Here is a 571736-nt window from a genome sequence, read left to right as displayed (position 1 = left end):
ACCATAAATTTTAGGGTGACTTCTTATGCAGTAACAGGTAACAGAGGGGAGGTGTAGCTCAGTGGTAGAGTGCATGCATAGCGTGCACAAGGTCCTGGGTTCAATCCCCAGTACCTCCAGTCAATCAATCAACCTAATTACCTCCCCCTCCAAAAACTTTTTTTAAAGGGCAATAAATAACAAATGATAACTTTGTTTTTATCATAAATCATGGAATTTTGGACTAACCATAAATAAACAAACTGTAGTGAACAGTTGCCATTTTGGCCAGTAACCCAAATTGGTCCAATCGGTGAATCCCAGCACCTTTCTGGACACTTCCTGCCACTTGGCTTCACCAGGGGGCAGAAGGCTGAGGCAGGCCCTGCCCTCCCAAGTTCATGGCAGAGAACCAGCCTCTCCTTCAGCTTCAGTCTCACCTCTCCCTCTTGGCTCCAGGTGGGTCCTTGTGGCCAGGGGATTAAGCCTTGCTGGTTTGCTCAGCCCTGAACCCTGTGCACCCCTGGAGTTGGGAGTGGAGTTTTTCGCACATGAAATATGCTCTGGACACGTCAAGTATCATTATCTATGTTATTCTTATTACCTGGAAAACACTTTGCTGCTTTTTCCAGAAAACAAAGAGGCTCCCATGAACTTGTCCCTGACTTTCACCCTCTCTGGGTGGCATCACTCCATTTCTGCTAAAACAATAATTTTAAGACAAATATCCGTTAGCTCTAAAATGCAGATTTACTGGGGGAAATATTTTTCTTTCTCCCTCTGAAAAGTATGTTTATGTAGCTGTCAAGCTGCCAAATAATACTGTCTCCCTCCAGGCTCCCTCCCTGCCGGAGTCTCCCTGCAGTCAAGCCTGCACCCCAGATGCCTAGGGGTCCTTCAGGACTTCCACAGCCCCCTTGAACAGGAAGATGCCTCCCTGCCTGGGGCAGGGCAGGGTCGAGGGGGCCATCTCTGTCTCTGCTCTGACTCTCCCGCCCAGTCTCTGCTTGCCCGACCACTGCAGCAGAAGCCCCAAGAAGACTGAAGAACTTCATGCCTCTTAAGGGCCACCCAGAAACACGAGGTTTTACCAGAGGATGTTTCACCCCAGTGCTAAAGAGAAATCCTTTGACGTTTCTGTGCACAGCGGTCTCTTGCCTTTCCTCCCCATCACCGTGCAGAATCCTGGCTGTTGCCCCCAGGATCAAATCAGGTTGGTGCCCTCGGAGCCCATCCCCCGAGCTTGATGAGCTGGGGTCCCACTGCGGGGAGGGGACGCTGGCCAAGCCCCCTGACACCCCACTCGGTGGGAGGGAGGACGCATCACTGAGAACAGCTCATCACCCACAGTCTTTCAATTCCATCCACAGAGTGCGCCTTAACAATGGCTCATTTTCACAGTCTCGGTTAACCACTGAACCCTTCTGGTCTGACTCCGAAGAGTGAAAGCTGCTGCCAAAAACCCAATGTGGTTTCTACTGTGCCAATGTCTCGGTTGCAAAATTAATTCCACAAGTGGCTGGTAAAGGGCACATTTCCCAGGTAAGTGGCGCCTGTGTGTGCAGCCACCGCGCAAAGAGGGGTGCGCCCTCTCACTCCCAGTCTTGGTGCTGGAGCCCATCCTGACCACCTCCGACACCTGGCCAGGGCCCCCCATCCCGCTTCCAGGGCTTGCCAGGATCCCAGGCTGTGGCAAGAAGGCTGCCTAAATGCTCTGGGCAGAGTCCAGGCAAGACCAGGCACTGCCCCTCCCTGACCAGCGCTGCCGCCACGTGACTCCTGGGGCCGGAGATCCTTGCCACAGAGGGAGATGGTGACACCCAGCTGGGTCTGCAGCCTGGCTCGCTCTGGGCTCTTCTGTCCAGTGCCCAGAAAGCAGGAGTGCCAAGGATCTGAGACCTCTTGTCCCTCGTTCTGCTTGCTTCTCTGCCTGAAGGGGCTGGAAGGCAGGCAAAGGGAAGGCCAGAGAGGGGTCTCCAGGCAGGGGAAGGCAGCAGGAAAGACAGGAGTGACTCTCCCACTCCAGCCCCTCCCAGGCCTTGGCTGCCTCGCCCCCCTCCTTCCCCTTGGGGCCCTGGACAGAGGCACAGGCAGGAGACCCACACCAGAGGTCACCCCTGCAGGGTCAGACCACGTTCTTGAGCACCTGGGCATGGTCTCTAAGTAGGTACCCTTCCAAACGGATATTCTTTGGTTTTCAAATTAAAAAATATAAAATGTATAAAAGTATAGAAATAACTTTATACCTATTTCCATACTACACAACTTCTTTGGAGGCTCATCATACCAATTAAAATGTAGATTGTAAATACGGTAACTGATTTGTTTCCAGTGGAGCAGGCTGAGTCCCCGCAGAATCCCAGCTGAGTGCAAGCTGGCCGGCCGTCCGGCTGGCCTCACCTACAGCTGTATACCTATAGCCGTGCTAGCTACTTGTACTGAATGTCAAAGACACGCCTTTGATCAGTCAGCAAGAAGAGGGCTTTACATTTCTACTCCTGGCTACCATCCACCTGAGCAGGAGCAAAACCGTTGGTGGGAACTTGCCCGGATGTAATGGCAGCCTCCCAGGTCACTTCCAGGCGGCCTATCCCAGAGGTGACAATCAAGTTCAGATGCTGGAATTATAATGTGTGTTGAAACAACAGAAAAGACAGCCAGAAGCCAAGAGATGGAAATGGGGCAGGTCAGCACACTTAGAATAGGGCACAGAGAGTGATGGGATGACCTTGCTGCCTGAGTCCTGGGTTACCCAACGTCTACCTCCCACCTCGCTCAGTGGCATTGGCCTTCCCCACGGTTGGAGACCAGAGTTTAGGGTGATGGCAGGTGTCTGGACCCACTCACTCCGCCAGGAGCTACAGGGAATGAAGGACCCCTGGCCTAGACTGAAGTTGGCTGACAACCCGCTGAGCATCGTGGGTTTTACTTGCACATCTGCAGGGGACTCATGGAACCAGAATGAATGTCACTAATAAAGAAGGATGATGCTTCCAACACAAAGCACAGAAGGTAATTGAACATGGGTTGGCTGACACCAAAGAGGGACTTTGGCCTTGAAGAGACAATTTGAGCACATGGAAAAGAAACACACTGCCTGGAACCACATCATCTGGACACAGGTCTCACTTTGGGACTGAATGGACCTGTGTTTTGTGAGTGGATTGTTTAAAGAAGCCAAGTTCTGCTGTGGGCTGTAACTTTAACAATTCATAACCCTCAACTTAACTGGAAGATGCATTTAAGCCAGAGAATGGAATAACCAGGAGTGGATTGTAAGGGATGTGGCTGTATTACTGAGAACACTCAGTTCTGATGTATAGAATGAAACAAATGAGTAGGGCAGTAGGAAAACACCTAAGATGTGTCTGTAAATTAGGCACATGGGAGATACGGGAGAGACGAACAGAGCCTATGTGCAGTGAGCACGGAAGGAAAGGACGGAACAAACCAATGTTACCTTGAGATAGAAAGGCATGGAAGGGCCAAGGGAGCCTCACTTCTTCAGAAGGCGCAGATCGTGTCAGCTCATTGAGCTCTGCAAGGCCCACTGATGACACCCACTGATGTCACCCACCCTGGTCCTCTGAGTCCCCTGCCTGGGACACGCGGGTAAAAGTCATGGCAGCTCAGCAGGTCACCTGCGAGCAAGAGCTATGGCCACCCCCCGGCCTTCTTCCAATAGGCCAAGCCTGTGTTGACCCTGGTCACCTTCCATCTATTAGGCCCCTTCTCTGTTTTCCCTTGTTTCTCACTGTATGTTTTAAATGGATTCAATAAAATGGACGTAACAAGCATCTGAATTTGACCTGTGAGCCTTTCGCTTCAGTCACCTCTCGGGGAGCCTCCCTGGTGGTACGGGAGGCTTCTGTTGCGTAGAGTCAGTTCCCATCACTGCAGGAGCAATTTACACATTGCTAGTTATGTGAAGAGTCGAATGTAGAAACCTGAATTAACTGGCACCATATTTCTGATGTGTTTCAGCGATACCTTCACATTCCCTCTAGACTGGTGCCCAGGGAAGCTGCCTGGCTCTCCCATTCCTTAGTCTAGTTCTTATCCTGGGGTGCCTCTCTCCAGGGCCTTCCACGTGGGTCTTTTGAGAACATCAGCCCAGCTTCCTAGGCACTGACTTTACTGCGTGTTGGAAACTGTAATGTTGTGGAGCCTCTACTGTGGCAGGCAGAAAGGGCTCCAGGAGATATATACGATGCATCTCTCCCGGAAGATCTTGTCAGACAGCGTGTCCAAATGGTTGGTCATCCAATGACCTCAGACCACCTGAGAGCTGGCTCTCCATTAGGCTGAGTTTCTGGAATAAGACTCTGAGCTGATCAGACAAATACAGGATAAAGACAGAAGAGTCTGTATGTATTCCCAGTGCCCTCGTTCACCTGAGAATATTCTAGTTTTTCTTTGTAATACTCATTCACACCCTTGAATGGTTAAAATTTTAAAAGACTGACAATTCTAAGTGTTGATGAGGGTATCAATCAAATGGAGCTGTCTGTCTGCCTGTGGGAAGGCAGGATGGTGCAATCACTTTGGAAGACAGGGTAGTGGTTTTTAATAAAGCTAAAGATACACTTACAGCGTCACCCAGCAATTCCATTCCTGAGTATTTAGCTAAGAGAAATGAAAACATAACCCCAAGAAGAGCTGGACACAAATGTTCCTCACACATTTACTTGTAATAGTGAAGAACTACAAATAACGCAAACACCCATCAGCCAACGAATGGATAAATAAACTGGTGTATCTGTACAATGGAAGACTTCCCAGCAAAAACAAACAAAAAACTACTGACTCACACATTATGAAAACATTATGGTAAAAAAAAACTGTTACCCAAATAATTCAGGCAAAGAAAGAGTTCATACAGTATGATTCTGTTTATATGAAGTTCAAGAACTAATGAAACTCATCTGTAGTGAAAGATATCAGATCGGTAGTTTACCAGAGATGGGGAGGGGGGCAGAGACTGCAGAGGGGCATAACAGTGAGCAGTGTCCCAGAGAGGGCTCCTACTGGCCCACGAGAGTCCACTGTTAAATTTCCAGGGGTTTTGGGAGCCAGTTGTTAAACACAGCCATTATTTAAAAATTAAATTACATAAACTTACAATTAAGTAAGTTACATGAAAAACAAAGAGAATAAATACTCAAATCTTATTTCTCCTCAGTCATTTTTACTATATTTTACTATTAGCTATACTCTGGAAGTAATTTACAGCTATCGTGTCTGCAGGACTGAAATGCTCTACAGTGGCATGCGTTCTACGGGAAAACTCAACTCCACCCTTAGGGACATCACGCTGGCAGGTTGGAATCAGCCATGGGGGGAGTACTGGAAATTGGCAAATACTACAAAGCAGGCCTTGATTTATTTGTTTGTTAATTGTCCAGATCAAAGAAAGAGACGCAAAAGATACTTAATAATGCCAATTGAAAGTGAGTAGTGTGCATAGCTGTTACACTACGACTGGCACAAAAAATTAAGAAAATATTCTCAGGCATTTAAACCTATTATCTGACTCTCAGTAAAGAAGCTGCTTATGTCATTAGCAAACAAGTGATATTCCAACATATGTCTTGTTTCACTTCTGTCTTATTCCTTAAAGTAAATAAAAACAGCAACCAAAAGTTAGGTCAGAATGACACTACAAGCTAACTGCAAACTTTGGTTGGCTATAGATATGAGACTCTGGCAAAAATCAGTGAAAACATTTTGTGATGATCAATTGACTATAAGGAATTTATGATTAAAAATACCATACATTTTATTATTACTTATAAATTATGTAATAAATATCCTTTATGTCAGCAAAATTTATACTTTTAATATGTTAAATTATTAATATGTTAAATAAGTAGATGTTAAATAGGTAATGTTTTTTTCCAGAGAGCCTGCTGTTAAATATTTACCAGTATATTACTGGGCACAAGGGAATATTTTGAATAACAGAAATTATCTGTATACTGATTGGCGATTTGGTTTCCTGGTATATGCATTTTCAAAACTCATCAAACCATACAGTTAAAGTGTGTGAATTATACTGTATCCAAGTTATATTTTGATACATTTGATTTTTAGAAAAACAATATAAAATTGAAGATCCTTTGATAAGCTAATAAAGACTTCAGTGAATTCCACAGTACCTGGGCCTTGAGAAAACATTTGGGGGTCATAGCACAGTTTGTTCAGTATTTTGTTTTTTGTTTTACTTAAAGCCCAGAGAAGACAAACCTGAAAATGTCTTCTAAACACCCACTGGTCCCCCAGCCCAGACATAGCTATAACTCAGGGTCCTCCGTCCTGAACCAGCACACCTTTGTCATCCTCGGAAAATATCCAAGAACTCACTCGTCTATTAAAATAATGTCTGAGATGAGTAGCCTCTGTAGTAATTATCAGCTGAGAGTCAAGGAAATGAGTCTTTTGCACTTTTCAAAGCCTCTTTTATCTAAATCTTTGATGAATTCCCCAAGAGCAGCCTTTCAGCCTCAGCCCTTTGTACAGGAGGTGAGCAGGAAAGACCCCATTCACCTGGAGGCATATCTTGGCCATGGCACACAGAGCAAAGCCAAACCTAGAAGTTAACGTAACTAATAGGAGGGGAAAATCATAGCTCCGATGCTCCGTCCTCATGAAGCTAAATGTTCAGTGTTTGGAAACAGCAGTCAGTTCACTGAAACTTTCATTTTTTCATCCAGTTATTTCAGTCCCATAACCCTCTGTCATACATGTATGTACATATATGATCTATATGTCCCATACATAATACATAAATGCATATATGATATATATCATATATACAAGCTTTTACATCGAGATAAATGTTTGTTGTTAGAAAACGACAAATTGATTTTGCTTATTGCCTTTGTGAATTAAAATCCTACCACCGGCCTTGTCTTCAGCAGCCCAAGCCAGATAACTTGATGTTTACTGTTGGTCAATCAGCAGGTACTCCTAGAGCAGTGACTATGTATTCATGATGCCTTCCTGGAAAGACGAGCCTTATTGCTTTGCGTTCCCTTAATTGACCTAGGTAATCCCAGCCCCTTGTTTCTGTCATTTTCCTCTTCTAGACCCAGCAGAGGAAGTACGTGCCTTGAAACTGTCACTTTATTGCTATTAATATGTACTGGCCAAACAAACCATTTTGTTTGATATGTACATATATATTTTAAATTTTTTTATTGAAATACAGTTGGTTTACAATGTAGTGTTAATTTCTGGTGTACAGCATAGCGATTCAGTTACAAACACACACACACACACATATATATTCTTTTTAATATTCTTTTCCATTATAGGCTATTACAAGGTATTTTTTTCACTTTGTTTTTCAGGGTTTTTTTTGTATATAAATTTTTACTGAAGTATAGTCAAGTTTACCACGTTATGTCAATTTCTGGTGTACAGCACAATGCTTCAGTCATACATGAACATACATATAATCGTTTTCATATTTTTTTCACCATAAGTTATTACAAGATATTGAATATATTTCCCTGCACTATACAGCATGAACTTGCTGTTTATCTCTGTTTGACATATTTTAACGACCACTTGATTTTCACTCTGAAATGATTCTACCACAAAGAGAATCCTTGCATTTTTAGTTAAGAATAATCTAATTAATGAATCTAGTATTCATTGCGGACTTTGGTGATTTTACAATAGTAGTTAATCTCAGTAAATGCACTATTATTTAAAGAGTAAAGGATCAGTTTCTCATAAATCAAAACGTTCTGACACAACCCCAGGAAGAAACGGATATGAATGAATGCAGGGAAGGCAGTTCAGCTCCAGGAGTCACCCTGCTCTGTAGCATCCCACAGGGGAGATGGGGGCCCCGACACAGAGTTTTGCTGCTCCTTATTACTCAAAATCAATCCTGGCCAAACAGAATCCCATGTGCTCCCTGGGCCAGGAAAGTCACTTAGGCCCCAGGGGAAGTCCAGGCATGTCAGGGTAGCCCAGGGGCCAGGCCATGGCTATCTGGATGGAGGTGTGCATCTGGAAGGTCCACCTAGGACCACCCAGGAAAATGCACGACCAGGGCATGAAGGCAGGGCTTAGGGCGGTCTAGGAATAAGGCTGTGTCACAGGGCTTGGAGTTGTTTCATGGCCCTGGTGCTGTCTGCTCACTCATTCCCACCGGAGGCTTCCAGATGGCTGTGTGTTTACTCACAATCCACATGGTCTCGCAGCCTAGGGTCATTTGCTTACCACGCCGGCCCCTTTTGCTATATCCCCATACCGTCCTATTCCACCCAGAGGACTGTCACCCTCGCTGTGTGCTGGAGCCAGCTCCTACTGGCTTGCAAGAGTTAATTGTTAAATTTTCAGAAAATCTGCAAGCTGGTTATTAACTGTAGTCATTATAAAAAAATTAAATTATATGTGCTCACAATTAAATAAGCTGTATTAAAATACAAAAGTAATACGTACCCCAAACATCATTCCTAGTTAGTTTATTGTTATGGTTTTCTGCCTTCTTTGCCCTTGAGGTTATTTACATCTGTCGCATCTCGATGGTGAGACTACAACATCATGATATGCTGGTAGACATCTCCTCTCAATTCAGCTCCTTGTTCAGGGACCTCACCTTGGTAGCCAGAAACTGGGCACGATGGGAGCATTTTCACCACGGAAAGCAGCAAATGGGACAAATCAGGGTTTCCTCTGACACATGGTCACCAGGCCACGCCGGATCCTGGCACATCCCCCGCGCGACCGGAGCAGCTTGAGCAGCAGATAGGCTGGTGAGTGGCAGAGATGCTCCCAGCACAGTGGACGGTCTGAACAGACGCCGGGAGGTACAAGAGGTAGCAAAGAGCATGAGCCAGAAAGCCCTCTCTGAGCGCTAGAGAACCTAGTAGTGCCCAGGGGTCAAGAAAAATGAGGACCGAACGTCCCCCAGAGGCGGCAAAGATGCAGCAGAGTGAAACCCTCTCCCAAGGAACAACAAACCGGAAGCTTGAGAGAGAAAACCCCCTGTGGCTGAGGAGAGGGCGCCCCCCCAACCCTGATCCCCTCCATCCTCAGCAAAATCCCTAAGCCCCACTCATCTGTCTACACCTGGAGGAAGCCGACTGAGGAGAAAGGAGGCTGAGGAGGTTCAGGGTAAGTGCACAACACGGTTGCCCTTTGGCAGGCGCTCCCACCAGGTCCCAGGTTGGGGAGGGACTGGCTGAGTGTCTTCTCTTTCTTCTCCCAAGAAAGATCCAAGGAAGTCTTCTGGGCCTCCGACCGGACTGGTGCGTTAGTTTGCTAAGCCTACCACAATCAAAGGACCACCGACTGGGCAGCTTAAACAACAGAAATTTATTTTCTCACAGTTCTGAAAGCTCGAAGTCCAAGTTCAAGGTGTCAACAGGGTGGGTTTCTTCTGAGGCCTCTGTCTTTGGTTTGCAGGTGGCCATGTCTCCTGGGTCTTCACATGGTCTCCCTCTGAGTGTATCTGTGTCCTCATCTCTTCTTACAAGGACACCATTCATGTCGGATTGGGGCCCACCCCAATGACCTCATTCCACTATAATCACCTCCTTAAAGGCCCTATCTCCAAATACAGCCCCATGCTGAGGTGCTGGGGGCTAGAATTTCAATACATGAATGTCTGGAGGACTCAGCTCATAACAGCCAGAAATACCTGAGGAGGCTTTTGAGGCAAGGATGGGTCCTGAAAGGCTGACCAACAGCAGCCCCAGGACAGTAGGACTGAGGAACTCCGTGCTCCTTAAGGCAGGCACTGCATCTTAATGGCCTCTGTTTCCCAAATGTCCAGCACTAGGCCTGGCACTTAGTAGGCTTTCAAAAAATTTGCAGGGGGAGGGCATAGCTCAGTGGTAGGGTGCATGCCTAGCATGCATGAGGTCCTGGGTTCAATCCCCAGTACCTCCATGAAGAATAAATGAATGAATGAATGAACGAATAAATAAATAAACAAACCTAATTAATCCCTTCTCCCAAGAAAATAACCAAAAACAATTTTTTAAAAAATTTTTGAATAAATGAATAAATGAACATCTTGCCAGAAAAATATCCCTTCTTCACTTTTTTACGGACAGGTGAGAGTCTTTCTGGTTTTATTTAAGGACAGGTCAGGACCATCCTAATTTCCCTTGAGGCTGGTTCTCTTGGGACCAGGCTGGTGAGGACGAGAATGAGACTTCATCTTGGCCCCCGCGACCATTCAATGTCCGTCATCTGCGTCAAGCCCCGCCAGGAGCAGGGCCCACAACCCAGAGCTTTCCAGCGACCCAAGGGCGTGTACACAGCCTGGGAGGCAAAAAAATGTATCAGCACCAAACTATAGAGGCAAAAATGCAGCATCAGGATAACATGCTTGATGAGACTTACTATGTCAACTAGTTTCCAGGCCCGTATTTTCACTTATTATTTGTTTACACCTTGTATTAGTGTGGAATAGGGGTGCGTTTCAGTATCTTTGACATTTTATATAGTGGAGTCTCCACAAGTAAAATCCTCTGGGGCCCAGGAGGCTCTTAGACTGGCCCCAGGCTTGCTAGCTTCCCAGCTAGAAGAGGGAAGTCCTAGTCAGGGTAACACAGGGGGCCCTCGCCCCGCGGCGCGGAGATCGTCCTCGGAAGGAAGCTGCCCGCCCAGCAAGCGGCCGCGAAACCTTCAACAGAGCTGCTCCTGAAGCCAGAGCCTCCACGACAGGTTTAGGTGAGAAAATCTTTTCTAAATATTTCCTGTTCGCCCCCCTTTCCCACCAGGCACAGATGACAGCTGTCATCACAAAGGATCCAGGACCTGAGTTTTTTTTTCCCCCTCCTAAGAGTGGTTTCAGAACTTGGTCAGTAGCTTTGGGAGGGAAATAAGGAAGTGAGAGGGTCTGAGAAAAAGGCCAACAGGTTTCTTAACCATGGTGGTGTGGCTTAGCCCCAAGCGTAACCCTCAGTCCTGACATGTGACCTCGTGCCTGGCTTTAGCAGTGATCAGGGAAGGATTGGGAAAAAATGCCATTCCATGTCCTGGGTGCAACTGGATGTAAAGCAGGCCTGCTCCGAGCAGAGAAGCTTCAATAACTATTACTTAGAGACAGATGAGAAGTGAATCAGCAGCTGCCAGACAGTCAGATGAACCCCACTCTGCTGTGTTTTGAGCCTAACTTTCCTTCTGCCTCTTGCATCTCGTAAGTGTCAGTGAGTTCAGTGGTACTTCCCATGACACAACTGATCAACTGCATGGAGAATAAACTGTTATAAAAGAGCTTATTCAGACATAACCTTTAAGTGTGAGATCATATGCAATTCAACACGTGGCACAAACAGCTCAGAAGCCTAAGCGGGCCGCCAAGCTTGCTGTGGCTTTCTCCCAGAGAATCCAGGCATATGGTACCATAATGGAGCATGAATTTACAGCCACAGAGATGTACGAGGGAGATTAAAGCTTCATCTGCAAGGACATACTGCGTGGGAAAAAAAAAACAAGTTATTGTACTTTCTACTTTCTATTCTAATGAGAAACATAATCCCTTTCGATAGAGTATGGGCTCCCTCTGCTGCTGGCAGGAGACACTGGGATGCCACGCACTCGGGGATCCTTGGGGACCTGAGCAGAGCAGGCGGGCCTGTCCTGGGAGGAGAAAGATGGGCTGAACGTTCAGACAGACTTGATCTGGAGGCGCTGCCTCTGTGGGATACTGGGACCATCTGTGCTGCCACAGAAACAAGAAGTGTGAGTGATGGAACAGACAAAGAAACCGGAAGATGTCGTGCCCGCATCACCTGCATCCTTCCTGAAATACGTCACAGCAGTGATGCTGGGAGGCAGCTCCCCCCCACAGAGTGACCTCTCTCTCTCCCTCTCTGTCTCCTTCTTTTACCTTCTACACAGCCACCAGCCACTGCCAGAAACTCCTCCAGTTCTGTTTCAGATCCCTGCCAACAGTTTTGCTACTGCTCAGGCTTCTGCCTTGTTCAAGCACGGCCAGTAGCTGACGTGCGTGGTGCCCAGGAGACTGCATCACCCAGAGGGTCTATCACCTTCCGTCCATCAGTAAGCAACGCCTCTCAGTACACCTGGCCACACCCTACTCTAGCCTTCCCCAACCGGTCTGACTTTAACAGTCGCTTCTTCTCAGCAATAGGATATTTTAATGAAGCAGCCACCCCCAGAGCAGAAACATTTCAATGCCACCACTTTGATGTGTTCCTTTTGGCCAAAAAAAAAAAAAGAAAGGAAAAGAAAAAAAAAAAAACCAAAACCTTGAACTCCAGCTGTTTCTGTTACCAAGAGAGGTATGGGAAGTGGATGAGGTTTGGTGTGGGGGTGAGAGCAGGGGGGTGGGGGCAGACACTACACTCTTTGAAACAAGGCCCACACTAGCTCCTCTCAGAATCATCAACTATCCTGAGCAAAACAGCTCATTCTCTGATAATCTGATTATTTGCATGGTCAGGATCTCAAATTCTCTGATTTCTCTCTTAAAGTTCTAATGGCCATACTTATTTACTTTCAGTTAGTCAACAGAGATGCACGTGTGTGTGTGTGTGTGTGTGTCTGCAGCCTACCAAGTGATACTAGCATCCTGCTACTGGGTATATATTAGCTTCTGGGAGAGACGGGAGCAGGGACACTGCTAGTTCTCTGGGTGCCACGTGCTGACACACGATCACCTATTCTCACCTGCAGTCTGCATAGAAACATGTTCAACTACACTTCTGATGGTGTCCTCAGGAATGCACATTTATGTTTCTCATCAACACTCATAGCATTTATTCATTTGTTCATTTAGCTGAGAAGTCACCACAGGCATTCAGATGGGAGAAGAAGCTTGCTTGGCCAAGGCAGGTAGTGGAAAAGGTCACGGGGAAGAATCAGACCCTGGAGAGATTTTGAAGAGAAACAACAGGATATTCAGGTGAGTTGGATGTCGGATGAGACAGAGAGAGAGGGGTCAAGGTGACTCCAAGCTCTTTGGTGTGCAATTATGAGGGTGCCTGCTTTTTGACGTGGTTGCCAGGTGGTAACATTTACTGAGATCGTAAACAGTGGAGGGGGCAGGTTCTGAAGGCATGCTGAATTTCGCATGCCTGGCGAACATCGTCATGGCGATGGGGAGCAGGCAGGTGGATGTCCTGCATTGAGTTCCAAGGGAGGGTGGAGCTGGAGACAGGATCTGAGAGTCACCCAGGTGTGGATGGCACTGGATGAGACTCCTAGGGGGTGATTATAAAAAGCCTGAGGCAGAGCCTTGGGGTAACTCACGGATACAGTGAGGAGGAGCAAGCCGGAGCCTATGCAGAACAAGCACGAGGAAAACCCGGAGGCCATGGTGGAGGTGGGGGCAAGTATTTCAAGGAGTGAGAGATCAAAACTGCTGCTGATGGACTGGAATTATTGCAGCACTGAACATAGCAGTTTCAGAAAATCCTGATTAGAATAATTCAGGAGAAAGTAAGGAGTCAAAAAGTGGAAACAGCAAAGAGAAATGACTGTTTTTCAGGAGTTTTGCAATAAAGGAGAGGAGAAAAATAGGGCTGCAGCAAGAGGGGGCTGTAGCATCAAGGGAAGTGTTCTGTTCTGCTGTTTTGCTTATTTTTCATTGTGGTGAAATATACACAACATAAAATGCACCGCCCTAACCATCTTTAAAAGTCCAGTTCAGTAGTGTTAAGCACATTTGCTTTGTTGTGCAACCTGTCTCCAGAATTCATCTCACAAAACTTGAACCCTGTGCCCAGTAGACAGCTCTCCGTTCCCTTCTCCTCCCACACCGTTGTACTTTCTGTCTCTATGAATCTGACCACTTTAGTGTATCAGTTTGCTAAGGTTGCCATTAACAGATTACCACAGGCTTAAACGACATAAATTTATTTCCTCACAGTCCTGAAGGCTGCAAGTCCAAGATCAAGCACTGGCAGGTTTGGTTTCTCCTGAGGTCTCTCTCCTTTGCTTCCAGATGACCAGGTAGGTATGATTTGCTATTTTTCAAAATGATAAGTAAGGAGTTTAAGAAACACAACCCATATGTATCAAAGTCATAAGGAAAAATAGCAAATGATTTAAATTTTTGTAATTTAAAATAATTCAGGGGAAAAATTACTGTGTCTAGAAGTTTCTAATCAACCAATTAGTCATGTGTAAGATTAAATATTCAGACAGGCAAGAACATAGAAATTTTACTGACCAGCTATTTTTTGTAGAAAATTATTTGATGATACGCTTCAACAAAATGAGGGATTAAACCAGGAAAGAAGACAGGGAATCCAAGAAACAGGATACAAGCTCAAATAGCAACAAAGGGAAATCCAGAGCCACAGGGAAGCAACAGGCCTACGGAGAAACCTGTCCAGGTTAAAGAGGGAAGATGGAAGCCTTTATAAGACAGGTGTCTGGCAACAAAAGTGGAGTCTGTCAGAACAGATGATCTGATGCTAAGTTTAGAAATGTCCAATTTTCTTTGATAAAGAAAAATATAGGCACCCCCAATTTCACTGCAGCATTATACGGAAGAGCCAGGACATGGAAACAACCTAAGTGTCCACCAGTGGATGAATGGATAAAGAAAATGAGGCATATACACACAACAGAATACCATTCAGTCATTAAAAAAAAAAAGAAGAAAATCCTGCCATTTGAGACAACATGGATGGACCTAGAGGATGTTATGCTAAGTGAAATAAGCCAGACAGAGAAAGACAAAGGCCATATGATTTCACTCATACATGGAATCAAAAACAAAGCAAGTGAACCTAAAAGTCACAGATAAAACCAAAACAGAGTCATAGATAAAGAGAACAAACAAGTGGTTGCCAGGGGACAAGGTGGTGGAGGGATGAGTGAAACAGGCCAGGGAACTTCAGAGGTACAAACTTCCAGTTGTGAAATAAACAGGTCACAGGACGAAATGTGCAGCATAGGGAATACAGTCAATAATAATGCAATAGCTTTGTATGGTGACAGACGGTAATTAGACTTCTCACAGTGATCATTTTGTAACATATAGAAATGTCAAACCACTGTGTTGTGCACCAGAAACTAACATAGTGTTGTAGGTCCATTATACTTCAAACAAACAAACTCACAGAAAAAAAGATCAGATTTGTGGTTATCAGAAGCGGGGAGAGGGGGGTTTTGGGGGATGGGGGAACTGGATGAAGGTGGTCAAAAGTTACAAATTGCCAGTTATAAGATAAACAAGTACTAGGGGTGTATACGATTAATATAATTAACACTGCCATATGTTATATATGAAAGTTGTTAAGAGAGTAAATCCTAAAAGTCCTCATCACAAGGAAAAATTTTTTTTCTTTTTAAAAATTTAAAAAATTTTTTATCTATATGAGATGAGAGATATTCACTAAACTCGTGGCAATCATTTCGCAAGGTATGTAAGTCAAATCATTATGCTGTACACCTTAAATTTATGCAGTGCTGTAGGTCAATTGTATCTCAATAAAACTGGAAAGAAAAAAGACTTAATTATGATTACAGATGGGAATATCAATGCGATGTAGCACAGATAACAAAATGCATAGATAATAGAAGCTGAGATGTAGAAAAGAAGGACATGAACTTACTGAAAGGGTGGAGATGCTGCTATCTTCATCTTTTAAAGTCAAGAGACACTGTCTACACCTGATGGAATAAGAAACAGAAGGTGTAAGTGCATTGCTTAAAGATAAAACAACAAACAACTGGAAAGAGTAATATGCATATTAAGGAACTAAGGAAGAGAAATAGGGGTTGTGGAACCTGTTAAATCCTTATCCATCAAGGGAGGAGGTCATTAGAAAATGTTAAACCATATAAATTAAGACATAACAGCATAAGTAGATTATTTAAGTATATAGCCTCTTAACTCATTTCCTGATTCTGCATTGGCTTTCTCCCCACTCCCACAGCTGACCAGCTAGTCTCAATGGCTCTCTTGTAGTTCCGTAAACATTTCAGGGAGGTTCCTACTTCAGGGTCCTTGCATTTCTGTTCCCTCTGCCTGGAATTCTCTTCCCTATGATATCTTCATGACCCTGCCTCCCCTCCTTCCTGTCTTTATTCAAAAGTCACCATTTCAATGAATACTTCCCTGACCCATCACACCCTATTCCTAATTATGGGACAATTTTTTCTCTCTGTGGCACTTCGTTTATCACATCTAACATATATATTCTGTCTTCTATTTCTATATTTATACAATACTCTTGTCCACCAGCACTGTGTAAGGGGAGGAGAGTACGGTAATGCTTGTCTGCTTTTATTCACCTCTGTATACACTGGTACCTAGAACCATTGTTTGTCACATAGGAGGCAGGCACTCAATATATAGTTAATAAAATAACAAATGGAGGGAGAGTATAGCTCAGTGGTAGAGTGTATGCCTAGCATGCAGAAGGTCCTGGGACAATCCCCAGTACCTCCACTGAAAATAATAATTATAAACAAACAAACAAACAAACAAACCTAATTACCTCCCTCCCCCCCAAAAAAGAAAAGAATTTTAAAACAGAAAAATAGAAAAATGTTTTACAACATTGTGTAAGACAAAAAAATAAGAATACTGAAAACATTATATATATGTGTATGTATACACACACACAAAACTGTACTCACAAGTAAATTCATTCCTTATTTAAAAAAAACCCAGTAAATTCATTCCTTAAATGTTTTCATTCTTAAACAAGAAAGGATAAAAATAAACAAACAGAATATTCACTTGAAAGATCTGGAAAGAAAATAAGAACAGAGATATGAAAAGGAGGTAGAAATAAAGATAAAAGAAGAAAAATCAATACTGATAAATTTGAGTGTCTTGGTGTAAAAAAACAGCAAAATATTAAAATGGCTGGAAAGTATGATGAAGAAACAGAAAGAAACAGTAACTCAAATAAACCATCAAATCAGCAATTCCTAAAAGGGACAGGACCCCAGGTATAGATGTGATAGGCATAGATTTCCAAAATGTGAAACCCTGAATGAAAGGAATGGGTCTTTAGCAAGTAAAATTATCTTGAGAAGAGACAGAAAACTTGAACAGGCTGATGAAGAAAATGAGAAGCTGTTAAAAGGCCGAGCCCAGATGGTTTGATGAAGAGTCCTTTCATTCCTGCCCTAAAATTGTCACAACTACATGAGGAACGTATCTTTGTTTTGTGATTTATTTTGTAAACCTTTAAACATTTAATCCACTGGTAATGTATTTTTGACTTCAGGGATGAGGTGAGAAGCCTTGTCTCTGCTGATCTGGTTTCCTCACTTCTTCGTGGGTGTGGGCCACTCAGGTACCAGCCCAGGTGGGGCTGCCTCCTCCCAACCCAAGGCTGATGTCTGTGAAGAGAAGTCACATGACTCATCACATCACCCACTGCACAGAAGATCCACAAAGGGTCTCAAACGGTGACACTCGGAAGTAGAAATCAAGACTCCAGACTTCCACTTTTATCATTTCTCGCCACCAAATCTTGCCTGTTTACGTATTAGAAGAAAGGCATCCTTAATGTTTAAAAATGTCAAATTCAAAACATATGGATTCTCTATACTCAAGAACTGAAAGAGATATTTGTACACCAATGTTCACAGCAGCCGTTAGTTATCACGATAGCCAAAAGGAGACCACCCAATTGATGACAGGATAAACAAAATGAAGGAAATTCTGACACACTCAACAACATGGATGAACCTTGAAGACATTATGCTAAGTGAAATAAGCCAGTCACGACGAGACAAATGTTTGATTCCACTTATATGAGGTACCTACAACAGGTAAATTCATAGAGACAGAAAGTACAATGGTTCAAGGGCTGAGGGCAAAGGAGATGGGAGAGTCGTTATTTACTGGGCATACTTTAAGCTTTACAAGATGAAAAGCGTTGTAGAGACTGCACAAGGTGAATGGATTTAACACTACTGAATTGTGCACCTAAAAATGGTTAAACATTGTATATTTTGCCACAACTGAAAAAAACAGCAACACATGTCACAGGTTGAGGAAGCTGACCGATCCCTCCAACACATACCAACGCCTCCACTCCAAGGGCGAGCTCTTACCGAGCTCTTTCCACCTGGAAGTTCACCTCGTCGGGCAGCTGTGTGTGTGTGTGTCTGTGTGTGTGTTACCACCAGTGAGTTCACCCCGTCGGGCAGCTGTGTGTGCGTGTGCGCGCGCGCGCGTGTGTGTGTGTGTGTGCGCGCGCGCGCTTCACACCACATCCCACAGCCCCCGCCTGAGGAAAATCTGAGTCTCCAAGTTTGTTTCGACTTGGCTTCTTAACAGCAGGGTGACAAGCGAGTCTCTTCTTGCTCCAGCTCCCCCCAACCCATTTTAAGTGCACAATTTAATATTTTTGAGCAAATTTAAGAACTGTGCAACCATCACCACCATCCAGGTTTAGCACATTTCTTGTCACTCCACTCAGCCTTTCTAAGCCCCTAGATCCTCGTCTGTAAATGGAGATAACAGAAACCTCGAACGTTATAGGCCACTAACAAGTTTTACCTATTATCTTTACACTTGCTGGTGAAGGCCTGTTTCTAGATTACTATCTTTTCCAACACGCAGCGGGATCCACGCGGCCGACGCCCGCGCGCGCAGAGCACGGATTTGAGGCGGGGAGGCGGGACTCAGGTAGACAAGGCGCGGCTCAGCGGTTCGGCCCCCCCGCCCAACGCCTGCGATCGCGGAATCGGGCCTCTCCCCGCGCCCTGGCCGGGGCGGGCGGCGCGGCTCCGGGCTGGATTGTTGATGCCTGGGCGCTGCGGGCGCCTGCGCAGTTTGGAGGGCCGCACGCGCGCGCGCGCCGAGGGGGGCTGCCGGAGTTCCCGCGGAGTGGGCCGGAGCGTGGCCGCGGCTGCTCGCCCTGGACGGCCGCACCATGGCGGAGGAGGAGCTCGAGGCGCTGAGGAAGCAGAGGCTGGCCGAGCTGCAGGCGAAGCACGGGGTGAGCGTGCCCGCCGCCCGCCGGGCCCGTCCCCTGCCGGGCGCCGCCCTCGCCCGAGGTGGAGGGCGCGGCCTCCGGCGGAGGCTCCGAGCGCCGCCGCCCGTGCTCTCCCCGCGGGCCGAGGGTCCCGCCTCTGTCCCCGGCGGCCTCCTGGCCGCCTCCTAGCCGGCTCGGCTCCTCTCTCAGTAGCATCGGGGCTCGGGCGGCAAGCCGACCACGTGCTGCCACGGGCGGGTCGGGCGCGGGGGTCTCCCCGGGCAGGGGGTCGGTCTCGCCCGGGCTGGCGTTGGTCCCAAACAGAATGCTCAGCCACTCGGGTCTTTTCGGTGCCCTTAGCTCTTGGATCTAGCTCGTCTACTGTTCCAGCCGAATGTCTTCTCCAGTTAAGTTGTTCTGACCCAAGTGGTCGGCAAACATTTTTTGAGCTTCTGCTGTTTGCCAGGTGCCGAGCGTACATCGGGGAGCATCCACTCTGTCGGAGTTGACAGTCCCGGGGAGGGGCTGGGCACTAGACACTAATCCCGTAGATAAAACGCCCAAGTAGCGACCCTCCCATAAAGAGAGGGAGAGGAAAGTGTTAGGGATCGAGCGGGACGGTCGGGAACGAAGTGCTGTTTGAGTCCACAGCGTCCCCAGTACCGAAGTCCATTTTCTTTTCCAAGAAATATTCTTAACACTTCAAATACGGCTTCGTAGTACAGGGACTCTTCTCCCTAATGGCTGGTTGTATTCTAAGACATTCTATTAGATTGTGACCTTAGAAGCTTTTCAAAACGTTGTAGTAAGTGGAAACTATCCCTCTGACTTCTGTGACGTCCAGCTTCTAACTATTTGGTAAGTCGTCTCTACCTATGCAGCAGCCTGTACCTTAGGCACCAGAAACAAAATAGAGGGGGAACGGTGTAGCTCAGTGGTAGCGCGCATGACTAGCATGCACTAGGTCGTGGGTTCAACCCGCAGTACCTCCACTAAAAGAAATGAAAGAAAGAAAGGAGTGGGAAAGGATGTTAAGTGTCAAAAGATAGTCTCCTACAGGGTACCTAGAGCCATTGCAAAGAGCGAATCGTGGCTGAGAAAATGGTATTGAAAAAAGAAAATAGAATGCCTACTATTTTTCCTCTGAAATTACTCAACTAAAGGATAAAATTATTTTTTCAGGATCCTGGCGATGCAGCACAACAGGAGGCAAAGCACAGGTATGGGCTGGAACTCTGAACTTTTTGAAGGGTGGTGTTACCAAAATTTTGGTGAGGGAGGTGGTGGTAATTAGGTTTATTTATTTTATTTTTTAATGGAGGTCCTGGGGAGTGAACCCAGGACCTCTTGCATGCTAAGCATGCACTCTACTGCTGAACTATATACCCTAACCTCCCCCCCCATTTTTTTTTTAACTTTAGTTATTTTAATAGTTGTGTGAATGTTCAAAGTTTTTCTTGGCATAGTGATTTTTTCAAAACTCAGGATGTCTTCGCTATTAATTAAACAAACAGGTGTGGAACCCTGCATGACTTACTATGTTGTATTGCAGTTACTGGTTGATGTTTGTTTCTCTGCTAAACTGTGATTACCTTAAAATAGGCATAATGATAGGACTGTCTCATGGGGATGTTGTGAGGCTTGCATGGGTACAGTGCTTCACGTGTAGTAAGTGCTCAATAAATACTGACTCTGACTCTGTTTTCATGGTTACTTTGTCCCAGCACGTGGCAGAGCACCTCACACTTGGCAGGTTTATTGAAAGAGTGCCTAGTTACACCATCATGCTATCTTTTCTTCCTAACTGTGTTAACACATAAGGTAAAATTTACCATCGTAACTATTTTTATTAATTGTATTCTCAATTATTGTGCAGCAGATCTCTAAAACTTTTCCATCTTGCAGCACTGAAACTATACCTATTAAACAACTCCCCATTTCCCCTTCTCCCACCACACTATCTTTTAACTCATTCCTTCATTCAGCAGATGCTCACTAAGCACCTGCTCTGGGCCAGGCACCGTGCTGGGTCTACAGAAATAGGCAAGGTGGAGAGGGTTCCTGCCCTTACATAGATTGCATTCGTGGGAGAAGCCAGATGGTAAGCACCTGGGATAGCGCTGAGAGGAAAAAAAAACTACTACATGAATGAATTCTAAAGATGAGAATTTTTTTTTTCACATTGTGACGTATCTGAAGTTTGAATGTGTCTCGTCCTCTATTGCTCTTGTCCTGGATTCTTCCAGAAAGGATTTACTTTTGCTTCTGCCATCATTTGGATCGTTTCTAACCTGAGACCTTTTAAAATTCTCTGCTTGAGGTTCCCCCTTCCTCCACCCCGGTACCGAGAATTCAGACAGCAGACCTACAGGACTAAAGCTTGAAATTTAAATTCTCAGAGGCACTTTTTCTTCCTCCACTCAGGGCCAAAATTGATGCATGCACACATCCTTGCTGTCCCTTTCTGCATGGCGTGTTTATTTCTTGTTTACCTTGTACTGAGGATGTTGCTCTTTCATGCCCCAGCTTTGAGTGAGGGTCTCCTCTTAGACATTTCATCCAGGGTGTTTTTCATTCTTAGAGATACAGAATACTATGCAGTATCTTACAGTCGATGGCATCTTAGATGCAGTGAAATATAGTACTAGTTTGTGGCAGGATCGAAGTACTGAGGAGCAATAAGGCAGTGGCCTATGGAAGTGGCCTCTGGTCCGTGAGCCCTAGGGTCCTCAGATGGGGGCATTTAGGCACAGCCAGCCCCAACTCCCCTTCTCATTCGGCCAAAGAATCTCTTCTTTTGCCTGGTGTATGTATTAAGTTCCTTGAAGGATTTCATTTGAAAAACAGTTTCTGCTGCTTAAGAAAAAATTGAAACTGCTGTCTTATGAACATGAATTAGTTCCTACTTGGATAGGTAGGAAGATGCAAGGATAGGAACAGAGTTACAGTTTCACTCCCTTCCCTACCCCAAAACTAGAACCGAGAGTCTTGAAACATGGGATCTGGTCCTACCTTGGCCACAGTTACCTATGTCTCCTTAACACGACCCCTGTGGATCTCAGCTGCTTCATCTCTGAGAAAATGACACGGATTAATCACTAGGTCCTTATAATTGCCTGAAATCTCACTATAAATTTCTAACACCTCTCACACACTAGGCACTTAATAAATGTTTATAATGGTGGTTGAACTGAAACTCCACCCTGAATTATGCAAATGTGAAATTTTACCTGTCAGTTTCATAGGTTTACACTCACATGGTATAAAGCTGGCCTTTGAGGCTAAGAATGGACTCATTACATTTCTCTGTGTTCAATAGGCGTGCTGACAGCCTAGTTCTAATTTTGCTTGACCTGTTTTTGTTGTAGGGAAGCAGAAATGAGAAACAGTATTTTAGCCCAAGTTCTGGACCAGTCAGCCCGGGCCCGCTGTAAGCATCTTCAGTTTTCTTTGTTTCCATAAAATTGACTTGAGTTATTTGAATATGGAGATATATGTATGAAATTATTGCTCTCTCTAGATTTAATATTCTTGTAACCTAAAAAACATGCAAGATAGATTATGTGTAAGAAGTGTGACATTTATAAACCTAAAGAAATGTACTTAAATCTTTATTATTAAAAGTACCAGCTCTGTTCTCTCTTACCAAGTGCATACAGTTGGCTCTCCGCATCTGTGGGGTCAGAATCCACCGGTACAGAGGGCTGATTGTACTATACCATTTTATGTAAGGGACTTGAGCGTCCATGGATTTTGTTATTCTCAGGGGGTATTGGGACCAATGTCTTGCGGATACCAAGGGATGCCTGACTATAGTAGGTAAAATGTATAGGAAACAACTCTTACATCGGGTTAGTCACAAAATGTTGCCGGTAATTGACACGGGTGATGGGGGCTCAGGTTGTATAGGCAGACCTTGGAGATACTGCGGTGTTGGTTCCAGACTCCCACAATAAAGCAAGTCATGCAGATTTTTTGTATATAAAAGTTAAGTTCACACTGTACTGCAGTCTGTTAAGTGTGCAGTAACATTATGTCTAAAAAAAGTGTGCATACCTTAACTTAAAAATAGCTTATTAAAAAATGCTAACTGTCATCTGAGTCTTCAGTGAGTCATGATCTTTTTGCAGTAGTAACATCAAAGATCACTGGTCACAGATCACCATAACAAATATAATAATAGAAAGTTTGAAATATTACCAGAATTACCAACATATGACACAAAGACATGAAGTGAGCAAATGCTGTTGGAAAAATGGCAGGGCTGCCACAAACCTTCATCTGTAAAAAAAAACAAAAAACAGTATGACACGCAAAAAGTGAAGCTTAATAAAAAAAGGCATGCCTGTATTCTCTGCTTTAGGTATGTTCATAATTTTTCATAATGAAAATCAGGTAGAAAAAAAATTAAATGAGCCAATTCAGAATGAACCAACATCTCCTGTATTGTAACTTGAAGCCCAGCTTGGAAGAGGCAGCCTTAGATGGATCACTGCGAGTATGTATTCGTAGTGATATGTAAATTGCTTTCCAGAAGGCAATCATATATATGTGATTATATGTATTAAAAAATAAATATATACACAAACACACATATATATATTTGAAAGCATGGGGCTTAGCATCTGAGGATGCAGGTTTAATCTTAGCTCTACCACTACCTCTGTGTGGTCTTAACTGAGTTTAACACAGCCAGACTTAAGTTTCCTCATTTTAAGAGGAATAACAGTAGCCCCTGCCCTCTGCCTTGCTAGTCTCAAGACAGATGTAAGTATGAAGTGCTTTGGAAACGTCAGTGCTTAGTTACTAGGTGTAATGTTAAGACATTTAATTTTGACTTCTTTTTGGGTATGTGTGTCTATTTTTTTTTTCCTTTTTAGTAAGTAACTTAGCACTTGTAAAGCCTGAGAAAACTAAAGCAGTAGAGAATTACCTCATACAGATGGCACGATATGGACAACTAAGTGGGAAGGTAAGCTTGGACTGCCTGGAGGCGGTTTTAACCTGTTGTTACCTACTTTCTCAAAACATATCTTCAGAAGGTCAATTTCATCTTTTTCTGGCTACAGAATTCTTGTTTTTAAAGGAGAGAATAGTTGTATCTACTGTAGATCCTGAAAGATACCTTTTATTTTTCCCAAAATCCTCTGCTTCCTTCCTGACGTCACTGTGGAACCTTGTTAGCGTTCCATATATGGGAACCAGTGACTGTTAGGGGCTGCCAGCTTAAGCTGCTTCTACACTGGAAACAAGGGTTGTCAATAATGCTAATTCATAGGCAAAGTTATGCTTGTTTTGCAAATGAGGAGGTGCTGAAATTCCTGGTTATTATGTGCATTGCTGTAATGGCATGGTGGGACATTCTGGCAACCCGGAGCTGTGCCTTCAAGATCCAGACGAGCCTCACCTGCACTGGGAAGCCCTCTGCTGCCGCCAACCTGCAGGGATCAGCCCCCACTGAACCCCTTTCACTGAGAATGTGTGTGGAAGAGACGAACAGTGGTTCATCTTTTTTGACTGACTTGTCTCCTGCTTCTTAACTTCTCGAGGTTTCAGGGGCAGAAGCTGTGTCTCTATCCCTGACACTTAAGATAGTGGTGTAGGTGGTGTCCTTGTCTGCTAGTGCTGATAAAGGTGTTCTGAGATACCTGTTTAACTTTGGGTGTTCCAAGGAAGCTAACTGATGAATACTTTTCCTCCCGTCTCAAATGAAGGCCAGCAGAGTAGATGTTATGTGGAACTTAAACCAAGAGTTATGGCCAGTAGTTTCAGCCCGCTGTCGCGCTCTCCTTCCCTCTTGACCTCTACGCCCACACCCTGGAAGGACTGAAATGATTCAGTCTGCTGAGGTCAGTTCTTTGTTTTTTAAAAAGTACTGTTTTTCTTTCTGGTTATTCTAGGTATCAGAACAAGGTTTAATAGAAATCCTCGAAAAAGTAAGCCAACAAACAGAAAAGAAAACAACAGTTAAAGTAAGTTTCCCCAAATGCACACGGCAAAAGAAGGGTTGATATTTTTAAAAAAGCATTGCATATGCGTCTACTGTGTCAAAAAAGATATTTCAGCCCACAGACATTTTCATCTTACAACAGGGAAGTTTGGGGAGAAAGGCTGCATATATTGAGAGTCTATTTTTAAGGCTCTTCTGTTGTTTCCCCTCCCCTTAGATCTTAAACACTTAACGTTGTTTTAAAGACAAGAATGTCTTGCTATAGTAGTAGAAATTTGTCTTCTCAGAAAATGAGTTATACTTTATTAAACATGTTATGATGCTCATTTAATTTCCCCCCTAGTTCAACAGAAGAAAAGTAATGGACTCTGATGAAGACGATGATTATTGAATTTACGATGTTTAGAGACTGGAACTTGATGGAACAGTTCTAGGATAGATAATACTTGGCTGAAGTTAAGATCTGGTTGAGTGTTTTCTTTGTTTATTGTCTATATACCTTTTAAAAATAAACTTGTTATGCAAAATTAAACAAACTGGGCACAGTTGTTTTACTACTGTAGCTGAATGAACAGAAGATCTGCATTTTTAATTTTTTTCCTTTCCCATCAGAAGTTCAAGAACATGTGTAGCAGCATGAATATATCCTTTGTAACTGTGACATTACTGTTAGGAAAATGGCCTTAGCAGAAATAAAAGCTTCAAGCAGTCTTCAGTAAGGAAACAGCAACGGCCTGGGAACATCACGGGAGCTAAGACTCGTGGGTTAAGCCGAGTCTGCTTTAGCATTTCCAGGCCACGGCAGGAAGGCTGCTGTTCTTCCTGCAGATGGTACTTACGTTTAATGTAAGGAAATTCCTAGCTTTGGTTTCATTTATAATCTGCTTTTCAAAGGCATCGAGTCTAAATATTATCCTTATCCAAACCACCTCTGTAACTAGAGGATATATCCATTGGAAAAAAATAACAAAAGTAACGGGGACATGCTGATAATAGTACTTGAACCCTGACAAACATGTCTGTGAGAGAAATGATTTCTAATGATTAAAATCCAGTGCGTTTAGCAGTTAAACATTTTGGTAGTAATGTTCTGGGTCTTCTTTTTTTAAGTATTTTTTTTCATTATTTTTGTTTTTTTTTCTTTTCGGGCAGGGGGAGAGTGTAATTAGGTTTGTTTATTATTTTTTTTAAAACCCAGGACCTCGTACATGCTAAGCTGGCACTCTACCACTGAGCTATACCCTCCTCTCCTAGAAATGTCCTTCACCGATAAGGTTGCAGGTAACTTAAAGCAAATGTCATCTCTCATATTGTGCTGTATCCCCACCAGGTTCTGAAAAAGTTTGCTCATAAATTTTAATCATAAACTTAACTCTCAGGTAAGCTGTTTGGTGTAACCTGGTAGATGTCTTAAGTCCTGTGAGACCTAACCCAGGAGGAAGTTCGTAACATTTAATGAGATGAGATGATCAGTAGCAGGAAAGTGATGGGAAGTGTGCTTTACAGTCCCAGCCTCTGCTTTAGCTAGTACACTGCTGACACATGTTTAAAGTATATTTGAGATTTTACTGTATTTGAGACTTGAAATTTGTAACCATAGACAGTGAAGAAAGTTGGTGTTGTAATAAATGTCTAGTATTTCTGATTAAACAAATGATTAGAACCATTAAGAACATCAAAAGTTTTTCAGAAGAACAGAATAAATCATCAAAAGTAAAAGCTGATGAAGGATTTTGGAAAAAAAACCCCAATTACAGGTAAGTTTTGTTTTATGTCTCATTTACATGAAAATGCTGGAGGGAATCTAGACAGTTCTCAACAAGTTTTGCTACACGCTTTCTTTTGCAGAATAACCACTGTCCTGATGGCAAGTACTGATGTGAATGTGTTTAAAGATTGTCAAACTCCTGGGGGTGGGGAGTATAGCTCAGTGGTTGAGCGCATACCTAGTGTGCACAAGGTCCTGGGTTCAATCCCCAGTATGTCCATTTGAAAAAAAAAAAGTCAAACTCCTGTTCTTCAAAAGACACTTGAGAATGAAAGTGACTCTGTACAGGGATAGAGGTTCTTGACGACATCAAGGGGGTGGGGTACGTTTCCATCTGGGGAGCAGTTATTCTAAACTTTCTAATTTAAAAGTTTAACTGATAACACTTTGAATTCAAAATATTTGTACACAAAACAGAAACCTGAGCATTACTAACTTCTTGAGTTGCCAAATCAAATTTAGTTTTAAGTGGGAAAGTAACTGGAGAAAAACACACGTATTTTTTAAAATAACTGAGGTAATCATCTCATACTGCCCACGCTGCTATTTACCAGAGTAGCTTAAGAGGAATCTTCTCCCCCAAGACTGACAGTCCCATTCATGGTGTTACTCCAGAGGAAGGGCGCACCAAGCTGGAAACGGCCAATTCAGATGACACCACCAGTCAGGCCTTGACCCCAGCTCTGACAGTACAAGCAGACCAGCCTCCTTACTTCCATGAAACTGTTTCCTCGTTTGACAGTTCTACCAGCCAGTGCAACTGTTAGAATTAACTGGGGGTATACGTGAAAGTTCTCAAAATTACATTGCACCGCCACCAAAGTTAGGTGGTATCAAATAATACATACTTGCAGCCTGGAAATGGCTGTGCTGATAAACTGCATAGGAGGTGGCCTCTCGGTCAGGATGACAGAGGAACCGAGCAGCGTAGTCAGTAAGGTGGTCTTGTTGAAAAGTGGGGGAAAGGAGGTGAATCGGAACAAAGAACTATTTTCTGTTTGGGCTAAAAAGCTGTATTCTTTTTTTGTTGTTCTGATGTTAGAAAGCACTTTTGTGTTAGGCACTTTGCCTACTGGCTTAGATTAGCCCTTTTCAAGGTAGTTGGATAATGATCTGCTCTGAATGATCCAGTTTACATATTTCAGTCACATCAGTAACCTAAAAATAAAACGTATGTCCATCTGATGATCCAATGAGGGAAGATTTTTTTCCATATACTAAGCACGTGTTTATAGCAGAAAGGCTAAGAAACATCTCTCCGTAGCAACACAAACTAAAAAAGTACACCATAACACGCTCAAGAATCATGAAGTTTACTGTTTCTTTCCCATCATTTGGCACATATCCAAGGCACATTAGAAAATTAAAAATCATAAATTACTTTGTAGAAAAATAATCAGCCCCTCCCTTCTGTACATACGCAAGTATCTCCAAGAACGTGCACAAAACCGTTTCCCTATTACAAAGTTATTTGAAAATGTACTCAGGACAAATCCGTGTTTGCAGCTCTAGACCAATTAATAACATAAAAAAATAAGAGTAAAATCTATAGAAATTTATAAAAAGGAATAAATGGCAATAAATCCTAACTTAAACTTTGACCTGGTTTGTGCTGTAAGTTTTGAATCTGAATCAAAAGACTTAAGAAAAGATGTGCCAAGTCTACTTTCTAGTTCAGTAACCATCCATCAGGTGTGACATTAAAGAAAGGGAGGCTCTTAACGGAACGGGAAGTTTCTAGAGACACTGCTCCAGGTGCGTACGTGCAGTGGTCAGTCATCTGTACTTTGTTGGAAGGAAAAATATACCCAGCTTTCCCCACATACATAGTGTAGAACGTGTCATCATATGTGTCCTTCTCTAAAGTGAACATCAAAATGGCATTTAGGCATCTTTGGGTTCAAGTGTTGCTTTGCAAAGGGACATTTTTCAGGTCCTATTTCCTTCATTCAAATGCAGCATTTCTGCCCGGCCTCCACAGTATCATGAAACCTAAATTGCTTTCCTTCAGCTTATCCCAGAGAGAGGATTTCTTTTAGCTTGTGGTTTGCTAGTTTATACACGTCACAGAGGTTTAGCACCTTTCAGTAGGAGGTCAGAATCTGGTGATGGAACCTCTCACTGTAACCAAGGAACCTTAATAATTACTTGAGAAGCATACAGCCTGGTCTTAAGGGTCGGGACATCACCGGAATTTTTGTCCATTCCTTTTCAAGTGTATTCATTAGCTTTAAAGAGGAAAGAAATGGTGATAATTTTTTGTTGTTGCATTCTTTTTCCATCAGCCACAGAAAAGCTTTCCAGAACTTTCCTTTCTCTCAAGCCAAAGAGAAAGCACACTTAGTTCTACGCTGTATTCATGCTTGGCATCTTGTTGAGGACTCACTTCTGGCAGCGGATGATTCTTTAATTACCGTTAAGACTGGGAAATGCTAGCCTCTTGGGGGAGTGGTCAGGTTGCCAGCAGTCTCCGGGCCCTTGGGGACAACGGCATCATTGACTGTGTGTCTCCGGAGCATCCGCCTGTTCCCAGGAGCAGGCTGTCTCAGTCCAGGCCTCTCCGGCTGGTCCCCATTTCCTCTGTCAGCAGTCTGAGGTCTGCTCTGGTCCGGCAGGTTATTCTGCTTCTGTGGGGAACTCTGCCTCCCTGGCTAGAGAAAAGGTACGATTCAAACAGCTCACGTCTGCACCGTGCTTTAAACCACCAACCACATAGTAACAGCTACCCTTGACTGCTTCTGTGCGTCACCCCGTGTGCTCAGAACTTTCCAGGCATAATTTCAACTCTTAACATCCCTGCAGTGAACATAAGACAGGTGCATACTCCAAGTGTCAGACCCAATGTAAATGCTTTGCGTGTTCTCACGTTTACTCTGTGCAGCTCTAGCAAGTGTGTGCTGTTACTCCTGCTATCCTAGAGCTGAGGAAACTGGATCAGCAAAATCAAGCGGTCTGCCTAGAGTCCCCTGGCTCACAAGGGAAAGCTAGCACTTGATGGAACCCGGGCAGGTTTCAAAGTCTCTGGGCTTCCCACCCAGTGGCAGGTCTGTTAGCAAAACCAAGAAAGATTTATTTAAATATGAAATCAAAGTTGGTCATGTTAACAAAAATCACTTTAATCCTCTAAAAGATTTAAAACTTTTGTATATTTGTTCCAACAAACCTGTGCCTCACATGCTGTAAATTCTAATTCTCATAAATCATATCTTATACTGGCGAGCAGCAGTAAGAAAAGCCACATTTCTGAGAAAAGACACCTAATAGCACCACAGAATGTAAAGCAGGCTTCTTTTTATAATTAAATATTAAACAGCGCTGTAGGAAGATGGCCACATACAGGCTTGTCTAAATGACCAACTTTATACCACACTTGAAGCTTTTTACCCATCTACAGTAAACAGTGGTGGTTTCTTACATTCATGATGAACACATTAGTGAATCTGCTTATTGCATGGTGAAATCTGAGACAGTGCAGCTTTAACTACTTTCCACTTTCCCTCACTTTCCTTTCTCAGCTTAGAAATGTATTATTAAATATAACAATAAATGAAGTCTATAGTCTTGACCATTGCCTCTAAAGAACTCATTTTTATTGTTATTAACTCTTAACAGTGAAGGGAATAATGAAATGAGAAATGTGTTTACCATGGATTAGTTTTGAAAAATCTAGGCTTTAAAAAATAAGATTATAAGCCAGTGTTTAATAACTCACCTCCTGCGAAGACTCTTCAGTAAAATTAGGGACACTTCTATCTCTTGACATAATCTCCCTCGAAGTCCTTCCCCTGAAACCCAGAACAAACTGAAATAAATGTTCAGATACTGGTGCGAAACACTCTGGTGGCCACAAGGTGGCAGCGTTTGCCAAGTGCAGATTTATCTATAACCCATTAAAGCTACACATGACCTGCTTGAATTGGGAATAAACTGAAGGCCAAAAGCACAGAAGTCAACTCAAATTTCATACTCACTTAAACGGACCGACTGAGTGGACAAAGTAAAACTGTCTTGTAAAAGGTTCATCTGGTAGATCATACATTTTTGAGTTCCCTGTAGATAAAAGGATAAACATCTGAAAACCTCCAAAATAATTTAAGAATTGTTTTAAAATTAAAGCATAGATACAAATTTTCAATTTTCTTTTTGCTAAAGTTTAAAAGAGTTTAAAAAATTAAGCACTGCTTTTGCTTACAGAGACGTATTAGTACATAACCTGTTTATTACCACGTGAACCCCCGGGAAACAGATCAGACCTTAATACACTGATGTTCCCCAGCCACAGCCAGTTATGGTCAGACAGCCTCAGGAGTATCCAGATATGGGAGTGGGTTCACATTATTACATGGCAAAGTATATTGCAACTTAAAGAAAAAAGTTGAACAAAACTAAACTATAACAACTTTTCAAAAAGAAGAAAATGCTTCAGCCCCACCCGTTTGGCAAATGCTGTCCTAATTAGTCAATTTCCGTACACCTGCAAATTTACAACGGAATCGTTAAAGGTAGCATTTACCCCAGACGTCCAGGAAATGCTTTAAAAAAGGCCTGGATTTGGAACATGAGGCATGAAAGAAACTACCAGAGGCCGCTCCTCCCCTCCAGTCGGGGTGGGGGGGCCTGACCTTTAAGGTAATGCTCAGACTGTCCCTCACAATCCACCAGAAAACTAGCATCAAAAACCGATGAAATACAATGTTACATGCATTTCTTTGGTGCCTATATCCCACCCTCAGTCATGATTATAATTACATTTACGAAAACCAGCAACTAGTCATGAACTTCCAAATGAACTCAAGTTGAGAATCACAGAAAGTGACGTTCTTACATTTTTTCCTGATCTTAACAGTGACGTACTCCTTGTGGTCTGTTTCGCCAGCATCATCTAATGTGGCCACACAGCTTGGTACCACTTGAAGTAATTCCATTATTTTTGAATTCTGCAATTTGAAAAGGGAAGAAAGTTAACATTTTAAATTCTTTCTTAGCAGGTTATTGCGTGGTTTTGCTCTCGATGTCAATTGCATGGCCAGGCAGCAAAGCTAAGACGCAACTACAGACAGAACTTCGAGGCCATAAAGCCTAGCGCTGGAGATCAGCCCTGCTTCTGGGGCCGGGCTCTGCCCTCTCCTAGGGCCTCGGGGCCCGTGCCTCACTGCTCTGTGCACCTGGGCTGACGATCAATAATAGGCTATATTATTGTAGAGTTATCATGAGGTTATCCAGGACCCAGCACATAGTAAGCACTCAATAAACGAGATTCCTCACTGTCATCATTGGAGAGAAAGTGCTAAACTGAAAGCTTAAAATGTTTCAGTTCTGTTCTTAACATTTCTTAAATGCCACTGAAAATTAGAAATGAATATATACTAAGCCTCTCTGTAGGCTGGATTCATGGTGATTTAACCTGTCAGTAAGTGTCATTTAACAGCCTACTACTCGTCCACCTGAGTAGGAAACAAGGTAAGGAAGGCTCCCACGTGGTAACAGGAGCAGTAAAGAGCTAGCTCCTCCCCCGAGGAGGAGACTGTACCCTCACCCCTTCTCCACCGCGCACGTCCACGTGCTGGGAGACCTGTAAATTGTTCATCACAGTTCTCCTTACGGAATGCAGGGTTGTTCACCAACTGTACAAACTTCCTCCATTGTGCTGCTCAGACCTCAGCTGTGTTCCCAGTGCAGGGATGGTGGGACCAGAACGCTGTCTCAACCTGCTCCTTCCCCGCGAGGGCCTGACTGCTTGTCAGCAGTCCAGACCAGGGTGCCGAGGCCAGCAGTGGGTCAGGGGGCACCTCTACCCTGGCCTTCGAAAACCACCCCTGAAGGACGGGCCCCTGGCTCCCTGAGCAGGCCGCCCCTGACCAGGGGACCAAGGACCAGCTCAGGTCTGCAAGCACAGCGGCAGAAGTCCCTGCCCGCGCCCCAGCTCAGCCTGGCGCAGCAGATCCAAGGTCTGGCTACTGCCCTCAGACCTGGCTTAAACACAAGGAATCCGGGTGAGCTCCTGGGGAGATTGGGACGCCCGCAGCAACTCCGCTCTCCCGCTCACCTGTTCGGCACAGTCTACAGCCGTGCACTGCCTCTTGTTCAAGGCCTGAACTGATGCTCCATGAAGCAGCAGCAGCTCCACCACAAAGACATGCTTTTCTATCACAGCCTCGTGCAGCGCTGTGTTGCCCTTGCTGTTAGCAGCGTTGATGGAGGCCCCGTGCTGGGAAGGGAAGCGGCACAGTCAGAAGGAACGCCACAGACCGTCCGTGCTCAATCAACATGGTACCTCGATGGGGGTGCGCTATAACGTTCTTTCAACTTTTCTGTATGTCTGACATTTTTAACACGTCGGGAGTAAAATTAATACCGAGAAAAAAAGATTTGTGTACAAAGATATTCATTGCAGCATTTACCACTATAGCAGGAAAAAAAAACCAGAAGTCACCTAAATGTACTGAGCAGAAACAGGTAAAAAAAGAAGAAAACAACTATGGTACATCCATAATTGTGCAACCATTAAAAATTGAGTAAAGTAAATAATTTTCTACATTAAGTGAAAACAAGAAAGATAGAAGGCAATACTGATCTAAATTATGCCCATTTTTTAAAAGTCACCAAATTTAGCTGCCTTTGAGTAAAAGGGTTACGGAAAAGTTGAGTTTTTTCCCTACTTTTAAAATTCTCCCTTCTGTATAATCAACACAGATTACCTTCATCAAGAGAGAGGGAGAAAAAGTAGCAGCGACAAAGGACATTCAGCTCACACTTCAGGTAACAATTCAACTTACCTGGTGAGTGAGGCCAGGTCCCAACCTTCAGCAAAATCAGTCTGATGCAGCACAGACGCTGAGACCCCGTTTCCCATCAGAGGATCATTGCATGGAAACGCGGTGCAAAGTTCCTCGTCCCGGGGCCAGCTTATCGCAAAAGCCTCCCGCCCCCGCCCCCGCCCCGCCCCTCCCCTCTGTGCCGGGGGCTCGCGGGGTGACAGGATGCCCGGCACTGACCCCTGTCAGCAGCTCCGGGGCTGGGGGGCCCTTACCTGCAGCAACAGTGCCGCGACCTCGTGGTGGCCTCTGGAACAGGCGTAAATGAGGGGCGTGTTTCCACTTATATCCCTCTTATTGGGTTTTGCATTAGAATCTAAAAGATACTTCACCACCTAGCCCGGAGAGGAGAATTTGTCAACTTTAAAATTGTCGGAGAGAAATCCTGTAACTTGACAATCTTTTGACTTTTCTCTAAATTTATCTAGAAGGCTCTTTAGACACGTGTGACCCTCAGGAGAAAGCAGACCAACTGGGGGAGGAATTAACATTTGCCGAGGGCCTTCTGTGCGCCGGGCAATGTGCTAGGCACCAGATGTTTTCACTGAATCATTGTATCTCCTCCATGCAGAGCTGGAATGATGACTCCAGTTTTACATGCTGGGACAATGATGTTTGCAGCACTGTGCTAGGTGGTACTTGAAATATGGTTCCTGTCTTTAAAAAGCTTACAGTAGGCCTAATAAGGGAAAATGAAAAATTCAAGAGATACTAAACCATTCGGCACAGACAAGGGCGGCAGGAGCGTGGAGGTGGTCAGATGTGGCTGGGGCCCTGGATGACCAACACCCAAGAGTCAGAGAGTGACAGCTCCCACCAGGGTCAGAATCCGGCGTGAATGCCAGTGGGAGGGGGCTGGCTCCACCCCCAGAAGGCCCAGGGTCCTGGGTTCCCTTGCTGAGTGGTCCTGCCATGTGGATCTCAGGATCTCAAGGCTGGGAGCAAGGAAATGTGCCCGTCCTCTGGGCTGGCCACCAAACCCCTACCCCTCTGCAGCATTCCCACCGAGCAGGGTTCTAACCGTGTACACTCTACCCCAGAGACAGAACCCTGACCTGGAAGTGGCCCTTCTGGCAGGCCAGGTGAAGGGGGACAGCTTGGTTGGCGTCTCTGGCCCCCACCCGGGCACCGTGCTTCAAGAGGAGGAGGACCAGGTCCGCCCGGCCGTGCAGGGCAGCCACGTGCAGTGGGGAGGAGCCATCCTGGTTGGCCACATTCACACTGAGCCCACTGGCAGGAATCTTTGCCAGCTTCTAGTAAGTGCAGAAGGTGGAAATGGAAATGTTAGTATTTGCAAAACCCAGCTGAAGGAACTGATACCGTCAGTCCCCCACGGCCCATCTGTCAAATTGGGACTCACAGCAAGATCCTGAATCGGGCTGCCCACAGGTGAATTACTACTTAAGAAAGGAATGACATATCACAGGATTAGCTTGCATTTTCAAGAAAGCAAGGTCCCTAAAATGATACCGTAAGATTCCAAGGCAATTCAGTGGGAAAGGGAGTCTGTTCAATGGATTGTGCTGGAACAACTGGATATCCAGATACAGAAAACTGCACATCCCCCCTTGCCTCATACCACACACCACCAAGAAATGCATCACAGACCCGAATGTAAAAGCTACAACTATTAAGCTCCTTGAAGTGAACACAAAAGATCTTTGCAACATTGGGATAAGCCAAGATTCCTTAGATAAGACACAGAAAGCAAAAATCATGAAAGAAAAGTTTGATAAACTAGATTTCATGAAAATTTTTAATGTTTGCTCTTTGCAAGAAGCAATTAAGAAAATGAAAAAGCAAGTCAGAATGGGAGAGAATGTTTGCCATATGTATATCTGACGGAGGACTTATGCCAACTGGAATTTTAAAAAAACAAAAATAAAAAACTCTTGCAACTCAAAAAGACAATCCAGCTTTTAAAAAAAATAGGCAAAAGATTTGAAAAGTCTTCACAAGACAGCTGAATGGTCCGTCAATGAGCACAGAAAAGTAACATCTTTGGTTGTCAGGGAAATGCAAATCAAAATCAGGAATGACAAAACCAAAGGGTCAGAAGACAGCAGTGATGGCCAGGGGATGGAGCAGGGGACGGGGAAAACTTCCAAGGCTCAGGAGAGAATATTTCAGGTGACAGAGACGGTCTGTATCTTGACCGTGCTGGTGGTTACCCGGCCACGAATTCGCTTATCAAACCCCATACAACTGTTTGTTGCTTATCTCCATAGTTCACCTTCATTTTTACCACGAAACTTCCTTTGCATTCACGGTGGTTTTACAATCAATCATGCAGATATAAGAACAATCAATCAGAAACTAGCAGGGCAAACAAAACTGATTTATAAACCACTATAACTAAAAACAAACATTCCATTATGATGTTGAATCATACATTTGACAGTGGAATTAATATGTCAGTGTTTTCTGTGACCGATCAAGGATTAAAACTTGGCTCATCTAGTTCACTTTTTGATGACTGAAAATGTTATCGTCTTGAAAAAAGACTACGCTCAATTTAAAGGATGAATTTTGCTGTATGTAATTGATACCTCAAAAATCAAAAACAAATAAAGAAGCTGGGGGAGGGGATGGGGAACACAGGGCAATACCACTGCGCACTGCCCAGAATTAAGTTAAAAAGTCAAAATAGCAAATGTTGACCAGGATGGGGAACTCGCACACCCTGCTGGCGGGAACGAACGATGCTACAATCACTCTGGAAAATCTGCCGTTCCTTATAAAAGTGAAGCATAGACTTCCTGTATAACCCGGCAATTACACTCCTAGGTCATCACTCAAGCAAACAAAGGTGTATATGAAGACCTGTACACGTGATAATCACAGCTGCTTTATTCACAAAGCCAAAGACAGGAGAGCAGATAAACAAATGACAGTACACTCAACAAAATACTGCCCCGCCATAAAGAGAAATGAACTCCTGAGCCAGCACGATCGCAGAAACATTCTGCTGAGTCAAGGAAAGAGTGTGTTCTGTGTGGGTCCGTTCACACAGAATTCTAGAACATGCCATCGAGTCTGTAATGACTGAAGCTGATGAGTGGTTGCCTGGGATGCGGGGTGGGGGCAGGAGGGAGGAGGAAGGGACTGAGAGCAGGGCAGGGACTGTCTGGAGGGGTGCGAACCTTCTGCATCTTGCCTGTGGGGATGGCTTCGTGGGTTTACACATCTGTGGAAACTCACCGAACTGTACACCTTAAATGGATGTACTTTACTGGGTATAAGTTATACTCCAGGATGGGTTTTTTAAACAAACTCACTCTAAACGCACCCGTGGGCTAGAAGAGGATGGGGCTGGTGCGGGGGTGGGGATAGTTTTAATTTAATCACAGTATGAAGCAGTTTAGTTTTGCGTCTGTTTGAGAAATGACAAAAAGAGAAAAAAGATAAAGAGGATTTAAAAGAGCAGGGAACATAAATTGATCCAATAAATTCGACAGACACTGTGACGTGTAACTCAGTTTCTTGTTACAACTAATGAAGTGAGAGGTGGGGAAGGACAGAGTGCAGGTAAGTGGCGAGGACAACAAGGGACACAGCGACTGCCTCCAGCCACACACTGACACTGACCAGGCCTGCGGGCTGTCCTGCTTCACGTCACAGCCTTGGAAACTGCACCTGCCTCTTCTAAGTCCCTTTGTTTTCCACAGCAGCCCACCTAAGGGAAGTCATTTTTTAGATGGTACATAACCAGTGGCCTGGGGACGGAACAGAAGTTGCACATCCCAATGTACACATCACGCTGCTGCTGAAAAGTTCCCCAAAGCAGCCCACCCCAAGTCCTTCAACAGGTCAAACAGGCTAAACAAAGCATGGCACCAACACGCCATGGAGCACTGCTCAGCGATAAAGAATAAACCGTCAATGACACGCACCAAGCTGGAAGCAGGCGGAGTGGACAAAGCCAATCCCCAAAGGTTCTAGGCTGTGTGATCACATTTATACAACAGTTTTGAAATGACAAAATTCTCGAACTGGAGAACAGGTTAGTGGTTGCCAGGGGTCAGGGAGGGTGGGGAGAGGTGACTGGGAGAGAGGTGGGGGTGGCTTTTAAAGGGCGACGCGAGTGATTCTCCTGGTGGTGCGTGATCGGTTCTGTACCTTGAAGGTGGTGGCAGATACACACACCTACACGTGGGATAAACCTGGGTCGAAAGAAATACTCACATGTGTGCACGCGTGCACATGCAGACACACACACACAAGCACAAGGAAACCTGGGGAAACCCGAGTGAGGCGGATGGACGGTGCCCACACCGATATCCTGGCTGGGATACGGTACCGTGGTTTTGCAAGCTATTACCACTGGGGGAAATGGAGTAGACGGAACAGGGGTCTCTCTGTTCTTGGAGGGAGGGTCTTCCTGCAGCGGGTGCACCAACGGGAGCAAAGGCAGCGGGCAGTGGATCTTGCTGGGGGCACCAGGGCCACGAGGACAAAGACCCCTGGCATGTCTGTTCATAAGCTCCTGCCCTGTGACTCAGGGGCCCTGAGAGGCATTAAGACACTAAGCCTGAGAGCGCGTCCCTGCCCTGCTCCCTGACCTGCCTTGTTCCGAAAGCAGGCGGCCAGAGCCAGATCCTGCACACGTGTCCCCTTTCCCCAGCCCTGAGCTGGCTACTCCCGCCGTATCTCAGGAAATGCCTGGTCATTAGCTGGCTGAGAAGCAGACAACTTGCCTAAGGGGAAAAAGAACAATCCACCCCCACCCTTCAACGAAGAAAAGCCACACCTTTTGAGCTGGAGCACACTTGGGGCACTGGCACAAGGGGTGACAAAATTCAACATCCACTGCGCCGGCAGCCTCCTCCACTTCATCCAGGTCCTCCTCTGTCCACTCAAAGAGGTAACGTACCTGTGGTCGGGAGGTACAGAGAAACGGGGTCTGAAAAAACTCATCCTGCAGCTCTGCTGCAAGCTATGGTCTCTCACACACACACACTCACTCTCTCTCCCCGCCGCCCCTCAACTGTTCCCAAATCAGGACCTGCATTTCCTCAGCCACTAAAGTAACTTATAAACGACTGCAGCTCCCTCTCAAGGATTCCAGGGTTCATCTGCGCTCGAACGAGCCTTTCTAAATCCTTTCAGTGGTGACATTCCCAGGTCGAGCCACCGTTCCTGCAGAGAATGATTCTCTTCTTCTATCTGAAAAAGGGGCAGAGCGCTGCTGGCCCTGGGGCATTTCGTGAGCACTTCCTCTTACATGATCCAGCCGTCTGCTTTCAACAGCTGGGGGAGGTAACTCACTCCAAGAGGCCAACAACTGGGTCAAGGCTACAAGTAACTGGTGACCGAACCTAGATGCAGGCTCTCTGACTCCACGCGGAGTCCTTTCCTCTTGATTGCCCTGGCCCACCGGTGAAAGCACTGAAAAGACCCCAAACAGGTCAGATTCCTGTTTCAGGAAAGACTAGCTTCTAGTTTTTTATTACATTTGGAGAAAAGAAAACAATATAGAAACACCTCTAGGCCTGGTTCTGAGCACTGAGGAAGTCAGCCTATGCCTGCAGGCAGGACCCTGTTCGACCACAAATGTTCCCCCGTCCAGGTCCCTTCCATGTCTGACAACAGATGCTCCTCAGGGTAAAAACACCAAAGGCCTCACCGAACAAGCTGATCCGGACAGACCGGACCGAGGGCAGCTCCTCTTGGTGCTTAGAAGGAACGAGATGTGAGCGGCGGCCTCGGGCAGCGGGCTGGAGGCTCTCACGTGTGCAGGTGGGTCTGGATGGGACCGCAGGGCACCGGACGTTCCTCACCTCTCCTCCCCAAGTGGCCTGACCCCCTCGCCCGCCCACAGGAGGGGGAAGAGCAGATGTGTCCTGCCTTAGGGACAGTCACCATCTCTTCTCCACATCGGCTCTCACTGCAGCGGGTGGGGAGCCGGAAGAATTCCTCCTCTGCTTCCCCCAAGGAACGCTGGGTCCCCTGGGGCTGGACTCACCAAGGGAACAGCCAGCACCAGCCAGGTCCAGACACCTGCGTCCTCCCCTCAGGGTAACCGCCCGCCAGGCTGATGGAGGAACAGTGGCCCTGGGCCAAGGCTAACACACTGCAAGCTACATCCCAAGTCTTCACACCCCAGAGACTGTTACAACCAGATCCCAGTCATTTCTGTCCACTGCCTCGAACTCAGTCATCTGAGAAAAGCACTCTTGAAACACACATCACTGCGAAGCTCTCCTGTAAATCCATTCCACTCAGAGCTCCTAATCTGGTGAGCGCTCATTTACTCCTCTGTTTTAAAGTGGAAGACATAACAAACTCCTTTCAGGAAGCCACAGGCCAGCCAGGGGCACTGCCCACGGGAGGCTTTAGTGAGCTCACCACAGATGTTCCTGGACACCTGACAGGGAGGGTTACAACAGACACCTTAGCGCCATCTCATCCAGACACCTGCTCGTGACTCCTTGGAAGTCCAAGCCTGAGACTCAGCCTCCTGGCCAGGGTGTCGCAGCCGCCCACAGCTTCGGCAGGGCCACACCAACGCCATCTCCGCCCCTCCCCAACCCTGTCTGTTCGCCTTGCTCTCGGTGCCTCCGGACACAGGCTGGCCCTCCTGCCCACATCTCACCACCCTCCTGGAATATGAATGTCCAAAACGCAGGGACAGGCTCGCTCTCAGGCTTTATTCCGCCTGCCTCATTACTCGTAGGGGGAAACGTCACCTCCCGCCACCAAGTTATTTATATAAAATGCACCCTTTCCATGTGAGACTGAATGAGAACCCACACAGCCCCAAACTCACCCGGAGGCAAGAGACCCAGGCACAGCTGTTTAAACCGAGAGCAAGCTGTTTTATGCGCACTTCTAAAGACTCACCATTTCTAGATCTCCATCAGCAACCACTCTTAAAAGTTTTTCTACCTTGATAAAAGGAAAAAAGAATGTTAGGAAAATAGTTTCAATAATTAAAAAAACAACATTCTGGAGACCTAGTAGCTTTCATTTGTCTCTTGATTTGTGGAGTTTTGACATCTCATTCACTACCTTTCAAACACATCCCTAAAGTTGCTCAGACAGGGCCTGCAGGGTGGGGCTAGTGGGCAGGGAACCCATCCACTTAAGGTCTATAGAACGACCTGCCATTCATGTGCCACTGTGGGATGACGGCCACCTGAAAGAACAAGAGCTTCCTAAGAGGGCGGCCACACCCAGAGCTGCACCAATTCAGCCCTCATTGTCCACACTGGCGGGGACCACCGGGGCAGACACCCCCACACCCCTAGGAATGCTGCCAGGCCTCCATCAGACTCCGGAGCATGTCTCTTAGCTTCCTTTGCTGTGGTTCTGCATTGAGCTAAGCTTACTGGGCCCTCCAAGAGCAGATCATGGCTTGGGGGTGGCGGGGCAGGAGGGGTCCCCCACCCACAGGGGACGGGCAAAGGGATGGGGAAACATCTGCACAGTGACTGACACTGGACAGGCTCTATGGCAGGTTAGATGGAAAAACAAAACAAAACAGGCTATAAATCAGCTTTTACAAAACGCAACGTGTGAGTACATGTAAACGTCTACATAACTTTGCAGGCAGTCGGGGGCGACACACCTCAGGGGAACAGGGGTGTGGGCGAGGTGGGAGGAAAGGGCAGAGAATTTACTTTGTAAAACCGTCTTACAGCAGGGGACCTCTGGGTGACTCGACTTGTACTTTTCTTGGAATGCTCCTCCATCCCATCCCACACACATACGCGCGCACACGCACACGCGCACGCACACACACAAACCCACACTCCACAAAGCAAAGAGCCGCGGAGGGCGCAGGCCATGAAGGGCAGGCAGGCTGAGGCTGGCCGGGCTCCCCTCCAGGGCACTGACCTCCGCCACAGCAGACGCAGCTGTCCCAGTGACGGGGCGACCCTCATCAGGCCCCCATAACACAGGGGCCCCCCTCCTCCGTGCCCTCCCATCTGGGGGCCTCACCTCCCTGAAGTCCGTCTTGGGGTCCTCTTGTCTGGGGCTCGCCAACACGGAGGAGAAGCTGGAGGCGGAGGACCCCTGGCTGACGGAGTCCACGGGGCGCGGAGGGGGCGGCGCGGGCGCCTGCGGCAAGGGAGCCGGACGCCGGGACAGAGGTGAGGGCCAGAGACAGGCTGCACTCAAACACGGCCGATACACGCAGCCCCGCTCACTCACCTCCGAAGACTTCTGCCTCCTCTCGAAGGACAGGTGATGGGCTTCCATTATGGACAGAATCTAGGAGGACAAAGCCGGAGGGAAAAGCCCTGAGTGAGGGTTGCCAAAGCCTCATCACCCATCTCAGCCCGCAGCCCAGGCGCCCCCTCGGGGAGACAGGGAACCGTCTCGGGGTCACGCTGATCATGTCCGGCAGGAGGAGCTGGTGCTTCCCAGGAATGGGCTCAGGGAACAAGAGAAAGCCAGGCACAGAGAGGGCCTCAAAGACTGCCTCGTCCAGCCAGGGCTGCCTGCCTGCAGGCTTAAAGTGTGACCTTTCCACTTGTAGTCCCAGGCCTCAGGCAGGAGCAGCCGGAGCTGAGCGCAGAAGGCAAGTCTGCCCTTTCCGCCTGCACATCTCCCTCTGGAAGGGCCTTTGGGAGAAGCTACAGTGCAGAGGTGCTCTCAGGCCCGCCATGGGCATCTCGGGCCAAGGGTGGCATCAGCCAGTCCGGAGGCTCTGGCTGCTACAAAGCCGAGACCCCAGGAGCACACGGGCAACACCACTGGGGCCCCCCAGGTCACGAGCAGGGATTTAAACCATCAAAAACCGCACTACCATAGGTTTTATATCGTGTTCTTATCACACACACAAAATAGTAACACAACAATAAAAAATAATAATGGTAACTTTTTAAAAAAGAGGGCAGAGGGAAACTTTTGGAAGGCATGGACATGTTTACGCTTGGGTTGTGGGGTTGGTCTCATGAGCGTGGACTTAGCTCCAAACTCATCAAGTCGTATACATTAAAGATGAACAGCTTTTTGTATGTCAATCATACCTCAATAAAGCAGCTTAAAAGGAAAACCTGTGCCACTCCTAGCAGAAGACATGAACTGAAAGAACTCTCTAGAACAGAGCTGGAAATTGTTAAAGGGAGCCAGTGAAACACGAAGAGGCAGAAAGCAGGACCTGTGCCAAAGGAGACGACTGGAGGCCTGTATTCAAACGGAATCACTTATGGAAGCAACCTAAATGTCCACGGACAGATGGCTGGATGAAGAAGATGTGGCATATACACAACGGAATACTACTCAGCCATAAAAAAGAATAAAATGATGCCATTTGCAGCAACAAGGATAGACTTGGAAGGCATTATGCTAAGAGAAATAAATCAGATGGAGCAAGATAAATACTGTATGATTATCACTTATATGATGAATCTAAAAACATGACACAAATGAACTTATTTACAAAATAGAAATAGACTAAGAGATATAGAAAACAAACTTATGGTCACCAAAAAGGAAAGGTGGTGGGGAGGGGTAAATTGGGAGTTTGGGATTTGCGGATACTAACTACTATGTATAAAACGGGTAAATGACAAGGTCCTACTGTAGAGCATAGGGAACTATAGTCAACACCTTGTAACAGCGTATAATGAAAAAGAATATGAAAAGGAACATATATGTATAACTGAGTCACTATGCTGTTACACCAGAAATTAACACAACACTGTAAATCAACTATACTTCAATTTTTAAAAACTGGAATTACTTATGTGAGCCTCTAGTTGGGATGTTCTGGACACATCAATCTGATGACCTTGGACGTCCACTGCACGTGGCGCTATGCGCCCTCTGGCTAACTGGCCACATGCGTCTCTGAAGGCATCCCTTCACCGGAGCTGCTGCTGGGAGACAGGCACAGAGGCCCGGCCTCTGCGTACCCCATCCACTGCTCATGAGGTGGGTATCGTCACGACATGCTGCTCAGAGCTATGTGTTTCCCGAAATTACTAGCAGGAAAAGATGAGTAGGTCCTTAACAAAGCATATATGAAGGAAACTATACCTGGTGATGCTCAAGATCAGCCAAGTTAAACTTCAGGAGCTGAGGGTAAAGTAGCAGGGAAACCAGGCAGACACCTCCTGCTCCCACACCCGGTCCCTGCTCCTCCCGGCCAGAGCCGCTGCCATTTGCTCATAAATCCGCAGCATTCAGAGGCCGCGGTAAACTCTGCTGGGAGCAGCTCTGGGCACAACACTGAGAAAAGCCACCACTAAAACTGAGAATAATGTAAATATGTAAAACCCATGAATGACCGGGTCCCAAACGCAGCAGAGAGGGTGCAGGCCATGTTCTAGCCTCACACACTAACGCACAGTTTGAACAGCTTGGCCAAGACCTAATCTGTGGAAGTTGATTTTTTCTAAGAGTCGTGTTGCTGCTTCAAGGTGAAAAAGGCTACCTTTGAGTTTAACGCACACTTGAGGGGCGTTTCCTTCAGCCTGTTCTGGATCTCTGTAGACGCTCCATTTTGCAGCAATGTCTCGATGATGCCCTGGTAACCCCAGCGCGCGGCGATGTGCAGGGGGGTGTCTCCTTTCTCGTTACCGATGTCCAGTCTGCACGACTGCACGTCATAGTAGACCAGGGCCTTCACGCACTGCAGACAAAATGGGAAATGCCGCCATTAAGTCCCACACCTAGCCTCGGGCAGCTCTGCGCACATCACAGCCCCCACAGCCCCATACAATGCCGTTAACAGAGAGTCAGACCTCGAGGGTTCCAGGTGACCTGATCAGGTCGCATCATTTTCTCAAAAGAACCCAACTACCAATCAATAAGAAATGGCTGAATAAACTGTGACATACCGTGTGCAGACGGGTCACCACAGCAGGCCAGAGACCCCTACCCCTTGAAAGGCCTGCCAGCAAGGCTGGCCCTTGACTTGGGGTGTTCCTCGAGACTCTGGATTTGGGGAGTGTGCCCAGAGTCCAATAACCGATAAGAGGGGCTTAATGGACCTAAGTTCCTTTTGCAACAATGGGGGTTTATGCTGAACACCCACTTCCCTTCTGGGAGTCTGGAATTTTGATACATGCTCAGGCAGAGGGTGTCTACACCACCAGCCTCCAGCAAAAATCTTGGGCACCCAGTCCCCAGTGGGTCTCCCTGGTGGAAAACACTTCACTTGTGTTGTTAGGCCTGGCTGCTGGAGGAATAAGCATGTCCCGTGTGACTCCACAGGGTGACACTGTTGGAAGCCTGGGCCTGATTCCTCCAGTCTTCACCCTTGGCTGGTTTTGCTCTGAGTCCTTTCACTGCAATAAATCGTAGCTCTGAGTACAAACTCTGTGCTGAGGCTTGTGAGCCCGGATCACTGTACTGGGGAGTGTTCTCAGGGACCCCGACACAACATACATAACAGATTACCATGCAGTGATTACAGAACCAGATCAACATCTACTGACCTATGGGATGTCCACGATGGATTAAGTTACGACAGTAAACTGCATAAAAACGTGTGGGGTGCGATCGTGTTCACACAACCACCTAACCCAGCCTGGCAGGTGAGAATTCTATCACTGAACCACCCATGCACCCCACCCAACCCAGCCTGAACCATCCGTCAGTATAAATCTACCCGGAATATACCATGGAGAGGAGTGGGGGAAATCCCTCTCTCTCTCTCACACACACACACACAGACACACACAAACATGGAGTTAAATACTAAGTGAAAATGATAAAATCCCTTGATGTTACCATAAAGATACAAAGTGCAAAAGCTGAGTGTGAACAGAGGTAAGAAGCAGATGGGAAGCAGGGACGCGTGAAATCTCAGGAAAAGACAAATGGGCAGTTAAGTTTCAGATTTCTGCGGTTTCAACACAGCATCTGTAATAAGGTTTTGAATGTTTTCATTAAAAAAAAAAACTGCCCACCAAATGCTCCGATCATCGTCAAGATCATTGTCAACGTAACACATGACGTTCAACTAATCAGAAATTCACGTTTCTCCATGGGGGAGGGGGGGAGGGAGGGTCAGCGCGGCCACCCTGGGAAAATTGAGTGCCACTTACGTCCTCGTGGCCGTGCGTGCAGGCCAGGTGCAGGGCCGTGTTGCCGTTGTTGTCCTGCACTTCGGGGCTGGCTTTGTAGTGCAGGAGCAGCAGCTGGAGGAGAGGAGAGAGCAGGTGAGCGCCAGCGAGCCCGGGTGCAGGCACACGCCTCCTCAGTGGCGTGGCCTGGGGTCTTGCAGGGGGACGTCGCTGGTCTCATCTACTTAACACTATAATTAAAGGTGCATCACCCACGTAACAGAAAGTAAACTGAAAAAGAATGTGTGTATGTATATATGGGTAACAGAATCGCTGTGCTGTACACCTGAAACCAGTACAACGTTGTAAATCAAGTATACTTTTGATTTAACTGGGCTGGGGTGATCCAGGCATTGGTAGTTTTAATTTTTTTTTTTGGTGGGGGTGAAGGTAATTAGGTTTATTGATTTTTTTTTTTTAATGGAGGTACTAGGGATTGAATCCAGGACCTTCTGCATGCTAGACATGCATTCTACCACTGAGCTACATCCTCCCCTACCCTAATCAACTATACTTTTATTTAAAATAAATTTAAACATTTTTTAAAAAGCAGGAAAAGAAATTGTATCATCACTCTCATCCTTCCTGATGAGAAGTTTGGAGATTAAAAAGCCCCACCATCCTTCCCCAACATTAACGTGATGTTTCAAATCTACACCTAACAGTTTTGGTCCAGCAGAACCTCGGGGAGGGGCCTGAGACCCCCAGACCTTCCCACGGGGCAGCGGCAGAGCCAGCGTGGAGCAGAGGAGGCGCCAGGACAACTGAGAAGCCACACGCAGAGCCCGGCCCGGCCAAGCTCGTGCCCGGCAGAGGGGGCATGGGGGGGCAGCTCCGCTCACCGTCACACTCTGATAGCCCTTCTGACACGCGAGGTGAAGCGGGGTCGAGCCGTGGTAGTCCGTGGCGTTCACCACCGCGCCCTTGGAAACCAGGAGGTCGATGAGGGATGCCTGCCCTGCAGAACAGAAGGGAAGACAGGGGGTGCTTCCCAAACCCTGCAGGTGAAGCCGCGGCGTTATCCACTCTCCCACTCCAGGGCACGAGACACGCCAGGAGGCGTTTTTCTGCTTGAGAGGAACCAGAGCTAAGTTCAAGTCAGACTCAGAATGCTCTGGGGCGGCCCTTGGGGGGGACTCGGCTGCAGCCCACATCCCAGCAACGGAAGGTAGGAGGAAAGAGCCTCAGACGTCCACATAAGAGCCCGTGGTGCATCAGTTCACAGGAATGTTGTGCAACCATTCAAAAAACACTGACGTGGAGAAATGTTCTTACATGTTGCCAAGTGAAAAAAAGCACCAACCAGAGCAGTACAATCCCCGCAGTATCATATGTTTTCTCTACACGTACACAAGAGCATGCTGAAACTTCAGTTATAAATCAAAATGACAGGAGGGGGGAGGGGTGATGCTACAGATGTCTGTGTTTTCTACCTTGAATGGGTACTTTTTTTTTTTTAATGTGCACCCTGAAAGACAGCTAACTTTTTAAAGCAGGATATAAGAACCCCAATTCTGAGGACATTCTCACAGCTCGGATTCAAGCCCTTCCTGGCAGGCCCACGAGCCCAGGGGCGGTGTCAGGCGTCCACACAGTAAGAGCACAGATACGCGCTCATCCAGCCTGGGGGCAGCATACAGAGGCCCCCGGGGGGTGGGCCATGACACGACCCCTTCTACCACCCGACACCATCGCCCCCGTCAGCTACCCTCTGCGGGGCCACCCTCAAGCCCCATCCCTTTGCCCTGATCGCACAGAGGCCAACACAAGATCACATACCACAGAGGGCAGCCACATGGAGTGGTGTATGACCCCTGTCGTCTCTGGAGAACGGAGTGACCACTGATGGGTCATTCAGCCTCCTAAAACAGAAAGAAGGCTCAGCAAAATACACCCTAGGAATGGACTTGTGGGTCCTGGGACGAGAAGACAGATCTCTGGGCATGTGTGATCCAAGCTGGCCTCCTCCAACAGTGTCCCGGAGAGCATCAGCCTGGCTTCCTCAGGGTGAGGACCAGACACCCAGCTCCAGTGCCCCTCCTCCTGCCCCACCCCCACTAGGCCTTGACACCCAGCAAAAGAGCCTGACAAAGATAAGGGGAAGCCAAAAAGGTTACTGGGAGAAGCTGACATTCCTCCCATCCTAAAACAACCCATTTTCCGAGGCTCGGTCAGGCCCTCTGCCCACCTACCCTGGCAAACAGCCCAGCGGTGTGCCAGGTACTTTTATGACCTTTATCCCAACTGATTCTCCAAAGAGAGACGGAGGTGCAGCCTCCATCTCACAGCAGAGGAAGCAGGGTGTAGAGAGGATATGTTCCTCATTCAAAATCACACAGCAGACAAGTGGAAAAGTTCCGCCCAGGGCCCCAAGTCCCCCACATCCCGGCACTGAGCCTGCCTGGGACCCTCTTACCCGGACACGAGTTTCTCACACTCATCACAGAAGCACAGGGGGTGACACATCTTTTGGACGGCATCTTTATCTTGGTCTTCTTGGCTCAGAAGTCTCTCCACTTCTTTCTGGTCACCTGCTGCGATGTGCTAAAAAGCGACATCAAAAGCACTATTGATATTAAGGGACTATTCGCCCTTTGAGGTGTGGATTTTTTGTGTGTCCTTACAGAAACACACATCCACGTGTGGGTGGATGAAATGATTTGCTCTCTGGGACTGGTTTCAAAATAACTGGGACAGAGAGGGAAAGTGGGTGGGGGCAGAAATAAAACAAGGTTGGGAGCTGGCTCCACGGGAGTTAATTCATTACACTATTCTCTTTCACTTTTGTAAATGTTAGAAATTTTCCGTAACTGAAAAAAAAAATGACAAAATTTCCAGAACAGCAAGAGTTGAGGGGCAATACATCCAGAACCTCGGTGTGGATTTTGACCCTGTAACTAACAGAGCCTTGGTTTGCAGAACAGCTACAATTAGCGTGAGATCCCATCAACAAACAAACATACAGGGCTCACCCCTGTGGTTCCTGAAGGTGTTCCCCTCAGGGAGTGAGATGTTCTGGGGGACGCATAGCTCTGGACCCTGCAAAGAACCCACTCTGGCCCCACTGGCCTCCTGATGGCTGCCTCGCAGGGCACCGCACCAGCCTCCCGCAACCAATCAGATCTGGGAAGGGAGCTGCCTGCAGGTACCAGGGGATCAAGCCATCACCAGGTGCCACGCTCCCTGCCCAGTGCACTCACACAACCATCTGTCATGCGGGCTCCTGGGGCAGAGAAGAGGCACCAGTGAGGCACCACTGAGCTGACCCTAAAGAACAAGTTGTGTTTTGCCAAATGGAGAGGGAGGACAGCCCTGGCAGAGGCCTGGTGCCTTGGCTGTGCTGGCCAGTGGGGCTACAGCATAGCTCACAGGAGGGGCAATGGGCAGCAGTTCAGACCTCAGCCTTCCTATCATCCACTTGAGCACAAAATGAATGTCCATGTGTAAGTGCGCAGATTGCCCTGATGGGTTCTAGAGAGACAAGAGACAAGGAAGGAGGCAGCACTCCTCACACAGCTGTGCCCACGGGGCCTCCTGGTGTCTTACCTGAAACAGGCAGTCAATGGGAGTTGAAGTCATCTGAGACAGTAAGCTCATTCTCTGCTTAAGGAACAGTCTGTCACCAAATCCCTCAGACTCCTGTAGGAAAACCCAACAATCCATTATATAACATGCCACGGGCTGTCAGTGCAGATCCTTGAAAACAGAGGACCCAGGAACGATCCTTGCCATTTCCCATGGAATTAGGACCAGCGGTGCCTCTGCCCTCTCTCTGAGCCGCACAGCAGACCCTCACCTGGCTGGGACTGCCTCTCCGGGGTGTGGGGCTCTGAGGATAGCTTCCCAGTGGGTGTTGGGATATGGGCTGTGTGTGTCTGTGTGTGTGTCTGTGTGTGTGTGTGTGTGTGTCTGTGTGTCTGTGTGTGTGTCTGTGTGTGTGTGTGTGTGTGTGGCATCTCTCAGTGTGGAATACAGCATGCACACACCATCGTCCTCCAGATGGAAAACCTGGACTGTCCTAGCCTCCCCCTCCTCTCCAATGTCTGTCCTAATGCCTGCACAGCCCCGTCCCCTGCATTTACTTATGAACGTGCTTAAAGAATGTTGATGGTCATCTCAAGTATAATTATGTCTTGGGGAAAAAATTTCTGTGAAACTACATTATATTTTATAAAGAGCTGATGGTAAAATATAGTCCAATTTACTAATTAACACTTAGTCTTCAATGCTTTTCAGAAACCTCACCTGCTGTGTGGAGACACACCTGGGCTCTTTGCCCAGGAAACACCACCAACACAGAGCCGTGGCCTCACACGTCCCTAGGTGGAACGGCACTAAGGCAGGGGCAACCCCACAGGTGTGATCCCAGGGCGGGTGTCACAAAAGACAGGGAAGCCACCACACCTGCTCTGTCAATAAAGGTAAAGGGCATCTCTCAGGCCTGACTCACTCAAGACCCAAGGGACAAGCTCAGCAGCCAGCCGTAAGGATGATGAAACCTTGTCCCCAAGTCTGGGCAGACCATCCGGGAAGGCAGGACCGGGGTCTGACAGCCCAGTCAAGAGGGGCGCCCTGGGCTGTGCCCACCCAAGCTAACGGCCACCCAGCCATGCACGATGCACCAGGGAACCAGGAAACAGAGACATCCAGATGCAGGACGTTTTATACCATGAATTTCAATTGCCTGTTTAGTGAAAAGAAAGAACCCTGTAATTTTTGGCTTGTTTTCAGTTTAAATTTTATCACTGAATGAAAGACCCCACCACCGCCATAAAATGTGTTGGCCAACAGCCACATCCCAAGGGCGATCAGATCAGACCCTGGACAAGAACAGAACTTAATTTCTCAGCCAGCGCCCTGATACTGTCAGGCTGCGTGCCAACAAGTGCAGCATAAGCTCAAATTCTGGATAAAAATACAACTGTATCAGCACAGAAAAAGAGACATATACCAACGTGTTGATAAAAGTCATCCCCAGCTAGTGAGTTCAGGAGAGGCTTTTGTTGTCTCTACTGCAACTTTATATGCTTCAAATATTGTTTAGAAGCAAATACAAGTCTTCTAATCAGAAAAAAAATGAAACTATTCTTTTTCAGGGGAAAAAGCAGTATACAAGATTAGCTACGATATCATTTCAATGATGTAAAGTATACACAGATAGGAAAAAGAGTGAAAAACACACAAACACGTTAATAATGAATGAATTCAGGGAAACTGCTTGTACCCGAGGGCCCCTCTCTGGGCAGGCCTATGTTCTTTTCCAGATGTTTCTGTGTATCATTACTTAGGAGCTTCTAACATCAGGAGAAAATTCAGATCAAGTGAATGTCCAATACTCAGGTATTGGTTTTTCATACAGAAATCTCTTCATTTGATTGATTTCAACTCTGCGATTTCTGTGAGGACGCTCATGTTCTGCTGGTCAGTACACAGTGAAATAAGCCAGCAGTGCAACCTTGGTTTAAGGGTCTCACAGTCCTTGTGGGAAAAGGATTGCCTCCATCAGCCAAAGTTCCCCAACCAACCAAGAAAATAGTAAGAGGGCGACCGAGTCCTCAAACTGCAGACGTTAGTAATCACATTTCTTGGGGGAAGGTATAGCTCGGCATTAGAGTGTGTGCTTAGCATGCACAAGGTCCTGGGTTCAACCTCCCAGTACCTCCACTAAAAAATAAAATAAAAAATTAATTTAAAATAAGTAAAGAAACCTAATTACTCCCCCCAAAAACAAACAAACAAAAATCTCATTTCTTGCTGATGGTGGTCCCTGCTTCCAGCTTCCCTTCCTGCCCGTGTGCTTCTGAGGACAACAAGGATTAATGCAGCAGGGGTGGGGGGGAACATGAGCGCCAAGGACACCCCACCAACTTTCACAACCAACTGGGTGCCAGGTGTTCAGTCTGCTGGGCAGCTTTGAAGCCTCGCAGCCCTCAAAGGGCTCAGGCCCTGTGTTCTCAGGACAGCGTTTATGAATGCCCGTCCCCGACACCACCCTCCGAACCCCATCACACATGCCATGACACCCACAAGGAAAAGGGCAGGAGGGAGAGCTTACCGGTGGCTTGACGGAGAGGTTTCCCTGCCGGATATATTCGATCGCAGCCTCGATTGAGGTCAGGCAGTATCCCAATTCATCCTTGGCCGAGATGCTAAACCTGAAGTTTTTGATATAACTCAAATTTGCCATCCTGATGAAAGGAAGGAGAACGTTCCGTTGTTGTGGACCCAACTGACATCTGGGTGGAAACAAGGCTAATGGCTTGGTCGTCAAGTTGCTTAGCAACAGGGAGCTACGGCTGCTTCCCCGTATCTCTATTTAGAGGGTGCACACCTAGGAAAATCAGTCAAGCTCCTTGTCACTGTCTTGGAATAGGCTTGTTTTTAGGAAGCTGGTTACTGTAAAGTGAACTTGGGTTTCTGAGGGAAAAGGATGGGCTTTGGAGACAGACAGACTTGGCGTCAGCCTCCGGCTCAGCCACTGGCTGGCCACGCGTTCCAGAATGAGAAACAAAAGCTCTCTGGGCCTCAGTTTCCCCATCTGTAAGTGGACTGAAAGGCAGCCCCTGCAGAATGAAGGCAGGGCAGGTATGGCACCAGGCTCAGAAGGGGCGCTCAATTTCCGAGCAGGGCACTACAACAATCACGGTGCAGGGCTGCTGTTTTGAAAAAGCATCTTAACAAAAAAAGATTACCAGTTCGGGATCTCTGTTTTCACAAGCAAATATAACAGGACTGATAGCAGATCGTCAGCACACATGGTCTCCAAGTTCACTGCAAAGGGGGGAAACACACGTTCAAAGCCGTCCCAGGACTCACATGCACCGACAGGGGCACCAACTCCCCGCCACCATCCAACCCACAAAACCACAACCCAGGAAGATGACACACCAGGGAGAAATGCAATTGCACAATATCCTTTCTGGTGTCCTGAGGAGACATCAGATCCCAGGGGGAAACAAATGCCTGGCATCCTCAGAACACGTGTAAAAGCAGCAAACTCCAAGCAGACTACCCCTTGCTACCTTCCAGGACAGATAACGAGTCCCAGGACGTCAGTGATGGTGGATACAACTCGAACACGGGCCTGAGCCACTGCCAAAAGCCTCTTTCCTCCTGGGATCATTTCTGTTTTACACTCTGAGGAGCCTAATGAGTCTAATGTTCACATGCAGCTGGACTCCATCATTTTCACTGAAATTTTGTTTCAGTAATCCATCCACACAGTGAAAATTTCAAACAGTACTAAAGAGCAAAAACCGTACACATCTGTCCCACGCCTGCCTCCCGGACTTCCTTCCCAGAGACAAGTGCTGCTGCTTCCCACGTGTCTTTCCACAGACAGTCTCTGACTCGCCGTGGTACGTGTGGATGTCCAGCACCCACCCCCCCAGCAATGCTGCTGGAAGTGTACCCTATACACTCCTGCTTATTTCACTTAATACGCTTGGCACACCGTCCCCTAGCTGCACACACAGATCTGCCTCCTCGTTACTTTTGTCTTAGCTTATTTTGTTCCGTTTTACTTCTTCTAACGGAAAATTTTAAATATACACAAAATTAGAGAGAACAACCTAACAAACAGTTGAGCCCCCAGGTACCCATCACCAGCTTGGCTTGTTTTTTGAGGCCACTGCTTCTCTGACGCCCTCTTCTTGACCTAATCACGCCTGACCCACCCCCTCACCCCCGTTCCTAGGCACCCACTCCTCGGAGCAGAACCTCAGGCAGGGATGCTCTGTTGCACATCAGCCTGTCCTTAGGACCCTTTGAGGCGGCACTGCTCCTTGACAGATGTTCCAACCTGGACGCGTGCAGCTACCCCACAGCCAGCCCCTCCCCCGGGCACAGACCTCTCTGGCTAGGAGACTGGGTGATCAGCTGCACCACCTTTCGCAAACAAGCCAGCTTCTGCTGCGGTGAGGTGCATCTGTTCAGCTGAGCCAGTTCCCTCTTTGCACGAGGTATGTTGAAGCTGTAACATAATTTGGAAGGGGACGACTGAAGAGCACGGTGCAAGGGCCCACCTTCTTGGAGCTAAGCACATACCTCAGAGTTACATTTCTTACAGCAAACCGCACATAAGGAAAAACAAAAATAGAAACTCAGAAGTAATCTGACTCAACTCAATGGCAAAACATGACAGCTTTCAAGGTCCCAATCATACAGCTGCAGCAGAAAATTAGAAAAGAAAAATCAATAATCCTCAGCCCAGAGTGAAATAGCCCAAAGGGGTGGGGGGAAAGTTTAAACATAAACACTTTAGACATTTTTGTATCCTAACAGAACTTAAATTCAAAAGGAGGTGCCTCTATGGCAGGGGTCCCTCAGATGGGCAGGTGAAGAGAGCCGCCAGCTACAGGACCCACCTGGGTGAGTTACGTGCCCACCCAGAGACCAGCTGCGCAAAACCCCATCCCCTCTGGCTCCACCCACTGGCACGCCGGCAGGTAGGCATGGGAGAGTGACAGCTTCGAGATAGTCATTTGCCGGCTTCAGCCCTTGATCCCTGGTCACAGATAATGGCCCTGCACCTCAGTACGAACCACGTCAAATCAGTGCCGCCACCGCTGCTGAGGGCCCTGAGTCCCGGGGACACGGCGCCCCGGCCACCAAGGACGCCGCTGCTGCAGCACAATCCCTCACCTGAACTCAGGCTTCACACCGATCTCCTTCTGCTGAAGATCTTGAAGGCTTCTTGTGATTTTGTTAAAGGCAGCATCCTAACAACAGATTATAAGGAAGCTTCAAATCTCTTAAAAAGCTCAGAGTAAAGCTTCCATCCTGGGCGATGGTGATGTAGAACCTACCTCACTTGCCTCCATGGTCCCCACGTATTTAAAGATCAGATCGTAAATATCGTGCTGGACATACATCTGTGAAACCAACAGGCCCTGGTTCAAGGTGTGCGGAGGGCGACACGGTCCCCCGCCGCTGCCACCTTCCCTCCCGCTGCTGCCCTGGCCTCTTACCTCTACCGCCTGCTTCATCAGGTTCATCTGGGCCTCCTGCTTGGCAAGCACTTTCTGGAGAACAAGAGGAGCACAGTTATCGAGCTGGGATGGGAAAGCGGGCAAATTCTCCCTCTGGGAGGTCGTGCTGCTTACCAGGTGGGAGTCCCTCAGGAGTTGCTGGAGGCATTTGGTGTAGAGAGCATTCACGGAGTCCTGTGCGACACAGAACAGAGACACAGGTCACCCTCGTAATTCAAAGCCATAACACAACACCCAGGACGTGTAACACAACCTGGGGCAGAACATTTCACACACACAAAAAAAACCGTATTTCCTGGGTGATAAGCTCTAAGTCCTAATGTCCTAAGTCCTATCAAATCAAGGATGTGATTTTTTTTTTGCCAACTTTTTTTTAGGTATATATATATATATATATGCATTAAGAGCAGAAAAAAAATCCCTTTAGGGTTAAAATAGATGATAACATTTATTGCTACACTTTTCTGTGATTTTCAAGTTTTCTACATGGTCTGTACTACTGTTATAGGTAGAAAGAAACATTTAAACAAAACTGCCAACAGTGGAGGCAGCAAAGTTACAGAGTGAACCGAGAGGGGACCTGGTGCTCTGAGCTGGCCTGAGATGGGGCACGCCTAGCAGAGCAAGACATGGCTACTAACTATGTGATGACGGAGGCTCTTTCTTTCACACTCTCTGAACGTTCGCTGGAAAGAGGCGATATTCCTGTCAAATTTCTCCGCGTGTCTTCCCAAAAACTCTCTCACATCTTCGATGGTTTTTAGGGAAAAGGAATCTGAAGATGTTGAAGGTTCTTCTGAAAAAGAGACTGAGGGTCAGGCTGGCTGAAGCCTTCACTGTTTCCACCAGGGCAAGTCCCACAATCCTTTGCCTTGCTCTTCTAGGGTCTGAGGCTTCATCTTCCATGGGAGGAGAGGAATGATCTTATTTCAACATCTTGCCTAAGAGCAGCCCAGTTACAGGACAGCTGGGGTCCAGAGAGCCTGGTCCTCTTAGAGACAAAACCTCAGCTCCTTTGGGACCATGGATGTGACCTGTGAGGGTCTGGTGAAGAAGTCCTGATTCCTGACAGTAAGAGCCTCAGACAGCATTTGGCACATTAAATCTTACCTCAGTTTCCTGGAGCACTGAAGAATTATTATCCATTAAAAAATAATGAGATTCCAAAGAGGCACAATAGTGGGGCTGGGTGGCTATGAGGTAGCCCTAAAGCTGAGGCCCAGAGACAAAGCCAGGGCTACCACTCTGCACAACTCCAGGGGGCGACACTGATGTCTACAGGTGTAACATCCAACAGATGCAACCATGCACAGCAGCCTAATCCATATCTCCTGAGCTCGAGTCGACTTTTTGATTAAGTTCTACGGGGCGTTATTGTAAACAGTTACACGGGTTTCTAGTGGCCTCTTGAATACTTTAACAGCTCTGTCAGGAGGAAATTCAACAAGCATGTTTCTCCAAATCAGGAGAAGTGGGGCTTTCTCCCAGAATACCTGAACTCTCTCTCTTTTCCAAAGGATGGGCTATACAGAGTATGCTGAAACCTTCTTCTTTTTCATTGTAGAAAGTCTCTTCGAAGAGAATGGGCACTGACAGAAGACAGGCGAAACCAGCTCCTAGTTTAATCCTGTTTCCTTGGATAAAGACATCCTGGAACAAGAGAGCCATCACTGCACCAGCAGCAGCCAGTGTGACCACCGGTCTCTCAGCCAGCCCTGCCACTGCCCCGGCCCCCAACAATCCAGCACGTCACCCCACCTGCCTGCCCTCCCTCCAGGGTGGGTCTGTGGGGACACCAACCTTTCTACTTTCCTGATCCTGAAATGTTTCCTTTCCTGCATTCACCCTGTCCCTGGGACTACGTAGTACCCTGATCCTTTTCACATGTTGCAACAAGAAAGCATTAAGCTGCTCCTCGGAGCAGAAGAAAACCTGTACCCTCGGGGAAAGGTAAAAGTAAGAAGGCTCTCCTCTCTGAATAAGAGACCAGGATGACCGGTGCTGCAACGTGGAGGGGCCGGAGGATGCAAGCTGCATCCGCTGAACGGCTCACCACTGGGTCATGGCTGGGGTGCCTAGGAAGACCAGCCACAATGTTCTCCTGGTAGATCTGGGTACCACGAAGAGAACAAGTAAACTGACCAGTGACTGGCAGCTGTGGTGAGCAGATCCCTGGCAGGAAAACAGCAGCATACTCAGGAGGCATGGGGCTACAGTCCCCCCACCGAGCTGGTGTACTGGTACCCCCAACCCTGCCTCTGACCCTGTCCCTCCTCAACTCCCACATCGCCCACAAGCCCAACTGCAGGAGCATCACCAGTGGGGACCCCTGACCATGGGTCGGCTGAAGACCACAGCCAGTCCTCACTGGGAAATGGAACCTCCCCCTCTCAGAACCCATCTGCTTCCACTTACAAAATGAGAAAATGCCTTCCCCAGAGTTAACACCAACAATGAGACAGGCCGGCGTCACGTGTCTCCTGACATGATACAGTGAAAGAGATAAAGTGCCCTTCTGAGGCGTTCCACCAAAAACGCACAACTGCGATCTCACCGCGGGGGAACGTCAGAGAAACCCACACGGCGGGAGATCGACAGAGCAAGACAAAAACATCACTGTCATGAAAGACAGACACTGAGGAACTGTTCCCAAGGGGAGGAAACTAAAAAGACGAGACTAACAACTGAATACACTGCGTGATCCTGGACATGATCCTGGACCTGACAAAATAGTTTTGTTTTGTTTTGTTTTTTGCTATAAAAGGATGTTACAGTTAGCACCGTTTGCATAAGGACAGTACGCTGGAAAATCGTATTCTATCAGTGTCAAATTTTCTGAGTGTGATCGCTATGCTGCAGTTACATGGGAAATGCACATTGTTTTGGAGTAAAGGGACATGGTGTCTGCAACTTACTCTTCCTGAAAAAGGTTTAGAAAAAGTAATAATTGTGTGTGTGTGTGTGTGTGTAGACAGACAGATGGGGAGATAAAACAAATGTGGCCAAAATGCTAACAGTTGGTCCGTCTAGGGGAAGGGTATGTGAGAGTTCTCTGTACTTGACTGAAACCTTCCATAGGTTTGAGATGATTTCAAATCAAAACGTTCTTCAACAATGAGAAAATCGTCCATGACGTCCAGTCTGTGGTCAAGAAACTGACAAGCCTTCAAAGGTGCTGGGATAAGCAACTCTCCCTGACAGGGTCTCTCTGAGGCGGTGTCCCACGACTCCCCGACTCCCCGGCAGAAGCCCCAGGGGCTGAAGGAGAGGTGCCCGGCCCTCGCCTGCTCCGGGCCTCAGCCAGGGCCCTGCTCCCCACTGCCAGCTCCTCTTCCCTGACAGGCAGCAGGGCTGCTGTGGTGTCAAAGCTCTCATGTAACAGAGACATGAAAAGGGTGAGAAGCAGGATTCTCTCCCCTCCCCCGCTCCCACACACTGAGTGAGTGGCCTTGGTTGACCCACCAGAAGTGAGTGAATACCTTGCCATTTAAGGTCTGAAAGTGTTCCTCCACGGGGATCAAAATGTAGGACTCAAACTGACAGGTAGACTGAACACTGCTTGACAGGCTTCCTTTGCAGGGTACTAAGATCTGCAAAAAAGAAAAAATTATGGTGACTCTTAAACAGATGTGTCAGTTACAACTTTAGCAGAACAGGATGCAGCCAAAGATGCTCCCGCTGGAACTGCTGTGGGGACTTGCTGGCAGAGAGGACACCTGGGGTCACTGGCCAAGGTGGCAGCAGCTGATCTGTTGTCATGGTGATGGAAGCTGAGGCTGCCCCCACCCCTGGGCAGAGGGAGGTGGCACAAGCCTCTTCCATCTCAGACCCCAGACTGGCCAGCTCACTCCCACACCGCTGGGCCCCTCCCCACAGCTACCCTGGGTGCCCCACTCTGTCCTCAACAGGACTGGGAATGATTCCAGATAAAGAAAGGATGGGTTGGAAAGTACAGAAAAGTGAATCTACAACGTTACACGTAATCCCACCCCCTGAGGGGTAAACACTGCACACTGAAGATAGTTTCCTGCCCATCTTTTTCCTACATTTTTTTAAGCCTAATTGTGATTACAGTTGATAAAATACAGGCCACAGAATCACTGCTGCTTACCGGAAGCTGCCACCTCCACCAGAGAGGGTGCCAGACTCTTATCTGTGGGGCCGGCTCAACCTGAAATGTGAAGTTTGGACCCACTGTGGCCACCACGCTGACCAGGCATCAGTTTCTCTGCTCAACACAGCAAAGGGAAGGAGCTAGACTCTCAACCTGCCTTCTGCCCCAGCAACCACACTCGGATCTGTGCTTGGCCCCGGGACTCGTGTTTAAGAGCAGTCTCTCATCCTTGTAACCCTGGAAACCCAGCATAGTGCCCGGCACGCAGGAGATGCTGGATGTTTATCGGATGAATCCTTGTACTGAACAAATCCTGAGAACTGGGCTACAGGCCTCAGTGTCCTTAGTTGGGCTGCATAGATACTTACTTGAAAGTCAGTTCTTTGGAATGCGGAAGCCTGCTGCTAGGTTCCCAGGAACCCCATAATTAAAGGGCTCCGATAAAAGGAACGAATTTAATCTCCTTTTATAATCTTTCTTTTTCCTGCAGGCAAATGAACCCACCCCTGTTCACTTGGGGAACCTGGAGGACTTTCCCCCGATGCCCCCGGGACAAGAGCCCCAGGGGAGCAGCAGGCCTGCCCGGCCAGCTCTGCAGAAGCCACAGCGCATAATTAGCTAGATCGTTCTAAGAACAGGGTGACTTAGAAGCAGGACGTAGGCATCGGGGGCCTCTGGGATTGGACTCTGCGGAACATGGGGAAAAGGGCTTCCACCATCCAACCAGAGAGCGTATGATGGCAGGGGGTGCCGGCCTGGACGCGGGGGCAGCCCTGTCAGAGGAAGGTTTGGGAAGGAAGTCAAACTCGAGGAGGGGCTGGGGCTGGGGCAGGTTGCGGGGAAGACAGCCAACCTGCACCCTCAGCTACCACACACACTACTGCATGAGGATGAGGGGGCCCATGAGCTCAGCTTGCAGGGAGAAAGAAGGCTGTGGGCCAGTTAACCCTCGGGATACACATGTTTCAATGTGGTGATTCCTACAGCACAGGGAACTACGGTCAGTACCTTGTAATGGCCTATAGTGAAAAAGAATATGAAAAGGAATATGTGTGTATACACACACACACACACACACACACACACCCCAATATGCTGTATACTAGAAATCAACACATTATAAATCGACTGTACTTCCATAAAAAAATTAAAATTAAGAAATCAAAAAATATAAAATAAACATAAAAGTGGTGATTTTCAGAGTCCAGTGAAGGACTCTTTGACTTCCCAGGGCAGATTCAGGGGCTGCCAAACCTGGCTCAGGGGCCAAGCCCCATGGAAAGCAATTCGGCATTCACCTGCCAAGGCCACATGGATCCCTTAGAGGTGGCCGAGAGGACGAGCCCTCCCCTAGGGGCAATTGGAATATTCTACTGTTTCATGCAACCAACAGACATGGATGAAGCATTAGGACAGATCAGACAGGGATGAGCCGGAGCTCCCACCACACAGCCAACAGGGGGCAGGCTGAGCGGGGCAGCCATCCCTAGGCCCTTCCCACACCTGACTTGTGCTGAGAAGGGGGCCTTACTGATTCTCGAGTCCACCGAACAAGGCCAAGGAAGGTCAGAAATCCAGCGCTGCCAAATGTGGGCCCCACTTGGCTCCTTGTGGATCTCAGGGGAGTCGGAGCAAGGGGCCTAGGGCACCCCTGGGAAGGCGGGGTGACGCCGTTTAAGAAGCATCTCCTGCTCCTCACCGTACCCAAAAGGAATGTGTCCAAGATGCTGAAGTTCTTCTTCAAAATTCCCCTTTTACTAAAGTGAGCTTGTGTGGGATTCTACTACTTGCAGCTGGAAAAGCACCTACTGGGTGACAAGAGCCGGGCTCAGTGCTGGCAACACAGTGGGGAGCAAGACAGACAGGCCTTCCAGAGCCTCCTGAGAGAGAACAGCGTTCCACGGCGTGGCATTTTTACAAAGTGAGTGAAAGTTACCCGTGATAACACACTCTAATCTAGACACCATTTTACAAGATATCATAGAACCAAGATGGGAAAGAACTATTTCCCAAATTAGCACAGGCCCTCCCAGTTAACAGGATGGCTTGGCACCCTGTACTTTTTCTCCATGACATTCACCACAATTACAATTAGTACATTATTTACTCAGAACGTGATCATCTCTCCCGCTAGAATTTCAACTTCACGAGGGTAAAGACAGTGATAGGCAGTCACATTTTTGGCTGAAGCCCCAGCATCAGACATAGTACCTTGCAGAGAGCAGCACTTAACTCACTACTGTGAAGTGAAGGGGTGGCAGGGAACACCTTCGGTGACCTTCATGAGATTTTAATTTTCTTCTTTGGAAACAGCTGTATTCTCTAATTTTTTTTAAATAATAAACTTTATGACTTCTAAAATCCAAAGTAAAAAAATTCTGGGAAAAAAAGATACTAATCACAAAACCAGTCATAAAACCCAGAAGAGACCTGGAGAAATCAGGCTTCTGACGGCAGAGGGGTGGACCGGGTAAATGTCAGTTCCCTGAGCTGAACTGACTTCTCCTTTGGTTCAAATCCTCGGCTGCATCACTTGGCAAGAGAGGTGGGAACACAAGTGTGAGAGAGAGAGAAGGACAACACACGATAAGAGGCCCCACCGCAGACGGGTGGCACAGGGCACCCAGCTCGCTGTGCCCTGAGGTGTGTAAATAAGACGCCGGCCAAGTGCACCAGCCTGGGAACCGGAATCACCTGCAGTGCGGGGCCTGCCCTCCCTCCAGCAGACGCCCCCACCAACAGACCACGGCTTCCCTACTGGTTCCTGTTCCTGGAGGCTTTGGAGGTTGTGACCTCTATTACAAAAGTTCTCTCAGTTCTTTCCCTTTAGAAAATGCCTTTAGAGGTGACACATGTGTGATCACACACTCCCTTATTCTACGGGAGTGCACACCCACCTCACAAACGAGGACATAGGAGGCCTCGAGGAGGAATATGATTTCTGCCCTCGAGAAGCCCTCCTGGTCAACATGGAAACAAGAGAAACAGAGGTGAATACTGTGAGGCCAGTGACAACAGGGGCTGGGAGTTCAGAGGAAAGATTACATTCTGGGCTGGTATAGTCCCAGGAGGCTGCCTGGAGGAAGCAGCTCAGGGTGGTTCATACACTGAGCGTGGTCTGGGGCTTGCTGCAATGAGCAGGTCTGTACCTGACTCCCTCTAAACTGAACTGAAGTCTACCATATTTCTGGCCTTGTCAGCACCGCTTGGTCCACGCCTGGTGGAGAAGGACAGCCCACAGGGCCAATGCACTTACAATGCCATGGGTCTGGGCCACCTTGTTGCACAAGTCAGGACGCCACTTTTGAAGAGCCAGATAGAAAGGATTTTTCAGGAGATCTTCATCATACAGAGCCATATGGACTTCAGATGGGGCCAAGTGAGTCTTCTGGAACAGGAGAGGGAAAAGCAATAAATGACCACTTTCAGATTGATCTAACCCATAAAAGTCTTGATCTGGAAATTTCTAAAAAGCATCCCTGACACAGTAGTATAATTCAACTCTATAGAACTAACACACCAACAGGAAAGCTTAAAGATAACCCACCAATTCCAGGATGACTTTTTTACTGGTTAAATGTATAAATAACGTTCAAAACATCAAGTTGAATTCCAAGTGGCAAAAGTAAAAATGGCCATTTTTAGAACATCCTACATGACCAAAATTGTGACATTTTAAAGCTGTGCGTATGTTTTTAAGGAAACTTTTTTTTGCTCTTTTTTTTCGGTGGAGGGGAATAAATAAGTTTATTTATTTATTAATTTCTTTAAATGGAGGTACTGGGGATTGAACCCAGGACCTCATGTATGCTAAGCATGCACTCTGCCCCTGAGCTATACCTCCCCAATCTGCAGAAAGGAAATAGTTTAAGCATACAGGAAAGTAGAGTAATCATGCAAAGCTACTTGCCTCAAATTTTCTTTTCAGAAACCAAGCACATCACAGTAGACTGGCTCCCTCAGGTGTCCCTCCCTGATGCCATTCTCTCTACCCCTTTCAGAGGCAACCACTATCCTCAAGTTGTTTGTATATCCTTCTAGCTCGTGCTTCTATTCCTTTTATACTCATGTATCCATAAATAATACATCATTTTATATGCTTCAAAATCTACATAAATCATATCACACTATAAGTAGTCTGGGACATACCCTTTTCAATCAACATAATGTTTTCAAGTTCTATCCACGCTGATCCATACAGCTCTCATTCCTTCACTAATTTCTGCTGTGCGGTATATTTTAAGGCAACATAACAGAATTAATTTATCTAATACCCTACACTTAAGTTGCTTCCACATTTTCAGTATTACAAACAATGCTGAAATGAACACACCTCTACCCCTAGGTGTTCCTGGAGCACCTGTGCTATGAGAGGCACTGCAGGGTGCATCCACCTGCACGTCACCAGGATGCTGACAATGCTGGACCGCTTCCTACCTCCATGCAAAGTCCATGAGCACTCCCCTTCCTCGTATCACATTCTAGCCAACACTTTAGTATTGTCAGGTTAGCTCATTTCTGCTGGTCTGAGTATGAACTAGTACTTTGCTATTTTTAACTTTCACTTCTCTGACTAATGAAGTTGAATATCATTTCCTTACATTCTGTAAATTATCTTTTCAAGTCTTCTGACCACCTTTCTCATGGGTTGCTGGCCTTTTTCTTATGATTGGTAGTTCTTTATACACCGATACTAAAGGATGTTGTAGAAGTCCTCTCCCAGTCTGTGACTTGTCTCTTCATCTTTCCAAATGGGTGTTTTCAGAAAGAGAAGTGTTTGATTTTAATGTAGTTGAACTTGTCAATCTTTGCCTTACTGGTCAGTGCTTTCTGGATCTTAGGAAATCCTATCATTTTACCCCATTATAAACTGGTTTCACCATCCCCTATCATGAGAAGGTGAAGTCTACTTCCCCACCCCTTGAATCTGAGCCGGCCCCGGGACTTGCCTTAACCAACCAAGAGAGAGAATTGATGCTCCATGATTTCTGGGTGTCAGTCTCAAGACATCTTGCAGATTTCACCCTCATTCATTTGGCGAATGGAGAAGCCCATGGGGTGAAAGAACATGGGGGAAGAGAGAGGCCCAGGTGGTCCAGCGAGCACAGTCAGCCTGCCAGCTAAATGCAACCACACCAGGGAGCCCAGGTGAGACTAGCAGAACCATCCCGCCAGCCCACAGAATAGTAGCAAATAACAAACAGTTAACAGCTTTAAGCCACTAATTTTGGGACGGACTTGTTATGCAGCAAAGGCTACCTGAAACCACATCGTTTCCAACTCCAAGACCACAGCATAGTTCCTGTAATTTCTAAGAATCTTACTGTTCTTCATTTTCAGGTATTCAATTCATTTTTATTTTTATACATGCTATAAACTGGGCATCTAATTTTTTTTTCCAAAGGTAATAAGCTGTCTTAGTCTGCTCAGGCTGCTATAACAAAATACCATAGATTGGGTGGCTTAAACAAGAAACATTAATTTCTCACAGTTTCAGAGGCTGGGAAGTCCAAAATCAAGGTACCAACAGATCTGGTTCTTGGTTAAGGGCCCACTTCCTGGATTGCAGGGGGCCATCTTCTCGCTGTAGCCCCACATGGCGGAGAAAGAGTTCTCCTATCTCTTCCTCTTTTTATAAGGGCATTAATTCCAGCCTGAGGGCCCCACCCCCATGACCTAATCTAACCCCAATTAGATTCCAAAGCCCCATCTCCAAATACCATCACATTAAGGATTTGGGCTTCAACATATGAATTTGGGTGGAGGTGGGGGGGACACATACAAATATTCAGTTCATAGCATAAGCCAATGGCCCCAACATCTTTTTTTATACATTTTATCACTTTCACAGGAGCTGATAATGCTACCTTTGTTATACTCCAAGTTCCCATGTACGTTTGGCTTATCTCTGGGCTCGACGGTTTCAATGGTCTTGATCAGTGCCATCCAACAGATTTATGTAAGAAATGTAATTAAATATACATTATGCATCATTACATATGTAATTTAAAATTTTCTAGCAGCCGAATTAAGAAACAGGTGAGATCAATTTTAATAAAATATTTGATTTATCCTAATATAGCCAAAATATTATATTTTCAACATGTGATCATGTGAATAATTTAAAATTATTAATGACATAGTTTACATTCTTTTTAATGCTACAACGTCTTCAAAATCTGATGTGTATTTTTCTTCTCAATTCATGCCAGCCTCATTTCAAGTGCTTAATAGCCACATGTGGCTAGTAGCTATTATATTGGACAGAGTAGGGCTAGAACATACTATTTTACATGACTATGTTTCATAATAAGCATTGACATCTCATAGAAAAAATGGTCTCTCCCCTTGTTCTCCAAAATTGTCTGGTTATTCCTAATTCTTCATAATATCACATGAATTAGAATCAGCTTATCAATTCCATGAAAATTCCTGTTGGGATTTTTATTGAAACTGTACTAAATCTATGGACTGGAAAGTCAGCATCTTTGTAATAATGACTCTTATCATCCATAAACATGGTATGTCTTTCCACCTATATCTTCTTCTATATCCTCCAATTAAATTCTCCATAAAGATCATAGATCATATATGTTTATTAAACATTATATTCTGTACACATTTGCTCCTGTTGTGCATAGGGCTTCCAATGCCCCTGGGCTGCTCCCCTTACCATACATCATGTGGTTCTACTGAACCAGAGATGAACATGAAAAATGAGCACAGAAAAGGAGTCAGAGTTCTAGCCACGTCATTCCACCTCTCTGAGCCTCCATCTCAGTCTATGCAACGGAGAATACAAATAGACAGCTGTCTGGTAGGATTCCAGCTTACGTGCTGCAGTCGCGATTTTTGCCATACTGCACACCAGTGTACCACCACTTACTGCTAGCTCACATGGTGCCTTTACGAGAATCAGAAAAAGGCACCCATCTTCCCAGTGGGTACAGTCCCGTGCCAGGGCACGCGGTTCGGTAAGCAACTCATATGCTATATATCAGCAGTTTGCCAATACCGCCCCTTCTCCAGGGAAGGGCACTCGTGCAATAAACAAGCTGCACAACTGAACACAATGGCTCTACTGTTAATGTTTGACACTTTCCTTTAAACATCCACTCCTTTCTTTTTAAATGGTAAATTTTTGAAGAGTGATTTACTTATTTATCTAGTTTTTGTGGGGAGGAGGTAATTAGGTTCACTTGTTTATTTTTAGAGGAGGTACTGGGGATTGAACCTAGGACCTTGTGCATGCTAAGCATGCACTCTACTGCTTAAGCTATACACTCCCCTCCCCTCCATCTACTCCTTTTTAAAATTTACTTTTAAAAGAATCCTTATTACTACTTTAAATGGAAAAACAGTACCACTTCCCATTAAGAAAAGATCACCTTAAAATTAAAAATTATAAAACCAGTTGACATTATTTAAAACCTAGCTAGATGCCACTGCCTGCCAAAGGTTCTGAACTTGAGCCTGAAGCCTATTCTCTTCATTAAGAGAAAATTAGCCACTATTAAAGAACATCAAATAAACTTATCCTTGATACAATCATATGAATAAAATATGTGTGAAAAACTGAATTACCTTCTCACTATCTAATATTCCAAAATGGCTCTTTGGGAAAACACCAGAACAGTATGTATAAATGCATTATGAATTTTATCCCTTATGGATAAAGGTAAAAACAGCCACCATTTGAGAGCATCCTTGGTCTAGCACTGTGATAACTTCTATACATCCTCATCCCATTTTAATGCTCACAATAACTGTAGATATCATAAGCCCTGTTTCACAGATGAAGAAACTGAAGATCAGTTGGTCAACTTGAGGCTAGTCAGATGTTAGAATTTATTCCAACACCCATCCCTTTAACCACTATACTCATCACATAAAATGAATATGCCTGGATGAAGGGTTATTTCATGAACCATGGATGCACAGATTCCACACTTCATTTCTCCAAAAGGCAAAGTCCCCATGACAGACAGCCCACAGGCTCCTCACCAAATTCCCTCAGTCTGTTCCAGTCTGAGCTGTTGAAGAAGGCCCCTGAGCTCCCTGCAAATCCTCTTAGGGAGAAGAACCTAGCATGAAAATGGCTACGTATAATCCCTTCCTGGGCCCCAGCTCTGCAACGATTTGGGTATTTGAATGGTTGAATTCAATTATTATTGGAGCCCAGGGAATCCTTTTATACAGTCCCGACCAGAATAACTGGATAATTCTGCTGGGACAAAGCACAAGAAAACAAAATTCTTCCTGGTTCCTGACACAGCTGGTTCTCTGTGACAGAGTGCAAAAGATAAGATGCCTTGGATAGGAACCACCTGAGAAACAGGATGCGATAAGGTCAGACTAAAGCTGAGAAGGGACACTCCTCCTACTCCTCAGATAAGATGCTGGCAAAGCACCAACACTCCTGCCCTCAAGATGGAGGGGACGAGGGTAGGCTTTGATGGAGGAACTAAGGATCTGGCTGGGAAGCAAGGAATGTGCTCCAGAAGAGTTAAAAACAAACAAACAAACAAACCAACCAGAACAGTGCTAGGAGAGGTAAGGACCACATAGAGAAGGGAGCAGTTGGGAAGGGAGTTGGGTGGGGAGTATGGAAGGCATCCCTAGGAGGGACCACAGCAGAGCCAAAGGGTCAGGAGGTTCCTACGGGCACAGAAAACTCAACAGTAAACTTTTTTTGACCAGATGAGAAAGTGAGTTTCGAGAGATAACAAGAATCCAAACAGAGCAGGTCAGAGAGGCAGCAAGGGAAGGAAAGCGCCCTGAATGCCACACTAAAACATTCAGTTCAAACGCATGAACTGTGGAAACACACGTGACTCTCAGCAAGCATGGCTGGTGAAGGGGACAGAGCTGGCTGTTTTTCAGTCCAAGTCACCTGCTTTCTCCTGGACATCAGTCCCCTGGTTGCCAACAACTAAATCCTCTGTTGAGGAGTAGGGATTCAAAGAGCTCTGGCCAGCACTGTTCCCAATCTTTCTGTCCCAGTGTTAAAAATATGTTAATAATGCTTAATGCCAGAGTTGAAATCTCATATAGGCGTACATGTTTAAAAATACTTCAACACCCTGACAAGTTTACTTGTAGGAATGTTTTATATTTTAAAATAATACGCAAAGTAAACTGGAAAGATGTGTGAATCCTCATATAAACCTCCTTAAAAAAAAATTCCACCCTTGCCTGAGTGCAGATTATGGAATAATTTACAGAAAATCCAGTGAAGTTAGTCAGAAAAACCAAATACCTCTGAACGTGAGTTATCTGAGGTTACTCTGAACAGGATAGCTAAGCGAGGCCCGAAACCAGCACAGGGCATTTTAGGAGACAGTGTGCACACTCGTGGTTTTGTGGTCTTCAACCGTCCTGCCAGCCCGGATGAGTCGGGTGGTCAGGGACCATCTGGTGACAGTGTGCAGCCTGGCTCAGCAGAATCTAGCACAGGAAAGTCCACACCTCCCAGAGATGCCCTCCCTGCTGAAATCTCACTCCTGCCATTCCGGGACCCTGACCAAAGACCCTGACCAGGCAGAGTTTCCAACTGATAAGCCAAATCCTCCAGCTGGCTTAATTTGTGACTCAGAAGTAAAAGGCAAAAATGGAAAACTTTCTGTGCATCTATGTTTAATACCAAATGGAAGCAATCTGATGATGTAATGTGTGGTATTACAGTTGCTCGTGTGCTTCTGGCCTGTAACATATATGGCTCCTGTCCATGTCTCTCAAAGCTCTCCTTCAAAGCGCTTTGCAGCCTGGCTCGCTGCAGGCATGCAGTAACTGTTGGTCCACTTGAACAAAATGGTAATGAGGCGTCAGAGGAAGATCAGGTTCCCAGGGAGGGATCATCTCATCTTTCACAAGAGCTGGAAATCCACGGTCCATATGCAGGGAAGGGTGAGGGGCTGGCCCCAGGCGGTCATGCAGTCACTGGCAAAAAGCCAGAAACAAAGGGTGTGCTCAGAGCTCAGAGCTGGCTGAGCACAGTGATGGCTAGAATGTGGAGGGTCACAGAAGGAGAGAAGACCTTAGGACTGAAAGAAGGATGTGACCACCGAAGGAGCAGGGAAGTTTAGAGGAGCTCCTCGGAATGCCGCCCCATCACCCTGCTCTTGGAGTTGCCAGGGAGCCACCAGCAGCCACCTCCCTGTAGTATCTTGGGAAGAAGGGCAGGAGCTCCAAGGATCACCTCTCAGTGGCTCCCAGATATGGAAGCAACCTCAGGACCAATCAGATCCAATTCTTTCGGTCTGAATCCTTTCTAGGTCTGGGATCTATCATCACATGGTCACATTCCCCTACTCCTCTAGGAAAGGAGGAAGTTATTAGATACCACCCTAACCCTGGTAATTCATAAACGGAGGGAGAGCCTCAACAAACACTAACAGAGCACAGACATGCGAAGAACAAAGCCCTAGCAGCTGCCCTCATGGGGGCAACACAGTCCAAGAACCATAAGGAGACACAACCAAGACCTCAACCCCATGCCCGGTGCAGACACTCCTGCCGTTCTCCCAGCAATCCTGCCAGGTGGGATCATTTCAGGTGACAAGCCAAGGTGAGGAGAGCTCACCCAAGGTGTCCACCCAACTTCAGAGCCCCAACTGCCTCCCTGCCACTAGGGCTACTGAGAAGTATCTGTTTCTGTTCCGAACCTGCACTTCCCCCTCCAAGGTCCTGCCTCCTGCTGTCACGCGAACGTGTCCACCTAAAAGACAACAAAGTGGTCTTTCCAACACCGAGGTCTGTGCAGGATTCTTCAACGACTTCCCTTCTACTCTGTACCAGACGAACTCTCAACTTCTTTGCTTGGCATGGAGAGCCTCTCCCTCCTGGCTTCCTGCCCACCTTTGCAGCCTTATCTCCCTCTGCTGTCCCCAAAGCTCCTCAAAGAGATGGACTCTCCCGCCTTCTTCCCATTTTGTCCTAAAAAAACTACTTTTCCTCTGTCGAGGCCCCATTTGGCCCATCGGTGACTGAGACCCTCCACCCCAGAGAATGGCCAAGGGCCAGAGCACATCCTAGCCCTGGCCACAAACCGCCGCCAAAAAAAATCAGTTAAAGGACAGACTGCTGAGTGAGTGTGAGCCCTGAACCCAGTGCTTTGGCCCCCAGGTCCGCCTCAACGCCAGGCCCAGCAAGACGGCCTGGAAACATAAATATCCTGCTAAAATCCGCTGCTCGACCTAGGCCTGGGGAGGAAGAAGCATTGCTTAATCAAAATAGGAGCCTCTCTCCCTGAAATCCACAAACTTGGAAAATCCCAGCTCCCATGGCAAACTCGTAGTCCCTATATAGTCTCCCTGACCCTCATTCCCTGAATGTCCTAAATCTTCAGTTAAGACGCCCCACTTGCTTCCGTGGCGCTGCACGGGCGGCGAGTTACCACGCTCCAGCACCTCTAGGGGCGGCCAAAGCGGCACCACCTTCAAGAGCGCCTAAGGGTAGTCCGTTTTCAACGAAAAGAACTGAACAGACACAGACTCTGGAACACTCTGGTGCTTAAGAGTTTTCTGAAGTAATCTTCACCCAGCAGAAGCAGGAGACCCCGCCCCACGAGACGCAGACAAGCAGGGATTCCCTCCTATCTCCCCCACGCCTTCATCACTCCGGGGACCATGACAGCCTGGCCCGAGGCTCCGGACTCCCGCTCACAACTTCCCCTCCAGCCGCCCGACCAGGCCTCCCTTAAACCGCGGAGGCCACCCTGCCCACTGCCCCCAGGACTGAGCTCCCGGGATCCCGAACCTGCTGACCTGCCCTGGAGCCGTGGGGGATCAGAGGACGCATTCTTCGCCAACCCCACCCCCTGCCCCGCAAACACACACGAGGGGCAGAGCGAGCCCAGATGCGGACAGGAGCCGGAGAACGAGGGTGGGGCAGTCCACCCGGCGATGGGCCGGGGCCTTGGGGGCCGCCCGGGGAGCGCCAGCACAGCCGCGGGCGCCGGCCGAAGAGAGAAAAGAGCCCCTCCCCCTTCCCGCTCCGCGGCCCCGCCCGGCCTCTGGGCCCCAAGGCGCAGCCGTCCCGAGGGAAGGGAGGCTCAAGAGGAGACAGAAAGGAGGACACTTACTTAAAACGCTACATAGTTTCACTCCCTGCCCTTTCCGGAGCGGCGGCGACACCTCCCGGCCCCTCGTTCAGACCTCAAGGCCCACCACCCCAGCGCGGCGGCTCTACTCATCCCCACCCCTACTCCGCCGTTGGGCGGAGCCGCGCCTCAAGGCCCCTTGTCAGCCCAATGAGAGGCCGTCCTTATTCAGAGCGACATGTGCGCAGAGCAATTATTGAGCCTACCCAGTCGGGGGTGGGGCTCAGGCGACGCACAGCACTTCCTACTCAGGCGGGACCAGCCCACAGCCACCGGCTGCGCGTGCCCGGAACGGGAGAGGGCGGGGCCTAGGGCAGATCCGACAAGAGGGGTGGGGTCCAAGCTCCGCAGCTGGAAAGCCTGCTGGACCAGGATGGGGAGATTTGGAAGCTGTCCCACTACACGGATCAGCCTTTACTGCTCGGTTTGGAGGATGGAGGCGCCCAGTCCTACGAGGCATACCACTCCCGTCGCTGGCAGGGTCCAAGAGTTAGAGTCCCTGGGTTCTGGCCCCTCCGCTTGCATGGACTTCGCGTGATCTAGGCCCCCTTTTTTATCTGAGCCTCAGTTTCCCTGTTCGTAAAATAGAGGAGGGTTGGATCTGCTGAGCGCTAATATTCCAGACTGTAATGGGATGTGGAGGAGGGGGAGATGGAGCCACACGTGACCTCCCCGCGCGGGGCCCCGCCTATCCCTGGTCCAGGGGATGGAAGCGCCCAGCGAGGACGGGCGGAGGTGGGCGGATCCTAAGAAACCCTACCCGGCCGCCTTCGGCAGCGGCTAAGGCGGAACGCGCGGCTCCGCAGCCGGCTAGCCGTGGCGACGGCACCGGAGGAGGATGGGGACCACAACCCGGGATTCGCAGGTGGCCACAGTGGAGGCGAGGGCCGCCCAGAGATTCAGCTTGTGACTACGAGCGCACCTGGGGAGGATGGACGAGGGGACGGGAGACAGCTAATGGGGCTGCCTCTCCGCCCCCGGTCCGCAGAAGCGCACGTCGTGGATCCTGAGCGGCTCTGTCGACCGCAGCGGTAGCGTCAAGCTCGTATCGGGCTATGAGGAGTGCGTGAGCCGCCCGGCCCGAGGACGCCGTCGGGGCTGGCTGCTTCCTGCTGCGCTGAGGGCGTGAAGCTAAGAGGGGTGCAGGCGTCCGGGCTGCGCGGGAGAGTGGCGACATGGCAAAGGAGGAGTGCAAGGCGCTCCTGGATGCGCTCAACAAGGCGACCGCATGCTACCACCACCTGGTGCTGACCATCGGCGGCTCCGCGGACTCGCAGAACCTGCGAGAGGAGCTGCAGAAGACGCGCCAGAAGGCGCAGGAGCTGGCGGTGGCCATCCGTGCCCGGCTGACACCCCCGCTGCGCGACCGGGGCCTAGGCGCCGAGGAGCGCGCTGAGTTCGAGCGCCTCTGGGTGGCCTTTTCCGGCTGCCTGGAACTGCTGGAAGCCGACATGCGGCGTGCGCTGGCCCTGGGCACGGAGTTCCCGCTGCACGCGCCCAGGCGGCCACTTGTGCGCACGGGCGTGGAAGGCGGCGCTTCGGGCGTAGCGGCGCGCGCCCTGAGCGCCCGGAGCCTGCGGCACGAGGCGGAGCGTGACTTCGACGTGGAAGACTTGCACCAGCTGGAGCGGGAGATCCTTAAGGTGGGCGAAATGATCCAGGACATGGAGATGAAGGTCAACGTGCCCCGCTGGACGGTGCAGGCCCGGCAGACGGCGGGTGCCGAGCTCCTGTCCAGCGCTAGCGCCGGCGTCTCTTCGGTGGGCGGTGTGTCCGTACAACAGCGCACGGGGCCTTGCGACCTGAGTAAGGCCCTGGCCGCCACCATCTTCAGCGCCGTGTTGCTGGCGGCTGTGGCCTTGGCCGTGTGCGTGGCGAAGCTGAGCTGACCCACACTCGACGGTCCCCCGCGGCCACCGCTCCCTCCCTGGAGGCACCCCTTCGGGAACGACCGCCACCGCCTGGACTTGGGATGGTAGTGGGATCTGGCATGTTTAAGGGAAGCGGTTCTAAAACCCTGTGTGTATATGTGTATGTGTATACGCGCATTTCAAGCACACATCTGTCTGGTTAGAAGATGGCTTCCTCTTGCTGGCCCGGGAGGAGTTAATTTTGCGCGGGCCACCAGGGCATTACCGCTAATGTATGCAGAAGCTTTATCCCCTATTAATAGAAAACCGTCCACAGTGACCCGAGATTCCTCCGAGTTAATAGGTTACCGCCTGTGCTGCTGGGGCGTGTTTACACTGAGTCTGAGCTTGGTGCCCCCACCCCGTGCAGAGTGATTCCCATTCTCTGCTTGGGGCAGTTTGGAAAAGAGGTTGAAGGGAAAATAAGTGAAAAGGTGGCTGTGTTTGACGGGGTGGAGTGTGTGTGTGTTTGTGTGTGTGTGTGTGTTGGTTTTGTTTCGTGGGCAAGAAACAAATTGCAGTAAGAGGTAAGCAGTTTTTATAACCTTAATCCTTTGGGGCCTAAGCTTAGGAGAGTGTGCAAATAGAAGTTCATGCAAAGTGCTTTCTTACAGCACACGAGTACACACTTCTGCGCACATTTGCCTATTGAAAAGGGCTCCGCCCAGTCAGCCAGGGAGGGGCGCAAGCTTTGGGAAGGGCCACAGGCTATCTCAACAGGCGCTTTCTCCTTGACAGGGGCTTATTTTTGTTCCAGAACTAGACCAGAGTTTTTTATCCTCCTTTGGGGGAGGGCCGGGGAATCCTCTTTGGAGCCCTTAATCCTGTCTATCCCTTAGAATTTGCTTGCTGGCCAGTAGGAGAGCTGGCTTGGGAGGGATCTGCACAGCTCCCTGACCCTGACACTGCCCCCTGAGAGGGTCAAGTGGCATCACTGGAGCCAATTAGCCCTGAGACTGGGTTGGAATGTAGCAATTTTAACTTTGAATTTAAGAAGCATTTTTTTAAATAATCATCATTTGAAAGAAAAATCACATGACCACATTGTGTGCTATCAAAGATGGGGTTTTTTTTTTAACATTTTTAAATTTATAATCATTTTACAATGTCTTGTCGAATTCCAGTGTAGGGCACAATTTTTCAGTTATACATGAACATGTATATATTCATTGTCACATTTTTTTTCTCTGTGAGCTACCATAAAAAGATGGTTTTTTAAATAAAGGACATTTGGCCAGGAATTCATACTGGTGCCAATGAGTCAAACATAGTGTCTTCACTTATGTACTTAGGTTACTAAACATACATCTGCATTTTTAAAAATCGATCTTCTTAAGGCAGGAGATCATAGCATAAATTATTGGAACCACAGACATAGATGACAGAAGTCAAGTGACCTCAGCCTCTTGTGGGCAATAAATCAGGAAATGTGGTAAACACCTTAGGTCCCAGGCAGGAATTTGCCTGAGTAGCACCATCACCTCCTACCTGTGGTCCAGAGAGCACATTGTTGGGGAAGAAGGGCTCAGAAAACAGATGCATTTAACTCTAAACGTAACTTGGGATGAAACCTAGAGATTGATTGCTGAAAAGTGATAAAGAATTTCTTTTTCTCCTCTGTTACCTGAGAAGAGAGAAATGGGACCAGAAGGGAACTGGCAGTTTTTCACAAGGGCAGTTTGGAGGCCATGGGGCAGAAGCAGTTAGCAGCAATAGTGCTGTCTGGGCACCCAGTCCTAAGGGGCACCCCCCCCAGCCTCATTTGCCCACTCCTCCTCCACCTCAGCACACACATTCCAGTCCTATGGATAATGAAAGCACAGAATCTGTGTCTATAATAATGGTTTTAAAAGACCCACAAAGTCTTAAACTGATTACAAGTTCTACAACAATATCTAATAAAAGGAACTCCTGCCTCAGCCAGTCTGGGTGACTCTAAATTGGGCCATGTCAAACTTCTTTTTGCACCTGCCTTCCCAAGGTACCTTCAGAAATGACGTAGAAAGGTTTCTAACTCCCAGCTCCCTCATCCTACACACAACACAACATGGAATTGCTGTCACCTTCCCCAAAGTCTCATCTCTCTCAGTCAAGAGAAGGCTGGGGCATATTGTGACCCAGTGTTGGAAAATATCCCTAAAAACCAAGCCCTAAATATTTTCCTTACGTTTCTAAGACCGTGACTCCCTGTTCTTATCAAGGTGTTTTTGTTCGTGAAAAAAAAAATTGTCCATCAGAACCTATTAGAAAAACAACCCACCAGAAGTTGTGTAATCCATAGGGAGCAGTTGGGACAAACAAATGTCTTTGTTTTCACTTTTTCCAATCACTCGGCAGAGCCTTGGATATTTACTTATATGTGCGATCACATGTGTACCTGATTCTGGGAGTCCTCTGCTCATGGAAATTCATGATAAAATGTTGCACACACATACACACAAGGCTTAATTACAATACACATATTTATCCTGTGGACCTGCTAACCCTAAACAACTCTTGGAAAATTTTAGGCATTAGTAATATTTGGCATTATGTGGAGGTGTAACATTGCCTACTAGAACTTTTGCTATATTATGTGAGCAAAATCACTTTTGGCTTGAGTAACCATAGAGTAATCTCTAACAATATCTCTCTGTTCTCACTTCTATAAATAATTCCACAGATTGTTTTCTGGTAGAAACCTCATTCAATTTAGATGTTTGATATCAAAGTTATTAATTTTCTAAAACTATCTGATATGATCTTACACCATGATACAAGTGATTTTAAAAAGTTCCAAATGTTTAATATAGGGTATATATGATGTGGTCATTGTTAGAATTTTCTACAAGCTAAAGGCTAGATCTTTACCTCAAAAGTTAAGTGCTATTATAAATCTCTTGTAAATACCTGTAAAGAGAAAACCTTGGCTTCTCTTCTGGGAAAATAGCACAGCTTTATCTGAGTCTGAGAAGATGAAAACTTGGAAGGTCAAGGCATTTATCATGGGAACTTTCAACTATTGTCATTAGGGAAAAAAGAGAAAAGAAAAACAAAAAACTTAATGTTTGTAGAAGAAAGAAATGCCTGGCAAATTCTTTTTTATGTGCTCTAAGAATGTATGCTTTTAAATGCCACAAGGGAAAACATTTTTGGTAAGTCAGGTTAGAGAAGAAACTTCCTGTTTGACCTGTTATAGTAAGCGCTGTAAAGACGTGTAATGTTGCATGACTAAGAAGCAATTTTGGTTGAAGGGAGTTCTGGTTTGCATTAGGAACCTGATAGTGCTACATTTTCCTTTTCAGTGTGCAGGTTGATGCAGTTTTAGCTACACAGTTGATTTTCAGAGTGCAGTTCTCTGTTCTGTAATGAATGGTTGTTAAGGGTGTGCCAGCCCCATAGTGTGAGCGCTGTATGTCAGCCTGAGAAATAAAAGCAGTGGAGGACTCAAACCTCTGTGTTCCTTTGGGGAGTGCGTTCTCCTGCAAGCCAGGACCAGCTGTGATGGCAGAGGCTCTGCCTTTCTCTCCAAGTACCTGAGACGAGTCACTGACCTCCCTGTGCTTCACCTGCCTCATTTGTGAAATGGGGGAGGGGGTTTCCTGACTGACTAACTCAAAAGTTCCCTTCCAGAGCTTTTAACAGAATGCAATTAAACAAGAAAGGGTTATTTTGTTTGGATTGGGCGGGGAGGGGCTGTTACTGTTGGTTTTGGTACAAACTGAAATCAAATCTGACAGTTTGGAGGTTGTTGTCTAAAATTAATCTGTTGGTAAAATTCCATATGAATTTTAAAAACCAGGATGAACTAAGCTTACTGTGATTTTGGTCCATCTCAGAATTAGTGGCTGGGGTTAAAAGCAAATTTGTGCAAATGCTACTTATTTATAGTAATTTAAATTCAGACTCTTAAGTCTGAGTCCAAGAAAGCCTAGTGTGTATTAAACAATTTGTTTTACCCAAGCAATCTAAACTGACTCTGGTAAATTACAAATGTGAAATCGTGTCATTTGTCATGGAGGTTGGGAGAATCCTATTCTGTATGTAGCCTGGTACCCTCAAAACTATAACTTCATTGGCTGCCTGATGTTGGGAAACTACCACAGCATGGGTTGTTGTGTATGTGGCATCAGTTCTTAGTTGGAATTAAGGGCTTCACATCTGCTGTTTGAATGATGCTTCTAACCGAAATGGTTATTAATAAATAACAAATCAAAGATAACATGCAGCATTTATAACTTAGTTGGAAAAGGCGGTATCAAATGATTCAGCTATCAACTATTATGTTTTTTTTTAAATATTCTGAACCTTCTTCATGTACATTTGAATTGAAATAAATGTCCTGGTAACATATGTACCCTTCACAGATTTAATTATTTAGAGATGTTCAGAAATACTCCAGGATTATAAATCTCCAAGTGCTTTTCTACAATACAATTATAGTCATCTTTTAATGCAAGATGGAATCTGGGAAGAAAGTAAGTCTCCACATGAACCATCATTGTGGTCAACATAGACCAAAGTCATGTTCAAGTACTGCTTCCTTGGCTGTTAGGAACTGACCAAAGGTGCAGGGACTGACCACATGCTGCGGCCCTGTGTCCTTCAGGACAAGATGGATTTCTGGAAAAGCATTCCTCTCTTTGATTTACTTTTCATCTCATTCCACAGAGGATTCTGGGTTTTCACTGTAGTACTGTGAGATCTTGGGCATCCTTCTTTGGTGTTTCAGTTTAGAATTTTATAATCTTAAGGCTTATATGACAAAGGTAAATAAGCCAAATGAGAACTCCTGTTGGCAAAATGATTTTTAAGAGCCCTTTTAATATGCTGTTATCCAAAAGTAAATGTGAATGTCTTTTGTCTGCAGGTATGTTAGGCATATAGAAAAGAGCTATGAGGAAATACACAGACGTGAATGTGTTTAAGGTGGTGGGATTATGAATGGTATTTTTCAATATATTCTTATTTCATATTATATTGTTTTTACAATAAAAGTTTGAATGCTCTTACCATCTAGAAAATGCTGTTGTTATTCAAGTGTAAAGTTTAACAGTTAGGGTCTCAATTATAAGAAGCAATTTCGGAACCTTCACGCCAAAGGCAAAGCAAAACACTTTTGGAATCTTAACCCCAGGTAATGAGAAGCATGTTTTGAAATGCTTCAAAGCATTTCAAAGACAGAATAGTATCAAGGTTAAGAGTACTGACTATAGAGTACAGTATAACTTGACTTCAGATCTGATCTCATTAAATAAGTTCCTTAATCTGCCTGACCTCAATTTCCTTATCCTTATAATGGAAGTAATAATCAAGTAGACTTCATAGGGATATTGAGCTAAGACTTTTTTCAGGCACAGGGCTCAATAAATGTTGGCTGCCACTGCTGCGATTATAATAAGACTTGAGAAGTCCTAAAATTGGGTGCTTGGGCGAAAGAAGCAATACATATGAAACATTAACTTTCTGCAACTTAGGTTGAGTCTGCTAAAATTCAATCTGAAGATTAAAACTAGGTACAAATATCAAGTGAGAGAAAGTGTGTAATAAAAGGGTCAAGGTTACAGAGGGAAATTCAGGTTGGTCTAGAAACTGGAATCTGTACATTTTTTTAAGTCAAATTTATTAAGGTAAAATTTAAATACAGTAATACTCAGCCTTCTTAGGTGTGCGGTTCTGAGTTTTGACAAATGTATACAATCATGTAACCATCGCTGCAATCAAGATAAAGAATGTTTTCATCACCACTCCGAAGTTCCCCCATGTCCCTGGAAGACAGTCCTTTCCTCTCACCCAGAATCCTGCAACCACTGATCTGATTTCTTTCCCTATACTTTTGCCTTCTTTAAAATGGCACATAAATGGAATAAACAGGTTTTGGTTTTTTTTGAGAAAACAATGTTGGGAACCTTTTTAAAACGCTTCTAAGAAACATTTTGAGAAATCATTTTTATATGGTGATTCCTGGGACACTGGATGTTACTGGTCCTTTATAGGTGAATTTTGTTTAACTGCAGTGGCATGGCTTAATTTCTAAGCAGGTTGAACAAACTCTCCTCCTACTGTTGATTCTCCAAGCTGAAGTCATCTCTCCCTATGGCTAGCCCTGCATTCTCTTCCTTTCCTTTTCAACTGAAAAACCCGATAAATTAAGTACCAGAAATGAATCTGGATTCACTGAATTAGAGATTGAAAGCAAAGCCTTCTTGGAGCTATGGGTAAGAAGCGCCATGACATGTTCGAAAAGTTTTTTTTTTCTTTAAGGATTATGCATGTTCTGATAAATGAAATAAGGGTATTTCTTATTGTAAGGACAGCTAGGGAGGACCCACTGAACATAAGAACGAAGAGTCAAGTCTCCTTACCTATGACGCAACCGTTGTCATAAACAAAGTGACTCATCCCATGTGATCAAGTGGCACCTGGTAAGGCCTAGGTAGCTGGCACTGTGTCCCTGGCAGAATAGGACTGGGCAGGGCACTCAGAGGACATGCTGATAGGTTTGGAGGCAGATTCCAGCACTTGCCACACATGTGACCTTAAATCACAGTGAACTGTTTTCATATCTCTTGCCCATTTTCTACACAATTGCAGGGGTTTTTTCTCAATTTTTTTCTACTCAATCCTTTGTGACAGGCATTACAGAGACTTTTTCCCATGTATCATATCTTAGACTTTCTTATGGTATCTTTTGTCATAATAAAGTTATAAATATGAAGAATGTGTCAAATTGAACAATCGTTTCCCTTATTGCGTCTAGATTTTGAGTCAAAGAATATAGAGGAATTTACCTGTTTTCTTCTAATGCTTAGATAGCTTCATTTTTTATTCACTGTGGTAGCCAGCTTCCAAGATGGCCACCAATGATCCCCACTTCCCAGTATTTTCATGCAGTCCCCTCCCACACTGAATAGAGCGGACCAGTGTGTAACAATAGGATATTGTGGAAATGAGTGTGACTTCTGAGGCTAAGTCAGAAAAGACATCATGACTTCTTCCTTCCTCTCTCTCGGATCTTTCTCTCCGGGTAAGTTAAATGACAAGTCTCCAAAGACATCCAAGGAGCCCTATGGAGAGGCCAACGTGGTGAGGAACTGAGGCCTCTGGGCAACAGCCAAAGGGAAATACAGCCAATATTTTATAACTATAAAGGGAGTATAACATTTAGAAATTGTGAATCACTATATTGTACACCTGTAACATACAATATTGTACAGCAACTATATTTCAATTTAAAAAATTCTCACATGGAAGTGAAAATTACCAAATGGACCCAAGATACTTAAGGTCTCGGGTGTCCTGACAATAAAAGGTGTCCAGAACACAAGACAGGAACTTGTCTGGGGAGCAAGGATTCCAGGAAGACACTTTCATACTCAGGCTGTGCAGTGGGAAATTTATAATTTGGCACCTGGTTCATCCATCAGTTTCTCATTGGTGGGGTTCATGTGAGCCTGTAAAGCTCGGACCCCCACCCCTGCCCCCGCCAAAGGAAACAAACTCTCTTGTCCATCCACGGTTTAATGGAGAAAGTCCTAATCCTTAGGTTTGGCTGGGTAGGCGTCACCAGGTCTAGGTTTGCATCGCACTTTTACCTCGACAGATCATTCTGTGACCCTAAGCATTCTTGCTCTTGGCCGGAGGGTCCGGTGTGGGGCTGATGCGTCCCCCGTTGCAGGAGGCTGTGCCAGCCCTTGTCCCGCGAGACCTGGCTGGGAACAAGGGCTCTCGAGGCGGTGCTTCCTGGCGCTGGCGCCACACCCCCGCTACAGGCAGGCGCCGGTGAAGGCCAAACAGCCCGGGTTCACCGATCGCCAGAGCGCGCGTCGCCCAGAGTTCACCCAGCAGGACCCAGGCCTCTGTCTTCAAGCCCCAGGAGAGCTCCAGCCGCGCCAGAACCGGAGTCCGGAAGCGGCGTGCTGCCGCCCGCGATGAGCGGCCCCCTGCGGCCAGGCCCGAGCGGCTGGCGCCGGGCGGCCACCTTGGTGCTGGCGGCGGGCTGGACGCGCCCGGTCCCCGCCGCCCCATCGCGGCCCCTGCCGCCCCCCGAGGGCTTCCGGCTGCTGCTGCTGCAGCGCTCCGAGCGCCAAGGGTTCTTGCCCGGGGCGCAGGTCTTCCCGGGCGGGGTGCTGGACGCGGCAGACCGCTCGGCCGACTGGCTGCGCCTCTTCGCGCCACACCAGCGGCCGCCCCGCTTCGGCCTGGGCCCCGCGCGGCCGCGGCGCGCCGCCTTCCCGGTGCTGCCCGACGCCGGGCCCGGAGCCGTCGACGGGGACGCCGCGTCGCTGCCGGATGACGTTGCCTTCCGTATCTGCGCCATCCGCGAGGCCTTCGAGGAGGCGGGCGTGCTGCTGCTGCGGCCCCGGAGCCCCCTGTCCGCCGCGCGTGAGCCGGGCCGCGTTCTCGAGCCTCCGCCGGGCCTGGCCGACTGGCGCGCCCGCGTCCGCCGCGACCCGCAGCACTTCCTGCGCCTGTGCGCGCACCTCGACTGCACTCCCGACATCTGGGCGCTGCACGACTGGAGCGCCTGGCTCACGCCCTTCTCGCGCAAAGGCGGCCGCCGCTTCGAGACGACCTTCTTCCTGTGCTGCCTGCGCGAGCCGCCGCCGGTCTTCCCGGACCTGGTGGAGGTGGTGGACTGCCAGGTAGGGCGTCCTCACGGCGCAGAGTGGGGACGCCGGCCGGCGGCCCAGGCCCACCCGGAGCCTCCCGATGGGCAGAGCCCAGAGAGGGTCATTAGCTTGCTCAGGGCCTTACAGCCAATGAGTAGCTGAGCGGGCATGGGACCCAGGCGGTCCAGCAGCAGCCACCGGCCCAGCAGGCCAAGGCCGTGACTTGGGTGAACTGCTCTACTTTTCCCGGCTTCCCATTATATCTCATCGCCTCACGCGGTTTCTCCAGCGGGCTGCCCCTGGAGATCCCATGAGCTGTGCTGGTGCTGATCAGATAGCAGGCTCCTTCCTAATAAGCACTTTACACGCATTAACTCTTTTCATCTCCCACAGCAGTTTAATTGTTTCCGCAGAGGACGTAGTTGATACAATTCCAATCTCTTTAAATTTGAGACTTGTTTTATGGCCACGAGTATGGTCTATCTTGGTGACTGATTCCTCTGCACCTGAAAAGAATATGTATTTGGCCGTGTTTGATGGAGTGTTTGTAAAAATGTCAGTTGGGTTATGTTCCTTGATAGTGTCCTCAGGCCTTTCATATCCTTTACCTGTTCCATCCAGTACTGAGAGGAATGCTGAAATCTCCAGAGAGTAACTGTGGATTTGTCTTTTTCTCTTTTCAGTTCTATCAGGTTTTGCTTCATCTGTTTTGAAGCTCCCTTGTAAGCTTGATGGATTGAGCCTTTGGTTATTAGGAAATATTCTACTCTATCTCTTACAGTGTTCCTTCTTGTGAAATCTGAACTTTACTCTGGTCCTCATCTTGTCACTCTTTTCATTTGATTAGCAATAGCACAGCGTATCTTTTTCCATTCTTTACTTTTGACCTCTATCTTTATATTTTAAGTATGTTTCTTCTAGGCAGCATATAGTCTTGCTTTTTAATCCAAAATGACAATTTCTGCCTTTAACTGGAGTGTTTAGATCATGTATATTCAATGTTGTCATCAGTAAGGTTACATTCAAATCTACCATCTTGCTGTCAGTTTTATCTGTACCCTCTATTCTTTGCACTGTCTTTCTTCTTTTCCTGACTTCTTTCAGATTATTTGAGTATTTTTAGGAATCTGTTTTGTCTTCATATTGACTTATTAACTCTACTTTGTGGTTGTTTAGGGTTTGCAATATACATTATTCACTTCATGTGCAGTGTCAGAACTTTAAAACAATATACTTCCATGTCTCCTCTCCTGTCATTTATGCTTTTGTTGTCCTACATTTATTTCTGTTATACATTTTCCAGTACAGTCTGATTGTTTTTGCTTTAAACAATCTGTTAAAGACTGTGAAAATGAGGGGGAAATGTCTTTTATATTTACCTAAATATATACCATTCTTAGCACTCTTCATTCTTTTGTGTAGATTTAAGTCTGTGTCTGGTATCTTTCTGCCTAAAGAACTTCCTCGAATATGTCTTTTTTTCAGATCTTCTGACAATGAATCATCTAAATTTTATCTGAAAATACTTTTAATTTGCTTTTTTTTTAAGATATTTTGGCTGGGTATGAAATTCAATATAAATTAACAGGTTTTCTTTTTTTGTCAGTACTTAAAGATATTGCTTCATTATTTTCTAATTAGCACGGTCTTCTGTTGAGAAGTCTGCTTTGTTTCTTCGAGTTTTATTGAGATATACTTGACATACAGCATTGTATAAGTTTAAGGTGTACAGCATAATAATTTGACTTACATATATCATGACTTGATGACCACAGTAAGTTTAGTGAACATCCCTCATCTCATATAGATATAAAATTTAAAAAAAAAGTCTGCTTTTAACTCTCTGTTTCTCTCTGCATAATGTGTTTGTGTTTGTGTTTTTGGTGTGTGGCTACTTTAAATATTTCCTTTTATTGTTGGTGTTCAGTGATTTGATTGCAATGTGAATGGTTTTCTTCTTGTTTTGTTAGTAATTATTTGTTTCTTCAAATGTTTTTCACCTCTCCCTATTTTCTGGGACTCCAATTACATGTATGTTGGACTATTTGATATTGTTCCATAAGTCACTGGTGCCTTGTTCATCTTTTTTCAATATTTTTTCCTCTTTGTGCTTTATTTTGAATAGATTCTGTTGTTATGTTTTCAAGTTTTCTCCCTTTTCTTATATAGTGTCTAATCTGCTGTAAATACTGTTCAGTGTATTTTTTATCTCTAGAAGTTCTATTCAGTTCTTATAAAATTCTTTCTCTCATCATGTTTGTATTTTCCTTTACACCTTTGAGCCAATGGGACATACTTGTAACAGTGATTTTTAAGGTCCTTTTCTGCTAATTCCATCATCTCTGTAATTTCTGGGTGTGTGTCTATTGACTGATTTTTCTTCTAGTTATAGGGCACATTTTTCTGCTTTGTCATACATAGGTCTTACAGTTTTTGATTGGATATTGTTATTTTCAGGTGTGATTTTGTTCTGTTCCCTTGAAGACTTTTCCTGGCAGGAAGTTAAGTTATTGCAAGTTAACTTGCCTTTTGAGGTTTGTTTTTTAAGTGGTTTTAGAGTAGGTCTATAGAAGCTGTTATTCTCGGGCTAATTTAGCTGCACCTAGAATGTATGACCCTCTGGGGTCTTCTGAATACCTCTTATATTCAACAAGGTAGCTCCATTGTGGTTGGAGAGAATTTGAAAATGTCCTGGCCCTAGGTGAGCCCTGGGAATCGTTAGTCTTAAAGCTCTCAGATAATTGTTCTTTTCTCAGGAATCATTGTTTTCCAGTGTCATGTGGTTTCACCTTATCCATGTATCAATTCGTGTTTATAAAGACTCAAGGGCACCCTTTACAGATTTCTGGAGCTCTGCTGTGCAGGTCCCTCCTCTCAGGTACATTGCTTTCTCACTCTATCCTGTATAGGCCTTCCCAAACTCTGATCTCTGTCTCCCCAAGTCAGTGAGGATCCTATGCTCTATGACTAGCTTCTCCCTCCTTGTGCAGCAGTCTGGGGATTACCTTTAGGCAGAAAGCTTGGGCATTGGTGGTATTCACCTCATTGGTTTTTACCTTCTCACAAATCGTAATTCTGCATTTTTCAGCATCTGAAAATGGTGATTTCATAGCATTTGTCTGCTTCTCTGTTTACATTATGTTGGGCAAAGGTAATTCTAGCATGAGGTTCCAAGAAATGATTATGAATCTGGCCTATGCTAGTGGTTCTCAACAGGGTATGTTTTGCTCATCCCAGCCTAAGGTACATTTGGCAATGTCAGGAGACATTCTTGGTTGTCACAACTTGGACTTCTACTGGCTTCTCTTGGGTGGAGTCCAGGGATTCTGGTAAACATCCTCAGTGCACGGGACCACCCTCCCCCTCCCCCTCCCCCCACCACCCTAACAGAGTAATCTGGCCTAAAGTGTCAATACTGCTGAGGTTCAGAAACTGAGGGGAAACGGAGTTCAGAGCCAGCTCCCTCCCCTTGCCCCAAGTTTGAAGCCCAGATTTTTTTAGTTACAGGAGCTTCCTGAGTTTCCTCATCTGTAAAATGAGAGTGTGCAGGGCTGTCCTAAGGATTGGAAATATTTTATGTAAAGTATTTTGAGCAATGTTTTCCTAATGACAAGTACCCAACACACAGTAAGTTATTTAAGTTATTTTAACTTACAGTCTGGACTAACCTGAACAGGTTGAGTGGGTTGATGCCTGTTTATCTTCATTGTTATCACTGAACCCATGTGGGACTGACAAAGCAGAATGCTTTGTAAATAACTTAGGGATTGGGTGGTCCTTTGAGGCCCAAGCTTTGTTTTTCAAAATGTATCCTTGGCCAACTTCAGAATAATCCAAGGCGCTTGTTAAACATAGATTGCTGGGCGCCATGGACCGAAGATTTAACAGGCTTCTCAGGGGATGTTTAAGCACATACAAGCTTGTAAACCTTTGGCCTATAGGTATTCAAGGCAATCAGTTTCAACTCCCTGGTTTGGGATGTGAGAATCAATTTTCCCAGTGTAAATGGATATTTAGTGAACTAGTCAAAGAAAGCCCTTTTGGGGTTATCCCATATTCATTGAATCAGCTCTTTATCTAAATGTGTGTGGAAGGCAGGCTTGGGAAAGGGCACGTCATAGCAGTGAGTCCACTTCAGTTAAATGGATAAAATTGCCTGGTTAATACCCTGCAGATGTTACACTCCTAGGACTATAGACTGAGTCGTGCCTCTTGACCTTCCTGAAAGCATCTCATGCCCCTGACTCTTTACCTTCATTGTAATACGTGGCACACATCGTTACATTTTGGTTGCTGAAGGGCCCTTTGGGGCCTGAGAGAACATTGTCTTATCCACCATCGAATCCTCAGGGCCTAGTCAAGGTCCCCATTGATGGGAGGAATGAATGGGCACTAAATTCTCAATCTGCTATCATGAGTTTACACTTCGGTCTTCCTTCGGGAGTGACCAGACCACCTTGCCTTCTCAGCGTCGTCTGCCTGTTGTGCTGAACACTCCCCCACATCAGCCCTTGGTGATCTCTCCTGGTTTACTTACTAGTTCTCAGGATCATTGTCCCAATAATCCACCTCTGAAGGGAATCAGCCTAGCTTTTTTCACCGAATCCTTTCATGTTGTTTCAGAGGAATCTTAAGTCAGATCTTAGGTACCAATCTAAGGGTCTTAAATCTTGCATTGTCTCTGGGATAAACCTCAGGAAACCCTACCTTTGTCTTCCACAGTGGTCATCGCCATCAGAGGCAACCGAGAGTTTCACATCAAAAGAAATTTGGTTTGCACCCCCGCAGTTCTACGAAATAAGAAGACTGGAAAACTTCGCCTCTCTCTCTGACTTGCACAAGTTTTGCTTGGATCATGAATTAGAAGAGGTGGAGAGATGGATGCCGATCATATTAGTAACTGCTGATGGGATGATGCATCTCTTACCAGGTAAATCAGCGAAGCATCAGTGTTCTTGTTAGCATTCACATTTAATGCTCTGGGCCGAATGGCAGTATTGCCCCACACAGAGACGTGAATTACATTCTGCGTTGTACACACTACAGAGGTGCTAATTAAATAAGGTCATGGTCAACAAAACACCCATATTATTTGTTGTAGACAGAAATTCTGGGTATTTTACATACACTTACGTAAGTATATTTCCTAGACATTGACAAAGTTCTTTCTCATATATTATCTCACATTTTTACAGTTTAGTTTTGAATGATGAGAACTTGTAATGCATTAGAGAGTTTGTTGTTGGTCAGTTCTTGTTGAGTAAGAACAGGAGAGAAGTTTTGTGACAGCTTAGAGTGGAGTTTTGTGACCTGTCTTACTTATGGGTACTTGTCTTCAGTTCTCAGAACTGTGATTATTTGTTACTTATTCTATAGTGGGACAACTTAGCAGTTTTGATGTGTAAATCATAATTTCTCTAATTTAACCTTACAATGGTTAGAGCAGCCCACATTGAAACACCAAAAATATATGGATGTCAAGGCCAACATTAATATTGACTGGGGTAAAGAGAGTCATGAACTAATATAAAAAATTATAGTTTATGATGAAAAAATACCAGTCATAAATATTCATGTGCACAAAGAAAATTCTTGGCTGGAAAATGGGGAGCTGGGGAGGGTGAGGGGGTGGTATAAAAAAACACAAAGAAATTGAGGTACTCTCATAAAATTAGGATTATTTAACAACCATCTAAGTTCTAAACATGTGAAATAGATAAAAATACTGTTTTACATGTTAATATATTGGAATGTTTTATAAAATAACACTGGAATTAAATTACTATTTTTCAGGAGATGAGATGTACTTAGAAGATTCAAACTTTTTAGAAAATCTTATGTCCACTGAAAAAAAGAATGCCGAAATCATGAAGGAAGGGAAGAAGTTTCACCGAGTAGTGATTTACAGTCGTCATGATTATAACATCCACGTGACTATTCAGTCAAAGCATAAACACGTTTATCCTAAGAACTACGTAGTAAGTAAGAGCCGTTTGTAGAGAACTGCTTCTTTGTACGCTGGCCTACCCGAGGTTGTCCTCACGACAAATGAGAATTCACCAGACTTGCTTGGAACTTAAGGAACTCTGTGCCTATCTAAGTTCCAGTACAGCCTCTCATATTTCTAGTATTATGGAGTTCTCCTATTTTACTCTTTGAACCTTACAGTATCACACAAGTATAAAGTATTAATGATCTTGTTGCCAGAATGAGAAAAAAATTTTCACAAGGGTTTCCACTTCTGTATTGTTTTACTGTCAAAAGTTTAAGTAAGATATTCTACTGCCATTGTCTTAAGGAAAAAAAATTTTTTATTGAAGTATAGTCGATTTACAATGTTGTGTTAGTTTCAGGTGTACAGAGAAGTGATTCAGTTAAATATATATATGTGTATGTATGTCATCTTTTTCAGATTCTTTTCTATTACAGGTTATTACAAGATACTGAATATGATTCCCTGTGCTGTACAGTAGGTCCTTGTTGTTTGCCATTGTCTTTTAACTATGCAACTTTAACACTTTGCTTGATGTGCTTAGGAGATAGAGCCATGAATTCCTTAGACTTTCTACTAGGATAAATTTAAGGATGTCTGATTAGATTGTGAACTGAAGCCTGAGACAACCTTTAAGTGACAGTGTCATTATTTTCATATGACTTCAGCTTGATGATTAAGGTACAATTCTGCGTAAAACTAAATGGCATCAGATACTAGATTTACCAAATTGGAAATTACTTTAGTGACTATTTTAAAGAAATATGAAGCCATGACAAAAGCCATAATTCTCTTAACTAATAGAATACAGAGGTTAGAGAGATGTAGAACTATTCATTATTTAATAGTACGTATTAATGATGTTTATTTTCAGTATTTTTAATATAGAAAATTTTTTCACCTTCCTCTTGTGAAAAACATGTTTATTGGTTAAAGATGGGAAATAGTTAAGACTAATTCTATTTCAGATCTTTGACTATATTATGTATTGTACAATGAATTCTATTTTTCATGAAATGTTTTGGTTTTCCTACATATGAAATAGATGTATTGATAAATAAAGTTTATGTGGATTATTTAATCCTGACTGGTGGAATACGTCCAGATCAGTGGTTCTCACCCCAGGCACTTTTGCCCTTCGGAAGCATTTGGCAACGTCTGGAAACATTGCTGGTTGTCACAACTGAGAGTAAGATGCTACCACCACCTAGTGGGGAGAGGCCAGGGACACAGTTTAATATCCTACAATGCACAGGACAGCCACCCACGACGAAGAATCATCTGGCCAAGGTTGAGAAATTCTGATCTAGAGGAAAGTCTGTTGTCTTCAGTAAATGGTTCCAATATATAAAATTTGAGAACCACAAATACCATTGATATTCCATCTGGCTTCTGAATCTATAGTTCTCCTTACTGACTTTTCACCTGGGGCATAATATTCTTTCATTCTCACAGAAAATAGAATGTCATCGTCGAAAGAGACCTCAGTGAACATGACTTCGCTTGTGAGAAAACTGAGAAACAGATTCACACAGCTAGTCAGTGCCATAGCCAGGAGCAGGACCGGATTCTTTTTCCAGCAGGTGGCATATGTTGCCTGTTACCAAAAGCAGAAGTCTGAACACATATGCCCATCACATCTTGGGATTATAGTCACTAAGGAAACCACAGGACAGCCAGGCACTGGGTAGGACAGTGCTTTACTCACACAGAGGAGGCAGAGTAAGGTCAGCTGCTGAATGACCTCCGTAAGAATCCAAAACTGGGCTGGCATCAATATTTCAGGCTAATATGTCTTTGTCCTTCCAGTTCTTTGTTAATAAAAGTAAAACAGGAGTGCCCTATAATATGAGAGGATGCAAATAAAAGGAGACTTCTGAGGGATAATTTGGGGGGGCAACCTCATATATGGGTACATAGAGTTATTTCATAGTTTCTCCTCTCTCCTCAAACCCCTGTTTTTTCAGCCTCTCTGCAGCTTCTGACAGTTTTCCACTCCTGCTTGTTCCCCCTTAGCCACTCCTCCTCTGTCTTCTTTAATTTCATCTGTAACTGACCTTTAGATGTGAGGGTTCCCTAGTACTTGTTCTCAGACTCTCTTCTCTCCTAGGGTGATGTAAGTGACTTCTAGGTCATGTCCTTTAAAAAGGAACCTGCTTGCCCTGCACTTTGTCTTTTCCTTTGTCACTGGCTGGAGGTGGTGGCAACTGGAACAGCTACCTTGGACCCAGAGACAGAAGCCAGATGTCGGCAGAACTGCCTGCCAGACTTGGACTCCTCACCACTTGCTTGTTATGTGAAGAAAAAAAGAAAAGAAAATACTGTTGGCGAAGATGTAGAGAAAAGGGAACCCCTGTGCACTGTTGGTAGGAATGTAAACTGGTATAGCCACTAGGGAAAACAGTATGGAGAGTCCTCAAAAAAAAAAAAAAAGAACTATTATATGATACCCACTTCTGGGTGTATATCTGAAGGGAGGGAAATCACTGTCCTAAAGAGATACCTACCCCCATGCTCATTGCAGCACTATTTACAATAGCCAGACGTGGAAACAACCTAAGTATCCACTGACAGATGACTGGACAAAGACCGTGTGAGATACACATGTCAATATATGATGGAATACTATTCAGTCATACAAGGGAGGAAATCCTGCCATTTGTGACAACATGGATGGACCTTGAGGGCATTATGCTAAGTGAAATAAGTCAAATACTGTATTATCTCACTTATATGTGGAATCTGAAAAAAAACTCATAGAAACAGAGATCAGATTTATCGTTGCCTGAGATGGGGGTAGGAGTGGGGGGTTGTGAAGGTGGTCAAAAGATTTAATCTTTCAGTTACAAGATAAATAAGTTCTAGGGATGTAATGTACAACATGATGAGTGTAGTTAACAGTACCGTATGGTGTATTTGGAAACTGTTAAAGGCGTGGATCTTAAAAGTTATCACGAGGGGAAAAAATTTTGTAACTGTGTGGTGATGGATGTTAAATACACTTACTATGGTAATCATTTCACAATATATACATAGATCAAACCATTATGTTGTACACTTTAGATATTATATGTCAATTATTTCTCAACTAAAACTGGAAAATTAAGCTCTAGTTATAAAAGTTATTTAAAAACAATTCTGCAAGAAGGCTAAAAATAAAAAGAGGGAAACACAAAGCAAGAAGAGCTTAGAGTTCTTTTGGGATGGACTTTGACAATATACAACTAAAAATGAAGATATGAGAATCTTGTGTGAATAGCACAGTATTGGGCTATGAAAACAATACATTAGAAACGAGGATAATGTGACATGTATAATATTAGTGGGAACCATGAACAAGGCCTTCTCTGATAGACCAAGTCCGTAAGAGATTACTGAGGTGTCCAGGAACACCCCTGCGCAGACACCGGGCTTCTGTTTTTGGGTTGAATGCCGTAACTGCAATGTTCATTCCCTCTCAATTTATGCAAAAATGTATAAGAGACAAAACTTCAAAAGTCTTTTAAAGTTGGGATTTCAGCACCTACATTCGTAAATGAAATTAGTCTGTAGTTGTTTGTGTTATCTTTGTCAGATTTTGGTAGCAGAATTTAACCATCTTATACAAATGCATTGGGAATCTTTCCACCTCTTTATGTTTCATCTTCTTATCTTTTCACCACTTTCAAAGTGCTTCCCACTAGTTGTGGGGGGGGGACAGGTAGAGATATTGACCCCCTTTAGCCTCAAAAGGCCTAAGTGGCTGGAGCCCCACACAGTGAACCCCCGTTGCAGCAGTCTTGACTCCACATCCCGGTAAGATGTATAAATATTTTTATTTTCTGTGAGCCATGCTGTGAAAACGTTTGGGAAACTCCATATGGTAGCATGGCATTTAGTCAAAGGAAAAAAATGTTGACCCCATACTAAAAACTGGGAGAGGGCTGTATTCTGCATCTTCTTTGGGGCTTGGGAAATGTCTGGGACCTCCCGTTTAAATCGGATCTGGTCCTTTCCCATTTTTTAATAAGGTCTGGAGATTTCAGTTAAGTTGGTCCTGCCAGGTGCCTGATTGGGGGTGAGGCTCCGTTAGCCCAATTCAGCAACAGGTGAATTTCATGTACGTTGCAGCTGTGTTTTCCTCCTGATGGGCACTCAGCACAGCTCTCTCCTCTCCAACTCTCCTGCCTGAGACTTTAAGCACGTTTCCTTGACCTTGTGAACTCAAACTTACTTTAAAACTGGTTGCTTTTGTGAGTATTCTGTTCCCCAAGTATATAACCTCACGATTGCCATGCTCTTTCTAAACGGGTACAATCTTTTGCCATCTTGTTGGTTCCTTTACTAGCAAATTAACACATTTTGACAAGAGCTTAAGACGTTTTATTTTTTCACAGTTGAAATATTAAAGAATTCATCTAGGCCATGTAGGCCCAGCACATTTTTAAAAAAAACTGGGTTCCTTTGACTTTTAAGGAATATTCTCTCACTTCGTTGTTTGTTGGCTTATTCAAGTGTTGGAGGGAGTCCTGAGATTGTAGTAAAAGCTAACCCTCCTTGAGCGCTTCTTGGGTGTCTTTTGTTTCATATAGTGTGACCTCATCTAATTCTGAGAACTACTGAGTCCCAATTTTCAGGTGAGAAACCGCAGGTCTCCAAGTGTTGAAAATTTAGAGAACCCTGTAGTGATTTAACAACAACAAAAAATACACAAGGCCGGGGATCAGGGACTCTTCCTCAACCCCAAGGCAGCCATGTGGACGCTGGCCAAGAAGGAAAGGGTAAGGGTCTCCTAGGCAGCCACCCCGCTCCATGGCTCCACGGGACGGGTAAGATCTGGACACGGGCGTCCCTGCGCACCCTGAGGGTCGCGGGCCCGGGAGCGAGTCACGTGACGCCCCGCGGCTCCGCCACAGCCCGCCCCCGCAGCCCCGCCCACGCCGCCCCACCCTGTCCCCTGCGCGGGGCGGCGGCAGTTGTCTGGGCGGTTGGCTCACCACGCGGTTTGTGGAATCTTCGAGGCTCGCTCGAGCTGAGGCTAGGCAGCTGGGGCGCGGTACGGGAGCCCGAGCGTGCCCGCTGCGGCGTCTAGTTTGGAGGACGGCGCGTCGTCTGCGGTGCGTAGCGTGCGGGCGGAGGCTGCAGGGCTGGAGCCTGAAGCTGGGCGCGCGGGCTCCGCGGTGCTGACCTGGGGACAAGGTGCGGTCTCCACGGAGGGAGGAGGCCGGCAGTGCATGAGACCCTGATTTCACCCTCAGAGTTCATTGCGAGTGAGCAGCAACCGGGAGGCCAGGACAGGGGCGCGGCCGCAGCGGTGCGCATATGCTCAGGGCGAGTTCATCCGGTGGCACGAGAGGCGCGGGGAAGATGCTCCAGGTCCTGGTGCTGAAGGTGAGCGAGCGCAAAGCCCGGGGCCCGGCCGGTCACCGGCTTCCCTCTCAGGGTCCGCCCAGCGTGCGGACCCGCGGGAAGGGGTGCCGGATGAGACTCCGAACTCTTAGTTTCAGATAAACAACCAAAAATTTTAGTTCAGGTGTGTCCCATACAGTATTTGGGACATACTTAGAGTAAAAAGTTATTCGTTGTTTCTCTGAAATTCAGATTTAACTAAGTGTCCTGTATTTAGAACCTCAGGGGGAGGGACGGACTCTGACCCCTTCTCCCACGCACCCTGTCTGGGGTCGGCGCTAGGTGAGGGCCCTTTTGCGCGCCCGCTCCATCGGACACGGAGACTCTGACCTTTTGCCTCCCTGGACGCAGATCCTCTCCGGCGGGTCCCCAGCCCCGTTGGACAGCGTATTTTCCGTCCAAGCACATGCCAGTTCCGGCCTTACTCGTGGGGACCCGTGCCCTCTCGCGCCGCAGGACGCTGGCGGCCACCCCTTCCCTACGCAGGCGCCTCGGGGCTTGCGTCCTCTGAGCCGGAGGCCCGGCGGGGCTCGCCCGAAATGGGGCCTGCCGAGCTACCCGGACAGCTGCAGCTTCTCCTTTGAGTCTGCTGAGAGCTGCTCCGCAGTGATGCTGGAGATTGGGAAGGCGTAGTGTCTTCAACGATGTTCTTGGAGAAAGGAGTTTTCGCAAACCTGAGCAAAGGGGGTGGATTTTGGGTACTGGGAAAAGGAAATATAAATAACTTTTTTTAAAAAAAAAGGTTACATTTAAGTGGGTAGAGCAGAGACATGATAGCATTTTAAAAAGCATCAACTCTCCTCCTGTTTTGTGTAATTTATACCAGCAGAGATTCACAAGCGTTTGAAGCAGCTGATTTACACGGAGGATTTGCTCTCGGACCTTTAGGATTTTCAGATACAGGTGGCAAGCTTCTCTTTACTATCCTCCCTAAATACACTAGTCCGATTTCTCCTTAGAAACACAAAGCTCTTCCAAGGGATGCAGATGCTGCCATGTGCAAATCCACTGGGGCAGAACTTTGGAACGGGTTGCTGGACTCTCACTGCCTCTAGTTTGGAAACCCCTTTTTACTCGGCTAGACCCAAGAACCCTTTTCTCTACCCTCTTAGTTCTGATCTGCCCCCACTGCCGGTTCTTACCGTGCTCACACTCAGCAAATTTTCTATGCAATATAGGAGTATTTTTCAAGTGTGGTACTGGTACTAGCTGTAGTTTTCCAGATTAATTTAGCTTTTACAGGGGTAAATTTTTTCCTCCAAGAGTCTGCCAACAGATTAGTGGGTAAGCAAAATGTAGTATATACATGCAAGGCAGGAATATTCAGCTCTAAAAAGAAAGGAAATTCTGAAACCTGACAACAGTGTGGATGAATCCTGAGGACACCATATCAAGTGAAGTAAACCAGAAGCAAAAGGACAAGTATTGTTTGATTCCACTTATATGAGGTTCCTAGACTAGTCAAATTTATAAAGGCAAAAAGTAGAACAGTGGTTGCCAGGGGCAGAGGGGAGGGGAGAATGGAGAGTTACTGAGTGTAGAGTTTCAGTTTTGCAAGATGAAAAAAGTTCTGGAAATGGATGGCGACCATGTAGCACAACAGGATGAATGTAGTTCTGCCACTGACTCTAGTTAAGATGGTAAATTTCATGTGTTTTTTTAATCACGATCAAAAATAAATTAAGAAATTTTGACAGTTAAGTATTTGTAACATATTTTAGAAATAAAAATATCACGCCTAGCATTACAAACCTGTGGGGATGAGGCTAAAGAAGGTGTTGATTGAAAATGCGTGTTAAAGAAGCAGCCCAGGCCATACGCAGTTGGGTCTGGGAGTGAGGAAGGCAGAATGCAGTGAGACCCAGAGGGGCTGCAGAGGAGAAAAGGATTAGCTGCGTCATCCTTGATCAGAAAGGTGGTCAGCACCGGGACAGCCTCAAGACCATTAGTCTTCCAGTCAAGACTACAGGATATGTTCAAGTGTGTCCTGTTTTACGACAGGACCGTCTGCAGTTCAGGACAGCTAGGCACGAACCCTTCCAGGGGACAGCTTGTGCCGGGAGGGGTGGCAGAAGAAGATAAAGAAGCCTTAGAAACACAGATGAAATCCTGAAAGCTGCAGGCTGTGACCTCACTCGTGTGAAAACAGCTGTTCTGCTGGCTGACCTGTGTGACTTCAGTACTGTCAGTGAAATCACAGAATTTCAGGAGTGGTTTTCCTGCGAGAGCTGCTTACCAGGTAGCTGCTTTGCCCAGAGGACGCTGGGTTGTGATTGAAGCAGTAACTGTCCAGGGAATTCTCAGGCCAACATGGCCAAAAATGGGCCAAGTATTATTTAGGAAAGAAAGGGGACCAAATTTTATGTGGGTAGTATTTTTCAATTGGAATAATCTAGATATCCAGGGGAAAAAAAATCTATAAAGCTGATGCCCGCAGTGTGGGCCACACTGCCTTGTGGTGCTGTGGGTAAGCAGCAGGCTTCAAATGTGGTGTAAGAGGTTGGGGTGGGAGAAACTGTGAGCCCATCCCCACCCGGTAAAGTGCACGGAAGAAACTGCAACTTGAACCACTTGTTCTGAAGTGAAACTGAACCTGGCCTCCTTTTTTTAGGTTTTAGAAGCAGATTTTTTTTTTAAATTGAAGTACAGAAAATTACAATGTGTCCATTTCTGATGTACACACAGTCTGAGTCATGCCTGTACATACTAAATACATACATATGTTTGTTTTCATATTCCTTTTCATTAAAGATTCTTGTAAGATATTAAATATATTCCCTGTGCTATACAGAAGAAACTCTTTTAAAATCTATTTTTATATATAATGGCTAACATTTGTAAATCTCAAACTCCCAAGTTTATCCCCTCCCCCCATGCCCAGTAACCATAAGATTGTTTACTATGTCTGCGAGTCTGTTTCTGTTTTGTAGATGAGTTCATAGTGTCCTCTTTTTTCTTTTGTTTTAGATTCCACATCTGACTGATATGTAGTATTTTTCTTTCTCTTTCTGGCTTCGCATAGAATGACAGTCTCCGGGTCATCCATGTTGCTGCAAATGACATTATTTTATTCTCTTTTATAACTGAGTAGTATCCCATTGTATAAATAAACCACAACTTCTTAGTCATCTGCCAGTGGACATTTAGGTTGGTTCCATGTCTTGGCTGTTGTATATAGTGCTGCTATGAACTTCAGGGTGCATCTGTCTTTTCAAATTAGAGTTCCCTCTGAATATATACCCAGAAGTGAGATTTGCTCATAGAAGCAGATTTTTTTTTTAAATGGAACATTCTAGCAACTTCAAAGTACCTACGATACCTTAAAAATTTTTTAGAAACATCTTTCCTCAACTTGATATTTTGAAGATTTTCTAACATAAAAACAAGTTATAAAAACAGTATTGAAATAACCATATACTCTACACCTAGATTCAACAGTTACCATACTTGCATATTTCTTTATAAATATATGTATATAAAAGTGTTTTCTTTCTTTTGCTGAACCATTGGAGAATTAGTGGTGGCCTCCAAATACTTATGCATGTGTTTCTTAAGAACAAAGATTTTCTCTTACATAACCACAATTACCACACATGAAAAATGTAACACTGATACAACGCTATTTTCTAGTATATAGTCCATACTCAAATTTCTCCAGTTGTGGCAATAATATATTCTATAATGTGTTTTGATCCAGGATCCAATCAAAAATTATACATTGCATTTAATTGTTATGGCCTTTTACTCTCTTTTAATTTGGGTCAGTTCCCTGTTTTTGTTTTTGTATCTTTGATGTAATTGAAATTTGTGAAGAGTAGGGGCAGTTGCTTTGCAAAACATATTTCAAGTTGGATTTTTCTGTTTTCTCATGGTTGTGGTCACGTTCAACATTTTTAGTAAAAACTGCACGCATCAGAGGACAAGAAGCTTTTTAAAAAAATCATTACTTTTGATTAAAAACAATTTAAAAAATCTTAACTTTTTATTAGGAAATACTCTAGACATACAAAAAAGTATGGAAAATATTATAAACAGTTGGACATCCACATCTACTTTTGTCAGATTTTAACATTTTGCCATATTTGCCTGACATCTTTTACCCATAAATTTTAATTATTTTTAATGTAGAACTGTGTGATAATTTTGAAAAATGCATGGTCATGTAATCATCACCACAATCAAAATACAGAACAGTTCCATCACCCCCCAGAATGACTCTGTGCTTCTTTGTAGTCATTTCTTTCCCCTGCCTCTAGTCCTTGGTAGCCACTCATCTGTCTTCTGTCCCTATTAGTTTTGCCTTTTCCAGAATGTCATAAAAGTGGAATTATGCACATGGAATCATGCAGTATTTTGCAGCCTTTGAGTCTGGCTGCTTTGACTTAACTGTAATGCGTTGGAGAATCATTTATGTTGTGGCACGTGTCTGTCTTTTAAGCCACTGAGCAGTTTTCCATTGAATGGATATGTGACAGTTTATTTATGCGGGCACCAGCTGAAGGCCTTTTGAGTTTGTTTCTGGATGGGGGAGATTATAAATAAAGCTGCTGGAAACTTTGCAAACAGATTTTTGTGTGAATGTAAGTATTCATTTCATGGTTAAATAAGTAAGGTTACCTGTATAATTTTGTGAGAAACATTTTCAAAGTAACTGTACCATTTTGCATTCCCATAAGCACGTGCTTGTTTGCCACCCATCCTTCCATCTTTTTTTTTTTTTTTTTGTCAAGTATCTTTTCAGATGTGCCCATTCTTCTAACTGGGTGATTAGTTTTCTTATTATTGAGTTTGTAGTGTTCTTCATATAATCTGGATGAAGTTTCTTCATTGGGTATGTGATTTGTAAATATTTTCTCCCGGTATGTGGCTTACCTTTTCTTTCTCTTAACAATGTCTTTCAAAGAGCAGAAGTTTTAAATTTGGATTAAGACCAATGTATTAATTTTTGCTTATAGAATTATACTTTTGGTGTTATATCTTAAGAAATCTTTGCTTAGCCCACAGTCACAAAGATTTCCCCCCATGTCTTACAGACTTTTAAAAATGCATTTTATTTGTTTTTTGGGGGGATTGGGGGTAATTAGATTTGTTTATTTATTGATTTGTTTATTATTTAAATGGAGGTACTGGAGATTGAACCCAGGACCTTGTGCGTGCTAAGCATGCATGCTACCACTGAGCTATACCCACCCTCCCCATGTAGACATTTTTATAGTCTTTTATTTTACATTTAGATAAATGATCCATCTGAGTTAATTTTTGTATACGGTGTGAGGATTGGATCAAGTTTCTTTTTCTTTTTTTTTTTTTTTGCCTATGGATGTCTAATTGTTCCTGCATCATATTTTGAAAAAACTATCATCCTTCCATCGAATTGCCTTTGTGCCTTTATTGAAAATCAGTTGACCATATATATGTGGCTCTATTTCTTTTCTGTTGATTTATGTATGTGTGCCTTCTCCGGGACCACACGGTTCTGATTACTGCAACTTTATAGTAACTGAAAATCAGATAGTTTGAATCTTCCAACTACATTGTTCCTTTTCAGAATTGTATGGACTATTCTAGTTCCTTTGCCTTTCCAATAAAAATTTCATAATTAGTTTCTTGATTTCTGAATTCTTGCTGGAATTGAGTCCCATTTATAGATCATTTTGGGGAAAATCAAAATCTTTAACATTCCATGGACACAGTATGTCTGTATTAAAGGTCTTTGATTTCTTTCATCAGTGTTTTGTACCTTTTAGCATAACAAATTTAGCACTTATTTTATTAGACTTATTCCTCAGTAATTCCTGTTATTTGATGCTGTTGCAAGTGGTACTGTGCTTTAAATTTAAATTTCCAATTTTTATTGCTGGAATATAAACACTTTTGAGTTTATTATATAACCTTGTACCTTGGATCCTTGCTAAAGTCACTTATTAGCTCTAGTATATTTTTTATAGACTCCTTAGAATTTTCTACTGTGATTTTCTTATTGTGAATAGAGACAATTTTCTTTCTTTTCCAATTTTCCTGCGTCTTTTTCCAAGTCTTTTTCTTGTCTCATTGTGCTGTCTGGGACCTCCAGCACGATGTTGAACAGGAGTGGTGAGCATGCCGCTGATAAATTTTTTTTCACTAATAAATTTTTTATTTTGTATGTTTCGGCTTTTTTTTTTCTGCCTTTTCAAATTTTTATTTTTATACTTTTTTGTATTAAAAAGAAAAGCTTAATTACCACAAATTGCAAAGGACTAAAGCAGGACTAGAATAATGAATGAATCACTTCAGCCTGGAAAGCAGATACTCAGTAGTATTAATGTTACAATACAAGCTCATTCAAGTATTTTACAGTGGTTTTTTTTTTTTTGGCCTTTTAAAATGTGATACCCTAGCACATGCTAAAGATGATGTACTGTGAGCATAAGGTGGAATCTTCTCCGCAAAGCCAGTTGACAAGTTTCCCTCTCCAGTCAGAAATGGGCTGTACCTTCTGATCTTCTCTGCCTCTGCCAGCAACATGGCTGAAGGCGGGGGGTAGGGGGGTGGGGCTGGGCAAGTCCAGGGACCCTTCCACACAGGAGATACTCTGGGGTCCCACTCAGGACGGCACCAGATGATTCCATCTGCTCCATCCAAGGCTTTTGGCAAAAAACCACCCACCCTCCCTAGCTAGTTGACTTCCTTGCCCTGCCTCCGCACTTCTAGGGTTTCCGGGGCTTTTTGAGCATCTTTTTTAAATAAAATAAATCTTCAGGAGAGGGGAAAAGAGCTACAGTAGAACAAAACAAAAACGTAACAGCTTTGACTTAGGGGCTCCGCACCTCAATCTGGGCCCGTGTTTCAGTTTTTAGTTGTAGAATTAACCTTTTCCGAAGGTTTGTTTGTTTTATAGTTTCCATTTGTTATGTGAGATTCTCCTTTTTAAAAAACAAACTCACTGTAGCCATCTTATCCTTAAGTTTTTGAACATCATATTTATAATTGCTTTTAAGTCCTGCCTGTTCAGGTCAACATCCGGGCAGTCTGGGTTCACTTTCTGTCGGCTGGATGCCTTGGGCATGCAGCACACTCTACTTTCTCAGCCTGCCTGGCGTTGCCCATGCTATGCTGGGTATGGTGATGGGGAGCCACTGTTTGCCTCGCCTGCTGTGGAGCACCTCTTTGGTTTTGTCCTTGTTGATAGAGCACTTTCTCTTTGTCTTGCAACACGGTCTTTACTCCTCAGGCCTGGCCCTGCAGGGTTCTGTGGGGGCCCTGAGGTGCTTACAGAGCCTTCTTAACTTGGCAGGACTCTTGCTCCAAACTCCATTTTCCTGTGATGGGTGTCAGAGAGGATCAAAGCTGGACACTGGTTGAAGCAGTGAAAACAGATGTTAGTCAGTGACTGTTGACAGTAGGGGAGGGAGCTGAGCTCCATTGCTATTCGCGTAGAGGTAACTGGGCACGTCAAAGGGAGAGCGGGGGCGAGAGGGGGCTCCAGTGGGAAGTTGACAGAGGACGGGTCAGTGGCGCTGTGATGAGCAGCTGTGTCCACTCGCTGTGGACGTCAGGCTTCGGGCTTTCCGCAGAGCCTGGGAGACCTGGCCTGTCCTTTCAGGTCCCCGGGAAGGACTGCTCCTGAGTAGTAGGAGATAGATGCAAATCACAAAGGGACAGGGAGGATCCACAAGTGAAGCCCTTCTAGGACATGCTGTGGGAAAGGAAGATCAGGGGCCTGGGTCAGGGTGTTGGCTGGGACAGAAGTCATTCTCCCGGCAGCCTTGAGCTTTCCCAGCAGGCGGCATTTAGCAGGGACGCGGCCTGATGCTGCTGGCTCTGGGTGGCCTCTTGGTGTCGAGCCCTGCGGTTCTCTTTGGCCTTCCCGCCATCTCTTCTCTCAGGACTCCCTGGAGCCTCACCTGTGCTGTTCAGGCTCTGCCAAGGATTTGAGAGGTTTCTGTATGCAGACTTCAGGGCTCTCCCCTCTGCGGCTCTCTTTCAGAATTTCTCCCCTTCATTTACAGCTGCTCTGGCAGCCCCAGCTCTGTCCTCAGGTCCCTGAAGCCACAAACATGGTGGCTTTCCGCTTGAGTTGTGCTCCAACCACCTGGACTGGGGCCTCTTCTCAGCAAAAAGCTGTATATACACATGGGTCTCACCCAGTGATGTTACCGAGTCCAAACTCATTCTGCTTGCTGCACGGCAGGCCAGTAAATTGGGAGACGAGGTGTTGGGGCAAGGAATAATGACTTTGTTCGGAAAGCCAGTGGACCGAGAGGATGGCCGACTGCTGTCTTGGAGAACCATCCTACTCAAGTCAGAATTCAGGCTCCTTTTATACTAAAAAGGGGAGGGGGTGTGCTTGGTTGTTGCATACTTCTTGGTGTAGGAATTCTTTGTTCTTGGAGTTCTTTGTTCTTGCAGCTGTCCACCTGGGTCAGATCATGGTGTCCCTGTAAACCTCCAAGAAAACTACCTTATTTTCCATTCTGCACTTTGTTATCTTTATATAAGCACAAAAGTGTTAACATCCTTAATGGTCAGAGCCTTGAGAATAGGCTCTCCTGTATATTTCAGGCTAAAGGCAACATTGTTTTACAAAAGGTGCAGAGCTAGCAAGACTAAGCCTGGAAAACAGGGCACAGGGTTAAAGCCAAAGGAACAGATCTAATATGGAGTCAGATTTGTTCTTTTCTGTTACAGTGACATCTCCTCCTTCCAAGGACTGAATCTCCTACCTGCTTTTGGTCTCTCTTAGTGCCTTCAAATTGTTTTTCTGATTTTTTTTCCCAGATTTATCATTGTGACTTGCAGGTGGCTCAGTCCATAAAAACCACTCTGCCGTTACTGGAACTAGAATGGCAGCCGTTCTTTCTTATAACTATTTATTATAAAAATGTTCACACATTCTGAAAAATAGAAGGAATGCTGTTGTGAACACCAGTACTCCTGTCACCTGCTGTCTGGGCTCCAAAATCTTGGGATGCCGTTGCTTTCAGGCCCTTGCAGTCAGCAGGAAATACATTTGAAAAATCACGAGTTCTTACTAATCATTTCAATTCAAATTTAACTTCTCATTTGATGCTTGTATCTCTTCTCCAATGATGAAAAAGATTGACTAGAAGAGATAACAAGATTCAGTGAGAGAAGTCAGGCTTTCAGCCCCCTCCCTCCTACCCCATTCCTGGCTCCTCCTGTAGGGAGGAGTCGTTCCGGTTTATCTGCCATCATTTCTTTCTGTTAACGGGAACGGAATGTATGTATATTCATATTTCCTTCTCTTTCTTACGGAAGACAAATACTGAAAACGCTGCTCTGAATCGTGCGTTCGTATTAAATTACAGGTGTTTCCAAAATACGGGAGATCAAGGGCGTTGATTTCTGTTTGCTTTCTGAGTCACAGCACGTAATTTTAAGTCACTTACATATTATTGGTTACGTATTTTAGAATTTTGTCCTTGCGTCTTTTTATCTTTTTTCTAGCTTTACTGAAGTACAGTTGACACATAACGTAAGTTTAAGGGGTACAACCTGATGATTTGATACACATTTGTGCTGAGGGTCTTTTATCCTCGGTCTGACCATTTAAGACAGAAATACTCATCAAAAACTTGTTAGATTATTAAATTAGGAACCGTTATCATGACTCTAAGGTTTATTATCTTATGGTTCTACTTTTAAATCATGCATTGTTTTGTGTTTCTAAAATTTTACAGATTGAAGATCCAGGTTGCTTCTGGGTTGTTATAAAAGGGTGCAGTCCCTTTTTAGATCATGAAGTTGACTATCAAAAACTCAGTCGTGCCATGAATGACTTCTATAGCAGTATGTGTCAAGATATAGAAATAAAACCATTAACGTTGGAAGAAGGACAGGTATGTATCTAAATGTGTTTGAAATACCATTTAAAAACCATTCAAAATGTAGAATATTTTGTCAACTAAGACGATAACTTTTCGAGTATTTTAATTGCTTATAATCATTGCATTATGTAGGTTCTTTCGGTTGCCCAAGAGTTGGGCTGGTCATGGAAAGTGGCAGCTGTGTAACAGGAGGTGGAATGTCATCTGAAGTCAGGCATTGGGGCCATCCTTCTGGGGCTGGGCACCAGAGGATTACTGTAAATTCATCACGGTGTAGGGGCCTTAGCACAGTGAGTGTGGGGGTTTCCAGTCTAGGGCCAGTGCGTCCCTTTCAGTTGCCCATGACTTTGGCCAACTTGTGCTGCTTTATTTTCCTCCCTCTGCATCGTGGTCCCTCCTTTCCTGCAGCCTCAGCTCCATGCTCAGTGTCTGCTTCTCTCTGCAGGTCAGTCATTTCTTGGAAGAGTGAATTTTTATAATAGCATGATAGGAGATTTATCAACTCTTTATGAGAAATATTAGAAATAATTTGAATTCCTCACCCAAATAGTCATTAATAATACTATTTTTTTCCATGCCATTGACTTGTTGAAACCAGTAGGTCATTTGTCCCTTTACAATATTCTACCTTTTGGGTAGCCTGACTGCTTCCTTGTGGTAGTGGTGGTGAACTTTTCCCTGTGTCCCCTGTATTTCCTGTGGACTGATAACTATAAAGCTTCTATTTGATTCAGGGTCACTTTTTCCCCCCAAGAATGATTGGAGCTGTGAGGCTCACCCGGTATTGAATTGGAGAGTGTGTCACCTTTGGTGACACTGAGATTGCTGGTGGGGGGCAGGTGGTGGCAGCCAAGCCCTCCCTCGCAGCGCCCGTCAGCTTTTCATGTTAACACTTGTGCCATCCAGTGACACCGCTGCCCAGATCGGTTCTCCCGTTTAAAAGCTGGCAAATGGTCATCTTCGCATTCTCTCTGCATCCACGAGCTGGAATTCTCCTTAGAGAACCCTCCCTCATCTGATGGGTGGTTTGGCTGCTGGAAATAACACTTTCATCCTGGAAGGGTAGAAGGATTGCCTCACCCTTTCCCTTGTCAAGTTTCAGCATGGTGCTTTCTGCCTCATGGTCTGCATCGGTGTCCAGAGATTTGTTTTATTTCTCCCTCTTTCTTGTCATTTTTAAGTTCTATATTGAATTCCTGGCTTTTAGTTTTAATTTAATATTCATCAGGTTAAAATCATTGTTCTTGGTGCTTAAATTATCTATCTCATTTTTGGCTAGTAGAAGCCCTGGTCTGTCGCCTTTTCAAAGTTGACTGGTTGTGTTGAGTTATTAACTACAAATTTTTGTGATTTAAGTGTTAAAACAGAAACACCCTCCATCCTTTGGCAGAGTTTCTCTTGGATTATTTGAGTTTCGAATTATATGAGGCTGTCAAGAAACCATTCCTTGCAGAAGTGTCTGCACTGTATTTTCCAACTTCAGGTCTCGAGGGCAGGGATCTCCAGTGGTCCACTTCTGTCCTGTTGGGCACAACTCTGTCCACTGGGCCACTTTATGAGCCTGGGGGCAAGCGGATGGTTTGTCTGTCTGTGGCCAGCAGTCCTGTGGGACAGTCGAGTGCCAAGCGCTGTCACTGCAGCAAGGGTATTTCCCTCTGGTGGGCTGCAGGCATTTACTTATTCAGTCATTTGCCGAGTAGTTTTTGAAGACTTGGTACATGCCAAGCACTGTTCTCAGTGGTGGGAACATGCCAGTAAACAAAAAGACGAAAATCCCCATTGTCGTGGTGTGGATGTCCAGCCGTGGAGATAGTGAACAGTGAGCAGGGATGCTGAGTCTGGGGTAGCAGTTTCACATCTGCCTGGCACGTGATTGACAATCTGTGGCAAGCTTTGCTTTTCTGATTTAAGGAGATAAAGTAGTGCATTTTGCTTATTTGCTTTCGAAAAATGGTCCTTAGTTAAGGAGTCAAAATGATTATAGTAAGAAAGACAGTGCAGGAGAGCTCAGGTGCCCTGTGTTCTTTCCCGTCAGGCAGCGTTTAGCTCGGGCAGCTGCAGCCTCCTCGCACCCGTAGGCAGAAGGTAGGCTGGGGTGACCTTGAGAGTACCTTTTGGTTCTCCCAACATAAGACTAGCGATTTTAACGCTGCAGTTTTCTTTTTATTTTGCAGGTTTGTGTGGTTTATTGTCAGGAACTCAAGTGCTGGTGCCGGGCTGTTATTAAGTCGATCGTGTCTTCAGCTGACCATTACCTGGCAGGGTGTTTCCTTGTGGATTTTGCCAGATACATTCCAGTGAAATCCAAAAAGTACGTACGTACATATTTACTTTGCCTTCCGCTCTTTAAGGAGACAGGTGTCAGTGTTAAAGGAGGGTGTCCATTCTCCAGGTAAGGAGATAGAGGTCATAAACTGGGATATCTTTAGCTTCCAGAAGGGGAGACTTGCAGGTCCCATTTTACGAGCAGTGAATGTGAGAGCAGGTGGTCAGGATGAGGACTCAGCAAGGGGGCTCAGTCCTTCCGCCTTCCTGCCTGGAGGGTCAGGTGTGCTCTCAACCCTCAGTTTGTTCAGGTGATGGAATGGGTCCCCTAGGGAGACTTGGCTTCTCTGCCTCCTGGGAGCCCTCCTCGTCTCCACAGAAGGGACGGTCCGCTGGCACAGCCTCAGGACACGTACCCCCGGTTGTTCTGTTAGTGGAGTGAGGCGTGACTGTCGCAGAAGACAGGGGACGCTTCAGAGTGAGCCCTCACTGCTTCTAGAACCACATGTCACAGTTGACTGGAAACCACTGGTGTTTGTGATCATTTTTACATAGTTTCCTGTCCTAGAATAAAAGGATATCATTGTAACAAACAAGCAAGTAAACATGAGGACCTTTCTTCCGAAAGACCTGTGCCAGCTGCACAGATGCGTGTGCCCTGAGGGGCGAATCCGCGGCGGGAGGGACGGCTCGCACACCCGGAGCTTGCGTGTCTTTAAGACTAGCTTGTGATTCTGCACCTTTATTAACATAGTTGGTGTTTAAAATAACGTATTTAGCTGGTTGCGGAGATTTTCTTTTAATATTAGGAGTTTTAAGTTTAGTTTGTTTTGGGCAAGAGAATCATGTGATTCAGAGCCCAGGGAGACCTCGAGGGGCAGTCAGTCCGGTCACCTTTTCTCAACTGTCTGCGACCCGCCCCGCCCACCCAGGGCACCTGGGGGCCCATTGGTGTCGAAATCGTAAGTTCGGGTGCTCTGCTGTTTGCCTGAAGAAAAATGGAAATAAAAATGTTGAACGACTTAACCTTATCAAATCTCAGTCCTCCAGCTCTTTTGTGCAGAGCTGACAAATCCTAGTTCTTAAAACATCTGCCTATTTACAGAAACTTCAAGGTAATTCTGGTTGTGTATTGGAACTGATGTTTAAAAATCTTAAATAGAATTTGCTTCCAGGTTTGTTTGTTTTTACCCAGTATTTCTCAGTCTGAGGAACCCCAGTAGACACTTTTTCTAATCCCTCCTTGCCCTGATGCCATGACATTTTAATGCTGAAGGTACACCGAATCTATTTTATGTACTATATGTGTATCTGTGCTTTCTGCATGAAAAAGTAAGATTTTTTTCTCAGCCCCCAAGAACCAGTTTTCACCTTCTTGGGCAAACATCTCCAAGCACTTTGCTGCTGTTGGTAGCTTTAATAGAAACAGAAGGAATTGGTTTTTGTTTATATTAAGTGTATTAATTATGTAGATGTACTTTAAAAAAATATGTTCTGTATAGTTTTTCTTTATCATGGGACTGTTTCTGTCTCACTGTTAAGCATCCGAGTTGCAGTAGCAGCTTTCATGCAGCTTCCCTACAGAGCAAAAAAATTCAGACTGTACTGCACAAAACCTGCCACGTTGCACATTGACGTCTGTGAAGACAGCTCTGAGATTGTGTAAGTACAGCCTCTGGCCTTTGCGGAATCGGTAGTAGAAGCCTTACATTAAGTGCATGATGTTTGCATGGAATCGGGTCCTCTTGAGAAGCACTAAGCGGTTTCAAAGGTCTCTTTGTCCTTCTGGAGGTGTCTTCTGAGTCTATGCCAAACCCAGCAGTGCAGCCCTGTCTCCAGGGGCTGCGTCGTGAGGGGTTCAGAGTGAGGCCCCAGCTCCATGCTGTTCAGCATTTAATGTACGTAAAAGAATTGGCGATTTTAACTTGAGTGTATGTTGAAGCTCGTTGCTTTGTGTACTCCCTTGTACTTTCAGTCTTCTTCACAGTTGACCGTCGTTGGCATGCCTGCTGTATGTGACCATTCCTCTCTTGGTAGCCAGCTAGATTGCTTCCAAACCATTTTGCACTGTACGTTCTCCTAAGAATGTAGATAAAATGTATAGACGTAAAGATGGATACATGATGCAGGCACAGACATACACAAGTATCACACAGTCACATGCGCACACGTCTATGCACACACGTCTGTCCTGCCTTGGGCCATACTGCCAGCGTTTATACAGGACGGGTCCCTGCACTGGGCACGGCTGTGTCAGGGGTATGGCTGTGATCTTTGCTGTTTGGAATGGGCACTACCTGAGGTCCTGGGGGCAGCCCCATCCTCCCCCATTACTCTACCTTCCCTCCCCTCCAGCACTGTGACATTGTGGGAGAAAAGCTGTAGGAAGCAGCACATTTCTGACTCAGCTTACGTGTCCTGGTGATGCTGCATTGTGTTCTCTGAACTTAGAAGCTGCCTCTCTCTTATGGGTGGTTTTGTGAGATCTGCAGAGACCCTCCCATCTCCTTCCCCCAAGCCCCCATCACCAACAGTTCCCTTGGAATGATGAATGCACCCTTCTCAGGGCTGCCTCGGGATTCACACTAATAAAATCCTAAGGCGTCTGGTCTCTGCCGAGGCCACTGGACTCCGCCAGGCCCCCTGCAGCTTCTGCCTCCTCCCCGTTCCTCTTTCGGAGCAGCCAGCTGTCCGGGTCTGGCTCTTCCTCAGAGGCAGCCCCCCTCTCTTTCTCATGCCCCCTCCCCAGCACCACCACAGTGCTCCTTGGGGGCCTTCCCAGCCTTGGGCACACCCAACCCTAGGATACCCTCAGTGTAGGCAAAGGAGGGCTTGCAGGAAGTGATCTTACTGGGTTTTGATCACCTTCTTTGACTTGTGGTGCCTTTGTGTTTGTACCTCATCTAGTGTCTGTCTCAATATGTATATTACAGTTTTGGACAGATTTCATTAAATTTCCCTCCAAAAGGGCTAACACTTTGGTAAAAAAACAAAAAAAAACTGATTAGATAATTCTTTGTGTAGCAAGTTGTTGGAATCATTTATTTGTTTATTGATACCTCCTTTTGAAAATTCTTTGTGATTCTCTTGAAGTAGTGTGGTTAGTATCTTTCTTGGTAAAAATTTAAAATAATTGGGCTAAGTACTTTATGTACATTACCTCATTTGATCTTTGAAACAACCCTTGGAGGATGGTGGTGGCATCTCTGATAAATAAAACCAGTGGTGAAACAAAACATACCATTCTAACCTTACTTTATTTTATTTTTGTTCCCTGCTTCCAAATACTGGTTTCTCGTGATCCTCCATTGCCTGTGGCTTTTCCTATGATTTTCTTTCCAAAGCATCGTATGGCTCTGATTCCAGTATGTGTGTTTGTGTGTGTGTGTGTGTGTGTGTGTGCGCGCGCGCACGCGTGCCACGCAACACCAAGCAATTCACGCAGTCTACCCTGAGAGAGCATCAGATCCCACAGGTTAAGGGCTCCATCCTACAAGAACCCCTCTGTACCCCGCCCAAATTCAGACGCCAGTCTCAAGTCTGGGTTGTCACTTGTGCTTCTGATGAGATGGCTGTAAATGAGAGGTTCCCTCCTTGGGTTTGATTAATTTACTAAGTGGCTCACAGAACTCAGAGAAACATTTTAGATTACCAGTTTATTATAAAGGTATAATTCAGAAACAGCCAGATGGGAGAGAAGCGTAGAGCATGATTTGGGGAATGGAGCTTCCTTCCCTCTACAGGTACGTCAGTCTCCCCACATCTCCATGTGTTCACTAGCGCAGAAACTCCCAACCCAGTCCTTTTTTGGTGTTTAAAGAGGCTTCATTATCTATCATGGTTGATTCAGCCTCCAGCCCCTCTCCCCTCCTAGGAGGTCAAGGGGATGGGACTGAAAGTTCTCACCCTCTAATGACAAAGTTAGTTCCCCTGGCAACCAGCCCCCATCGCTAAATTACTTACATGCTTTCCACTCGTCACCTCATTAACATAACAAAAGACACCTTAATCACTGTTGTCCCTGAGCTGTGTGTCAGAAACAGGGACAATGACCAAATACATACTTCTCATCACGGATCACAGTATCACACAGAGGGAAGGGCGAGGTGATGGGGAGAACTGGGACGCAGTGATGGGAGTCAGCAGAGTGAGGAATACCAGGAGACCAGTGGCTGGGTTTCCCTCGGCCACGCCTAGAAAGCTGGTTTAACCAACATGTGTGGAGCCCTCACTCCGGGCCCGCCTGTGCTCAGCCCTGCACACACAGGATCACTGTCCCGAGAGCTGGTGTGGTTGGGAGACCAACGTCACAGGCAGTGGGGTGATGGTGTTGGGACACAGGATGCGTGGTGGAAGCCCCAGGGGAGGCCCGGTCCTCGGCGAGCCTCTGCCCTGGGTGGCGGTCATGGGAGGGCAGCCTGCTGCGGGGCGCAGCTGAGCCAGGCTCCGTGTCACCTGCGTCGTACGTTCATCGTGTAACAGAAACGTCCAGCATGTAATTTACAACATGATGTTAGCATACTGGCCTCAGCCAAAAAGTATAATAAAGTTGCATCTGTTCACTGTTCTAGACCCGCCAAGAAATGGGACAGTGCAGCTGTCCAGTACTTTCAGAACCTTCTGAAAGGTAAGGCAGGCGCGTGATCGCTGCAGCCACTTTGAACTAACGCCCAAGGTGGGTTCGCCTTCTGTGAGTCAGGGAGTTTGAGACATGCACGCTTAGCTGTTTGACCCCCTCGTGTGTGTTCATAAGTTGCCTGGCACTTCTTCCACCCCAAGTGTCACAGTGACTCTGCACCCTTGGAATTTTGAGAGTGAATAAACTTACGTGCATTTCATTGAACCAATAACTAAGGAAAGCCTAGTTAACAGTTTTTAAGCAAACAAGGGGTAGTAAATGGATGCTTGCTGTGTGATCACCATCGCTGCTAATTAAGCTGTGTAGAATGTCTTAGCACCTAATTAGTGTGCTCTTTTTAATTTTATATTGTTGACTGTAAAACGCTCTGATTTATGGCATCTGTCCTAACCCCTGGAGTCTGAGCCAGATAACTGTGCCGACCACTGGGGCTGTTTGAGGAGTGCTGCCTGACACCTGCTGGCCCCTCTCCTCTGCTGCCAGATGCATTGCACTTGGGAGAAGTGGGGGGTCGAGAGAGCCTCGGGTTTTGGAGTTTGGGGCCTGGGAGACTCAGGTTTGGGAGGCAGCGTGCCCCGGTTGCACTGCCTGCCCTGCCGCTCTGTGTAGCCTTCTCTGAGCCTGGCTCCTCACCTGTAAGGTGACACGGGCACTACCTCCAGGGTTGTGGTCAGAGTGCGGAGAAGTATGTCTGTAAAGGACCGGGCAGAGCGCCTGTTGATACCTGTATGTGGAGCTGCTCTTTGGGTGATTAAGTCCATGGGGCATTTGACCGGGTGGCATGGACTCTGGTGGGTCACTGGAAGAGAAGTGAGGGCCAGGAGATGGTGTCACAGGGTGGCAGGAGAGGAGGATGCTGTGGGGGGTCTGCCGCAGGTGGGGGGCCACGTGACTGACCGTGCCGGAGAGCCTTCACCCAACGCCAGGCCCCTTTTGCGGGGGGAACGTTGTGGCGCTGGTAATCGAAAGTGCGTAGCAGAGATCAATGGGTGAGAAATGGTTGTAGTTGTTTCAAGTGTACTTTTTTTTTATTGACGTATAGTCACTTTACATCAAGTGTACTTTTAACATCAGCTGATTTATGTTTTCATTTATGCTGTTCAGCAGCTACCCAGGTGGAAGCCAAATTGTGTGCTGTGGAAGCAGACACTTTTGAGGTTTACCTCTATGTAACTATAAAAAATGAAAAGGTAAGTGAAAGAATTGTATTTTTAAAAATGTTTTACCATTATTACATATTTTTAAATAAAACAGTGAACACCAAGGGGAACAATGTCATTCACGTAGCATAGAAATTTTCTTAATCTTTCAAGGTCTGGCTTAGATCAGAAGTTAGCCAGGACTGTTTTTCTTCTTTTAATTACTTAAAAAAATTCCTTTAGGATGTTATTTAGACAGTCTTTTATTTAGTAAAAAACAAGAAATTATTCCTATAGTGCTGAGTATAAAATGTTACTTTCTTATAAGAGGACGTAATTTTGAGTACACACGTTTGGTGTGGCTCTAGTTCCCTGCTTCCCCCCCCCCCATAAGTTTTTCATTGTAATACGAGCTCATTGTGAAGAATTCAGATAACGTAAGTAGAAAGAAAGTGGGCCTCACAGCCCTCCTCCACGACCCCACCCCAGTTATTGCCTGTTCACTGTTGGCTGGCTGCCCTTTATGAAGTGTGGCAAGAGGGTGTGGCTCTGTACCTTGTGTGGAGGTGGGTGGAGATGCAGATCCAGGCCTGCTTGGGGCCCACGGAGGGCATCTGAACCATGGATTTATTTTACAACTTTATTTTGGAGCAATTTACATTTATGAAAGAGATGCCAGAGTAGTACAGAGATTTTCACATGTGCTTTATCTGGGTTCCCCTAATGTTAACCATACAGACAAATAGTACAATGATTAAAACCAGAAAATTAACACTGCTAAATACTGTTTTAAAAAATCTACAGGTCTTATTTGAATTTTGCCACTTTTCTCACTAATTACCTCCCTTTGTTCTTGGATCTGATCCCAGATCCCACGTTGCGTCTGGTTGTCAGGTCTCCAATCTGTGACAGCTCCTGTCTTTCCTCATCTTTTAAGACCCTGACACTTCTGAAGAGTACCAGCCCATCATTTGGTGGACTGCTGCTCAGTTTGGCCTTAGCTGATTAGCTTGAGGTGTTGAGCACTTCAGCAGGAACGCTCCGGGAGTGGTACTCTGCCCTTCTCACACATCATGGCTGGGGTTCCCCATGCTGATTCGTAGTCATGTTAAACCTCATCACCTGGTTAAGCTGGTGTCTGCTAGATTTGTTCCTCGGCAGAGTTACTGTTTCTTCATTTTTGAAATTATTAAGTATCATACAGGGAGATCCTTTGAGACTGTGCAGATGTGCATCAGTGATGCTCGTCTGCAAAACATACTTCTGTGGTGTTGGCCCGTTTCTGTCATGCCTCCTACATTTTTAATTGGGATTCTATGAGGAAGAACTGACGCTTCTTCCTCGTTTATTGATTGATTGGTTTGGTAATTTATCTTCATATAGACTCGAATATTTATTTTACTCTGGGAGATATAATCCATTATTGTCATTATTTTCTTGCTCAGATTATTGCAGATTTGGATATTAGGAGCATCTTCAGAGTGGCTCGTGTGTCCTTTCAGTGTGCTCCGTCGTTGTTGAAAACTCCCTACTTTCTGGTACCAGAAGATGCTCCAGGCTAATTTTGTCATTTTCTAGCCTCAGCCCTGGAGTCGGCTACTTCTCCAAGAACTGGTTCCTTTTATTGAAGAATGGTGTTCAGATACCAAGATCAGGGCCCTGGGTGTGCTCATTACTGCTGGGGTGTCATCGATTACAGGCCCTCCCAGCAGACAGACAGGAAATGCACGTGTGTACACTGCCCCGTGCATACACGTCTGCATGCGTGCCTAGATCTGTTCTTCTGTGTGTATATTAAGAGCTCTGGTACCTCTAATTTCAGTCCAGGGCCACAGAGCTCATGCTAGCCCTCCTTTCTCCTCATTCTTATTACCTGTCTCTGACAGTAAGAAACCTGCGTTTACAGTATGCTTAAGTGATTAATCCTAATATTCATAGAGAGTAATTTCCGAATTGCTGACTCACATTCCTGTGAAAAAGAAATTTGTCTTTAGCCGTATTGCATCATGCAGCCCTAGATGCCAAGTTACGTAGGTTAGTTCTTCTCTTCCCTACCCCGTTCGATGTCATTATGTTGTTCATTTGTAATCGGGTTCATTTGTTACTCTTTGTATTGCGTTTGGGGATCCCCCACAACCTTGTGGATTTCCCCTATGACCTTTCATTGCTTATTTTACAACTTGGTAAAAATGCCAAAATGTTGGCTGTTGGACGCATCTCGTGAAACATCTTTTAAACAAGTTCTCTGCTGACCTGCTTCTTCCTGCTTTTCACAGGTCGGTCTGTCTCTGTGTACATGGCTGTCTGCAGATGACAACTTGCTCTTACTTCAAGGTGGTGAAGTACAGAAGGCATGCTTAGCAGAGAGAACTCATAGTGAATATATGAGGTCATAATTGCCAGGAGAAAAAAAAAATGGGGCCAAAAGTCCCAAAGGAAGCACAAGGATGTGTCCTAGGGTGTTTGCTTTTATTTTTTGCCTGTTTTTTTCCCTCAGAATTATTCTAAGTTGCACCCATGTTGCTCCTTTCATTGTCAGTAGTCTGGATATACTACAGTGTGTTTATTCACTTGTTGATGGCCATTTGAGTTGTAGCCATTGGGGCAGCTATGAATGCAACTGCTATGAATATTCATATACAAGTCTTCCTTTGGACTTGAGCTTTCATTTTTCTTGGGTAAATACTTTGGAGTCACACTCTGGGGTCGTATTGTAAGTATTAAGAGACTACCGACTTGTTTTCAAAAGTGGTTGACTGTTGTACAGTCCCGCCAACAATGAGAGTTCCAGTTCCTCCACATCCTCAATGCTTGTGTGGTCATTCTCACTGGGGTGTAGTGCTGTCTCACTGCAGTTTAAATTTGCATTTCTCTAATGACTTACAGCGTTGAGTATCTTTCATATGCTATTTGCCGTCCATATGTCTTTGATGAAGTATTCAGATCTTCTACCCATTTTTTTCATTTTATTGTTTTTTTGAAGTTTGGCTTACAACATACTGATTTCAAGTGTGAAGTGCAATTATTTAATATTTATATATACATATTACAAAATGACCACCACAATGAGTCTAGTTAACCATCACCACACATAATTACCAATTTTTTTGTGTCATGAGAACTTTTAATATTTACTCTTAGCAACTTGCAAATAAATGTGCAGTAAGGTATAACTAGCCATCATCACCATGACTTATTTGTTTTATATTGGAAGTTTTTACCTTTTGACTCCCTTCACCCATTTGACCACCTTCCCCTCATATTGCCCCCTACCCTGCCTCTAGCGACCACCAGTGCAATTTGTTCTCTGTATCTATGAGCTTGGTTGGTTTTTTTTTATATTCCATATATAAGTGGAAATTATATGGCATTTGTCTTTCTCTGACTTCCTTCACTTAGCATAATGTCCTTAAGGTCAATACATGTTGTCACAAATGGAAAGATTTCATTATTTTTTGTGGTCAAGTAATATACCATATGGTATGTGTGTATATGCATCTTAATTTTCTTTATCCTTTCATCCACACCAATCGATGCTTAGATTGTTTCTATACTTGGCTGTTGTAAATAATGTTGGAGTGAACATGGGGATGCATATATCTTTCCAAGTTAGTGTTTTGTTTTGTTTTGTGGTACAGACGGCCTTTATTGTGTGCAGTGGGAAGCTGAAGTAGAGGGGACATGACAGCTTCAGCTCCTGGGGCAGCTCCACAGACCCGTTGCTGCCCTGAAAAGCTCAAGTTAATGTTTTTATTTTCTTCAGATAAACGCATAGAGGTGGAATTGCTGGATTATGTAGTAGCGCTATTTTTAATTTCTAGAGGAGCCTCTCTACTGTTTTCCATAGTGGCTGCACCAATTTATGTTCCCACCAACATTGCATGAGGGTTCCTTTTTCTCTGCATCCTTGCCAACACTTGGTGTATCTTGCCTTTTTAACAGTAGCCATTGTAACAGATGTGAAGAGATACATCTTTGTGGATTGGAGCATCTTTCCATGTTATCTGTTGGCTATCAGTATGTCTTCTTTGGAAAAATGTCTATTCAGATCCTCAGATCCTCAGCCCATTTTTTAATTGGACTATTTAGGGAGTTTGCTTTTGTTTTTGTTTTTTGCTATTGAGTTGTAAGAGTTCATTGTATATTTTGGCTATTAATCCCTTATCAGATACATGATACACCCACATTTTCTCTTAATCAGAATCGTCTCATTTTGTTGGTGCTTGCCTTTGCTCTGCAGAAGCTTTTCGGTTTGACGGAGTGCTGCTGCTATATTTTTGCTTTTGTTGCCTTTGGCTTTTGGTGTCAAAGCCGACAAATCATCTCCAAGACCAATGTCAGGGAGCTTGCTACCTTGTGTTTTCTTCCAGGAACTTTATAGTTTCAGATCTTATATTCAAGTTTTTAATCCACTTTGTGTTTATTTTTGTGTTTCTTTCTGTGTACGTATGATGTAAGAAAGTGGTCCAGTTTCATTCTTTTGCATATGGCTGTCCAGTTTTCCCAGCACCATTTAATGAAGAAATTGTCCTTTCCCCATATATTCTTGGCTCGTTTTTCAGAATTTAATTGACCATATATGGGTGGGTTTATTTCTGGATTCCCTATTCTATTCAGTTGATCTATAAATCTGTTTTTATGCCAATACCGTACTGTTTTCATTACTATTTTTTGCCCATTTAAAAATTGATTTTGTTTTCTTTTTAGTGAGTTTTGAAAATTCTTTGTTTATTCTGGATACATGTCCAGTCAGAGATACTATTTGAAAATATTTTCTCCCTTTCTGTGGACTACCCTTAATAGTATCTTTTGAAAAGCAGAAATTTAAAATTTTGGTTAAGTCTAATTTATCAGTTTTTCCTTTCATGATTGTTTTCTCTTCGCCCTCCCCCCAGGTCTTTGTCTGGCGAAGTCATATTAGCTCTTTAGTGCTTACAAGATGTTTTCTTAGATTTCCTACAGTTTCTTACTGTTTTTCTTATCAGGAAGGTTGGACAAAGGGCTCTGGTTCACCATTACTGGAGCAGAAGTCAGGAGATCAATTTCTGTCAGATTATGTTCTATAAAATAATTTTTATGAAGATTGAAATTTGGGGTTAAGTTTGGAATATTTTCTTAATTGTCACTTCTCTATGTTTGCCTTATTCATGAAATGTTTAAAATTACACAGGTTTGTGTTAATGATGATCTGGTTGCAAAGAACTTCGCATATTACATATCACCTATGGAAAATAAAAACCTTGATGCTCTAGAGAAACCAAGATTGAATATGAAGACAGCATCCTTTTCCAATAAACTCAATCCAGCACTTACTCTTTGGCCAATGTTTTTGCAAGGAAAAGATTCTCAAGGGATGGAAAGTGAGTGGATTCTCATCATTGTATGTTCCCTTTAAACCATCTTATTTATGGGAAATCTTAGTGAATTGATAAAAATTGTTGTACAGACTTTTTCTTTTATGGAGGCAGAGACTTAGGCTATGAATTTAATATTTTACTTTTAATCCTAGTGAGTTTGTGACGAGTTCTGAGATTCTAAAAGAGCTGCCTCTTGTTTTTACGAGAAGATAAACTATTGTGAATTTCTTATTAACATGGAGTTATATTTTGAAGAGTCCATATATTCATAATCTAAAGATACTATAAAAACAAACTTTTGTTTGCTTGGTGTTTAAAAGATCCATTTATTAGCATGAAAATATGAGAAGAGTCAGTCACGAAACAACTTTAAGTAGTTCTCCATCCACTCTTCTTTAGTGCCCTCGTGTTGCTCCCCTGCCCCAAGTTAGGTATTCTGTGCCTTACAGCCTAAGTGAGAGCAGAGGCGTATCAGCAAGCTCTCAGCTGTATTTTGGGTTTTATTTCATGCATTGATCCTGAAATGTATTCTCTCTGTCAGATTCACATGATTTAACTTTGCTGGCGAAGTCTCTCCAGCATCCGTGGCCCAACGGTGTTGGTGACCTCAGGCCAACCGCTAGTCTCCTGGGTGAGTTCTGTTCTCTTGCTTCACTTCATAGGCCACGTAAAAGGACACTCTTCGCTGCATAAACATTATGAGGGCTGTTTAGAAGGACTGGGATAATTCTCTATTTTTCCGTTAATTTGGTGGCACCAATTTATGATGTAGCTGCTGACAAACATAATTTGCCTTGCAGTCCTCCGGCTTTTACCACAATGTAAAGAACATATCAGGCACTTTTTCATGGGTAGGACTGATTTATTTCAGCCCAGCCGTAGGCCAGTGATTATTATTAGTTCTCAGAATATGCATATGGGTTTATGATTGATTTTTACTTTCAGCAGTAGGATGCACAAAAATAAGAAAGAGGCATTTATGAAGTTAGAAATACTCAGTCTTTAATTCCGTATCTCCAGGTTATTTAATGACTTGGAATTGTTGGCAGGGGTGAAATGTACCAGCCACTTTGACGCTTGGCTCACCCTCTGTGGTGGTTCCCCAGGATTCACTCCTACATTGAATGTGTGTATACCTGGGGATATAATACTTCACATATACCCAGAGTGAACCGTAAGTAACCTAAAGCTAGGATTTCCAGTCACAGTGGCAGAGTAGTAGGACCACGAGCTCACCTCTCCTCGGGACCTCAACAGAACCACAACTGACTGCTGAAACAGCCGTCGGAAAAAAAGACTGGAACCTAGCAAGAAAGTAAAGCTTTAGTCAGCTAAAATATTCCATGCACTTTAAATTATTTAATTACTTTGGTAATATTGTTTATCATAGAAAAATACAGATAATCAGAATTTTAAAAGGCTGTCATCTTTAATACACATACTTGTTAGAATTTTAAATCTTTTTTTTTCCCAGAGCTTTCTAGATGTGAGGGTGTGTATATAATTTCTGTTTTACAAAAATGAGATCCTACTATACATACCTCTGTGTGATGTTTTTCGCGTAATATGTGGCTGAACATCTTTCCAGGTCAGAGGCTTCTGTGGCACGTGTGGGGCCCCCACCCATGTTCTGATGCGCCTCCTGTAGGGGTCCCAGATAGGACTTCCTGTTGAAAGGAACCCATTATTGATGGGAATGTGTTATTTCCACTTGTATCTCTTCTGTTTCCATTGGAACAGGAAAAATACCAGGCATTTACGTCGTGTTTAATCACTGCACAGCTTTCTAGTGTTTGGAATCTGTCATCATTATTTTAAGTAGCTCCAGGTTGCTGGGCAGTCATTGTTTCCTACTTTCCTTTATGACAATCAGTGTTGGAATGAACTGTGCATATCTTTGAAAAGGAAAAGGTTGGTGGTAAAGAAAAGAAAACTAATGTGTGAGATGTGACTGGATTATCACGTCAAGAAGCAGAATTACTAGATGTTACATATTTGAGCAAAGATATCCTTTCTTCGTTAATTTTGTGAGAAGCTATTTCATCTATATTTTTATAAATTTTTGGTACTTCGAAGTTGCTGTATCAAAGTGTAGTGCTTTTTAAATATTTGGTTAAACAATTGAATACTACAGAAAGGCTATAATGAAAAATAATTTTCTCTTGTTCAGCCTCTTCTTAGCCCAGGCTACTCCCTAGAGGTGAACCTGTTTTCTAAGCTGTTTATTTTGGCAGTCATCTTTAAATCTTAAAATAATTATGATTATTCATTATTTCTTGGCTTATCCATTCTAGACCCCGTCCTGACTAGCTCGCATGCCCCTAGTCCACACACCGTTAGTCATCGGGTACTCAGGAAGCACCTGCTCAGTGTTGGGCACTGTTCTAGGGATTCATCAGAAACAGAATCAAAGCCTCTGTTTTCCTGGAGTTTATTTCTATTTTCTCAATAAAATTTTTATTTTAGAATAGTCACAAACTTCCAGAAAAGTTGGAGAGCATAACAAAAAAACTTTTTTCCTAAACCATTTGCCTGGAATGCCCCGTCTCTCCCCACTACTTGAGTGTGTTTTTCCTAGAAACAAGGGTGTTCTCAGAAATGTGCACAATACAGCCGTCAGACTCAGAAAATTAATATGGATGCATGGGAGCATCTAACCCTCAGACACTGCTCAAATTTTGCCAATTGTACCACTAATAAAGGAGGGACAGCGGCGGGCAGACGCAGCTCAGCATGTCTCATCGCACCCCTTCAGTCCCTTCTGCCTGCAGCAGCCGCCAGTTGTCCCTGACCTCGCTGACCTCGATGCTGTTGAACTTTGTGCACCAGTTCTCTTGTAGAACGTGCTCAACTGATTTCCTGTTTTCAGTTTCATTGATTTTTGCTCTGATTTTTATTGTTTCCTTTTTTTCTTGCTTACTTTAGATTACTCTAGTTTCCTGAAGTAGAAGCTTATATTATTAATTGTAGATTTTTCTTCTTTTCTGATAAAAACAATTAATGCTATCAATTGCCCTTTAAGTACTGCTTTTGCAGCATCCCCCAAATTTTGATAAGTATTTTTGTTCTCATTTAGTTAAAAATATTTTAAAATTTCTCTTGAGATTTCTTCTTGACCCATGTATTATTTAGAAGTATGTTGTTTAATCTTCAAATACTTTGGGATTTTCCAGCTGTCTTTTTGTTACTAAGTTGGTTTCATTCCATCGTGGTATGAGAGCCATTGTGTAGTTTCTGTTCTTTCAAGTTTGTTTAGGTGTGTTTTATGGCCCAAAATGTGGTCTGTCATGGTGTAGGTTCCGTTTGAGCTTGAGAAGAAGGTATATTCTGCTGTAGGATGAAGTAGTCTGTAGATAGCATCTATGTCCAGTGGATTGGTGATGCTCTTGAATTTGACTGTATCCTTACTGATTTTCTTCCTGCTGAATCTGTTCATTTTTGATAGAAAGGGATTGACAACTCCAGCTATAATAGAAGGCTCATCTATTTCTCCTAGAAATTCTATAACTTCTTGCCTCAGGTATCTTGATGCTCTCTTGTTAAGCACATACACATTAAGGACTGTTAGGTCTTCATGTAGAATTGCTCCTTTATTGTTATTTAATGCCTCTGTCCTTCATAATTTTCTTGGTTCTGAAGTCTGCTCTGTGTGAAATTAATATAGCTACTTCAACTTTTTTTAAGCTATACATTTTTTTCATAGCGATATAGTTGATTTACGTATATAACTTTGAGGTGTACAATGTAGTGATTCACAATTTTTAAAGGTCATAATCTATTTATAGTTATTGTAAAATATTGGCTATATTCCCTGTGCTGTACAATAATCTTTGTAGCTTGTTTATTTTATACATAGTAGTTTGTACCTCTTAATCTTCCCCCGCCTCTTCCCACTAGTAACCACTGGTTGGTTCTCTATATCTGCGAGTCTGTTTATTTTTTGTTATATTCACTAGTTTGTTTTATTTTTTAGATTCTGCATATAAGTGATAGCATACCGTATTTGTCTTCCACTGTCTGACTTATTTCACCTAAGTGTAATATCCTCTAGGTTCATCCATGCTATTGTAAATGGCAATTTTCACTTTTTTTCAATGCTTCACAAATTTACGTGTCATCCTTGCACAGGGGCCATGCTAATCTTCTCTGTATCATTCCAGTTTTAGTATATGTGCTGCCAAAGTGAGCACATAAAATTTTATTTTTATGGCTGAATAGTGTTCCATTTGTGTGTGTGTGTGTGTGTAGATATGTATATATATACTCACACACACACATAGATATATATACATGTATATACATCTTCTTTATTCATTCATCTGCTGATGGACACTTAGATTGCTTCTGTATCTTGGCTATTGTATATAATGCTGCTATGACTATTGGGATGCACGTATCTTTTAGAATTAGTGTTTTTGTTTTCTTCAGGTATATACCCAGGAGTGGAATTGCTGACTCCTGTGGTAGTTCTGTTTTTAGTTTTTTGGGGAACCTCCATACTGTTGTCCACAGTGGCTGCACCAATTTACATTCCCACCAACAGCGTAGGAGGGTTCCCTTTTCTCCACATCCTCGCCATTTGCTATTTGTGGTCTTTTTTTTTTAATATTTAATTTATTTATTATTTAATCATTTTATTTTGGCAGGGGGCAGGTAATTAAGTTTATTTATTTTTGGAGGAGGTACTGGGAATTGAACCCAGGACCTTGTGCATGCTAAGCATGTGCTTTACCACTTGAGCTATACCCTCCCCCTATTTGTGGTCTTTTTGATGATAGCTGTTCTGATGGGTGTGAAGTGATATCTCAGTGTGGTTTTGATTTGCATTTCTCTGATGATTAGCAATGTTGCTAATCTTTTCATGTGCCTGCTGGCCATCTAGATGTCTCTTTTTGAGAAATGTCTATCCTGGTCCTCTGCCCATTGTTTAATTGGCTTGTTTTTTTTTTTTTATGTTGAGTTTATATTGTTTTAATCCCTTACTAGTCATGTCATTGGCAAATACTTTCTCTCATTCAGTAGTTCCTCTTTTTGTTCTGTTGGTGGTTACCTTTGCTGTGCAAAAACTTTTGAGTTTAATTAGGTCCCACTTGCTAATTTTTTGCTTTTGTTCCCTTTGCGTTAGGGGACAGATCCAAAAAATATTGCCATGATTAATGTCAAAGAGTGATCCACCTTTATTTCCTTTAGGAATTTTATGATTTCTGGTCTTACATTTAGGACTTTAATCCATTTACAGTTTATTTTTGTACATGATGTTAGAGAGTGCCCTAATTTCAGTCTTTTACAGGTAGCTGTCCAGGTTTCCCAGCACCATGTATTGAAGAGACTATCTTTTCTCCATTGTATATTTGGCCTCCTTTGTGATAGATTAATTGATCCTATGTGTGGGAGTTTATTTCGTCTCTCTGTCCTGTTCCATTGATCTATGTGTCTGTTTCTGTGCCAGTACCACACTGTTTTGATTACTGTAGCTTTGTAGTACAGTCAGGTCAGGGAGGGTGATACTTTCAGCCCTGTTCTTTCCCAAGATTGTCTTGGCTATTCAGAGTGTTTTGTGTTTCCATACAAATTTTATACTTCAGCTTTCTTTGATTAGCATTAGTAGCGTAGTGTATCTTTCTCCATTCACTTAATCTGTATGTCTTTAAACTAGATTTCTTATAGTTGAGTTTTCTTTTTTGATCCCCTCTGACAATCTTAGTCTTTTAGTTGGTGTATTTAGACCATTACTAGTTAAAGTGATTATTGATTTAGTTGGATTAATATCTGCCATACTGGTTATTGTTTTCTATTCATTGCCCTTGGTTTTTGTTCCTATTTTGTCTTCTGACTTTTTGCCATTTGTAGCTTTAATTAAGCATTTTTTATGATTCCATTTTCTTTCTTAGCATATTAGTTATACTTCTTTTTTCACTGTTTTAAACGGTTGCCTTGAATTTTGCAATATACATTTACAACCAGTCCAAGTCCACTTTCAAATAACACTGTACCACTTCACAGGTAGTGCTAGTCTCTTACAATAATGACGTGTTCATGATTCCTCCCTCCTGTCCCTTGTATCACTGTTGTCATTTGTTTGACTTATGTGCAAGCACGCATGAGTATAAGTAAATACATTGTCACTGTTATTTTGAACAAACTGTTGTCTGCTACATCTATTTAAAAAAAGAAAAAGTTTTAAAGTTTTAATTCACCTTCAATTATTCCTTCTCTAATGTGTACATCCTCAGGCTTAAGATTCTTTCCACAGATGAGTCCAGTCTGCTAATAAGCCCGTCAAAGGCATTCTTCATTTCTGTTAGTATTTTTGGTCTCTAGCATTTTTTTCTTGATTCTTTCTTAGAATTTCCATGTCTTGCTTATTTTACCCATCTGTTCTTGCATATTGTCTGCTTTTTTATTAGAGCCCTTAGCATATTAATCATAGTTGTATTAAATTTCTAGTGTGGTAATTCCAACATCCCTGCCATATCTGACTCTGGTTCTTTTTTTTTAACATTTTTTTTTGGTTTATAATCATTTTACAATGTTGTGACAAATTCCAGTGTAGAGCACAATTTTTCAGCTATACATGAACATATATATATTCATTGTTACATTTTTTTCTCTGTGAGCTACCGTAAGATCTTGTGTATATTTCCCTGTGCTTTACAGTATAATCTTGTTAATCTATTCTACAATTTTGAAATCCTGTCTATCTCTTCCCACCCTCTGCCCCCTTGGCAACCACAAGTTTGTATTCTATGTCTGTGAGTCTATTTCTGTTTTGTATTTATGCTTTGTTTTTTTGTTTTTGTTTTTTAGATTCCACATATGAGTGATCTCATATGGTATTTTTCTTTCTCTTTCTGGCTTACTTCACTTAGAATAACATTCTCCAGGAGCATCCATGTTGCTGCAAATGGCATTACGTTGTCAGTTTTTATGGCTGAATAGTATTCCATTGTATAAATATACCACATCTTCTTTATCCAGTCATCTGTTGATGGACATTTAGGCTGTTTCCATGTCTTGGCTATTGTAAATAGTGCAGCTATGAACACTGGGGTGCAGGTGTCATCCTGAAGTAGGGTTCCTTCTGGATATAAGCCCAGGAGCAGGATTCCTGGGTCATACAGTAAGTCTGACTGGTTCTGATTCTTGCCCTATCTCTTCAGACTATCCTGTTTTTTTTTGTTTGTTTTTTGGTTTTTTTTTTTTGCTTTTCAGTCTGCCTTTTTTTCTTTAAAGCCAGACATGATACACTGGGTGAAAGGAACTCCGGTAGGTAGGCCTTAGTGACATGGTGGTAAGGTGTAGAGGGTGGGGAAGCTCCTTGTGGTGCTCTGATTAGTTCTCTGTCTTCACAAGCCTGAGCCCTGGGCTGGGACCTCTAGTCCTCCACCTCTACTACCTTAGGAAGGACAGGATGGCTGGAGGAGGTAGGTAGATTTGGGTATTTCCCTTACCCCAAGGTGGTTATTTTCTGATGAAACCCCTATAGTAAGTTTAGACTCTGGTTAGTTTCTCCTGAGGGTGAGCCTTGTAAAGAACAGAATAATACTCTGGCACATTTCAAAGTGGTTAACTTTCCCCTCCCCTAACCGGAAGCCCCAAGGGGATCTTTATGCTCTTTATTGTGAGAACCTGGTAGAGTTGCAGTAGATAAAATTCACTCAAAGTATTACAGGGCCCCTGAAATTGTAAACTTACTTTTCCACACTGAGCCTCCAGCAGTCAGTCAATTATAGTTGAGATTTTCCTGCTCCACTGCTGGTTCCCATGGAGACTCCTGCTCACATCAGTTGTGATTCACCGTCTTCCCCCACCGTCTGTCTCTCTAAATGTAGGGGAAGTGGTTTGCTGTGACCTCATTATTATGTCAGATCTAAGAAGAGGTGGTAATTTTCAGTTTGATTAGCTTTCTCCTTGGTGTTAAGATGAAGTGGTGACTTCCAGCCTCCTTACCTGCTGGAATAGACACTGGACGTTAAATTGAGTTTTAATATGTTAAAATTGGTAAATATAAGATTATATAGCATTTATTTCTTCTTGGTGATTCTAATCGCTTTTCTTTTTTCTACCTATGTTGTCTATTTTTATTGGCTCCTTAAGTTGTTCCAGATTCTCAATTTGGTATCTTGTATCTGTATGACTTGAACCTTTTAAAATGTATTGAGACTTGTATTATGACCCAGAATATGGTCCCTTGGAAGAGGTTCTGTATGTACTTGAGAAGACTGTGTATTGTGCTGTTGTTGCATAGAACGTTCTGTAAATGTCAGTTAGGTCACGTTGCTAGTGTGGTGCAGCTCTTCGCTTTGTTGGTTTCTTTTTTTTTTTTTTGGTAACTAGTCTATCAACGACTAAAAGACAGGTGTTGAGATTTCCCACTGTACAATTGTTGTATTTCAGTTCTGTCAGTTTTTACTCCATATATTTTGAAGCTGTTACTTAGGTACACAGAAGTTTAGGATTTTTTGTACTCTTGATGAATTGATCTGTGTCATTATTAAATGACCCTTTTATCTCAGTTAATATTCTTTGATCTGAAGTCTTCTTTGTCTGATATTAATGTAGCCACCCCAGATTTCTTGAGTAATGTTAGCATTGTGTATATTGTTCTGTCCTTTTACTTTTTTTTTTAAAGGCATTTCTAAAAAATTTCTTTCTCTTTTTTTTTTAATGGAGATACTGGGGATTGAACCCAGCATGTCCTTCATGCACTCTGAATGATACCCACCACTGAGTGATATCCTCCCCCTCCATCCTTTTACTTTTAACCTTTTTGTCTCTTTATAGTTCAGGGAGGTTTCTTGTGGGCAGCACATAAGCTGGGTCTTGCGTTTTTTATCCAATCTGTTAATCTCTGTAATTTATATTTAATGTAATCTTTTGATGTGGTTGGGTTTAAAAGTACCATTTTACTATTAGTTTTCTATTTGAATCATCTGTTCTTTGTTCCCTTTGCTGATTTTTCCGACTTCTTTTGGATTAAGTGCCTTTTGTGCTTCTACTTTACATCATTTGTTGGCTTATTAGCGAAACCTTTTTATATTGTTCTTTTAGTGGTTGCCTTAGGGTTTGTAGTATACATGTTAACCCAGTATATTCTGCCTTTGAGTACTCTCGGGGCACTTCCTGGGGAGTATAAGAGCTTTACACCATGTACCTCCATCTCCTCTCTCCCTGCCCACCTTTGTTCTGCTGTTGCCACGTGTTTTAATTCTGCATGTAATAAATCCCACAATACGTTACCATTTTTGATGAGTCAGTTCTCTCTCTCTTTCCCCCTCTCCCTCCCCAGTCCCTTTTTGAAACAAGAGAGAAGTTTAATTCCCCAGCGTGTCCTACAAGCACAGGAAGGTCCTTGGGGTCCGGCTCTTTCTGTCTTGTTGACCCTGCATCCTTCGGGTTTTGCTGCTACACTCGTGTCCACGATGATCTATCACTTTGTCTCCAGTCCAGCCAGTTGGAAGGAAGAGGAAAGGGAGACAAGACCCAGAGGTTACACACAGTGCTTCTGCTCTCATTTCTTCGACCAGAGCTTTCTCATGTGGCCATGCCAGTGGGGAGGAAGGTCGGGGAGACGTCCTTCTTTTGGACTGCTGCGTGCCCAGCTAAAAATCAGGGCTTTTATTCTCTTAGAGTAGGAGTCAGTACACTGCAGCCTAAGGGCTAAATCTGGCCTGTCACCTGTTTCTGTACAATCCATAGGCTAAAAATGGTTTGTCCATTTCTCAATGGTCTAAATCTAAAGAATGAGAATAGTTTGTGACATTTGAAAATTACGTGGAGTTTCAGATTTCAGTGTCCACAAATAAAGTCTTACTGAGCACACCAGTGCCGATTCATCTACGTGCTGTCTGTGGCTGTGCCCGTGCTGCAGTGGCACAGTTGAGTAGTTCAGCAGAGAGCATCCTGCCCACGAAGCCTGCAGTGAGTGCTTCCTGTCTGACCCTTTATGGAAGTAGCGTCCTGGCCCCTGCAGTAGAGGGTGGGCTGAGTCACCCTGGGAACTGCCAGGACTCGCTCTCCTTGCTGATCTGTCCTCTCTTGTACTCAGGCCACCTTGGCCTTTTCGGGCTGTCATGTCCGAGTCCTTGATTCAGGAAGACTGCCAGGCTCCATCTGGGCCCCCGTCCCTGCATCCTGGAAGCTCTGTCTACACAGTAAGCCCGGACAATCATAGTACTCATCTCATTTTCCCCACTCTTAGGGACCACTGTCCTGCACTGTGTGATACCTAGGATCTGAAAAGCACTGTTTTATATATTTCGTCTGGTTTCATACTTGTTTCAATTTGAAAGGGTTTAAGTTCAGTCCCTGTGACTTTGTCTTGGCTGGAAGCAGCAGTATCTGTGCTACCGTATCTCTAAAATTGTCCCTTTTTCTCAGTACATCTTTCTTCTGTCAGGTGCAGACAGCTGGTTTATAACCTGCACGATCTGACCTGTCTCGTCAGTGCAGGAAGCAGCAGTCGGCAGTGTGCAGACACTTCCTCCAGCAGGCAAACTCTTCTTCTGGAGCTCAGACCAGTCCCATCCCAGCCTTCCCCCAGCCCTTCCTCCTAAGTGCTTCTCCTTTGAATTAATGTTGACTTGTACCGCATGTGCTAATTGTTCTCCCTCTAGAGTGGGACGGGCACAGTTCAGCCCCCGTTGGAGTTTTTGCTCCATTTGTTTAAATGCCACCTTTGTCTTTGCGGTGTTAAGAACATAAACATTTTTCCCTACCCTTATTTTATTCATTTCTTCAAATGTTATGGGTGACTTGATTCGTGTACCGAATCTCTCTGGTACACGATGTTGTCCTGTCTCCCTCTTAGCGCTTGTTCCCGTGTAACTCTCCACTGCTCTCTGGGGTTGCAGCCTGTGCGCTGAGTCCCGTGCCATCATCTTTCTCGGTTTACTTGTTCAGCTAGAGCACAGCTTCAGTTTACTTCTTAAGGAGAAGGTGTGTTGGCTTGTGTATGCCTGAGATGCCTCTCGAGTGTTCTGCCCTGTTACGTTCTCGGTGTGTTAGCAGAGATTGACTTCTGGATTGAAAATCGTTTTCCTGATTGCTTATGAGGTTTCGCCTGTTTTCATGTGCTTATTAGCAGTTTGTGTTTTTTCTTTTGTAAGATTCCTACTAGTCTATATTTTGCCATTTTTAAAAATTGTTTTTTGTTATTAGAAGTTTTGAGAGTTTTTAAAAATATGTTCTGGATACAAGCCATTTGTCAGGTGTATGTATCATGAGTAAATTTTCTCCCAGTCTGTGTGGCTTGCCTTTCGTTTTCTTACTGGTATATTTGTAAGGGCAATAGTTTCTGAGTTTGATTAAATTCGATTCATCAACTTTTTTGTTACGATTTTGTGTCCAGTCTAGGAAATCTCTGTTATCCTTGTGTTTTGTACGTTTGGTTTTTACATTTAGTTCCATGATCCATTTAAGTTAATGATGTGAGGTAATATCCAGCTTTATTATTTTTTTCCATGTGAGTGTACTGTTGTTCCACTGTGTTATTTTGCATTTGTGGTGATCCATCTCTTGGGTAGATTTCCTGGGAGAAGGATTTCTGGGTCAAATGATGATGTTGAAATATGTTGCCAGGTACCTGTCCATAGGAGCCATATCATCCTGGAGTCCCACCAGGAATCTAAGACACTGTGCCTGTTTGCCCACAGCCTCACCAGCAGAGAGTGTTTCAAGTTCTTGGATTTTCTTGTTTGCAAGTGAGAAATAGTATCTTAGGGTAGTTTCCATTTCTCTTACTCTTAAGTGCCACCTATGATTTTGTTTTTTTAGCAAATAAGGTACGTTTATTGTGATTATGTATTTGGACTTATTTTTATCATCTCATTTTGTCTTTCAGTTCACCATGATTTTTCTTGGGCCCTTTTTCCCTGTCCTCTTGAATTGAGCATTTTTCCCTTGTTCTCCTGGATGCTTTTATATATCACATTTCATTCCTCTTAGTCTTATTTTTTTATATGCTTAGACTTTCTAACAAAGTTTGAAGGTAATCAATATTTATCCTTCTTACGTCAGGAACCTTACCTTTTCTTTTCTAAACCTTCCCTTCCATTTCTATTCTCACTGTTGTCTAGAATTTTAGTTTTAACTTGTTGTACATAAATATTTTGCATTCAGTTCTTAAGTTTTTTGGAACTGAGCTACTTGGTTTGAATTCTAGATTTGCTCTTTATTAGCCGAATAAACATAGGTAAGTTATTTGACTTCTCTGTGCCTCATTTTCCTCATCTGAAAAAGGAAGAAATAATTATACCACACAGAAACCATAGAGGAGTCAATAAAATAATTCTGGTACCTGTCACATAGAATTCAATTAGTTAATTCCAAATGCTTTGGAAGAGTTCTTGATACATAATAAGCACTAAGAAAGTGTTGGTTAATTAGGATTATTATTGCACTACTGGTTTATTTTTCTTTTTAAGTACATATTTTAGTAGTTCTTTCACTGCGGGGTAAGGGGTAGTGTATGTTAAAATATGGTGCTATTTAAACTAGATACAGTATTCTAGGTTCTTAGTTGTTTTCCTTCAACAGTGAAGATGGTACTTCATTTTCTTCTTGTCAGTCAATCTGTTGGTTATTCTTTTGTTAAGTAATTGATGTGTTCTGTTGATTGACTTTTTAGATGTTCTCTTTATTCTTGATATTCTGCCATTTCCTTACAGTGTGTCTAAGAGTGAGTGGTTCAAAATTTATTCTGTTAACACTTGGGAGTTTTTCAATTACAGAATTCAGGTCTAACTGGAGTTTCTGAAAAGTATTAGATCTTAATGCTTTCAGAGATTATTTTTTCCTCCCTCCTCCCGAATCTGTTAGACATAGCTAAGTCGTTTCGTTACCTATCACCCATTTTTTTTTTAGTTTCTTTTTTGCATTTTCTTTTTATTTCTCTAAGTTGACTTCTGAGAGGTTTTCTTTACTTAACTCGTTAAATTGCCATTTTCCTCTTTGCTTCTAGCCCAGTACTACCCCGTCTTTGGAGTTTTCAATTTGATGGTGGCTGTTTCTTACTGCTTAGTGTTCTCATTGGTTCTTTTTATTTATGTCTGCCTTTCTTTTCATATTTACCTGTTTTGTTCCATGAATACCATTCCTTCTTTATCTCGGATATTTTAAATGGTTTTATTTTAGACTTCTTTTCAGACTCCTGTTTTTATCTCCATATCCACAAATGTGAATCTCCACCCCTTCACAAACCTTTGTGGGTTGTTTTTTTTTTTTAAACATTTACAACTGCGTTGAACTACTGTGAAATACTGTTTGAAAGCTCGTGTTGTATGGACATTTTCCGTTGGTGAATTTCATCTACTGCCTGCACTCCTGGCTCCAGATGAGGGTTTGTACTTTTGGCTGTAAGTTCCTCCCCTGAAGAATGACTTAATTCCAGACCCCAGGTCACACAGGTGCAAATTACTTAGGCTCCAAATTACTGTAAAGAAGGATTAGACCAGTTTACAATATCATCATACATTTGCAGCTTCAGCTATTTATTTCAGTGATTTAATAGGTGAAAAATATTCCCCGTCATTTCAATTTGTGTTTCTCTAATTGAGACTTACAGGGAGCACTTTTCCAGGATTGCCTATGTTGTTCTCTAATAAATGATAGCTGGACTGAGCTTCTTTTGTTGTTCTTTTCTTGGAAGTCATACCTCAATTTTTATCCAAGCGTAACTACCCAGCTTGATTATCCATGTTATTCACTAAAAAAACTTCTGTCACTCTTCAAAAGTCAGATTTAAGCCTGTAGGATAGTCATGTCTGGCAGTTGATGCTGGCTTTGTCTGGAACTTCAGGTGGGGCTGTCATCGGAAACACCTGTGCCTTTCCCTGTGGTTGCCTGGGCTTCCTCACAGCGTGCTGGCTGGGTTTCAGGAGTGAGCATCAGAGAGAGCAGGTCATAAATATATGATGTTTTTGCAGTCTAGCTTTAGAAGTCACAGAGCACCACTTCCGTGTTTATAACTCCATCCAGGCTTCTGAGAACGGAATATGAGCCGATCTCTCAGTGGGAGACGTGTGAAAGTCACATTGTAAGAAGAGCATGGGTGTTGGAAAGTAGAGTCTGCCAAGCTGGGAATTATGTTTAATTCTTACTAAGCCAGTAAAGGAATTTTTTTCAACTTTTTTAAATAATAAGGGTTGAAATAAGATTTTAAAATTTAATCACCTCAAGTAAAGTTTAATACAAAGCCCTATTCCATAATTTTATGTATTAAGATTTTATGGTGAATTGGGAGTTCGAGATTAAAAAAAAATTTTATGGTACTACTTTTTTCAATATAATCCTTTTTGTCCTATTTTCTAGTTAATAATGTTTTCTAAGATAGTTTTTATTACTTTTTTTATTTTGCAGGTAAAACTATAAAATGTAATGCGGATTCACTGAGTTCACCTAAAAAAACACCTGAAAAGAACCAGCAGTGCATCTCTTTAAAAGATGTAAATAAGGTTGTATTTGTAAATGTTCATTAAATACGAAGTTCATGTAATGTTCATTTTAGGAATATTCTCCTTTAAAATCTGCTAGGAACCATATGGCTACGATGATTTCATTCACAAAAATATAAGTTTGCACATTTACTGTCTTTCCGAAGAACAGGGTAACTCCAGCTCCCCTCTTGTCAAGACTTTCTTCTTGGCTTGCTGGCCTCTCCACACAGTTGGGTATATATTCGCATTTTAACAAGGGTGTAAAAATCAGAGATTATGGGACACTCTAATAGTTCAAGTTTAACCTGTTCTTCCAGTCCCTTTGACAAGACAGGTAAAAGTAATTAGAGGACGTTTTAAATACTGGTTATCTGAAATGCTGGCTGCCTGTTATTTGGACAGACACAACCCGGTGGTTACAGCAGTGGCATAATCACCCAGTTCTTTGTCTCTCTGTATCCATGTTGCCGGAACATTATCTGGGATGGTTGTCTGTGAGACTAACTCTAATGGAATTTTGATTCCTAAGAATATGTATCTTGCTAGCATGCATATTCTTTCTGCAATTTTTTTTTTACAGTATGTGAAATCTTCAGTGTACTGGCCGTCAAAAAGAGGCATAACCATATATGCTGATCCAGATATACCAGCAGCAAGGTATGATGTGAAAAGTCAGCGTAATACATTGTCTTACAGCGTGTTCTGTAAGATTGATGACAGGAAAATACTCAGTTTCAAAAAAAGAGTGGCCCTGGGAGTTTTGATTTAACATATATTAATTTAAAAGAAAAATATTGTGACAACTGGCTAAGTAGCACAGGTTGACCAAAAGCTGGTAGTGGTTCTAGAGTCTTCCGGTGATGTTGTCGGACAGAGCTGTTTCTGTAAGGTCCCATGAAGTTGTCTTGATGTAAAGAATGGGTAAATGTGGGTCAGCTGGCAGTACAAGTTGGTAAAAAGCAAAGAATCATTTGTTACATGCTTGAAGATGAGCATCAAAGACTTTGACTATAACCGTCCTCATCAAGACATGTCAGTGATATTAATGAAATCACAGAAAGGGTGTACTATTTCACACTTCACGTGCAATGTTAAGACCTTAAAATTAGGATGCTTCTGTTTTTCCCCTCCAGGACCTTATGCTAGTGTTGTCATACATTTTATTTATACATTTGTTATAAATGCGAGACTCTATTATCAGTTGTATTTAAACAGTTGGCTTTCTTTTAGAGGGGCTTAAATAAATAACAGGAAAAGATACCTTATATTTTTACCTATGTAGTTACCATCGATGCTTTCACTTTCTATGTAGATCCACATTTCCATCTGGTATCATTTGCCTTCTACCTGCAGGACTTCATTTACTGTTTCTTGTATGTGGGTCTGCTGGTGATTAATTCTTTCAGCTTTTGTATGTCTGAAAAATTATTTTTAAAAAAAAACTTTGCTAGGTATGGAATTCTAGGTTGAAAGTTTTTTTCCCCTGTGTTTTAAAGATGTCAGTCCACCGTTGCCTGCTCCTGTTGCTCCCAGTGCCACATCTGTCTTTTGTCTTTTTGCTTTGTTCCTCTGTTTGCAACATGGCTTTTTCTTCTGCTTTCAGGAATTTCTCTTTATTGCTGGTTTGAGCAACATAAATATCATATGCCTTGCTGTAGGTTCTCTCATGTATCTTATGCTTGGGGTTCTTTGGGGTTCTTCATTTGTAGGTTTCTGTCTTTCATCACATTTGGTACGTGACATTTAGCTGTCTTTCTGCAAATATTTTTTCTGCATCCCTCTCTTTCTCCTTTCCTTTTGAGACTCCGATGAGACAAATGTCCCTAAGGTTCTGTTCACTTTTTCACCTCTTTTTTTCTTGCTATTCTGCAGATCAATAATTCTAATTTATCTTTAATCTGTCTCTTCTGTCTCTGTTCTGCTGTTGAGCCCATCTAGTGAATTTCTTATTTATTTTTCAGTTCTGAAATTTTTATGTTTTTTTTTAGTGTGACCATTTTTTTTTCTCTGTGATTTATCATAACATTTTGTGTATATTTCCCTGTGCTATACAGTGTAATCTTGTTTATCTATTCTACAATTTTGAAGTCCCAGTCTATCCCTTCCTTTTATGTGTTTTATTTGATATTCCTTTGTTGAGAGCTTTCATTGCTCCATTCAGGAGTGCTCACCTTCCCTTGTCTTGCCGAGCATGGTTATAACACCTACTTCACGGTGTTTGATAATCCCCACTTCACAGCCATCTCGGGGTTGGCATCTGTCCATTGCCTTTTCCCTCTACAGTCCATCTAGTTTTCCTGGTTGTTTGTATGAACAAGTACTTCTGGATTGTATTCTGAATATTTTGAATATTATGGCGTGAGACTCTTGTTTCTGTTAGAATCCTCTGGAGAACGCTGCTTCTGTTGTTTTTGCTGTTTGTTTTAGCAGGAGGTCATCACCCCCTGAAGGTTCAGACCTCAAGTTCGGTCTCCCCTGCTGTGGGTGGTGATGGCAGTGCTGTTTCCCCGTCTTCGGTACGCTGCTTCAGGTCTGTCCTGAACGTGCTCGACTTGGGTTGAGCCAGGGGTTTAGGGGTTATGTTGGGTCATAAACAGAAATAGAAGGTCCCCCTCCCCTCCAGCTGTTTTTTTCCCCCTTGATATTCCCCACATTCACCATTTTCTAGATGCTCCCTCTCCTTGTTCCTCTGATCAGATAGATGGTTTCCTGTGGAGAAGCTGCCATGCAGTTCTGTGTGATTGGGGCTGCTTGTGGAGCAAAACAGCCAGAGAAATCAGAGAAGAAGATGGACATTTTTCTCATACAGTCCCCATTACCTGCTTCCCCTAGAGGAAGGGAGAGGTTTTCTCTCGAGTTCAGAGCTGGTCTTGGGGGGCAGGGCCAGGAGAGAGAAAGAGGAAAGTGGAATTCCTTACACTCTGGTCTAAGGCTTCTCTTCCTGGTTCTCTGGCTTGAAATACGGTCAGCTCTCCCTGTCCACTGGCTACACATCCACACTGACACAGATCCCTCGGGTATAGAGGGCCGACTGTACTGCACCATCTTACAAAGTGTTACTGAGTCCAAACTTACTCTGCTCGCCGCACAGCAGGCCAGTAAATCGGGAGACGAGGTGTTGGGGCAAGGAATAATGACTTTGTTCGGAAAGCCAGTGGACCGAGAGGATGGCCGACTGCTGTCTTGGAGAACCATCCTACTCAAGTCAGAATTCAGGCTCCTTTTATACTAAAAAGGGGTGGAGAGTGTGCTTGGTTGTTGCAAACTTCTTGGTGTAGGAATTCTTTGTTCTTGGAGTTCTTTGTTCTTGCAGCTGTCCATGAGGGTCAGATCGTGGTGTCCCTGTAAACCTCCAAGAAAACAAATGTTATTTTCCATTCTGCAACTTGTTATCTTTATATAAGCACAGAAGTGTTAACATCCTTAATGATCAGAGCCTTGAGAATAGGCTCTCCTGTATATTTCAGGCTAAAGGCAACATTGTTTTACAAAAGGTGCAGAGCTAGCAAGACTAAGCCTGGAAAACAGGGCACAGGGTTAAAGCCAAAGGAACAGATCTAATATGGAGTCAGAGCTGTTCTTTTGTGTTACCAAAGGACTGGGGCATCCTCGGATTTTGGTACCCAAGGGGCTCCTGGGACCAATCCCCTGCAGATACTAAGGGCAGCAGCGACTGTGGGGTTTTGACGTCTACATTTGCTACACAGATTTGCGACTCGGGCCACCCTCAGGTCAACACCGAGAAATAGAAGGCGGTGGCAGCCAGGAAACGCTCCACGGTTCTGGTCTTTCGGTCTTTGACTTCTCTCCCTGTAGTTTTGTTCCTCGTCCTGCGTTGCTCGTAGGGGGAGGCTGTAGTGGGCTTGTTTCCTCTTGGCAGCACCAGGACCTGCGGAACGGTTTTCATACTTGGGCTCCGCTTCACTTCTCGCAAAATGTGCTTCAGTTAATCAACTTGTTCCTCAGTGGTACTTCTTAAATTTTCTCCCAGGAAGTAAACATATTTTCAGGATTTGGGGTAAATGGGCTCTAAAGGCTTTAATAAGTGGTTTTTGATTTCCTTCTAGCGCTTCCTGCCAGAAGCCACCTGCGAAGCCGCTGAGGCTGGCTGAGAAGAGGGAGCACAATGAGAAGAATGGCTGTGTGAAGTATGGGGTTTTTCTTGGCCTAAATGTTCTATTGAAATAATTGTAATAAAATTATAAGCAGGAAGAATTTATGTATGACTTTATTATTAATTTCAAACCTGCATTCCCATAAAGTAAATATATTCATACACAGTGTCTTCTGTAGGCTTTGAAGCTTTTTCTTTTCCATTCACTGATTTTCCTGTTTGAAGCTTGTTCCGCTGTAAACAGTCTTCCTCCCCCTCCCGCTTCTCTTGGTGACCTGAGCAGTTTTATGAAACAAATTAGATACAGTCGATCTTTTGAGGCTGTTGGTTTTATATGGGCTGGTGCTAGCTTGCTTCCCAGTTTCCGATGTTAAATAGGTCTGCCTCCTGCTGGAGAAACTAATTATTTGCAGTGTGAAAGTGGGGGATTTTTGTTTTGTTTTGCCCTGCCAGATTCACAAAGTATTCACTTACAGGTTATTAATAATAGGGTGATAACTTCAATTTATACTTGCTTAATACACAAAATATTTTCTTACCAGTTTTTATGATTTCTTACCCTTCCAGCCTAAAAACACTGTTACATTCCAAGTAACTACGGCTGCTCAGAAGCCACAGAGTGACAGTGTGTTTAAGACGGTTCATTAGTGGTTTAGGTATCCACCAGCTGGCCTGGAATGACTGGGGAGGTGGTATTAACCTTGCAGCCACTCTGTGGCCCAGTGCCATCCTCTCCCCCAGCAGGAGCTCCTTACCATGTCCAGGGCTGAGGGCTCTGAATGCTGCCATGGAGCCCATGGGTCTAGGGGTGGCTGTTAATGCACCAGAGTTGACATCCTCCTCCCTGGGCATCCGTCCCCCTAGTACCTGAAAGTTGTGGTACTACAAGAGGTTATTTTCCTAGGAGCAAAAGACCTTGCATTATCCATGCAGCTCATTTCTTTCAGCTAAATACCCTTGACTTCGAACTCCCTGATTAAGCAACATCAGTTACTGTATCATTCTGTGGGTTCCAGGGAACCTGGAAGGTGTTCAGAATTAAACAGCAGAAAAGGAAGGAGACAATGAGTTTGTTTGAAGAAACGTTGAGATGACCTCGTGATCATGCAGCCTTTCTCCTTGTCCAGAGCAGGTGGTCCTGGGATTGGCGATGCTCTGTCCACAGCTCGGGCTCAGAGGGGGAAGGGGCAGCACGGGACTGGCAAGACCACCACAGTCCTTGTGCTGCAATAGACAAGGCTAAACAAATCGAGCAGTAATGTCGCAGCCATGCCTTGGGAGAGATACTTCATTTTGCCTCTGTCAAGGAAGAATTAAAATAAACCGTTTTTTTCAAAAGTCCAATTATCCTTTTAACTATTTTACAGATTATTGCAGTTTCTAAATCCTGATCCTTTGAGAGCTGATGGAATCTCTGATCTTCAGCAGGTATTGTAGCTCCCTCTCCCCCCAAAAAAGAAAGAGAACTGTTTACTCTTTAAACCCCTCACCTTCCTCCCACTAGATGAGAAATTTCTTACGTGGAGGACTTTTCCTGATGCCATCCTTCTGGAAATTATCTAGTGAATTAATGGCTTTAGAGACGTTGCCCTTCTTCTATTTGGGTGATGGATGCTCTTCCTTTCATTTTGGTAGCTTTGGTGGTTTCTTTGATAATCATATAAACCTAGGTTTTTACCTTGGAATCAAGCTCTTGTATCTTCTTGTATCAAACCTCCATATGGCTCTTGGTGTGCTGTGCTAACACTGCAGGGCAGAGGTGTCTAACGCCTGCGATCTTAGTTGCAGAAGCTGAAGTCGGGCTCCCGGCAGCCCTTGGTGGTGCTGCGGAACAAGATCGAGCCCTGCTTATCCATTGACACGGCGCCACTCTCCGCAGACCTGAGAAAGGTGAAGGTGCTCAGACCACACTCGTGGAGGAGTGCTGACCTGTCTTAACGTAGAAAGATTTTAATAAACGGTTCTGAGGTTACATTTGTATAATTTCTTTGCTTTTGGAGTTCTCTTTTAAGCTTGTGTTGTTAATTCCTCATTTATTCGTAAGTCCAGGTTAACCTCTTATAAGTGTGTAATTCTTTTGCAGAGAAACCTAAGTGCTTTCCTGCAGTGGGTTTTCTGGTGTGCCTCTGGAAGAGGGCTTAGAAAGAAGAGCAAATTGTCAGGGCAGTTGGAGTGTACTTAGCATTCTTTTCAAAATTGCTTTATTATAGCCCTGTGGTTTCACTTAGATCTACTTACCTCTTGATATAAAAAAAGTATTTTTTAATAAAGGAAAATAAAACCACAAGGATGAATAGAATGAGCGCAGAGTCTTTAGTGGACAAGAAATTCCTGCAGGCTCTTAGAAGATGGAAGCGGGCATCCGAGATGGCTGACCACATTGAGGGAGGAGTGATGTGCGGAGGGGTGGGACCTTGCTCAGCCTGCTTCCTGCACATCCACAGCCAGTTTCTCAGAAAGGAGGCTGGGGGCTCTGTTTGGAGAAACTGAATTGCCCTGGAGGATGACTTTCAGGTGATGCTGTTTTGAATCCTCCCAGCAAATAAAAATGCCTGCTTGCCGCCTGTTTTCCTGCAGTGATGTGACTCTCACGTGGTAGTGAGCTTTGCTCTGCCTACAGGTCTAGACCGCTTTTAGGGTCCTCCTCAATGTGAACAGACGTCAGGGACTGTTGCACACTGGAAGAAAACCTTCCCCTTAAAAAAAAACAAAGACCGGAACAAACTCTGAAAGAAACAATGTAAGGAGCGAAAGAAAACAAATATCCTCAGAGATAAGAGAAGATACTGCATGGATTTAGCAATAATAACAAGGTCCTGTAAAAAAGGAACGGCCAGAAAAAGGGTTGTTAGAAATTCAAAATGCTATAGGAATAAAAAACATTAGATGTGAGAGGTAAGATAGAAGCTAACTATCAGAAAGTAGAACAAAAAGACAAAGAGATGGAAATGGGGTGGGGGGGAGAATTTGAGGGTCAGTTTGAGGTCTCACGTCTCAATGGGATTTCCAGAAAGAATAACGAAAGAGGGCAGAAAATTCTGAGAAGAATAACACGTGAACACTTCCTAGACTTAGTGGATATGACTTTGTAAAATTAGAAGAGTTTGCCGACCACAGATCCAGCACAACGGAGGAAGGAGCACGAGTGAATAGACGTGTTGCTGTGAAGCATCTAAAACTTGGGATTCTGGGAGCATGAAAGCTTCCAGAAAGAAGAAACTGGTCCCGCAGCGGGGTCAGGAATCAGAATGACTTCAAGCTTCTCCACAGTTTGCCAGAGAAACCCTGACTCCGAAATTCTGGTGATAAGTTATTTTCAACATAGGGGTCTAAACTCAGACCATTAGTGACGTGTGAGGGTAGAGCGGAAACATTTTCGGACATGCTGTAGTCTCAGTTTTTTTTTTTCCTCTGTACCCTTTTGTCAAGAAGCTGCCAAAACTTGTTCTCCACCAAACCAAGGAAGTAAACCGAGAAAGTTGCAGAGAAAATGGTGATGGAGGAGGATCCCAGGATGGCAGCTGGGGTCCAGGGCCTCCCCAGAGATAACGGTGCTGATGGCTCCAGCCCTTTGGAAGCTAGTGAGGATGGACAGCTCTCCTCTGTGGAGCATTTGGGAGGTTTCGGTGACAAATTACATAGAAAAATAAGCAAACAAAGGCAGATTTTTAAAAAGCTTTATGAGTGGAGCTGATGCACCAGCGGATTATCAGAAGGAAGAGGAGAAGCCGCATCCTTGCTCTGGTGAGCTTTAAGCACCTGGTCCATCAGCAGGCTGCTTGTTAGATCCTTTTAGTTTGAAGCCCAGAAAAGCAAGAGCCTTTGAGCAGGAGTCCGGTGCTAGAAAAGATTCAGGGGGATTTAAGTTAGGTCTTGGGAAATACCAGACTGAGCAGTGTGTACTCATCACTGGGGTCAAGCGAACGCTGAGCAGGCGTTTGTTGGTTTTCTGTGCTTTATTGTGGTTTTGGTTGTCATTGCTGTTTTGTAGGCTCTTCAAAGGAATAAGTTTCCGGGACCCAGCCACACTGAGTCTTACTCTTGGCCTCCCATAGCACGTGGCTGTGATGTGGTGGTCGTTTCTCACTGTGGAAATGATCCTCTGTTGTACCTTCCACCATTGCTTACAATTTTGCAAACTGGGGCCTGCTACAAGTCATTACCAAGCAGAAACGGAGTAAGTTGAAGACAATTTTGTTTTGCAATAAAATGGATTACATTTTTACTTTATATCTGACACCTAACCTTTGGTAAAGCATACGTTACATTAAAACTGGCAGGGCAGAAATTGTCCTGTGAGAAACTCTTAACACAGTCGCTGGTTTTTATCGAAAGCCCCTAGTTACGGGCCATCGGCTGGGACAGGAGAATCCTGGCTTTTGGGGGATGAATATACAGTTTATAGAATTATTTCATTGATTGAATTCATCTGATTGTCATGGCAGCCCTTTAAGATGGTCAGGCCACAGTATTGTTTTCAGTGTTTTATAGATGAGAGCGTTAAGCTCATGAGAAGTCACTGGTAAAAGTTCTTAAAAGCTGACGAGTGTAACAAGAAATGGGATTTGAATTTCAGTTTTTTGCCATCTTGTCCTCTATAAATTATTTTCACAGCACCCCACACTGTTTTATAATCCTGCTTTATTCTTCCCACATGTAAGAATTGGAAAATAGCTGAGAAGGATGATGGAAAGGAGAGAAACTGGGTGTGAGGATCAAATGGTGATGGGGGAGTGACGTCTGCTTTGCTGGGTTTCGGCTGCTAGGTGAACTCACGTGTGAACTCGTGTGTGAGACCCTTGTCTCGGGCTTATCTAGAAAAATACACTACATACAGATGGTTCTGCCACTCGTTATTAGGTGAAAAATGGAAGTACTAAAAGAAACTTAGAATTTCATTTTAGGAAAGATACTGGTTTATTTTTCTAATTATGCCATGTAGTTTAATGAGTTCCCTCTGGAAATCTGCATCGGCTGTGTTATGATGGATTCATTTCTGTTGCTCAGTAAGTTAGCAGCTGACCGCTGCTGGTGAGCTGCAGCTTGTGCTGAGGTAGAACCCTGGCGGTGCCAGAAGGGGATGTCTGGGTTTTGCCCCTTGTGTCCATCTTGCTTTTTCTGATTCTCCGCAATCAACCTGCATTTAGGTGTGAGCCCTGGAAGCTGGTAGTTGCCTGGATCTGCATCAAAGAAAGAGGAGACTCGTTCTTGTCTTGAGTTAATTGAGGCCGGGTGTCCAGGAAGGTGTTGGGCAGGCAGTGCACCTTCAGGTGATACGCGTGGGATAGTGGAGAGCAGGGTGCAGGTGGTGCAATAGGAACCCTCATCTCCTAAGGAAGAGAGGTTAACCTTTTTAAAGTCCCCTTTTAGGAGGCTGTTAGTTCATCCTTGTGCTTGGGAGTAGGTGCTCTGGAGCCAGATTACCTGGCTGTAAATCCTGTTGCTACCAGACATAGCTGTGCAGCCTTGAGCAACTGACTTCACCTCTCTGTGCTTTAGGTTCCTCATCTATGAAATGAGGTGGTAATCAGCCTCACTCTATAAGGGAACTCTAAGGACTAAATGACTTAATACTTGTGCGTTGTTAAACTCGTCCTAGCAAAATGCGAGCCAGCGTGCCTACATCCATTCCACTGACCCACCCTGACCTGTATGACAGTGATGTTAGCAAAAATGTGCATGGTGATTCCTGCGCGCGAGGAGATATTCGTGTGTGCTGTGCATATACTGTCTTTGCTTCCTAACTTTTGTCCAGAATTACGTGAATTTGTGTGTCTTTGCAGCCTCTGGCAATCATCGTGTGCCCTGGCTGGAAAAAGGCCCAGTTTATTTTTGCATTACTGGGAGACTACGGCACGTCCTCCAGGCCGCTGCATCCTATGTTGCTGACAGTCGGACTCCACAAAGACGAAGCCAAAAATCTGAAGCTTCCAAGGGGGTGTAAGCACTCTTTCCAGGGTGTTTGGTTTCCCCTGGAGGACACCGTGGGCCCCGCTCAGGCAGGCCTGGAGCTGCCGCCGACACAGGGCCCGTGTGCGATCAGCCAGCCGTCACTAGTCCAGACCTCACTTACCAAGTCCCCGATCCCTGAGGGTGGTGAAGCTTTGGTCTTGGCTCACATCTGTTTCACTGAAAAAACTGTCTATTTATTTATCAACTATTTATTCACTTACAGACCTTCTGTTTGTTAGATGTTGACTAAAACTGCCCCCCTGCCTTTCAGAACCTGAAATTCTTGTGGGAGCCCAGGTGTTCAATCAGACAGTGACAGGGTTAGCCCGGGCAGGCCTCCTGTCTCACCCACCCGAGCAAGAAAAACAGGTTTTTATTTCGTTAGAAGGCATTTCCAGAAAGTCTGCGGAACCTTAGCAAAGGCAATGTTAGGAAAACCTGTGGGAAACCTAAAATGTTAATTGCTTTTTCTTTTCAAATGTAGGCGATGTGATTATTACTACACCCCACAGCCTCCTGAGGCTTCTCCAGTATCAAAGCTTGCTATTCCTTAGACTCTGTCACCTCGTTTTGGATGAGGTGGAAGTACTGTTCTCTGAAGCCAACGAGCAAGTGAGTATGGCATTCACTGAGATGTTGTTACCACTCATATATATGCATAACTAAAATCTTCGCTGCTTTTAGGAAGTAGGAAATTTGTCGAGTTGGGAAGAAGCCGGTAAATCTGAAAATTTTTCCCTTTAACTTCTATAATTAAGAAGAAAGAACATTTCTCTGAATTTTCTTCCCAACGTTAAAGTTCTCTTTGAAGAGCAAAAATTCTTTTCCTAGGAAGATTTTCTAAAATTCTTAATATTTTTCTGGTTATGGAAACAATCATTTTTATTTTAGAAAATTTGAGAAATAGAGAACACCACTTGAAAAACCCCCGTCATCCGTGATCTTACACTGTTACTATTTTGTTTTATTTTCACTGTTACTATTTTAGAATATTTTCTTTTTTGTAATTCCTGTGTCTGTTGATACATATAATTAATAATGTCAGGAAGTTATTTTATGTGTTAGTTTGCAACTTGCGTTTTTCAGTAAATAGCATTTTGAGTGTTGCTACTAATGGTTCTCCAGCACGATTGTTACCAGCCATGTAGTAGTGAATCCTATGGGCATAGCATAATTTATTTTATAATTGTCTTATATTTGGACATTTAGCATCATTTGTATGTATATGTGTGTGTCTCAAGAAACACATCTTTTTTGTACATGTTTTTCTTAGAATAAATTCCTAGGAAGGGGATCAATGGATCAATGGCTATGAATTCTTCTAAGGCATTTGTTGGAAACAGTGTAACATAATGGCCCACAGCATCCATTTGGGAGCAGTGATAGCCCCAGGTTCACGTCCCAGCCTTGTTGCTTACTGACACTGTGGGCCTGTGCAGAGCTTCTGAGCTCCTCGATAGTCTCAGTTCTTATTTGCAAAAGTAATATCTGGAACCAGTGTCTTGTGCAGTGGCCTTTCTGAAAGCATAGACTGATGGGCACTCCCTTAAGCCATGGGCTACCAGGCCACCCTCTGAGCACCCCTGGCAGTAGGGGGCCTTAGTCCAGCTTTCTTTTCCAGGCTAGGATTTAAACATGGCATCTGATTTGCTTAATCTCTGTTTCCTTGATTACTATGTTGAACTGAGCATTAACTCATACTGACCGCTTGTGCCCGTTCCTCTGTGAGCTGTTCGTTCATTTCCCTGGCTGATTTTCTTTCTCTGGGATCGTCTTTTTCTCATTGGTTTGTAGAAGTTTTTAGATAAGGATGTTAATCCTTTGTTATCTGTTGTACACATACTTACCCAGATGTTGTTTGTTTTCATTTTGTCTGTACTTAACATTTTTTCCTTTTTAGTTATTCCTTTGCCTTTATGTTTAAAGGCCTTCCTTCCCCATTCTGAGAACAGAAAGCATACATTCTTTACCTTTTATGTTCTGTCCAGCTGATTACTAGTCTTCTTTGAAATAAAAATGAAATTAATTGTACTAATTTTTCAGATGTTTGCTATATTAGATAACTTCAAAAAAAATATTGACGTTGAAGAAAGGGAGTCTGCTCCACATCAGATTGTTGCAGTTGGAGTTCACTGGGATCGACATACAGAGCAGTTAATCAGAGAGTTCATGAATGACCCCTACGTCGTGATCACGGCCATGGAGGAGGCTGCCCTCTACGGCAATGTGCAGCAGGTGGTGGGAGTGGGCATGGGCGGCGGGGGCTGAGGAACACGAGCCCGTGACCTTTGTTCATGGCCTCATATTAAAAGGATATAGTGTTAATGTCATACGCAGATATGTAATTGTGTATTTATATTGGTTTCCTGTACCTTATCTTCTATTAAAATTATGACTTACCTATGAAAAGTAAAACTGGGGCACATTGAACATTTTTAAAAAATCACACTGTGACTACATTTTATTGCCAGGTAGTACACCTTTGCCTGGAATGTGAAAAAACCTCTACTTTGCTCCAAACTCTTGATTTCATTCCAAGTCAGGCACAAAAGACCTTGATCTTCACCTGTTCTGTAGCTGAAACAGAAGTAGTGTGTAAGGTGAGCCCTTCCACACATAAAACATTCTTATTGTTTGTGTAAACTATGTGGAATCTTATCATTAGAGAGTTACCAGGGTAGTTAAATATTTGACAGGGAAATAAACTTGTATGAGTTCAGCATCCGTCAGAACGGGCTATGGCACAGAGTAGTGGTGGCAGTGACAAGGGACAGCGGGGGGCCTAGCTGAGAGGAGGGACCAGGTGGGTGGGTGGGGCCAGCCTCTGCCTCCAGGAGAGCGGTCCCCTAGGGGAACAGTGCTTTATACCTTGTCCTGCTGGAGCATTAAGAGAAGTCGATTCATGAAGAAGTGGCAACATCTTCTGTACCGTACTTCTGTTGAAGAAAATAGAGACAGTAACACTAAAATAGATCATCATGTAGCCAGAAAAGCCAAATGAATTGTTTAAAGGTGTATTTAATCTAATTGTGTATAAATTAATACTAGCACGGAGAAAGGAGGCCAGGTACAAAATAAAAGGCACGGTTGTGCATCCAACTTTCCGCAGTAATAAACTAGCAGGTGTACTGAAAAAGCCACTCTTTTGACAGTGGTGCCATACATGTGGTGTATACACGTACATATGCCTGCAGACACCTGTGTAGGTAAGCGTGTATACAGGCAGGCATATATATGTGTACATATATGTATGTACCCGTTATTGTAAAAGGAAGGAAAACGGTTTTAGCAAAAGAATGTTTGTTTCACTGGAGCAAGTTTTTAGATTTCAACTATAGAATTTTGAAAATACATTTATTTAAATTTGCAATCATCTCAATCTGAGAGTTAGTGGTAATACCCTCACAGATAATTTTAAATGGTTTATATTGATAAGTATTGATGGAAAATTGTCTCCAAGCAATGTGTTCCTGAGTGTGAACCGGCCTCTTTGGCTTCGTCTTTAGGTAGTAGAGAGCAGTTCCATATTTTGCTTGAAGATGCATAAAGAAATGGCTTTTAATTTTAAAAGTGTTTTAGAACAGTGGAAGAAGAAGTTAAGTTATGGCTCTCACATTGTGTTAGGTAAGTGTCTTAATTTCTACTTGTATTTTGAGAAGGCTGAGCTAGTAGGAATTAATGTCTTCATTTTCTTATCCCCTCTCCAAATTTCTCACCATTTCCCAGATTTATTGAGAATCTATTAGTAAAGTTAATTTCAAAGTGGAAGTTCACCTCAACTGAGATTCTGACGTTGAGGTGGATCCAGGTGTCTGCCGGGTCTCAGGGCAGTAGGCAGAACCCTTAGCGTAGACGTGCTCCCTGGAGTTCCAGCTTAAGGACCACTGTCACATATATATGTATGCCTATGATGAAACTTGTCCTAAGTGATTGTTAGATTTAATATTGGAAATATAAAAGTCAAAATGTGTAAAATAAGTGAAAACCACATGGACAGCCTTGATTTGTAATAGAGGCATTTTTTCAAGTTAAAAAGGGGACCACTTTTCTCTGGAGTTTAACTATTGGGCTTTGGAATTTTGTGAAAGAGAAAAATGGGAAAGAAGTTTCTTTGCATCTAACAAGCAAAATGCAATACAGAAATGTGTTGAGATGTGGCTCCTGGAATTGCTCTGTAAAACACGTGCGGTAAGACTCCAGCCCCGTTGGAAATTGTCGGAATCCTTTCCTCCAGCCTTAACAGATGACTGTGTACCACTTCTGGCCATCACTGATGCCACCTGTGTGATCCACTTCAGCTTTCCTTCCTCGCCCAGAATTTTTGGTGGACGCCTGTATTGCATGTCCGATCATTTTCAGAGTTTAACGGAACAGGTTTGATTGATTTTTTATTACCTTTTAACATTCCATTGTCATTTTCCACGTCGTGACAAATTCAGAGTCGACAAAGTTTCATTGTTTAGAGTGGGATGGATGATCCATTTTCTTTATTTACCCCCGTTTTTAAGGGTTCTCCTGCAGAACAGGGAGATAAAAAAACCAAATCTGTCTTGCTGCTGACGGAGAGAAACGCATGCCACACAGTTGGTGTCCTGCACTACTTGGAGCGAGCAGATGCCAAGATCCCTTCAGAGCTGTATGAGTTTACTGCGGGGATTCTGGAAGCCAAAGAAGATAAAAAAGCCAGAAGGCCTCTTTGTCCGTATCTTAAGGCTTTTGGTTTTTGCAAGTAAGCCAGTCATCTTTTGAAAATCTTTTTAATGTGGTGTTTTTTTTTTTGGAGGGGGAGATAACTAGATTTATTCCTTCCTCCCTCCCTCCTTCCCTCCCTCCCTCTTTCTTTCTTTTTGTTTCCCAGGACCTCGTGCATTCTAAGCACACACTCTACCATTGAGCTGTACCCTCCCTCCCAAGTCATCTTTTTTTTTTAATTGAAATACAGCATACAGGAAAATGCACAGGTGATAAATTGACAGCTTGGTGCTTGTTCCATACGTATGCAGCCGTGTAAACCTCCACCGGGTTCTGCGGGAGCCCCTCAGAGACCCCTCCTGCCCTTCCCAATTTTCCCTTCCTCCAGAAGTAACCACCCTCATGATGTCTATCAACAAGAACTGATTTTGCTTGTTTTTGAACTTTATATAAATGCAGTTGCAGTACATTCAGCCTACTGTCTGTGGCGTTCATCCATGTTGTTGTACATGTTGGTGTTTGATTTATTCATTTATTTATCTTGTGGCTCAGAATTCCATTGTGTGAATATGTCTCAAGGTGTGTATCCACACGCCTGTTGATGGGCCTGTGAGGTGAGTTTCGTACAAAGCTGCCGTGGGTTCTTGTACGTGGCTTTTGCACAAATACGCACTCATTTCTCTTGGGTATTTACTTTGGAATGGGATTGCCGGGTCGTGGGCTAGACGTGTGTTTAGCTTTGCCGGAGGGCTGGCCACTTCACGACCCCTCAGTAGTGTGTGAGAGAGTCTGAATGGCCCCGCATCCTCACCAACACTCAGGATCCATGACAGCGTGGGAGGAAGCCGTTGTGGTTTTCATTTGTGCTTCCCTGGTGATTAATGATGCTGAATGTCTTTTGATATGGTCGTGGGACACTGGACCGTCCTCTGTGAAGTGCCCGTTCAGGTCTTCTGCGCATTTTTAAAATGGGTTGTGTCTTGGTTTGTAGGAGTGATTTGTCTCTTCTAGATATAAGTGCGTTGAGAATATCTTCTCCCAGCCCGTGGTTTGCCTTTTTACTCTGTTAAGAGTCTTCCACTGAACAGACGTTTTTAATTTTGGTGACGTGTTTTACGGTCGCTGTTTCCAAGCATCCTTGTCTATCTCCAGGTCATGAAGACATTCTTCTGTATTTTCTTCTAGAGGCTTTATCGAGTTAGCTTTTACATTTAGCTATTTGCATTTTACATTTAGATTATACATATAATCTATATGGACTTAATGTTTGTATACAGTGTTTGATGTGGGGCAAGGTTTACTTCTTTCTATATGAATAATCTCGTGCTCCAGCATTCTTTATTTAAAACATCATTGTGTTCAAATGGAGTTGGTGCCTTTGACGTAACCAGATGACAGTACATGTCTGTCTGTGGACTCTCTCTGTCACACTGGTCTGTTTGTCTGTTCTCTCGCCAGCACTACACGTTCTTAAGTACAGTAGTGGGTAGTGAGTCTTGGGAAGTGGTACGTAAGTCCTCCACCTCTGCTCTTCTTTGTGATTGTTTCGGCTATTTTGAATCTACTGCATCTCCATATTCATTTTACAATAGGCTTATCAGTTTCTTCAAAAACATTGCTGGAATTTTAATAACAACTGCATTGATTCTGTGAATCAATTTGGGAGACATGGATATTGTAACAGTCACACGCCTTCTCGGGGATCCAGACACGATCACTCTACTTGATGGGTATACCGCTGGGACTGGGTAGGAGATGTCTGATAGATGTCTACTGGTTTGAGCTTAATTTTAAGATAACTGTTGACATTAACTATTTTAAACTATGGTACATTAAATAGGTTATCAGCAGCAATTTCCACTATGCCTTTAAGTAAAATACGGACCTTTAAAACTGAAGCTTTAACTGTTTCGCAGTTTGGGTTACAGAATGGCTCCTGGTTTAGAGGTTAATTGGCCTCTGTTGTGGGTTATGGTGATGTGTTTCTGATTCAAAATCTTTATTTGGGAAATCCTTTGTGTTCATTTACATACTGCATTTAAGAATGTCTAGAGAAATAATGCAGTAACTTTGTCCTTTAAGTTTACACAGTGTCAAATTTTAGGACCCCTTTCCTCTTATTCACACATGGTTAGTGTCATCTAAGGGATTTTAAATAGTTACTTAACTTGAAAGCATTTGAAATACAGATTCTCTGATTTTGATTATAGATTAATTTTCCTGAAGAATACTTTAAAATCTATGTTCAAAAAAATTTTTTTTCTGATTTTAAAATCTTGTTCCTTTTTTTTCAGGAACGAAAGGATCTGTCCTGATCGACACCATGTTAATCCCGAAGCAGACATGCCAAGGAAATTATCCAACCAAGCTCTTCCAGTGTTTGGATACATAAAAGTAAGTTCTGTTAAAGGCCCCTTTGTCCAAAGATTAATGTCATTGTTAATGAAAGTTTTTCATTTTTTAAGTGGTAGAATTTAATAGAATGTCATTATGACAGTATTAATGTACCACCATTAATCTGGCAATAGACACAAGTTCATAGGATGTGCCTTATTCTAAGGTGCCAGCTTGTTTAGAAAACCAAGATCAAATTGAGAAAATAAACTCCTTAAACAACTGAGAGATTTTTTAAAGTTCTATTTTGAGAAAGAAAGTCGTTTCCCTTTGGGAACTGTTAAAATAAGACAGTGATTACACGAATCTCCTCATAACATTCATGGTCATTCCTTTGGGGGAGATTATGAGCTGCAGTTGGAATTGCTGTCGGTCTCAGTGCTAAGCATTTGCCACTTCCCTTGGAATTTTTTTATTGCTCTGTTCCTTTCCTTTCGGGCTTGAGTGTTCTGCTTTCAGCTGCCCTTTCCCTGTTATGTTCATTCGTGCTTGTGCCCCTTCTTGTGTGGCTGCGCTGTACAGGGGTCCTGGGGCTGTTGTACAGATGCCACAGCCTGGGTGACTTAAAACCAACACACACTGATTCTCTCACAGTCCTGGAAGCCAGAGTCCGAAAGCCCAGTGTCAGCAGGGCTGTGCTCCCTCCGAGGACTCTGGAGGACAGTCCTCTCCCTGCCGCCGCCTCCTTCCCTCGGCTCCAGGCGCTCCGTGGCCTGTCTTAGCGTGAAGCCCCATCACTCCAGCCCCTTCCTGCATCCTCACGCTCCCCTCCCCTCTCTCTCCCTGCCATTTCCACAGGGAGCCCGCCCAGATAATCCAGAGTGATCTCCCCATCCTGAGATACTTAGTTACATCTGCAAGAGGTCACAGTCACAGATCCTGGGAGCTAGCACAGAGACATAGTTTTCTTTGGGGTAAAAGGGAGCACCATTCAACACAATACAGTTTTTGCTAGCAAAATTATTTTTCAATTTCTGATTCTTTCCCAAGTTCTTTTACCTAATTTCTGCATTTAAAAATTCTGATTTATGTTGTTCTTTTAAATCATACGTCATTTTCTTAATTAACAGGCTACAAGGCAGCTAGTTTTGTGGCCGCATCTTTCTGGTGCTTCCATTGTCTGTAGCGGCTGTCATTCTCCTTCTCTTTTTTATTTTTATAGCTTAATGTAGAATTTGACCTTGATGCTTCGCTCTTACTCATTTTTAGATAAAATTCCTTTTCCTTAAATTTAAGAGGAGGTGTGGGGCAGGGTAACTTTTCTAATCTCACAGAGTTTCCGTTTCTGTTGTTTCCATGTTTCATTAAAAAAAAAATGTGGAGAGGCAGTTTCTGAGACTTGTGCGATTCCCGGGCTCTGTGCCCTTCCCCGATGTGTATCTGGCCCTTGGCTTCCTTCGTCTCTCTTGTCCCCGGGTGGACAGTGTGGGGATTTCACAGGGGCCCAGCCTTCACCCCCCATCAGAGTGGGTGGGAGCCCTCCACTATGAGCTGCCGGGTCACGCGGGCCCGCTGTGCCCGGGCATCACCTGCCGCTGCCGTGGAACCTCCTGTCCTCGGTCCGTCGGACACGCTGTTGCCTCCCCGTGCTGCATCCTGCACAGGCAGCGGTGCCACCCAGGTCTCGTGATGGCTGGTTTTACTCACTGATATTTCTGTTGTTGCTCAAGTTAATAATTTTATTTTTTAGCATATTTTCAGTTTTACAGCAAAAAATTGAGCAGAAAACACAGTTCCCCTTGTATTCTTCACATCCACCCACCACCAGTTTTCCCTATTAACATCTTGCGCTAGTGTGGTACACGTGTGGTAACTGATGAGCCAATATGGAGACGTTATTATTACCTAAATTAAGGTTCCCTCCTTGTAGTGTACAGGCTATGGATTTTGTCAAATGAGTAATGACACATACGCACCATTACAGTGTCACACAGAGCACCTCACTGCCCTGACACCCCCTGTGCTCCCCCATCCACCCCTTTCCCTCTTCCCCAGAACCCCCAGCAATCACCCATCCTCTTACTGTCTCTGTAGTTTTTTGCCTTTTTCCAAATGTCATTAGTTGCAATCATACAGTAGGTGGATCTTTTACTTACTATGTTAAACTTATCCCTAGTATTTCATGGTTTGGGATGTCATTCTTAATGCTGTTTTTTTCTTAAACTTCATCTTCTAGTTGTTTTAGAAATGCAGTTGATTTTTGGTGGGGAGGGTGTAGCTCAAGTGATAAAGCGCATGCTTAGCATGCATGAGGTCCTGGGCATCAATCCCCAGTACCTCCTATAAGGATAAATAAATAAACAAACCTAATTACTTCCCCCCACCTAAATAAATAAAAGAAATGCACTTGATTTTCATATCCTTACCTTGTGCCCTGCAACCGTAACAGACTGAACTAGTTACATGCAGGATGACTGGGGAGAGTGGAACCAAACCAGGTGGGGAGGTGTGTGACCGGAAGGGACCCTCCCATGTGCCCAGGACTGAGGGGCTTCCCACCATGAGAGACGTTGGGTGTTGGAACAGGGCGAGTTGGTCACCTGTCGGGAGGCCTCATGCTCTCCTCCTCAGTTAGGAGGGTCTGGGCCCCAAGCTGCTGCTTTCCGCCTCCATCCTGCCAGCTTTACGTGTCTGTAGATGTGCTGACGCTGTGCGGCGGGGACTTGCACGTCTAGACTGATGCCTGCTCGGGCCTGGGTTTTGCTCACCGGTGTGTGGGTGTGTGCTGGGCCCCCGGGCTCGACACAGAGCCTTCCACCACGGGAAATACGGGTAAAGAAACTCTCCCCTTTATTGTCTTCCTAAAACAGCCACCGTTGGCGTCTTAGTGTATGTTCTCTGTCGTTTTTCTTTGTGCATCTTTTTAAAAAAGTTTATTTGTCGTGAGTGCTCGTAGCATTGCAGTGAGAGTTTTTCTCATTCTCTGCACCTCGTGTCCACTGATGCCGTCACCGAGTGGGCTACTGTCTGAATACCACCAGGTTGTCGGAGGCCCTGAATCACTGGGGAGAAGACCCCCCAGGGGAGCCTGTCTGTCAGGCTGGAAGAAATACTGAACTGCCCGCCTGAGATGACGGGCCTGAGGGAGCATCGAGGGTTTACTGAGGCAGTTTCTCCACGGTGCTGGGAATGACTGGCTTGGGAACCATGACCGACTTGGTAGCTGTCCATGGTACCACTTCAGTGGGGATGGTTGGCAGTGAGTGCAAGTGTGACAAAGGGAGAGGAGGAAATTCAGTGAAGTGCTAGGGTGTATGCTGTGAGGACAGGGGTTACAGGCAGGGATGGGCTGCCTGAGGATGGGTCAGCTGCACTGAAGACCAAATGATTAGAAGGATCCAGCCATGAGACTATCTGGGGAAGAATATTCCACGCATAGGGACCAGCAAGTGCAAAGGTCCTGAGGCAGGAGTTGTGTGGAATGTTTGTGGAGTGTGACAGGAGCCAGCTTCAGTGAAGTTGGAGGGGGCCACAGAGGAGAGCCATGGCTGTCAGCCTTGTCAGATCAAAGCCTCTTTTGGCCACGAAGGGTGACCTTATCCTTGGCTGCTTTGCCTCCCAGTTGGCACTGCCTTCTCCCCCATCCCACCAGGTAACCACTTCTCACTCCTGGCATCTGCTCCACAACCAGGGCTCGCTGCTCTAATGCACATTTGTATTTTTGCCCTTCCATCCCCACCCCTTCTGGAATGCCTTCTCCATACCCTTGCACACCTGTGCCGACACCCCTCACACACCAGGAACCCTGCATACATGAGCCTGTGGAGAGTTGTTTTCTCAACCACACGCTGGCTGTGGCACGTCTGTGCACCCGTGATTACAGAAGGGCCCTGGAGCACATGCTTCCTGTGTCCCCATGCCTCCTGCACTGCAGGCTGTTAATAAAATACACCGTGTTACATGAACAGATCAGAAGGAGCTCAGGAGGCAAGGAAGCTATTTATTAAAGGGTTTTTTTTTAAAAATAAAATACAGGTAAGAAACAAGTTAACACTTACAACTAATAATGAAGTTTTAAAATATTTATCCCAAACATCTTCCATTAGATTTAAAATGAAACTATAATTATTTGTGTGTATGCTAAGGTTTTTGCTTTGTTTTGTCTCCTAGTTTATTTTTAAATCCCTGTTGGGGTGCTTTGGGCTCTTAGGTCAGATACCTCTTTGCTTTAGATTGAGTTTTTTTTCTGGATATGTTTATGTTTCAGATAATACCCTTTTATATTTTGAATGCAACGAATTACTTTGGTCGTATAGTTGGTAAGCATGTGGATCTTTATGCAACTCTTAATGCTGAAATGAAGGAGTATTTTGAGGATTCCACTGATAAAACAGCTGTTGAAAAGGTGGAGAAATGTGGATTATATGGATTAGCAGAAAAAACAGTTTTTCACAGGTAAAATGTCTGTTTATTTCATCCCTAAAAGTTGTGATGCACAAGGTAACTAAGTGGTCTTGAGTCCCTGTTTTCACCTCTGACCGCTGTGCGTGTACTGAGCCTGGCTGCCTCCAGGGGGCGGTGGCAGGCGTCTCCTCACTCCCAGCACAACCGTACACCTGGGGCTCATCTGCCCCCGGGGCTGCTGGGCACAGAGCAGGGATGACAGTGTGATATTCATCTGTGGACAGCAGTTGAGCTGTTATTGTGTGCAGCACACATGTACAACTTTAACTCACTTAATTTTTAAAACTTCCCTTAAAATGGGCACAGTTCCTCTTTTACATACAAGCAGACGGAGCCCTGGTGGGTTATGTGAGTTTTCAAAGGTCAGCTCAGTACGTGGCACGGTCAGTGCTCCAGCCTGCCTCACGTGCCAGTTTGCACCAACGTCCCTCCAATGCCGCAGCCGTCCCTGCGTGGTAACGGCCCAGGCTGAGAAACTGAACCATATTCATTTCCACCGCGTTGTCGGATAGAGGGGTTTACTCCAGTCAACGTACTGCACTGCGTTTTATACTCAGGTACATTTGAATTAAATAAATCACGGCTAAATGCTTCTGACGACTGTAGTTATTTTATTTCTGGTTTGGAGTAAATCTTCACAGTTGAATTTCACATGCTTTGTTTTTAACGAGTAAATCGAGGCAGTGGTTACCTCCCTGTTGGGTCTCTGTTAGACTGAGGCTGGTGTTGTCCTGCAGGGTTCAGGTGCTGGAGGTAGGCCAAAAAGAAGACACATGGGCCCCGGATAACGTTCTGGTGAAGTTTATAGACGAAGGCAGGACTGGACTGGTCACAGGAGACCAGCTGCTGCAGCTCCCGGAACGCTTCCACACTCTGCCCCCCCAGGCCGTGGAGTTTATTGTTTGTAGAGTGAAACCCGCTGACAATGAAATTGAATGGAATCCAAAGGTGAGTTACTTTGGCTTTTATATTTGGCAAATATATGCCTTTTAGGATGCGTTTAACCCGGAATATACACAGAAGTGAGGTGTATTTGAATTTGGGTTATTGGGTTCGGGTAAAATGCTCCGTGTTCCCGGGAGGATAAGGCACAGTCTGCTCGCGTCCCTGGGCACAGAGGTGCACTGGGGCCGCGGTGCGTAGGCCTGGCTCGGAGCCCCCAGGGGCCGGGCACGGTTTGCCATCATTATCATTAGCGTGTTCACGGACTTAGACTCGCCATAAAATATGCACTGTGCTGAAAATAACCAGGCTCTCGCTTAAGGAGAATAGACAGTGTACACAGCTGCAAAAGCAAGCGTCCCTGTCAAAGGGGAAACGTAGGTGATGGACACTGTCCGGAGAGACCAGGTGATTCCATTGGGGTTGGGGGGATGGACAAGGAAAGAGAGGCCAGAGAAGCTTCCAAAGGAAGGGACATTTCCTCTGGGCCCTTCAGGATGGGTACCTAGGGTGTCACCAAGTAGACCAGATAAGGCACTGAAGGCACAGAAGCCTACGTGTGCGAAGACACAGCCCAGAAGAGTGGTCCCATGTGGGCTCGCGTGGCTGTCCCCGGGCAGAGGTGGAGAGGCCAGACACACAGCCCTGCTTGTCCGCAGACCAGTGAGTCCTGATTATAATGATGCCCCGATTCTTCAGCAGAAGGCTAAATTTTGTATCATCTGATTAATCAGGCATGAGAGAAGCAGCCATTGCAGTTAGCAAGAGTAAAAAGTTTGGGTTGTAAACGGTGGAGATGAGTAAGGACAGATACAAAGGGGAGTCCTGAGCACAGGCCTGTGTGTGGACTCTGGACACCGCGTGTTTCCCATTATGGACGCGTGTCCCCACCTCCCCTGTGCACTGTCAGCCTGTCTTCAAAGGATGGAGGTGAGAGAATTCCACTGTTGGTGGATCCCAGGGCCCCGCAACCCCAGTGTCCCTGCTGCTGAGCAGCTCCGTTGTGTGACCTCCTCGGAGCAGCAGAAACACCCTCAACTTCACTCTCGTTGAGCCTCTGAAGAAATAAATATTCATCCTTCAAAGACAGGTGGACGGAGGAGGTGAGGGACGCACATCCACAGCGGGAAACAGGTGATGTTCGGAGTCCGCAGCCTGACCTGTGCTCGGGACTCCCCATTGCATGTCCTTACTCACCTCTGTCCCTAGTTCCCCTGTTGGTGGGGGGCACGATGGCCTCCCTTACCTCCTCATGGGGTGGCTATGAGGCTCAGATGAAATGCACAGAAAAGCTGCTTCCACAACTGTAGAGCAGAACAAGGTATTTTCTTAAAGCTTCAGAGAAATGACTTGTGTTTTTCAGGTTACTAGGTACATTCATCATAAAATTACTGGAAAACTGCACGATGCAAAAGTGATGTTGGCTTTAGGAAATACAGTTTGGGTTGATCCAATGGTAAGTATGCAGATCTCTTTAAGAGAAACCTGTGTTTGAATCAGCCCCTAAAAGTACCCATTACTCGAACCTGTTGCTTGAATAACTGTTTGCCTCACATAAATGGAGGCTAATTTGATGAGGGCTTTGTGTTAGGGAAAGTTGTGTTTTTAGTTGGTTTTTTTTTTAAATGTTATTTGGGTCCTGAAATTGGTTGTGGGGTTTTTTTTGTTTAAGAGAATCTTTTACATTGAAACTCAGCACCCCCCGGGCATGTGTATAAATCACACCCACTCGCACATAGAGCTGAGATAGAAGCTTCGTGAAAGTATCCTTAGGACATGCGACAGTCTCCAACATTTACAGTTCTGTTCTCATCCACTTTTTCAAGTGACGGTTGTGCACTGTTAAACTGATTCCACAGCCCTCTGTCCACGCAGGTGGGAAGCCCTGGCTCGGGACGGCCCTTCACAGCAAGGCATGCGTGGATCTGGCTGTAAATAATCTTCTAGTCCCGGCACGTGGCCGGTAATGGGCAGGGCTCCAGTCCTCGGGCTTTCTGAGATAGGTTTTGTTATGTTCATGGTTTCTTCCTAATCCAGTCACCAGGTAGTTTATTGAGTGCTTCCCACGTGCTAGGACCCATACTGGCCGCTGGGGTGCCATCCGCGAACCCACTCCTACCCCCGGGAGCCGGCGCGGGGTGGGCGGGGCTGCGTGTGAGGCCAGGACACGTGGCTCGGTGCCTGCCTTCCGGTGCCGCACTGTCCCCACTCTGCTTGCACCCCAGGAACTCGGATTCAGAGTTTTGCTCTGTTAGACTTAAATCGTAATTGTTACGATGATTGGTAAGATTGAGAGGAATTCATAAAAACTGTTTTGCTGAAAGTTGTTTTTATGAGTAGAAAAGCCTTGACACTGGAAAAGAGGAGTTTGGGTGTAAGATTTAAGAGTAAAAGGAGAAAAAACAGTTTGTAGAAGAGAAGGTAGAGACCGACAACGTAGGTAAATGGAGAGATTTGGGGCCTTAGTTGATGTTGCATTGTTAGTATTGTGGTGGTTCTTTATCAGAGGGGAGAAATGGAAACTTTCTTAGGCAAGGATTTTTAAAACTAGAGCTAAAAGGACAGAGCAGAAAAAGAAAACGCTCCCGCAGCTCCGAAGTGTAGCAGGGTCCATGGTGCACTGGAGGGAAGCCAGACCCCCCACCTGCCGCCTTCGCCCCCAGCCCAGCTCGGTCCCCAGGCCGAGTGGAGAAAGGCTCTTCTGCCGTCCTGGACGGGAGCGCGTCCCACGTTCACCGGGAAGGCGCCCCAGCGGCCCCAGCCTGGCCCCTCCCCACCCTCACCCCGACCCCCACCCCGCCTTGGAAGGGACGCCCAGGCCTGGGGCCACACCTCCCACCCACAGGACTCGACTGTTGCACGTGTTCATGTTTTACTTAATTGTATGTAAATTGAAATGGATGAGAATGTTTTGGTTACAGAAAAAAAACAAGTGGAGGAAACTGTCCAGGATGCAGGATTTCGGGCCTTGGCGGAGACCCCTTTTGGGGCACCTGAAGGCCCAGAGCCTCGTTGTTAGGAGAGGGGAGAGCACCGGAGGGAAGACCAGAGCCATGTTAAGAATTGTGCGTGTGGTCACAGCACCACGCGTCGGTCTCGTCTGGAGCTTTGTTCCAGGACTCCGTCTTGGCCCCATCTCCAGACCTGATCACAGCTCTGCAGTGGGGGGCTGGGTTCTGGAAGGTTCTGGTGCTCCCTCAGTTATGGAATGATGCGAACGCTGCAGGGTGAGGCCCTAGCACGTGGTGGCGTGTGGGCCCCGGAGCATCGCACGTCGCACAGCGAGACCGCGACGCCATGTGAGAGTGATTCATTTGAAGTTCAAAGTGTGATTGTTGCAAACGTTTTACTTTTTCTTTGATTCAAGGTGCACATTACAAAACTTCCAAACTTGAAAACTTCTGTCGTTGATTACAACGTCCGGGCTGAAATTTTGTCAACGGGAATGGGCATTGATAACTCAGAGCACATAGAACAACTGAAAAAATTATACAAAGGAGCTAACATGCCAGCTTTCGAAGACGGCCCAAGCCAGACCCTGTAAGTGGATTTTTGTCTTCCTTTCGGAAGAGTGGTTTTGTGGAAATAGAATGCATCGGTGTTAGAGACATTTTTCTGAAAGCAGAACAGTTTAACGCGTCTCCGTGTTCCCATCTCTCCGCTTCATTAATTACCAAGTCTTGTGTTATCCAAACCTCAGCTCACATTTTTGGTTTTAATCGAGTAGTACAAAACGAACTCCAAGTGTATTACTTCATCTGTATCTCTGAAAGAATGAATTTTATTAGCTTTTTATTGGCAGCACACATCCAGAAAAGTGCACACATCCTGAGCACAGAAACCAGCTCCAGATCAGAATCAGGGCATGACTCAGAGCCGCCTCCGGTTCCCTCCCAGAGGGAGCCCCTTTCCCAACACAGAGCAGCAGGCTCTTCCCTGCTTCACACTTTGTTTGGGTGGAATCACACAGATCGTGTCTGGCTGCTTTCACTCGGCATTATTTCTGAAATTCATCCGTACTGTGCTCACAGCTTTAGAACATAAACTCTCATTGCTGCGTCCTGTTCCACTGAGGGAATGTGCTGTGATGTGTCTACCCCTCTGCTGTCGATGGGAGATGGGAGAACTGCCAGGTTCTGGGCTACTGCAGGTGGCACTTTAAACATTCTCCTGCATGTGCTTTGGTGCACTTCCCAGTGTATTTCTGGTGGAATGGAATTGCTGAGCCATAATTAGAGCAACTGCCCGACAGTTTTCCAGGTTGATTGTGCCAGTTAACACGTCCACAAGCAATATATGAGAGCCTACGAAAACCACTGTGAGTGGACATCAGGCTGTTGTGAATGGCGCTACTGTGAACATGGGTGCACAGGTACCTGTTCACGTTCCTGCTTCCAGGTCTTTTTGGAACTGCTGGATCATAAGGCGCTTCTGTGGTTACTTTTTTGAACTGCCTAACTTTTCCACAGCAGCTGCACCATTTCATTCCCACCAGCAGTGCACAAGGTTCCCGTTTTCTCCACATCCTCACCTAGAAGTCACCGAGGTGAGAGCTTCAGGCCTTCTCAGGACTTTTCTGAGCGTGTGTCTTGCCCTGGCTTGCACATAGCTTTCTAAATGCCCCCAAGCGTGCTGCTTTGGAATGTCCTAGTGTCCAGTGAGCCTCACCCCAGCTTCTCCCCCAGGCCTTGGATGGCCTGTCGTGTGTCTCCTTGTGTCCCCCTTGCTCAGGCTTCTGTGGGTCGGGAGTCCCTTTTCCGAGCAGTGCCCACAGCTTTCTGGCCTGTGTTCTGGGTTTTATGAAACAGAGACAAGCATCTTGCATCAGGCCCTCAGGTATCCGCAGGCGGCGCAGAGAGGACCACACAGTAATTCACAAGTGCAGTCTGCTCTGTCCCTCTGTGGTTTGGGGGTGGGGCTGGGGGAGTAGGAGGTTGGTTGCGACAGCTCCTGGAGGCTCTTCCAGTGAATCTGTGGGGAAATGGGAGCTCGGAGCTCCCTAGTCCTCCATTCTGCTCTGTGTGTTTCGGTAGCAAGATGCTGGAATATTTCTTCAATCTAACTTTGTTTCAGTGGACCTAATTAACAGATAGTTGCCTTTAATTGAAGGTGCCATTAGGTAAAGTTGAAGTTTTAAAATTCATTTATTCAGCAAATATTTACTGAGTGTCTTCTGGGGATGCAGCAGCGAACAAGAAAGATGAAGGGCCAGCTCACAGAGAGGCTATAACCGGGTCCCAGAAGTACACAGCGGGTCAGAGGGTGGTACGTGAGATGGAGCCCCTTAACGCCAGGGGAAGAGAGGGCGGTTTTGGGCAGGGACGGTGAGCCCTGAGCAGGGATGCAGAGGTGAGGCCTGACCCAGGCAGGCGTCGAGAAGACTCCTGTGGGCACAGGGGAGGCTCGGTTGTTCCCTGGTTCCAGGAACAGGGAGGAAGGCACGCTGACCCGAGCAGCAAACGAGGGGAGTCTGGGTGTGAAGGTCGGAGCAGCCCCGGGGTCAGGTCTGGTTGGACCCTGTGGCCACTGCAAGGGGTGGGCTCCTGCTCTGAGGACGTGGAGCCATGAGAGGGTCCTGAGCAGAGAATGGCTTAATCAGGACATCCTGGGCTCCTGTATTGAGAATGGACTGGAGGTGGGGGCAAGGTCTGTGCCGAGAGTTCGGGACAGGGTGACAGTGGCTGGGACCCGGGTGTGAGGAGCAGCTGACCGTAGTGAGCCTGTGGCCCTGGGGGCCCGTCAGCAGGTCCTGGTGCTGAAAGCTGGGCTGCTGGATGAGGCCCCAAAGGACTGTGCCCTGGGCCTCGGCGTTGAGAGGTGGGGGCGGTGGGGACGCCGGAGAGGAGCCTGGGAAGGAGCAGCCTGGGAGGGGGGACAACCCGGACGGCAGACGTGGAAACGGCTTCACGCAGCCGGGAGCCACGAGCTGCCAGGTGCTGCCAGGCTGCCCAGCAGACTCAGTGACTGATGGTCGGAGACCTCGAGAGGGTCCCAAGTTACTCCTGAAAGTAGGGAGTTTCAAAGAACATGGCAAAGATTAAAATACTTTATAGTCTGAAGTTTTTAGAGTTTTCTATCTTAATCGAGTTGAGTACCCTTGGGGTTAGGACACATTCTGGTTTCTGCACACTTTCAGGAAACACAGATTACTCCATACTTACTTATAAAATATTCTTTCAAAAATGAAGATGCCATTACAGTTCAGTAGATTTTTGAGGTTTTTTTTCATTTCTGTAGGTTTAATCAAAACCAAGCATAACTACTGTTGAGACTCAGCTCTGTACAAAGCACTCTGCTCGGTCCTTTGCACACGTGATTTTGCGGTCGTGCAGGAGTGCAGAGATGTGCAGAGGCCGTGAGATTCTGCAGAGGGAGCCAGCCTCGAAGACAAGGCTCCGTTTCAGGAGATGGATGAGGAGGCGGTGTTAGTGTCTGCATCGGAATTGAGGAGAACGGTGCCATTCTTACAGTAGACTGGGAGGGAGGCAGAGCCTGGGGACTTGAAAGATCTGGAAGCCACAGGGCCCTAGTGGTTGACAGGAACAAGGGAGTGTGATTGTATAATTCTGAGCCCTCACGACTGAGAGGACACTGGCCTGGTTGATAGTTCCAGGCTGTTTCCCGGACAGCAGCCAGCTCAGAGAGGGGGAGATACTCAGTGGGTTCTGGACATAACTTGTAGGTTATTGAAAGTACAAGCCTAGAGCTCAGAAAAATGATTGGAGAAGGCTCTGGTTTACTGGTATCTGAAGAGTTGAAACTTGGTTTAAGTGTGAGAGGAGGAAGATAAGGGTCTAGTGAGGTCAGAGCCACGGTGGGGGAAGACGGTGGGTGACGGAGGGTCTGGGGCTGCACAGCAGTGATGAGGGACTCTCCCTGGGACACTGCCCCCACGCCCCAGGCTGCATGCATGTCAGTCAGAAGTCCCCTTGGAGACATACATGCACTCTCCCTGCCCCACAGGTGTGTGTGTGTACACATGCACATGTGTTTGTAAGGGTGGGCTCCTTTAGGCTTGAATGAGTTTCACAAAAGGAAAGATTCACAAAAAATGAATTACATTGTCACCCGTGAGGAAGGAAATTGGGGACCAGGGTGAGAGGGAGATTTTTTGCATGTAGACCTTTTTTTTTTAATTTTAAAATATTGGACCACATGAATGTGGTTACCTGCTCAAACAACCAAAAGAAAAACACAGCCCAGAACTTTTACAAGAATGAGGTGGTTCTCTTGTTATTAAGCACAGTAAAACAAGGGGCGGGAAAGTGAACAGAGTAGGTTCCCACGTGTTTAAACATGTGTGTGTGTGTTAGATAGAAAGATACAGATGGCGGCACTTACTTTTCACGCAAAGCATGTTTCAGAAGTAGACCCCCACTGGTATGAGGGGTGTCTCCAGGAAGCCAGGGCGGGAAGGGAGATGGCTTTACTTTCTGCCCTTTTATCCTTTTGAAGTGGGTAACCTCAAAGTTAAGTGATTTGAAGGTCACGTTGTTTTGGTAAATGAGTTCTTGGCATTTATGGGATAACGTGGGTGGATCCTCTGCTCTGCGCTGGAAGCCGGGGGCACAGCGGGGCCCAGAGCTGGCTGGCCTGCCTGCCGTCACAGATGGGTCACGAGCTCTTGGCAGGTCTGACTCGTGGTGGGAGGCACTTCGTGGCCCTGTGTCGCCAGCCTCTTCTTGCTGGGAAGTCTCTGTAGAGAGCCGGACTTTGCCTGCCTCCCCGCCTCAGAGCTACCTCCGCCTCTTCGTTCCAGGATGCCTTCTTCAACAGAAGATAGTGCTTGTCTGCAGAGCACGCGGCAGGAGGACATGGGCTCAGAGAGAGGTGCTGACTCCGAGACAAACTCAGAAAATGAAAAGCATGGTTGGTTATTTAAAAGTTGGTCAATTGAAAATCATTAATGCTTGGAAAGTTTCTAACGTTTAGGCTTTCACCTTTAGATGAACTACAGAGAAGGTAACGTAAACCAATACTGCCTCATTTCTTATTTTTGACAGTTCAGCTTTCAGTGCTTTTTCTTTTTTGTAACTTTTTTTCCCTTTTGTCTATTTGAGGTATGATGTTTATGCAGTTACAGGGCACAGATCTGAAGTATATAGCTTATCAGAGTTTTTTTTAACATGTGTCCAGATCAAACTGTTGAACGTTTCCAGAACCCCCGTTGTCTCCCTTACACACCCTCCCCACCTGTAACCCTTCCCAGAAACCCCTGTCCCGACATCTGCCACCATCAGTTTTTCTGGAATTGGAAGCACATGATACACAGTCTTGTGGCTTCTTTCACTCAGTGTTTCTGTGAAGTTCATCCAGATTATTGCAAGTAGCAGTGGTACTCTCTTATAACCAGGTTATATTCTGATATGAATGTATTACAATTTATCCAGTCACCTATTGATAGACCTTTACTCAAGTCTTCGGATGGAAGCTTCAGACATTTCAGACTGAGAAGTTTCAATTGCATTGTTTTAGAAAATGTTCTGTTCAGCGTTGGTTCCTTATGTGTATTGGATACTGTTCTGGAAGTCCTCTTTACTGGGGTCCAAGCAGGTTAAGACAGCAGACGTGCCTGCTCATCTGTATCCTGTGGTTACGACTATGACGCCCTTCCTAATCAGAGGATGTACCTTCCCGGTTGTTTAGCTGTAATATTTGTCAAGCAAATACTTGTTTTATTAATGTAATACTCGTTTTATTAGTTTTGCTAAGTGATGTGCATTTTAATTTTTCTAATTATTTTTTGCAGCTGGATTCTTCGGTTACTGTGAAATTTATACTCTTAGTGGTTTCTCAGCTAAAGTTGCATAAAGTGCAAAAAATACATATATATATACACATATATTATGGAGTCACATATAAATAACCTATTGTAAAATTTGACTTTTTGTACAGAAACTTCATCTGAAAACACTGGAGATGCTTCCATTAACAAAACTACAGCGCCTCTGAAAAGGTAAGCCATCACCGCACCCCGCCTCCCCTCCCTGCCGGTGAGCAAACGGTGAGGAGTGTGTGACCCTCTTCCTTTGCTTCTAGCTTCCACCCACAGATAAAGTGGTTCCAAAAGGAGGATGTCGTCATACTGAAGATAAAAATAAGGAATGTAAAAGATTACAAATGTAAATATTTTAGAGATAGAGTCGTTTTCAGGTGGGTTTATGTATATCTTTTAAAGTAAAATAGAAGTAATTTCTAACCTTGTAGGAGGCTGACTCAGCTTCTTTCTGTAAATCTAGTGCCTGGGTGGGAGAGAAATTTTACCTGGCTGATATGGAGCTGCAGGCCAACATCATAAAAGATGACTGCAAATGCGTCATCGAGCATGATGAACCCATCATCACTCTTGCCAAAGAGAGGAGGGAATCCTGGCGTGGCCTGCTCAGACAGCGGGTGAGTGGAAGTCGGCTGTGCCTGGTCTGAACACCCTGAGTGTGTGTGACTCTCTCACTTAATGTCAGTTGTTATATTGAACAGAACCCCAATGTGGCTTTTGACTTTGACCACTGGGAAGACTGTGAAGAGGATAAGGATAGCCACTTCTCCAACGGTGAGACGGGGGCCCGCACTTCCTGGCAGACTTGTAGGTCCCGGACGCCCCCTAGGGGTGGACACCTCACTCGGCTGACTTTAGAAATGAGGCCTTTGTGGAAATGGGTCTGTTACTGTGAAGCCCTTAGGAATTCGTTTTCTCCTTGGGGTTGATCTCGGTGCCAAATGTTCTGGTTTGAGGAGACATCAATGCTTGGTTTATAAACATACCTTCTTATAACACTTTTACAAGTATCTCTCCTAGGAAGATAATTTATTTGTAAGCAGGAAAGTTTTACCTGCTCATTTTTTGCTTAAAATAACGAAAATAAGCCGCAAAATATAGAGCTAGAACCCAAGGGACTTTTTCTGCATTGACCAGATAATGGGGGGAAAAGATTTGCTAATTAGTCTATAATTATTAACATATTTTAAAATAATATCTAACTCTTAGTTGTAAATTCTAAAAACCTGCCCCGCAAAGCGGCACAGTTGATTGACACCAGTGACGAGTCTTCGGAGGAAGACGAGAGCGAGAGTGAATGAGACGTGAATGAAGACCTGCGGGGCAGCCAGGGGCCTCCGAACAGAAACGGACACGTGACTGAAAGCTAAGAAAACAGGCAGTCATGTTCAAAATTTTTTCATCTCAAGGGTAAATAATGGCAAAAAAATTCTTGACTGATTTGCACGTGGGCTGACGAGGAGACTGTGGAGGGAAGGTGGAAGCAGATACGCGGTGCAAGACTGGCAGCCGCGCTCGCGCCGCTTCTCCTGCGAAGCCCTCGGCACATTCAAGCGGAGGGACGGGCACGCCGTGCACGTGGGCGACGAGTTTGTTCCATCTGGAGTCAGTTTGTTTTGTTTTTTTCATTGAGGTCTGTATGTGGTGCATTCCTTAAAACCTGGTCCTGTGCATGTAAGTGGAGGTTTCTCTCTTACAGGTCATACCCTGCACTGCTTAACAGACCTTTTCAACCGCGGCTTGGTTAGTTGGGTTTCCACGTAACTGTCTGTGTGCTAGTACACCTGATAATCTCTAGATACTGACACTTACCCAAGGTAGGTTCACTTCTCGTGACAAGGCGGTCCGAGGATGAGAAGGGGGTGGCCTCAGCAAAACCAGCCCCACCCAGGGCTCCTGGGGGAAAAGCCGGTGCTCCTGAGGAAGCCCGGCATCTGCAGGGTCCTGGGCAAACTGAGAGGCCGTGCGGGGTGCCTGGTGCTCAGAACACCTGCGTGTGGTGAGCCCCGCAGACACTCAACGGCCCCATCCTGGGGTGAGGCTGCGGCGCCCAGGAGCACCAGGTTTATCAAGAGGCATGTGTGTTGTCAGCGCCGCCTCCCGTGAACTGAAGAGGCCAGGAGAGCTGCTGGGAGACGGACCCCCCAGCACCGCGTCCGTAGGCCCGACAGCCCAGAAGTGGGAGAACGTCGATAGGACGTGACTGCTGTGACTGTCCCCAAGATCTGTAGTCATTTTATACATCAGAAGGCACAGGTGCCCACGTTTGTGTCTGTCTCGGGTGTAAACCACCACCTGAGCGAGAGGTGAATGCTGTCATCAAGCTGTCGTGTCCTGTGAGCAGGTGTGGGTCACCCTCTGGCTCTCAGTTTCCTCATCTGTAAAATAAGATACTCTGCTCCTTGTGGGGTCTTGCCTGGCCTCAGGGGGGCCCCCAGAGCACTGCGGGGCAGGTCAGGCCGCTGTCCTCTGGTGGGATGATGCAGCGTCCAGCCTGGACCACTGCTGGGAGTGCACCTTTGCTGCCCTGGGACTCCCGTGAGTGGACTGGCAGGTGTCCGACTGGCACGTGAAGTGGACGGGGAGTGACTCACCCTCCTCTTGGCTAAACTGGGCAGGCCCTTGGGAAGCGTGAAGTTCTGGTGTCTTTTCCTGGCAAAGGTTCTGACTCTGCGAAGCTCTTTTGACATCCTCATCACGGATCTGTTTCTGTAGATACAGCTTTGCTCCCGCTGGGGAGGCCTTTGGGTTGGCGGCAAGCCTCCTGAGCTGCACTGGCTTCCCCTGAGGCTGTTGGCCACCTGCAGTGTGTGCTGGGCTGTGTTGTCTCCTTTGTAAGCCGGAGCAAATGACAGAGCTGCACAAGTGTGTGTTTCCCATGTTAAGTGGGGGGGGGGTCCCGCTCTCAGAGACGTGATGCTGATTCTGTCGTGCGGTTCACTGACAGCTGAATGAAAGTATTGGGCAGAGGAGGGCCACACATTTAAATCTCAATTTCTTTTTTCAGACATTAAAATTTACTGCAGTTTGAGGTTCTGAATAACATTTTGTAGGACATAGGACACTGACTTGTGAGATGTAAACAATTACTAATTGTCTTTTGTTCTTTACTATTAATATGTACTGATTCCATGTTTTGGGAAAACTTCTGAAATGCAGGGTAAAAGTACTTTTGTCTCTATGCTTCTAAAATTGCTCACATACTTAGTCAATTGTGGTGTGAATGTCTTTGCAGCATATCAATAAAATTCCACTGTTCACACAGAAATGTTACTTTTCCATTTTTTTAAGACAGTATTTTCCCTGAGTGCCAAATGCAAAATAGAATTTCATATACCACACTTTCTGGTTTGACCAAAATGCCAGAGAAGGCTGTCGGGACACTTGTGATGCTGAGCCCCTCGTGGACACAGGCTGAGGATGGTCCTGGACGGTCAGCTTTGCAGTCAGGGCCTCAGCATCCAGCCTGGGACAGACCTGCCCTGTGCATCCCCGATGAAATACAGGAGGGGTGGCCGGGGCGGGGGGTGGCAGTAAAACATTTGTACTTTAGTATTTAAAAAATCTATTTCAATCAAAGCAAGTTTCACCAATTTTATAAAAAAAAATACATATATATATGTACACCTTACTGGTCACCGAGTTTCAAGAATACCCTTTATTGAAGTCGCTGTGACGTGCCCCTTGTTAAAGTCACCGCGTGGTGGTGGCCGTTCTAATTCAGCCCTTCCCTGGCCACCAGCTGGCCGCCAGGTCCCAGCCTTGCCTGCTGACTTCAGCAGACACCCGCCCAGAGAACTAAGGAGAGCTAAATCATACCACAGATACTGCTTCTAAAAATAAATTAACCACAGCATGGACTTGGCCACAGGAGGCTGGGCGTGCTACTCTGGAGCTTCCTCCGGGGGGACGACTTCCATCAGCATCTGGAGGTGCATGGTGAGGGGCCCTGGAGTGGAAAAGTGCAGTGAGAAGACTGTCCCCCACGGCTGGCTTCGCCGCGCTCATCCTTCCTCCTTGGCCGAATGTCTCTGCCAACGGCCCACACTCGGGACCCTGCTGGGCAGAGGGAGGCAGAGCATCCCTGGGAGCCACGGTGGTTCTTGGGAGAGACGTTATTTCCCATTAAAGCATTAGGAACCTACTGATTATTTTTATTGCCACCAAACCATTCGCTCCAAAGGAAAACGATGGATGACTCGATTATATGTGTGTCTTTAACTACCACTGACCAGGGTTGAGTATTTAATCTGATAGTCACTAAGCCTGTTTTGTTTAAAATGCACGTTGTTCATTCTTTTAACATCCTGAATTCCAACTTCTTACCGGTTTTTGTAGGGAACAGCTTGCCTAAATATTCTAAAGCTGAGAAAGAAGACGTAATTTGGAACTTTAGGTTGTAAGTTACCCGGGCTAGATTGTCTGTCAGTGTGATCAAATCCAAATTCATTGTCACACATGGGGAAAAGTGGCAGCTTTTCTGATAGTGATACATTTTCTTTCCTTTCTACGGTAGCGTGCCTGCAAGCCCTCTCTCAGTTTAGGGCTTAAAGAGGTTGTGGGTAGCGGGAGCTAGTTCAAGAAAGGAGAAAAGTCCTTGGGAAATAATAAAGCCATATTTTGGTTTTGGTTTCACTTTGTTAATCAGCAGGAAACAGATTCATTCTTGTTTGTAACACCGCTGTCAGGTGAGGGGTGGTACCAGATTGCACAGGTGAGGACATGGAGGAGGGAGCTGGCTCAGTCGCAGGGCCCAGCTTCTCCACCTTGCAGTTGGGTTTCACTTTTTGGTACCTTGTATGTCCCTCTGAGTTGCATGTAAAAAAACAAAACCCCCAAACCAAAAAATACCCCACAGAGGCTTGCCTAAAGGGACGCCTGTACTTCCCTGTTCAGACGAGCTGAAGGAGAAAGGATGAGGCAGATTTTTTAATCACATTTACTCAGTATTAAGTGGCTGTTGGACAGCCCAGTTCCTGCCTCCAGTGAACTCAAAGTTAAGGTAGGGAGACCAGGCGAGGCCAGGCGGTGGGTCACGGTGGGCCTGGGGAGGGGCGCGGGAGTCTGGCAGGCCTTGTGAGCGAGCGCCCTGCAGTCGGCTGTGCCGTGTGGGGTGACACGCTGTGACTATGACACACACTTGGGGACTTCTGAGCCTCTGCTGTACTTTGCCATCCGTGCTTGGCTAACGTAACTAAACTTTTACGCTTTTGTCCTAAAACAGATGAGGGACCAGCACTGCTGAGCAAAAGGCAAGAGCTGCAGCCTTGTTGGAAGGCTCAGGCCCTTGTGCCAGCTCTGTTTTTGGGTGTCTCTGGGATGCTGCTGGGCCCCTCAGATGATGCCTGTGTATCAGGCAAAGGCAGGCGGTGCTCTGGAGATGGGATGGACACTGACACGAATGTGTATTATCACTACTGAACTGTACACTTAAAGATGGTTACGATGGTTATGTGTAAATTACATTTAAAGAAAGGAAAAAAAATGGTGCTATCTCTTCCTATTTGTTACTGGGATTGATGGGAACAAAAGAAGAGGCCACAGTGGACCCAGAGGTATCACACTGAGGGGAATGGGTCACAGGTCCTCCCAAAGAGGAAGTGAAATTTGTTAGCTGCGTGAGCTCCTGTGATAAGCCGGCCCTGGAGGGATCAGGACAGGTGAGGCTGCGGGGGGCTGGGCCTGACCTGCTGCAAAGCCATCCCTCCACCTATACTTACTTGAGATCTTCTGAGCCCATCGAAACTTATAGTGGACGAAAAGGAAGTAAAACAGAAGGCCACTGAGTATGAATAACACACAGTAGAGATACTCCCATGCAGGCTGGGTGATGATTGGAGCCAAAACCAAAAACACGGATAAGAGAGTCACCAAGATGGGGATGAAAATGGGCACCTGCAGGCAAAACAACATGGTGTCATGATTTGGCCACATGCACTTGTCTTTTTGTAAATTTTCATTCAGAACAAAACACCGATATAGAAAGAAGAATATAATGAACTCCGTGTGCCCCTCCTCCAGTCTCAGTCATTTGTAAGTAAAATTACCACTTATTTCATCTATTTTTTTCTTTTCTCTAGAATATTTTTTTTAAATGCCATCCTGTCATTTTATGTGTAAAAGTCAGTTTGCGCCTCTAATGGATGACAACTTTCTGTTTATAACATGTTTGTTCCCTCTTCTCTTTATCTTGCTATTAATTTGTTGTAGGAATTGGACGGTTTACCTATACAAGGTCTTCATTCTAGCTTTGCCTGACAACTTGCTCCTCTGTCCCCTCTGCTTCCTGTCAGCTGGTGGCTAGATTGGAGGCAGGAGTACTTTGTAGCTGGAGCAGTGCACTTCCTCTTGTAACACGTCATGAGGCGTGTAAGGTCTGAACGTCACCTGAATCTCTAAACTCAATCATGGTTTCAGGGGAGGAATCCAATGCCACCAGATCTGGATTCCCCCATTCCTCCAGGGAGTTGTTCCCTTTTGGTAGGAAATGGTTTTTAGAATCCATAATCCACGGGATTGGAGTGCTCAGTGTTCTTTTTGCAAGAACAGAGATAGTTTTTTTTTTTTTAAGAAGGGAAAAACATTCATCAATTTTAAACTGATAGTTCTGACTTAAATGTGAGATTGTGCTTCCTTCCTTTTCTTTATTTAGACTTACATCTTTTTTCTTTATGCTTCTGAAAATCTTAATGGCTTCAACATAATTATTTTCTTTATCTTACAATGTACCTATAATGAACTTGAAAATAACCATACCAATACTGCTACTATCAGCAATAGTGTCAAGTTCAAGGTTTTTTTTGCAGTTCTTTTTAAACCACAGAGTATAAGCCACTAGGGAGATCCATCCAAATCCCCACACTTTAATATCAGTTGTAGTAATTATGTTCCCTGTGTGGTTATGTCATGTACTTGTCATAAAGTAAGGTTTCTTTATCCCCACTTGTTTTCAGTTTTTAGGGATTTGATTGTTCCATTTTATATTTAATTTTTAAAAATACTGTTACTTTTTTCTTGATTTTTGCTTTCATTCTTCCCTTAATTCTTTTTGAGAATAAACACACCTCTGTGCACAAATGTGCATAGAACTGTTCATCTCCGTCTCGCTCATACAAAAGGTAGCAAATGCATAAAAGACTGTTTTGCATCAGTTTTGTTTCTTTCCATTAATATATTCCAGAGACAACGTCATAGTGCTATATAAAGTTACTCATCCATTTTTTTTTAACTGCTGCATACCACTCTGTGGATGTTCCAAAATGTATCCAACCCATCTCCCTTTGACATTTGGGTTGTGTTGAGCTATTACAATCAATGCTGCAATAAATAACTTTGTATATTTTATATTTGGTCCATTTCACTTCGGGCTAGATTGCCTCAAATGGGGTGTGGCTGGGTCAAAAGGTAAATGCATGTCTAGTTCTGCTGGGTGCCCCAGGTGTACCTCCATAGGGCCATCCCGTTTGTAATCCTCTAGCGGTATGTGAGAAGGCTGTTTCCCCAGAGCATCACCAGGGGAGTGTGGCCAAACTGTGGGATTTCTGCCCATCTGACAGGCAAGAAATGATATCTCATTAGAATTTTGGTATGCATTGTCTTGTTAGGAACAAAAGTGAGTTTGCTGGGGTTCATTTGTTTCATGTTGAAGTTTTCCTTTGAACTTTCTTTTTTTTATATCTTTTGTCCATTTATATTTATTGTCCATTTCAAATGTTAGTAACTTCCATTTCAATTTTTAGGAACTTTAAATTAGGGATCTTGGTCCTTTTTTGTGATATTACTGCACATATTTTCCCCATTATATTATATTTATGTGTTTTCAACTTTTTTTAATAGATAAATTTTTATTTTATTGGGGTTATGGTTGCCCCCTTTTTTATTACTTCTGGATTTTGAGTCATAGGAAGGGTCCTCCCCATTCTTGGATTACTAAGTAATTATGTTCATGCATCAACACCATACTTAAATTTTAGAACCTTTAGATTTTGATATTTTTCTCATTTTTTTTTTACTGGCTATTCTTACTAGTTTCTTCAGTATGAACTTTATAATCAATTCATCTAACTCCAGAAAAAAAATTAGACGGTGTTTTTTATTGCAATTGCATTAAATGTCTAAATTAAGGAACAGTGACACTTGTGATGTTGAGTCTGCCTATCCAAAAACATGTACAGATTTCCATCTATTCAAGTTACCTTTTCTGTCTTTGAAGAGAGTTTTACTTTTCCAGTGAGTCTAGAGGGGAGGGTATAGCTCAAGTGGTAGAGTGCATGCTTAGCATGCATGAGGTCCTGGCTTCAATCCCCAGTACCCCCATTAAAAAAAAAATAATAATAAATAAACAGACCTAGTGAGCTCCACTGAGAGGTCTAACCTCTTGTTAAGTTTATGGCTAGGGGTCTTTTTAATTTTTTCTTTTTGGGATCAGGTGTTCTCTTTCACTGTCTTTTCACTGGATTTCATTTTGTAAACAGGCTATCGATTTCAGTGTGTTAATTTCACATCATTACTTTATTATGTATTTTTTCTTTGATCCTTTTGGGTTTTCCAGATGTACAATTCTATTTTCTTTGAAAGGAGAAGGCTTGAGAGACTTTTGAACGTCTTTTCTAACCTTCATGCTGCACACTGCTTTCTCCTGTCTAACTGCCTTGCTAATATCTTCAGGACAGTGTTAAATAGAAATAGAAGGAAGGCATTCTTGTCTTCATCTAAGTACAGATCTCTCTAGTGTTACCTTATCAATTTAATTGCTTTTTGCCATAGGGTGTGTGTGTGTGTGTGTGATCATGCCAAGGAAATTGTTATAAATTCCTACTTGTATCCTCACCAGTAATGTATCTTGAATTTTATCTGGTTGTCTTTGGTATCTGTGGGAGGTAATTATAGGGGTTTTCACCATAGGTCTAGTAATATGATGAATTATATCCACCATGAATTAAATTCATAATTAATGGATTTCTAATCTTTACCCATCCTTACATACACTTCACTTAATCATGATATGTTTTTGATGTAATTGGATTCTATTTGTTAAATAATTTTATTGAAGATTTTTATATTAATATTCAAAAGTGAGATTGCTCTTTTTTCTCTTTTCCCTTTTTTTGTGCTATCTTTGCGAAGTTTGGTATCAGTGTTATAGTCCATAAAAATAACTTGAAAAAATCCGTAAAACAACCTATAACTAACCTAAAAACAAAGAAAGCAAAACACACAAATAAGAAACAAAAATGGGAAATAATCTCCAGTACAAGGTTTTTTAAAATCATAAACTATTTTATACAACTCTATACAAATAAATGCAAACCCCTAGATGAAATGGACAGTTTTCTACAAAAATATAGTTTACTAAAACTAGCCCCAGCAGAATCAGAACTCATGGAGAAATTCTAAAAATCAGATAATCCAATTAAGGACCTTAAGTTCTTTCTTTACGTTTATTAATTCCTTCTACATTCTTTTGGTTTTCTTTGTTCTTTCTCTGGCCTTTTGAGTTGCCTGTTTACTTGTTTTCATTTTTATTGATATAAGTGTTTAATGTAGTGGAATTTCTTTAAAGCACCGATCATAGATTATGTCTTGTTTTCATTGTTATTTTTAGGAATTTATGTACTTTCATTTCCTGTTTCCTTTTGGATTGAGAAGTTTAATTTTTAAAATTTCCTGTTTTATTGCATTATAGAGAATGTGATTTGTATTATTTCTAATTTTTTATCAAGGTTTTCCTTTGTGGCATTAAAGATTGTCAATTTCAGGCATGTCCCATATGCACTTGAAAAAGTGTGTTTGATATTTTGGGGATTGAGCTTGATACGAATCTCTAAGATGTACCTTGTTATATATATTTTTCTAGATTTTCTGTCACTTTTACTAGTGATGTGCCTCGATCTGTCTTGGACTGAGAGAGGTGTTTTAAAATCTCCTATTAGTGTGCATGTCTGTTTCTCCTCGTATTTCCTATAGTTTCTGCTTCGTAAAAATGATTACTATGTGGTTTGGTGAATAGGTTTTCATAACTGTTAACTCTTTATTGTGAATTTTAGCCTTTAGCATTACTAGATGGTCTTTGTCTTGTGCTGGGGCCTGAGTGCTTGTCTGATAAGGTCACAACCCCTATTTTCTGTGTATTTTCATTTGCTTGGCATTTCTTTGCCTATCCTTTTATTTTGAATTCACAGCTTTGTAAACATGCCTGAAAAAAATATTTAATGGCTGATTTAAACCCATTTAAACTGCATAAGCCAATTTACTTATATAACTGGCAAGTCTGGTCTCCATAATTTTATATTTCTATATACAGGCATCTTTTACTTACTGTCAATTTTCTGCCCTTAAAGAATGACATTCTATGGGGAGACTTTGGCCAGGGGCTACTTCCTTTATTTTAAGTGGGAAAATTTACATATCAAATGAAACTCCAGATTTCCAACCAGTGTTTTCAAATATAACGAAAAGCTAATAAGTGTATATGTTATCTCCAACCTGTATTATACCTGGAAGTAAACTGCTTAAAAAATGATTTCCTTGTGATCAATTAGTATGATTTTTAGTAAATGGTTACCTTTAATGCAATAACATGTTTCCCAATATCTGAGACACACATGCCTCACATTTATTAGTATGCCTACAGGTGATACTGACTTGGGTTGGATTTGGAATGCCATTTGAAACCTTTCTCACACATGTATTAAAAATAGTGTTGCATTTTGGGAATTCGAATATTCATTTTTTCCCCCATGTGATTATCAGCTAGAAATGAGAGTATTAAATGATTTGTAGATTCTATAAAGTTTCGGGATGTTAAAAACGAATAATCAAAAAACAGCAGTAATAGAAAAAAAAACCCTAATAAGCATTCTACCAAGAAAATATCACCCAGGAAAATATGCTGATTTGTCTTCCTATTGAAGTGTTTATATGCAGGTTCTTTTATGAACTGGCCTTTTGTGTGTATGTGTGTGTGCACTTACTTGTTCTGGATACATTTTTTGGTATCTATAAATACTGGTTTTATCCTGAGAGTTACAGTAGATATAATACCCTGGGCTTCTCTTTTTCAGATTGTCCGTAATAAGCAGCAATGAAATTAGCTAGGAATTCTTCTCTTTCCCCCGCATCTGCCTTTAATGGATTCGTAAGACAGCTCTCGGGCATGTTTTCCTTGTCCGGCATACTCTCACCCACCTTCTCTTCCATTTTCCTTGTATGACGTTGTCAGTCCTTAACGTTTACGCCCTGTTTTGCTACCTTTATCTCTCATCATTCAGTCTTAGTTCTTTGACTGAATATATTCACCTTGCGCTGATGACTTTCTGGTTTCTGAAGTTCATTCTCTAGTGATTCCCTAGGAAGGAAGGTCTCATACAATGATACATGCCCTTGAGTTCTTTCATTGGTAACTTTATTCTTCAGGGTCAGTTTGACTGGATATAAAATATTTAACTTACATTTTTTTCCTTGAATATCTTAAGCATGTTACCCACTGCCTTATGGTGTGAAGTGTTGCTGATTATATTATTTTCTTTCCATTATAAGCGAACGGGGGTGGAGGAAGACAGGAAAGAGGAGATGGATACCCAAAGCATTTTTTTTAAGCTCCACAGTTTTATCAGAATATGTTTCTTTGTTGCCCATCCTGGCTCAGATTTCTCAGTTACACTGTATGCCTTTCAGTCTGTTGGTTCAAGTTCCCCCTCCCTTTGTGGTCCCCTCTCCTACCTCAGGAAATGTCTCTTGAGTCATAACTTTTAAGGATTCTGTTACTTTCATTTTTGTCTTCAGGGACTCCAATTATACACATGTTAATCTCTTTTTCTCCGTCTCAGTTATTTCCTCTCAAATCCTTTTAATTTCTGTCTGAGAAACTGTGCAGGTTTAAAAATCTATGCTACTATCATCATGATTTTGCCTGCTGGATGCTTGACTGAGGTGGAGCCGCCTAATGCCAGCAGTCTGCTCCAGGTCTCAGCTGAGTTCGGGGACTTGGGGATAGTCGTGCCAGAAATACTTCTAACCAAATTTATGAAACAAAATTCTAAAGCTGAAGACATTATTTTTGTCCTAATTGCTGAAGCCCTCCACTTGCCTACCTTTTTCTTACATCTGTACTTGTCATTATCATAAGAATAAATAGCATGTTTTTAAAGCAAAAAAAGCCCCTAACGTTAACGAAACAAAATACATTCTTCTTCCTCAATGGTATGTGGACCCACAGCAGCCACGGAGAGAGGTGGGAAGGACCCCAAATAGACTGCAGAGGTGGACTGTTAGTGGTTATGTGCACAGGAGTGGGCCTGGGCCAGAATCAGAGGTCCCCACCAGCCCACAGAAAGTGCGTGCATGAGAGATCTCAGAATCGGACATCTCGCTTCAGTTAGAGAGACAGTTCACAGGTATTCTTGATAACCTTAATAAATTAATAATGAGATGGCTGACTGGATCAAAAACTATAATATAAAGTGAACTGAAGGGCAAACTCCACTCTAAAATGTGATATTCAAGAGAAGAGTCAGGTTGGGACTAGAAAACTTGCTCCTAGAATTTAAAAGTTACCTCTACCTAATTCATTGCAAGAACTCAAAGCCACCTGTGACCCCTGGGGCGCTAGACCTACCTTGATAGGCCTTTCCAGCTCTTTCCTTGTAAACCTCATCACAATCAGTCCAAAGATCGTCAGGCCATAAAACAGCCATGCAGCAAAACTGAAGTAATTGACTAATGAGTTTATGTCCCCAGGGATGATATAAATGGTTGCTATGATGCCCTGGAAGAAAGAAGAAGGAATTCTTAGGTCATTAGTACCTGAAAACATTGTACTTACCACTTCACAAAAGACGGAAGAAGCAGTTTTTCCTGTGGCCAAACACCTTCATGTGAAGGAAATCTCCAATGTGTCCCATTATATTTGGGGTTGACCCAGACTTTGGCTGTGACAGGTGTTCTCTTTGAGGCGGGATGGAAAGAGCTTGGAAAATCTGTGGCTCTTTGAAGTTGCGGTTTTAAGCAGGGGAGAAACAAAATGTGTATGTCTATTGCACCAGCTTCCTAATTATGAATTTTCCTTCCAGAGAGTTTTCATCACAGGAAAGGGCCTTGCACTGTAAAACCGGGCTGTCTAGGTCTGGTCTTGACTGCATTATCTGCATGGCTCCGGACTTGTAATTCCAAAAGCCTTGTAATTCTGGGTCTGTTTTACTTATCTTCAAAGGGAGTAGGTTGACAGAGACTAAGGGGCTTTCCTCTGGGGATGGGAGGAAGAGTCTGGCCCTGAGGATGGTCCATAGGTGCCCAAGGCAGTTGCGCACAATCAAGGGTCATCCCCCACAAAAAAACCCAATCAGAAGGTGTCAAAGGGCCTTTACTTCACAAGGATCCCACAGACTTCTGAATTAGTGGACCATAATGAGACGCTGTTGTCAGTAGCCACCTTGAAAAATGCCTTCTCCTCCTTCCCCATAAGCTAGTGGGTTCTTGTATGGTCTGTTACCACAGATCTAGAACATACAAATGTGCATGAAGGACATGTAGAGGGCATAAGCTTGAAGATTCAGTGACTTTCATGGATAAATTCAGAACAAGGAGCAAACGTTGTAAGTTATTTGAATTGTCTTGAAATTTTTAATGTACCTGTTTATATACCCGAGGACTAGGGGCACCTGGGTCATTTGAAAATCACAGGGCTTAGTGATCAGGTTTGTTTCATCATCCAAACTGCGGAACCTCTGCCTTAAGGGGTGTTTTCATGGCAGAATTCATACTTACATAAAAGATGATGGCCGGGGCTGGAGTGAGGCGCTTGACACTAACATAAGAGAGGACTTTAAGCATGTGGCCTTCCCGGCTTGCAACGTAAACAAGTCTGAAAAGGCAGGAATAAGGAAGTTAGTCGATGTGAGTGCAGGCTGCAGTACCATCACCCAGCAAGTGTGTCCTGAGCGTTGCTGCTGAGGCCACAGAGAAAGGGACTGAGTTGTGACCCTGCTGTCATCAGGTAGGAGTCCAGCCTCCTGAGGTGACTGAGTTTTACAGAAGTAAGTGAGATGGTTAAATGCATCTTAGAGGAATGCAGCCTGTTGCAGTAGGGTCACCTGAGGGCACTGGGGAGGCAATTTCAAAGAGGAGATACCTGATCTGTGTCCTGAAAGTTATGCAAGAAGCAAATGTAAAAACTAGTCCAGGGTCTATGGACCCCAGTGCTTACCTCACCACCTCCCCTAAGAACTTCTGATTATTCAGGAATCTGAAAGGCTATATTTAAAATGTTAAAGAAAAAGGGAAGGAGAGCTAAACAGAATTCCTAAAAAACAAAAAGTTACTATAATTAAAAATTTAATCAACAACAGATAAATTAGATACAAATGAAAAGAAAGCTAGATCTGGGTATGATGCATAGAGAAATGGAAAGTGTAGAGAGGAAATTAAGAGAAGAAACAGAGGAAGACGTTCAAATATATTGAATGGTGTAAGACAAGTTCAAAGAAGAGCAGAGAGACTTCAAAGAGCTGAAAAATCCTGAGCCTTCAAATTGAATCCAGTTCTAGACGAATAAAAACATGCCCAGATATAAACATTATAATGGAAAGTAAAAATCAAAACAAAACTTCAAGATACCAAATTTAAAACGTTAACTGCAAAATTAGGACTAATCAGAATGAGAATTAACACTTTCAAAGTGATGGAAGGAAATTGATTTTCAGATTAGAATTCTGCATAGCTAAATTATCATTCAAGACTACTGGCAAAATACATTTTTAGATAATAACTACAGATAGTTACTGTTCTTTAGTCCTCATGAAAAACTATTAAAAAGTCTACTCCAACAAAAAAGGACTCAGACAAAAGTTGAATTCAGAAGGAGTTGACTGAAGAAGCAATGCTAAGGAAAGATGAGTAAAACATGTTAGTATGTATATAAGTATTGGATTTTTAAATTTCTGTCATGACAGACTTTTATTTTTAGGAGGGTTGGTTTGGTTTGCAAACAAGAAGTAGCTGATATACAAGATGATATGAAGGGGAGAGTCCTCAAGAGATGGAAGAGAACTGAGCCAGTTATAGACTGTATTAGGTATTCATGTTAAAATTTAAAGGTAACTGCTAAAAGAATAGAAATATAACTTCCACCCACATCAGCAGAAGAAAAACAGGGATAAATGAAATTTGATGGTTAATAAATCAGGGTAAGATTTTTTTAAGCCAACATAACACAAAGGAATAAGTTAGAAATTAATCTAGCTGTAACAGTAATCACATCAGTTGTGATAAGATTCCACTTGCCCAGCTGGAGGCTTTCAGGTCAGGTTTATTGGAAGAGACACAAGCCAAAACCCATGACACTGAGAAGTAGATGATAAAAGGGAAGGGACATGTTACCAAGAGCAGCAGTCTAAAAGACAGCAATATCAATATCAGAATAGAATTTACAGCAAAAAGAAGGAGAATTCCTACTGAAAAAAGGGACAGTCTGCAAGAAGATATACCTAACAGGAGCCCTTGTGATTACACATTAAAGGTGGAAAATCAACCTTTATCAAAGCTAGTAGGAAGGTTAAAAGACAAACATAGTACAATCATTTGTATCAACAGTGAATAAATCAAAGAGGAAATTTTAAAAATACCTGGAGACAAATGAAACTGAAAACACAATGATCCAAAATCTATGGGATGCAGCAAAAGCAGTTCTAAGAAGTTCATAGTGATACAAGCTCACCTCAGGAAACAAGAAAAATCTCAAACAACTGAACCTTACACCTAAAAGAACTAGGAAAAAAACCCCCAAAATTAGTAAGAAGGAAAGAAATCAAAGATCAGAGCAAAATTAAGTGAAATAAAGACTAAAAAAAAAAAAATAGAAAAGACCAATGAAACTGAGAGCTGATTCTTTGAAAAGATAAAATCAATAAACCTTTAGCCAGACTCATCAAGAAAAAGGGAGGGCCCAAATCAGTACCCTCAGAATTGAAAAAAGAAAAGTTACAACCGACACCACAGAAATACAAAGGATAATAAAAGATTATTATGAATAATTTTATGCCATTAAAATGGACAATCTAGTAGAAATATACACTCTCCCAAGACAGAACCAGGAAGAAATAGAAAATATGAACAGACTAATTACCAATAATGAAATTGAATCAGTAATTTTAAAAACTCCCAACAAACAAAAGTCCAGGACCAGATGGCTTCACAGGTGAATTCTACCAAACATTTACAGAAGAATTAACACTTATCCTTAAACTGTTCCATAAAATTGCAGAGGAATGCTTCTGAACTCATTCTGTGAGGCCAGCATCACCCTGATACCAAAACCAGACAAAGGTAGCATCCACACAAAAAATTACAGGTCAATTTCATTAATGAACATAAATACAAAAATTCTCAACAAAATATTAGCAAACTGAATCCAACAACACATTCCATGATCAAGAGGGATTCATCTCAGGGATGCAGGGATGGTTCAATATCCACAAATCAATCAGTGTGATTCATCATATTAACAAATTGAAGAATCAAAGCTATGCGATCATCTCAGTAGATGCAGAAAAATCTTCTGACAAAATGCAATATTCATTTATGATTAAAAAAAACTCTACAGAAAATGGGTATCAACATAATAAAGGCCATATATGACAAACCCACAGCTAACATCATACTCAGTGGTGAAAAGCTGAAAACATTTTCTCTAAGATCAAGAACAAGACAAGGATGCCCACTCTCACCACTTTAATTCAACATACTATTGGAAGTCTTAGCCACAGATATCAGACAAGAAAAAGAAATGAGGAATCCAAATTGGAAAAGAAGAAGTAAAACTGTCACTTTTTGCAGATGTGATATACACAGAAAATCCTAAATACCCTACAACAAAACTACTAAAACTCATCAATGAATTCAGTAAAGTTGCAGGATACAAAATTAATACACAAAAATCTGTTGCATTTCTATACACCAACAATGAGCTGTCAGAAAGAGAAATTAAGGAAACAATAGCACTTATAATTGCATCAAAAAGAATAAGATTCCTAGGAATAAAATTACCTAAGGAGATAAAAGACCTATACTTAGAAAACTATAAGACACTGATGAAATAAATTGAAGATGCCACAAATAGATGGAAAGATATACCATGTTCATGGATTGGAAGAACTAACATTGTTAGAATGACCATACTACTCAAGGCAATCTACAGATTCAGTGCAATCCCTATCAAAATACCAACAGCATTTTTCATAGAACTAGAACAAATAATTTTAAAATTTGTATGGAAACACAAAAGACCATGAATAGCCAAAACAATCTTCAGAAAGAAGAATAGAGCTGGAGATATCTATGCTCCCTGACTTCAGACTATACTAAAGCTACAGTAATCAAAACAGCATGGCACTACCACAGAAACAGACACATAAATCAATGGAATGGAAAAGAGAGCCCAGAAATAAACTCACATACTTATGGTCAATTAACTCTACAACAAAGGAGGTGAGAATATAAAACGGAGAAAAGACAGTCTCTTCACGAAGTGGTGATGGGAAAACTGGACAGCTACATGTAAAATAATGAAATCAGAACATTTTCTCATGCCATATATAAAAATAAACTCACAGTAGATTAAAGTCCTAAATGGAAGACCAGAAACCATAAAAATCCTAGAAGAAAACATAGGCAGAACACTCTCTGACATAAAATTATAGCAATATGGTTTTGGATTTGTTTCGTAAGGCAAAAGAAACAAAAGCAAAAATAAACAAATGGGACCTACAAGCTTTTGCAAGCAAAGGAAACCACTGACAAAACAAAAAGACAACCCACTGAATGGGAGAAAATATTTGCAAATGGTATGACCAGTAAGGGGTTAATATCCAAAATATATAAACAGTTCATACAATTCAACATCAGAAAAACAACCTGACTAAAAGCTGGGTGGTATTTTTTCCAAAGAAGACATACAGATGGCCAATAGGCACATGGAAAGAAGCTCAACATTGCTAATCATCAGAGAAATGCAAATCAAAATCACAATGAGATATCATCTCACAGCTGTCAGAATGGCTAGCATCAAAAAGACCACAAATAACAAATGTTGGCAAGGATGTGGAGAAAAGGGAACCCTTATACACTGTTAGTGGGAATGTGAATTGGTGCAGCCACCATGGAAAACAGTATGGAGGTTCCTCAAAAAACTAAAAATAGAACTACCATACGATTCAGCAATTCCACTCCTGGGTATATATCTGAAAAAAAACATATACATAATTCAAAAAGATACATGCACCCCAATGTTCAAAGCAGCATTATATACAATAGCCAAGATATAGAAGCAATCTAAGTGTCCATCAACAGATGAATAGATAAAGAAGGTGTGGTATATATATACAAAGGAATACTACTTAGCCATAAAAAAGAATAAAAGTTTGCTATTTGCAACAATGTGGATATACCTGGAAGGTACTATGCTTAGTGAAATAAATCATGCAGAGAAAGACAAATACTGTACATTTTTACTTATATGACAAATCTAAGAAACAGACTAGTGAATATAACAAAAAAGAAACAGACTCACAAATTAAGAGAACAAACTGGTGGTTATCAGTGGGGAGAAGGAAGAGGGAAAGGGTAAGGAAGGGCTAGGGGGTTAAGAGGTACAAACTACTATGTATAATATAACTTTCAAGGATATATTGTACAACATAGAGGATATAGCCAATATTTTATTATAACTATAAGTGGACTGTAATCTTTAAAAATTATGAATCACAACATTGTATACCTCAAACTTATATAATATTGTAAATCAACTATACCTAAATAAATTATTAAAAAAACAGAGCTCTTGAAATACAGAAGGCAAAACTTGACAAATCCACTATGAGAGCATAAAATTTGAACTGTCAAGGTAGAAGCTTAAAGATAACATAAAAATCTATAAGAAGTTAGTAGAATACATGTTATTTTCAGGACCATGGGAAACATTTATACAAATGGCAGTAAGTCACGAGGGAAGTCTTAAAACTTCTGAAGTAATATGGTAAAGGTCACGTGCTCTGAGGACAATACAGTGACGTTAGGAGCCATGAATACAAAGGCCAAAAGGCCAGTTTTTTAAAACTACATATTTGAACTTTGAAAAGACGTAAGCCTGGTATTAAGTCAATTCCCAGAACAAGTCAGTGCAACTGGGAGGAAAGGAGTTGCTACACGGAGGGGATACTTAGACCAAAGATGATGCTGTGAATTCACTTTCAGCTCCATCAGTCAAACCAATATATAAATTCCAGGCACTCAAAATGCAAGCAGGACTTCTGGAACTTGACAAAATTACTGTAAGTGAGTCCTACCAGGTTTTACATTGCTCAAACTGTGAAACATGTCGTAAGTAAGGTAATAGCACAGGAAAGGACCTATCAGTGACACAAAGTGGACCAATTAGATTGGAATGATAATGACGGCATTTCAGACCAGTAGGGGAAAGGGTGGACTATTCTACAAATAATATTAGGACAACAGGTGAAGGTTTGGGAGAAAAAAAGTGAGATTTATGCCTCACATCAGGATGATTCCCAGATTGATCAAAGAGCTAAAGTAAAATGCTAGAAGAAAACATAGGTGGGTATTATTGAAAGTAGAGAGGGAAGTGTGTCTGTGTGAGATAGAAAACTCAGAAACCAGTAAGTAAAAATCTTAGATTTGACTCCATCAAAACGATACCCAACATAATTCAATATAGTTCAAGGCCCTGGCCAACCCCCAAGCTGAACAGGTATATTATACAAAATTAACTCAAAAATGGATCATATAAGTAAATGTAAGAGCTAAACCTAATTAACTTCTAGGATAAAACAGAAGAGAACATCTTTGTAACCTTGCATTGGGCAAAGGTTCTTAGATATGGCAATGAAAGCATGACACATGAAAAATAAAACTGAGAAACAGGACTTTGTCAAAGTTAAAAACACTGGAGTTCAAAACACCATTAAGAAAATGAGAAGATGAGCCATAGATTAGGAGATATTATGTGCAAATCAGATACCTGATAAAGGACTTGGATCCAGAATATATGATGAGCGTGTACAACTCAGTATAGGATAACAAGAAGCCCACTTTTTAAAAGGAGCAAAAGACTTGAATAGCTATTTTACCAGAATATATGTGAATGGCTAATAAGCACACGAAAATATACTCAGTATCATCAGTCATTAGGGACATGTGAATTGAAACCACAATGACATACCCAGTAGAATGACTTTATGAGGCTGACGTGCTGCCTGCTGCGCTAAGAAGGCACTAGAATAGAATGACTTTAATCAAAAAGATAATACCAAGTGTCGGTGAGGATGTGGAGAAACTGGAACTCTCATGCATCGCTTATAGAAATTAAAATGGAGTAACCACTTAGAAAGCAGGTAAGCTGTTCTCTAAAAGTTAGTAACAAAGTTACTATATGACCCAGCAATTCTAGTCCTTGGAATCTACCTGAGGGAAATGAAGACATATGTCCACACAAAGACATACACAGGAATGCTCACAGCAGCATTATTCACAGTAGCCCAAACTGGAAACAGTCCAAATGGCCATTGGCTGGTCAATGAGAAAATGAAGTGTCCATCTATAAAATGGAATGCTATCCAGCAATTAAAATGAATGAACTGATACCTCCTATGACATTGATGAACCTCAAAAATAATATGCTAAGTGAAAGAAGCCAGAGGCAAATGAGATATCACATCATTCCATTTAGATGAAATGTCTAGAAAAAGCAAAGCCATAGACACAGAAGCAGATTAGTGGTTGCCTAGAGCTGGAGGTGGGAGGGGAGATTAATAAAAGCAGGTGTGAGGGAACTTTTTGGAATGATGGAAATATTCTCGAATTGGATTGTGGTGTTTGCACAGCTTTATAAATTTACGAAAATCACTAAATTGCAGAATTACAAAGTGAGTTTTATGGTATTTATATCTCAATAGGGTTGTTTAAATTGTGTTTCTATATACCTGCAACAAACTATCAGAAACTGAAAAGTTTTTACATTTTTTGAACATACCATTTACAATAGCATGAAAAAGTATGAAATATTTCAGGGTAAATCTGACAAACTATGTGCAAGAACTGCATACTGAAAGTTGCTACTAAAAAAAGCACTTTAAAAAAATTAAAGAAAATCTAAATAAATGAGGAGATAGTCCACACCCATAGATTGGAAGAATTGATACTTTCAAGATGCTGGTCCTCTCTGAGTTGATCTATAGATTCAATGCGCTTCTGATCAAAATCCCAGAAGGCTTTTTTTGTAGAAATTGACAAGCTGATTCTAAAATTCAGATAGAAATGTAAAGAATCTAGAATAGCCGAAACACTTTTAAAGAAGTGAGAGGACTAGCACTAAGGGATGATTTTGTCGTATATATTTCATTTTTCAAGTGTAAACATTTGGCAGTTTCACTCTCAGAACTATATTTACTCAGAACACTGGATAGGTGGGCAAAGACCAGTTCACAAGTGTTCGCTGCCGCAGTGCTTATGAAAACCACCCGCACTCAGCCCATGAGTGGAGGTGATGTGAAATTATGCTACGTCATGAAGTGGAATCCAACACAGTTGCTGTCTCCAGACTGGTAGGAGCCAGAGGCTCGGCCGGGGCTGGCAAACTGTGCCTGTCTATGTAAATAAGGTTCCAGTGCAACACGACCATGGCTGGTTTCCTTTCATGCTGCAAAGACAGAGCTGTGTGGTTGTGACAGACTTACATGGCCTGCAAGCCTCAAATCTTTCCTATCTGCCCCTAAAGGAGAGTTTGCCAATGCCTGATCTAGACTGTGTATGTATCAACATGAGACGATGTTCAAGGAAGCTCATTAGGTGAAAATTCCCATAGGCAAACCTCTCTCTCCCTCCCGGCACCCCCGCCCCCACCCCCGGTCCCCCATCGGTCACTGAGCCCTGCCTTGCCCCGGGACCCCACCAGGCCCAGCGCCCGTGCCAGTCCGCGCAGGCTTTCTGGTCCCAGTGGGCGCTGAGGGCTTAGTCTGGCAAAGCCCCGAGGACCTTGTAGCCGGGGGTGGGTGCTGGGCCCTACCTGCCCGAAGTAAAGCAGGTCCCATTAGCAGCTCCGATGGTCGAAAATGCCACGAAGAGTGGAACGACCCAGGAAGCGGGGTACAGGACGCGGTCACCAAACGTCTGCGAGAGAAGCCGGTGAGTCCTGAGACTGAGCGCGCCCCAGGATCCATGGACCCTGCAAGCAGCTACGCCCCCGACCCCCCGATGGCCCAGGCCCCAGGAATGGGCTCCAAGACGCTGCCTCTGGAGCGAGAGGAAAGGTGGAGAGCCAGTCAGGGAAATGATGGCCTCGCTCCTATGCCGATGCTGATGGTGATGCAAACCTCTTCTCCACCACCCCCTGTCGTACCTCACTGGGGTGCTACATCCCCTGACACCCCTGCCTCTCCCTCACCCGGAATGACCTGGTCTCCCTCCCACCTGAGCCACCTGTTCTCCCGTCAGCGACCTCATCACCAAGACTGCATCTCTCCATGCTCCCCATCTTAGTCAACTGCCTGTTTCTCGTTTCATTTCCAGGCCTCCTGCAGCGCGTGGACCGCACCCACCTTTCCCACTGTCCCTCACACCCATCCTTCTGTCCTCGCTTCCCTCCTCACCCGGCTTAAATCCCACAATCTGTTATTACAACTCCGTCCTTCAGCGACTCCCTTGCGCTTTCTCTTGCTCATACTTGTCTGTCAAAGCCCCAAGCCTGCTAAGCCCAGCCCTCCTGTAAGTGTGTTCTACCCCTGCCTGGGGCCGGGCAGGCTGGGAAAGCAGCACCTGTCACCTACTGGTGGCCCGGATCTCCGTGCTGGTCTCTGGTGTTGCTCTACCCTGTTCACACTCCCCATTTCCTAGACGATTATCTCCCTCCCCCACTTCCATGAGGATCCTTCATGGTGAGCGTGGATCCCTGGCCTGTCCCCTTCCCACACACCAGGCACCCTCCCGAGGTGACATTGGGACTCACCACGGCCACAGCCTGGGACTGCAGGAGCTCGGTGGCTGTCATCACAGTGAAGTAGGAGACGTTCATGAGGATGTAGCACCCTGTCACCAGCAGGATCCCAATGATGATGGCCAGGGGCAGGTTTCTGGGAGGGGCGGGGACCCAGGTGCTCAGAGGCAGACCAGAGCATCCCATGAGAGGCTCACAAGTTGGTCTTCGTCTAGATCTTTCTCCCACCTGCCCCGGCCAGCCCTCCCCCTGCTCCCTGTGGTGGGCTCACAGCTGGGTCACAGCTGCCCTCCCTGAGGCCCACCCAGAAGCAGGGGACTTGTGGAGCAGCAGAGCCACCTGCGGGGACATGTGACATTTTCAAATGAGAAAGAACTCTCCCTTTTTAGACTCCAGAGCAGTAAAATTGAATTGTCTATAAAGCAAGATAATCTAAAGTTAGAGTTCTTCCTTCGTCTCAGCAACCATCCCACTATCCAAAACCGAGCTCCCGTGAGTGCAAATGAGCTTATAAGAACCCATCCACTGTGTGGAAGGCGGGGGTAGAGCGCCGGGAGGACGCGGTTCCACTTTTTGCTTGGGAGAGAGAAACACGCTCGCCTGTCCACTGCCTTCTGGCTGGACTCAGCTTTCCTACCTGAAAGGGTTTTTAAGTTCTTCTGTTATGTAGTTGAGTTGATTCCTAGAGAAAGGAAAGTAACATGAGTAACATAACTTGGAATTTCTTTGCGAAGATTATGAAAGACAAAATAATAAAGGTTGGCCTCATTACGCTTCATAGAGAAAATTCCCCTGTAGGAATTCCAGGGTAATTTCTTTTGGAGGAAGCCCTGGGGATGGTGGGATGACTAAGCTGCACATCGTCAGCTGGTAAGTCTTTGCCCTCCATGGGAATCACGTGAATTTTCAACAGTTACTGGGAGTAATTTGAGTGCTTTGAAAAAAAGTGGAAGATTCTTTGTCTGAAAAGAGAACAAACCTGCAAATGCCTTGCATGAGGGAAAGACTAGCATCCTGGATGGCCACTAGACGTAAGCAGAATTTCATCGACCACGCTAGTATTTGCAAGGTTGAAACAGAAGTGCCACTGAATATTCTTGCCTTGTCCAGTGCCTGGCAGCCCTCACTGCCTCCAGTCCGGCTGAGCCTGTCTGTGTCTGGTGATGCTTCCGGCACAGGGCCCCACCACTGCGGGCCCACAGGCCCCTGTGCCCAGGGCTGGTGCCACATGAGTGACTGGGAAAGGGGCAGGTACCCCGGTGTCTCTGGGGTCCAAGGAGAACAGAAGGGTGAGGGGTGGGGTGCTTGACAAAAGGGAGATATTAGGGTCCCGCAAAAACCCTAAAAGGAGATGGCATTGCTTTTCACACGTTTTCAGTAAGATAGCTTCAAGAAACCCACAACCAGGCATGTGCCGTCTTAAGAGTGCCTTACCATCCATCATACGCCCAGAGTCCATTATAAAATGCCAGACTGATGGCTCCCACAGACAGTTTTGGGCCCTCAAAAGAATTTTCAAAATTTCTTGTATTTCCTGTAATTAAGCCAGACAGTGAATAGTGGGTGTCAGCCGACCAGACTGGGACTTGGCATCATCTCCAGGTAAAAGAAGGGGGTGGCTTATGACCTCAGGTTACTAAACAGACTGAAAAGTTGGGAAACTGAGGTTGCTCCTGTTGAATTCCTGCCTTACAGGTATACTTAGGAGCAAGACCTCCAGATGGTCTGTGCTGTGTGGAGCCCACCCACCCCTCCAGCCGAAGGTCACCTTGGGCCAGGAGGACAAGTCCACTGATGATGATGATGGCCACGATCACCAGCTTAGCTGCTGTGAACACGTTCTGGACGTAGCTCCCCAGCCGCACGCTCAGCGCGTTCACTATGGTGATGAGCACTGGGAGGAAGAGGCAGAAGTGGGCAATGTTCTGGGTCTATGGGCTTAGCATCTTCCTCCTTTCTTAAGGCCCAGGAAGGAGTCTCCTTTCCACTCCCAGGCTCCGCTGCATCCTCCTCCATTCACCACCACACCCATCAAATGCACCTTGGAAATCCAGCCGGGGCTGCCTCCCTCCAAGAACAGTGGAGAAACAGCCAGGCCCCAGCCAAGTGCTGCCCTGTGGGACAGCCTGCGGTCACTGCCACCCTCCACCCCTGACAGCTCTGACGGCCCTGCCGCACAGGGGTGGGACAGCAAAGGACACCAGGTTTTGGGCCAAGACCAGACCCGGCCCTGCTCCTCACCAGCGCCTCCAGGCCCACTCGGCCTCTTTCTGCATATGCAGGAGCCCAAGCCAGTCTCCCCACGTCATCTGTGCCAGGACTTTTCTGACCCTGCCCAGGGTTTCACACGGGTACTCACAGATGGCAGCGGCAGCCAGGCATTTAACGACAATTTGAGGAGGGTTGCAGCCTGAGTAGAAGGGCGCAGAAACGTACTCAGAGAAGCTCAGACAGATGATGGCAAAGGACGAGGGCTTTGTGACGAACAGGCTGGTCCAGGAAAAGAGATAGGCAGGAATGGGGCCAAAGGCCTCCATCAAGTAAGGGTACTCGCCCCCTGACTTGGTGATCATTGTGCCAAGCTCCGCGAAGCACAGAGCCCCTGGAACACAGAGAGGAGCGGGGACCCCGGGCCCCTCGTGAGGCTTCGCCCTGACAGGGAACCCCGCTCCCCACGTGGGAACTGTGCTCCCGGGGCCCACCACCGTGTCTCTCATCCTGAGCTGCGACCATCGGACATTTCTGCGAAGCCCAGTTTATGGCTATTTGCTCACAAGCGTTGAAGGGGATCCCAGCAGCAGCAGAGAGAGGTCTCATAGCCTGTCCCATGCTCAACAGGGGGTGTTCGCCAGGGAGGGGCACCTTCGTTACCCAGTGTCGCAAGAATCCCACAAGCCGCCCATACGATGAGACTGGGCCCCACAGCCTCCGTGTTGCTGAGCACAGATTTGGGGGAAATGAAGATCCCGGAGCCAATGATGGTGCCCACGATGATGCAGATGCCACTGAACAGGCCCAGCTTGGATGTGGAGAAGGGGAGAGGAGAGTTAGTGCTGCCGCCCGGATGGGGCTCAGATGCCCAGACGCAGCCCTCTTTCTCCCACCCTCCCTCCTGCCCTCGATGTGGCCGGGCTGGGCCCAAGTGGAGGAAAGCCCCAGGGCGACGCTCTTGGGACTTCAGTTGTAATGGATTAAGTCGATTAATCCTCATGAGGCCGGTCTGCCATTACCATACCCATTTTACGGGGGGAAACAGAGGAACAGAAAGGTTACGTTACTCCCCAGGATTCACAGCCAGTGCGGGGTAGACCTGGCTCAGGTTCCATGCACCAACCCTTACGGCCCTCGACAAAGGGGACCAGATGGTAAAGGCATCAATCACCAACGAGAAAGGCCCCCGGGACACGCCTCTTAGTTGGGCAGGGCCGAATGGAGCTTATCCTCCAAAACTAAGAGTGAAGTCAGGGCTTTGGGGGCCTGGCCCGAGGCATCACAGGGGAGCGGGGCTGTAGGCGGTGAGCAACGAGGCCTCAGGGACAGAAACCCTCGGGGGCTGTGAACTTTCTTGGATGTCATTTTGCAGAGTATGATCATGCTACCAACAGGACACACACGTATGACCCATTCCTATGCAGATCCAGAGAGGGCAAAGCTAACTGCAGGGACAGCGCTGGGGGTGGGCAACCTGCAAAGGAGCAAGAGGGAACTTTCTGGGATGATCCATTTGTCAAACTCATCAGTCTGAACACTGAAGATCTCACTTCACTGCTTGTAAATTATACATGAATCAAGAAATAACACTGTTAAGGAAGGAAATGTCTCATGCAGGCCCCTACTTACAACATTAGCCCTGGGAAGCCTGATTTCTGGAGCCCGAGGTGAAACATGTATGTGCTTGTCTGTCTGGGTAGAGGCTGCGCCCGGTGTTAGAGCCCAGAGGACGTGGAAGACCCCAGCTGCAACTTGCCACCAAGGGACACACATAGTCAGAGGAGGGGTCCCAGGGAGCAGTGTTGACTTCCATTCCTCCGGGCCATCTCCGCTTCCCTCCTCTATCGGCCAGGTTGGCTCACCAACGCCTCAGGCTCTCCAGAATCCTTCCTTGCTGAGGTCTGCATTCAGCCTGAAGCTGCCCAGCTGAGTTTAGGGCATGCTGGGGGTTAGCTCAGCTGGGCTGTTTTCATGGCCAAAAAGAGGGTATTGCTGCCCATCAGCCGACTCCTAGGGACCCAGGATCCCAGGCCAACACACAGTCAAGCCATGTCGTTCTCCTGGTTAAGCCCCTAGTCCCTCCCCCATCTCCTCTGTTGCCAGGCATGGGAGCTCCCGGAGGCTCTGCCCAGAGCCCAGCCCACAGGTCCTGCCCTTGACACCATCCTGACCTTGCTCTGGGGCCCTCGCTCCTCATCCTGTGAGCCTGAAGCTTGTCCTTCCACTCCCATCTCCTGCTGCTCCCATCCCCCTGGGACTATCACTGCACAGCGTGGAACTCAGCGCTCCATCCCACCTGCACTGCCCTGCTCCTCCCCACGACCCCCTCCTTGCAGGCCCAGCTCCATCTGCCACGCACTCAGGCCCCTCCAGGCCGCAGGCACCTCCAAGTCCCACCCTTCCTATAGCCCAGCCCAGAGGGATCACCTATGTCACACCCATGTCAGAGTCGCCACCCCAGCTAGACTCACTAAGAAGGAATGGCAGTTTCCCTTGGGGGAAGGTATTCAACCATGAGGAACAGATATTTGGTGAAGGTGCCATAGAGGGGACTCAGACATCAGAAGTCCCCTCTGACCATCCGATAACAGGCTATTGGTCTGGGCAAACGCCAGCCCCTCAAGTGCTTACCCAGCACACAGAAGCACACATGTATTAACTTCATGAGAACATGCTGAGTTCATGGGCAAGAGGGAAAGAGGTAGGTGCAAAGAATTGTTCCATCAGGGATGGGGGTGGGAGAATAGTTCACGCCTCCAACACCGCCCCACCACCGCTGGACCTGGGAAGGGCCCGGCCCCGGGGACCGCCTTACCTCCTTTTGGAGATTTGTGGTCTTGGGTTCGTTGCTCTGCATCGACTTCTCCTCCTCTCTCCTCTTTCTCAGGTTGGCCTCCTCCATTTCCCCTCCTGCCAGTCCTGGAGGCTGCAAGGAGGGCACGGGCGTCCACTCGGCAAGTGCTCCAGCAGAGGCACCTGTGGCTCAGCGGGCGCTGCCTTTGTGGACAGATGATTAGCTACTGTTTGGGGAAAGTGCAGCTGTCAATTGCACTTTTGCTCAGTCTCAGCAAAATTTTGACAGCCGTTCAGGCCCTGGGCAGCTGGGCTTCTCAGCTCTTTTCCGACCTGCCCCATGAGACCCTGGGCTCCCCCACCCCGCCCTCCCACACCTGCCCTCTGTCTCCTAAGCCTCAGCAATGACACACCTGAAAGTCATTCTACCTCTACTTTTTTTTTTCCAAAAGTAAAAAGAACTACATTAAAACATACTGGGATATACTTAGTGGAATCAAGCCCGAGGCAGGAAGGTTTTTCTCAGAATTACTTCCCAGGGTGAAGTCACCTCGCACACAGTGGATTCATGATATAGATATTCTTTTCGTTGAGTGATGCAAAGAATGAACAGCATTGCTGAGGAAAACCAGTTCAAGGATGAACTAGGTAGCGGTCTTTTCCTGTGCCCTTCCTCCAAATCAAGTCCCGCTAGGGTCCCTGGCCGGGAGAGTGTCCAGCCTTCCCGTCACCCAGAGGCCTTACCTCCTCTTTGAACTCGCAGAGCGCAGGGAGCTGCCCGGTGCGGCTGACCACCTGCCTCTGCACAGTCACACCCTAGGAATGGCCATGTCTCATGCCCAGGAGAGGAGGAAGCCAGAAGGTACAGAGGTCAACGAAGGTAATTATTAAACACCTTTCTTTTAAAGCAATGAAGCTTGGATACACCACACAAAAAGGGGAGGGTCGGGCAAGCCAGTTTCTCTCCCAAATATTTTTGTTTTGTTCATTTGTGTTCAGATCAGTTTGTCTTTAAATTAACCAGATTCCTCCCACAATCAGCTGTCTCCTGGAAGGAGAAATCTCTCTCTCAAGACTGGAACCACAGGAGACAAACTTCGAAATCTCCTCTTTTATTATCTTAATAGGCTCTATTTACAACTCCTGGCAGGCAGCATAACCAGGAACCGCTGTGCATGGAAACTAACTGCACGTGGAACTTGCGGGTCAGGGCGGACGTTTCACTCCCCACTGAGCAATTTCCTCCAGGGTCCTTGGTCCGCCTTCCACCTGCTTCTGACCAAGTCTGTGGGATGGTGAGTGAATCCTTCCCACTCACCATTGCCACTGACTGGGTTTTGGCACCGCCTGGACCCAGACAATTTGGCAGATGGAGACCCAGCAGCGAGGCCCGCACACAGCCCCGCTCCATCCGCACCTGCAGCCCTGGCCACCCGCCCCTTTGACTTGCTGCTGTTGCTGCTCACGTGGCCCAGGCCCGTGCTGGTCGGACTGTAGAGTGAAAAGGGGCACAAACACCATCAGTTCCGCACTGTCACTTACCTGATGGGGAAACAGCCCCCAGAGGGGAGGAAGCCCCTCAGAGAGGGCTCTGGAGACCTCTCCTGTCAGAGGTGGAGCAGAGGGGCTGCAGTTGCGCTCAGATGTGAGGGTGGGGGCAGACCCACCCCTCCCCACCAAGGCCACCTCCTGGCTGCTCTAATCCTTAATCTCAGATCAAGGCCTGGGACAGAAGAGCCCACCCAGCCTGAAGCACTGTTGCTTTATTGCCTGCCTCCTCCAGCAGTTTTGCACTGGGGTAGATTTAACAGCATCCCAGATATCCGGTTGAGACCGAAGGTCACCAGACAGAGCTGGTGAGTCACTGAGGGTCACTTTGGGAGCACGTTGTGGCAGGCAGATGTGAGAGGAGCATAGCTTTCTTGGGGTCATCTCTTACAGCCTTCTGGAGAATGTAGAGGACCTTTGCTGTCCCAGAGTCAGGGTCCTGATGTTGAAGTCTGTTACCTGACCCCTTAGTGGGGCCACGCCTCCTCATCAGGGCACCTGCTCCTCTCGCCCACTGGAGCCAGAACCCGAGCAAAGTGCTCACTCGTGGGCTGTCTCTCCAGAGTGTGGAGGCCAGAGGCCAGGGCAGGACATGGCACCCCAGACAGGACCTGCACACAGGCTTGTCTGAGTCACCCCTAAGGTATTTGTCAACACTGCAACACTCAGAGGTAGTGCCAGGCCCATCTGAACTTGCAGGGCCCTACAAAATGCTCCCTGGGTCAAGGTCGCCCCAGTGGGCTGATGTTCTAATGGAAATCCCTGAGGACAGCAGGGTGGGGCAGTGTGTGGTGGTGAGGGGGAAGGCCCTGCTGAGCCCACACCAGTCACACAGCCTCAGGGTTACTCAGGCTCTCTCCAAGCATCTGTAAAATGGGCCAGTACGGGCATACCCCCTTCACAGAACTCTGAGGGCTACAGAAGGTGATGCATTGGGTTTCCATGCTCTGTTCATGCAAAGGAGCCTCTGGTCTTCTTGGGCCTCTGCCAAGTGCTGCCTTTGGAACATCTGGGCATGAGGATCCTTGTTGAGCGTCAGAAATCTGCTTCAGTTCATTTTCGGTCCATGACAAACGTTTCTCTTCTTAAAGCTGTTGTTTTTGTTTTGTTCCCCAGCAGAGTGAGTGCTCAACCAATTATCTCAAGGTTTTTCCTGTGCCCTCCTCCTCAAGAAAAATAATGCGGATTTGTCTTAGTAACACAAATTTTCCCCCATTTCTTCAAGACCTTTGGCTCGTTGTATATCCTGCTTTTCCACCACATGCCCGAAGTTTTACCTCATTGCAGTCAATTCCGTCTTACAGTTAATTTCCTAGGACGTTTCTTTCTTTCTTTCTTTTTTTCAGACAACTCCATTATTTCTTAAGTTTCTGCCTAAGATCTTGACCTTCACTTTCAAACTGTGCTTTTTCCAGTTGCAAAGATGCTTGCCGTTTGAAGATGTGTTCTCTTACCTGCCTGAATTCCAACCAGGAGGACTCATAATGAGTGAATGGAATGTGCAAAGTCTTTTACAGTCTAACTGTAAAACAATTAGCAAGGAAAGCACAATTTAAAAACTCTTATCTGGGGAACAATCTGTATGTATATATACAAGAGCTATTGGAATAGTGCAATTCTACTTCAGAACTTTGTCCATCAGTTTTTGACATAATTGACATATAGCACTATATTGGTTTCAGGTGTACAATAAAATGATTTGATATTTGTACATACTGCAAAATAATCACCACAATAAATCTAGTGAACACCTCTCACCACACACAGTTACAAATTTTTTTTCTTGTGATGAGAACTTTTAAGATCTACTCTCTTAGCAACTCTCAAACAATACAGTATTATTAACTATAGTTGCCATGCAGTATATTACCTCTCTAAGACTTATTTATTTTATAACTGAAAGTTGTACCTTTTTGACCACCTTCACCCATTTTGCCCATCCCTCACCTGTGGCAACCACCAATCTGTTGTTCTCTGTCTCTACGAGTTTCTTTTTCTTAATTTTTTGTCTTTGGGATCTTTTTTTTTTTTTGATCACAGATGCAAGAGAGAGCATTCATATTTGTTTTCCTGTGACTCTTTTATTTCACATCCAACCATGTTGTCACAAATGGAAAGATTTTTCCTTCTTTTTATGGCTGAATAATATTCCATTATATATGTCTCACATCTTCTTCATCCATTCATCCATTGATAGACACTTTGGTTGTTTCCACATCTTGGCCATTATAAATAATGCTGCATTGAACATGGGGGTGCAGATAGCTTTTCAATTTAGTGTTTTTACCCAGAAGTGGAATTTCTAGATCATATGGTAGTTCTTCTATTCCATAGTGGCTGTACCAATTTACATCCCACCAATAATAGCACACAAGTATTCTTTTTTCTCCATATCCTTGAAAACACTTATTAGTTCTAGTCTTTTTGATTACATCCATTCTGACAGGTGTTAGATGGCATCTCGTGATTTTGCTCTTCCCTGATGATTAGTGTTGCCAAGCATCTTTCCATGTACCTGTTGTCATCTGTATGTCTTCTTTGAAAAAATATCTATTCAGATTCCTCTGCCTATTTTTTAATCAGATGATTTTTTTTTGCTATTGAGTTGTGTGTGTTCTTCATTGGATATTATAGTTTCTAATTAAAATATAATTTTTTTCTCTAAAATCATCTTCATTTCTACCAAAGATAGCCAAATTCACACTAATTTGTTTGCAAAATAATTTTAGTTTTATTACTTTTGGCCTGATTACTTATTTAAGTTCAGCAAGGATAGCAATTGACCTATTTTAAATCTGCTTTGCTGGAACTTTTCATAGCAATCTCCAGAATCCAGAACTTTTAATAGCTTCTTGAGGATAAGAAGCTATGTCAAGGACTTGCCATCGGACTCGCCCATAACAGCTACAGCTTTGAATGAATTCTTCTCTTCTTGAAGGTCCCCCAAATATCCTGAGGTTCCTCTGCCTGCCAGAAAGTGACTTTCCTTACCCACCTGGTAAGACTGCTGAGAACCGTGTAAGCAGGGAACCAGGGTATTTTTCCAAGGAGATTTACGGCTCCATTGTCAATCTTAGTTCCTTAAAATTGTCTGGTTATATCTGATTCTATGCAATTCTCAAATGTGACAGTCCAGTCAAAGTATTGGTAATATAATTAATGTCTCTATAATTGTGCCCTGTTACAAAGAGAACAGATTCTTAGTGAATTTATAGAAATAATTATATTGCCATGGAAATAAGAATGCCTTCTAAGGGTTTCCAAATTCTGGAGGGATCAGGCATGGAGAAAGATAAATGTTTCAATTCTGCCTACAAAGGTGGAACTCACCAAATTGCTGTGATTCATAGTTAGCATAAGAGTAATGGTTTTCTTAATCTGGAAAACAAACATTAAAAAGCCAGTAATATTTCAGACCATTAAACCATAAAAATTATAATCATATTCCTCAGCTCATTCAGTCCTATGTAATTAATTCTTGTTAATCTAGATCATTTGTTAGCAGTGTTACGAAGTCATCAGGTTTCCATCAGAGTTCTGTAATATTACCCAGTTCAGTGGTATAATCTGAAAATTATCATAAACCTGTATTTGTCAAAAAGTCCTTTCTATAAATCTTCTTGAAGGTGAAGCAGTTTTGCAAAAGCATCAACGTAAAATAATAACTGTCTATAAATGACAAAAAGACAAAACGGTATGGTTAGAGACCTGACTACGATGCAGTTGACAAGGAAATGTTGTTATTTCTATGACATACAACATTTTGAAATAACAGCTAGAATTACGACTGATAGCATTTTATCAGGACACATCAGATTTTTTTGAATTTCATATAATTTTTAGAACACTTATGTTAATAACATTCTTCAGTCATGCAATATATCTTAAGAAGATTTATCATCATTTATTTGACAATGTCTTCCATGTAACGTATTATGCCAGTTAACTCTAGTTAGTTTAATCTTAACTAACCATTGAGATGTTTAAGGGGCCCTCTGAAAAATCCCAAAGTTCAATAGAGGTCAAAATGACTTCACTTAGAATTTGATTTGAGGAAGTTTATCAAAGATATCAGAAGGTTTTAAAACACTTGGTCAAATCAGGTCACTGTGAAATAATACTTATTCACTTAATCAAAATGACAGAGTTCACAGACACATACAGAAAATTAAATAGTTCTTAAAAAAAAACTTAACCCTTATAATATTAAAAAAGACCCAGTTTAAGTAATCAAAGACCTGATTAAAACACACACACAAGAAATTATTTTAATAAAATAAAATCTCTGCTTTTTAGACAGATTACTTAGAGGTAAAGAAAAACCTTTTACAACTTCCTTATCATTAGCAGACTTTTATCTTTCTAACAGAGAAACAAAACCAAATTCTACTTTTACCCCAGCTTACTTTCAATATTAAAATTTATTTGCTCAATTAAATTCATTCTAATCCAAGTCAACCAGTCCTGACCATGCACAAAACTTCTCAGAGTTCCTTTCCCATAAACCTTCTATAACTTCCTTTTTTACATTCAGAGTTTGTCCCAAGCTTTCCCTCTCTTTTTTTTAAGACCTCTCTAGGACAAAATTACTTTCTTTTCCCTTCACAATATGCATTTCCATTCCTTATACTCTTAAAAATTTTTCTTGCATATGAAGATATTTTTCCTATTTATTTTCATAGTTTTAGTTACATATAAAAATTAGAATTAGTTTTAGTGGTTTTAGTTACATATAATAATTAGAATTATTAACCCTTAGAAACCTTCATTTCTAGTGAAAGCTAAAAAGGAAGCAATTATGAACTGTTTGCTATACCAGTATTTTTTTGATTGGCAAACTTATGAATACATTTTATAGTTTCTAGAAACATATTTCCTCATAGTGTAATTTTTTTTCAGTGTGGTACAAGATATGTTTCTAATGGACCCAAACATCTTTAGTTTTTCTATAATAAGACAAAAGTAGGTATACTTATTTAGCAAGTAATGTCTCAGTATTTTATCTTATTTGGAAATTATCTATACATTCAGTGAATTCCCATCATTTAACTTAGCAAAACTCTAGTTTTTAGTTACCAAAAGATTTTGTAAGCTAACTTTAAGTTTTATCTCATTCACATCCATCAAAGTCATTTGTTGCCAATAATTACGTGAAGATTATCTATGAAAACGTCGTGAGACATTAGACAAAGTCAACCAGGCTATTTTTCTTGCTGACAAATTTTGTAACAGAGATAACATGAACTTATTTGACTTTTGGTAAACCTAGGTAGAATAAAAGTTTTACATTTAATACTGATAAAGCTAAAGACATGCCTATTTTAATTAAACCAATAACTTTAAATTTGTTTTTATTTACTAAAGGTTAATCTTAGATCATATGAACTTGAAAAACATTTGGGTTACTTTCTATTATACGTCTGAGATTTAGAATTATTTGAAATTCATAAGCATTTACTTTTTAAAAAAATTTTTTTAACATTTTTTATTGATTTGTAATCAGGTTGCCAAGGGGGTGGAGGGTGGGAAGCGATAGACGGGATTTCAAAATTGTAGAATAGATAAGCATTTACTTTTAAGCCTAAATTAAATAGAGCTCTTTTACGAGTTAGTTTTGGTAATACCATTCAGAGGTAGAAAAATTATCATATTGAAATAGTCACTAGCTTCCACCTCACACTGTGTGCGTTCAGGCAACTCTATAGGTTTCCTTTGTTCGATTAACTGCCTGAAGGGTGGATTTACATGCCTTATCTTACAACATTCGGCAGGGGAAACATTCTCCAGTGAGACACAATGTCCTTCCTCACAATACATTCAGGCAAAGGAGACCCAAACACCTTACACACTGCCTGTTCAGATATTCAGAATTCTCTTACAAACTGTCACCTCAATTCCATCACCTCTAATACCGCTAACCACAGTTTCCACCAGAACCCCATCAACAAGTCTTGGTCTTACAATACTAGGTAGGGGAAGTGTTCCCAGCCAGCCAGAACATCCATTCCCATAAAACATTTAGGCAGTTCGGTATAACCTCTTCACATAACATCCACTCAAACATTCCCACCTTAATAATCCTTTCAACCCTTGCATTTTTACATTTTCTCAGTCTAAATGTAGTCAAAGTCAGGTTTCCACCAGCAGGCCTTGGTACCACAGCTGTGGGACTCCTGCATCAAGGGAAACTGGAAACTTCTCTCCATCGCATAGTCGTTTTACTCACATTTGTGTAAAAGGGTTTCATTCCCCAGGGAGGGATGGAGCCAAGGGACCCAGGTCCTTTCTCAATTTTTAATTTAATTGGCTTAACTGTTGCCTCAAGCAATTGCTGGTTAGGTTTCTCACTGTAATTTTTTCCTTCTGGCTTTTAAAATTTCACCAAACTGGGGTAAATACAGCAGACTTGTTTGGGGTCCTTTAATGTTGGGGGACCAACATTAAAGGAGTCCTTTTGGCTCATCCAGCCTTAGGCAGTGCTGTTTTAAACCCTTTGTTTTTTAAAGACTTAAATATAAGACAAGACACGATAAATCTCCCAGAAGAGAACATGGGCAAAACATTCTCTGACATAAATCTTAGCAATGTTCTCCTAGGGCAGTCTACCCAGGCAATAGAAATAAGAGCAATTATTGTTTATTTACAAATGGGACCTAATTAAACTTGTAAGCTTTTGCACAGGAAAGGAAACTATAAGCAAAGCAAAACGACAATCTACAGAATGGGAGAAAATATTTGCAAATGATGTGACTGACAGAGGCTTAATTTCCAGAATATATAAAACAGCTTGTACAACTTAATAACAAAAAAACCAAACAACCCAATCCAAAAATGGACAGAGGACCTAAACAAGTAATTCTCCAATGAAGACAAATGGCCAACAGGCACATGAAAAAATGCTCAATACCACTAATTATCAGAGAAATTCAAATCAAAACTACAATGAGGTATCACCTCACACCAGTCAGAATGGCCATTATTCAAAAGTCCATGAACAATAAATGCTGGAGAGGGTGTGGAGAAAAGGGACCCCTCCTACACTGTTGGTGGGAATGTAGTTTGGTGCAGCCATCATGGAAAACAGTATGGAGATTTCTCAAAAAACTAAAAATAGACTTATCATATATCCAGCAATCCCACTTCTGGGTATATATCTGGAGGGAACTCTAATTTGGAAAGATACATGCACCCCGATGTTCATAGCAGCACTATATACAATAGCCAAGATGTAGAAGCAACCTAAATGTCCATCAGCAGATGGCTGGATAAAGAAGTTGTGGTGTATTTATACAATGGAATACTACTCAGCCATAAAACATAATAAAATAATGCCATTTCCAGCAACATGGATGGACCTAGAAATCGTTATTCTAAGTGAAGTAAGCCAGAAAGAGAAAGAAAAATACCATATGATACACTCATATGCAGAATCCAAAAAAAAAAGGACACTAATAAACTCATCTACAAAAAAGAAACAGACTCACACATATAGTAAACAATCTTAAGAGTTACTGGGGAGAGGGGGTGGGAAGGGATAAATTTGGGAGATGAAGATTTACAAATGTTAGCCACTATATATAAAAATAGATTTAAAAAAGTTTCTTCTCTATAGCACAGGGAACTATGTTCAATATCTTGTAACAACCTTTGATGAAAAAGATATGAAAATGAATCCATGTATGTATATGCATGACTGGGACATTGTGCTGTACACCAGAAATGGACACATTGTAATTGACTATACTTTAAACAAACAAATAAATAAACAAATAGATAATAAAATAAAACCTTTGTTTTAATCCCATCAATGTCTGTTTTATTTATCCCATTTTTAAATAACCATCTAAAGATTTTCATCCTGCTAGCACAAGTCCTGCAACTCTTCCCTTTCTGATTCCTCTTTATTCTACCACTTTTAATATTTGCTTTATTTACCTTATTTCTTAACAACTCTTAAAAAAATTTCCACCTTGCTGGGATGAGTCTCTTTGACTTTTTCCTTGGCTTCTTCCCATTCTCTTAATTAACCTAAATTTTAATTAGCGTCTTGTAAGACCCATAACGGTTCGCCCAGACCAAACCCCGAACAGGGCTTCCCGATTTTTTTTTTCTCATTCAGGGAGTTCTTAAGGTAAACCATTATATTTCTTTGTTTCCAACTTTTAATTTGGTCTTTCCATAGGTACCAATAAAACAGCTGTTTATGATGAGGTCTTTAAAAAATTTACCAATTTCTAAGTTTTTCCAATTCAAAGGATCCATTGTGTGGCCACTAATGAGTAGGATCTTAACAGTGGCTCAAACCAGGAAGCCTTGTTATGACTTGACCATGGGTGAAGAGGTGCCCCACAAGAGAATGCAAAGGATTCAGCCCTCACAAGATCCAGAAAACTTATACCCGAAAATAGTCTAAGAAAGCAAAGACCTTTGTTGCACAGGTGGTAAGGGTGGTGTGCTGCCAGCACTAACAAAGCAAGGAAGCTGGAGATGACAAAGGCCTCTTATGGACTGGGACCCCTTCTGACAAACTCCCCTGAGAGCACAGCCAAGGGAAGAGACCGCTCAGAGTCTTGGCAAAAGCGCACCATTATGCGCACCTCCCGGATGGCAGAGACCAGGGAGCGTTTTCTCACTGGTCAACAAGCCAAGCTCTCAAGACACAGAGCAAGACAAAAGGAGAACCTGATCAGACCAATAGTTTTCCTGCTTATGACGAAGGACACAAAAGGCAGAACACAAAGAAAAACAGGGAACATCGCTGGGAGGAAAAGGGTCAACACACCATGAATACCCTTCCAAATTTCCCAAGAGTTGCTGAGTCCAAGGAACTAGGTCCACGAATGTTTTCTCCTGCGAATCTAATTCCAGAAGAGAGATAAGAGACTCTTAACACTCTCTTTTCCAGCGGATCCTGGGGGCAGAGATCCGGGAGACTGAGTGACACGGTAAGAATTCTCCCCTGCTGGCTTTTGTCAGGTGTCCAGGATCTTAGCTACAGTAGTTTCAGGCTGAGTTACTGTCCAGACAGGAACGCTGAATCCTGCCGACTACGCCAACTGTCAGGAAGGGAGAAATCTCCCTCTGCCCCTCTAGGTTCTTCTGGCTGGTCTGGGAATGAGGTTGATATGAGACAGGTTAACAGGAGAAAATCACACAAAATTTTAATAACATATATACCTGGAGAGACCCAGGAAAAAATGAGCAACTCACCAAAATGTTCAAAGCCCTCGCCTTAAATCACATCTTCAGCTAAAGGCAGGAGAGGATGTTGGGGGCAGTGGTTTAGGACTTCAAGGGGGAGGAAGGCAATTCACAGGGGGATGGAAAAGCAAATGTTTGGTAAATAAATATTTTCTGTGCCTTACTGGGACAATGGGAGCCACAGTGGACTCTGATCTTGAGGCCCTGCTGAGCTTCCCCCACCACCTGGCCCACACTCCTTGCAGCTATCTCTGGTGAGAGCTCTGTGCCTGGAACAGGCCCTTGATCTAAAGTCTTTAAGCAGCTAAGGGGAAGGTAAAAAGAAAGACCCCCCCCCATGGAGTCTCGGTTTCTTATAAATAATCAGCGTGAAATAATCCTCATGCCAAAGAGATGTTTTGGGGTGGCAAATTTTGTAAATAATAATAATAATAATAAATATGACAGCTCAGGATTAGGAATTACACAGGGTCTCAAGAGGTCCATTTCTGTGCAGCTTTTAAAAGGAGACTTCTCTGAGGCGGAAGGTATAGCTCAGTGGTAGAGTGCATGGTTATTTAGCATGCGCAAGGTTCTGGGTTCAACCCCCAGTACCTACATTAAATAAATAAACCTAATTACCACCCTCCTGAAAAATAAAAATAAAACAATAAAGGGAGCCTTCTCTGAGGGGACATAGTGCCATGGACTCATGGTGTGAGGAGGTATGAACAAGAGGCCTCTTCCTCCAGGACACGTTTGGTGAGAGGAGTCTGGGCGAGATTCCAGCCCCACTCACCGGTTGGCTGGGTGCCTTTGTGCAGTACACGAATCACGCAACCTCACGGGGTGACCCTTCTCACGGGGTGACCCTGCTCAGATCTGTCAAATGCTTTGTGAATGGTCCATTCTATCATGAGCTGCTTATACACTTTCTCAGTGTCTACATAACAGCTTCTATCTTTGATTAAATTTCTTATTTAATCAGGGCCAGTGGTCCCAGGACTGAAGCACACCAGGGCTGTGGAGGGAACCTGGATGTGTGAATTTTGGGCACATCCAAGGGGAGCACGGGGTGAGAAGAGACAGGGTCTGAGGACCCAGTATTTAAGGAATGGACAGAGCCAGGAGAGCACAGCATCCCTGAACCCACAGGGACAGTGGCTCTGCCGAGCTGGGAGCTGCCAGGGTGTGCAGCACCAGACTGGGCGCTATAGTAGATGGGGTGGCAGCCAGTCTGGAGGCGGGCAGCGCGTCAGGGGCTGGGCTCTCCACGGAGAGGAGAGAATGTGGGGTCCAGGAGAAGTGTCTCACCCTGAGGAGTCTTCACTGCCGATGGGAAAGCCTTGTAGAGGCAGAGAAGTTGCCCAGAGTGACCCAGACTTCCGGTCTGGAGTATCTGGGAGTGTCTAAAGTCCTTTCAAATGGAGGTAAAGGCCACACACTGAGCCCAGCTGCTCAAGTCAAGGAGGTGACAGTCACCCAATCGGAAGGAGATGAGTGGACAGTTCACAAGCCCTGGCTGGCGGGAGCAGGGCTGGGGGCCCGCAAGGCCTGGGGAGCTGGCTGAGGCTCACCCTGCTCTTCCCTTCTCCCTCCCCCTCTCCCTTCTCCCTCCCTCGCAAAGTCATGAAGTATTTTCTAGCAGCTTAGTTTTGCTTTTCACATTTAGGTCCAGGCAGCACTGTCCAAGGGAAATATAATGGGAGCCATGTGTGGGATTTAAAGTTTTCCAGTGCCCACATTTTAAAAAAAGTAATACAAACCCCCGGTGAAATCAATTTTAACAACATTTTATTTAACCCAATATATAAAAATGGTATCATATAAAACCAATATAAAAAGCATTAGTGAGATATTGCATACATCTATTTCTTCATAGTAAGACTTCAAAATCTGGCATACATTTATGGTTATAGCACATCTGAATGTGGGTGCTAGATTTTCATCAGAAATATCTGACCTCTATCTACATTTCATAAAATTTATAGCTGGAAAGGCAGGTTCGCATACCCACGTGCTCCAGCACACACGTCAGCTTTCCCGTGACTGCACTGAGATCTGCCCGCTCTGGAAGCTCGTGGCTCTGAAGTTACATTTGCCTTCGTCACTGCCATTGTTCTCAACAAATAGCACATACATAAGCATTCACAGCATAGCTGCTGAATATACTTACATTGAAACTAATAAAATCCAGAATTTCCTCCCTCTCCTTAGCGTTAGATGATCACTGGTCTACAAAGATTTCAACTGTTGGAAAGGGTGGGGTCTCTCCCATTCTTCTCAGAGGTTGAGGGGCAAAGGGGTCTCTTCTGATCCCACCACCCCTCTGCAAGGGACGACTGGAAGACAGGACAGCCTCTCGCCCGCGGCCAATGCCAAACCCACAGCCACGCCCACACTCGGGCCCCCTCTCCACCCAGTTCTGACATCCCCACGGCTGCTTTTAAATAGTGCCAAGGGCAGCAGGGCTCTCTTGACTTCCTGGGTCACGTTATCTAACTGTCTGCCTTGGGTTACTTTCAACCTGACCAGGACCATTCTAGCACTGTATAAAGACTCACCAGGACCAAGAGAGAATGACACCAGTTCCCGCTCAGACTGGAAACCTACAGGACGCAGAGGAACAGGGGCCCCCTCCCGGCAGTCAGGCCTCATAGCCCACCCCAACCTCCGGCCCCAGAGCCCCTCCTGCTGTTCACACAGCCCCCTCTGCCTCCTCCACCTCCTGAGACCCTGTCCACACTGCAAGGCCGGGGTGGTCCAGCTCGAGGCTGGGCTCGGTGCCTCGCACTGCATCATTTTTTGCCGTCTCGCCTGCTTTGCCCTCCTCTGCATCCTGGACTCTGAGCTTGTCTGCCCATTTCCTGCAGCGCCCAGCACTGCACAATCCCACCCCTGCTGGGCCATGATGAGGTCCTGAGGTCACTGAACTTGCAAAGTGTATCTGTAACGTGTGACAAAGCAGAAATGTACAAACATTCATTTCTCAAGGGAAAGAAATGTTCTCTCTGAAGGCAGAGGGAAGGGACGACAGAAGTGGTTCTCTAGGTGATGTGACGACAGCAGTGTCCCATGGGGAAGCCGGCTCCTGAGCATCGGTCTGGAGGCAAGAGACTCACGGGGCTGCTGCCACCTTTCAGCCTGTCTACGGATTATTAGACAGCTGGCACAAATTCCCCTGAAATAGCATCAAAGTTATTCGCTAGGTCATCTCCTAGGAGATGATACATAATATTAAATCCTGGTGAGTCTTTCTGCTTCTGGTAAAATGAAAATAAATTACAATTCTTTAACTGTTGAACAATTTTAATGAAATCTAAAAGAACAATGATTTCCCATCTCAACTTCATACCTAGTAACCAAAGAGCAACTTTTATACATGACCAGGGGCCAACACTGGACCTAAGTGCACACCTAAACTGACACAGGCCTCAGCTACGAGGGGTCCGGTGAAGGACGCGACGGGATCTACCCTCCGTACCACTGTTGAGGGTACTTCGTAGCGGATGTCCCTGCGTTCTCCCAGCGTGCCGGGGACAAGCAGCCCTAGACGGCCGGCATCACTGCCGGGACGTCCCCGCGACTGGTCCCGAGAGGCAGGGATGGTCTACCTGAGGAGGTGGCGCGGCCCCTGGCATCCTTCTCAGTGATGGCAGTAGGGCAGGGACCCCACCTGGATGTTCAAAGTCAGGGCTCTCAAAGAGGGAGAAAGCTTACGTGGTCGCAGAAAAATGACCTTCCCTAGGAGGACAGAGAAGGGCTTGGGGGGAAGGGAAGACAGGACAGGTTCTGCACAACTTACTGGGGCATGAGGATCAGCACCTGTTTTTTTTTTTTTTAACCAAACAATGAAATAGCACCCAGAGTTAATGCACAGATATCACTGCGACTGCTTCCACCCGAGGCTCATCCAATTCAACTTACTCATCAGACACACAGGCTGAGCGCGCGCTCCGGCCGGCCGTGCCCTCCGGCGCTTTCCCAGCTGCAGACCTAGGAGCCCGGAGACAGGCCAGCCCTCAGGTCAGCTGTCAGCCTGAGCACCGGGTCTCACAGGGCCCGGCTCCCTGGCACGAGGTCAGAGGATGTGCACTGGCTGAGTACAGTTCAGCAGCACTTTTTAAAAATAAAGCGAAATGTAAAAAGTGCGTTGAATTTCTGAGACAGCTCATTCCTTCCTTGCCCCGAGGAGAGACGCCGCAGCGGTGGGGGGGTCTGCCCCCGCCACCCGCCCTGGGCCTGTGACAGGCGGGCCTCTCCGGCCGAGGGGGCCCTAGCCCAGGGGCTCCCGCAGACCCTGGCGGATGGTGGGAGGTGGCTTCATGTCACAGTAGCTGAAGCTGCAGCCATCCAGCATGTCCCCCTGAGAGATGCCATCCAGGCAGGTGTCCTTGAAAGCTCTGGCGGTGTTCCCTGGGCCCGTCCTCTCCAGGGTGGCCTGGAGCAGCTCTCGGATCCTTTGGTTTTCCTTGGTGGTGGACTCCCACACAATGTCAAGCTCGCCTTCTATTTCTCTGAGAGAAAGAAACAAAACAAGGGAAAATCTTTAAATAACACAATTAAAAAAAGTACTTATAAAGCCTTTATGAATCCTAAAGTAGCGAGAACCCAACTGGAAGAATGTGTAAGGTCAGAGAACAGAGTCCATGGTGCTTGGGTTCTGAGGCAAAGACTCCCAGTGTGAACGAAGCACGGGGGTCCCTGGAAATAGAAAAAATACAAAGGCACAGGCTGAAAACGACTTCTTAGCTTTCCTCTCTGTGTTTTGCCTTTTCCTCTATTTTGGCACCAGTGCACACATTCTTGTTCTCTGTAGCATTAACGTGTTCAAAAATAAAAATATAATCCCTGTGGTAGCTGACTGACAGCACAATGGCCTGGCTGTGGGCGCCCACATGGCAGGGCCCTGTGTCCCCTTTGCCTGTCCCCACTGTGACCTGCCAACACTCAGTGACCTTTCACAGCCCCCACCCACAGAGCCACTAATGGGCCCAGACACAAAGAGTGAGGTAGTAGGGTGAAGAGGGGACCGTGGGGAGTAGGGATCATAACCCAGGACAGACTGGCCCAGACCACGCGGGGACCAAGAAGAACCAAGCTTGTGAGAAAAGGCAAGTCCCGAGCAAGGACTCTGTGACGGGCCCCACGCTGGGGGTTTGAGGAAACAGGGCAGACAAGGTACACGTGTCCTCACAGGGCTGTGGTCCACCGGGGGAGCAGAGTGGCATACCAGCCACCACCTCCCGGGACAGTGAGCCCCAGGGAGGGTAGAAAAGCTGGCCTGAGCCTGGGAGGAGGAGCAGGCCTTGCGCAGGATGGCAGGGCTGGGGCGGCCAGCTCCTTCACAGACACTGCCAGACGGTCATGGAAAATGTCAGAAACTGGATTACCAGGGGAACTTAGGGCTGCTGTTTAACACAGAGAACACAGAGATTCAGGGAGGCCGGGGACATGGCCACTTGTCCAGTGTCACTTTTCTTGTGAACTGCTGTTTTCTTCCAAGGCCCGTGAGGCCTGCTGAGTGCTGGACACTGTTTAATTACACTGTCTAGAAAGTCCCCAGGCCTCTGTTTTCTGACACAGAATACCCAGATATTTGATACATATTAATGTATAGCTGAGCTCAAAACAAAGAGAATAGGAAATCTATAAGGGCAGGAAAAAAAAATGAAGATTAAATCGAAACCACGGAGGTAGGCAAACAAAACGTTGGTATTGCTTTGAGGACAAAAGCCCATGCTGGAAACCCAAATTTTTGTAGAATGGAGACTAGTCTTGGGCCCACGCAAACTGGGGTGCCAGAAAACCCCAGGGCTCACTCATATCCATGCTTCTCTTCTTCCTGGAAACACTCTGAAGTATGTCTCCCAGAAGTAGGCAGGTAAGTGGAGACATGTGAAGAACCCTCAAAGAAAGGATGGTTGGGTGGAAAATCTGCCAATCATCAAAAGAAATCTCCTCCAAGAGGATCCTTGCGGACTGTGGACACTGGCCTGTTCTCAAATGAATCTGGGGTTTGAATCTACACTGTTCCCCACTGTGGAGCATCCTCAGGCCTCAACTGGAGTGAACCAAAAGTTAAAAGACATTTTTGAGACAATCAGGGAAAAAAACTCAATGGATGGGTTAGAAGTACACAGACAAAAAGAGAATTAGTAGAGTGAAATATTGTGCAGAGGAAGCCACCCAGAGGGCAGTTCAGAAAAATATATATTAAGAAACTATACATTCATATAAATGTAATAATGGCATTGTGGATATTTGCAAAGTCCTTTCATATTAAAAGAAGAAGAAGAAGAACATTACTGTAGACTATTTTTTAAATTAGTAATAAAATTAAAGTGACTCCAGGTTGGAAATACTCTCTGGCATCAAAGAGAGGCAAACGCAAATCTTCTCTGGAGAAAAACACCCTCAATCCAGGCCCCCAGGACTCCACAGACTAAATTCAACCCACACATGGGTTCAGAGTGAAAAATTACTGTTCATAGAACAAAATAAGCCATATAGGGCAAGAGTCAACAAAACCAGATTTCAGATCCCCAAATTCCAGGTAATGAAACTGCCACACACAGAATACAAAAGAACTATGAATGAAATGTTAAAAGAAATAAAAGATGTATTAAAAATAAGGGAAGACCAAGAATTTATTTTAAAAACGACTAAACAGATTTTTCAAAAGAACCAGACAGTACTTCTGAAATTGAAATATACAGTTGTTGAAATTAAAAACGCAATGGCTGGGTTAAACAGTGCATTGTAGAGCGCATGCCTAGCGTGCACAAGGTCCTGGGTTCAAATCCCCAGTACCTCCTCTAAGAATAAACCTAACTGCCTCCCCCTGCAAAAAAAAAACAAAAACAAAAACAAAAACAAAAATCCAGTACCTTGAAAACAGAGAATTAGTAAAAACAGAAATATTGAGAATTACCCAAAATGTAGACCAGAAAAACAAGGTGATAGAAAACAGAAGATTCAATAAGAAGGTCTGACATACATTTAATCTGAGTTCCAAAAGGAAACAATGAGGAGAAAAGATTTACTTTAAGAGATAGCAACTGAGAATTTTCTAGAAGTAAGGAAAGATAAAATTATAAATATAGAGAATAACTTATACCAAGTAGACAAGTAAAAAGAAATCCATAGTTAAACACAGTGAAACTGCAGACTACAAGAAACAGAGGAGACCTTAAAAGAGGCAAGAGAAATGATGGAACATCTAGTTTTAAAAATGATAAAAAAATTTCTCAACAGCAGTAATGAAACAGAGAAGACAGTGGAATATGCTGAGACTGTCGAGGTAGAATTCTGTACCCAGCAAAAATCAACTCACACGCATGAGGGCAAAATGCACACATTTTCAGAAAAACAAAACCTGAGAAAGCTTACTCTCACTAAAGAAACTTCTAAAGTGTGTAGTTTAGGAAGAAGTTTGAGATGCAAAAAAGAATAGTAAGCAAAGAAACTGGCACATTTTATGTAAGTCAAAATAAAACCACTATATGAAAACTAGTAGTATGTGATTTCTGGGGCTAAAAATAATGGTATAAAATAGATTTTGCTTTTCACTTTCATAGATCTGTATTGACATGTAATGACACTAGACAATGACATATAAACCGAGTGAGAAATAATTAGATTAGAGCATTAGATCTTGCATTTGGGGGTAGAAATGTAGAGATGCTGATTAATTTTAGATTTTTTTTAATGTTAAGTATGGTATAATATAGTATAGTATAATATTAAGTATAGCATAATTTAATGTTAAGTATAGTATAGTATAATTAAGTATAATGATGAGTATAGTGAAATTTCAAGGGTAACCACTAAAAGAACAGAAATAGAATGTTTAACTTTCAAATCATTAAAGGGCAAAAAAACCCAACATGGAATATGAGAGAAAGTACAAATCAAAGTTCCATTTTATTGATGCAATTCTAAACCTCCTGTCTGACAAGAAACTTGGTATTGGCCCAACATTCACAAAATCACCGTTTGTGGTGGTAAGAACTTCTGTGATTACAGAAAACCTGTTGGATAAGACTTCATTTTGCTTGGCAGTAGGAAGCATCTGGCTGAGAGAAAACATAAAACCGCTATCTGCATTCTGCTTGGTATCAAATACGTGGATGCTACTATAACCTGAATAAAACCACAGCCCAGTGTCATTACGATTGTTCTGCAAGCATCAGTTCATGTTCCAGTCTGTCAAAGACAACACAGCCACTCTGAAAAGTCCAACTTAAATGTGAAACACAGACAACGTGACGGGAACACCAGGTTTACCTTCAGCAAATGTGTGATGTTCCCGAGCGTCTTCAATATACTAGCAAGGCCTCCTCTAGCACATGTTTAAAGGACAAAGTGTAACTGACAGACCCTTACAGCCACAGAGCACACAATACACCTATGATCTCATGACTGTGATCTTCTAGAAAGGGACGGATCCAAAATTTTAAAGTTCTCAAATGAAAAAGAATTAGAGCAGAAATAAAACATTCTATCAAAAGCCAATAAACTTTCCCAAGAGAATGGAATAAAACAAAAATATCAAAGAGATGGAAAAGAGGAGGAAAAAAGGGAAGGACAATGAGAAGACTGGATTGATTTAGGAAGTCCCATATTCAAACAACAGGAACGTTTAAAGGAAGGATTAAAAAGAAGGAAGACCTGAAATCCAATGTACAGTATGGGGGCCGTAGCGAACAGTATTGTACTTGGAAGCTGCTAAGAGAGCAGGTCTCAAATATTCTCACCATAGCAGCAGCAGCAGCAGCAACAAAACAGTAATTATATGAGGTGAAGGATAACGTTAACTAACCTACTGTAATCATTTCACAATACGTAAGCGTATCAAATTACCACACTGTACACCTTAAACTTACACGATGTTATATGTCAATTGCTAGGGGAAATCTTTTAAAAAAATTTTAAAAAATGAGGAACAAATAAAAATCGAGACCAATAGTAAAATCAGATAAAACTAAAATGTAAAAACAAAAACAGGCAATCAAATAAACAGGTCCAGAGGGTTTCACTGGAAAATGCCACCAAACATTTGAAAAACAAACATTCCATGGGGCTGGGGCAGCCAGACCTTTTCTGCTGCAGTGCCTTGTCCAGGACATCCTGCTTGTCCTGCAGCATCCAATGGAGGTGCCTCATCTCCTGCCGGTACTGAGCTGTCTTGCTGGCAAAGTCTTCCTCCTGCTCTGTCAGACGGTGACTCATGTCATCCAGTTTCAGTGCCGCCTGCTTCTTGTACCCCTGGGGGAGAAGGACGGACTCTGAGTGAGGGGATGCTGCCCGTGGCCCAAGCGGACGGCTTCGTGAACGCATTCCCTGCCCCCTCCTTGGGCTGTCACAGCCCACCGAACTGAGGAAGCCCTGCCTAGGTCTGACCTGGGAGGGCAAGTCTGGATCACAAAAGTTATATGGAAAGTAAGAAAAGAATTTCAAGTATGATAAAAGCAAATTGCTAACTTGTTTCATGCCTAGTTTTTCACACGCTACCAATAAAATTAAAACCAAAGGACCTGGCAAGGTCTGTCACACTCTACTGGTAAACAGATGATTGAGATAAAAGCCCGATTTATTTACTTTCCTTCTCACATTTTCACTGGACAGTATTTAAGGCTAGTGAACTTCCCACTGAGCATTCCCGAAACTGCTGTCACGTGGATTCTGACTTACAGTTCACACAGATTCAGCTCTCTTTAGAAATTATGAAATTCAATTTATACATCCCCTCTGACCCAGGAATTAGTTTACTGTGTAGTTTTTACATTTCCAGGTGAAAGAACATTTTTTGCTTTCTGATTTTGTTTATTAATTTCTGGTATTCATCTTTTTGGTCAACAAATGTCTGCCTTATTTCTGCTTTAGGAGTTTATTGAGACTTTTTTTCGTAGCCAGTCTATGATCAATTTTTGACTATTCTATATATATACACACAGAGAATATATATTTCTATATATATAGAAGAGCTATCCCTTATCACTGTTTCCATTTCCCTTTGAATCTCCTGTAGTTATAAAATTTGCTGTTGCATCATTTAGTGCATATTCATAACAACCGTATATTGTTAATTGTAATCTTTAGCATTATTAAGGCCTCTCTCTTTTTTTCCCTCTTTTTTTAGTCTCATTTAGTGCTTTTGGCCTGAATTCTCTCTTACCAAATATAAAGACTGCAACTTTGCTTTCTTTTCGTTCACATAAATCTGTATTATCTTCATTCATCCTTTTATTTTTAATCTTTCTGAAATACTGTTTCTGATTATCTCTTGGTTCTGACATGGAATAGTGTTTTGTTTTGTAATCTAAAACTGTCTTCTAATGGGTGAATTAAGCTCATTTACATTTACTTATATGGCAGATTTGTTGCTTTATGTTTTATTGTTTTATCTACAGATATTTTTAAAGACTGTAATGTAATCCATTTTCTTTGTTTTTATGTTTTTGTTGCTGTTGTAATTTTGCTACTTAGGGATGGATCTCTTTTGATTCTTGTGGTTACTTTTATTTTTATGCCTTTATATTACATGTCCTTAGTCCCTTCACTTATCAAAAGTAACACAGTGTTAGCTCATGATAACCTTTTCTTCATTCTTCCCCCACTTAAATCTGCTTGAGCTCTGACTTGACTTTCCATCTTTAAACGATATCCTTGGACCTCTTAGTTATTACAGATGAAGCAATCCGCAAGTTTATTCCACTCTCCACCTCCCTTCCCAAGCCTTCACTTATCATTTTTCCCTTAGTTGTAGTATTTCTACATTGTCAGAAAACACATTTTATTCCATCAGCGTTATCCCTGCTTTTTAAAAAAAAGTTCTAGTTCACAGTTAAATATATTCTTTGCTCATGAGCGGTACTTTTCTGAAATTTGCCCAGTCATCTCTTAGCTGAACTCAGGTTGACTGATCCTCAGGGAAGGTTCATGGAAAAAATGTTCCCAGAATTCTTACGTGGTCAAAACAGTCAGAAGGGCAGCCTGGCTGGATGGAAACATCCTTGGCTCATACTCTTTCCTTGAATATTTGTAGAGGGGGTTCCACTGTTGGCATTCAGTGCTGCCGCTGAGGAGTGTGATGCCAACATGATTTGCTTTTTCTTATGTCTTCATCTTTGGCCTGTGTGTCCAAGACTTTATCTCAAAGTCACAGGGCTTGGAGTCAATTTTCTAGGTCCATGCTGGGTCAGTTTTTCATAATGTGCCCTTTCACCATGTAGATTCAACTCTTCACTTATTTCAGAAAAGTTCATCAACACGAAGTTTTAAGAATGCTTGTTTGGAGCAGGATGTTTTGATTTCTTCTTTAGGTATGTTGGATCTCTATCAATTTCTCCTAATTCTTTTTACATATTTCTGCCTCCTTGTCCTTGCCTTCCTCATGTCTACCTTTTATGTCCCTCACCGTGCTTTTTTATATCTTTCTCCTTGTAATTTAGTCGATTTCTGAAATGGTTTCCCTTTTCCTTCTATTTCTTCCCTGAGATGTGTTGGTTCCACTCACATCCTCCTTTGTCTGGCCATCTGTGTTTCTGCTTTTTTGGTATTTCTTCCTAGCTTTTACTGCATTATTAAGTTTTATTAGCTACTTGGCTACTGCTCTACCTCCTTACTTGTCTGTCTACCTACGAGCCTATCAATTCACTTTGGAGTATAGGTTTCAATTTTGATCTCCTTGTGGCAACATTATCTCTGATGCATTTTCATCACGTGTAGCAAAACTACACTTCTATTTTTCTCCCCTTTTCTTATATAATTTTTATACGGAGGCCACTCAGTTCCTTTGGGATGAGATGAGGTTCTGAGAGGGCAGGAGCAATGACTGGCTGGTCAACTTCCAAGCTTTACACACCACCTCTCTTGCAGTCCTTTCTCTAGCTCTCTGGATCCAGCCTGGTTCTGAAACACTTCTGCCTGCAGCTCTGCTCCTCCCAGATCGCATCACAGCCCTGTCTTCCAAGCTGACGTACTCGCTTTTTGGAGTCATGTTTTACTGGGGTTTCCCGAGGTGTCACTTCGAACCTTTCCCAGGTCCCTTTTCTCCACTCTCCCAGAGGTTCTGCCCTGCCTGACCTGGATCTGGCTCACTGATTTCTTCTCTGGGTGGCTGGGAGGGCCTTTTTAAAAAAACTATTCTTATTCAGATGAACAATAATGAGATAAAGTCCCATGACCCAAGGTCAACCACTCTGAAGATCAGGCCTTCTCTTTTGGAAATAAAAGCCAACAGGAAAACCAGGAAAGAAAAACAAACAAACCATAACTGCTCATTATTACTCATACATAATACGTCGAGGCAGACTCTCATCATAACAGTGCAGTGTATTCCTTCTAGCCTTTCCGATGCAGAGCTGAGATATCATTTTATATACTTCTTTTGATTTTGTTAAATTTTAAAAACTGTACAATGTGTTACTGAATTCCTCCAACAGTTATTGAATTAACTGAATACTATGTGTCAGGTGCTATTCTCAGTGCTTGGGATACACCAGTGAACAAAAACAGAAAAAAGTCCCTGCCCTTGTCAATCTGGTCGGAAGAGACAATAACCAATCAACATAATAAATAAATTACATAGTCTGTTAGAAGGTGACATTTTCTATGGAAGAAATAACAAAGCAAGGAAATGAGAATCAGGAATACGGAAGAATGAATGAACAGCAATTTTAAACAGTCAAAGTAAGCCTCACTGATAAAACGATGTGGATATTTGGGGGAGAGCATAGAAAACAAATATGAGTAATTTAATTCATAATAAAGCAAATGCCATGTAATTCTCATCTAAGTCAATAGACAGAACATAATCAGTATCCTGGAAACACCGAAGTCCCAACCCCTTAAGACATAATCATTAATCTCATTTTTGCTATATGCTTTTCCTTACTTTTTTTTCCTCAGTTTTAAAATCTGTGTATGCCCCAATTTTGCCTGTTTTAAACTTTATATAAATACAGCCATATCACAGGTACTCATTTATGTTGTGCTCCTTTCACTCAATATTATGTTTGTGAGATGCGCTTGCTAAATATTGTAAATATAATTTGTTCATTTTCATTGCTATTAGGTATTCCTTTATGGCTGTATCACAATTTATTTATCTGTTCCACTGCTGACGGATATGGGGTCATTTCATTTGGGACAATTATGAACAGTGCTGATGGGGTCATTTCTTTACACGATTTCTGGTTGCTCCTGTGTGAGGGCTTCTTTCTCTGGAAAGGATGAGGGAGGAATGGCTGGGTTGTGAGCTGTGTCAATGTTCTCCTTTACTAAAGGTTAGAACCAATTTCCAGCCCCAGTAGCCACATAGAAAAGTTCCCACTGCTTCGTGTCATTGCCAAACACTCTGTATCGTCAAACTTCTGAATTTTTGACCTTTTGGTACAAAAGGAGTAAAAAACCCATTTTCACCCTTTGGCCACTTTTAAGATTTCCTCTTTGCCTTCCGTGTTATGCAATTCCACAACAACATGTGTAGATACAGATTTCTTTTTCTTTACCCTTTTGGTGTTCAGATTGTGACAACTAAGGGGGAGGGTATAGCTCACTGGTAGAGGGCATGCTTAGCATGCATGAGGTCCTGGGTTCAATGCCCAGTACTACCATTAAAAAAAAGATTATAATGACAACTAAGTGTACTTTAAGATTAAAGATTAAATTTCCTATAACCTCATTTATTTTAAAACTGTGTCAGCTGGTGAACATTCTGTGACACAGCATTTGTATCACACAAATAAAATTCCTGGAAAACTAAGATATCAGCTAAGAATTTATGATGACATTTTAGAAGACAATACAATTCCAAGTTAAATTACCCAGTTAAATTAAGTCATCCCTACCACCGGAAGCCACAGGATAGATTCCTCTGAGTTCTGAATGTGGAACTAATACAGACATTTTGAACTTTCCCTCTCAGCAAAAGATTCCTTTCTTCAAGTAGCATCATGCCTAAGAGCCCACATTTGGGAAGGGTGGAGCCGCTCTGGTCCAAAGAGGGAAGGAGTTCTCTGCACTGGTGGTGAGGGCGTCCCTGAGAACACCAGGCCATTATAAATGGGAACAGTGATGCTCTGGTGGGCGTGCTAGTCATCCCTGAACTTAGTTCGAGGGAGGTGACCTTCCCTGGACGAAGCGCAGAATCCAGGTCAGAGAAGCTTAAGGATGCCGTGTGGTACAGACCCTACTGGAAACCAGAAAGACCTTCAGTTGGCATCTCTGTCTGTACTACTTGAAAATCCGAACGTACAAGGCAATGTGGCTCCCCAAAACTTACTATTTGTGTCACTTAAGCAATATTTATGAAACATAGGAAAGATAAAATCTGTTCTTCACATTAGGACATATATTTGAGTCTGAGCAATCTTAAATTTTGCTTAATTTTTTTCTTTTTTAAATTGAATCTTTTTCCTGTAAAAATCTTTGGTCGGGGGGAGGAAATTATTTTGTTTGTTTTTAATGGAGGTACTAGGGATTGAACCCAGGACCTCATGCATGCTAGGCATGTGCTCTGCCATTGGGCTATAGCCTCCCCTCCTTGCTTAACTTTTTAAAAATAAATAATTTAGGACTAAAATGTACATTCCTTAAAACAAAACAAACTTACAGCATATGTTTACATACATATATATGCATACTGTTCACCCAATACCACAAGTATTTACATACAGCCAGCCAATGTTTCATTTTTCCTAGTTTGCTAATTTTCCAATATATGAAATGTCACCAATCTATTTCTCTACTTAACAGGTCCTTGTAATCACTGTCCTAGACACACACGCACTTGAGCGCAGAGGTCCTAGATCTTACTCCCCATGGTCAGAGCCATGTGCCCTCACAGACGCTCCCCTCACAGGGCCTCTCCCGCCCCGCCCCAGCCACTGCCCCAGGGAAATCAGCTCGGCTGGCGAGTATTTAGATGCACGCCCAGAGGCCGGCAGTCGGAACACAAATGACAGGGAGGAGAGCGGAGGTCAGGTGAGGGAGGTGGCCAAGGGTAGGAGGGTCAGTACAATGAGAACGGCCTTCTCAGGCAGAGAAACCGAGGGTGCAGTCAGGATTCGCGGGAGAGGAGCCGGTTTCTAACCGAACCAACAAACGCTGGGCTAGATCACAAAGCTCAACATCAACTTAACAATACAGCCTGGAGATTTTTCCATGTCTTTTCTTTAAAAAGTAGCTGTGCATCACCTTACTGTGCGGGTGAACCAAAGATCATTTAATGAGTGGACAGGTGCTATTTCTGCCCGAGAAACCCACGCTGCTCTACTCTGAGGATGAGCAGGGTTACACCCAAGCAAAATGAAGTATTTCCTTAAACACGGAAATCTGACCCCAGGAAGCCTCCGTTCCCATTTGACAGTGGAATCTCTAAGGCTACGACCGCTTGCTTACCTTGACTCTTTCCTGCAACCTTCCCAAGCGAATATTGTCTTTGAAGATTTTGTTGAGAACGCCATTCTTCTCACTTTCTAAACATTTAGCCTATGGGGTAAAGCGAAAAGAAAAACAACGGGCTCTCAGTTTAACAGAAAAATTAAAATAATAAAAAATTCTTCCGTAAAGAGTATTACCATTCACAAGTAATCTCCATTCTGCCACTTGTCCTGGCCCGATGCCCCTCGCACCCCCCACGTCTGGATTCCCACCCACGGTGTGAGGGCTGCGGGCAGAACTTGGGCGAACAGCTGAGGCGGGCAGGAACTGGGAACAGCAGGCTGGGCGCCCTCCTGGGCACAAATGGAAGAACTGAACCCCTCAAACAAGGGGAATGTGAGCTTCCAGGACACGTCTCTGTTCTTGGGGAAGACGTCATTCCTTCAATCATATCCAAGGAATAAGTTAAATGGCAAGATGCAAATAAGCTTCTAACTTGACTATTTGAATAATTAACAAAATTAGGGATAACTTATGAACGAGCAGTGCCATTCTCCAAACCAAACGTAAAAGGCAGGAGATCCAAGAGGGATGTCACGGAAGCTGAATGATTTAGATTAATACATGGGACATGAACTGCTATGCACTATAAATTAACTATTTCAAATCGTGAAATTAAAAAAAAAAAGGAACTGACAACATAATGCCATTTGCAGCAACATGGATGCTCCTAGAGAATGTCATTCTAAGTGAAGTAAGCCAGAAAGAGAAAGAAAAATACCATATGAGATCGCTCATATGTGGAATCTAAAAAACAAAAACAAAAACAAACAAACAAACAAACAAACAAAAGCAAAGCATAAATACAGGACAGAAACAGACTCATGGACAGAGAATACAGACTTGTGGTTACCAGGGGGGTAGAGGGTGGGAAGGGATAGACTGGGATTTCAAAATCGTAGAATAGATAAACAAGATTACACTGTATAGCACAGGGAAATATACACAAAATGTTATGATAAATCACAGAGAAAAAAATGTGACAATGAGTGTGTATATGTCCATGAATGACTGAAAAATTGTGCTGAACACTGGAATTTGACACAACATTGTAAAATGATTATAAATCAATAAAAAATGTTAAAAAAAAAAAAAAGGAAAGATGAGCATTCCTTCCAAGGTAGAATTAGTAGTGACAAGTGATTTTCAAGAAAGCGAAACTAAGATCCAGAGAGTTAAACTTCCCACAAGTCACATGGAAACCCACCCAAAAGGTGGGATTAGAAATGAAGAGGCCAGTATCAACAAATTAAGATATAAGGGGCCCTCACAAGGCCCAGGAGACCAGGGCAGGGTAAGGTGGGGGTGCACGGCCAACAGTCACAGGAAAGGGCAGAGGCTGCCAGTCCTACCCCTGAACCCCAGCTTGAGAGGCTGGCCTTCGGGCTTCCATGGGCAAGGAGCCTGCAGGACCAAGGGGACGGCATGTCTGAGTGTATACCAAGGTCCCTTATGACGGGTGAACCCTGGGTGGGTTGAGAGCAGCTCCTCCCACGTCTGAGGGGTCTGAGGATTCTAAATCCGAGCGTGGCTTTCAGGCCATAATAACAACGAGCAAGGCGGGAGGACAGAAGATATTTCATTAATAGTCTGTTGGCTTAATCTGCAACTTTTAAGTACTCGGATAAGCAGTATATGGCCTCCACTTGTATTTCCATCCTGGGCCACAAGTATGAGGGGTGGGCCTAAGGGAGACCGTTTAAGGGTTGGGGAGGCGCTCACCTTCATCATGGAAACCTAGTCTGCTCTTTGGCCCAGGTAGGAGGTACAGGGCCTGTATCCTGGGGACCCTGCATGTCTGGCCCTGCTAACAAGATGGCCTTGACACATGGAGGCCAGGTACCCAAGAATGTTTGCTAGATGAATGGGTTGGTTTGGCACTGTCCGTTTTTCAACAAGCTTCTGCTCTGCCCTCTTGATATTCCACTGGGCAATCTCAGGAGGCACAGCAGAAGGGGAAATGGGTGCTCAGTGCTGCTACAGAAAATGCCAGAGAGTTCAGCACTTGGGCTGGGACAGTGACCTCTCAGGAGGGGACCACTGATTCAGTAGGTTGGCATGCTTTTAAGGCTCCCACCATGCCATGTCAAAGTCAGATTGCTTCTAAAAGACTCGGGGACTCAAAAATCACTAGGAATGTATAACCAGGCTTACCACACTCCTAGAAGGAACTATAATAATAATAATAAAAAAAAATATATATATATACATATAAAATATTCTAATAGAAGTACAGAACAGACTGGCTTAATTAGTATTTCTTTTTTGGGGGGGGTTAGGTAATTAGGTATTTATTTATTTATATGGAGGGACTGGAGATTGAACCCAGGACCTCGTGCATGCTAAGCACACGCTCTACCACTGAGATATACCCTCCCCCCACCATTAGTATTTCTTTTGTTACAAGTGAAGATCAGCATTTTCCCCTAAGAGCCATGTCCTATTTATGTCTCCCCTTACATAAACAAAGGCTAAAAGCCTATGACCATTTCTAACAGATGGGACTAAGCCTGTGACACATCCTGACAGCCTCTCCACCCCTCATCCGCCCTGGAGGAGAGCGGAGTTACTTCCAAGTTGCCTGATTTCTGACTCACGGGAAGTCAGCCGGTCTATTTGGGATGACATCCATTGAATTATTACTTCAGATCCTATACCACCAGAGATTTGAAACATTCCTTACATAAACATCTTTAAATGTACACAAACAATATGCATTCAAAGGAGAAAAAAATCATAAAATGCAGGCTAAGCAAAAAGATTTGTTTTCTTTTTTTTAATTTAATTTTTTCTAAGATTTTTTTTTTAATTGCCAGTAATTCTACCATTTGGAGAGACAGTGATCTAATTCACTGTTACATTTTGTGGTAAATTCTACCAGACTTTTTTCAATACATATATAGCTTGGTCTGGCACCTGTCTTCTTTCACTGCACAGTCTGCTGAAGACATCTTTTGAAGTCAACGTGGAGATGCCAGAATCACGGCCACGGCACCCCTCCTGCTGGCTGGGCAGTGCTCCACTGTCTAGGGCCCCCAATAACTGGCTCGGTTCCCTTCCTCGGGACCGGTGCTACTAGAAACCGCAGCTGCCTCTTTGTGCCTTTTAAGCTGTGTCATTAGGATAAACTTTGTTCAACTGGTCTAGGATTTTTACGTTTCATCTTCAAACAGGGACTATGTTAAAATAGCTTTAAAGAGGGAACATGAAGATGCATCTGTGTATGTAAGAGACGCCTGATGACTACTGTTCTTGTTACATGGACTGATTCTGTCAGTTTACCTTGTAAAATGCCATTTGCCAGTTATTTAAAAGTTTGGGTCATTTGCCTTTCAAAAATGTTTTTCTCCCTGGTTGAAAAATAAAAGTTGGCAGAATTTGAAAATTTGCAGTTGAAATTTTAAAAGATGAAGCTTTGGATACCTTTGTTAAAAAAAAAAGCCTCTTAAAATTATGTTTGCATATTAACCTGCAGTGTAATTGAAGTAACTGAGGAAACTTACCAAACACACGAGATTGTCACGTTCCTGGGTTACGTTCTCTGCTAGGCCAATAAGATTTGCCAGGTACTGGTGAGCAGACATTTCATTCTCCATGGCTTTTTCCACTTGCTTTTTGAGGATACTAATTTTCTTTTGAGATCTCCTAGAGAGTTCCCCCAAATGATGGAATGAAAATCTCATTAGCCTAAATGGCTAGGGCATAGCGAATATCTGTGTTATAAAAGAGCAGGGATGCTAGCATTTAAGTGTATTCTTCAGCAACCTAAATCTTCTATCAAGTTTCAAGGTGAGAAAAGGTAACTGAATTTAATTTTAAAGGAAGCATAATTACTGACTCCAAACTAAGTAAGTAAATAGGGGATCACAAAATGCTTACACAATTAACAGGCCATTACATATTATTCTGTTAATTTTTTGGCACATGTTCTGTAAGAGATATTTTTGAAAAAGGAATTCAGTCATCCCTGGATTAGACTTTTGGGAAATACTTAGTAAAGAACTTCTGGAACTTTCAGTCATCATTATGACTATCAACCATAATTGAACGATAACGTCGGTTCATGCTGGTAATATTTTATATTTAGATATGCGGTAAGCTTGATTATCCCTTTCCATTTTATAACCAATATTAGAAAAAGAAAAGATAAATAAAATGGAATAGAATACTCAATTTTTTAGCGACCAAAAACAAAAATTCCAGCTTAAGAGAAAATATAGAACACCTATTTAATTTCTGTGCCTTTTCGAGTTCAGCTTCCAGCGCCTTGTTTTCAGCTGTCAGATTGGTCTTCTCTAACAGCAGGCTCTTTTTCTGCATTTGCAGGACCGCCAACTTCTCCATCAGCTCTTCCATCTCAGCATTTTCTTTCTCTTCTTCCTTCTGCAACTGGCTGACAGACAAAAATATCACAAGTCTGTCAAGTCTGTATCTGGCACACTGAGGTTAAATGAGGCAGCCACTGCCGGGCAGTGACAGATAGCCATGCATATACATACATACATTCGTTTTCATATTCTTTTCCAGTAAAGGTTATCACAAGATATTGAACACAGTTCTCTCTTTAATCATCTTGATAGCGTCATTACCTATCTGTGCATCGCTACAAGCTTAGTTTAATTTGCCGATATTGGAACCATATGTAAACGGAACAAAGATGCATAACAGGTACCCAACGGGACTGTATATACTTTAGTGTCATTATGCCTCCAAGACTCACCCATCTTTCTGTGTGACTACAGAATATTTCATTGTTATCAGTAATACCAAATGCTATGCACTCATTTTCCTGCTGACAGTCACCTGGGCTATATTCTGCACACATATTTGCAGGATTCTCTAGGACAGGGCTACTCAAAGTGTGGTCCTCAGATGGGTGTCAGTCTCCAGCTGTTTGATACTTGTCCACAAGATAAGTACAGAAATTGAGAGGATGGCTTCAAAACTTTTGTAGCAATTTAACATTGCTGTGCCATCAGGGCAGTCTGAGATGAGTGAACTTGTTCTGTTGAACAGCAGTGGGGTGGTGTCAAATTTGCAGGAAGAGAAGCATGTGGTAGGAGCTGACACTTGTCATGTGCAGCAGCAATACACAACATATGATTTTAAGGTTAATTTGTAACTGAAAAATGTATAAAGACCAGAATTCACTTCTTTCACTGAAAAACAATTTAACTATTATCTTTTTGGACACGCTAAGCTGGATTTATGATAAAAAGTTAAAAAAGAAAGTTGAAAACAGAGATTTTTTTTTTCTGTTTCCAGCCAATACAGAATAACAGAGGCCAGATTTATTCAGCTAAAAAACCAGGCAAAATGTAAGAAGCAACAGCTTTCAGACTTTGGACAACAGGCAGTGCAGGACTGTGATCCCTGTGAGGAGGAAGGAACAGGGTGAGTTCCACAACTGCTCCAGCTCACTGCCAGGCTGTGGAACAGGGAGGGAAACCCAAACTCAGCAGATTTGCTGAGTTGAGGAGTCAGAGAGCAGACATCAGGAAGGCCAAGGCAGCTAGAAATTGTGGGCAGAGAGGAGGGAGTTTCATGGAGAGAAAAGGCTCTGGAGATCTTTGGGCAGGGCACCACAAGTCTCTAGTTGACAGCTGATCTGTACGTGTGTGAGAAGAAACTACCTGAGGCTGAAGAAAGAACCATTAGGAACGAGTAGGCAGAACGATTCCTGACGTTCACAAAGACCCGGGAGTAGTGCACAAGCCCACCAGCCAGAGTGGAAAGACCTTGTAATATAAGGGACACCGGAGATCATCCTTAGAAGGGTGTTATTGCCTTTGTAGTGGGGCTAAACCATCCCTGACTAAAGGGTGCTTTGGGTCTACCCTGTTTAACAAAAGCAAGCTTTGAAAGAATCCAACTACTGTCTAAGTAACGTAAGAACAAAATTTAACACTATTTAAAGCAATGTACTAAATCTAGCAGCCAACAACACAAAATCTGCAATATTCAATACCTAATCAAGACTGGGAATAAGCCATAAAATAGGTCCCATGATCAAGAGAAAAAAAATAACAGGCCCAGAAGTCAGAAAGATGATGTCATATAGTCCATATGTTCAAGGAAGCAGAAGAAAACAGTACGATGAGGAGAGAAATAGAAAATATAAAAAAGACTCAGCTGGATCTTCTAGAGATGGAAAAAACAAATGGAAGAGGTAGACAACGCGCTGGATGAGAATAAAAACAGATTAGATGCCATAGAAGAAAACAACGGTGAACTTGAAGACAAGCAATATAAAACGCCCAACTGAAGAACAGAGAAAAACAAGAGTAGGAAAAAGAAATGAACAGAACATCTGAGGCCGAAGGGACAGTATCAAGTGTCCCACAAAGAGTGGTGACAGAAGGAAAAATAGAAAAGAATATTGAAGAAATAACAGCTAAACTATTTCCAAATTTGATGAAAAATATAAACCCACAGCCCCAAGAAGCTCAATCAACCTCAAGCTGAATAAACATAAAGAAACCAAACCAAGGTACATCCTGACTAAATTGCTGAAAATCAGTGACAAAAATTATCAGAAGCCTGAGAGAAAAGACATGTCAATGTTCAGAGGAACAAAGATGTTAAGAGCAGGTTTTCATTAGGCACAATGCAAGGCAGAAGGCTACAGAGAACACCTTTAAACGGGGAAAAACCTCCAAAACCAAAAACCTGTCAACTTAGAATTCTTTACCCAGTAAAATTATCAATAAAGTTTTATGATTTTTCCAATACAAGTACTGTGAATCTTCCTACTCCTTTCTATTTGTGGGGCTTTGTAAATAGTTCTCTTTCTCCTTTCTTTCCTTTTTTTGGGTGTGTGTGTGTGGTGGTGCTTTCCCATAATATCATTTTCTACATATTTGTTCCTACCAAGAAACACAATTAATTTTTATAAATTGCTTTTGTTCCTACCAACTTTGCTAAAATCCATAATTATTTCTAATGATTTCTACATATGGAATTATATCCTCTATGAATAATGACACTACTATTTCTTTCTTCCCAAACCTATCACTTTCACTTTTCTTGTCACGTGCACTGTTATCAATTAGTCTAGGAATGGTGTAAGAGGGCATCTTTGTACTGTTTCCAGTCTCAGGAGGAAAGCTTGCAACATTTTAACACGAAGACTAACAGTAAATTTACTGTAGTTTTGTTTTTTAACAGAACCATTAAGGAAGTTCACAACTATTCCTAATACATTTCTTTAGAGTTTTTACATCTAGATTCATGAGTGAAAAGGAAACGTAATTTTCCTTTCTTATATTATCATTTCTGGGTTCTGGTATCAAGGTTATACTGACCTCTTGAAAAGAGAGAGCATTAACTCTTCCTCTGTTCTTTAGAAGGGTTTATGTAAGACTGGAATTATTTCCTCCTGAATATTTTCAGAGCTCTGTTGTGAAGATATTTAACTGTAGCTTCCTTCAAGGGAAGATCTTTGGATTCAATTTCTTTAATGATTAAAGGAATATTCAGGTATTCTTTTTCTTTTTGAGTAAGTTTGGACAAGTTATATTTTTCAAGGAATGTGACTACCTCATCTAAATTTCCAAGGATATTCACATGAACTTATTTTTAGGTACATAAGAATTTAAACATGTGCTTGATGGATTGAACCTTTTATCTCTATGAACTGATCTCCTTTGTTAAGTAGAGTTTTTTACCTTAACATTTATCCTGTCAGATACTAGTATAATTTACCACCTTTCTTTTGGTTTGTGTTTGAGTAGTAGAGCTTTTCCTGCCCTTTTACTTTTGACTTTCTGTGCACTTATGCTTCAGATGTATGTCTTAAAGACAACACAGAGTTGCTGTTAAGAGTTTATCTAAACTACTCTGTGATACCACTGCCTTGGTATCCACTTTGTGTGGCCAAGTGGCCTGCAGGGGCCTTGACCTGACACTAGCCCCACTCTGGAGCGCAGGCCCCAGGTAACAGCCAGTGGAGTCACGGGTCAATGTACGTTCCTGATGTGACACCCTCAATGACCACTGTGACAGCATCCTCCCTCACCTCCCAGGGCCCTCCCCTCATGCGCCCCTTAGATAAGACACCCCCGAAGCTTACCAAAATCCGGTTTTTTTGGGCTTTAATTGACCAATCTGGCCTCAGCCCGGGAACCCAAAAGCTCCCCCTCAATGAGCTCTATTAAAGGCTCGTGCCCCAGGTCCTGCTGAATTTTAATTCTGGTGTTCATTCCAATACTGCACACATCAAAACAGCGAAGCATGATATTTTGACCCCTCAGCCAATGCCTACTGTGAATTCTAGTAGTGGAGTTACTAACACTAACTTGAATTGGGGACAACCTGTTCTCTCTGCCGGCACCCTGCCTTGACTTCCCGCATGGCCTCCTCCAGGACCAGGGAGTGACGAACTTCTCTATTCACTTTCCCCATTCCTGATAGATTTGCTATCAAATCTAACATTTTATTTTGTGCTTCCTATTTCCCTACTTGTTCTGCCTTTTCTTGCCCTCTATTGGATTTTTTATTTGAATCATTCTTTCTTTCCCTATACTAGTTTGGAAGTTAAACACATTCTGTTCCCCAGAAATTTCATCATGCATATTTTCAAACTATAATATTAATCAATGCCTGTATTCTCTTCTGAATGACATGAAGACTTTATAACACCGATTCCATTTACCCCCTCCCTGATTATATGCTGTTACTGTTGTGCATTTTAATTCCATGTATTTTTAAATTCCTCTATAGAGGACTGAGGGCTGGTTACCTCTGGGTCACCTGACCTGAGGATGCAGCCCTTTGGGGTCCCAGCTTTCTACACATCTGTGGATGATGGGACTGTCTTGTCATTCTTGGCGGGCTGATATTTCATGAGGATGTATCTAAGTGTGGGACTTCTTCATTCACACACTGGGTTCTATGGGTCCTTTCAGTCAAGGTCTTCAGATATCTGGAAATGCCCTTCAACTGTTAATGTCTTCCTTTCCACTTTCTTTAATCTCTCTTTCTGAGATTCCTGATGATCTGAGGCTGGATGTCTTGGATGGGTCTTCCATCTATTACCTTTTCTCTCCATTTCCAGCTGTTTGTCACCTTATGTTCTAGGCAAATCCACAAATTTATCTTTCAGCCCTTCCTACTGAGTTTTAAAAAATTCTAGTCATAATTAAAATTTTTTTTTAATTTAATGATTGTATTTTCTCCCCATGGTGTTTTTTTAAATTGAAATATAGTCAATTTACAATGTTGTGTTAGTTTCTAGCGTACAGGACAGTGATTCAGTTATACACATATATATATATATTCTGTTTCATGATAGGTTATTACAAGCTATTGAATATAGTTCCCTGTGCTATACAGAAGAAACTTGTTTTTGTTTTTTTTGTTTTTTATCTATTTACCACTACACTCCTGAACCAATTTCCACTTAAAAGAGACTTGGTCAAATGTGTGTTTCTTCAGTGACCGAATGACCACACCTCCCCTTGCCTTCACTTCCATTGCCAATTAGTGGCTTCCTCTGGAAATTTTTCATACCTTTTGTACTTACGTGGAGGGGGCTGTTAGGATATGTGGTTATGAAACATCCACCAAAAAAAATCAGCCACAGGAGGGGGTGTTTGAGGAAAATAAAATCATAAGGGTGAACATGATTTCGAAAACATTTTTTCTTCTACTGGAATAGGAAAGTAAAGTACAGCTCTAGCCCAGATAGCATGTTAACAGGATAGTCAAAACACTGGCCTCCAGTCACTATAATCGTCAACATTTACTGAAGCACCAGGCTAAGCCCTTCATACACACTAACTCATTTATTCTCCCGTGTCAGCCATCTTGCGCTGAAAGCCTCACCATTTTAAAAACTACTTCCTCCATATTACAAAAGTAATGTGCATTTTACACTTCGAACATTTGGAAAGTAGGGGAAAAAAAAACAAAGAAAATTTAAATTACTCATGAGGATGGTTAGTTTTATGGGTCAATTCGGCTAGTCTGTGTGCCCAGTTGTTGTCAAATACTAGTTAGATGTCACTGTGAAGGTACTTTGTAGATGTGACTGACATCTACAGTCAGGTGGCTTTAAGTAAGAGAGATGACCCTTGATAGAGTGGGTGGGCCTCATCCAAGCAGTTGAAGGCCTTGTGAGCAAAAACTGAGGTTTCCCAAAGAAGGAATTTGGCCTTAAGACTATAACATAGTTTCAGTTTCCAGCCAGTTGGCCTGAACTACAGATTCTGGATTTGCTAGCCGCCACAACTGCATGAGCCAATTTCTTAAAATAAATCTCTCTCTCTCTGTCTCCAAATACACACACACACACACACACACATCTTACATATATCCTATTGGTTGTTTCTCTGGAGAACACTGATACTCATAATATCACCCACCAAAGATAATTTCTATTAATATTTTTCCATTCTTCTAATTTTATACTGGAAGTCATTCTATATACATATACATATAATTATACACATACAGACACAGACAGACATACACACAAGAGAGAGCATCTCATCCCAGTAATCTCAGTTGACACTAAAAAGTCCTACATCCTTAGAAACCCCTCAGTCCCATGCAAACTGGGATGGTTGGTCAATCTAATACACATACACATACACACACACACGCACACACATGCGTGCGTGCACGCAAACACACACACACGCACACACGCGTGCGCACACGCGCACACACACACATCTTTTTTCTTTTTAAATAAAACTGCAATCATTCGGTACATACTGTTTTGTAACCCAATCTCTTCACTTACAAATCTATTGTAGCAATTTTCCAATGTCAAAAACAGCCTTGTGTGACATCATGTTTAATGGCTGCATTGTATTTCACTTTATGGTTCTATCCTTTCATTTAATCAGGTCTCTATGACTGGATATCCAGATTTCCAGCTCTATTACTTTGGTTCTAGAAACAAGAAAGGGCGGAACAGTAGGGAAAAAAAATCCCATACATACACGCAAAGTGCAGACCACAGCCCTTGAGGACAGCCATGCTCTACTTGGATAAAATATTTACCATTCTCAGCTGTGGACACCTGTGCTGGTGAGGCTCAGTGACTCAGAAAAGATGGAGCAACCTCTCTCTACCTGCCTTCAATAACATGCATGGTGATGCATTAACACTTGGAAAGATATTACACCCGCACCTTTTTAACTCATTTACAATTGAAGTGTGAACGTCCATTGCAACTTTGCCATCCAAGCACGTTTTCAGTTCCTGGCATTCGGTATGTAAGAGCTCCAGCTGCTCCTTATTTGCAGCGAGCTCATTTTCTTGGCTCTGTGTTTTACTCTCCAGGAGCATTAGTTGTTTAGTCAGTTTAGAAACTGAAAAACAAAAGAGATGGACAAAGACTTGGTACAGAAGACTTAATAATGCATGGTTACTGATTACTAATACTAATGAGAGCCAGTTTATAAAAAATGACCTTTAAAAAATCTATTGGAGATTTGGAAATTAATACCAAAGAATTTTTACTTAGAAATTACTGCCACTATATTAAGTATTCATTAAATGTATACTTTCTTACTGGGGTTCAACATGTTGATATTACTGTTAAATATATGATATTTAACAAGACGTGATTTCAGTCTTCATGGAACTGACTTTCCAAAGACTGAAGCCATGTCACACACAGGTGTGCGAGTACGTATCATGATGCTGCCCCTAACAATGCAAGATTTTCTAGATTCTTAAGGACATCAAATATAGCCCAACTAAGGACAGAATTTATTTTTCTCCCTTTTCTTCATTAAGTTTTTCTTCGACGTTCTGTAGTGAAAGAAAATCATAAACATTTTCATCCTAAGTGACACAGAAGTATGTAATATTAAGATAATTCTCAGGTATTGGCTGAAATGAGCACTTAAAAGTATTATCGCATGGAACTCTTAAATCCTCCTACTCTGTAAAAACATGTAGTTGATCAAAATGAAGAGCTGTTTCTGGGAAATGGGAAAACAGCACGGACAGCTGTCTGAATCATCCAGACCGAAAGGATGGCCCTGCCCCACATGACCAGAAGAATCATCCTACCTGTTTAGATCTGCTGGGTTTGAGAAGATTAAGCTCAGTAAATACGAAGTTAATTACCCTGTCATCTCTCATCTTGAAAACAAAGACAGAGACACAGCAACTTTCTCCCCCTCTTCAACCCTAAACAGTGCCAGGGGAAAGGCGACGACTCCGGTGCCTGCACGGTCTGCGGGGGAGTCCCGCGGGAGGACACTCCTGCTGGACTGAGAGGTGCTCTCACTGCAGACACGACCTGGCTCAGAAACAAGCCAAGCACGAGCGCTGCTTCAGCAACAGTGGAGGCTGGTAGTGAGCTCCTCTGCCGTGCGGAAAGGGGGGCCATTAAATAACAGGGGCTGTGGGGGAGACAGAAAGGAGGGGGTGACACCGGCTCACATGGGACAGCTGGTGTTCTGGCCTCCTGTCCAATACTGTTCTTCATCAGAAAAGAAAAATCACGGAAGCCAAAGGAAAAAAATGCCACTATCTTTTGCAAGTTTTGGTTTTAATCACAGTGGAAGAAATGACTCAATCTGGCCACTCCGAAGTCCACTGTCGTATGCCATGAGGCTGCTAGGGACAGGGAGGAACACGTGGAGAGAGGGGGCACTCACAGCAAGTAACTGATGGAGATTTAACCTAGGACAGCGCCAGCAGCGCTGAAGGAAGGGCACAGAGAGACTGTGTAGAGAGCAAATGGTCCCCACTTACTTACTCATTCAACATGTTTTCAGGAACATGTCCTTGTGTTGTTTCAACTCTTCATCTCACATGATTTTTTCCCACCTTTGGGGGGGTCCTGTAACTAGGTATTTATGTATTTAATGGAGCTACTGGGGATTGAATCCAGGACCTCGTGCATGCTAAGCACATTCTACCAGAGCTATATCCTCTCCCCAGCCCTGATTTTTCCCACTTATATGGCACACTGGTTCCTCCGAACCCCGTTCTGCTGACTCTAAAGCTGTCACCTACAAATGATAGAATAATTAGAGAGATACTTTGGAGTCTAAGAGAAAGCAGTCAGTGCATCACAGGCATTGGCCGGGGTATGCTGTAACGTAAACAGCTGCATTTTAGTTAAGAAGCATACATTTTTTTTTTTGAGAGGGAGGTAATCAGGTTTATTTATTTACTTACTTAATAGAGGTACTGGGGATTGAACCCCCAACCTCGTGCATGCTAAGCATGTGCTCTACCAAGTGAGCTACACACTCCCTCACTAGAAGGGTCCATTTTAAAAAACATGACTTCTCCTTTCCAATGTGAGTGGGGTGCTGGTGTAAAATGACACACAAACGACATCACAGCCTCGCCATCACTCACAAGGAAGATCGCTCACCTTCCTGGAGACGCTCCCGGTGGGTGTCCTTGGCTTTCTTTTGCTGAATCTCCAACTGCTCTAACAACAACTTGTTTTCCTCTAAAACCAGTCCTGCTTGAGTCTGAAGCTGATGCCTACAAGTGATTTACAAAATTAAATACTGCCATTCGGGTGCTGAATGATTACAGAGACACTCCCGAGTCTAAAAGAAAGCACTTGATGTGTTGCAGGTAGTAAGTATCTGGACATGTTTTAATATTAAACATGTTATTAACACAGTAAATCTGGCCATTTCCACTAAACTGGGGTAAAGGACAGTAATGAAGTTTGAATTGTCAACTGCCTCAGTAACTTCTTAAAATGTAAAATTTCAAATGGAGGGGCTGGGGATTGAACCCAGAACCTCGTGCATGCTAGGCATGCGCTCTACCACTGAGCTATAACCATCCCCCCTAGAATTTTTAAAGTAATCTTTCAAATGCAAGTTTAGAATAATTTAGTAGATTTTTTTCACTGCACGTAGTAATTTCTTAGAAACGCTCTCAAAATTTTTTAGTTAAAATACAGATATAGTTGATAATTTAATAAAGTTTATTCTAGTATCTTTTTTTTTTTTTAATTAGCAAAATACCAGAAGCACAACACCACTTGCCATTCCTCACTGGTGACACGGCTACTCTTATTTAACTGTTGGTGCAATTCTTCATTTTCTTTCACCACTTCCTGGACTCGCATCCTAAACGTTCCCATTTCCTCCTAAAATAAAATTTATACAAATTGTAACACACACATTATACTCATACCTGTATTTCTTTGTTCTTATTCTTGAGGAGGGGTAACTAGGTTTATTTTTAAGTTTATTTATTTTTAGAGGAGATACTGGGGATTGAACCCAGGACCTCATGAAGGAGAAATAATAAAATGGCTGCACATAGGCTAACAAATTCTCGGCTTTATGCTTACCGCCTGCTCTTAGCACAGTCAGCAAACCCGACTGGTCGGACACTGCCCCCAGCCCCAGGCCCATTGTTAAAGCTAAAGTTATTGATTTCACTGTTTTTACTTTACTCTGGCAATTAAAATTTATAACCATGTTTGGCTTCTGAGTCGTTCTCCAGGAAGAAGGTCACGGAGCCGTAACCCTGCAAAACAGGCTAATTTGTCAAAAAGGAGAAACACACCACAGGTGTTTACGAGATGAAAAGACTGGAAAAGTTACAACTACCAGTCTCTATGTAACTACTGCCTGAGGATGTCCCGACGCCAAGAAATCTTGTGACAAGATAAATGATTCTGTTGATTGCCTAAGCTATGACTGTAACCACCCCACCCCATCCCCAAGGGGGGTTCACAGTTTTGAAGGCATCAGCCTGCTGTGGGTTCCCTCTGCCCGGCAAAGCAATAAAGCTGACTCTTTTCCTCTAAGCTCCAAGACCCGGTCTTTGAGTTATTTGGCTCGTCAGGGACGGGGGCTGACATTTCGGCAAAACTCATGCATGCTAAGCACGCGCTCTACCCTTGAGCTCTACCCGCCCCCCTGCTGTTGCTGTGACTAAAATCAAATGTTAATAGCTTTTTAGCAAAATTTCATGATGCCAGCAGACTTGCCCTGTTACCATCACGAGAAAGCCCCCTTACTTAAAGCCATCGGTCAGGATGGCTTCATCGCTCACTAGCCCCATGTGAGGACCGTTCTCGGTCTGTTTCCAACTCCCAATAGTCTGTGCTGGGTCTCCTCCATCACGGCTTTCCTCAGCTAGCCCCTGGCCAGTTCCAGCGCCCCGTGCTGCCTTTCGGTGAGGATCTCAGGCGCCAGGATTTATTCTGGGGTGCTTCTAAGTATTCTCCACCCAGCTATCGGACACTTAGGCTCGTTCCTGTCTAACTGAAAGCAACAAAGCCAGGCAACTGCTCTTTCTCTTGCCCTCCTGCCTGGACGCACTCCCCAGTTGCTGGCAGTCCACTGGCTCTTTCTCAGAACAGGGGTCAGGCAAACGAACACCTGGGGGCCAGTGGCCTGTTTTCTGAATGAAGTTTTACTGAAATAGGCCAGGCCTATTCGTTTACCTCTGGTCTACGGCCGCTTTCATGCTGTAGAGGCAAAGCTGAGTATCTGCAAACAGAGCCTGCGTGGCTCCCAGAGCCTAAGACAGTCACTAAGTAAACATTTACAGAAAATGATTCCTGAACTCTATTTTAGAAGGAACGCTAAATAAGTATTTTTATTATTTGGTTTGATATTTAACCGATTAGTATAAGATTAATTCACCCTCTTAAAAAAATTGTGTCCAATAGAAAGTCTGGAAGAGGAGGCTCAAGTCTGCATTATGTGGGCCGTATACATGGGACAGCATTACAGGAACAGGCTAGGTGACTCTTAACACATCCTTCCAGCCAGGGATCCCAGAAAAACCAACACTTCTCCCCTGAGATCCCTTTGGCTGCTTAAATAAGGAACGTAGTCAGAGGTGGGTAGCACAGAAAGCCATGGGACATCTCTACAACGCCTGCACAGCCTTGGGTTCCTGTATGATCAGAAGGAGCTCTGCTCCAGCGGCCACTGCCATGAAAGAGTGGTGAACAAGGCAGAAACGAATGAAACCCTCGCTTTCTCGCCATACCAACAGCTCAGTAACTGGACTCCCTGGGACCAGCTCTTCATAGAATAAAGAAGCATTTAAGTCGGCCTAAAACACCTGCTCCTCTTCCTCCCCTGTCTGCCCAAACATCCCTTTTACCGGCGCTATTTGCAGCTGCACAGTACCAGGAGGAGTGCCCCCACTGCTGCCTTCTCTGCACCCCAAGATCCTAGTCCACGTGGGGCTGCCTGTCTGGGAGACCACAGCCTCCAATGCAGCCCTGCCCAGTCCCTCCCTCCAAACCTCTCCCATCTAACCCCCACCCAGCCCTCCTGCTCCACCCATCACTCCCGCCTGCCTCCTGTCTCCCTTCCTTTCCTCCTTCCTTCCCTCCTTCTTTCCTTCTCCCCACCCCCACCCCGCTACACGCCTTCCTTCCTTCCTCCTTGCCTTTCTTTAACAAACACTTGGGCACCTGCTAGATGCTGGGTATACCTATCTTTCCAAGCAAAATGTTGCTTCCGAGTTAGAATCTGTCTTCTTTTTGATAAACCTTGTCCTTCTGAGACCTTTGCCAACCTACCTGAAGGCTGGCATTGAGCTCATCCTTCTCCTTCATCCTGTCTTCATAGGCCAGCAACAAGGGGCACAGGTACTTTATATCCAACTGAACACAATGGAATAGACAACATTACTATCTTTCTATGTCTAAATACAATCAGCACGTCTTCTAAAAGGAAAGAAAATATACTTAATTTGGAATGGACTTAAATATAGCTATTCAATTACAGCCCAGAAAATATGGGCCTGAACTTAAATAACTTTCACTTACCAACCAGGGTGGTGTAGGGCCCTTGGATGGGAGGCCTTCAATATTTAAACTCTAAGAACAAAACACAACAGTGAAGACAAATTAAACTACACTTCCTCTGAAATTTCCAGCCTAAGATATTCTTCATCTAGACCAGATATCAGCTATCTATGCATTGATATGTATGTATATTTACATATGAAAAAATTTTTTTCTGAAATGTTTGAGTAATTTGCAGATATAACGCTCCTTTTCCTCTAAATATGTCACTGTACATTTCTTAAAAAGAAAAACATTCCCTAACTTAACCACTGAACCATCATAAAAATCAGGAGCTCAAGACTGATGCAATGCTATATTCTAATCTACAGACTGTATGTGAATTTTGCCTATTTTCCCACTGATGTCCTTTTCTGATCAAGAATCCAATTAAGGGGAGCAGGGTTTAGCTCAGTGATAGAGTGCCTGCCGAGCATGTACGAGGTCCTGGGTTCAATCCCCAGTACCTCCATTAAAAATAAATACATAAACCTAAGTATCTCCCCCCAAAAATTAAAAAAAAAAAAAGAATCCAATCCAGGATTACACTTTGCATTGAGTTGTCAAAACTTTCAGTATTTAAAATCTGGGACGTATCTAGTAATTTTTTATTGGATGCCAATAAAACTTTTCCAATGTTATGCTGTCTGGGTTTTGTTGTCTTCTTTTAAAGTCTTTTGTTTTCTTCTTTTGCTACTCACGGATCAGCTTGATGCTTTTGAGGCTTATCTTTTTACCCTGGTGAAGGTGGGTCTTTACTGAAAGGCTGGTTTAGCGATACCGCTAAGGCCTGGTCCTTCTGGGCTGTTTACTCAAGGCCTCAGGGTTCAGCAAGGTCTCTGCACTGTGGCTGGTAAAAACCCAAAGATCTCCTGGTGCTGACTATTTAGCTCACAGCTCTCTGAACTCGTTTTCTGCCTGACCTCTGAGTTTCATCCTATACGTGTGCAGATTAGCATTCAACAAAAAACTGCAAGGAACTCCTTGGAGACTCAGGTAGCTCTTTCTCTCCATAGCTCCTTCCTTTCTGGTATTACTGCCCCGCCAATCTTGTCTCTGTTTCTGAAACTGAAAGTCTTCTCAACTCAGTGAGACAGCTCTCCTGCTGGGGCTGCTCCAGCCAGCACTGCGAGACGATGTGCCCCCAAGCAGAAAGCAAGGTGAGCAGAAGGCTTGTTTCCTTCCTCCTCTCCAACATCACCGAGCTGCCTGCTGCCTGACATCTGTAAACAGCTGTATTACATATTCCGTCCAGTTTTCTAGTTGCTTACAGTAAGAGCACAAATCTCACAACAGTAATTTCTTAGCTTCTGGCCCTGAGGGAATAATTTCCTATTCCACAAAAATGTTCTAATGCATTCCCCACCCCATGATTCACTGAGCAAACACTGAACGCTTACTACGTCACTGGGGACGTCACAGCGCAATCGTTGTTTGCAAGGACTTCATGGTTCAACACAGATAAATCCTCTCACAGAAGTCAACATAACACACACACACACAGTACAAGGTAGAAGGTGCCTTAAGAGGGGTACAAACAAGTCTGCCACAGATGCAGAGAGACAGCACCTCTGGCTGGAGGGACCGGGGAAGACAGTCACAGAGATGTGCAGCTGCACAGGGAGAAGGGTGTGCGCACTCTGCCGGGCGGAGGGGCAGTGGACTGTCACTGGGCCTGTCATATAGCCTTTTTAAAGAGAACTATTCTGATTTTTTTTTAAATTTATTTTTCTATTTAGAGTAGAACTTTCAATATTTCTTTTAGCATAGGTTTAGCATTGCTGAATTCTTTTAGTTTTTGCTTGTCTGTGAAATTCTTTACCTCTCCTTCTATTCTAAATAAATTGACACATAGTAATTGACTGTACTTCAAAAAAAGAAGAGAGGTTAAATTAATTAATTAATTAAAGAGAGCTGATTTGTCCACAGCCCTGCAGAAGGCCCTGGCCTAGGAAGCCTGTTTTGGCTCATAGGACCCCAAGAACTTTAATGTTTTTGTTAAAAAGTTAACATCATGTTAAGTAAAAGAAGTCAGTCACAAAAGACCACATATTGTGTGATTCCATTTATATGAAATGTTCAGAATAGGCAAATCCACAGAGACATAAAGGAGATTAGTGGTCTGCCGGGGCCAATGTGGGTGGTGGAGAGGGACTGCTAACAGGTATGAGATTTCTTGTTGTGATGAAAATGCTCTTAGATGGATTGTGGTGATACTTGTACAATTCTGTGAATACACTAAAAGTCACTGAATTGCACACTTTACGTGGGTGAATTGGATGGTATGTGAATTATATCTCAAAGCTACTGTGAAAAAATTTTAAATGAAGTCCTACTTCAAGAAGAAAGACAGAAGCCCACAGAGCTGCTCTGAACTCCCAGGAGCCCCTTGAGAACACTGTACGCACCTGGCTTCTCCCTTTGATCCCAGTAGGGACCAGTCAGCTGCGCATCCTGACAACCCCACCCCCGCCACCAGCCCGCATACACCCATCACACACGTGACTCTCTAGGGCACAGACCTGAGCTGCTGGCTCCTCACAACACCTGACTCAGTGATTTTCTCAGTGCGTTTGTCAAATTGAATTCTGCAATCCTTCTCGAGTAAAACCTAGCCTGCTTTCTCCTCTTTATGTACACATACATTGTGAAAGGAGTCACACCACCAAGTCAATGACACAGCCCTCACCTCACATATTTCCTGTTTCAGTGGACAGAACACTGAAGTTCTACTCTCTTAGCAAGTTTCAATTATACAATACAGTATTATTAACCATAGTCACCAAGTTATACATTAGGTCGTCAGATCTTATTCATCTTATAACTGAAAGTTTGTACCCTCTGATCTGCTTCCCCCTGTTGCCCCCAGACCCTAGCCCATGGCAATCACCATTCTACTCTCTGCTTCTATGAGTTCAACTTCTTTTTTGTAGATTCCACATAGAAGTGATACCAAGCAGTATTGTCCATCTTTATCTGGCTTACTTCACTTAGAACGATGCCCTCCATGTTCATCCATGCTGCTGCAAATGGCAGAGTTGCCTTCTTTAAGGCTGAGTAGTATTCCACTGCATGCTTATATGTCACATTTTATTATATTATTTATATATATATATATATATACACATATATAACATGACATAATCACATTTTCTTTATCCATTCATCTACCGACACACACTTGTTTTCATTGGCTATTGTAAATAATGCTGCAGTGAACATGGGAATACAGACATCTCTTCAAGATACTGATTTTGTTTCCTTTAGATATATATCCAGAAGTGGGACTGCTGAATGGTATGGTAGTTTTCCTTTTAATTTCTTGAGAAATCTCCATACTGTTTTCCATAGTGGCTGCAGCAACTTACAGTCCCATCAACAGTGTACAAGGGTTCCCTTTTTTCCTGCACCCTTTCCAGAATCTGTTATCTCTATCTTTCGATAAAAGACATGCTAACAGGTATGAGGTGATATCTCACTGTGGTTTTAATTTGCATTTTCCTGATGACTAGTGACGCTGAGCAACTTTTCATATACCTGCTGGCCATCAGTGTATCTTCTTTGGAGAAATATTGAATAAAAGTGGTGAGAGTGGGCATCATTGTGTTACCCCTGAAGCTTTCAGCTTTTCATCTTTGAGTACGGTGTTGGATGACGGGCTTGTCATATCTGGCCTTCATCATGTTAAGGTATGTTCCTTCTACACCTAGTCTGTCGAGAGCTTTTGTCATAACAGTATGTTGAATTTTTGTCAAATGCTTTTTCTGCATCTATGGAGACAATCATACCATTTTCACTCTTCATTTTCTTAATGTGGTGCATCATATTGACTAATTTGTGGATCTGAACCATTCCTGCATCCCAGGAATAAACAGCACTTGATCATGGTGCTGAACCCTTTTCATGTACAGTTGTCCCTCAGTATCTGTAAGGGATTGGTTCTAGGACCCGCCATGGATACTAAAATCTGCAGATGCTCAAGTCCTGTAGCCAGCTCTCCACATCTACGCTTCAGCTCTGCAGATTGTGTAGTATTGTACGCATTTATTGGAAAAAAAATCCACATATAAGTGGACCCAGGCAGTTCAAACCTGTGCTGTTCGAGGGCCATCTGTACTGCTTTATTCGGTTTACTAATATTTTGTTGAGGACTTCTGTATCTCTGTTCCTCGGGGATACTGGCCTGCAATTTTCTTTTCTTGGAGCATTCTTGTCTGGTTTTGGCATCAGGGTAATGCTGGTCTTGTAAAATGAGTTTAGAAGTGTCTTCCTCTTGTAAGCAGCACATGAATGGGCCTTGCTTTTTAATCCATTCAGCCATTCTATGTCTTTTGATTGAAGAATATTAGTCCATTTATACTTAAAGTACTTAAAGTAGGTATGGACTTGTTACCATTTTGCTCGTTTTTTTCTGGCTTTCTGTAATTCCTCTGCTTCCTTTCTTCTCCTGCTCTCTTCAGTTGTGATTTGATGATTGTTCTTTGGAGGTATGTTTGGATTCCTTTATTTTTACTGCATCTACTAGAGGTTTTTGCTTTGTGGTACCATGAGGCTCACATAAAACAACTTATAACAATCTATTTTAACTTGATAACTTAAAGTTCAAATGAATTCCAAAACCACATTTTTTCTCTCCCCCCATGTTTTAAGTTTGTGATGGAGCAATTTACATCTTTTCATTTTGTGTATTAACTAACAAATTATTGTAGTTATATTTTTACTATTTTTGTCTTTTAACCTTCATACTAGAAGGTTTATAAGTGATTAACCTATCAACTTTACAAAACTAGATTATCTTGAATTTTACTATATATTTTACCCTTGCCAGTAAAATTTATAATTTCATGTTTTCCTGTTACTAATTAGTGCCCTTTTGTTTTAGCTTAAAGAAAGCCCTTTAATATTCCTTGTAAGGCTGGTCTGGTGGTAATTAACTTCTGCTTTTGCATGTCCTGCAGACTCCCTATCTCTGCTTCAATTCTGAAGGACAACTTTGCGAGATAGTATATTCTTAGTTGGCAGTTTGTTTTATGTTTTTCGGTCTTTTTCCTTTTAGCACTTTGAATATATTTGCCACTCCCTTCTGGTCTACGAAGTTTCTGCTGAAAAATCTGCTGATGATCATATGAAGGTTTTCCTGTGTGTAACAAGTTGTTTTTCTCTTGCTGCTTTTAAAATTCTCTCGTTTTAATTTTTGACAATTTAATTATAATGTTTTGATATAGGTGTCTTTGGATTCATCTTATTTAGAACCCTCTGGGCTTTCTGGATCTAAATGTCTATTTCTTTTCCCAGGTTAGAGAAGTTTTCAGCATTATTTCTTTAAATGGGTTTTTTGCCCCCATTCTCTCTCTTTCTTCTGGGACTCCCGTTACCCACTTGATGGTATTCCTTAAGCTAGCTTTACTTTCTCTCATTCTTTTTTTTTTTTACTCTTCTGTTTGGATGAATTCCACTGCCTTGTCTTCAAGTTCACTGATCCTTCCTTCTGCTTGCTCTAGTCTGCTGTTGAACCCCTTGAATTTTTCAGTTCAATTATTGTATTCTTCTGCTCTATGATTTCTGTTTGGCACTATTCAATATTTTCTGTCTCTTTGTTGAAATTCTCATTTTGTTCATGCTCTTCTGACCTTGCTGATCACACTTATGACCATTATTTTAAACTCTCTATTGAGTAAATCATTTATTTGCATTTCATTAAGATTGGTTTCTGGAAATTTATCTTGTTCTCTTCTTTAGAACATACTCCCTTTTTTTCATTTTCTTTGACTCTCTGTGTTGGAGAAAACAGCCACTTCTCCCAGTCTTGACAGAGTGGGTGGTCTTGTATAGGAGATGACCCTCATCAGTCAGCCCGGCCCAAGCTCCTGGTTGCCTCTCAAACTTCTGTGATTGTCCAAGCTGCTGTCTTCATTCTCAGTGGCTTCCAGTAGTTGGGGGAGTACCCAAAACCATCAGTGTCCCAAAGGACAGGATCACGTTCAGCACCTAGATGCAGGCTGACTAGAAGCCAGACCTTCAGGCAGCATCTAGGAAAGTATGCAGTCAAGTCCCTTCCAGGAACAAAGTAGGAGACAGGCGTTTTTGCCTGCTCCCTCTGCACTGAGCCCAGGTGGATAGCCACAAAGGGTGCGCCTATGCCTGATTAAAAACTGCTTCTTTCTTTGCTATAGTCCTGTGGAATTCATGAATACAAGCTCCACTGGCTGTAAGAGCTAGGTCATTTGGGGGCCTATAAAAATTAGTCTGCTTTCATTTCAAGGTTTGTGCACTGATAAATAATAGCTATAACCTTGAGGGAAAAGACTAAGGATGGAGCAGCCAACATGGACTTTTACTCCTTTACTTTATATACGTCTGTCCTGATTTTTTTTCACAAAGAGTTTTTATTGCTTTTGTTTTGAGAAAGGGAGGGAGGGAGGGAGAACATAGAAAGGTCCACAGAAAGACTGTACTTTGGATGTATCTTTTGTTATACCGAATTATAATAAATATGAACCCTTCAGAATTGGAAACCAATTCAACAGTAAAGGATAAAATATCAGAAAATTGATTTTTCTTAATAAGAAACATTACCTCTTCCTTGGATAAATGCCTGAATTTTGTTTGATATCTACTCAGCTCTACATTCAAACGATGCACAGTCATTTTCAATGCATCATTTTCATCCACCAGTTCCTGAGCTTGTTTTCTCAGATAATGTAACTCAGGTGTAGCACCTATTGAAAAAAAGTTAATATTATCAATACGAACTTTCATCAAATTTATCACGATTTTTATATAAATTGCTGATTGTCTGTCCTTCTTTTCCTTTTAAGCCCATAGAGGCAGTGAATGACAGATATATAGATAAAAATGAGTAAAAGTTATGAAGATTTTAACCCCGAATAGTCAACAGCATTTTGGAAGTTTGTGGAAGTTATTGCATGTACAATTAAGGTAAGATAAAAGTTTTAGATTGAAAAGAAAAGTCACTGTTTCAGATGATATACAAGTATGTGCTTGAAGTACATAAAATAAATGGAGAATTTATTAGAACTAATAACTTTCCTACACAATAGTAACGTCCTATTAGAAAACATGACAGAAAATAGATACCACAAAGTAACGGCACAAATTAAGTATCTAGAAATGTGCCTAAGACAAGAAATATTCAGGGTCAGCATAAAGAAAACACAACATCTTTCAACGTACAGAGAAGTAACATCAGTGAATATTTATATAAACTTAGCATTAAAAAGAATTTGAACAAAGGGCATAGCTCATAACAAAAAATGTCTTATATATTTAGCTGAATTATCAACAAACTGAGAAAATATTACGTACATGACAAAGGGCTAAAATCCTTAATATATAAAGAGCTCCTGCAAATCAAGAGAAAAGATCAAAGCATCTCAATTTGAAGCAAGAAAGAGAAAGAATATGATCTGCAAAGATAATGAAAAAAATTCAATCTAATCAATAATAAACTAAATACAAATTAAATTAAAATAGGATTCTTCTCTCTCTCTCTTTTTTATTTTTGCCTATCAAATTAGCAAGGAAAATACAATCCTCATGATTGGTAAATATGTGGTGAAAGAGGCACTATTATATGCTGCTTATGGGGATAAAAGCTGATATGAAATATGTGTAAAATACTATGCTAAGCATCAAGAAACAAAAGAAGTATTGGAATTCCTTCACTAGAATAATAATGATATAGGAGATGAAATCAAATTTCAACAAGAATATGGATATTAATAAAAGACTTTAAATATCAACAAAATCTCAATAATATTAATATCAACAAATATTATAACATAAAATATTAACTTTCAAAATAAATAAGAAAATTTGAATTCCTGTTTGTTCCTTTAATAGAAGAGCTGTGTAGTTGTCCCCACCTTCCTGAGAGGTTGCTTTCTCAGCCTCTTTCAGCTTTCCATTTTCTTTTTCCGTCCGTTTAAGCTTTAACTGTAGTTCTTTCATTGTTCGTTTTAGTATGTGAAGTTCGAGAGTAAGGGTTTGATTTGCATTGTTTAGATGCAAATTTTCTTCTTTTAATTCCTCGAACTTTTCTTCGGTTATTTCCATACATCTTTGACGTGTTCTACCAGTTATATCTAAAAAGTCACAGGAAAAAAAAAAAAGATTTTAAAATAGTAATTGATATTTACAACTTTCCATGAAAATTACAGGAGACTTAATTTCAAAAACCATGTGAGCAACTTCTTTATGTCAGGCCTCATGCTATGTTCTTTGGGTCCTGCAAAGAACATGGCCTATACAGCAAAGAGTCTGCGGTCTGTTAAGATGACAGTGGGCAACCCGACGAGGGTGACAGAGCGGGGCAGGAGCCGACGGAGGCCCTTGCATACGGTAATATGCAGAGTGCAGGTTCTGTCCTGCAGGCCAGCAGGAGCCAGAAAGACTTTTAGACAGAAGTACAGAAAGGAAGAGGCTCTACTCTCAGATGAATCCCTCAGGCCAGCAGTGAGGAAAGTGATAGGAAGGAGGCCTAGCCTAGAGGCAGGAGTCCTGACGCTCCCAGAGTGAGAGGATGGCGAAGAAGAGACACGAGAGAAGGATTCAGGGGCAAAAACTCAGCAGGGCTCAACAGCTAACTGGGTGTGGACAGTGAGGGAGGGGCAGATCAAGGATAAGCACCAAGATCTGTGGTTTGGAAGACATCTAGCCAGACCAGGAGCACAAGGGCAGCAGGGGAAGGGGTGCTCAGGGCCCAAAGCTCCGAAGGCAGCCTCACCCGGAGGGACTGAGGAGCCACCAGCCCGTGGGTGAAGCTGAAGGCACCAGGGTGAGAAGAAAACCAGAGGCCACAAGGGATCGTTGGAAGGAGTAGTAAGACAGACTGGAGGACAGCAGAGAGCGATGTTCCACAGGGAGGTACGCTCAGAGAGCAAGAGGGGTGAGGACCACAGTGGGCCCCCGGCCGGAGCGCCTCTGAGTGGAGGTGGGGACAGAAGCAGAGCTTGTGGCAGATGGGGCGGGAGCACTGGTGGCTCCAGACAGCCTCCCCTGACCGCTATGCACATATAGCCAACCCCTGGAACACGAAAGCCTAAGAAATGAGTAATTCCACAGCTACACTGAAAACAAGAGGCGAGCCACAAGGAATCCTGGAAAGAAAACATTTGCGATTAGACTGAAGATGGAAGCTGCAGCTCAAATATGCCGGGAGAGGTTAGCTGTAAGAGGCAGGAGTGCTTTCAGGGGTGTGCCTCGCCCTGGCAGGCAGTGGGGACACAAAGTGGCCCAGAAAGGACTGATGAGGTGTCCAGTTACAGCGCCAGATGGGAGTGGCAGGGGCGCCCCTCGCCGGGCGGTTCCTACAAACCCTAAGGTCAGAGAGGCAGGGCAGGCCCAGGAGTCTGGAGAAACCCAGGAGGAAGAGGGGCCCCCAGACCCCGTATGCCCTGTCCGTCCCCGTCAGTCACTGGGGACAGGTGGGACGCCGATCAGCCCCCTGGATCCCCCTGAGCAGCCCGCAGTACGCAGTACGCGGATACAGCATCCCCAGGCAGACAACAGGGGACGTCTCCCAAGGACCAGGGCGAACACATCACCAAGAACCATGTGAGCCAAGAGAAGCACCAAAACCAACTAACAGGGGACAGAGTGGCTGTGGCACAAACTACAAGAGTTTAGAACGAGTGTGGTTAAGACTCTCAGAGAGCTGGTTGTCAGTACTTAACAGAAATCATGGAAATAAGCAGTTTCACTAATAACACAAATTCAAAGGATGGGCTGAGCAGCAGAATACATACAACGAAGAATGAACCTGTGGGTGAGACGTTAGAGCCCCACCAGTATCCCAGAATACAGCACCGAAAACACGGAGGGAGAAAGAATGAAAACAAAGTCAGTCCAACATAGAGGACAGACCAAAGTCTTGATACCTGAAAGGATTTTCAGATGAGCGATGTGAGATGTAACAGGGAAAAATTACAACAGCCGCTTTGGAAGCTTAATAAGGCTCCCCAAACTGTAAAGGGGAGAGCACCCTAGAAAGTATCTCCAGCCCCTAAGCAGAGCCCCCATTGCATCCACCCCCTCCCAGTGTCTGCTCACATCCTACAGGTAGATCCCCTCCCCTCCCCCCAGGATCTGAGCACATCCCATGGGGACATACATCCGCCATCCAACATACGAATGCTTGGACTCTCTCTCAAGGCAAAGGCGGAAGTTCAACAAACTGCTACCTCTTACCAATTCTGATAACGGGACAGAAGCAATAGCCTTTACAGGGGGAGAAAAAGGTGACCTTTATTTTATGTGAGATTATTCTGGATATCCTCTAAAACAATAAGCTTTTCCATCACAATGAGATTCAAAAGACAAGTACCTGGAGAAGGTGGAGGTTTTTCACATAATGGTGGTTTCCCATCCTAGGGAAGAAAAAACATGAGTGTGATGAATTAAGAGTCTTAGCATCTTCTGAAAGCAGACTGGCACAAGCAGCTAGGTCCTCACATACCACATATTTAAGCACTTTTCTCTCCTCCCTTCATTTTGGCTCTTGTAATTGTCAGTTTGTTTTAGCTTTAGAAACTTTCACATTCATTGTTTCTTTTAACTGAGTCTAAACCTTTAGGGTCTTCCCCTCTGGGCAGGTTCTCTGAGGCAGGTAGGTAAGTCCTACTTTCTTCCTGTGTTTTTGTCCATAAGTTCAGTCACTGTGTCTTTTTTTTTTTTAATTGAACTATAGTTGATTTACAATATTGTGTTAGCTCCCTCACACCATACACAAAAATAAACTCGAAATGGCTTAAAGACTTAAACATAAGACACTATAAACCTCCTAGAAGAAAACACAGGCAAAACATTCTGACACAAATCTTAGCAATGTTCTCCTAGGTCAGTATACCCAGGCAATAGAAATAAGAGCAAAAATAAACAAATGGGACCTAATTAAACTTATAAGCTTTTGCACAGCAAAGGAAACCACAAGCAAAAAAAAAAAAAAAAAAAACCCAAAATGACAACCCACGGAATGGGAGAAAATATCTGCAAATGAAGCGACTGACAAAGGTTTAATTTTCCAGAATACTTCCAGCTCATATAACTTAATAACAAAAAAACAAACAACCCAATCCAAAAAAGGGCAGAAGACCTAAACAAACATTTCTCCAGTGAAGATATACAAATGGCCAATGGGCACATGAAAAAATGCTCAATATCACTAATTATCAGAGAAATTCAAATCAAAACTACAATGAGGTATCACCTCACACCAGTTAGAATGGCCATTATTCAAAAGTCCACAAACGATAAATGCTGGAGAAGGTGTGGAGAAAAGGGAACCCTCCTGCACTGCTGGTGGGAATGTAGTTTGGTGCAGCCATTATGGAAAACAGTATGGAGATTCTTCAAAAAACTAAAAATAGACTTACCATATGATCTAGCAATCCCACTCCAGGGCATACATCCAGAGAGAACTTTAATTAGAAAAGATACATGCACCCCAATGTTCATAGCAACACTATATACAATAGCCAAGACATGGAAATAACCTAGATGTCCATCAATAGATGACTGGATAAAGAAGTTGTGGCAGATTTATATAATGGAATACTACTCAGCCATAAATAATAACAAAATAATGCCATTTGCAGCAGTACAGATGGACCTGGAGATCATCAATCTAAGTGAAGTAAGCCAGAAAGAGAAAGAAAAATACTATATAAGGGGGAGGGTATAGCATAAGTGGTAGAGGGTATGTTTAGCATGCATGAGGTTCTGGATTCAATCCCGAGTACCTCCTCTAAAAATAAATAAATAAACCTACTTACCTCCTCCCACCAAAAAAAAAAAAAAATTAAAAAAAAAGAAAAATACCATATGATATTACTCATATGTGGAACCTAAAAAAAAAAAAAAAGGAAAGAAAAAAGAAAAAAGAGAACACTAATGAACTCATCTACAAAACAGAAACAAACTCATAGACATAGTAAACAATCTTAACAGTTTCCAGGGGAAAGGGAGTGGGAAGGGATAAACTTGGGAGTTTGAAATCTGCAAATATTAACTATTATATATAAAACAGATTAAAAAACCAAATTTCTTCTGTATAGCACAGGAAACTATATTCAACATCTTGTATAATCTTTAATGAAAAAGAATATGAAAACAAACATATGTACATATGTATGAGTGAGATGTTACGCTGTACACCAGAAATTGACACACTGTAACTGACTATACTTCAATAAATTAAAGGAAAAAAAACCCAATATTGTGTTAGTTTTAGGTGTACAGCAAAGTGATTCAGTTATACATATATATTTATTTTCCAATTCTTTTCCATTATAGGTTACTACAAGATATTGAATATAATTCCTTGTGCTATGTAGTAAATCTTTGTTGTTTATTTATATTATATGTAGTAGTATGTATCTGTTGATCCCATACTCCTAATTTATCCCTCTCCTCACTTTCCCTTTGGTAACCATAAGTTTGTTTTGTGTGTCTGTCAGTTTATTTCTGTTTTGTACATACGTTCATTTGTATTATTTTTTAGACTTCCACATATAAGTGGTATCATATATTATTTGTCTCTCTCTGTCTAGCTTACTTTACTCAGTATGATAATCTCTAGGTCCATCCACGTTGCTGCAAATTTCATTCCCTTTTGCTGGCAATATTTCATTCCTTTTTATGACTGAGTAATATTCCATTGTATATATACCACAACTTCTTTATCGATTCATCTGTTGAGGGACACTTTATGTTGTGGCTATTGTAAATAGTGCTGTTATGAACACTAAGGTGCATGTTATCTTTTTGAATTGCAATTTTCATTTTTTTCTGGATATATGCCCAGGAGTGGGATTGCTGGAACATATGATAACTCTATGTTAGTTTTTTAAGGAACCTCCATACTGTTCTCCATAATGACTGCATCAATTCACATTCCCACCAGCAGTGCAGGAGGGCTCCTTTTTCTCCACACCCTCTGCAGCATTTATTATCTGTAGTCAGTCACTGTGTCTTCACATGCAGGTCCCATGAGTGACAGGCCATCAGTTCACATCCTAAAGCATGTGATATGACTGTAAGTGCAGAGCAGAGATGTACAAAGCAAACTCCCACAGTCTTTTCTCTTTTTCCTTTCCACCGGGGGGAATATGCAGAAAGACCCCATAAGCTGCAGAGAAGCATGTTTTCAAAGTGTTGAGCAAAGAATACAAGATCTTCCTTTTCAACCCAAATTTTAAGAGGAAAGAGAAGGCTTTGAACTTTTGTTCATTTTTCCATTACACATAGTCTGATATTAAGTTTCTAAATCTCTGCTGAAAAGTAGATAGTTATAAATTAACTCTACTGAGAAGTCTTTAATTTTTAAACTGCTTTGACATCACAGAATTTAAAACTGAAGTATAACTATTTTCATGTCTGCAAAGTGATTATTGTCTATTCTTTCCACAAAGTAGAATGCATATTAGTAATTTCTAATCTCTCAATACATTACATTCATTTTAAACTATGGAAAACATGAGTTTCTTCATATTTTAACAGTATCTTAAAAAGAAAAAAATATTCAATGGAAAAGAACTCTTAAGGGGAGTTTTTAGCCCTACAAATCACTGAAGTTCTTTTGAAATTATGGTGGAAATTCTATTTATTGAGAAAACCAGTATTTTAAAAAACTAATCTTACCTTTAAATTCAGAACCGAATGTTTACCATCTGGTTAAAAAAGAGAGAGAGAAAACTTTATAAAGCAGTAGACATTTGACAACTCAGAAGAGTACCACCTTAGGAACTCACCTTCTGCCAGATGACCTAAACAAGGCCTGGGCCTGGCATGGGGGGGGGTGGGAGGACAGCCTCACAAGGTCCCATGACAAGCTGGTCCCAAGCCAGGCAAGAGCCGGAACTGTCCGCTCTGTCTCTCCCTCCTGCTGTTTCTGAGCACCTTCAGTGGCTCACATGACCACAAAACCAAGGCCAAACTCCTCAGTGTGACTCTGAGCCTTTCCTGTGGGGGGTGGGGGGGTGTCCATCCTACGGTCCCAATACCTCTCCTCCGGGTGCTCCCTACACGGTCCACCCGCCACTCCCCAGATGGGCTAAGGCTCCAACCTTCTCTGCCTTTCCTGCCTGGTAGGAGCCATTCGACTTGGTCAGATGCCGGTACCTTGACCAAAGGATGTCAGTGTCCGATCTTGGCCGGGCACTGCTAGGGTGCAGAGTGGCCCCTCGGGCCAGCAGGGCTCGAGGCTTTAGTGTCTAGATAATAATTATCAGCTGGCATTTATGCAGGGCACTGCGCTTCACACACATGACTAAATTTAATCCTTACGATAATCTGATGAGAGGAGCACTCAAACTGATTAGAAGTGGGGTTAAGTAACTCAGCCAAGCCTCTCACCACCTGGAAATGACAGAGCCAAAGCACTAAAAGCCAGGGTTTCTGATGTGCTGTCCAAAGATCACTCATAGCAGACTCTCCAAAGAGCTTGTTAAAAAATACAGACTCCCCCCCCCCCCCACATCCAGGGGCCCAGCCCAGAGTCACTGACTTAGAATTTGGAGTTGGTGTGGGGCCTTTTTCACAGATGTCCAGAGGCTTTTAATGACCACCACAAACCAAAAACCACTGCAGGAACTTCACTCCCTCCCAACCACCACCTGTGCTCCAAGTTCACCTTCCCAAGAGCACCAGTCATCACTGCCTCTCACCTCTAAACCCATCTTTATTGCCTGCTTGGTTACGGCAGTATACAGTTCCACCCTGCCAGGTGGCGCAATAATACACCTCATCAGTAGAGGGCGCTGAAGAGACACTGGAGAGGGAAGGCGCTTGGGTTCCCGGTTCCAGACAGCTGTCTCATCTCTCTTTCCCTGGGGCCCTCTTTCTTCCTCCTCTCCTCCCTCCATTCCTCCTTCTAGGTGGCCAGCAGCACTTCCCATGGGTGCTTCTCCTGGAACTCCCCTGGAGAGGGCAGCTACCCAGCGAGTTGTGTTAGCGCAACACCTCGGCTAACTTCACCAGCCAGCGCGGCCACAGCCGCACCCTCTCCAACGCCTTCATCTCAGCCTTCGGTGATTCTCCAGATGTTTCTTCCCTTGGGGGCTCTACGTTAACTAGAAACTGTTCCCTCTATCGGCTACTCCTGCATTCTTTAGATTTCTTTCTACCCCTTAGTGGGCAATCCTGTTATAGTTAGTAATTAATCCTTTATATTGAACTTTCCCTGTTCAAATCACTGTAAGCCTTTTGTCTCCTGATTGGACTCAGACTGACAGTCAGTGCATCAGGGCCACAGACAGCACAGACATTAGAAAATGGACAGACGTGTGTGAACACAGGGAGATATTCAGGATATGCCATGAGACTTTTAAAAAAGGGCATGTAACAAAATAACTTGGATTTTACATACACATTCTGAGTTGTTAAAATTAATTATCTATGGGAGTGCAATTATGTGTGTTTAACTTTATACATTTCTGCATTTCAGGGGTTTTTTTTGTTTTGTTTTTTACAGTGAGAAAGTATTAGTTCTGTAATTCAAAAAGAGATATACCTTTTACCTGAATTTAATATTCACATGGATTTTGCCCCAGGGGTAAAATATACCTCCTAACCAACTGGCATTTTCTGGCACAGGTGTTATTAGCAGACTGGCATCCAGTTTTCCCATCAGTCCCCTTGTGAAATGACTTATATGGGAGCCTCCTGGAGCCCAAGCAACTCTCGGGGGTCCTGACGAAGCAGTTACTGGTGCCCACTGTAAGCCAGGCTCTCCTTTGCACTTCTCAAACATAAGCCACTTCTTAAGAAACTGAAAACAACCTTTGTGATGATGCGCTGAATTCTCTCACTGTGCCAAACGAAACACACAAAAGTGTGCAGTTATAAAGTTGTATTCTAAACATGTCCACGCACTCATTCATCTAAAACACCTGTGGTGACAGCCCGCTGTGGGCCAGGCCCTGCTCCAGGCAATGGAGACAGCACGGTGACCAGGACAGACAAGCTCACTTGGCCAGGCTATTCCGCGGAGACCACTGTGCACTGGCCCCGCGTAGCACTGGACACCAGGGCACAGAGAGGGAGGAGTGTGGAAAGCTTCAGAGCTTCGGCTGTGACCTCCTCCCTAGGCGTCCTCTTGTGACTGACAGAACTGACCAGGTGGACTCCCACGTGAGCACTTTGTACTTTAAAGACACCCTAACACACAGGCAATCAACTGTGGAGTAACTTCTCCCAGTGAAAACAAAAGTTGGGATGTTCCTCCTATAATCATGGAACCACAGAACCACAGTATGGAGATGCAATGGCTAGATGTCCCCGCAAAGTAATCAATATTTACTGCCACAAAATGCTTTTATATTAAGAAAAAAATTTTTTTTTTACCTTTTACCTGTGTACACTCTGGGGTAAGAGGTGAGCCTGGAAACCCATCTTGTTCAGAAATATTTTCCTCATCTTTACTGTCCACTGCACGTGACAAGGGAACCTTGTTACAAAAGACAAAGAAAGAAACCCGTGATAAGTGCTCTGTGTATCAAATTTCCTCCCAACCCACTCCAATGTCTTATTCCATGCCTTCTCCACTGCTCCCTCCTCCCTGCATAGCACCCAGCACCACCCTGCCCTGGTACTGATGCTGTGGCATGCATCTCTACATGGGACAAGAGCTGCCAACCCGCCCTGTGAGAACCCTCGTCCGGGCAACTGTTTGGGATTGAGGTTCATCACGTTCGCTGGCGCTGAGTCCACTGAAAATGCTTCCTGATGGTGGGGGACCCTCCCCTCCACTGTCTGTGAACATCTCCTACAGAGGTAGCATGAATGGTGGCAGGGCTGCAGAGCTGTCCCTCACAGACCCCTGGGCCAGGACCTGGGCCAGCCCTGATGAACAGGAGACTCCTCCGCTGGCAGGGCTCTGGGAGGTAGGGACAGTGGCTGTGCAAGGAGAAGAGCGGCGAATCCCCTAGATTATACATTTACCACGCATGGGTATATATGAGTGGTATGTACCCACCAGAAATACACATATATAGAGACCTGAACGTTCACAGCAGCGCTATCACTAAAAGCCCCAAACTGGAAACAACCAACCAGTCATCATCAGTAAAATGAATAAGTAATTGTCACAGCTGTACAATGAGATCTCATGCAGCAGTAAGAATGCACCAACAAGCGCTACACACGGTAACGGAAGACTCGCAAAAACTCCAAGGAACACATACTGGATGATCAAACTCACAGAATGTTCAGAACAAGCAAAGCTAATCTAAAGCCTGTCTTCTAAGATCTAATCTGCTCTTGGAGTCAGGGTGGTGGTTAACTGTAGGGGGACCAGTGACCTCTTCTCAGTCACAAAGGGGCACTTCTCGACTCCTAGTAATGTTCTTTTCCTTTTAACCTGAGTGGGGGCTACTTTGTAAAAATTCACTTATGGCTTATGTGCCTTTTGTGTATATTTAATACATCGATAAATAAGCCTGAAGAATTCTGTGACAATAAACTAACAACACTCCAATTTAAAAGTTTCAGTTTAAAACATTTTTTAAACTACCAAATACTTCTGATTGTGAAAATCATCTTGGTAACCAAAACAAAAATTGTCTGGGTACTGAAGGAAGGGGAGGAAGAGGAGGCCAACCCAGGCCCAGCAGTGCCACCATGGATGCCAACACTGGCCTTCCCCTCAGCATCTGCAGTCCTGGCCTAAGCCCCTCCATCCTTCCTGTGGGTAGGACACTAACTCAGATTTTAAAGGGTAAAATGTACATGCTAGAATTTATAGGGTAATCAGTAGAAAGAAACAAACCAGTATAATTTGCAAACTAGGAGAGGGAAAGAAATAGAACTAAAAAAAAATCATCAATTCAAAAGGACAGAAGAGGAAAAAAGACCTAGAATAATGGGACAGATGGGACATACACAGTAAGATGGCAAATTTAAACTCAAGTATAACCATATCACATTACATATAAAAGGACTAAACTGTCCAGTAAAAAGACAAAGGAAAGTTTTGTCACACTTGGTTAACAAAAACTATATGCTGCATTGAACTGTATACTTTAAATGGATGAATACTATGGTATGTGAACTGTATCACAGTAAACTTAAAAAACCAGGTGCTGTTTACAAGACACAGCTAAATATAAGAATACAGAAAGATTAAAATTGAAGGATGGAAAAAAATAGGCCATGCAAATATCAAACAAAAGAAAGATGGAGAATGTCGGGGGAACAGACATGAAGGCAAAACACATTTTTAGAGATAAAGAGGTTCACTTTGTAGTGACAAACTGTTCAATTTACCAGGAAGATATAATTTTATTATGTGTACACACCTGAAAACATAGTCAGATGCAACATAATACATGTCCTATGATTTCATGCGTATAAAGTTCAAAAACATGCAGAACTAATCTGTGATATCTTCTATTACTTGGAGGTAACAGCAAGACGTTGGAAAACCTGACAACTTAGCAAGGAAGCTGCAGTGTCTAGACTCTTGTGACTGTGGGGCAGGATGACTGTAAGATCCAGCAGTGATTAACTCTCGTGATGCACAGGGTCCAGCCCCCAACGGCACTGTCACCTCCCCAGATGCCTCTCCTCAGATCAATGATGCCAACTTAGAAGGAGGGGAATTTTCCTCCATTTTTTAAAGCCTTTTTTAAAAAAAAGACATCGCTTTATTAGATTTCTAGTGGACACAGTTGATTCATACATTAAAAAAAATTTTTTTTTTAAATGAAGTACTGGGGATTGAACCCAGGACCTCGTGCATGCTAAGCGTGCACTCTACCACTGAGCTATGCTCTATCCCCCTCAATGATGCTAACTTAAGAACCCCACCCAAAAGGCATTATACGGTCACTAGAGGTCGAGCAATGGAAGTGTCCAGTTAGCCCCACCTCAGGGTGAAGTCCAGGCAAGAAAGAGTGTGGCCAGAATGTGCAGTGAACCAAGGGCCAACTCTGGAAGGGGCAGTTTTAATTTACAAGGCAGAGGGCCTGCACGGGTCTGCACTGGCACCTTTATAAGTCCAAAAACATGCTGGACTTGCCCTGATGTGGTAAGTCATGGTCAATAAAATAGGCGTTAGTAAATCCATGCTTCCCCGCTGCCACATGGAGACCCCGCTGCGGAAAGATGGCAGGGCTCACTCTGGGTGGCTTCTGCAAACTGGAGGGGGTGAGAGTTGGTGACTTACTTACTATCCGGGCCTCTTACCGCCACCAGTGAGGGTTGAGCTCATGCAGAGGGGTTCGCATTGGTAGAGCAGAGTCAATAACTGACACGCACACCAGACGCTGACCATGGACATTTCTACATGCATACCTGCAAATGCAGACAGGGAGACGGCGGGAGTCGCGCCACGGCGGCACTGCGACACTGCCCATGCAGCTGTCACTGGCCCCCTTTCAACCTGGCTGAGAGCGTCCTGATTTTGTTTGGTGCAAGTGGGCTCAGCCCATCGTAATCCTCTTTCCCTCAGCCAGTAATTGGTACGGGATGGGCATGTGACCAATGAGGCTGATGCTGGGAAGCTTCTAGGAAAAAATGTTCTCTGTAATGAACACAGAGCAGCCCGACTAGAAGGACCTCGCCCCACTTCTTTCTGCAGGAAGAACCAGCTGCATCTGGTGACCAGGAGGAGGAGGCCAAGGGAATCTCAGGCGCCAGCGCTCGACAGGCAGCCGAAACAATTTTGGAATCTCCTGCCTCTTGATTTTGCTATGTAAGGGAGTTAAATGTCTATTGTTGAAGCTTTATGTTTTGTCTATTTGATTATCTGTAGCCAAGAAAGTGATACAGACATCAAAGTGACCACAGCGGCTTCTCCCGGACGGAAGGGGAGGACTGGAATGTCAGGGTTTCAGGGCGGGCTTTGGCTTTATATGCAAATATCATATAAAAAAATCAAAAGTTTTTATAAGACATATATATATATATATTCATGTATACCTGTGTAACAGAAAGAAATTGTAAAGAAATTAAAAATTTAAAGCTGTGGGGAGAAACAGGGAATATCCCTAATCCTCAAAAGCAGAGCAGAAGATTCTCCACTGCTCCTTGGTCTCCGGAAGTTTCTAGAAGTAACTGGTTTACCCACATGAATGACTCCTCCCTGGATCTCCATCCAAGTACATGGCGAATATCTGTTTGTTGGCAGTTGGCTGGGTGAATAAATGACCAAATGAATGAATATGGTATCTGATGACAAGGTGCTCTGCAAATCCACAAATGTGACAATAGCAAGAGTGTGTGTGTGTGTGGCAGGAGGAGCTTCAGTGACATCCTACCAGTGATTTCTATTTGAAAATGGTAGCAAGACATTTAGACTACACTCTCTTCTGTAAAACCTATTGAAATCAATCAAAAGAATGAAAAGCAAGCAAGCAAGCAACCCTAGTCAGAGGCCAGAAAGCAAAATCTATTAAACCAAATCTATGAAATCTGAAACAGAGGGAGAATGCCAAAAGCTGCCAAACCTCCTCAGGCTTCAGGTAGGCAGGTGCTCCGACAATCCCAGTGTGTCACGGTTACAAAAGTCCACAGTGATCCTCTGATGGGTGCGCCGAGAGCAAGGGCGTGACAGTGCCAGGAGACATAAGTCACATCCACAGAGAAGGGAAGGCGGAGAAGCTAAAGGGAGATGCCTGGGAGAGCCCACCTTTACAGAATCCAGCTCTATACTCTCCGGGAAGCTAAGGACAGCACAGACTGACCTAAGGAACCCAAAGAAGAGATCCAGGAGATCAAGAAAAGTGACAAGGCAACAAAAGGGTGTGAGAAGTAAACTGGCAGAACTGAAAAAAAAGGAAAAATTAAATCAACACAGAGGCAAAAGCTCTAACAAAAGTGATAAAACATAGTGACAGCGTGCGGAGAGAGAGATGAGGTGGGTACACAGAAGAAATCACATAAAGTGGCACTGAAAAGAAAGAGGAAGAACAGGGAACTATAGAAAACATAACAGACATGAAGACAAATAAAGCACAGTTAACAGGTGCATAACTAGTGTTCCCAAAGGAGAATGGAACAACTAGATGATAAAGTTAGTCCAAGATAAAATAAAATAGGGGAGGAAATATTGCCTGAAAGTAAGAAAGGGAGATAAAAATCTATGTCTGCAGAATTAAATTATATAAATCAAATTTCAGGGGGAAAAAACCAGGAAATAATAAACATCACGATTAATCCTAGTGAAATTACTGAACTTCAAAAGAGAAAGAATGAACCTACAAAGGCATCGGGCAGAAAAATCAAGTGACCTCAAAGGGGAGAAGAAAGCAGGCTGTGACCCCTTCTCACCCCATTGCTGTCACCCTCAGCAGGCGTCTCAGAAAAGGCTACATGGTTTCCCACCACCCTGTGTCCCTCCTTTGTGACATGGGTCATAACTGAGATTGATTAACTATTAATTGTGTGACTATGTCTGTCTTATACTGATTCTCCAGCCCCGAGCACAATGCCTGGCATGCATCAGACATTCAACAAATAACGCTGACTCATTTACCTACCCAAAGACAGCTTCCTCCCTAACACAGTCCTTTACAAGACAAAGAAGCTGAGGCACAGAGAGGTTATCTGACTTCCCAAGTCATACAGCTGGGCAGCAGAGCAGCTGGGACTTGAACTCAGGTCTCTGAATGCCCCTGGCATCGCTCTGCCCACCAGACCTGGTATTGCGCGAACCGACCACAAATTCACTGCCCCTCTAGCCTTACTTCTGGGTGGCACCAACAGGAAGACTGCTGAAAACAAGACTTGCTTTCCATTTGTTAGCCCATTTCTGAGTGGGTGCACACTTCACATGAAGACGTTTGCCCAAACTACCCTGAAACACAGAAAGAGCCATGAAATAGACTTATACCCAAATTGCCTGATTTGGGTTGGTCTGTTCCCTTATCTTACTAATTCTGAAAAAAGGAATAAAATGATAATTTACCTCAGATTATAGAACATCTATAGTAAAAGATAAGGAAGGCAAATTTACTTTTTTTAAATTGAAATGTACCCCATTGGCAGTATCTCCTTCAGAACTAGTGCCATCTAGTGGTTAAATAGAAGTTTTACATGTTCCACACACCCATTCTTTCCAAAGGTATATCATATAATAAATTTAAGAATACTGGGTCAGTTTAAAAAAAAAAAGCTTTATGTCTAAGACATATTCTTGACAAGCACAAGGATTAAAACAGAATTTAATTCTAAACAGGGAAAATTGCTTATACTGGTCTGAATCCTGCCTCTGCCAATGGGTGGGCTGTTGGTTGGGTGACCTTGGGCAAATCATTTATCCTGTCTTCACGCACTTACCCTCAAGGGTGTGAAGTATATGAGATGGTATGCATGAGCTGCCTAGCCTACATTAAATGCTCAGAAAAGGGCACTGTGTTTTCTTCCCCTTACTGTCTACCCTCCGCTCCACCCAAAATATAAAAAACCTAATCGCGAGGCTGTGGGAAATGAAAATTCCTCTCCAGCTTTTTAGGGCTCTTTCATTCATGCTATCTGCAGCTGGCCAGGATAATGTTCTGGTGATGAGGAGACCTTTCAACGGCAATCAGTTACTAACGCTCCACCCTGGCTCCCGGGCCGCATAGGGAAAGGCTTCCCTGTGGGCTGGGATGTACAGAAGGGTGGAGACTGGCACACACATAGCGCTGGTGGGAAGTCAAATGGGAACTGTTGCTTTGGAGGACAACCTGGCAATGCCGAGCGTGATCCGGCACGTATAAGGCACACTTACCAAACGTGCAAGGAAATAACCTAAATGTTCATAAGTGGATGGATAAATAAATTAACATTTATCCATCTCAAAACTGCAATGCCTAGTGAAAAAGCCAAGAGGTGGAAAGACTGGTTCAATATGGTGATTTCTGTACAATTAAAAAAAATATACAGTAATATATTTGTTTACTGACACTTCTCTGTAATAAAAGGGTAAAAACAGACTTCTAGAACACATCCCAAATCCAAGAGAAGATGGCTTTCCAGGGATGGAGAAGATGGAAAATAAAGATTTCAACCTTAAGTGTAATTTTACTTCTTTTGTTAAAAAATCTGAAGCCAAAATAAGTAAGTAAGTAAATAAATAAATAAATAAGCAAGCTGTCAATACTTGCTCATTCTGGAGAATGAGAACACTAATGTGTTATTTTCTACTTCTCAATTTTTGGGGGGCTGGGTTACAGAAGACGTATGTTCAGCTTTCACGGATAGTGCCAAACAGTTCTCCGTCATGGTAGCACCGACTCCCACTCCCACCGCATTAGAGAGCTCCTTCACTTCCTCTCCAAGCCCTGACATTGTTAGTTGCCTCGCTCCACTTTTCAAATTTTATAATTAAAAAAAATTTCCATACTGCACATGGGTTCTAGAGCCACCACGACAAACTTGCCTAAAAAATAAACTATTTGTCCTGTTAATGACAAAGGAGGAGGTTACATAGGTCACTATAATCTCTCTCCTCTAAGGGAAATGTGGTAGCAAGCTTCACTTCCGAAACAGTTGAGTGATACAACTCTACCTGTAACCTCAGTCTACAATACCAGCCAGGAAGTGTGCGCACTGAGGGGCAGGGGGAGCTCATGCAGGCCTTTCAGAGCCCCGCAGCAGAACCTCCTCGGGGCTCTTGGCAGCTGTCTGCCTGCCCCGTGCTCCTTGCTGTAGAGAAGCCTAACTCTGCATCTTAAACAGCAAACTATTCACAACAGCCAAGTCATGGAAGCAACCTATGTGTCCACCAACAAACAAATGGATAAAGAGGATGTGGGGTATTACTCAGCCATAAAAAAGAATGAAATGATGCCTTTTGTAGCAACATGGATGGACCTGAAGATGACAACATTAAGTAAAGTAAGTCAGACAGAGAAAGACAAATATTACATGGTATCACTTATATGTGGAATCTAAAAAATAGTACAAATGAACTTCAAACAAATAGTACAAATGAACTACAAAATAGAAACAGACTCATAGACATAGAAAACAAACTTATAGTTACCAAAAGGAAAGGCGGGAGGGATAAACTGGGAGTAAGGGATTACCAGATGCACATACCATATACAAAATAGATAAACAACAAGGATTTACTGTATAGCACAGGGAACTATGTTCAATATCTTATAATAGACTATAACGGAAAAGAATTGAAAAAAAAGAATACAGATATATACATGTATATGTATAACCGAATCACTCTGCTGTACACCTAAAACTAACACAATATTGTAAATCAACTATACTTCAATACTTACAAGTGATGGTTAGTTCCTGAAATAGTCACATAAGGATTCCTCAAAATAAGTTCCCTAAGGCCACTTAAAATGTGATTTAATATAGTGGAGGATAACCAACATGAAAATAGTTTGATGTTGCAAGTCTGTAAGCATGGTCACTATGATTAACACGTGACAGTGGCAATGAAAAGGAGAGAAAGGAAAAAGAAATTATGGTGCTGTCTTCTGCCATTAAAGAAATGGCGCTACCCAGTTTCCAAAACCCTGGGACCAAAGAGTTTAAACCAGGGCAGCTGGCAATGGTGGGGAAACAGGCTCCTTCAGTCTCTCTGTACCTCGGTTCCCCCACATGTGACAGGGCCATAAATGGAACCTACCTCACCGAGGCAGCGGGAGGTAAATGAGTGTCAGAGCTTGAAACAGAGACTCATGCGCAGTAAGCTCTCAAAGAACATCAGCTACTATGGAGAGACCAATGTCGACACTCCCCTTGTCAGGAATGAACTTGAAGAAATGCTGTGATGTGTACATTGATACTAGAAAGCAGTAGGAAAATTAGCTTTGTGGGTCAAAGGAGAGAGCAGCATGACTAGCACTGGGTGGAAATCTACGTTAAGAACGTGAAGATGTTGGTCTTTAAAGGATGTGTCTTGAAAGATAAGGGAGAGAATTTTAAATTTTAGCCTAAGATAGAAAGTGAGACTTGACGTGTTAAAAAAAAATAATAATAAGCCCCCAAATGAAAGCCATTAAAGGCAGAGGAGAAAAACGAAAACCTTTGCTAACGCACTTGACGCAATCCACTATAAGTTAGTGTCAAGGTGCAGGAGAAATCCCGTAACGTGACAAGCACCTGATTTCTGTGCGGCACGGCGTACAGAGCCTCGCTGAGGCTTCCCTCCTCCTTGCGAGCACTGGCGTCCCCCGACTCCCTGGGGCTGAATGACAGGTGCGTGTCAGTGTCCTCTTCATTCTCGTAGCCCAGCATTTCAAAGGACGGCAAAGAAGATCTCCTTCCCACCTCATTCTGCCAATGTGATCTGTATTGGAACAGTCAAGGGCAAAGCAAATAAGCCCCTTAACACTTCACACTGGTATTCACACAGGGATGCAGTGCGCTGCCTCCAAGCCCCGCCGCGAAGTATTATATAACCACGTTACAAAATACATAGACGCTAAAGGATGAAATCACCCACTATGCCATCCCCTTGTACACTCTTAGCATTTCCTTCTAGCTTTTCACCGAGGTTTTTACAGCTATTATCACTGACTACATGTATAATCTGCCTCCTTGGTAACAAATTTCTACGGTCAAAATGGTAAAAGACTCAAGATAGACACATCAGTTTAGTCAGCCATTCCCTTTACTTAGATCCCCCCTGCCCCCAATTTTCACTGTCATGAATAACCCTGTAATAAACATCAGTGTACAATCTCTTCTGTATTTAGGATCAGTCCCATAAAACAACCAACCATAAGGTGCACTGCTGAGTCAGACGGTAGGAACATTTTGTGGGTCCACGTGCATCCGCACAAAATCATTTCCCCAACCTGTGACTACATTGGTAGTAATTTTCTAAAACTTGCCAAGAGAATGCAAACCTCACTGCATAAATGTGCATTTCTTACTGAGACTGGATATTTTTCTGTATCTTTGTGTGAGCCCTGGTTCCTCTAATGTGAACTGTCTGCTCATGTTTGGTCCACTTAGCTACTCTGCTTCTAGTACGTCCATTCTGATTTAAAATGAACTTTTCTACCTACTGAAATGAAAACCCTGACTTTCTATTTACTGTACATATTTTTCCTATCCTACTGATTTTATTTTGAATTCCAAAAAGGATAAAACGGATGTTCAAAAGGCCATAGTGATATAACCCAAGGGAACTTCTACAGAAAACTCCCTGTCTCTGTTCAGAAAGTTGTATATAGAGTCAAGGTCAGGCTCAAAAGATGAATTAAGAGACACACGACAAACCAATTGAAAGTTACTGTGTGAGTCCTACTGGTATTACACTCGTTTATAGATATGCTCTTTTATAAATGTTGTGTAAATAGTTTTCCACTATCCTCCCTTCTGAAATGCCTAGAGTTTCTTTCTTTCTTTTTTTTCTTTTTGTTTTTATATTTTGTTTCTGTGCATGACTTTGTTTTTTTTTAATTTTATTTTACTTTTTTGTAGGGAGAGTAATTTGGTTTATTTTATTTTTATTTTACTTATTTTTAGTGTTTTTTTTTTAACAGGGGGAAGTAGTCAGGTTTATTCATTTATTTATTTTTAAATGGAGGTACTGGGGACTGAACCCACGACCTCGTGCATCCTAAGCACGTGCTCTACCACTGAGCTATCCCCTCCCCCACTGTGTTTTTTTGAATCCACATCTCTCCTCTGTAGTACTGTTAAATGAACATTAAAAAAAGACGATTTTATTAATCCATTGATTGTATTGTGAATTTTGGCTATGTAAATTTTTTTAACATAAAGATGATTAAAAATTTTTTTTTCACTTTTCAAATTCTTAGCTTGGTAAATAGCAGGCATTTCCCTGAGAGGCTCGATGAACCTGGATATAGGGTTTCACAGTCTTCTTTATACGTATATACAAATTAATCCATTCATTCAAAAGGAATTTGTTTGGCCACATGAATTAGACAAGGCTTGAAGCTGATTTTTTTCTATTACTGCTAATCAATAGACTGTTGAGTCCTTTCCTTTCCCTTTGGATCTGTGCTCTCCTCTTATTAAAGATTCAACATACTTGCAAACGCAGGGCACTCACATGCACCTCCCCGTCACTGACCAAGCGTGCCTCTATTTTAACTACTTCAACTATATGTTTTAAAATATGATGGGGCTAAGGCTGCCCTCCCTGTAAGTCAGTATCCTTCCTTTCCAAATATCCTCTTATGGTCTTATCTGCTGATTCTCTCCAGTGAATTTCAGAATCATTTCTTCATCATCAGTTCTTATTCAGCCAAAGTACGAATTCTTACCAGCAGGAAAACAGGTTACGTTCAAACATCTCAAAATGGAGCTGAGACTAAAATGTAAAAAACCCCAAATGCAAACACATCCTAGAAGGAAATACGCGAGCATTTGTATGATGCTGTAATAGGGGAAATCTTTCTAAATTTGACAATAATGTCAGAAACTACAAAGAAAAGACTGACAGATCTTACTACATAAAACATACAGAACGTTTGGTGTGTTAAAGGAAAAAACCCTAAAAGCAAAATTGAATAAACACGGCAGATAAAAGGCAAATCTGGTCACATATCCCCCATCGCCACCCCACAAGCCCTTAGAGTCCTCAGTGACTTCCCGCTGCTCCCAGGGGAGATACCAAACTTCTAAACCTGACACCAAAGACATCCCCAGCCCAGCCCCCGCCCACTCCTCCAGCCCCATCTTGAATGACTCCCCACCTCACCTGACTCCTCCTGGCCACAGACTTCTTCCTTCAGTTGCTCATGTGTGTCATGCCCCCTCTTCTCTGTCTAGAAAGCTCATCCCAGCTCCACCCTGACCACCCGTCAACCCTCAAGCCATTGCCAGTTGGTTCCTGTACATCCCTCAGCTCTCCCCCAGTGCCCTCTTCCTCAAGAGGAAACCTTCCTGACCCCTGGCCCCGTGTCAGCTCTAATCCAGCTCAAGCGACAGAGAAAATGAAGTTAAATAAGAAGGAAGGGTACAGTATAGGTGACAAGGAAATTACCTTGTCAGAGAGGAGACAGGCGAGAAGCTGTGAATGACAACCCTCGTCATCCAGATTGTGGCTACGAGCAGCATTGAATTCACAGGCTCTAATTTAACAAGATCCACACCAGAGAAAATTCGGATACAACTTAAGAGTGCTTAATGTCCCGGGGCAGTGCCCCTTTGTCACTGGCGAGGAAAGCTCTGATCACAACCACATGCACATGCACACGCACACACGGAGCTACTCCTCCCCGACCCTGCGAGCAAGCTGAGCCTGTGACACAGTCCTTACTGATGCCTCAGCTCCGAGATGGTGGCATAGGGCTCGATGAAACTGTCCTTTTCAACGCAGGTCATGTCACTCTCAGAGTGGACCCTCCGGCGAGGTTGGGGAATGGCGACGGTCCGGCCAGTCAACGTTGTTGCTAGAATGGCTGCGGCAAGAGCGGATCTACGGACGAAAGCAACCCAGTGAGCCGGTGAGACATAACCCGTCCCGCTGAAGGCTGAACACCAGGACGCACGAACCATCAAGGTTTACCTTCAGTTCTACAGTGTCCGGGGCGCACCTCCTGACTACGGGCCTGTTATGCGCCACCTGATAATCTCACTTCATCCTCATATCAACGGTCTGAATAGATATTATTGTCATCTCCATTTTTCAAAGAAATGAAATGACTTGTCTAAGATTTCCTAGTGAATAGGGGATGAAACCAGGTCTGTAATCCAGACAGTCTACATTCAAGTAGTTTTCCTATTAAAATAAAAGATCAGAATGGAAAAAAAGAGAGAAGGGAAAAGGCAGTTTAAAATCTTGCAGATTATTCAAAATTATGATATAGGAAAAGACAGAGTAATGGGTTTACCCTCCCGCCTGAGAAGGCAAAACAAACAACAGACCTACCGTTGTCCCCGCTTACTGCCAGAGAGAATTTCCAGGTCACAGCACAGGGAGGAGGAAATGAGGTGGAGCTGGGCAGACTCCCTGAGTTGTAGAGATGGAGCGGAGAGTCCGGGACCACCAAGGCAGAGTGAATTTGTAGGACAGGGTACCAGAAAAGAGAGCTGAACAGAGAGAACTCCAGAAATCAGCAGAAGGCCCCTCAGTGCACCGAGGACACTACCCAACACTGGGGACTGAAGGAACAGTGCCAGGTGCTTACACATGGCTGGGGACCGTGCCAGTTCCCACCAGACGATGGGAAAACATTATAATTCACGGGACACTGGGTACAGTTCTCCGAAAGCAGTGGAGAATAAACTGCCCTAGATTGAACACTGCTCCAGACTCCGCCTCACAAATCATAAAAGCAAGATCCAAAAGGTTAAATTGGTTCCCAGTCATTTTAACTGCATCCCAGAACAAAATTCACGAAGACTTAGAGGAATATGAAAATGTCCGGCACTTGACAAGGTAAAACTAACAACAGTGTCTCGTATGCCATCAAAGATAACCAGGCATGCAAAGAGACAGAAAAACAGGACCCATAATGAAGAGAATAATCAATTAAAACCCATTCAGAACTGAACACATGCTGGAATGAGCAGAAAAGGACATTAAGACAGTTATTATAATTGTGTTCCATACATTCAAAAAGTTAGGTGGAAACATGGAAGATTATAAAGAAGACTTGAATCTGGGGAGATAAAAATTATAATGAATGGGATTAACAGTAGGTTACACATGGCAGAAGAAAAGGTTAGTGAAACTGAAGGCAAAACAATAGAAAATAATCAAAATGAAATAGGAAAAAAAAACTAAAAAAAAAGAGTATAGTAAGATATGAGATAAAAAATGCTACTGTTTTATGTTTTAAGCCACTACGTTTTGGTGTAATTAGTTACATGGGAATAGATAACTGTCATCAAATGGTGCTGGAACAATTGGATACCCATAAGAAAAAAAAAATGAACTTCAATCCATACTTCCCACATCCTACACAAAATTAACTCAAAATGCATCATAGACCTACATGTAAAGGCTACAACTATCAACCTTCTAGAAGCAAATACAGGAGAAAATGCTTTATGACCTTGGATGAGGCAAAGATTTCCTAGATATGATACTGAAATCATGATCAGTTAAAAAAAAAGTTGACAAGTTGAACTTCATAAAAATTATGATTTTCTGCTAAAAGATATCATTAAGAAAATGAAAAGCCACAGATGGGGAAAAAATATTTGCAAATCACATATTTGATAAAGAACTTGTATCTAGAATATATAAAGAACTCTCTGAATACAGTAACCCGGGAACACAACCCAATTTTTTAAAGTGGGCCAAAGATCTGGATAGATTATTTTACCAAAAAAAGATATACAGTGGCAAATAAGCACATGAAAAGATGTTCAACACCATTAGTCAGTTACTAGAGAAGTGCAAAATAAAACCATAAAGATACCACTACATGCCTATTAGAATGTCCAAAATTTAAGACTGGCCAAGCCAATCCCTTTTCAACCTGGGCCCAGCAGAATGGCTCCCAGAAAGAAGAGTAATGAGAAGGGGCCATTCTGCCGTCACTGAGGTTGTGACAAGAGAGGACCCCAAAAATCTAGGGAGTGAGCTTCGAGAAAGGTGCCCCCTGGGTGCTGGAAGAGATCCAGAAATATGCTAGGAGATTGAGACGACCTACAGATGTGCACATGGACTCCAGGCTCAACACAGCTGTCTGGGCCAAAGGAATAAGGAATGTCCCACACTTTATCAGTATAAGGTTGTCCTGAAAGTGTAGTGAGGATGAAGATTCACCAGACAAGCTCTATACATTGTTACCTATGCACTTGTCACCACTTTCAAAAATCTATGGACAGTCAATGTGAATGAGAACTAAGGGCTAACTGTCAAATAAAGTTATAAAACTGCACACGTGCACGCATGCACACACACGCACACACACACAGAGACTGACCAAACCAAGTGTTGGTGAGGATGTGAAGAAACTGGAACTTGTACACTGCAGGTGGGAACATAAATGGAATTACAACTCTGGAAAACAGTTTGGTAGCTTCTTAATAGGTTAAATATATCCCTGTTATGACCCACTATTCCACGCCTAGATACTTACCCACAAGAAATGAAAGCACAGGTCCACAGACTGTGCACAAGTGTTCCTAGCAGCCTTATTTCTAGTAGCCAAAAAACTAGAAACAGCCCAAATATCCATCAAAGGTGAATGGATAGACAAACACTGGCATGTTCATAAACTGGAACACTACTCAGGAACTGTGAGGATGAATTACTGATTTTCACAACAATATGGATGAACCTCAAAACAATTATGCTGAGTGAAGAAAGCCAGCATAATTATTTTGTGTAATTCCATTTATTTAAAAGTCTAGAAATGTAGACTAATTTACAGGGATAGAAAGCAGACCGGTGGTTATGTGGGAGGGGGTGAGGGTGGGCTGGGCTGAGGTGGGAAATGACGGAGGTGGGCAGGGGAGAGGAATGACAAAGGGCCATGAGGAAACTTGAGGGGATGACAGATACGTATGTTATCTTGACTGTGGAGATGGCTTCATGGGTATAAACATATATCAAAACGTACCAAATTATTCACTTTAAATATGTACAGTTTATTATATGTCCATTACACCTCAATAAAACTGATTTGAAAAGATAAAAGACTGTCGAAAGCAAAAATAATAACCATATATCGTGGGGTTTATAACATACAGAATTCAAGTGTCTGACAACAGCAGCAAAGGATGAGAAGGAGGACACGAGTAATTGCTGGGAGATTCCTTTTTTTTCCTCAAATTTTAATGGAATTTATTTCTGGAATACTTGCCGTGGGATAGACTGTCATAATAGTTTATATCTTCAAAAATACATTAAGGGGTTTATATCTTTGATCCAGATCTAGAGATCCGTTAAACCAAAGAAATGACTCGCCATAAGCTATGAAAAAAATATATATATTTTGCTAATGTTTATTTATTTATATTATTTATTTTTATTGAGGTTCAGTCAATTACAATGTGTCAATTTCTGCTGCACAGCACAATGTCCCACTCTTGTGTATACATACATATATTCGTTTTCGTATTTTTTCCACTAAAGGCTATTACAAGATGCTGTGAGATTCTTACACTCACACTAGATATGAAGTAGAATAATATCAGAGATTAATTTGAATGTTAGTTTTTAGAATAAAATAACCTAGAAATACACCAAATTTGCCAAAGCCATATTGATTATTTGGGGCTTATAAAGATAGCAATCCAGCACACATTGTAAAATGATTATAAATCAATAAAAAATGTTAAAAAAAAAAGTTAGCAATCCAGGAATATATTTTTGTAAAACACAGGAGACTATGGAAATTTTCCAATGAGTCTACAGCACGCTTGCTGTGGGACGATATGGGTTTTTGTCTGTTTTCTGCTTTATAATGGGATGTAAAGCAAACCCTCTCACCACTGCTGCCACATAGGATATTTAAGTTCTAGTGACATAATTTAAGAACGGTTCACACAAACACTGAAGGGCTGGACAGACCTACAGGTGCATTGCAGCGATGCCATCACCTGCCAGCTGTGAGACTCTGGGCCAATGACTAACACTTGAGCTCAAAACAGAGATGCCAACGGGGCCTGTCTCACAGGATCACTGAGAGGATGAAATGAAATAAAGCTTCGTAAGCACTTACCAGAGTCCTTGGCACAGAGTAATCACTAGTAAATTGCTATTCTTGTTTTCAAGATCATACTGGGGGGAGGCGGGACAGCTCAGTGGTACAGCACGTGCTTATCATGCACGAGGTCCTGGGTTCAATCCCCAGTACTTCCATTTAAAAAATACTAATAATAAAATAAATAAATAAACCTAATTGTCCTCCCCACCCCTCAAAAAAAGATGATACTGACGGAAAAAAACAACACTAAAAATATTTCGAAGTGTTTATTATTAGGAAGCATACAATATTCCAGCTTCAAAGAACACTAAAAAGAAGGTGCCATCTTTGAATGAAACTATTTCTCATTGTTAATAGTTAAGCCATGTATCCATGTACTTTATGGATAAACAATAGTCTAAAATTCTCTGGCTTCTAAAATCTTGGAGGACAGAGGCAGGGGTCTCATGTATAAAAGAAAGTCAGGTCCCTGTGTGTCAGGAGCACTGGAGGATGGGGAATCCCAGGCCCGGGCAAGTGAACACATTTCTTCCTTCCTTCCTGGAAAACAGTTCTTCTAAAAGGCATTCTTGTGTTTAAAAAGAAAACTATGTGCACAATTCAAATTCCTTTTGTCATACTATCAACTTAAACATTTGGGTTGTAATGCTTTATATTTTGAAAAAGTGCATTCAGTTATGAAATGTGAGAACTCCATAGACCTGAAAGGAACACACCATTATGCCACAGAGAAACTGTAGTAAGTGCTTCATTATGGAACCATGACACATTTCAAAGGACATGATTCTAATCAGCCTACTTGTGATTTTCTTACCCGTTAGAACAATTCCGGGACCCAGCACTTGGTGGTTGAGCACAGGGGTGACTTCAGTGCCTAGTCACCTGAGACTCACCTTGGTTTCTCTGGAGAGGGGTTGGGGCTGCGCGGAGGAGGTGTGCGGGGCACAGCTGGCTTCGGTGCGATGCTGGCTGCAGGGAGAAGGCCACGGATGATGTGTTTCTGCACAAAGGAAACCCAGCAGAGGTCAATGGTATATGGCATCATTGCTGGGTCCTGTCACCACCCCTCTCCAGGCTGGGGAGGGACACTGGCCACCTGGGGATCTAGTCCCACCAGAAGACCCATTCTTGCCCCTGCCATCCTCAATCCACATCTGGCCAGGCAAGCTCTCCACTCGAGGAGTGCCACACAGCTGCCCACAGAAGGGAAACTGCTTCCCTGACCATCCCTCAGAGCCCTCTAGCACCTTACTTGTCTCAGAGGACTGCCCTCGATGACCCTACTCACTCATTTGCCGCCCCTCTGCAGAATGGAAATTTTCTCTTTTTTTAGTTGAAGTATAGTCAGTTACAATGTGTCAATTTCTGGTGTACAGCACAATGTTTCAGTCATATGTATATATATACATATATTTGTTTTCATACTCTTTTCATCAGAAGCTTTCTGAGAGCAAACTACCTTCTTGTCTTAAACAGCCCTGGAACTCTGGCACTTAGCACAGGGCCCAACACCTGGTAGAGGCTTAATCAGGATTTTAGGTAGTTTATCTCAAAGATGCAGAGTAACAAAAACTAGCTTCTACACACAATGAAAGTTGGAGGACCCTGCTTTGGCCCTCAGAAGTTTCTGAGTCCAGCCCAATCTTCACTTTCTGTGCACCAACCATTCATTTGCACCTACTAGAGACAAAAGGCTACAGCAGCAGTGAAGAGACCTTGTCCTCACCCTCAAGAAGGAAGGATAGAGAGGGAAACACCCAGATATTTATCATACAACACAGAATTATGGAAAGTGCCAAGGGAGAGGAAAAGACAAAGTGCCAAAGTGGTCCAGGGAGGGAAGGGCTCCTTCAGGTCCAGGGGCCAGCAAGGGGACCTCTAATGTCCCATTGGAGAAAATCTCAGAGCATTTAGATCAGGTCATCAAAGATGGCCAGTGCTCTCACATTTGGGAAATGTGATGGAAAAGCATTCCAGGAGGAGGGAACAGCATGAACAAAGGAATGAAGCAAGACATTAGTGGCAGTGTTCTGGAAACAAGTACTCTGGTTTGCTGGAATACAGAGGCATCTGAGATAGAAGGGCTAGAACAAGGGGCGGGGGTCAAATGGGGACTGTTTCCATTTAAGAGTTCTGATAACAAACTAAGGACATCTTGTGACCTAGTGAGAAGCACCCACTGAAACTGGCCTGAAAAAGACTAATCAGGCAGGGGTAGGCATAGGGTACAGGGGGAAAGGGAGGCGCAGCCAAGGGGAAGTCAGCCAGGGGTCTGGACCTCCTTCAGGAGTGAAGGATGAGTAGATCTTCCAAATGTCTCCTGCAGCCCTCCCATGCCCTACCCTAGTTCCACGTGCATGGCCAACCCCAAGAGCAGATATTCCAGAGCAGTCGCTGCTGTATCCCACCATTCTCCAGTTGTCTGCCAACTCCCCTACCCTGCCAGATGCTCAAGGACAAGAAAGGCTTTTCTTCACCTTTGAATCCCCAGGGGCTGGCATCCAGGAGGTCCTCTAAAAAGGCCTCATGAATTTTGTTTTGTTTTGTTTTGTTTTTTGATAGTATGCTGAACTTTTCTCACCTGTACCATGATAACCATTTCCTAACTATGGTTCTTCTGCCTCTGTCTCTAAAACACAGGATGATCCTATCTCAACCCAGCATGAAAACTCTCTGGTTGGCAGATGTATGTTTTCTCGTGACACAGAAGGCTGCTAAGGCTGCTATCAGTTGGTTTCTACCAATGGCCCCAGATTCATTTCCAGCTGACCCTCCTCATCCCTACTCATATCTCCACGTAGGACACTCAGAATTGCCTTCCCGTTCCCATGCCACAAAAGATTCCTTCTTTGTCAGGCCTTTGGATACGCTGTTTTCCCCACCAGAATTCTCTTTCCTTACTCCTCCCAAGGCCCAGGTCCACTCTCTGAGCTGACTTTGCTGCCCTCCCCTGGGCACTTCTTGACTTAGCACTTTGTGCTGACTGACTTATAGGTTTGTCTACCCTTTAGCCAGCGTGGCCATAGGCCATCCATCAATTGTGGTTATCTGGCACACCCACCGTACGAACACAATAATGCAGTAAAAACCTCAATAAACATGCTGACTGAACTAGCATAACTGCAATGGAAAAATGTGCTTCAGCTATGCCTTCATTATTTCTCAACATCCACTTATCTAAAAGGATTTCAGCATGTCAGAGAGGCTGAGAACAGGAAGACAAGTGAAGCACGCTTTCTGATCCCAATTTGAAACAGAGTTCAGGAGCATCCTTATCAAAATGCTTTCTCTGCATTTAACGTATTAAATGTATGGAGAACTGGATGTAAGTAGGTTTGGGGTTTTACCAGGCAAATATGGAAAAGGGAGACAGGAGCAAGGACACTGGGGAATGGTTATAATGACAGACCCTGGAATTAGAAGTTTGGGCTGGGAAAGAGAGCAACGAGGACATTGGTAGGACCACCTGACTGGGGAGGGGAAGGTGTCAACAAATTGTAGGTGTCAGGATAGTAGAGGAAATGAGTAGCTCACTAGTAGGAGGAGGGGTCAGAATGAGACCAGGAGTATGTATAGGCCTGCTGTGACTGAGTGGCCATGGGAAGGTTTGGAAGGAAGCATTCCAGGCAGAAGGAATGGCAAAGGTAAAGGCCTGATGTAACAGAAGACAGATGGGAAAAGCTGGAGAGTCGTGCACGTGAGTTGGGGGCACTGGCCATAATCAGATTTGCGTTTTAAAAGAATCCCTTTGGCTGCTTTGTGGAGAACGGACCTAGCGGAAGGACAGGAGTGGAGACTGAGAAAAAGGGAGAAACAGCTGCAGCAGTCCAGGTAGATGCTGGAGGCCAGGGTAAGGGCGAGGACAGCTGCCAATTGCCTTTGATGCATAGCATCTATGGAACTTGCTGGTGGGGTGTACGCGGTGGGTGGCAGAGGGAGGAATCAAGAATGACTTTCCACTGGGGGATATCACTCAGTGGAGCAGGTTTACGCCGCCAGGGGTGAGCTCCCCGACACCAGAGATAATATTACTGGGGAGACAGTCCTATCCAATTAGGATTCTTCAGAAGACGAAAACTAAGGGCTTCTCTATCTCTGGGATAGAGGATTCTTTAGAACACGAAGCCGACCCTGGGATAGAGGATTCTTTAGAACACGGAAACTAAGGGCTACTCTAACGGAAAACCCCTTCCTCTTGAGCCGCTACCTTGCCTCTATCCCAAATCCCGACCCCTCCCCACTTAACTCCCGACCGCACGGGCCAGAGAGCAGTCAGTCTACTTACAAACTGCCTCTTGCGGCCTCTCTGGAATCCCAGGAGCATCCTTGCTGCGGAAGGCGGCCAGACCCCGACTGGACTGCCAAGTAGATCTCAGAGCGGAGGACCACTCTCTAAAGTCTGGCTCCTCCAGCTGGCCTTGCCCCAAACGCCGATGCTACTCAATCAAGGGACTTAGCAACAACCACGTCTACCGTTAGCTCTGCTTTCCGCCTGACCAATCAGAGCCAAGGTTACTTCACACCCGTCGCTCTTGGCAACCAGCGGGTCTCATTCAAACACTCTCCGGGGCGGAAACTGTGCGCGCTGTCCATCCTTTTATTGGCCAGATCAGGTGTCGATCTCCAAGGCCATAGCCTATCCGGCGCCGGGAGAGGCGGAGGGCGGGCAGGATGAAGGACCCGGCGAGAGCGCAGGAAGGAACCCGGAAGTGGCGCGCCGCAGGTAATGTCGCCGGAACCCTTGGGCTGGGGCCGAAGTGGGGCCCCGGCCGGCTCGGCCTCCACCCTGGATTGGACTGAGCCAACACGGCGCGGACCGAGCAGGGGGGTGTCAGGGGCCAGGCAGGTGACGGAAATGAGGGACGCGGCTACCAGGACAGGAATCTCCTTGTTCTTAGCCTTTGGCCGATAATCCAGTCTTTTCAAGAACACTCTTCAGACAGGCTCCTGCCAGAGGCCCGAGCTCGGAGGGGAGTGTGGGGCCTTGTGCCGGAGAGCCTACTCAAGCGCCGTCTTGCATTCCTCTCATTAGATCGAGGCCGCCGATGGAAGGGAACGCCGCTGATGGCACAGGCCCCATGTACGTGCCATTTGGGCACATTGTGGCCAATGAGAAATGGCGCGGATCGCATCTGGCACAAGAAATGCAAGGTCGGTGGGCTTCCTCCACACCAGCCCTCTGTCACCCCACCCCACTTTTAAAAAACGTTTCACCTATTGCCGTCTTTTCAGCCAAAGCTCAGGGAACTTACTTTCTTGTCTGTATTTTAAGGGAAAATTAAACTCGTTTTTGAGGATGGCCTGGCACCGGTAGATTTTTACTTGTCTAGCAGATCCTGCATTCTTTATGTCACCGAAGCGGATTTGGTAGCAGGAAATGGCTACAGAAAGAGACTTGTTCGGGTTAGAAATGTAAGTGCTTAGTTAAAGAAACTGAAAATGAAAATTGACTTTTATCTCTTGGAATAATTTATGTAAAACCATTGACCATTCCAAGCACTCTTGGATAGCTTCTTCATCTTAAATGGAATTTTGTTACAAAATAGTTTCTTGCCTTTTTTTTTTTTTGAAGTCCGGTAAACTTCAAGGGATTGTAGTGGTTGAAAAAACGCAGATGAGTGAACAGTACTTTCCAGCCATGCAGAAATTTACTGTGCTGGATCTTGGGATGGTGTTGCTTCCAGTGGCCAGCCAGATGGAAGCGTCCTGCCTCCTCATCCAGTTAGTAAGTACTGATTCCTACTCCCCAGTAGCTCTGTTTTCTGACTCTTGACTGACCTTCCTGGATCCTTCTCTGGCAGCTACTCTTACTGTAGGTGCATTGTGTCAGATTGATCTATATCAGTCTCTGGGTTGGTTTATAAAAACTTTTTTGAGGAATTTAAGTTCAGAAGTGGCTTCTGCAGCCAGCTGAGCTTGCCCCCTACCCTAGACAAGTATATAATAAAGTGAACAAGTTAGACACCTGATTTTGGCCTCCCAGGCTGTGATGACTCCATCATGCATTATTCCGCACTTACACTAGTGATAATGTTAACTCACAGCTGCCCAGCCTCCTCCCCGCATATCTTTTGTTAAGCATCAGTACTTCTGTCTTCAAGTTTATGTGTTGTGTTCTTTTTAACACTTGGTGTTTCTCTGGAGAGGGTGTAGTTCAAGTGGTAGAGCGCATGGTTAGCATACACAAAGTCCTGGGTTCAATCCCCAGCACTTCCTCTAAAAACAAATAAATAGATCTAATTACCCACCCCAAATAAATAAAATTAAAAAAAAAACTTGGTGGTTCTCCACTGTTCTCACTGATTATTTAGTGTGCTTAAACATTAGAATTTCCTGGGGAAGTTTTAAAAATACTAATACATGAGCCTTACCTCAGACCAGTTAGAAATCAGAATCTACACAACACTGTAAATCTACTATACTTCAGTTTAAAAAAAAAAAATCAGAATGTGGGGTCAGGGCCTAGTCATCAGTTATTGTTGTTGTGTTGTTCTGAACTCTCCCCCTCTGATGTGCAGCTAGGGTTGAGAGGCAATTTGAAAAATGCAAGCAGCCCTGCATGGTTCACAGATCCCTCCATCCCCATGGCTGTCCACCACATCCCTTGCCTTACTCTTCCTAACTCCCCTTGCTATGATGCTATTATCTGCCTTCCTGTATCCACCACTAACTGAAGACTGGGTTTTTCCTCCGATAGGCAAGCTTCTTCCAGGTCCTGTATCAAGCTGGTATAGCTGTCATCTAATCCTATACCACTGAAACATTTCTTAGTGGACCACAGGAACATGCTTGAATTCCTCAGTTATCTGTTCATTCATTTTATCCTAAGCTTTCTGAAATCTCAAGTTTTTGTAAATCAATTTTTATCTCTTCCTCCCTGGTGTAGTCACATGGTTCACCTTTCAATAACTCTGCTGATGTCTGAAAAATCATATTCATGGTATATGAAAACATTTGTAGTGATACGTCCAGCTGAACCATCTGGAAAAACAAGTGTTTATGAAAACTGCCAGTCCTCTAGAGGGCACTCATGTGCTTTTCCTTTCATCTTGGTTCAGGTTCAAGAGCAAGCCAAAGAGCCCAGTAAGAACCCTTTGCTCAGAAAGAAACGGGCTCTGATCTCTGAGCCGGCCCTCCTTCGAACTGTGCAGCAGATCCCAGGAGTCGGAAAAGTTAAAGCCCCGCTGCTGCTTCAGAGGTTTCCAAGTCTCCAGCAGCTGAGTAATGCTTCCATCCAAGAACTGGAGCCAGTGGTCGGACAAGCAGTGGCCCAGCACATTCATGCGTTCTTCACCCAGTCCAGGTGACGGCTCTTCTCCCGGCATCTCCTTTACACCACGGACTACAGGATCTTCTCTTGTTTTCACATTAAGAAAAAAGATTTTCTAGTGAAAGATAGTAAGGCCTGAGTGGAACCTGCCAGCTGTCCCACCCTGCCCCCTGGGCTCAGGCACTTCAGTTAGTGGGCCCCAGGTGGCACTGCCCCCATCCTGCTGGCATGAAGAGGGCTGGTGGGCGTCTTTCTAAGGGAGTCGATTTAAATAGGGACTCTCAGATTCAGCAGAAAGCCGGCTTGGGCAGACTTTCATGTATGACCATGACCTATATCACGGAAGGTGAAAGATGTGACCGTCTAAAGGAAACAAACCTACAATGAAGCACTGTGCACCATAAGCCCGTTGTTCCTGCTGGCGGAGCCACTGGTTTTCAGGTCTGGTCTTAATACACCTGTGCTTTGAGGGCTGTTGCCAGTGTAAACAAATAATTGTACTGCCTTTCTTCCTTCCTACTCCCTTCCTGATAGCTGCACAGTTTGTTTATAGTCAGTGGGCACAGTCTTCTGAACATGGAAAGCTTGGAGTCTAGAGTTCCCATTTTAAGATAAAAAGCCAGTGTGTGTGAGGGAGGGAAGGCATGTGTTTGTAAATGTACAGCCCAACAATGGGCAGGGACACAGGAAAATGGGAGGGGCAGCCGCATCCAGAGAGGAAAGCCAAGGGCTGGGGTCAGAAGGTATAATAGCCTATTCCAAAAATAAAGATCTTATGTTTTCAAGGATACTGAGGTAACTTGAAAGCCCTTTAAGTTCTGTTTTGTGAAATGTTAGTCATTTCAAAAAATGAAACACAATGAAAAACATTTTGTGCATGAGGGCAAAAATGACTTAAAAGAGGAAATTAAAATGAAATAAAAGTAGAAAACATTAGCTCAGGCAAATGAATGAGTTTATTTAAATATTTATACAAAAGTGGCCCTAAGAGCAGTGGATACACTTTCCCAAATATAGTGGTTTCCCTTTTGATATTACACACTAGAAAACATTTAAGTTCATTCATTCTCAAAATTAGGTATCAATGCTGTTATTTTTTTAAGCTATATAATTTGTACTATGTCAACCGTGAATCTTACCAGAATCACAGTATCATCCAACTTACAGCAAATCAAAAGTCAAATAGAGCTCTAAACTTGAATCATTTACATCTTGACCTTTTAAAATGTTTTTAACCCTTCTTAAAGACTCTTAAAATACAGTTATGTACTTTCTACTTTAAACAAAATGAATAGTGTTTTGAGTATCAAACAGTATATTATCTACCTTGTAGACAGCATCTTCATCTAACACTGCCACTGTGTTAGCGACTTTTTAATGACATAAAGTAGGGGAAATGGTTTTTTATCTAATTAGCCATGACAAATTTGGCACTAGGCTTTATCTGGAAATAGCATTATATTATCTAGAAGTAATAGTAAAATCTTGTTGTTTTAGGTTAATGAATTCCCCCTGGGGAAGCATCCCTTTGGAACAGTTTTTAGTAACACTAATCTGTCATTATAGTCCCTTGGCTTGCCTTAATCTGGGGTCATCTGAATTCTGAGTCAAGAAATTATCTATTACCCAAGTCTGGAAAGTTACAAACAGGACCAATACAGGTAGTCCAAATTTAACTATGATAGTAAGTGACTAAAAGTCATTAAAAACAGCCATACTTTCAAAGTAATTCTATTTACAATACCTTATGTAATAAATAACTTGTAGCAATGTGGTGAGACTCGCCAAATAAGTTTGTTTTCCACAAATATCTAGAGGTTTCTTGTTACTTTCACTCATAAAGACATATCAGTTGTAGGTCTACACTGTGAGAAAATGGGATTTGAGACTATTTAGAAATGTTCCTTTAAGGCACAGATACGGAGGCCCAGTCTGTCCTGGAAACGTCCTAGTTTCCTCACATTAATTAGTACAAGGAGCTGTCGCTGTTGAGAAGGCTGAACGGAGACGGGAGCTTCTTCTTGACCGGAGGCCCCGGGACCCCGACCGACGGGAGGCACAGGGTGCTCACCGACTTCTGTCTGTTCTTGTTGATGCTCCAGCTCAAAAATGAACGCTTTTTTGAGACTTTCTTGTTTTTATCCGTTTTATCATCGTCATCTATGGCTAAGCAGATCATGGAGTAGGTTTTCTGCATTCCCACCGAGAATGTGGCACACTTACTGTGCTGCACATGGAAAAGGAAGGAGAAGGGTGTTAGAAACCCTCAAAGATGTCCGAGAAATGACTGCCAAGTTTTCAGATTCCCATTCCACGCTTACAGCATCCTTTTTAAAACTCAGTTGGTATAATTCCGAAACTCGGTGACTAACGCTTGTAGAATTAGGTTCTTAAAAACAAGGACAGTTTTTAAGGAATGTGCTCAGTAGTCGTGATTTAGGCTAATGACCAGTATCGACTTTTTAAGGTTATATTTATATTTGAAAAAGTAATACATACTTATGGTCAGTAATATGAAAATGCATAAGGTGAAAGGAGGTGTCCCTCCCAGCCCAGCTTTCAGGTCATTCCCCTGAGGTCACCACTGTCTGTTATACTTTAAAGATAACGTCCATGCACAGGTATTGATGTGGTGCAGAAGCACGCAGCACCATTTGTCTTTCCTTAAGAATCACACACACACTGGTCTGCACCCTGCTTTCTCCGCTTAACGTATCCTGGATTTCAGCCCCTACCGATAGGTAGAGGTCAACTTCACTCTCTTTAAAGACAGTACAGAATCTATGGTGTCGATGTGATTAACTTTTCCCCATTTTAAAAACTGGTGAAATATACATAAAGTTGACCATTAACCATTATTTGACTGTAGTTCAGTGGTATTAAGTACATTCACATTGTTGTGTAACCATCACCGTCATCCACCTGCAGAACTTTTCCATCTTCCCCAAGTGAACTCCATACCCACCAACCACTACCATGAACTTTTAAAGGATCGTGTCGGAGTTAAACAGGAAATGGGAAGGAGGCTGCTTTCTAAACACTTCCACGTAAGTTATCACCTGCTTCTAAGGTGTGCCTAACATTGAGATTACTTTGCTCAAATGTTTACTGACCATCTACCATGTGCCAGGCACTGAAATCAGGCCATATATATAAGTATACATGCACTATATTGAAAGTGGTTGGGCACACTGTTCACAATATAAATCCAGGAGGGGAATTTGGGTGATGCAGCAATAAAGGAGGGGTATTCACTGTAAAATGTCCCTCTTGAGTTTGGCCCCTCTGGATGAAGTTGCCTCTCCTTTTTCTATAAAACTGCCCATTAATCCCACCATGCTCTACCTGACACACATGCTATTATTAAAAACAATAATAAAACAAACAGTCCTGGAGGTAGATTTGATGCCTGCAAACATTTTTCGACTTTAACCTGCTTAGTGTCCATTATGCATCATTAAAACCACTCCCTCATAAATACCCTCGATTCTCTTCCACCAGCAACTGTAAGCCAGGAAATGTCAACTCTATCCTCTGTCTCCCCCAAACCTGCATCCAAAAAGCCACACATTCCTGGAGGATATTTACCAAGCCAACTGGCTTCCCTTGAAATTCTAATGCCGACCCCAAACCTCTACAAGGCACCTCATTACCTGGTGCTCCTACATTTCCCTAGTAACTTTATTCCTTTTCTCCTACATTCCTTCTCTCAAGCCCCTCACGTGCCCTCCTGATACCCTTGCTTTATACAGTCGTGCCCTGATGTCCACGTGGAAGGGCTCCAACATGCCCGGCAGATGCCAAAAGCCATGGATGCTCAAATGCATCATATAAAATGATCCACAGTTCATTGAACCCAAGAATGCAGAACCCGTGGACACGGAGGGCCAACTGTACTTACCTGCATCTGTCTCCGAAGACTTGCCCTCCCGTGTGCCTGGATCTCACGCCCTCTCTCCTCTGGGTATCCCCTCCTTCCTACATTCCTGTCTCCCAAACCTTTCCCATCAGCACACAAGTTCACGGTGCTATCGACACACACACCTTTGAAAAGCGTTCCTCTATGTCCCCCCTCCTAGCTACCAGGGCAATGTCTCTGCTCCCTTCCTCCCGTTCACTTCTTTTCCTGTCCTCATCCAGCATGCTCCCCACTGTCCACTCCCCAAATCTTCCTGGGGTGCCTCTCGAACTCTCAGAGCTCTGTGGGAGCACAGCTGGAAACCACTGCACTAGTCTGAGCCTCAGATTATACAGATGAGGACAATGAGGACTAAGGAGGGTATTAACCTGCTAAAGGTCACACAGCTTGTTAATAGCAGACAGGGCCTGATTCCAGGTCTTTGATTCCAAGCCTGGGATTCTTGCCACTACACCAGGAGTCATCAAAATGGGCTCCATGGGAGAAAAAAAGGGGAGCTCCAAGGAGGAGTAAGCACTAGGGTTCCCCACCATCATCCAGAGAGAGCTGGTAGAAGGCAACCGATTTCAGCCACAGCACTGGACTTTATCGTTCCTGTTGTTTACAGAAAAGGCTCGGCAGTTAAAAACAGCACTCGTCTGTCATTATCTAAAGTCCATGCTGGGTGAAAAGGATAACCACATCATGGCGATGACTATTACAACACCTATTATGAACTGAAATGTGTACCCGGCTCGGCACAGTTTCCTCCATTTTCCTGAGCAGTTCCCTGATGCCCAAGGTCATAGAACTGGTGAAAGCCAGGATTCAAACGCAGGCAGTCTGAGTACAGAATCCTGGCTCTAACCTCTACATCAGATTCTTGGTTGGCCTGGTTCAAAGGTGTGACGGGGCTAACAGAGAAGCCTTTCAGTCTCTTTTCAGGGGCAGGGCTGCTCTCTCAGCCACACGTCCTCTGGTTGCGCCTCTACTCCAGCGCCTCAGGCCAGACAGAGCCCAGCACTTTTATTTACCCTCCTTTGAGACAAACTTCTTTTGTTTCTGGTGGGGGCCTTGATCACTAGCCCAGTAAATCTATGGATTCCACCCCTTAAAGTGGCATCCCTCACGATCCCTTCCCCCAGGATGCTCTGTGCATTCCCTGACTTCTTTATCTTCTTTTTTAAATTGAGATGTAATTCACGAACCTAAAATTCACTATTTTAATACAATCCAGTGATTTTTAGTATAGTCAGAGCTGTGTGTCTGCCACCACTATGAATGTCAGAACATTCCCACCCACCCCCTTCTCCTCAAAGAGAAACCTTGTACCCACCAGCAGTTCCTCCCCGTTCCCCAGCAAACACTAATCTACATTCTGTTTCTATGGAGTTGCCCATTCTGGACATTTCTTACCAAGGCAATCACACACTCACTCACTCTCCAACCCTCTCTAGTCTGACTTCTGTTGCCATTTCTCCAGGAAAAGTGTCTTTTTGTCCTGCTGCCAAATATATGAGACAGGGCTCTGCGTCCCTCATTTTCCACCTCTCAGCTGTGTTCATTGCAACCACTGCTCCCTCCAGGCAGGATTCTCTCTTGTTCTCAGCAGCTCCTTTTTATCCTACCTGTCTGAACTCTCCTTCGCACCCATTGCTCTTCTAACTGAACTCCAGATGCTTGCGGTATCTCAGGGTTCAGTCCTTGGCCCTCAGCCCCTTGAGGGTCATTTCATTTAGTATCTTACAGCTTTAAATGTCATCTCTATGTTGATGATCCTCAAATATTTATTTCTAGCTCTGACTTCTCCCTTGAACTGAAGATTTTAACACCCAGTTGCCTGCTTTACACTTACATCTGGATGTCTGACGGCACATGAAACATTCAGAGCTCAACACGTGTTTTCTCTCTCCTCTGCCTCCCTCACCCCCGCCCCGTTTCCCTTCATTATGAAAAGTGATGCAGTTGTTCAAGCTCCAAACTGAGGCGTCCTCTCTCTTTCCACCATCTTTTTTACACAAATCATCTACAAATCCCTGTTGGCTGTCTACCTCGAAAATATGTCTCAGGTGCACCACCCCCCTCTCCACCTCCACTGTCACCCCCTAGTGTTAAGCTGCTAACATCATGGGCCTGGATGACAGCCACAGCCAGTTAGTTCACTCTGCAACCACCCAGCCAGCCTCCAGGCAGCGACATCCTTCCAAATAAACCATCACACCATATCACTCCCTTTCTTAAAAGGTTCAGTGGCTTTCAAACTCCCTCCATGACCAGTGAGGCCCTGCCTTCCTCCCACCTCACTTCCGGCCACCCTTGCCCTTGTCATGATGCTAAGCTCAAAGCCCTTCTTTTTGTTCCTCTAGCAGGTGAGGCTCATTCCTGCCACAGGGTCTCAGCACCTGTTGGTGCCCTCTGCCCACAAGCTGTTCTTGTACCTCTTTCAAATGGCTGGTTCCTCCTCATCGCTCAAGTCTCAGTACAAGCCCTGCCCAGGCCTCTCCCACCCCCAGTCATTCCAGCCTGTTACACGTCTTACTTCCTTTACAGCATTTATCAAAACCACAATCCCTTATTTGCTTATTTAGCGCCAGCTTTGTGGGGGCAGGGACCTTAGCTGTTGAGTTCCAGCAGTAGCTCCAACACCTAAGGAGGGCCTGGCACACAGTTGATAGTCAATCAATATTTGTTGAATGAATACATGAACTGTTGCAGAGGGAAGCGTCCAAGGTCCATAATTAAATGCGGCAAGGGCGGAAGAGTGTGTATGGGACGATTCCTCCCACCTGGGGAAACGGGGATGTGACACTGCACTGCACAGGGACTTGCCCCGGCTCAGACACTCCCCAGGATCTCACAGGAAACCGCTAACACCGTCTCTGATGTGCAGAGAGGGTCTTCCCACATCATCTTCAGCCCTTCTGTACCATCTGTGTATGTATTTTTTTAACCATGAATATGTACTACTTTTGTAACTAAAAAGAATTAAATCAGAAAAAATAAATCAATGGGTTCTTTTATCTATAGGATTTTGAAAAAGTTTTCCAAATGATCTCTCGGACCCAAGGTGAGAACATCCCAGTGATGTTAAGAGTTCAGTCATTTGTGACCTGTCACAGATGCAGACAGGAGGCAGGGGTCCCTGTAAGGACCACTGGGGCTGGACTCATGCTGACGCCACTCCACGCCCCTATTTACTGCCAGGGGAGGGGCACAGGCACTCACCACGGACGACATGGAGTCGAGGAGGCTCACGACCTTCATCTCAATGCCGTTCTCGCCAAAGCTCTTCAGCAATTTCATCACCTCACTCAGTGTCAGCCACTTACAATCCACATTTTGAATGGAAATAATATAATCCCCTTCCCTGGCGCCTGCCTCCTATAAAAGTGTGGTTTAAACAAAGGTCAATGTTCTCTTCATTCAAATCCCTGAGGCAGTTCCCAAGTTCATTAACAAAATACTAATCTGCATGAGTTTACTTCAAGAAGGCAAAAATTAATCTTTTTCTCTTTTGGAAAGAAAAGGCATGAGAGGCTTTTTACATAAAGCCAGGCCTTTCACAGAGAGGAACCCTAAATTCATTCACCCAGATCTGTTTGGGCAGCTCTCTGTGTATTTTACCATTTCAGCTGCCTGCAAAGATGCCAGTGAGTTTTGCTCCCCGGCTAGAAGGGTCCACACTTACCGCAGCAGAGCTGGATGGATCCAGGAAGTGGACTTGAACTGGGGAGTTCCCTCTCAGGGTGAACCCCAAGTCCCCTCCCTCTGCAGTGAAGTGAATGTTTCGAGGAGGCGTCCATCTCTTGTTAGCCGAGAACACAGATAAAGGGCCCTGTGGAACACAGTGTCATCAGATGTAGGATCTGAAGGCTGAATCGAGCACTTGAAAACTAAAGGAAATGTGGCCTTGTTGTGCTTACAGATTTTATTTGGCCCTGCTCAGAGACCAATGACACCGTCTGGGACAACACATGCACAGCAAGTCATACAAGAACATTTTCTCTAAAAGATGCAATATACTTAAAGTTCTTTTTAAAATTACCTTAATTAAAGTCATATCACATCTCTAATTTAAAAAATTTAAAACACCTAAAAATAGCCTTTTACCACCTTGCAACTTATTAAAAAAAAATTGTCCTCTCATGTCATTATGAAATAAATGTTCGACATACCAGCTTTTGGAAGAAGTCCGTTACTGTCACTTTGGAGAACTGGGGCAGTATAATTTCAACCTCTTTCTCAGCTTTAGCTGGAAAAGATTAAAAGTGAAGGCACAAATGTTTCTGTCATTGAAAGTTGTCCTTGAAAACTCAGGTCTAAGTCCATTTGGGTACCTACCATAAGCCATACCCTGCTCTGGGGCTGGGACACAGCAGTGACAATGAGACAAACTGCCTGCCTTTAAGGAGCATATTTATATTCTAGTGGACGTCCTCTGGCACAAATGAAATCCTACCGAGAAGCGACCTACGTTTCAGGTGTGGCTGTTAGGGAAGTAGCATGCTTTCAGCACAAAGTTCTGGGTTGGAGGGGAGGGTATAGCTCAGTGGTAGAGTGCATGCCTAGCGTGCACGAGGTCCTGGGTTCAGTCCCCAGGACCCCCATCAAAAATAAATAAATAAACTGAATCCCCACCCCACCCTACCAAAGGAAAAAGAAATGTTGGTGCCGATGAAAGATGGAGCAGGATGAAGGATGCAGTTGGCTTTCAAACCATGGAGCCAGAGGTGAAAGACAGAGAGCCAAGCACAGTTTCCCAGAAGGCAGGTGATCTGGGGGAGGGGTGGGTAGTGCAGGAAAAGCCTCAAGGCGAAAGGCAGTTCCAGGGGTCTCCTGACAAGCGGTGATGGCTGGAACCCCAAAGGAGGTTGTGAGACTTTCAGGAAAGGGATTTAGAGGAAGCAAACCAGGGAGAGGAGACCCTCAAGAATGCCAGGAAGGGTGGGGGGACCCTGGGCAAGACAGCAAAAAGGGTGGAGGGAAGTGGCAGTAGGACTGGGGCGGCAAGCCCCCAACCCCACAGGAGGGTGTTACGGGGCAGGAGGTGGTCAGCTGCCACCAAGGGGTTGACGAGGACAAAGATCATAATGAAGGTCCTGGATCTGGGAATGAGGAGGTGACAAGTCCAGGGCAAGAGCAGCACGTGGCCCCATCCCAGGGCCTGGCACACAGCGAGCAAATGAGAGCCAGGGGAACTCTGCACCTGGCCCCAGCACCCAGGCCACTCACAGATGATGCTGGGGGCGTCCATCAAGTCCAGCAGGTCATCGTCCTCACGAAGCTGAGTGTACTTGAGCTGGGACCGCTGGTGTGCCGCGGACAGCACCTCTGGCAGCACCTCGATGTTCCGGAGTTTCTTGCACAGGCTTGCCTCTCTCATGGACTCCTCGTGGTGGGTGATGGCTCTGCACAGGTGCGCCTTACCTGCCCACAGAAAATCAACACCATGGGACACCCGTCGTGAACTGCAACGGGAGTACTTCAAGGAGAGCCCGAGTGCCCAAGGATTAGCCCAGAAAGTGGACGTTCTCGTTCCTGAAGAATCTGCCTGGATGGCTCCAGTCCCTCTTAAATGCATGTGCAATGTGCTCACCTGTGTCTACAATACATTCATTCAGCAAACATTTACTGAATGTTCAAGGCACTAGAGATAAAGCAGTAAAGAAAAACCAGCCTCTGCATACACGGAGTTTACATGCTAGTAGTTGAAGACAGATAATTAACAAGCAAAGAAACAGGTGATGGCTCATGTGGCAATAAAGTTCTGGAGAAAAATAAAGCAGCGTAGGTATTCATGGCATGAGAGGATGGGGAAAGGGGAGTTGCCTTGCTATGGTGGGTGATCAGAAAAATCTCTTTTGAAAGGTAATTTTTAAGCAGAGCCCTGAAGTGAAGGAGCGGTCATGAGGATATCTGACAGAGAGCATTCCTAGAAGAACAGCAGCGAGTGCAAAGGCCCTGGGGCAGGAACCTGCCCGAGTGGACAACAAAGAGTTGGGAGTTCAGCTACAGGGAGTGAGGGCTGGAGAGAAGGGTAGGCAACGAGGCCAGAGAGGAGCAAGGGCCAGACCATGTCCAACCACAGAAGTGCAGGTGAGGACTTCTGCTCCTTCTGGGTGAGATGGGAGTCCACAAGGGCTTCTGGCAAAAAGCTAGGCAAGCCATGCAGCCTCTCTGGGCCTCTGTTTCCTTAAATGAAAAACGGGGATCATACCATATGCATCTCTTAGGGTTGTGTGAGGTTTAAGTGAGTCAAGGTTTGTTAAGAAAGCACTACATAAGCATGGCTTGGATCAGGTGGTAGGTAAGAAGTGTTCAGATTTGGGATGTGTTTTCCCAAATCTGCTAATCAAATAGCGGGTGAGAAAGAAAGATGTGGGCAGAGAGTGAGTCCAAAGTTGCTGGCCTGCACACCTAGAGCGATGGATTTACCACCGAGATGGGGAAACTGTGTGGGATCGGGGGCAGGTTTGGGTGGTGGAAGAATTCAGGTTTTCCAATGGAAAGAGATACTCACTCTGAGACTTGTTAGAGACCAAGCCAGGACAATTTATGACCAGTTCGTAGGTATGGCATAAGAAACGCATCCTTCCGGATTAGGATGACCAAGGACCGTCCCCTGGACCACTAGGGTGCTGGAAGACTGCCAAAGCTCTGGCTTGACCATGGGAGGCCTGGTCCCTCATGGGACCTGTGAGGACACAGCCTTGGAAGCCAGCTGAGGCTAGAGGACTACGCCTCAGGGTGTCTGAATCCAGAGTGGCCACAATGACTCAGGAAGCCCTACTGTCAGGGCCCTGCCCTGGGGACCTGTCTGGGGGTGTCCATGAGCAGGAGCTGCTGGGCATCGGATGGGGCACAGGGAGCAGGAGAGCCGACACGCACCCAGCTGTTGGCGCTGGTGAATGTTTTTCAGCGTGGCCAAGGGTGTCAGTCCCTCTGGCATGTGGTCATAGAGCTCGGACAGGCACTTCTCCTGGTGGTCCTCATCTGTGCCAGGCTTCACTGCAATGAGAACCACAGGATACAGCCCTTCTGAGCTCTGGAGACAGCACCACAGACCCACTCAGAGATCCCTCTTTCAATCACATCTGGTTCCCTTCTCCAGCTCTGCAAGGCACGTGGGATAACAGGTCTCCTGTCCATCCCTACGCACCCCCAGGCAATCCAGCCCACAGGTCTCTGTGCACGGGGCCTGCCACACGCTAGGGGCTCACAATTTGGCTCTGAGTTCCCACTCTCAACCTCCTCCAAGTCACCCATCCCATGAACCTCCAGGCACAGACCTGCTTCAAGCCTCTGGTGGCCTCTGTGCATGCACCCTCCCTGGCATGTGTGCCCTTAACCTCACCAAACCACGCAACACTTCCAGTCTCCATTCCAGGGCTCACTCAGATCGTGTTCTCATTCTAGCCGTCCTTTCCCTCCCTGTTCAGCTGGAACAGTCCTCCTCAGAGTTCCAAGTCCAACTCAAGTGGCACCACCTCTGAGGAACCATCCATGACTACACCAAGGACTCCAACTGCTGCCTTATTAGCGTTCCTATCACAATGACTGAAGCGCTATGTTTCCACTGGTTTTCATGACTCGTCCCGCCTAATAGATTATATGACACTACCAGCAGCAGCTAACACCCTCAGAGAGTCCATTACATACAAGGCACTGTCTTGCTTCATATATAGGCACTTAGTTTTCACAACAGCCTGTGAGATTGGCTCTATTCACAGCCCCATTTTACAGATGAGAAAATGGAGGCACAGAACAGCTATGTAACTTACCCAAGATCACACAACCAGTAAATGGCAGGGCTGACATATGACCCCAGGCAGTCTGGCCCCAGAGGTTATCCTTTTCGTTACTCTAAGGGCTGCCTTGATTAGCACTAATTGCCAACAAAAGTGCCACCCAACCTCAGATTAGAACCAAGAAGAAGGTGAGGAGAGTGAGGCACTCACTTCAGGCTGAAAGTTTAAGGGGTGCCCCAAACACAGCAATATTTTAATGCAATCTTCTAAATATCAAAACTAATGCAAAAATATTCATGATGAACAAATCATCAAAATTTCTTTTTGTTTCAGGCTCCAGTGTGGCTCAGGACAGCACTGTTATGAATCTGTGTCTTCATTTAAAATTTTAAGCACTGTGGATTTTTTTTTTTGCATTAGTTTTGATTCATCGACAATTATTATGTTAAAGTATTGTCTCGGCTGCTAAGTTTATGGGCATCCCCTTAGGTTTGGTGCCCGAGTCGAATGCCTCCCTGGTCCTAGATTCCAAGTGAAACGTCATCCTCGTCAAGCTGTCTGCTCCAACCCAGGCACAATTAACACTACTGCTCTTCCTCCAACAGCAGTAATGCATAACCCCTAATCCCACTCTGAGTGACAGTCACTGGGCCAACATGTAACTCCCACCCTATGCCCCCAGGCTGTGAGCATCTCGAGGACAGGCAGACAGCTCTCAGAATCGCCCAGAGGCAGCAAAACTGCAACCCTGACCAGAGCCCGGCACCCTGAGCGGCCAAGCCTTACGCTGGTGGTCGACGAGGAGGGTGGCTGCAAAGTAGTGGGCGAGGGCTTCATAGTGGTGGGCCTTCACGCAGGCCAGGCTGGCCCAGGAGTAGGGGATGTTCTCCTTCACCGGCTCCTGGTTCATGGCTGTGTGCAGCTGCTGATAGACCTCTCCCACCTAAAACAGAAGGAACACTGGCAAGGGGGAGCCTGGCACAGGGCCCTTCACGTCCCCAGGCTGCAGAAGAAGAGCCCTTTCTTCTACGCAGCAGCCCCTGCCAGAGGCCACTCCGCAATCTGGGAGCCACTCCAAGGGCTCCTAGTGCTGTCCGTGTCAGAGTGAACAGGGCGATCAGGCCACCGTCATTATGCTGGTTTTTAGGCTAAGCTGCAGATGGAAGCAGTGATCCGTATCTGAAACGCCGTTATTTGCCAAGAAAACGCAAGCTGGCACTCTGGCCAGCCGGGGCGGGCATGCTGCCCAGGTCACGGGCAAGCTGCCGTGGGAAGTCCCCACTGCTTCCAGTGGGCCCACACCAGTGCACCTCGCCCACCCCGCGAGTCACAGGAAGCAGAGAGGCTTACCTTGGCAGCCTCCTGAGCCACCTTCACCAGCACGAAGAACTCGTTCTGGATCCCGGGAAGGCAGACTTTCTCAAACGTGCATTCGTGGGCTTGTGCGAGCATCATTTTGACCAGCACACTGAGCATAGCGGGACTCATGTCGTAACTCGGAGTGTGAGTAAATGTCTCTTTCAAGTAGTTTAAGACTCCTACAAGTGGGAAGGTTTTGCACATTAGTTGGGGATCAGATTTGTTCCACCATGCTGCTAAGAAGTATCGAAAATGACAGAAGCAAAAATATATAACTGGTGTCATGAAGCATCTCTAAATAAAAAAAATCTGAATGTCAATTACCATAAGATCCAGCAATTTCTCTCCTAGGTATAACCCGGCAGAGTTGAAATGCAGAGACTTAAACGGATACTTGTACAGGAATGCTCATGGCGGCATTATTCCCAAAAGCCAAAAAAACAACTCAAATGTCCATCAACAGATATGCAGATAAACAAAATGTGGTACATACGTACAATGGAGTATCTTCAGCCTTGAAAAGGCAGTTCTGACACACGCTACAACACGAATGAAGACACTACGCTAAGTGAAATACCAAATACTGTATGATTCTACTGAGATGAAGTGTCTGGAATAGTAAAAATTCATAGAGTCAGGAAGCAGCACGGTGTTTCCCAGGCACTGGAGGGAGGAGGGAATGGAGAGTTAGTGTTCAATAGGCACAGAGTTCCAGTTCGGGATGATGAGAAAGTTCTGGAGACGGGTAATTGCACAACAATGTGAATATACTTATGCCAATGAGCAGTGCTCTAAAAAAGGGTTTAAATGGCAATTTTGTTCTGCGTGTTTTACCATGGTTAGAAAACAAAAACCCAATTCTCCTCCGAAACATTTATATCTGTATCAGGCAGGGAAACCAGCCTGCTACCCGTCCATTCCTGTCTCACCCGGGACACTTGTGAGAAATTCCACACATGACTAGGCATTTGATGGAGGTGAAAGCAGAGGGCAGGGAGACAGGAGGACTGAAGGGCTCTCAGTGGGGACACACTCACATTTAACCCCTGGGTCACTGAGAAATCCAGAGCTTCTCCCCCAGGACCTCAAGAAGGATCAACTCAGCCACTCCAGCAGAAATTTTCATGCTGTAGACCTCAGCTGACTTTTTTATATGATAGAAAACTGTCACAGCATTAACCAACAATGAACCTGGAGCTGAAATAAAATCTCCAGCATGAATCCCATCTGACTGGTTCCTCTGGTTTGGCTGCAAACCATAAACTGCCCTGCAGAAGGATGGCAGTGGCTGCAGGCAGGTTCCTCCCCTTTGGGATCCACTCCTAGTCTCTTCTCAAGCTTCATTTTTGCCCATATCTCTGTCATCTTGGAGACGGGTCACCACGAGTATCTGCTTAAGATTCCTCAAGAGAGAAAGATGAGCCCAGAACAGGATTTACATGAAAGAGATCGGCTCCCACGTGGAATTTCGGTATGTCGCTTCATCCCAAGGGATCAAGCATTTTTAACCAAGCAATTCCATGATTAGCCAATATGGCAAAGCTGTGGTTCTTCATGGGCTCGTAGAGCAAAGTGAGATACCCCAAAAGGTTTTCTGTGGAGCGGAGAGGTGGGGGTGGGGGGAACACCCGGAAGCAGAGTGAGGAAGACCGGCACAGAGGGAAACTGAGCAATCAGCTCAGGCATCACGCTGTGGTGTGCACTGTGCCGCTGCGTGTGCCCACATTCCCCGTGCAGAGACTGCTGGACACAGTACTCCTACTAGAGGGGAGTAGGACCCACGAGACAGGCCTGCCCACTGCACCCAGCCTGGCAGCTCCCAGTCCTCTATAGGCTGGTACCAAGTGTCACTGGACGGGGCTGAGACAAGCAACCTCGGATGAGTAAGCTTTGCAGAAGGAGCACAACAGAAAGGTACAGAGAGTCATATGTATGCCCGATGGAAGGGAAAAAGAAAAAGCCTACATTCTCGCTGTTGGAGAAAACTTATTCTCATCTTCAAAATAAGGTTCAAAGCAACAGTTCATTCACTGCCATCTGTGGGGCCACTCATTTGGAAAAGATTAATTATTAACCACTGTGTACACAAGTCACACTCAGACGGAGGCGACAGAGTCTGAGCCCACAAGCAATTTTCTGGGTGAGAAGATGACCCTTTCATGCTCATGAGACCAAGGGTGGGCCTGGGAAGGACCCGAAGACCTTCTTCAGCTGGGGTACCAGTCCCACCTGGCTGGGCCAGGTCTCTATCCCCTGCAGCCCCCGCAGAGACATACCTGCGGCTCTCTGAAAGGCATCCACTGCACTCTCCAGCCCAGCTTCTGTCTGTCGGTTGCACCGGGTCCCGATCTGTGTGTAGAGGGCTCCAATATTAAACAGAACGCTGGCCTTCTCCAGCAGCAAGTTCTGTTGGCTAACCGGAACCCCAGTGAGAGAGTCATACCTATTGAAAAGAAACATGTTTTGAGAATATGGAATCCTTGGCTAGTTAATGCCACGTAGGGGTGAAAATGGACAAAATTTATTTCTTGAATAAAATCAAAGATGCACATGCAATGAGGCTTTCATTTCCAAGCAAGATGATGGGTCTATCTGAATAAAGACATCCACAATCACACACAAAAATAAGGCTTGAAGGCCAAGATGTCCTTCCATAGGTGAATGGGTAAACACACTGTGGTATATCCATACAGTGGAAAATTATGCAGCACTAAAAAGCTATGAGTTATCATGTGCAATATACTGTATACATGTATTTACATGCAATATAATGTGTATGTGCAGTCAGACTGTAATAATTCTACCTAATAAAACTGAAAAAAGAAAAAAAAAAGAAATGGGAAAAAAAAAAGCTATGAGCTATCAAAGCCATGAAAAGACATGGAGGAACCTTAAATGCATTCCTACTAAGTGAAAGAAGCCAATCTGGAAAGACTGCATACTGTATGATTCCAACTACATGACATTCTGGAAAAGACAAAAACAATGAAAGCACAAAGAATCAGTGGTTTCCAGGGTTAGGGATTGTAGGACAGTGCAAAAAACTACTCTTTATGATACTATAGTATGAATACATGTTATTATACGTTTGTCCAAGCCCATGAAATGTACACCACCAAGGGTGAACCCTAATGTAAAAGATGGACTTTGGGTGATGGTGTGCCAATGTAGGCTCATCGGTTGTAACATATGTGCCACTCTGGTGGGGGATGTCAAAGTGGGGGAGGTTCTGAGTGTGCAGCGGGGGCAGGGGGAATACGGGAAATCTCGTGTAACCTTTCCTTCAATTTTGCTGTGAACTCAAAACTGCTCTAAAAAATGAAGTGTACCTTAAAAATATAAGGCTTCTCCTAAGTGAAATACAGCTATCACTAACCTCTCCGAATTCTTCCTGAAGTCTAAAACACTCGGGACATGTTTTAAAGTTCCCACACCAAGCAGGGGGTAGACATGGGGCTTCTTCCTAACCAACACGAAGGAGGAATCACGTCTGGCCCTTTCACCCACGTGCAGGCAGCGAATGCATCTTTAGGAAAAGATATATACTCTTCCTTTCAAAAGGAAAGCCTCAGTAGCCACCCGCCACGGTGAACTTTAATTCTGAATATGCCTCTTACCTCTTGGGATTTATTCTTTTACTCTTTTATGTTTGATAGTTTCTGGCGGGGAGACGGGGAGGTAATTAGGTTTATTTATTTATTTGTATAATGGAGGCACTAGGGATTGAACCCAGGACCTCGTGCATGCTAGGCATGTGTTCTACCACTAAGCTATATCCCCACTCTCCTACCCCCCTACCCTTTTACTATTTTTTTTCGCCACACTGCTAAGCAAACTCAGAGAAGAGGTACAGCATCTCCAAATGTTTAATCAACATTAATCGTTGAAAAATACCAACTCTGGGGAAGACTCAAAGGAGCTTCTTCAGTTTTTAAAATCTGATCTATTTGCTTGCTGCCCTCGTCACTGGGACAAACCCTGATTCCCAGCCCGCAGCCCATCTGGGACGAGAATCTTGCTTCTCGTTAGTTCCACCTCAGAGCCCCGGTGTTTCCCCCAAGATAATATAAGCATAAAAAAAAAAAAAAGACTCTTCTCCTCGGCTCGCTGGCTCTTTGAAGTCAGAAACTACGGTCTGTGGGCGCCTCCCCTCCGTGGAACTCCGTTATAAATAAACATGGGTTTCTCCATACGTGTCTGGGCTCCCCTGCATTCATGGGGCAATTAGGAGGAGGGGCGGCAGTGCAGAGGAGGGGTGGGAAAGCAGCAGCCCCCCCGCACCTACCACGTAAACAGGATCCCCATCTGTCGGGTGGGCGGGAAGAATCGGCTCTCGACAAAACCCAGCTGGATGAAGTAACTCATCAGCAGCTCGACCCCGGCCTCACTGCGACTGGGCGTCCGACAGGCCTGAGAGGAAAGGAACCACCCAGAGGGTGAGCGGGGAGCCACAGCAGACCGGCCCGCCCCCAGGAAGATGCTAACACACGCTATTTCTCTGGAGCCTGGGCCCCGCTACTGGTATCATAAACTCCGGGGGAGGTGGAAAAGGCTGGGATGAACTCAGAAGTCCTGGAACCCAGCTCCCGTGCATGTCTGTCTCGTCTTATTACATGGCAAGTTGACTGGATGGTTCCAACAGCCCCTCCCTATCAACTCTGACCCCGACCATCAGCGACTCCTTAAGACTTCAAGGGATCCTGTCTTGGATGATGGGACCCTCTGAAGACTCAGTGAGCTCCGGCAGCCATCCTCCTGCCCTGCCCTGCACAGAAACGTACTTGTCTCAGATCCATGAGGTCTGCTATTTCATCTTCATAGAGGTAGCTGTCTTCACTGTAATGCTCCAGAATAAAATCCTGTAAGAAAAATGAGACGCTGTAAGGTGTGATTCAAAACCATAAACAGGCAAAAGAGTAAGGTACCCCCTCCCCTTAAAAATACACGTAGAATTCATAAAAACTTATGAGAGATTGTAGGCTACAGTGATTTTTCTGAGTGGTGGGATTTATTTTCTTGACTTTATCTATGTGTATTTTAAAACGTTGCTTTTGTCGCTTCAGTTAAGAGGGAAGTTGAAGTTATTTCTTATTTTAAAATGTCTTGGTATAGCACAGCGAACTGTATTCAATATCCCGTAGTAACCTATAATGAAAAAGAATATGAAAACGAATACATGTGTGTATATGTATAACTGAAACATTGTGCTGTATGCCAGAAATTGACACAACATTGTAAACTGACTACACTTCAATTAAAAAAAAATTTTTTTTAAAGTTGGGGTGGGTATAGCTGAGTAGTAGACAGCATGCTTAGCATGCACGAGATCCTGGATTCAATCCCAGTACCTCTATCAAAAATAAATACATACATACATACTTACATACATACATACATACATACATACATACATACATACATACATGCCTTGGCAGCCCAGTTACGTGACTTGTGTAAGTGACTATAAGTTAAATAATTCTGGCAAACATCACGGATACTCGGGGGCTCAGAACTTCATCCTTTGGGCTGCCCTCGGTACCAGGAAGACCATGGGGTCTTTCTAGCAAAGGAAATTCATGCCAGGGTCTGTGATGGGAACCTTTGTGAGAGCAGCTCTGGGCATGTCCCAAAGCACCCCTGTAAGGACCCCCCCGCCTCCTCAACTAGGTGTTTGAGGACCACCCCGTGAGTTCATTCAGTCACAGGATACATTGATGAGCACCAGGCACTGGTCACAGTGCTGGGGCTACTAAGTGAACAAAACAAGCATCTTTCCCCTTGGAGCTTATCATCCCACAATGTAATACGTGGGCAATACGTAACAGGCACAACGAAGAAGTAAATTATATATATATATATATATATATATATATATATATAAATCGTATATAGGAAGATGGCAAGCATTACAGGAAGAAAATAAGAGGAGAAGAAAGAGTCTGGAGAATGGATTCTTGCATGACGTTCTCCTTAGTGCTGGCTCTCCCTGGCTGCAAGAGAGTTGAGAGGAGAGAGATTGTTCAGCTACGTTTTCTTAAGTGTCTCTGAGTATTCCCTTTACATACCTTCTACATTAAAGTCCCTTCTGCTTTTTACATGTTCAGTGAAGATCCATATACACATATACCTGTCCAGTTACAAAAATGGGATTGTATTGAATGAACTTTGCTTTGATTTTTTTTCTTGAATTGGCAACATATCAAATGTTTTCATATGTCACAAGATACTCTACAACACAACTTTTAATGGTTATATAATCCTCCAGAGGAATGGATGTACAATTCATTTATCCACTGCTGGAGCACCTACTATGTGTGTGCTAGCCAAGGTGTACCATGATATTCTTAACCCTTTCCTTAGCATTTAAGTCATTTGTAAGTTTTTGTGATTAAAGATTCATCCTTGTGCACGCCTCTGATTAGTTCCCCAGAACACATCTTCAGAAGACGTTTCGCTGAGTCCAAGGATATGCAGAAAGCTCCTTCTGTTTTTTAATCTAGTCATTTTTATCCAACTTTTCCCTTCATTCTATGATGCCGTTACAGATTTTCTTTATGACTTTAAGTGCTGATGTTCGAAATCAGCTCCTCTACTACTATAATGACACAGTGTAGAATCTGAAATGGTTTTCAAGTATAATTATGTTATTAGTGACATTAATTACAGTAAGGATGATCTGGGGACAAAGTTCCTCTAGAGCTTCTCTGATAACATCCCTCAGAACAGCGTTAAGGACCACCATCAGGAGATGCCCAAGGATGAGAACAGTATCCTTTCTAGAGTAGCCTCCTGCTCTGTCAAGTTCTACTGTGGACACTGGCAAAAATGTTTTTAAAATTAGGGGAGAAATTACTTAAAATAAGAAGTTAAAAGAGGGATGAGGGTATAGCTCAGCGGTAGAGCACATGCTTAGCATGCACGAGGTCCTGGGTTCAATCCCCAGTACCTCCATTAAAAAATAAATAAATCAATCTAATGACTCCCCCCCACCAAAAAAGGAATATGTTCATGGATGAAAATGTATAATATTGTAAAGATGCAATTTTGTCCAAATTAAGCTATACATCTAATGAAATTTCAGCCAAAACCCAAAAGTGCTATTTTGGAGAAACTTAACAAAACATGGAGGTCAAAACATGGAAGAAGAGCGAAGAACATTTGGAAAAGTATAGTAGTAGAGAAGGCTTGCTCTACTTGGTGTTAAACCACATAGGGATGAAACAGTGAGAAACGGACTGACAAGGAAACCAGCCAGGGAACAGAAACAGACTGAAGCAAATTCGAGAATCAGGTATGTAACAGAAACAGAAGTGGGAGAGGCTGGAGCATCCACTGGGTCCAGGAGGAAGGAGGGGCACACAAAGGTGTGCCTGATGGGCACTGAAGGAAAACTCTTACAGTGGTGTGGTCAGGGTTATAGGAAACCACAGGGCTGGGGCAGAACCTCCAGAGCCATTAAAGCCCCAGAGATCTAATCAATTCAAGGGGAAGGAGCAACGGAACCTGGAGAGGCGGGTGGCTATCTGAGATAGGCATCCAACAGCCACCACGACTTTTCCTGGTGGAGGGGAAGGCAAAAGGTAGCCAGCTGAGGGAGCTGAGGAATTAAAAGCCCCAACTTTCCTCTCCTCCCATCCTCCCATCTGCTGCTGGTGCTCCTCCCCCTTGGCCACACCCAACAGAAAGCCACAGGCCAGGAGCCTGTAGCTGCCTCCTTGGCACAGAGCAGGATGGGTGGGTGGGGTTGTGGGTGCTGACGGGGAGGGAGGGGCACAGGACGAAAGGGACAGCATCCAGCATCGCAGATGGAACTGGCTACCCGTTCAGTGAAAATAAAAAGTTAAGAGCCCTGATCCTTATTTTTTTTTTTACCACAAAACAAATTCCAGATTCAATGTTAAAATTTTCTAAACAAAGCCTTGGAAGAAACTAAAGCAAAATATTTATGTCATCTTGGTGTGGGAAATGCCTTTTGGAACATGTCATCAAGGCAGAATTGTAAAGGGAAGAACTGATAAGCTTAACAACATAAAATTTGTATGGCAAAGGAAGATATATTATACTTTTGAAACTGTTATGGCTTGTAAAACAAAAGTTACAGGAGAGAACATACTGGGAGAAGTATTTGTTATGTATATAACCAAGGATTAATATCCTTCTTGTGGAAAAGAACTCATGTAAAAAATCAGAAGAGCAATACTACAGAAAAGCAAAGGACAGAAAAAGGTATTTCCAAAAGGAAAAATGTCAGGGGCAAATTAACACACACGAGATTGTATTCAACTCTAGTATTGATCTAAGAAATGCAAACTGTAATAACATTATTTTTTCCTGACTGCACAAAGTCATAATGATACCCAGCAAACTCCTGGGTGATACTCACACACAAGGTGGGATAAGGCAGGACCACTTCTGGTGGGTAATTAGGTAATGTGTATCTTTGACCTACCAAATCCACATCTAGAAATTTATCCAAAGGTAATATTCAGTGAAGTGTGCAAAGATGCTCAGAGCAGAGGCACTGACAATAGTAAATATTTGGAAGCTGCCTTAAGAATGAAATTAACAGCAGCCACCATGCTAAGCTTGAATGGACCAAATGAGTCACCTACCCGCCTGATCAGAGGACGAGACTGGGTGTCCACAGATTAAGTGCTAAGCAAGTTACTTACAGAGCTGGGTGGAAGTGCTGTGAGAAACCTTTACCATGCTTTGGTATTTTCTGAACGTTTTGTAATACTGTTCTCAATGGGAAAAATAAATTAATAAAGCCATATTGAAAAGAAAAAAATAACCTTTAATTTCCTGGAAAGTGAATTTATTTTGGTGCTTTTTCTTGAAGCCGTTGTAAAGCCCATTTATTTGAAATAGAATAAAATCAGACCGTGAAGTTTCACTGATAGTGAAATATCACATGGATACATACAGATCTGAAAGACAACTTGAACTGCCCTAATTCAGTGAGCCAAACTACTTCTATGTGGCACGTGTCTGGGGTACTTTCAAGCACAAACATAGCATGAAAACCAGAAGGTCCCCCAAACATTCTCATTTTTGTATGACTGACATTTGCAGAGTCCTTTTTAGGCTAAAATGACATGGTTGGAAGCCTCAGCTAAATAGCAGTTGGCTGTGCCCACAACATGTGATCCCCACCCCCACTGGCTTTAATGTGGAATTCAGCACATGACATGTTGAGATCCTTACAGATGCCCATCGAATTCCCAAGTTTCTCCAACAGTCTCCCTTTAAAACACCTGCACTCTTTTTTAATTTTTAATTTTTGGTGACCTTCACAATTCCTTCCAAACTCAGACATTTTGTGGTTCTAGGTATGTTTTTTTTTTAAATTGAAATACAGCTGACTATAATATTATGTTAGTTTCAGATGTAGAACATAATGATTTCACATATGCATATGTGTCTGAAGTGATCGCCACGATGTCTAGTAACCATCTGTCCCCACAGAAAGTTATAACAGTATTACTGACCCCATTCCTTATGCTGTATATTATACCCCCATGGCTTATTGACCATATAACTGGAGGTTTGTATTCCTATTCTCCCCACCCCCCAATGCCTGCACTCTTGGAGCTCTGACACCGGGCAATAAACTAAATTTTAAAGAAACTATTCTACAAAAGCAGCTGAAGACATTTCCACAGACATAGGCATTGTCTTGAGTCTCACAGACCTGTGGCAACCATCATACCTAAAAGTTCAGGCACCTTGTGAAAAGCTGGCATATAGCTGTAGATTGTTTTCTACCCAGAAAATCAAATTTTTGGTAATCCTGGGTCCAACAAAACTGCCAACGCCCCTCCACCACCCAAACTCCAAAATAACCCTCAAACTCACAGGGACTAGGACCTGCTTTTTTGGGGGGGGGGGAGTGCGGAGGCAATAATTAGGTTTATTTAGTTATTTATTTTAATGAAAGTACTGGGGATTGAACCCAGGGCCTCCTGCATGCTAAGCACACACTCTACCACTGAGCCCTACCTTCCCCCCAGGACCTGGATTTAAATAAGGCAACAATCCACAAGGCCCTGAGTGAAAGGGCTTATGTCAAGGGAATAGACTCATACCACAGCCTCCGCTTGAAATTAGAGGTCAAATGCAAAAGCTTTTGAAGCATTAACCAATTGCTTTTTAAAAGGACATATTCTGTAGTGCCCAAAATGCCATATGATCATTTTTTTCATTTCTAAACTGAGAGCCGTCCAAGAGGAGTCAACTAACAGGATTACTATGAAAAAAAAAATTCTTTGAAGCATTCTTCACAATGCTGGGATTTATCCCTGAACATCATGCCTGTTGCTGGAAAGCTCAGAGACAGGCACCATCTTCCACCTTACTGCCACCTTCTCCTCCTAAATGGAAGTTTGAGGTGATTCATTAAAACTCAGAGTGATGGATCTGGGGAAAGGGGGAAGAGAAAAGCACTCTAGGCGTGGAGAGGCCTCTCCTGGCCCTGGCCTGGGGGCAAGGCATCGCTAGGTGTCTCCAGCAAATCACCTTTCCCACTTCCCACCTGAATCTCCCACCAAAACACAGGCCCCAAAGGCAGGGTTTGGGGCATCACCAGCACCCCGCACAGGGACAGACGCAGGTGGGCCTACAGGTATGGATAGCTACTTGCCAGAGACACACATGCCTCCGAGGAGGCCAGATGCTGTTCACTTTAGAGAGGTGAAGTGTATGGTATATAAATTACACCTCTAAAGTTGTTATTTAAAAAAAAGATGGAAGGTGGGCTGGGTATGGGTATAGAGCACATGCTTAGTATGCACAAGGTCCTGGGTTCAATCCCCAGTACCTCTGTTTAAAAAGAAAAAAAAAAGTATTAAAAAAGAAAAAGATGTAAGGAAAGAAGGGAGGGAGGGAAAAGGAGTGAAAGAGTGAGGTGGGGGAGAGACAGAAAGACAGAGAAGAGAAGGCAGACACCCAGGAATCAGGGGGCAAGGGGCCCATAAACTCTAGCCATTCAATTATTTAAGAACAGTGAACCAATATCTTTTTAAAAATTTTGTTTGTTTTTTTTTGTTGTTGTTTTGTGTTTTTTGTTTGTTTTAGGGCAGGGAGGTAATTAGGTTTATTTACTTATTTTAATGGTGGTCTTGGGGATTGAACCCAGGACCTTGGGCATGCTAGGCACAAACTCTACCACTGAGCTATACCCTCCCTGCTCTAACATCTTTGATTTACTTTTTTTCTCTCTTTCTTTCTTTTAATTGAAGTATAGTCAGTTTACAATGTTCTGTCAATTTTTGGTATACAGCATAACGTTTCAGTCATACATATACATATATCCTTTTCATATTCTTTTTCATTATCCATTACTACAAGATATTAAATATCGTTCCCTGTGTGATTTACTTTAAAATGTATCAAAAAATAAGATGGATACAGGGAAGCATAGACAAAGGGGCAAAAATGTGATAAAGTGACTACAGTAAAATGTTCATGGGAGAATCTACATAGTGAGTATACAGGCGTTCACTGTAAAATTCCTGCAATTTTTCCAGGAGTTTGGAAATTTTCACAATAAAATGTTGAGGAAAAAACCTTTGGCTATTCTTCCAAAAACATTTGTAAATTGGATACAAAATGTGAGAAAAAAGATACTAAAACAGGATATAATTTTAAAACTCAAAATGCATTCACCACAGACCCTCTTTGCCTTGGCCTCCTGGTTTCCAACCCCCTCCCCAGGCAGGCGAGGAGCCCCAGCGACCAGAAGAAAGGGAGCACGTAACGGGACGACACAGGCTCCCTGGGTGGCCACCGAGAGGGTGCAAGGCCACCCTGCAAAATCAACTGACACTGGGCCCACTGAGCCTAAGGCCACTCGCAAGGGACACATAATTTCTACATTTTCCTATCAAACAGTGAGCCCAGTGCCCACTGCTTTCGGATTTACCTTGAGAACAACGGAAAAGTCAACATCCTTGGTCTCCTTCAAGCCGAGTGGAATCAGGGGAATTATAAACGCCTTCCTAGAAGGAACACAACAGGGTATATGATTGTCCCTATTCCGGCCACGTTGTGTCGCACAGCCTGCCCCCCGCACCCCAGCTCAGGTTCCCGCCCTCCGTCCTCCCGCCAAGCTAGCACACACCAGCTCATTTTCCATAAAGACCACTCTGGTCACATCCCTGTCTCTATTCCAAAACAGGTCCTGGGCCCCCTGCGACTTCTGGACAACCCAGCCTAACACAGGAGGCCCCTACCATCTCCACCCTGATTTATCCCTCTAGTCTCAACTCTCCTTCCAGTAACTGTGCTGGGAAGTTACCTGGCTTGCTCACTGCTCCACAATCTCCACTCTGCTGCCCCCAATTCCTAGCCCCTCCTCGTCCTCTCCTCACTGCAGTGGATCGCAACTCTCCTGCAGACCTCCAACCCTGGGCTCTGGCGGTGGGTGGGCTCCTCCCAAGGGGCGGATCCCTCTAGGTGTCCCACCCCCAGCACGGGGAAGGCTTGGAGGGCAGGAACCCCATCTGACACCTACTGTGCAAGTGGGTCCCCTTCCCCTCCACCTCCTCTCCCATTTGGTTACCCCACAGGTCACCCTGGGAGTGGTCTTAGGGGCAGAGCATGAACAACAGGAAGTGAACCGGGCTCAGCTGTGTTTTGCAAACAGGGATTTAGCTCCCTGACCTGTAACAGGAGACCTGGGGCTGCTGGCCCAGCTAGGGGAGGAGGCCAGGAATGCAGGCAGGGTGAGTGGACAATGGGCTGTAAGCTGACACTGCCTCCGTCGGGGACAGAAAACAACAGGGCCACTACGATGAAAGCAGGCAAGCCCCAGCGGGGTGTGTGGCTTCCCCAAAGGCTGTAGGGAAAGCTGGATCCGGCTAGGAGACAAGGATGGACCAGCCGCTCTCCTCAGGGCCCCAACACGCTCCAGGCCTCACTGAGCACATGGCTGGAAGCGAGGTCTGCTCTTCCTGTGACCATCCAGGCACAGCCAGTGTCCCAAGGCCTCCTTGCCAGGGCACCCCACCCTCAATCTTGCACTAATAGAACTTTTTCCGTGACCTCCAGCCTCCCTGTGTTTTCTCATCTGCACATTGAGACTGTTTCTTCCTTGCCTCACAGAAGTGTTTAAAGATCAACTGTGCCAAGAAACAGCCTGCTTTGAAACAGGAAGGGGGCTGGTGGAAATGCGAAGTGTCATTATGCATCTGCACATCTCTATCCTCTTCCCAACGGCACAAGAAACCGACTGGCCACTTCGGAGCCATGCCGTGGTCACACGGGCGCCTTAACTGCATGTCCCTGGGGGACACCCTCATGATGGACATCCCAGTGTTGGATGTAGGGGAATAGGAAACATCCTACGTTTATCACCAGAGTCTGGCCCTGCCTCACCGTCTCAAGGAACCTTGACCTTTTGGGCAAAACACTGGAATTTAATACCAGAGCTCAAGCTTGGGGAAGCCTTCCTTGGCTGTTTTGATTAGATGTCAGAACCGCACTGGGAGCTCCCAGGTAAGTGAGACAGGACACGCGGACCGGCTCATGGACAGTCACCAAAGGAGAAGCAGAGGTTTTACACGTAGCTCTGAAAAATGCCCCAGAGGGGCAGGGCAGAGGACTGGAGAGGATCAGAAAAAGCACATTCCAAGCTGACTCAAGGCTCCCCAATGGCTTCCTTCTGTTAATCCAGGGAACTATTTTCGGACTGAGTTTCCCCTGGGGCTCCCTTACCTTTTGTGAAGTCCCTCTTCCCCACACAAAAAGTAAGTAAACCCTTCTTCAGAGCTTCTCAAAGTTATTTCTTCTCAGAGATGGGCTTTTCTTTCAAAGGCAGCTCACCCTGGGGCCGGAGGCTTTCTGAGCTTTGCCGAAGGCCAAATCTGAGCATCTGGCCCCCTACAAACACTCCCCAAGGGATGCTTCTGAATTAGAACATTTGTTTCTCAAATACTTACTGGGGTACATTTCCAAAGTGTCTTAGTTACACTGTCTCTTTAGGAACTCATCTCAAAATCTTTGACATAAAAGGCAGCTTATATGTTTTTGCCCTCTATTAACAGGATGACCCGGAGTCAGGCCCTGTGTGTGGTGCTGAGGCTGAGAGGCAAGAAGGCAGGGCACCCTGGGCCCCACCTGACAGGCTGGCTCTCCAAGCTCACAGCCACCCTTCCAAGGCATCTTTATGGCAGACCCACCACTCAAGCCGCACAACAGACGCCATTCCCCAGCTGGACCCAGTCACGCAGCTCTCCTGTAACACTATGTCCCAAGGGGTCCCTGTCCAACTGGCCAGGTATTTCCAAACTCCACAGGTTCATCCCTTTTAAGTCTTGCACCTTGCTAGACCCCTAACCTAATCATTCCCTCACTTCTCAAAGTGGGATCTGCCACACCCTCAGGTCTACCTGTGCAGCATCTCTGATACAGGAGGCATGTTCCAAGGCTCAGAAAGTATCTGGAAGAAGCGTTGCCATCACTTACTCTGTGCTCTGATAGACTCCCACCGAGATGTTGAGCCCCTCCAGCTCTTCCTTGAGCATTTGCAGATCTGAGTTCAAGAAGCTCAGTTCCAGGCGCACCTGCTCCCGCACCTTTTGGTTTGTGGCTGCTCTGTTAAAAGAGAGAGAGTGGAGAAGCATCCTCAGCCAAGCATCCCAGCTGCGACGTGAGCTGACACACACCACCCTCCCCCCCCCCCCCCGGCTCTGAGGGTCTGCCTGCAGATGTAGATGCCAGACGCGATCAGGTAACTTGTCTTAGGGATGCTGGGCACCTGCCCCATTTTGAGCCATACCTGCCAGACAGCAGACCTAGGATATAGCCAATGCCACTGAGCTGCCAGACATGAATCCTAAGACATCTCTGCAAAGAATTAGCCTTGAGAAGAGAAAAAAGAATTGCTCCCAATCACCCACAAGAGAGCATAAATTATTCCCTTAAAAGGAAATGGAAGAGAAAACAGAGGAGGAGGTAACACTCCCCAGCTCATCCTATGAGCTGATCCAAAACCAGAGGTAGGCCACAAGAAAATAAAATAGATCAGTATCCTTCATGAATCTTTATGCAAAAATCCTCAACAGTGTACTAGCAACCCAAACCTAGCAATGTATACAAAGGATTATACATCGGGACAAAGTGGGCTTTATCCCAGGACACCTGAAAATCAATTAATGTAACATACTTTATCAACAGAATGAAGGACAAGAAGTAAACTGTTAAATCAATAGATGCAGGAAAAAGGCATGTCCAACACAGATTTATGATGAAAAAAATCCTCAACAAAAATCCTCTCTTTTTTCGTAAAAGAGAATTTACAAAACTTGATAAAGGGCATCTACAAAACCCCACAGCGCACATCATACTTAATGGTGAAAGATTGATGCCTCCCGTCTTATGATCAGGAACGAGGCAAAGCGGTCCACCTATGCCACTTCTAGTCAGAACCGTACTGGAGGTTCAAGCCAGTGGCAATGAGGTAAATAAAGAAATTCAAGGAAAAAAAAAAAGAAATTAAAGGCATCTGGATTGAAAGAAGAAGTAAAACTGTCTTCATTCACAGATGACATAATCTTGCATATATAAAATCCCCAGGCATTCACAAAACAAATACTGGAAATAATAAATTTAGCGAGATCACAGGATACAATTCAATACACAAAAATCCATTTTTATTTCTGTATACTAGGAATGAGCAATTTTAAAATGAAAATGAAGGGGAGGGTACAGGTTAGTGGTAGAGCGCATGCTTAGCATGCGTGAGGTCCTGGGTTCAATCCCCACTACCTTCGTCATAAAAAAAATAAGTAAATAAACCTAATTACATTCTCCACCCCACCCTCAAAAGAAACTGAAAAACAACTTCACTCAAAATAGTATCAGAAAGAATAAAATATTTAGGAATAAATTTAAGAAAAGAAGCACAAGACTTGTATACCGAAAACTGCAAAATATTGCTGAGATATTAAATGGAGAGACATTCCATTTAATGCATCGGAAGACTCACTATTGTCAAGATGTCAATTCTCTCTAAATGATCTATCAATTCAATGTGATTCCAATCAAAACCCTAGTAAGCTTTTTAGTAGAAACTGACACGCTGACTCTAAAATGTATATGGAAATGCAAAGGACCTAGACTAGCAAACAATTTTGAAGAAGAATCAAGTTGGAGGATTTATGTTATTTGATTTTAAAACTTACTTTAAATCCTCAGGAATCAAGACAACGTGGCATAGGCAATGGAACAGAACAGAATCCAGAAATAAATCCTTACATTTACGGTCAGTTGATTTTGACAAAGGTGACAAGACAATTCAAAGGGGAAAGACAGTCTTTCTGACAAATGATGCTGAAGTAATTGTGCTCCGAGACGACCCTCAGGTTCAGTGAGGAGGACCTGCAGGACTCAGAACATAGTTGTATTCATGATTTTGATTTATTACAGCAACAAGCAAAATCAGCTAAGGGAAAGGTGCATAGGATGAGGTCTAGAAGAAGCCATGCACACGCTGCTAAGAGCTCTCTGTCTCACAGTGAGTCACACGGGACACACTTAATTCCTCCAGCAAACAGTTGTGACAACACATGTGAAAAATACTATCTCCCAAGGAAGCTCATTTAGGGTTTTTACTGGGGGCTGATCAGGTAGACACCTCTGCCTAGCATGTCCCCAAATTCCGCACCCCTAGAAGGAAAGCAGTTTGTTCAATATAAATCATATTGTTTGTGCAAATAGTTTAAATTAAGCACAGTGAGCCCCTCTTATCTGTTCTGGGAATGGTGGGAACTCTCGTGAAATCTAAGTTTCCAGATACCAGCCAAGCGCCAACTTTGCAAGCAGGGCTTTCTAAGGATATCCGTCTCAGGTCTGCTATGATAATTCCTTTCTGCACAACAGGCAAAAAATAAATCTCAATCTAAATCTCATACCAAAGACAAATATTAAGTCAAAATGAATCAGAGAGCTTTGTATAAAAGCAAAAACTCCAAAACCTTTATGACCTTGAACTGGACAAAGTATTCTTAGCTACACACCAAAAGCACAATTCATAAAAGAAGAAACTGATAAACTGAACTCTATCAAATTTAAAAACTTCCATGTTTCAAAACACATCATTTTTTTGAAAAAGAAAAAGACAGGCCATAGACTGGAAGAAAATATTTGCAAATTGTATATTTGATAAAGAATTTGTATACAGAATATATAAAGAGTTCTGTTAATTAAATAATAAAAATTCAATAATTAAATAAATAAAATAATAAATAAGTAATAACTAAAATAAAATTAATAAATAAATAATAAAAAATTTTAATAGGCAGAAGATTTTTTTTAAATTGAATTATAACTGACATACAACATTATGCTAGTTGCAGGTACAAAACAATGATTCTATAGTTGTATATATTGCAAAGTGATTGCCACAATAAGTCTGCTTGACATCTGTCACCATACACAGTCACAGAATTTTTTTTCTTGTGATGAGAACTTCTAATATTTACTCTTTTAGTGGGGAGGGTATAACACAAGTGGTAGACCATATATTTAGCATAAAGAAGGTCCTGGGTTCGATCCCCAGTACCTCCTCTAAAAATAAAAAAACAAATAAACCTACTACCTCCCCCCAGTCAAAAACAAAAACAAAACAAACAAACAGACAAAAAGATTTACTCTCTTAGCAACTTCCAAATATACAACACAGTATTATTTACTATAGTCACCATGCTATACATTATATCCCCAAGACTTACATATTTTATAACTGGAAGTTTGTACCATTTGACCACCTTTACCCATTTCATCTACCCTCCAAACCGCCATCTCTGGCAACCGCCAATCTGTTCTCTATTCATGAGCTTGTTTTTGTTGTTTGTTTGGCTTTGTTTTAGATTTCATGTATAAGTAAGATTACACTGTATCTGTCTTTCTCTGACTTATTTCACTTAGCATAATGCCCTCAAGGTCCATCCACACTGTTGCAAAGGGCAAGATTTCATTCTTTTTTGAGGCTAAGTAATATTCCATTATATATATATATATATATATATATATATATATATATATGTGTGTGTGTATCTTTTTTTCTTTATCCATTTATCTATCAATGTACACTTAGGATGTTTCCATATCTTTGCTTTTGTAAATAATGCTTCAGTGAACATAGGGGTGCGTATATCTCTTTGAATTGGTATTTTTAAGTTCTTCAGATACATTCCCAGAAGTAGTATATCTGGGTCACATGGCAGTTCTATTCTTAATTTTCTGAGGAATCTCCATCCTATTTTCCATAGCGGCCGCACCAATTTACAGTCCCACCAACAGAGCCCAAGTGTTGGGACTGTTTTCTTAATTTATCTTTCTGATAGTTCATTATTAGTGTATATAGATATGAAACTGATTTCTTTATATTGATTTATATATCCTGCAACTTTACTGAATTCATAAAATGGGCAAAAGATTTGCATAGACAAGTAAAGAAGACAGATGAATGGCTAATAAGCACATGAAAGGATGCTCAGTGTCACCAGTCAATTGGAAAATGCATATTAGAACGATGAGACACCAATACACAACCACTAGATTGGCTATAATGAAAAAGATATACAATAACAAGTGCTAGTGAGGGTGGAGAGAAACTGGACCCCTCATTCACTGCTGAATGTAAATGATACAGCCTCTTTGGGAAATAGCTGGGTAGTTTTGAAAAATGTTAAAACAGAAACTTGCTGGGTAGTTTTGAAAAATGCTAAAACATAAACTTACCATACAACTGAGTCATTGCTCTCCCAGGAATCCATATGAGAGAAATGAAAGCATATGTCCAAACCAAGACAGGATTGTGAATGTTCACAGTAGCATTATTCATAGCAGCCCCCAAAGCAGAAACAAAACAGAACAGTGTTAAGCAGGATGGAGGAAGAAACTTTGCCCAAGTTCTCAAAGGAGAGGTCTGGACATGTACGTGAAGACCTTCAGGTGCTCCCTCATTTTACAGATTGGGAATCACTGCAAAACTAACAGTGACGGTGACAACCAAGTACTAAGCCAGACCTTGCTAATAAGCATGTTTCCTTGAACGATCCCAGCAAGTCGTCCAACGTGGCTCAGACCAGGTACTGGAACTGTCCTCATTTCATGAGTGAGGACACCTGAGGGTCATCAGCCAAAAGCTCCAGCCAGTCAGAGACAGCACCTGACCACCTCCCCCCCCCACCCCGCTGATGAAATCCATCTGCTTCTCTGCTCACCACCTGTCCACCTTTCCTCCAGAGAGCAAAGTCCACCACGGGCCCTGCAGTGCGTCCTCTCCCCTGGGGCTCTCCCTGCCTTGCCACATGTTTGACATATTTGGGCCCATCAGTTTCTTTCCACGATGGATTCATATCTCCTCTCTCCCTTTCATCTCTCTCCCTCCCTTGCCTGAGCTCATTCTCCATGATCAACAACAAGCCTATGACCCCTCAGAAGAAGCCGAGCTTGACCTGCCTGCAGTTACAAGGCCACTTGCCTTCACTGCCCGGTAAGTTTTCACAGGCGCCTGTCTGGGGTCCCCAGCCAGGCGATGAGATATTGGAAACTCAGTTTGGTGAAGATCATTGGTTTGAGAATTTTTTTTTTTGGAGATGGACATGACCCCCGGTAAGAAATGTATTTTGTATCACAGTACATGTATAAACATTTGCCCCACAAAACAAAAGTCTCACAAAACGACACTGCCACACACGAGACACACTCCACTATATTCTGTTCTAGTCTAATACCTTCTTTAATAAGTCAAAAAAAAATTTTTGAAACTCTCCAATTCTGATTCTCCAACACCAACCGGGTGCCCAACAATTCCATTCAGTTCTGACACCAGCTCCCAGAGGTAGCAGAGAGCCCACAGGTTAAGGGCTCAGTGCCACAAGGCTGCCCTGACTTCAGGAGCCAGTTACAAGTTGGTGGGAGTTGTGGGGGGCGGGGCACCTGTACTTCTGACAGACCAGCTACAAATCAGAGGTTCCCACAACCCCCTCTCAGGTTCAATAATTCACTAGAATGACTCAAAAAGCTCAGGAGAACATTTTACTTACATTCTCTGTGGTTTATTTTAAAGAGCACAGCTAAGGAACAGCCAGATGGAAAAGAGCCATAGGCCAAGGAAGGTACGGAGCTGCCACACCCTCCCCAGGCAGGCCACCCTCCCAGCCCCTCGACCTGTTCTCCAACCTCGAAGTTCCTCACAGTTCAGAGATTTAAGGTAAGGTGTTATTGCTTCATTACGTGGACATAACTGATTGAATCATTGGGGGTACTGGGGATTGAACCCAGGACTTCATGCATACTAAGCACACACTCTACCACTGAGCTATACCCTACCCTATGCTATTGGTGACCGAACTCAATCTCCAGCCCTGCCTTCTCCAGAAGTCCAGGGGTGGGGCTTGGTCTTTCTGGCAAATAGCGCTCCCTCCTGAAGGCCCCTCCCCTATCAGGCGTCATCCCATTAGCATACAAAAGACACTCAGGAGATGCCAAGGGTTTTAGGAGCTCTGTGCCAGCAACCAGGCACAAGGACCAAATATTTATTTTTTATTATACCACAGCAACCCACTGAACTGATTTCATTACACACCATACATCACAACCTGCCACTTGTAAAGCCTGAGCTACAGAGATGTTACTGAGAACAGGGCTGATTCACCAGCCGATAAAGTCCACGAGTGTGCAAGCAAGTCCTCCCAGCTCTCCGTACTGGGGCAGCTTCTTCTTAGAAGCAAATGGGTGGCTTTTGGCTAATGGGTATGAAATGTGTTCCAGATCACACTCCCTTCTCACTGCCTGCCAGAAAACTCAGAGACAAACTGTGGCCCACGTCTAAGATGGGATATAAGAACTTCTAGTGTGTACTAGCCTTACTTCCAGCTATATTTCTCTTTTCTTCTTCTTCCTCCTGCCCCCATATGCTTACTTGTTCCTGCTTTAATCTTACATGCTGTGTATGAGTAGTTAAGTTCCCTCATGTACATTTTAGAATGAGGCAAGACAAACAACTGTAACCCCTGGAGGGACAAGAACCTCTGCCTGTTGTGGGAGGATATAGCTCAAGCGCTAGAGCACATGCTTAGCATGCACAAGGTCCTGAGTTCGATTCCCAGTACCTCCTCTAAAAATAAATAAATAAACAAACCTAATTACCTCCCCCCTCAAAAAAACATTAATAAATAGAAAATAATAAGAACCTCTGCCTACTATTTCTCTGTATTTCTCCTGGAACCTGGCATTGTCCTTTCCACATGGTGGGGTCTTAAAATTTCAGTTGATGAAAGAGCAGAGTCAACGCCACTCTCTCTGTCACTGGTGTGTAAGTGTGTGTGGTGGGGGTGGGGGGATTGACTGGTTCTCAGCAAAAGAATGGGTCCAACTTAAATATGACAAGTTAGGCCCTAAGAGTCCCACCCAAATACCTGGAGAACCTCCAAAAATGCCACCTCCTGATATTCCCAACTCTATGTATTGATCGGCCACTTCTCCTTCCGCTCAACTTGGCAACAACTTGAGATTTAGGATTCGCAACATGCTCTTTGGATGTGGACCTCCTTGGGTGGGTCATGGGTCACAGGTCACAGTGGAAAAGGTCAGTGGCCACATGGGGCCCAGAGGGATGGTGTCCATGATGCTGACCTTAGGGTTACAATGATGATTCAGAAATCAACCCTAGAGTGGGAGCTGTTTCTAGTACAAGTCATGATTTTGTTCACTGATTCACTAGTCAAGAGGGCACTTCTCGAATAAGGTGCACCCGTTCAATGTGGTGTGTGTGCCCGTGCAGGGGTACAGTCTGGGGCAATAGCTAAGGATAGCATCAGTGGGCCCGAATTAGCAATGAAGACCAGAACCTTGGTCTCCTCAATGCAGGTGTTTGCACCTGGGCTGCCTTTCCAGATGAAAATGAATCCTTTCTAGGGGCCTTCTTGGAAGAACAGGGGCTTTTCTCAGCTTTCATTTGGGTGTACACCTCCTCTGAGACCCCGTGGTCTGGTAACTGATGTTACGGCCAAAAGAGGCCAACCCGGATGAGGTGGAAGGGCATTTCAGCTGTTTCCTGCCCAGAGTCTCCCTGCCATGGCCTCCCTCTGGCCTGGACATCAAGGAAAGGCCTACTCCCTTGGGTTTTTCATGAAGCCCATACACGTGCTGCAAAAGCCAAGAATTAAAACGTGTCCCACTTGCCCTTTATGAATGATCAAGTCACCATGTGTGAACAGGAAAAGGAAAGCCACATTGAATGATATCCTGAAGCTACCATCCACATCCATACATGTCCTTCAAGCTGGAGCTTCTGAGAACTTTTCCACCACAAGATGCTCCTATGGGATGATGGTCAAAATTTCTTTAACGTCTCCATGTTTTGTCTTAAAGAAGCATGTGAATTTTGCATTCTGACCTATATATCTCCACTTGTTTTAGTGAAATGTTTTTTTCTCTTAAGTCTTTTAGTAAAATTGTCCCTCCAGGAACAGGCTTGTTGACAGGCAAGACAAGCTTCTACCAGCTTCAGAGACCTTACTGGAGCAGTTTGTCCTTAATCCATCTGACCCCAAATCCTGCTCTACCAGGGATTCAGGAAGGCTGGAGCAAGAACTGCTTGGTGCCCTCATGTGGCCATTGGGCTAAGGCAGCAGATCAGCCCATCTGGCAGGACATCTGCTCCCAGCCCATCTCTCAGTGTAGGAAGGCAGGCCTCGGAGTCGGTGCAGGCCCCCAAGGCCTTGGCTTGTGCACCCCACTGCACAGACATCAGCCCATCTCAGTACTGATGGTGTGAGTAGTCATTAACCTCAAGTCACTCATATAGCCGAAGCCACCCCAGGTCACCCTTGCCCCAGAACATCATGAGCCTCTGGTCCAGAAGTCACAAACTGGAGGTCCATGCTATTTGCTCACTTGGCTCTCAGAATGTTATTTTTCCCCCCTTGAACTAGTTGCCTGTATTTTAAAATTCAACTGTCAGAAGATAAAAAAAGAAAGAAAGAAAGGCATATCTCTTAGCTTCTCCTGAGAAAGCAAAACAAAACAAAACAAAACAAAACAGAAGATCTGGCAACTGTGGCCCTGCCCTCTGTATGAGCTGAATTGTAGTTGCCCCTCCAGAGAACATATTCTCTGCACTTCACCACAGTCCCCACCCCTCCCTGCTGCTCACAGTCCCACTCCCAGCCCTCTTCACTCTCTTCCATGCCCACCTGGCCCCCTGAAGAGAGCCTGAAGCCCAGAGAGGTGAAATGACCCGCCCTCGTTCAAAGAACCAGTTAGTTAAAACTGAATGGTGTGGCAACTGGCTTTAAATTTCACAGAGGCCATCTGTTTTCTGAGAAACATCATCCCATTTCTACCCCAGCTTTTCTCCAGGGAGGGAAGGGAGCTAGGAAAAGAGAGAAAATTATTGTCCTTGCTTGGCCTGAAAAAGTACATTTAAAATATCTGATACCTTCCTAATCAGACTCCAGGAAGCCCACAGACTCTTGGCTGCTATGCATCAGAGAAGGCCTTGATGGGGTACAAAACCCAGCTCCTCACAGTGTCTGCCCAGGCTTAAGGCCCCCTTACCACTGCGGATAAGGACTGGGACCCTCACATTCCTGCATTTGGGGGGACATTTTCCCAAATGTCCACCCCCCAAACTTTCCAACTGTTCTAACTTTATCAGGGGGCTGTGGTGGGACATTTGGGAACCAGAAAACAGACAGACGGACAGAAAGGACAGCAGGGTCCAGTTTATGAGTGAAACTACCCTTTGCTGGCAGAGACAGCTCTCTAACTGGCCACCCGGGGACACCTACGGGTCAGAGCTGGGCTTGGCTAAATGCCCCATTTGTTTTTGGGAAACCGTTGGTGCCGGTTAAGTCAGATTAATAAATACCTTTAGGGTTTCCTCTGACAACAGTCTCCAGAGAGGGGCACTTTGAACTTTTAGGTCATTGCGAGAATCATTAACAACTCCACCCCACCCCCACCCAGCCAGCTCAACAACCACCGACTTGACAATGAGCTTGAGCCACTGGGCCGCGGAGAGGCTATTTGCTGGTGTTGTTAACAGAGCAAGACAGACAAAACCGCCCTAGTCCCCGCCTTAGCAACGCCAAGTCTCCGTCAGAGAGGGCCTCCCTGACCACCCTCTGTCTCCAAGGCCGGGCTGCACTGCTTCAACCTCTATCACATTTCCTTTTCATCGGCGCCCTAGAAAACATCACCTCCTGACGTGATTGGATTTGTTTGCTTGTGTATTAAGGCTCCCCTGCAAGAGATTACGCATCAGGAAAGCAGGGAACGGCGCCTGCAGCCTTCTTAGCACCGCAAGCTCAGCGCATGGCAGGCCTTCCTGAAATCGGAGGCCTCTCCCAAAATTGGGGGCCTCTCCTGAGCTGCAGTGGCTGCCGAGATCTGCCGTGCAGCAGACCTGACAACTCCCAGGTCCAGACTGCTCTGGGGACAGGAACACTGTCAGACATTTTAAAAGGGGAAATGGTACAATATCTTCCCAGTCTCCTTAGGAACAATGTCCCTTCTCCCCTGGTACAGAAGTAACTGGAGAAAGAGGTTCCCAGACATGTGCCCCCCCCCGCCCAGGATTTGTGTCCACGAGCAGCAAAACCAACACAGGCACAGCACTGTTGTTCCTGACCCGGGGGCAGCATCAGGGGGCTGCTTATATTATCTTTCTGGGCTTTTGCAGTATTTTACAATAAAAGTGAATGAAAGTAATCCATTCAAACATTGAAAGGATAAAATGACAAGTAGGAGTCACCTCTAACCAACCCCCACCCCCCAACCCAGGTCTTGCTCCCAAGAGCTCACTCTACTGACAGCTTCTTTCTTCACCCTTTTTGGAAAAAGTCTGCACAGACACAAAAACATACGTATGAACTTTTTAAACACATGCGGGCATGTTGTTCTGCATCTTTCTTTTCCCCCACTTCATACCTCAGAGATCTTTCCTAAAGAGCAAATACAGACTGATTCAGAAATAAATCAACCCCAAGTTCATAGTCAGAAACGTCCCTTCTGTCTTTACTGAGCACGCAGGTGAGTGACGCCCATGGAAGAGCAGATCACACCATCCATGCGTATCTGTGACCACCAGAGCCTTGGGGCTCTTTGATAAACAGCCTGTTTGGTGTCTTTGTTTTTCCCAACAGCCACCGAGCAGCTGCAGGGCTCCCTACGTCCTCCAGCAGTGAAGCTGACCCATTGGGAACACCCATCATCCATATCCTGCCAGGTTTCCGGGTTCCCGGTCAGGCTTCCGGGTTCCAGGTCCCAGCAAACACTCTGCATCTCTTTCTGAAGCTCCAGGAGGCATCTGCCTACTTGGCTGGGCAGCAGGCTTAGTGGCTGCCTCCACACCCAGTGCAGAAGGCAGCGCAGGGCTGACAGCAACTCTGAAGAAGAAAGTCTACATTCTTTGTAAACAAGAGGAAGCTGCCACGTTGTCTTGGTGGCACTGAAGGGTGTGGGGAGGGCTTATAGCTGCCTACAGGTAAGGCTTCAGTGAGTCCAACGCTTGATAAGTAACTATTTTACCACCAGAGCTTAATAATGAGTGACCTAAGAGTGCAGGGCTGCACAGGGCCCCTCTCAATTAGAGATACGGACACTGGCAAGAGAAACGCCCCCATTCCCTCCTTTCTGAGTGCCTTTTCTTTACATGTTCATCAGAGATTTAGCAAGCAGTGCTCAGACAGAGTGCTAGGCAATAGAGAAAATAGGCGGGTCCCAAGAAAGCAGGGACAGCAAATAATAGGGCAACTGCGCTTCCCCCATTGCCCTCCTGTCCCCAAACACACAGAGGCTGTGTAAAATATTTGTCGTTAACATGTCTAAGCTCAAGATGACAAAGGGTCTGCTCCAGGTGCCCAGGAATGAGGAGGAAACTCAAAGCCAAAACCGAAAGCTGAGAAGAAGCCAGGCAGGCCTGGCAGTTCAGGGACCAGATGGATCGGTCTCAGGAGACTCCAGGCTCCCAGATGAGGCAGTGGAGCTGGCAGACACTTACTTCAGAAGGTTCTCTGCTCCCGTTCTCATCCGCATGGCTTTCAGGATCTGCTGGTTCAAGGCAGCTCTCTGATTCTGCAGTCTGCTCCGGCCAGTTTGGGCAAGGGGATTGCAACCCTAAGGGAAAACAAGAGAGGCCCCCCTTCAGAGGTCAGCCACTCTAAAAATGATAACAACACATCATACAACAGAAAATGTGTTAAAAACCCATCCTTTCTGAAAATAAATATAATAACATCAACATGGAAAAATATAAAATACTGAAAAGTATAAAAAAGTCATTCATCATAACATCACTCCAAAAACAGCCACTGTGAATTGGTTTTTTTCCCGCCCACCTACTTTATATATGCTTATTGTTACTTTCTACATTAGAGGCTGTGTTGGGAGTTCCCCAGTCCAGCCCCATGTTTGGAGTTTCACAGGACACAGCATATAGGCTGCACTCATGGCTCAGATTTACGATAGCGGTTTAGTAAGGACACATAGCTGGATCATAGGGGGAAAGACAGAGGCAGAGTCTGGAGGAATCCACGTTCATACTTCCTTACACTTTCTCCCTCCAAGGAAGGGTCACACAAACACACTCTTCCCCCAGCAACAAAAATGCAGCAACACGTATGTCACTGCCCAGGTTGGCCCATTAGAAAATAAAATTCAGAATTTTCCTGAGGGACTGATCACCAAGGTACCCTCTGCCTAGTACGTTCCAAAATTCTAGGCTCCCAGAAGGAAAGCAGGTGTTTGCTGTAAACGATATGGTGTTCACTGTCAGTCCAGGACCAGCAAGCCGACTTTATCACTTAGGGGATGGAGGGAATGCTCCAAGAGCCAGGTTCCCAGATGCCAGGCAGAGGCCTAACTTGCAAGCAGGTCTTCCTAAGGAAAGCAGCCTTAGAATCGCTATGGTACCCTTTATCTGCACAGTGGCACATAGACTATCATGTTTTCTCACTTGACACTCTAGCATGAAAATTTCCTTTATTAGGAAATGTTTCTCAAAACCATGATTTTAATAATCACAAAATATTGCCCATTTCCTTGTTGTTGGACAGTTAGATTGTTTCCAAGTATCTGTTCTTATCTATAATTATTTGATGCATATTTGTAAACATGAATCTTTATAAACCTCAAATTTTTCCTTTAAGGTAAAAGGGCTGAATTCCAGGGAGTCTAACCTCTTTAAGAGCCCCCACATACCATTCCAATTATCCTCTAGAAAAGAAAGCCACTCTATTCCCTGTCCAATCTCCCCGCTAGCCTTAGGCAACCACAAATCCACTTTCTGTCTGTATAGACTTGCTTATTCTGGACATTTCATATAAATGGAATTGTAGAAAAATGCAGTCTTTTGTGATTGACTTCCTTTACCTAGCGTAATGTTCTCAAGGTTCATCCATGGGCTAGCATGAACCAGTACTTCACCCATTTTTGTCCGTAATACTCCATCACACATTTATTTATCCAGTTGAAGGACATTTGGATTTTTTTTGCTTTTTTCTTCACATTTTGGCATTTACGAAAAGGGCTGCTAATTTGTACGCGGAAGTTTTTATGTGGATGTATGTTCTCCTTTCTCTTGAGTATCTATCTAGGAGTGGAACTACTGTGTCATATAGTTCATTCTATGTTTAGCCATTTGAGGAAGTGTTCAACTATTTTCAAAGCAGCTGTCCTAGTTTACATTCCCACCAACAATACACAAGGGTTGCAATTTACCTCTGTCCTCACCACTACTTGTTATGGTCTGTCTTTCTTATTATAGCCAACCTAGGGTGTGTGGCATCTCACTGTGGGTTTTGTTGTTGTTGTTGTTATTCATCTCACTGTGGTTTTGATTTTTATTTCCCTGATGGTTAATGAAGTTGAACCTCTTTTCACGTGCTTGTTTTGTATATCTTTTGAATAGCGAGAAAGATCAATTCAGAGTCCTTGCCCATTTTGAAACTGGGCTGTCCTTTTATTGTTGAGCTTAAACGTTTTTTTTTTAATTTTTTTTTTTTAGTTTTTGGTGGGGGTAACTGGGTATATTTATTTATTTATTTTTTAATGGAGATACTGAGGATTAAACCCCGGACCTTGTGCATGCTAAGCAGATGCTCTACCACTGAGCTACACCCTCCTCCCACAAGCTATTACTTTTAAATCTCTGCCAAATTGATATGCAAAAAACAGATATCCCATTCTTCAACAGATATCCCATTCTTCCAATTTGCATTTATTATTAGTGAAGGTAAACATTTTTTTTCATATGTTATTGATCACTTGAATTTCTTTTTCAGTGAATACTGTGTTCTCTTTCCATTATTTCCTGGTGCATTTAGATTATAATGCTTCATTTTGAAAAGTTCAAGATCAGAATAAGAGTATCCTTTTATTTTTCAATTGAAGTATAGTTGATTTACAATATTGTGTTAGTTTCAGGTATACAACAAAGTAATTCAAAAAGTTCCCTTTTAACCTGATAGCATTCTTCCTACCCCAGCAGGTAGGAGCCCAGGAATCTGAGTGAAGGTTCCATTCCTTTTTGAAGCTTATCTTGAGGTACTGCCCACGACAGGGCTTGTATTCACATCCTGGGTGTGGCTGGTGGGCAGTATTTGGTGAGGGGACTGCCCTTTCTCTCCAGCTGCGTCACTGCCTTCATCTCTACCATCACAGCTATACATAACACACCTGGCCTCCCACACCTCTGCCCAAGCCACGCCCATGACCTCAACCCCAACCCCAAGGAGAAAGAAATGGGTTATCTACAGCCCCTGGTTTCTCTGAAATTTTCCCGTATCAGTGCCCTTCGGACTAGAAATCTGGTCAGAAATGAGTCACATTTCTTCCAGAGATCTCATTCTCACATCCCAGCAGGCTGCCTCAGAAAACCAATTCTCTTTTTTCATACAATGGAATACTACTCAGCCATAAAAAAGAATAAAATAATTCCATTTGCAGCAACATGGATGGACCTGGAGATTGTCATTCTATGTGAAGTGGGCAGGAAAGAGAAAGAAAAATGCCATATAATATCACTTATATGTGGAATCTAAAAAAAGAGGACACAAATGAACAACTTATAACTTAGATGATTGATTTCTTAAATATGTGTAAGCACATTTGACTGTTCTTTAAGATTGGATTACTGCATTCTGTTGATTCTTATTTTGTGATTGGCTTTATTCCTTTGATAACTATGTAAGTTTAAAAAGCTAAATCTCTAAACTGTTCTTAGAAACAATGAACAGTACATATATGTAAATTTAAAAAATACATATTCAGTATATTGTATATTTGTATTTACATGCAATATATTGTATATGTGCAGTCAAACTGTAACAATTCTACCTCATAAAACTGAAAAATGAAAAACAAAACTAATTCTCTTTTTTCAGATGTAAGATTAAAATGTCTTTAATATTAAGGTAACTTTAACTTAAAGGGCTAAAATAATTGCCAGCCCCTCTCCTTTTCACTTCCTGAAATTACCATGAAGTGATGGCTCAATCTGACTTAAAATTACATGGTTCACCAAAGCTGTGTTCTATTTCACAGAGAGGCCTTAATAACTAATTCCTTTACGTACATTCCCAGAGCTGAGATAAAGCAGCCATTCCAGCTTACGGATGATAACTTTTTCCTGCTCCCATACTTCACCCAACTTCTGGCTGGTCTACAATTGCAACACCCTAACTAGCCCACAGATGTGGGGTCAAGTATCTAGATAAGACATAGGAATGCTCAGGATTAGATCTGACTGAGTAATTGGACCCCAAACTACATTACTTCTTACTGACAGGTAGGAATGCTGGGCCTGCTGGAAACACCCAAAACGCCCACAGGGCTGTTTGAAAACTTCCCGGAGCCCTGAGAGATGAATCTGGGTGAGACTACCAGAAAGGAGCCCTGGTATCATCTGAGGCTGCTAGCTGTCCACTGGCACCTGCCAGGGGTTCTGTGCTGGTGAGGCCCTGCAGCCCGCAGCCATGCCTCAGTTCTTAAACGGTTCACATTTAAGATGTAGAGCTGCTCCAAAACTGGACTGAGGGTTTGTTCCCAGGACCTAGGCAGCACTCATCATGCCTGCCTGGCCTGGGAACTGGGAAGGGATGATGTAGGAGTGGCAGGAACAAATGAGCTGTCCTGGCCTCTAGGGTCACTGTCCACAAGTCCTACAGTGAAGTTGAGTCTGTCCACTACTCGGAAACTGCCGGTTCCTTGATCAGACTAAGGTCTGGGCATGGGGACCCGTCTCCATATGTGGAAGGATGGTCCAGCTGCCAACACCCGAGAAAAGCAGGCACAGAGTGAAAGCTCAGTTTGCTCCCTAGCTTAGTGGGATCTCCCATGTGTCAGACTGCCCACGTGGACTCTGGTACGCATCTCGGATCCCACAGTTCTGAAGCTTGGAGGCTAAATGAGCGACCTAGGATGCTAGAGGCACTAAGGGTGGCAGTGGGATTTGAGCCCATGTCCTTCCTGCCACTCTGAGATGAGCCTGAGCAGCAGGAATGTGTGGGAATGCTGGGACAGCTCACCTGTCAACCCCCACACGCCCTTTACATGCTTTCTGGCTGAGGGCTGTCCAGCATCACTGCACATCTTTTAACCACCATGACCCATGTCCCACTCTCCCACCTCGCAGCCCATAATGTTCAGGGGTGGTAAACCATGCTCCCACACCTCCTTTCCAAGGGGAAGAACATCTGACCCACGCCCAGCCGGTAAGAAAATCAAAGGCCTCAGGCCTGAGATCAATTAGGGTGAGCACCTGCCATAGAACAACCAGAGCCCATCAGGAAGGGGCCTTCATTTTACCCCATCGGTCTTGAACCCAGGGGGATGTGAGACTGGGCAGCTACAGCCACATGACCACAGCGGGGAAGTGTCTCCCCCAAAATGAAGCCAATCCAGTAGGGAGCAGAGCTAAAGAACTGAGTCTTGGTGGGTGGTAGTATACGAGCCCTGGATCAAGCCAGGCCTGAAGCCATTCCTTAGGACTTCTCAGTTACAGGAGCCAAATGCATTCCCTTTCTTGCTTAAGCCATTTTTAAAAATTGGTATCATATGGTATCTGTTCTACTGTGTCAGGCTTGTTTTCCTCAATAATATGCGTTGAGATTCACCCATGTTGTTGTACTTATCAGCGGTTTGCTCCTTTTTGTCGCTGCGAATTCCATTGTTGGGATGTACTATAGTATGTTTATTTGCCTAAGCATCTGGGATTAGATTTTTTGGTAACTGCAACTAAAAAAAGTACTAACTAGAATAAGTTCACCCAGAGTGAAAACTCTATCTCTAACTGTCAACAGACACCCACAGGCCCTTAGTGTATAGTCAAATTGTTTGGTAGGGAAACAAGGATTTAAGAGCATCTCCCAGGCAATACCAGAGGTACTTGATTTGGAAGAAAGGAAAGGATAATCAGCCAGTACTTGCAGAGTCCGACAGTGAGGAAGGCAGTGGGAAGGCAGACACAGAGGGAATGGAGCAGTTTTCCCTCCCCAGCTGGGGCCCGGCTCTAGGCAGTGCCTGGTACCTGGCTCCCCTCCACCCAGAGAACCAGTGAGGGCCTTTCTTTCAAGTAGAAAAGATAAAGCCCACCCATGTAGACGTGCTTCCAGCAAAGTGAGGGCACAGTGTGAACTTGGGGTCTCCAGGGCAGGAGTAAGACTGAGAAGTGACCGTGCAGGGTCTCCTGACTAGAGACCCTCACGCAGGGCAAGGAAGAGTGGGTGTTTTTCGCTGCTTTTCTAGTGCAAAGATATTTTTCTTTGCCTGTCTCACTCCTTCCTAGTTATGCAATCCCTCACTCAACCACCGAGCTCTGGAAAACAGAATTGTTTGTTTATGAGTTAGCCAGAAGCTATCAACCAGAAGGCACAAAAATAGCAAACAATACCCTGCAATACACACATACATCTAATTTAACTTTTCATCATGCTGGAGATTGAGGGCAGTTTACATGGACAGAATCTAGCTTTTCCACGTCCATAAAAATTAAAACATGAATCTGGCACTTGTAAAGAGGCCTCCTGCCCTTTCAGGATCTCTGCCAGATGCCTCCCTCGGGTGTCTCCATCCATCCCCATGGGGGTAGGGAGGCCACAATACAAATCAACACTTGGTCATAATCTTTAACTAGAGGCTCCCTTCAGTCATTTCTACAAACCTTTATAAACACCTACTGTGTGTTCACAAAGTGTGTGCCACTCACAGTTATTTCCCAACATGCTGAATGAATGACAAAGATTTACAATCACCAAAATTTCCAGGAGTCAAATGTATTTCCAGACTCAGCTAATGACATGTTTATTTCAACTGGTAGGATGTATTCACCGATAGTTTACCGTCTTTACCTAGAACGTGGGTGGTTGGGTGTGCAGGGGTGGAGGGGGGCACTGGTATATGTGCATGATTTTATTCGCCTCTGTAATTACCCTTTTTACTATTTATGTTACTGTCCTAATACAATAATATTGGAGAAAAAGAGACATTTTCTGAAGTTGCTTTTGATCATTTGCCGTTTTCTCCTCTTAGAATCCAATCAAAACTTGGGATTTTCTGGGGCACACAGCCATGGTGAGCTCTGCAGGTCTGACTAGGATGGCCAGATGGCCCTGCATCTCTCCCTGTCTCTGGCAGGAGACCTGGCCCCAGCCGGCACTCCTTGCTGCCCGCTCTGCCAGGCACTCAGTCTGACACCCAGTTTGGCTAAGCTGCACCTGCAGTTCCACTGTCCTCTGTGGCCACCTCCAATGTAGCCTTTGGGTCACGAGACTCCAGTACCTGAGCCAAAGGAGGGAGTGGTGATCACTCTAAAGCCAATGCCCAGGATCATCAGGTGGTGTCTTGGAATCTGTCCAAATTGCCCCAGGAAGCAAGGGACATTTACAGAGTTACAGCTCATCACGCTGACTCTCCTCTGAGTCACCTGAAAATTCTGCTTCTGCCAGGGGACCCCCTCCTGGCCAGGATCCAGCAACGCGCACTGGTGTTTGTGCGACACGCCCTCTGGGTCGCTGGTGTGTACAAGTGCAGCTGGGCAGACCCTCATCAAGGCCACGATCAGCCTGGATCCAGCCTGGGCTTTAGGACCTGCCTCAGACCATGGTGGGGTAGGGGGTGGGAAGGAAGCAGCATCACAAACCTTCACCCCTCTGCCTCTCTCCCCACTCCCCTACCTGGGAAAGGATTTAAGGCTCCAAGGGGATGTGTCCAAACACCTGAAGAGACATCATCACGGCCCAGTAAAGTTGGAGCTGATGCACCCCCATGACCCGAGGAACATGAGTTCCTCGGACTCAGCCCAGCAGAACGCTTCCCCCTACACAAGTGTGCTTACGTATGATGCTACCATGAAAGTACACCCCACTAAGATGAATGGTGCAGAGAAGAACCTAAGATGAGCCTTTGGATTAAAAAAAAAAAAAAAAGAATTCTTCTCCTTCCTTCTCTGCTGGAGCCTTGAGGAAATCCAGAGTAAACAGGAGCCATAAACCAGGACACGGTGAACCTTGGGGCCCTGTCTAGCCTGGAAGCTTCTGTGAACAAGAAACAACTTCTCCTCCAGCTCTTGAGTAAAAACAATAGAGCTAAATTCATTTTGGGTCATTAGCGTTCCCAGAGGATGAAGAGGCAGAGATAAGGTCCCACAATGCTGCACTTTGTAACCACTCTCTTCTTCCACATACTGCTAAGACCTTTCAACAGCCCCGGGAACATCTTTCTCGAGCTTTTCTCTGGCTGGTTTTCTTTTGGCCAAGAACAAGTTTTCCTGTGGGTTTTAGGACTACAGGCCCCGGAGAGCCCCGGAGACGGGACCAGCTCTCAGGATGCAGTGTCTTGGAAACTTCTATTACTCTGTGTTAACAATAGGCCAGAACACACATTCTTCCAAGACTTTCATTTAGGAGGACTGTAAAAATCTGTTTGGGAAAAAGAAGCTCCACTTCCACTGGTCATTCTTTTAAGAAAGTAATTTATTATTTAATTATTCTTATATAGCTATACCTCTATTTAAACATATTAATGTAAAGAAAGAAAAGTGAGAAGCCAGAGAAGAGAGAAACTTATTGCGACAGACCAGAAAGTATTCTGCATTTTTTGTTTGTTTTTAATTCAGAGATCCCCTCAGGCTGCTAGCTCAGGTGGCCGGGATCTGAGCTGAGGGTGTCCGTGCCTGACCTGGGGCCAAATTGAGTCTGTGTCCTTGGACTCAGTAAAGCCATGTCATATCCCACACATCCCTCAAAAGACCCTGATTTGCCAGGGGGCTTCCCTCTCTGTCAATGATTGTCTTACACATTCAGGATCCAGGACCAGCAGGTAGAGTGGACTTTTGGGAAATTAGTCTTCATTTTGTGTGCAAGTCTCACAAAACAGACTTGAAGCTCTGAATATGTACCATGGAACCCTCTACTTTTTGCTCTCTGGACTAAATCTAAGAAGCTGATTCCTATTCAAGCATGGCCTGAGCTATCCAACTCCCAGCACTGCTTGGCACCCCAACAAATGAGGCCTGCCGTGAACTGCCACAGAAGCCAGGGTCAAGTGTGCCCAGAACATGACAGCAGTCAGGCTCAGAGCTGTCATTCAGTAAATGCTTTCTGAATGAATGGAGCAGAATGGCATATTCAAGAGAAGAGGAAGCCGGGGGATATATAGCTCAAGTGGTAGAGCGCATGTTTAGCACGCATGAGGTCCTGGGTTCAAACCGCAATACCTCCTCTAAAAATAAATAAACAAACAAAACTAATTATCACCCTCCCCTGCTCAAAAAAAAGAAAAAAGAGAGAAGGAAAAGAGGAAGGGGAGGCAAGGTAGGACAAAGAGAACAAGATGAAGGAGAAACTTGACTTTAGCGGAAATTAATTTGGTCCTGTAAATGTGTGTAAAATCCTCAAGATAGGATGGAGTTGGGGGAAGGAGGGGAGAACCGCCTTAGGGGCAGTTGTCTGATGACCCGATTACATCTCCAGTCTGGGGTCCTCACTCACTGCCCCTGGTTGGCTCATCCAGCTAATATGTGCCCCAGCTGTTTCCAATCCTGGCCTCCAGGGACCTCTCCACACAGCTTGCTCTCTCTCCCTGAATCTTCAAACCCCACCCCGCAACAACTTCTTCACTTTCAGCTTTAAAAAGGCTCTAGACCTCCCTTATCATTCGAAACAAACCTGCCTTCTTCTCTCGTCTACCCGCATCCCCCTTCTAGAAACTATCTGCTCTGCCCTTCTCCCCACCCCCCACCTCATCACAAAGACTTTTGTCTCCAATTCTTCACCTCCTAAAGGACTAAATCCAGTATTTTCCAGGGCTCTTCTGACTTATCAGCCTCTCCTCTCCACTAAAATGGCTTTCTTGCCTCAGCTGCCTTGACACTGTTACCCTCCTGGTTTCCCTCCCATCTCTGCCTGTCCCTTCAGTGGAGGTATTATTTCCCTCTGTTTTGGGTCCTTTTTCACAACATCCCACTGCCTCCCACACTGATGTCCCCACTAAAGCTGCATCTCCAGCCAGGGAACTCTCGTGGCTGCCAGGTTTACGGAGTGGACTCTCTCCACCGGGACCACTACTCACATGTCTCTTGGGGGCCTCAAATCCACTGCCCCCGACACCAGTCTCCTGGTTCCTCAACCCCTGTGAGGCGCTGACCCTCCACCCAAACCCCTAAGGCAGACCTTTTGGACTCCTGTCCCGCAGCATCTTCCCCCACCATATCTTGTCCATTAGTACTTTCCACCCCTACTTTGCTCAGGCTCTCATCATTCCACTTTCCCCACTGGAATCCCTGCCTCCATCTAGTCTGGACCCCTGGTTGGAGTTAGGGGCTGCAAGCTGGTGGAAAGGATGAGTGGTGGGGCTGTACTTTACATAACCAACTGAAAAGTCATCAGTGGTCGGTATCAGAGTAGGGTGGAGACAATGAGGATTAGAGGGGGCTAAACCCTCCCCATTCCTCCCTGCCTGGCTCCACCACTGCCTCTCCCCCATCCTCCACCTGCTGACCACTCAGTTGTCAAAGTTGTCTTTCTGTGACATAAATCTCACATGTCTGGTCCTGCATTAAACATTTTTATGGATCTCTGGGTTCCCTTCCCATGCACCCAGAATGCATGACCCCTGAGCAGCCTAGTTCCCATTTACACCTCCACACCCTAGAGAGTTCACTCACAGGTGCTCACAATCCCATGCCTTCACCCATGCTGTTCCCTCTACCCGAAGTGCTCTTCCTCCCCTTCTCTACCTGTGTAACGTCTACCTTTCTTTCATTCAAGAAGCACTTGTTTTAGGACAAACTGGCTTAGATCACAGATCAGGGAGGGTTCCACATCAACACCTTTTACTGACCTTGCACAAAGAACATTCTTTGGACTAGTATGACACAGCACAATGATCATTACCAGGTCTCGTTTTCAAAAGAGGTATTATTTCTAATTGCAAACCAGTGATTCATCTTATTTTGCACCCATTATTCTCTTTTCTACCACCAGAGAACCTGCACCTTAAAAACACTTAGCTTTGAATCCTTTCACAGCTTCCTTGCCATCCACTTTCCTTCCTATGCAGATCCTGCCCTGGAAAACCTGTTTCAGAAGACTAGGGAACATAACCCTTGCAGGTGTTCACTATATCTTCTGCCCCTCCCTCTGTCATTTCCCCTAGATGTTGCTGGAGGTCCAGATCTCCACTCTTCAGAGGACAAACAATTCAGGGAGGAAATGAAATCCCAGAGAGAGGGAGCAACTTGCTGGAGGCTACACAGCAATTTTGTGGGAGTGGCAATCAGCCTCTGAGGCCTTAGGGCTGAGATCTAGGGATTCCCAAGCCTGGCCTCCTTCTGCAATTCTATGGCCTGTGATCCTCTGTCCCAAATGCCACATATAATTAGAAGTTATAATCCTGTAATTCCATGATGACATCTTTTAACTTAACTATACCTTAAAACTACTCTTCTTTTTTTTTTAATGCTGAAAGCAATTTAACCGAAAAGAATTTTTCCAACTCTATCCTCACCTGTTTCCAGCGTCCCCTCTTGCCTATCCCCTGGGGCCACTGCCCCACACCAGAGAGCAAAAGTCCAAAGGCAGCGTCAAGGGAGAAGGAGGAAGATGCCAAGTGCATTCACCAACTGGATCTTTAGGCTTGGAACAATTAAGAATTGATTGTTCTGTGGGAAAGAGTTTCACTTCCCTGTTTATAATTACGCACTCTGCCGACCGTCATATATAAAAAAAACAATTTCTCAACCCACCCAGTCAAGCCTGGCCAAGTTCCAAAGGCTATTTTTAGACTCACAGGGACCCATAAGGAGAAAGGATAGAAGGTGTCACGGTGACCCCAGGCTCAAAAGCATCTTTGTAGCTCAGGCCTTACCACCTGTGGGCATCCTAGCAACCCCGCTCCATGGATTGGGGTCGCTTTTGAGGGACAGAGCTGAAGACTTGTTACCCCTTGGGCGGGAGCTCACGCTATGTGCCAAGCTCCCGCGGAGCCCGCACTCCCCGTAGATCTCCAACAATCGGATAAATCCGCTTTAGCTTGAAGCGGAGAAAAGGCGAGACCGCGGCCCTTGCGTCTGTGGCGCGCACTCCCTCCTGGGTGACTTGGGGCAGAGAAGGAGGCGACGCCTGAGGTGGCCTCCTACCCTCTAAAAAGTAAAAGAGGCGAACACTAGAAGTATTCTAGAGTCAAAGGGGGAACGCCAACCCTCCTGGGGTGGTCCTTCTATTTCCACGCGCCCCAGCCAAGCGCTCGGGTGGAAGATGGGCTCAGGTCCCCCATACGCCGCGAGGCCGAGGGCGCCAGCGCTCCAGAAACGGATCCCTTCCCCAGGGGCGCGAGACGGCCGGCGGGGGCGACCCCGAGCACCCCCTCCTGGCCCCATCGTCCGCCGACACCTGCGCGGGGCAGCTCCAGGCGCCCTCCTCCCCGCCCCGGAAGTCACCTGCTCTCGGGCGCCGGGTGCACTGCGGGCGCGCCCCTCACCCCGAGCCTCCGCCCCGCGCGCCCCTGGCCAGTACGCCCCCGCCCCCTCCCCCTCCCGGCCTGGTCGACCCAGCCCACGCGTTCCACAGTCCAGGGGGAAAAGGTCTGGAGCCCGCAGACTTCCAGCCCGCCCAAAGCTACCCACCTTCCGAAAGTAGCCGTCGCTCTCCTCCAGCGGCTGGGGAGCCGCGGGCAGCAGTGTATCGGTCATGCTGGTTGCGCGGGCGCGGGGCACTGACTGAAGCTCAGTGGCGCGCCAGCCCTTGAGGGAGCCCGGCCCCGCCCCCGTCCCGCCCCGCCCGCGCGGCCGCCCCTCCAGCCACGCCTGAGGACAGGCTCCAAGCCCTGGAGACCCGGAGGGGCCCACCGAGACCATGCCTCCGGCCCCGCCCCGGCCCTGGATTGGTCGCCCGCAGCCGGCGCCCCAGGCGAGTCTGGCCCAGCGGAGTGCGGGAGACCCCGGGTTCGTCGCCCGCCCTCCCCGCGCCTCAGGCTCTTAATCTGGGTGTCGCTGCAATCTCAGTCCGCTGGCGCCGGAGCGGGCCGGGGGTCTCTGCGGCCGCAGCGAGGCCCGGATTGGGGACCGGGCCCTAGTCTGGAGCCTTGAGGGTAAATGCGCGCGCGGGTGAAGTCGCAGCTCCTCAACAGAGGAACGCGGACGCCGAGGGGACAGTGACCAGACCTGACGCCACATCGGGGATGCGGCGGGAGCGCTGGGCCCTAGGGGGAGCGGTCAGGAACAGCTTCTCGCCGAAAGGGACCCCGGGGCCGGGTCGGGGACGCTGAGGGAGAGCTGGCTGCGCTACCTATGGCCTCGGCAGGTGACTCAGGCCGGTTGGCGCGGCGATCTACCCCCTGTCCCCCAACTCGCCCGCTGCAGAGACTAAGCGGGTCCGCTGGGGGTCACCGATGGCGAGGGAAGAGAAGCCCACAAAAGGAGGGATCCCCGGAAGGCGTTTCGTGCCCAACAGACGCGGCGAATGTCACTTGAAATCTTAGTTTTCTCTACTGCAGAATCGGGCCGGATCACCCTCTCTCGAGGTGGTGGAAGGTATTGCAACAAAGTGGGTTATAAACCCTTAGCTGCGTTTTAGGGACGCAGATAGTTTAGGAGCGAAGGAGGACTCCTAGAAACAGGGGTCGCACCGCCCTCTGTCCTACTCCCAGCTGATCAGTGGACTTTCGAGGGCAGAAGTCTGGCAGACAGGAGGCTGAGACTGTGCTGCTGGAGCAGGAAGCCCCCCAGCTCTCGGGCTCACGCCCCTCCTGGCCGCTGTCCTGCAGTTCCTACCCCCTCCCCAACCAAGGGAAGCCTCTGAGCTGCAACGGCTGAGTGGCAGTGGCGGTAGATGCCACAAGTAGATAGATAACACAACACAGTCTGTCTGCTTTCAAAACAAGCCAAGCATGTCCTTCCTATATTAAATGTAATATATTAATGAGTTTTTGGCAAATTCCAACAGACTTTTACCATTATCATAATTTTGTGTTTTACAATTAAGTTACAATTACATCTGTAATTTTGTATAGCATTCATTGGTTAACAATAAAGTGACAAAAGCTCATGCAAAAAAAAAAAAAGGTTCCTTGGGAGTGTTGGAGAGTTTAAAATAAACGGTGACAACAACCAAGTAAATGTCAAACAAACGAAAAACTAGTCATCACTACGTGCCAGCTCTGAGATGCTGCACAAGAAAAGGCATTTTCTGGGAAGCCTGTTTTAATGCTGAGAAATCTGAACTGTCTTAACCAGCACCGTGTTTGGGGAACTCTGTGGTAGCCGCAGAAACTTCCCTTGTCTCTTAGGGTAGGAAGTGAGTATCAAGTTAATTTCAGCATTGTCTGTCAAGCTATAATTAATCTGCTCCCCTCCCCATGCTGGGATTTAAAAACAATTGCTTTTGTTTCAGGGATCTTGGGGTGTTGGGTCACTCTATTACATTTATAAAACAACAACAACAACTACTACCAAAGTTATCACTAATAGAACCTCTACTCTAGCCAAAAAGTTTATAGATATTATGTTTCATTCTCACGACCCTTCTGCAAATAAAAGGATTAAATAATCTCCGTTTGACAAGTGAGAAGACTAGCGAAGTAACGTGAAGTGGTTAAGGGCACACTCCCCATTAGTGGCTGAGATAGGTTTTTAATTCAGGGCTGCTGACTCCGATCACTCCCTACCACCTTCAGATTTGTGTCATCTCCTTCTATTACCTTGAAGCTCCAATCGCCTTTATAATTTATCATATAAACTTGTCACTTGTACTATTATTGTCTTACTGGCCTCCTTTAAAATTACTCATTTTATTTAAACAAACTTTATTTTAAAAGGTAACTGTCATAACCACAAGGGGAAAACCAGCAGTATTTTGCCTTATAGGGAGAGACACTTTAAAGTAAATATAGTGAGAACCAAAATCTGCTATTTAATCTAGCCCAACCCTTTTGCCTTCTGAGGGCTGCTGCTTTTATTAAAAAGGAATAAGAGCAAGAAAAGAACATATGGTGGTAAAAACACACCAGTCTACCCTGAGACTAGCTCCTGGGTGTCTTCCAAGAAAAAGAAGTGCTTCTCTGTGCATCCCAGCAGGCATCTCCTGGCCACGTAAGCATTCTGTGTGTCACTCCTTGGGGCTGGATAGGACCAGACATCTCAAGACATTCTCATGGCTCCTAGGCCTGACCCCATATCTCTGATCCTGCTGTGATCAGGAAATGAGAGCTGCTGCTGCTGACCCAGCAGGAGAGTAACATCTAACCTCCTATTTGTCAACCAGTTGGTGGTATGTGTCACAAGAACTGCCAGTGAGTCCTTGTGTTCCTAACAAAAGAGTTGAGTTGGGTGGGAATTTCTGAGAAAGGCAAAGGTTAAAATCTCAACTGCAAACAACTATTTTGTCAAGTCCTTGTTTTACCATCTGGCAGAGGCCAATAGTTGACTGTTCAGGGACTCAGTTTCTCCAAGTAAAATGCAAATTTCACCTCCTAAGACCTGCTTGGTGACAAAAGGAGCACTGGGCTTTTCTTGGGGGGCAGTCTGACCTACATCCTCTCTTGGAGAATCTGATGAAATCTGCCAAGTTAGAAGTAGAAATCACATGGTAATAAAATTCATTGTGAATAAAATTCATAATGTGTGAATACAAGTGAATAAAATTCTCCCGAGACTAGAGTCACATCCTGACAGCTTTTGTCCTGGTGTGCTAGAGTCCTCGGAGAGAATCTGCTGGTCTTGATTCACTGGCGAGGGCAGCCAGTGCCCCTGTGAGTGCCCAGATCAGAAACATGCTCTCCCTGGCTCCTAGATCGAGTGGGTTGGCAGGCATCTTCATACCCATCATAGAGTTGGTGACAGCCAAGGTGCATTATAAACCCTTTTCTCTGTTCTTCTAGGACTACTACAAAGTTCTGGGGAAGGGAAAGCTTCCTAAGCAGCCTGTCATCGTGAAGGCCAAATTCTTCAGTAGAAGAGCTGAGGAGAAGATTAAGGGTGTGGGTGGTGCCTGTGTCCTGGTAGCTTGAAGCCACATGGTGGAGGATTCATTAAATGTTATCAAGTGCTTAAAAAAAAAAACAAGTGAATAAAATTCATTGTAAATGTAGATCCAGTTTTACAATTTTTATGAAAAAATTCTTAGAAATTTTTAAGACTGACTTGAGAAAACCACACCAGGTTTTACTGCTGAGTCACCTTGGCCAGATCCTTTTAATCCCTGTGGCCTCAGTTTCCCCAGCTCTGAAATATGGTCTTATGCAGGGCAGTAGTTTATTGCGTACTCACTCTATACCAGTCACCATGCTATGTACTTTGCATGCACGATCTCAGTCAGTCCACGACCCTGTGAAGTGGGTACTTTATCATCCCCATTTTACAGAGGAAGACACTGTGGCTCAGAGGTCACCAGTCTGGTAAATTAGGCTGCCTGGTGCTACACCACACACTAGGCTACACTACACTGTTCCCTGTGATTTAAGAGGATTTAAATCCTTTGCGATTTATTTTGGCATATTGGGAAGTGATTATGGAGTAAAAAGAAATGAGTTACAGAATGGCAAAAAATACCAAAAGAATGTGGGACAACCAGAAGCTCATACATTACATGTGGGAGTGTAAACTGGTACCACCACTTTGGAAAACTGTTCGGCATTTTCTACTAAAGAGGAATATGTGCATAACTTATGATCTAGCAAGTCCAAGTCTAGGTAGATACCCAACGGAAACGCGTACATCTGTCCTCCATAAAACATGTACAAGAATATTCATAGCTACACTTTTCAAAATAGCCCCTAGGGAGAAACGACTCAAATGCCCATGAACTTTAGAATGGATAAGTAACTGTGGCATACTCATGTATTGGAAAATTTTACACAATGAAAATGAACACATTACTATTCAAAGCCACAAATATGTTGTGAGCAACATATTTTGCTCACAAAAATATTGTTGAGCCAAAGAAGCCAGACAAAATACAGTATGATTCCATTTTATATAAAGGACAAAATAGATAAATTTAATCTGTTCTGGGATTATTGCTTCTGGGAGTCTGGAAAATTTCTATTTCTTGATCTACCTGTTGTTATATGGGTGTGTTCACTTTGTGAAAATGCACAGAACTGTGTGCTTATGATTTGTGCACTTGTCTGTACATATGCTGTATTTCAATAAGAAAATTCAGTGGGGAAAAAAATAAGTGACTGATTCACAAGCATACAGAGCAGTTTTTTTTTCATTTTCATATTTTTTTCATTAAAGGTTATTATAAGATATTGAGAATAGTTGCCTGTGCTATACAGATGAAACTTTCTTAAAATCTATTTTTATACATAGTGGGTAACATTTGTAAATCTCAAACTCCCAAATTTATCCCTTCCCACCCCTTTTCCCCAGTAACCATAAGATTGTTTACTAAGTCTGCGAGTCTGTTTCTGTTCCCAGTAATCATAAGATTGTTTACTAAGTCTGCAAGTCTGTTTCTGTTTTGTAGATGAGTTCATAGTGTCCTTTTTCTTTTTTTCAGATTCCACATATGAGTGATATCATACGGTATTTTTCATTCTCTTTCTGGCTTACTTCATTTAGAATGATGATCTCTAGGTCCATTCATGTTGTTGCAAATGGCATTATTTTATTCTTTTTTATGGCAGAGTAGTATTCCATTATATAAATATGCCACAACTTCTTTATCCAATCATCTGTCGATGAACATTTAGGTTGCTTCCATGTCTTGGCTATTGTGTAATCAAAACTACAATGAGGTATCACCTCACACCAGTCAGACTTTTATTCAAAAGTCCATGAATGATAAATTCTGGAGAGGGAGTGGAGAAAAGGGAACCCTCCTACACTGCTAGTAGGAATGTAGTTTGGTGCAGCCATCATGGAAAACAGTATGGAGATTCCTCAACAAACTAAAAATAGACTTACCATATGATCCAGCAATCGCACTTCTGGGTATATATCCGGAGGGAACTCTAATGTGAAAAGACACACAATGTTGATAGCAGCACTATATACAATAGCCAAGATATAGAGCAGTTTTCTTTGTATGTCATGAATAATCATCCCACTGCCAACACTCATGTGTGGACCATGAGGAAGAAATTACTCCCTGCCCAGGTGATTCAGCTCATCTTCCTATGTGCAGTTTCCTGATAAGATCCTGACATTTGTGCTTTCTTACTTGTCTGAGTAAGGAAGGAAGGGTATATGGTATTAATGCTTCTACAGCTTTGCATAAAAGTGCATTGTTTGTAGGTTCCTGATGCCAAGAATCCGGAGCATTGGGTACGTAAGTGACAAGGGTTGCAGATGAAGCACCCGGTCGCTCCTTCTGAAGACCAGAAAGATTGGTTATTACTGTTTCACCAAATGCTTGTGGTCGTCAGAAATCCAATTAAATAAACTTTCAGTAATAAATTTATTGTTTTTTTGCTTGCCTCTTTAGTAGCAATAAGCTGTAAGAAAATTAGTTGGAGGTAGTTTATAAATAAAATCATGGAGCTTCATGATTTGTCTATGTGTATGGACTAGCCCCCAACCTTCTTTACTTTCAATATCTGCATTTATTCCCACTGACAGTTGATGGTCAAAGGATGATGCTGGGTCCCTGCAGGGCTTCAAGAAACAAAGATGGATGCTTTCCCTTTTGTACTTAAAATTTCTCAAGGAAGGAGAGGGGCTAATACATACAAAAACCTTTAAAATGAAAACTAAGACACAGACATAAAGTGTTTTGGAAACAATACCATGGAGGTAGCTAAAAATAAAAATTCAAATGATACAATGCTGTATACATGTATCTCTCTTACCCTGATTTCCTTTGATCAGTGGCAACAACTGTTATCACTTTCTTTGGGGAGTTCAATTCAGATATATTATAGCATATTTGTGGATGTACTGTATCCCTATGTTGTAGACGTAATGGCCACAATACATCTGGCTATTTATGTTTTCTTTTAATATAAATGGCAACACCCTGTGTACTCTGTCTCCTCTGATTTTGCTCATTAAACAGCATATGTTGGCGATCATTCTCCATCAGCATTTTTAAATGCTTTATAGTTTTCTATCATTTACGTCATTCCAGTTACCTATTGTTGTTAACAAACTACCCCAAATCTTAATGGGTCCGAACAAGAACAATCATTTTATTATTATCGCTCATGGTTCCAGAGGTGACTAAACTCAGCTAGGAGGTTCTTGCTTGTAGTCTATGCAGTTACAGGCAGATGGTTGTTAGAAATGGAGTCATTTGAGTGTGTGTGTGTGTGTGTGTGTGTGTGTGTGTGTTTAACTTAATTTAATTAATTTATTTAAAATTTTTCGTTGAGGGGGCAGGTGATTAGGTTTATTTATTTATTTTTCAAGGAGGTACTGGGGATTGAACCTAGGACCTTGTGCATGCTAATTATGCACTCTACCACTTGAGCTATACCCTCCCAAGAATGGAGTCATTTTGAGTCTTCCTTGCTTACGTGTCTGGCGATTGATACTGATTGTTAACCGGAACCTTGGCTGGGTCATGGGCTGGAATGCCCACACATAGCCTCTCCTCATGGCCTAGGCTTCTGCACAGAATGGAGGCTGGGTCCATCAAGGGCCAGCATCCCAAGAAACAGAAAGTTGTAGCTACCAGTTTCTTAAAGGTTGGGTGTAGGCAATGTTATATTGTCACTTTCACTGTATTCTTTTGGTCAAGCAGTCATGGAGCCTAGGTTCAAGGGGAGGAGACATGGACTTCACTTTTCAATGGGAGACCTGCCAAAAGCTTCTAGGCTGTGTTTTTAAAATAACTTTTTTTTTAAAAAAAAAAAGTCATGGACAATGACTTACTCAATCAGTTATTTATTCTTTTCTTCAAAATTATTTGAGTGCTTACTACATTCCAAGCACTGTTCTAAGCTCTGATACAGCAAAGAAAGAAAGAAAAAAACTGGCCCAAATCTGTCTACTTGGAGCTTACATTCCAATGGGGAAAGACAATAGACCTAATAAGTAAACCAAATTATGGAAGGCGATAAATGTTGCAGAAAATGTATCGTAGGGTAATATAAAATATATAAAACAAAAATTTAAAATACTCATTTTAACATATAAAATATATAGTAGAGTAAGGGTTGGTTTTTTTCTTTTTTTTCCCTTCTTTTCACAAGCAAAATGGTAAATACCTTTGTGAGTGTTTATTAATGCACTCTGTGGGTGTGGGCCTGGCAGAGCTAAGGCCTCCTAAGAAGGCCTCGGGCTACAAAGGCCCCATGTCGGTCACAGGCAGAGCGATAACAGCCTAGCCTGGAGGAGGGAGCAGGGACGTGGTCCAGACCGCTCCGCGGTTTTACAGAGAGAAGGTGGGCCCGGAGAGCCAAGGGCACTTGGCTGAGTCACATCGCTGGAGGAGCCGCTCAGGGTCAGCGGGCGCCCGAGGCCTCGCCGGTGATGCGGCGCCGCGTCGCAGCCCAGAGCCCCCGGCCAGCCAAATCCCGGGGAGCTGGGCGCTCCGGACCCTCTCGTCTGGAAGCGGAGCCCAGGCGGGTCAGAGATCCCTCCTTCCGGGGACTGGGGTCTCCAGCGCTCGGGCCTGGACCCCCGCCCCGTCCCCGCCCATCCCTCCCACCCTCTGGCCCCACCCCTCCCCCTCCGGGTCCCGCTCCGGGGCCCAGCGCACAGATCTTAAGGGTTGTTTCAAAAATAGAGTTAGAGAAGTCTTCACTAAGAAAGTAACCTTTGAACAGAGACCTGAAAGAGGTGAGGCAATGAGTCAAGCGCGTGGTATCTGGGAGGAGGGGTGGGGGAGAGAAACATTTCAAGCAGAGGGAGCAGTGAATGCAAAGGCCCTGAGGCCAGAGTGTGCTTGATTATGATTCAGGAGGCCTGGGGGATGGGTAGGAGGGCCATTTTAACAACATCTTCACGCAGACTTCTGACTCACGTTTTGAAAACCTGGGCTTAGGGTCTGGTTTTCATTTCAGCCTCACCTTTTACTAGCTGAGTTTCATTTCTCTCTTGTCTAAGAAGGAGGTTTGGGGTAGGATAATGGCGCCCCACTTGACAGAAGTTTGTTTCTTTAGGTTCAATAAGGGGGCCCTCAGCGTCACTAACCCCACCTCACTTCACTTTTTGCTTTTCTGCTTGGTTTTTCTCTTTTTCTTTCTCTTTCCAGTTTTCTTTCTGTTTCTCTCTCTTTATTCCTGTTTTCCTCTCGCCCCCTCAACCTTTTTCTCCCCTCCTTTTCGTTTAATCTCTTCTTCCTTTATTTTTCTCCTTGATCAAGTGTTGTCCCAAGCTGCCTTCACCATGGCCATCAGGGTTCTCGTGTCTGTGAATAATCCTTTCAAGAGGTCTGGAAGGGGACTCCGCTTATGTAAACCTAAGGATGATAATATACAGAGTGTGTGTGTGTGCGCGCGCGCACGCTCCTGCCCAGGTCCGCCTTGCATAAGACGAGTTTGAGGACCTCCAGGCGCAGAACCGAGGCGAGAGGCTTGCCGGGCTAGGTGAGCGTGTTCCGAAATTTCGCGCTTAGAGCGTCTTCGGTTCGCGGAGGAGAAAGAGCGAAAGAGATTTGGCCCGCTGAGGCCTCCGTAGCGAGGGGGCGGGGCCCGGAAGGGAGCAGGATGGCGGCGCTGGACAGCGACAGCGATGAGGATTTGGTCAGCTATGGGACGGGCCTGGAGCCCCTGGAAGAAGGTGCGGGCCAGATTGGACGCCGGGGTCTGTGGAAAACAGGCCAGGGGGTCTAAAATTTGGGCAAAAACGCACAATCCTGTTCCATACCTTGTCTAGCCTGGGGAAAAGTCTCTTCTGCTGCGGGCCCTGCGTACAGCGACCGGAGCGGCGGGCGCTGTGCTTTCCGGGTGCTCACGTTTTGGAGGGACGGATGGGAGGCCCGGCGGGATGGGAAATAGAAAGATGACAAACGTGTGAGAGCGGGGCGCGGGGGTGGTGGGCAGGCAGTGTGTTTCTTAGGAGAGGACATTTGAGCTCAGACTTGAAATAGAGAAGGAACCTACCGTATGAAGATCTGGGGGAACGAACAATTTGGGCAGAGCGAACAAGTGCAAAGGCTCTAAAGTCGGAGCTGTTTTGGCAAATTGAGGGACAAGCAGGCCTGATGTGGGTGGAGCAAACAGCACCAGGGGGCGGCTGACAGAAGATGGTATCAGAGAGGGTTGGATCTCACTTAGTGTGGTCAGGGAGTTTGTATTTTATACTAAGTGTAGAAAAGTCGTGGGGACGGGGCAGTTTACACAGGGAGGGATGTATGTTTTAAAGATTATGACCTCGATTTTGAGGGTAGGCAGGTTAGGGGTGGGCAAGAGTGAAGTAGGGAGATTAGCACAAAGAGGCCTGGCAATGATGGTGACTTGCACTGGAGTGTTGGCAGTGGCGATGGACGGTAGTACTCTGGGTTGAGATGTAGTTTGAAAGCAGAGCTGACCGGACTTGCTGGTGGAATGTAGGGGTGAGGGCAAGGTGAAGCAAAATTCTCTCCCATGTTTCTGATCTTATCCACTTAACGACTTGATTTGTTCAGTGAAGTATGGATTGACTGGCCAATAAAGACTGATGGCACTTCTAGCCCTGCAGGAAAGGCAGAGGAAATATGGTGAGCTAGGAGTTTTTGCAGACTCTCCCCTTTCCCCATCACGTCAGTGTAGTTGTATTTCTGGGACATTGCTGATTACCTTTTATTCCCCGATTACCCTTTTATTCCCTGCAAACAGGTCTAATCATTAGAAGCTTCTGCAAGATGCTGGCCTTGTTTCTGCCCTCTGGTTACAAAAGACAGAGAAATGCTTGTCTCCTGAAAGCTGCTTATGTGTTTAAAAACACCCTTAAAACAAAACAAAATAAAACAACACCCCTTGCATTTCCTCTAAGACATCTCTGTACTGCACTCAACATCCTCAGTTCTCTTTCAGTTTAGAGTCCCCTTAATCCTAATTTGTCAAAGCCTTTCTCCAAGTATGGGACCAGAGTGTGGGTAGAGCAGAGCCATCACTGATACGTCCATCATTTTAGACTGTATTTCTTTAATGCAATAAGATCACGTTCACTTTATTGGCAAACACGTCACCCCATGATCTCAAGAAATTTGTTGACAAGGATCCTTAATTTAAGCAGTTTCAAATCTAGTTGAGAACAAAAGTACAAGGTTCACAAGTGATAAAGTGTGTGATGTAGACAGGAAATAACCTACTCAAGCTAACAGGGAAACCTAAGAAAGCAGAATGGGATCCCTTAAACTGGTTAGAATTTAGGTATGCAGGAAGAGGACAGGGTTAAACATGCATGGGTGGAGAGTATGACAGCCATGTTAGGCAGGAGTTTGTGTCATTCCTATATTTCTGGTCTGGAGATTGTTTCCTCGTGAAGTGACATACTGTAATTCATCAACTATTTGACCTGTATTTTTCTAATTCTTCCTGTTTTTTTTTTTAATTTTTAATTTTTTTAACATTTTTTAATTGATTTATAACCATTTTACAATGTTGTGTCAAATTCCAGTGTAGAGCAAATCCTTCCTGTTTTGATGGTGTACGAAACCTAAAACAAAGCCTAATGGTCTAGCCAGACTGTTGAAGTGGAAGGAAGGGACTTTTTTTTTTCTCCTGGCCTAAAATTGTCCTTTAACTTCTCAGTACTAGGAGTTTTTGAGGATTGATTGGTTGTTTCCTAAGCCCTTTGAAGTTTAAATGCACTCTGACTACATTTTACAATATAACATACTAGACCTTTACTTCCTGCTTTGAAGTTTTAATGACAGGTTAGACAAACACTGGTAGAGGAGAGACTCCATTACTTAATTAAAGTTGCTGGCTCTCACAGAATGGTTTATTGGTTAAGAGACAGTGGCCGAACTGTCACACGTAGACACAGAGGCCCTCCAGCCTGGAAGGAAGGGACACCAGTGTGTATTTACTCTTTCCTTAGACAAGTTCACTTGGCTGTAGAACTCTCCTCATCTTCAGTTCATCCTGCCCTCAGATTAATTTAGGACCATTTTCCTCTTCCTTGTTGCTGTGACTCTCCCATTTAAAGCTGTCTGTGGCTCCCTTCCCCCGCAGGACATACCACAGACCCCGCAGTACCACGTTCAAGGCCCTCTACACTATCTGCCCCTCCCGTTCCATTTTCTGTCAGTCAGACTAGACTACTTTCTCAAAACATCTGACCTACCCTTTTAGACCTCCTGTTTACTGATGGAGGTAACGCCTCTGTGGGGAATTGTGTCTCTACCTGCAGCTGTCAAATTCTGCTCATGCCTCGGGTGACTCTGGTGTTGTGGTTCTTGCACATTGTCAGAAGAATTCTTGTATATGCAGGTCTCCTCTTCCGGGCTCTGAGCGCCCTGGGGCAGGGACGGAGTTGTGTGTACTTTTCCACACCCAGCGTCTAGAACAGGGCTGCTTTCACTGTAAGGCCCTCAGTAAACTTTTGGTGGGGAACAAGTTGAGGACAGAATGAGTTGCATTCTTGGCTTAGGGGCAGAGTTGAGATCTGACTTCTGCTTATTAGCTGTGGACCTTAGGGCAGTTACTTACTCAGAGCATCCTTATCAGAGTATGATAAATGAAACAACAGGTGTGAAAGGAAAGGATTAGCTGTTATTAGTAACAATAATTATAACAGGGCCAGGCTGAAATGCCACCTCCTCCCTGGAGTTTTCCTGTGCTGTGATTAGAGGTGGCCCCTCCTCCTCAGGAGGCCTGTGGGACCTAGCCAGCCACCCTGAGTGGCCCTCATCATCTGCTGTCAGGTTGTACTTAGTTGTCTGCAGATCTTGCTTCCAGATCAGGGGCATCTGGAGAGCAGAGCAAGAGCAGAACCTAGCATTGGCAGGAACTATCCTCTCTCACCTCAGCCTGGTGGTTCTCAACCAGGGATGATTTTGCTGCCCACCCACCCCGGACATTTGGCAACGTCTAGAGACATTTTTGGTTGTCATGCTTTTTTGGGAGGAGGATGTTATTGCATCTAGTGTTCCAGGCTAGGGGTGCTGCTAACCATCGTATGGTGTACAAGACAGTCCCCCACAACTAAGAATTAGCCAGCACAAAGTGTCAACAGTGCTGAGGTTGAGATTGAGGTAACCCCACCTCAGCCATGAGTCAGGCCAGATGCATATGCAGGAGTGGAGTGTGTGTACTGTATTTTTAAGAAATGGTGAAAATCTTGGATTGTGGGACCCAAGTTGTAATTCAGTTCCTTAGAGTGAAATGAAATTGTAGCTGATATTAACTGAGCTTTGCTCTGGCCAGGCACTGTGCTCAACTCTCTGCATGTGGTTTTTAATCCTCGGCGCCATCCTACAAGATGCGTTCCTGTATTACCCTGATTTTACAGTTGTAGAGGCTGAGGCTTAGAGAGATCAAGTAACTTGTCCAAGATCAAAAAGCTAGCAAGTAGTAGGGTAGGGGGATTTGAACCCAGATCTCCTGTCTTCAGAACCTAAGTTCTTGACTGCCCTGCTGTGGGTTATATTCTAAAAATGACCCAAAGACTCCATAAGCTGCAAGTAAAAATTTAGGACTATGAGGCTAGAAGTTTCTTTACTTTTTGTTTCATCATCCAGAAGTAATAACTGGCTTATTTATTGAAGCGACAGGTATATATGGGCTTTAGGACACATCTTACCTACTGTATGTAATAATAATAATAATAGTAATAGTAATAGTAATAATAATAATAATAACAATAATAATAATAATAACAGCTAGTACTTGAAAGGTATTTATTGTGTATCCCTCTTCTTGCTAAGCACTTTCCAGGCATTATCTGATCCAATTTGTGTAACAGCTCTATGAAATAGATATTACTGTTAGTGTCATCCCCATTTTGCAGATGAGGAAATTGAGGTACAGAGAAGTTACGATGACCAAAGCCCTTGTGCTAGTAAAGGTGGACTTGGCTTTAAAATGCAGAGTGCTGCGTCTCTCAACCCTAGTGCTTAACTGTTGTGAAACTAACATTCTTTCTTTTTTTTTTAATTGAAGTGCATTCAGTTACAGTGTGTCAATTTCTGGTGTACAGCACAATGTGGAACTTACTTTCTGTATTGAATATTTGAAAATAACTTGATGGTTACTTTTAATTTGAAGTAGATTCAGAATTTTGAATTGGAGTTGATAAAAATGAGGCAGTCATTTGTCTCATGGTACCTGAAACTTTAAACCTAAGGAATTTTTAGGTGAGGCTAAGATGTTTTGAGTTCCTTTTCACTTGTGTGATGTTGCAACCCAGCCCTTTTCAGCAGAGGAGGAAAAGGAATAAGTTTAAAGAACAGTAACTGTGGAATCAGGAGAGTCCCAGAAATAAGAACACTCTTAAGATTTGGGGAAATTGAACAGCACCAATGGAAAAATTCTGGATTTGGGGATGCTATGAAGTTCTAGAAGAGATATTAAAAACCTCTACATGCCACATGCCACCCCAGCAACTTACCTTCTTTACTGCCAGCAGATTTCACCTTCCGTCTGTTTGAACCCTCCCCCCAATGTAATTCAGTTTTCATAATGGAACTTAGTGGGAAAGGCAGGCCATTTATGCTAAAACATATTTCTAACATAAATAAGAGATAATCTATAATTGTCTTAGAACTATAAAGAAGCTTGATAAAATATGGTGTTCTGAACTATATAAGCTGTTAAGGTCTAGGAATAGCAACTTAAAGTTGTTGTATTTGAGGGGGAGCGTATAGCTTAGCTGTAGAGTATGTGCTTAGCATGCACAGAGTCCTGGGTTCAATCCCCAGTACCTCCATTAAAAAATAAAATAAAATATTAATTAAAAAATACATTAAAAAATACATAAAGAAACCTAATTACCTGCCCCCTCCAAAAGAGCAACAAAAAATTGTTATACTTGAAGTTAGAAGAAGTGAACAAGCTACGTTTAAGAAATGATCTTTTCCCTAAATTCTTTCTAATCCACCATCCCCTTCTCTCTCATTCAAAATATTTTTTTTTTAGGTGAGAGACCAAAGAAACCAATTCCTCTTCAAGATCAGACCGTCAGAGATGAAAAAGGAAGGTATAAACGGTTTCATGGAGCCTTTAGTGGAGGTTTCTCTGCTGGTTACTTCAACACTGTTGGCTCAAAAGAAGGTAGGATTTTCCTACTTAAAGCTACTTTATGGCTCAGGCAAATGGTTGAAGTCTCATAAGATTTTTGCTCCTCTCCCCCACCTCTCCCTTTTTAAAAAACGTCTTTGAACATTGTAGTCCTCACATTGTAGTCTTTTGTGTTCTTTGAACGTTTGGACTGTTTCCAGAGTCAACTTGTGTGTTTTCTTTGATTACAACTTGAAGGTGAAAGAGTTTCTTTCACTTAAAAAAAAAAGATACATCCTAACCAGATGGTTATATGGTGATAATGACTTCCGTTTTATATTGTATCTTGCCAAGCACGAAGTGCTCTCACACCGATTTACTCATCGTCATCTTTAATCGTCATCTCACACTACTCAGTGACTGGGAGTGACAGCTGTTTTGTAGATGAGGACACTGAGGGTCAGAGCTGCTCTCTCCCCGATATCAGGGACCACAGCATCACTTGTCTGTACATGTTCTCGACCTGGAGAAAAATCAAAATCTCCCCGTTACACAATATAATAAATTCTGTGTTGTTTAAAGTTATGTATATTTTTATAAATGTTTTAAATAAAGAAACTAGAAGAAAATGGCTTAAGTATCACAGATACGAGTGGAAGATGAACTGATTAACTCATGTAGCAATTATTAAGAACAAGATAGGCCAGATCTTTCCTATATATTAAAAAAAAACTCATATATAACAACAATAGTAAAATAAAGATGAAAAACAATGCAAGAAAGGGGGAAAAATGCCGTTTAAGGAAAATAGTTTGGGTAAATAAGATGGTTAAAGTTCAATATACACGAGGTATAAAGATTGGTACAATAAGAAAATGATCAAAGTATTTGAACACTTTACTCCAGAACAGATAGAAATGCTATGTGGAATATTCAGTCTTATTATTAAGAAAAGCAAAACAAGATAATTAAGCCACTTTTAAGTAGCACACTTACTAAAATGTTAAAAATGGCAGTAGGGTTTGTAAAGAAAGAAGTACACGAATACATTGCTGATTGTTATAATTATGGCTGTGCTGTATATTATAATTTAAAAGTAAGATTAGCTCAAATGATTAGTCATCACAGGTAGACTGTGATACGGTAACACACTGGATCATCTCCTTACCTGACAGTGACAGATTCAAGGACTGTGCAGACACAGGGCGAAGACTATGGAAATCCAAAGTAGAGGAAGGTGCTGGGCCCAGGCTATTGCCTGGGAGAGCTGATCTTCACTCTCCTGGGGTTTCTCCCAGGTTGGCCCAGAAACCTCCTCCACCCACCTACCAAAAATAGGCCCGCCCCATACTCCTCAGCTCCCCAAGACTCTTATGGGAAGTCAGAAAGGAGGTGTGTCACTCTTAGAGAAAACTAAAAAAAAGTTTGTCTTAGAAGGTTACAGGTACATTTCACTTCCAAGTGCATCTTTCCCGTATAAGCACAGCATATGCTTGATAACTGTGGATGGGGGACAGGGGTGCTTGTTATGGGACTTGGGTGTTTGATGGGATTGGGGGCCTGGTATGGCCAAGGCCTGCTCTTAGACCAGCCAGGTTGAATTCTTTCCTAGCTGACTAACACCATGAGGTAGTGTTTTCTTTGATACGTTAGTGTGTTAGTGTATATAGCTCTTCCTGTGGTCTGAGTGGTCCTACCTTTTAAGGGGACCTTGCCTCTTTCTGCTCAGATCTGCTTGTGTTCCTTTCAGAGTTTAATTTTCAATGTATAATTTGATTTTTCTTGGTTGCAAATTCTTATGGGGAAACCTCACTGTAGCCAATAAGTTCTGACAATAGGAGAGATGAGGATTAATAAAAAGTTTATGTGGAACCGTTATGTCATTGTGTGCAGTGAGATGGGAAGTAGCTAAGAGATTGTGGTTATTGGAGGTTTCAAGTCCATACATGCTATTTCATTATTTGGTTATAAACCAAAATACTATCTAGGATTGTAATGTTCTAAACTCTTTTCTTTCAAGGATGGACACCTTCTTCCTTTGTGTCTTCACGAAAGAACAGAGCAGACAGATCTGTACTTGGTCCTGAAGATTTTATGGATGAAGAGGTGGGTGTACAGAACTTTAACTGCCAGTTTACTGGTGGGATGTGGGCGGTTGGTGGTTGTAGCGCTGTCTCTTTCCCCAGAAAGTTTAGTGTATGATTTCTTCTTCGTTTGTAAGATTATCCTTTCAGTACTTAGACCTCACAGTGCCTCTACATCCATGAATTCTTGTTTGTTGGCGTAACGCCTCATGCTGGTGCCAGCTTTTAAAGCCAGGAGTATAAGGGGAAAGTCATGTACAGGCAGATTTACTTGAAAAAGCCCCAATTGCCCTGAAAGTGTAGTGTCCGCAGAGCTGAGTCCACAGCTTTCCACAGTGACTTTTACATGCACTGCAGTTAAAGGGACAGTGGGTGACTAGACTAGAGAAGGGAATGAAAGAAGCCTTGTGCAGGCATCTGGTCACCTTGTTAAGGTGACCTTGACCACCAGCTTCTTAGGAGTACCTGGGCTTGGTGAGGGGTTCTAAAGTGGTCCTACCAGTCTGCAGGGTGGGCTCCGTTTTGTTGTAAAATTAAACCTCTGTTACCTTAGAACCTAGTCATGGGTTCCTTTGTGATAAAGATTAAGTAAAATACTTATATGGGCATGCTTTAGGCTGCAGGTAAGAGGCAAGGAGAGGTCCCCTTCCTGGATGACTAGCATAATCTGTAAGGAAACATATCTCATGGAACAAGAAGTCAAGATGTCAGCGAGGCCCCAGATTCTCAGTCATCTTCTGCATATTAGCTTGTTCTTACATGAGCTCTTCTCGTGGGTGCAAGGTGGCTGCAGTAGCTCCAGGTGGCACATCTGGGATATTATCCAAGGGAAGGAGGACTTTTTTCCTGGGATCTTTTTTTGAGAGCAAAGAAACTATTCATATAAGTCCAATGACGCATTTTCCCTCACATCTGCCCAAGGTCACTGTTTTACATGCCCATTGTTAAAGCAGTCCCTGGGGAGGGAAATGGGATCAGAATGACTGGCTTGGATAAGACATGAACCCCCACTCGCTAACCTTATCCCTGCCCAAACACACACAGCCCATGGACACCATTCCTGGAGTGCATGGTGGCTCAGAGCAAGGCCTATGCTGGATAACATCCGGGCTCTGTGGGGAAAGAGGAAGGGGCAGTGGTTGTTGGACAGGGAGTGGACGGTAATGCTCCAGTAAATGCAGAAGCACTTAACTCCAGGCCTGGCATGTAGGTGCTCACAAATGCTTGCAGGCTGTAACTCTAAGATGTGACCTCTTCACGCTGACCTTTGAGATATTGCCCAAGAAGAATGAAGAACACAGCCCTTCCTGTCTTCCTAGCTTGTCAGGGCCTGTGTAGATTCACTGGCCACTGTCATGCCTCTGTCCTCGCACACTGGCCTTAGCTTATCCAAAGTCAACGTGTAAAACAGCTGCTCTGTTGACCCCTAACTCAATTTCGTAGTTTTAACTGTTTATTTTTAAGAAACAAAGCTATGTGATACATCATGTTTAATGACTTTCTGAATACCGTAAATAATTCTGTTTGAATTTTTTTAAGGATCTTAGTGAATTTGGGATAGCACCTAAAGCGATTGTTACCACAGATGATTTTGCTTCTAAAACCAAAGACAGAATACGAGAAAAGGCCAGGCAGTTAGCAGCTGCTACTGCCCCTATTCCTGGAGCCACTCTGCTGGATGACTTCATAACACCAGCAAAGTAAGAAGAATTTAACTCTGACTTTTCCGGTCTTGGGGTTACGGCCTTACATATGTATGATGATCTTACTTAGGGATAGTTTGGTTACAGGTAGGGAAGCCTTCTTAGCCTGGCTGGAGTGCACAAGAGGGTTTTGCTGAAAGGACCTCACACTGTTACTACATGGAGTATTCTGGAGCTCCAGCCACTGGTTAGGCTGCTGGGCTCATAGAGGCTGGAGAGCCATTAGGAACTGGGGTGGCTTCCCTCCTGCCTCCTGCCTCTCAGACCTTAAGGACTGTCTCCTGTCACCCTCCTTCGACCCTTTCTTTCTGCATACCTCCTTGTTCTGCTCCAAGGCACGTGGCCTGATGTGGCAGCCTCAGACGGTCATGCTTTCCCAGGTCACCTGCTTGACAGGGACCATCTAGATGACCTATGTGCCCATCCCAAAGGCCTGGGAGAGGGGGCATCTGGTCAACTTCCCCAGGTCAGACGTGTACCTCAAGTCCCATCAGCTGGGGCAGGAACAGCAGGGCCATGCAGTTCTGGCACAGATGGGGGAAAGGGCTCAGGTGCGACAGCTGTGTGAGTTGCTTATTTCCTACTGTTCTCTAGCGTTTTAAAAAGAAGTTCATTTTCAGTACTTTGGTATCCTAGATTGTCTGTTGGTTTTGAATTGCTAAGAAAAATGGGTTGGAAGGAAGGACAAGGAATTGGTCCTCGAGTAAAGAGAAGACCACGCCGACAGAAACCTGGTATGTGTATTGATTGTCATGAATTCTACAGCATACTTTATGTATTTATTATTAATCTGTTTTTTATTGAAGTATAGTTGACTTACAATGTATTAGTTTCAGGTGTATGGCAAAGTGATTCAGATATGTGTGTGTGTATATTCTTTTCCATTATAGATAATTACAAGATATTGAATATAGTTCCCTGTGCTATATAGTAGGTCCTTGTTGTTTATCTATTTTATATATAGTTGTGTGTATCTGTTAATCCCAAGCTCCTAATTTATCCCCCTCCCCCGTTCCTCCTTTGGTAACCATAAGTGTGTTTTGTATGTCTGTGTCTGTTTCTGTTATATAAATAAGTTTATTTATATCATTTTTTTAAAGATTTTTACATAAAAGTGATATCATATGATATTTGTCTTTCTCTGACTTACTTCACTTAGTATGAGAATCGCTAGGTCCATCCACGTTTCTGCAAATGCCAATGGTTCATTCTTCTTTATGGCCAAGTAACATTCCTTTACTCATTCATCTGTTGGTGGACACTTAGGTTGCTTCCAAGTCTTGGCTATTGTAAATAGTGCTGCTGTGAACACTGGGTGCATGTATCTTTTAGAATTAGAGTTTTCATGTTTTCTGGATACATGCCCAGGAGTGGGATTGTCTACAGCATACTTTTTTTTTATAGCATACTTTTTAATGGTTACATGTTTCTGGAAATAAAATTGCTGGGTCAAGCAGTATGCGCATATTTTAAGGTTTTTGTGTGTGTGTGTGTGTAATGCACAATAACTTTCTGGAAGAATTGTACTAGTTTACATTCCCACCATGAGCATGTGAAAGGTCTAGTTTCCTACCCTTGCCAAAATTGTGTTATAACTTAACATGATTATTTTCTTTATTCTTGGCCTTTGGTCTCCCCAGCCAGACTGTGAACTCTTGGAGGCAGGAGTACTTTTAGATTCCCCATGATTCTGGGCAGTGGTGGTTACTCACTGCGTGCATTATTGCCAGAGTGTGAGTAGGGCTGGGGCTAGTGGAAAACAGTCCCCGAGTGATCAGTGAACACCTTTTACGAGCTCAGCCATCTACCTCTGAAGTGTGTCAGTGAGTCAGGTTTCTATATTGTTAGTCGCCCCTGACTAATGCATTTGGAATCTCTTTTTATAGATCCTGGAGTTAAAATCTACGGCTGTGCATTACCCCCTGGAGGCTCTGAAGGATCTGAGGTATTATGTGGGATGTCTGACCTTTAGTTTGGTACAGTGGCATCTGTTACTTTATGAATGTGAAATTTTAGGGTCAGAAACAATTTTAGAAATCAGTCAGATCCCCTTGTAGGGAAATGCCCATACCCTAAAACTACCCTCATTCTGTCAGATAATGTATTCAGCAACATGCCAGCCCCATAGATGCCCCAAGTCTATTCAGATTCGTCAAATGGAGTTGTTTGTGTCGGTACCATTTGTTCAGGGACTTGATTTAGTCCTTTGTAACAGCAGAAATGAAAGTTTGATAATTGTCCTGTTTGGAATTAATCACTGCATTTGAAAATAGTATTTTATAAGCTTTACGCCAGGCAGTGACTCACCTTCATTCCACTTTTTAAACATTGGAAATAGGAGGAAGATGATGACTACTTGCCTGAAAATGTGACCTTTGCACCCAAAGACGTCACACCCGTGGATTTCACACCTAAAGATAATGTACATGGACTGGCTTACAAGGGCCTGGATCCCCACCAAGCACTGTTTGGAACTTCAGGAGAACATTTTAATCTATTCAGTGGGGGACCCGAGGGAGCCGACCTTCTTGGAGATATTGGAGTGAATAAAGGAAGAAAATTGGGAATTTCAGGCCAGGTAAAACCATTTCTGTTTTAAGAACACGAAAACATCAACAAATGAGAATTCTTGCCATGTTATGTTTGCTCCGTTGTAGGCACTCATTATTCGTGGACTAAATGAAGACCTTAAAGTGATTGTATTTTCCTTAGGTGCTTGTCCAAAGGCATGTAGAGCACACCTTCCTGATTTGAATATGTGCTCCTGAGACCCTGTGACCTAGTGTTCTGGTTGGAGTTTGTCTGTTCCCAGGAGCGGGGCTGCTTTCCCACACCCCTGTGGGGCTGAGCAGAAAACCACACTTACCTCTTTGATTTAGTTAGTAGTTGAATTACAGTCTGCCTCTCCAAGCTCAGGTCCTAGTTTTACTACCTCTCCGACTGTTTCCTAGCCCTGCAAGTCCTAAGTCAGGACCTGGGAGTGTGTTTTGCTAGGAGACTTGCTTTTCACCTTTGAGGAGATGGAGAGCTTTTCCTGATTGTCCTCTCAAATTGAGTCAGAGTTTCTTTCTTAAAATTCATTTAGAAAATGGTTACTTTGTCATTTCATTATTACCTTTTCTTTCCTATACATTTTTTACCCCCCGTCCTTTTAACAAAAAAAAAATGATACTTGTTCTTGGCCATTTCCCACAAAGATTAGGAGTTCTGATAGCAGCTGTTAGAGTAGCCCCCACACACTGATCAAACATTCTGCCTTTCTCCCGTTGGAGGCCCCATTTCTCCCCCTGCACTGCTGCTTGGGTACGCTCTCCCATCCTCTTTCTGCACTAGGACCCAGCCCCGTGGCTGCGTCTGAGCCTAGAGGACAGCTCCAGCGCTGGGGGCATGCCGTTCACTTCTGGTCATTGTTTTCCTAAAGACTTGGATCCATGTATTAATCTGGGGCTCCCGTTCGCTTCTCTCTTGGTGATGGTGAAGTGTTAACATGGTGGGATCAGTCACATCCTTGTAGTAGCCGTGTGCTTTAATGCAGACGTACGCTAAAACCTGTTATGCTGAGTGTGAAATCTTGTCTTTGAAGGCTTTTGGTGTAGGTGCCCTGGAAGAGGAAGATGATGATATCTATGCCACAGAAACTCTATCCAAGTATGACACCATTTTGAAGGACGAGGAGCCTGGAGATGGACTCTATGGCTGGACAGCACCCAGGCAGTATAAAAGTCAGAAAGGTAATTCCATAGACCCGCAACTGACGGTTGGTAGACCAAGTGTCGGAATATCAGGTGATTGCTTATGTGCAGGTCAGAGGGAAGCACTCCCAGCTCAAGGACCTGGGCAGATGGCCAAAGGAAGCTGACTCAAGCAGCAGGTCAGGAAGCCAGGCGTGGGGATCGGGTGGTGGGTGCAGAGAGCCCGCAGCAAGAGGGAACTGGTGCCCAGCCCGTCTCCTCACTTGAGTACCTGGCTCTTGAGGAGCTCTTGTTGAGCCTGGAGATGGACATCTTAATGCACCTTGAATTTCAAGTCAGAGTCTACAGTGATTCAGATCCTAGGGTTCTAAGTAGTATTTCAGTTTTTCTTTCCAGAAAAGGTGTAGGGAGGAGTCAGTAGATATTTAATGGCACATGATTTGGATTCAGTCAGACTTGGATTTTAATCCCAGCTCTCTGCTACCCAGCTGGGTGACTGTGGGCAAGGTTTGTAACCTCCCTGGGCATCATTTGTAAAGTGAGGATAAAATCCACTCTAGGGGTCATTGTGAGGATTAAATGGCATCACAGGTTTGGCATAGTACCTGCCTCAAAGACTGAATAAGTGGCACCTACTAAAACAACCACTTAAATAAAGTGGGGAGGTGAGAGTCAAGATAAAACAATCTATTCAGGCATTTTTAGCTGTAGTCAGATCAAGTTCGACCTATACTCTTATAAAATATATCTAAAACATAACATGTTGAAATAATTTGAATAATCTAAATATCGCTCCCCCCAGTAGTGCTGGCTTTACATTTCTAGAAGAGAAAAAAGCAGGTGCAAAAACATTTAGAGGTAGTTTGCTTCATGGTTGTGAACACAAAGTCTGAGGACAGGCTGCCTGGCCTCCCGTGCTGGCTCTGCCCCTTTATCAGCTGTGACCCTGGGCAGGCTGCTTCAGCTCCATGTGCCTCAGCAGGTGGGCACGGCAGTGGCATATCTAACCCCGGAGAGTTAACGTGCATAAACGGCTTAGAATGTGCCTGGCACCCAGCAAGCGCCCTGCAAGCATGAGGGGCCTCTGTCGTCATTGTCACAAAAAGAACCCAGGGTTTTATGCAAGATGCTGGCTGGGTGTGCACCCAGAAGTTAGTAGGTGTTACCTCCAGGAAGGAATTAGGCTACTTTTATTTTCTTTCTTTTGCGCACCTAAAATTTCAGATTTTTCTACTAAGACTATGTGTTGTTTTTATAACTTAAGAGAAGATATATGATATTTTATTCATGTTATAATATACTAATCAGTTAATGTTATAGCTTATATTAACATATGCTAGTTATTAATTATATCAACTATATCAACATATTAAACACATATACTGTATTACTAATATTAATATACTATGTTAATTATATAATAATTATTACTCTGTAATAGATATGCATGTTTAAATCTGCCTCTGAGACAAGTCTTTGGCTTTCCCTCTACACAACACCTTTGTCCTGGCTGGGCCATTCCCACCCCTCCCCCACATCAAGCCTAAACCAGTTCCTCCTTCTGAGCTCCCGAGCCTCCCCTTATCTCCTCTCTGCCGCGGTCCCCTCTCCTACTCTTAGGGTCACAACATCTATAGTTTTGACCTTATGGTTTTTCCCTGAGTGAATCTATATTTAGCCAGTCTCCATGGCTGATTTTTAAATTGTTCTTTTTTTTTTCTTTTCATGATTAGTAGGGCTGTGTTACTCTTTCTCTTTATAGACATTTGACAATGGCTCTTTCTTTATAGACATTTGTTTATTTCTTCAGAACGAATTCATAAACGTAGATTGCTGGGTTTTAAAATAGTACAAAATTCCAAGAATGTAAAATGTAATCCTGAATTACCCTACAGAATTTTAGGGACTTCCAGAAGCTGGTACAAAAGTTCTACATCAGTTGAAGCACAAAGAATGAGTTTACAGGGAAGGGTAGTTACAGGGCAGTGCTGCATCATAAGCGGCTGAAAACCTCGGTGCTGCCTTGACCACTTCAGGGTTCAGCACCCAGCTTGTGTAAGTGCTGGTGGTCATGTAGAAGGGGCTTTCGGCTACAGAAAGTGCAGTTCATGCATATGGATTTTTGACATAACAGTCACGTGTCTAAAAATCCTTGAGAATCAAAGGGGTTGTCTCCACGACCAATAGACCATCGCCGGCTGCAAGTCAGAGGGCATTGGTCATTCCATACCCTGAATTAGGGATCTTTATCTCCTGTTAAAATTTCACTTGAGAAAAAGACAAAAAGCACCTTTTAATCTGTCCTGAGGTTCTGTTACAGGCTGACCTGGTTATGTTGGCTTTTATGCCTTATTTAGATGGTTGCTAAGGAAATTGGGAGGTGGTCTCCTCATTGTTCTTCACCTAGTTTTAGAAATGAGTCTCTCACCATTATTTCATTTTTCACGAGACCATTAACATCCTTTATAAAATGGTAATCATTTTATAAGCATAAACCTTTGCATCCTTTATGTGTAGGTTACTATGTTTTGGATAAGTGGAGTTACTGTCAGACTGCCTTGAATGTGAGAATGACAGGAGTGTGGGGATGGGTGGTCCTTGGCTGTATTTTGTAGTGATTTTGCTTGTGGGTCTCACCATTATTTTTATTTTTCTCCATACTATTTTATTCATATTCATACACATGTGTATATATATATATTTTATTTTTTTTTTGAGAAAAAGGAGTACTTTACTGAAAGGACTGGTTTCTGGAAGAACTTATGGATAAAAATATGGATATAGATTAAAAATCCACTAATCCATTATTTTAATTTTTATCCATACTTCTTGTTTGATGGTTTTTCTTGAGATCTTTTACTCCACAGAGTCTATTCTTTGGTGCCCCTTAGCTTGGGACCAGAGGTACTTCTTTTAAATAATGATGTTGAGGTGCCATAGTTACCTCAATGGCCTAATCATCTGAGGGTGGTGTGGGCTGGGCCGCCAGTCACTGAGTCAGCAGAGGTGTGAGGGCTTTATGTGCCATTCTTTCCTCCCTTTTACTGATAACACGTATGATATGTAGTGTTTATGGTCTTGGAGATAAAATACTGAGGTCTTTTGTCCTATGCTAATCTTCTGTGCTTCTGAAATTAATCAGAATACATAATTTTGTAGAAACAGAGAAAGATCTTCGCTATGTTGGCAGAATTTTGGATGGATTTTCCTTGGCTTCTAAACCTTTATCTTCTAAGAAAGTAAGACTTTTTTTTTAAACTGGTTTAGTACTTTAAATATTTGCTGCTGTCTAGCCTAAGTTATTGTGTTAATAACTGAAAAGAGAAGCAAATTCTGTTTTCAAAAAACAATAGTCTGGTTACTGGTGATTGTCCAGGAAAACATTCTGCATTGGAAATGTCAGTCAGTAGCCATACTGTGTCCCAAAACATCTAACTGCTGATCTTTAAAATCCGAACTTTGAGTGAATACTTATTTCCAATAAGAAAGAATTACACTAGCAGGGAGGGTGTAGCTCAAGTGGTAGAGGGCATGCTTTGCATGCACAAGGCCCTAGGTTCAATACCCCGGTACCGCCTTCAAAAATAAATAAGTAAACCTAATTACCTCCCCCACAACACACACACAAAAAACTTAAAAAAAAAAAAAAGAATTACATTAGAAGCTGGTGGGAGAGTGGAAATGATATTTAACTTAAAGAAAAGCAGGAAATTCCAAAGAGCTGTAACAGCCCCCGATCCTGACTTGTCCTGAACGCTGTGGAGCACGTTAACTGCTGTAGGCAAGGTTCCCTGGGCTCCTGTGCATAGCAACAGAGAGAGAAGCGGGGAGCATGCAGGTCAGGTCTTGGGAAGAGCTCCACACACCTCTCCATGCCTCTCCAGATAGTCCTGTTTCCGTGAGCGCGTTCACAGCTGAGGCCAGGTGGTGCTCTTTCATATCATCACAACCACGTGCTCACGGGTCAGTATGGTAGTTCAGGAGGGGCAGCTGGCTGTTTGTTGACATCCTTTTTTTTAGATTATTCCATGCTTTAATGGGCTTTTTGTTTTCCACCGAGCAAACATTTGTTAAGTACCTCTTTGTTTAGTCATGATGGTTAATGTTTTGTAACAGCGAGGGGCTTATATTCAGAACAGCGCAGGGCACATAGTATGCAGTTATTATTACCAGAAATGTCCTGTAATGTCAAAGGAGAATGTGACTTTTTTTTACATGCATGAAAAGGGAGCATAAACATAGTTAAGTACTCATTCAACTTAGGGTTCAAGGATGAATAGGACTAAGACTTGGACCACCAAGAAGCTCCTGTTTAGGGAGGGTGCCAGACAGACCGACCGCCCACTGTCGCGGGCAGAGTGCCGTAATGGAGAGATGGGTGTTGTCGGGTCCTGAGGTGCTCCTCACTGGAGTAGGGCTAAGATGATAAAAAGAAAAAAGGAGAGAGGTATCCTAGCAATGGTTATAGCACTCTCTCACGGGCTGTCATTGTACAAGATGCTCGCCCCAGGCTGCACAGCCACCTGGAAAGCTTGGGAAACTCCAACCACAGCTGACCCTTTTGTGGGGTGAGACACAGGCATTAGTATTGCTAAGCCCCTCAGGTGAGCCCAGCCTGCAGCTGGGGCTGAACCACCGCCGGAGAGCATTCAGTGCTTCACTGGTTACAGGGCTCAGAATTTCAGGTAGCTGAAAAATCCAGAAAATGGCTTAAACAGGACTATCCATAAATGTGTTTGTTAGACCAAGAGCAAGGGAGACCACTTAGAACAGTAATTTTAAAGTATCTGATACTTCTTTAGCTTACCTGTTCTGCCATGATTAATGCCTAAATTTCCCAAATATATTTTAATTTCAGTTGAGTCAGCTTTTGTCATTGTTGTTTTTTTCTGAGGGGGGTATGTAATTAGGTTTATTTATTTATTTTTAATGGAGGTACTGGGGATTGAACCCAGGACTTCACGCATGCTAAGCATGTGCTCTACCACTTGAGCTATACCCTCCCCACTCAGTTCAGTCAGCTTTTGAATTAAAAATACCTTGAATCAAAAAGTAAGGCCTGAAACTCCAAATTGGAACTGAAACATAACCAGAAAAAGAACTCTGAATATAAAAGTAACTTATTTAAAGTTATTATGTTTTTCCCTAAGCCTTGAATCATAGTTTTCTAAATTTTCTGACTCACAGTGGGCCAGTAGTATTAACTATAATCGTTATTATTGTTCTCCTCGTATAAGATATGCATATTAGCATCTCGATGTGGAGTGGGTAGGAGTGCTATTTAAAGGGTCTGGCTATGAGAACAGTGCGGTTCTGGTGATTGTCCCCAGATCCAGAGAGGATGTTGCCTGGGCACCTGGGCCGACTGTTCCCAGTGCTGCCTACCTGCTGAGTGTTAGCCTGGGAAAAGGTGGGGTTAACAATGCTCAGAGGTAATGGGTTTTCTTGGTTAAGTCAAATATGATCCCCTTGCAGCCTGCATTTTCTGAGTTTTGTTTTGTTTTGTTCAAGATTTATCCACCACCCGAACTGCCAAGAGACTATCGACCAGTGCATTATTTCAGACCTGTGGTGGCTGCAACCTCTGAGAACTCCCACTTACTTCAGGTATTATCAGAGTCAGCTGGAAAGCCAGTGCATGACCATGGGACACATAGTAGACACCAACTGAATGCCTCCAAGCGGGGAGAGTTGCTCGGAGAAACACCTACTCAAGGTACGTGCCATGGAAAAGATTAAAATCATTGCATTTATAATACTCTGAGTTATCCAAATCAAAATGGAAAGTCGTTTTCCCATTGAAATTGTTTACGTAGTTTTATATTCCCAAACTGTGGAAATAAAATTGTTTGTTGTGAATGGCATACTCAACAGTGTATGAATCCTTTACTTCAGACTTGCTTTCCTACCATCAGTTTGAATTGTGTCATTAAAATTATAACCCCTGTCTTGAGTGCAGCAGTTTTCATACTTTCAATAATTGTCCAGGAATGAGGTGAAGACCAAGGCCATGTGTACATTCACTTTTCCTGCACAGCCTGGGAACGTGTGATTTTTTTTTTTTTGACAGTCCTCTGGTGTTGATTTTTGGTTTCTTTAATGTCCGTCTCCCTCACTAGTGAGAGCAGGACCTCATCTGTGTTGTTCTCTTAGGCCCAGGCCTGGCAGAGTGGGTGCTCAGTGAGCATCTGGGACATGAGTGAGTGAGTGATGTGTAGCCGTGCTTGGAACCAGGGCGGGTCCTGGGCGGGACTGTGGACGTGGTGGCTGCCGCAGACTGGAGGTCTGGAGTCCACAATGTCAGGTTCCTTATTTTAGGACCACTCACTGGCCCGATAAACATCCACGGATTAACCTCCACTTTTGCCTACTGCGAAACAGGGGAGTCATTATATTGTTACTGTCTAGTTCACAGGGATAATATGAATACAGATGAAACACCAAATGTGAAACATCTCCGATGACATACATTTGTGGCACTGAAAATGTGTGTAGAGAGAAATGTAAATACAGCTGTCTTATGATCCTTTTCATCTCTTCCTGTTACTGGTTTTATTTAGGTGCAACTACTTCAGTGTTAGAATTTCTATCCCAAAAAGATAAAGAGAGACTCAAAGAAATGAAGCAGGCAACTGAGCTCAAAGCAGCTCAACTGAAGGCCAGGAGTCTGGCCCAGAGTGCCTCGAGCAGCAGACCCCAGCCCTCCGCTCCGGATGTCGGACACCACTCTTGGCACATGGTGTTGAGTGCTGGGACGGCCGCCACAAGAGCCAGCGACTTCAAACCTTTCGCAAAAGATCCAGAAAAGCAAAAACGATATGAAGCCTTTTTAGTAAATATGAAACGGGGTCAGAGAGGTGGGTGCTAGTCCTGGGCCTCCCACATCTCACTGGGGAAGTGTTCTTGCTGTTCTGGCCCTAGACCTGGAGTTAGAATTAAGGTGTCCTGCTCTGGAAGTTTCACTCTGTCCTGCTGTGAACAGTGTAAAGATTTCAGGCTCTTGACTGTAGAAAAGCAAGAACAATTAGCTTGTGTTTCTCTGTATCTCAGGCCCCAGAGATAGCTGTTTAAGTAGAGAACGTGCCTTGGCAGCGGCTAATGCTAGATTACAGACCATTTAGTTTGCAAATGCTTGACTTCTGTGTAAAGGTTGCATTTCAAGTCAAGAGAACAAGGCCATTTCCCACTCCACCTTAAGAGCCTAACCATCTAGCTCTAAATCACAGTCTAAAATTTGACTTACAAAGATAGTTGGCTGTTAAACCTTACATGAGGAAAAAGTTGCTCTGTGAGGCCAGATTGAGGCAAGAGATTGCTCTTATGCACAGTACTCCTTGTGAGAGCTTGTCAGCCAATTAGAGGGGTCTATTTTCAAAAGCAGATCTTTATATACTGTGCCTTAACTTTCTACTAACAATCTGCACCCCTAATGTTTACTTGTTAAATTTGAAAAAGAGAGAGAAAGGAGTGTTTTCTGTTCAAAGTTAGGAATATAGTTGGGATCAATTTTCACTGTCTGGGATGAAATTACTTGCTTTGAAGGTGTAAGCAAGCATTAGTGCCCCAATATTTTTCTTTGTTATGTGCAATAGACAGAATTCAATAAAAGCATCATTTTGAGGGAGAGAGCAATTATTACCCGCCAAGTACCTCCCCACTGTGCTCTTCAAAACCAGGGTAAGGGGGGTGGGGGTAGAGCTCAGGGGTAGAGCACATGCTTAGTGTGCATGAGGTCCTGGATTCAATCCCCAGTACCTCCATCGGAAAAAATAATAAGCTTTATAAAAAGAATAGGATAAGGATTTGTGTTTCCCCTGGTGAAATCTGCAGGGATACAGTGGTGCCCACTAGATGGTCTCCTTTAAGTTCCCTGTTCTTCCTAGGAGTGAAGCAGTTTCTTGCTTCCTGTCATAGATGCTCTGGAACATTGTCTGGATCCCAGTATGACAGAGTGGGAGCGAGGCCGCGAGCGGGATGAGTTTGCCCGGGCAGCCATGCTGTATGCATCTTCCCATTCGACCTTGTCCTCCAGGTTCACTCACGCCAAGGAGGAAGACGATTCAGAGCAGGTGGAAGTCCCTCGGGACCAAGAGGTCTGTGGCCACCCTTCTCTCTCTGGTGAATTTTAGAATTAAAATACCGTATAGCCACATATGTTAATTCCCTCAGCGAAAAGATCGAAATATACATGGCACTGTAGAATAAGAGATGGCCCTATGCTTTTTGCTTGCAGTATACTTCAGCAAAGATGTAGGATTAACTGTTTTGACATATTGGAAGATGGTGTGAAAACTTTTAAATGGAAAAGTAGACAGATCAGTTGTGTGACCACTTGATGAATCACATCACTGTCTTTCCCCAGAATGATGTCAATGACAAGCAGTCAGCTGTGAAGATGAAGATGTTTGGGAAGCTTACCCGAGACACGTTTGAGTGGCACCCTGACAAGCTTCTGTGTAAGAGGTTTAATGTCCCTGACCCTTATCCAGAGTAAGTTGGATAAACCTGCCGTTATATCATACTAAAGCCAACTTTCCCCCTACATACTCATTTAAATTGCCTTTTTCTCGACGAACTTACTTGTAAATGCTCACAGCGGCAAACTTGGCAGCTTTAACTTCTATTAATTTATTACTAAAAAAAATAAATAACCAGACACCCAGTTGCAAACTTCATTCCATATTGAAGATAATGAAACTCAGATACGTCAAGTTACAAAAACTCAATGCCTGTCTAATTTGCCACCTTTTTAACGATGCACATAGAGTCTAAATTTAAAGTGAGATTTATGTTTTCTGATGCTTTATACGAGTTCAACCCCTCCTTATTGGATTATAAATACTGCAAGAAAGCATATACCGTTGAATCAGAGACTTTGTCAGAAAATTGAGGTATATTTTTAGCAGTGGAACTTTTCCTTCACAGGAAAATCCATTTTCAGAGTTACATTCTAGCTCTTCCTATCATCAGAAAAAACTCATAGCTCCTGAAGTCAGACATTACAAATTCTTAAATTGCTTTGAGAAGCAAAAATTTTTTTTTTCCTTAGAGAAGCAAAAATATTTTAAGGGACCTTTTTGGCCAAGTAGAAGAGCTACTGGTGAAAAATAGGAGATGGACAGCTTTATAGGAATTGGATTTTATCCTTACAGTTACTAAAATTATGTATTTGTTTTCAGTCACTGAATTTGGATTCTTATTTCCTTAACAAGAGCAAAAGTTTCTTTAAAACTCTTCAGCCACAGGTGAAATGATCAGGCAAGAGAAAAACTTTAGATGAGAGTCTTGTCATCAGAAATAAATAGTTGCATGAAAAAAAAATTATGTATTTGCTTTCTCTTCTACCCCTAGTTCAACTTTAGTTGGCTTACCGAGAGTGAAACGTGACAAATACTCAGTCTTCAACTTTCTGACGATCCCAGAGACAGCTTCCTCACCTGCAGCTCAAGCATCAAGTGAAAAAGTTCCGCAGCGCCAAGGTTCCGACAGTGAGTAGGGCTTCCCCAGGTCTGAGTGCCGACTGCGGTCTCAACCCCTAGCCTGTCGGGAAGACCGAAGTAAAGGATCATCTAGTCCTAAGGGTACACATAATGTGAACTTCCCCTCCTTTCAGAGAGCTGTTCATGTGAATACATGAGCTCATGCTGAAATGGTCCACAGGTACACGTTTAGGGGTTGGAATTCTGCTTTAGCATCTGCCACGTTCCCAACACCTTGCACAGTGCCTGGCCCATAGGAGGTTCGCTGACGTTCTTAGAATGAATTAAAGAGACAAAATGCAGAGCTTGCCTTTTGCTTCCTAATTCTGATGGTAGGTCTATGTCTTTACCTTTCAGAATCAAGAAAACCATCCAGGTGGGATACATCTAAACAAGAAAAGAAGGAAGATTCCATTAGTGAATTTTTAAGTTTGGCTAGATCAAAAGTCGGTCCGCCTAAACAAGAGTCCGGTCCACCAGGAAACAAAGAGGAAGAGCACGTGACGGAATCCCTCCCAAATAAGGTACTGGGGGCTTTCAGATTCTCTTTGCCAGGCTGACTGTAGCCTTTGCCTTTCTCTGTGGTGATGCTTTGTTGTAATTCCATAGCAGTGATCAGCAGACTTTTCCTGTGAGAGGCCAGATATTAAATATTTTAGGCTTTGTGCACCATACCATGTCACAACTCTTTAGCTTTGTGGTTGAGTGTGAAAGGAACCACAGGCAATATGAAAAAAATAATCTGTGTGTTCTAATTTGTGTGTTTTGACTGTTGCATTTAATGTAATTTGTTGATATATTTGGATTTTGGTCTACAGTTTTATTGTTTTCTGTCCCCTCTCTTTTTTGTTCCTCTCTTTCTCCTTTCCCATCTTCTTTTGTATTACTTGAATAATTTTTAGTATTCCATTTTAATTTATCATTTACATTTTTCACTCTGTATTTTTAGTGATTGCTGTGGGGATTACAATACACATATTTAACCCTTTCACCGTATGTTTAGAATTGATATTTTACCACTTCAGGTGGAATGTACAGTCTTTACCATCCCTTTACTCTGCCTGCTGTATGTTGTTGTCTTATATGTCACATATATATGTACACCGAAAACCTCATCAGACAGTATTTTAATTTTTGCTTTCAATTGGTTTTTTTTTTTTTTTTTGGCTTTCAATTGTTACATATATTTTAGAGAACTGATGAGGAGATAATACTCTGATTTGCTTGGATATATACCATTTCTATTGTTCTTTTGACCATTTCTTAATTTTTTAAATTTTTTTTGGTGGGGGAGGTAATTAGGTCTCTTTATTTATCTCTTTATTTATTTTTTGAGGAGGTACTAGGAATTGAACCCAGGACCTTGTACCTGCTAAGCATGTGCTCTACCACTTGAGCTATCTACCCTCCCCCTCTTTTGATCATTTCTGCTGTCACTCCTGAAGTCCCACGTTTCCCTCTCCTGTCATTTCCTTCTGTCTGAGGAACTTCCTTTAGCACTCTCTTTTAGAGCAGTTTTAACAAAGAAGTCTCACAATTTTCCTTCATCTGAGCGTGTCTTGTATTTCATCTTCATCCCTGAAGGATGTTTTTGCTGGGTTTAGAATTCTGGGTCAGTTTTTTAGTTCTTTAACAATGTTGTGCCGCTTCCTTCTGGCCTCATGGTTCCTGACGAGAAACCTACAGTCATTCTCACTGTTGTTCCTCGCCTTGTAATGACGTGACTTCCCTGGAAGATTTTCACCTCGTCTCTGGTTTTTAGCTGTTTGATAATGATGTTATCATCAGACAAGCTTCTGAAAACAGGACAGAAGCTCTGTGCTAGTCCCTACTGCATTTTTCTGGATTAATGACCTACCTCCATGAGAGGCTTCAGCTCCTTCTTCTACTTTTTCTTTTTTTTTTTATTGAGTTATAGTCATTTTACAATGTTGTGTCAATTCAGCCCCTTCTAAGAGTCAGCACGGTCTACAGTTGTTGAATCAGAAATGCCACAAAATCAAATGCCATGCTAGTGATCAGTGTTTAGTGAGGCAGCGTGTGGGTGTGGAGACCCATGTACATGAGCATACACATAAGTACATGTGCAAGCGTGTCTGTGTGCATGCCATGTTCTAGAACATTTGGCTCCTTTCACCCTTGCTTCTTCACTCCTGACTCTTATTTCACTGTTAATACAGGTGGTAAACAAAGGCGTGGATTCACAGACTGAAGGAGAAGGCAGCCGCCCATCCATGGACTTATTCAAAGCCATCTTTGCCAGCTCCTCAGATGAAAAGTCTTCGTCTTCTGAGGATGAGCAAGGCGACAGTGAGGATGATCAGGAGGGTACCAGGGAGGCCGACTTCCAAAATTCCCAAGAGACTGACTTGGTGGAGACATCACCTGTGGCACAAGGTACGTCATATATTTCAGACTTTGGGATCTAAAAAAGAAAACAATGATGTCTCTAGAGAAGCTGCTGCTTCCTTTAATGCGTAACTTTAAACCAGGATAATTAGCAATTGATGATGCTTTAATCTTTTGTATTTTTTTAATTTAGTAAAGTTTTATTTATGTATAGTTGATTTACAATATTATAGTAGTTTCAGGTGTACAACATAGTGATCCAAAAGTTTTATATATTATACCCCATTTAAAGTTGTTATGAAATATTGGCTATATTCCCTGTGCTTTACAGCTGATTTATTTTACACATAATAGTTTATACCCCTTAATCTTTACCCCTCTCTTGCCCCTCCCTGCTTCTCTCTCCCCACTGGTGACCACTAGTTTGTTTTCCATATCTGTGAGTCTGTTTCTCTTTTGTTGTGTTCATTCATTTGTTTTATTTTTTAGATTCTGTATATGTGACAACATACAATATTTGTCTTTCTCTGTCTGACTTATTTCTGTATGCATAATACCCTCCAAGTCCATCCATGTTGTTGCAGATGGCAAAATTTCATTCATTTTTATGGCTAAGTTAATTCCATTCCATTTTATATCTTCTTTATCCATTTATCTGTTGATGGACACCTAGGTTGCTTCCATATCTTGGCTATTGTAAATAATGCTGCTGTGAACATTGGGGTGCATGTATTTTTTCTTTTTTGTTAATTGATTGATTAAGTAATTAATTAATTTTTATTTGGGGGGAGAGGTAATTAGGTTTACTTAGTTATTGTTTTTAGTGGAGGTACCAGGGATTGAACCCAGGACTTTGTACATGCTAAGCATGCACTGTACCACTGAACTATACTCTCCTACCCCCTTGTGTGTCTTTTTGAATTAGAGGGGGTTTTGGGTTTTTTTTTTCTGGAAAAAAAACAGATTGCTGGAACTGGATTGTTGGATCATATGTTAGTTTTATTTTTAGTTTTTTGAGGAACTTCCATACTGTTTCGCATAGTGGCTGCACCAATTTACATTCCCACCAACAGTGTATAAGGGTTCCCTTTTCTCTCCATCCTCGCCCACATTTGTTATTTGTGGTCTCTTTGATGATAGCACTTCTGACGGAAGTGAGGTGATATCTCACTGTGGTTTTGATTTGTATTCCTCTGCGGATAGCGATGTTGAGCATCTTTTCATATGCCTGTTGGCCATCGGAAAGTCTTTGAAAAATGTCTATTTAGGTCTTCTGCCCATTTTTTAATAGGGTTTTTGGTTTTTTTTGATATTGAGTTGTATGTGCTATTTATGTATTTTGGATATTAACCCCTTATTAGTCATATCATTTGCAAATTTTTCTTCCTATTGAGTTGTCTTTTCATTATGTTGATGGTTTCATTTGCCGTGCAAAACCTTTTTAGTTTAATTAGGTCTCATTTGTTTATTTTGATTTTGTTTCCTTTGCTGTAGTAGACAGATCCAAAAAAATGTTGTCTGATTTATAATCTTTTGTATTTTTAATTAGAGTGGAGCAGAGTTCTTTTTTTTTTTTTTTTTCTATCTGGCATAAATCCCTGGTATATTTTTAGGATAGCTGTGTTTGATAATATTGATTTTCCTACTTATCCTAGTTGAGAAGAATTTTAAAATAGTGAAAATTTCATTAAAAACTAACTTTTTTTTTTAAACCTGGTTGTTGATGAGGTACCACGGTGAGTGGAAAACACTTGGTCATGAGGTGTACAGGGTGCTTCCTGCCTTCCGCTTGGAGGGCACATTGCATGCTCTGAATCAGCTGTGAGATGGGCATTGCCTGGCACCCAAGTAGCGCTTGGTAGATGGAGTCTGTCCTTACAGTGACCCTAACGCTTGGTTAGTAGCCTGCCCCACTTGTTCTATTTACCCCAGCCAGGAGTTTTGGCACAAGGAAAGGAGAGGCGGTCTGGAGCTTGCAAGGGTGGGAGACTTTTCAGATACTTGGGTGGGAGGACAGAATTTCCCATCTCAGTCTTAGAATGTTCTGCCTGCCCCTGTTAGTCAGTGGTCAGTGGTGGACTTGGCTATAACTTTAACGGGCCTTACATAGATGTATAAAGTATTGTTTGTTTTTCAGTGATGGCAAATATCAGCCTATTTCTGTTCTCCATGGGGGAAAAAACACAACCTGTTTTTTCATTACAAAGTCATATAATTACTTGAAAAGTTTAAAAATACAGAAATATAGAAAACTCAAGTCTTTCTGACTCCCACTCCCAGAGATAACCACCGTTAATGCTTTTAGTGCATATTTTCCCAGACTTTCTTTATCTTTATCTCTTCTGTCTGAAGACCTAATCATTTATTTTAAAAAAGGAGATTATTAATGTGAATATAATCATTTGTTTACATATATTCTATTTTTTTCCTCTTTGATAATTCATTTTGAGTGAAATGAAGCCTTCTGAGCTAGGACATAGTCTTAAATCCTGTTTGTTTGTAAGTCTGTATTCTCTTCAGACGCCCTTCCTCGAGGATGCGTTTCAACCTTTTAGGCCTCAGTGATGCGGAGTGTGTGCCACCCCGGGGGATAGTCCCCGGTGCCCTTATGTGACTGACTTCCCAGCTCAGATGTCTCTGAGATTGGCAGTCAGGTAGTGAGCTAGTTAAGCAAAATGGTGAAGAAAAGCACGTGCTATCTGGTGGCCACAGACATTAACTGAAGACTCCAACACATTCACGTCTGGCACATAGATAAAATCAATACCCTGGTGTCTTTCAGCTAGTGAGCCAGCTCCCCAGGAGCCCGTGCCTTTCTTCCCGATTCAGAAGATGCAGGTCGACGCAGAAGAGTTCGGCCCGCGGCTGCCTCCCGTCTTCTGCCCCAGTGAGTCCAGAGCTCCTTGCGTCGTCCGTTTGTGTGGGCACCAGTCTCCTCCGAGATAAGACAGCCCGAACTGGGTCATTCTATCCACAGACATAATCCAACACGAGGCCGACCAAATATATCCTAGCTTACCTGTTCTCAGACACATTTGAAAAATCATTGCTTCCACCTCATACCTAAATGATAATTGTTGCTTTACAGCCTGAGAGACCTTTAATTTTTTTTTTCTTTTTAACAGATAGGGTCCTGAGTATCTCAGATTTTGTCACTTACAGAAATAAAAAAGTAAAAATCTAAGACACAAAGATGGGGCAGGAATTGTAGGGAGAAGGCTATCCTGAGACTTTCCTATACTTCGGCTCATGTAGCAAATAAAATAAAACTAATCGTTTCAGAAGTAAATACAGCTCATCCTCCTCCCCCAATATCTGTTAATAACTTTTTTCCTTTCATAATATGTTTTATATTTTTTCAGGTAACATATCGTTCAGTGCCAGTTTAAATTGTCATTTCATGTTAAAACATTTAGACTGGTTTATCATCTCTTTGAAAGCTGAGTTAACAAATATCTAATAACATAGCCCAGATATATAAATGACATAAAATTCTCTTATCTACTCTAATATTTCCCATAGTGACCACATATAAATATTGGTTTGGTTAATTAGCCCAACCTTCAAAGAGATGGATAAAAAGCAGAGAAGAGTAAAAAGTAGTAAGTTTTGAAAAATTACGGTGAATGTGTTTCTCATTTGCTTTAGACCTTTAGTTTAAAATAAGTGTGTCAGCACTTGAAAGCTGTTATATATGCCCGTTTCCCAGACTGTCCTCGATACCTTTGTAATAGTTAATAACTTAATTTTGTCTATAGGTTATTAAGGGGAAATGGTTTCCCAAAAACAAGCATTTAAAAAAAACAAAACCAACTTTGAGGAGGGTCAAATTTTGAAATATCTGACCAAACAATAGGGCTAGAAAATTGCAATCATCTGTTAACTGGGTTTGGAAAATAATCCACACTTCCGAAAACCTTGGAATTTTTCTTTAGGTAGAAAAAAGTTGATTTAAGGATTTAACACTATTTCTACTATAAATGACTTTTTTTTGCTGGTTTGACTACCTGGAAATTAATGACCTGTGAAAATGTCTTGGTCAGAATTTGGAGGTAGAGAATTTAGACACATGCAACTTGCTTAGTCATTTTTAAGAATTACCTACAGTATGTTGTTTTGATGCTAGTATTTTTAGTGTTTCCACTTATAAGGAAAATTCATGTAAAATGTACTTGTGTAAAGAGAGGATGGTGTGAGAGGAGCTGATATTTCTGTGCCAGATTCTGGGCTGTGGGATTCATGTGTAGAGTCCCAGCTCATCCTCTCTGGGTCCCTAAGAGGATAGGGATTCTCTCTGTCCCCATTTTTTAGATGGGAAAGCAGATGTGGAGAGGGTTAGCTGCATGCTAAAGATCACAGAGCTGGTGACAGTCCTGGTCTGTCTCTGCGTTTACCTGAGGATGTTAAATTTCAAAAGGCTTGTAGGCATTCTGCTCTGGCTCTATCTTCATCTGACAGATAAGATTTTGACCAGATACCAGTTGGATCACACAGGTCTTAGGCTGAGATTTCTGGCAGTTTCTAAATATAGAGCTGCACAGTGACAATGCTAATCTGCTTGTTGATCAGTGAGGCAGAGCAGGAGTTCTGCTTTAATGGTAAACGTCAGATTCCTGTTTCAGTAACTTAGCCTTTCTTTTCCCCTGTGGTCTCTAGTTCACGTCTTGATTACATTTGTGTTTCAGATGCTCGCCAGAAACCTGAGGTACCCCAAAAAGAGAAACATAAAAAGAACAAAGAAAAACGCAAGACCAAGAAAGAGCACAGACGGAAGAAAGAGAAGGTGAGTAACTTCTGGGAGTGCAGGGATCGGTGTGTGGGGTCCGCCGCCCCTGCTTCTGTCATCCAGACAAGCCCCCAGGAGTGGCTCACAAAGCCAGTGGAAGAGTATCTCGTGGCCAGGATGGGACACACAGGTCTCTCTACACCTTGACAGAAATGTTGATATTCAATGTAAACCCCTCGATTTTCAGAAAAACCACCTTCTTTCAGACAGAATATTTTAATTTATTCAGTTGTTCTTTAAACATTTTTTTGTGAACATTAAAAAGTAGGAAAAAAGGACATTTAAATATTTTAGAGTAATGGTTATTAAATAATAAAACAGTATTGATTATCATTCAGTATTAAATGAAGGTATTAGTTTGAACATTTCTCATCTACTTTGGCACCATTACAAATAGAGATTTGGGTCCGTAACTTGCCATTCAAAGTGATGGACGCTTGAGGGACACTGTTGCCATCCCTTATCTCCACATCCATGTCTTCTTCTATGGCACCGGCTTTTAATTCGGTGAATGTTAGTGCTGGGAACCCAGTAGAGTTGATTAGAAACAGCTCCATTTTTGGCTACCAGAAAAAAGGATTCTTGGGCATGGAAGATGAGGGAAGTTCTCCTGCAGTGAAAGGGAGAAAACCGGTGCTGACAGGTTTGAAAACCACACTCATTTGTTTCTCACCAGCATGTGTGCTGTTCTCTGACCTTTTACCAGTTTCTTCCTTGTACTTTTCCAAGGGGCTGGCCATCCTCATATGTGGTTTATCATACATGCGCAACAAAAGGGAGCAAGCAGATTCGTGGGAGGTGGCAGGGTCACCCTGGATGAGGTGTCCCGGTGGGGTCCTGCCTACGCCTGCTTGGTTCTGCTGTGTCTATCGCTGGAGGATGAGTTCTGTGAGCGTGGGCACAGTGGACACTGTGTGTCCTGGTCTGTCCCATGCCAGGCTAAAGCTCCCCCCAGTGGGCTTCTCTGTTTTTGTTTTGGAATGACTCCCGTCACCAAATGCCTCATTAGCCTGTCATTGTGCTGAATTAGGGAGGGAACCACCCATTCGTTCCTTTTATTTATTTGTGTATTTATTCATTTATTTTCAGAAAAAGAAACACCGGAAGCACAAACACAAAGGCAAGCAAAAGAGCAAAAAGTCAGAGAAAAGCAGTAGTTCCGAGAGCACGGACAGCAGTGACAGCGAGAGTGAGGGGGAAGGGACTGCAGACCTGTCACCCCAGGAGCTGCTGAGACGGTAGGCGACGGGAGACAGCAGGCTTTCAGAAACCTCTCAGAGGCTCCCTGAAATCTTGATGTGTTTGCTTAGAGACAAATGTCAGAAATGATACATTTGTGTATTAACTCAGCTTCTTTAAAAGTTAACTTTAGATTCCATAAGTAATACGTAAATATATTACTGTGAAAAATCAAATCTTACAGACAAAGCTGAAAGTGGCCCTTGACCAGTTCCCCAGACCCCTCTTCTCTCCACAGTAACCTCTGGCATCAGTTGCTTTGTAACTTTCAAGATTTTTTTGCCCAACCACACGTACACACACACACACACACACACACACACACACACACAGGTACACACACAGGTACACACACATATAGGTACATACACATTTTGTTTCACATTTTAATTATAAATAATACAATTTTATGTAGCATAAACCTGTAGGGAATGAACATTTAGAATGAATAAACACTACCAAATTGTTTCCCAAGATGGGTATATCCATTTAAATTATGAAAGGGAATGGGGGTTATAGCTCAATGCTAGAGTGTGTGCTTGATATGCACAAGGTGCTGGGTTCCATCCCTAATGCCTCCATTAAGGGGAAAAAAAAGAAAAAAGAAACTCTAAACAAACAAAAATTCTGAAAGCACCTTATTATCAGTTGCACACAGTACAGAGATGTTTGTCAGCGTGACAGGTGAAGATGGCATCTCATCTTCGTGGTGTTTTCCGGGTCAGGAATGAGGCTGAGCGGCCTGTGTGTCTCAGCCTTTGCCAGGGGCTTTTTTTGTGAATAATGTGCTCATGTCCTTTGCACATGTCTTGTTTTCTGTGAGGCTGTTTCACTGGTTTTTAGGTACTGTTTTACTGATTTTTAAGAATTAAAACAATAATAATTCTGTACATTTATCTTTTGTGTTTTAGTCTATTACCTGTCGTATGGTTTTTAATGGTCTTTGTTGAACAGAAGCACCTGGCCGGGATCTCACTCTTGGCCAGGGCCCCTGCTGCTTTGTTTCAGTGACAGTACAACCTGGTTCTGGTTGAAACTGCAGCCTGCCCCCTCCAGCCCCTCCCCAGGAGACACTGGTCTGCATCTTGTCCCTATAATTTAGCTTTGCCCATTCTAGAGTTTCATAGACGTGGAGACATACAGTTGGCACACTCTTTAGTGCACTCCCATCGTAAGTTCATGGCCCCATGCAGTCTCGCTACCTGAATATACTAGATCAAGGAATAAACCAGCACCCCAGAAGCCTCCTCCCACTTACCATCCCTACCCCCACCTCCACCCCTAGAGGCAACCACTCTCTGGCTTCCCTCACCGCTGATTATTCTTGCCTGTGTTTGGGATTTATTTAAAGGAACCATATACCATGAACTCTGCTGCATCTGGCTTGTGAGATTCCTCCGTACTGTCATAGCAGCAGCCCCTGGTTCCTCCTCATTGCCGTGGAGAATTCCTTTGTGGGATACACCACAGAGTATTCATTTATTCTGTAGTTGGAGGCATTTGTTTTTCCACTCTGGGGCCGTAGGGCAAGGGTCTATAGCCAGTTGACCCAGCCCTACCTGATGAATGGAGGCGCCATGAACATTCTTGTGTGCACAAAGCTGAGACTGCAGACTGACAGCTTGGGTGCTTTTGGTCCTGGAGCAAACATGCTCTTTGGTTTTTTTTTTTTCTCTTTTTTTTTTTTTTCACATATACCTTCCCAAAGGTATACATGAGATAGGTGAGTGAAACCAGGACTAGAACTTGCTTTTTTTTTATAAATGGGTCTTAATATGAGATGTGAGTGAGTGAGTCTCTATGTGTGTTTTGAGGGGAACAGAATTTTAAGAATGCAGATTAAATGGTTCTTTCTTTCATGGTGTGTGGTCATCCTCTCTGTATTTTGTGGCGCTTAGGCACAGGGAGAGGCCTGGCATTCTTGGCCCTAACCAAGCTGTCTGGTTTTTCAGTTTGCGTTTAACGTTCCTTCTCTTATTTTCTTTTCCAGGCTGAAGCGTCTCCCACTTAGGAGGCAGTAATTGAATTCTACCCTGGCCTGTGCCGATACCAGATCTCCTCCAGGATGGAAGTTCATTGACTGCTCAGTTAATACATTGTACAGATTATATTTATATGTAAATTCATGCTGTAAAACAATTTTTTAAAACCTTGACATTTCAAAGCCTGCCTTGGAAGGTTGCAGAAATTGATTTCTATTTTTAACCTCAGTTAGTGTCAGAGGAAAAAATTCAGACTGTACAGTTTAATTAAAATGGAATTTTTCTATTTTCTTCTTGATTTTTCATTTCCTGAAACTTTAAAAAAGAAAAGTGAAGGCTTTTCTTGGGTTCTATTGTGAAGAAAGCTGAGTCCAGATAAGGACAGTCAGGCTTACTTGAGGACTTGAGCGAGATGGAGGTGGCCGCTTTCCCACTCCTGCCGTTTTCCTGGGGTGCATGGTTCCTCCCTCTGGTGGTTGATGCTGGTGGCCTGGAGCCCAGTGTGGCACCAGGATCCTGGCAGGCAGCCCCAGCCTCTCAGGGTAGATGTCACCAAAGTGACTGAGAAAAACACAGAGACCAAGAGCAGGAGTTTGGGCCCGCTCTGCAGCCCTGGGTTCCTGCCCTGAGGCTGCCTCATCTGCACTGAGGAGACCTTTGGAAAAAGTAAAGTGCAGGTTTTTTTTTTACATTATCAAACTAACATCATAGAAAGATACAGCTGAAAGTGGCCCTTGACTGGTTCCCCAAACCTCTCTTATCTCCACAGTAACCTCTGGCATCAGTCACTTTGTAACTTTCAAGACTTTTTTGCCCAACCACACACACAGGTACACACACGTTTTGTTTCACATTTTAAGTATAAATAACACAATTTTATATAGCATAAATCTGTAGGGAATGAACATTTAGAATGAATAAATACTACCAAATTGTTTCCCAAAGTGGGTATATCCATTTAAATTATGAAGGAAGGAAGGAATTAAATGAGAAGGAAGAAAATCACTTCTACTTCCACCACGTGGAGATGACAACCTTTGCTATTTGGGAATAATTCCATGCAGTCTTTCTAGCATTGGAGCTGCTACGCAACCGGAGGTGACATTTTGCTCTCTGATATTCTCATTGGCATTGTGACAGATATTTCCCTCATGCTCTTAAGTATTGTGTGTCCCAGCCCCTAATGGCTGCATCTTAATTAACCCAGGGCACATTCTATAACTTGTGGACCACTTCTCCACGGTGGACATGAAGTAGGTTGGCCAGGAGCCGCTACACAGGTAGAGGACACACAGATCGTCCTAGGAGGGGGAGCCAGGAAGACTAGGGGATGGGCCGCCAGTTTCACACTCTTGGCCTCATTCCTTTTGTGCCTTGAACTCGAAGCCCATTTTTCTGGTGGGTAACGGCGCTGCGCATTGAGAGGAGATCGCCAGGCCCAGGGAGGGCGCATGCGTCCCAAGGCGGGGCGGGGGGGCGCAGGGGCGTGGGCACGCGGCGTCACCGTTCAGGGGCAGGCAGGGGATCTGAGATGGCCTCCCAGCCGCAGGACACCCCCAGCTCCGCAAAAGCCCAGAATGAGGGCGGGAAGACAGCGCTCCAGAGAAGTGACGTGCAGCTGTCCTTCGTCCTTGCCCGCGACGGCGTGCATCAGCCCCGCAAGGTGCCCTGGGTGACCCTGGTCAGGGCCTATGGCCACTTCAAGCTGTCGCTCTCGGAGGCAAAGCGGGGCCAGCAGCTGGCCTCACTTGACCCCCTGGCCTTGGGCAGTGACTCACCACCGCCTGAAAATCAAGCTATGCCGAAGAAGCTCCAGGGTGAGAAGACGTCTTGGGGTGACCACGAGCCCCTCTCCAAGGTCAGAACCGCCCCCAAGGGGAGGGGGGTGGGTCTTGTTTCCAAAACGTGGGGAGGGCTCAAGAGCCAGTGGGAGACCTGGGAGGGAACCATCTGGCTTGCTAGGACCTGGGCCCAGTCCCCTGCCTGAGGCACACCTAGTGGGCAAAGTGGCTGCAGGGTTAGGGGCAGCTGGAGGAGAGGCCAGGTGGCCTCGGGTCCTCGCTACAGTCTCTGGGGAAACCATCCTTGGTGAGGAGAATGGCGTTTTCAGTAGGGACTCTGTCCCAACCCAGACCCTGTGGGCGCTGGATGAGCCTCCCAGACGTCCCCGTGGTTACACTCCCAAGTACATGCCCCAGCGTCACCGAAGGAACCCTGTCGCCCATGAGGCAGAGCACCAGAAGCAACAGAAAACCTAGAATAACAGTCATAAAATATAAAAATAAAAACCTAACAACACTATTGTATTCTCAGTGATATTTGAGATAAAACGAAGGCTGGTGGCTGGGAAGAGCAAATAACTTGTGAACAGAGAGAATTGTTGGGAATTAAAAGAGAATTTTCAAACCAAAGTCCTCCATGGAGGTTTTAAAATTAGAAAGAAGTTTGTGGGATTCTCTGATAACTCAGAGAAAAAAAATATAAAGGAACAATTATGAGAGAAAAGGGGGATGTAGGGAAGATCCAGAAGAACCAAAATACATATGAGAAGTGTTGGAGAGGGAAAGAGAGGGAGCAGGGGAAGAAAGGAAGTAAGAAAATCTCCCTGGGCTCATATGGAAAGAGATGGTCAAGTTCAATGCCACACTGGAGGGAAATAGAACCTGCAGGTGGTGAATACCTGCACTGCAAGGAGAGGAGCGAGGCTGTCCCCAGTGCAGATGGAAAAGCCTGGGATCAGAACGCGATGGTGGCTTCTCCAGCTGCCAGAGGACCTCGGAGCAGAGTCCACAACTGGGACTGTGGCTGCCAGCCCCTGCAGGAGGACATTGGGTTCTCCACGGGGAAATCTGTTTGAAGAGAAAGCAGTGTGTGTCATCTCTTGGCTTGCTTTTATTGGTGATATTTATTCTGATTTTTAAGTAAAATTGAATAAGAGCATAGGAGTTGTATTTTATTTCCATTCTCCATAGAACACCCCCAAGATCCAAATTCAATAGATTTGTTAGTTTTGTTTGTTTTTACAAAAAAAGGTTTGTTTTTACAAGTAAGAGTCTTCCTAGCACTCCTGCGCCCCCCAGCAACCCCCTTTCCTTCTACAGAAGCAACAAATGTTTCTAGTTTCTTCTATATCCTTAGAGATATTTTATGCACATATCAGTGCATACATGTAAATTCTACCCCCTCCCTTTTTTATATACAGATGGAAGCATACCTTAGACCTTTTCTGCACCTGGTTTTTAATTTTTTAACTTATTTTGAAGATCTTTCCATATCAGTAAAGAAGCAGCTTTCTTGTTCTTTTTTATGGAGAATGTTCCACTGACTGGTCACCCCCCAGGGTGTATTTAACCAGTCTCTGACACATGCACATTAAGGTGGCTTATGATTTTTTTTGGCCTCAGTTTTTTTTTTCAGGGATGGGGAGGTAACTAGGTTTATTTATTTATTTATTTAATTGAAGTACTGGGGATTCAACACAGTACCTTATGCATGCTAAGTATGGAGTCTACCACTGAGCTATCTCCTCCTGCGCTGGCCTGAGGTTTTTATGATCCATGAGGTTGGCAGAAGTTGAGAAGGTTTTTTTTCTGGGAGGAAAGGGTGTGACCTAAGTGTTGTCTACCTGTTCAAACTGCTGGTCCCTAATAAAGCCAATAGAAAGACATTTTCTTCAGAGCTGCAAAGACTCAGAAAGGATGCCTCTCTTTGAGGAAAAAGTTACTCAAGGGAGCAACCTGGTGGGGGAGGGTATAGCTCAAGCGCTAGAGGGCATGCTTAGCATGCATCGAGGTCCTGGGTTCAATCCCCAGTACTGCCTCCAAATATATATAAATAAACTCAATTACCTCCCCCTCATTAAAAAGAGAGAGAGAGAAGGGAGCACTCTGGCAAACAACAAAAAATCAGAATTAAGGATTCTAAAAATAAGAAATTCAGTAAGAGAAAGCAATTTAGAATAAACAGAGGGAAGCAGTGGTTGAAAACAGTCCACTTTGGAGATGTTTGTACAGTAAAGTTAACACGGTTGTGTAGAACATGTTAACAAATGATCGTTTGAAATGAAGGTGCACAATGCAAGAATAATAATGTTCCAGATGACTTCATCACAATCTTTGAGATGCTTTGCTAAATGATAAGCTTTGTCCTTGGTGTTAAATAATGCACCCGCACAAGAATGTGTTTTAAAATAATGGGCTCAAAACCTCTCCCTGGCCTCCTGGCACCTTGAAGAGGAAGTCCGGAGACCTGACCATGACCCTCCAGGCCATTTCGGCTCTGGCTTGTCTCTCTCTCCTCTTCCCTCTGACTTGCTGGCCTTCAATCCTGTCTGGTCTCCGGAGTCCTCATTGTTCCCCACCCAGCGGGGTGCGGGGTGGGGGTCTCCTTGCCCTCCGTCTAAAGCAGCGCTCACCTGGCTCTTCCACGGCTCTGGCCCTGACCTGGCACCTCGTGCCGCCTGTGGGTGGCCGGGCGCACCTCCCACCCTCGCCCCACTGCAGGCAGGAGCCGGTTCATGCCCCGCGGTCCCGCACGCCCGCCTGGCGCCCTCCGGGGCTGGAGTCTGTCTGTGCTCCGGGTTCCCGCTGCACCGCAGCGCCTCGATCAAGCCCGGCCAGGGAGGCGCGCGGGCATACTTGAAGAACAAGTGGTACTCTACAGATAGCTTTAAAAAAGCTCGCTGTTTTGTTCTGTTTTGTTTACAAAACTAAGGCTGTGGGCTCACGGAGGCACCTCTCCTCTGTGTGACCCGCTGTTGTCTATGGCAGTGTAACCTAATACACTCCTTTACTAGTCTCAAAAAAAAAAAAAAAGACTGTCTGATATATGCCATTTTTGTTAGGGTCTCGGAGGATATACCGTGTGTGGAACTTCTCTCCACGGCTCCTAGTTGGGGGGTCTCTCTCCCGAATGGACCCCGAAAGTTTTCTGCACAGAAAAATCTGAAAGGAGGACCTAGAAAGGTCCTGAAGCGGGTGGTCCTGAAAACGCTCTTCTGCTCGTTTTCCCATAATATAGTTCTGCTTTTGTGATGACAGAAAGAACGAAAGCCGGAGAGTTTTGCCTAGAGGCGGAGGTAGCTGCCTCGGCACCAGGGCACGGGCTTTGCCTGTGGAGCGCGACACTGACCGCTGCCTCGGTCCTGCTCTGGGAACCGCGGGGTGCCGCCCACCCCGGCCGCTTGCCGCCGGGCCCCGCCCCGCGTCTGGCTCGGTTTGCCCGCGCCCCCTAGCAGCCCTGTGCTCCGCATCCTGCGTAGAGTCGGCCTAGTCCCGGTCCCACCTCTCCGAGCTCCCTGGAGGCGGACACTCTATCACATCCCGCATCCTCACACCTGTGTGAGCTCGCACACCCCAGCGGTCCCCACAACCCGCAGCCACCCTTCCACCCTGGACCTCCCTCTCCTCTCATCCCTGTACCTCCTGCTGAGGGCGCCTTACCCCACCTGGTCACTGCATCCAGAGTTCCTGCAAATGTGGGGCCACTGTCTGGCAACAGAGTCCCAAACCCTGCGTTTCTCTGTCCCACATCCCCTCACATTCCCACAGTCCAGCACTGTCAACTGGGAAAAAAAAAAAGTACAACGTAAAAGTTGAAAGTTTTATTCTGGGACCTTACTGGGGACTGTAGCTTGGGAGACGGGCTCTCAGAATAGCTCTGAAGAACTGCTTCTAAGAGTTAAGGGAGGAGCCAGGATTTACATGAACTTTTCTTCTGGGAGAAATGTATAGTTAACATAAAAAAAATTACAGAGTATAGACATCTCAAGGTAATGATCTTAGTGCTTTTCTATGTATGGGAAGATGCAGGAACCTGGGGTCATTGAAATTTTCCATTGCTGTATATCTTGACTATCTAGAGGTCACTATGTTCAAAGCTCAGAATGCTCCCTGTTTTTCTCCATCCTGAATTCCCTCAGGCGCACGGTCAGTCAGCGGCTGCAGTGGCTAAAGTCTTGATCCTTGTAGAACCGGGATAGCAGGCAACATTCTTTTTCTTGACAACACACCTACATCCCGGATCCCTCCCACCGCTGGTTAATAATCTGTTAATGTTAATAATCTGTCTCCTCTCTCTTTCTTGGTTAGCCTTGCTAGAGGCTTATCAATTTCATTGATCTTTTCAAAGAACCAGATTTTTGCATTGATTTTCTGTATTGATTTCCTGTTTTCAATTTCATTGGTTTATGCTTTAATTCCTATTATTTCTTTTCTTCTACTTTATTTTGAATTTAATTTGCTTTTCTTTTTCTGTTTTCTTAAAGTGGAAGTTTAGATGATTGATTTTTAGATCTTCCTTCTTTTTTAATGTATGCATCTAATGCTACAAATTTCCCTTTAAGCACTGCTTTCACTGCATCCCACAAATGTTGATAAGTTGTATTTTCATTTTTGTTTCATTCAAAATATTTTAAAATTTCTCTTGAGATTTCTTCTTTGACCCAGGTGTGATTTAAAAACGTGCTGTTTAGTCTCCATTTATTTTGGTATTTCTCAACCAGCTTTCTGCTATTGATTTCTAGTTTGATTCCATTGTGTGAGCAGACATAGTATGATTTCTGTTCTTTTAAATTTTTTAGGTATATTTTATAGCCTAGAATGTGGTCTGTATTGGTGAATGTTCCATATGAGTTTGAGAAGAGTATGTATTCTGTTCTTGTTGGATGAAGTAGTCCGTAGATGTCCGTTATATCCTGTTGATTGATGATGCTGTTGAGTTCCACTATTTTCTTACTAAATTTCTGTCTGTTGCATCTGTCCATTTCCCACAGAGGGTGTTAAAGTCTCCAACTATGATGGTGGACTCATCTAATTCTCTTTGCAATTTTGTTAGTTTTTGTCTCATGTAGTTTGATGTTCTGGTGTGCTACACATACACGTTAAGGATTATTATGTCTTCTTGGACCACTGCCCTTATCATAATGTAATGTCCCTCTTTAGCCTTGATAAATTTTCTTGCTGTGAAGTCGGCTCTGTCTGAAATTAATATAGCTACTCTTGCATTCTTTTGTTAGTTTAGTAGGGTATATTTTTCTTCATCCATTTACTTTTTAAAATAATTTTTAATTGAAGTATAGTTGATTGACAATGTTGTGTTAGTTTCTGGTGTACAGCAAAGTGATTCTGTTTTATGTATATTTATATATATATATATTTATATTCTTTTCCATTATGATGTATTACAAGATTTTGAACATAGTTCCCTGTGCGATAGAGTAGGACTTTGTTATTTCATCTATTTACTTTTTTTGTCTGCTTTTTTTAAATTGAAGCATAGTCAGTTTACAATGTTGTGTTAATTTTTTCATTTACTTTTTTTTTTTATATTGAAGTACAGTCAATTACAATGTGTTAATTTCTGGTGTACAGCACAATGTCCCTTGTCCATTTACTTTTAATCTGTATGTGCCTTTATGTCTAATGTGGGTTTCTTGTAGACAACATATTATTGGATCTTGTTTTTTGATCCACTCTTGACAATCTGTGTATTTTAATTGATACATTTAGACCATTCAAAGCTATCATTGATATAGTTGGATTAATACCTACCATATTTGTTACTGTTTTCTATTTATTGCCACTGATTTTTGTTCCTATTTTTGTCTTCTACAGTCCTTCTGCCTTTTGCAGTTTTAATTGAGAATTCTATGTGATCCCATTTTCTCTCCTTTCTTAGTGTATCAAATGTACCTCTTTTTTTACTTTTTAAAATGGTTGCCCAAGAGTTTGCAATATACATTTATAGTTAATTCAAGTCCACTTTCAAATAGCCCTACACGGCATCTTAATGGGTAGTGTGATACCTTAAAAAACAAAATATTTCTAATACCGCCCTCCTGTCCCTTGTATTATTGCTGCCATACACAGACACACAGACACACACACACACACACACACACACAGAGACACATATGTATGTATTTGCTATTATTATTTTGAAATGTTTTCTGTTAGATCTGTTAAGAATAAGAATGATTCAAAGTTTTGTTTCTGTTTTGGTGTTCTTCCTTTCTTGATGTAGATCTGAGTTTCTAACCTATATGATTTCCCTTCTCTCCAAAGAACTTTTAGGATTTATTACAGGGCAGGGCTACTGGTAACAAGTTTCCTCCATTTTTGTTAGAGAAATTCTTTATTTCTCCTTCATTTTTGAAGGATAATTTCATAAGGTACACATTTCTAGGTTGGTAATTTTTTCCTCTCAATTCTTAAATTATTTCAGTCTCGTCTTACTTATCGGGTTTCTGAGGAGAATTTGGGTGCTAGGCTTATCTTTGCTCCTCTGTAGGTAAGGTGTTTTTCCCTCTTGGCGTCTTTGATTTTCTGTAGCTTTAAAATGATATCCCTAAAAATGTGTAGATTTAAAAATTTTTGCTTATATACTGTTTGGTGTTCTCTGAGCTTCCTGGACCTATGGTTTAGTATTTGAAGTTAATTTGGGGGAAATTGGCAATCTTTTTTTTTTTAGTATTTCTTTAAATTTCATCTTTTTTAAAGCTTAAAAAAACTTTTATTTTTGGTGTTGAGAGTAATTAGGTTTATTTACTTATTTTTAGTGGAGGATCTGGGGATTGAACCCAGGACCTTGTGCATGCTAGGCATGCACTCTACCACTGAGCTGTGCCCTCCCACTCTCAATCATTATTGTTTCAAATATTTTTTTCCTGTTCCTTTTCCTCTTCTTCCAGTATTCTCATTATGCATATGTGTACCTTTAAAAAAAATTTATTTATTATTGTATTTTTTCTTTTTGGCAAGGAGGGGAGGTAATTAGGCTTTTAACTGGAGATACTAGGGATTGAACCCAAGACCTCATGCATGCTAGGCCTGCACTCTACCACTTGAGCCATACCCTCCCTCCACATATAAGTACTTCTGTAGTTGTCTATAGTTCTTGGATATTCTGTTGTTTTTTTTTTTCCAGTCTTATTTCTACATGCTTTTCAGGTTTGAAGTTTTCTATTGATACATCCTCAATCTCAGAGATTCTTTCCTCAGCCATGTTTAGTTTAATAATAAGCCCATGAAAGATATTCTTCATTTCTGTCACAGTGTTTTTGATCCTTAGCATCTCTTTTTGATTCCTTCTTAGAATTTTCATCCCTCTGCTGATATTGCCCATGAATTCTTGCATAACTGCCTACTTCATTCATTAGAGCCCTTAGCCTATTTATCATAGTTGTTTAAAAATTCCTGGTCTGATAATTCCAGCGTCCCAGCCGTATCTGAGCCTGGTTTTGATGTTATGTTTGTGCTGCCTCTTCAAAGTGTGTTTTCTGCTCCTTAGAATTTCTTGTAATTTTTTTCTTGAAAGCCAGGTGTAATATACTGGGTAAAAGGATCTGCTGTAAATAAGCCTTTAGTAATGTGATCATAAGGTGCAGGAGGAGGAGAAGCATCCTGTAGTTGTATGATTAGGTCTCCATCTTTTGGTAAACCTGTGCCTCTGGATTGTGAACATCACATCATCTTTTGCTTACTTTTAAATTGGGTTGTTTGTTTCTTTATTGTTGAGTTTTAAGAGTTTTTTAAATATATTCTAGATACGAGTCCCTTACCTGATATATGATATGCAAAACTCTTCTTCCATTGGGCCGGTTGTTTTTCACCTTCTCGATGGCGTCCTTTGAAGCACAAAAGTTTTTAATTTTGATAATGTCCAGTGTGTCACTGCTGCTGTTGCTGTTCTTGCTGCTCTGGTACTTCTGTTGTCACATCTCAGAAACCACTGCCTAGTGCAAACTCACAAAGAATTACACCCGTGTTTTCTTCTAAGGGTCTTGTCATTTTGACTCTCACACTTAGGTCTTTGATCCATTTTTGAGTTAATTTTTGTGTGTGATGTGAGGGAAGGGTCCCACTTCATTCTTTTGCATATGGATATTCACTTGTCCCAGCACACCTTGTTGAAAAGATTTTTCTTTCCCTTTTTAATTATCTTGGCACCCTTGTTGAAAATCAAGTGACCAAAAATGTGAATGCTTATTTCTAGATTCTCAATCCTATTCCATCGATTTATATGTCTATCCTTATGTCAGTACTACACAGTCTTGATTACAGTCTCTTTGTATGTTTTGAAAACTGTTTTAAAATTGGGAATTGTGAGTCCTCTACCTTTGTTCTTTTTCAAGATTGTTTTGGCTGTTCTGCTTTCCTTGAGCTTCCATATACATTTTAGGATCAGCTTGTCAGTTTTGGAAAAGAAGTCTGCTGGGATTTTGATGGGATAATGTTGAATCTTTAGATCATTTGGGAGGGTAGTTTCATAAGAATAGTAAGTCTGCTAATCCATGAACATGGGATGCCTTTCCATTTATCTAAGTCTTTTAAAATTTATTTTAACAATGTTTGCTAATTTTCAGAGTACAAGTTTTATGCTTTTTTTGCTAAATTTATTCCTATGCTTTTATAAATGCAGGGATTTTTTTCTTAATTTTTTTCTGGACTGTTCATTCCAATTGTATAGAAATATTATTGACTTTTAAAATATCAGTCTGGTATTCTGTCATCTGCTGAACTTATTCAGTCTATTCTTTTTTCAGATCCCTTTTAAAATTATGAAGGGACACCAGCACATTGTGAGTTCCTGTCACTTTTGTGTGGATGACACAAAGCTCCTCAGTGGCTCCTATGACTGCACCGTGAAGCTGTGGGTAGGTGGCCTGGTGTTAGCTGGAACCAAAACATCCTGTAAGCTTATGTCACCTCTTGTGGAGAGTTCCCCAGTACTGAGTTTCCAGACATTCAAGGATCCCAAAGATTTGGAGTGGTCTTTCTGAGCAAAGTGCAAGAAGAAGCAAAGTGAGGGCTCACCCTAGTGTCAAGCCCCTGGAGAGAGATGAGGTTAGTGTAGCTGCTATCAGCCTGTTGATTTGGAAACAGCAGGAACAGGAGACCACTGGACTGGGAGCTCGCCGGGGGCCTATCAGGAATCTCTGAGCTGGGTCTTCTTCTTCGGAAAGTTCAGTTCCATCCACAGAGATGGGTGATCACAGAGGACAGAAAAGTGGCCAGACTTGGGACCTGTCCATGAGGGGTGACTGGGAGAGGCAGGCCTGAGCGCAGATCAGTGCCCCAAGGAAGCAGGGCACAAAGAACAGGGGTGTCATGGCCAGATGAAGGCGCAGCAAAGTGGCCACCAAAACTTCTCTAAAGTCTTCTGGGCACAGCCGGCAGACTCTGGCAGTTCTGTTTGGGGGCATTGCTGGTCAGTCAGGAGCAGGTAAGGCAGGAGCAGAGCTGGGAGGTGGCAATGGCCATCAGGGGCCATGCGACAGATGACCGTCTGGTTGGGGCTGGGCCCACTGGGGAGGACAGTCAGTTCTAAGTTTCGCTGTCTCCTCTAGCTTTGGGGACAGGAGGGGGACAGGGTGGAGCGAGTCAGGCTGGTTCCTGGGTTCTGGGTCAGGTAATCAGGTGGAGGATAGCTCCTCACCCTCCAGGCAACTTTGGAGGCGCGTCTTCTATGTCATCAGTGGGTACCACCCAGGCAGGCTAGGCAGGAGGGTTTGGGAACTGTCCAAGTGGTTCAGGCGCCACACCAGGAACCCACTGGCTGTGTGACTCTGGGTGGTTAATGTCCTCCTGGGCCTCCCTGAAATTCCCTGTGCCCCATAGGATCAGCTGCGTGTTGGGGCTTCCCCAGGGCCTGCCTGGCCCCTACCAGGTTCTGACAGACATCCACTCCCACCTCTTTGGTGGCCCTTTTAAAATCCAACCCTGCCCCCCATGATCTTCTTGTTGGGAAAGCTCTGGGAGCCTTAAGCCCTTTCCAGGGCCTCTGGGGTGACTGAGAAGGCCCAGGGATGAGGGAGGGTCTCTGCTGGTTGTCATCGCCCAGGGGAAGCGGGGATGGTGACTTTCCCAGGTTGCATTTTGCTTTGCCATCTTCAGATCCTTCCCACATTCTCACCTTCTGAGTCAGTGAAAGGGCTCACAGGGGTTTCTGTCTTGGCCAAAGGGCTCCTGTCTCTCTAAGTGGAAATCTCCGTTTTCTCTTGTTGTCCCAAGATTAGGGACCATCCATCGAGACACCCTTGGTTCCTCACAGCAGCCTCACTGCCCTTGCTCCCTGCAGATTCCATGCCCTGTCCAGGATGTGGTCACTTCAGCCTGCCCAAGGGTCCTCAATACCTGACTCACTCCCAGCCCTACGCCCTTCTGCCATCTTCTCCAGGTTGCTCCTTCTCTTTGCTGAATTGCCAGTTCTCTGGTCTCTCTGCCTGGGCTGGCCCCATGAACCTACCCCTCCATGGAATCCTCTTTCCTCCTCCTGGCTCCCCTTTCCCCATCTTTCTCTGTGCTCCAGGCTCCTCCTGTGGCTTTCCCTGCACCAGCCGCAGCTCTCAGGGCACCAGCGCTCCCTTCCGAGAATGACCAAGCCATTACCCTACATGTCACCTTCTCCAGTCACAGTATTCCTCCTGCACACATTTTCCAGGAGGGTCACCTGTCCATGGTTGCTGTTCCTTCTCTTGGCCATATGGTGTCACTGTTGAACACTGAGCCCACGCAGCCCAATGGACACCCGTCCATTCCATTGCTGCCCATCACTGACCCTGGGCCCTGCACAGATTGCAGTGGGCCTCAGCCCCAGGCCCCACCATGATTATGTTCTTAGCTTCCAGTCACATGTTCGTCCTAGAGCAACACACCAGCCGGGGAGGCTGGATCACAGGCTGTCAGAGCCAGTTCTTTCTTCCCAAACCATTGGGCTCGAGAACTGGCTGTCTAGCCTGGATGTGTCCTGCTCTGATGAGTTCCTCTTTGGGATCTCTTCCTGCCCGTGGGCTTTGATTAGGGCCTACTGGGTTCACCCAAGTATGACCCCGCTGTTTCAAGTCTATGGAGCAGAGATTGGGGGATGGGTCTGCGCAGAAAAGAGTTCACATAGTGGGCCTGGACTGCTGTCCTTGGAAAGGCCCACTGGCAAGGCTGGCCTTGGCTGGCATCTGGGAACTGGACTGGTAAACAGTGTCCTACAGTCATATGAAACTTTCCCTGGGTGATAAGGGGGGCTTGCTGTGCCTGGGCTGTGCATGCAAACCATGTGGTTGGTGCTGAATACCTGCTGTCCTTCTGGAAGTCTGGGATTTTGGTACATGTTGGAGAGTGCCTGTGTGACCAGCCCCCATAAAAACCTGGGCCCCGGGGCTCAGGCACACCTCCCTTGTGGACAACACATTGCAGGCATTGTTACAGCTGGTTGCTGGAGGAATAAGCATGTCCCGTGTGACCACAGGGAGAGACTCTTGGAAGCGACGCCTGGTTTCCTCCAGACCTCACCTTTGCTGATTTTGCTTTTGTGTCCGTTGGTAGTAGTAAGTCTTAGCTGTGAGTAAGACTATATGTGGAGCCCTGTGAGTCCTGGAGAATCCCCAGTCCTGAGGGTGGTCTTGGGGACCCCTGACCCAGGGCCCTCTGCCTCCCAGCAGGCTTGGAGTCTTAAGGCAAAGTGGTCCCTGCGTAGCAGGGGGAGTTGTCCCAGGCTGGCCCTGGTCAGGCCAAACACTCCCCTAACCGTGCACTATAATTTCACGTAACAACACAAGGCCTCTCTAGGAATTTGTTGTCTTACCAATAACATTTGTTTCAAGGGGACTTTCCACCCCTGCTTATCCTGAAAAGCTGTGGGCATATTTCTTACTGGAAGTATTTCGTCTCGGCCACAGCAGGCACTTCACTTTGGTACCCCGCTCTGTTCCCATGATATTGTCTAGTTATTACCCTGCTCTGTTCCCATCACCTTCTCAGTTATTACCCTGTTCTGTTCTCATCATATTCTCTAGTTATTACCCTTCAGCGTGATAACAGTTGCTCAGGCCCTGCTGTTGGATGTGCTAGAATTCATTGTAACTGCCCCCTTCTGGTGGACGGAGATTGTTGCTTGTGTGTTTGCTGTTCTGTCCCCTGTAACATATGACAAACCTTTTCACAATTCCGATGATTTCCTTAGGAGAGATTCTTCTGAGTCGACTTGCTCAGGTCAAACAGTGTGAACTTTTTAAAAGTCCTTGAAAGATACTGCTAGCTTCCACGAAGCCTCTTTGGCCAGTAAAGAACAAGAAAATGATCTGTTTGCAGCTCTGCCCCCAGAGTGGCCGGTTTCATCAGCCATTGTGGGACTGAGGGGGAGCTTCCCGGGATGCTATGGATGGTGAAGGCATCCTCCTAGCTCCGGGAGTGCTGAGGAAGTCCTTTCGCCCCTCTGAGCTGGGTGAGAATTGGAGGACCGTGGGTTCTCATCCTTTGCTGTTGTAGACACGCCCAGGGCTGATGCGGAACTCAGTTCACAGCTTCAACCAATGCCTCAGTGACCTGTGTCTCTCTCCCCCTCTCTCCTGCTGACTTGAGGATGCTGTGGATGGATCTGTTGTTCGGAATTTTGAGCCTGAGCCTGGAGCTCCTGTTTTAGAGTGCAGTGTCACGGCTGACAGCAGAAGGTGACTCTCCTTCATTTCACTCTGCTCAGGAAGGTGAGCGGGCAGGGCGGGCCGGAGTGCGGCACGCCGGGGACAGCGTAGTGGTCTCTAAGCAAATACCCGACCTTATTCCCATATACTGATCTCATGGTTTCCATCTCTCACGGTGGGAATCAAGTAGACATGACAGCTCTTTGAGAACTTAAAATGCTAGAAAGACAGAATTTATTGTGGCTGATGCAAAGCCACTCTGAATGTTCTTCAGAGTTTCCTTCCTGCAATCACACATTAGCAATTCAGTCCAGGCCCTCATTTCAGGGGAAACCAAGGCCCAGGAAGCAGAGGCGTGCAAGTGTCACCTGAGGTCCTGGGGGTGGGTCAGGGCTGGGAGGCAGGACAGGCAGACACGAGCCTCCGGGATGTATTTGAATTTGCCCCTCAAAGTGATGTGAGACAAGCCTTTAAAAGATAGGGCATTTGCTTTAAAATAGACCTACTTTTACCCACAGCTACAAAATCAGGGTCCTAGTGAAAACTAGCATGGGAATTCACATTTCACGGGAATTCATCTTATATAGACGACAAAGATCGCCACAGAAACATGCCCTGTAAGAACACAACTTATATTATTTTGCAAAATGTACAAGAAAACATTTCCGAATGAAATGAGCTTTGAAGGTCTTTTCCTGTAAAAATCTAGTCATGTGAGCAGGGGAAGAAGTGATGGATCCTTATGAGTTGTTGATATCCTTCTGCAGTCAATTACAGGAGACAATTACAGAACAGAAGAAATGATGCCTTTGACGCTCTGGATATAAAAGAGCACATTTGGATGGCTGAGGGATTAAGGAAGAGAACGGTGCTATGGTGCCTTCTGTGTTAGGCTCTCTCAGTGAGAACCCCCTGTTCTCCAGGGAGGGGGCACATGGAGCATCTTTAGAAAGAGTCGGGTGTTATTTGCAATCTTGGTCCTTAAACTATAGACATTTGCTATGAAGAATTTTTTTCTATGGTTTTTAAAATAGAAGCCACTGGCATAATTGGGTGGGTCATTAAGACCCTATGTTTGTCATTTTCTTTCCAGAATTATTGCAGCATCCTATGACAAAACAGTGAGGGCTTGGGATCTGGAAACAGGCAAGCTGCTGGTATGTACGCTCTGCCCCAGTGGAGACGTCACAGCGCAGGGTCTTGACTGGGCATTAGGTGGTCTTGAGCTGGGAGTGGAGGGGGAAGAGAAGCCAGTCTCCCAGGAAAGGAGAGTTTTCTCAGGGACCCAAAGTGATGGAGGATGGGCTTCAAGGAAGGCAAGCTTCCTGGAGTTGGCAGAAGGAGGGCTCTGCTTGAAGGATGGGGAGGATGGATATATGGAAAGAGGTGGAGTTGGGGGGTAGGGAGCATGCCATTCCAGGCTGAAGAAACTGCGTGGGAAAAGAGACCCTCCCCTGTGGGATGCTTGCTTTTGATGCAGCAGGAAGTAGAGCTGAGGCCGTGGGACCAAAGCACGAGGCTTCAGGGCTCTCCCCCATCTTTTCTCCATCTTGGAGGGACCACCATCCATCCATCCAAACTGGCCCAGGACCCCCTCCCTCTCCTGCCAAGTTAAAAAAAAAAACGGAAACAAAACCTGTAAAACAACGCCTAGAGATTGCAGTTGACATTTTCATGTCTCTTTTCCTGAACACAGGTCACACATGAACACAGCCAAGGATGTTCTATTTACAATACAGTGTCATTATATACTAACATCGATTATGTCTGACTTTGAGCATTTTCCCAAATGCTTATTTCTTCTCATGTAAATGTCCTGCTCTCGTCTCTAGTTGGTTTTTCTCTTTGGGATGCTTTTCCTTCTCTTCCTTAAACTTTCCTTTTTACTATCTTTATGTATTTTTGTCGCACAAGCCATCCATGCCACTTGCCAACTATAGGGCCGAGTTAGTTGTCCACTGATGCCTGACAAATTTCCCCAAAACTTAGTTTCAAACAATGAGCATGTATTGTCTCACACAGATTCTGACAGAAATCTAGGAGCAGATGGTTCTGGCTCAGGTCTCTTTTGGGGTCATGGGTCACGATGTCATCTGGGGCTACAGTCATCCGAAGGCTCAGCTGGGGCTGAGGGTCCCTCCCAAAATGGTGCACTCACATGGCTATTGCCAGGAGCCCTCCGTTCCTCTCCACCCAGGTCTCTCATAGGTGTCCTCAGGATATGGCTGTTCACTCCCCCAGAGCAGGTGATTCAAGAGAGAGCAAGGAGGAAGCCCTGGTTTCTTTCATGACCTAGTCACACACAATCACTTCTGCCATATTCTATTCAAAGAAGTGAGTCACTGAGTTTAGCCCACACTCACAGGGAGGGTAATTAGCCACCACCTTGTGGAGGGAGGACTGTCAGAGAATTGGTGGGCAACTGTCACAATGGCGATTCCATAGTTTACAACATCCAGAGAGATCTTCCTTTCCTGGAATGCTGAGTAACTCTCTGTCCCCTTCTTATGGTTTGGTGCCAGCCTCCACAGGGGACTGTGAGATGGCCAAGGGACTGGGGCTGCAGGGACTTGGCCACAGGCTGGATACTCAATAAACACTAGTTTACCAAACTGAACAGCAATAAAGTTGGCTATGACTAGAACCTTGCTTATCAGCCCTGCTAAGTGCTCTCTATCCTTGTTCATCTGTCCTGGACACTCAGTTAATTGCACTTATTAATTATAGTAATTCATTAAAACTAATGAACAAAAATTCAGTTCCTTATTTGCACTAGCCTGTTACAGGTACTCAATGACCACGTGTGGCCAGTGGCTAGCATATTGGGCAGTGCATAGATAGAACATTTTAGAAAGTTCTGCTGGAATGCTGGGCTGGAGAAAAAACTTTTTCATTGTTGCTCTATTTCAGTGGAAGCTCAGTCATGAAACCTTCGTAGTCTCCTGTAAGTTCTCCCCTGATGGTAAATACGTGGTCTCAGGCTTGGATGTGGATCGTGGAATCTGTGTAACAGATGCAGAAGACACCACCACCGTGTCCCACATCAAAGGTAAGATCGCATGGGCTCCCTGCTCTGTTCTGCCTGTTAGAGGAACAGCCACTTGTCACTTGCTGACAGTGACTTTCAATTGCTTTATTTGGTGACCATGCAGTGCTATGAACCACAACATTAAAGACACTGATTGGTGAAAGCACAGGCAGTTAAAACCAAGACTGGTTAAGGCTTTTCCGTTCAGTCTTGTGCTTGTAATAAATGAAACAGTGTTCTGCTTCAGCCTCACATGGGCATTTAAAGCCCAGTCTTTATTGAGTTCTTAACATTTTTATCTGTATTTTTAAATATAAAAATAATGATGATGATTGTGAATAATGCACATATTTATTTTAGTGTTTTCCACATACTGATGATGAGCAATATTATCATGATTAATTGTTTTGTAGAAAAAAAAAGTTAGATAATTAAAAAGACTAAAATGGCATCTACGAAAAAAAATCAGATGTCAATTTCCGGGTTGTGACCCTGTGCAATCATTATGCAAGATGTTACCGGGGAAACTGGGTGACTGGCAGACAGGATCTCTCTGTATTATTCCTTACAACTGCATGTGAGTTGACAGTTATCTAAAAATAAAAAGTTGGGGGTGGGCAATATAGCTCAGTGGTAGAGCGTGTGCTTGGCGTGCGCGGCATGCACGAGGTCCTGTGTTCTATCGCCAGTGCCTCTATTAAGGGGAATAAATAAATAAATAGTTAAAATATATATAATCATTGTAAAAAAATTTGGTAAGGGTATAAAGTAAAAAGTGCCAGGCTACTGTACCTGTCCTGTCTCCTCCCCAGAGGTACCTATTAATGATACATTGCCAGATGGCCTTCCTCTGTGTGTGTGTGTGTGTGTGTGTTTGCATACACACAGCACTACTTCCCATACATATTGTATGTTTATTTTTATCAACATGAAACCATGATATGGGCACTTCCCCACGGCTTGCATTTTCCCCTTAACGTATCATCTCACAGTCTACTGCTCATTCTCTGAGTTCTAGGTGCACACCATCCATCTCCATGCTCTATCCCTGCTCTGGGCCTTTGCACATGCTGTTCTTGCTGCCTGCAGCACTCTTCCTTTCCTGCTTCCCCTGATAACTTTTAGGTCCCTTCTTCGACCTCTCAGAGCTGTACCAAGCTTCCTTCTGCTGGCTGGGAGCTGTGATGGATGCCTCGAATTGTTGCCTGCTTAAGGGTGTCTCCCCATCTACCTGGAAGCTCTGCAGGGGCGCAGGAGGCAAGGGGCAATGCTCCTTGTTCAAAGTCTGGTACACAGCAGGCACTCAGGAAATGTTTGCACAAGCGCACAGTCCCTTGTGAAAGCCAGAGCTGAGTTTCTGTAATATTGTCCCTGTCTGGGAAAGTAATGTGAGCCTCTGTGCCCCATGGAGCACGTGGCCCAGAATGTGGAAAGCATGGTAATGAGAGTCCCTTTCTCTGTGCCTCAGATCATCACAGGATGTCGGTTACCTCATGTTGCTTTGACCCCGACAGCCAGAGGGTGGCTTCCGTCTCGTTGGACAGGAGCATCAAGATATGGGATATTACATCCCAGGCCACGCTGCTCACCATCACCAAGTGAGGAGGCCCTGGGGGGCCCGGCAGCATCCTGCAGCAGGGAGGGGTGCAGGGATACCCATCACACTCTTCTCGATTTGGCCCACACACCTTCATCTCCCCAGCCAGTTTCTACGTGGGGCATCTTCAACTGTGGTCAGCTGGTGCGACGAGGAGGCTGGAGGTGGAGAAAGGGAAGGAGACAGCCATGCCGAGGGAAACCTCCAGCTGTGGCCTGTGGGTGGGGACGGGCCTCAGATGCACTTGTTTCAATGTGAGCCAACAATGGAAAATATTGTGCAGAGCCCACCCTCTCCCCAAATGTGGATTTCCTGCATCTCCTGTGAAAACGGAAGATCTGATAATCCAGGGCCCACAAGGGTCACTTAGCTGGTGGCACCAGGTGGGTGGCCAGCCCTCTCTAGGGGGCCATGGAATCAGGATGCTAGAATGTGTATATGCCCTGCCACCCTGCTTGTTGGCCTGGCCAGGGGTAGGGCGGCTGTGGAGGCCTGGCCAAGGGTTAAGAGTGTGCAGGGTCCCATCTGTGTGACCTTGGACCTTAATTTCCTCACCTGCAAACTGAGCCCTGGTGAGATCTGAACGAGATGGCACACAAAGGTCCTTAGCACAGGCTGCACGGTGGTCTCAGCACAGGTCTGCTATGGAGAGGGATTCCCGTGGACACCGGGGTCGGGAGGGGCTGCAGGACGCCTGCCCCGCCCCTTGGCGCTGCTCGGTGGTGGCAGTGAGGAGGGTGAGGGCAGCTCCAGCCCTCTGCATTGTTTTCCCGGTAAGGACGGAAACATCTGATGGCATATTTGACCCACATTTATGAATTTGCAGGGCTGGCTTCCTGACATGCAACCTCTGAATTTACACAGACACACCCCCTCCCCGCCGCACAGAGAAGGGCTTACACTTGATTCAGTGCTCTGCTGTCAAGGTCTTGAAATTCTTCCTTTTTGAACCAGGGACCTCGAGTGTTTTTATTTCAAAAATACGTAATTCACTTTTGGAAAATGTAGAACCTGCAACCCAGTACAAAATTTAAAAGGTACAAGAGAATATATAGTGAAAAATCTCTCTCACCTGTCTTACAACCAGTGTTTCCCCAGAAGCCACCACTTTCCCCGCTTCCTTCCTGCCGGCTGCCTTTCTTTCTTAACAGTGTTGTGGAAAATTGTGCTACAGCTCAGTTATGACAGCAACAGAGACCCTAGCGAGATCAAGCAGCACTTGCAGAGTTGGAGAACTCAAGTTTATTACCACAGCTGGCCCGGAGAAGTTAACACTCCAAGCTCTGGACTCCACCTGTAGGGTTACACAGGCCTTTTATAGGCTGCCAGTTTTACACTTTGCAACATCATATGCAAATAAAGTACAATAGAAGTTGACCAACCAGGAACAAGCTTTGTAGAAATAGACTAATCAGGAGTGAGCTCCATGCAAATGAAGTACTACAAATGGACCAATCAGAAGTTAGGAAAGTGGACCAATCAGAAGTGAGAGTAATAACCAATCAGGAGTGAGAGTAGTAACCAATCAGGAGTGAAGGAAATAACCAACCAGAAGTGAGCTCAGGGAACCAATAGAATTCTAGGTGTAAGTTAGCCACTTTAGAGGCATAAAGTGAGATAGAGCCTCTGGGCGAGGAAACTGGAGGCTAGTGGGAGGAGAGCAGCGGCTCTGCCTCGGGGTCCTGCCAGTCTTTTTATGGGTCTTCCCACCTTGATAGCTTTATTGAGATGTAATTCACGCATATCATGCAAGTCACCGATTTTAAGTCTCCCATTCGGTGGTTTGGGGGATATTATTATTTTTTGAATTGTGGTAAAATATGTAGGGCAAAATTTTTATTTTAACAATTTTAAAGTTATTTCCCTGACCTTGACTACATTTATGATATTGTGCAGCCATCACCACGATCTATTTCCAAAACCATTTCATCACCCGAACAGAAATTCTGACCCATTAAACCATAATTCCCCACCCACTTCAACCCTAGCCCCTAGTAACCACTGTTCTATTTCCTACCTCTACAACTTTGCTTATACTGGGTATTTCATATAAATGGAATCATACATTATGTGGCCTTTAGTGTCCAGCTTATTTCATTCAGCATGTTTTTAAGGTTCTTTTGTGTTATAGCGTGTGTTAGAATTTCATTTCTTTTTATGACTAAATAATGTTCTATTTTATGTATCTACCACATTTTGTTTATCTGTTTTTCTGTCGAGGAACACTTGAGTTACTTCTGTCTCCTAGCTATTGTGAACAATGCTGCAGTTAACATTGGCATAAGTATTTGTTCAAGTCCTTGCTTTCAATTCTTTTGGCTCCATACCTAGGAGAGGATTTTCTGGATCATGTGGTAATACTGTGTATAGCTCTTTGAGGAACTTGGACCTTGCATTTTAATTTTGCACTGGGCCTTGCAAATGATACAGCTGGTCATGTGAGAGAATTTTGAAAATTCACAATCTCAACTGATCTTGAAGCTTGCAAGGAATAAACATAAGTATTTTGTTATAACTTTTTTTATGTTGTCAAATATAATTTAGAAAACTCAGGAGGAGAAGGAGAGTCTGTTGTGTTTACCCATACTTTTGCTTATGCTGTTCTGTTTTCTTTTCTGATGTTCCAAGTTTCCTTCTTTCAAGATCTTCCTTCTGTTTAGAAAAATTTCCTTTAGCCATTCTTTTATGGTAGGTCTGAGGGTACCAAATTCTGTTAGTTTTCCTTCAACTGAAATGTCTTGGTTCCCTCTTCATTCCTGAAGGATATTTTTGCTGGATATAGGAATCTGGGTTGACGTTTTTTTTCTTTCATCATTTGAAAACTGTCATGTCACTTTTTTTCTGACCTCTGTGGTTTCTGATGAGGAACCCACTGTCATTCAGATTGCTTTCCCCCCCTCTAACTAAGGTATCATTTCTCTTTCACGGCTTTCAAGATTTTTCCTTTCTCTCTACTTACCAAAAGTTTAATTACGACGTGTCTGCGTATAGATTTCTTTGGGTTTAATCCTACTTGGGATTCACTTAGCTTTTTAAATCTGTCTTTTGCCAAATTTGGTAAAATTGCAGATGTAATTTCTTTGATTTTTTTTTCAGCTCTGTCTTCTTTTTCCTTTCCCTTTGAGATGCTGATGATCCAAATGTTAGATATTTTGTTATAGTCTTGCAGGTTCCTGAGGCTCTGTTTTTTTTCCAGTCTGTTTTTTGGATTAGTTAATTTATATTGTCTGTCTTTATATTTACTGATTGTTTATCTTCTAAATTGATTTTTTTTTGGTTATTGTGTTTTTCAGCTCTAAAATTTCCACTTGGTCATTCTTTATATCTTCTATTTCTTTGTTGTGGCTTTCTATCTTTTTTATTATTTCAAGCATGATTATAATTGTCCATCAAAGCTTTTTTATGGTGGCTGCTTAAAAATCATTGTCAGATAATTCTAGCATCAGTTTCTCATCTCAGTGTTGGCATCTATTGACTTTCTTTCTCATTCCTGTTGAGATTTTCCTGGCTCTCAGTATGATGAGTGAATTTCAGCTGCATCTTGGACATTTTGAGTATTACACTGTGAGACCCTAAGTCTTATTTAAATCTTCGTATTATCAGGCCACCTCATTAGAGCCTGGTAAGTGTTCGAGGCTCCCCTCTCAGCCTTTGCTGACAGTGGTGGGATTGCAGCTTTCCCTAAGATTTTTGGGTAGAATAAGGCAGGTATTATTTAAAGGTTTTCTGTCTTACTAGGGTATCCCTTTGGTTAAGAGAAAAGGCTTTTCTTGGGGGCCTTCTGTCCAGTCCCCATTATTTTGTGGGTTGTAGACTTTCCCAGTACCCATCTAAAATATAAGAAGCAAAAAGAAAACTGCAGAGACTCAGCAGCATGCCATCCTGGGTCCCAGATCCCTAGCTGGCCTGCCTTCTCTTCTTCACCCTTCATAGTCTTCTGCTTGCTTTATGAATGCCCAGGGTTGTTAGCAGTACTTAGCAGGAGGATTAGGGATAAAGGCATTGATTGGCTCCACCTTTTCCAGAAGCACAAATGCAACACAAGCACTTTTCCCAAACTTATATACTAAGTAAAATGGTCTCTTATGGTAAGTGGAATGTATCTGAAATGAGAGCCCCATCCTGGCAAACAGAGGGGTCCTGGTCTAACCCCCAGTGACAGCTTCTGGATTCTGGGGAGGGCTTGTTATTCACCTCCAGTATATGCTGGGATGGGTCTTACCCAACCAGGCACTAGGGTTTGGACATTTTAACCCTGGACACGCTTGGGAGGTTGACATTTCTTCTCCTTTGATCTCACTCGGTTTGTGCATTTCAAAGAACCAGAAAAGAACCCAAAACTGACTTGAGCTCTAGAAAATAGATTTGTTCAGCCTTTTCTTCAGGTTGAATGAATTGATTTTATGATCCAGGCTATTCAGAGATGTTTATAGGTTTGCTAGAAAACTCTGCTTCTAACAGGAGATGAGAATCACAGGGTAAACACTTTGAGGATCACAAACAAAACAAAAAGCAGCAAAATTCTGACAATGTTTTTTCTTTAAAAAAAAAAGACATTTAAAAATTGAGAAGGAATAACCCCAAAGTTTATGAATTACGTGCACAATACTAAAATGTGCTCTAATGACACTGCAGACAGTTGAGGAGAGAGAGAGAGCATTTGGGGTGAGGAGAAGTTGGGAGAGTGAGGGACAGCAGGATGGGAGAGGCGGGTAGGGAGAAGAAGCCATGCCCCCATGTGTTGGAGGGCAAGGAGAGGTGTGTGAGCAGGAGAGACCCACTTAGTAAGTGCAGTGCAGCACCCAGCCAGACAGGCTGTTAGTCCCTTCCCCATCACCGACCATTCTTCCAGCTGCTCTTTTCCCCCAAGACTCAAAGCAGCTCTGAATATGCAGTGGTTCTCAACCAGGGGCAGTTTTGTCCCCTTGTGGGCATTTGGCAATGTCTGGGTACATTTTTTGGTTGTCACAACTGGGTGTGGAGGCCACTAGCAACTAGTGAGTAGAGCCCAAGAGGGCTGCTAAATTTCCTACAATGCATTGGACAGCCCCCTACTGCAAAGAATTATCCAGCAAAAAAAGATCAATATTGCCATTATTAGGAAATCCTGGAATAGTGTGACATAGTCAGAGTAATGAATATTTAGACCGTGGTAGGCAGTGATCAAAGGAATGATGCCCATCAGGTCCACTGCTCCCTCCATTCACCTTACTTTTAAGTGTGTCCTCAGATCCTCCAGGAGGGAAGTGCTAATGTGTACACCCTGCCACGTGTGTTTCAGGGCGCATACCAATGCAATCTCAAACTGCTGTTTTACCTTCAGCGGCCATTTCCTGTGTACAAGCTCTTGGGATAAAACCTTAAAAATATGGAACGTCCATACTGGGGAGTTTCGAAACCAGGGAGCCTGTGTGACTCTGATGCAGGGCCATGAAGGTTCCGTGAGCTCCTGCCACTTTGCCAGAGACAGTGAGTAACTAACTCATCAAAGGAGTCTACACCCACGGGAGGCCCGGGGCAGAGTTCCTCGTGGTCCATTCACATGGACTTAGTACAGAGAGGCTTTCCAATGATGCCAGCAGTGAGGGTGGATTTATTTTCCATGAGAACAACAACAACAAAAAAGCCAAGAGGGAGATTCATTTGAGCAAGTTTGCAGATGACAGAAACTCAGCCTGATGTGGCTTAAGCAACAAAATTAATTTACTGACTTCCATAATGGGCAAGTCCAGGAGCCAGTCTCCCTTTGGGAGGGGCTGGGTTGGGACACTTGGACCATGCTCTCAGGAAGCCAACTCTTCTACTCTGTCCCTCAGCTCAGCTTCTCTCTTGTACAGACCTTTCTCCTCAAGGAGGCAAAGATGGCTTCTGCTGGTCCAGGCTAACAGTGGTTCTGACCACTGGCAATCCTAGAGAGAGAGACCCTCTCTCTGGTGGTGCTAGCTCAAGTTCCTGAGAAGACTTGCATTGGCTCAGCTGGGGACACATGCCTGTCTCTGAATCAGGCACTTTAGCAGGGGACGAAAGGTTCTGATGGGCCAGGTCTGAATGACTTGCCCATGCTTAGAATGAGAGATCGAAACCTGTACCCTCTGAAACAGAAGGACTGAGAATATGGGAGAACTGTTTTCCCATGGGAAATCGGGGAGCTGTTTCCAGATGAAGGGGCATGGATGTGACCAGGAGCAGTGACAGGAAGCTGTCAGGGGCAGCTGGCTCCAGTGAGGACAGTGACTGCTCCTGACACCCAGAAGCCCAATGTTATACTCCTCCCAGTGCTCGTGCGGAGTGGCGCTTGCTCTGTGTGTCCGAGGTGGGGGTGAGGGGGTGTAGGGGAGGAGGTAGGCAGCCGATACACGCATAGTCAGGGCCTGGCTTGAGAAATGCTTCCCTCTTCCGAAGCAGCCGCTGTGTAAGTCAGACTCCACCAGGGGGCGCCCCTCCAGCTTCTGTCCTCAGCTTTATAGGTTTCAGAGTTGGGTAAAGTCAATCCTCACTATTTGCAGATTCCGTATTTGTCAATTCACTTCCTGAGTAAAATTTATTTGGAACCGTGAAGCCAGTGCTCACAGCACTTTTGCACCACCTAGGGCTATGTGCCGGGCAGTGACAGGTGGTCCGCGGGCCTGCACTCCCAGCCGGCGGCTGAGCGAGGGGGCCGCTGCCTTCTTGTTTCAGTTCCCTTATCAAAAGGTGTCCTTTTGGTGATCTATTTAGTCCCATGTTTTTTGCGTTTTGTGCTTTTTGCTGATGGCTTTGCTGTTTAAAGTGGCCCCAGGCGTAGAGCTGCAGTGCTGTCCAGTGTTCGTAAGTCCAGGAAGGCTGTGATGTGCCTTACGGGGCAAACACATGGTGGATAAGCATCATCTGGGCCTAAGTTACAGCGCTGATGGCCGTGAATTCAATGTTAGTGAATGAGCACTCTGTATCAAATAAGGTGTCTTTAAACAGAAACAGACCGAAGACAGAGTCAGGTATTGATAGGGTGATGAAAATGTGGCCAGAGGCTCACGGGAACCTGACCCTGTATTTCCCCGAGGAGGCATGGCTCCATCATCACTCATTCTATGTTTGGGGTGACTTTATAGAACATAACTACCATGCATATTTAGAGTAATTGGTTGGGGGTTGTTGAGTCACACCAGGATGGGGCTTGAGTGTCATCAGAGTGAGCCATGGTGGCACCTCACAAAAGCATCCTCAGCCTTCTTGGTCTCACCAGAGGAGGAAGCAGTTGGCTGGAGACGGTGACCCTCTTTTCTTTTTTCAGCCTCTTTTCTCGTGTCTGGAGGGTTCGACAGGACTGTGGCTATCTGGGATGTAGGAGAAGGCTACCGGAAGCTCTCCTTGAAGGTACCAATGCCAGCATCAGATAGAGGATCTGAAGTTCATTCCTTGGTCATTCCATGCTGGGTGCCAGGTGCTGGGGATATAAGTGGGTGAGACAGACCTAAATGTTCCCTTTGGAGCTGACACCTTTGTGGGGAAGGGCAGACAAGAAACCACAAACAGTGGGGAAGATATAGCTCAGTGGGTAGAGTGCCTGCTTAGCATGCAGGAGGTCCTAGGTTCACTCCCCAGCACTTCCATTAAAAAAGTAAATAAATAAAACCTAATTGCCTCCCCCCGAACCTGTCCCCCCTAAATAAAAAAGAAGCCAACAAACAAATCCTCAACAGTGATGAGTGACACAGAGAACCCACAACAGAGTGACGTGTTCGAAATAGATTCCAGGGTCTAATCCACAATGGGTGTGCCGGGAGGGCCTCTTGGAGAAGGTGGCATTCGAGCTGAGAACTGGATGGCAAGGAAGGACTGGATGAGTGAGGATCTTGGGGAAGATCATGCCAGGCAGTTGGAGCAGCAAATGCAAAAACTGGAGGTGGGAAATCATTGTGCAGAAGGGTGAATGCCATCAGGAGGCGCGCACAGAAAGCTGTGGGGCTCCTAAATGGTGGGCGTCAACTGAGTGCTTTTGGCTGCAAGTTAGAGGAAACTCAGCTCAAAGCAGCTCCATGACAAGGAGCTGGATCCTCTAACACAGCCAAGCATCCAGAGGTTAGGCAGTCCCAGGACTGGCCGCTTCAGTGCCTCTGTTCCAGGTGCCCCCCCCCCCAAGGTTTCTGCATAGTCCTTAGTCTTGGGACCTCATGGCCACCTTTGGCTGTGAAGGCTTGCCTCCATGACTCTGAGTCTCTCCATTCTCTGTGAGCCAAATGTAGACTGTGTCCCCTTGGTCACGACAACATTCAGGCTCCCAGGGTTGTTCTGCCTGAGCCTCTTCTCTGTGGGTTTGGAGAGGCAGAAGGAGTTCACATCCTAGCAAATAAACAACTTAAAAGAGAATGTTCAGTCTCCCTGAAAACTGAATGCTGCAGTGAATATGGGGGTGCGGATTTCTCCTTGAGATCCTATCTTTAAAAATCCCTTTGTCCCCGCATCAGGTCATTCTCTTCTCTCTCTCTCCCCTTCAGATTCCTGTGCTTTTGTTATGCACAGCAGTTCAGCCCCACTCTTGCTCCCTTTCCTCCCACCGCACCTCAGCATCCACCTCTTTCCATTAGGAAAAGGCCAAAGAATGAAAAAGATGCTGACACAGAGCTCTGACCTCACTTAGTGTCTGAACCAGCAATGGTTGTCTATCTCCTCTGAGCTCCTTTTACCTGAGGAAGTCGCCACCCCTCCCATTTACTCAAGTGGGTAGGTTTGCAGTTATTTGAAGCCAGAAAGCTCCCTTACCAACAGGACTGCTGAACAGTTCCTAGAACAAAGAATGCAAACAAAAACCTGCAAGAGGTGCTCTGGGACCAGATGGGAATGTAATCAACTTTTTCCCCCATCCTGCTAAGCACCAGGGTACTATTTTTAAAAAAACACGTATGGTGCTGCGATATACACGTGCGTCCCACGCCTTTACACTTGGTTCTCTACCTTAAATGTCGGTGAAACCAGGGAAGCACAATTAGTTGCCCCTAAATGCAAGCAGCATTGAATTGCTGACTTTTTTGTTTGTTTTTCTTGTTTTGTTTTTGTGGTTCTTTCAAAGGCTTTTTCTCTAGGTCCCTGTTAAAATTCTATTTTCCTTCAGGGCCATAATGACTGGGTGATGGATGTTGCCGTTAGCAACAACAAGAAATGGATCCTGTCTGCTTCAAAGGTAAAAGTGGACAACCTTTGAGTGACTTAAAAATCTCTGTCCTGTTTGTGAGAATTGGTGGTAGCAGAAGTGTACTGCCGAGTAAAACCCCCGGGCAGCTCCGTCTGAAGGCCGCAGCCGGCCAGGCCTTCCCCATCCAGGGAGCTGCCTGGGAATGTGGGAAGTGGGTCAGGCCATTTGCTCATGTGGGAAGTTGCCAGGTATTTCCTTGTCTGCACCAATGTCGTTTGAGCTTTGTTGGAGCAAGGGTCTGCCCAGACTGGTGAGTGATGGAGCCAACAGGGGCCCCTGGAGGGGAAGGGGTCGGGTCACGGACAAGTTACCACTCTGAGGTTCCAGGTGGGTCTTCCCTCACTTACTCACTACAGCCTGGGATTTCCGAGCCAACGGCACACAACAGCTAGCCCAGGAAATCCAGAGGACTGTCCTCCACGTGTGAGCACCAGAGAAGTGGGGTCCCATTTTGTCCCCCAACCTTTGCTAGAGCCATCTCGTTCTCCAGGCTGGGGGTTTCAAGGTATATGAAAATGTGGGCAAGACTGCCTGCCATGATCAACTTTTCAGAGAGCCAATGTGAGACACCACCACCCTGGACAAAATAACAAGAATAATAATGTAACACATCATAAAAATTATATGCCAATGTGCCATTACTTTAACATAAGAATATGAAAAAATGGTTATGCCAATGGTATCTCAACAAAGCTGGAAAAAAGTAAAAATACAAGACAAAGTATCAAAAATAAGTGTTTATTTGAAATTGTCTTATTGACTTTTCTGTTACATAAATGCTATTATTTAAACAAAACAACAGGACTAGTTAATAACAGCAATTAGTAATCATGGATATTAGGATAATTAAGCAAATATGGCTAAGAAAAATATAAAAATATTTTATAATGTTTCTGTCCTTTGATTTAGCAATTTATTTTGACTTAATAAAAGCCTTTATAGGTTATTTAAATTTTATAGACTATATTATTGTATATTCTTAAGATACATAAATGTAAGGCTTTTTAAAAGAAAGAATATAAATACAATAAATTGGTTAAACAGATACTTTTTGTATTTATTTTTTTCCCCAGCTTTATTGAGGTATAGTTGACATGTAACATTGTGTAAGTTTAAGGTGTACAAAGTGTTAATTTGATACACTTATACATTGCAAAATAATTACCACCATAGCCTTAGCTAACACCTCTACCACATCACAAAATTAGCATTTCTCTTTTGTGGTGAGAAGATTTAAGATCTACTCTCTTAGCAACTTTCAAGTATATTATGCAGTATTATTAATTATAATCACCATGCTATACATTAGACCCCCAGAACTTGTTAATCTTATAGCTGGAAGTTTGCATGCTTTGACCCAATATCTCCCCGTTTCCCCCACTCCCTTCAGCATCTGGTAACCACCACTCTCTGTTTTCATGAGTTTGGCTTTTTTAGACTTCACATATAAGTGAAATCATAGAGTATGTGTCTTTTTCTGTCTGATTTATTTCACTTAGCATAATGCCCTGAAGATTTCGTCCATGTTGCCGTAAACTGCAGGCGTCCTTCTTTTTTATGGCTGAATAATATTTCGTTGTATATATATCCTACATCTGCTTTATCCATTCATCCGCTGATGGACGCTTAGGTTGTTTCTATACCTTGGTTATTGTGAATAATGCTGCAGTGAACATGCGGATGCAGATATCTCTTTGAGATCCTGTTTTTATTTCTTCTGGGTATATACCCAGAAGTGGGATTCCTGGATCATATGATAGCTCTATTCGCAGTTTTTTGAGGCACCTCCAATTTGTTTTCCTTAGTGGCTGTACCAATTTATGTTCCTACCAACAGTTCACAAGGGTTCCCTTTTCTCCACATTCTCATCAACACTTACTTCATCTTTTTGATAACAGACACTCTAACAGAGTGAGGTGATATCTCATTGTGGTTTTGATTTGCATTTCCTTAATGAATAGTGATTTTGAGCATCTTTTCACGTACCTGTTGGTCATTTGTATGTCTTCTTTGGAAAAATTGTTGATTCAGTTCATCTTTTTTCTATTGAATTATATGAATTCTTTATTTTGGAAATTTGACTCTTATCAGATATATGACTTATTAATATTTTCTCTTTATGGTTTCAAGTCTTACGTTTAAATCTTTAATCCATTTGAGTTAACTTTTTGTGAGTTGTGCAAGACAGGGGCCCAATTTCATTCTTCTTTGTGTGGTTATCCAGTTTTCCCAGTGCCACTTACTGAAGAGACTAATCTTTCCCCATTGAGTATTCTTGGCTCCCTTGTCAAATTAGTTCGCTGTATGTGTGAGGGTTTATTTCTGCTAGTACCATACTGTTTTGACTACTATAGCTCTGTAGTTTAGGTTGAAATCAGGACGTGTGATGCTCTCAGTCTTGTTCTTCTTTCTCAGGATTGCTTTGGCTATTTGAGGTATTTTGTGGTTCCACACAAATTGTAGGATTGTTTTTCCATTTCTGTGAAAAATGCCAGTGAGATTTCATTAAATCCATAGATGGCTTTGGGTGGTATGGACAATTTAACAGTATTAATTTTTCTGATCCATAAACATGGAAAGATATCCCAAGTTCATGAGCAGAAAGATATAACACTGCTAAGATGTCATTGCTACCCAGAACAACCTACAGATTCAATACAATCCTTATCAAAATACCAACAGCCTTTTTCACCGTAAGGGGAAGTTGATCCTTAAGTTCACATGCCTTTCTCATAATGTCATATAGTTGGAATCATACAGTGTGTAGCCTTTTCAGACTGGCTTCTTTCACTTAGAAATATGTATTTAAGGCTCCTTGATGTCTTTTGTGTGTATGTGTGTGTGTGGCTTAACAGCTCATTTCTTTTTTTTTTTAAATTACTGAATAATATTCTATTACATGGATGTACCATAGTTTATCTATTCTCTTATTCAAGGACATCTTTAAAAAAATTAAAGTATAGTGAGTTTGCAATTTTTTAAAAATTATAGTCAGTACAGCATAATAGTTTAGTCATACACACACACACACACACACATATTTGTTTTCATATTCTTTTTCATTATAGGTTACTACAAGATACTGAATATAGTTCCCTATGCTATACAGAAGAAACTTGTTGATCTATTTTATATATAGTAGTTAGTATCTGCAAATCTTGATCTCCCAATTTAGCCCTTCCCACCTCCTTCCCTCACTGGTAACCATAAGTTTGTTTTCTATGTCTGTGAGTCTGTTTCTGTTTTGTAAATAAGTTCATTTGTCTTTTTTGTTTTTTAAATTCCACATATAAGTGATATCATATGGTATTTTTCTTTCTCTTTCTGGCTTATTTCACTTAGAATGACAATCTCCAGGTCCATTCATGTTGCTGCAAATGGCATTATTTTATTCTTTTTTATGGCTGAGTAGTATTCCATTGTATAAATATACTACAACTCTTTATCCAGTCATCTGTCAATGGACATTTAGGTTGCTTGCATGTCTTGTCTAATGTAAATAGTGCTGGTATGAACATTGGGATGTATCTATCTCAGGGCCATCTTGGTTATCTTCAGTTTGAGGGTAATTATGAATAAAGCTGCCATAAACATCTATGTACAGCTTTTTGTGTGGATATGAGTTTTCAAGACATTTAGGTAAAAATTAAGGAGTGATTGTTGGATTGTATGGTAAGACTATGTTTAGCTTTGTAGGAAACTGCCAAACTGTCTTTTATTTATTTATTTAGTTAGTTATTTTATTAAGGTATAATTGACATGCCACAACTATTAATTTCAGGTGTACAACATAATGATTAGATATTTGTATATATCATGAGATGATAACCACAGTAAGTCTAATTACCATACATAGATAATTTTTTCTTGTGATGGAACTTTTAAGAACTATTCTCTTAGCAACTTTCAAATATACAGTACAGTATTATTAATTATAGTCACCATGCTGTACATTACATCCCCACCACTTATTTAATTTATAACTGGAAATTTATACCTTTGACTCTTTTCACCCATTTGGTCCACCCCACGTCCTGCCTCTGGCAACATCTATCTGTTCTTTGTATCTATGAGCTCAGAGTTTTTGTTGTTGTCATCATTTATTTGTTTTTGTTTTGTTTGTTAGATTCCACATTTAAGTGAAATCATACATTTGTCTTTCTCCGTCTTAGCATAATGCCCTCAAGGTCCATCCATGTTGTCACCAATGGCAAGATTTCATTCTTTTTTATGGCTGATCTTTTTTATACAGCTTCACTGAGATACTGTTCACTTACTGTACAATTCACACAGTTATGGTGTACAATTCAATAGTTTTTTATTATATTCACAGAGTTGTGCATTTATCACTATAATCAATTTTAGAACATTTCATTACCACACTATCTTGATTTCTATAGCTTTATAGTAAGTATTGAAGTTGGGGGGTGTCATTTCCCCAACTTTGTTCCTCTCCTTCATCATTATGTTGGCTTTTCTGGATCTTTTGCTTTTCCATATAAACTTTGGTATCAGTCTCTCAATATTCACAGAATAACTTGCTGGGATTTGTTTGGGATTGCACTGAATCTATAGATCAAGTTGGGAAGAACTGGCATGACAATATTGAGTCTCCCCATTCATGAACATAGACTATCTCTCTATTTATTTATTTCTTCTTTGATTTCATTTATCAGCATTTTCCTCCTATATTGTCATATTTTGTTAGATTTATACCAAAGTATTTTGTTTATGGGGATGCAAATGTAAATGCTATTGGGCTTTTAATTTAAAATTCCACTCATTTGTTTCTGGTATATAGGAAAGCAATTGACTTTTGTATTAACCTAGAATCCTGCAATCATTCTGTATCACTTATTAATTCAAGAGTTTTTTTGTTGTTGTTGATTCCTTCAAGTTTTCTAGACCATCATGTCATCTGTGAACAAAGAAGGTTTATTTCTTCTTTCTCAATCTGTATACCCTTTTTTCCCTTTTCATGTGTATTTCCTTGCATTAGCTAGGACTGCTAATCTACTTTTTGTTTCTATTATTCTGGACACTTCTTATAAATGTAATCATACTATATGTGGTACTTTGTGACTGGCTTATTTTACATAGTATAATGTTTTCAAGGTTTATTCATGTTGCAAATAATGTTTTCAAGGTTTATTCATGTTTCAATGTGTGTGAATACTTCATTTCTTTTTACTGCTGAATAATATTCCATTATATAAATATACCACATTTTATTTATTCATTCACCAGTTGATGGATATGAAATTATTTCCACCTTTTGGCTATTATGAATAATACTTCTATGAATATTCATGAACAAGTTTTTGTTTGAACACTGTTTTTTTTATTCTTTTGGGTATACACCCAGGAATGGAACTGTTAATTCTATATTTAACACATGTAACTCAACCCATTTGAGTAACTGCCAGATTGTTTTCCAAAGTGCTAGACCCTTTTGCTTTCCCACCAGCAGTCCAGTTTCTCCACATTCTCATCATCTTCTTATTATCTTTTTGATTGTAGTCATCCTGTTGGTTGTGAACTGGTGTTTTGATTTGCATTTTCCTGGTGGCTAATGGTGTTGAGCATCTATTCATATGCTCATTGACCACTTATATATCTTCACTTTCTTTCTTTTTTATGTTTTTTTTAATGGGGGGGGGGAATTGATTAGGTTTATTTATTTAATGGAGGTACTGGGAATTGAACCCAGGACCTCCCGCATGCTAGGCATGCACTCTATCACTGAGCTATACCCTCTCCCCTTATCTTCACTTTCTTGATGCATGTCCTTTGAGGCAGAAAAGTTTTTTCATTTTGATGGAGTCCAGCTTATCTAGTTTTTGTTTTGTTGCTTGTGCTTTTGGCATCAGATCTAAGAAGCCATTGCCTAACCCAGGGTCACAAAGATTTATCCCTATGTTTTGTTTTCTTCTAAGAGTTGTTTAGGTTTATTTCTGGACTCTTAATTCTGTTCTATTGATCTACATGTCTATCCTTACGCCTGTACCACACTGCCTTGATAACTGTCGCTTCGTAGGAAGTTTTACAATACAGAGTGTGAGTCCTCCCGTACCGTTTTCTTTCACATTAGTTATCTTTTGGGGAGATGAAAAAAACCTTTTGTTTCACTTAGAAAACTTGCTTGTCTCATCTCAGATTTGTGATCCCTGACCCCCAACTCCCTTTCTGCATATTGTGCATTATGTTCTGGTTACTTACCACCCCCATCTGTCCCCCTGTCATTAAACACAGTTGTTTAGTCTCCCTTTTTGGTGATGTCTGGGTCATGCTGGCATTGATCTTGTAATTGTTCTCATTTCCATTATCTGATCCCTTAGAAAATATGAACACAATACTCACAATGTTAAAAATTCTACTTAACACTCTCCTGAAACAAAGCACAACAGTTGATCCCCAGGTAAAAATCAAAGGCAGACTGTTAACACAGTTACAATGCAGTGAGGCTGAATATTTAGGTCTCATCACTTGAAGTGATACGGGGATTGTGGAAAACAGTGATGGCGGCTACAGGAGGTGGATCGTCTAGGCATATTCATTTAGCATTAAAAATAGTTTTGTTTTCAGCTATTTGGGGGCCACGATATGGGTTTTGTATTCCCCCCAAACTTCTACACCCATTGCTGAAAAATGAAGCTTTTTGCACCCTGAAAAGGGTATGCGGGGATTTCCAGTGCTAAGGCTGGGATGGTGCTGGAGAAACTAGGACAGTGGGTCACCTAACTGCTCCTCTGCAGGTCCAGGTCCTCCACAGGTAACCTAGACGTGATGCCCCGCCCTGGGTCCCCCCAGCCTAACGAGCCCGTTTTGTGACTGCTGGTTTGCTGTTTAACTTGTTTTAGGATAAGACCCTGAGACTATGGAATATTGAAGAAATGGACCAAATTCCTTTGGTAATTGAGTACAAAAAGGCCCTGGGCTTAAAGGTGAAACAGGTTGGTACTGGGTAAGATTAAGCCAAATGAAGACTTTCATTAGTTCCCTCTACAAATTAATCTGTTCTTTGAACAAACATTTATTGGGCAACTGGGGATAAAACTATGAAAAAAAATAGATTGAAAATTTTGCCTCAAGGGAGCTTACACTCTAAAAGGGGAGAAAAACCATGAATAAAGAAATAAGAAAAATGTCATGATTTGAAGAAAAGTGACCTAGGAAGAGGGGGAATGGGAGGACTGGTGGTTGCAGCATTTTAAAGAGTGATCAGGATGAGTCTCATTGAGAAGGTGACATTTGTTCAGAGACTTGAAGACGGTGAGGGAGTGAGCTGTGCCACTGTTTAGGGGAAGAGCTTCCAGCAGAGGGAACAGCCCATGCGGAGACCCTGAGGCAGGAGTGAGCCTGGGGTTTGAAGAGCCGAGTGAGTAGGGGAAGTGGGAGGATAAGGCCCGAGGGAGTCCTGGAGGTACTTCTGGGCACACAGTGGACCTGTGTGAGCCTCGTACACTCCTGCAGCAGAATCCCAGCCAGGACCCCAGTGCCCCGTTTCCCATGGAAGGGGCTCAGGTGCCAGTTTTCTGGTGGGAGATCTTAGTAGGAGAATGGGCACACACTCTGCTTCACTGTGGCTGGCTACAAAGGCCACCCCTGGGCAGCGGAGGCTAGTCCCTGCTGGGGCTTCGCAGTGCCAGAACCTGGCTGCTACCTTGAGAGGCAGAGTCCCTGCTGGGCCCTGTTGAATCCTGGAGCCCCCTAGGCTGGTGTCCTCTCAGAAGGCCCAGCAGGGAGCCACCACTTGTGTGGATGGCTAAGTGGGGAATGACACTGGGGGCAGGGCAGTGAGGGGTGCGACCCACGTGGACCGCGTCTTTGTGGCCAGCTGGTCCTCATGGCCTTCGTGGCTATGCTGGTCTTTAGGCCCTAGAAGCTGACTGGCTACAGAGCAGTGCTTGTGTCCTCAGCCTGCCATAGGGGCAGGGCCGGGGAGCTGCCTCCTCTGAGCCCGGCTGTTCTGGGCTTAGGTTGTGGGAAATTATGCAGTAGAATAAGGCAGGCAAAGGACCTAATTTCTTTCTTGCAAAAGAAAGAAAAGAAAGAGATCTCCCTGAAGCTGTAGCAAAGACAAGCCCTCTGCATTTGACTTGCTCTGAATCAATATGAGAAACCTCAGAGGCCAGATTTCCTAGAGGGCCTGCCCTGGGCCAGGTGTGCCCCACCCCTCCTGCAAGCTTTGGTGCTATGGAGCCAGGAAGGGTGGCAAAGCACAGGGGCTTGGAGTGCCAGGGCACGGGCATGCGACGTGCAGGCTTGTCTCAGTGGGACTGAGCTGTGGTGGGACCCTCTGAGAGTACTCTGCCTATGGCCTGAGAGCCCACCCTGTGGTGTTGCTCTCTGGGTGGGGAGCAGATGTGGCAAGTGAGCTGTGCCGCTGTATCTACTGTCCTCTGTGTGCTTTGGCCAGAAACAGGCTCAGAGATAGAGAAGGATGCTCAGCACCTTCACCATCTAGTAAAAATTCCTGCTTTGTTCAGAAGTCTTGACTACTTGTTTCTCCAAAAGTTAGGTGTCTCCAGGATGTCAAGGAGTTAGGAGAGCCCCCAGTTTTGCTCTGCACAGAGCAGAGGAGGGGGTTGGACACCCATCCCCTGTCCTCGTCACCATCAAGTGGCTCTCCACTCCTGCCCCTAGGACACCACAGCAGGGGACATGAGCCAGCAGGACCCGCATAGCTTTTGTTGGGGAAGAGAGGGAGAGGCCTGTGCTCATTCTCTTCAGTGGCCAACAATTTCCACCCTTGTGGGCTTCCAGACCCCAGAGGGGAGGGGCAGCCCTTGCCTTGGCCGGACCCAGCATGGTTGGATCAGGTGGGAGAATTCTCACTGTATGCCTTGATCCCCTCTGACAGTACCTCCTTTCTGTTCTTTTAAAATATTTCATGTCAGTGTGAAGAATGTGACAGGCCTTTCTCCATCTACGGAAATGACATCTTTCCTGAAACAGTCACCAAATGTGTGTTCTGCCGGATGGATGCAAAAGACTTGTCAGCAGAGGCCTCACCATCATCAGAAGGGGAGGACTCACTGGCAAGGGAGTGCAGCCAGGGGGAGGATGGCTGATGGCCACTGGGCCCTCTGGGTGACTTGAGCACAGATCACCTGTCATGTAGGTTTCAGGGCTCTGCAGAGACTTTTCTCTAGGGGCCCCCTCCCCCGCCAGGTGGGCCCGCCAGACTGGGGCAGGGGCTGAGATCTGGCTGGGCTCCCACCACTGTGCCACCTCCTCAGCTCCATTGCACCTTGGGGATCACTTTGTTTTTAATTTTCATGCAGAATAAATCTAGATTCTTTTGGGGAAAACAAAGTGTGCATGTGAATGCTAGAAACACTTTGGCTACTCCTAAGCTTTATGTCTTGGTGTTCATCCTGTCTCACTTCTGGCACACATTCTGGTCTCTGGATTTGCCCTGTAAAGCAGCCCTTTGGTGCTGGCACCAGCAGCCCCCAAGGAAGGGTTTGTCGAAAGAAGAGGAAGATGTGAAGCCACTGCTGTGGAGGGGACACTGTGGGGGCCTCCCTGGCTGATGCTCCCAGATGGCCACCTGCCCAGAGCTGAGGAAGGTCTGGTTAGGCAGGCAGGTGATGGTCATTTCCACCACAGAATGTTTCATGCTCTCCACTCCGGTCTCTTCATTTTCCAGAATGCCCATGCGTGTGCACAGCCTTCCTGTTTCCACAGCATTGCATACAATGTAAATCAATTGGTTCACAAAGTGAAGTTTTTCAGTTAAATAGAAGGGCTCCCTTTTCCATTTGGTATGGCTCACAGGATTTCCATCAAATATCATTAGTATGCCCCTTGGTCCATTTTTAATTAGGACTGATTAGTGTTAATTGACTAGCACCCAGTAATTCTGCCAGTGAGCTGAATTGTTTGGATGGCTCACATGCTTGGTGCCACCACCCTCTTCTGTCACAACCAAGGTGACTGCCCATCTTCAAGGAAGCTGTTCAGTATTTATCCATTAATTTACATGAATGATGGATGAACATGCCAAAACTCCACTTCACACCCTCCCAGGAACTGGGATGTCTTTGGAAGAGCCGTTTTATCCTTTCTCCCGCACGTATGCATAGACGTATTCTTTCCCACTGCTGTAGAGGATGGCTGGCCTGCTTGTTACCAACACTGACCCAAGCGACGGGCACTCTCGTTTTTTGCTTTTACAAACAATACTGGAGTGAACCTTGTGTGCAGATGTTTGCAGAGACATAATTCTGTGGATGAGACTCTCTCACTGGACAAATTGCTGGGTCAATGGATTAGCAGATTTTGGTTTTGTTGTTTTCCAAAAGCCCTCTAAAAAGTGTTGGGACGAAGTAGCTGAGGTGCCTGAGTGAGGAGCCCCAGAAGGAGCAAGTGAGAAGCCTGAGTGAGGAGGGCTTTGCCTTTCTCTGGCAGTGGAAAACTTCCACGTACTGTGCTGATGCCCCACGGCCAGCAGCCTGGGCCCCCCTGCAGCTCTCGATCCTTCAGTGCCTGCTCTGGGTCCTCTCTGTGTCCTCGATCTCTTCCCTTGCTCAGGGTCCGCGGGGGGACGTGCCCCCCGAGCCAGCAGGCCGGTGACCCCGATGGTCAGAGTGCGGCCGAGGAAGGCAACCGGCCTGCCAGGCTGAGGGCGCCAGTGCTATGGGTCGGACGCGTGGTCACCGCGGGACCGCGGCGGGGTGGGCCCCGACCGGACGCCGGCGAGCGGGCAGCCCGGCCCTGCCGGCGGGGCGGGGCTCTCCGGAGCCCGCGGGGACTCGGCCTCGCCGGAGTTTGGGTGGCTTCCCTGAGCCAGTTCTGGAGGGCTGAAGACCGGACCTCGCGCGAGCATGGCCCAAAGGTGGGCACCCTGGCTTCAAGAGAGGGAGCGGAAACTACAGCACCCGGACGACTCGCCCTCCTGGGCCCCAGCTTCTGCGCGCTGTCCGAGATTCCAGCCTCAGCGTCCAGTTTAGAAGCCTAAATGGGATCTTATACCGCGCATGCGCCTGCCACCGAGGAGCCCTGTACGCGTGCGCGCGGCCGATGGAGTAAATGGTGATGAGGAACAGACTCTCGCGGTACCTGTGCGGGTGGCGCCGTGGCTTAGTTGGTTAAAGCGCCTGTCTAGTAAACAGGAGATCCTGGGTTCGAATCCCAGCGGTGCCTCAACCGAGCGTCCCGGCTCTCTTTTTACCCATGCCCTGCCCATTTTCCGCTCTGCGCCCCAACCCAGTTCCACCTCACTTTGAGGGTGTGAGGGCGAGCTTGATTCCGTTTTAGCCGCCCCGGCCTGCGGCGGGGTAGGGTCCCGGCCCACCGCGGAGTCTGCTCTTCTGGTTTCCGCGACTAGCGGTGGGTACTTGACTCAGGCTCCGAAGCAGGGGGGACGCCCTCTGGAGGCGGCGCGGAACTCCCCGGTTGCCGTGGGAACACTTCTGCGGTGGAGCAGACTGCTTGCTACGCGTGTTGGAGACGCCCGCACGTGGAGGGATGAGCGCACGTGCCCCCGCGGCTGCCTTGGGAGGCCGAGCCCGGGCGCTTCTCCGTGGATTTCTCCTGGTGTAGGCCGACCGGACGCCGGCGCCTCTCACACAGGCCTGCTGACTTAACTACTCTCTCTCCAGCCGTGCCGTCCAGGTCACTATTTCCCAGACTGAAGACTGGGGCTTGGTGAGGTCAAGTGAGACCTAAGGTCACGGGCGCCCGAGAGAGCAGAGGATTGAACCCTGCCAGGATGATCCTCAGGCTGATCAAAGTATGAACACTCTAGGGAGGGAACCTCAAATAGGACTCCCCGTGCCAAGTTTAGAGCCGACTTCTCCAGAGGCCAGCAGTGAGGCTGCACAAATTGTGGGGTTGTGGGGCCTGACCCAGAGCAAGTGCATCGGAGTCTCTGGGGGTGCAGTGAGGCATTGGAATTGAAAGCAAGTTACCCAGGAATTCTCATGTCAGGCTGAACAGAATTCATGTCAGATGCAACAGGACAGTCTCAACGAGCTCCGGAAATGGCATCAGCCTGTTTCCAGTAGTCAGATCTACTGCTCTAGAAGCAGCTCCTGGTCTCTCCGCCTCTCTCATGGGTCTGAGTTTATTGTCTGTTTTTTTCCTCTTGTTTGGGGGTCAACTCTTGCCCCTTGCAGCTTGGTTGCTTTTGATTGCCATTGCAAAGGAAAACTTGTAGGGCTACTTTGAGGCTTTGCAGTTCTGATAGGAGCATTTCTCCTAATCCAGTTAGAGGCGAGTTTATCTGTAACAGGGCTTGAGTCATGGTGGTGGTGGTTATTTTTTTTCTGGTGCATCCTCTAGCCTGAAATACTTCATCAGTTTTGAGGATTTGCCAATTAGATGGCCAAGGTGCAATGTTGTTTGGGGGGTGTGAGTCTGGGTCCTGGGGAGGGTCAGCTGGAGAAAAGCGTTTGTGGGCCATCAACTTTGAAGCCACTGGATGGGGTGAGCACCCTGGGCAGTGAGCAAAGCCAGAAAAGAGAAACAGGCCCAGGGTTGAGTCCACTCCTCCTTCTGTTCTTTAAAAATGCCATGCTATTACTGCCTCAGGGCCTTTGTGCTTCTATGCCCTGTGCTTGGAATGCTGTTTTCTGGGCACTTTGCAGAAATGTTTCTTTCTCATCTTCTGGCCTTCAGTAACTGTGTCATCTCTCTGGGAGGCCTCCCCTGGCCATGCTCTAGACAGGAGTCTCTGCCTCCCCCAGGCCTGCTTCCAGTACCTCATCTTGCTTATCTCTTTCACAGTCTTTTCTCAGCCTGAAATCATCTTGTTTGTCTCCTGTCTGTTTCCTCAAACACAGTGAAGACCCAAAGGGTGGGGAGCCACATATGTCTATTTACCTAATAGTGCTTGGAACATAACGGGCATTTGTGGATGCATGAATTTTCAAAATTGATCATATTAGCTTGAGTGGATTATGCATTTTGAGTTTTTTTTTTTAGACAACTTGTCCATATTTTCAAATGTTATAAGACAGCAGTCCTCCAAATGTGGTTCATGGACCCCTAGGGGTCCCTAAGACTTTTAGGTGCTGAAATCTATTTTCATAATTATACTAAGGTGTTATGTCACGTTTCCACTGTGTGGACATTTGCATCGATGTGCTAAAGCTATAGTGGTTTGTAAAACTGCTGGCCCCTGAGCAGGAATCAAGGCAGTGGCACCACAGGGCTCTGGCTGTCATGATACTTAGTCTTCACTACCACACTGTTACAGGGGGGAAAAAAAGGCCAATTTCACTTAACGATGTCCTTATAAAGCTGTAAGCATTATTGATTTTATTAAATCTTAACATTTGGAGCAAACACCATTTTAATATTTTGGGACCATTTGGAAGATGTTTATCATTTGATGAACCACTATTTTCCAAATGACCAATGCATGCTCCATTTAAAGAGCAAAGTACACTACATGTTTTAAAGTTCATTGGTATGGTTTCAGATTCCACACTGCCATTTCTTCAGGAGTATAAAAGAAGAATGTCCACAATTTTCTGGAAAAGGCTGTTCAAAAACTCCTCCCTTTTCCATGTACATATCTGTTTGAAGACATACTTTCTTCTACTTTAACCAAAATAACATATCACAACAGACTGCAGGCAGGAGCGCATATGACAGTTCAGCTGCCTTCTATTAAACCCAACATAAAAGATTTGCAAAACTGTGAAACAGTGCCATCCTTCTCACTCAATTTTGTTTTCTTTTGGAAATAGTTTCATAAAAATGTTACTTACGTTAACATGTAATAGGTTTCTTATTGTTATTTTAAAATCAATTAATAAATATTTGTCAATTTTTCTGTTTTAATTTCTAATATCTCAAATATTGGTAGATATATCCCCAATAAACAAAAACTTATTTGGGATCCTCCATAATTTATCACAGGGCAAAGAGATCTCAAGATCAAAAAGATTGAGAACCATTGTTTTAATGCAAAAGCCTTGAAGGGTTGGAAGACAGGCAGGATCAGTGAGAGTGCTGGGATGTGTTGAGGGGGTTACATTTATTCCTTAGTGGGACAACTTCTTTGAATTATGGTGACTGTGGGTTGGAATGTAGTGACAGCTCCATTTTCATTGATAACTCTTTTGATAAAGTTGAGTGAGTTATCTTGATTAGATCACAAAATAATGATTTATGTTAAGTTTTAAAATCATACCAATACATCCTCATGATCAAAGTTCAAATAAGAAGCATATAGACCAAAATATTTGAGAAGCAGTGTAGTGCGATGGGAAAGAATACAAATTCTGGAACCAGGCTGCTTTGCCTAGCTGTGTATGTTTGTGGCCAAAAACGGTATTTGTTGCCAGTGACAAATATTGGGCACATTTCTTATTCTTTCTGTGACTCAGTTTTGACATACGTAAAATGGGAAAAAAATAATTACCTCATTTGGTTATCCTAAGGACTAAATGAATTATTTTCACCCTTAGATCACATAGAGGAAGTACCATATAGGGGTTTATTGTTAGGTCTTCAATTGCTTGGATGAGGCCCACCCATAGTGGGAGTAATTTCCTTTACTCAGTTAATATGCTTTACTTAGTAATTACTCAATAATTACCCAATAATTAATTTACTTAGTAATCATTTACTCAGTAATTACTCAGTAATTAATTTACTCAGTAATCTGCTTTACTCAGTCTACCAATTCAAACATTAACTTCACCTAGAAACACCCTCACAGGCACACCCAGAATAATGTTTGATCAATTGTCTGGGCACCCTGGTGACCCAGTCAAGTTGACACTTGAAATTAACCAACCGCTTCCAAGAAAAAACCCATATCCTTTAATTATGAGGGTTCTAATTTCTCCCCAACCTTGACAACACTTGTTATTATCTGTCTTTTTATGGCCATCCTAGTAGGTATGAAGTGGTATCTCACTACGGTTTTGATTGCATTTTCCTAATGACTAATGATGCTGAGCATCTTTTCATGTACTTATTGGCCATTTGTATATTTTCTTTGGAGAAATGTCTATTCACAGCCTTGGCCCATTTAAAAAAATGGGTTATTTGTCTTTTTACTATTGCACTGTAATTATTCTTTATATACTTTAGGTGCAAGTCTCTTATCAGATATATGATTTACAAGGATTCCATCCCATTCTGTGAGTTTTCTCTTCACTTTCTTCATACTGTCATTTGAAGTTCTAAAACTTGTAATTTTGATCAAGTCAAATTTATCTATTTTTTCCTATTATTGATTATGCAACAAAATTCCAAAATTCCATCTAAGATTCCATTGCTAAATCCAAGGTCATGAAGTTTCATAATTGAGTTATTTTTCCCCTAAGGGTTTTAAAGGTCTTGCTTTTCCTTTTGTGTCTCTGATTCATTTTGAGTTAATTTTGTATATGATGTGAAGTAAGGGTCCAGCTTCATTGTTTTGCATGTGGTTTATCCAATTGTCTCAGTCCCATTTGTTGAAAATCAATTGACCGTAAAGATGAGGGCTTATTTCTGGATTCTCAGTCCTATTCCATTGATCTGTATGTCTGTCGTTACGTTAGTACCACACTGTCTTGGTAACTGCAGCTTTGTAGTAAGTTTTGAAACTGGGAAGCTTGAGTCTTCCAGTTTAACTCTTCTTCAACATTGTTTTGGTTATTCTGTGTCCTTTGAATTTCCATATGTATTTTAGAATGTTTGTCAGTTTCTGCAAAGAAGCCAGCTGGGATTTTGATAGGGATTACCTTAAATCTTTAAATCATTTTGGTAAGTCCTGACACCTTAACAATAGTAAGTCTCCCAATCCATGAATATGTCATGGCCTTTTCTTACTCAAGTCTTCTTTAATTTCTTTCAAACTTTTTCTTAAAAAGTTTTCAGGGTATAAATTCTGCACTTTTTTGGTTAAATTTATTTGTAAGTATTTTCTTCTTTTTGATGTTATTGTAAATGGAATTGCTTTCTTGATTGAATTTTCCGGTTGTTCATTGCAAGTAATTTTGTTTCTTAATCTTATATCCTGAAACCTTGCTGAACTCACTTATTAGTTCTAATATTTTTTAGTGAGTTCCTTAGGATTATCTGTGTACAAATTATGTATAGTTTTACTTCTTTTTTTCCATTCTGGATATCTTTTATTTCATTTTTGTGCCTAATGGCTTTGGCTAGAACCTCTAGTACAATTTGAATAGAAGCAGTGAGGGCACACATCTTTGTCTTTTTCCTGATCTTAGGGGCAAAGCATCCAGTCTTTCACCATTAAGTATGGTGTTGCCTGTGGATTTTTCACAGACCTCTTTTACAAAGTTGAAGAAGTTCTCTTCTAGTTCTAGTTTGTTGAGTGTGTTTATCATGAAAAGGTGTTGGGTTTTGCCAAATGCTTTTTCTGCATCCTTTGAGATAATTATGTGGTTTTTGTTTTGTGTTCTCTTGATATGATGTGTTATGTTAATTCATTTTCACAGGTTAAACCAACTTTGCTTTCTGGGATAAATCTCATGTACATGTATTTTTAACATAAATGATCAACATATTCATCTTAAAAGTCTTCCCAGGTAGGTGCCCCTAAATTCCTTGTATTCTCATTTACCTCTCTGCAGTGTTCTTGGGTTGGCGTGGCTGTTACATGAATCAAAAGAAGGTATATATTTTTTTAATTTTATTTTTTTATTGAAGTGTAGGTAATTTACAATGTTCGTTTCAGGTATACAGCAAAGCAATTCAGTTATACATATACATACGTATATATTTTTTCTTTTCAGATTCTTTTCTATGTTATTACAAGAAGTTAAATATAGTTCCTTGTGGTAAGCAGTAGGTCCTTGTTGTTTATCTGTTTTATATATAATAATGTATAACTGTTAATCCCAAACTCCTAATTTATCCCTCCCCTGCCCTTTCCTCTTTGACAAAATCAGTCATCAATTTCCCTCACCCCATCTCTGTTCATTCATGTGGTTATTTTTATAAATCAAACTGTACTGTTGAATGTATTTGTACAAATGATATTTATAAGATTTTATTATTTACTTTAATAGATAACTAATATGGAAACACAGTTCATACCACATTATATTTCTTATAATTAACTAGATCATACTTTGATACAAAAACTCATCAAAAGTTAACTTAGAAAACATGGAGTGTCTAGTAGGTATCAGATAATTCACTGTGTGCTCTGGGGGCTGTAAACATGAGGTTCAAAGGTTAGGGAGGGTCACTTAATTCAAGCTGTGGGTCATTAAGATGGGGAGTGAGGAATTAGTGTGGACTGGTTTCCAGCTCTCGTGTTTTGGTTCCTTACTGGTCTGCACCCCCTGAGATGCTCTGTCACCTCCCTCTGAACTGAGAGTGGCTTCTTAGAAGGCTGTTGCAATCCGTTATTTTAAACAATAAAATGGTACTAAGGCAGCCACTAGCTTGTCTGCTGTGTGGGGCAAATGACCTGGAGTGCCTGTGTGTATCTGGGACTGAGTTGCATCAGGGAGCTTGGGAACCTTGCTTTAAGGAGAGTGCTGGAGGCCGGATGAAGCCCTCTGCTGCTGAATGCCTCAGCAGAGCTTCTGGGGGTCCACCCCAAGGGCACACAGCTAAGGGTGGCCTTGTGGGTGGGGGAGGACCCTTGGGTTGGCTGCCAAGCCAGTGACTCTCAGTAAATCCACACCTGTGAGAATCAAGCCCTGGAGAAGGCCCGGCTGAACAGTTTCAGGATGGGACCTGCACCTCTGATTTCGCTCTTTCAGTGAATCCCAAAGCTCTTTTGAATGCACAACAGTCTGAATTTTTGTTTGACTCGCCATAACTTACAGTACAGATCTATAATTACATAAATCCATTTCATCTAACAAATATCTCTAGGCCACGTTTTCTAGGTTTATAAAATATGATGGAGCTAAGAATTTATTCTAGATCACAGCATTTCACAATGAGATTGGAGGTAAACAAATGAAGAGACCTGCGATTATGATTATTATAGTTGTTTTTCCTTACATTCTAAAATGAACAAATTGCTTTTTAATTGAAGTATGGTTGTTTACAGTGTTGTGGCAATTTCTGGTATACAGCGTCATGTTTCAGTCATACATGTACATACATATATTCCTTTTCATATTCTTTTTCTAAAATGAATAAGTTTGTAATTAGTGGTAGTGATCTAGTAGCTATGTAAACATGCCCAATTTCTCCCAGTAATTTTGAGAGAATGCTGGATTTTATATTCACAACCAACCACGTTTATTGTTGCATCTTATAATTTATAATTTTTGTAACAATTTAAAGATAATAGCGTAAGTCTTTCAAACTACATCCACCACCAAAACGCTGAACATGCAGCATGAAGGCACAGAACACGCAAATGCAGGTAGCAGTGTTTGACAAAGGGGCCAAAGGATTCCAACAGGTAAAGTGGGCGTGAACTAAGGATGCACTGCTGGCTGGGTTTTGTCTCCTGGCATTTTCATCAGTGACTTTTGGAGGCAGGTCCAACAGAAGGAAAGGGTGTCCAGGCACACAGAGGGCACCAGGGCAGCCTGTGCGGCCGCTCACAGGACCAAATCCCTGATGGGAAGGGAGGTGACCTCTCAGGTGGGAGCCGGTGACCTGCAGCAAACACCTGGTCCTGGGCTCAGCAGAGGGTCCCTGGATGACTCCTTCCACTAAAGAAAAAGAAACCTCTGTTGGCTCCTGCCCTTAGGAAGTCCTAGGGTGGTGCTGGCTTCTGGTGGGGTGGCCCAGGCTCTCCCTAATGCCTCAGGACCTGCTCTTTCTCCATCCCTTGACTCTGCTTCTGTTGAGGTTGCCTCCATTCCAGGTGGGCGGGGATTTTAGGTGCCTGCAGCTTCAGACGGACATCCCGTTGCCCCACCAGCTCAGAGTAGAGTTTCCAGAGCCCCGAACTCTTGAGTGAGCCTCTTGAGCCAGAGTTGAACCTCAGGCTTTTCCCTGGGTGTGATGTCGGAGACCAGGGGTGGGGATATAAAATGTATAATGATTGGTGCAGGTCTGGGTCACATACAGGCTGGTCCCTGAGACTGGGGGTGATCACTCCACTCGCCCCCTGGTCTGGGCGCAAGGGCCGTGAGGACCCAGAGACAACTAGAGATGCTGTCACAAGGAGGAAAGGAGGGAGGGCTGGGTGGGCGAATCCCACTGTGTCCCCTTGTGGTCTTGGAGACACATCAGTACTGCTCCTGAATGACTCAGGATGCCTTCTGAAGGGACCCTTGAAAATCCCCTTAATTGCTCAGTGGGAAGAAGAAAATCAGAGGAAAGAAGATACATGCAATGTGACAGTGTTTATTATGCTTAAAAAATGAACCCAAACACAAATGTTACATTTACCAGGGCACATACACATAGACATATGTAAAAAAATTTTTTTAGGGTCTGAAGGATACATATGAAATTCATTTCAGTGGTTACCTCTGCAAAGATGAGGAGACTTGAATGAGGACTTTGACTTTATATATACTGGACTAAGTGAAATTTTAAAAATTAACCATAATTTACATATAATTAAATAATAATTTGCATATTTTTGGTGTATGGTTTTGAATTTTTAACCAATGCATAAAGTCATGTAACTCCCACCATAATCATGATCAAGAAGTTTCACCCCCCCCAAATATCCCTTGTAGTTAACCCCGCAGTTGTTAACCCCTCCACAGATCCCAGCGTCTGGAAACCACTGATCTGCTCTCAAACCCTAGTTTTGCCTGTTAGAGAGTGTCATATAAATGGAATCATACAGTATGTAGCCTTTTCAGTCTGGTTTCCTTTGTCCACATTGTTGTGTGTATCAATAGTTTGTTCCTGGTTTTCGGCTAAGTGACATTCCATTGTCTGCACATACTACATTTTGTTTATCTTGTTGAAGGAGATTTGGGTTATTTCCAGTTTGGGGCCATTATGAATAAAGTTGCTATAAATATTCAAGTACAGCTTCGTGTGAAGGTAACGTTTCACTTCTTTAGGGTAAACACCTGCAGGTAGGACTGGGGTCATAGGGAACAGCATGCTTACCTTTATAGGAAACTGCACTCTTTTCCATAATGCCTATACCATTTTGCGTTCCTATCAGCAATGTATGAGAATTCAAGTTCAAACTCTGCCATGTCACCAGCACTTGGTGCCACCAATGTTTTTATTTTAACCTTTCCAATAAGTATGTAGTGGTTTCCCTTTGTAGTTAAAAAAAATTTTTTTTATTTTGAAAGAATTTTAGATTTACAGAAGAGTTGCAAAAATAGTACAAAGAGTTCCCATGTACTCTGCAGTCATATCCCCACTAGTAACATATTATATAATTATGGTGTGTTTATCAAAACAAAGGAATTCATGTTGGTGCAACACCATTAACTAAACTGCAGACTATATTCAGATCTCCCTAGTTTTGCACTAAGGTCCATTTTTGGTTCCAGGATCCAACCAGGGATCCCACACAGTGTGTAATCTGCCGTCTCCTTAGTCTCTTCCAGTAAGTCACAGTTCCTCAGTTTTCATAACTTTGATGCTTTTGAAGAGTACTGGCCAGGTATTTTGTGGAATGTCCCTCAATTCAGATTTGTCTGATGTTTTCTCATAATTGGACTGAGACGATGGATTTGGGGGAGGATACCATGCAGTATTCTTTATTATTTTCTGGCTTTGCAAGCTCATCTGTGTACTTTCTATTCCATCCCTGGAATCAGCCTCTTCTCCAAGGACCCTTAGTTCCCTATATTAGAGAATAGTATTTAGAAACCAAAGTCTGGGCACTGGGTGTGCTCATTGCTACTGAGGTGTCACTGCTTCTGGGCCCTCTCTGCAGACAGAGCTAAGGAAAATCTAAAGATGCATATACACATATCTATTTTCTGCCAGTGCACATACTTTAACACAAGTTCATACTGATATTTCTGACTCCAATCCAATACTACAGTGTTCATTCTAGCATTCCTTCCATCCCCCCTTTTTTTGGCTTTTTTTGTAACGTCTTTCTCAGTCAATGAAAAATCTGTCTCTATCTCCAATATATTTACTTATTTTTTCAACTCTACTATACATGTAAAATGGTTTCAGAACTCAGCCTGTATCTGTTTAAGAAACAAATCTGCCAACTAGAGCATAGTTTACATATAGTTCTTTTTTCCTTTAGCCTTGTAGTATCTAGTTAATACACTGTCTTAACTCCTTTCTTCCTCATCAGTTTCAGTGTGGTTAACTGTCCATTTGTAAGCAGATTCACATGTCACAGTGCTCATTTTAGCTTGGATTTGGCTGACATTCTGGGTGATTTCTAAAAATCTGTATACAATAAAATTTACTCTTTGTGGTGTACAGAGATCTATGGATTTTTGACAAATTACATACATTGATATTCCAGTGTTGAATCAATCTTGCATTCCGTTTTAGTTGTGATGTATTATCCTTTTAATAAGTTGCTGGATTAGTGGGAATGTAGCTTGGTGCAGCTGTTATGGAGTATGGAGATTCCTCAAAAAACTAAAAATAGACTTACCATATGATCCAGCACTCCCACTCTTGGGCATATATCCAGAGGGAACCTTAATTCAAAAAGACATATGTACCTCAGTGTTCATTGCAGCACTATTTACAATAGCCAAGACATAGAAACAACCTAAATGTCCATTGACAGATGACTGGATAAAGAAGCAGTGGTATATTTATACAATGAAATACTACTCAGCCATAAAAAAGAATAAAATAATGCCATTTGCAGCAACATGGATGGACCTGGAGATTGTCATTCTAAGTGAAGTAAGCCAGACAGAGAAAGAAAAATACCATATGATATCACTTATATGTGGAATCTAAAAAAAGAAAAAAAAGACAAGCGAACTTATTTACAAAACAGAAACAGATTCACAGACATAGAAATGGTTACCAACAGGGGAAGGGAATGGAAAGGGATAAATTGGGAGTTTGAGATTTGCAGATGCTAACTAATATATGTGAAATAGATAAACAACAATCTTATACTGTATAGCACAGAGAACTATATTCAATATCTTATAGTAACTTATGGTGAAGAAGAATATGAGAATGGATGTATGTGTGTTCCTGTGTGACTGAAGCATTGTGCTGTACACCAGAAATTGACACAACATTGTAAACTGACTGTACTTCAATAAAAAATTTTTAAAAAAACCACATTACTCCCTTATTTTTTGCACAATTTCCTTTGCGGACAGTATGGGGATTCAAGTGGACAAAAGCCAACCCCACGGATCTCGGTGACCTCCAGTCACGGGGTGCCAGGGGTGACGTTAAGTTGTACTTGGCCTCAGCCACCTGAGAGAGTGTAAACATGTATTTTCAATGCCAGAAAACTTGCTATTTTTCTTTGTCATCTGAGATTTAGGAGCTGGAAGGAGACCTATAACTTCTTGGCACTGATTACTTCGGCTGCTGTGGTGCTAATGTTTCACATATTGAAAGAATAAAATATCCTGGAAACCTGCTAAAGAAGGAATTTTGAAGCACGTTCATTGTGTTGACAAATGTGCCCTTCTGAGAGACTTACGGAGGCACAATTTTACTTGGTCTTCTTCCTAAAGGTAGTCTACATACCTCTCTATCTCTGAATACTCTTTTCCCCCCTTGAAAGAAATCGCGAAAGGTAGGAATAGGCAATTCACAAAAGAAGAAAGGCAAATGGCCAAAAGAAACATCTGAGTAGATGTTCAGTCGAATAAATGCAAATTGAAGTGGCGAGTTGTTTTTCCTCAGCCACATAAGAAAATATTATATAAAGGCTGGTGATAATCCCAAGTTGCTAAGCAAATGAGCACTTTTTACATCCCAACTTCCAGGTACAATCTGGCAACATGCTTCAGCGTTTACCCTGCTCCCTTTGGCTCGGAAACCGTACCTCCAGGTACCCATCTTGAAGACCTGGCTGGATCCCTTTGGACTCTTTGCTGTACCCTTTCAAGGTACAGAAGAAGCAGTGAGGTGGGAGAAAGTTTTATCTTCCTCTTGGAGAGCAGAGAGAGGATAGCTGGCCTGGGTTCTGAAGACTGAATAGGAGTTTTTCCTGAAAGGGAGCAATTGGATAATGGCTAGTATTCACCGAGTGTTTACTCTGTACTGAGTCTGCAATAAGTGCCTTACAGGTATCAATGCTTTTAGTTCTTACCATGTCTTAGTGAAGTAGGTCGTGGTCCAATTTACAGATGAGGAAACCAAGGTGCATAAAAATTAAACCTGCTCACACGGGGAGTGGAGGGGAGCCAGGCTGAATCTTCTGCAAGTTGACTCCAAAGCCTCTGTGCTTAATCATGCCGGCCTTCCTGCCTGTGGGCTGCATGGGGTGACTCCTAGAGAAACAGGGGTGGTCTGCATCAGGGCTGTCGCATCTTGCTGCAAATACTACTGATGGATACCAGGATGCTACTCTCACCCCAGTTCTCCTTCAGCATTTCTCATTCAGTTGAGGAGAAAGTCTCCACTTGGAAGCTATGGTGCCTTGAACACCCTAGACTGCTTCCTAACTCTCCCTGGTGGAGATTAACAGAGAGACAGAGACAGAAAAGGCAGGGATGCAGGCAACAAAATGTTCACTGGGTCGTACTTATGTTTTACCCAGTTATGACTAGACGTCTGGATTTCCATTCAAGGTGATGATATAACATTTCTTTTTGAAGCAGACATAAATAAGAATGAGTTGAATACAACCATTAAATTGGGAGTTTGAGATTTGCAAATACTAACTAATACATGTAAAATAGATAAACAACAAGCTTATACTGTATAGCACAGGGAACTATATTCAATATCTTGTAGTAACTTATGGCGAAAGAGAATATGAAAACGAATATATGTATGTTCAAGTAAGACTGAAGTATTGTGCTATACACCAGAAATTGACACAACATTGTAAACTGACTATACTTCAACAAAAATATATATTTAAAAATACAACCATTAAGTCCACAATAAAGGCTCGCTGTCCACCATGGTAGAGGAAGGGCCCTTCGAGCCCTGGTGAATGGGTAGCATGGCGCTAGTCTCCCCCTGTGTCCCCCCAGGGGTCCTAGGAGCTCTAACAGGGGCATGCAACCTTCCTCGGAGCCACCTGGAGCCCCTCAGCCGGCTGCTTTCCTCTCCCACGTGTGCCGGGAGTGAGCTTGGCCTCACCTCTCTGATCACTTGACCGTGAAGGAGGCACTTTGGATGTGAGGGCTTGTCCCTATGGCTTTCATAATTCATCGTCCTGCCTTGGGTTTTCCAGGTCTGCACATGTGCCCCTGGACTCAGGCTCTCCCAACCTGCCACCTTTATCCCGGTGGCAGCAACAGAGTTAAAGAACACACAGTATCTGTAAACCCACCGCAGGGTTCTGATGTACTTTCTCCATTAATAATTCAGTGAGGTGGACTGAATTGGATTGATTCTCCCCCAAATCAATATCCAAATTATTATTATTTCAGGGCAGTTTTGAGTGGTTCAGCAAGGCTGAGGGGAGCTTTTTGATTGAAAATTGGACCACAGTCATCACTCCAAATTACTGTGGAGAGGGTTATGTAAACCAAGAGGGTGACCTGGCACTAACATTTTTATTACAGTAAAAGCCTTTTTTTTTCCTCTCTCTTTTTGGAATGGTGCTTTTACGACGTACTTACTATCACCGTTCCAGACTTGTAATTTGAAAGTTACTGCTCAATACTGAAGGTGAAATGGTTTTACTGCTGCTGGTCTATTAGAGTTGTAAGAACCAGCAATGGCTTGGAGAGTGTCTGTGACTGGATGGGCTTGGCCACACCGAGTCCATCACGGGATGTGCCTGCGGATGCGGCAGGGCCGGGTCACTGGGATCACACTGGGCAGTGCCCGTGCTCGGCTCCCAGCTTTGTTCTTCCCCCACCACCCCTGGCAGGCAGACCAACGTTCTGGGATGGCAGAGATACTAGAAAGCAGCACTAAATCCAAGCTGCCACTCAGACTGGCCGCTTCACCCCACAGAGCTCAGGTGGCAATATGGTCACAATCCTGAATTTTGCCAGTTTATGTTTAGAATATTTTTTTTTAATTGTGGCAAACTACATATGACACAAAATTTACCATTTTAAGCATGTTTAAGTGTGTAGTTCAGTGGCATGAAGTCCATTCTCATCGTTGTGCAACCATCAACCACCATCCATTTCCAGAACTCTTTCATTTTTCCCAACCTAAAACTCAGTACCTGTTAATCCATGACTCCCTATTGGTCCCTTCCCCTAGCCCTTGGCAACCACCTTTCTACTTTCTGTCTGTATGAATCCAATGACTCTAGGTCTCTCATATAAGTGGAATCACACAGTATTTGTCCTTTTGTGACTGGCTTATTTCACTCAGCATAACATTCTGGAGGTTGAAGCATGTGTCAGAATGTCCTTCCTTTTTAAGGCTGAGTAACATTCCATTAAATATCTCTATATCTCTATATAGAGATTACATTTTGTTTACCTATTCATTTATTGATGGACATTTATATTGTTTCTCCCTGTTGATTATTATGAATAATGCTGCCATGAACATGAGTGTACAAGCATCTCCTGGAGTTTCTGCTCTCAGTTCTTTTGGGTATATAACCAGAGGTGGAATGGCTGGGTCATGTGGTAGTTCTATATTTAACTTTTTGAGAAACTGCCAAACTATTTCCCACAGCAGCTGCACCATTTTACATTCCCATCAGCAATGCACAAGGGTTCCAATTTCTCCACATTCTCACCAACACTTGTTGTTTTCTTTCTCTTTCTTTTCTTCTTTCTATTATAGCCATCCTAATGGATGTAAAGTGGTACCTCATGGGTGGTTTTGATATTTTTAGTATTTTTAATGCAAATAAACCTTAACTCTCTTTCTCTAAAGCTATTTTTTCTCTTCTTTCCTCCTGTCCTGTCCTTCCACCATCTTATTTCAGAGTTGTACAACATTAGCTGCTGTTCAGAAATCCCATGGTTGCAGGTTTTCATGTTAGTTTCTACCTAAATGGCTGAGATTTTAAAATTTCATTTGAGAAACATGGATTTTTTTTATTACACAACTGATTTATGTTCTCTGAATTAATTTCTAAAAAAGTAGGAATTCTGAGTCAGAATTTGTACATTGTAAGATCTTTATTTTTATTGATTGATTGATTGAGTGAACTACCATCAGTTACAATGTGTCAATTTCTGGTGTACAGCATAACATCCCAGTCATGCATATACATGCATATATTTGGAGAAACATGGATTTTAATGTATATGGGAGCAAATAGCCATATAGAGGGCACTGATCTATGAGGCACCTCTGCTGGGTCCCAGAGGGGTCTTATAAAGCATCCAAAGGTGGTTTCTGCCCAAGGAAAGATTTTTTCTTAGATGCAGATAGAAGTATCCTTGCACCACTGGCTTGAGTAAGTGGCTGGCCTTGGGTACTTTGAGAACTTCTCTCCAAGGGGGCCCTGGACACCTGGGAATCCGTCAGTACTTCCACATAATGGAGGAGCTGCTCACAGGGCTGAAGACATCTCTCCAAATGCCCTCCAGCTTTGCTTCTTGGCTGTTCTCCTGGCCAAGAACAAAGCATAGGAATTAGCTCTGGGGAGAGTGGAGGAAGAGGCCAGAGTGAGTTGGATGGAGGGTGGGGGCTTGGAGAGGATGGTAGGCAGGGCTAGTCCCACAGGACTACAAAGCTCAGGTTAACAACTTTAAAGTCTGTTCTGGAACATTTTCTGCTGGGGGCATGGTTCACTTTGCATGTTAAAAAATGTGAGCTGTTGGTTGAGAAGCAGGGGACCACGTAGGAGTCTTCTGTGAAGGTCCAAGAGAGAACAGATGGTGGCTGGGTCCAGGGAGGTGGCCATGGTAATGAGGAGAAGTGGGCACATTTGAGACACATTGTAGGGACTAGCTATCAGGACTTAGTGATGGATTGGCATGGGGGGGATTGGAGTATAAATGACTGGCTTAGTAAATGATGTGGCCATGAACTGAGCTGGTCACACCGGGAAGGTTCAGACTACAGAGTGGGAGATATCAGGACAATGAAGGGTTTGCCCCTGCAGAGAAGGTACCTGCAGAAAACTTGGACCAGGTGGTCAAAAGGCCTTTTTCAGTTTTATATGCCAATGCCACATTTGGCCTTTGATCCACAAAGGAATTCTAACTATTTGAGAGCAAGAAAGATAATTACCCTCCAACGTGGTGTCCTGTCTGTAGTGTCCAGCAACGGATTGGATAAAAGTGGGCTTGAGTGTGTGCCTGCATCTTGGTGAGTGGGCCTTGGCGGTGACCTGATTGTTCCAGATGGGTATTTATGTGGGACAGCTCCTCTCTCCCTCCCTCTCATCTCTGCATGCCCTCTTCTCACTCTGGGAGCAGGTGGCTGAAGGCCGTAGTGTCCCATGTCTGAATCTCACGAGACATGTATAAGTGACAGCAGCTTTGCCTCCTCTTAACTTGGAAAGCCAGCTTCCTGCCAGGAGGACTTTATTCCCTGCCTGAGTCCCTCCACCCCGCTACTCCCTTATCTGCCCCAGCCAGTCTGCACATTCTCAGGGTCTGTTACTTATATCACCCTCTTTCCAGTACTAAATTCTACACTAGTTGGAAGATTTTGCATTGTGAGGGACAGAAACCTCCTGAATACAACCAAGACAAGGTGGGATGTTTGTTAAGTTGCAGGGGTGGGGAGTATCTGGTGACTGCAGCCAGGGGGTCCTGAAGCACAGACCAGGCTGCCAGGATCTGCTCTAGAAGTGGTGAGACGGGTTGGGGGAGAGGACTGGGCCAGGGCTATGCTGGGAACCACTAATGAGCACCCCCCCTACTCCCGGGGGTTGCAGCCTCTGGAGGGCACTAGACGACTGTGAGACTAAACCAAAAAGGGGTATCAGCCAAAGTCTCAATATGGACAAAGTTTGTGCCCCCAAACTCAGTAATCAAGATAAGTCATACTAAAAAAAAAAAAAAAAAAAAAAAAAAAAAAAAAAAAAAAAAAAAAAAAAAAAAAACTAAATAAGTGGGAAAATAATCCATGCTGAACAAATTATCAAAAGTTGAAATCAAATCAGGTTGTTTGTTTCATGGCCTTGCACGACTGGACAATGGGAGAAATTGTGTCTTCTTATCAGCCTGAGGTTCCCGGGTAGCTCAGATGTCTGTTCCTTGCCACATGGGTTTATGAGGGTTGACAATGGGATGTGAACAGATTGGGCAATGTGGAGCTTTATATATATAGTCATGTTTTCCCACTTGGTTTGACATACTGGAGGATATTTTGATAAGTGTATATAGGAGCTCACATTTTGCCTTTTGCCACAGGCTCCAATAAGATTCCTCAGGGCATTGGTTTCAATGCCGGATTCCTTATGTAGATTGCAAAACACACATTGAAGTAGAAGGCATCCTCAAATGGAAAGAAAACCTCAGAACCTCCCTGTCAGTGCCCCTACCTCTGCTGAACATTTTTGCCAAGCATAAATGCCCATTACAAGGGCAGTCAGCAGCCTGAGTATATTCTGAAACCAAATTATAGTATGCTAGTGATCTTTACCATAAATGAGTCATTTCTCTTGTTATTTGATTTTTAAATCCTTTAATACATTTCCCAAGAATCCTGCTTTGGAAAAATCACCAGAGGAATTAGAAGAGAGAGAACAAGGGAGGCCAGAAAAGCTAAAAGATGTTTTTTCCCCCAAATTTTTAATTAAAATCCAGTCAGCCTGCACAGTGCAAGTGAGTTAGTTGCATTACTCTGTCTACAGTGCCTACTAATGTAATATTAGTTTCTCTCTGCCTTCTCTCCTAGACAGGGAAAATCAAGGGGGAGAGGGGTTTGGAGAGGGGTCCTGAGCCTCAGCTCAGGGCAGGCAGGCAGGCAGGCCATAACAAGCCTCCATGCCAGGGAACCTTTAGGGACCTTTGATGTCACATCAGTCTCAAGGAAGGAGGGTTGGCCCTTCTTGACCCTAAATGGCATCCTCAGCCATTCTGTCTCTACTGGGCCCAGCCCCTTGGCTGACAGCTCTCCCAGACAGGGGCCCCAAGCTAGGAAAACAGGCCTCCTCTCCATTTCCCAGTGCTGGTCAGGATGACTGGGTGGGCTCAGAGGTCCCTGGGAGGTGTGGGTTTCCAGAAGCCTCTTAGAGTGGTTACCAGTGTCCCCTCACAGGCCTTGACAGCTTAGAGAGATTCTTCTCAGGGACATGGCAGGGCTACTTGGGCTGTGGCAAACCAGCGGGGCAGATCGGAGGGGCAGGAACCTCACGCAGAACACAAGCGTTAGCCCTGTGCCATCACGCACTATCCTGTCCTCGAGTCCCCTCAGGAGCCTTGTGTAGCCCCTCTCTCGGCCACCTTGTACTCATCCTCCCTCCCCTCCCTTCCCAGCACAGCCGGCTCCGGGAGAGAACGGGTCACGGGCTGGGAGGAGGCCCGCCTGGAGAGCCAGGCTCAGGGGCAGAAGGGCGCGCACTGGCCCGGGGCCGCCTGCGCGGAGCTGTCCAGCACCCGAGGCGGGGCGCGCGCCCCCAGCCCGCCCCAGCCGCCCGCACCCGCCCTGCCAGCGCCACTGCGGCTCGGCGGGGGCGTCACGTGGCTGGCGCGGCGCGGCCTCCGGGCTCGGGCGGGCGAGGGACCGGGCGGGAGGACCCACAGACCCGCGGACGCTCCACCGGCGGCACGGGCCGGGCGGGCTGGGCGCAGCGCGGGGCGGCTGGGGGGCGCCGGGGCCGGGCGGGCTGGGCGCAGCGCGGGGCATGGGCGCGCCGGGGGCCCCGGGGCACAGGCCGGCGGCGGCGCGGCGCCTAGGGCGCCGGGGCAGCGGCGGGCGGGGGTCCTCCCTGGCGGCCGCCGCTGAGCCCCCGCGGGGCCCGTGACGCCGCGGCCGATGTGGCCCCGCACGCGCTGCGGGCCTGCACCGCCGCCTCACAAAGACGCCACCGGAGCCGCCGCCCGCACACGGGCCGCAGCCGCCGCGGGAGCCCGACCCCGAGCCGGAGCCGGAGCCGGAGCCCGAGCCGCAGGCGCGGGGCAGGAGGCGGCGCCCGCGGGCGGCCGGCCCCGGCATGGAGAAGAGGGCGTTTGCTGGGCCGGAGGGGGCGCCGGGCGCCCGGGCGCAGCTCGCCGTCGTCTGCCTGGGTGAGTGGGCCGCTCGGACCCGGAGGGGTCTGGTCCTCTGCCTCGCAGCTCCACGCCGCGCCTTGGCCGGACCCCGGCCCGCCCTGCTCCTCTGGTTGCGGCGGGGGCTCCTGGTGCGGGCATTGCGCGGGCTCCCGCCGGAGGCCGCAGAGACGGAGGCTCCCACAACCCCGGCCTGTTGGGGTCTTAGGCCTGGGAGGGCGACTCCGGCCGCGGAGCCCCGACTCCCACCCGGCTCGGAGCAGCGCCCGGCAACCCGGGTGAGCGGTACGCAGGGTGGGCCACTGGGGTGCGGGCGCCTGGGGTTGGCAAGCCGTGGTTTTCCGTCTGGCCTGCCCGCGCTTAGCCTGGCGGCGATGGGGGATCCGGGCCTCCGGGGCTGCGGACAAAGGCGAGGCCGGCGGGGCTGGAGCCGGCCACCCCCTGAAGAAGAAGGAACTATTTCCTGCCCGGAATTGGGGTGGGGGCGGGTGCTAGCCGGAGCCGGATCTGGATGCCCAGCAGGAGGGGGTTGCTAGAAAGACTTCTGTCTTTTCTTTGTGTCTTCTCAGACCCAGCAGGGCAGGCCTCATCAGCCCAGGGTGGTGTGCGAGGGGGATGGATGGCCCCGGACCCGTCCAGCCCTGGCACCCCTCTAGCCCTACGCAGGAGTTTTGCTGTCCACCTTTCCAAGGCCCTATGTGGGAGAGAGGGGAAGGAAGGAGTTAAATCCTCAAGCCACATGGCTCCTTTATTTACCATGATGAAGGAGGGAGGCCATTATCTAAGCCCGGGGTCATTAGGGGACACCCTATGGTGTCATCAATGAAGGCTCTGTAACCCCAATAGGTTTGTTGAAGCCCCTGAAATGACAAAGTCAAAAAAGATGCCTGTTTGTTTTAGGCTGCACCCTCCTCTGCCCTTAAGAATCAGGGAGCTTGGGGAGGCCTATGTCTTGGCTATGTGAGCCGGTCTCAATAAGTGCCCACTTCCCAATCCGTCAGTGGTCATGTGCTGCTGGGTGCTGGGCTTCCCAGGGGGAGCAGGGCAGGGGGCAGGCCCTTTGGCCTCCCCAAGGCCCTCCCTGCCCAGATGAAGCATGGGTGTCCTGCCAGAGGGCAGCTGGGCTTGCTTCCTCATCAGGTGAGGGCTGACCCCTGCAGAGATGCTCTCTGCTTTCCTTGGCATCCTTGATGTTCCCCTAAACCCTGGGAAGTTGGGTTTGTCCATATCCTCTGTCTGCTCCCATAACTCCTGCAGGAAAGCAGTAGGTGAAAGCAAAGGGCAAATCCCACGGTGGTGGGTACTTGAAAGGTGTGGGTGGTGGGCAACTTCTTTGCCTCCTTTCTCAAGGTCAGCATGGCACAGTTAGGAGGACCTTGAACCCTCGTAGCTGTGAGTGCCTGTAAAATGGGGGTAACCAGAACTGTTCCCACCCTCTCTGGCTGGCAAGGCCCTTCAGAAAGAGGAAGCTCTACAAGATGGGGTTGAGCAAGGGCCTCTTTCTGAAGGATGGTTCAGGCCTGAGGTTCCCAAGCCTGAGAGGAGACAGAAACACAGCCCCTCCCAAGTGAGTTAGAATTCCCAGGCCTGGGGAGTGGCAGGAGAAGTCTGGGGCAGCCAGGCTTGCGCCCTGCTCTCTTTGGCTGTGGCTGTTCAGAGTGGGTCCTAAGATCCCCTGGGGTTCTTGCTTCTGCTCATCCAGCAGATCTCGGGTGGGAGCAGAAGTCTCTGTGGCAGTGCTCTGGGCCTTACCCTCTGAGATGAAGAGAACTGGCTTGGAGTTTGGGATGTATTGTCCTGGGCCCCAGGAGCCTGGACCTCAAGAGCCACCCTGCTCCCCTACACCACTATCCCCTGCTCCACTGAACCCTCTTTGTGTTTCTCACAGTGAATATTGTTCTCACCGGGCGGCTCAGCAGTGCGGTTCCTGCTTTAGGTGAGTAAGATACTTCTCTCCTTCCTTCCTCCCTGACCTTCTAGTTTAGTGACCTCTGAGTACTAGCCTTCAGGATCCTGGCTCCACCCCTGAGGTCACCTGGCCTCTTTCTACCGCAGTCCTTGGGCATCTTTTCTGCATCACAAAGGAGCTGTTTGACACTGGGCACACTTACACCTCTCTGAGTCTCAGTTTCCTCTTCTGTAAAATGGGTGCAATAATAGGACCTACCCCAAAGCCTGGTTATTAAGGTTAAGTGGGCAAATGGGGTTAGGTGCTCAGCACAGCATTGGCACATGGTGGCCTAATACCACTAGCAAACTGTCACAGCCCACACAATTGACAGACTGTGCTTCCTGCAGGCGGTGGGGTTCCCAGAGGGCCGTGGGGGCAGCATGAGATGCCCGCTTGCTTTAAAATTAGACCTGGGATTTAGTTTATAAAGATATGGCTGAGTGACAACACAGAGAGGCCAAAGCCATTGATGCAGGAATTTGTTGTTTACGTGCCTTTGTGGGAGGGAACACACCATGCCACACCGGACCACAGGGGAAATACCAGGTTTGTCAGGCAGATGCAGGAGTGAGAAGAAGGCCTAGGCCAGAGCCTTGATTGGAGTTTGGGTGGGAAAGAAAGCAGAGCAGGGGAGACAGCTTAGGATTGGCTAGTTTGAATAATTCCGGAGGGCTCTGGGCTATAGGGGTGGTCTCTAGGTGCCTGGTACCTGGCCCTGGGATGAAGTGTTGGCGTGTGTGTGAGTTAGATAAGAAAGTGGGTGGGGGCTCAGCCTTGGACCAGCCGGTCTACCCAGGAAAGACCGGTTCCAGGCAAGCTGGTTTGCAGGAGGGAGGTAAATACTTTGGCCTACAGTTTGGCCCTGTGATTAGTAGATGCCAAACAAACACATGGGATCTAAGAAAACACAGAACTCCACCGCTGCCTCCTGCCTGTCAGAGTGGGTCCGTCCATCCGCTGGCCATCTTTGTGTTTGGGCCTAGTGCCGGACACAGCAAAGACTTCCAGAGTGGGTGGGCAGCTGAGGCCATTAGGGGCATTTGCCCTTTGTTGAGGGTGCTGCCAGGGATTGGCAAATGCATAGGCCCAGGCCCCTGTGGCCCTTGGTGCCCCTGGGAGACAGCTGTAAAGGGCCTTGTGAGCAGGGGCAGATGTGCAGTCCCCAGTCTAGGGGCCTTGGACTTGTCTGATGTCTGCTGAGCTGCAGAGTTGGCAGGACTTAGTACCTAAAATTTCTAGTTCTGCTCAGAGCTCATCTTGCAGCAGAAACCCACCGAAGCTGGCTCAGGGGAGCCGGATCTCTGCTGGCTGGGGTCCCTGGGATGGGTAGGCCCGGGGTTTGCAGAAGCTGCTCTCATGGGCCCGTCTCAGACGCATCCCCACTCTCCCTTCCGATTCTCCCTGCCCACCAGCTCCTGCTCCCGGCAGCCTGGCCTCCTCTGCTGACTCCACTGGCCTAGGGCCCTGCCTTGCTCAGCACTGAGCCAGCCCCAGCCCTGCCTGGCATCCGGCTCCCTCAGCTAACCACCCAGTCCCCCCATTCCAATTTCCAGGAGAAGACTGACTGGCCTCACCTGGGTCAGGTGTCTGTCGCCATGGGTGGGGGCGGAAGCAGAGAGGGAGGAAACATGGGGGTGTCAGTTCTTACAAATGTGAGCCCCAGGCCAGCCCTCCTACTGGTGTGGTGGGTGGGCACGTGACTCCAAACATATCTGCCCCAGGTTTAGAAAAGAGATCTCCAGGGACAAGGTCCACTCCTAGAGCCAGGGAGAAAAAGACAGCCATCCAGGTCCATGCTGGTCTTTGGCTGCCAGCAGGGTCCAGGTTGCCTGTGCATGGCGCCCCCTGGTGTCCCGAGCTGCAGGCACAGCCTGAGTGGCCACTGGTGGTGGTCTGGGGCTGCCAGGGTCTGACCCCTCTAGCATTGCTCAGAGAAGAGGAGACCAGCTTTGGGTAGTCAGGGGGTGCCTCCCGGGACACAAAGCTCCGTGACTCTGCAGTTGCAGGGCTCCCCTGCGACTCCTGTGTAGAGCCTGGATCAAAACTGTCTTACCTGCCCCTTCCCAGCCCTCACTGGACTTGGACCCTTGGGAGGGCCCAGCTGGGCTGCCCAAGGAACTCACAGGTTTTTGCCTCTCAGCCCCATCCTGCCCCAGGTTGTCAGGCACTCACTGGGTCACATGACCCACCTCCTGCAACCGGGACTCGGCCCTGCCCCGCAGCCACCGTGGCCTGGGAGGTGAGCCTGGCCAGAGTCTTCAGGGTGTTCTCAGCTCACCTGGCAGCTTCACCCAAGAGCTTTGGGCGGGGCTCCCAGCTCCCTGCCATCGGTCACACCAGGCAGGTTGTCTGGAGTGTTGATAACCTCTGGAGACCAGATCTGCACACTGTGCTCCCTCAGGCCTCACTTGGGTCCTCTCAAGATTATTTGGTGACTCTTTGGACCAGAAGGATGCTGGTCGAAAAAATGTCATCATGACTTGTCCCCTTGAACTGGCCACCTCGACCCGAGGGCCAAGGAATCTTCTGTCTGAGTGAACACAGATCGCCTCTAATTAAGATCAGTCTATCTGACTCCCCCACAGTGTGTCCCAGCTCCCCTCGCTGCCTGCCATCATCACCCCATCACTACCCTAACCTCCCACAGGCATACCCCTCAACTCACCCCAGTGCATGAATGTCTGCCTGGAGACTGCCACTTCCCCAGACTTCCCAGCCACCCTCTGAGATAAGCAGCCCCCTACTGACTCCATTTCACTGATGGACAAGGTGAGGCCTAGGGTGCAACAGTGTATCTGGCAGTGTGGACTCCAGGACTGGATTCATGAAGCTCTTTCCCCCGTCTGTGCCTAGGGCCTGGGGTGATGTTGGAGTCGAGGTGAGGCCTGCCATCCTAAAGAGGCCTGGGGCTGGTTGTCTGAGCTGGTGATGTCCTCCAGGCCCACAGCCAGGCAGCATCCGGTCAGAGGCCCTGCCCAGAGCTCCCAGTTCCTTACTAAGACCCCGGCCTCCCCCCTGCTCCAAGGTCACTCTGCCTGGACCAGGCTGGTGGCTGCAGAGACCGTGGTTATTAAGGTTAAGTGGGCAAATGGGAGAAGAGTGAAGAGTGAGTGCCCGACATTGCTGCCCCCTATGTGGGAATTTCTGGGGCGCTCAGGGGTGAGGCTGTTTGGGGGGACGTGTTGTCAGGGGCTTTGTTGAGAGACAGAGCGGGGCTGTCCAGTCATCTGCTCCTGACTAGGTTGGTGGTCCAGGGAGACAGGCTTCCCTACTCGTGAAAGAAGGGCCAGACACAGGTTATCGTGGGCCTGGCTTTCCCCAGCCAGTGTGGAGAGAAACCTGGCCTCCGTGAGTGCTCTGTCCAGTAGGGAAAGCCTCCATGCCACGGTAGGTATGGCTTTGCCCCAGGCCCCGTTCTGCGGGCCAAGGGTACCGGGGGACTGGGGCTGACTCTCGCACTGGCTGATGGAACCTCTGGTTCCAGGTTTAGCATTTGCTTTAGAGACTTGACGTGGGGGGAAGATGTGCTCCCAGCCGTGCCTGCGCACCTCCCACCCAGCACCTCGTGGGAAGAGAAGCCTCTTCTGGGTTTCACAACCTCACTCCTCCCAGGGTGTCCCCAGGTCAGCACCCAGGGTCTCTGTGAGGCCCACAGAGCCAGCGGCCTCACCTGTCAGAGGGAACACATTGCTCAGGCCCCTGGCCGCCACTCTGTGTAGTCCTTACCCTCCTGGGCTGTGAGAAGGCTGAGGCTCGGGAAGACTGGCCTCCCAGGCTGCAGTGAGTGCCAAGTGGACAGGCCTGGCTGGGGCCTCGCTGACCCGGGACTGCTGAGGCTCTGATGGCAACCGGAGGGTGGTCAGCCTTGCTTTAAAAGGGTTGGGGGTGGGTGGGTGTTTCTTTTTCAGTCCTCTGATGCTCCTGTGAGCAGTTACTGGGGGTTAACTCACCATTAGTCACAGTGTTGGATCACCCAGACTTCCACGGGCACAGTCCTGAGAGCTTAGGAGGCAGCCGGAGGACTTTCACTCTCCTTTCCGCAGCCAAGCCCTTTGAGGTTCCAAAGAGTCTTGTGAATCAGCAGAAAGAGACCCCTTCTTCCAGGGCAACAGTGGAAGGGACCAGACAGCTGGAGAGTGTGGAGGTGGAATCACTGGGTTCAGCAAAAGTCATCGTTTGTCTCCCCGAGCCTCAGTTTCTCCGTCTGTATAATGGGCTCTGCTTGTGCCAGTCTATCATGAAGATCAGATGAAGTGTGGTGGAGAGGTGCAGGGGCTGTGAGGGGTGGCTGCAGCTAAGTGCAGGGCCTTGCCTTGTCCTGGGAAGGCCAGGGCACACTGGGGCAGGGTTTGTCACCTTCAGGCTGGGCGGCCTCAGCTGGGAAGCAGAGGGCACGTGTAATGAAGTGGTTTAAGCATGGCCTGGTCACCTGTGCTGGTTGGCATGATGCTCTGTATTCGTCCCTGACCACAGTGTACGGTCTACACTTCATCACTGCGTTGACTCATGGCTGGCAGTGAGGAGCCGAGTCTGCTAGAGGAGCAGGGTGGGCCCTGACTCTGCCATTTACCTGCTGTGTGGCCATGGGCAGCTCACTTACCCTCTCTGAGCCTCAGTTTCCTCATCTGGTTATGACATCCAACCCTGGTGGCTTCCCACTTACACTCAAGATAAAACCCAAATGCCACACACGGTTCAATCAGACCCAGCCTGCATTTCCAGCCACAATAGGACATCGGCCCCTCTTGTCCAGGCCTGTTTTATAAACTGCAGACAGTCTGTCTGCTCCTTCCTCAGCCTGCGAGCTCCACAGAGCGGGGTTTTTGCCTGTCTTACTAGCATGCTTGCCACATAGTAGGTCCTCAGTAAATATGTGTTGGGTTAGCAAAGCGCCTCCCCTCTGGGGCTGAGGCCTGCATCTGGCCAGCCCTGGGGTGAGAGGAGGGGGACAGATGGGGAACCACAGTGGCACTACCTGTGTGGGGCCAACGGGTCTATGGCTGCAGAATTCTCCACTGAATTGAGGCCAAGAGGCCGCACCTGCGAGGTGCCAAGGGAAGTTAGTGGGCTCGCTCCCAGCCCTGCCCAGGATGGGGGATAAGACCTAGACTCTGGGGCACAGGGTGAGCTGCCCTGAGTCCATGTGGGGCCTCCTTGCACTCCCTCCATACGCATCACTTCCACGAAGTCTCGCGTTGTGGCCTTGCCCTTGGCCATTCGTGATCCCACCCTGGGGAAGGCCTGTGCTTAAGCTGTGGGGGTCTCTGGGGCCCCACTCCCTCACCCGCCTTCCACTCAAAGGTGAGGCCAGCCTGTCTCAGCCTCCTCTCCTGACAGCCGCCTGCAGCGGGAAACTGGAGCAGCACACAGAGCGACGCGGTGTCATCTACAGCCCTGCCTGGCCCCTCAACTACCCTCCAGGCACCAACTGCAGCTGGTACATTCAGGGCGACCGAGGGGACATGATCACCATCAGGTATGGGAGCCCTGGGGGTGTCAGAGGTAACTAATGTGGGCCTCCACCTGCTGAATGTGTGTGTGTGTGAGTGTGATGGTGCATGTGCGAGCCCATGCCTGGGTAGGTGTGGAGGGCACGTGGGAGCATGTGTGTGTGCAGTTCATGTGTGGAGCATGTGCATGAGTCTACGTGTGAACATGTGTGAGTTGTGTACATGTGAGTGTGTGCGTGGGGGCCTCTGTGGCTGGCTGCCCAGACCTGGGCCTCGTCCTGCCCTGAGCCTCTCTCATGGGCTTGTGGGGCTATCTGTCACCTCAGGCCTGCCAGGGAGGGGAGCCCTGGGGACTGATGGGCATGGTCCAGCTGTCTCTGAGGAGGTGCAGGTGTCCTGTCTGTCCTGCAGGGGTGGCTTGAGGCCAGGCTAGCACCAAACCCAGAGCAGGGTTTCCCCAGGGGTCTTGGGGCAGTCTCGGCAGGAGAGGGGACCAGGCAGGAGCCCAGGTGCTGGAGCTGCGGGGATGTGCAGAGAGAAACGGGGTGAGGTGATCAGATGATGGAGCTGAGGCTGGACCCCTGGACATGGTCATGGGGATTGTTGGCTGGGAAGTCACTCTCTTAAATGCCAAAGCCCAGAAGCCCCCAGTCACTCCACAGCCCGAAAAGCACAGGGATTTAACGGGCACCTTCAGTGTCCCGTGGCCACTAGAAGTCTCTTCAAAGACTCCACCCTTCCTGGGAACTTCTAGGACCTTCCTACTCCACAGACCTGTGGCCTGCTCATCCCACAGCCTGGGCCAGGGGGTCCAGGGCCAGTGTTTCTCTCCAGGTGACAAGCTGCCGCCCCGCCCTGGCCTAAGCCAGCCCCATGTGCATGGCTCCCCTCAGTGCACAGGCCTGGAAGTTTGTGCCTGGTCCTTCCCAGCAGAGCCAGCGTGGCCAGGGTCTGGACCCTTGGGCCTCGCTCTTCAGGGGAGAGAGTCAGGGGAGGGAATTGCCTACGATGGGGCTCTGACACCCCCTCCACTTTGGCTTTGGGGTGCAGGCGCCATGCATGTGCTGACAGAAGGTGAAAAGGGATGAGGGGAGGCCTTCGTAGAGCTGTCCTGGGGCTCATGTGTCCCAGGCTGTCCATGTTGTCCTGATTCTTCATGGAGCCACCCTCGGACCCCTGCGGGGCCCATGGAGTGGCTGAGAGTGGAGGAGAGGAGGGACAGTGGGGCTAGCCGTCCTTGCCATGAGCTTAGCCTTGAAGGTTCCCTGCCGGTGCCTGGTCATGTGGGCCCTGCCTGCCCACCCACATCTGCGGTCCTCTCCTCCCCCTCAGCTTCCGCAACTTTGATGTGGAGGAGTCTCACCAGTGCTCCCTGGACTGGCTCATGCTGGGCCCAGCAGCCCCACCCCGCCAGGAGGCCTTCCGGCTCTGTGGCTCCGCCATCCCGCCTGCCTTCATCTCCGCCCGGGACCACGTCTGGATCTTCTTCCACTCCGATGCCTCCAGCTCCGGCCAGGCCCAGGGCTTTCGGCTCTCGTATATCCGAGGTGATGCCAGCGGCAGGGTGGGCAGGGCGCCTCAGTGCGAGCACCTGGGCTCCCAAGGGGGTGGGCAGCATTCTTCACTGGCCCATTCCCTGCAGGGTCTCCCCCAGCACACCTGTCAGTTGGAGCCCAGTATTGGGACAGGGACTGGTCTGGTTGCTGCCTCAGGGTGACTTGGAGTCCCTCGAGGTCACTGACCTCACTTCATAGTCTTGGCCAGAGTGGGAGGTTCATGACTTACCCCTGGCTCTGGTCAGGAACTGAGTCCACCCTGGCATTCGAGGGGTCTCTGCACCTCAGGTGGCCATGGAGAGTCCAGGGGCCCTTCTCCTTGAGTCCTGCCTCTTCCTGGGCCCTGCAGAGGCCCCACTGGGATGGGGGATCCACCCGCCCGCAGCTGGCCCCAGGCCCTGCTCTGGAGGGTGGCTTTGCTCTCCCCTGACTGTCTCCATCATGCACGTCACTCCACAGGGAAGCTGGGCCAGGCATCCTGCCAGGCTGACGAGTTCCGCTGTGACAATGGCAAGTGCCTGCCCGGCCCGTGGCAGTGCAACACCATGGACGAGTGCGGGGACGGCTCGGATGAAGGCAACTGCTCGGCGCCTGCCTCTGAGCCCCCGGGCAGCCTGTGCCCCGGGGGCACCTTCCCCTGCAGTGGGGCGCGCTCCACGCGCTGCCTGCCGGCCGAGCGGCGCTGCGATGGCACGCAGGACTGCGGCGACGGCTCCGACGAGGCCGGTTGCCCCGACCTGGCCTGCGGCCGGCGGCTGGGCAGTTTCTACGGCTCCTTCGCCTCCCCGGACCTGTTTGGCGCGGCCCGCGGGCCCTCGGACCTTCACTGCACGTGGCTGGTGGACACGCAGGACCCGCGGCGCGTGCTGCTGCAGCTGGAGCTGCGGCTGGGCTACGACGACTACGTGCAGGTGTACGAGGGCCTGGGCGAGCGCGGGGACCGCCTACTGCAGACGCTCTCTTACCGCAGCAACCACCGGCCCGTGAGCCTCGAGGCTGCCCAGGGCCGCCTCACCGTGGCCTACCACGCCCGTGCCCGCAGCGCTGGCCACGGCTTCAATGCCACCTACCAGGTGAAGGGCTATTGCCTTCCATGGGAGCAGCCGTGCGGGAGCAGCAGCGAGGGCGACGTGGCAGACACGGGCGAGCAGGGCTGCTTCTCTGAGCCGCAGCGCTGCGATGGCTGGTGGCACTGCGCCAGCGGCCGGGACGAACAGGGCTGCCCTGCCTGCCCCCCCGACCAGTACCCCTGCGAGGGTGGCAGTGGCCTGTGCTACACACCCGCCGACCGCTGCAACAACCAGAAAAGCTGCCCTGATGGCGCCGATGAGAAGAACTGCTTCTCCTGCCAGCCGGGCACCTTCCACTGTGGCACCAATTTGTGCATCTTTGAGACGTGGCGCTGTGATGGCCAGGAGGACTGCCAGGATGGCAGCGATGAGCATGGCTGCCTGGCGGCTGTGCCCCGCAAGGTCATCACTGCCGCGCTCATCGGCAGCCTGGTCTGCGGCCTGCTGCTCGTCATCGCCCTGGGCTGCGCCTTCAAGCTCTACTCACTGCGCACCCAGGAGTACAGGTGGGCGGACGGGCCTGGGGTCAAGGCCAGAGCCTCGCTTTCTTCAAGTCGCTGGAGGGAGGCTCAGGGCTCACTGTTCCTACAGCAGTGGGTTTGGAATCTGTGGCACGGCCCATCCACACGGGGCTTCCCTTGTGCACACCAGGGTCTGGGCACCTCAGGATGTCCAGATGGAAGGGCGGGGTCCCACATCCTGCTTCCGAGCCCCTGCATCCGCCCCAGTGGGAGGCTGGAGGTGTGGGATCCCGGCAACCCTGCCATGCTGCCCTTCTGCCCTTGCTTTCAGGGCCTTTGAGACCCAGATGACACGCCTGGAGGCTGAGTTTGTGCGGCGGGAGGCACCACCATCCTATGGGCAGCTCATCGCACAGGGCCTCATTCCGCCCGTGGAGGACTTTCCTGTCTACAGTGCGTCCCAGGTGAGCCAGAGGGAGTGAGGCCATCCCCTGGCTGGACCTCAGAGAACGCCCTAGATGGGGAGGCTGAGGGGCTGGGTTGGAGAGCCTGTGGCCAGGCTGGTCCAGAGGTCAAGGTGGGAGATGAGGCCTGGATGGGGTGACATGGGAGGCTACGGCCAGGGGAGGGGACAGGTGGTCTCTTGGGGTATCTGGTCCCTTGGGGGTCGTGCTGACCTCTGCCCCCTCAGCCACCGCCCCACCCTCCAGGCCTCGGTGCTACAGAACCTTCGCACGGCCATGCGGCGACAGATGCGCCGGCACGCCTCCCGCCGCGGTCCCTCCCGCCGCCGCCTCGGCCGCCTCTGGAACCGGCTCTTTCACCGGCCACGGGCACCACGGGGACAGATCCCGCTGCTGACAGCTGCACGCACCTCACAGACGGTGCTGGGTGACGGGCTCCTCCAGCCTGCAGCGGTGGCCGCCCCAGACCCCCCGGCACCCCTTACGGATACAGGCAGCTCAGGGGCTGCTGGGGATGGGCCCTCCAGCACCTCTAGCCATGCACCAGAAGTGGGGCCTTCTGTGCTGCCCCCCTCGGGCCTGCGGGACCCAGAGTGCAGGCCAGTGGACAAGGACAGAAAGGCCAGCAGGGCCCCTCTGGTGGACAGCATAGCCCCTGTGGACACACCTCGGGAGTCCTGCTCCGCTCAGGACCCTCATCCCCCAGCCCCCACTGCCAGCAGCACCCTGGGCCCCCACCCACCAGAGTCACTGGGTGTCTGCAGGAGCCCCCCACCACCTTGCTCCCCAGTGTTGGAGGCCAGTGACGACGAAGCCCTGCTGGTCTGCTGACCTGCTGGACACGCTGGTGACTGCCACAGCCCCGCTTTGTAACCAGGGAATACACAGTCGTTTCTACCCTGCCTTTGTGTCCTTCTTTCTTACTGGGAGGCTCACCCAGAAGCCCAGCATCAGCATCCCAGCCCCTTGGTTGGGTGGGGGTGAACAGGGGGAGAGGGCGGGGTGACCAGCCCCTCTGCGGGGCCCCCGTGCACACAGGCACCCTGGGGCTTGCTTCTACGTCCCTGGACTCCATTCTGGGAATCTTTTCCAGAGAAGCCGGAGGGCCAGGTAGGACTCCCTGAAGTGTGTTCTGTGGCTTCTCCCTTCATTCACCCTGTAGGGCACCAGAGTTGTACCCAGACTGAATGGGCCATGGGCATGCCAGACCTAGTCTGTGGTGGGTGCTCCGGTGGCACTGCGCCCTCCCTCCTCCATCCGCCCAGGGGGCCCCAGAGGAGCTGGGCCAGGAGGCTTCTGCCACCAACCTCATGCCTGTGGTGTCAGCATGGCCTAGCTGGGCTGATGCCCTTTGCCCTCTGGTGGAGGGGTCAATCTGGGTAGTAAGGCAGGGCTGGGAATGTGGGCACAGCGTAGAGGAAGCCCATGGGGTCTACTACAGGACCTGAGGCCTCCAGAAGCTGCTGCTTGATGCTTTCTCAGGGGACAGAGACCAAGGCACCAACGGACAGCAGTCAAATCCATCCCATCCTGTCTCAAAGCCTCAGTTTCCCCACCTATAAACCAGAGTGAGGCTGTGGACTTCGAAGTCCTAACACTCTGAGGGGATTTATGGGAAGAAAGGCAGTTCCAGCAGGAACCCCGGATCCTGGGCTCTCCTGAGTAGCTGAGCTGGCGTTGCAGGCCCGGGGAGGAGGGGAGGGCGGGGCACACCCAGCTACTTCCCCATCGTCCATGTCCCTTCGGGCAGGGGTGGCTCTGGCCCCCCTGGTGCCAGCCCCAGAGAGACAGTGCTTGGTTCAAGGGACAGAAATCCCCAAATGCCAAGGGTCTCCTCCCGAGCTGGTCAGGCCCCCTCCTCCAGCCAGCTCTGTGCGTGCCCCCCACAGAGTGGTGCCCACCAGGGACTCACCTGAGACAGCTGCACCACCAGCCCTGTTTTATTCACAGACCTTTTCAGGAAAAGCTAGCAGGGCAGCGAGGACAGGGGACCCCGTCCACGTCTTCAGGGCATCCTTACCACAGGCCTCTAAGAGCCGGCTCTCTTTTCTTCCAGGAAATTTTTTTTTTTTTTGCAAAAACACCTCCTTAATAAACAACATGTAAACAGAAAGAGCTGCTTCGGGCTCCACAAACGTCTCACTGCGTCTTCAAGGGCTTGTCCGTGGCGGGCAGTGTGGAGGGCTGGCAGGGGCCGTTCTCCTCCGCAGGGGAGCCCTGGGGGTAGACCACGAAACACAGCTCCTGGCCCCAGCGTGTCACTGACTCTGAGGACAGACAGACAGACCGACAGATGGACCTCGGGGTCTGACCCTGTGGGACGGGTCCTCAGGGAGCTGCTGCCCCTGCGTGTGGGACCTGGACATGTGGGCCACTCCAGGAGGAGACATTTGGTGGCAACTGGGCCCTGTGTGGCCACCACAGCTGCCGGGAGACCCTGCTCTAGGGTGAGCCCCCTGAGAAGGTCCCATCTCCAGGCCCCGCCCCTCGGGGAGCTGCCTGTTTCACCTGTGAGTCTGTGCACACACTTTGGTTTGCTTCTCCAGAGCACTCCCAGGAAGAAAATGGGCACCCCCGTGAGGATGATGATGATGCCGACCCCGCACACCATGGGCTCCGAGATGAAGCTGAAGACTAGCAGGAACGCCCAGAAGACCAAGTACGCGATGGGGACGAGCAGGTTCACCTGGGGGACAGCGAGCGGCAGCGCCGATGGTGCAGGACCCGCGGCTCTCCTGCCCCCCCACCCCAGGGTCCGAGGTGCTTCCCACCCTCAGCCGAGGCCTGAGGGATCCCCTTCTGCCAGCAGCCCCATGTGGCCGGCCAGTTGTCCGAACTGTGGAGGGTTTGTCGATTTCAGTGGCTCTGAGCCCCACGGAACGACCGTACGTGGGCTCGCTGCTTGCACTTGGCTGAAGGTAATTTTTTGATATTTCCTATCTCAGGCACTGAGCCCTTCTCCAGCCCAAGGATTTACATGCCAATGGGAGGACTTTTCTTTTAGCTCGGTCTCGGGCCTTCTGTTTCGGGTGGGCTCGTGGAGCCCAGAGTGACCGCAAGCAAGGGTCTTAGCCTCATTTCCGGGCTGTGAACTGGGAGGATTCACAGCACCTGCCTCGTGGGGCTGCATTAAGGACTAAGTCTGTCAGTGCACACAGAGCAGGGCCCGGCGCACCACAAAGCTGCCCTCCCCGTAGCTGCCATCGCCGCCCTCCGTGCCCAGACGGGTAAGGGGTGGCCCTGTTTCTGGCGGGTGGGCCGGCCGGGTCTCCCGGGCCTCACCTTGATGGGCCTGGGGAGGGCTGGCCGCCTCCAACGCAGCACGAGCAGGCCCAGGACGGTGACGCCGTAGCAGAGGTAGTTGATGAAGGACACGTAGTTGATCAATGTGTACGTGTCTCCCACAAGCATGATGACCGCTGTGGCCCCGCACTGGGAGAGGACCGGGCTGAGGGCTGGCCTCCCACCCCCTCCCGTCAGCCCCACAGGTGCCCGGGGCCTGCCCACTCGGGCCGGGGGGGGGGGGGCCGGCCCTCCTACGCCCTCCGTGGGCTGCCTACGAGGGCCAGGCTCCATCCCTGCTGTTACCGCATTGCTGGGTGGTTGGGCTCCCCTCCCTGCCAGCCTGGGTCCCCCAGCTTACACAGACGAGGAGGGCAGGGATAGGGGTGCAGTGTCTGACGTGGATCATGGCCAGTAGGCTAGGCAGGTGCCCTTCTCGGGCTCCAGAGAAGCACAGTCTGGGGATGGGGGGCAGAGATGGATGGGGCCGTGAGCCCGGCTTTGGGCATCCCTGCTGGCCAAATCCTGATCTCAGCTCTAGACATGATGGCCCTCTTGAGCTGTCACCTCTGACCCCCTGCTCCAGGCCACAGCAGCCCCACTGGGCAGTTCCTCCTGTCATCTAACCTGCCTCTCTCTTGCTTTCTATTCCTCAGAATTGGGACATCTGTTACCGAGGAGTTCATTGTCCCAGCTCAGGTGGGCTCACCTGGCAGGATTTCACTTCCTTTGGCCCCAGCACTGCTTGCGTGCCCCAGGGCACCTGCCTTGCCCTGCCTGGACCACCCTCTCCCCAGACCAGTCACCTGGAGGAGGTGAACAGGTAGCCATTGATCCCTCCGAAAGTGGAAAGTGCCACGGAGACGGGCATGATCCACGAAAAGTAGCCCAGCAGCTTCTCCCCGAAGGTCTGGGTGGGCACAGAAGAGAGGTGGTGCATGAGGTGGGGCAGGGGTCACTCAGGAGCTGGGGACCAAGCAGGGCCCCACTTACCACTGCCACTGCGTTCGAGGCCAGCAGCTCCTGGGGGGACATGGCAGTGAAGTAGGCGATGTTGGTGAAGGTGTACACGAAGGTCACCAGCGGGATGGAGATGAAGATAGCACGAGGTAGGTTCCTGGGGACAGTGATGGAGGGAGTCGGCATTGGCCCTTGGGGGATTTGGGGGCTGGGGCCTCGGGGTGGAGGGCAGCAGGGGATCCAGCCCCAGGAGCAGCTTTCTATCTCCTGTGTCTGCTGGGGGCCTTGGGGAGGGAAGAGTACAGGGCTGCTGTCTGTCACCACCCCACTCCCCAGCCCAGCCTGGGCACAGGCTGGAGGGAGGAAGGGCAGTTGAGGGAGGGGCTACTCATACCCTGGGAGGCAGGTCTAATGTCTGCATGTGAAAAGAACGTTGCCTACAGCGAAAATCAGCCTTGAAAATCCCCAAAGTGCCCTTAGAGCTGAGTCCCTGGATCAGGGCTCCCTGGGAGTTCCCTCAGCCCTGGCCCCAGCTGCAACTGTTCACTGTCAAGGTCCTGGCTGACCATCAGCCAGGGCAGTTGGCTTCATTGTAGGAACCATGTTGTGTGCACATGTATAATTTTTGGCCAAATGCAAATAGCTGGATCCATTTACAGCAGGTCAATGATACTCAGTGTTTCTGAGGCCCAGCAAGGGGCCGTGACTCGTCCACAGCCACACAGAGCAGGGCCAGGCTGGAACACAAGCATCCCAGCTGCCTTTCCAGAGCCGTCCTTGGGGGGCAGCAGTGTGGTCAGGCAGATGACCAGACCAGCCACTGGTGATAGCCAGTCTGTCTGAGGAGGCTACCTTGCCTATTGCCTCGCCCCACCCCTTCCCAGGGCCAGGCCGGGTGCCCCCCTCACTTTCGAGGGTCCACTAGCTCCTCTGTGACGTAGTTGAGGAAGTTCCAGCCGCTGAAGGCAAAGGAGCCCTGGAGGAAGGCTAGGGCCAGGTGACCCACGGACGGCGTCATCCAGAAGTCGAAAGCGTTGCTGGGCCTCAGCTCCTCGAAGTGTCCTGGGGGTCCAGAGGTCAGGGATCAGCGTCCTCTCCCCGGCCGTGCACCCAGCCCTGCCCTGGCCCTACCTTGGAAGATCTGGACAAAGCCCACGCCAATTATGAGCGACAGGGCCAGCAGCTTCCCGCCGGTGAACACGTCCTGGATGCGCGTGGCCCAGCGCACACTTGAGCTGTTCACCCACGTCAGCAGCACTGGGGAGGAAGAGTGGGTGGGTGGGCAGGCTTCTGAGGCCAAGCACCCCCACAGGGGGCCACAGCCAAGTCTGGCCTGGGCTGCAGGAGGACGGCGTCCCCTGAAGCAGCCACAGTGCCAGAAGCCCAACCCCTGTGGCCAACCTCGCAGGGGCTAGCTGCTGGAGTGACCCTCCCCCATCAAAGACTCCCCTCGCTATAGGGGCAGGGAGCAAGGTGGGCCGGGCAGTCTGGCTGCTCTGGGGACAGAGGCCCAGCCAGGGCCCCCGGTGGGCACTCACTCAGGCAGGCCATGGAGAGTGCGCGGGAGGCAGCGGCAGGGGGGATGCAGTTGGGAAACACGGGCTGCAGCACGTAGTTGGAGAAGGTCATGGAGATGACGGCCAGGCTGGTGGGGTACATGATGAGGACGGCGCTCCAGAGCAGCAGGAAGCTGGAATGAGCAAGGGCCCGAGTGGCGCAGGCCTCCCGGCGCCCTCCCGGCTGAGCCAACCCAGGTGTGTGAAGTGGGGCTGCACCCCAGGGCCCTGACACCCAGGGCTGGCAGGGCACTGGATGCCGGCTTTGGTTCAGGCAGGAAGGCAGAGCTGACCGTGTCGAGGTCTCTGTTTTATTTATGAACTGTTTCAACAGAGACGGTGTTCAGCACAGTTAAACAGCTATGGGCTGCCCTTGGGGAGGCGTTGAGAGAGACTTGGGAACCAACTGCTTTCCTAGTGGGCACCTAGTCCCCGGCCGCAGACTGTTCCTGAGCTGGGGTGGGCTGTCCCAGGACCTCCAGTCATGGCTGCGGCTGTAGTTCTCAGCAGAGCCCAGTGGCTGCACATGGCCGACTCTGAGCCGTGATCCCCTGACTGTACAGCAGACTGTACCCTGCAAAGAGCCCTGGCCGGGGTAGAAGGGGTTTGCCTCCCTTCTGCCAGAATCTCACCCCGCAGGGCACCCGTGTGGGAATTAGGCCCTATCTGTTCTTGGGGGCTCTGCCTGCACCCAGGGGAGCTCCTGTCCATGGGGGTGGTCCTAGCCCCCCGTCCATCCCAACTTGAGGGTGGGGACTGCCTCATCCAGAGACACGAGCAACTTCTGGGGCACCAAGCTTGATGGCTTCCTCTTGGTCCTCCCCTCTGCTCTGTAGCCGCACTTCCCACCCCTTCCTTTGCACATCACACCCCCTTGGCTTCTGGGACATCTTAGCTCCATGGCCCGCCTCCCCTACTGGGTGCGTCCCTCTGCCCACCCTGGATGCTGAGTGCCCCTGGTGCAGGTCTTGGGCCCTCCTCTCCTCCCATCTTCTCGAATATTCTCTCTAGCTGCACAGCATGATCCTTCTGCTTTCTTGGGTTCCAGGCCCTTTGGAGGACCCTCTTCCCAGAGGAGAACACCCTTGGACACACCCAAAGGGGTGTGCATGCCCTGCCAGGGCCCCATCCACAGCTGCCTGGGTAAAGGCCCCTGACCACCTGAAAACCAAACTTGGAATACTTCAGCCTAGACTCTTCCTCTGTGCTCCAGATCTCTGGCTCAAGCCTTAACTGAGCACCTCCTGGATGAGGTGGCGAACCCCAACCCCAGATCTCCCCCTCCCTAGCCTAGGAACCGGCCTCTATGGAATCTCTCCAGATCTGTCCCTCATGCCACACTGGCTACCATGGCCTCCCGATTAAGACTCCTCAGTGATTCTGGACTCTCCCTGTGCCTTTGCTTAGGCCCTCGGCATGCCCGGGCTGGATGGTTACGATGGCTTTGATGCCCCTCCGCCCACCTGCAGGCTGCCCCATCCCCCCCAAGCCCTGGCGTCCACGACGGATCTGATCTCACCTCTGGCCACAGCAAACCACCACCCAGGCCCCCCAGGCCACCACCCTGTACGTGCTCCCCCACCTCACTGGTCAGCCAAGAAAACCCCACCCTTCCTCCAAGCCTTGACACAAATGTGGTCTTTTCCTGGGAGCTTTCTCTGGGTGGTGGGCGCCCCATTCTCTTGGCTGCTGGGCCGACGCCTCTCGTGTACGTTCAAAGCAAGGGTCCTCTAGGTCTTCGTATTATTTGCGGGCTTATTTCCCTTCTGCACCATAAGCAACTAACTTGAAGAGAGGGAGGGATCTTTTTATCACGGCATCTTGGCTCTCGGCACCCAGTAGGTGCTCAGCTAATGTTCATGGTGAATAAAGGGACACTGGGGAGCTATTTAAAGGGGAGCTCTGACAAGGTGTTGCTAGGAATATCACGGCCCCCACCCTGCCTGTGGTTCACTAACATCAAGGTGTCCTTGCTGGGGATGCTGGCATTATCTAGAGGTTTCAGCAGTAAGGCCCTCCCAACCCACAAGCACTGAGGCAGTGAGTGGGGCTTAGAGGAGCTCCATTTAAAAGGAAGCACAGAGAGGTCAAGGGACCACCTGGAGTGTCCAGCATTGGCCCCACCCACCCTGGCCTAGGAAGGCTGCCTAGCACCCCCTCTTCCCTCCATCGCCACCCCTCCATGACCTCCATGGGATATGAGAAGCAGAAGAGGACACTGAGATCCAGGGCCCAGCTGGCCATCCATTCTGGAGAGAATGTCCCCACCACCCCAGCTGCCAGTGTCCCACACTCACCCAGCCAGGCCCCCGAAGATCTCAGTCACATAGGCGTAGTCCCCGCCAGACTTGGGGATGGCAACTCCCAGCTCCGCATAGCAGAGGGAGCCCAGGGCAGTGACGCCCCCACCCAGGACCCAGACGAAGAGGGCCAGACCCACGGAGCCCGAGTGCTCCAGGACCCCCTTGGGGGAGATGAAGATGCCCGAGCCGATGATGTTCCCTGCGGTGGGGGGAGAGATGGGGAGGCATCAGGTCTGGGGTGCCCCTAGCAAGCCAGCCTTCTCTGTGCAGCTCTGGATGCGGCAGTGAGGAGGGGAGCCCGGGCCACTCCTTGGAGGATGGAGGAGGTGGTCCTGCAGGCATGTGGATGTCACGGGCCCTCAAACTGTGCAAGTTCCCCTCTGGGCTCCTCATCTCCCCTCCCCAGTCCTTGGATTGGGGAGTGGAACCTGTCCATCCAGCCAGGCTCCCCTGCCAGAGCCGGGTCCTATTCTGAGTTCCTCTGCCTCTTACTTACTCCCATGAAGTGGGGCAAGCACAAGCGATGGCCGAGTGGCAGTCACTCCCATGCATGCCCCAGAGTATCTACCCCGCCCAGGGCCCAGCCCCTCGCTCCTGGCCAAGGCCTCCTGTCTTGTCAGCCTCCAGGCACCTGTCTTCTTTCCAGCCTGCAGGCCAGAGCTGGCCACTTAAAAAGCAAGACCTTGGCCATGACACTCCCTTGCCACTCTCTCTTGCCACTCTCCTATTGGCCAACGTCCAAACTCATGGAGTGGTTTGGGGACTGGCACCTCCTCCATGAAGACTTCCTTGATCATGCCAATAAGGTTTCTCCTCCCATTCACAGCCCCGTGGTTCCCCAGACCCTGCTTTGTACTTTATTTCTTTATCTTCCATCTCCTCTTTCCCTATGAAAGAACCCCTCGCCTGCCTCCTAGGCTCCTCCCTGGCCAAGGACCCAGGCTGCAGACATAGACTCTGAAGAGACCTCATTTCCTGGCACCGTTAAAATGTTTTGGGTCCTGGGCAAGGGCCAGTGGGGTAAGGGAGAGGAACTGATGCATCTTCAGGGCTGGGGGCTCCTTAGCGATTGTCACGGAAGGGGTGGATGGACGATGGCAGGCTGACAAGATTCTTGGGTGGTCCAGAGATGCCTCTCCCCTGGGGACAGCCCACTGACTGCAAACCGGAGTCACTGCTCAAATCCCAGGACGATGATGAGAAACCCCAGCTGGGGCTCAGAAGACAAGGGGGACCTCTCCCTGCTCAGGTCACTTCTCGAGTCCCGTCTGTGCAATAGGGTTATTGTGAGGATTCAGATACTCTATGGGAAGCCTCAGCTCATCCACAGTTGTATCCAGATGTATTCTGCATCTCTGTGTGATTCTGTGTGTACCGTCTGCAACCTCACCTGGTGCCTCCGGCACATAGTAGGTGCTCAATACACATCTGTTCAGCAAATAACTGGATGAGTGAATGGCCTGAGGCCCAAAGAGGCACCAGTGTCTTGATGTGAAGGACTGATGTTCTCATCTGTGAAGCGAGGGCAGCAGTCTTCACTTAGTCCTCCCAGGGTGGGGAACTGTGGGGAGGAGTGGAGGGGGTGGCTGGCTTCTGAGGCTTGGGCACAAGTGGAATCTGCAGGGTCATGGGTCGCAGAAGGCCTGGCCTGCCGCTGGGCTGACTCTGAGTCTTGGGAAGATGGGTATCTGTGTGGGGTGCTCCACTGGCTCATAGGTCTTGAAACAGAACAATAGGAAATGCTCAGATGCAAGCTGTGGGCTGCAGGGCAGTTTCCCAGGTTGAGCCAAATGCTGAGCTTCCACTTAGTCCTGAGCGCCCTGGCAGTAAGGGCAAAAAGGGCAATGTTCTGGGTTACCTGGATCTCATCATCTGTGCAAGTGAATCAGGTCACATCACTGGTGATTTGGGTCACAGCCTGCCCAAGAGGAAATAATTCCAGCACCCCCAGGCCACATGAATAAAAAAGGAACACTGCTGGGAGCTGGGGCTCGGTCCCTCAACCAGATTGCCCCACTTGCCCGGGCCAGGTGGGGAGTGCACGTCCATCAGGGCAGAGCCTGCCTGCTCCACCTGCCAGGCCCACAGGCGGGTCTGGACGAGGGCACAGCTGTGGTCACCCATCTGCATGCACTCCTTGTCCATGGTGCTGCCCCTACCCCCACCCCCGGCCGACACAGATTTCCAGTCTGGATGGCCACGATGCCCCACTTGGTTTTCCAGTCACATCCCAGGAGCCCTAAATACATCCAGATAAGGACGAAAGAATCCTGTCTCCCAGCCCCCAGAGGTAAGCGGTGCCCTCAGCTTGCTTCCAGGGGGAGAGGGGCTGCTTCCCTCATCTACCACGGGGCCCAGAGCCTGGGTGGGCTACTGGGTTTCTAAAGAGCCTTCGAGCTTGCTCTACCCGGCAGCAGAGCTTCTGTTCTCAGGACCTGGTGGAGTGGGTTTTGCCAAAAGCTAGGGAGGTTGGAAGCCAGCAGGGGGCTGGGTGGCCTTGGAGGGAGCTGGGGGCATCCAGGGCCCTGACCCACCCACCCTGTGGGGACCCCACCACTACACAATTCGGCCTGACAGGGCCGCATGGGTGTACCCCTCAGGGAAGCCACACCTGGCACCTCGTCCTTCGAGGCTGGGCTCTGAAAGGGCCGCATCACTAGTTTGTGCTCACTGGCTGGAGACTCAGATGCTGGGGCCTGGGGGATGGGCCGGGGGCGGGCATCACTATTGTTTTGGACACACGGCCTCAGGCTATAGTCCAGGACTTCTCTCCACGTGGCTCCGAGGAACACGTGTGCCAGCAGGTGTCTCTGAGGCCCCCCAGGAGCCTCCTCCTCCAGGCCTGGACAACCTCCAGCATCTGCCCCAGGTTTGTGCAGGAAGGTGGCAGAAAACCCCAAGAGGCCCACTGAATGCTCTTGGCACCATGCGGGCTGGATGGGGCTCTGCAAGGAGCAAAAGGGGCCATGGGCCTGGGTGAGGGGCGCAGGGCAGGGAGGAGGACAGGGGAGGGCGCCTCCAGCACTGAATGATTACAGGAGGTGGGGAGAAGGGACCATGGAACGGTAAGGGGTGCCCGCCCCTCCCCCCTGGTGGTGGTGGGCTCTGGCCTGCCTTCTCAGTCCTCACGTTCAGGCCCAGCAGTCAGTTATGTCCTATTAGGGAACAGCAGTGGACAAGCCCAGCCCTCAGGGGATCCTGCTCTGGAGGAAGGGGAGGAGGGGCAGAAACTACAGAATGTGAGAGGGGCCCGGAGAGACCGCTGAGCACCTGGACTGGTGTCTGACCTGGTGTCTGACGGACAGCAGGCTGGAGGAATGTGGGTTCCCAAGCCTCCACGTTCTCATCTACTCAATGGGACCGCTGCTCTGTGGTCCCTGCAGGTCCCGGGCATGGCCGGAGCTCCAGGGCAGGTGGGTGAGGATGTGAGTCCCCCCATCACGGGGCCCCCCTCCAGTGTCCTCCTGCCCCTCTTCGCTCGGCCCACGCTGGGTGGTTTTTTATCACATTAAGATGTTTGGCCTGATGGGGCTTACCCGGCTCTGGGGAGGAACGAAGAAAGGGCCATTGTTTCCCCCGGCTGCAGCGGTGCGTGCTGACCTATTTCTGGGAGGCAGCGGCCGACCATGGAGGTCGCAGGGGTGGACTGTGGACGTCATGTCAGTGGAAGGGGCCAGCTGCCCTCCGTGTGTGTGAGGAATGTGCAGAGTCTGATTTGGGGAGGGGTCAGGGAGGTCCTGTCAGGCCAGGTCGCCGGCACAACCACTTTCAGGAACCCACAGTGTTACCTCAGGCCTGTGCTGCCCTTCTGGGCCTCAGTTTCCCCTCCTGTCAGGTGGGGCCACTGGGCTAGGGGGCAGCAGAGGGCTTGTGCTGCACTGACTTTGGCAGAGGCACCACTGGGCAGGATGGACGCATCCTGCACATCTGCTCGGGGCCGGAGGAAACAAGCTGCTCAGGGTCCTCTGTCCTCCACTGTGGCAGGTCTCTCCCCAGCTCACTGGCCTTCACCCCCAGGAAGCCCTCCCTGATCTCTCACACTGACCCCTATTGCTTGGACCCTGCTCCTTTCCCATGGTGTCTGGAGGACAGCCAGGAAGTGATTCTATTATTTGCCATCCTGGGTGGGCCTTGAATTCCCAGAGGGCAGGGTCTGTGTCCTGGCCTGCTGAGATGAGAGGTCTGACCCCGCCCGAAAGGACAGGGAGCCCCTGGGGCTTAGGTCTTCTTACACGTGCCTGGCCTACGCCTGCCTCTTCAGTGAGCGTGGCCTTGTCGGTGCCTCCTCCTGCCACACTGGCCTGCTGGCCTGACGGAGAGCAGCTCTGGGGCTCCTGGGTCTGATCAGGGGCTGGCCGTGGGCCAGGCCTCCATCCCTCGCTCTGGGCAATGAGTCCCAGCACCTCTGCACCAGGATATGACACACGAGGCCTTGGGGAAAGAGCTCCAAGTTCCCTTTGGTAAGTCCCAAGGCCCCTGAAGCCATGGGCAGGGGTGCTTACTAGTTGAGGACCCCCAGATCTGGGTTTGAATCCCAGATCCCTCATGGTGGGGGCGCTGTGGACAGGGTACTTCGCTTCCCTGAGTCTTCTTATCTGTAAAATGGGGTGATTTTACCATGACGTGGGCCTGTTCCCACTCCGCCTGGCACATCGGAGGCCCCAGGAAGTGTTCATGGGTCTCACTGTTGTCATCTATCTTGGAGACACTCCAGGCCACCCACGCTGGCCTTGGGAGACCTGAACCCATGGAGCCTCACCGCCCTGGGGTCAGCACCCACAGCCTGGCTGTGAGGGCCTTGCTATTGCTCTGGGTGAAGCCTGTGCCTCCTAGCACAGTGTCCTTACAGTGAGCATGTGTCAGGCACCTCTCTGGGGGGACAGAAGTGCCCACTGAGGTTTTGGTAAAACTCCAGGGAGGTGAGTGGGGACGTTTCCAGGACACGCCTGGAACTGCCAACTGGCCAGTGTACACTTTTGGCATAACCCACTTTCCTTCTGAGAGACAGATGGGCAGAAGTGTAGAACTCTCTCCGCCTGGACCTGCCCCTCTCACAGTCTTCCCAGGTCAATTAATGACCAACCATGCTCCCAGCTGCTCAGACCCCAACCTGCTGTCACCTCGGACTCCTCTCTTTCTCCCACACCTTGCATCAGCTCATCACAATCCTTTGGCTCCATCTTCCAAACACACCCAGGACTGAACCTCCTCTCAGCATCTCCGCTGCTGCCACCCTGCTCTGAACCACCAGTGTTTCTTACCCAGGCGACTCAGGTACCCTCCTGACGGGCTTCCAGCTTCTGTCCCTGCTGCCCACAGCCTCTTCTCCCCAGTGAGCCCCAGGCCATCCCATCCCATGCCATGCCATGCTGTCCCATGCCACCCCATCCCTCTTTTGCTCAAACCCTCCCCAGGCTCCCATCTCACACAGGAAAAAAGGTAAAGTTCTTACCGTGGCCGCAAGGCGCACACAGACTGGACCCCATTCTACTCCGGACTCACCCGCCTACAATCCTTCCCCACTTAATTTCCTCAGCTCAGCACTTATCATCACCCCATCAACTGAGCATTTAGTCCATTATCTTGTTTGCTCTTTGCTTCCATGCTGGAATGTCAGCTCCAGGAGGACAGGGATTTTTTTTTTTCTTGTTCCCTGTTGGGTCTCCAGCACCTAGAACAGTGCCCAGCACTGTCCAGGATCTAACTGTTAAACAGATGAATGAGTGTGACCAGTGCTGGCAGGCCCTGCCCCTGTAGCTGGAGCTGCCTTGACCCTCAAAGGTGTCCCAGAGCACGTCCAGTTTTACCCTGGGCTGGTTGCAGCCTCAGGCCCCCAGCTTCCTCATCTGTAAATGGGGGCTAGGGTGAGGCACAGACAAGCTCCTGTGTGGTTTTATGTCCCCTCAGGGTCTCGGTGAGGATGGACTGGGATTCTGGAGGGGGCTATCCTCTGAGGAGCCCAACATTTTCAGTCCTGGAGACAATGGAGGGGCTTGGCTATGGATGGATGAGCAGGGATTGGCTTCTAAGGAGATGGGGTTCATGAAGCTGACCCCTGAATCCGAGAACATACTTGAGCCTAATCCATAAACATGGGCTGGATATTTGAGTCACAGGGAGAGAGTGGGGGACAGGACAGCCTGGTCAGCAGACCCAGGTGATTCTCACTCTGCTGGAGCTGGGCACGTCCATTCCTTGGGTGTGGATCAGGGAGGGAGGTGGTTGAGGTCCTGGATTCAGGACAAGAGACCCTGTACCTACAGCACTGGGTGGAGGCGGGGGAGTCAGGGGTGATTTCTCTGCCCATCTGTTCGTTCATCCATCCACAGTAGAGTGAAGAGCTCAGTAAATCCTGGTTGACTGATCTCCCAGCTCAATCCCCAACCTTCCCCCCACCATGGGCTCTGAATCTGGTCCCAATCTTGCCCTGCATCGGAGCAGTGTGAGAAAGGGCACTGGATTGGGAGATGAGTCCAATTCTGGTTCCCAACCTGAGTCCACCACTTGCAGCAGCATCATTTAACTCCAGACCTCAGTTTCTACATCTGTAAAATGCATATAAAAATTTCCATCTCTCAAGGCGGGCAATCAAATGAAATAAAGGGAGAAGATGTTTTCATAACATAATAATGGGTGTTTTTCTGAATAGTGTTGGAAGTGGTGATGTCTTGCACAGCTCCCGCCCCAGATGGCTCTTTTTCCTCCAGGCTGGCCCATCCCTTTGGCTGCCCCCCAACCCCTGGCCCCAGTTGCGCTTGCTGTGGCCAGTGGGTGCTGTCCTAAACACGTTTTAGGTGCAGTCTTATTCCAGCCCAAAGCCCTTTTATGTCATTCCATTCCTCTGTGCCCTATTCCTCAGCCTGGGACAGGGCAGGGGGTAAAGGGGAGAGAATTATAGGATCTGGGAGGGTCTATTTGGAAATAACGGATAGTAGCTGCTATCAAACAAGAAAGATTATGAAGTTCTCAAGACTTTCAAAGCTAAAATATGACACTTTGCAGACACTTTTTGCTTTGACCAGGCTCCTTAAGGCACGAAGGTGGGGTAAGATGTGGGAGGCAGGGTCCCCAGAATAGTGGATAGGGAGAGGGTGGGGGCCTTCAGGCCATCAGGTGGGGAGGGCAGTGCAGTGATGCAGCCCATAACGGCACCTCCCTCATCTGCCACCTCCTGGTCCAGGTCCGTTTGCTCCTTGTCTGTCTCCTGCCCAGTCCAGGCTGCTCCCCAAGCAGGGTTATCAGACCTGAGTGTCCTGGGTTGAAGTCAGGTCATCTGAGTTTTGTTCTTGAGTCTGCTACCCTTGGCCAAGTCACCCCTAACCCCAGCTCAATCTTCAAGGCCTGAGGCCAAGGGGGCAGTGGATCTGGAGCAGAAAGAATAGCCTGAAAGTTGGAGGAGCTGTAAGGGCAGAACTGGGCTGCGCATAAAAATTCTTGCAGAATTAGCCTCCTCCACTCCCGCCATCACCACCAGGCCATCTTTGGAGGAGAGAGGAGCCAGGAGCTTCTGCCTGACCCAAAGGGGATGGGATGTGTGAAGGAGGCAGAGGAGGATACAGCTCAAGGATGGTGGGTTTAGCTGAGGCAGCCCAGGAAGAGCCACATCTCTCCCTGCACCTGCCAGGCACTGTAGCTGGCACCAAACATGGTCAGCTTCTTGACATCATGGCCCATCCATGATGTGTGGGCTTCCCCTTCCTGGGGCACAGCTCCTGGAGAGGGTGTAGGCCAGGACAAAGAGCTAACCAGTACCCTGGCCAAATCCCTGGAACCAGCCCTTCCTCCCAGCAGTCAAGCAGGGGCACTCTAGGCCAAGAAGATCTCCAGGCCAGATCAAGACCAGCTCCTAGAAATCCCATTCCAGGTGCAACTGGGTGAGACAGGGAAGATGTGTTCTGGGGCAATTCTCAGTGTGGGTGCAGGAGATGGCCAAGAGCCAGACCCCAGCCTTGGCTCAAGAGCGCCTGGTAGGGGGTGCAGAGGAGGAAAAGGTGAAGACCCTAGTGTGCCTTCCTGAGCCCTCAACTTTCTCCAGCTCCAAGGGTCTAAGGATGGGTGGGGGCAGCGGATGCATAAGCAGCTCCCATTGGCTGGGGAAGTGAGAGCAGTCAAGACCCCTGCTGTTCATCCTTCCAGCCCGTGTCTTCTGGGACACAGGGGATGGAACAGACCCCTCCCAGGTGGGTCTCTGAGGCACCCGGTGTGAACACAGGCACAAGTCTGGGGTTGCCAGTTTCTGAGGAGTCAGTGCCAACAACTTGGGACAGAAGGAGGAAAATCCCACCACAGCTCTCACTGTCCCCTGAACCCTCTGCCTACCCGGACGTCCCCATATGGGGCCAGGACACACGGACTCGTTCTCAGGTTGGGAAGCTGGGCGGTAGAGTGAGAGGATGCAAGTGCCTGTCGGGATCTCAGCCCAGGAAGCAGTTGGCCTGTCTGCAGGCTGGGTCTGCCCACCCCAACTCAGCCTCCCCTAGTCACTGGCTGCTCCGCCTCCTTCCCCAGGGTCCTGCTGCCAAACTCTGCACTAATTATATATTTCTAACCGATTTCCCCTCTGGGCTGGCTCTACCTGTGCAGTCTACCCACAGTCTCTCTTACTTTCGAAGAATGAATTACCCACACTGCTTGGCACCTGGACCCTGCACACAATAGAAAGAGCTTGAGCCACAAGGCCTAGAACTTGGGACCTTAGCAGGGTTAAGCTTGATAAGCCCTGACCGACACCTGCAAGGCTCCTGCACTCACGGCAGGACCACAGTCATCTCCATTTTATAGGTGAGAAAACTGAGGGTAATTGCCTAGCAGAAGTCCGTGACAAAGTAAGGGCAGGACGAGGATTCTAGCGGTGGATGGGACCCGCACCTCCCTCAAGCGCAAAACTTCGGGGCACATGGGGAGGTGAAAACAAGAAGCCCGGCGGCTGCTGTGCGAGGGGAGACACCACAGGTACTCCAGGAGGGGAAGGGCATCCCCTTTTCCGTGTCCCACCGTCGCAGACCGGCAGGAGCGCCCCAAAATGGGTGCCCCTCCTTCTGAGCCGCTGTGCGCCTTCGGCCCTACCGCCCCAGGCACCCGCTCACCGATGATGATCGTGCAGGCGCTCACCAGCCCGATCTCCTTCTTGAGCGCCACCCGCTCCGAGGCGCCGGCGCCGGGGCCGGGGCCCGGGCCAGGGGAAGGCAAGGGCGCAGGGCCGGGGTTCCCGCGCCCGCTCGGCTGCTGCATGTGGCCGGTCATGTCGCTGTCCCACCGCGTCCCGGCTCCCTGCGCTGCCCCGTCTGTCCGACCGGCCGCCAGTCCGTCTGTCCGTCCGGCTGTCGATGCGCGCCGCCCTCGCAGCTGGGACAGCGCCCACAGGCGGGCGCATGCGCTGGCGCGGGGCCCGGGCCCTGAGTCCCGGCCGGCGGAGGCCAGGGAGGGGCGGAAGGAGGGCCGGCCGGCAGCCCCCTCCCCCACCTTCCTTAAAGGGAACTCCCCCAGCGACCCCCTACTCTCCAACCCTAGCCTGGAAGGAAGACGAGGACCTGGGGCAGACTTAGGAAGAATTTCCCTGACCAAAGAAGGCCTAGGAAGAGGGCCCTCCTGCTGCCTGAGTTACATCCATTTCTGGGGGTGGGGTGGGGAGCAGAGCTCAAAGACAAGACTGTCCCTCCCCACAAGGAGACTGAGGAAGGTAGCAAAAATAATAGCCGTCTATGTATTGAGACCCACTGTGCGCCAGGGCTTCCATCCTCCTTAAATCCTGGCACAGACTACAAGTGCGTGTGTGCGGGGAGAGGGGTGGAGGTTGGGTCCATTCTACAGGTAGAAGGCCCCAGGGATAGTACAGAAGAGTATGGAGCAAGAGGCAGGCCCCAAGGGCAAAGCCTTTCTGATGCGTCCTTGGCTTCCAGACGCTGATGGTGGGGTGTGACATATAGCTCTAGGAGGGTGGGGGCTGTGTCCAGGATCCCCTCTGAGGGGTCAAGGGACTCTTAAGTCCTCACCATCAAAAGTTTGGGGAGACAGGGTCGGGGTGAAGACTCTGGAGCCCCTAACCCTTATCCAGCGGGGCCCCAATGCCTTGTGAGGGTCCTAGAAGGGTTCTGCTCAAAACCCCACCTTCCTCCACCCTCTGTCCAGCTGGGCTCTGGACTGGGTCTGGCAAGTTTCATCCGTAGGCGCCTGGCCACAAGTCAGAGTAGGGGCTCAGTGGACTAGAATTCGGGTCTTTGGCGAAGTCCCCAAACAGTCCAGCCCGGCTCAAGGAGATGAGGCCACCTCAACTGACTGGGAGACACGGAGAAGGTGCTGTGGCCTCTGAGGTCGCAGGAGGAGATCGGGCATTCAGGGTCCCAGGAGGCTGCTTCCACCTGGAAGCCGTCCGGACTGTGCAGCCCCAGCGGGCGGAGCAGACACAAGGGGGTCCGCGTCGGGGGCCACCAGGGCGGCAGGCGGGGTGAGCCTGGCACGGTGCGGCCGGCGGCGGAACAGCCTTTGTCCCTTCCTGGCGGCCGCCGCGACGCGCCATCCCCTGCATGTGGATGAGGCCGCCCGGGGCGCCCCGTCCTTCCCCCGCCCGCGCGGCCTCTGGGCTTGCCGCGGTGGTGGCGGCGGGGGCGCGCCACCCGGGTGGGTCCGACGAGCGGACGGGGGTGGAGGTGGGAGGGGTGGGAGGGGGAAGGTGGAGGTGGGGCTGGGGTCCGGTCCTCCGCTGCCGGCTGGCGGAGCATCGAGGTGCAGGGGGTTTGCGGGAGACTGGAGACCTTCGAAGTTGGGGGCGGGGACCTGGGAGTAAGAGCCGGACGACCCTGGGGGGACAAGGAGGGGGAGACCGCCCCGCGAAGCTTTAGCTCCCGTCGGAGTCCCGCATTCTTGGCGACCTCAGCCTCCAGCCCCAGAGACGCGTTCAGCGCCGACTTTCTTAAAGGAGCCTCGCGCAGGCGGCAGGGTTGGGAGGAGGAGGCACCAGCTGTGGAGACGCTTAATTGTGGCGGGGGCAGCAGAATGGGCTGGGGTCTGACCTGTTTGACTCTCCTGTTTGACCCAGTTGCCCTTGCAATGCTAGGGTCTGCTGGGAAAGGGTCCCACAAGGGCTGGTGCACCCAGTGGTTAGCATGAGCCTCACTGGCCAGGGGCCTGTGGTTTTCTGGGGTGAGCCTCTCACGGCACCTGAAATGTGGAGTCTGTGTTTGAGGAGAAGAGGTGACTCTCGGGTACTGCACAGGGTGAAATATACATGTTACTGCCCAGGCCCACAGTTCAGGTCATTTTAGTGGAATAAACCAGAACCTGCAAACCCCAATGGGAACAAAAAGTTGGAAAGACTGGATTACCATCCAAAAGTCAATCAGTGTAATTCCCCACATTAACAGAAGGAAAGAAAGGAAAACCATAGGATCTTCTCACCAGATTCAGAAAAAAATCATCTATGGTTTAAGCACACCAAAAAACTCTTAGCAAATTAGAAATAGAAGAGAACGTTCTCAGTCTGATAAAGGTCTCTGCCCAAACCCCAAACCTTCCAAGAAACAGAAAACAACAAACAAAACCCCTCAGCTAACATCATGCTTGATGGTGAAATGTGGAATGCCTCTCCACCGAGACTGAAAATGAGGAAGAATGTTAGCACTGGTGAATTCTAGCTGGAGGTCCCAGCTAGTGCAATAAGGCAAGAAAAAGAAGTAATGAGGCTCACCTTTTAGTGACTAAAGTCTGGAATACTGGTAACACCAAAGGCAGCTGAAGATGTGTAGCAACAGGAATTCTTATTCAGTCCAAATGGTACAGCCACTTTGAAAGACAGTTTGGTGGTTTCTTATAAAACTAAAATACTCTTTTCATTTGTCCAGCAGTTTTGCTCCTTGGTGTTTACCCAAAGGAGCTGAAAACTTATATCCACACAAAAACTTGCCCATGGATGTTTACAGCAGCTTCATTCATAATTACCAAAACTTGGAAGTAACTAAGATGTCCTTCAGTAGGTGAATGAGTAAATAAACTGTGGTACATCCACACATGGAATAATACACAGCACTAAAAAAGAAATGCATTATCAAGCTGTGAAAAGACATGGAGAAAACTTAAATGCATGTTACTAAGTGAAAGAAGCCAATCTGAAAAGAAGCAAAAATGTATAAAGACTGGAAAATAAGACACAAAATTGTCATTTACACATGACATGATGGGTAGAATTTTTTTTTAATTATAAGTAAATGTAAGGTTAATTAGTTAGTTTAGCAAAGTAACTGATTCTGACATCTATATGAAGAAGACCAAAGTTGGAAGACTTATACTGCAGTTAGGAAGACAATGTTGGTGCAAAGATAGGCAAATCAACCAACGGAACAAAACAGAAAATGAGAAACAGACCCATCCATCTATGGACTCCTGTGTTATCACCAAAAAGTTGACATTGAAGAGCAGTGGAGAAAGGACAGACTTTTCCATAAATGGGGCTGCATCAGTTAGGTATTCACACTGAAAAAAAAAAAACTTCATCTCTGCCTTATGCCATACCCTGGATTCCATGGATGTACATATGAAAGCCGAATGTACCCGTGAAAGGTAAAATGACAAGGCTGCTCGAAGAAGACTTAGTAGAGAGAATAGGTTCATTTTCTTCAACAGGATGCCAAAAGCACCATCAGTTAAAAGGTGACAAATTGGACTCCATTGAAATTGGAAACTTCTGTTAATCAAAGGCATAATTAAGAGAGGGAAAATTAAGCCACATTGGAGAGAAGTTACTTCAATACATCTATCTGATAAAGGGCGCGTATCTAAAAAGTATGAAACGACTACAAGTCAATAGGAAAAAGAATAAATAGGTGCTTTACAAGAGAGGATGTCCAAATGGCTGGTAAACTCTTGAGCAGGTGTTCAACCTCATTAGTCATCAGGGAAATGCAAATTAAAACCAGAATGAGATACCACTGCACATTCACCAGAATGCTTAAAGTTAAACACCAGTGTTGGCAAGTATGTGGAGTAACCTAGGGCTCTTATGCACCGTGGAGGGAGTGGGCCTGGGTACTGACGGTCTGGAAGACTATTTGGCAGGATTTCTAAATCTCTATGATGCCCAGCATCTCTGTTCTGTATCGGGCACCTGTTGGGTACCAGTTCAGATCCTCCAACTTCACCTGGCTGTGGAGGCCTTGGCTACTTTTTCTCCCATTTCTGGTACAACCTGCTGGCACTTCCCATCACTCCCCAGAGCTTCTCTGCCACCCCTTGAGGCCTGAGACGATGAGGGATGAAACTGGCATCCACAAATTTGTAACCCAAAATGCAGGGGCATTAACACACTTGGACCTATCCTTTGGCGGTGGCAGGTGGGAGCCAGTGGACAGATTCTCCCCAGTTCCTCATCCCAGGTGGGCTGTCATGAATCCCATTCATTATAAAGCCTCTTGCAGGAGGGTCCCGCCCGCCCAGCAATTGGATGCTTTTGGTGCCACGCTGTGGCCAGTTCAGAAACTCACCCTCTTATTGGCTCTCTTGCCCTCCCTGCCTCACCCCTCCCCTCCCCCTCGATTCCCTGTGATTGCACCCCCTGATTAAGCGTTTGCCTTGGGCTCTGTTTCTGGAGAGCCCAGGCTAAGCTACACTCCCAGGTAATATACCCAACATAAAGAAATACAGAAATGCACCAAAAGACATCTACCACATTGTTCATAGCAGCACTCTTCACACTTAGTTACCCCAAACCAGAAACCATTATTAGTGGAAAAAAATACATCAGAGTACATTCAAATCCTGGAGTCCTGTGCTGCGAAGGAAATTATCAAATTACTACCATGCCACAATGTGGATCATTAAGAATTGAGCAAAAGAATCTGAATGTGACATAACATTCTGGGATATTCCCATTCACGTGAAGTGCTAAAACAGGCAAAATTAATGTAATGATGCTAAAAGGCAAGATAGCGCTACCTCGGAGGTAGAGGCTGGGGAGGCACACGCGGAGGCTCTGGGGGTGCTGGTCATGTTCTGTTTCTTGATCTGGGTTCTGGTTATATGGCTATGTTCTGTTTGTGGAAATTCATCAAGCACAAAGCTTAGGTTTTGTACAATATTTTATATGTAGGTTACGCTGAATTCAACAAGAATAGGACATTCAACATGTCCTGGGCAGGGTCCCTGGTGGGACAGGATCCGCCATGTAGGGCCCTTGCATCTATTCTTTCTCCACCAGCTCCTCATGGGCGGCAGACCTGCTTGGTGCCCCTGCATCTGTTCCGGCCTTAACCGCTCTTCTCTTCCTTCCTCACCTTCCAGCCTAGGGAGCTGTTCAGGCAATCTCAGTTTCTCCTTGGTTTCCACCTTCCTGGTCCCAAACCACTTCTGGTCCAAATCTCAAGTCTCTCTTTGCTGATAGTTCTTGGGGACTCTTCTCTGATTCAGTCTCACGGGACTCCCAGCTTTGGACAGTGTTGCTGCTCCTTCATGTGCACCCTCCCCATTGTGCACCTTCCTTGGACCACCCCTGCTCACCCATGTCCAGCCCTAACACGGGTAGGCCTAGGGCAGGAGTCCAAATGAAAGCGCCATGTATTATATGCCTAAACAGAACTAAAAGTTACCAGTGAAACTCTGCCACGACCCAGCCCTCATTCACACCTTGGCCCTGCAGACCTCTCCTAGGGGCATGCAGGCAGTCCTGACGGCCACTATCAACTGGGGTGGGAAAGGGGACAGCATCCAAGGCTCCTGGGATGGAGGCTGGCCTTGTCATCATTCCCACCACCTTGCTTTCCCCACCTGGGATTTCCTGGCCATTCTAATCCCCTCTCCAAACGTCTCTATGGCTCAGAATGGAGGAAACTCAGTTATGGGGAAACCAGGCTGCTGGGACACGCTCCTTAGTAATCTGGGGCAGCCAACTTTAGATGAAAGCATCCTCTCTTTTTCTCGTTTCCCAGGGCGGAGGCTGTGACTGCCCCCTGTGCGCACATGCGCGCACGCACGCACACACGCGTGCACACGCACACACGCGTGCACACACACACTCTCACACTCACACACACTCTTACCACTCTTAACTCAGCATCTTCCAGCCAGCGGAAGGGGCCTGTACCTCTCCCAGAATTCACCTTTCTTCAATTAGTTATCAAACTTTAAAATATTCCGTGAGACTAAAAATATTTTAAAAAACCTTTGAATTTGGTGCTGGTGACATTCTGGCTCTCCACAGTGTTAGGGGTCCACGGTGGGGACCACCTTGCCCAGGGTTAAGGGCCCAGTCTTGCACGCTCGGTGCTTCTAGAATGATCAGATGAAGAGTGTCACTACACAGCGCCCTCACTCACTGCCTCCTGTGATGGGGACCCAGATCCCAGACTCCACTCCCAGAGCTCTGACTGTCCCCACTTTCGGCCTCCACCCCTCCATACCATGCACCCCGATATTCGCCACCACCCACCCTTTCCTCGAGGCTGATGACAGCTTCTCTGCTGCCCTAGGATTGCTCCAAAGTAAAGTGCACGTTGAATCTCTCTCCTTTACCCTGAACTGTCCTTGCTCGATGCAACCACTGGGGTGAGGTTCAACAACACCCCACCCCTGGCCACCACAGAGATGTTTCAGGAGGGAGGCCATTTAACTAACCATCCAAACTGGGGCCCTTTTGGAAATGAAAGGGGGTGCTATTGATGATTACACTGGGAAAACAGGTATAAACCAGATGTCCAAGCAAACTGGGATGTGTGGTCACCCTCGTCAGAGCCACTGTCCCTGGCTCTGCATGCTTAGATGTCGGTCCCCACCTGTCTTTGCTCATGCTGTCTGCCTGGCCTGCATGCCCTTCATACACTGTTATGCTCATTTGTCCCTTGTGAGTCAGCCTGCTTACCACCTTCTGCAGGAGGACATCTGGTCCCCAGACTGGACGACATGTCTCTTCTGTGCCCATGTTGCCATCTCTCCTCACTACTTCTCTCTCCACAGGGCCAGATGCTCTTCAGAGGCAGGCCTGGCCTTCCTCCCAGCACAACCTAAGTAGGTCTTCAGTGTAGGTTCCCATTCCCAGATGTCTGATGGGGAACCAAGAGATACAGTTTTGAGTCCTAGCTCTGCCACTGACTTCTAAGCTGGATAAGTCACTTAACGTCTGTGACGGGGAGGGAGCAGGGGCGGCTCCGGATCCCTCAGTGCCCACAGCTGTTTTGGGGGGCAGCTTGCCCTGGCCCTGATATTCATGGGCCCACCTGTCGGAAGAGGGAAAAGGAGGGGAGGGGTGACCTGTTGGGGAGTAGGAGACTCTCATGTCTTCCTATGTCACCCCATGTCCTCCCCTGAGGCCCCCACAGGCGTAGGTAGCCCTGTGCAGCCTTGAGGTGGTGGTGGGGGCTGTGGGTAACAGGGACCAGTACAGAACATGGGAAGCTGGGGCTTGGGCCTCTGCTATGGAACTCTGGAATCTGGTTGTCCCAGATCCTGCTTGGCCAGCCTCCTGGACCAGGACACCCTCTGCCTGGCCTTCTTTCAAGGACAATTGCCATTCCAGAAGATGCCACCAGAGGGCAGCCATCCCCGTCCCTGGAATGGACTCTGGTGCCCTGCTTCTCTCAGACATCAGGGAATCCAGTACACTGCCGGACCCTGTCCTAGGGGGTTGGGATGGGCTGTCTAGGCTTCCTGGGACCAGGACCCAGCCTCTCCTGGGACTGCCAGCGTCAGCTGGGAGCCAAGGAAGTCCTTCCGAAGGGCTGACCAGGCTCCCTCCTGCTGCTGCCTGAGTTGGGGAGGCTTGCCTCCTGGCCCTAGAGATGCAGGAGAGGCCCTGGGCGGGCACCGTGGGTGCTGGCTGGGGTCAGGAAACTCATAGTGAAACCAGCGAGATCTCGTAGTGAAATTCATTCTGGGCAGCACACCTGCCTCGGGGCAGGGCTGGGGAGGGACTGGAAGGATAGAGCCTCCTGCGGTGGCGGTGACAAGGGGAGGGCCCAGAGCCTTATCTGATGGGCCTGGGCCTTTCTCACAGCTGAGTGGAGCTGCCCCGACAGGCCGAGCCTGGCCTGGTGGGCCAAGCTTCCCCTGCTGCCCAACAGGCCGCAGGCAGCGAGCCTGGGAAAGGTGCGGGCGGAGGAGCGGGCACCATGGGGCTGGCTGCCCAGGCAGGCCCCTCCGAGGCTCGGTGCCTCAAAACACAGGAAAATGTTAAAACCAGTGACAAAACATTGGCGCAATCTAGGCACGTACTTGTAACAGACTTGTAACACTTCTGATGTGAAAACAAGACTTTGCACATCACCAGATAACTCTTTGGATTTGAGGACACATCAGCCCCTGGGATATATTGGCAGGGCGTGGACTGTCCTCAGTCTTGAGGGCAGCTTGGGGACCACGTGTGCATGGTTGCTGGGGGACCACACAGAAAGTCTGAACATGGAGCCCTGGACAGGATGACCTGCTGGGTGCCCCCACCACTCCCTAACCTTGGACCCCCAACCCCTGTGGGGGCACTCCCTGTGCTGACTGATGCCAGGCTGGTGGGGAGGGTGGGGGGTCTGACTCTCCTGGGTTGTAGGGGGTGAGCCACTCTGGAGAAACGCAGGCCCGCTTCTCCAGGGACCCTGTCCAGATGGGCTGGCTGGATCCCAGGTGCCCTCAGAAGGATCTGGAAAGGAGCTGTCTCAATGTCAGAGGGGTCTCCCCACCCTTGGCCCCTGGTCACCCTCCTGGACACAAGACACCAGCCTCTCTGTGTGGCCTGGGCCCCACTCAGCACCATCACCAAGGGCCTCAGGAGCAACATCTGTGGGAACTCTTTCTTCAGAGGAAGATGGCACGTTCTCTTGGGCCCATCTTACAGGAGGAAGACATGTGAGGTGACCGTTCTTAGGGCCTCAGCTGGCCCCAGGCTGCCCATGGGTGGGGACACGGATCAGCCTGGCTAAGGTTGGGTCCTGCCCGGGGGGGAGGTCCTGGCTTGGCCAGGCCTTGGGATAGGATTAGGGCATTGTCTCGGGGAGATAGGAGGAGAGCCGGTACTGTTATCTTCCCATTTCAAAGGTGGAAAGGCTGAGGCACTGGGTACAAATAATCAGCCCAAGGTCATATAGCTGATGCGTGGGGAGCTGGGATATTCAGATCCGGAAAGAGCAACCTCTGGGAGGCATGGGCCTCCTGGTCCTGGGGCTCCTCTCCTCCATCCTACCCCAGGGTCCTTCCTGGTAGTCAGCTCCGCCTGTCGGTTTGATGGGCAGGGACCCTGGTCTGCTGATGGCCTGACATGGCCAGCCTTGTGGGTTCAAACAGGGCCAGATGATTTCTTCTCAGAGCTGCCTATGGTCTTGAAGGGACGTTTGGCCCCTACTGTGCCTGCACCGTGACCCGGAACCGCTCATACCTCCTTCAAGGAGCTGCTCACAGATCCCTGTGCTGGACTTGGCATGGCCCTTGTCCTCCACCTGCCCCCGCAGTGCCCCTGGGCTCCCTCCAGGGCTCCCTTCCCACATTCAGTGATTTGTCTGCAGTCTCCACTCCTCTCTGCCCACCCAAAGACCCAGCTCCCCTCAAGCCGATGGATTTTCCTTCAGGGCCAGGTCCCCCTACCACCCTTATCCAGGGGGCACCCTCACCTGCTGCTGCTCAGGCAAGAACCCTCCTTGTCTCCTTCCTACTCCCCACCTCCTGTGAGCACCTACATCTGGTCAATCCATTCAGATTCATTGCCCCTTATATAAAGAATGTCACAATGTCTGCTTGCCACACCAGAATAACATTCATAGAGAATATAACCTGCAGTCATAATTAAAAAAAATCAATCGAATATCCTAACTTTGAAACAAATGAGAAATAAAAGGGATTTATAACTTCATAATGTGTGTTCGATTTGAAAAATGCTTGTGTCTGATCTGCAGAGGACTCAGATGCCGGTTGTGCAGAATCGTTGAGGTTGTAACTGCTGCAGATGCAGACCGGGGTCGGAGCATCCTTCCAGGCTTAGATGGCTGCCTGGGCCACGGCTTAGGGATATGGTTTTCCAAAATGGCAAACAACTGGGTAAACATCCAAACGAAACAAGGTTCCATTTTCCCTAGCTTTTCATGCTTGTTGCATCCCCAGGAAATTCTGTATTTGGAAACCAGGCAAACACAAAAGCAGGTTCCAGAGTCTGATCATTACCAACAGGGTTTTCACCTTCGCCGGGATCCCTGAGCCTCAGTGCTGCCAACATGCTGTTGTGCACTGGGGGGCAGCATCCTTGGCCTCTACCCCCTAGATGTCAGCAGCACTCCTGCTCCAGGTGGGGATGATCAGAATGTCTCCAGACATTGCCAAAGGTCCCCCGAGGGTGCAAAATCACCCCTGATTGGGAACTGCTCACCTATCCGAGTGTCCAGAATATTCAGACACTGTGTCTGTACAGGATGACTTACTGCTGGGAGAGACTGCCCCCATCTCCAGGCCCCCACTGGCAGAATCTATAGCTTCCCCATTACCACAGCTCCCAAGTTTCCCTCTCCGTTTCTCACATACCCCTTGGGAGAAGCAGAGCCACCGTGAGAGCCTCTCACCCACCTGGTTCTTTGATTTGGGGGGCAGCCAGGCTGAGAAGCCCTTTCCCCTTCCCTGCACACACTGTGAGACCTGTGTCCTGATTTTCCATTGGGCCCAGTCACCACTGCTTCCCCTGTCCCTGCAGGGACATCTGGCCCACCCCCGCCATGGCCCCCGTGGCCTCCATGCTCCAGTCTTGCCCGCCTTGCCCCTGCTTCCTGGGGCCTCTTCCAGCAGCTTGGGGTCTAATCCTTCTCAGTGCCTTTTCCTCTGTGTAACCCTGGAACTCCGTCGGAGTCGTTGGTCTGGAGGAGCCTTCTCAGCCCAGGTGCCTTCTTCGGGGAGCCCTCCCGGAGTGCCCCCTCTCCTGCAGGGGCTGGGCCAGCATTTCCTCGCGCGAGTCCCAGTCGCCACCCATCCACCCATCACACGTTTCTCACCTGCCCCTGCCCCAACCCCGTGTCGTCAGAGTCTGGCTCCAAGAAGGTGGCGTGGCTGAAACTGTGACACAGTTCAATTCTGCTTTCATCCACGGAGGCCTCCAGTGGCCCTCACAGACTGGAGGAGGTGCATGCTGAGGGGCAGGCCTGAGACGCCAGTGGGTGACAGCCCTGGAAAGGAGCGACTTGGGAGGGAACTGGAGACGCGCCTCCCTGCCCAGAGCTTCCGCCTCCTTCTCCCATGGGATTGTGGGAAGTGGGGGCGGGGGGAGGCTTCAGTGGACATCGGAATGTCTCCATTCAAAAATGTCTACTGGAGAAGGCCTGCTCCAGTCCACAGTGGAGCGGGGCTGAGGAAGAGCACTGGGGAGGCAGTGGGGGCGAGCCTCCAGTCCAGCTCCTGGCATCTACGCCTTGAGGAGCCTGAGCTCCCAGCTCCTAAGGTGCCCCTGGGGCATGAGCACTGGGCGTGGGAGCAGCCAGGGGCATCTGGGCTGGCCTTCACCGTACTCTCCATCTCCCCCGAAGCCTGCCTGTCCCCGACCAAGGTTCGTGTCAGGCAACAGGCGAGGGCTGTGGGCAGGGCAGGGCAGGGAAAGGCCGCAGCTGCCTCTACCTGGCCACCCCTCCGCCCTTGGCAGAGACACCATCCTGTCCTGTGGGTGCCCTGGCTTCTGGGGTACCTCCTCTGTGCCATGTCGGGGCTGGAGGCCAGGGGGAGGGGGGTTTGGAGAGGGGGTGTGCTGGTGGGTGAGGCCATCTCCAAGCTGGCAGAGCTGAGTGCACAGAGGTGAGGGACGCCTGAGTACCAGGAGGCCCTGAAGCCCTGCAGCCTAGAAAGTGAGGCACAGCAACTCCTGTCCCTGTCAGTTCGTGCCAGGCCTCAGTGCTCCCAACTGGGAAATGGGAAGGAGACCTTTGCCCTCCTCTCCTGGTGGTGACTGGAGAAGGCTGGTGGAATACCTGAAATTGGTCCCTCTGGGCCCACAGGGTCGGGGGTCCCAGCCCCAGGCCCTGCCCTGTGCTGCTGACCACACAGGTCCCATGCCTCAGTTGGCAGGGTCCGGGCACCCCGCACACCAGGCCTTTCCCCTAGTTCCTCAGGCTGTTCTCAGTGACGCAGGCAGCCCAGCCCTGGCTCAGCCAAGGTTGCTCTTGGCCAATGTGGACGTGCCCACTCCTGGGCCTGGCCTGGCTCCCAGGGCCCTTTACCCCGCCCAGTGTCCTCAACGGTCGCCACCTTCCTCCATGCAGGCCTTGCCCACGGGCTGGTTCTTCCTGGGCTTCTGGTCAGGATGGCGACCTCCTGGATTCTTGCTTGTTCTCGGCCTTGGTCTTGTGCCCCTGTCCTGGTTTGTTTTTTATCAGCAGCATCTGGGGAGCCCAGCGGGAAGGGGTGGGCAGGGAGCCCGCAGTGTCATTACAGCCTTCCCTCTGGGCTTCCATCACCAGACGGCACGATCTGGTCATGGGCAGCCAGAGGTGGGTGTGGGTGGGTGTGGGTGGGGAACCAGAGAAGACCCTTTGCCTACATGGCCCAGGGAAACCACATGGGCCCCATGTGGCTCTGCGAGTGTGTGTGGGAGGGCTGAGCCTTGAGAGGGGGTGTGAGAGTGAGCGTGTGGGTGTGGCCCCGAGAGCTAGTGTGGGAGACGGGAAGCATGAGAATGTGAGTGGGTGAGATGGAGGACAGGGTGCCCTTGCTAACTGGGACATCCCCCAGCAGAGTTCAGGGAATAGGGGGAGCAGCGCATCAGGACTGCTGGCCACTAGGTGTCACCAGGAGCCCACAGGACAGAAGAAGGGCCCCAGGTGAGGGACCAGAGCCTTTTGTCCCCCCAGGTTTGCCCCCTCCCACGGGCAGGAGGAGCTCCCTGGCATCTGACCATCCACTAGCCATGTCTGGCCTGTGGGGTGGCATTGCCCCGTCCAGGAGAAGATAATCTCAATGGAGGTTACCCTGTCCCCACCTCCTGCCCACACAGATCCAAGGCTGAGGAGAGAGCTTGTGAATGGTGGGGAAGCAGCACCAGCTCCTGGCCACCTGGCTCCTCCCTGGCCCAGATGCCTTGCTGCGGGGGTTGGAGGCTGGGAGCCCTTCCTGCTGGCACCTCCAGGCGAGCACTTTATGCGTCCGCCTGCCTGCCAGGTGACGGAGAAGGGCAGAGTCCCACTTATACCTGTCCCCCCCACCCCCACCCCATCCTCACCACCACGTCCCCATGCAGGTCCAGCTCAGCAGTTAGATTCCCACAGCCCCACTCTGGCCCCTTTGGGCCTTCTTCAGCCTTTCCCCTGCCTCCTTAGGCCTAGTCCCCCCTTTCTTGCCATGAACTCATTAGTGCAATGCTCAGCAAGGACCTACTGTGTGCTAGGCAATGGGGATCCAGCCACAAACAAGACAACTGGACTCCACCCCAGAGAGATTGCCTGCTGTGGAATGCTAAAGTTGCCAGTGAATGAACCAGAGAGTTTGTGATGGGGACACTCTCACACAGGAAATCAATCATGGAGGCACTAGCAGGGCCAAGGGGATGGCTGCTTTGGAAGGTCCCCAGGGAGGGCTTTTGTGAGTTGGTAATCAGGAGAATCAGTCACGTGAACACCGGAGGGCAGAACATTCAGGGCAGCTGGAACAGTATGTGCAAAGGCCCTGAGGCTGGAACAAGCTTGAAACTGTTATTAGTGAAACACGGAGGCCTGTGTGGATGGGGTTCAGTGATGGAGGTTGGAGGGTGGGAGAAAAAGGAGACTACAAAGGGCCTTTTGCCATGTTGCCCTCTTCTCCCCAAAGACACTTGATGTGGAGAGGTCCTCAGGGCCATCTCCTCTGTAGAGCAGTGGAGACTTCCTGCTGGGATGTGGCTGAAGGGCTGGTCCCATCTGGGGCGGGCAGTGGCTGATGAGGAGTGGATGTCACAGCTTGTGGTGCATCCAGCAGGACCCAGGTCTCATATCTTTGTGCGCTGAGAAGCAGATAAAACCCCAGAGGGCCCTTCCCAGCTGGTCGAGGTCTCCCCACGGCAGGGCAGGGCTGGCCTGTCTCAGCACCTGGATAGGCTCCTGGATAGGGTCTTCTTGGCTGGGAGCAAAGTCAGAGTGGATAGGGCAGAGAGGATGGCAGCAGAGTTCCTGTCTGGAGTCTCTCCACTGCTCAGCACCCTATAGTGCCTCTGCACCCTTCAGAGTAAACCCAGAGACCTGCGGACGGCAATGACCTTCTATGCGTCCTCTGTGCTCCCCTCATCCACGGTTCTCCTTGTCACCCTCTTGGCTCCAGCCACACTGCTCCTTAAGCGGCACACTTCTGCCTTGGGGCCTCTGGAATTGTTGTTCCCTCTGCCTGGATTGCTCTTCCCAGACATCCTTAGAGCCCCTTTCCTCACCTCCCCCAGGGCTGCTCAAATGTCACCTTCTCAGGAAGCCAGTCTCTGACTATTTCATTGCAAATCGCGCCTCCTACCTCCATACTTTATCTCTACTTTGTGCTGCTTTTCTCCTTGACCACCTTTTGAAATTCTGTATATTTTACTTATTTAGTTTTATTGCTGTCTCCCCTACTGCCCACACTAGACCAGAGCTGAGTGGTCTGTTTTGTTTACTGAAGCACTCACCCCACCTCACCCAGTGCCAGCACATAGCAATGAACACTTGTCGAATGAATGAATGAATGAATGGGAATGAGTGGGCAAAGGCTGTCCCCATCCCTCCTGACCTCATCTGGCCACCACAGGACCATCCTTGGGCTTTAGCCTCCATCCCTCTGGAGCAGAACCACAGGACTAAACAAGGTGTGCCTATCCCAGAGGTTCCCAGACTTTGTTGTGCTCTGCTTGGTCTGTTGTGGATCCTGCCACATCCCCTGGAGATGGCCCCCTCCAGGGAACTTCCTAGGGCCAATCTATTCTGGAAGTGGTGGGCCAGGCTGGGGCCAGGGTGGCAGAGTCACCACCCATGGCCCTGCTGGCCCATCTTATGCCCTAGTGAACTGTGTTTTACGTCCAGCAAATCACATTTTATGGCTTCAGGCAAACACAGCAAGGTGTGGGATGCAGGCTTTGCGGTGTGCCCGTGTGTTATGTGCAGGCACCGAGGTCGTGCAGGAAGACGCAGGAAGCCACACGTCAGGGAGAGACCAGCTGTGATGGTTCTGCCCGCCCCCCCAGGGGGAGGAGCCGGTGGGCTGTTAGGTGGAGACACCCTGTTACCAGGGTTTCCTTGTGTCCAGGCTGGAGTGGTGAGGCAGCACCTCCCCTGGGGGCCCCCTACATACATGCCCTTTTACTGGAGGGCGTGAGGTCAGCCATCACCAGAAGGCTGGGCCCCAGGGGTCCCCTAAGGCTGCCTAGCTCTCTCCTCATTGCCTCTTCTGATTTCCAAGAGGTATTTATATCAGAACCCAACCTAAAGTAATATTGTTCTCCTGGCAGGAGATGATGGGGTTAAAGCCCAATGAATTGTCCTAAAAGCAGATCTGACTGAGACACACTCATAAGTAGACTCCTTGAGCTAAAAGGTCAAAACTAGCCTGGAGATGTAAAATATTTTTGGAGAAACGTCTTCAAAAGCCCAATACTTAAAAGCAATGCTCTTTTGAGGAAGAAGGTGGGGGAGCTGGGAACATCAACTTTGGGGAGCCCTTGGATAGACCTGAAGGAACCCCAGGGTTCTTTGGAGCAGAGTTTGAAAACCATACATCTCAACCCACTGCTCACTTCAGGGAGCAATCCCATGGCAGTGAAGGGGACCCCTTTCCCTAACAATGGCTTGTAGAGCCAGTCTGCAGTACCTGATGTTCCCAGCAGGGGTCACTGCTTTTGAGGAGACACTTCCCCACCCACCCCACGCCACACACCCCACCAGGCCCTGGTGGCATTAAGGAGTGCTCCAGACACCAGTGGGCCACGTGCCTCTGCCTCAGTGCTAGTGACCTCGAACCTAGGTATGCTTTGAGCCAGGGGCCACCACATGACTTCCCAGTGGACAGAACTGCCCTCTGGCCATGCTGCCAGTTTGGCCGGGGCTGATCAGAAGCCCTCAGCTCCAGGACAGCTGCCAGGGCCAGGGCCAGGGCCAGGGCCATAGGGACTGGTAAAGGTTTCTGGCTAAGCCCGGATCAAGCCATTCCAAGGGACAGCTGGAGTGTCTCTGCAGTCAGCGCCTGGAAAGGGGCCAGCCCAGCCTCAAGCCTGAGCCAAACACATGTGAGTACACGCACAGGGGCACACGCACGCACACAATGCTCCCATATGTGCGCGTAATCACACAGTTCACACATGCCCACAATCACATGTTCACACGTGTGCCCAGCGCACATAAACATACAAATAACATGCACACACATACCAACAAGCACATGGATGTACACACATATGAATACACAGGCACACATGCTCTTTCCTCTCCCTCCCCAGGCAGCCTCAAGGATGGATGGAGAAATACGCTTGGGTCCAACCTGTTTGGGGTGAGTTCGATTGGGGAAGGTGTCCCTTCTCCATCCTCTTGGTCATGGCGGCTCCTCCCTCCAGGCCAGCCTCGTCCCAGCCTGGACTGGTGGGTGTATGTGTATGTGCGGGAGGATTTAGGGGCAGCTGGAGTGTCCGGCCGCCTCTGGAAGGGCTCTGGTCAGAGGCTGGGGATGCGAGTGGGGTGGACGCGCTACATCTTCCTGGGGTGGGAGGGAGCTGGAACTGTGCCTGTGTCCTGTAGAAGCCAGCTGGGGCTAGGACCCTAGGTAGGGGGCTGCCTGACTCTGGAGTGAGCAGGTGAGCCTGGGGGAGGCCTTTGCGGTTCACTGAAGCTGTGCCCCCTCCCCCAGGAAGCCAGCGGCCCTCAGCCTGCCATTCTCTAGGAGAGGACGTTGGCTTTATTGACCCCTCCAGTTCTGAGCCCTGCCAAGCCTGTCATCCCAGACCTGTGAAGTCTTCGGGGGCTGAAGCTCGCCACCACCAGGTCCCTCTTGTCCCCTGGCCACACAGGCCCAGGCATGCTGGACCATCAGCCCAAGGACGATAACTGAAGTCACTTGTGGTATGACAATTGGTCCCCTGCCTGTCGAGGGACCTGGTGCCACGATGGGGGCTCTGTAGCCCCCGGCCCCTCATCCCAAAGAGTCTGCTCTGCTGAGTCCAGTTTGCTGACCAACCCATCCATGCCCATAGCCCTTGGCAGGGGACAGGGTTCTGTCACCTCCCCCACCCGATCAATACCTCCAAGGCTGCTGTCAGCAAATCTTTGACCTCCGACCCAGCCATGCACTGTGACCCCTGAACCTCTCGGCCTTTCCACCAATCCTTGCCCTGGTCTCTGGGGTGGATGAGGGGCGACCCCTGGCTCCAGCCCAGGCTGTGAGGGGAGGGAGTGTGAGGCCATCAGTCTCCATGGCCCAGCCTCTTCCCTTCAGTCCACACTCAGGGTTGCAGTCAGCTGCGGGCCTGGGGCAGGGCGGGGCTGGCTCTGTGAGGGGGCCCTGCCGGGCAGGGCAAGGGGCTGGGCCCTGGAGCTGCATACGCTGACCAGCCATGGGCTGTGAATGAAGGATCTGTGGCTCTTCTGGGGCCCAGGGACCTTGGAGGTCCAGCCATCAGGGAAGGGCCCTGGGCTTCCAATCTCCTGTCTGAAGCCTTCTAAGACGCCCGCCTCCCTGCCCCCTGCAAACTGCATGCACCAGGCCCTGCAGCCGGGGCTCAGAACCCCTCCCTTGAGCACGGTCCTGGCTGAGAAGGGCCCCGGGACAGGAGGGGTGCAGCCAGGGATGGCTTGCAGCCCACGTTGGCTCCATGGCCAGGGCACTGCTTGCAGACCTCCAGGGGATGGAGGGACCTGACTTCCCCACCCAGCAGGTCACCTCCCTGCAGCTGTCCCCCCAGCCCAGAGCTGAGAGCGAGGAAGAGGCTGTCAAAGGCCCCTATCGTGCTACCTGGGTCCTGTCCCCTTTGGCTCAAGAGTCACAACTCTGGCCACCCTGTCCTACCCGCTTGGCCTGCTCCAGCCTGGGGGCTATTTGCCCCATTGTCCCAACAAAATCTCCTCTGGACCCTGGGAGTCCTATCCTCTGAGCCACCCTGGAATGCAAGTTGGGAAGTCCTGGGCTCCCAGGTGGACACCACTATCCCAAGACTGCCCCCAGAGGGTCTGGCTGGGACCACAGAACCTGCCAGTCACTCACCATTTGACCCTTACCTCCTTACCTTTCTTTGCACCTGGAGTGTCTCCACACTGGCTCCTGATTCTAAGAGGTAAACCCCTCCCCCATATGTGTGTCCTGAGGGCCACGGGGCCCAGCAGCCCTCTGACATGGGTCTGTCTGGGTCTGCTATAGTGGGAGGGGCAATGGCTCAGAAAGTCTAGCAATGAGACTGCCCCCAGGAGAAGAAGGAGAGAAGGGGAGAGTGAGGAGGAAAGAAAGTGGGGAGAGGAACAGAGGATGACTAGGGGCTGCCCCCGAAGATGGGAGATGCAGCTGAGGGCAGTTTAAGGTGGGCGGGGACCAGGAAACAGGCTCAGAGAGGCAGGTAGGAGGAGCAGCCAGGAAGTGGGCTCAGGTGGGTCTGGCTCCAGGGTTGCCACTCTGGGGCATTCTCAGGTGCCAGGAGGGCTGGGCCAGGCCAGGCCTGGGGCTGAAGATGGGGTGTGCAGGCCCAGGCTGGGCAGTGTGTGGGCAGCAAGCCCTGAGGTCAGCAGGCAGGGCCGGGGCAGGTGTCCAGGAGGCCCCACTATAGCATCTGAGGTCCAGTTTCCACACGTGCATTGGCCACTCTGCACCCCAGTTTCCTCTTGGCTGGGGGCCTGGACCAGTCGGGTGGGAAGTGCCTGCCTCAACCCAGCCATGGGGTCCTGGACTGGAGGAAGTAGCGGGGGGAACAGAGGCACTAGTGACATGTGCTGGGTGACCTGTCTCTGCCAGCCTTGGGCTAAGCCTGGCGTCTGGTTACCCAACCCAGGGGATGGAGCTGGACTTGAACCCCAGGCTGGGAATCCCAGGCCACAAGTAGGAAGTCCTGCTGTGGGAGCAGAGAGAACCCCACCAGTCTCTGGTTGGCACATGGGCTGTGTGGGTCTGGGCCAGAGAGGGGAAACTCCCCTAGGCTTGCCAGGGCCCTAGGGCTTTGGGTAACATCTGGAGGGAGGGAGACGGGTGGGTTCAGAAAGTGCCAGAATCCTGGTCCCTGAGGCGTGCCCATCCTGCACTGCACCCCCAGGAGGTGGCCGCACCAGAGAACCCAGGTTCTCCCTAATTCTAGCCATCTGGGGCTCCTCCTGCACTCTGTGGAGTGTCTACAGCCAAGTGGTCAGCCTCACTCTGACACATGCACACACCACACACAGACTCCCCACTACACACACACCACCCCCTACACACAGACCCCAACACAAAATACACAGACCCCCACACCACACACAGACCCCCACATAAAACACACAGACCCCCCACAACACACCCAGACCCCCACGACACACACATAGACCTCCCACACACCACACACAGGCCCCCACACACCACACACAGACCCTCTCATACCTGATATAGCCTAGACCCCACACCCCACACAGTGATACAGCCCATAGACACACACAGACCATGCTTTGACCCTGCCCCCATTTGCCACACGTCCAGCCCCACCATGTGCACAGACTCACAGGGCCAGACAAGTCACCCTGCAGGAGCCCTGGGGCCACACAGCCCTTCCCCCCACCCCAGAGGTTCCTCAGCCTCCACTTGGCAGAAGCCAGAGCTCAGGGGAGAGCTGGGTGTCCTCGGCCGAATGCCTGATGGGAGAAATTCAGAGGGGAAGCCAGGGCTTCCAGGGGCACGTCCTGCGGGGCAGGGACTTGTGAGGGGCTTTGGGTGCGCTCTAGGGTGGAGGGGTTGGATGCTGAGGCCTGAGGTGGGAGGGATGTCCCTGCACGCCCTGCATCCTTAGGGTGGGATCTGTCACCTCCTTGGGACCGCTTCCAGGCCGAATGCCTCCTTCCACCCTCCTGGGGTATGTGTGGGCGCAAGAAGCCCTGGTCTTTGATTCTCCACCCACCGCTCCAGAGCTGAGACAGCCTGGCCTGCTGGGCCCCCACCCTGCTGCCCTCCTGGCTTGGAACACAGGTGTTCTGATGGAGGCTTCCCTACATCTTGTGCCCAGAACAAGGGGCTTGGCCCACAGGGGTCACTCATGGCCTGGGCCAAGACCCACCATCCGCTACAGAGCACAAGGCCTTCCTTCCCCAGATCCCGGGGCAGGCCAGCCTCGGTTCCGTGACTCTGAGCTGGTTGGAGCAGAGGTCCCTTCGTGAGGAGCAGGCAGGGCCTCAGACACCTCTGACCCACTGCGTCGGCCTGACATTCCACCACTGGAGCCGGATTCTTCTGCCGTAAAGTGCCCAAGGCGCTCCTGGGCCGTTTGTGGAGGAGTGGAGGGGGTGGGGTGCTGAGGGTGAGTGGGGCCCGTGTGAGGGGGGCTCCTGGGAGGAGTGGGTTTTTGCCAGTCCTGGTGGGGCTCCTCCCAGAAGTCAGGCGTGGTGGGCAGTGGGATTTGCCAGAAGTGTCAAGGCTGCCACCCTTCCCTGGCCGGGGCCCAGAATGGCAGCGACAGGGTTGCAAAAGGAGCCAGCACTGGGCTCCGGCTCCTGCGTGTTCCCTGGGGCAGCCTCAGCCCTCCTGGGCAGTCACTGCCCCCTGACACCACTGTCCCCCGAGGGTTACCACTGTCTGCACCAGTCAGTGCCCACAAGCCTTCATTGCCAGCAGCCTACTAGAGGGCCTGGGGTAGGATACAGTCCTCAGGGGTGCCGAGGGTGAGGGGTGCCTTCTCTCAGGAAGCCCACATCCCTGGCCTGAGTCTGGTTGGACTCCAGCTCTCATTCTGGTCAGCAGCGGGCCACCATCTCCCAGCCCCAGGCTCAGGCCCTGGTGGAGGATGCAGAGGGGCCTGTTCGGGCAGGAGTCATGTTCACAGCCAGGGTAGGATAAAAATAGGAAGTGGTCTCCAGTGCCACGCGGGTGCCTGCCGGCCATTCTTCCCTGGTGTCGGGGTGGATCCTCCCGGGCAGGAAGGGCCTTAGTCACCCACCAACGGCTACCGGGAACCCTGCACACAGCCTCTGGGAAATGCTGCCAGCCGGCCTTCCAGCTGGACCCCTTGAGGCTGATCAAAGGCCCACACTCCCCGGGGTGCCCATCAGGAACCAAACCATGCTGAAGCCATCTGCTTGTTATTTCTATGAATCTTCCCAGGACCCCTGCCAAGCAGACCCTGTTAACAGATGAGGAAGCCAAGACCCAGAGGTCTATTCAGGGTCCCAACAGCTAATAACTGGCAATGCCAGGACTTGAACTTGGGGCGATTTGGGCCCAGGGTCCAATTGTGAGGTCAGTGAGGTCCAGCCTCCAAGGCCTGGGCCAGGGAGCAGCTGGGAGTGTGAGGCCGAGTGAGCCCTGTGGGGTAGGAAGTCATTGGGACAGCCTGAGGCTGGAGTCGGGGGCTGGTGTTGTCCACCCCCAGTGCCTTCTGGGTTTTGAAGGTCACTTCCCACCACCCAAGCATCCCTTGAGGACCTACTGTGCGCTGTGTGTTGTGCCAAGCCCTGGGAACACAGTGGTGAGCAAGACAGGCTCAACCCTGCCTCTGGGGAGCTGTCATTCTGTGAAGAGAGAACCATCAACTATAAACAAAGAAAGAAATGAAGTAATTTCAGCTTTTGAGAAAGGCCATGAAGGACATGAATCAGAGTGATGAGGGAGATGAGAGTGGCTGTGGGGGTTTGTAATCAAGGGGGTCAGAGGTGGTCTCTCTGGGAGATGATATTTAAGTCAAGACTTGAATGACAAGAAGGAGCCAACACAATGATTATAAGGGGGAAGGGTGTACCAGTGGGAAGAGTGAGTGCAAAGAAAAATTTCAATTTCTGACCTTGGCTTTTACCGCTTTTCCGTCTAAAGTGTCAATTCAAAGTGAAGCCGTTCTCCAGAAGGCAAGATTGGCCCACTGCCCCACTCTGCCCCACCAGTCATGACTTGCTTTGAAGACCCTCAGTCCTATTCTTGATCTAACGAACGCTGTCTTCTTACCACAGATGCTGCCTCAAGCCCACTTTTTGCACCCTGATTGCCTATTTCACTCTAGTGTAGTGGAGTATGGGATTCTTGGTGCAGAGTTATTTCCCTGAGCACCTGGAATATACGATTCTCCAGTCTTCTGGTGTCCACTGCTAACAATGAGATGTCTGTTGTCAGTCTCATTGTCATTCCTTTGTGGTAATTCTTTGTTTCTTCCTGGGACATTTAAGATTATCTTTTTGTTCTTAATGTTCTGTAGTTTAACTATGATATGACTTTGTTCTTATTTATCCTCCTTAGGACATGGTGTGCATCTTCAATAGGACTCATTCCTTAATTCTGGAAATTTCTCAACCATTAGCTCTTGAATTCTTACTGTTTTCACCTTCTGGAATTCCTGTTATATGCATGTTGGACCTTCTTGGACCATCTCATTTTATCCTCCAAGAGTCTTAGCCTTTTTATTTTTCCTTGTTTTTATGTCTCTGTGCTAAGTTTTAAGATGTTTCTTCAGATGTGTCTTCCAGTTTCCCACCATAACTCATTTGCTGTATGATCCATCCACTGCGCTTTTATTTTATACTGTGATGACTATTTGATTTCCTTTGAAGTCTATCTGTTCTTTATTTTTAAGTAATATTTTTATCATATTATCATGTCTTCCACACTCTCTTTTATCTCCTTAATACCTTTAAATATATTTACTATGTAGTCTTTATCAAATTGTTCTAGTAACCCTGCATCTAAGATCTCCTGCTGATACAGTGGTTTGCTTTTTTGGGCCATTTGTAATTTTTTATTGTGAGCTCGTCTTTACCAGGGATTTGTTTTTCCCTCTGTGGTAATCATCCTGTGTAGAAATGTCCAAAGTGAATAGAAGTAAGTTTCTCTCATAGTCCTTTATCATTTTTACATTAATTTCTAGACTTAGAGCTCTGGAATCCCTGGATTGCATAAATGTGAATCCTGTTCCATTTTTGGCTCTGGCTAGAGTTTTGGCTTCTTTTTTGGGTGGGGTGGGGAGGTAGTTAGGTGTTTGTTTGTTTGTTTGTTTGTTTAATGGAGGGACTAGGGATTGAATCCAGGACCTCGTGTATGCTAAGCACATGCTCTACCACTGAGCTATACCCACCCCACTAGAGTTTTGGCTTCTTAAAGGTGAGTTCTTTTTCTCACCCATTGTCCCAGGAGAATAGAAAGCTTTATTTCTTGGCTCAGCTTTCCAAGTCTTTGTATGGGGCAGCCCTTTCAGCCCTGGGCTTTACATGAGGATGTCAGCTCACCATCTCAGAGTCCAAGACACATATCCTGTCCCTGTGTCCTGCCTGATTCTGTAGTTCTTCCCAGTCTTTCCGGTTTATGACCCTGAGTGCCTCCAGGTGACTCAATTCATACCCAACAAGCACACCTCCTTGACCTTCCCTTGAATGAAACTTTCCAGCTTCAACATCCTTTTTCTTGTCCCAGGGCTTCCCTTTCTGGCTCCAGGTTCTGTGACACAGTGCCCACAACCCCAGAGGGCAGGCACATCCTTTAACTCCCAGGAACTCTGACCAGTTATGGTCTCTTTCGTCCATGACCTTCTAGCACAAAACTGCAAAACAGGCCAGTGGAGACCTGGGAATTTCAAGCCATGGAAGCCAGGGATTTCTGATGTACCTAGATCACTGGTTCTCAACCTGGGACAATTTAGTCCTCCCAGGGGATACTTGGCAATGTCTGGAGACATTTTTGATTGTTGTGACTAGTGGTGGGCCAGGGAGTGAGGGTGGAGGGGTTACTGGCGTTTTGTGGATAGAGGCCAGGGATGGTGCTAAATATTCCACCATGCACAGAACAGCCCCCAACAACACAGAATGAACTTTCCAGCCCAAAATGTCAACAGTGCCACTGTTGTGGGTTTTTTTTTTCGTCTTTTTTTAGGGGTGGGGGTGAGGGAGGTAACTAGATTTAAGTATTTTATTATTTTTTAAATGAGGGTACTGGGGATTGAACCCAGGACCTCATGCCTGCTAAGCACACAGTCTACCACTTAAGCTAGACTCCCTCCCATAACAGCGCCACTCTTGAGGAATCCTGATAGCCGCTTCTTTCCTCTATCAGGACTGGGTCCTGAATCCCAGAGGCTGAGCCCTGTGTTTGTGATGGGAGGGAGGGACAGAGGAGCAACCTGAGACCCTGACCCAGGCTATTGCCAGGCAGGGGGTCCGAGGAGTCCTGCCCTAGGCTGAGAGTGTATCTGGAGGAAGAGTGCGTCTCATCAGACCCAAGGGACCCCAGATGCTCCGAATGCTCCCAGCTCGCACACCAAGCCTCACCTGGGCCTGTGAGCCACGATGCCTCACCGTCTGCCCTGCCTGCCATGAGGCCTTCTACTCGGCTCCCTCCCGAGTGCCGCCTGCACGCGCCAGCCACACGCGCCTGTGTGATGTGGGGAGCAGGCGTGCATCGTTGGAGCAGGCCAGGCCCTACTGGGAGGTGGGGGTGAGGACATATCTCTGGTGCCATCTTTCCTGTTCTGATAAATAACTGATCTGTGGTTGAGGCAAGAAGGTCACCTCTGCCCAGGGAAGCTCAGGAGCAAACCACTTGTGACCGGTGGGACGAGCTCCGGGTGGGGGCAGCGGGAAGTCTGCCTTCCCTGGCCACCGGGCTGCTGGGGGCAGATTTCAGAAAAGGGAAGTGCTGAGCTGGGGCAGCGCTTCCTGTGGTCGCCGTGTCAGGGCATCGGGGCGGGCATGGCAAATCAGAGGGGCGGCTGCCCTGACCCAGGAGGGGGCGAGTGAGCCTTCCTGAGAGGGTCTGGGCCGGAGACCCTGGCTAGGCAGCCTGCTGCTGTCTTCCACGGGTCAGGGCTGGGGGCCCTGGGATGCAGGGACTTACTGAAGTGCCCACAGGGCCAGGGGCCCCTGACTGGGGGTCTCCCAGTGCTCGGCTCTGCCCCCAGAATGAGGTCACCAGGGCATGGAGACCTGCTCCTCACCTCTCATGATCTCCAGGTGCTGCCCATCCAGCACCTGCTCACGCAGTTCCCAGGCACCGAGGAAGGGCCTCCCCAGAGGCCTGCTGCCCCGTCCCCTCTGGGGAGCCCTCAGCCCATGGCTGGGCTGCGCTGTGGAACCCCCTTCCTCCCCAGAGACCTGAGCCCAGCAGCCTGTGCGATCTGGCCCAGCTCCTGGTGCCGCTGAAGTGGCTGGCTGTCTGTGCCCTTGTGTCTCTTATTAGGTAGGAGCCTGGAGTGGGGGCCAGGATGGAGGGAGGGGACTAGGCCTCCACGGCTCCTGGAACCCACCTTCCCTCCTCGAAGCATGACAAAGCATGAGCCCAGCCTCTGATCCCAGAGGAGAGCTGGGCCTGGGAGGGGAGCAGAGAGGAGACCAGCCCCCGGCTCCAGCCCCAGCACAAAGGGCTGCTGGCCTACTGCTCCCCTGGGTCCCTGCCGATGAGTCCCTCCCATCCCACCTGACTGTCCAGGTTCACTCCAACCCCCCCAGATCTCAGCAGGATACAAATAAACTAAAGATGAAACAGTAAACCAAACAGACTTGGTACCCCTTTTAGAGCCTGAGGTCTAGTGATGGGATAAAGAATTAGACGGTCGTAACAAATCACACTAGTGCTCTAAAAATGAAATTACAGGGACCTTTGCAAGGCACGTGTGCTGGTCTAGCAGGAGGCAGGAAAAGCACGCTGTGGGGGCACTATTCGGTCCTTTTTGCCCTGGCTGAGGCCCCATTCTGTTGGGCCCCGTGGTGGGGAGAGCATGGCTCCATCAGCCCCACAGTGATGCAGCCCTCAGCCCGGTGCCCCTCCAGAGGCCCTGAGGCCAGCAGGGGTGGGTGTGCGGTGGGGGGGGGTCTGGAGCTGTGGCTCCCGACTCCCTGCTCCCAGCTGGGGCCTGTGCCCGGCAGGGGCTGGGTCCGCAAGACCAGTCCCGGCTCTGACCCAGGGTGCGCGGGCCACATGGGCAGTGCCCGGGGACAGCCAGGTCAGCCCACCCCCCACACTCTTGGCCTCTCCCTGTGCCCTCCTTTTTCACTCTCCCCATGTCTCCTGACCTGAGGTCACCTCTTCTCTGTCTCTCGCTGTCTCTTCTATTTTTCTCTCTCTTTCGTAAGTCCTTCCAGCCCCGAGGACTCCCAGCCCCTCTCTTTCTATATTTATTCATCTGTCAGTCTGTCTCTCTTGCCCTCTGTGTTTCTCTCCCCTTATCTCTCTGTCCCATCACCCTACCTGACCCGGCTCCTCCGAGTCTGCCTGTGTCTCTATCTCTCTGTCTGCCTGCTTCTCTCTGCCTCTCCCTCTCCTCCCCGGCCCTCTCCCTTTCCCTCCCAGCTCACCCTCCCCCCTGATCTTCCCGAGGCGCTGCTGTCCAGAACCCCTGCAGGCAGCTCGGCTGGCCACAGCCTTGGCAGGACCTGCTGGGGCCTTTCCTAGTCGCCCACGGCCCTCGTCCTGTTATCAGTTGGAAATGAATCAGAGATTAGGAAACGGGGGAGTGGGGGTGTTATCGCCTGGCGCACACGGGGCTCTCAGCTAATCTCTGGTGGCCCTGGGTTCGAGAGGAAATGCAATTGCAACACCGAACCCCTTCTTACCGTCACTGTCATGCCCGCGGTGAGGCAGTGAGGGACGTGGGCACAAGGTTGGAGGGGTAGAGGGAGAGCACCGAGGGCCAGGCCCCAGCCCCTGGAGGGCATGTGCACACATGCATACGTGCACACACACACATATACTTGGAGCCTCCTGGACCCTTGCACACCTCTCCTATCGCCAAGCTTTTTACCTCATCCCTCCACCCTCCTCTGTGGACGGCACCTCAGGCCATGTCTCAGCCCATTCTCCTCTTAGCAAGTGGGGTGGCCCCTCTCCTAACCAAGGCCTCCCGCGTTCTCAGGACCAGCCCACCATTGCAATGTGACCCTCAGGTTTTTATGTCCAGCTGCTGTCCTGCTCCCTGCCCTCACCACCCACCACCACTCAGCTTTCTTTGCTTCTGCCACCCTGGCCTCCTTACCCCTCCTCCGTGCCCCAGCTTTTGCACATGCTGTTCCCTGTGCCTGGAGAACTTTCCTCTCTCACCCACCTGGCCGACTCCCACAGTCCCAGCTCACTCAGCTTTCATGTCCCGTCCTCAGAGCATCAAGGGTCCCCATCAGTGCCCTGTCTCAGGGGCTCTGGCCCCCTGTGCTCTGCCTTCACGGCATGGGTTTCCCTGTTGCCACCGGGCTACGCTTTTCAGGCCACTGGGCTACGCGTGTGTACTGCCCACCCCTCCTCACAGTGGGTATGGTGAGGCAGGGATCAGGCCCTCCCCACCCAACCAGTAGCTGGCCCGGGACCCGGCACGCTAGACAAAGTGAACAGATGTATAAACACACCCAGAGACACGGACACTCCCAGGTACACACACGGAAACGCAGCCACACCCACAGCAACGCACTGGAACTCCCGCACAGAGAGACACTCAGGCTCACAGACACGGGCCTGCAAACCTAAGTACGCAGAGACCCAGAGAGACCGAGACACACACATGTCCCCACCGTCCCCTATAGGCTTATTGCTTCTCATCAGGTGGTGGGCACCCCAGTGACGTGGCTCATGGGTGCCCTCAGTTCTGCCCCTCAAGTGGGATGCCCTGTTTGTGGGAGCCTCCTGGATTCTGTTGCCCTGGCCTTGGCTTCAGGGAACCCAGGTCACAGGCTCCCCAGGCTGGGTTCTCTGGGCCCTGATAGTGGGTCTCAAAGTATTAGTTATTAAAACAGGTAGCTTTCAGGCCCAACGTGTAGCACCACGGCCAGTACGAACTCATATGGAGGTCAACACCGGGGCAGAGCACTGGTTAACCTCTTACATGGCATTTTAAAGAAAAGTTACATTTTGGGGAAACGGCTGGATCAGCACACACGAAGCTGAAGCTTGGTATTTTTCTCAGCAGCATTTTGCTCTTGGAATCACCGCTGAAGTTAATCCGGTTAGAGTTTCTGTCCCAGGCTCAAGGAGGTTCCAGCTGGAAACAGGCAGCCATGGTGGCAGATCGGGGTGAGGGGTGGCAGGTCATGGAGAGGGCGAGTTTGGTGAGGGCAGGTGGCAGGAGGGCAGTAGGCAGAGCCCAGAAGCTCGGGGCGTCCTCACCTGACTTCATCCAGGGGCAGGGGTGGTGGGGCATGTGGCCCAAGGAAGCCAAAAGTGGGGTGCAGAGAGGAGCCTGCATCCCTGCGGCAGAGGATGGGGCCTTGAGACTTCAAGACAGCTCGTCATCCAAAGCACCTACAGACAGCTTCTCTCTCTCCAAGGTGACTTCCCCACCACAGCGACCCTGCTCAGAAAGGCAGCGAGCCCTCCTCAGGGTTCTGCTCACCTCTGAGGCTCCCCGTATCAGTCCTTGTCTGGTGAGAGCTTGCTTCTTTGCTGTCACTAGCCTTGAACAAGAGAGAACTAGAACCATGTGTGCTGCGCCCCTGTCATGCAGGGACGACACCAGGGGACGCCGCTGCGACCTGCTTTCAAATCAAAGGGCATCTCCCTAGTTACCCACCGTCTGATCCTCCACCAGCCAAACACCCCTTCCCCTGCCCAAGAAGGGAGCTCTTGAATTCTTCCAGGGCAGCCTGCAGCCTCTAGGTCCCTCTATCCGAATTTCCAGTTTCCTTCGTCAGGCCCAGGCCTCGCCCTTCCCCGGACCCCACGTCCCCAGCCGCGTTGGCGGGAATGGCGCGCTTCAGGGAAGGCGGGAGGGGGGTCCACAGCACCCAAGTCTCTTGCGCACCATTTCCTCGTCCCCCAGGGGGGCTGCTAGCTGGCCTGGCGTCTCTCGGATGGAAATACTGACGACTCCTCCTCGGCTGATCTGAGAAACGTGAGAACAGGGCTGGGAAAATCGGCCGTTTTTGTGGTTTGGGGGTTTGAAGCAAGTTTCACAACTGATCTCCCAAGAACACGGTCCAGTCAGATGTGCTCCCCGCCCGGGGGCCCATTTCCCGCTGGCTCCGGTGCTGACCGCCCGCCCGGCCGGGTCGCGAGGGGGGGGCCGGGGCCGGGGCCGAGGAAGGGGGCTGCACCCACCCGCTCGCCCCACCTGCTCCCCGCTTTCCCTCTTTGAGGGATGAGCACAAGGAGCTAAGAAGATGGAGCCGTTTGTTGGGGGGTTCTTGTGGTTTCTGCCTCATTCTTCGGCATGGGGAGCGATATCCACTTGGAATCCCTCGCTCCCATCTTGGAAATCTTTCTCAGATGCCTCTGGGGCAGCTATGCCCTTAAAGCTTTTATTTGTGGGGATCAGATGGCCAAGAATTTCTTTTGTTGCCATGATCTTGGGCTGGAGCTGACTAGCACGAGGTACTGGAGGGACCTGCTCTGGTTGTTCAGGGAGAGAGTGGGGACCCCAGGGAGGCACACCCAGCCCACCTCGGATCCCCAGAACTTCTGCTGCCTCCCCAGCAGACAGCACCCAGCTGGGGTGGGGAAGGGGTCCTCTGCTTCCAAGTGGCCTGGCACTTCAGCCTGTCCTTCCACTCTGGGAAGTCCCAAGCTGCCTCAGGCCAGCCGGGGCAGAACTGAAATTGGTGACATCTGCCTTTCTGGCCCCTTGGCTCCCGCCTCCACCCACTCACCCCAGAGTCTTTCTGCAGGAGCTTCCAAACCCTGGTTGGAACAGCAGGCCACATTCTTCAAGTGAGTGCCACCCTCCCATCTTCCACGCTCCCCACCCCAGCCCGAGCCCTGTGTGAGCCAGACACTCCCCAGTCCTGGAGGATGGCATGTGATTCTGCACGCTGTCGTCCCTCTGATCAGGGCACAGTGTCCTCAGACATAACATCTCCCACCCACATAGCAGAGGGCAGACTAAGGCATCAGGACATGGTATGAGGCAGTGGTGTGTGTAGGACAGAGCCCTGACTTCCTGCCTCTTCTGAGGGGGCCAGGACAGTCCTGCGTCTAGTTACCAAGTGAAGGTGGGGCTGGGGACTTGCCGTGTCCTGCAGGGCAGCTGGGAAAGCAGAGCTGGGGCTGGGAGTCACCAGATTCACGGCCAGGGAGACAGCTGGCTTGTCCGCGTGCTAGGTCAGGGGAGTGGTCAGGTGGTCACACAGACACGGCGGGTTGGAGAGACTCAGGCCAACCCCATGGAGAGTCCCACATGGCCACACGCAGGGGCCGGGGAGAAGTGGTGTGGCCGGACACAGGTGCTTGGGTGGACGGGAAGGTTCGAGCAGACCCACAGAGCCCTCTCAATCAGAACCAGATAAGCTTGGACAGTTGAACCCACCTAGGTGGACAATTAGCCAGCATCTGAGAAACCCTGAGAGAGCCTGCCCTTTGGGTGTGTATAGCTCAGCGGATGGGCCCAATGGCTTCGGAGTCAGGCAGAGATACCCGGACATGGCTGCCGGGCCCAGCCCAAGAAGGCTGGGGGGCTCTGGGTGCGTCTGCCGGGTGCCTGTGTCCCCCTTCCCGTTCCCTATCCATATACCCCCTCCCAGCTTCCTGTTTCTGTTTTGGGGCCACAGGAACTTCCTCTTCTCATCAGGGCTCAAAATGGCTTGCTGGTCTCAGCTGGGGGCCCAGTGGGACGTGGGTTGCCCCAGACCAAGGGACATCCACAAGAAGAGGGAGAGGGGGCCTCTGCGCCCCTGGGGGGATGGCGAGCCCACTGATGTGTGAACTGCGGTCCTTCCTGCAGCACTCCAGCTAGAGGCTTCCCCAGCTCCTTGGGGCTTCTGGTGTGAGCGTGGCTAGAGGCCAAGTTGGCTGGACCCTGCAGGAGAGACCTTGCGCAGTTACTGTCTCCCCTTCCTGCCACAGACGGGGGACCCAGAGGGTTTCTTGCCCTCCCCTTCTTCCTGCTTCCTCCCAGGCACACTCATAATAGACACAGGCACTCATGGGCAGCACCACATCGGCCCACGGTGCACCCACACATGCACTCACACCCAGGCACACGCACACACATGTGCACGCATGCACATATGTGGCCCCACCAGGGGCAGAGCTGCAGCCTCCTGGAGGCTGAGGTAGCAGGGAGCCTGGCCTGGAGTGGGGAGTGGCCCTGTGTGAGCATCCCTTGGTGAGGGGTGTGTGTGCGGGTCTCTCTGGGTGAGCGTGTTTGGGGCACATCACCTCCGCCCAACAGCATCCTGCATGCTGAGCAGAGCCTCTTCCTGCAAATGAAGCTGGGTTGTGTCCAGCGGAGTCTCTGAGTTCACCCTCAGGGGCCCAGGGTGAGGAACCCTTTGAGGGGTGCCTCACGTGAAAGTGGGGGATGGTCATGCGGAAGGCTCAAGGCGTGTGTGACGGGCTGCCAGGAAGGGTACGCAGGGCAGTCCTCAAGTTGCCACCTGTGACCACCTTGATCCACTGGGGACGTGAGGTAATGGGCATCTCAAGAGCACCCCGGGCCTGGGTGGAGCGGGGGGTGAATGCGGGCGGAGCGGGGGGTGAATGCGGGCAGAGCTGCTGAGAGGCTGGACTTGCAACCACTTCCTTGCTCACCCAGTGCTGACCTGGGATGGCGCTGAGGATTCTGATGCTGCCTCTCAGGGGCTGGGCAAGGGTCAAGGTCAGGACAGTGCCATGCCCCCAAAGCTTTTGTGCAACATTTCCTGAGCACATGCTGCACGCCAGGCATCTCCTTCATTGTCCATGTCCATCATTGTCATGTACAGGTGAGCAGGCTGATGCCACGTGGTCAGGAGGCTGTGGCTCCAGGACCCAAAGACGGTGGTCACACTGCAGGGATGGGCCTGGCCACCTCCCTCCCTGGGGATGGCCCCATAGGGAGACAGAGTAGGGAACTCAAGAGCCCTGGGTCACCAGGTTCCACTCCTCGGCACCTGGCTTGTGCTCCCCTTAGTACGGAAGGGAGGCAGTAAAACAAACACTCAACTGATTGTTTACACCGAGGTCTCGGGGCCATAATTAAGAAGACTCCAAGAATCAGGCGTTTATCTGCCGGGTATCTTGAGGAGCCTCTGAAGAGGAAACATCCTGGAGCATCTAATGAAGGAAAGTTGGATGGGTTTTAAGACTTTTTCAAGCCCTGAAGAATAGGCCTTTGTTGCCAGCTCCCCTCCTGTGGCAGCCTGCCTGGTCCCTGGACTCCGGCGGCTGCCCCAGGCCAGGGGCAGGACCGGGCGGCCCCAGCCCTTGCAGCCCCCATCCTGCTGGGCTGAGCCCCCAGGCCTGGCCCACTAGCTGGCTCCTCCTCCTCTGCTGGCTGTGGGCAGGACCCCTGGAGTGGGGTCCAAAGGATGCCCCCTCCCCCGCCCTCCATGCCCCACTTCACCCTGCCAAATCCTGACATCCACCTTCGGTGGGCTCCGTAGCCAGCCTGAGGCCAAACCCAGGTGGGGGTGATGTGCGGCTGGCATTGAGAGATGACTTCTGATTGCCCAAAGCCCTTCATTAGCTAACTCCATGCCACATCTGCCAGTTCTAGGCCAGCCACTGTCTCAACCTCTGCACCTTCACTAAAGCTGTTCTTTCCACCCACAATGCTTTTCCCTGCTCCTTATTCCCCAGCAAAGTTTTACTTATATTTTAAGACTTAGCCTGGGGATCACTCCCTGCTGGAGCCTTCTCTGCACTCCAGGCCGGGTTCCTGGACCCTCATCTGTATTCCCTCAGCTAAATGGTCTCCATGTACCCTGGGTGTGTGTCTTGTGAGGGAGGTCTGGGTGTCAAGCCAGCCCTGTGCCTGGCACAGAATTTGTAAGCACTCAATTCTTTAGATACAAAAAAACTAAAGGAAGAGTGAGTAGGGGCAGCCATGTCACCCAGTGACAGACTGTAAACCCTGGGGTCCTCATCACCGCTCTTCTCTGAGAGAAGCACTGTTCATGTCACTTTACAGAGAGGAGGACAGAGCTGGAGGCAGAGAAGATTTGCCCACAGCCAGTCAGACGGTGGGTGGAGAGTCCAGGGCGGCGAGCAGCAAACCTTTTCTTTAAAGGGCCAAGGTGGTACATTTTTTAGACTTCGTGGGCCATTTGGTGGCGGCAACAATTACTCTGCTGTTACTGCGGGGCGAGAGCAGCCACAGACAGGGCATAAATGAAGGCGCATATCTGTGTTTCAATAAAACTTTATTTATAGATTTCGTATCATTTTCATGTGTCACGAAATACGATTCTTCTATTGTTTTTTTTCCCAACCATTAAAAAAGTGTAAAACATCATTTGCTCATAGGCTGTACAAAAACCAGCAGCAAGCCTGACTCAGGCTGCGGCCTGGGGTTGGCCGATCCCTGGTCCAGGGTGAGAACCAGGCTCTCCCCGCTCCGAGACCAGCCTGGCCAGACATCCCCTGGGGACCCTCCCACTCAAACATGGTGTGTGCACCATAAATGGAGAAAGCAAACAAACAGGGGAGCTAACTAACCAGCTAACCAGTTAACTCAGTCCTGATCTCCTGGGTTCAGGGTGGCCCCTTCCCATTGCTGGGCTTCTTTAGACCTGATTGATCCTTTGTCCGCTGACCTATCCTGTTGACCTCTTGCCCAACCCCCATCTTTCTGAAATCTGCCCAGGCCTCTCATCAACCCTTGAGCTGCCCGAAGTGGTGAAGAGAAGACTGGAAGTGCCTAGAAAGTTTTAAAAGGCACTCATCTCTGCCAGGCTAAAAGTGCCACCTGGCAGAGGAGGGCAGGGTGACTGTGTGTGTTGGGGAGGGGTCTTCAGAGCTGAGAGTGGGGTTCTGGCGGTACCTTGCTGGTGGAGCAGGGTTGTCCAGGCAGGCAGAGGACAAATTTCAGGCAGCAGGGTGTTCTAGCTAAAGGTTCTGGGAGCAGGAGCTGTCAGAGCACATGGCCACAGTAAACCCAGGGGAGTGGATATAAGGGGTTCCTCTCTGTACTGGGCTGGGAGCAGCCAGGATAGAGTCTAATCCCATCAGGAGCAAGGGTGTGGGTCCTAATCTTGGTCCTGGCCGTGACCCATTCTGCTAGGCCTGCCTGTGTGGTGTGAGTGAACCAAGAGGCCCCCAGGAGGACTTGATGCCCGTCATAGGCCTGCCCCTACACCTGACTCATGGCCCCTCCTATTTCAGACTCATGCATTTGGGTTCAGCATTGTCCTGCCTCGATCATTCGTTCGTTCAACAAACATCAGTGTACCTCCCACCAATTACCTGCCGGACAGGCCCCCTCCAGGTTTCAAATAATACAGACATGGTCCTGGCTTCTTGGATGGACAAGCAAGTGAGGCCAAGAACAGGGCCATTTTTAAGAGCACGAGGACTGGGGGTACCGCATAGCAGGGTGATGTAACTGGGCAGTGACTGGGGGCTGCTTCAGGAGGGCCTCCGTGGGATGGGGGCAGCAGAATGCAAACCTGAACAAGGGAAAGGGCCAGTCAAGCACAGACCTAGAGGGAACCACAGTGCAAAGTCCTGGGGCAGGAGCAAGCTGCTTGAGGGACAGCCCCGAGAGAGGGGCAGATGAGGAGCACGGGGGCAGGGCGGTGGCCAGGCCACATGGGACCTTATAGGGCTCTGTGGGGAGGGCAGCAGATGCAAGGGAGTGGAGAATCTTTGGGAGGCCAGGCCGGGAACGTGATCAGATTGACATTTGCAAAGATCCCTGGGCGCTGCTGAGGATGGGAACCGGCGGGCAAGACGCCTGTCCTCAGGTGTGCTAGGAGGCTGGTGTGTGGATAGGAGTTTGAGTCCTGCTGGGGATTCAAGGGCTGGGTCTCCTGCTGGAGCAGGCGCAGAAGGCTGGGCGGGACGTGGGCGGTGGGCAGGCCCCGAGACTCCTGCTCTTGGCCTGGCTCTGGCGTTGGCTTGGCGTGCGGCCGCGGGGGAGCTGTGTGTGGGCACGTCCCAGGGCTGCCCGCCCGCCGCCCCGGAGACAGGAGCCTTGGGCAGGCTGGCTCGCCTGAGCCTGGATCTCAGCGCTGTGGAGTGCGGCAGGTCGCAGGGTGGCAGGGGCCTCCCTGGTAGCCAGCCCAGAAGACAGAGAGCTCCTTCACCCTCACCAGGCTGTTGGTGGCCCTCCAGCCCCTCCGCACTGACTGCCCACTGTGGGCCAGACACAGCTCCGTCCGAGGGTCTGTGTAGCCAGGCAGACCTGCAGGAAACGGGTGTCTGCTTCTGGTCTGATGAGTGCGTCATTTGCATCTGATGGAGGTCCCCTCCCACAGGTGGGCAGTGGGCACCTCTAGCTCCAGCCCAATCCTGGCTGAGGGGTGCCAGTCCCCATTTCCCCAGTGGTGCGAGTACATTCTGGGCAGGATCTGGCCCCAAAGACAGAACACTGTGTGAAGTTCGAGTACTCAGTCCTGGTCTCAAACTTCCTGGGGTGCCGGGACTGGTCTCCTGGGTGCCTTGAGGCTGGTGTCTTAAAGGGAGGGCACCAAACAATGGGAAGGCCACGGGTAAGAGAGCAGAGTGTGTGGGTGTGTCTGCATCTGTGTGTATGTGCGGGAACCTGGGGGGTGTGCGTGTGTCTGTATGTAATTGTGACCAAGTGCTTGTGTATGCGCACATGTGAACTGTGATGATGCATGGGGGCTTCTGTGTCTGTGTGCATGTGTGTGTGTAATCGTGTCTGAGCGTGGGTGTGGGTGTGCGTGAGACTGGAAGTGGGGTGTCTTCGAGTGCACGTGTGACTGTGAGCATGTGATGTGGGTCTGTGCGCACCTGTGTGCAGATCTGTGTCTGTGAATGTGAATGTGCGTGCGTGTGTGTGTGTGTGTGTGTCTGGTCTGCGCTCCCGGGGCTGGTGTGGCTCAGGCCGTGTCCCGTGGCCTGTTTTCCTTTTCCCCCGCCCTCCTTCTCGGCAAGTGTTGACTCAGGGAGGGACGGGCAGCCTTCGTTCAGGATTTCCTGGTTGGGAAAGTGGTGTCTTGAAAAGGGAACAATTGTACCCTGAAGTGGCCGCTGAAGGGTCTGGGCTGTGCAGAGCTCTGTGGGGCCCAAGGCTGCGCGCCTGCCTGGGCTGGGTTTCCAGAGGCAGGAAAGACTTTGCCCCTGAGCGGGTGTGGAGGATGTGCCCTAGAACCCTTCCCAGTTCTCTGTGCATGGGGGCCACACAGCTGGGGGACTCTGGGCCTAGATGCCCCCTCGATAGCCTGGTTAGGGAGGATGGCACAGTGCAAGTGAAGGGGACCCTCCAGGACCCCCAGGCACTGGCTGTCCCAGGTCCCTCACTGGGCTGGGTCAGGACATCTGGTTCCCCTGCCCACTTTATCCCTCCACGAGCCCCATCCACCAAAGCCTCAACATAAAAACAAAAATCTTTGAGGCTGAAGGTGTCAGTCTAAGAGTGAGTGAGAAGCCCCAGGAGAGCTCCACCGTGGGGGACCCGCCTGAAGCGTTGCCTCTCTCAGGAGCTTTGGCCCCACTGGGAGCTCCTGAGAAATGCAGAGTCCTGGGATGTGCGGACCTGCTGAGTCAGTCCCTGGGCTTCAACAAGGTCCCCTCCAGGTGCTGCTGTCACCTTCCAAGAGAGGCACGGGGTGGGTCGAGCCTCCTTCCCCGTCTCCCAAGTCCCCCTGGTGAGACCTGCATCTGGGGTCAGGATGGGGGCTAGGTGGCTCTGGGCCAGGCGGCTGAGGGGGCGGGGCCCTGGGAGGCCTGGCTGAATCCAGAGAGGTGGATTCTCCCTTCTCCAACCACAGTGTCAGGGCCTAATCTGTAGGACAAAGCGGGGATTTGTGGCCCAAAGGCTGCTAATTCGGTTACAGCACTTCTGTCAGCGCCTGCTCCCTGGAGAGGGAAGACACTCTCCCCAGGGCACAGGGAGCCACCTGTCTTGGCTCCTTTGGGACGGTGGGGACTCAGCCGATGCCCAGGAATTCAGCTGAGCCTATGCAGGGTCAACACAGCAACAATCCCTTTGATGAGGGGTCCTCAGAGAAACTCCAGTCCTCGGGTGAGCTCAGGCCCAGGGTGCCTGTCCCCCACAGATACTGCCACCAAATCTGTCCCTGGCCAGAGAAACAGGCTTCACCCTGGCAGGAGTCGGGGAGGAGGGTGTCAGAGTCACTGGGGGCTGTAGAGGCCATGTCTTCTGAAGCCGAGGGGAAGGGAGCACCCCAGGGCAGAGTGGCAGCAGGGGGCGGTGCCTGGGCTCCGGTCTCCGGCCTGCACCACACCAGGCAGCCATGAGCCAGGTGGCCGTTAATAATTAACCCGGGGCTTGGGCCTTGACCTCGTGGGCCTCTGAGTAAACAGGCCTTTCTGGCCAAGCGTCCTCAGCCTGCTGGAGCCCGCTGGGCCCCTCATGGCCTCTCCGCCCCTTGACCTCTTTTGGCCTCATGGTCCAGGTCTCCCTCCCCCTCCTCTCTGCCGAGCTGGCGCAGCAGTCAGTGGGCTGGATGTTTGGGCCCCACTGACCCCCACCGGGGGTCGGCCTACTCCCTATTCCAGCCCCAACACCTATTCTCTCTGCACCCTTCTCCCGATGCCCCCGGCCTTTGAGGTGGGTGCCCCTTCTTGGACTACGATCTGCCGATGAAGTGTCTCGGCCCCCCTCCTCAGTCCCTGCGTTAGCACCACTGGGGCTTGCTAAGCTGGGAGCCTCCAGCCCAGCTGTGAGTCCGTCAGCACTGAACTTCTGTGGCTGGAGCAAGGGCTCGATACGATTCTTGTGGACAGCTGATATGTGGGCCCTGCCTCCCAAGTCTGACCGGTTGGCCTGGGGTAGATACCCCAGGCCAATAAGTCAGACTCTTGCAGGCAGGCAACGTGCGGCTTAAGCTGCATGAACACCCCTGTGTAGACAAGTCAGGATCAGCTGTCAAAAGGCTCGTGTTCTAACGCCAGCTCTGCCCTGATGTGTGTGACCCTGGGCCAGTCCCATGACTCTCCGGGCCTCAGCTTCCCCATGTGTATGGTAAGAAACGGCACAGAAATCCCAGGCCTGCCAGCTGCAGGATTCTAGCTCCCATTCTGGCTTGACGTGAGACTTAGTACAGGAACAGTGCGTGTCCCACCCTGCCTCAGGTACCCACTCGCGGACAGAGCCACCTGGGGCCCTGTGTTCCAGGCTGCCCAGCGTCTGTCTACCTCCTTCCTCTAGGGCAGCCCTGGTGCTTCTTTGGGGAACCAGCCTCCTCTCTCTCTCAGACCATGTGGTTCAGGCAGAGCTGCCCCAGCCTGGGCCTCCGGAAGTGGATCACGTGCCCTGGGCCTGGCCAATGGGCATCAGCCCTGAGGCTTCTCCTGGAAATACTGGAGAAAATCATTTTCTTTTCCCTAGGTGGCAAAGCAGGGGAATGTGAGCCTAGAGGCTGTCCTGCTGGGAGCCTGCCGGAAGGTGGATGAGCACAAAGGGAAGCAGAGCTGGGAGAGGGACACGGATTTGCACAGCTGAGATCCAGCTGTGCCTGAAGTTGGTACTGTCCTGGGCTTTTCCATCACAAGAGCTGATAAAAGTCTTCTCTGCTCAAACCAGTGCAAATTGCATTTCTTCCCCAATCTACACATTCTCACCCGATTCAGACCATGTAGAGAAGATGCCACAAACACACAGTAGCTGCACGTACACACGCTGCTAAATTTCTGCAGAGAAAATGTGAATGAAGAAGGGGGCCAGTGAGGAAGTCGACATGGCGGCAGCGAGGAATTAAAGGAGGAATTAGTGAGAACAAGGAAGGGCTAGGCCGGGCCAGGAGGTGACAGGCAGAGAGCTTGGTACCCAGGTCTCCCGGGAATCATTGGAGGTTCTGGGTGAGGGGATAATGGGCAGGTAGGTGAGGCTGACAGGCTAGAGCTCACCAACCAGGGAACAAATGTGAATGCTTGTACATGCAGGTACATGCGTGTGTGCACACACATGCACTGAACTTTGTGTGCAACATTGTGGCCCTCTCTGGGAGCCTTTGAGTCCCTGTCCCCTGCAGAGGCCTGGAGCTGACCCTGCATGTGAGTGGGTCAGAGGCCTCTGGTCAGTCAGGTCCCCTTCACCCAGGACTGGCTGGTTCCTGGGAGCCCAATGACTACTTGAGTGGGGGCGATCCAAGGAGAAGGAGCTGCCTCCTCTGCTCCCCTGTTGGGCGGGAGGGACTTCTGGGTCCCTGGAAGAGGCTGCCTCATGGAGTTCCACGACTCTGGGCAGTTGAGGGTCCTAGACGCAGAGGACTTCAGACACATGGCACATACCATACACGCACACAGACCCACACAAACACACATGATAGGAACAGCACACAGATGGCACACTCACAGAGGGCCATACAGCATAAGCCCTTGGGTAGGGAAGGTGGGGGGCCTCTGTGTGGGCAGGGAACAGAGAGGGAACCCCACCTCCAAGGCTCCCGCCGGACTCCTGGGCTCTGGCAGGGGCAAAGCCTCTTTAAGAATAGCTGGGACCTGCTGGGTTGGGGTGCTCCCCAATCTGCTCCTCTGATGCTGTCTTGCTCCGTTCCTCTTCCTTTATCTGCTTTGGCCTTGGCCTGTTTCAGCCCCTTCCCCATCTTCGGCTCCCTCTTCTCTCTACTGCTCTCATTTCTGTCTCCCGGAGAGGGTACCCAGGGGAGGGGCCGAGCCAAGAGCTGGGGCTCAGGCCCCTCAGTCACTCCGCCCCACTCTCATCTTCGTGCTGCTCCCTGCCCTGCTTCCTTGCTCTGGCCAGAACGTCTTGCCCTTTGTCCTGGAACTGCCAGCACCCGAGGGGGCCACTAGCCTCGCCTCCTCCCCCAGCCTCTACAGCCCCTGCTCCTCCCCCGGGAGGCTGGCCAGCGGGCTGGACCGTGGGGAGCCACAGAGCCAGGACACGTGTCCTGGCCCCAGGCAGAACCCTCACCCTGGCCGCACAACCACACTGGCCAGGCCCAACTCTGTCCCCTGAAATCCCTGGAGTAAGTGGAGGGCAAGACTCCTCCACTGGGCAATGTGAACTCCCACCCCGCTCCAGGTTGGGAAACAGACCCTGGCTCCGAGCAGGAGTCAAGGGGAAGCAAGATGTCGAGTGGCACCTAGCAGAACGGAGGTCCAGCCAGCAATGATGTGGGAAGGACCCTGCATCCTGTCATCCCCCTCAGTGGGGCCTGCCCTGGAAGCGGGAGTGAGAAACAGGGACCTTCTCACTGCCGTGGATCTTGCCAGAGTGGAAGCTGACTCAGAGGCCTCTACTGGGGGTGGGGAGGAGCGTCTTCCAAACTGGGCCGTTACTGTGCTCAGTGCGGCCATACAGGCTAGAGCCTGCTGGTACCCACCTCCAGAAAGCCCCTGGGCTGAACCAGAAGTGGGAGGACCCCAGAGCAACTGGCCTTCTTCTTCATCAAGCATCTGGACTAAGACTTGCCCTCATCACCTTTGTTAGGCTGCAAGTTGCAGGGACAGGGCTGGGCCCTTCACTGTTGGAAGGCCCCATCTGCCAGGCTCCGCCTTCCCCGGCTCAGGGTTGGGCTAGTCTCTGGGAGCCAGGGCTGCATTGGAGATGCCCTGACTTGACATCTCAGCATCCAGGGCAAGGCCCAGCTACTGATCACTGATGGGCTGGCTTTTGAGCAAGGCCCTTGCAGAGAAGTCCTCAGCCCTTGCTGGGCTCAGAGCTGCCAGCTTCTAGAGCAGATGAGCTAGGACAGTGTCAGGAGATGCCAGGAGCCAGAGAAAGCGCAGGTAGGGGCAGTGATCAGTGTCTATGGTGGCGTTAGGCTGCCTGGGTTTGCATCTGGCTGTGTTTTTCCCTCTAGGAGTCTCAGCTAAAATCTGGAGTGGGCTTTGAGGTAGCGTGGGTATGTGCTACGCCTGCTGCCTGACACAGACTGAGCCCTCAATCCAGGTAGCCGTTTAGACTCGTTCAGGTCAACAGGCTCAGAGGGCCGCAGAATCGGGGTCATTTCTGCAGACCTGGGCAAGGTTTGCCACCGGGCAAAGGGAAACATACCTGATTAAATCTCCCTTTCTTGGGCCCCAGTGTCCTCAAGGCACACGTGTGCAGTTGTGCGCACGCACACACATACACACACGCACACCTGACTTCACTCCCCAGGACCCAGCCACCTGCTGGAAAACCAAGAGCTGCCTTTTCAAAATAATGATTAAGAATCAGCATCGACTATTCAAACCGAAACTCCCCGAACCCTTCTCTGGGGTACCAGCTCCTCTGGAGCTTGTGGGTAAAAAACTCTTACCATAGTGGAAAAAGTAGTCTACCGAAACGGAAATCTTCCTCAATTTAGCTGAGTCATTTTCTTGTGGTTAAGGAAGTCCAGGTCACCTCTGGTCTTTCCCCTGATGTCCGTGGCCCAGGCAGCCTGGGGGACCCCAACCCACATGACCCCACTGCCTGTCCCCAGCTAACCCCAGGGCCCTCCCAGTGGAGCCCTTGACAGTGAGACACCGCCCGCCCCCTCCCCACCACCGCTGCTTCCTGGGTGGGAGGGCAGAGCAGAGCCCTGGAGAAACAGGAGCCCAGGTCACCTCCCAGTGTGGACTACAGAGGACAAGAAATGGGCAGATCCATGACCTGGGCAGCTCTCAGGGGGCTGGGCTCTGGGTGCCCACTGGCCCAGTGTCTTGGGCCCCAGGAAGGCTGCTGCAGCTGGGGATGGAGCCTCTGTCTCATCCTGATCTGGGGTGCCTGGCCCAAGGCTGGCAGGTTCCTGTCTATCTGGGGCTGTCAGTTCAATGGAAGCTGGTGTTGTTGGTGCCCCTGCCTGGCCACAGGTGGCTGCCCCTCCCTTGGAGACCCTGAGGAAGCTTCCTCAGGCTGTCCTCTGGGAAGATGCAGGGACAGCAGCCCCCTGAGTACTGTGTGCAGGGCCTTAATGTGCCCATTGCCTGGCAGGGAGAGGAGGCTGGCTCTGCGGGCTGCACGTCCTCCGAGTGTGTCTGCCACATGCCAGAAACCAGGAGCTTCCTGGGATGGCCCTCCGACTGAGCCTTGGGCTTCCGACAGGGGTGCTCTTCCTGAGTTTTCTGGGGGTCAGCTGGAGCCCTGAGGCTGCCCACTTGTCTGCCCTCGGCCTTCCCTCAGCTGACATGGGTCACATGCTGTCTGGGGCTCTGTTTCCTGTCTGAGAAATGGAGACGCCGATACCTACGGCCTGGGATTGTTGGGGAATTAAAGGAATGGCAGAGTCAGAGAGAGCCAGGAGGCCAAGCCCCAGTGCATGTGTGGGGGAATCAAAAGCCCTGATGTATATGGGGGAAGGCAGGCCCCCCTTTGTGGTTCACTTGTAGGTCCCCCCCGCCCCAGGGCAGTGAGACTCAGCACAGCTCCTCACTGGCCTGGGGAGGAGCGGTGTAGCCGCCGGGGCTGGTGGCGCATCCCAGCTGAGTGAGATCACCTCGGGGACAACCTTTAGCCCAGAGAGCCAGGGTGGGAAGGAAACAGCCAGACATTACCTGCGGCCCCAGGAACTCTCGAGAGGGACTCAGACCTGGAGAGACTGCAAGGCTTGGAGTGTGATAGTGCTGTTGGGGCTCACGTGGGACCAGAAGGATCAGGGGCACCGCTGCAGATGCCAGGGAGGGAGGCCCACCTCCCTGAAGGGCCCCTCGGCCCATCTCCATGCCCCACTGCTCCAGGCACCCACTGGTCTGGCCCCAGGGGCTGTGTCGCCCAGGGCCCTCCCACACCCACTTGGACTGGGTCCTCCTGAGGCTCTGGCAGCCAGTGTTTGGGAAATTAGGTGAGGGGAGTCTGGGACGAGGGTGAGGAAGGGAACTATTTATGTCTAAAAGTCATCTTGAAATTTTCAACATATTTTTTATTTTTCAAAACAAAAGCTCTACAAGTGGGGGGGAACGGGGGAGGGGGGTTGAACCTAGCTTTGTGGGAAATGAGTCAGACAGCCATAAAATGTGTTTTTCTGAGCCGAGGGGATTATTTTACATCTTGTGGCATGAAGACGCGGAGAGGAAGCCCTCGTCCTGGTCCCTGGCAGGGCTCCCCGCTCGCCAGCCTGGGCCACAGTGTCTCCCTCTCTTCCTGAGCTGGGGGCTCTCACCCTCCCAGGAGAGATGAGTGCTGTGCTGCTTCCAAAGGCCTTGCTCCTCACCTCCCAGGCCTCTGCCTCTCCCTCCCTGACCTCACTGCCTCTCTATGGTAGGAGTGAGGCTGAGAAGGGCAGTGGCCTCGTGGTAGGTAGCAGCCTCGCCATTTATAGTTGGAGAATCTGGATGAAGTCCAGTGGACCTCAGGAGCCTCCTACCCCTCACCCCATCAACAGGCTGTTGAGACCCCCACCCTGCCTCCTGCCAGAGCAGCTGAGAAACGTACAAAAGCGGCTGCAGGCCACTGATGCTCAGCAAGACGCTTCCTTCCCCACCACCAAGCAGCATCCTTGAGTCTAGGTGACAAGAGGCATGAGGGACAATCTGTTCCTTCAGAGGTTCTTCCTAAGACCAGAACGCAGGAGTCCCCTCCTAACCTCCCCTGTAGCCAGCATCACCCCACCCCACAAAATTCCTTTGCCTCCCCCAACTCTGGTCTCAGGGATCAGGAGGCAGAATCCCCACCCTAGAGCTGGAGGCCTCAGAAAAGCTAAAGTCAGGGAGTTCCAGGGGCCCACGGGGAACAGGACCCACTGGATTCAGAGGCCTGATTACAGCTCCCAAGCCCTCATCCCCCTCTGGGCAGATGTTGGGTGGGAGCAGTAGGAGGGTCCTCTGCCTGGAGCCACTCTGAGGTCTCTCTTGGGGCAGCTGTCCATCGCCACGTGTGTCCCCTGCAGCCCTGCCTCCATGGGCTAGAGTCACAGATCTCCAAGACAGCCTGAGGCCCAGAGGACCTCTGTTGCCTGTAGGGAGAGATTGCTGGTAGCCTGACATGGGGCAGATGTCAGGAACGAATCTGGGGTCCCCATCACAGCAGCTGACTCCAGAAACCCACCAACTCCCTCCTCCAGGGTGGTGGACTTGCTTTTACTTTGGAAGCAATGGCATAGGAGTCACCCTGAAGTCGTCCTCACTCTCCACAGACTTTACTTCTTTGGGAGACACCCATACAGTGGACACCAGCTGTTTTGCCTGCCTCATTTTCTCTCATTCTAGTCATGACACCTGGATTTTCCTGGGAGAAACTCCCACTCTCATTCCATGCAGTATGAGTGAGGCTGACCTCCCTCCCAAAGTGTTTGTAGGGGTAAGGACATGACTCAGGACTGGCCAGTGAGTATCTTCCATCCTCCTGGATACAGTGGCTGGTTCAGTGAGGAGCGTATGGTCCAAGAGATTCTAATTCCAGGACTTGAGATGAACTTCCCAAAAATTGAGGCTCTATTCTGTGTTGCTGGGTCCAGCAAGCTCTATTCTTGGGTCACTGGGAGCCTCTAACAGGAGACTGAAGGCAGCACAAGGGATGCAAAACCAGGAAATGCTGTGAGAGAGGAGTTTTTTTTTTTTTTAAATTGAAGTACAGTCAATTACAATGTGTCCATTTCTGGTATACAGCACAGTGTCCCAGTCATGCATATACATACATACATTCATTTTCATAATTTTTTCCATTAAAAGTTATTACAAGATATTGAACATAGTTCCCCGTACTATACAAAAGAAACTTTTAAAAAATCTATTTTTATATATAGTGGCTAACATTTGTAAATCTCAAACTCCCAGGTTTATCCCTTCCCACCTCCTTTCCCCCCAGTAACCATAAGAATTTTTACTAAGTCTGTGAGTCTGTTTCTGTTTTGTAGATGAGTTCATAGTGTCCTTTTTTGTTTTTTTAGATTCTGCATACGAGTGATATTATATGGTATCTTTCTGTCTCTTTCTGGCTTACTTTACTTAGAATGACGATTTCTAGTTCCATCCATGTTGCTGCAAATGGCATTATTTTATTCTTTTTTATGGCTGAGTAGTATTCCATTACATAAATATACCACAACTTGTGTATCCAGTCATCTGTCAATGGACATTTAGGTTGCTTCTATGTCTTGGCTATTGTATATAGCACTGCTATGAACACTGGGGTGCATGTATCTTTTCTCATTAGAGTTCCCTCTGGATATATACCCAGAAGTGGGATTGCTGGATCATATGGTAAGTCTATTTTTAATTTTTTGAGGAATATCCTTATGGTTTTCCATAATGGCTGCACCAAACTACATTCCTACCAGCAGTGTAGGAGGGGTCCCTTTGAGAGAGGACTCTTGATGACATAGTAGGGTTGCTGGATCCAGCCATGCCTGAAGACACATCTTGCCGAGTTTTGTTTTCCTTCTTGCACTTGGCTCTATGCCTGAGTCCCTAGCACAGAGGCAGGATTTTTGGTGATATATGCCAGTGTCATAGGCTCCTTTCTGCTTAGACCACTCAAGCTAGGATTCTGTGGGCATTTGTAAACCTGTTACCTAGAACAATGGACCAGCCTGGCGTAAGGGCCCTGTCAGAGCAACCAGCACACAGCTAGACTCACCAACCATGGAAGCCGCGGCACGTGGGTTAGCAGGGCATCAAGGGCAACCCACAATGCAAGTGGCTTACCCCGGAGACCTCCCTCAGGGGTAAATTTGGGAGCAGACTTCATGAGAAGTAGCTTATGATTTTCCAATTATTAAATTTAGAAAAAGAGCCAGCAGGTTGGCTTCATCTTTCTATCTGTTCCATGGGCACCTCGACTTGCTGAGGGCACCGAGTGGTGGAGAGTTAGTTAAATTTGTTAGACATTTGTCGGCATGTCTAACAGTGGAATGTCAGCTCCATGAGGGCAGAAGTTCCTCCAGATGTGGCTCATGGCTGTGCCCTGGAGCTGAGGAGGACAACTGGCACTCAGTAACTATTTGGTGATTGAAGGGAAAAGCTTGGGTCCTGTCACTCTCCTGCTCGAAATCCTCTGACCACTTCCCGTTGCTGTTAAAATATGGGAAAAAATCTAGATTTCAATGCTCTGCCCTGTAAGTAGGGTGACCATATCATTTATTGAATAAGCAGTGGCACTTTGTGAGTCAAAGGGGAGGCTATGAACAGTTATGCTGAAGAAGTCGGGGTAAACCAGGGCTGTCCCAAGCCGACCGGGATGGAGGGCGGCCCCAGTCCAGGGCCACCAGTGGGCTGATCTCTGTCCCGCTCTCCTGCCTCATTTTCTGTCCCTCCCGCTCATCTGGCTCGCTGGCCTCCACCTGGAGCTTTGTTCTGTCTGTTTCCCTCCCTGGAGGAGTCCTCTGAGTGCCGGGATCTTTCTTGTCCCCTTGGTCTCCCCTGAATGCTGCTTCCTCGGGGGCCCTTCCCTGACCACCCACCTCTGCCAGGAGACGGAGTTCAGTTTTTCTCCTTGCACTCGGCCCTGTGCCTGAGCTTCCAGCACAGAGGCTGGTGGGGAGTGAGCAAGTGAGGAATGAACCCACAATGTTTGGAAGCACGATTCTCAACATCTGTCAACCTCTGAGGAGAGGCTTGTCCAAAGTGAAAGTGAAGGGAAGGAAGTTCAGCTCCGGAGGGAGGCAGGGAAGTGGGAGGCAGAGGAGAGGGAGGAAGAGAGCAGGGAGCCGGAACTCCGCTCAGCACTGGGCCCATCACGCCCACCCTAGAAATCAGATGTACTTTGACCCCAGCCACTCTGACACTTCTTTTAAGAAGTGTCTGGAACCCGAATGTGAACTCGGACTGGAAAGAACGCCTTTGGAACGCGCAGCAGCCAGACGGAAGACACTAGATATGTTTATGATTTTCCTAATTACTTCTGTCTTCTCTGATACTGGGGCTCTATAAAATTGTCACAGCCGTGGTTGTCACCGGGCTCTGGCTTTACCCTGCACGCACGCGGGTGTTTGTTTACAGAACACAGATGGCGGCGGGGCCTTCATGTGGCTCTGACACCACCCCTTTGGCTGCCACGAGGGACTGGCCCCCCTCCAGGATTCCCAGACAGATCTGTGTCTCCGGATTCTTTAAAGCGAACAAACCTGAATATTGGTGATCGCTCAAGGGTCCTTGGCAGAAAATCAGACTCAGCCCTGATGCTTCCAGTGGAGGGATGTTAACAAAGGGATGGTTTGTGGGGTGTGACCGGGGTTGAGGGAATCAAGAAGGCGTGTCAAGGCCCCCAGAGACCAGCCACAGCAGCAGTGGTCACCACCACAGGGCTCTGGGGGCCAGGGGGAGGAAAGGCATTTGTGCCACCAGAGCCCCATGAGAACTGGATCACGGAGAGCAGAGGACAGGGTGCCTGAGAGGAGCTGGAGTTTCATGGATATGCAGATGGGGTGCTGAAGCAGGAAGGGAGGAGAGAGAAGACGCCCCAGACTCTTGCTTCTTCCTTCCTCTGATCTCTTACCATTGGCCAAACCCAACAGGAAGCCAGAGGCCCGGGAGGCCCTCAGTGTGTCCCACACAGGCCAGACGCCCAGGGCAGACAGCAGGTGAAGTGAGGATCTGAGACCAAATGGAGATAACCAGCATGATCTGGGACAACGCTATGGTCAAACCTGATGGCAGTTCTTCTCTTATCCTCGAAACATCTCTCGAATCTGCCCACCTCTGTGCTACAAAGCCTCGTCACTGGCCTGACCCAGGCCCTGTTGCCCACTGTGATCCAGCCCCCACACCACAGCAGGGAGATCCTAACAGGCAAGCCTGACCTCTATGCTCTCCGTGGCTCCTGTTGCTCTCGACTTATTGACCAAAGTCTGAACTCCTGCCTGTGAGGGCCTGAGAGTCTGACCCAGCCGACCTCCCACCTCACCTCCTGCCCCCGGCCCCCACCCCCTCTGCCCTGCTCCATGTGCTGTGGCCACAAGGACATCCTTCAGTCCCTAGAATGCCATGTTCCTACTGTTGAGTTTTGTATGTGCTGTTCCCTCTGCCTGGATTCTCTCAATCCAGCCCCACTACTTACGAATCCCAGTGATTCCTCTGATCTCAGCTGAAACATCACATCCCTAAGAATGACTTCCCTGAGCCCAAGAAGTGGGCAAGGCTTCTTCTCATCACTCCCAAGTTTTCTTACTTCCCAATGCATGTCACATCTGTAATTAACTAATCGGTTGAGTAACTCCTGTTTATTGTCTGCCTCCCCAGAGAGACAGTGACCCCACGAGAACCTGCTCTGTCTGTCTGATTTATTGCTCTGCCCCAGAACAGTGCCTGGCACACAGTAGGCACTTTACAAATACCCACAGAGTGACTGAGGGAGCACTTCTGGCTTCCATGAATGGCAGGCTAGATGATTTGGAACCATCCTCACACTGAAAACAACTAAAAATGCTGGCTAAAAATGTTAACATAGTTTAAAAGCACTAAAGAGTTAGCAGTACCAAAGGGAACTGCCAGGCCAAAACTGGGGGGAAAAGGAATCCAGACAAGTGAGCAAGAGGAGAAGCCACAGTCTTCCCCCAAGGCACTGTCTGATCCTGACAGATTTGAATTTTATTCTGACAGCCTCATGAAATGAGAGAGACAGAAGTGAAATCCCAGAGCTCACACAGGTGGGGCCCGATAATAAGACACCATCCCACATTGATGTGGAACTCCAAAGGGCTACACCCTGAGGATGAGGGTGAACCAGAAGTAGACCAGCCTTCCCATGATCTCGCAATCAAGTCTCATGCCCTGGGTGAGCTGGGGAACCTCCAGCCTTCAAGGTTGGTTAAGGTGTTTGGTTAAGGTGTCTTTGATGCTTGGCAGAAGCAAATAAAAATGCTCTCCAGTGGAAGGTACTGTGGTCCTAAACCTGAAATTTTTTTCAAACATTTTTTCCCTAACCCAGTGAGCAGCACAGACTCAAAGAAGATCAGACACACAAGATAATAAGGCACTACCGCAAAACCTAGGAGAAGAAAACAGGAAGTAGAAATAGACCCTTCAGAATTCAAAGGAAAGAAATGTGCATATGATGTTTACAGAAATAGGACATGCTTAAAAATAAATGCAGGGGATAGGAATCAATAAAAAATGATTAAAAAAAAACCCAACAATGGGAATCAATAAAAAGTGAAAAAAGGATTGAGTCTCTAGAAATAAAAACAACAATCACCCAAATTAAGAACTCCATGGAGAGGTTTATTAGCCGAGGAAATGTAGCTGAGGAGAGAATCAGGGAATGAGAAAAGAAGTCAGAAGAAATCACAAATGTAGCGCATAGAGACAAAAAGAAACTACGGAAGAGGTGATAGGAGATAAAGAGGAAGAGAAAGTGTAACCTATGATTAACATTGTCCCCGAAGGAGACGAGAGAAGACATGCAGCAGAAGCAATGTTTCAAGGATTAATGGGTAAGAATTTTCTGGAACTGATGAATGAATGCATGAAAGGTTGCACTAGACCATTTAATGGTTAGTTGTGCTTTGGCGATATGGGACCGTGTTTCAGACAACCCAGAGCTCAAAGAATACTGATAAGAGATTCTGGACCCAGCCCCCTCTTGGCCAAGGGCCATGGTGTACAATGCCAAGATCAATGTAGCAAAGGACACAAGAAGAAGGCGAAAAATCAACTCTTGCCTGTCTCCTGCCGCTGGATTTCACCTTTGCCTCTGAGGAGCTATTTGGGCAGCCCTGAGATGACCACAGCTGCAGTCTCCTGAGCGGGATCTGAAAGAGGAGGTAATGCTAGAGTACCCCTTTGCCAAAGCTGAAGATGCCTTGATGATGCTGGTACCATCTTAGGGTCCCCAGACTTCATGCTCATCCCAACATGAGCCAAGGAGCACTAATATCCCTCATTGTCCAGCCCACCAGCATCACCCGTGACCTGGATGGCATGGATCTAGAAGCCGGGCTCCAGAAGCCCTTGGTCCTCCAGCCCTCTGGCTTCCAAGCCTGAACTCTCTTGGGCAGGAGAGTGATGGGCTGGCAGGTGGATAGTTGGTTTCTGACTCACATTCCCCTCTCGGCTGCCAGGTGGCCTGGTCCTGGTCCTCCTCAGTGTGACTCGTCCTGGGATCAGGTTCTTGTGGTTGCTCTGTTCTGCAGGGACACCCATTCATCATCTTGCCTCTGGGAATCTCGGCACACCTCTCAGAGACGCTCAAACAGAGAGGCTGCCAAATCGGCGCCTGGTCACACAGCAGGTGTGTGATGAGGTGAGGACACTCACGGTCTCACGCCCCCAGTGGGTGGGAATGCAGGCCCAGCGCTTGTGTAATCATTTTGCCACCCCCAGCAGCAAGTCCTTCAAAACCAATGTGCTGTGGGGGTACCATCCCAGTAGCCTGTCTCCTGGGGAGAGCAGAGAGGGCGCTCTCTTCCACAATGAGCGAAGATGGGGGTGGGGTCGTGCGGGTCCCCAAACTTGGCTCTGCAATGTCTCCAACATGCTGTTCCAACTTCTGAAATTCCCAAAGATGTTCCAAACAACGTGCAGCTGATTTAATTTTAAACATTAAAAACTAAAGTAAATTAAGTTGAGGAATGTTGGGTGGAGGTGGGGGAGGAGGAGGTCAGGGACTAAAGCCAGTAGGGAGAGTGTTGGGAATACATGAGCGTTTTACTTTCCTGGGTGGATCTGGGGGTGGAGAGAGTTAGATCCTCCCACTGGATACGGAGCGTAGGAACCCAGGTGCTGATCCTGCCCCTGCCCGGGTCTCATCACTGGTACTGGCAGATGGGCTCCTTGGTGAGCATCTGGGCCTCTGGGAAGGCCTGGGGTGCAGCCCAGCGAGTAGAGGACCCAAGCCAGCTGCTCTCCTTTCTGGTCGGGCTCACACACACCCTGGGCAGTGCTGCTCCACATAATTACATAAACGGCACATCACTCAAGATGCTCATCTCGCCTCTGACACATTTCGGGCTCAAAGCCATCGTCCCCACCTCCCCTGGGCTCAGGGACCTGGCCCATGACTCACATGCTTCCACCTCTCCCAGATGAGATTGCTGCTCAAAGAGAGGTCAGGCCTTGGTGAACATGGGAATCGCTCTTGGGAGGACCCTTTGCTGTTCCTGGGCCTGAACGCTCCTCCAGCCCGAGGCCCAGACTCAGCCCTGAGTCTGGAGGCACACAGCACACTCCTGCACCCGTCTCTGCACAGGACAACACTCTCCCCAGGGAGAGGCCCCCCAGCCCGGACCTGCCTTCCCTCCTTTCTGCTTCCCTGGGACCAAGCCCGGCTGACCTGGCTGTGAACAAGCCAATGATTTAAGGCCTCCTGGCCCCTCTCCATCCCTGCTGCCCTCCCTTCACAAGTGGCGGCCAACTGCTTCCTGTGCTTGAGCTGTGAGGTGGAGGTGCCCCAGAGGAAGGCCGCCTTCCTTCCTCGCCTGAGGAGTTTGCTCATTAACTCAGATTCCTCTCGTGGTGGCCTTCCCAGCAGCGAAGGGAGAAGCAGGACAGGTTCCCGAGCTCTTTCCTGCCGGAGGCCCCAGCCCTGGGGAAGCTTGGCCAAAGCCTCCTCACCCCTCCTGGACCCCAGGAGCTGTCCTGGTTGTGTGAGCCCAGTCAGGCCGCCCCACAGGGCAGAGGGCAGGCTCCCGCCTCACTTCCTGGGTCGGCAAACGGGAACCAGCTGGTCGGCCAAACACCACTATGACCCAGTGGGGAACTGAGGGAGGCTGGGAGGGTGGTAAGTGTCCCCCGACTCCCGACACACACAGCAGATCCTCCTGCTTCCATCCACCAGTAACAGGGGTTGGTCTCTCAGAGTTTGGAGAAGCCGAACCCCCCTCCCCCCCAAAATGAGGATGCTTGTCCTCACTGACCAGGAATTGTCCCCTGGGATTCCGCATTTGTATCAAGAACCTCTTACTAACAGACTCACGGACATAGAAAACAAACTATGGTTACCAAAGGGGAAAGAGCGCAGGATAAATTAAGAGCTTGGGATTAACAGATACACATTGCTATATATAAAATAGATAAACAACAAGGACCTACTGTATAGCACAGGGAACTATATTCAATTTCTTGTGATAACATAGAATCTGAAAAGAATAGATGTATGTATATGTATAACTGAATCGCTTTGCTGTACACCTGAAACTAACATTGTCAATCGACTACCTTCAATAAAAAATAAAATTTAAGAAAAAAAGAACACTAGGCAAGCCATGAGGCACCCTTGCCTGCTCTGCTGAGAGCAGGGGAGGAGGGCTTGACCTTGGGCTCAGCCTTCAGGGTCACTGGCATGAGGGCTCTGCACCCTAGGGGGACTCATTAAGGGCTTCCTAAGAAAACAGAAGGCATCCTGGGGGGAAAGAAATCTAGACAACATTAAAATGACTTCAGAAATTGGGTTATTCTGGGTACAAGGATTTTGCCCTAAATTATTCAGACGGCTGTCTCCTTCCAGGAGAGTTTTTCGGGGACCAGGCGTGGCCTCCGCGCCCACTCTGCCTCCTGCCCTGGCCAAGTGTCTCACAAGCTTTGCCTGTTTACCTTTCACAACTCGATGATGTGGGGCTTGTTTTGCATACTTTTTGCATGAAAGGAAACTGAAATTCAGAAAAATGAAGAGACGTGGTGGAGGCCCCACAGACAGTAAGAAGTGAAGTCTGGAGTCTGTTGGTGCCAGGGCTGCAGGCCCAACTTTGATGGCCCATTCCGACCTGGCATGGGAGAAAGAGGACATTGCTATTTATAACCTGTGGACAAACTGCTTTCCTCCAGCACCCAGTTCAGCAGTGGGTGCATCAGGCCAGGACACCTGGGCTGGTTGCATCTGCTCAGTGAGTTGACCTACTATGTGCCAGGGCTCTGCAGGAGGGCAGCTGTGGCCTTCAGCCCACACTCACTGTTACTGGCTCCAGGCAAGTGGCACTTGCAACGCTGAATTAGTCGTCTAGTTAAGCAGTGTGGCCACCAACGCCTTCAGGTTGTCCTAGGATAAATCCTTCGTCCTGTGGCCTCCTGGGCTAAGGCCAATTAAACTGCTGCCAGGTAGGGCTTATTCCCTATAAATTAGTGGGATTGTGGTCACACGAATTTTAAATATCAGATTAAAATCAAATTAGTGGGAAAATTTGGAACAAATTGCCTTCAAGGACAGTGAATGAGTCTATTTTTAAAATGTTGCCGCACCAGGCAAAATAGTGAAGCAAACACATTTCCTAACAGCGTGGAGACACCGTGTTGGGAGTGATTTGTCATGCTTAGTCACTGTAATTGCTCTAGCAAAACTGAGGGATCAAATAAAACGTGTTTGCAAATTGTAAATCACTTGAGGAGGCTACTTCAGACGGGTCCGAACCTGATGTTGAAGGTCACGGGTGGCTCCCTCTGGGGCAGGAACCCCATCCCTGACACCCCTGGCCCCCTGTTCTCTGAGCCGGGGCTCTGCTGCCACATTCAGCTGAGATGACTGCCCAACGTGTGCGGGAAGGGCCGCCATAAATCAGCCACGTTTCCTTACCAGCCAGAGTGGCTCGGATTCCTGGGGGGCGCCGGGAGAGTGTTTGGGTTGGCTGGGGGAGGGGGAGGACTTGCTGGGGCTTCCGTGGCTGGGTAGGGTAGGGCCAGGGGCTGCTCAGGAAGGGGAGGCTTGCTTTCTGGTGAAAGTTTGGCTGCCACTTGCCAAGGAGCAGAAATAGCATCAGATCCAAGAGGGCTTGGGACAGGCCATGATGGCTCCTTTTAGACCCTGTCTGGGTCACTGGGTGACACAGCCTGGCCCTACGACATCACATTTGGCCACTGATACCCCCACTCTTGGGCCATTGCCCCTCAATAACGACTTTGCCAGTCAGCCTAGAAGAGACACAAAAGGGGAAACAAGGGCTGAAAGACCTTTACAGCAGCAATGCCGTGACTCCAGCAGCCCAGAGCCCTGAGCAGCTCGGTCCGACAGCCTTGGGGCGCAATGCACTGCCTCTCCCCAACCCTCTCCCCTCCTCCTGGTACACTCCCCACAGAGCACCATCTCCTTGGGGCCTGGCTAAACCTGCTGGTAGGCTCAGCCCATAGAGGTATTGAGGATTATCTAAAGCTGGAGAGATTACCTTTCTTAGGATTCTTGCATTTAAAACTGAACTTTGTAGAAGCAAAGACTCAACCTAGAGTGGGCCAGCACAGAGGGGCCTTATTTTCGGTGCCCTTCTGTTGCCTCTAAACCCTCAAACTTCTGCTTTGTGGACCTCAGGCCAACCCAACAGACCCCTGAATGGAGAGGAGAAGGTGTGGATGCTTTTTTAAAGGAGATGAGTTGCAGTGAGATCTGTGTGTTCAGACACACGTGTTGAAGACCTGCTGTGGACCAGACTCTGGATGTCCATTGGGGCCAAACCCAGCAAGAGGCCAAGAAAGGCAGGATCCCAGGCTAGTTCATGTGATTTGGCTCCAGGAGCACATGGTGACCTTGGGGAGAACATTTTCCAGGGAGGGTGAGGGTAAGAGTGGAGGCTGGGAACAAGGAGACAGGGAAGAGGGAGTCAGGGAGGATGAAGTTCAGCAAACGGCTCTCTGGGTGTGTAAGAATCACAGAGGATTTTTTTAAAACACCAATTCCTATCTCAACTTGTTGGAGATAAGGAAACCATGTCTTTAAATCCACCCTAGGTTGGTCTTCAAATCATCGTCTGAAAAATGGGACGATGGAAGAGTTTGACTTGTTGGCTCTGCCTAGAAAAGTCTTCGGAGCAGCAGAAGGTTCTTTTCCTGTGGGTCTCATTCAGCCCCTTCCAGGCCCCACAAGGCAGCCAGGCAGTGCAGACCCCCTGCTCCCTGCTCCCCTAGCAATCATGCCAGCTTCTGAGAGCTCAGCTGGTCTTGCCGAAAGTGTCTGCCATTCTGTCATCTACGGGGAAACTCGTTGGGGCTCAGGCCTCCTTGGGGTCCCCAACACCATCTTCTGCTGTTCTCAGGGATGGGCAGTAGGCTTGGGCACAGCTAACGAAGAGAAAGGGCATCTTGGAGAGACATGCACCCAGGGAGGCCTGTTTCAGGTGGGTGGGGCCAGAAACCTAGAAAAATAATAAATAATAAATAACAAAAGTGAAGAGACAGAAAGCTCTTGGGTGCCAGAATGGGGCTGGCTGAGGCTGTGGCTGCCTGAGTAATGGGTTCCACATTTGTCTGGCTCTGCCTACAGCGACCAGGATCCAGGGTGTATAGTGGGCCTTGCCGGGGCTGGAGGGGACAGCCCAGCTGTGGCCAGACCTAGGCATCCCTTTGTGACGGCCCCATCCCCAGCTGGCCACAACGCGGCTGAGACCTTGCTCTGAGCTCACGCTCCAGCACCCCAGCCTCCCCCCGCCCCCACCCCCAGCTCCTGGGTCCCTGCCGGCCTGCACAGATTGTTCGAGTTATTAATGCCGTTTTCCCAGAGAGTCCATCTGGCTTTTTAATTGCTCTGGGATGGGGCTAGGATGCTTTGATATGAATTGGTATCTTTCCTATGTCTCCGCTTACGTCAAATCCTGTATCCACAGTGAGGGGTATGGGGGAGGGGAGAAGTGGAGGTGTTGAGAGAAGGCAGATAGCAATAGCTTTTCACAGAGACAAGAAAGTACTTTCAAAGGTGCTGGTGGTTTTGTTTTATTTAAAGAAAAGAAGAGAAAAGCCTTGGCCCACCCATCGACATAGGGAAGGAACAGGTGGGATGCTGCCCTGTGTCTGTGGAAGGGCTGTGGGTGCCTGGAGGGTGAGGCCTTGTGGCTGAGCAAGGTCAAGGTTTCTGCTCCCCCTTGACCTGCTCCATGAGTGGCCTCCCACATCTCCCCCACCACTGCCCCCTCTCCTCCCATGAAATCAGCAGATCTGGGAGGAGGCCTGGCAGGTTCCTGCCTGGGAAGGAGGGGGCGGGAGACCTGGGAGGGGCAGACACTCCTCACCAGTCCCAATGGCTCATCACAGGTGTCATGGCCAAACCCCATGTTCACAGATTCCCAGGAGATCCAGGAGATAAGGGTGACATCGCTCAACCATCAGGAAGCATCTGGCGCAAAGGGGTACCTCCCTCTCTCCTTTCTGCCCTTGCTCCTTCCCTGGAAGCTGGCTCCCCTGAACAGTTCTTTCAGGGGACACTGGGCTCAAGTGGCCTACTGAGTAGGGGAGGTCCCTAGTGCCTCTGGTGGGAAAGTGCAAGGCAGAGGCATCCAGGCATGTTGGACTTGGTCCGTGGCCAGGTCTTGGGTCAAAGCTGCTGCCTCCAGGAAGCCTTCCCTGGTGGCCTCTATTCATACTTTGAGCTTCCCCTTATTGCCCCATCACCCTTGACGCACATCTTGGGGCCACCAGCCTGTGCACTCCCCTGGGACATAGTAGGCATCCAATAAATATTTGAGGTGTGTTTAGTGCCAGGATCGTGAAGTAGGTCTTAGCGAAGGCTGCCTTCAGGAGAACTGTGGGGGGCCTTGCAGTGGGTGGTGAGGAGCGGCTTTCCCTGAGGGTCCCTCTGGCTGGACACAGAGCACGTGCTAGGCAGGTCACCCCAAGCTGCCGCCTCCCCCTCCAGCAGGCTGCTCTGTCTACTGGGGGCCACACTGAGAACCTCGCCAGCCCCATCCCTTTCCTGGGGCTGTCTTGTCCCCAGCAAAGCCTGTCTTAGACCTCAGGATCTGCGGCAGGAGGGGTGCCCTTTTGTGCACTGACAGCTTTGAGAGAGGAAACCCCTGGAGATGGGACAGTGGGATGGGAGGGGGAGGGGGAGGGCACGAGGGGTGCCCCTCCCCCACTTGTCTTGGGATCTGTTCTGGGGGCAAAGGGGGAAGCCGAGGCTTGGCCCCCTCAAACAAGAAAAACTGGAATTAGCACTGAACTCAGAGAGGGTTTGCTGGGGCCTAGCAAGCTGTGGCCTGCCCCAGGCCTCTAGGCAGGCAGTGGGGCTCTGCCTCCTTGGTTCCCAGGTGGCAGGGCAGGCTGCCGCCTCCTCACTGGGCTGCTGTGGCCTTTCCTCCGCCAAGGGCGGCCATGGGTGAGGAGGTGGCAAGACACAGGACGGAGAGGGTGGGGGGGGGTGTGGTGTGCGGGAAGGGGACAAGCCACCCCGTTAACCACACAGGCAGATAAAGCAAAAGCTTTCAGAATTTTAAAAGAATGTATGATTTCTCGAAACAGTCCCAGCCCACACTGGCATTTACTGTCCGCTGCTCAGGTGAACGCTGTTGGGGTAAAAACAGAAGGTAAAGAGTTTTCTACCCTTAGAGAGAGTCAACTCTGACAGCCCTGCCAGCCTCCTAGGCTACTTCCTCCCAGGCCCTGTTCTTTCAGACATGAGGGTGTGCACCCCTCCCCTCCAGGTGGCCATCACTGCTGCCAAGGGGGTGCCGGGTGCCTCTTCTCACCAGGCAGTCATTGTGTGAGGGGCTTGGTCCAGGGTAGGCACAGTGGGGTGGTGGACATGGGACTGGCTCCTGGCCGGGCCGTAAGTGTGGAAGGGCCAGATACCCAGTGCAGGCCTACCGTGGGCCCCTTCTTGGGTGGGCCTGGGCAAGGTAGGTGGGGAGGGCCCCATTGAGGTTGGCTGCAGCCACATGGCCCAGAGCAAGTGGGAAGGGATGGAGGGTCCTCCCAGTTGTGGCCTCTCCCTGCCCGCCCACGGTCCTGCTGGAGGGCTGGGGGGGCAAAGGCAGGTAGGTGTGAGTGAGGCCACCCCAGAGCTGGAGCTGTGAGTGATCTGGTTGAGTGTGGTCAAAGGGCCCCTGGAAACTGGAACTCCTGGGCCAGGCCTGCCCGAGTCCCAAAGAGGCCGCGGCCACTTCAGGCAGAGGGCTCCTTCTCTGAGTCCCTCTTCTCCTCCCAGCAGCTGATGAGAGGCCACACCAAGGCCCCGTGACACCCCTGCTGTCCACCCCCCCACCCCGGACACTCTTTCGGCTTTGGCATTCTCAGCTTGGAGCCTTGCCCTCCTTCTGCCATTTATTTGTCTTGATTGGGAGAAGTCACCCCCTTAATGTAAAGAGGGGCTCAGGATGGGTGGAGAGCTAATGAAAGTCAGGATCTCAGCCAGAGAATACGCTGTGATTATTTACAAATGTGACCTGGCCCACAGAAAACCTTGGACATAGCTTTTTTTAGTTTCAAAAAGACACCAAAACTGACTTTGATATGTTTATATTATAGATATAATACATAAAACATCTAGCATGAAACTCTCTGTTCTCCCCAAAGAAGCTGGCCTTCCCTGCTCCCAGGCCCAGTGATCTGATCTGTGCGTGCTGGCTGGAGGCCGCTTCCCTTTCAGACCGGGAGCCAGGGCCTCTGGGGGGGCAAGCCTGTGGGCAGCCCGGGCCGGAGGGGGTTGAGGCCCACAGCCACCCCCAGTGAAAGCTGAGGGGAAAGGGGAAGCCCACCTCGCCTCTTTGGTTCCCCTGGGAGCAAAAGCCATCCCAAAACCAAAAGGAAAGAGAGCCGCAGACCCTCCCTGCAGCTGCTGACGAAGAGTCTCATTTTGGCAAGTATCTGAGCAAAACCAAAACAAAACAAAAACCAAATAAAATGGTGGTTTAGCACAGACGTGCACATTCACATTGCACAAGGCACCGCTGGGACACAGAGAGGCCAGATACAAGTGTTGATATCGGCTGATAAAGCAAAATATTTGGAAAGCTTCTCATAACTTCGGTCCCTCCGGGATGGACTGATTGTGCTTCATGTTTGTACGGCAACGCTGGCAACATACAGTACAGACAAGGCTGATGGTCCCAGTGTCCCTTCACCACCAGTCCTGCCTCCAACCCCAGACCAGATTTCTGGGTTCCCCTTCTCACATCGGGCCACCGCTCCCATGAGCATATGTCCTCATAGCTAACCCACACCTCGCTTTCTGATCTGACTGGGGGTGGGAGGCTCCCACTGGTCACCTGGTGACGCCTATCTCAATGAGTTCTACGGGGAAGAGCCCAGTCGGTGGCAGGCTGGGAGTTAAGAGGCAAGGAACTCGGGACCCTCCACCTTCATATAGAACTAGGGGAACAACCTTAGGTTCAAAGCCCCAAGTCCCTGTGTTGCCTCCCCTCCAAAGATAGGCACTGAGGAGTGGCTGGGGCTGGCTTATCGGATCTCTGCTCCCTGAACCCTCCTCCTACGGGTGGTCTGCATCCTTCCTTCTCTCACGGGGGACCTGCTGCAGCCTCGGGAGCGAGGCAGGAACCCACCAAATAAAATGACAAGGCACATATTTGCTCCCCCTACTCGGTAGGAATCGGAGCGGTGAGTTTGCGTTTCCAAGGCACAGGGTTATTCCTTTAATACTAGAGTTGCCGGGCTCCCGGCTCAGCCCCACGGCGCTTCCCCTCTATGCCTGACCCCTCTTAGACGCACCGTGTCCGGCGCAGAGGAAGGCAAGGGGCACGCGCGACAGGCCAGGCTCTCAGGCGGCACCGGAATCTCCTAGTCCTGGCTTGCACGCCTCGGGCAGTCTTGAGATCTGGAGACCCGAAACCACTCCCTGGGTCCCAGCCAGAGGCCGGCCCAGGGCGGTCCCGCCGCCGCGCGCCTCACGCGCAGTTGCCCATGGCCTTGACCAGGGAGCTCTCAGGCAGCTGGCGGAAGATGCCCCGCAGCGTGTCCAGTTCGCGGCTCAGTTGTTCCACCCGCTTGCGCAGGCGGTCATTGTCACTGGTCAGCTCGAGCACCTTCTGTTGCGTCTCCACGTTGCGCTGCTTGGCCTTGTCCCGGCTCTTGCGCACGGCGATGTTGTTGCGCTCGCGTCGCACCCGGTACTCGTTGCTGTTCTTGTCCACCGACTTCTTGGCTTTGCCCGCGCCGCCACTACTGCCGCCGCCGCCCCCCGCGCGGAGGTCGGGGTGTGCGGCAGCCAGCCCCTTGAGCGCGCCGCCGGGGCCTGGCAGGCCAGCGGCGCCAAGTGCGGGCGCTGGGTGCGGGCTGGGCACGGGCGTAGGCGGCGGCGTGGGGTGGCCTGGCTGCAGGTGCATGGTGGTCTGGCCGCAGTGCGCGATCTGGAACTGCAGGTGCGGGGCGGCCAGGTGTGCGGGCTGCGGGTGCGAGTGCGGTGGCGGCGGCGGCGGCGGCGGCTGGTAGGGAAAGAGGCCGGCCAGCGCCAGCTGCTTCGCCTCGTCCTCCTCGCGCGGCTCCTGCTTGATCACCAGCGGCCGCAGCGCCGGCGCCCCGACGCGCTCGTAGAGGGGCTCCAGCCTGCCGTCCAGGTAGCCAGCCGCCGCGCAGCTGTAGCCGGGAGGGGGGCCGTGCGCCCCCCCGGACATGACGGCGCCGCCGGAGCCCACGGGGGCGCCGGGGTAGTCAAAGTCGCCGCCGCCTCCCGCCGGGGCCGCGGCCGCCTTGGCCTTCTCCTGCTGCCGGCTGTGCTGGAACAGGTCGGCCAGGAACTCGTCGTTGAAGGCGGCCGGGTCGATGTAGGCGCTGATGTCGATGGACGTCTCGTGTTCGCAGATGCCGCCCAGCGGCTCCGGGGCAGCAGGTGGGGCAGGGGGCTGCGCGGGGCCCGCACCCCGGGGAAAGCCGAAGGCGGCGCTGCTAGGCGCGTGCGGGGGGCTCTGGAGGTGGCTGTTCATCGGGGGCCGCGGCTCCGCCTCGTAGAAGTCGGCCGACTCCATGGGGGAGCTAGAGTCCTCCCGGCATGGCGAGCCTCGGCGGCCTCCAGCCTGCGCGGGGCGCCGCTGCTGCCGCCGCCCACCCGGAGCCCCTACTCCCTCGCGCCCGCGCAGCTCCAGGTCGCGAATGGCCAGGCCCGCGCGGGCCCCGCATTTATACCGGGGCGGCAAGTCGCCCTCTAGTGTCCAAACCTGCTTCGGACCTTCAGCTACAGCAGAGCGGAGCCTCCTGGGTCTTAGCGCCTGCGGTCCGGAGAGGGCGGCGTGTGAGGCTGGAGCGCAGCGCTGGCGGGGAGGGGCCACGGCGCAACGCCCACTACCCCCTGCACCGTGAGGCGAACTGTGACCAGCGCGCGCGGTGTCCCACCCTCAGTGGAGTTGTCGCCCCCACGCACATGTGGTCGGTGGCGGGGCCCTTTCCTCTAGCCTCCGCAGAACACCTACCTCCAGCCAACGGCCGGGGAGCCCGGGAGCACCCAGGCGCCGCGCAGGGGTTGGTGTTGGGTGGGGGCAAGCTTTGGTCTCTGAGCTTTTGTGGCGCGTACTTGCTTTAAAAGCTAGAACCAGTGCTGTCCGGGTCCAGGCTCTCTGGAAGGCGGCGGCGTAGAGAAGGGGTCGGGGATGAGGTTGGGAGGGGCGAGGAGGCAGGGAGCAGTTTTGGACGTGTGGCCCAGTGCACACTGCCCAGCGCGTGGAGGAGCCGAGGGGAGAGGCCCGGAGCGCGGGGGTTTTGCCCTCTGATTTCCAGGCGCCCCAACAGATTCCGCGCAAAAGTATCTCTTCCTCGCTCCGCCTCTCTCAGTTCTCTGGGGTCTCACGGGCTCCATAGTGCCGGGCGCTAGGACCCCGCGGGGAACGGAGGGAAGGGGAGGCGCCCGCGGTCCGGGAGTTCAGAGAACTCTGCTGGTCCATCCGCCTGAGCTGGAAAACTTTTTCTTCCTAATTACTTATAGCCGGAGCTGTAGGTGTTGCTAGGCGCGCGGAGTTGGCTCTGCTGCCCGGCGCGGGGCCGCCAACTTTTTCCTGCCGGACGGGCCGAGCTGGATTCTGGGGCTGGGGTACCGGGGCTAGGAATGACGCACAGAGGGAGGAGGCGAATTTGACTCTGGGACTGGGATCCTGAAGCAGGGCCGGCGGTCAACTGGATTGGAATCCATCGCCTTCTCCTCAACTCCCCATTCGGGTGGGATCCAGTGCGGGAGCTGGGATGTCAAGGGAGCCGGGGCCTCAGAGTCTCGGCGGCCCAGTATTCAAGCACCTACTGGGAGAACCCTGCAGGATAGTTCGCAGGTCGCTGGGTCCCGGAATCCTGGGCTACCCCTGGGCGCCGTGCTGCCTTTGCATTCACTGCTGCTGGAAAAAGGGCTTGTGGCAGCGCATTTCTCCAGCCACGTGGCGCCTCGAGCGTTCAACTTCGGGATCGCGGGGACAGCCGGCTCCCATGGGGCCTCGTGGGACTGCAAGCTGCTCCCGCCTCTACCCCCACCGCCCCTTACGACTAAGTGCGCTGAAGCCCAAGGCCGCTTGGGTGCTGTTTGGAAATGTTCCTACTTGAGAATTGCCCGGTTTCGCGGGTCAAGACCCCTTCCCGGATAGCGGCCATCCAAAGGCTGGCAAGACGCCACAACCCGCCCAGAAGCCCTCAAGGAGGCGCAGCGCAAAAGCAAGGCCCGGGGAGGCCGAGCTTCCACTGTGGTCACAGTAAAGAAGCAGCTTCGTCTGGGGAACCCATACTGTGCTTTAATCAAGTTCCTATTCAACATAGTCCTGGTGATTAATGGTCCAGTTCATTTTTTTTGGTCCAGAGCTCATATGTATTTTTAGCTTGATGCTTTTGGAATGGGAGTAAAAGTAGATATATTAAATAACCTATGTGAGCTGAGGAGCTGCTCTCTGGATGTAAATGCTGGATCATTTATACACCATGCACCCGTGGAGCCCTGGAGGGAAACCCAGAAACATGGATGGAGATTTTTTTTTTTTCTGCAGAGTTTAAAATAACAGCCTGTCCCAGTGCAGGAACAAAGAAAGGGCTACTGAAAGTGACCTGTTCTAGCACATACACCTGCTGTCCTGTGCAACCAGCAGGAATATCTCCTTTTAGTATCTGGGGAAACCACAGAGGCTTCTGAGGCTAGGGGAGCCTTGTTGGAATAAGGCCTTGTCATTAAGGGTGTGTGGAGGTGAGAGAGGCACCGAGGGGGGCCCACAGCCAGGGCTGCCGGTCTCCCACAGCAGAACCAGAAAGCTCTGATGTGCTCTGTGCAAGGTGCTCTGAACAAGTCCCCTAGTCTGTGGTATTTTGTAATGGCAGCCCGAGCTGACTGAGACAGGAGGTCGGAGAGAGCTTCATGCAGGAGTGGACCTTTGAGCCACACCTTGAAAGATGAGTAGGAATTTGCTAGAATGATAGGTGCAATTTGCAGAACGGCAGGTGCAAAGGTGGAGTGGCTATGAGTGCATGGCTTGTCTGGTGACAAAGGACAAGATGCTTGACAGGCTGGAGTGCTGGGATTGCCTGGGAGGGGCCTAGATAAGGCTGGATCCACAGACGGGGCTGGGTTCATGGCCAAGGCGGCTGCAGGTGAAGGAGAGAGCCTATCTCCCAGGTTTTTGCTATCTCACAGCATTTAGCAGGGGAGCGCCGTGATCCAGTTTGGATTCCTGAAAGGCCACTCTGGTAGGGACTAGAGAGGGAGTGATGACCAGATGAGAAGCACTGGAGACCTGAGGCCCCAGATGGGATACAGGCGGCAGGGATGAATTTGAACTAGATGTCAGGATTGGAGTCTGGGTGGGGGCTGAATGCCAGGCTTCTGGCTGGGGTTACCATCCCCCAGCATATGTAATGCAAGGAAAATAGAGGGTCCCCTCCAAGCCTTTGGGGGCCATGGGGCTCCCCTGCCTGATATGTGGTTCTGGAGGAGAAGACCATGACCTAGAAACAGCCACCAAGATCCACCTCCATATTCTAGTTTTCCTTTGAGATCTAAGAGAACACCTTGGGATGAGGAGGAAGAGGTTTAGAGGGCAAGGAGTGGGTTTGTGGATGAGCTTTCCAGAGGTGAGGGAGAGTCCTGGTGCTGTCCAAGCTGTGAAACAAGAATTGGCTACAGAACCTGGGTGAGACCCCAGGGTTGGTGGATTCACTTTCCATGGTAGGTGCCCATGGCTGCAGGGTCTCTGTGGCCTGACAGGACACGTGGGCAGCCAGCCTTTGGCTGGAATCACTTGGGAAGGAGATGGTTCTGTGGCTCACGCTCAGTTAAGACAGAGCCAGTAATAAGAGCAGCTCATAAATCCTCTCTTACCACCTTTATGATCCCGCTTCATCTTAATTGATGGCACCTGGCAGTCCTTGAGGAGCACACGTGGAGGGAGGGAGCATTCCCACATAAGCCCTGGCTTCAGTGTGCTCGGTGGGGGCAGGGTGGGGTGCAGGGCGCAGGGACCCCAGCTCAGACAGGCCACCAGCTCACTGGGGTTGACTTCTGCCACTGCAAGGGCCCAGGGAGAGGAGAGGTGTGCCCTAGCTCTACTTTTTACAAAGGAGAAAAATCAGTAACAGAAGTAAAAATGCATTTCATAGGTATTAATTATACTTGGATAGCTCAGGAGAGCAGGTTGCTGAGCTGATGGGGAGAGGGTGGGCAAGGGCCCTCCCTTCCATGAACTGTGGTCCTGAGGTTTGGATGCTCCGGAATGGAGCTTGTTTCCAGGGTCATTCACAACGCCAACCATTTTGAGAAGGCAAACAGAGCGAGGAAGTTTTTATTTTACTTTGCTTCAATCTTCCTAATGCAATGCAAACAAGAGAATTAACATGGAAGTTTGAAGCTCAATCACACAGCTGGAATGAACACTTTGGATTTCGTTTCTAACTTTATCTACAGCTAAATGGATCTAAGACTGGTCTCTCCAAAGCAAGACTGATTAAGATAGAAGAAAAGAGCTATAATTTTCAGGCATGGTTTGTGTTCTGGCTAGAGGGCATGAGTATCTAATATAGTATATCTAATACAATGTATATCTAAAGTATATTTATCATACAGTATATCTAGTTCAACAAAATACTCTCAAAGACCTTCCTAAAACTTAAAACAAGAGTTCCTTTTTATTACAAAGGCACTGGCTAATGGGTTTATACTAATTTGTTTTATGTTATGACACGTAATGAAACAGTCAACCAAGAGTCTAGTGTTTCTTACCAATAGTGAGAATGTCTTCTCCGGGTACTTGGAGAAGACATTCTTATTACCCAATAAACTATACATTCAAGCTCACCAGGAGGCCCTGTGGGTGTGGAGGATTCCTCAGACCTATTAAAACCCTTACTTCCCCATTTACAAGGGTGACCTTGGGAAAGTTACTGAATTTCGCCGCTGAACCTCTGTTTTCTTTTCTGTAAATTGGGGCCAATAATTCATTGTAGAGAGCTCTCAGCTTGTTCTAAGACAAAGCACCTAGAAGTCACACAGAATATTACAGGGCATAATTAATTCTGTCATCATGAGCTAGAAATGATTTAACTGTTAGGAAATCAGATGAAATCATAACCAGGAGTACTCAGATCTATAAGAAATCCAGAGGTAAGGGAAAGTCCTGGTGCTATACTTCAATCAACTATTCTTCAATAACTATACTTCAATAAAAAGAAAAAAAAACATTGTCAGATTCAGCTGTTTCCAGTTTTCCCTCAATTTTCATCTATTCTGATGTGTGTATGGTTCCTGTTTATTTTATGTGCTTGCCACTCCTCACAGATAAGTGGTAGCAGGTAGCAAAGATTTTAGAAAAAGAAAATTGAGTCAAAATTTCAAGTTCAGAAAGTTCTATCCATTATCTCAATTTCATTTAGCAAGTTGGGAAATGCCCTTTGTTCTATTTTGGTAGAAAACTCCTTTGGTAGATCATAGACCCCAGAACTGCCTATCCAGCATTTGGGGAACACTGCAGGAAGCAGTGGATGTGGGTGGACCTACCCCACATTTTTGTGGGATCTGGGATGAGATTATATATGGCAGCCCCCATACCATCTGTTGAAACATTAAAAGTTATCAATCAAGTGAAGAAGCGGTTAGATAAAATATATTCTACCTTCCTGCCTTGACAAATGAATCTTCACAATGTCCTAGAATTTAGAATATGACTCTGGAACACGGTGGTGCCAGGAGAGCCAGCCACCTCCTACTCTTCCCATCCCTGTGCCATCCCCCCAAGGATGGTTGGATGGTTCCCAGCACAGGGCACCATTGTTGCCCATACCCCCGGAAAATTGCTTGTCCATATCCCCTGAAAATTGTCCCATCACCCTGATCTAGGACTGTGCACACTGCCAAGTGCCTTTGAAAAGTGGCCTTTGTAGGCCCAGGCAGCTGGCTCTGGGCTATTTGGGAAGGAAATTCCTTGGTCTGTAAGGTCCTTACCCTAAGGGAAGGGAGCAGCCTGTAATATGGGGGTCCAGCTCAGGGGCCCTCGTACCTGAGTTGAACGATGATACAGGGGGTCCAGCAGGCAAGGTCTTAGCTCCCTGGAGGGGCCAGCACTCATTCAGTGCCAGCAGGGGAGGAGTGATCCCACTGCCTCAGGCCTTGTCTGGAGGCCCCAGGCCCTGCTTCTGGAGGACACGTCAGTCAGCAGTAATCCCAAACCTGTATCCCAGTTCATGGTTTCTCTCCGTCTCATGGCAAACATCCTGCTGGCATGCTCTCTCACCTGGACCACCACAGCAAGCCTCTAACCATCTCCCCTCTGCCCTCCCTGGCCCCCAACTCTCCCCACAGAGCGGGTTGTTACTCTTTAAACATGCACTCAGGTCAGGGCACTCCCCGACTTCACCCTCCTGTGACGGCCCATCACGTGCAGAAGACGACACGCAGCGCCTCGGCCTGGGCTTGGCCGCAAGGCCCTGCGTAGGTTGGCCCTCGCCTCGCCTTACACCGCAGACTCTTCTTGGCTCCCCACTGAGCTCCCAGCCTCAAGGCACTGCCCTCTGCTCTGCTGGCTCCCCAGAATGTTCTTCCCAGACGTTGGCATGACTTCTTCCTTCCTGCCATTTTAGTCTCACCTTCTCCAAGAATTTCCAGGTACGTGTGGCACAACTCTCCCACCGCTCCTAAGGCCATTGTGCATTTTCTTTTCCTCACAGTGCTCTCTGGAAAATGGTCTTGTTTACTTATTTGACTTGTTCCCTGTCTGGCTTCCCCCACGAGAATGCCAGCTCCACAAAGACAGGACCTTGTCTGTCCTGTTCTGCCTATTTCCAGAGCTAGAACAGGCCTTGGCATATGGGAGAGCCTCAAATATTTGTTGAATGAACACAGAATGGATTCTATTCAAGAAAACTGCTACCCGGCCACCCTCCCAGAACTCAGTTTGTTCCCAAGCCTAGGAGGGCAGCTTAGGGGTGGCCCCAAAGGATGCTGGGGAAGACCTGACCCCCTGGGTCAGGGCTGTCCAGGACAGACCCATCCGGAGCCTCCTGAAACTGTGCCAGGCAAGGCTGCCAGGGCCTGGAGAGTCTGCTCAGTGCCTTTGGGCGAACTCGGAAGAAGCCCCCCTTGGGCACATGCAGCTCCCGGGGGCTTGGCTGAGCAGAAAGTGCCTTTGTTGAAAGGAAAAAGGGCCCCTTTCTCTGGAGAGAGGCAGCCCAGCCAGGGCACAAGGCTTGGTGAGTGGAGGCCTCCTGAATTGGGCTCGTTTGTGTTGTGCAAACTTCTCAGGCCTGCACGACAGCCCTGGAGCGCCCCCTCCACCTTGGCTCCAGAGCACCCCCTATCTGCAGGGCACTGCTGGGACCATGCCCCGGGAGAGCGCGACTTAATCCTTGGAGGTGACTGGACACCATCAGATCCACCCAGGGGAACGGGACGCAGGGCTAGCTCCAGCGTGTAGACCAGACAGCCTCACTTCTCAAGAGATGGGGTGGGGCTCCTTGGAGCCCACTTCTGTGCAGCCACCATTTTGACCCCGTTCCCTCTCTTGTGAATTCCAAGGGTTTAGGCCTCAAGGTGCATCGTCCAAAACAAAAACAAAACTTAAATAAGGTGAGGAGCCAAATCTTTTGAAAGTCAAAATGAGTTTTTAGGGTGCTGGCTCATGAAGGCCTCAATTCTAGCCCCCTTTCCTTGTGATTATACTCAGCCCCCCTCCCAAGTCTGAGCCCCTCCACCCTGTGTGTGAAACATCCCCCGAGGGCAGACATTGGAGCTATAGGAGAAATGATCTGCACGCAGTGGACTACTTGCTATGTCTCCAAAGGCCTTATCTGTTCTAGTCCATTATTTGGGGCTAGATTACTCCCAAAGGAAGCCATGGTGATATACTGTCAGCTTACAGAGTTTAAAAAAACTGATTTGCAAGGGTTACCATTCTTGACATGCAGGATTAATCCTTAACTGGAAAAAGCAAGTTACAGAACAGCATGTAGCTTCCACTTTTCAGGGAAACAATTATTTAAATACATATTGTTGGTGTCTAGAAAGACGTTAGGAGGAATACACACCTGTTAACAGAGGTGTTAACAGTGATGCTGCTTTGGTAGGAAGGGAGATAACTTGTACTTTTAAATTTATAATACGTCTATTGGACTTTTAAAAACCTATGAGTATATATTTATCACTTTTCTAATTTTATCAACTATAAAAATATTTTGTTACTTTAATTTTATAGCTTAATAATTTTTATAGTTTTATAAGCTATAAAATGTTTCAAAGTTATTTGACTCTGCAAATATATAATGCCGTAATGGTTTAAATAGTTTTGAAAATTACTTCAAAATGCTTTTTAATGGCCATGTTTTCCAAATTAAAAAAAAATTCTGGAAACATGCTCTAAGCATGAATTGTTTCTGATTTGTGGATTTGCTCATATGAAGAACTACACCTAAGAGAGAAGCCACAGCCTTTACAACCTAATCTCAGAAATGACACACTGTCACTTTTCCTTATGCTATTGGTCACACAGACCAGTCCCTGGGAAGGGAATACACAAAGGTGTGAATAGTGGGAGACAAGGGTTACAGGTGGCCATCTTAGAGGCTGATTACCACAAAAGGCATGGTCCAAATATTTGGCAAACTAGAACACAGCATGAATTTGATTTACTGATGTAGTATAAGGAAAAAGGGCTCCATTAAAACTGCATTGTCACAGTAATAATCACAATTAAACTTTGAGGAAAAATGTAATTTTGGTACACTACTTGATATAATAATAATATTTACAGAGTCATAATAATATAAATGTTACAGATGATGTCTAATAAATTTCAGAATTGAAAATCAAAAAAAAAGAACCACATCTAGTTATAGACACTGAATCACATCTAGTTCTACATGTAATAAGTCATCTTTCCTTTAAATGAGAAAAGCTCATCTACTTATATATAAAGAACTTCTACAAATCAATATGAAAAAGGATCATAATCCAAAACAAAATGGACATAGAGAGTTTATTTTTAAAAAATCAGTCAATGCAAATGGACTTTAAACGTGTTTAAAAGGGCTAACACTCTGAATAAAAGAGAGACAAATTAAAACTACACCAGTTGGACAGGTGTAATGTGCTGTACTGATAAATGGGTAGGGCAAACAGGTGGGATTATATATTGATACCACCTCTTTCGAGGCCAATTTAGCAATGCCTATCTAACTTGAAAGCGTTGTTAACCTTTCACCTAGCAATTCCACTTACGGAAATTTAATCCCATAAACTCTTATATGTGCACATGGATAGTGACCAAAACATTGTTTATAGTTACAAACGACTGGAAACAACGGATTGTGTGTCTATTAATAGAAAGCTGGTTAAATAACCACAGGCACGCTGGTAAATACTCCTTTGTATCTCTGTTAAGAAGAAGGAGGAAAATCTGTCTATGAACACATACGGAAAGAGCTCTGATATATTCATTCATACATACATACGTATTATAAAATACACATACGCGTATGTATATGAATATATACATATATAAAGACACTGCAGAAAATGTGCTTCCATGGGTGTGAAAAAGAAGGAGGAGGGTTTACATATGTGCTATCTCTGCCTAGAACATCTCAGGAAGGGCATGTAAGCAGGGGAACTAGAGAGGGAATGGCAGATGTTGAGAAATTTTTGTTATACATAAAGATAAATAAAAGAATTAAATGATGCATAAATAATAAGTAATTGAGATTGCTCCAAAAATCCCAAAACCTGTGATTGCTGAACATACCCGGAAAACACCAGCCTTACGGTAATGACAGGTTTGACTTCAGCTTTTATGTAACTGAACAGAACTAATGATCATAAAAGCCCAAATAGTACTTTATTTTTATTGTTGTCCCCGAGAAAATCTATAAGGCAGTCAGTTACAGTAAAACTCTTGTGTGCAACAGGAGCCTATTTCCCCCAAATAGGGAATTGAGTTTCCTGTCCATATTGATTTAGCAGTTCAGGGACTGCAGGCAGGGCAGGGTTATGCCTCCAACTGGTTCTGTCTCTACCATTTTCAGTCAAAATTCCAAAGGTCACTTGGAAAGCACATAACCCACTAAGCTTTCCAGACACTCCCTTCTGGCTAGATAACCACCCCCCCCCGCCCCCCAAGGCCCGGATCCCAAGTCAGAATCCTGGGAATCAGGGGAGTGCTGTGACCCGTCCTTGTCTACTTGGCCCACAATTGGAAGTGACACTGAAATTGAAGAGTTTCAACACGTATATCTTTAGAATCCAGTTTTTATTGTAATAATTAGAAAATCTAGCTTACATTCCAAATGCAGTCATTTTTATCATAGTCAAGGTGCAATAACAGTTAAACGAAAACCAGCATGAGTCATGCCCCCATAAAACCGTCTGCTTACAGAGTTTGGCTTTTCTCGAAACGAGGAAAACTCAAAGTCAAGCAGCCTAGAAAGGGGATGTTCTGGCCTCTTACTGGGAGACATTATTAGAAGAAAAGCAGGTCACACGGCATCTGCCCGGTGGCTCACTGACATGGAATGTGCACATCAGGGGAACTCTGGTTGCTCAGCAGCATTTGAATCCTCTTCCAACTTCCAGAGATGTCCCATTTTGCCATTTAGAAGCCAGAAATGCTCACTTACAGCTTCCTTCGCAGCTGGGATGAGGCAGGAGAGGAAGGATCTGACAACACACACGCTGGTGAAAGCCACCAGGGCACGAGCAAGAAGCATGAGGAGCTAGACCAGAGACCGGGTCTGGGGTGCCCTGGGCATTGTAAGTGGCTGCACTGCCCCCTTACTGGGTCCTCTGGCCCTTCTAGAGATGTTGCCAACTCCCTAACATCCTCTCGAACTCTTCTTGGACCTCATTCTTGTTAGCTAGAGTCGATTCTTTTGGCTATACCCAGCTAGGATAAGCCTCTGACTTGGATGACTAATGAGGACTGGGCCAAGATCAGAGTCATAGATGACTCCTTCCACCTTCTTCTTCCAGCTATGGCCTTGGTCCTGTGAACTTGTCCTCCTTGCAAGCTGTGTCTCACAGCCAGACTGAGAAAGAAAATGGGCTGTAGAGTGAGCAGCCAGTTTGAATGCTGCTTGTGCCCAGTGACTTTGATAAGTGGCTTAATCCCTCTTGCTCAGTTTTCTTATCTGTAAAATGGGAACAATAAAGTCAACTTCCCCATAGTGAAATTGTGAGAATTAAATAGAAGAACTCGTCAATTTAATAGTGCTTAGATAAATGTGGAGGATTAGCTGTCCTAGTAAGAAAATAAAATAAGACCAATGTGTGAGGAGTTAGAAAATCATATATGGGATAAAAATAACAGTCCCTTTAACAATGAGAACAGGGATTCCTAGCCATTTTTTTCTGAACATAGGCTTCTTTAGAATCAATCAACAAAATCCAATGATATGCAACTATAAACTCTAGACAAAATCTAAAAATCAACTACCTGAAGATAATGGAGAATGAAAAAAAAGTAGACAGATGCTGGAGGGAAGTTGACACTTGGAAGAAAAGAACATCACAGAGTGAGTTTTTTTCTTTTTAGGTAGCATTTAGCCTGAAGGCAGGCCCCAGTGTGTGCATGTAAGACAGCTAAAATTCTGATGAATTTTAGAAAAACCCACTTCATTATTGGCTTAATGAACCAGAGGACACAGTTTAGGGCAACCACAGTCACTGAAGAGCAGGGAGAGGGGAATCCAAGAAAGGAGAGGGAGCCCAAATCTCTGGTTGACCCCTAACCTGCACACAGATGTGGCAGACACCAAACAGCCAGCTAAGGCCAACAGAACTGAACTTAAATTTGACCTGCCACCCACCACAGGGGAGAGAGAAAATTTACAGTCTGAGTTCAGTCAGGTTAACTACAAGCTAAAAGCTAAATCAGTTTTCTTCAGAAGAACCTAATGGAATCCAGAGACTCTGTAACATCCAGGGTACAATGAAAATTCCCTGGTAAACCAAAAAACAAGAACACACCACAATCTAAATTAAAAAGACAGCCAGTGAAGCCCAACTCCAAGATGACTCTGAAACAGGAAGAGGAGACAAGGACTTAAAAGCAGCTATTACAAGTGTGCCCCTGGACATAAAGGAAGTGCATTTGCCACAAATAAAAGAATAAAAAAACCTCAGCAGGATAGAAAGAATAAAAAAAAGAACCAAATGGAAATTCTCAAAATTTCTCAGAAAAGTCAATGTCAGAAATGAAAATTGTAGTATCATAAATTAAAAATTCACTGAGTGGCTTTAAAAGCAGGAGAAAGATGACAGAAGGAATACTCAGTAAAGTTGAAGCTAGATCAATAGAAATTATCCATTCTGAAGGACATACACATTTAAAAAACAAAGAGCAGCATGTGAAGGACCTGTGAGACAATATCAAAATGTCGAACATACATATAATTGGAGTCTTAGAAGGAAAAAAGAAAAAAACGGGCCAGAGAATGTTTGAAGAAAGAGTTTGAAGAAATGGCTAAATTTGGTAAAGGCATACATTTATAGATTCAAGAGGCTCAGGAAACTCCCAAGCAGGGTTTTAAAAACAACAGCAACAACACACCTAGAGACACTGTAGTCAAATTTCTGAAAACTAAATAAAAATAAAATCTTGAAAGTAGTCAGAGAAAATAACACATTTATACAGGGAGACAGAGGCAAATAACCTGGGACTTCTATCAGAAACAAAGGAGGCCAGAAGACATCTTTTTTATTTCTATTTTTAAAAAATTTGTTTACAGGGAAGGTAATTAGGTTTATTTGTTTATTTATCTTTATAATGAAGGTATTGAACCCAGGACCTCATGCATGCTAAGTGTGCACTCTACCACTTGAGCTATACCCTCTCCCACAACATCTTTAAAGTACTGGGAGGAAAAAACCCTGTTAACCCAGAAGTCTGTGTTTAGTGAATATATCCCTCAAGAAGAAAGATGAAATAAAGATTTTTAGATTAAAGGAAATTTAAGAGAATTTGTCAGCAGCAGACCTGCTCTATCAGAAAGTTCTTCAAACTCAAATCTACAGGATGGAATGAAGATGACTGGGAATGGTAAATAGGTGGGTAAATATAAATGGTTATTTTTGTCCTCTTAATATCTTTAAAATACAAGTACTTGCTTAAATAAAAATTATAACATATTATGGGGTTTATAGTGTACATGGATATAATAATTATAACAACTATGCATAAAGGATAGGGGATGTAAATGGACCTACATGGTTGCAAGCTTTCTCCATTTCAGGAGAAGTGGTGTAACACAAACTTTCAGCAGATTGTGAAAAACTAAAGGTATATCTTGTAACTTTAGACTGAAGTATTATCACTCCAAAAAATAACCAAAAAATAAGGCAGAGAGGTATAGCTACAAATGGACAAGTAAAAATGGAATTCTGAAACATACTCAATGAATCCAAAAAAAGGAAAAGAACTAGAAGAACAAAAAAATAAAAGGGACAAATGGAAAGCAAATAGTAAAATTATAGGCTTAAATTTAATTATATAAATAATTATAGTAAATAAAAAAGATTAGGATTCTAATTAAAAGTCAGAGGTTGTTAGCATGGATAGTAATGCAAAGCACAATTACATGTTATCTATCAGCAGCATACTTTTAATATAAAGACTCAAATAGGTTGAAAATCAATGGATGAAGAAAGATATATCATGAAAACTTCAAGCACCAGAAGGCTAGAGTGGCTATAAAAATATCAATTAAGTAGTCTTCAAAGCAATGAGTATTACCAGAAAAGGGGATGCTTCATGAAGATTAAAAGGTCAATACATTATAAAGATATGATAGTCATAAATGTGTATGCACCTAATAATAGAGCCTCAAAATACAAAAAGTAAAAATTGACAGAGCAAAAGAGTGTGGCTAGAGGTTGAGGGTGGAAAAGACATTATTTATTTTAATTTTATATACTTATTGTGGCTTAAATTTTAATATCAAATGCCTGTTCTATCATTACTGTCATCAGTATCATCATTAACAAGAGTGGAAATGACGTCTGAGCCAAGTCTTGAAAGATGAAATAAGAGTTTTCCAGAGAGATGTGAGGGGAAGGCATTCCAGATGAAGGCCACCTGTGTGCCCATGCAGGGAGGCATAAAAGTGCCCGGTGTGTTCTGGGACTAGAGATTTTTGGCATGCCCGAAATAGAGGGTTGGTTTGGTATTACTGAGGAGGGATGTGTAATGGGCAGTAAGTGAGCAGAACCCAAACTTAGAAGGGCCTTGTAAGTATGCCAAGAAATTTGAACTTTACCTTGAAGACCATAGATAGTCATTGAAGTGTTTTTCAAAAGGAGGAGACAGGATCATATTTGAGCTTTTGAGAGCTGATTTTGACTTCAAGTTAGAGGATGATTTAGAGGAGACCAGAGTAAAAGCAGAGTGACTTCTGGAAGATGCCTCAGTAATGCAGATCAGAAATGCTGGGAGCCTGAACTAGAAAAGCAGAGCAAGAGATGGAGAAGGAAGCATGGTTTTGAAATGTACATAGGAAGCAAGATAGTGAGAATTTGGCAATTTTGGATCTAGATGATGACACACACTGACATTTATTAACTCCCGTAACCACTTGATGAAATGCTACATTATTTTTATTTCCCAGAAAATAATAATAACAATACCTACCATTTAAAAAGTTCATTTTATTTAATTCAATCCCTATCAGACTCTCAGCTGTTTCTTTGTAGAAACTGATGCACTGATCATAAAATTCACGTGAAACTCAAGGAACTCAGAACAGCCAAAATAATCTTGAAAGGAAGAACATTGTTTGAAGGACTCACACTTTTTGATTTCAAAATTTACTATAAAGCAAAAGTGATCTAGACAGTGTGGTACTGGTATAAGAATGACACATAGATCAACAGAAGAGAATTGAGAGTCCAAAAACAAACCCATATCTCTATGGTAAATTGATTTAAAAAAATTGTTGTTGTTGTGGAGATTAAATTAGATTAATAATGAATGGGCCAATTATTAAGCATTATTCAGATTAAGCATTCTCCAAAGAAGATAGACAAAGTGCCAAAAGAACAAGAAAGTTCAACATCACCAGTAATCAGGTAATACTAATCAAAACCACAATGAGATACTTTACCATACCCACTAGTAATCAAAAAGACAAATAATAATTGTTAGTGAAGATGTGGAGAAATTGGAACCTCATACACTGTTGGTGGGAGTGTAAGATGGTGCGGCCACTTTGGAAAACAGTCTGGCAGTTTCTCAAATAGTTAAACATAGGTCTACCATCTGATCCAGCAATTCCACACTTGGATATATATATATACCTAAGAAAAATGAAAATCTATGTCCACACAAAAACTTGTATACGAATATTTATTCTGATAGCCCAAAGTGGAACCAACCTAACTGCCCACCACCTGCTGAATGGATAAACAAAACATGGTACATATATCCATACAATGGAATATTATTTGGCTATAGAAAGGAATGAAGTATTGATACATGTGACAACACAGAAGAACCTTGAAAACTTTATGCTCAGTGAAAGAAGCCAGTTACAAAAGATGACATATTATGTAATTCCATTTATATGAAGTGTTGAGAACAGGCAATTCTTTGGAGACAGAAAATGGATTAGTGCTTACCCAGGACTGGGAGAATGGGAGAATTGGAGAGAGGCTGATAGCCAAAGGCTTTTTTTGAAGGCAAAGAAAATGTTCTAAAATTATTGTGATGATGGTTGCACAGCTCTGTGAATATACTAAAAATCATTAAATTGTACATAAGTGGGTAAACTGTATGGTATGAGAATTGTATCTTAGTAAAGCAGTTACCAAAAAAAAGTATATACATATATATATAAAACAAGAAAAAAAGTTCATTTTGCTTTTAATTTTAAAAGTTATATAGCTAATATATGTATAGTTTTATGTTTAAGAAACCCAAAATATAGCAGGGTACAGAAGAAAAAATTTTAAATTAACTTCTTATTCCAAACTTTTAATCCTGAGAGGAAGCCACTGTTACCAGTTAAATGGATATCTTTCTTTCCACTTTTCTTTGTATTTGGATGTGTATGAACATAAGACATAGATATATAATTTAGTTCTGTAATTTAAAAACTAAGAGGGCTTGCGTTGTATGTATTGCTCTGCTGCTTGCTTTTTTCACTTAATGTTGTGTTTTGGAAATCCTTCCATATTGTTATACATAAATCTTCCTTCTTAAAAATACTGCACAGTATTTACATAGTACTGCATTCATAAAGATGTATGTAGGCTGAATACTTAATTGTGAAATTATTGGGTCAAAGGGTGTGGGGTTTAAAATTTAACAGATCCTGAAAATTGTCCTAGAACTTCACACACCCAACAACAGTGAATATATATACCCTCCCCTACATCCGTGCAAGCAATGGACATTATCAATACTTTACATTTTTGTTTGTTTGATAGCTGATTGTTGTTTTAATGTCTATTTTCTTGATTACCGATAATGTTGGTGGATGTGAAATTCCCTAATGTTTTCACCCTGAATTATTTTCCTGAAGATATCTGATGTATTTGTTACATCCCTTTTTTAACGTTTTAAAATCGCTTCTATTTATCCTTTTATTTTTACTTTGTTTTGTCCATATCGCCTACGAATAGCAAAGAGCTAGATTTTCTTGATTGTAATTCTAATAGGTTTACCTGATCTAACAGCTGGTGAAAAAGGGAACTTGCAAAACTTAAGTCTGTTAGTGACAAATTGCTAAGACTAATGCTTAAAAATCTATCTGTATAGCTGTATATTATCTCCGTTCAGTAATATTATGTTTTGCTGTAGAATTAAAGTTTTAAGGTTTGTTTACTTAATACATTCTTAGTTTTATCATGAAGAATTCTACTTGGTTATATTATAATGGTTTTAAAAGACGTCCACCAATTCTTCGACTCTTCTCTCACCAAAGGTGGAGCCTGATTCTCCTCCCCAGGAATATGAGCTGGACTGGCTGAGTCACCTCTAACAAACAGAATGGAGTGATGCTGTGTGACTTCCAGCTTCCATTTGGCTCTTCCTTTGCTGGGATGCTTGCCCTTGGAACCCAGCCACCATGTTGTGAGGAAGCCCAGGCCACATGGAAAGGAAATGAGGCCCCCGGTCAACAGCCAGCACCAACTGCCAGATGGTGTGAGTGAAAAGCTTTTGAGACTTTCAACTGAGGCTCCAAACATGGGGAGCAAAGACAGGCCATCTCCCGCCACTGTACCCTGTCCCAATTCCTGCTCCACAGAACCCATGAGCAAAATAAACAGTTGTTGTATGCCACTGTGTTTGAGGGTAATTTATTATACAACCACAGAAATTAGTATATTTATTAATGATGATAGTTTTAGAGATGGTCCTCGACACCTTCCAGTTGGGGTAGAAAAGAGAAGATAATCATGCTCAGAAATATTATGTTTTTCTAGTAACTCATTCTTCCACTTTCCTCAGTGAGATATGTTGAGAACTGTTTATACCATCTCTTTTGGGTTTTCTATTTCTGAATAGAATGATTTCCCTCCCACCCCCATTTTAAGAATCGTTTATTTTCTTTGAATTAAAAGAGCTGTTTTTGTTCCATTATTTCCCTCTGGGGATTAGAATATATAGGATGTATACATCTTCCATTCTTTTAAGATTATGATTACATTTAACAGACATTTTCCTGCCTATCAATAGCTAGAGGTAATCAGTAATTTCCCGCCCTGAATTAGACGAAGAACTTAGCGTATTTCCAGTCCCTTCCTCCTTCTCTTCCCCACTACCTCTCATGCTTCCATCAGCTGAACTGAAAAAAAAAAAAACAGCCAGCAATTATTCATACTACATTATAAGCACACCCTCTACCCCCATTTCTTTGCCTGTCATTGTTTGCAGTATCACATATATTTCTCACGGATTCATTTTCCGACTTGCTGGAATTCATCCCCTGGTAAGTTTTTCAGGGATGTCTGTGAGTGTCAACTATGAAACTTTTGATGGCTGAAAATGTCTTTGTTTTGTGTTTTCCATTTGAATGCTAGTTTGACTTGGAATAGAGCTTTGGGTTCAAAAATTATATTTCCTCTCTGAACTATCTATACGGTGTTCCATCGTCTCCTAGTATCCAGTGTTGCCAATGAGAGATACAATGTTGATAGGATCATCATTCCTTTGTGTGTGATTTTGTTCTCTCTCTCTCTCTTTCTGTCTCTCTCTTTTTCTTGGAGAATTTTCTCTTTATTCTTGGCATTCTGAATCCTGAGCTGGGCTTTTTCTTCACTCTTCTTAACAATCTAAGAACTGCTTTCTTTTCTCCACTCTGTAAATATTTTTCTCAATCTCATTCTCTCTCTATCCCCATCTCCCCTCCCTTCCTGCCAGCACCCCCACTTTCCTCCCACCATTCAGGACCCCTCTCACCTTGCTGCCATCTGATCTACAGACATCCCACATCTGCACCCATCTTCTCCTTTGCCCCTTCTATTGTGACGAGGGAGGTGACCTCCTCCTGCCCGCAGTCAAGCCTTTCTCTCCTGCTCTAGACCCATTTGCCACCTTCTCAGCAGCCATGTTCTGGTATTCCCCATACAACTCTCTTGACTCCACATCTTTTTCACCCACTTTCCTATTTCCTAACTCTTTATTCACAACTAAGTGTCTTGACAGAGTTGTCTCTGTGTCATCACCACTTCCTCACCTTTTATGAATTTTCCAACTCAGTCCAATATATTCACCATGCCCCATGCACTTATTGAAACTGCTCTTGGTAAGGTGACTTCTGGGCTTCCAGATTCAATAGTCTCCTTTATCGGCACCTCCTCTCCCCTGGCTTTAAATACCGTCTATCTCCTGCTTATCTCCAAATTTGTGTCCCCAACCCAGATGCCAAGACTGAGCTCCATCCTCTAACATCTCACCTATCCATCTGGTGGTTTCACAGGTGGCTCAGAGTTGACAAGTCTAAGACTGAATCGTATTTTCCTTGTCAACTCCCCTCCCAATCAGATTCTCCTATCCAGTGATTTAAGCCAGAATCTCAGGAGTGAGTCTCCATCTCCATCTCACCGCTCCATGTCTGATCTCTCAGCATAATCTATTGACCATATTTAACTCTTCATTATGGCTCAAAACGTGTCCATCAACCTCTCCTTGTACCCACTGCCAGTACCCTCATGCAAACCACCACTGTCTCTCTCCCGGACCACAACAATATCCTCTTAACTGGGCTCCTTGCTTTCAGTCCTGCTCCCTTAGTGCATTTCCCATCCAGCGGCTACAGGCATCCTTTCACAAATATATTCCAGCTCATACCTTCCACTTGCACTTATAATAAATCCTTCAAGGCTCTGTATGATCTTCATCTCTCCAATCTCCTTATGCCATTCCTCAGCCTACCCCCGACACCCTCACTCATCCAGGGTCTCTGGTCCTTCACTTCCATCCTTTCTTACCAACAGAGACAGTTAAGCATCATTCCAATTCAAAGGGAATTAGCCAGTTGAGGAGGAGATGGACAATGGGGCATGGACAATGGGGCTGCCCAAAGAGGCAGAAAATTGGATGCATTCTCCTGTGACGTGATGAAGGCTATTTCATTTTCCGACTCAGGACTGAAGAGGGGCTGAGAAATCTATAAGGGGAAGGAGCTTGCAATGCACATGACAGATGAAGGGTTAAAATCCTCAGTACACAAAAATCCTCAACTTGGGAAGGAAAACATACAACCCAATAGAAGTAGGGAAGGGATTTAATAAGGTTTTCACAGGAAGAGAAATTCAAAGAGCTGAAAAACATGTGAAGAAACTGAGGTACTTTTCTTTCTACAAAAAACAAAAAACAAAAAAACCCTCATCAGATTGTCAAAAATGAAAGAGTGGCTGTTGAGAATGTATGAAATCAGTCACTCTTGTACGTTGCTGGTAGAAAGGTGAATTGCAGCAATGCTTTGGGGCACTGATCTGGCAATGTTACTAACAAGATAGAATATTATTCAGTATATTACGTTAAGTAAAATAGGAAGATATAAAATTCTATCCACATCACTGCAAGTCTGAAAACATGGACTGAGCATATGGCCAAGGACTAGAGGACACTATGGTTGTATGCAAATGGAGACTGTGGGAAATTTTTGCTTTGAATTTTTGTTGTTAGAATAATATTGTTTTGCCAATATTGTAACTTTTAAAAAACACAGATGGTGAATAGTGGAAGTGGTGAATGTTTATGAGGTGGAGGTTAATTTGCCTTGAAGGTCACTTGAAGGTTTTTGGACTACTCTTTGGGAAACCAGGAGTCAAAGATGGGTTGGGGCTTGACCAGCTGTACAGCAGTCGGGGGTGGGGTGGCTTTGGGGCTTGGGAATGCTGGAGGTGAGTGCAGAGGCAGAGGGGGTGAGGATGGAGACTAGAGGTGAGCTGGGAAGTTGCTGCCACACACTGTAGATAAGGCTGGGGAGAGGGTCAGATCTAGGGCAGCGGAGAATGATGCAGATTCAGAAAGCAAGTCAGAAGAAGAAACCACTGACCGGGTAGGTGAAGGGGAGGAGGAGTGAAGGTGATTCCAAAGGGCAGGAGGGGTGGCATGACTTCATCTACCTGGGCAGGGAAAGCTGTGCAGTCTGGGGAATTTGTCAGAGGTGGGGTGGGAGGGGCGGAAGAGTATGCGTTGGGTTTCAGACACGCTGAATGTGAACTTTGAAAGTTTTCCGAAATCAATTGGAAATAGGGAAATGTGAACATGACAAAGTTTAACAAATATATATATCTCTCTCAAAGAAGCCAGAGACTGAACATTCTTCTGTTCCTTGATTGATCTGTAGAAAGATTGAACTTTCCCTCCAATAAGACAAACCTCTTTCAACAGAGGGAGTTCCAAAAATAGTACTTCCTCACTTTCTGGTAAAACTATTCCTCATTTTGCATAGCTTTATCTTCGTATTTTTTTTGTGTGTCTAATATTGAACTCAGATGCTCCTTTTTAAGTCCTTGCCATATTGCTAGTAAATTTTCCCTACTTAAAACATTCCTTTTCTTTAAAAAAAAATTTCCCTTTCTGGCTCTGTCCATCCTATTGTTGCACCTAGTGGACACCAATGACCCAAACTACCCCTTGGAGCTTTAGTCTTAGCTCTGGACCAATTCCTCCATTCTTTTAATAACTTTGGTTCCTCTTTGTACCATGCCAGCCCTTTCTCTACATACTTGTGGTAGAAAGCAGCCCCAGCTAAGCACAGTTTTCTGGGTGTGGCTCTCCTGTACTTCCCTCATCTAGGCAGCCTGGCTCTTGCCAGCTCTTTCGGGTTCTCTGGCATTAGCCGGTCTGTGACCTTCTCCCGCAGAGACCTCTTTGATTCCTACTACCAGCTACGGCTACTTTCAGTACCCTCTGCCACAGGTTACAGATCTACATTTTCCAAACCAGATGTGAGCATCAAAACATCCAAACTCACCTATGAGAATGGCTAGAAAAATTCTGAAAAGGAAAATAACAAATGTTGAGGATGCAGAGAAATTGGGAGACTCATGCATTACTGGTGGGAAAGTAAAATGGTGCAGCTGCTGTGAAAAACTGGACGGTGGTTCCTCAAAAACTTAAAAATAGAATTACCATTTGATCCAGGAACTCAACTTTTGGGTATATAACTGAGAGAATTGAAAGCAGGGTCATAAAGAGATATTTCTATACCCATTTCATAGCACCATTATTCATAATAGCCAAAAGGTGGAAGCAACCCAAGTATCCACTGATGGACGAATGGATAACAATGTAAATGAATATGGTATATCCATTCAATGGGATATTATTCAGCCTTAAAAAAGGAAGGAAATTCTGACATATGCTATAACCTGGATGATTCTCAAAGATGGTTTACTAAGTGAAATAAGCCAGTCATAAAAAGACAAATGATGTTTGGTACCACCTTCATGAGTTACCTGATAATATATAGAGTCGTCAAATTTATAGAAACAGAAAGTAAAATGGTGGTTGCCAGGGGCTGGGAGGAGGAGGGAGTGGGGAGTTGTTTAATGGGTATAGAGTTTCAGTTTTGCAAGATGTAAGAATTCTGGAGACTGGTTGTGCAACAACGTGAATGTACTTAACACTACCAAACTGTACATTTTAAAATGGTAAAAATGGTAAATTTTATATTATGTGTATTTTACCAAAATAAAAAAATTTTTTGAAAAATTTTAAAAAGAGAAAAAAGTAGTGGAGCTAGGACCCAAACCCAGGTCATCTGATGACAATGCCTGCTCTTGACACTAGGCTACACTAGTCCTGCAGATAATGGGACCCGTGTGCCTTAGGAGGCAGATTATGTGCCATCCACTCTTGCCAGAACATGTCCCTTGAAGGTCTCATCCCCCAACCCAAACCGTTTATCAGTGGATTCCTTATATGTACATTCAGAGCACCACCTTTGCCCCACCCCCTGCCCCACCCCTTGCTCTGCCCCTACCTGGAGGTGTTCTGGCAAACATGTTTCTCTATTTCTATTTGTCTTCTCATGGTTGGTGCCCTAGCAGCTAGCTGGCCAGGCCACACTCAATCAAACTGAACAAAAGTAGCACATCCTCTAACATATATTAAAGTTGAAGCCTTGCAAGTGGTTAACACACAGCCTTGGTACCCACCCCACAGAGTTCACTCACCTTTATTATTGTGTGCCTGTTTGGCTTCCTGATGTCAGTACAAGTTCCTCTGAGATTTTCACGTGTATCTGAGGGACTCCTGTTCTATACCTGTGTTCACAAAAGTTTTTCTGCCTGGGCCAAGAGTTCTGTATTTTCATTCTTTTACCTTATATACCCTTTGAAGATAGGATCTTGTCCTGTACTTCCCACAATATTGCCACCATGTTATACACCTGATAGGCATTTAAAAAAGAACAATTTATAGAAATTTTCAAATTTCACGAAAGTAAAGAATATAATGAGTGCCCATGCACTCATCACTCTGTATCAATATGTTGCCATTCTTGTTAGCTAATAAGCCTTAAATAAATATGTAATGAGATAATAGCATTAAATGGATATAGTCCAAAAAGTGAAAAATTTAAATTAGATGAAGGAAGAACTTCTTGGCAGGTACACGTGATTTTAATAGGTGACATTAGGGAACCCACTATTTCTGCTTAGCTAAGCCAGATTTTACTTTTCTGAGATCGTTTATACCTAATTTTGCCTAATGATAATCTATAGGTGGGCTAAATTTACCTCTTAATGTATTTTCTCTTTGTGTAAGACCACAGTGCAGCAGAGTCTTCATTTACAAGCAACAGAAACCAGAGTCTGGTTAACTTAAACCAAATAATCTGTTGAAAGGGTCTGGAGAAGCTCATGGAATCCAAGTAAAAACAGAATCACCTCGTAAAGGAGAGCAACCAGGGCAATTCCAGGGCTCCAGAGAGCGGGAACAGACAATCTATTCGGGAACAGCTGCTGCTGTTGTGATGAGTTAGCTCCAACCACTCTCTGACCTTGTCACTCCTGTCACCATTCAGATTCCCAACAGACGACGTCAGTTGCTCCAGGCTGGGTCATGTGCCTGTGCAGATGTTTAGCCAATCACTGTGACTGATTCAGCCAGGCCAGGTTTGTTCCCCAAAGAACCCTGTACGAAAAGAAAAAACAAGGGATAACAAGAATGAGCAGAGTCCACCCCAAAGACCCAGGAGCACATCTTCTTGGCAGCACCTTCCAGCTTAGTGTCTTATGTAGCTTCAGATATGGCTCTAATTTTTTAAAATGTTAATGAGTTTTAAACTAACCCCTAAAATATCATCACTCTCTGTGATGTTGCCTCTCTGTCCACCCGGACCTTTTGCAGAATGCACAGTGTCCAAAAGAGTGAAAATCCACTCCATCCATTTTTACCCCAGTTTCAGTTTATGTTACTTTATGTAATCAACAAATGTTTGGACTCCATATGCAAGTAACTCTCTTTTGGCAAATCAAGTTGTATTTTCCTATTATCTTATTTATAATAAACAAGATAGTTTTGTCACCTTCATGTTTGACTGTTCTTTAGTAAGTGGTGGTCATGACAATGGGATTCTCTCTTTGTTGTTGTTGTAAAACAATGATTTTTTTTATTGAGTTATGGTCAGTTTACAATGTTGTGTCAATTTCTGGTGTACAGCACAATTCTTCAGTCATACATGAATATACATATATTCATTTTCATATTCTCTTTCACCATAAGCTACTACAAGATCTTGAATATATTTCCCTGTGCTATACAGTGTAAACTTGTTTATCTATTCTATGTGTATCAGTCAGTATCTGTAAATCTCGAACTCCCAGTTTATCCCTTCCCACCCTCCTACCCTCTGGCAACCACAAGTCTATATTCTATGTCTGTGAGTCTGTTTCTGTTTTATATATAAATTCATTTGTCTTTTTTTTTAGATTCCACATATGAGTGATATCACATGGTACTTTTCTTTCTCTTTCTAGCTTACTTCACTTAGAATGACATTTTCCAGGGCCATCCATGTTACTGTAAATGGCATTATTTTATCATTTTTATGGCCTTGTAGTATTCCGCTGTATAAATATACCACAACTTCTTTATCCAGTCATCTGTCAGTGGACATTTAGGTTGTTTCCATGTCTTGGCTATTGTAAATAGTGCTGCTATGAACACTGAGGTGCACATGTCTTTTTGAATTAGGGTTCCCTCTGGATACATGCCCAGGAGTGGTAGTGCTGGGTCATATGGTAAGTCTATTTTTAGTCTTTTGAGGAATCTCCATACTGTTTTCTGCAATGGTTGCACCAAACTGCATTCCCACCAAAAGTGTGGGAGGGTCCCCTTTTCTCCATACCTTCTCCAGAATTTATCATTTGTGGACTTTTGAATAATGGCCATTCTGACTGCTGTGAGGTGATACCTCATTGTGGTTTTGATTTACATTTCTCTGATAATTACTGATATAGAGCATTTTTTCATGTGTCTATTGGTCATTCATATGTCTTCATTAGAGAATTGCTTTGGGATTTTCTTCACGTGAGTTAAGTGATGCTCTGTTGAATGACTATTCCATGTGACACCCTAACCATGAGTCCTTAGTAAGGAAAAGTTCGGTAAAGTGAAGCATTCTTCTCACTCTTTTTCCAAAAGAGTATTTGTTTGAGCTTCATGCGTTTTTCAAAGACCATCTGTAAATAGATATTTTAGGGAAAGGAGGTAGAAGAAACTGAATTAGTAGGATAGCTACTAAAAATTTCCACTTTCCTGTTCTATGTCATTACTCCATTTGACTCCAGTCCTTTGGTTTCTAAAGTTACATGGTCTTTAAGGCAAATGTTTGTGGACGGGGTTAAACACACACCTTCAGTTATGATAAGCGTTCATTTACCCCATCAATTAAAATTGGGATTGTCCCAAAGATTCCAGGCTGCTGGTAGCATCTGTTCTTCAAAATTGTTTCTTTCCCATTGTTTCTTTTCCTTTTCATGCCTTTTTTTTAAAAAAAAATTGAAGTATATTCGATTTATAATGTGTTAGTTTCTGTTGTACAGCATAGTGGTTCAGTTATTTGTATCACTATATAAATACATATATATCTTTTTTCTTTGCTTATAGACATTTACTTTCAAAGTTTTTTCAAACCTTCTGGTTGTAGACGTTCTTAGGAAACATTTTACATGAGCTACCTTCTCCCATTGTGCCATCTACACATTGCCTGATAGAACTCAGTTCCTTTGCTTGATGAATGCATTCAGAAACACAGGCTTGGGCCACTCTAGACCAGTTGCTGTCCTACAGAAATAGAACATGAGCCACATACATAATATAAAATTTTCTGATAGCTTCATTTAAAAAGTTAAAAGAAGCAACTGATTCACTTTAATTTAACCAAATACATAAACATATTTCAACATGTAATCAATATAAAAATTATTACTGAGATGTTTTACAGTCTTCCCACCTGTTTTATTGAGATATAATTGACAGGTAATGTTCTATAAGTTTAGAGTGTACAACGTAAGGATTTGATACATGGATATTTTGCAAAGTTTTATAGTCTTTTTTTGTACAAAGTATTCAAAATCTGGTATGCATTTGACACTTAGAATACACCTCAATCTGGACACTAAATTTTTATTGGAAATAGTTAGTCTATATTTAAATGTTATAAAATTATTCACATACCAAAGTATTTAAGAGATTTCCAGTAGTTGAATCAGGTATTAGTTTTACATTTTAAATATAAATTAATTGAAATAAAACAAAACAAATGTAATTACTTAGTTGCATTAACCATATTTCAAGTGCCAGTGTTTCAGACAGTGCAGCCCCAGACTGTTACTCAAAGTGTGGTCCAGGGACCAGCAGCATCACCTGGGACCCTGTTAGAGATGTAACCTCTCTCTAAATCTCAGCAGCTAGTTTCCCAGGATTCAAATGCACATTAAACCTTAAAAAGCAAGCTCTGGACCAGTGGTCAGTAAACTTCCCATAATGGGCCTTACAGTAAATATTTAAGCTTTGTGGGTCGCAGATAGGCTCGATTGCATAGTCTTCTTTGATTTTTTTTTTAACAAACCCTTAAACATATAAAAATCATTCTTAGCTCATGGGCCATTCAAAAACATGCTGCAGGCCACATCTGACCCATAGGCCGTAGTGTGCTAATCCCCATCTAGACCACAACTTTTGAAAGAACAAAAGAATCTGCAGCCCTTTCTGGTGGCCTAGTCTCCTGGCATATTCTCATTATAACAAACAAACAAACAAACAAACAATCAAACGTAACTAAAAATATCTCATGAATTTTACAGGGCAAATTTGTCATTACCTATCCGAATGTAACACGTATCCTCTAACCCACACACTTCTACTTCTAGACATCCATTCTACAGGAACATACAATTATTCACACACATACATAGAGCGATTATAGATGTTCAAGGATATTTGTTGCAGCATTGTTTGTAAAGGCAAAATATTGGAAATACTGTAAATGTCCATTAATAAATGTTCTAATAAGTTATGATACCTCCTTTCTGCAAAGCACTGTAAAGTTGTTAAAAAAAATGACTTAGGTCTACACACAATGACATGGAAGTATGGCCAGGATATGCTGCTAATTGGAAAAAAAGAGAGTTACAGAACAGCATGTTCTCATTTCAAAAATTGAAAACACACATGTCAAACATGTGCACACACAACCCAAATTAGTTCAGTGATCACCCCTGTGGAGTGAGTCAAGGTAAAGAGGCAGAAGGGACAGCAAACTTTCACTTTTGCCTTATTACATATCTCCGTATTATAACAACATTTCAATAGATGGGTACCATCTCTGTCATAAAAATAATTTAAAAGGTGGTTTTGAATATATGTATGTATATGCATAACTGGGACATTGTGCTGTACACCAGAGATAGACACATTGTAATTGACTGTACTTCAATAAATAATTAAGTAAATTAAAATAAATAAATAAATAAATAAATAAATAAAAGATGGTTTTGATTTGTGGGCATATGACTACCATCTTCCTTTATATTCTATGCTGTTCTATTTGTAGTAAGCATATTGAGCATGTAACCAAAAATTAATCACTTCGGGCATTTCCATTTCTGGTAATGAGGGTCAGAATCTCAGAGAGGAAGGAAGTAAACTGAGATGTGCCCAACATTCTGCAGTTCTTTTCTCCTTGAGGCTTTTCCTGACCCAAAATAGTATAAGCATACCTCAGAGAGAGCAGGTTTGGTTCTAGGCTCCTGCAATGAAGCAAATATCCCAATAAAGCAAATTATGTGATTTTTTTTTGGTTTCCCAGTGCATATAAAAGTTATGTTTATACTACACTGTAGTTTATTAAGAGTATGCAATAGCATCATGTCTAAAAATAATGTTCATATCTTAATTTTAAAAATATTTTAGTGCTAAAAAATGCTGACCATCATCTGTGCCTTCAGTGAGTCTTTGTCTTTTTGCTAGCAGAGGGTTTTGCTTCAATATTGATGGTCTCTGACTAATCAGGGTGATGGTTGGTGAAGGCTGGGGTGGCTGTGGCAATTTCTTAAAATAAGACAACCATAAAGTTTGCTGTATCAGTTGACTCTTCCTTTTACAAATGATTTCTCTGTAGTATGTAATGCTGTTTGATAGCATTTTACCCACAGTAGAAGTTCTTTCAAAATTTGAGTCAATCCTCTCAAACCCTATTGCTGCTTTATCAACTAAGTTTATGTGATATTCTAAATCCTTTGTTGTTATTTCAGCGATCTTCACAGCAGCCTCACCAGGAGTAGATGCCATCTCAAGAAATTACTTTCTTTACCCATCCATAAGAAGCAACTCATCTGTTCAAGTTTTATCACGAGACTGTAGCAGTTCAGTCACATCTTTAGGCTCCGTTTCTCATTCTAGTTCTCTTGCTATTTCCTCCACATCTGCAGTTACTTCCTCTACTGAAGTCTTGAACTCATTCAAGTGAGGGTTGGATGACTGGAATCAACCTCTTCCAGACTCCTACTAATGTCCATATTTTGACCTCTTTCTGTGAATCACCAATGTCCTTAATGGCATCTAGAATGGTGAACTGTTTCCAGAATCTTCAATCTACTTTGCCGAGATCCATCAGAAGAATCACAATCTATGGTAGCTATAGCCTTATAAGATGTACCTCTTAAATAATGGCTTGAAAGTCAAAACGACTCTTTGATCCATGGGCTGTATTATGGATGCTGTGTTAGCAAGCATGAAAACATTAATCGTGTTGTACATCTCCATCAGAGCTGTTGGGTGACCAGGCGCATTGTCAATAAGCAGTAATATTTTGAAAGGAATTATTTTTTTCTGAGTAGTAGGTCTGAACGGTGGGCTTAAAATATTCAGTAAACCATATTGTAAACAGGTGTACAGTCGTCCAGGCTTTGTTGTTCCATTTATAGAGCACAGGCAGAGGAGATTTAGCATAATGCTTAGGGGCCCTAGGATTCAGGGTCCTTGTAAATGAGCATTGATTTTGACTTAGAGTCACCAAGTGCATTAGCCCCTAAAAAAAGTCACCCTGTCTTTTGAAGCCAGGCATTGACTTCTCCTCTCTAGCTATGAAAGTCCTAGATGGCATCGTTAAGGCTTTTTTTGTCTATATTAAAAATTTTGTTGTTCAGTGTAGCCACCTTCATTAATGACCTTAGCTAGATCTTCCGGATAACCTGCTACAGCTTCTACATTAGCATTTGCTGCTTCACCTTGCACATTGATGTTATGGAGATGACTTCTTTCCTTAAACCTCATAAACTAACCTCTGCCAGCTTCAAACACTTCTGCTGCAGCTTCCTCACATCTTTCAGCCTTCACGGAATTAAAGACAGTTAGGGCCTTACTCTGGATTAAGTTTTGGCTTAAGGGAATGTTGTGGCTGGTTTGATCTTTCCAGATCACTAAAACTTTCTCCATATCAGCAATAAGGCTGTTAAGCTTTTTTTTTTTTTAATCATTTGTGTATTCACTGGAGTAACACTTTTTTTTTCCTAATTGAAGTATAGTTGGTTTACAATGTTGTGTTAATTTCTGGTGTACAGCATAATGATTCAATTACACACACACACATATATATATATATATCCTTTTCATATTCTTTTTAATTATAGACTATTATAAGATATTGAATATGGTTCCCTGTGCTATACTGTAAGGCCTTATTGTTTATCTATTTTATATATAGTAGTTAGTATCTACAAATCCTGAACTCCCAATTTATCTATTCACCCTTCTCCCCTGGTAACCATAAATTTGTTTTCTATGTTCATGACTCTGTCTCTGTTTTGTAAATAAGTTCATTTGTGTCTTTTTTTAAGATTCCACATATCAGTGATATCATATGGTATTCTTTCTCTTTCTGGCTTACTTCACTTAGAATGATGATCTCCAGGTCCATCCATGTTGCTGCAAATGGCATTATTTTATTCTTTTTTTATGGCTGAGAAGTATTCCATTATATAAATATACTGAAACTTCTTTATCCAGTCATCTGTTGATGGACATTTAGGTTGTGTCCATGTCTTGGCTATTGTATATAGTGCTGCTATGAACACTGGGGTGCATGTATCTTTTCAAATTAGAGTTCCCTCCAGATATAAGCCCAGGAGTGGGATTGCTGGATCATATGGTAAGTCTGTTTTTAGTTTTTTAAGGAATCTCCATACTGTTTTCCGTAATGGCTGCACCAAACTACCTTCCCACCAACGGTGTAGGAGGGTCCCCTTTTCTCCACACCCTCTCTAGCATCTACTGTTTGTGGACTTTTTAATGATGGCCATTCTGACTGGTATGATCTTGGCAGTGTTCTTCTAGGGCAGTCTACCAAGGCGACAGAAATAAAAGCAAAAATAAACAAATGGGACCTAATTAAACTTATAAGCTTTTGCATAGCAAAGGAAACAAAATAAAACAAAAAGACAGCCTATGGAATGGGAGAAAATATTTGCAAATTACGTGACTGATAAGGGCTCAATTTCTAGAATATACAAGCAATTCATACAACTCAAACAACAACACAAAAACAACAAAAATCCAAAAATGGGCAGAAGACCTAACCAAACATTTCTCCAATGAAGACATAAATGACAAACAGGCACATGAAAATATGCTCAATGTCACTAATTATCAGAGAAATGCAAATCAAAACTACAATGGAGTAACACTTTCAATTTCCTTCAAGATTTTTTCCTCTGTGTTCAGAACCTGGCTAATTGTTTGGTGCAAGAGGCCTAGGGTTTAGCCTACCTTGGCTTTCAACATGCCTTTTTTACTAAGCTTAATTATTTCTAGCTTTTGATTTAAAAGTGAGAGACATGTGACTCTTCCTTTTACCTGAACACTTAGAGGCCATTGTAGGGTTATTAACTGGCCTAATTTCAATATTGCTGTATCTCAGGGAATGCGGAGACTGAGGAGAAGGAGAGAGATGGGGGAATAGCTGGTCGGTGGAGCAGTCAGAACACCACATTTATCGATTAAGTTCACCATATTGTATGGTGCAGTTCTAATCCTAACCCCAAAACAATGACAATAGTAACATCAAAGATCACTGATCACAGGTCACCAGAACAAATATAATAATAATGAAAATGTTTGACATATTACGAGAATTACAAAATGTGACACAGAGACATGAAGTGGGCAAATGCTGTTGGGAAAATGGCACCAACAGACTTGCTCAGTGCAGGGTTGCCACAAACCTTCAGTTTGTAAACAACACAACATCTGTGAAGCACAATAAAATGAGGTATGACTGTATGGAGGTGAGACACTGAACAGAATGCAGTGGAAAACTAGGAAGCTGGAAAACCAAGCAGAACTTTTGACAAACAAATACATATAAAAGCCATATACATTAGCATAAAACACCAAACTAGGAATAAATCTAATGAATGATTCCAAGTACTAAAATTCTACACTAGAAACTATAAAACATTATTGAGAAAAATTAAACAAGATCTAAATATATGGAAAGAGGTGAGATATTCATAAATTGGAAGACTCAGCACAATAAATATGTTAATTCTATCCTGTATTAATCTACAGAGTCAATGTCACGCCAATTAAAATCTCAGGAGATTTTTCTGTTTTCTTTTTCACTCAAATTGATAAGCTAATTCTAAATTATGTGGAAATGTAAAGGGCCAAGAATAGTCAACGTAATTCTGAGGAAGAACAAAGCTAAGGACTTACATTATTAAATATCAAAACTTAACATTAATCTATGGTAATTAAGACAGTGTGATATTGGCCCAAGGACAAGCTGACTAGTGGAAAAATATACAAAATCCAGAAACAGCCACACATATCATCAACTGATCAACTGGATATCGATGTGGAAAAAAATGTATATCTTTACTTCTGCCTCACAAACAACAAAATAAATTTTGGATGGACTGGATATCTAAATGCAAAATGTGAAACAATAAAATATCTTAATAACCTCAAAGTAAGCACAGGCATAAAAAGTAGTAACCATAAGAGAAATTAATTTAGAAAAATGATAACACTAACATTGGAAATTTCTGTTCATCAAAGACAGTATTAAAGTGCTAAGACACAGCAGGGAGGGTATAGCTCAAGTGTTACAGCACATGCTCAGCATACACAAGGTCCTGGTTTCAATCCCCGGTACTGCCTCTAAAAATAAGTAAGAAAACCTAACTAACTCTCTGCTCCAAAAAATAAAATAAATTTTAAAAATTAAAAAAATAAAGTGTTAACACACAAAAGTGAGGAAAGATACATGCAATACATATCTAGCCAACAGACTCATACACAAACTACATCACAATCTCCTCCAAACCAATGAGAAAAATTCAGGCAACACAATAGAAAAATGGACAAAATACTTGAAAAACATTCATAAAAGTATATCCAAGTGGTCAATAAACATATGAAAAGATGCTCAATTTCCTTAGTCATTGTGGAAATGCATATTAAAACCACAATGAGTACACGACATATGAACCAGAATGGCTAAAATAGAAAAGAGGGAAAGTATCAGTGCTAGTGAAGATGTGCAACAACTTTCATCTTCAATTCACTACTGGTAAAAGTATAAATTATGACAACTACTTTGGGAAAATAGTTTGGCAATGTCTACTACGGCCGAACATATGCATACCTATGACCCAGCAATTCTACTTCTGGCTATATACCCATCAGAAATGCATACAAATGTTCACCTAAAGATATGTACTAAAATATTCTCTAATAGTGCTATTTTTCAGTAGCTCCAGGTTGGAAACTACCAAATGCCCATTAACCATCAAATGGATAAATAAATGAAATACTATACAGTGATAAGAATGAATTATCTGTAATCTAACAAACAATGTGGACAAATTTCACAAAAATAATATTGCACAAAGAAGCCAGACACAAAAGAGGACATTCATGGTAGTTAGAACCTAAGATGTCCTTCCATCATTTCTGCCCTCTGGTATTCATGCCCTTCTTTAAAACCTTCTGCTTGAGTGTGGACTGGACCTCATGACTCACTTCTAATGAATAAAACGTGACAAAAGTGATAAAATGTCACTTCTGAGATGAGGCTGCAGACAGACTCTGGCTTCCACCTTGGGTTTCTCTCTCTCTCTTCCCCCACGCTCTCACTGTGAGGAAAGCCTGTTGCCATATTGTGACTTGCCCAATGGACAGGCTTATGTGGCAAGGAACTAAGGGAGGCCTCAGTCCAACAACCTGCAAGGATCTGAATCCTGCCAACAACTGCCACCTGGACATTGATCTTCCCTGAGTTGAGCCTTCAGATGAGGCCAGAGTCAGAGCTGACAGCCTGACTGCAAATTCATGACAGGCCATGAGCCAGAGTTACCCATAAGCCATGTGTGGATTCCTGACCCACAGAAACTGTGAAGTAATAAGTCTTTGTAGTTTTAAGCTGGGAAATTTGGGGTTGATGTTTTATGAAGAAATAGATGACTAATATGCCATATGGTTCCAACTGACTGGCAAATAAAAAAGCAGGCATAACTAAGCTGTAGTGTTAGAAGTCCTGATAGTAGTTACCCTTAAAGAGGGTTAATGACTAGAAGGGGGAAACAGTGGGGCTTCTTGGGTGCTGGTTCTGTTCTGTTTATTGACGTGGTGCTGCATACATAGTTGTGTTCAGTTTATGAAAATTCACCAAGATGTACACTTAAGGTATGTATGCTTTTCTATAGCAGTGTGATGGCTAATTTTATGTGTCAACATGACTAGGCCACAGGGTGCCCAGATCTTTGGTTAAACACTATTTCTGAGTGTCTCTGTGACAATGTCTCTGGATGAGATTAGCATTTGAATCAGTAAACTGAGTAAAGCAGATCACCCTCCCCAATGTGGGTGGGCCTCATCCAATCCACTGGAAGGCTGACCAGAATAAAAGACTGAGTAAGAAAGAATTCTTTCTCTGCCTGACTGTCTTCAACCTGGTACATTGGTCTTCTGCCTTCAGACTCAGACTCAGGTTGGAACTATAGCACTGACTCTCCTGGGTCTGGAATTCTCAGCCTCTGTGATTGCATGAGTCAACTCCTTATGATAAATCTTTATGTATATAAATCCTTTTGGTTCTATTCTCTGGAGAACCCTGACTAATACAGATTTTGGTACCAAGAGTGGCTCTAAAAGGACAGAATTACTAAGGTTGAGTTTTCTAAACTGGTTCTGAGGTTTCTGGAATTGGCTCTCTAATCTAATTAGATATAAAGATGCTAATGATTCTATTTCCAGTAGTAAAGAGAGGACTTAGAGTCCATGCATGATCTGCCACTGGAGATATACAAAATATCTCCATTTCATATTCCTAATCTACCACTTATAAGAAGTGAGGAGCTAGATTGACTGTGTATATGATACTTTACAACATTTAAAAAAACTAATATAATGAGGTTGACTAGTTGCTCCTAATGTCTCTGTATTAAGTGGTGAAAGAAAAGAAAGAGCCCAGGGATTCAAATTCCCACCTCAGGAGCCACAGAAATGACCTGAAAGCTTCTATGCGTGCCCTGAAGGAGACCCTTAACTCCTGTAGCTGCAGGGCTGAGACTGTTGAAACTCAAGCACAGAATCTCATACTATGATTGGCTTAATTAGAAAGCAAGTTGAACTCTCAGCCTGTACCTATGGCCTCATGGGGAGTTCCCTACCATCAGCTGACAGAGGGAGAGACTTGGGCTTGGTTTATAGACGGTTCTGCGTGATATGCAGGCACCACCCCAAAGTGGTCAGCTGCAGCACTGCAGCCCCTCTGGGACATCCCTGAAGGACAGTGGTGAAAGGATGTTTTCCCAGTGGGCAGAACTTTCAGCAGTGTACCTGGTTGTTCATTTTGCTTGGAAGGAGAAATGGCCAGACATGCGATTATACATTGATTCATGAGTCGGGGACAGTGGTTTGGCTGTATAGTCAAGAACACAGAAGGATCATTGGAAAATCGGTGACAAGGAAATTTGGGAAAGAGCCATGCGGATAGACCTCTCTAAATGGGCAAAAAATGTGAAGATATTGTTATCCCATGTGAATGTTCACCAAAGGATGACTTCAGAGGAGATTTTTAATACTCAAGTAGGTAGGAGGACCAGTTCTGTGGATACCAGTCAATCTCTATGGATAGCTCTAGCCATCCTTGTCATTACCCAATGGGCCCATGAACAAAGTAGCCATGGCAGCAGGGATGGAGATACGCATGGGCTCAGCAACATGAGCTTCCATTCAATGAGGTCAAACTAGCTACTGCCAGCAGCAGAGACCAACCCTCAGTCCTTGATAAGGCACTATTCCCCTGGGTGATCTGCTAGCTACCTGATGGCAGGTTGATTACACTCAACTGCTTCCATCATGTAAGGGGTGATGATTTGTTCTTACTAAAAGAGACATTTTCTCTGGATATCGATTTTCATTCCCTGCATACAATGCTTTGCCTAAAACTACTGTCTGTTGGCTAAACATTCACACAGCATTTCTTCTGATCTAGAAACTCACTTCACAGCAAAAGCAGTGTGGAAATGGGCCCAAGCTCAAGGATTTCACTGGAGTACCTTATTTCCCATCATCCCGAAGCAGCTGGTTTGCCAAAATGGTGGAATGGCCTTTTGAAGACTCGATTACAGCACTAGCTAGGTGGCAATATCTTGCAGTATTGTGGCAAGGGTTTCAAGAAGGGTACAAATGCTCTGAATCAAAATCCAGAATATGGCACTGCTTCCCCCATAGCCAGGCTTCACAGGTCCAGGAATCACAGGGAGGAAATGGGAGTGGCACCGCTCACGATTACCCTGGTGACCCACTAGCAAAATGTTTGTTTCCTGCTCTTGCAAGTATATGTTTGCTGGCCTAGAGGTCTTAGTTCCGTGGGAGAAATAATTCCACCAGGAGACACAACAATGATTCCATTGAACTGGAAGTTAAGACTGCCACCTGGTCATTTTGGACTCCTCATGCCTTAGAATCAATAGGCAAAGAAAGGAGTTACTGTGCTCGTGCTGACTGGGGTGACTGATCCTGACTACCAAGGGGAAATTGGACTGCTACTCCACAACAGAGGCAAGGAAGAGTATGTCTGAAATATAGGAGATCCCTTAAGGCATCTCTTAGTATTACCATGCCCTATGCTTAAGGTCAATGGAAAACTACAACCCAATCCAGGTAGAGTAACTACTAATGGCCCAGACCCTCCAGGAATAAAGAAGCACCATGACCAGCTGAGGTTCTTGCTGAAGGCGAAAGGAATACCAAAAGGGCAGTAGAAGGAGGTAGTTATAAATACCAGCCACAACCACATGACCAGCACAGACATGGGGACTGGAATTTCCATGAGAATTTCCTCCTTATTTTGTTAGGAGTATGTCTGTGTGTGTATAGCAAATGTCTTTTTTTTCTTTCCTCTCTTACACTGTTGTTGTGTGAACACAAGTTTTGACTTTATATCATAGTATTTAAGCATTGTTAATTTTAAATCATATCTTAAGCTAAAGGATATCAAGGAGAAGAATAAACATCACTCAAGTAATTTACCTCCTTTTCTGGGGAAGGAGTTAGTGTGTTTTCAGTTGTTCGCAGAATAGTTGTATCATGTTAGGTGGAATTACAACCTTATTATTATCATTATTTGGAGATTAAGTATGCTTTAAGAGATGCTTGTGGGTGATAAGGGTGTATTTGTGATTATTAATTTTATGTGTATGGAGAGAGAGAAAAAAATGGAAGATACAGAGAACAATGTGAAAGATATGTTAAAAATGTTTAACATCACATAATTAGGGTCCCAGGACATATACATAGATATATATAAAGAAAGCTTAATCTTCATGTATTATTAATTGCCTAAATGTAAAGGATTAAATTTTCCAATTAAAAGACAAAGATTATCAGATAGAAAAATAAAGCACAATACAACTAAACACTGTTTATGAGACACTTTCAATATGGGATACGGAAAAACTGAAAATAAAAAGATGGGATTTATAGACAAGGCAAACATCAACCTGAAGAAAGTGGGTGCAGTTATATTAATGTCAGACAAAATGTATGTTAAGACAGGATGCATTACTAGGGATAAACAAGGATAATGAGGAAAGAGTCAATCATCCAGAAGATAGGATGATTTAAATTTATATGCATCTAATAACACAGCCTCACTACATATAAAACAAATGAACAGAACAAAAAGGTGAAACAGACAAATCCACATTCATTGTGGAAAATGTTAGCACATCTCTCTCAGTAACTGACAGGACACACAGAACCAGTAAAGATATATAAGATGTAAACAACAGGATTAACAAACTGAACCTAATTAATATATACAAAATACTACTCCTAACATCTGCAGAGTACACATTCTTTTCAAAAATACTGTAACGTTCACCAAAATTGGCCATATCTTGGGCCATAAAGCAAGTCTGGACAATTTTTGTATGTGTGTGCGTGGTTCTAGGTAAACTGGGTTAGTGAGAAAGGAACCAATATTTATGGAGCACCAATCATATCCCAGTTACTGTTCCAAGCCCTTCCACATACACTTCTAGTTATTCTGGTAGTCCATTAACATGGCATAAATTATTCTAATTTTACAAGTTAGAAAATAGATTAAATTGGTCAAGTAATTTAGCCAGTGTCAAGCCTAATCTAGCTCCAAAGTCTTGGCCTTCTCCAAATTCCACATTGCTTCCATTGCAGCAAACTGTCCTATTCTAAAAATAATGTTGGTATTATTTATTGTACTAAGTGCTTTACATACCTATTCATCTCTTATGCTCAAAACAACTCTGGAAGTTTGGAATTACTATCTCCCTCTTATACAGAAGACAAACGAGGCTCAGAGAGGTAGTGTAAAGAGCCTAAGGTCATGGATACTTAGGCGATCAGAAGCCAGGTTTAATTCCAAATCTCCTGCTCTAAAGTCAAAACCACACCTGGTTCAAAGGACAAAGGCAGGAACGTTTGCTGGGCTTGGGGGGAGGAGCGACTGGACAAATTTTAAAGTACTGAAATCGTACAGAATGTTTTTTTTTAATATAATGGAATTAAGCTAGAAATCAATAATTAAAAAACAAACAAACAAAATCCCCAAATGCTGGAAATTAAGAAACACTTTTTAAAAATAACTAATGAGTAAAGAAGAAATTGCAATAAAAATTAGAAGATACTTTGAACTGAATGATAATAAAAATATGACAATGAAATTACTGGATGCAGATAAAACTATGCTTTTTAGCACCTTAAATGTTTATGTTAGAAAAGAAGGCTGAATATCAATGATGTAAGTATGGGGAAAGACCAGCAAGTATGTAAACCCAAAGAAAGTGGAAGGAAGGAAATAAGATTAGAATAGAAACCAGCAAAATTAAAAACAAGTGTATATTAAAGAAACAAAGACAAAAATTAGTTCTTTGGAAAGAATACTGAAATCTATAAAATCTTAGTAAGACGGATGAAGAAAAGAGAAAAATCACAAATTACCAGTATGAGCCTGACAAAGAGGATATCACAGCCGATCTTCAGACATTAAAAAGATAAGAGTATAAACAATACATTTTTTATGCCAATGAACTTGGAAATTTGGAAAAAACCCACACCCTACCAAAAGTGATGAAAGAGGAAATAGAAAAATCTGAATAATCTTACATCTATTTAATAAATGGAATCCATGATTAAAAACCATCCCACAAAGAAAACTTCAAGTCCAGATGGCTTCACTAGTGAATTCTACCAAACATTCAAGGAGAATACATATGTCTTTTTCTGGAACAGCTTAAAGAGGGAGCACTTCCCAACTTGTTTTGTGAAGACAAAATAAACTTGATCCTAAAACTGCCAAGGATACTATAAGAAAAGTATAAGCCAATCTCTCCCATGAAATTAAATGTAAAAATCCTAAACAAAATATTATTAAACTAAACACAGCAATATAGAAAAAGGATAATATATAAAGACCAAGAAATAAAAGTTTGGTTTCATCAATTGATGTAATCTCACAGAATCACAAAGTAAAGGAGAAAATCATGGGAACGTATCAATAGATGCAGAAGAATCATATAATAAGATTCAATACGCTCATTGTAAAAATTCTTAGCAAACTAAGAAAACATGGAAACTTCCTCTTGCAGGGTATTGAAAAATACGTACAGAAAGGCAAAATACTAAAACCTCTATCAGAAATTGGTAGTGAGAAAAATACAGAACTTCCTTAACTTAGGAGAGGGTTACACCCCAGTAAACCCATTGGAAGTTGAAAATATCGTATGTTGAAAATGAACTTAATATACCTAACCTGCCAAACATTATATCTTAGCTAAGTCTACCTAAGATGTGCTCAGAAAACACATTAGCCTACAGTTGGGCAAAACCATCTAACACAAAGCCTGTTTTACAATAAAGTGTTGAGTATCTCATATAACTTTTTGAAAACTGTACTGAAAGTGGAAGACAGATGACTGTGTGGTACAGAAGGGTTGTAAGTCTACAGGGTGTTTACCCTTGTGACCAAATGGCTGACTGGGAATTGCAGCTCACTAAGGATGCCTGGTGTCAGGAGTGAATATCAATCCAGTGTACCGTTAGCCCGGGAAAAGATCAAAATTCAAAACATGGTTTCTACTGAATGTGTATCGCTTTTACACCTTCATAAGGTAGAAAAATCATAAGTGAAGCCATGGTAAGTCAGGGAGCATCTGTATATTGGCTATCACGATTTATATTCAACATTGTAGTAGAGGAACTAGGCAATACAATAATGCAAGAAAAGAAAACAAAAGGTGTAAGGATTGAAAAGGAAGAAATAAAACTGCTATTATTTTACAAACAACATGATTGTATACATAGGAAACCCAAAGAATCACGAACAGTTAAAATCAATAAGTAAATCTGACAGGGTTGTGGGATGCAAAGTCAACAAACAAAATTTAATTATATTTCTAAATTCAGCAATAGACAATTTGATAATGAAATTGTAAAGCACAAGTAACATTTATAATAGTATAAAGTAGCCAATAACTAGGTATAAATCCAATGAAAAGTATAGAAGACCTCTGCAGTGACAGTAAAAAATCATTACTGAGATAAAAAGTTCCAAATAAATAGAGGGATACGCCATATTCATGAACTGTAAAACTCAATTTTGTAAATGTCAGTTCTCTCCAAATTCAACGCAATCCAAATAAAAATCCCAGTAGGTGTTAAGGAAATTGGCAAGCTGATTCTAAATTTACATAATACAAAGTGCTAAAAATAACAGAGTTAGCCTTGAAGAATGAATGAATTTGGAAGATTTACACTGCCAGATGTTAAGACTTAAAATAATGTTGCAGTAACATGATAGTGTGATATTAGCACAAAGAAGACAGACCAATGAACAGAACAGAGAGTCTGAAAATAAATCCACACACATACAGATACTTAATTTAGGATAAAAATGACAAATGCAGGGCAATATGGAAAGAATGGCTTTTTCCATCAATGGTGCTAGATTAATTGGGTATCTTCAGGCGGAAAAAAATGAACATTGACCACTACCTCACATCATACATAAAAATGAATTCCTGCCATATCAGTGATCTAAATGTGAAAGTTAGAACAACCATGGAAGAAAATATGGGAGAGGAGCTACATTACCATGAGGGAGGCAGGCCTTTTAAAAACAGAACACAAAACATAAAGAAAAAGATTGATAAATTGGATTATATTAAAATCAGGCACTTCTGCTCATCAAAAGACATCAGTAAAAGAATAATAAGACAAACCACAGAATGGGAGAAGATATTTGCAGACATGTCTGACAAAGGACCTATATACAGAATGTAATAAGAACTCTTACAAATCAAAAAAGATATTTTAATAGAAGAAGATTTGAATTGGCAGTTGACCCAAGAGGATCGCTAAATGGTCAATAAACATAGAAAAATTTGCTCTTTTTCATTAGGTATCAGGGAAATGCAAATTAATAGAATAATGAATATCACTGCACCCCCCCAACCAGAATGGCCAAAATAAAAATGACTGACAATACCAAGTGTTGGTGAAGATGTGGAATGGAGTGGATTAATTTGCTCAGGCTGCCATAACAAAGTAGCAGAGACTGGGTGGCTTAAACAACAGAAATTCATTTCCTCGCAGTTCCAGAGGCTAGAAGTCCAAGATCTAGGTGTCAGCGGGTTTGGTTTCTTCTGAAGGCCTCTCTCCTTGGCTTGTAGGTAGCCATCTCCCCCTTGTGTCTTCACATGGTCGGTCCTTCATCTGTGTGTATTTGTGTCCTAATTTCCTCTTCTTATACAGACACTGGTCATATTGGATTAGAGGCCACCATGATGACCTTACTTAATTACCGCTTCAAAGCCCCTATCTCCCAATACAGTCACATTCTGAGGTACTGGGGAGTTAGGACTTAAACATACGAACTTTAGGAGGATACAATTCAGACCATAACCTGGAGCAACTGGGTCTTGCATATACTGGGAATGTAAATTGATATAACTGCTTTGGAAAATGGTTGAGCAATATTGACTAAAGTTGAGCAGACACACATCCTGTGACCCAGGGATGACTCATTTCTAAGCGGATATACAACAGAAATGCAGACAAGTGCGCATCAAAAGACATGTACAAGGATGTTCACAGAAAACAAAAAAGAATGTTTATAAAGGTGCTCATAATTGCTCCCACTGGAAACAAACCAAATATCCACAGTGGATAAGTTGATAGCTAAATTTTGGTATATTCATACAACAGAATTCTATAGAATAATAAAAATGAATTACCTATTGCCACTCCCAACATTGGTGAATGTCATGAACATACTGTTGGGTGGAAGAGGCCGGACATGAAAATTTACATTCTGTACCATCTATAGAATTGCCTTAGCATTAAGTTGGAAGATAGGCAAAACTACTCTGTGGTGTCAGAAGACGAAGCAGGATAGCGACTGGGGAGTGGGAACAAGGGGGCTTCTGTTCCTTGATCTGGAACCTCACCTTGTGCAATTTTCCTCAGTGTCTCAGTACATTAAGGAAAGTAAAGCACCTCAAGCCAGCCTGATACTAGTCTGCAACTGATTTTTAAAAAGCCACCTTGGCCAAGACAGTGCAATCAGTGTCTGTGTCGTCTGTCCGTGCCAGGTAGGAGGCCACAAATAACAAATCGGCATCATTCTCTCCGAGTGCTGACAGCATTTGTAATTCAGCTCCTCAGCAACAGTTTGGGAAATTTCTCCCCAAAGACTACGCTTCCCATGGTCAAAAGAACATTACGTGCACTATTCTTAGAAAGAGGAGCTTAAATAAGGGGCTTCTTTTCATTACGGAATTGAGAAGGGATTCGGGAGAGAAAACAACTTGCTTAAACAGAACAAGAATGGAGTCCAGCCATTTTACTCAAACACTGTCTTGATCCCAGAAGGATCAGAAATGAATTTTCAGCACAGATCTCCCTTGAGGACTTAGTTTCTTTATTCCCAACTGATTATTTAGCTGAATTTGGGCATTAGGTGTCCCCAGGCTAGCTGAGTTCTCAGTTACCATTCCCAAACCCCTGTCTTCCCTCTCTCTTCCTGGATACCATGGAGACCGGTAATCAAAAGCAAGTTTCCCCTCCTCTTCCATGTCCCAAGGGGCAGAGCTGAGCACTCAGAACTGCAGCTTTGTATTTCTCTAGTTTTGATGTAACAGGAAAAAAAAAAATTGAGCTAAGTAGAGAGTTACCCTTGGAATTCTGAAGATTTGGCATCTGTGTACCTCATGTGATTCTGGGAGAATTCTGTATCAAAAACAGAACTTTTTCTTTTTTTTCATGACAATCTTGGTTTTTCGAATATCCCAGTAACTGCAGGTGGGGATTTCCTCCTACCCTGGTGCCTCATTGGCCCAATGCCATAACTCTTTTGCTCTTTCAGGCTCAGGAGAGCAAAATTCTGGCAGGTTTCAAGGGAAATTTTGGAAATAGGTGTGGTGGTTACTAAACCCATGCACAAGAGAACACACTCTATTCCCCGATGTATCCCACTTGCTCTTGTTTGGACTTGTTTTGGATCCATAGGCCCTCTTTTAAAAAAATAATTCACTAAGTATGTAATTTGAGTGGGTTTCACTCAAATTTCAAATTAAAAAAAATTTCCCTTCAGGAACAAATTTCTTGTTAAGAGAAAGGAACTTACTTTTTCCCCTAGCATATGTCTGGCTGCCTCTCTGAGCACAAACCCTGTATATAATCCTTGAAAAGAAGGGCAGGGAGGAGGGGAGGAGACATTTCCCAAAAGAATAATTGTGACAATATCTACAACAGCATGTCCTAAGAGAGAAAAAAAAAAAAAGAACCTGGCAGTTTTCAGAGTAACATGACACGTGGAGAAAACCATTCTAGATAATTTTCTTCTCATGGCACACTGGGGGTTTTAATTCTCTTGACTGAAACCCTATAAGTCTGCTCCCACGTGGAACATCTCACCGATGCCCACCCTGTTTAAATGTACTCAATCCCATGTCCAGTTCTCCTTATATTTTTCCACTTTTTTCCCGACAATATTTACCACCTTTTAATATAGCGTTCAGTTTATCTCTGGTTTCTGTCTATTGTTGGTGGTCTGTCTTCCCCTGCTAGGAGACCCCAGGAAGGCAGTGATCTCCCTCTGGCGTGCCTAGGACCCTTCCTTGTACACAGTGAGCACTTAGTACCTATGGACAATTTGAAAATTCAGCACCTTAACTAAGCAAGTGCCAACAAAGAGTCTTCATCTTCTTGCCGCAAATCAAACCAAAAGCTTTGATTAAAATTTCTCTGCTGTTATCCAAAAGGATACTGTAACATATTTTCCAGACACTGGATTGGGTTACATTATCTTGTGTCATAATACCTTTCAAAACAAATGATTAATGAATGTTAATCTTCTAATATCAAGGTATAAAAATTCTGGAAATTAAAAAAGTATGTATATCATACATACATACTCTATGATGTAAAGCAAATTTGGGGTTAATGGAAGATTCTCTAAGGAAGAACTTAAAGACACAACACATTTGTCTTCAATCAAGGCATGAAGTGTCTGAGGAACAGCCCATAAAAAGTCCATGTCCAATTATAATTGTTAAAACTTGCACGTTGAATGCCTGGTACATACCAGATGCTTTGCCTACATTACCTCTAGATTCCTCAACACCCCTTCAAGATCAGAATTATCATCCACATCCAGGGATGAGAAACTGAGGCCCAGAAAGGAGAAATAACTGGCTCAAGGGCACACGGATCTCATATGAGAATATGGGTTTGCTCAGCCCCTGGGTTCATCCCCAGACACCATGCTAGTTCCCCAGAAAATAGTGCGATGTGACTTCATGTGATGCTCACATATGTCACTGGTTTCATATTCTTAGTCAACACATATGCTTCGAGTAACTGTCATGTTCACAGCACTGCGCTGGCTTCCTTGGAGATCCCTGTTAAGAAGCTTGCCATCTCGCTGGGAGGTGCTCCTGAACCTGGGGCAGAGGATGCGACATGGCATGTGAGTGAGATCCGCATAGATGCTATGGGAGCGCTGAAGAGGGAGAAGCCCTTACGGGCCCGGCTCCATGCACAGGCTGGCCCTTCACCCTCCAAGTGGGACAGGTGCCACCAGCTACCTAGGTTCTGCCGCCCAGCTGTCTGTCCGAGCAGCACGCTGCAATTCTCGCGAGAAGTGACCTTTCCCCCCTCAACTGCGCAGTCTCCGTACAGGGCTAACCGGAGGGCGCTGCGTCGCACTGGTACCCGACCTCCGTGGAAGCTGAAGAGGCGCCTCCTTCCTCTCTTGGATGATAAGGGGAAGTCGGGAGGCCTGGGACCCACACTCGGCCGATTACAGTCCCACTGCAGGGACCTTGAATCTCGAGTGAACGACACAAAGATGGCAGACTACCTACCCGCTGCCAGGACCCAGGTGAGCGGAGGCCGGACCGAAGCAGCCACATCCTGATTGGGCTGCTCCTGGGATGAGGAAATTACTCAGGTCCCAGAGAGCAGGTTCATCTCCCATCAGTTCTGGGAGTCCCTGAGAGCGTTCCATAAACCTCACTGTAGTTGATACAGTCCTAAATTTATTGTCCAATCTTTACTGGAAAAATGTATCTTTTTTTCTTTACCCTCCGCCCCACCCCCTGAATTTAACACTGATAGATGTAGTTCACAAAAAAAAAAAAAAAAAAAGACGTTTTAGAGACAATCATCAGGGAATCAGAAAGTGAAATCTGCTTTTAGGAAATTGTTGTTTACCTGCTCTGATGCTTTCTCCACAGGCTGAAGAATGTCTGCTGCTTACTCAAAAAAGTTGAGAAATTTCAGTGTTTTCTTCATTCCTCTAAAGTTATCTGAAGCTTCGTAATCACACAAGAAGCCACTAGGAGTCATGGGAGACGTCAGCCCCTCCAGGTAGATAGAGGGGGCTCTGGATGAGGGGTGAAGGAGGATGATACCAGGGCGCTGGGTGCCCTGCTGGTTTTGCTCTGTGGGATGATGCAGGGAGAACCTTCCTTGTATTTTGGCCCAGAGCACAAGATCTTATCTGCAAAACCGCATCACCGTGTCTGGTCCTGAAACTAGGAAAGAATTAAGCCTGGGATGACCCACTTACTGGGTGCATGTTGTACAGCTCAACACTGTCATTACTTTCCACAGTGCGACGGGCTGATTCACAGAGTATGTTTTCAGAGCACATCCGCCCCTTTAAACTCTGCACTCAGAGTTACAGTGCAGAACTGGAACTTGAATTCATCAAAGCCAATTATTCCAGTTCCTTTATTTTTTTAAACTCGGAGTTTTTCGTTTAAAAGTTATCATGGGAAAATAACTTAATAAATCCCTTTAAGCATAGAAAACTAGGGCAATTACTGACAGTTTAAGAATTACTGAAACATTTTTAAGTTTTCTGATTTATGTTCTAAAGGACGTAAGTAATCCTTTTTTCTTTTTTTTTTTCTTTTTGGAATGGCTTCAGTTAATTTCAAAGACTGACACTGGCACACAGACAGTTCAAATCTAATTAATTATCTGGCTGTGCCCACAACGCTCACACCGTCAAAACATTGTGGTTGTAGCTGATTATTTGAGATTCTCCCCCACTGAAATAATTGCACACACCCTTTTGGCCATGACAGATATATGTACGGGGTGAATTACAAGAAGGGAAGGTGCCCCCTCCCTGAGGGGAATCAAGTTTTGTTTGTTTACTAGTGACTCATAAATTTAGTCACGCATTAAATATTCAATGTCTGATGTAAAACATTTAAAATCCTGAGGTCTTTCCTTGAAGCAAAAATACATGGGTCGGGTTAACCAATTGCCTTAGAAGCTTTGGACCATAAATTAGAAAATCCCACAGCTGGGAAAAGCAATGGGGCAAAGATCCCAGGGATGGTGTGGCTCAGAAATCCATGAGTGAGCAAACCCAGTGAGGCTGGGTGGTGGGTTTCTTTTAGTTTATCATCAACAGCAAGCTGAAAGCCAATCACCTTTCACCATTTGAGAGAGTGACACGTGCCCAGTGGCATTCACTTGGAGTTGATTAGTGTATTAAGGGGTGCATCCAAAAATGAGCACACAGTTTATGATTCATACTTACACTTAACCTAAAATTTTTATTTTTCCCCCATGCACTGATAAACTTTAAAAATTGGAGAAGAGAAAAAAATATTTGACCCCGAAACTCCTCTTGGAAAAGCTACTTAGGCAGAAGATAAAACAGGACGGCCACATGTAAATCATTGCTAAGACCAAACCTTTTCAATTTACCCTGTGAAAAAGACATATTATGCCATGTTTTAAAAAAATGCCACAAGCCTTATCAGAGTCATAGCTGAGTAGTGGTATGTAGGTCTGGAGTACAAATACAAAAATAAGTGTTGGAACAGGCCACGACATGCCACGTGCCCCATCAGATGTGTGTTTTCTTTCACACAAAAGTTTGGAATTCACCACTCCAGGGCGAAAACTGCTTGTAAGTCCAAACCCTGGACACTGAAACTGGGGGCCAGCTCAATGGTAACTTTTTAAAAAATTTACTTTTTTTAACGGAGGGCCTGGAGATTGAACCCAGGACCTTGGACATGCTAAACATGAACTCTACCACCGAGCTATTTCCCTCCCTTGATTATAATGTTCATGTGTGACTCAGGTAGTTTCTAAAAGGCAAGGAGAGGCTCAAGTACTGTTGCCCTGTTTCCTATAGGTATCAGCTGTGATCAGGAGAAGCTGGTTTCTTTGGAGGAGAAACCTGTGTGAGGTAAGACAGAGATGAGAAGCTGAATTAAGGTGTATTAACAAAAGCTGGACAGAACAGGCCAAAGATGGACTTCCACGTGGTTATCATTGATGATTCAAGGGAGATTGGTGTCAAATGTCTGAGAATTATTGCAGTTCTGTCCACAGGGCCTGCGATTTGTCTAGGGCTGATCTTCTATCTTCCAGTGCCTGCTGTGCAAGGCAGAACTGAAGTTGGCAGGGTGTGCCTCCTACTCGGAGGACTCTACCAGCACCAAGTCCTTTGGTTGGGGGGTAGTGCAACAGCTAACTCCATCTCTGAGTTGCTCCACTAGTTCCAAAATGCCCCCAACTTTTTGCCTTCACCTTTTAAGCCATCAAAAAAGTTTACACTAAGGAAGCAATTGCTGATGGAAGGTTAATTTGTGGGAAGGCCTGATTATCCTAGGAAAAATAGTACCCCCCAAAAGGGCAGGAGTGGAATTGGAGTGAATCCACTTAAAACAGGAACCAAAATTTCATAGTGCAGTGAAAAAAAGATATGATTAAGGCTTTGCCTTGAAAATTGAACAAGCATTTCAAAAAGTTAGTTTTATTTTATATTTCAGAAAATGGCTTATAATTGCAATTATTACAATTCTTGAAATGAACAAAGACTGAGTCAGGTATTAATGGGGGAGGTTCTGTTTATGGTGTGTGATGATATCTCTTCAGACTGTCGCAGTCTGCTGACAGAGAAGGTACTTCAATTTTCCCAAGAGCCTCCCTTTACGGTTTAACTCATTCTCTTTCATGTCCATATCCTATATCCCATCGATTTCCCTTCCTCAGTTGTTACCCTGTCTGAATTGTGCCCCATCCAGCTCTGTCAGTGGCTTTGCTTGTGATACAAGCAATCAATATGACTTACACAGATAGTGTGAAATCTAGGTTGGTTGGTTTGTTTCGAGTTCACTTCGTGGTAGATCTGTTGTGTTTGTATCCCACTCCATTGCCAAGAAGAGACAGACTCCTCAAAATGACAACATGAAAGGCAAAATGACTCCTCTCTTGAGTCAGGAGATATGGGAATGAGGGTTTATTTTAACCATGACTAGTCCATTTATCATAGCTATTCATATTGTTATGTTATGATTACCTTGGATTCCCTGAGCAACTTCATAAATACCAGATTTCAGATAAAGAAATCCCCCTTCTACTTCCCAGAACTGAATAATTGCCCGTTTATTCCTTTCCAATAAATAAGCCTTTAAAATTGTGAATTTTCTTGAATACCTAAAGCTATATCCTAAAAATTTAATATATACTATCTCATAATTATTTTCTAAACATAACTGAAATGGACATTTTTTATTATATCCAAAGATTTATTATACCCAAAAGATTTTTAAGACTTTTATTTTGATTTATAAGTTTGATTATTATGTTGATCCTTTTTATTTATCATTTAGTATATTGCATTGTGTGCAGTAGAAGTTCTAGTCTTCAGGAATATATTCACATTTCTTTTAGTACCTAATGTAAATTCCTTTTGTGAACGTGAATATTCTTTGGGCGTTTGGAAAGAATGCATATTCTTTGGCCAATAGAGCACTGGTATATTTTTACCTATTAGATCACAGATATGTTATTATTCAGATCTTCCATGTCTTTTTAAAATGACAAACTTGTTGAGGTATAATTTAATACTATAAAGTTCGCTGATTTATGGTATACAATTCAAAAAATACAATTTTTGGTGTATTCACAGAGTTGTATAAAAATTTTCATGTTCTAATTTTAGCTTAACATCAAAATCTACTTCAGATTTATAGTGATTTAGTTCTAGTGAAATATAGAAATTTTATTCCTAAATAGCTCCATTCCACCTCCTCTTTATGCTGTTATTGTTATAAAAATTATGTCTTTAGTTGACCTAAAACAAATAGACTGCTACATATTTCTTTAGCAAAGATGGGTTCATTTGGGATCAGCAGGGAATTGCAGTTGGGGTCAGCAACCACGGCAAGCCATGTGCAAGTCCCCATAAGGCAAAGGAGAGGGCATGCTTTTATAATGGGGAAAAGGAAGTTGGGAGGGCTGTAATAAACAAAGAGTCTATGCCTTTTTACTGGCTGAGTCCTTACCAGGAAAGAAGAGTCTTTGTCCTTCCTGCTGGGCTCTGTATTGTCACAGGGCATGAGAGCTCCCCCTTCTGGTCTCCCCACTCTATTTAATTGAGGTTTCTGATTATTCTTTACACTTTATATGTTACAAATCCAACACTACATTATTATAATTAATTCATTATATACTCTCATGTGTTTTAAAGAAACAGAGAAGAAAAGAAAGCAAGTATTTATTTATAGAGTTGTTATCTCCTTATTTATCCTTTATTTTCTCTTCACTTATTACTGTAGATTTGGGTTATCATCTTGTATGCTTTCCTTACCCCAATATAACTTTGTGCCCATCTTCCTTCTAGGTAACGTTATTGTCAAATATATTGTGTGTCTAAATGTTATAAACCCCAAAGTGCAATTATAGACACATTGTTTTATAAATCATTTTAGGGAATACAGGAGAAAAAATACACAGTTTTGTCTTGTTTTGCAATTACTCCATAATTACCTTTACCAATGCTGTGTGTGTGTGCTGTGTGTGTATGTTTGGGGGTGTGTGTGTGTGTGTGTGTGTGTTTGTATGCACATTCAAATTACTGTCTCAGGTTATTTGCTTTCTGCCGGAGTATTTCTTGTCATACAGGTGTGCTATCAATAAATTCTCTCAGGTTTTGTTTATCTGGGAATGTCTTTCTTTTGTCTTCATTTTTCAAGAGATAGTTTTACTGGGTAAAAGATTCATGTTTGCAGTATTTTACCTTCAGCACTTTGAATATATCATCCCAGTGCCTTTTGTTCTCCATTGTTCCTTATGAAAAATCTGCTGTTAATCTTTCTAGGGATACCCTGTATGTGATGAGTTGTTCTTTTGCTGCTTTCATTATTTTATCTTTGTCTTTGTCTTGCAATAAATTAACTATGATATGTCTGGATGTGAGTCTCTTGGTTTATCATACTTGGAGTTGGTTAAGCTTTTGGCACTGTAGATTAGTGTTTTTCATCAGATTTGTAAAGTTTCAGCCATTGTTTCTTTTTTCTTTTTCTTTTTTTTTTAGATTTTTTCAGTGCTTTTTTCTTCTCTCTTTTTAATTAATTTAAGTATAGTCAGTTTACAATGTGTAAACTAACTAACTGAATTGTAACTAACTAATTGAAGTATAGTCAGTTTACAATGTGTCAGTTTCTGGTGAACAGCATAATGTTTCATTCATATATATATATATATATATACACATACACATATTCATTTTCATATTCTTTTTCATTATAGGTTACTACAAGATATTGAATATAGTTCTCTGTGCTATACAGAAAAAACTCAAGCTCCCAGTTTATCCCTTCCCACCTCCTTTACCCTTGGTAAGCATAAGTTTTTTTTCTATGTCTGTGAGTCTGTTTCTGTTTTGTAGATAAGTTCATTAGTGTCTTCTTTTTTCTTTTTTTAGATTCCACATATGAGTGATATCATATTTTGTGGTATTTTTCTTTCTCTTTCTGACTTACTTCACTTAGAATGATGATCTCCAGGTCTATCCATGTTGCTGCAAATGGCATTATTTATTCTTTTTTATGGCTGAGAAGTATTCCATTGTATAAGTGTACCATAGCTTCTTTATCTAGTCATCTGTTGATGGACATTTAGGTTGTTTCCATGTCTTGGCTATTGTATATAGTGCTGCCGTGAACATTGGGGTGCATGTATCTCTTAGAATTAGAGTTCCTTCTAGATATAAGCCCAGGAGTGGGATTGCTGGATCATATGGTAAGTCTGTTTTTAGTTTTTTGAGGAATCTCCATTCTGTTTTCCGTAATGGCTGCACCAAACTACTTTCCCACTAACAGTGTTCCCTTTTCTCCACACCCTTTCCAGCATTTATCATTTGTGGACTTTTTAGTGATGGCCATTCTGTCTGGTGTGAGGTGATACCTCATTGCAGTTTTGATTTGCATTTCTCTGATAATTAGCAATATCAAGCATTTTGTCATGTGACTGTTGGCCATTTGTATGTCTTCACTGGAGACTTGCTTGTTTAGGTCTTCTGCCCATTTTTGGATTTGATTGTTTGGTTTTCTTTTTGTTATTAAGTTGTATGAGCTGTTTATATATTCTGGAAATTAAGCCTTTATCAGTTGCATTCATTTGCAAATATTTTCTCCCATCTCATAGGTTGTTGTTTTGCTTATGGTTTCCTTTGCTGTGCAAAAATTTGTAACTTTAATTAGGTCCCATTTGTTTATTTTTGATATTATTTATTTCTGTTGCCTTGGTAGACTGCCCTAGGAGAACATTGCTAGGATTTATGTCAGAAAATATTTTGCCTATGTTTTCTTCTAGGAGTTTTATAGTGTCTTCTCTTATATTTGTCTTTAAGCCATTTTGAGTTTATTTTTGTGTATTGGTCTAAGGGAGTGTTCTGTCTTCATTGATTTACATGCAGCTGTCAGGTTTTCACACCACCACTTGCTGAAGAGGCTGTCTTTTCTCCATTGTATATTCTTGCCTCTTTTGTCAAAGGTTAATTGGCTGTAAGTCTGCGGGTTTATTTCTGGACTTTCTATTCTGTTCCATTGATCCATATGTCTGTTTTTGTACCAATACCATGCTGTTTTGATTACTTTAGCTCTGTAGTATTGCCTGAAACCTGGGGGGGGGGCGGTTATTCCTCCAGCTTCGTTCTTTTTCTTCAGTATTGCTTTAGCAATTCTGGGTCTTTTGTGAGTCCATATAAACTTTAGGATTATTTGTTCTAGTTCTGTGAAAAGTGTCCTGGATAATTTGATAGGGATCACAGTAAATATGTAGATTGCTTTGGGTAGTATGGCCATTTTAACAATATTAACTCTTCCAATCCAAGAGAATGGGATATCTTTCCATTTCTTTAAGTCATGTTTAATTTCCTTAATCAGTGTTTTGTAGGTCTCTACATAGAAGTTCTTCACCTCCTTGGTCAGATTTATTCCTAAATATTTTATTGTTTTGGATGTGATTTTAAAAAGGATTGTTTTCTTTACTTTCTTTTTCTGATTTTTCATTGTTAGTGTAAAGAAATGCAACTGATTTCTGTATGTTGATCTGTATCCTGCTACTTTGCTGAATTCTTTTATCAGCTCTAGTAGTTTTTGTGTAGAGCCTTTAGGGTTTTCCATATATAATATCATGTCATCCACATGTAGTGACACTTTTACCTATCCTTTTCCAATTTGAATCCCTTTTATTTCTTTTTCTTGCCTGATTGCTATGGCTAGGACTTCCAATAATATGTTGAATAGAAGTGGTGAGAGTGGGGATCCTTGTCTTGTTCTAGATTTTAGCAGGAAGCTTTCAGCTTGTCACTGTTGATTATTATGCTGGCTGTGGGTTTGTCATAAATACCTTTTATTATGTTGAGATATGTTCCCTCTATATCCACTTTGGTAAAAGTTTTTATCATAAATGGGTGTTGAATTTTAGCAAATGCTTTTTCTGCATGTATTTGATCATGTGATTTTTGTCCTTCCTTTTGTTGATGTGATGTATCACATTGATTGATTTGCACATGTCGAACCATCCTTGTATCCCTGGATGAATCCAACTTAATCATAGGTGCTCCTACATTGGGTGCATATATGTTAACAAGTGTAACATATATGATTTTTTTATGTAGTGTTGGATTCTGTTTGCTAATAGTTTGTTGGAAATTTTTACGTCTATGTTCATCAACAATATTGGTCTGTAATTTTCTTTTTTGGTAGTATCTTTGCCTGGTTTTAGTATCAGGGTGATGATGGCTTCATAGAATGAGTTTAGGAGTGTTCACTCCTCTTCAGTCTTTTGGAATAGTTTGAGAAGGATCAGTATGAGTTCTTTGTATGTTTGGTAGAATTCCCCAGTGAAGCCATTTGGTCCTGGACTTTTGTTTGCAGGGAGATTTTTGTTATTTCTGATTCTTTTCACTTCTAGTGGTTGGTCTGTTCAAATGATCTATTTCTTCTAGATTCAGTTTTGATGGACTGCATGTTTCTAAAAACTTGTCCATTTCTTCTAGGTTATCCAATTTGTTGCCACATAGTTGTTCATAGTATTCTCTTATGGTTTTTTGTGTTTTTGTGGTGTTGGATGTAATTTCTCCATTTTCCTTTCTTATTTTGTTTATTTGTGTCCTCTTTCTTTTCTTCTTGGTGAGCCTGGCCAGAGGTTTGTTGATTTTGTTTACTCTTTCAAAAAACCAGCTCTTGATTTGATTGATTTTTTTCTATTTTTAAAAATCTCTATTTTATCTGTTTTCTCCCTGATCTTTATTATTTCTTTCCTTCTGCTAACTTTAGGTTTTGTTTGTTCTTCTTTTTCTAATTCTTTTAGGTGGTAGGTTAGGTTGTTTATTTGAGATTGTTCTTCTTTTTTGAGGAAGGCCTGTATAGCTATAAACTTTCCTCTTAGGACTGCTTTTGCTGTATCCCATAGATTTTGTGTGGTTGTGTTTTAATTGTCATTTGTCTCAAGGTATTTTTTTAAATTTCTTCTTTGATTTCATCGTGGACTCATTGGTTTTTTAGTAGCATGTTGTTTAGTCCCCATGCAGTCTTTTTTTTTTTCTTCTCATTTGTTTTTCTGTGGTTGATTTGTAGTTTCATGCCTTTGTGGTCAGGAAAGATGCTTGAAATAGTTTCTATAAAATTTTTTGAGACTTCTTTTGTATCTGAATATGTGGTCTATCCTAGAGAATGTTCCATGCACACTTGAAAAGAATGTATATTCTGTTTTGGGGGGTGTAATGTCCTAAAAATATCAACCAAGTCCAACTGTTCTATTGTGTCATTTAGTATCCCCATTGCCTTATTGATTTTCTGTCTGGAAGACCTGTCCAATGATGTTAGTAGGGTGTTAAATTTTCCTACTATTATTGTGTTCCCAATCAATTTATCCCTTTCTGTCTATTAGTATTTGTTTTATATATTTAGGTGCTCCTACATTGGGTGCATATATGTTAACAAGTGTAATATTCTCTTCTTGTATTGTTCCTTTTATCATTATATAGTGTTCTTTTTAATCTTTCTTTATGGCCTTTGTTTTAAAGTCTATTTTGTATGATATGATTATTGCCACTCCTGCTTTCTTGTCATTTCCATTTACATGAAATATCTTTTTCCATCCTCTCACTTTCAGTCTGTGTGTGTCCTTCACCCTAAAGTAAGTCTCTTGTAGGCAGCATATTGTAGGCTCTTGTTTTATTATCCAATCTGCCACTCTTTGTCTTTTGATGGGAGGATTTAGTCCGTTGACATTTATGGTAATTATTGATAGATGTGTGTTTACTGCCATTTTTAAACTTTGTTTTCTAGTTGATTTGTTACTTCTTATTTGTTCCTTTCTTTTTGTGTGTGTGTGGCTTGATAATTTTCTGTTGTGTTAGCTTGGTTTTTTTTTGGTTTTTGTGACCCTATTGTATGCTTTTGATTTGTGGTTACCCTGTTTTTCAAGTATGTTAACCCATTACTAGGTCTGTTTGCTTTAGACTGATATTTATATAGGCTCAAACACATCCTAAGAATAATGAAAAGAAAATCTACATTTTCTTGCTTCCCTCTCCCACCTTTTATGATTCTGATGTCCTCTTTTCCATCTTAATGTTTATTCTTTTGCAGCTCATTGTAGTTTTTGCATTTCCAGCTATTTTTTTTTTCCTGTAGCTCCCTGCTTCTTTTCTATTTAGAGTAGACCTTTCAATATTTCTTTTAGGATAGATTTAGTATTGCTGAATTCTTTTAGTTTTTGCTTGTCTGTGAAATTCTTTATCTCTCCTTCTATTCTGAAGGACAATCTTGCTGGATAATCCTAGGTTGCAGCTTTTTCTCATTCAGGACTTTGAATATATCTTGCCACTCTCTTCTGGCCAGCAGTGTTTGTGTAGAAAAATCAGCTGAAAGCCTTGTGGGGGTTCCCTTGTAACTCTTTGTTTTTCTTTTGCTGCCTTTAGAATCTTTTCTTTATCTTTATCTTTGGCCATCTTAATTATAATATGCATTGGTGTAGGTAGTATGGATTCTTCTCATTTGGGACCCTCTGTGCTTCCAGTATGGTTATCTGTTTCCTTCTTTATATGTGGGAAGTTTTCAGTCATGATTTATTCAAATACCTTTGCAATCCCCTGTTCTCTTTCTTCTCTTTCTGGGACGCCTGTTATGCATAGATTGGCCTGCTTTATATTATCCCATAGGTCCCTTATATTGCTTTCATTAGTTTTCATTTACTTTTCTGTCTGCTGTTCTGATTGGGTGATTTCTGTTATCCTGTCTTCTAAATCATTTATTCATTCCTATACATTATCTAATCTGCTTTTGACTGCCTTTAGCTTGGCTTTTATCTTCGGCCATTGAGTTTTCTCATTTTAATTGGCTCCTCTTTGTAGTTTCTATTTCCTTTTTATAGTACTCTGCATTTCTATTGATAGTCTCTCATTTCCTTCAGTGCTTTTATCACCCCCCTTTTTGGAGTCATGATCTAGTAGACTGTCAAGGTCTGTTTCATTGTTCATTTTTTTCAGGGAACTTCAATTGTTCTTCTAATTGGGAGTGGTTCCTCTGCTTCTTCATTTTACTTTATTTCTCTGACTCTGTGGATTATGGAGTTTCAGTTATCTACTGTGGTCTTGAAGGGCTTTTTTTTTTTTTAAAGTGGAAGCATTCTTTTGTTGATTTGTATGTCTAATAATTTTGTTGCAAGAGCTGTTTTTAGTATGAATGGTTGCCATGTCTTTCTTCCATGTATGTTAGCTGTCATCCCTTTAATTGGGGGTGTGGTTGGTGTTGTGGTGATCAGAGCCTGCCCTTGTTGTTGAGTGGGGCCTCCTTTTCATTCTGTGGTTGTCACAGCCTTGACAGAGTCCGGGTCTGCTCCTCTGTTGTTTGAATAGAGGCTTCCAGACCCATTGCTAAGCTGTGGTGTGTGGGAGGCAGGGTTGGAGTGCTTCAGCTGGAAGAGGAGCCACTGAGTATTCCTTTGCAGGAGATGTCCCTCTGTGGGAAGTGCCTTCCGTGGTATTGTCTGTCACTTTGTTATTCAGGTTTACAAAGTACACTTTATTGACGCTACCCTTGTCCTTGCTTCAGCCACAGGAATGTCAGCAACCTGCTCTGGTGTCCCCCAGCCTCTGTGTCTGCAGAGCCACCAGTGCAGATCTGCCAATGTCAGGCATTACAACCCACTGTAGTGAATGTGCAGTCACACACCTGTATTTGTGGTGTGCCACAGGGTCAGTGCAGACCCAGCCCCATGTCTACATACTGTATGCAGGCCCACTGTTAACACCAAACCTGTCCCCACCGTGCACCAGAACTCCACTCATTCGTCTTAGAGATGCGGGTCCATGAAGGCACCAGTGGAGCAAATCTACCACTGCTGCCTGGGGCTGGAATCAAATCTCAGTCCTGGCTGTGAAGTTGCAGGATCCCTGGGTATGGATTCAGGTTTCAGCCCCACCTCCACCTGGGAGCCCCGCACCTGGGATTGTGTCCCTTCAGAACAAGGTGAGAAGATGGCTGTGTCTGAACCCCACCTGTCTTCTTGGGAGAACATGTGTCAAAAATAGTGCAGGGCAATACCCTCTGGGCTAGCGGAGACAGCAGCTATGGCCCAGCTGTGTTGTGCCTCTCCCCATCCTGCGCATCAGCAGTGGCACTTTTTATGTGGGCCCCAGGCTGTTCCGTTCTGCACACACTCATAGCCACAGCCCGCACCACACTCCAGCCCCCTGGGGCTGCCCCTGTTCAGTCAGTCCCAGTCCTCTCCCTGGGCTCATCCGAAGAAGCCCAAGCTCCAGCAGCCAGTCCCGTCCAACCCAGGCTGGATCACATCTCTTGCTAGGGATCGCAGAGACCCTCTCTGCTGGTTTCTCTCAGTTCTGGCTGCCAAGCATCTGCTGCTCTCTCCTCTGAGCTTCAGAAGCTCTCTCTCTGTCCCTGCTGACCTCCCCGCTGGAGAGGGGACATCCCAGAGAGAAGGCACTTTTCCTCCTTTGCCACTCCCTCCCCTCAGGACAGGTCCCGCATTGATTTCTCTTTTTTTTTTCCCTCCTACCCATTTTTTGTAAGGAATCTTCTTACATTTCTGAAGTAAGAGATATTCTGCCAGAGTTCAGTAGGTATTCTGTTCAAACTGTTCAGTCTGTAGCTGTAATTTTTGGTGTATTCATGAAAGAGAATGAGCTATGCATCCTTTTGCTCTGCCATCTTGGCACTCCCCCAGCCATTTTTTTCTTTTAATATTTTTAATGCTCCTTTCTCTCCTCTATATGTGCTAATTTCTTTATGTCTGTTTTGGTGCATATAATGGTGTCTTACATTTTTCTGAGGCTCTCTTAATTTTTCCTTTCCTTTTTTTTTTTTCACTCTTACTTCAGATTGGATAATCAGTATTGATCTATCTTCAGTTTCACTGATTTTACTTTCACCAGCTCAAATCTTTTCTTTGGCCTCTCTAGTGAAGTTTTTATTTTGATTATTGTACTTTTCAACTTCAACTCTTTATTGATGTTCTCTATTTGGTGGGACATTGTTATCATCCTTTCCATTAATTCTTTAAGCATGCTTTCCTTTTGTTCTTTGAACATATTATAATAGCTGTTTTGAAGTTTTTGTCTGCTATTTCATCATCTGGGCCCCTTGACTCCATGTATTGTTCCTTGGCCTGTCAAATAATAAGAGGTATATTAAATTATCCCACTGAAAATGCGGTTTTGTATGTTTTCCCCTTATGTTTCTAATTTTTAAATTTATAAAATTTTAATGCTGCCACTATACTAGGCAATAAAAGTTTTTTTTCCTATTTTGGTGTTATTAAGTATTAAGCAGCTATAAATTAATATTTGTAAAATACGAGTTATAAATAACAATGACATAACAAATATTAAAGTATGTATGCATTAAATTTAAGGAAAAGAATATTATCACCAATTTTTCGCTTTTCATTTTGAAGATGATTTTGGAGGATTTAAACTACCAGATGTAAAAACGTATTTTTCCATAATGTGACAGTGTGATATTAGCACAAGGGTAGACAAACAGACCAATGGAACAGAACAAGAATCTGGAAATGGGTCAATACATATGTGGACACTTAATTTATGATAAATATGACAAATGCAGAACAGTAGATTTGATTTGTAGAAACATATATATTAATAGTAACCCTGTGTAATATATTTACAAATATTTTCCCCCAATTTGTAACTTACCATTTAAATTTTTAGCTTAAACTTTTTCTTTTTTTGTCATACAGGCGTTTTTGTTTTGTTTTTTTAACTTGTATGTGGTCAAATATGTTCATATTTTCTGTTTTTTGGATTATAGGTCTCATACATTATTTAGGAAAACTTCTACAAGCTAAGCTTGTAAAAAATATTTTCCTCTAATGATTTAGAAAAGGATATAGTAGGCATCTAACAAGTAGCTGCTCATCACCTTCCTATTTGTTAAATGATCCTTTCTTTCTCCAGTTATTTAAAGAGCCATATTTTTCATCTCTGAAATTCCCTCATATAACTGTCTCAGCTTTGGGGTTCTTTATTTCCTTCCACTGGTCTATTTGTCTAACCTTGGGCCAATATCACATGGTTTTAATAGCTATAACGTAATAGTATATTTTGATTTCTGGTAAGGCAAGTATCTCTTCAGTATATTTTCCCAAGCCTGTAGTGACTTCAGAGGGTACCCTTTTAATTCTTCTGAGTCACAGTGCATAAGCTAAGGCCAGGCCACATAGATCAGATTCTAGAGAAATATCCTTGGTGTGAAGCTCTATAGAAACAACCATACAATCCACTGAGCAGAATTATGATCTTCAGCTTCTAATGGGCACCATATTGCTCTGAAATCTCATTCTTCTGGAGTCAATTCTCTTTCCTATTCTTAGCTCCAATTTACGCACTTAAACCTCTCTGTAAACCACCATCCCTCCATTTATTCCTCCAGGATGAACTTCCCTTCCTTGTAATAGAACAAAAACAAACCGTAATATGGGACATTAAAATTAGGGGAGAGTCCCGCCCTCTCCCTCCCAAGCTCTATGAAGTGAGATTGGTCTCATCCCCACCCATCCCCTTAGGGAATAGCTCCTTTCTACCCTGTGTTTAAACATGCCTGCCCCTCTCACCTTAACACACACACACACACACACACACGCGCGCGCGCCCTGTTTTATTCCAGACTTCCCTGTAGCTATCTTGCTATCTCCTCTTGTTCAAAGCCACATTTCTAGAAAAATTTGTGCAAACTCATCATTTCTTCTCCCACTCATTTCTCAGGCTACTGCAAAGATCACCTGCACTTCCTTATTGTTAAGTCTTTGCTAATATTCCTGCTTCTGATCACATTCTCCTTCAATCTGTTTCTCATTGTAGCAGCCAGAATAATCCTTTTTATATGGAAATTTGAACACACTATTCCCCTCCTTAGAAAGCTTTCATGACTTCTTATTGATTTCAAGATAAGATCCAAACTCCTTGAGAGGCTTCCATTTTCAGTCTTCTCAATCTCCCCAGCTCTCTCCAGCCCTAAACTCTGGTCGCACGGTGCTTCTCATTGTCCTGACTTCCTCACTATGCCTTCCCACATAGTCTGGTCTTTCATTCTGCACCTTTGCCTGACTAATGCAGACTCACCTTCATTACTCCAGCAAGAAGATGAGAAGGCTTTCCTGACCACCACTCCAGGATTAGACGAAGAGCTTACTCTGTATTTCCCTGGCACCTGGTACTTATCCCTACTATGTGGAGCCCATGTCACACTGTGTATTTCTCTCTGTCTCCAACTAGACTGAAAACTCTTGAGAGCAGAGATCATTTTTTATTCATCATCTAACCCCAACATTAAGCAAAGAGCCTAGCATACAGCAAATGGACTATAGATGTTGAAATGAATGAATAAATACCTCCTCTATTAGCTTGAGAGCTCAGCATCATTTCTTACTTATTTTTAACTAAAGACGGCTGTTTGTTTAGATTATGGTAAAAAAGAAACACATGCATAAAATGTACCATCTTAACCATTTTTAAGTGTACAATTCAGAAATGTTAAGTATATTTACAGTGTTGTGAAACAGATCTCTGGTATGTTTTCTCTTGCAGAACTGGAATTCTGTACCCAGTAAACAATAAATCCTCTTTGCCTCTTACCCCTGGCTCCTGGTACCCACCATTCTACTTCCCTTATCTATGAATTTGACCTACTTTAGATATCTCATATAATGTCCTTTTGTGACTGGCTAATTTCACATAGCATAATGTCTTCAAGGTTCATGCATATTAAAAAGAAGGGACACTTCTGAACTCATTCTGTGAGGCCAC

General features: G+C 45.7%; 14 protein-coding genes, 4 long non-coding RNA genes, 3 other non-coding genes and 1 pseudogene across 43 annotated transcripts; 13 read left to right on the top strand and 9 right to left on the bottom strand.

The window, feature by feature from the left end:
- Positions 1–9195: 9195 nt before the first annotated feature.
- On the bottom strand, positions 9196–18751 carry LOC107034361 (uncharacterized). 2 transcript variants are annotated; one of them, XR_012075566.1, is made up of 5 exons: positions 18452–18751; positions 15540–15597; positions 12643–12840; positions 11241–11422; positions 9196–10266 (listed from the first exon to the last, which is right to left on the bottom strand). It is a non-coding gene; the product is annotated as an uncharacterized lncRNA (long non-coding RNA). The 2 variants fall into 2 exon arrangements; XR_012075567.1 differs by lacking the exon at positions 18452–18751 and adding an exon at positions 17973–18108.
- PDCD5 (programmed cell death 5) lies at positions 18727–25355 on the top strand. 2 transcript variants are annotated; one of them, XM_006212198.4, is made up of 6 exons: positions 18727–18893; positions 20052–20089; positions 22238–22299; positions 23750–23841; positions 24770–24841; positions 25163–25355. In XM_006212198.4, the coding sequence occupies exons 1-6, from the start codon at positions 18828–18830 to the stop codon at positions 25208–25210; spliced, it is 378 nt and encodes a 125-aa protein (XP_006212260.1). In that variant the 5' UTR covers positions 18727–18827; the 3' UTR covers positions 25211–25355. The 2 variants fall into 2 exon arrangements, with proteins under 2 accessions (XP_006212260.1, XP_072823377.1); XM_072967276.1 differs by lacking the exon at positions 18727–18893 and adding an exon at positions 19044–19275.
- Positions 25356–27879: 2524 nt separating this feature from the next.
- ANKRD27 (ankyrin repeat domain 27) lies at positions 27880–70743 on the bottom strand. 4 transcript variants are annotated; one of them, XM_015246063.3, is made up of 29 exons: positions 70612–70743; positions 61786–61917; positions 57895–58005; positions 55909–56065; positions 55057–55211; positions 54530–54589; positions 54395–54448; positions 54233–54298; positions 54069–54145; positions 53276–53397; positions 52118–52196; positions 51481–51613; positions 48972–49064; positions 47842–47969; positions 47205–47287; positions 46268–46383; positions 45408–45500; positions 43790–43987; positions 41560–41619; positions 41347–41466; positions 40246–40290; positions 38153–38275; positions 34458–34655; positions 33618–33737; positions 32634–32795; positions 31413–31524; positions 30559–30637; positions 30300–30372; positions 27880–29238 (listed from the first exon to the last, which is right to left on the bottom strand). In XM_015246063.3, the coding sequence occupies exons 2-29, from the start codon at positions 61885–61887 to the stop codon at positions 29020–29022; spliced, it is 3138 nt and encodes a 1045-aa protein (XP_015101549.2). In that variant the 5' UTR covers positions 61888–61917; positions 70612–70743; the 3' UTR covers positions 27880–29019. The 4 variants fall into 4 exon arrangements, with proteins under 4 accessions (XP_015101549.2, XP_015101548.2, XP_031527942.2 ...); XM_015246062.3 differs by having other exon boundaries at positions 41347–41619; XM_031672082.2 differs by having other exon boundaries at positions 41347–41619; positions 55057–55208.
- A 220-nt stretch (positions 70744–70963) lies between these two features.
- Positions 70964–76740, top strand: RGS9BP (regulator of G protein signaling 9 binding protein). The gene has a single exon (XM_015246064.3). It carries the CDS (start codon positions 71805–71807, stop codon positions 72516–72518), a length of 714 nt encoding a protein of 237 aa, XP_015101550.1. The 5' UTR covers positions 70964–71804; the 3' UTR covers positions 72519–76740.
- Positions 76741–80267: 3527 nt separating this feature from the next.
- On the top strand, positions 80268–88203 carry NUDT19 (nudix hydrolase 19). Its single transcript, XM_072967274.1, has 3 exons — positions 80268–81163; positions 85853–86060; positions 86924–88203. The coding sequence occupies exons 1-3, from the start codon at positions 80450–80452 to the stop codon at positions 87127–87129; spliced, it is 1128 nt and encodes a 375-aa protein (XP_072823375.1). The 5' UTR covers positions 80268–80449; the 3' UTR covers positions 87130–88203.
- Positions 88204–91469: 3266 nt separating this feature from the next.
- Positions 91470–92878, bottom strand: LOC140698106 (uncharacterized). The gene is made up of 2 exons (XR_012075564.1): positions 92099–92878; positions 91470–91781 (listed from the first exon to the last, which is right to left on the bottom strand). It is a non-coding gene; the product is annotated as an uncharacterized lncRNA (long non-coding RNA).
- TDRD12 (tudor domain containing 12) lies at positions 91862–164711 on the top strand. 9 transcript variants are annotated; one of them, XM_072967270.1, is made up of 34 exons: positions 92075–92218; positions 92360–92492; positions 93340–93413; positions 102194–102352; positions 104515–104651; positions 106148–106267; positions 109177–109232; positions 110349–110434; positions 115554–115743; positions 116282–116371; positions 130099–130193; positions 130756–130832; positions 134243–134323; positions 135657–135717; positions 136072–136179; positions 138281–138466; positions 140073–140229; positions 140726–140853; positions 142285–142476; positions 142713–142841; positions 143748–143865; positions 144476–144615; positions 144750–144970; positions 147228–147327; positions 151535–151722; positions 152469–152679; positions 154037–154129; positions 156041–156213; positions 160433–160542; positions 161569–161629; positions 161713–161826; positions 161913–162066; positions 162151–162223; positions 162659–164711. In XM_072967270.1, the coding sequence occupies exons 4-34, from the start codon at positions 102284–102286 to the stop codon at positions 162748–162750; spliced, it is 3810 nt and encodes a 1269-aa protein (XP_072823371.1). In that variant the 5' UTR covers positions 92075–92218; positions 92360–92492; positions 93340–93413; positions 102194–102283; the 3' UTR covers positions 162751–164711. The 9 variants fall into 9 exon arrangements, with proteins under 9 accessions (XP_072823374.1, XP_072823371.1, XP_072823368.1 ...); XM_072967267.1 differs by lacking the exon at positions 93340–93413 and having other exon boundaries at positions 110352–110434; XM_072967268.1 differs by lacking the exon at positions 93340–93413 and having other exon boundaries at positions 130099–130184.
- LOC116277592 (U6 spliceosomal RNA) lies at positions 119824–119930 on the bottom strand. Its single transcript, XR_004187087.2, has one exon. It is a non-coding gene; the product is annotated as a U6 spliceosomal RNA (small nuclear RNA).
- Positions 164712–165307: 596 nt separating the features above from the next.
- SLC7A9 (solute carrier family 7 member 9) lies at positions 165308–189561 on the bottom strand. Its single transcript, XM_006212194.4, has 12 exons — positions 189475–189561; positions 187320–187467; positions 186808–187050; positions 186217–186342; positions 185883–185982; positions 185086–185130; positions 184461–184584; positions 183522–183625; positions 175214–175310; positions 174066–174215; positions 167170–167344; positions 165308–165398 (listed from the first exon to the last, which is right to left on the bottom strand). Exons 1-12 carry the CDS (start codon positions 189559–189561, stop codon positions 165334–165336), a joined length of 1464 nt encoding a protein of 487 aa, XP_006212256.1. The 3' UTR covers positions 165308–165333.
- A 12396-nt stretch (positions 189562–201957) lies between these two features.
- CEP89 (centrosomal protein 89) lies at positions 201958–269393 on the bottom strand. The gene is made up of 19 exons (XM_006212209.4): positions 269239–269393; positions 265847–265953; positions 260606–260764; positions 257467–257653; positions 248755–248857; positions 246052–246080; positions 242738–242780; positions 240279–240497; positions 238969–239111; positions 232375–232425; positions 232126–232209; positions 229616–229719; positions 228982–229097; positions 226771–226951; positions 219856–220023; positions 219134–219275; positions 215589–215678; positions 209281–209450; positions 201958–204697 (listed from the first exon to the last, which is right to left on the bottom strand). The coding sequence occupies exons 1-19, from the start codon at positions 269275–269277 to the stop codon at positions 204457–204459; spliced, it is 2376 nt and encodes a 791-aa protein (XP_006212271.2). The 5' UTR covers positions 269278–269393; the 3' UTR covers positions 201958–204456.
- LOC107034362 (large ribosomal subunit protein eL31-like) lies at positions 262790–263147 on the top strand (annotated as a pseudogene).
- Positions 269394–269603: 210 nt separating the features above from the next.
- FAAP24 (FA core complex associated protein 24) lies at positions 269604–273011 on the top strand. 2 transcript variants are annotated; one of them, XM_006212193.4, is made up of 5 exons: positions 269604–269676; positions 269986–270104; positions 270226–270365; positions 270526–270678; positions 272012–273011. In XM_006212193.4, exons 2-5 carry the CDS (start codon positions 269999–270001, stop codon positions 272258–272260), a joined length of 648 nt encoding a protein of 215 aa, XP_006212255.1. In that variant the 5' UTR covers positions 269604–269676; positions 269986–269998; the 3' UTR covers positions 272261–273011. The 2 variants fall into 2 exon arrangements, with proteins under 2 accessions (XP_006212255.1, XP_031527936.1); XM_031672076.2 differs by lacking the exon at positions 270226–270365.
- A 150-nt stretch (positions 273012–273161) lies between these two features.
- On the bottom strand, positions 273162–323490 carry RHPN2 (rhophilin Rho GTPase binding protein 2). Its single transcript, XM_072967264.1, has 15 exons — positions 323366–323490; positions 311246–311361; positions 299695–299823; positions 297152–297227; positions 290010–290087; positions 289514–289638; positions 287505–287671; positions 285220–285407; positions 284656–284812; positions 283010–283129; positions 281354–281548; positions 280297–280373; positions 279810–279956; positions 279347–279502; positions 273162–274450 (listed from the first exon to the last, which is right to left on the bottom strand). The coding sequence occupies exons 1-15, from the start codon at positions 323429–323431 to the stop codon at positions 274190–274192; spliced, it is 2058 nt and encodes a 685-aa protein (XP_072823365.1). The 5' UTR covers positions 323432–323490; the 3' UTR covers positions 273162–274189.
- Positions 323491–326383: 2893 nt separating this feature from the next.
- LOC116277589 (small nucleolar RNA SNORA3/SNORA45 family) lies at positions 326384–326512 on the top strand. Its single transcript, XR_004187084.1, has one exon. It is a non-coding gene; the product is annotated as a small nucleolar RNA SNORA3/SNORA45 family (small nucleolar RNA).
- A 5746-nt stretch (positions 326513–332258) lies between these two features.
- Positions 332259–365373, top strand: GPATCH1 (G-patch domain containing 1). 3 transcript variants are annotated; one of them, XM_006212191.3, is made up of 20 exons: positions 332259–332407; positions 337693–337827; positions 339794–339879; positions 341397–341557; positions 342197–342294; positions 343447–343505; positions 343899–344138; positions 345144–345291; positions 348412–348491; positions 350764–350968; positions 351813–352109; positions 353167–353345; positions 353615–353742; positions 354604–354740; positions 355089–355255; positions 356912–357128; positions 359863–359967; positions 361766–361863; positions 362956–363104; positions 365096–365373. In XM_006212191.3, exons 1-20 carry the CDS (start codon positions 332335–332337, stop codon positions 365124–365126), a joined length of 2793 nt encoding a protein of 930 aa, XP_006212253.2. In that variant the 5' UTR covers positions 332259–332334; the 3' UTR covers positions 365127–365373. The 3 variants fall into 3 exon arrangements, with proteins under 3 accessions (XP_006212253.2, XP_072823364.1, XP_015101557.2); XM_072967263.1 differs by having other exon boundaries at positions 332299–332407; positions 343447–343508; positions 359867–359967; XM_015246071.3 differs by having other exon boundaries at positions 332299–332407; positions 343447–343508.
- A 1234-nt stretch (positions 365374–366607) lies between these two features.
- On the top strand, positions 366608–402658 carry WDR88 (WD repeat domain 88). 4 transcript variants are annotated; one of them, XM_072968802.1, is made up of 12 exons: positions 366608–366750; positions 366858–366945; positions 375631–375741; positions 379442–379530; positions 380594–380657; positions 382411–382549; positions 383997–384126; positions 389407–389594; positions 391396–391478; positions 393214–393282; positions 400155–400247; positions 402195–402658. In XM_072968802.1, the coding sequence occupies exons 1-12, from the start codon at positions 366665–366667 to the stop codon at positions 402366–402368; spliced, it is 1314 nt and encodes a 437-aa protein (XP_072824903.1). In that variant the 5' UTR covers positions 366608–366664; the 3' UTR covers positions 402369–402658. The 4 variants fall into 4 exon arrangements, with proteins under 4 accessions (XP_072824903.1, XP_006212270.2, XP_072824902.1 ...); XM_006212208.3 differs by having other exon boundaries at positions 366608–366945; XM_072968801.1 differs by lacking the exon at positions 375631–375741 and having other exon boundaries at positions 366608–366945.
- A 1713-nt stretch (positions 402659–404371) lies between these two features.
- On the top strand, positions 404372–404445 carry TRNAT-AGU (transfer RNA threonine (anticodon AGU)). The gene has a single exon. It is a non-coding gene; the product is annotated as a tRNA-Thr (tRNA).
- Positions 404446–422660: 18215 nt separating this feature from the next.
- On the top strand, positions 422661–435186 carry LRP3 (LDL receptor related protein 3). Of its 3 annotated transcripts, none has more exons than XM_072967260.1 (7): positions 422661–423350; positions 425221–425268; positions 430621–430759; positions 432066–432280; positions 432749–433865; positions 434152–434284; positions 434531–435186. In XM_072967260.1, exons 1-7 carry the CDS (start codon positions 423278–423280, stop codon positions 435113–435115), a joined length of 2310 nt encoding a protein of 769 aa, XP_072823361.1. In that variant the 5' UTR covers positions 422661–423277; the 3' UTR covers positions 435116–435186. The 3 variants fall into 3 exon arrangements, with proteins under 3 accessions (XP_072823361.1, XP_072823360.1, XP_072823362.1); XM_072967259.1 differs by having other exon boundaries at positions 430585–430759; XM_072967261.1 differs by having other exon boundaries at positions 430585–430759; positions 434512–434850.
- A 1237-nt stretch (positions 435187–436423) lies between these two features.
- SLC7A10 (solute carrier family 7 member 10) lies at positions 436424–451631 on the bottom strand. Its single transcript, XM_072967262.1, has 11 exons — positions 451472–451631; positions 442380–442584; positions 440065–440216; positions 439658–439783; positions 439435–439588; positions 438560–438683; positions 438373–438476; positions 437928–438024; positions 437567–437716; positions 436793–436970; positions 436424–436551 (listed from the first exon to the last, which is right to left on the bottom strand). Exons 1-11 carry the CDS (start codon positions 451626–451628, stop codon positions 436424–436426), a joined length of 1575 nt encoding a protein of 524 aa, XP_072823363.1. The 5' UTR covers positions 451629–451631.
- Positions 451632–509167: 57536 nt separating this feature from the next.
- Positions 509168–511799, bottom strand: CEBPA (CCAAT enhancer binding protein alpha). Its single transcript, XM_006212206.3, has one exon. It carries the CDS (start codon positions 511643–511645, stop codon positions 510569–510571), a length of 1077 nt encoding a protein of 358 aa, XP_006212268.2. The 5' UTR covers positions 511646–511799; the 3' UTR covers positions 509168–510568.
- Positions 511800–516823: 5024 nt separating this feature from the next.
- LOC140698440 (uncharacterized) lies at positions 516824–528388 on the top strand. Its single transcript, XR_012076227.1, has 2 exons — positions 516824–517728; positions 528030–528388. It is a non-coding gene; the product is annotated as an uncharacterized lncRNA (long non-coding RNA).
- Positions 528389–555806: 27418 nt separating this feature from the next.
- Positions 555807–571332, top strand: LOC140698439 (uncharacterized). 2 transcript variants are annotated; one of them, XR_012076225.1, is made up of 5 exons: positions 555807–556001; positions 556357–556489; positions 558285–558338; positions 561689–561777; positions 571067–571332. It is a non-coding gene; the product is annotated as an uncharacterized lncRNA (long non-coding RNA). The 2 variants fall into 2 exon arrangements; XR_012076226.1 differs by lacking the exon at positions 561689–561777.
- The last annotated feature ends 404 nt before the right edge of the window (positions 571333–571736 follow it).

Source organism: Vicugna pacos, chromosome 9, assembly GCF_048564905.1.
Source record: "Vicugna pacos chromosome 9, VicPac4, whole genome shotgun sequence".
Lineage (NCBI taxonomy): Eukaryota > Metazoa > Chordata > Mammalia > Artiodactyla > Camelidae > Vicugna > Vicugna pacos.
The sequence above is the reverse complement of the archived record's forward strand: the minus strand, read 5'-3'. Positions and strand labels throughout refer to the sequence as shown.

What these genes read in the sequence shown, in the direction of transcription:
- SLC7A10 (XM_072967262.1), bottom strand. Translation starts at nt 451,628, where the DNA reads ATGACCGGCCACATGCAGCAGCCGAGCGGGCGCGGGAACCCCGGCCCT. An exon ending in GAGCTAGTGGACCCTCGAAA is followed by an intron (nt 438,684 to 439,434) that starts GTGAGGGGGGCA and finishes CACTGTCCCCAG; the next exon opens with GAACCTACCTCGTGCTATCT. An exon ending in CCTCGAACGCAGTGGCAGTG is followed by an intron (nt 438,477 to 438,559) that starts GTAAGTGGGGCC and finishes GTGCCCACCCAG; the next exon opens with ACCTTCGGGGAGAAGCTGCT.
- PDCD5 (XM_006212198.4), top strand. Translation starts at nt 18,828, where the DNA reads ATGGCGGAGGAGGAGCTCGAGGCGCTGAGGAAGCAGAGGCTGGCCGAG. An exon ending in CAACAGGAGGCAAAGCACAG is followed by an intron (nt 20,090 to 22,237) that starts GTATGGGCTGGA and finishes TTTTTGTTGTAG; the next exon opens with GGAAGCAGAAATGAGAAACA. An exon ending in CCAGTCAGCCCGGGCCCGCT is followed by an intron (nt 22,300 to 23,749) that starts GTAAGCATCTTC and finishes TTTCCTTTTTAG; the next exon opens with TAAGTAACTTAGCACTTGTA.
- RHPN2 (XM_072967264.1), bottom strand. Translation starts at nt 323,431, where the DNA reads ATGACCGATACACTGCTGCCCGCGGCTCCCCAGCCGCTGGAGGAGAGC. An exon ending in ACCTCATGGATCTGAGACAA is followed by an intron (nt 289,639 to 290,009) that starts GTACGTTTCTGT and finishes CTTTCCTCTCAG; the next exon opens with GCCTGTCGGACGCCCAGTCG. An exon ending in CCTCCTCGTCGACCACCAGC is followed by an intron (nt 283,130 to 284,655) that starts GTAAGGCTTGGC and finishes TTCTCATTGCAG; the next exon opens with TGAAGCCTGGCACAGATGAG.
- SLC7A9 (XM_006212194.4), bottom strand. Translation starts at nt 189,561, where the DNA reads ATGGAGGAGGCCAACCTGAGAAAGAGGAGAGAGGAGGAGAAGTCGATG. An exon ending in TGGGATTCTTGCGACACTGG is followed by an intron (nt 187,051 to 187,319) that starts GTAACGAAGGTG and finishes TCTGTGTTCCAG; the next exon opens with GGGCTCTGTGCTTCGCGGAG. An exon ending in ACTTGTCCTCCTGGCCCAAG is followed by an intron (nt 185,983 to 186,216) that starts GTGACCTTCGGC and finishes GCTTAATTACAG; the next exon opens with GAAATACAAGAAATTTTGAA.
- FAAP24 (XM_006212193.4), top strand. Translation starts at nt 269,999, where the DNA reads ATGGAAGGGAACGCCGCTGATGGCACAGGCCCCATGTACGTGCCATTT. An exon ending in TCTGGCACAAGAAATGCAAG is followed by an intron (nt 270,105 to 270,225) that starts GTCGGTGGGCTT and finishes CTGTATTTTAAG; the next exon opens with GGAAAATTAAACTCGTTTTT. An exon ending in GACTTGTTCGGGTTAGAAAT is followed by an intron (nt 270,366 to 270,525) that starts GTAAGTGCTTAG and finishes TTTTTTTTGAAG; the next exon opens with TCCGGTAAACTTCAAGGGAT.
- CEP89 (XM_006212209.4), bottom strand. Translation starts at nt 269,277, where the DNA reads ATGCTCCTGGGATTCCAGAGAGGCCGCAAGAGGCAGTTT. An exon ending in GAGGCCGCAAGAGGCAGTTT is followed by an intron (nt 265,954 to 269,238) that starts GTAAGTAGACTG and finishes TCCTTTGTGCAG; the next exon opens with AAACACATCATCCGTGGCCT. An exon ending in CCGTGCCGCACAGAAATCAG is followed by an intron (nt 248,858 to 257,466) that starts GTGCTTGTCACG and finishes TTTTGTAACAAG; the next exon opens with GTTCCCTTGTCACGTGCAGT.
- WDR88 (XM_006212208.3), top strand. Translation starts at nt 366,619, where the DNA reads ATGGCCTCCCAGCCGCAGGACACCCCCAGCTCCGCAAAAGCCCAGAAT. An exon ending in ACTGCACCGTGAAGCTGTGG is followed by an intron (nt 375,742 to 379,441) that starts GTAGGTGGCCTG and finishes TGCTGACTTGAG; the next exon opens with GATGCTGTGGATGGATCTGT. An exon ending in ACGCTGCTCACCATCACCAA is followed by an intron (nt 384,127 to 389,406) that starts GTGAGGAGGCCC and finishes CGTGTGTTTCAG; the next exon opens with GGCGCATACCAATGCAATCT.
- LRP3 (XM_072967259.1), top strand. Translation starts at nt 423,278, where the DNA reads ATGGAGAAGAGGGCGTTTGCTGGGCCGGAGGGGGCGCCGGGCGCCCGG. An exon ending in TCGGCTCTCGTATATCCGAG is followed by an intron (nt 432,281 to 432,748) that starts GTGATGCCAGCG and finishes GTCACTCCACAG; the next exon opens with GGAAGCTGGGCCAGGCATCC. An exon ending in CTGTCTACAGTGCGTCCCAG is followed by an intron (nt 434,285 to 434,530) that starts GTGAGCCAGAGG and finishes CCCACCCTCCAG; the next exon opens with GCCTCGGTGCTACAGAACCT.
- GPATCH1 (XM_015246071.3), top strand. Translation starts at nt 332,335, where the DNA reads ATGGCGGCGCTGGACAGCGACAGCGATGAGGATTTGGTCAGCTATGGG. An exon ending in CGGAGAAACACCTACTCAAG is followed by an intron (nt 350,969 to 351,812) that starts GTACGTGCCATG and finishes GGTTTTATTTAG; the next exon opens with GTGCAACTACTTCAGTGTTA. An exon ending in CCCCAGGAGCTGCTGAGACG is followed by an intron (nt 363,105 to 365,095) that starts GTAGGCGACGGG and finishes TTTCTTTTCCAG; the next exon opens with GCTGAAGCGTCTCCCACTTA.
- TDRD12 (XM_072967265.1), top strand. Translation starts at nt 92,424, where the DNA reads ATGCTCAGGGCGAGTTCATCCGGTGGCACGAGAGGCGCGGGGAAGATG. An exon ending in GCCAACCGCTAGTCTCCTGG is followed by an intron (nt 116,372 to 130,098) that starts GTGAGTTCTGTT and finishes TTTATTTTGCAG; the next exon opens with GTAAAACTATAAAATGTAAT. An exon ending in CTCAGAAAATGAAAAGCATG is followed by an intron (nt 160,543 to 161,568) that starts GTTGGTTATTTA and finishes CTTTTTGTACAG; the next exon opens with AAACTTCATCTGAAAACACT.
- RGS9BP (XM_015246064.3), top strand. Translation starts at nt 71,805, where the DNA reads ATGGCAAAGGAGGAGTGCAAGGCGCTCCTGGATGCGCTCAACAAGGCG.
- CEBPA (XM_006212206.3), bottom strand. Translation starts at nt 511,645, where the DNA reads ATGGAGTCGGCCGACTTCTACGAGGCGGAGCCGCGGCCCCCGATGAAC.
- NUDT19 (XM_072967274.1), top strand. Translation starts at nt 80,450, where the DNA reads ATGAGCGGCCCCCTGCGGCCAGGCCCGAGCGGCTGGCGCCGGGCGGCC. An exon ending in TGGAGGTGGTGGACTGCCAG is followed by an intron (nt 81,164 to 85,852) that starts GTAGGGCGTCCT and finishes TGTCTTCCACAG; the next exon opens with TGGTCATCGCCATCAGAGGC. An exon ending in GATGATGCATCTCTTACCAG is followed by an intron (nt 86,061 to 86,923) that starts GTAAATCAGCGA and finishes ACTATTTTTCAG; the next exon opens with GAGATGAGATGTACTTAGAA.
- ANKRD27 (XM_015246062.3), bottom strand. Translation starts at nt 61,887, where the DNA reads ATGGCTCTGTATGATGAAGATCTCCTGAAAAATCCTTTCTATCTGGCT. An exon ending in AAAACAGAGATCCCGAACTG is followed by an intron (nt 51,614 to 52,117) that starts GTAATCTTTTTT and finishes TCCTTTCATCAG; the next exon opens with GATGGCAAATTTGAGTTATA. An exon ending in ACCTCTCCGTCAAGCCACCG is followed by an intron (nt 49,065 to 51,480) that starts GTAAGCTCTCCC and finishes GTTTTCCTACAG; the next exon opens with GAGTCTGAGGGATTTGGTGA.